The sequence below is a fragment of the Leptodactylus fuscus genome, chromosome 10, assembly GCF_031893055.1.
Source record: "Leptodactylus fuscus isolate aLepFus1 chromosome 10, aLepFus1.hap2, whole genome shotgun sequence".
NCBI lineage: Eukaryota > Metazoa > Chordata > Amphibia > Anura > Leptodactylidae > Leptodactylus > Leptodactylus fuscus.
The window spans coordinates 11,930,238-12,421,996 of record NC_134274.1 but is presented as its reverse complement, the minus strand read 5'-3'; the positions used below and the strand labels follow the sequence as shown (position 1 = coordinate 12,421,996).

The following is a 491,759-nucleotide window of genomic DNA, read 5'->3' as shown; positions in this document are numbered from 1 at the left end:
AGTACTGCAGCTCAGCTTCCTTAGATGTCAATGGAAACTGAGCTGCTGTTGTCTAGCATACCAGATTTTCTGGTGTACTAGCCTTGAAAAAGTCACAATTTTTGGGACAGTCTGGTTCTACACAAAAAAAATAAGAAGGTACCCTGACCATTTCTTGCAGACATTTCCGTGCCCCCTACATCTATGGCCCTGCAAATGGTTTAGGAATGGTATAGGAAATAGAAGAGCGGCCAAGCATTTGTCTATATGATATAGTGTCCACCGTCCTGTTTTTCCCGCAGTTTCCTATGAATCACTATTGCCGTGTTATTATTTATATTTGACTATCCAGACGAAATTGAAATAACTGAGATCTCGTATTCTCAGAGGTAATAATGTTAGCTTTTTATTGCTTACTTTGCATTTTTAGGAGATGGCCATGAATATCAGCTTTGCAATTTGGTGGAGTGAGTAGAGAATGTGAATGAGAGAAAGATAAAATAAAAGCATTGATGGATCTTCTTGTGGATGTTAACAATCCGGAATATCAATGAAAAAAATATCAGCGCGTTTTCCGTTCATTGCTACATCTGTAAATGTTACCACAGGAAAAAAAATCTACCATCAGATGAGATGAGAGCCCAGTCAGCACCCTTTACTATCTATCTATCTATCTATCTATCTATCTATCTATCTATCTATCGATCTGATACATATCTAGGTAATCTATTTTCCATTTATGTATCGTTTATTTCCATTCTATGTTATACAGATTTATCTATTAATCTGTCTAAATCCTATTGATCTATCTAATTTCTATGTATCAACTTTTTTCTATTTTCAATAGATTTATCATGTATTCCTCTATATAATCTCACATCTATCTATCTATCTATCTATCTATCTATCTATCTATCTATCTATCTACCTACCTACCTACCTGACTGTATAAATCACATCCATCTTTCTATCAATCTATCTGTATATTTTCTACTTATTTGTCAAATATCTATATTCTGTTTCAGATGGATTATTAATTCATCCACTATCTATACATCTATCTAAATCATATCTATCTTTTCTCTCAATCTATCCATTTATTTCTATTTATCATATCTATCTCTCTCCTATCTATCTATCTATCTATCTATCTATCTATCTATCTATCTATCTATCTCCTATCTATCTATCTCTCTCCTATCTATCTATCTATCTATCTATCTATCTATCTATCTATCTTCTTTCTTGAATAGATGTATCATTTATCTATCAATTATATCCAAATCCTATATTAGTCTATCCGTTTACTTCTAGTTATTTATATCTATCTTTGCAATATCTATCTATCTGTCTCTCTATGTCTTACACTCTGCACAGGTTCTAAATATGAACATTTGCTATGACAGGAGACTAATGTGCCAGCCTATAAATATTATATAAAGTACACATTTTGCATTGGTAGATGACTGCATCCTTTTAGGAAAGTGTCAGAAGTAAACTGTGTGCTATGTGAATTTACATGCTGAGAGAAGGAGCTTTTCAGCAAGTCGTGTGACATAAATGGTGGCACACTTTTCAGTCTTTGCTTATCCGCTTCAACAACTCAAATGATAAAAAAGGCAAAACAAAGAGACCTTTGTATATGTTAATACACAAGCTGAGGCCGCAGAGCGCTGCAGGGACAAGAGAGGGGTGCTGAATGCTGCCTCCTCTATAGCACCAGGACATGCTCATTACATCCTTCTTTTCTGCATCACACATACACACTGCTGCTCTCTTATTGATTCTAGTAACCAGAAGCTCTTTGTGAACTGTGTCCTGATATATATAATAGTACATGTATATAAAATATTACAAAACCCTGATATAGTAAAGGAATCTCTTGTGCCAGTGGAGGGCTATATAATAAACACACATATATATACTTTATTAAAGGGGTTATGCGCTGAAATTTATTTATCCCTTCTCCATAGGATAAGGAATAAATGGTTAATCTATAGGGGTCCAATCCTGAGGATGTGGCTGTTTTACCCTTCATTGTGAGTGTAGTGGTATACTCAGAAAGTGTGGATAGGGAATACAATTTTTGGATCATTCCTTTATGTTGTATTGTTTCTCCTGGAAATGTACAAATACATTGACAATTGGGTGTTACCTTTCTCCGGAAAGGGGCATGCCCCTACACAGTCAGTGCTGATTGGCTATTGACAGACCATAGGTCATCACTCATCAGAGTGAATTCTGCTATGAAATCGCCCTCCCCTCGCCATAGCCTGCATGTTTGGTCCTAAAGCTTTGTTCACATTTGCATCTTATTATGCATTTATAAATAATTTTTGAATGAAACCAAATGGACCAGATCCATGTAAGAAAAGTCTAAGGGCTCGTTCAAACGGCGGGCGGTGAGGTGGATTTTGGCTCCCCGCGTCACTCTCGGGTCAAAACCCGCCTGCCACGGCCGTTGCGGTCATGGTTTCCTCCTCCGGAGTCGGCTCAAATGAATGGGCCGACTCCGGAGGTTGCTCGCTTTTTTTTTTCTGTGAGCGGCAACATGCCGCTAGCGGGAAAAAAAAAGGCCTGGCAGTCTCCATAGACCACCATTGTATGGAGGCGGATTTTGAGGCGAAATCCGCTGTCAAAATCAGTCTCCTTGCTCCTGTGTGAACTAGCCCTAAAGGAAATATGGCATGTATGTAATGTTTACTTTATTCATTATTATTTCACTGAGGCTAGCTTCACATCTGTGTCAAAACTACATAGGAGACTCTCCATCAGAAACCACTAAAAATCAGTCTAGAGAAAAGTCCGTCATGGACGACTCTTCTCTCTGCTGCATTCAGTATGGACACGGCAGACCCCATTATAATCCATGAAGGCCGTTGGTCATTGCTGTTTTAGATGTTTGACTTTCCATCATTGGGGTCTCCTGGTGGACCTGAACGACTGAGAGCCCAGCATAGATGTGAACCTAGCTTTACTTGTATGGCACCAACATATTCCACAGCACTTTAAGACATTGTCAGGCATTGTCCCATATAGATCTCAAAATCTAAATTTCATATCAGAATGTTTTTGGAGTGTGAGAGGAAACACATGCAAACTTTGTAGAGACACTTGTATCTTTAATGTATGTGCAGATGGGTGTGTCCCCCGCAATATTACAACTTCAATGAATATCAGATAATTGATAGAAAGGGAAGGCTTTTGCACAGCTGGTGGCATTAGTAACAAGGTACCCGAACACACATCTCTTATGTAGGGCTAGAGAGTTTTGTTTTCATACTCTGGATTGTTTTGGATACTAGGGAGATAGGTGTTGAATTTAGGGTCTATTCCTTTTAGTCTCTCTCTCCAAACATACCAGTATGACCCTTTTATTGTTTTGAGCACCTTGTATTTTGACAGTCCATTGAGACTGTTTTAATATCTTTATAATAAAAGTGAAGTTTTATGAATTCATTTTTGGGTTACCCATTGGAAATTTTGTTTTCTTGTCAGTGATTTGGATAGAAGAAACGGTTTGGGAAGAGATTGACAACAGCCGAGAGACAAGGGAATAAGCAGTAGAGATGAGCGAACACTGTTCGGCTCAGCCGATCCGAACAGCACGCTCCCATAGAAATGAATGGAAGCACCTGTGACGCTGACTTTGCCAGCGGCCGGCTGGCGTCACAGGTGCTTCCATTCATTTCTATGGGAGCGTGCTGTTCGGATCAGCTGATCCGAACAGTGTTCGGATCGGCTGATCCGAACAGTGTTCGCTCATCTCTAATAAGGAGTAAATCGAGTGCCAGTTATACTTTTTATTCAGTATTGAGTAGTGGGTATTTGGTGATCATTTTTGTAATGAACTTTGTTAACCTATTTTACTTCTTTTTAGTAGAAAACAGGCTCTAAATTTCTCCCTAGCAATGTTCTAGCCAAGCATTGCCTGGGAGAATCCGTATCATACTCCTGTACTTATTGTGTATTTCCAGTATGTACAGATATAGCAGTTACCAAAGGTGGGTCAGATCAAATAGCTGTATACCCAGGAAGAACTTTTGAGACTGTTTCTACTAAAAGAAATTAAAATAGGTTAACAAAGTATATTAAGAAAATGCTCTCCAACACCCCCCAAATGAAACGACACTTTTTTTGATAATTAAAGGGGGTTTTTTTGGGTATAGATTGTTGCCAACTTTCCCTATGTTATTTGCTATTACATGGCAATTCTGATCAGAGACATTTTAGATAAATCCACAAATGTCTAAGGCTGGGTTCACACTAGCGTCGGTGTCCGATGATAATCTCCGTTCAACATTTTAACATCAGACACTAGCTGTTGGACACTGACGCTAGTGTGAACCCAGCCTAATAGATGACAGACCGGCACCTACCTACAGCTGTAGCAACCACAGTGAGTGGAGAGGTGAATGTACATCTCTCGCATGATCTGTGGATATGCCATATATGTCTATGATGAGCGTACCCCCTTTAATCCTCCACCCTCTAATGATGACTTGACTCTGCTGACTCTGACCCTGTCTACACCTCAAAGCTTACAAGTAATCTGTAAATATCACCCTTTATGCATGATGCAATAGCCAGTGTGAAAACGAGAATATTTTATAATTTTTCTTTAATATAAATAGATATATAGATAGAAAAAATAAACTTAAATAACATGTCATTGGTGATGATACATTCCCTTGTAAATTATTCCAATGTTTCTTTACCAGAGTCTCCCTATACACAAATTTTGATGTCCAGTATTCGTATGGACATTACATTTTACTGATGTATTTTATATACTCTGACATCTGGATCCAGGCAAAACCCATAGCAAAAATATAATTAGCTAAAATAAATTTTCAGCATAATTATTTTGGATGAAAATGTTTCCGAATCTTTCAGTGAAGAGGTCAGTGGGGAGCCACGATGAGGGCTGCAATGCAAGGCGAAGAAGGTTTGCAAAATACGTTATTATACTTAACTGCTTAGGAGTGATTTCTCTTATCTGCTAGCGGCTTATATCACTTTCCTAGTTTGTACCATCACTATAGAGGGTAAAAAGACTGGACCAGCTGCAGATTAGAACTGGGGCTACTTTTCCTAGAACTGGGTCTATTTTTCCTAGAGCTGTGCATGATGCTGTTCCCCTATTATTCCTCTTAGAAATAAATAGTCAACTGGGCATTACCAACCCCCTTGTCAGTGTGGTGTGTCAAATGGCCCATACACCGGGCACAGAAGGGGCGGATTATGGCGCGGAATTCGCATCATAATCCGTCCCCTCACAATGGTGGTCTATGGAGACCGCTAAAGTTCTTTTTCCCGCGTCAGAATATGGCCAAAATCTGCCTGTACGCCCCCCGTGTGAACTAAGACTGCATTCACACTGAGCTTTTTGGTCAGGAATCTGCCTCAAAATCCTCACCAAAAAACGCGTCCTCATACAGTCCTAGCGGAAAAAAAGAATGAACATGTCCATTCTTCAGGCGAATTCCACCTCAGGAAATCAATTCAAGTCAATGGGAGGTGGAAACACCATTAGCGGTTTTTGTCAAAAACCGCCTCAAAAAACGCCAGGCAGATTTTCCACCTCGCATTGACTTGCATTGATTTTTTTTCAGGCAGAAACGCCTGAAAAACGCTTCATAAAAACGCTTCACAAAAACGTCTCAAAAAACGCCTCATGAATTTTCTTGAAGCGGATTTTTCCTGACCAAAAAACTCTGTGTGACCGCAGCCTAACACTGTCTAATCAGAGTCAATGTATGTAGGGACCAATTCTGTTGACAAGAGGAGTGATAACACATTGAAAGCAATAGGTAAAAAAGCCTCCCAATGAGTTCAATGGGTAGCATGCGTAAGCTGGCACTTGTTGAAGTCAATGGGATCTGTTTTGAAACGCCTCACTCTGTCACATGTTTATGTGTCAGAATGAGCGGCGCGTTACTCCGTGGGAACGGAGCCTTAAAAGAATATAAGTAATGAAACAGATATGTTAGGAGAACTGCACTCTTTAAAATAGCCCTTGTTTGCTAATAGCTGTCAGTATACTACAGGAAATGTAATTGTTAATTGATATTGTTCAGCATTCTGCTTCAAAAATGCGGAGACAAAATAGTCTATAGGGACCGTTGGTTTTACCTCGTGTGAAAAAGTGAATGGTGTGGTCTGGGAGAACAGGTATGTTCCAGCCAGACAGCTAAAGGGTTATGGTAAAGACTCACACCAGGGAGGTCAGCTGACTAATCAAGGCCTGATATTAGGTTGTCTGTAAGTGCTAGGAGCTGTGGCACCACACTGACAAAGTTGAGCGTTCCTGTGTGAACTGAACCTTCAAACCAGGTACTGTGCCACCCATGGTTGTTACCAGAGCGAGAGTCTGGCAGCCTGGCTCCTGTTAAGTCAGGGTACAGTTTCTTGTGTCATAGTTAGTTCTCAGCCGAGAAGGCTATTGTTTTGTTTGTGCCTTTGTAAAGGTAGTTTATGCACCTCAAGTGAAATAAAGCCTGAACTTGAGTGTAACTCAGTTGTGTCCCTGTTTCCTGCACTGCTACCGAGCATCTACATGAGCAATTCCCCACACTCAGATAACTGCTTTTTATGCCGATTGGGTTTCCTTTTTTCGGGGACGCTAGTGTGAACCTAGGGTAATCCAGGAATTCTATTCATGAGATCAGTTTTTATCTGTCTCAGGGTCCTAGTACTCTACTGCCGTTTGTTTTAGGGTCAGTATTGAAGATTAGGATTTCCATCACATAACAATGTAGTTGATAAGATTGGAAATGCAAGTTCATGAGGTCCAATCTATAACCCTACCAAATTGATCAAGAAGAAGGGGGGAAAAAAACATGAGGTAGATGCAAATTGTCTCATCAGAGGAAATAATCCTTCCTAATCCTAAAAATGGCAATTGTGCTAAGATCAGTTGCAGATGACCGTGCAGTAAAAGCGCAGGCTGCGCACTGGGGACACGGAGATGTTCCCCGTCTGCCGCCCGTGCATGGGCTTTGCTTCCGCGGATCCTTTGATTAAAAGAATAGGAGGCACAGAAGCACAGGCTGCAAAATAGGACAGGAATAGGACCTGTTCTATATTCTGTGGCCCGGACTGTCTGCCCGCATGTGGGACCGTGAGATTCATGGTCATGCGTAAGGGCTCAAAGAAAAGAATGGGTCAGTGTGCTATCCGTGAAATACACGTAAAGTTGTAAAAAGTATCATTCATTATCACATCCTGAGGCAGTGAGTTCAGTAGTGTCACCGCTCTTACTGTAAAGAATCCCCATTATGATTGTAGTAAAAAAAATTTCTAGAGGTAAAGGACATGACTGGGTCAGCATTTAGGATTTTGTCTAGGGAAAGTTTCAGCGAAAACTAGAGTCAGGGTCAAGGACATTGCCATTGCTCCAAAGGGGTCAGTGACCTTACCCTCATTGCTCCAAAGAGCTCAATTGCATATTGTGAAAAACGGCAATGGAGGTATCAATTCACAAATACCATCAATAATGGAACGTCACACAGTAAATTGTGCTTCAAAGTCATTCAGTGTTTTATTAAGTGCTTCGAGTAGAGCTTTTAGGTCTATAAGACGTTTTAGAGGAGGAAAATATGGAAAAAAAATGTTGAAGCAAAAAAAATGGTAAAATATTTAATATATGGGAGTTATAGTTTTGCAACAGCTGCAAGGCCACATTGACGGGTGACCCTGCAGCTGTACGGAGATCCATAGAGCGTTTTTTTGCGGGGCCAGATGTACTTTTTAGTTATACCATTTTGGGGAATGTCTGTTGCTTAGATCACCTTTTATTTAAATCCGAGGCAAAATGGTAAAAAAAAAAACACGGCAGTTTGAAAAATATCAGTAGACCGGGCATTTTCGGACACACGGATACCTAATGTGTATGTGTTTCACAGTAATTTTCTACTTTTATATGTATTCTAGGGAAAGGAGGTGATTTAGAAGTTATATTTATTTTTTTTTAAAAGCTTTTTTTTTTTCACTTTTTTATTACCCCTTCCCCCTAGGTGGCTTGAACCTGCAATCATTTGATTGCAAGTCCCATAGACAGCAGTAGAAGTGTATTGCCGACTATGGGAGATTCTCTACATTACTATTACAGCTGGTCATAGACCAACCACAATAGTAATATAGCTATGACAGGCCTGGGAGCCTTCAGTTGGCTCCCGGCTGTCACCAGAGCAGGTCGGCTCCTGCAACCTCGCCGCGCAGGAGCCGGCCTGCAACTTTAAAGGTATGGTGGTGTATTCTACACTTTGGGGGGAAGGGGGGGTTAAGTTTTAATGCCTGCAATTAGAATGCATTCTAATTGTGGGCATTAGCTTTGAGCCTCCGTGTATAGCGGAGACCCGGTTGCTATGGCGACCACTCTGCAGCAGAGTGACCGCCATTATTTTTACATACCTGGCATCCCGGCAATAGAACAGCAGATGTCGGGAAGGGGGTTTTCGACGTCAGCACAGGTGCCGAGGTCTGCAGCATTGCCACGCTCCTGTCGCTGCAGGAAGCCAGCAGCGGCAGGAACATGGCGATAGTCCAAATCTCCACATTAGGACTATAAGACGCATGCACATTTTCCCCCCGGATTTTGGGGGAAAAAAGTGCATCTTATAGTCCGAAAAATACGGTAATAATATTCAAATTATGTACTGGCAACTCATATCCAATTTCCCCTGACATGTTTCACCAATATCTGACGTACTCAATAATCATCTTTTTATGGATATGTAAATCAGCCTGCAAGTGCACAGGGGGCGGGACCTGATTTAACAGTCTGCTGCAAATGCTTTGGCTCTCCTCTGTAATTAGTGCCCAATGTCTCCCTTTTAGCAGCAATTGACAATTTTAGCCCGTGTGTACAGCACCATTGCCTATAGCTAAGTCTAGTGAATCAGGCCCTGCCCCTGATGCACTTGTGGGTTAATTTGTATATCCCTAAAAAAGATGAGTATCTCTGCATTGCATTATCAATTTATGGCCACATAGTTATATTTCTGCTCCTATTAAAGGCCCCTACATGGCACTATTATTGGTTTGGGAGGCATTTTGGACCTAATAGACTCCCTTTAAATCACAAGCCTTATTGTTTGCAGTTGACAAAATTACTCAGACCCTTTAGTTTACCATAATATTATATGAAACTGTTAACAATGCCACTGCTTGGCTCCAACCAGTTTATATATATATGGACAAACGCTTACATAAACCATTGAGGCTTCTTACATCAGACCTAAACTTGCACAGATTCTTATCTTCCTTGTATGTGGGGGAGGGGAGTCTGCGGTCTAGGATTTATACCAATATAGTATACTGGGGTACAGGATTCTACTTTAATAATCTTTCCATACAACGTCGCTTTCTGAGACGACCTCCACTGAGACAGATCAGCCAAACCTTGTGTATTAATCATATACAGTAGTATTGTGATGCTGCATGAGTGCAATAAATATTGCGCTGCTGTGCCCTGCAGCCCATAAAACACGCTGCACTATTAATCCAGCTGACGGGGAACATGCCACACAGGCGAGTTAATAAAGCAAATTGGAAGCAAGGTTTCTAGAATGTTCTTAGAGCATGCTGTATATTGTTAAGATCTATATCACTGCTTTGTATTAGTGTCACTTATCATGAGAAATGAAGCACTCCACTTTAATTGAGAATCATGTAATAAATGTGTTGCTGTAATGTTTGCACGCTCCTTCTAAGTAATGAAAATGTGTCTTTTGGTCTTAAAGGGGTTTTCCAGGCAAAATGAAAAGCTCAGGGGGGTTGGGAATGTGGTAAAATAAAAAGAGGCAATACTCGCCTACCCTCAGTCCTCTGTTCCAGCATCAAGTCCCCCTGTTCCATCCTTTGCAAGCACTGACACTAGTACCCATGATGAGGCCCACTGCCCTTTTGGCCCAGTCACTGCCTGCATGGAATGGAACTGGGGACACATTGCTGGAACAGATGACTGAGGATGGGTAAGTATTGCTTCTTTTTTTACTCACCCCAAGCACTACAGTAATGCAGTAATACTCACCTTGACTTGTTCTCTACAACGTGCATAGAGTAATGAGGTGAATGGTGGAGCAGGGAGCTGACTGCTCCCAGCTTCACCATTGTATCTAACACTATTTGCATCCTTACTACACAGATACAGTTGAATGCGGGATAGTGAGATGGCACCGGGACTCTTCCATTGAGTCCAGGATGGACAAAGCTATCACATCTATGTCCAGTCGTAGACATGAGCATGTGCATTGAGACCTGCTAAGTATGTATAAGAGTAAACAGAGTCCATGCAACACTCCATGCATATATTAGATGTCTATAGCCAACCTCTATTAGGAGAATCTCCCAACCCCTATCCTGCTCCATCTTAGATGACATACGGCTCTTAGTATACAGTCATCTATCATGAGCTTCCATCCAGCTAGGACCCTCAGGATCAGCTCTGATCACTGGTGGCAGTAAACATTCACACCACAACAGTCCAAGCAATGGAGTGACATCAGTAATCTTCAAGAGCAAGAAACTCTTTTCAGTGGTCTTCTGTGTGAGCTAATGGTTGGCCCAGATCAAGCAGTGCCCCTATAGTACCTCCTTATGCACTAACCTAGCGAAAATAGCAGAAAAGTAGGAGACCATGATATCTAGATTTATACTACATGTCTGGCTGTAAGCAGCTGCAGCTTTGAGCAAACCTTGCAGTAATAATGCCATATGGTTCATTGATTCATTACCTCATATACATAGGCCCATTGGCTATAAACTTGTATATTATTCTTCTAAATGCTAATGTACTAAGCCATGCCGCCATAACAGTGCTTAACCCCCTGATGTATTATGAGAAGTACAGATGTAGCAGATCTGTTATCTTCTAGTTTCTCTAAGTAAACCTATTACATTTTTAATTTAGGTATGAGAAAATAAAAAGTTCAATGGCAAACTCCACCATGTCCAGCTTAAGCAGCAAGTACAGAACATAAAAAGCACAGATAATGCATACACTGATGTCACCATATATGGAGAATAAACAGTGATGTCGCAATATAGGGATCATAAATATGGTGATGTCACAGTACAGGGATAATAAATGCGGTTGTGTCACAGTACAAGTATAATAAACAGTGATGTGGCAGTACAGGGGTAATAACCACAGTGATGTCACAGTACAAGGATAATAAACAGTGATGTCACAGTACAAGGATAATAAACACAGTGATGTCACAGTACAGGAATAATAAACAGTGATGTCACAGTACAGGGATAATACACACAGTGATGTCACAGTGCAGAGATAATACACACAGTGATGTCACAGTGCAGAGATAATACACACAGTGATGTCACAGTGCAGAGATAATACACACAGTGATGTCACAGTACAGGGATAATACACACAGTGATGTCACAGTGCAGAGATACTATACACAGTGATGTCACAGTACAGAGATAATACAGTGATGTCACAGTTCTAGGGATAATACACACAGTGATGTCACAGTGCAGAGATAATACACACAGTGATGTCACAGTTCTAGGGATAATACACACATTGATGTCACAGTACAGGGATAATACACACAGTGATGTCACAGTACAGGGATAATACAGTGATGTCACAGTACAGGGATAATACACACAGTGATGTCACAGTACATGGATAATACACACAGTGATGTCACAGTACAGAGATAATACACACAGTGATGTCACCGTACAGGGATAATACACACAGTGATGTCACAGTACAGGGATAATACACACAGTGATGTCACAGTACAGTGATAATACACACAGTGATGTCACCGTACAGGGATAATACACACAGTGATGTCACAGTACAGATATAATACACACAGTGGTGTCACAGTACAGGGATAATACACACAGTGATGTCACAGTACAGGATAATACACACAGTGATGTCACAGTACAGGGATAATACACACAGTGATGTCACAGTATAGCAATAATAGACACAGTAATGTCACAGTTCCAGAGATGATATGCACTGTTATATCAGAACAGGGATAAACTGATCACTAAACTGATAGCACGGATAACCACAGGGCTCCATAATAAAATGTAAGATATGGCTGATCAATCTTCTATGCATGCCTTCCTTTGCCCATAGTACACACTGGAAGCTAGTCAGCTAGGGGATAATGAGAATTTACAACATTTGTGGCAAAGTTATTTTTTCCCTTCTAAAGGGTATTCTGTAGGGGAATGAGAAAATAGGTCAGAGTTTGGATATCCCCTTTAAGGAGGTTACACTAGTACAGTCAGTCTCTTCATGTAGGGTCCAGGCGTGCCGACATCCTGCCCTTCTGATTTACTGGCCACAGGAAGAATCATTATCTCACATGCTGAACGGATCAATAATGCCCAAGACATTGGACATGTTGTATGATCTTTGCCTGTAAGTCAATATGTAAAGGTTCCAGAAGAATACAGAGCTCAGCAGTAACACATAGCTCCAGATTAAGAAATCCTGCCAAGTTTTCACAGTGCCGGCCCTGTCTTCACATCTACATTAATACAAAAGCAGAAAATCGTTTGCGGAGCTTGCCATGGAAATGTTGACCTTTTTGTAGAATCCCAGCTCTGGACTGTCTTCTTTGTACAGGAATGTGTGTCCAGTCAGCACAGACTGTGAAATATCCTGAAAAACAGAGAAATCTATTATTACAGCAGCTATTTTTCCTGTATTTAGCATGGCGCCACTTTACTATGTTCTGTTTCATTGACATTGGTGACTCTTCTGAAACTGCTAAGTAGTTTTGGGGTTAATATTTAATAATCCTACTGAATCTTTCCGGTGTCTGTGATACTTTTAGGATTAGCAAAGCATGCTTGCAGAAACGGCGCCATACTTTTCCATGGCTTGTATCTGGTATTACAGCTATGCCTCTTGGTAGTGAATGGGGCTGAATTGCAATGCCACATGCAACCTGTGGGTAGATGAGGCACTGTTTTTTGTAAGAAAGCATTCATGTGACTTTGTCTAATCCCCTTAAAGGGAATGTGTCACTAGAAAATGACCTATATGTTAAACCATGATTTTATGTTAAACATATTTTGTAAGAATTTTGGGTTATAATTTTTTTAAAATTTATATGTATTTAAAAAAAAAAAAAACTGCAATTTTTAAACTGGCCACTAAGTCTAATAATAGACTGAAATTTGCCAATTCTGTAAGGGTTTTCTTTGAAGCAATCATTTTAATTTACATAACAGACAGCATTACAATACAAGAAATATTGTGGTGGGGAGGAATGGGGCATTATACTGTGTGAGGGACACTAAAGGGTCATTATATTGTGTGATGCCACTAAGGGGGCATTATACTGTGTAGGAGCCGTGTAGGGGGCATTATACTGTGTAGGAGCCATTGAGGGGGCATTATACTGTGTAAGAGCCATTTAGGGGGCATTATACTTTGTAGGAGCTATTTAGGGGGCATTAAACTGTGTAGGAGCCATTTAGGGGGCATTATACTTTGTAGGAGCTATTTAGGGGGGCATTAAACTGTGTAGGAGCCATTTAGGGGGCATTATACTGTGTAGGAGCCATTTAGGGGGCATTTTACTGTGTAGGAGCTATTTAGGGGGCATTATACTGTGTAAGAGCCATTTAGGGGGCATTATACTGGGTGGAGGCCTCTAAGAGGACATTTACTGTGCGATTGTCACTAAAGGTTCATTATATAATGTTTGGGACACTTAGGGGGCATTATATTGTGTAGGAGCCATTTAGGGGGAATTATACAACGTGGAGATCACTAATGGGGAGGGGTTATACTTGTTAGGAGCCATTTAGGGGGCATTATACCGCTGAAGACCACTAAGAGGCCAGTGTACTGTGTAGGAGCCCTTTAGGGGGCATTATACTGTTTAATTGCTAGTCATGGGGCATTATACTTTTAAGGGACACTTAAGGGCATCATATTGTGTGAAGTAACTAAGAGGCACTATCACTGTGTAGGAGCCCTTTAGGGGGCATTATACTTTTGAGAGACACTATCACTGTGTAGAAGGGCACTTTTATTGTGTGGGGGCACAAAGGGACTTGGTAAGAATGGGTGGTATTTGGGGCATGGCTTAACACAAAAAAAAAAAAATTACAAAAACAGCTAATTTCCCTAAATATCTTCCTTTAACAAGGGTCCCGTCCAAAGTAACAAGGGGTAAAATATGGGCACAACTTACTCTACTGTACACTATGACAGTGCACTAACAGCAGCCACAAATTCCTGCAGCCCCTCTATTGCAGACAGTTGATCCAGGGGTCCACCAGCAGTGTACTCCTTGCTGGGTAATCTGTGCGACTCTGTTTCTGTAAAAGTTTTCTCGAATCGTAAAACTTCTCTTTATTTGCGTATCCTGCAGCGCTGTCACTTGGGCACCACCGCACAATGAATGCGTGCGCTTTGTATTTTAAACTTCTGCGGTCCTTGAAATATTTTCCTTTGATAAACAACATTCACCTTAAAATTCATACCCGGAGATTTGTTCTGTCATTTGATGTGCTGCTTCATTTTGAATGATGTTGCTGAAAGTTTTGAAATCCTGAATATATATATTTTTTTTAACTTTTGCAGGAGAAAGTCTGACTTTTCTAGGACTGTGCGATTGCATATTCAGAGTAACCATTTCAGGCCGTACAAGAGGAATTGTGTGAGTATAATTACCGCAACCAGCATTCCTGCTGTCTAATGAGCCTATGGGTCTCAAAGGACACACTTAACATTTTTATTCCAATTAGCTACATCAACATCTGAACAAAGGTTTGTTTCCCAATAGAAATTCGACGAGTTTAAAAGTGCAATTGTTATGCCAACATTCCCTCATCGGGTACACTGGCGTCGGTTGTACACTGGCGTCGTATGCCTGGAATATTATTAAAGCTACTCATTTCTTGGCCTTATCATGATAAACTCCGCTTACAGAGAGGAACAATGACTATTTCCTAAATACACCCAGATTGGATTTTTATTAAAATGTGCACCTGCCTCATTCTTATTAAAATGTACGAATGCCTTGAGAAAGGTGACCCTCGGGAATGACAATGAGTATGGCAGACTCTTAACTACATTAACAATAAGCATTGTAATAAGGCCCGGCAGACGCACAAATACATCTGCCTGCAATCGCACAAACCTACGCAGGACCATTTTTCATGATTCTTCCTCCCTCAGCCAGGAGTCATGCTTGTGGACGTAGATGTAGTCACAGAACAGATGATGATGACTCTCAGATTTCCTAAACTGTTCAGTTCTTATTAAAACACATTGTAACATAGTCATAGCAACATTGTAGATAAGGCTGGATAAAGTCTATCAAATCCAACCTATAAACCTACCAACACATGAGGCAGACGTCCTTATTTCTGGATCAACATCCTATCCCAAAAATTTCTAACTGCTATAACATATTATATTGTGTCTGTCTGTCTGTATATATATTTTTTAAGGTGAAGATTAGAGATGGGTGAGCCTCCAAAAATAAATTTATCACAGGCCTCAACGGTGACCCCAGGTGAATTATGTCATTAGGAGAGCACCAGATGCCACGAGGAGGCCCAAAAAAATTAAACTAAGGGGAGTATAAATTTTGTTTTTTATCTCCTTACCTGGGCCTTCACTTATTATATTCTGGGGTCTGAAGAGAACCTATAGTATAATAATTTACCCCCAAAGGATCTCACGGCAGCCATTTTTGTATGTCTGAGACAAATCCCCAATTGTTTGGTTTCTGTAAAAAAAAAAAAAAAAAACAATTTGGGATATTCGGGTTGTACCCAGCTCATCTCTAGTGAGGATGGAGCCAGGAGAAGAGCTGCAGTAACCATCCCAAACGTGTATGTAAAGGGAATGATATTGGATGGAAGTGTAGAGCTTAAACAGGATTGTCAGGAAAGGGGATACGCTCAATGGGCTTTGTCCGCTGTTGGGTCATACAGAGTAGATTTGCACAGGCTACGATCTGTCATTGTCACCCACATCAGTCCAAATATAAAGGAAAATTACTAACCGAACAAAATGGTCCTGGAGGACAATGTATATAACAATATACTGTATAACTCTGAGGTCTCTGAGGACAGGAGGCACCATAGAAAGACTTGTACTAGGCTCATCTCCAATATGATCAACTTTGGGATATAATTTCATAACATAAAAAACTTATTCCCCCTTTTCTTTTGTACAAAGATACTAAGTACAGTAAGGGCTAGTTCACACGGTAGAAAAGTTTTCCGCCATGTGGTTTTTTGGCGCAGCCAGCTATGAGGGGGTTTGCGGCATCCCGCTCCTGATTAGGCCCAAATGAATGTCTTGAGCTGACTCATCCGTGGAATCCGTGGCAAGATAGGGCTTGTCGCTTAATTTTTTTCGCTAGCTAGCAGAAAAAAAAGCGAGTGGCTCCCATTGAAGTGAATTGAGAGCCTTTTTGTGCAGTCAGATTTGAAGGTGGATTCCGCGTAAAAATCTGCCTGCAAAAAACTCTATGTGAACGTACCCTAATGTCACAGTACAAACATAATGCACACAGAAATAATAAACACAGTGATAGACTGATCTCTGGGCTTCCATCTACTTGACCCCTGGAGACGAGCTGGTGTTGAGTCCACATGTCCTCCCCAGAGACCCTAGCCTTTTTTTTTTCCTATGGTGTTTTTTACCATCCCTTACAACGCTACTACTGTATCCGTGATGCTACTTCTAGTTCAAGAGTATGCATTAACCTGTGGATCGGCCTGCTGAAGGGTACATACCTCTAGGGATGTTAGGCCGGGGCTCATGTTGTGAATACACTGCGTATTACAATACCTTTAAAGTGGATGGGATTCTGGCTAATCCCATTTACACATTGCAAAAAAATATCGGCAGCGGAAATGTTGCAATTTCAAAAAATGCTCATGTTTTTGTAAATTGCAGCATGTCTATTTTATCTATGGAAACTAATAATAGAGGCAGAAAGTCCGCAGAGGAAAACTCTGTAGAAAGAAAAGTGATGCTCTAGGCTGCGGCTCGCTACACAGGGCCATAGCCTAAAGGGTGAAGACCTGGGGATCTTTACTCTCCACATCCCAGTCAATCCCTTGCCAAACTATTCATGACTTACAGAATTCAAGGTTCAAGACCATAACCGTGGGGACTATATAATAATAGTATTGGGGTCAATGATATAATAGATAGAATTCCATTGTAGGCACCCATTCCCAGATTGGGGCCCATATTGTTACACCCAGTGGCGTAACTACTGCCATAGCAGCAGAGGCAGCTGCCACAGGGCCCGGGACATTAGGGGCCCGGTGACAGCCGCTACCGCTGCTATCATTATACTCAGGGGTCTTTTCGGACCCCCCGAGTATAATGATTGGCGGACTGAGAGAGGTAAGAAACAAAAAAGCATGTTACTTACCTCTCCATGATCCTGCCAGGCCTCCTTCCTGACGTCTCTGCCGTCACATGAACCCGGCCTGCGTCCCGGGTCATATGACGTTCGATGTAATTGAACAAGGACAGCAGCGCAGAAGGCAGCAGAGAAGACCGCGTAGGAGCCGGGGGACAGGTAAGTAACAGTAGTTTTTTATGTTTTTATTCCCCCGGGTCTCCGATTATTATACTCTGGGATCTGAAAAGACCCCAGAGTATAATAATTGTTTATGGGTGTCCACAGTGGGACATAATACTGTGTGCAGGGGCCACTATGGGGCATAATACTGTGTGCAGGGGCCACTATGGGGGATAATACTGTGTGCAGGGGCCACTATGGGGCATAATACTGTGTGCAGGGGCCACTATGGGGGATAATACTGTGCTTAGGGGCCACTATGGGGCATAATAGAACGCGCAGAAATGCGTAGGAGGGGGTCGGTCGAGGTCTTCGGCGTCGGTGTCGGTCGGGGGGGGGGGGGGGGGCCATGTCAAAAGTTCGCCATGGGGCCCCGACATTCCTAGTTACACCACTGGTTACACCCCTACATTGCGGTAGAGTATCATTCTTCATACCTTTTACATGTCTCACTTTTACCCCTATGGTGTTATATGTGTATTTATATTATCATTATCTTTTATGTGTTAATAATGTTTTATATTTTTTTATATGAATTTTTCCAGTCACAGAAAAATACCCCAATAAATACAGAGCTCACACCAGGGTTTAGATGCTAATGTGGACTGCCCCAGTGTAATCTAATACTATCTATATCCTGTATAATGTTCTTACTAAATACTGCGGCTTCCTCTCATCAAGTCTGTTCTGTGACTGACCTTAAAAGATCTTGTTGTTGTAGAGGGGCAGAGTACACCGAATTACAGGGCTGCAGATGGTCAGCCGCTGCATCTGTTTCTGTATTTTTTGCAGGGTACTGTGTCTGACTGAACATGTTTCTATTATGTAATATTGTAGAGATGTCATATCCCATAAAAGAAAAAAAAAAGTTATTGTGCCAAAATAGGAACATTTTGCATTTAACAAACAGAAGATGTGAACTCCTGGCAGGGATGACCGAAAAGAAGAAAATGACTCATGTTGGAGATTACAGTGCAGGTCAGTGCGGGGTAATAATGTCTCATAACTATGACAGCTCTTCTTCACATTTGTCAAAATCCCATCAGGTTCCCTTTGCCGGAGAAGAAAACCTGGCTGTCAATTGGCAGAACAAAATACTTTCTTACTTTTCCTATGATCCATAGTCCTCTGTAAATATTTGGAGGAGCTGTCATTTTTGTATCTAATTTTTTTGGTGGAAATGTTATTTTTTAATACATAATTTTTTACATTTCTTTTTATTTTACTAATATCCGGATTATCCCTACTTTAGACGAGGACCTGCAGATGATCAGCTGATTGCCGGTGGTTCATTATCCGAAACCTTCTGTAGTCAGATGTTGGAGGTGCGAGAAGACATGGAAGCAGCGGCCACTGCTGGACAAATGTAGTATTACATGGCACCCATTTAAATACTTTCAATGAATAGTTCTATAGAATGGAATACTGTCTTTGCAGCAATTCTCAATAGCAAATGGTCCCAAGCAGAGAATCCCTTCTTTGTTGTCCATATGCCCTAATAGACGGATGTACTACCAATGGGTTATCCTACAACCAGCCACTCTGTTTGATGTCAGGTGGTGCAGATGCCCAGTTTGCAGTGACATCTTATGGTGTTGCTGCTGTGACTGAAGATAAGTTGGGACCCCCATTGATCCTTAAACCAGGGGTCCCCTGTTCCTCCTCATTGCATGACCACAATAGCCATTGCCTTTTATAGGAGTTAAAGGGGTTGATTCATTGACGTGACAGTCTACTTGGCACAGGATCTTGTCTATGCGTGTTTTATTACCTGGCTACTAAAAAGCTCCAAACCTCCTTCTTATATCAGCGCAAAAACTGCAATGAGAAGTTTGGTGGAGGAGGCATAATGCTATGATGGTAGTTTTTCAGGGGTTGGTTGATCCCTTAGTTCTACTGAATGGAAATCTCAAAGCTTCAGCATGCTAAGACATATTGAACAGTTACACGCTTCCAGATTTGTGGGAACAGTTTGGGGAGGACCCTTTTTCTGTTCCAGTATGACTGTGCCCCAATGCACAAAGCAAGATCCCTAAAGGCATGGTTAGGGGAGTTTTGTGTGGTAGAATAAGACTTGCTATACAGAGCCCTGACTGCACTGAAGGATGACTGGATGCTACATCCTGCTTTCTGGCGTTCTTCAATGTCCGTTAGCGCGCGCCCTGGCAAAAAATGGGGTCATATGCTGGGGAGGGTCTGAAAAAGGGAGTCATTTGTTGGCTAAATGAGTGATGAGTGAGGGCCAAAAAAAAATGGTAACTATGTATCATGTGGGGCCAAAAAATAGGGGTTGTGTACTGTGTGCAAATCATTTATTTTTATTAATAATAATAATAATAATAATAATAATAATATTATTATTGTTTTTAAGGCGGCCACTTTTCTATAGTTTGCCTAAGGCAGCAGAGAGCCCTGCAGGTAAGCATGACCTATCTAAGGGGGCATTCACACTGAGTAAACGCTAGCTTATTCTGAACGTAAAACACGTTCAGAATAAGCGGCGTCTAAAGCAGCTCCATTCATTTCTATGGGAGCGGGGATACGAGCGCTCCCCATAGAAATGAATGGGCTGCTTCTTTCACTCCGTGCAGTCCCATTGAAGTGAATGGGGAGTGCCGGCGTGTACGCTCCGGCATGAGCAGAGCTTGCCGTATACGCCGGCACTCCCCATTCACTTCAATGGGACTGCACGGAGTGAAAGAAGCAGCCCATTCATTTCTATGGGGAGCGCTCGTATCCCCGCTCCCATAGAAATGAATGGAGCTGCTTTAGACGCCGCTTATTCTGAACGTGTTTTACGTTCAGAATAAGCTAGCGTTTACTCAGTGTGAATTCACCCTAACTGTGTTACTGGTTTAGTATGCTTTACCCTGATGACACTCCCTTTAAGACATCTGATGCAGGAAAAATTGAACTTTAGAATACAGAACCCAGCACTATATTATTGGATCTCTGGTATGCTGTAAGGGGCATTTAATGTACCTGTTGACACAATTTCAATTGATTCTAGTAGCAAGCAGCCAGATAATGAATGTAACTCTGGAGTATAATAAAGGCAGGTTAACTCAGGATCAGTATAAAATAAGCAATGCAGTGTATTTACAAAGTTATTTAGCTCTAGATGTGGAATTTTTAATGTCTATAAACTGAACCTATGCTGTAGGTGTACATGAATTTAACTTGTCAGTAAGAGTATACGCTCCTCCACCACCCAAATAGTGACTGTTCATATAATGATTGGGCAGAGCGCTCCAGGATTGCTCTTCCTGATCAAAGAGAGAACAGGTGTGAACCATTCAGGGGCAACTTCTGAATTTTGTACTATAGAGTAACAGTTGACTCCATACCCTGTATAGTGGCAAGACAATCACTGCAGCTCAACCCCTATTGAAGTCAATGGGAGCTGAGCTGCAGTACCAGCTGTCACCACTATGCAGGGTATGGAGCCATCTGGTTCTGGATCTGTGCAGTCTATATGGGTGTTTAAACTGGCCCTGAATAGCTGATCCCTGTTGGGCCGACACTTACCCCCGACGATCAGATATAAAGATTAGAGATGAGCGAACAGTGTTCTATCGAACTCATGTTCGATCGGATATTAGGCTGTTCGGCATGTTCGAATCGAATCGAACACCGCGTGGTAAAGTGCGCCATTACTCGATTCCCCTCCCACCTTCCCTGGCGCCTTTTTTGCTCGAATAACAGCGCAGGGTAGGTGGGACAGGAACTACGACACCGGTGACGTTGAAAAAAGTAGGCAAAACCCATTGGCTGCCGAAAACATGTGACCTCTAATTTAAAAGAACAGCGCCGCCCAGCTTCGCGTCATTCTGAGCTTGCAATTCACCGGGGACGGAGGTTTCCGTCCAGTTAGCTAGGGGTTAGATTCTGGGTAGGCAGGGACAGGCTAGATAGGAAGGAGAAGACAACCAACAGCTCTTATAAGAGCTAAATTCCAGGGAGAAGCTTGTCAGTGTAACGTGGCACTAACGGGCTCAATCGCCGCAACCCAGCTTTCCCAGGATCCTGAATGGAATACACTGTCAGTGTATTCCCGTATACCCGATATATACCCCTGATACCCGTTCCAACGGTGTGCCCCCCCACCTTCACCCCAGAAATACCCTGCAAGTCCCCTAGCAATAGGATTGGGGCTATATACACCCACTATTTTTGCTACTGCCATATAGTGCCATTGTCTCACTGGGAATTCAAAGAATATATTGGGCTTACATATAACTTCAATTCCAGGGAGAAGCTTGTCAGTGTAACGTGGCACTGACGGGCTCAATCGCCGCAACCCAGCTTTCCCAGGATCCTGAATGGAACACACTGACAGTGTATTCCCGTATACCCCATATATACACCCCAAATCCCCGTTCCAACGGTGTGCCCCCCCACCTTCACCTCAGAAATACCCTGCAAGTCCCCTAGCAATAGAATTGGGGCTATATACACCCACAATTTTTGCTACTGGTATATAGTGCCATTGTCTGACTGGGAATTCAAAGAATATATTGGGGTGACGTGCAACCAAAATTTTTGCTACTGCTATACAGTGCCATTGTCTCACTGGGAATTCAAAGAATATATGGGGGTTATGTGCACCCACAATTTTTACTACTGGTATACAGTGCCATTGTCTGACTGGGAATTCAAAGAATATATGGGGGTTATGTGCACCCACAATTTTTAATACTGGTATACAGTGCCATTGTCTGACTGGGAATTCAAAGAATATATGGGGGTTATGTGCACCCACAATTTTTACTACTGGTATACAGTGCCATTGTCTGACTGGGAATTCAAAGAATATATGGGGGTTATGTGCACCCACAATTTTTACTACTGGTATACAGTGCCATTGTCTGACTGGGAATTCAAAGAATATATGGGGGTTATGTGCACCCACAATTTTTAATACTGGTATACAGTGCCATTGTCTGACTGGGAATTCAAAGAATATATGGGGGTTATGTGCACCCACAATTTTTACTACTGGTATACAGTGCCATTGTCTGACTGGGAATTCAAAGAATATATGGGGGTTATGTGCACCCACAATTTTTAATACTGGTATACAGTGCCATTGTCTGACTGGGAATTCAAAGAATATATGGGGGTTATGTGCACCCACAATTTTTAATACTGGTATACAGTGCCATTGTCTGACTGGGAATTCAAAGAATATATGGGGGTTACGTGCACCCACAATTTTTGCTACTGCTATACAGTTCCATTGTCTGACTGGGAATTCAAAGAATATATGGGGGTTATGTGCACCCACAATTTTTAATACTGGTATACAGTGCCATTGTCTGACTGGGAATTCAAAGAATATATGGGGGTTATGTGCACCCACAATTTTTAATACTGGTATACAGTGCCATTGTCTGACTGGGAATTCAAAGAATATATGGGGGTTATGTGCACCCACAATTTTTAATACTGGTATACAGTGCCATTGTCTGACTGGGAATTCAAAGAATATATGAGGGTTATGTGCACCCACAATTTTTAATACTGGTATACAGTGCCATTGTCTGACTGGGAATTCAAAGAATATATGGGGGTTATGTGCACCCACAATTTTTAATACTGGTATACAGTGCCATTGTCTGACTGGGAATTCAAAGAATATATGGGGGTTATGTGCACCCACAATTTTTAATACTGGTATACAGTGCCATTGTCTGACTGGGAATTCAAAGAATATATGGGGGTTATGTGCACCCACAATTTTTAATACTGGTATACAGTGCCATTGTCTGACTGGGAATTCAAAGAATATATGGGGGTTACGTGCACCCACAATTTTTGCTACTGCTATACAGTTCCATTGTCTGACTGGGAATTCAAAGAATATATGGGGGTTATGTGCACCCACAATTTTTAATACTGGTATACAGTGCCATTGTCTGACTGGGAATTCAAAGAATATATGGGGGTTATGTGCACCCACAATTTTTAATACTGGTATACAGTGCCATTGTCTGACTGGGAATTCAAAGAATATATGGGGGTTATGTGCACCCACAATTTTTAATACTGGTATACAGTGCCATTGTCTGACTGGGAATTCAAAGAATATATGGGGGTTACGTGCACCCACAATTTTTGCTACTGCTATACAGTTCCATTGTCTCACTGGGAATTCAAAGAATATATGGGGGTTATGTGCACCCACAATTTTTAATACTGGTATACAGTACCATTGTCTGACTGGGAATTCAAAGAATATATGGGGGTTATGTGCACCCACAATTTTTACTACTGGTATATAGTGCCATTGTCTGACTGGGAATTCAAAGAATATATGGGGGTTACGTGCACCCACAATTTTTGCTACTGCTATACAGTTCCATTGTCTGACTGGGAATTCAAAGAATATATGGGGGTTATGTGCACCCACAATTTTTAATACTGGTATACAGTGCCATTGTCTGACTGGGAATTCAAAGAATATATGGGGGTTACGTGCACCCACAATTTTTACTACTGGTATACAGTGCCATTGTCTGACTGGGAATTCAAAGAATATATGGGGGTTATGTGCACCCACAATTTTTAATACTGGTATACAGTGCCATTGTCTGACTGGGAATTCAAAGAATATATGGGGGTTACGTGCACCCACAATTTTTGCTACTGCTATACAGTTCCATTGTCTGACTGGGAATTCAAAGAATATATGGGGGTTATGTGCACCCACAATTTTTAATACTGGTATACAGTGCCATTGTCTGACTGGGAATTCAAAGAATATATGGGGGTTATGTGCACCCACAATTTTTAATACTGGTATACAGTGCCATTGTCTGACTGGGAATTCAAAGAATATATGGGGGTTACGTGCACCCACAATTTTTGCTACTGCTATACAGTTCCATTGTCTGACTGGGAATTCAAAGAATATATGGGGGTTATGTGCACCCACAATTTTTAATACTGGTATACAGTGCCATTGTCTGACTGGGAATTCAAAGAATATATGGGGGTTATGTGCACCCACAATTTTTACTACTGGTATACAGTGCCATTGTCTGACTGGGAATTCAAAGAATATATGGGGGTTATGTGCACCCACAATTTTTAATACTGGTATACAGTGCCATTGTCTGACTGGGAATTCAAAGAATATATGGGGGTTATGTGCACCCACAATTTTTAATACTGGTATACAGTGCCATTGTCTGACTGGGAATTCAAAGAATATATGGGGGTTACGTGCACCCACAATTTTTGCTACTGCTATACAGTTCCATTGTCTGACTGGGAATTCAAAGAATATATGGGGGTTATGTGCACCCACAATTTTTAATACTGGTATACAGTGCCATTGTCTGACTGGGAATTCAAAGAATATATGGGGGTTATGTGCACCCACAATTTTTAATACTGGTATACAGTGCCATTGTCTGACTGGGAATTCAAAGAATATATGGGGGTTATGTGCACCCACAATTTTTAATACTGGTATACAGTGCCATTGTCTGACTGGGAATTCAAAGAATATATGGGGGTTACGTGCACCCACAATTTTTGCTACTGCTATACAGTTCCATTGTCTGACTGGGAATTCAAAGAATATATGGGGGTTATGTGCACCCACAATTTTTAATACTGGTATACAGTGCCATTGTCTGACTGGGAATTCAAAGAATATATGGGGGTTATGTGCACCCACAATTTTTAATACTGGTATACAGTGCCATTGTCTGACTGGGAATTCAAAGAATATATGGGGGTTATGTGCACCCACAATTTTTAATACTGGTATACAGTGCCATTGTCTGACTGGGAATTCAAAGAATATATGGGGGTTATGTGCACCCACAATTTTTAATACTGGTATACAGTGCCATTGTCTGACTGGGAATTCAAAGAATATATGGGGGTTACGTGCACCCACAATTTTTGCTACTGCTATACAGTTCCATTGTCTGACTGGGAATTCAAAGAATATATGGGGGTTATGTGCACCCACAATTTTTAATACTGGTATACAGTGCCATTGTCTGACTGGGAATTCAAAGAATATATGGGGGTTATGTGCACCCACAATTTTTAATACTGGTATACAGTGCCATTGTCTGACTGGGAATTCAAAGAATATATGGGGGTTATGTGCACCCACAATTTTTAATACTGGTATACAGTGCCATTGTCTCACTGGGAATTCCACAAATAATTTGGGGATTCATTCACCCTACATCTCAGGCTCTTGCCATATTCACCCAGGTTGTCAGTGCTGCACCAGCTCGTTCCCAGACAGCTCGGCCCGAAAAACACGTTACCTATATAGAGGATTTGGACAATGAAGACAACATGTTCTAAATGTAATGTCTGCACCTTCTCCAGAATTAAAATAAAGGCAGCGTTTAACTTTCAAATAGCACTGCACAAAGGAAGAGCTTATCAGCTTGTCTCATGACATGCTACTGAAAAGTTTCATTTGTGTATCTTAATGTAAATATAGTTGTATAAGCTTTTTGGGTTTTAGGCACTGCCAAGTTATTTATTACCACCCGCTCCCTTATAATGATGATGACGCCAAAGTCACTGTGGGTGTTCAGAGCTCACAGCTTTGGGTGACATTTGTCTTGCTCTCTGTCGGTACCAGCTGTCTTTTTGGATACCGTAAAGTTATGTTGACTTTATTAACAGCTATAGAAGCTTTAGCCAGGTTGTGACGGTGTGTAACCCTAACAACACTAAGTGGGATACACATTAATAGTCAGTCTATGTACGCTAAACGTATCACTGAAGTAATTTTTTTTCCCTCTCCCCTAATATAAGAAAGGAACAGACATTAGACCTAGACCGGGGTTCGAGGCTTGAAAAAATCCAGTATTATTTGTTCTTCATGATGTGAAATATGTGTTGAAAAGCAACCCAAGATGAAGTCAGCCATGTGTGCCAGTGTGTTACTTGGCATGCCTTTGCTGGCCCCAACTGTAAGGGTCACTCTCCATTTCCTCCATTTTCCACTCCCCTTCACACCATTTGTGGTGAAGCAATGGGATGCACTGAAGTGCACCCTCTAGCCTCGTGTGGGATAGGGACATCAGATGCCACTCCAACCCCCTCGTCTTCCTCCGCCAGCCAACGGTGCGAAGATGAGAGGAGTGTGCTCTGAATGTTTTCTGCCTAGCAGAGGCTAGTTCTCACTTACGAAAATGGCCCCACTTTGACCTGTATATCAGGCACAATGGTGTAGGTTTCAAAGAAACATGGCACCAACAAGTTGGAAAACGTGGGCCATGCGTGGACCGTGTTTGAGTCTGGCAAGCTCCAGATCTGCTACCAGGTTCCAGCCATTATCACAGGCGCAAAAATGCCAGGCCCCAGGAGTAGCAGGGAAAAAAAAATGCCATCTCAGCCAGGATGGCATCCCTGACCTCGGAGGCACTGTGCTGTCTGTCCCCCAAGCTGATCAGTTTCAGCACGGCCTGCTGACATCTCCCCATGCCAGTGTTACAGTGTTTTCCGCTAGTAGCTGGGGTGGAGGTTGCAGCTTCGTAGGGTTTCAGTCTACTCCTGCCATGAATTTTGGCCTGGGAGAGGAGATAGGCCACCCCAGTTTGCACCCGGGGAACAGACTCCACCACATTCACCCTGCCTGTCATTAAAGATAAGCACTGCAGCATCCCTGACCACAGGCGCTTGTCCATGTGTCGGTGGTCAAGTGGACCTTGCAGCAAAGCGCAGAGCTCTGGGCCCGACTGATGTTATGGGACACATGCAGGCGCAAGGCAGAGACAGCACACCAAGAGAAGTAGTAACGGCTAGGCCCAGCATAGGGAGGTGCCCCAGCTGCCATCTGCTGACGGAAGGCCTGGGTCTGCAGAAGCATAAACAAACACCAACATCTCCAGGGCCAGCAGTTTATCGATGAGGCTGTTACAGGCTTGGGCATGGGGGTGGGTTGTATTGTACTTCTGCCTGCAATGAAAAGCTTGGGAAATGTGGAGTGGCTGGGAAGAGGCGCATGATGGTGCAGGCCAAAAGGGCGCATGAGGGTGAACTCCCCAATGTGTCAGAGATAGGTGTGTAGGTGTCCTTGCATCATATACTTGCACCATATTTGGCTTTGGAAGTTAATTTTGTGCCAAAAAGTGGTTAAGACAGCGATCCCTCAGCTACTCCCGTTACACTGTCTATTGAAGTTACCATCTGTGGAAGTGGACCACCATTTCTAAGATCCCAAAGGAAGCAGGCAAGAGATGTGCAGTTCAGAAAAAAAGATGAGAAAATAAGTTTAGGCTGTAGAGCACAGAGGGATCGGAGAGGACAGAGCTGGTGTCGGCCAGGTATTCCCACAACATGCGCCTATACTTGTCCCTCCTGGTGACACTAGGCCCCTGAGTGGCAGTAATTTGTCCAGGGGGGCCATTAACGTGTTCCAGACCTAGGAATAAGTCTTCCAACAGGGTAGAGTTTTGCATGCCTTTGCTTCTACCCACTGTTTTTGCTGCTTAGCTTCCCTCCACATCTACTCTGCTTTCACCCCTAAACATCACCCCAGTTTATGCCTTTGCTTCTACCCAGGTTTTTTGTTGATTTAGCTTCCCTCTACATCTACACTGCTTTAGCCCCTAGACATCACCCCTGTCCATGTGGGGTCGGTGGCCTCGTCATCCACCAACTCCTCTTCCAATTGCGCACTGCCCCCTTACTGCAAACCGCACATGACCACAGCTTGCCTTGATGGCCACTGTGTCTCATGATCCCCACTTAGGTCCAGACAAGTCGGTGGCGGGTCCAAAACCCCAAAATTGGAAGGAAATGGCAGATGCTGCAGTATTTCTAACACCTGTTCCTGGTGCTCGGGCCTGGTCTGTGTTGTACCCTGCACCCTGCTTAACGCATCTGCCATATCCGAAGTTGTGCTGAGCGCATGCTAATGTTTCGTGTCCAGTGCAATGGATGGGATGGGATTTCACATAAGTCTGCCACCCATGGCCACTCATGGTTGAGCAACTGAGGGAGTTGACTTTGACGAACCCGAGGGTTTTGGAGTTGGAACTACATCAAAGGTCTGTGCTGCTCACACACTCTGCTCAACACATGATATGTTTAGTGCCAGCAGTGTGGAGACGTCGCACAACAGCCGTTGTTCCAGCAGGTACAGGCGTTGTAGGAGTGCATAGAGGCTAGCAGCGGCAACTATACACTTTAAAAACTATCCGCACAAGCACCACACTTTCACCAGTAGCTCAGGAACATTGGGGTACCTTTTTCAAAAGATTAGCAGCAATGAGTTAAAAACGTGGCCCAGGCATGGAATATGTTGCAGGCTGCCAAGCTACAGAGCCAATCCCAGGTTACGGCCATTATCACACATGACAACATGCCTGGGCCCAGGTGCAGTGGCAAAAACCACATTGCCGTCTCATCGAGGATGGCATGACTCACTTTGTAGGCAGTGTGCTGTCTGGCCCCCAAGCTGATGAGCTTCAGCACGGCCCGCTGACGTCTCCCCACACCAGTGTTGCAGCGTTTCCAGCTCGTAGCTGGGGTCAATTTAACAGCGGAGGAGGGTGGTGTTTCAGCCCTCCTCCCAGGAATGTTGTGTGGGGAGACAAGTCAGGCCACCACATTTTGCGACCCGGTCCACGCCTCAACTACATTCAACCACTGTGCCCAAATTGAAAGTTAGCGTCCCTGTCCGCATGCACTTGTCCATTCGTAACTGGTCACATGGAACTTTAGGGCTAAGCGCTGAATTTAGGGACCGCCTCATGTTTGGGGGAAAGTGCTGGTGTGGACGGCACAGTGCGGTGGCGCAGTAGACACTCTGCCCAAAAAGGGCAGAGTGTCCCCCAGCCGGGATTCCAACATCTCCTGGGCCAGATTTCTTGAGATGAGGCCGTTGAAGCCTTGGGCATGTGGGTGGGTTGCGCTGTACTTTAGCATGAAATGAAAGGCTTGGGAGATGGGGAGTTGCTGGGAAGAGGCGCATGATGGCGCGGGCAAAAGGAGAAATGGCAGGAAAAGGTGAGGATAAGGGTGAACTCCCCAAAGTGTCAGAGGCAGATGTGGAGGTGTCCTGGCTCCTGGTCTGGACTGCAGCGCCAGCCCTGTCAACAGTGGAAGAGGCAGTGGCCGCCAGGCCAAACGACGATTATCCTGCGCTTGCTCTCACCCACTGAGCCCAGGGCTTGCCTTCCAAATGATGGCACCCGCAAGAGGTGGTGAGATTCCTCTCCGCAGATCTCCAAACCATCTTGGACTTGCAAATTGCACTAAATTTGTCATGTAACTGACATGTATATGATGAGTCTATCCATTGTCTGTTCATTTTGGTGAAAGTCAGCCTGTCAGCTGACAGACAGCTGTGCTTGTCAGTGATGATGTCACCGGCTGCTTGTACCCCCAGTTTTTGCTGCTTAGCTTGCCTCCACATCCACACTGCTTTTGCCCCTACACATCACCCCTATCCATGCCTGTGCCTCTAGCCATAAGTCTGCCACCCATGGAAACTCATGGTGCAGAAAGTGAGGGAGCTGACTCTGAGGAACCCTTGGGTTTTGTAGCTGGTACTCCATCAAAGGTCTCTGCTGCTCACACACCCTGCTGAACATACGGTATCTAGGGTTAGAGCGTGTGGTGTCCTCGCACAACAGTAGGTGCTTCAGGCAGATGTAGGCCTTGCTGGAGTGTATTGCGGCTAGCTCCAGGTACTGTAGACTTGGGAAAGTGGGTGTCCAAGTGCCGCACTTTCACCCTTAGCTCAGCTAATTTGGGGTATGTTTTTAAAAATCATTGCACCACTACATTGAACATGTGGGCCAGGCATGGAACGTGTTGGAGGCTGGCAAGCTCCAGAGCCCTCCAACAAGCTAAAAAACCTGGCCCCAGGGGCAGCGGGGATAAACAAATTGCCATCTCATCCAGGATGGCATCCCTGACCTCAGAGGCAATGTGCTGTCCGTCTCCCAAGCTGATGAGCTTCAGCCCAGCCTGCTGACGTCTCCCCACACCAGTGTTGCAGCGTTTTCAGCTCGTAGCTGGGGTCAATCTAACAGCGGAGGAGGAGGAGGGTGGTGTTTCAGCCCTCCTCCCAGGAATGTTTTGTGGGGAAACAAGTCAGGAAAATTCTTGAAACGGGAGAGTTTTGCATCTTTGCCCTTGCTGCCTATGGACATCCCTTTGCCTCTAGCCACCATTTTCCCTGCTTTGCTTGCCTCCACATCCACACTGCTTTTGCCCCTAGACATCACCCCAGTCCATGCCTTAGCTTGTACCCCCAGTTTTTCCTGCTTAGCTTGCCTCCACATCCACACTGCTTTTGCCCCTAGACATCACCCCAGTCCATGCCTTAGCTTGTACCCCCAGTTTTTCCTGCTTAGCTTGCCTCCACATCCACACTGCTTTTGCCCCTAGACATCACCCCAGTCCATGCCTTAGCTTGTACCCCCAGTTTTTCCTGCTTAGCTTGCCTCCACATCCACACTGCTTTTGCCCCTAGACATCATCCCTATCCATGCCTCTTCCCCTAGCCATAACTCTGCCACCCCTGGAAACTCATGGTGCAGAAACTTTGGTTGCTGACTTTGAGGAACCCTTGGGTTTTGTAGATGGAACTCCATCAAAGGTCTGTGCAGCTTACACACCCTGCTCAAGATATGGTATTGTAGGGTTTCAGCGTGTGTGAATGACGGACAACAGCCTGTGTTTGGACAGATGTAGGCCTTGCTAGAGTGTTTTTAGGCTAGCAGCGACTCCTGTGCACTTGCAAAAGTGGACGCACAAGCGCCGCATTTTCAACAGTAGCTTCGGTACATTTGGGTATGTTTTTAAAAAACTTTGCACCACTAGGTTAGACGTGGGCCAAACATGGAACGTGTTGGAGGCTGGCAAGCTCCAGAGCCGCTACCAGGTTCCAGCCATTATCACAGGCGTAAAAATGCCAGGCCCCAGGTGTAGCAGGGAAAAAAAAATGCCATCTCAGCCAGGATGGCATCCCTGACCTCGGAGGCACTGTGCTGTCTGTCCCCCAAGCTGATGAGCTTCAGCACCGCCTGCTGACGTCTCCCCACACCAGTGTTTTAGCGTTTGCCGCTAGTAGCTGTGGTGGAGGTTGCAGCGTCGTAGGGTTTCAGTCTACTCCTGCCATGAATTTTGGCCTGGGAGAGGAGATAGGCCACCCCAGTTTGCACCCGGGGAACAGACTCCACCACATTCACCCTGCCTTTCATTAAAGATAAGCACTGCAGCATCCCTGACCACAGGCGCTTGTCCAAGTGTCGGTGGTCAAGTGGACCTTGCAGCAAAGCGCGGAACTAAGGGCCCACCTGATGTTGAGTGACACGTGCTGGTGCAAGGCGGGGACGCCACACCGGGAGAAGTTGAGACGGCTAGGGACGGCATAGTGAGGTGCCACAGTTGCCATCAGGTCCGGGAAGGTGGGAGTTTCAACAAGCCGGAACGCCAACCTCTCCTGGGCCAGCAGTTTAGCGATGTTGGCGTTCTAGGCTTGCGTGGGTGGGTGGTTAGCGGTGTATTTCTGCCGGCGCTCCAATGTCTGAGAGATGGTGGGTTGTTGTAAAGAAGCGCCTGATGGTGCCTTTGATGGTGCAGGAGAAGGAGATAAGACAGAAACAGGGGAGGATGAGGGAGAAGTCAACAAAGTGGCGGAGGCAGATGAAGTGATGTCCTGGCTCGTCCTCTGGAGTGCATCGCCAGCACTGTGAGCAGAGGCAGTGGCATGAACGGCGGGCGACGTTTGTCCTGCCGTTGCTGCCTGCCACTGATTCCATTGCTTGGATTCCAAATGACGGTGCATTGAAGTGGTGGACAGGTTGCTCTTCTCAGGGCCCCTACTCGATTTCGAGAGGCAAATTGTGTAGACGACACTATATCTGTCCTCGGCGCATTCCTTGAAAAAACTCTACACCTTCAAGAAACGTGCCCTCGATGGGGGAGTTTTTCTGGGCTGGGTACAAAAGGGAACATCTTCGGACATTCCGGGTCTGGCCTGGCTTCGGCAAAGCAGCTGACCTCTGCCTCTGGACATGTCTCTGCCTCTAGCTACCCTTTTTGGTGCTGCACCTGCCTCAACATCCACACTACTTTCCCAGCTTGACATCTGCCTTGTCCAGGTGGGGTCGGTGTCCTCGTCGTCCACCACCTCCTCTTCCAACTCCTGTCTCGCCTCCTCCTCCTGCACAATGCGCATGTCAACTGGCTGCCCTGACAGCAACTGCGTCTCATCGTCGTTGATGAGGGTGGGTTGCTGGTCATCCGCCACCAAATCGACCGGAGATGGAATGGAGGAGACTCTAGTGTTTGAGCATCTGGACACAGATACTCGTCTGTTAGGTCCGTGGAATCGCGAAATGGAGGGGCAGGTTGCGGTACAGTCAAAGGAAGGGAGAACAGCTCTGGGGAGCAGGGACAGTTGGGGTTATTGTTCTGGGAAGATTGGGAATTTTGGGTGGAAGGAGGACAAGACTGTTGGGTAAGAGGAGGTAGAGGCTGACTGGCTGGTGGACAATGTGCTTTAAGCGTTATCCGACAGCCATTGCAAGACCTGTTCCTGGTTCTCGGGCCTACTAATCTTTGTACCATTCAGCCTAGTTAATGTGGAACTTTTGTGCAAAGCGCAGAACTTAGGGCCCGCCTGATGTTAAGGGACACACGCTGGTACAAGGCTCAACTCACCCTAAGTGCCAAAAACACTGCTGGTGCAAGGCTCTACTCATGCCAAGGGCCTCAATCTCTGCTGGTAGCTCAGCTTAAGGTCATGTAACTTTGTTTGGAAGGGCTCATGTTAAGGGCTAGAAAAGTGAATTTTGGAAGGTCTTACCACATCACACACACACACACACACACACACACACACACACACACACACACACACACACACACACACACTCAAAATGACAGTTAAGGGTGAGGGCTTTTGGAATTCCCATTGCCTATTCCATTTGTGGTTGTCATGGGGAACGTGATTTAAAGGGGTGGTTGTTACTGTTTGTTGAGCTTAAATTGGGGTTTGTGTCCATCCATTTGGGGAGTAAAGAAGGTTTCCAGGTATTTTCCCACTTTGATTGAGGTTTTTTTGAATGTGGAAAGTGTGTAGTTGTTAGGCAGTGATGTTGGGGTAATAGAGGGTCTTTGGTGTGTTAGATGCCCCCAGACATGCTTCCCCTGCTGTCCCAGTGTCATTCCAGAGGTGTTGGCATCATTTCCTGGGGTGTCATAGTGGACTTGGTGACCCTCCAGACACGGATTTGGGTTTCCCCCTTAACGAGTATCTGTTCCCCATAGACTATAATGGGGTTCGAAACCCGTTCGAACACACGAACATTGAGCGGCTGTTCGAATCGAATTTCGAACCTCGAACATTTTAGTGTTCGCTCATCTCTAATAAAGATAGACCATAAATATAATAAAATCCTAGACAATCCCTTTAATCGCTTTACTACCCTAGACCACCAGGGATACAGAGAGTTAGAGGGAACACTGACAGTGATGCAGCTGAATGGTAGATTACAGCCAGCAGTTGTGAAAAGAAATTGCTCAGGAAAGGGGGCCCCAAGGGGTACTTTTGCACCAGGACCCATGAATCTTTAATCATGTATATGCTGATTGGTATTGTACCCTTATACATTGCATATTACTTACTGTTTGTATATTGTTGAATCACAAAATGAAGATTGAATTTTTTTGCATTTACGAAGATATTGCATATAATACACATATTAGTATAGACTGCACATTTTATGTTGGCATGAATGTAGCACTGCATGTCACAATGTACTTTACACCGAGGACTGTTCACGCACTTCAGGCAATAGAACTGGCATGAAAAATGAAGATGTCCAGCAATGTGAAAATTCACAGATCTGCAGAGGCCTGTGTCCTTGTATCGAGCTGAAATATTTATTGTGAACTCTTAAGTGGAGCACAGGGGGGTTAAACGCAAGGCAGGGGAACGCCGGCTTCCATACAGTAAATGAATCTTGACCAGAGTGATACAATATTTCACCATCTTCCCAGAAAAACACTGTAGAGCGGCTGGTGTAGGTCACCGCGATGTGGAACGTGACATATCTGTAAGCAATCCTTTGTCGTTGTAATTTCTTATGTTTAGGAAGTCGTAGTTGTGGTGTTTGAAATGGAAAATACAAGAGAATCGCTTGAGGGTTAGAACACAAATATAAGAGACTGAATTTATCTAAATGAGCTTCACAGTAAGATGGATTGCCAAATGTTTCCACTACACAGGATCGTAGATTGGTTTGATAATGATGAGAAGAAAAAAAACGACACAAACCAAACAACAACGTTCACTAATTTACTTCCACAATGTATTTACTATATTGCAGCCATGATGGATGATTTTTCTGAATTAAATTTTGGTAGTTGTTACATTTCAGAAGACAGATGATTCTCTACATGGGTTTATAATCAGCCTGCACTTTGGGGAGTAGCTATAGGGGGCGCAGAGGAAGTCGTTGCACGTGCACAGACCCCGGTACTTGTGTAGTACTGTGCAAAAGGACAGTAAGGGATAAATGCTGCAAAATAAGAATGCTTTCAGAAATAAAAGGGTTTATTTATTTGTATCAATTAACAAAATGAAGTGAATGAAGTCAAGAGAAATATAAATCCCATCAATATTTGGTGTGACCTTCCATCGATTCTTCTCGGTACTTGCAGACAGTTTTTGGCAGAACTCTGCATGGAGGTTGTTCCCGCCGCCACCTTGTAGAACAAAGCACAGATCTTCTGTAGATGTAGGTTTGCTCCAATCCTTTTGCCTCTTCATGTCATCCCAGACAGACTGGATGATGTTGAGAATCAGGGCTATATCCTCACTTCCAGGACTCCACCTCCAAAGGGCAAAAGTCACACCAAATATTGGTGAAGAAGACCGCAATGTTATAAATGGCACAACACACCATAGATGTGGGGGGAGCACTGTTGCATATTTTGTATTGTAGATAAACTTCAGCATGGATTTTTTTCTCTTCTAGTTATCCTACAGAATGTGCTCCTAGCAAACAACTGAACTCCTGTCTGGGTGACCACTATTTAAAGGACATGTCCAGTTTAGAAAACCCATTTTTCTATACTCTGTAATGGAATTTTATGTAAAGGTGAGTCTGTTTAGAGTAAAAGACAGCTGTCTATCCCTCTGGAGGTCCTGTCTTATAGTACAGAAACAACACATTGGGTTGAATTGGCACTGTGTAATGCTTAATTTCTCCTGTGGAGGCACTGCAGGGAAACTGCATGTTTAAGGAATCCTTTTAACTAGTAGGGATTGTTCAAAGTGGAGAACCTTCTTATATGGGTTATAGGTACAGTGGGGTATAGTTACTGGGAAATCCACCAATCTTTGTACTAAAGGTGCTGTGCATTTAGCCCAGGGATCTGAGATACAGTATATGCATACTGCTACTTTCTGCTTCACTAGCAATAGAATTGAGATTTTCAACTCTCAATAAGGGCTCATTCACTAATAATGTGTATGAGGAATCCCTGAAATTGTGACACACATGGCAAACTAGAAGTCATGAGAATCTGCACAGCACTTTGGAATATGTTGGCACTATTGGCTTCATTGGCATCAGCATTGTTATCCCCCTATATAGTTTCCTTGTCAGAATCAAGACATGATCAGCTCTATGAAGATGTATTGAAAATAAGTAATGAAATTCTTTATTAGCATTCGCCATTGTGAACACTGCCACCTACTGTTCAGAACATGACCTAGCAATGAACTGCAGAACTAGAATGACTTATCATAACAAAATCAAGAGGCGGCCACATCATATCACCTTCATATATATGTGTTCTCTTGGCAAGGATTTTGTTTGGAAATTTAATCATTATGTAAGACCAAGTCCAGGAATAATCGGCATTAAATTCCTGCCTTGCAAGTGCAGTCAATGCAGTTGCCATTTTTGGAAGCCTGTATATTGTGAGTGGACTATTAAAGGGGTTGTCCAGCATCTGATGGTAATTTATACTGATAACCTATCCACGGGATCAGTATCAGATTGGTCGATACTGTATTATAGGACGTTATACTTCACAAATTCTTAAATTACGTATTGCATGGAAGGATGTGTCAGAGCACCTATGGAAAACAAGAGGAAGATGTTCATGTTCCTACCTGCCATATATAAGACTAGGATAGCCATTTTTTGTTCATTTAGCTGCACAGTCCTATAAAAAATGGGAATGCCGGGGAGGTATGATACACAGTACCTAAATATCAGTGAATATGGCTCACTTCCAATATAATCACAGTTCTTGTCATAGACAGAAACAGCTGGCCAAATGACAATTTCTATAAAAGGTCTTCAGCCCCTGCTCTGCATTGAATCTTCTGACAGGTTCCCTGTACGGGGGACGTCACTTTTTTAGTATTATTAGGCCTGACTTGGCTGAAGTGTTGGTTTCCTCCATTATACTTATCCGGCAGCTGCGGAAATGCTTTACACTGTAATAACTTTATTAAAGTGAATCGGATCTAATGAGCGGCTGACCTGAATAAATAGGAGATGTTACCGCTCATTCCAGGCTATTAAATTACCTGGGATACAAAAACAAGTGTGCTACGTGTACTAATGGACAAAAAGTGCTGACGTGCTTATCCTGGGTCCAGAGAGGCTGGTTAGAGAGATATATGGAGGATGGAGCTTACTTGTTGAAAACGGCTCAAGGTTTAATTGTGTTGGATGTGACAAGTCAATTATGTATAATATATATATATATACTCTGCGATGGCAATCTTAAGGACCACACTATGCCTTCATATGTTTCCGATTATTCAAAGAGTTACTAAGACAACCCCTTTCCATATACTCGATTAAGGCTGGAGACAACCTCTTGAGCCTTTATGAAAGGAGCTCCACTTAGAGAAAGTAGGTTCACACTGATGGACCTGGACTGTCAATGTATCAATGGGTTGCTCTTTCATTTCATTGACAGGCATGTGATGACACATTTGCCCTGTAGTGGCCACTGCAGAGCAAATGTACAGCTACGCATGCTGTGCCTATGGCGAAAACTTGATCACCTTAGTCCACCTTAGGGGATTGTGACTATAGGTGTAATTACTAGTGAGTGTGGACGTACTGTGTTACCAAACTGGGTACTCTTAAGGGAGTTGTCTAAGTGACTTCCCTATTTATCCTTTAACCTCATATGGGAATCTGCAGGGAAGCCATTGGGTTGCTGGAGCAGTCCTGAAGTTGGTGAGAACTGACCTCTTGGGTTGGAGTCCCTAGCCCAGGGCACAAAGGGTTCAAGTGGTAGGTATGTCCGGAAACAGGCCAAGGTCAGGCCTGGCAGCATAAGTGTGGAGTCAAGGGGCAGATGAATGGTCAGGGCTGGCAGCACAGCTCAAAGGCAGGCCAAGGGCAGTAACAGGTGATACAAGGTCAAAGCACAGACTAAATAGTCTCAGTTGGAGGACTGTAGCAAGATAGGAACTTTATTGTTCAAGAGCACTGTGATCTGTAAAGGCACCTAAAAAAATATGGGTTGGCAGGGATTGGTTAGGAAAGGATTTGGGTCCTGTGAGAGACCAAGGCAGCAGCAGAGGAGAAAGGAAGGACACGTGGTAGATTGTGGAGGAACAGGGACCACACAGCATAGAGCGGAGGTAACCTGCCTGCTGGGAGAGACCGTATCCCGGTGGGCACAAACCACTAAATTTACAGCTTTAAACTAAGTATACAACAAAGGTTTTTTTTATTTTTCTAATATTTTTTTTTTGCATCAACTGTCCGAAGGGTGGGTGCGAAATCACTCACATTGTCTATTCGCACAGCCCAGCCGATATATAATTCTTTCCAGGCAATGAAGGATCCGCTTGGAAGCGCTGACTGCACTGCAGCTCTGGTACAGAGAGTATTCTGCATACATAACAAAGCAGTTTTCTCTTGTAAAAAACAAACCCTAGAAAGTTGGATCCCGGCCACGTGTCAACAAAAAGCACAGTATCACAGATCAGCAGAAAAATCCAGGCATCAACGCAACTCATTACTACGTCAGTGCAGACCAGCAGAAATGATCGCAGCAAATACATGGAACATTTTACTAGAGCCTGACAGTGATAACAAGGACAAGCAATTATACATGTGCTGCCTGTTTAAGGGGAGGCGAGCTGCTGCTTAATTTATGGATCTGCCACCGATGCCAGAGCTGCAAATAGTGTTGCAGTATATTTCATATTCAGCAGAGACACAGAGCAAGTCAGGTCAGAAGAGGGAACACAGGGAGACAATTAGTCAGGAGTGAAGTAGAAATCACTTATCGTGTGGATCCAGCTTCACCAGATCAACTGATATTGGTTAATAAATTCCATTGTTGTCCAGGATCACCAAGTCAAGGTCACTCATACCTCAAAGGCAATCTGTCCCCAGAACCCAACCCTGCAGACAGACAGAATAGGGTCATCAGAACCTATCGACTCAACCCTGCAGATAGATAGGTTAAGGTCACCTGAATCAAACTGTGTTTTCCCCTTGTGCTGAGACATCACCTTTTTGTCAATATGCAAATAATCTGAGGGCATTGCATCACCTCTTTGGAGCAAAACAACACCCTCAATGCTCCAAATAGTTAATTTGCACATCGACAAAAACAGCGACTGTTTGGTGCAAGGCACCCTAACCTATGTATCTGCAGGGCAAAGTTGAAATGCTGGGCTCCGGTGGCAGACTTTGTGGATGTTGTGGGAAGATCTATTCTGCATCATGAATGGTTCCATCTAGTATCGGATCATCATGCCATTACAAGAGCCATCCAGAATAGGGAGCTTAGCACTTGTTTCCCTCCAACCTACCCATATCTTGGAGTAATGCAATATCTTTTGGCTTAGACCCATCTCATTTTTGCAAAGGTTGGACCCTAACAGCAAGGGCTCTATCCATAGGATAGGAAGGGAATAACTTCCAGATCAGTGGGGGTCTGACCACTGAAAGGGGCGGTGGTTTGACAGCTTACATACTCCATTCTTTTCAATGTGAGTGCCAGAGATTCCAGAGTGCTGTACAATTGCTTTCTCTGACACTCCCATTGAAATGAATGGAGCCTTATGTGCACTGCCTGACCACTGCTCTTTTCAGAACCATTGGACCTCCACTGATCTGCAGGTTATCCCCTAACTTATACTTTTGTGAGAAAACACCATTAAGGTGTCTCTTCCTATGCAAGAAGGTCAGTACTATAAGAGATACATTATAGCTGGTGGGCCCGGGGCATATTTTGCATTGGGGCCCAGGAGCTTTGTTACACAGAGTGCACAAATCCTAAGGACAGGCCTCCATGTGTATTCCTGAAATATCCCTTTAATACTTGAGGGTCTACTCCGGAGACAGGAGGTGATTGATGTTCCTAGTACATAAGACAATGACAATGGCTGCACTTTATGGTTATTATCCTACCGGAATACGGCATCTCCTAGGAATATATAACTGTTTTCGGGCTGGCTCCCACATTTGTGATGGATGAGCGTATGGGAGGTTACAGGTTTCATTTCTCAGTACGTTCAATCACTGTCTTTTAAAATCATTGTAAAATTGGTGCAGACAGCAGTCTAAAATAAGCATCACTTTACTTATTGGATATTATTTCTAGGTCACTTCTCATTGTGTTTTGAAAGCTTGGATAAATCAGGTGTGCAAAGCGTTCCCTCTCTGTGTACACAGAGCGCACATGTATATACTCAGGTGTGCATTAATAATTTTAGGTTATCTGCCTCGGGAAGCGGGGGGTGAAGGAGAGAGCTGAAGCATTAATGGGATTCATAAGAAGATGTTTAATTGTAAGACGCTTCTGTTACTGCATCAATGCATCTAAGACAACAAAATGAAGGAAATAATCTGAAAGGGGTTTTCCGGCATCAAATCGAATTGCCTATCCACGAATAACTTCTGGCACCCGGAGGCTTCTAGAATAGATGGTCTGTGCGGGGTCCGATATCAGACCCCACAGATCACATACTGAAGCCCTAATTCTATTTGGGGCTAGAAAACCCTTTTAAATAAAAATATCCAACCTTTTTTGGGCACACAGCTCCTATGAGGACCTAGGAGCATGCACAGATATCATAGGGTTCCAACGTCAAATGTATTAAGGGTTCTTCTGATGTTTTCATTAGGTTGAGGAAGTTTATCAATTACCAAAAATATTCACGGTGGGGTGGGGGGATGATGCAGGGTTTATGGCACAATACAATCAATACTGCAGTACAGCATAGGAAGGGGGTGGTACAGGGGTTTCAGTCCTGGAAGGGGGTGCCAGGTAAGATAGGTAGATCATAGGGCTTTGTACAAGTGCTTGGATTGTCTCAGAAAGCCATGGACTGGGTGGAAGGGAGATGATTTCCTTAATGTGTAGTCCATCTTCTGAAACCCACCCGTCGACTGACTAATTCATGGGGGGATCTGGATGGTTGTCAACATGGTGAGGGGGTAACTGGGCGTCCATGTGGTAGAGAGTCTGGTAGGTCCGAAGTTCTGCTGCTCATTGATTTGGTGGAGAGGCTGGAAGGCCTGAAATTCTGGTGAGTTGTCAGTGTAGTGGAGAGCCTGGTAGGCCCGAAGTTCTAGCGGGGTTGTTATCGCGGTGGAGAATCCTCATCAGGACTTCTACTACCTGTACGAAATAGGAGGGTACAGCTGACATTATCTAATGTGTAATGGCACCTTAACACTCGATGGCAGAATCTGACTACATAAGTTAGTTTGTAGTCTGTAGTCATGGAGACACAAAGGGGAATGCATAGACAAATGCTGTAGACAAAATGACTGGATATTTTTTCTTCAGGCTGTTTGCAATTTTGCTTATTTTTTATTTTATTTTACATGTATTGGAGCAATACAAAATGCTTGCAAAAACATACATAACCTTTAAAGAACTATTTAAGTCAGCATTATATGAATGTTAATGGCGCAGCCGGCAATCCTAAGGTAAATGGTAAAGAAATATTACAAAATATACTCTAATGGTTTTTAAAATTCTAAATGTCATTCTTCTAAATAGAAAAATATAGACTGGGGACATGTCATTACAAAGAAAGGTCTGCTTATTTTCAGAGGCTGAGCTGCAGTACCTCACCCAACCCCTGGACAAGAGTGGCGCTGTTTCTGAAAATAAAAACCCCAACCCACTCAGCCTTATTTACTTGAATGGGGCCATGTTGCAATACTATACATAGACTCTAATTTGCATCATAGAGATGGACAAACCTGTGAAGATCTGTTCGGGGTTGAGATGTTTTGATTGGAAACTTTGTTTCAAATCAAATAAGTTCATCATGAACTGGGAGTGAAATTATTATTGTCTGGGGTCTCATCAGACCCCAGAGTATTATAGGAGGGGCCCAGGGGAGGAGTAGTGAAATAATAGTTGTATTCACCTTCCTCACCTCTTCTGGGCATTCTCATGGAGTCCATTGTGCCCTCTGGGTCCTCTTCTGGCGTCCTGGGTGGCGTCACATGCTTCGGGGTCCCATGTAACCCCAGAAGCCAAGTTATAGTCCTCATGACATCACCCAGGAGACCGGACGTAGACCCAGGGGGAGTACTGGATGCCTAGAAGAGAAGTAGAGTGCCGGATGCCGCGAGGATGCCCGGAAGAGGTGAGAGAACCTCTATGTATAATAATTTCATTTACGGTTTGCAGGTGACAAACCCCCAAAGCTTGTTTCAATCTGGACCATTTTGTTCAGTTCTAATTAATAGTAACAGGGCTTATATGTTTGGAATAGCTGAATGGGTTCGGATAGACAAAACTCCAAAATGCTCAGGTTGATCGTGCCGATCAGATAATCAATATCACTGGACTTTTCAGAGCTGGTGGCAGGTCCTTTTTAAGTCTATGGAGTTGAAGTATCAGTATATTTAGATTTCTTAATACAGTATATTTTCTATACCATGAAATATTTTCTATATAACACAGCCGAGGACATGACGTGTAATTACTGATGAGCGCCGCCCATGGGGTGCAGAGTGGGGAACCCATACTGATTTTCTAGTACCATTTGTACTACACATTCTCAAGCTCTCCCATCAGTTTTCACATCCGATCTCCTGATTCACATTGTAGTTACGTAGCAACCATACAACTCCCGCTGGAAGCCAAATTGTTCAGACAGTGGAAAAACAGCACATTCTCTGCAGATTATCATCATACCAAAATTGTATTTATTAATATCAACTTTATGTTTTCAGCAACCTGGTCCAGATAAAGAAAAACATTTTATTTAGAAAACCCTATTCCAATGAATTCTGCAACTTTTGTGGTATTGCAGCCCGAATCAAGTGAATACTGCAATACCAGACACAGCCTAAGAATAAGAGTGGCGCTGTTTTAAGGGGAAATTTCCCATGTTTTTTTATTCTCAGAAACTCCCTTTAAACCATCGGTGTTATGAGACAGTGGTACTTTAAATGCATATGTAAGGAGAGTGAGCAGAGAAGTTTAGGATCGGGGCTCAATGCTTCGGCAGTTCTAGGTTTCGCTTGTCACTCAGTGACCCTTCTCCAATCAGTAATGATGATTGTTTTCACTTTGGTTTAGAAGTGAGGCCGAGGTACCATGTGATGTCATGTCTATTGGTCATTCACTTGAAAGGGGCTGAACTTCTATGCCAAGCACAACCACTATGCTAAGGTACTGCGTTGCAGAAATGCGGCAGAAAAAAATTGCTGCATTTTTACAGTACTAGTAAAGTGAATGAGATTCTAGTTAATCCCATCCTGGCATTTAATTGATGCATATTTTATCATACAGCAGATACCATGCACTAATGCCCACAGTCGGTGCCCACACCGAACATGGGCATTAACCTTTCTGGTGCCTCGGTCAAAGCTGATCGAGTCACCATTTTCCCAGTGGTGCATGGGCGCCGCCAATATGCTGGTGATCGCCGGCACCTGGAGCAAGCTCCAGGGCTGACGTCATGTTGGCATGACAGCCAGGAGCCTTGTAAAGGCTCCCCGACCTGTCTGCAGTGATTTTCTTTTGCAGCCTACTCTATGCAGTCTGCAAAAGAAATGACGATTTTTTGCAATGTATTGCAATGCATTAGCATTGTAATGCATTGCATTAGTGATCAGACCCCCTGGGGTTCAAGACGCCTAGGGGGTCTAATAAATGCAAACATATAAAAATTTTAAAAGTATTAAAAGTTCAAATCACCCCCCTTTCTCTAGAACACATATAAAAGTAGTTAAATACTGTGAAACACATATATGTTAGGTATCCCTGTGTCCGAAATCGCCCGCTCTACAAATCTATAAAAATATTTTTCCTGTGTGATATACACCGTACCGGGAAAAAAAAATAAATTCAAAAGTGCCAAACCTCCATTTTTTCACTGTTTTGCCTCTGATAAAAATTTGAATAAAAAGCAATAGTAATTCCCCAAAATAGTATAACTGAAAAGTACACCCGGCCCCGCAAAAAAAGACGCCCTATGCATCCCCGTACACGGAAGTATAAAATAGTTACGGGTGTCAGAAGATGGCGACTTTTAGAAAAAAAAAAATTTGGCACAGTTTTGGATTTTTGTTAAGGGGTTAAAATGTTAATAAAATCATTTAAATTTGGTATCCCCAGAATTGCACTGAAACACAGAATACAGGGGACATGTCATTTTGGCTGCACAGTGAACGCCGTAAAAACGAATCCCGTAAGAAGATTGCACAAATGCACTTTTACTTCAAATCCACCCCATTCTGAATTTTTTCCTAGCCTTCCAGTACATTGTACAGAATAACTAATGGTAGCATTATGAAGAAAAATTTGTCCCGCAAACATTAAGACCTCATATGGCTTTGAGAGCGGAGAAATAAAAAGTTATTGGGTTTGGAAGGAGGGAGGGAGTCAACAACGATAAAGGAAAATCAAAGAATGCCGTCAGTGGGAAGGGGTTAATAATTTACACCATGAAGACATCAATTTACTTACATAGTGCATTTAATATATTCCATAAGATTTTTTGACTTCTTTACTTACCTCCATGTGGTTCTTTATTCCATAATAAGGGTACATTAGGTGTAATACTAAGTTGCAGAAGCCTCAGACACAACAGGGCTTGCTGTAACTCTGTATCCTTCTCCTCTAATCTCTGGCTTCTAAATGCAAGTATTCCTGGCTCTGTGCCTGCTGCAACTCCCCCTGGCACCAATCCTACACTTGACCTAGTCCTGACACTACTTATATTCCTAGGGCTGAACGGCTTGGCAAAGAATGAGTATCCAATCCAAAAAGAAAGGAGCCTGACTGTACGTGTGCCTTGTCTTGCAAAATCGCCTGCACTTGGCATTACCAAATATACTGTATAAATATTGGAAAAATTGGAGTAAGATGTTTTCTGAAATAGAAGGGTTAATAGTTTATTTTTGTCAATTACCAAATGAAGTGAATGAAGAAAAGAGAAATGTAAATACTATCAATATTTGGTGTGACATTTGCCCTTTGTCTTCCAGCAGTTCTTCTTGGTACATGCAGACAGTTTTTGGCAGAACTTGGCAGTGAGGCTGTTCCTGCCACTATCTTGGAGAACTAAGCTCAGATCTTCTGTGGATGTAGGCTTACTCCAATCCGTCTATGTCTGCATATCATCCCAGACGGACTGGATGATGATGAGATCAGAGCTATATCTGTTGGGGTCATATCATCACGTCCAGGACTCCTCCTCCAAAGGGAAAAGATCACACCAAATATTGTTGGGATTTATATTTCTGTTTTCTTCCTTCACTTAATTTTCTTATATGTCTGAAAGCATTCTTACATTTAATCAATACTGTATATATATATATATATATATATATATATATATATATATATTTAATTATTTATATTTTTCTATTTTTTTTTTATATTTTACTGCCTCTACCCCCATGGTAGTAAGATTTGACCATCCCAATGATCACATGAATGTAATATTAAAAATAGAAACCAATAAATGTTGCAACCACACATGCAATGGCTGCTCTGTGCAGGTGGTCACTGCTTTACTGACCTGGAAAATGGAACAAACCCCATAAAGCAAGGACACTTTAGACTATGGTTTGTTAGATGGGTGAATAAAAATGACAAAAATTAGAGGAAAGTTGTTTGTACTTGGGATTTTTTTTTATTAGGTCGATACTAAGCGGCACCAAAATTTCCCTGCAATTCGCCAGGATGAAGCCGGATCATTTGAATTGTCGTGCAGCCGAGCACCTGTATATGGGCAGGGTTCAGTGAGCAAGCAGTTATGTGTGAAATTCAATTACAGGCTTTGAAAAACATCTCTTTATCATAATGGAAGGGGTGTACACAGAATATACTCGCAACTGAGCCAAATATTACCCAAGGAATTCTTCCATGATGAAACCTAAAAAAAAAGTAAATTAAATTAAAAAAAAATCCATATTTTTAATCCAACGATACTGAATTTTTTCGATATTCATCATAGGGCAGGTAGGAGGAATAAAGTCAAAGATCTGAGAATTACCTTTTGTTTGCCTCCACCCCAGCCTCGGTTTCTGGCGTATTTCTGCCGAGAAGGCTTTCAAGTGATACATAAATAATTATGTAAATGAGCGAATTTGTGAATCTCTCTTGTTTAATTATCAGGAATCTGCGCATGAATACCATTAGGAGAGGCCGGAAATAACGCAGCAGAAGTAACTCAGTTCAGAGAAAGTTTTAAGTAATGAGATCAAACACAGCAATAGGTAACGTAAGGGCAGGCCACGTTTTGTGCCCCTTGGGAAGTGGGGACCCAACCTAGTTGGTGCGTAATGTTTGGTACCCGGTGGGGAGAATCTCTACTAGACTCCTTCATTTAGAGCAGGGGTGCTCACACTTTTTCAGCGTGTGAGCTACTTTATTAGCTGACCAAGGCAAAAGATCTACTAGGGCGGGGCCGGCACGGGCCTGTGGGCGGGGGCGAGTATACGGGTGGGACCGAGCGGGCTTGTGGTTGGAGTGGGCATGTCTTTGGCCGGGGTCGGGCATGTGAGCGGGGCCGGACGGATCATGAGAGCAGGAGACAGCGGCGTTCTGTGGCTGCCCAGGGATCCCCGGTGTCTGTCTGTTCACAGCGCAGGCTGAGAGTTATCTCTGGACACTGGCAGGCTGGGGCTGTGGCCGCCTGCACTGTGAACAAACAGACACCGGGGATCCCTGCATCCCGCGATTGACCCATACGTCCTTTGCGATCTACCAGTAGATCACGATCGACGTATTGGGCACCCCTGATTTAGAGGAACTGCATTATGAGAAAGCAAAGGGGTGAGGAATGGGCCCATAGGTGAAACATCATCATATTTACAATAAAATTTTATTTACAGAATAGGTGAATTTCTGATGGCACAGTCCTTTTTAGGGGGCATTCACACTACTATTGATGTCCGCTCATTTGGGGTATTTACAGAAGTATAGCATGGCCTCCGAATGGAAGTAGATCACCCATCAGGGCCAGCAGATGTTTCTTCTCAATGCTTTGCCTATTTACAGCCCAGATGTGCAACCATAAAAAAATGCATTTTTTATATTGTAATGTATGCTAATGTATAGGAATGATAATTGCGTCCATGTAGAAACTAATTGTAGAAATGTTCCTTAAGTAGTGTCACATAAGACACCGGCAGGCAGATCGCTGCGGCTTAACATGACAAAGCTTAGTACTTAGAATCTCTTGTATTTGTTTTCATAATTTGATGTAAAATTGGGAAGGTGTAAGAACACAGCGTGAGGCCGGCTGCCTGATTTACATGGAGCCGACCACAGAGGACTCAGCAGAAAATGAGGCAATCAATCTATTCCTCCTCTATCTCTAACCGCGGTGCTAAAAGCAAACCAAACCGAATAGGAAAACACCAGGCAAACAATATACCGTGACATATTTACATTTTCTGTATAAAGTACAAACTCTTCAACGCAGCAAAGAAAGAAAAAAAATGAAAGATCTCCCCGAGCCGCTGATTATATTTTCTGGATGACAGTATTACTTACAGGAAGCCATATTTACAAGGGAGTCCAATCCATAAATATACAAGGTCTTTTACCGGTACATTCTGCAGTAAAGTCAGCCTCACGAACGTGGTAGAGATGATGGGGGTTGGTGCTGACTTTCCAAGTCTTCCCGGTAAAGTTCAGTGATTCTCACATTTCATACAGAATAAAAGGTTATTATAGATACAAAAGCGAATATGAATTGTGACAATAGTAAATGACGACATTTGCCGAAGGTCACGTTTCCTGCAGATGAAATAAGAGACAGATGTAAAATGTGTGAAAAATGGTGTTGTATAATATTCTGAAACTAGGTGCTACACATATATTTTCCATACAGCATATGCAGAGTGGCAAGATAGAAATTATATATATTTAACTTAGAAAAAATATATATATATATATATATATATATATATATATATATATATATATTATATTATTATTTATATGTATTTAAAAACTTTGTATATCTATTTATTGCTCCAATGCATGAAAAATGCAGCAACTTTGCAAATAGTCTTGCTTAAAAATTCCCTACCATTTTGTGTCTACAGCTCTTCTATAGATCTATGTGTCTCCATAGACGACAAACAATTGCTATGTAGTCTGTTCCTAAATCACTTCCATCGGTCTTCTACTTCTTACTAGCTTGGTAAATCTAATGATCGCATTCAATGTCAATGTATTGTAAGCCGATGGCTGGTCAGGTAATGGAGGGGGTGTACATCTCGCCCAGACTACTCAGGCGAGTGAGATGAGAAAACTCCAGGAATGTTTGTTCTCAGCCTACAACTTGCTCAGCATTGGGCTGGATTTTTAGGAATGGCAGGTAGGTTGGCAGTGGGACCTGTGATTCCACCCCCTCCAGTCCACATATTGTGGATGTTTCTGCAGCGTCAGCTGCTGTGGATTGTCCTCATCAGTGAGGCTTAAGAGGTCGGCTCCAGCAGCAAGACTTTGGATAGAGCTTGGCTGGAGAGCCAGCAGGAAGGTCACACTGTTGGAGCTGTCATGGTTGTTGCAATTTACTATTGAGTCTGCTATTATAGGTGAGGTAAAGAGTTCAGTTAGAGCCTAGCCAGGCAGGTGTTTATTTTTGTATTGTTTTCTTTTGTTGCTGCACTGGTTTTTTTGGAGTGAAAATAAAATTCTACCTTTTTTTTTTAAACTAAAAATCTGAACTTGTGTGTCTATGCCACCCCACCTAGCAACCCCAGACCCTGACAGTATCTTCAGGAAAAAAAAAAATTGCATCTAAGATCTAAAAACTATTCAATCAGATAAAACTTTATAAAGAACAGAGGATAGTGTACCCACTGTGTCACCAAACTGGTCTGACTTAGGGCCACTCTTAAGGGAGTTATCTAAGTAGCCCATGGGGATCTGGACTTCACTGTAAGGAGACCACCAGTTTGGTCAGTGCACCAAAGAATCAGGAACATGCCAGAACATAAATATTGCAGAAATCAGAACTTGCACAGAAGGCCAAGGCAGAACATAAGAGGAGGTAGCAGAGATCTGTACAAAATACACAGGAAGGCGAAAGCCATTGTAGAAATCATGGCAGCAAGGACAGAGGTAGCAGAAACATGTACTGTACACAAGCCCATAGCAGAAGGCCTAGAGCCCAGGACAAGTAGCAAAGGTTCATACTAAAGCAGAAGTCACAGCAGTAAGGACTGGTAGCCGAGGTTTGTACTGTACACAGGAGTCCATGAGACATGGCATACATGGTACACACTAAACACAGGACAGAAAGAGAGGCGTCCACTCAAGAGTACAGGCAGAAGGACATGCATCAAACATAAGGTCAAGACATGCAGGCATACAGTCCGATGCTAGAGCATTGCTTGGGCATGGCAAGAAATGAAGAATTATATAACACAGATAAGACGATATTGGCAGAAGAAAGCTTGTGTGCCAGCACATTAATCCTTAAAGAATCAGAAGCATTGTCAGATTATAACCAGGTGGCTAGGTCTGCAGGAAAAGAAGTTTGCTGGTAAGCACAGAGCATCAGTGCTATACAAGTAGGGCTTTGGAACCAAAACTATTATAAATTCCTGCTAAGAATGATGGTCATGGTAGGGAAATGGAGCAATATCTAGAAGGTGGGGAATATTGAAGGCATTGATAGCCTGTTGGGAGACCGTTTTGGGGTCTGTTCCTCCTTCCTATTTACTATAAATATGTACTGAGGGAGCTCGTAGACTTTTACCACCAGTTTTTGAGGTCCCTGGTGATACTGGATTTGCAGAGTGGATGGAGAACCTGCAGGGGCAAATAATATGAGATACAAATACATATATTGTAAACTTGTAACAAAGATTTGATTATTCATCCATTAAACATATGGAAACATTGACATTATTCTTCTTGAGCAAACTTTTGGGGTACGGTTTTAGCGCCAATGTTTTTTTACGGGCATATTTTTTCTCTTATCTATCCCTTTAAATGCCGAGCCTTACCTATAGGAAATTACAATAATTAACAGATTTAATGTTTTTTTTTTTCTGTTTTCATTATGCCTGAGAAATCGCCAGTAAAAATGAACCGCGTTCCGTCAGACATTGAAGGACGGTGACAGTTTTGCAGTGATGGAATGGACCGTATTGATTCCTATAAACATATTTTGTACCTCTTCATCAATATGCTAGGAAATATAGCTCCTCAGGGCGCCTGGTGAGCAATCAAAACTGGCATAATGTGAACTGTTGTAAAGTTCTTACTTACAAATAAAAACAAGCGTATCAACACTAAAACAGTAAACAGCACCTAGAGAATATTCACTTGCTAAGACGTGCTCAGCATAGCTGACCAGAGCAATAAAATACTAGTTTCGGAATTATTAATATTTAGTTAAAGGGATTTTCTGCTTGAGATAAGATATTTTTAGTAGAAACTTACCCCCAACAGAGGCCCTGCTGCTGGGACTCCCTTCTATCTAAACAACAGTTTAATTTCCCTACAGTGCCCCCACAGGAGAAAAAAGGTATTGCACAGTTCTCCCTGAAAACATGGATGTGTTGGGTCATCCAAAGCAAAAAGCTATCTTTGTGGCCACTCTATACTCTGGCTTCTGAAGGGGGAATTTTTAGATCAGTTTGTGGCCACAAAAGTTTGTTTCTGCTCCCTACTTGGCACCATTTTTGGTCTTGAGGCATTGTGGACTGATATACTCTCTTTACTGGGCTACTGAGTGATAAGCATTTGTTGGAGGCATTTATATGTTGAGAGTGGTTTCTTCCAATCATGTCCATTTTAGATGGACATAGTGTGAACTGTAACCAATTGGTGATTGCCCGACAGCATGGAGGGAACAGTGATTTAGGAATATGCTGGTGACCGGGAAATCTATGCAGAGATGTAGAGTGATGCTTGCTTCTGTTATGCAAAGGTTACCTCTAAACCCAAACTTGCTATCCCAAAATGGGGACCTAGTGCATGGTGCTAGAAGACCGACCACTTTTCAATGCAGTTTTGGTTGCTATAGTCAGAGTTTTTTGGGGGTTCAATGCAAATTTTTGAAAAAAAGCCCCCAACTTCCATTGATACTAGTGTCTTATAATGAGGCCGAGTAGCTTTAGAGCCCCTTCCTGACACCGGGGTCTTGTGCCCTGTCTACCTCTGCCGTCTCGTTTCTCTTCTATACTTCTGATCATGGCTTATATTATAGACCTCACGGATTGGAATAAGTACAAGACAGTGTGCAGCTTTCTATAAAATGCAATGTATTGTCTGATTTTCATTTTTAGTACCTGATTTTCTCTTTTAAGGGATAACATTTGTCAACATCAAGATGTTTTCTCCCGACCATCAATCACACCTAACAGCTCCAAACAATTTATGTATAGCGTAATGAGCTAGTGATTTAAGCCCTCGTTCTCCTGTTACCAAAGCTTACACGCCTATTCTGAAAAGTTGGCCAGAATTCACAGAACTATTACTTCACTTATATGTTACTCTCCAAGAATACGCGGTAATATATGCACATGTATTCCAGCAGTACTATCTGATTATGATAATATTCCATCTTTAGACCTATATATTTACTAATAACGGGGCTCATGTATGGCAGTGTAATGTATGTTACATGCTTGCTGTAATATATGCACAGCTGCAGATTGACATTGAGCTCTATGCAATGATTTATAGTCCTGGTGCTTTTCCTTTATCACAAGTAAAGTCCTGAATTTGTAAATATCAGCGCTTGGTTTAAATGAATTTATGCAAAAAGGTCATACATGGAATTTACATATGCACCATTAACTATTCCTGTGGGTGAGAGTTTTTTTTTAATTTTTTTGCATAAATAAGGTGTAACTATAACAGCCTTTACATTTCAGTAGTTTATGCAAAATATTCCCGGTATTTTGCATTTCAGCTTGTTAACTAATCGCATACAGTAGTGGTCTTCAGCCTGTGGCTCTCCATAGAACTACAACACCCAGCATGCTCTAAGCTATATCATTGTTTAAATTGCAAGAGAAAGTTAATGGTGACATCATCTTCTGACCGGTGACATCATCAAATGTAACAGATTGGTAAGGAGTCCTTGTTCAGTCCTACAAGCCCAATGGTATGGTGTGGCAAGTTGTTTTCCGTTCCTTGACAGATTCTCTCTGTCATAACCTTGATCCTATCATTCATCCCATATAAAGGCTTACTATGTGATGCATGGATAGGGTGCGCCTACTAAAGCGGGAGTCGTTTTTATATGATCGCTCTGACTCATAGAGGGGGCCATAAGTCGATGACCCCTCTATGATATCCATAAGTCTTAGCAGGGCATAATAAGGCAAGTCTAAAGGTTTTTGTTATTGTCTACTATTGATATAATCCCAAAGGTGGCCGGAATTAGTCTTTAAAATGTCATAGAAGAGAATAAGAAGAGGGCTGAGGGTTAATAAGTATTCAGCTCTGTGCGGGGTAACATTAATGATTAATATGTCTTCATATCTTTAGCCTGACATAATCATAAGTGCTAGCCTACACATTTCTTGATAAATGCAGCGGAGGATAACAATACTATATATTAGTCATGAATGATACCCAAATCCAGCTCTTGATAATTATTATAATCTGCTTCTTCATAGCAGACTAATATCGGATGTCTAACACATAATAACAGGCCATTTGTATATCTACACTACAAAGGACACATTACGTAGCTGTATCCAGCTGCAGATAAACAAGGCAGGTCTTAAGGGTTATTGAAGAACCCTGCATTTATGGCTTGATCAAGGTTTTCTAGACTTTCATCTTCCTCCAAGGCACCTGACCCTTTGTCAGTCTTATATTTTCTGTGGAACGAAAATGAACAATTTTTCCACAGTGCAACAAAATTGGGGTTTTATATTATACCGGGGGAGGAGGGGTCTTTTATTCTTACTTGTCTTTTCATCAGTGCTCATATGTTATTTCTTTGTTACAATGTTGCAGAGTATGGTTCTAGAGTCAGATATAGATACTGTACATCCACATAGGTGTTGGTAGGCATCCGCCTAGGAGTCTAGGACTTTCCTGTGTACTGCTTTATTACAGAATTTCATGTATGAATAGTGTCCAATAGGCTTTGTAGCTGTCCCTAGTGTCGGTACAGGATTTGAAGCCCCAAAAAACGGTGCTTCAAGGTCTGCACAACTGCATAAGCCCGTTACTTCATGACGACACTTATAGATGTGGCACTGAATGGGATCTGAAACCAACTCCATGTCAAAACTGCAAAGGGATAGAGCAACAGCCAGCACCTTGTGGTACTACACCGACACTTGTACATCATGGTGTATCTCTTTCATTGGATGGTTATTTTAACACAATAGCTGGCTTAGGATCTTTATTATTGATATAGTAATGAATACCTAATATTAATACATACATGATAGGTACATCAAAAAGGATAAATAATAGTACTAATAAAAAATACATAATAAGTAATGTATGTGCAGTACCTGATCTGGCCATTACACAGAGAACAGCGCTGTCTGCTTCCTGCTGCATCCTCTGTGTAGGGAGTTTCTATAGAGATTTTGGGTGTTGGACCCCCTTTAAACCACATTCCTATTCAGGTTGAAAAGGAAATGGGGCCAACCTAAATCAGAACATCTACTGTCTCTATAATAGGACTAGGCAAGTGTCAAAAGACAGCGTTCTCTTTTTTTCTTTCTTTTTTTCCTTCTCTCCACTGATTTATGTAAAATGAGGCAAATGGTAAAATAAATAAACTAGAACTGTAGAAAATTGTTTGCTTTTTGTTTTTTTTTGCATTTTTTTAAATTTTAAATTAGGATAGTCATTTCTACAAGATGGCACGCCGCCTGGAGCAACAATATAATTAGATTGCTTCCTACAGTCAGTAACTTAACTGGAACCTAATCAGTTCACAATACAATGAACGAATGTGAAATCTCAAAGTCTATTTTTGAAGAAGTAGGGCCAATGTTATTAGTACTTGGGAAAAGGTCCATGCTGAAGGAAAGCCAATATTAACAAAGGAAAAGTGATGAGCAACTGGCACTATTCTAGTAATGATTGTGCTACAGACGGATTAAGGGACTATTCCAGTCTGATTAAATTGCTCCTTTAAGTGCCGAGTATAAAAAAAAAAAAAAAGAGGCAATTTTATATAAAATAGCAAAAACGGCCATGTTTACAGAAGAGATATAAATGTCAGGTACGGCGCGGGGGCCCTTTAAATGTGCTCAGCTCTGTGATCTGGCTATAGACTTAGGATAAGTAGTTTATAGCTCTGGGTATAGTTGTGCGATAAAACCGCTGCTACAGCAAAAAAATATAATCATAACTGGAATGAGGGAGTTTGGAGGGGAGCTGCGAAGTTTTATGATGCATAAATTAAGATATAAAATGTAGAGGTAGCGAGGAGAAGAGGAGGATAGTACAAATAGAGGGAAGGGAGGACAAAAGAAGAAACATGGGGACGTGGTAATTGTGAGGAGGGATAGACACACTGAATGGGAAAACTCCCATGGATATTGGAAACCGTAAGGGTAGGTTCACACGACTACTACTGTGTCAGGATGAGAGCAATGGACATTAAATGACAATGCAGATGGAGCTCCCTCTGTCTGTTGTCCATCTGCATTCACCTCAATATAAAAAAACATGATGGAAGCGCAAGATATCAATCCAGATACATAGGTTAATGTCACATGAATCAAATGGTGTTTCCCCCTAATGAATCGCTGCCTCCATTGCCAAGATATTGCTGTTTTGTCAATGCAAATTATCTCTTTAACGACTTTATAAAAAGTCAATAGAGTCGCAAACTGATAAAGTAGCCACTTGGCCGGAGCCCAGGGCTCAGGAAGACGCCATGCAAAAACCAGGGATTGGACAAGAGCAAGGTCAAATGTAAGAAGGGTTCATGGACAGGTGGAATCATAAACAGGTTGAAGGTTAGGGCAGGCAGCACAAGTTCAGAAGTCAAAGACAAGCCTAGGTAGGTAATTGGAATCAGGCAGATCAGGATGAACAGACAAATATGGAGTCAGAAAACAGGCTGAAACTCTGTAGAGACTGATGCATGGTAAAAACGGTAGAATGCAGGGCCAAACTGTAGACACCCATGCAGGCACAAGCAAAGCTGTGAACCTATATCGCTCAGACAGGGAGTGGTCAGTAAATCTGGCTGGTATATACTCTGCATGACTAGAATAGAGTGGAAAAGGATTGCAGGAGTAACAGTGAGGGAGGACACGACTGCCCGATTATGGATCCAGCAACTATATTAGGATCCTGCACAGACTGTACATCACATAGTGGCGGTATGCTGGCAGGTGCCAAATGCTGAGGTTACACATCCAATGGATTGTCAATGGTCAGTAGTGTCTATCGGGTGCTGGTGGTGTCTGTCATTGGAATATTGTGAAGCTATAGTGTTACAAAATCTGTACCTGCCCCCAACTACCATGTGCCTTTTATGATACCAGTGTCGGAGGGGCTTATGGAGACCCTAAGACAGCAGGGCCCAGGTGTGACAGCAATCTGAGCACCTGCTATAGCTATAACCCTGTAGTTTTTGTTTATCCAGACAACGTATTATGATATACCCACCACTACATTAATTGTATATTTCTATATCCTTCAGTGTACAACCTCTCCACGTCTTGCGGATGGTGTTTGAATACCATTTAATCCTCCCATAGATATATCATTATAATAGTCTATTGTTTAGGGAGTTTATTCTGATCTCTCTCACAATGTTTATGTCTGGAATCAAAAACCATTCATCAAACGCGATGCGTCTCCATTGTGCGCCTCGTCCCCGCTACTTCGCGGCCTCTATAAATGGCGCCTTTTATTCTCATTCTCTTATCTCATTAGGTTTCCTTTATGTTACAGGGTAATTATTATCACTATAAAAATATGTCAACTCCATAATGAGGGTTTTCTAAAGGTTATTCTCATCTGCACGTGGGTAGCGTGGAGTGAAGCAGGGATGTGGTTTTAGTACGTTCCTCGACTACTCTTTGTAATGTATTCCTTGTATATGGAGAGCGTTATTAATTTGTTTTACGTCTACTAACATATGTACATTGATCTCATTGTTATGTTTACTGCACTGCATGAATGCTCTGCTGAGTCAAAGATGACTATAGGAAGCCAATATTCTCATGAAATCCTATAAAAGACCCATATCTTGTTACCAAGAAGAGCGACGCTCAATGCAATCCTATAGTAGTTACCCATCTGTCCTGCTGATAAAATACAACTGTACATACACATCAGATCGCAATCACCCGAACGTTATCCCTTCTGATGCCAAATACATTCACTCGACGGGTATTGATCTCAGTCAGGGATGAGCAAACCAATTCCGTTAGAACCGATTTCAATATAAATGTTCCAAAAAACAAAAAAAACTTTGGAGTTCATCATCTATGCAACACTAAGACCCCAGAGTATAAGTGGAGTCAAAATAACAAAAACTCACCCTGTCTTGCCTTTCCCTGGTGTCTTCTGTCTATGCTTGTGCCTCAGTGATCACGTGGGGCATGTGGTGTCCACCAGAGGCCAGAAGAGTACACGGAGAACCTCCAGACGCCCAGGTGAGGTACGGCAAGGTGAGTATGAGTCTTTATTTTTACTGACCTCCACTGGGCCTGACACAAAATCCTGCATGTCCGACTTTGTGTCTGGCTAAAAAAAAACTTTCACTGTGGACAGGCAGGAGACGCACACGGGCGGTCACTTTGCAAACCCATTCAAGTGAATGAGTTTGAAAACTGACTGCCAGGTTTCTATCCCCTGTCCAGTTTCTCAGGGCAGAAGCTGGAAATCCGCCGGATTGGCTAAAGCAGAGACCGGGCGTAGATGTGAACCCGCCCTTACAGAACATTGCCTAGACGGGACCTAATTGTAGATGAAAGCAAATAAGTCCCGGCTTGCTATCTGAATGTAACCGAGACATGTTGTAGGATTGATAGATGTCCCAACCAAGCGCCCCATTGCCCGCTGCTTGTACTCCTTCTTATCGACACCTACAAATCTAGACAATTTGCAGCCACCTCAGTACCATGAAAGTCAGGTCAAGGTCATCAAAAGGTTAATAGATTTTGCAAGATCCTTCTGTAATCTGGTACTTTCCGAGCTTGTCTTGTGTTGGGGTCTTTTTCAGATTTTATAGAACAATATGGGCCGCGGCTCCTTTATGTCTATGAATGGTTTGTATTGTGAGGCTATGGATGCCATCCGAACATCTCCAGATATTGTTGAATTTTTTATACCGGTTAGTAAGACATTATAAATCACATTAGTGAGACGCGAGGCAGCGCTGCAGAAGTCGGAGCAGTCCGCTGATTGAATCCTGTGGTTGTCTAATGATGCCAACTGAAATATTTAATGCCAGCTGGGCTCTCATTGTTTGCTTATAAGTCTGTTCTAGGTTGTTCTTATAGAAAATCAGAATGCAAATGCCAAACTAAGTCAATACCTTCTAACAAAAGTGCAATAAATGAGCAGGGGCAAATCTGCAGTGACTGCAATGCAAAAGCAAACTAATGTATACATGTTGCCAGCGCGGTGCTAAGATATATGCTTTACTGCTATATGTATTATTGGTGTACACAGTGCTTTCCTTGCAATTACTTTCTACATACATACTGTAAGGGGTTAATGTGGAATATGCATTCTATAATTGATAATGTCCCTTTAAATATTTGTACTTGTTTTGCGCAGTGGAATGGAAGGCTTTAGGATCAGAGAAAGTGGATTAAACCCAGACTGATTGGCCAGGAACACTTATGTAGAAACGTCAGATATAGGGGTCGTGTCACCTATAGAGGGGTTGTTAGCTGAAGAACTTTGTGGGGACACAGAGCTTATGGCTACATTACCCACAGAGGCTGGCATAGGAAGGGGATATATAGGAAGGGGGGGATTCCTATCAAATCTGGGTCGGTTTAGCTTGGATCATTTCATCCAGAAGCTTGAGCAGAGTTGCTAGGAGGGACTGACCAGTGACCAGTGCAGTTGGGCACATTTTTTCAACAGTTGCAGCACAGAGCCGTGGTCCAAGATACTGCAGAATAAGAAACATAACAGCCCAGGACCATAGGAAGTGCACTGGACTGAAGGTGATAGTATAGCATTGGATTGGAGGTGATAGTATAGCATTGGAGCTTCCAAAACATGCTCATATGGAGCTGCCCACAATGAATGCTAGGGTAAAGACCATACCAGAAACCAGCTCAGAACGTCAAGGCTCGACATTGTTAGGAGGTGGCTGTACAGAGTCAGGCTAGAGAGACATAGCCATTGTTAGAACTAGAGCAGGGTCTTAATTGGGTTTTCCAGGACCAAACTATTAATAACCTAGAATAGGTGATCCCTACTTGATTATTGGGGGTCTGTTGCCTGAATCACTCTGGTATCAAGAACATTGCGAAGGGGCTTGGAATTGCAGATGAGCTCCATTCAATTGAATGGGACTGAGCTGCTGCTGTACTATGTGACTGATTAACATCATTAACATGGTACTTTTCCATAGCCTTGTACTGTCAGGGGGGCAAAATTCACAGCCCAGCAGTGACACTGAGCTATAAGGCCTGACCTTTGGCAGCGGTGCTGAAATTAATGGCAACGATATCTCCAACATTGGGGCTCATACCGGAAAAGTAAAAATTCATCACCCTGTCGGCTTTCTATTGGTATATAACACCACACATCTATAAAGACTAGAGATGAGCGAGTAGTATTCGATCGAGTAGGTATTCAATGGAATACTACGGTATTCTAAATACTCGTACTCGATCGGGTACCACTCACTATTCGAATGGAAAAGTTCGATGCAGAACCAGCATTGATTGGCCGAATGCTATACAGTCGGCCAATCAACGCTGGTTCTTCTCCTACCTTTAGAAGTCTTCTCCGTGCAGCTTCCCCGCGGCGTCTTCCAGCTTTGAATTCACTCTGCCAGGCATCGGGCCTGGGCAGAGCCGACTGCGCATGTCTGCTTGTAGTGCAGGCATGCGCAGTTGGCTCTGCCGAGGCCCAATGCCTGGCAGAGTGAATTCAGAGCCGGAAGACGCCGCGGGGACACTGCAAGGAGAAGACTTCTCAGAGGATCCAGCCCGACCCTCACTCGTGGACTTGGTAAGTATAATTTGATCGAACGTTGCTTACCCCTGAAACAAGCATTTTCCCCCCATAGACTATAATAGGGTTCGATATTCGATTCGAGTAGTCGAATATTGAGGGGCTACTCCAAACGAATATCGAATATCGAACATTTTACTGTTTGCTCATCTCTAATAAAGACATGAAAGGTTTTCTTTAAGCCTTAAATTACCTTCTGTGAATCCACTATTCTAAATGGCACAAGGTATTGGGGTTTAAGGTCACGTTTGGGCGACAGAATCCCTTTAAGCCACCTATTCATCAATCCATTTGCTGATTTGCCCCATTACAGGGTATAGGAAATTAATACAAGTTTTATATTGCCCATGTATCTTCCCTCCAGTGAGTCACGTGTTGCCTGGAAGAGATCTCTCGCTGCACTGATTTCCTTCTAGTTGACAGAAGCTTCAAGACTTAAGACATCATGCAAATGCCTTCATACTACTGCAGAAGACAGAAGGAATTGCTAATTTGCAGGTAACCTAAAGCTTTCTGTGCATTAGAGCGCTCGGGCTCTGCATTTACAATGACATTACCAAACTTGTACATTGTACAGAAAGTATGTCTGCTAATGAAATGACATCCATATTTCATAATGGGTCTGATATTTTTATCACTCATATCATTATCCTTTTGATTTCAAATTAATTTTACGTCCTGTCAAATAACCGTGTCGTCACCATGGAAACCATCCAATTCTCCGCTGTGTACTCGCCGTGTCTGTGAACCTCTGAATATTCACAACATGAAAGAATTGGATTACTTTACATTTCATTTCAGATTCCTTCACTCTCGAGATTCCCACTAGAGGACGGAGATTCAGTTTTCAGAATTAAAAGTACATATGTTATAACACTTTCTGCCGGCTTGACCCGTAAGGAAATCACATCCATAGAAGTATTATAGGGATTGTGCTGTGTAATTAAACCTATGGAGGTGGAAGGAATGACCTGGCTTTGATACCAACCAAAATTTCACAAGTCGGGTATCTGGAGTTTTCAATTTCAAGTCTAAGAAAGTGTTTCAGTCTTCAGGTTCTTTGATAGTTGAGCGTTCTGTTCACACCTACCTTGGGGCTTCTACAGCGTTGTGATGGTTCCATCCCATGGCGGACACCTGATAACCCCATTTGCGCCATGTTCACTAGAGATGGCGAACCACTTAGCCAGGAGCATGTTGGATCCAAATATCCCAAATTGTTCCGTTTAGCCACACACCTTTTTCAATAAACCCCATCCACGTGTCCTATGCAGCGCACAAACTGTAAAAAAAAGTGCCTAAAACACACAGAAAATGAGGTCCCCAAGTGGATCCCCCAAATAGAAATGCGAATGATATGTGAATCAGGCCTTACAGTAACTACACAGAGCTGAGAGCAATATATAGTATAATAAATAAGTAATGTAACAAAGATGTCAATGTAAATAATAGACAAGTCACCATTGTTACATTAACCCCTTCCCGCCGATGGCACTTTTTGACTTCCTGACCAAGCTCGATTTTTCAAAACTGACATGTGTCACTTTATGTGGCAATAACTTTGGAACGCTTTAACTTACCAAGGTGATTTTAAGATTGTTTTTTCGTAACACATTGTACTTCATGTTAGTGGTAAATTTTGGTTGATATGTTTTGTGTTTAATTATAAAAAAATTGGAAATTTGGTGGAAATTTTGAAAAATATGCATTTTATAAAGTTTGAAATGATGTACATTACATACAGATAGTCAGACCGCCAAAATTATATCATAAATCTCATGTCCCAGATCTCCGCTTTATGTCGGCATCAAACTTTAGTCACCCTTTTAATTTTTACGGACATTATAAGATTTACAAGTGAAACAACAATATTCAAAATTGTCAAGAAATTTCCAAAACCCATTTTTTAAAGGGCCTAATCCAGTTATGAAAGCGTTTTGAAAGACCCTTGTATTAAAGCCCCCCATAAATCACCCCATTTTCAAAACTGCACCCCTTAAATAAGCCAAAATAACATATACCTAGTAATTTAACCCTATAAGTGCTTAACAGGAATTAATACAAAATGGAGGTGAAATTTTCAAATTTGAATTTATTTTACTAATATTTTCGTTTAGCCCTAGAATTTGCACATTCACAAGGGGTTAAAGGAGAAAACGCATCCCACAATTTGTTAGGCAAGTTCTCCCGACTACCATAGTACCCCACTTGTGGGTGTAAACTAATATATGGACGCACAGCGAGACGCAGGAGGGAAGGCGCGCCAAAGAGCTTTTAGAGGGCAGATCTGGCTGTGATCAGTTTCAGGAACCATGTCGCATTTACAAAGCCCTTGAGGAGTCAAAACAGTGGAAACCTCTAGAAAGTGACCCCATTTTGAAAACCGCACCCCTCAAAGAATTTATCAAGTGATGTAGTGAGCATTAGTAACCCCGAAGTGAATATGTAAGCTGTGCGGAGTAAATTGGGTACACCAAATCCCATTCTATTTTCCCACCAGCTCCTATGACGCGGATGGGGAAGAGGGGCATTCTGGGGGATCAGCGCTGCTGTATTATCTCTCATAAGCTCTAAATATGGGGTGTCCCCTGAAAACGCTCGCACAGCTTACACATTTCCTTCTAGTAGCAGCCACTTATGTCCTAATGATTTGGCGACTTTTGGGGTTTTTGTCTTCACATTGTACAAGGTAGATTTTTATTTTTATTATCTGGCAATGTGGCCATATGAGGGCTTGGTGTTTGCGGTATTAGATGTACTTTTCAATGCCACCATTTTGGGGCCTGTAACTTATTGACTACATTTTATTAACTCTTTCTGGGTGGGATGTAAAAGGAAACATCAATTCTGGCATTGCTTTTTAGCATTTATTTTTTTTCCCGTGCAGCGTACACTATAAGTACCATGTTACCTTTATTCTGCGGGTCAGTACGGTTACGGCGATACCTCATTTATATGATTTTTTAATGCGTTGCTATTTGTGCAGAATAGAATTCAATTCAGGGAAAAAAATCTATTGTTTTTGCATCGCCATCTTCTGAAAGGCATAACGTTTTTATTTTTCGCTAGACAGAGCTGGTTGAGGGCTTATTTTTTGCGGGAAGACCTCTTCTTTTTATTGGTACCATTTTGGTTTTCACCTGACCATTTGATTACTTTTTATTGAACATTTTGTAAGGGAAAGGTGGTGAATAATCATTATTTTGTGCGGTTTTCTACGTTTTTTTTTACGACATTCGCCGTTCGGGTTAAATAATGTTTTAATTTTATTGTTCAGGTTATTACGGACGCGGCGATACCAAATATGTAATGTTTTTTTCTATTTTTCTTTATTTTACATAATAAAACATTTTATATGGGGAAAAAGGGATTTTTGGGGCTTTATTTATTTATAATTTATTTTAAACTTATTTAAACTTTTTTATTTTGACTTTTTTTTCACTTTTTTTTTCTGTCCCCAGGGGGGATTGAAGCAGTGATCGGCTGATCACTGCTTCAATAGAGATACGCTGCAATACACGTGTTACACGTGTATTGCAGAGTATAGGAAGCTGTCAGCCTGTGTGGACGCACAGGCTGACAGCTTCATTTACGGCAGGATCGGCCAGGCGCGAGGACGGGGTAAGTGAAGGGGCAGACCCGGGGTCACTGATCAGACCCCGGGCTGCCCCCTACGAACACCGGCACCCCCCGAAACCGGCGCGGGGGGTGCCGATCGGCACCATATGACATTGTAACCCCGGAGGTGCCGGTGGTCATGTTGATCACCGGCATCTCAGGGGTTAACACCCGCGATCGGACCCGGTTCCGACCGCGGGTGTTACGGGGCATTGTCAGCCGTGTATTACGGCTGTCACCCGCTGTGCATGGTGCGCACACAGTTTCTGTGTGCGCACCATGCATCCGCAGTAATAGTACGGCGGTTTGCGGGAAGCCCTTCCCTGCAGCGCCGTACTATTACGGCGAATGTCGGGAAGGGGTTAAACCCCTTTTCTGCTACAATGTATCCCTTACAATCAGTAAATACATTGTTACATTGTACACTCCTGGTACTTGAAGGGGCTGTAATAAGTGAGTTGAATAGGAATGTGTCTGCACTGTATATGAGGAGATTGTAGCTATAAGGCTAGGTTCACATCTGTGTTGGAGTCTTCTGACTAAAATCGTTGGAGAGAAAAATCCTGCCCAGACCTCATTATAGCCTGCAGCTGTCCGAGGGTAACCACTTTTTTTAGGGGACAAGCTCTCTGTCCTTCAAAGGAAGGAGACCCGATCGCTACGGTGAACTTCGTTTTACTGATGAGAGCAAGGTTATTGGCACTTATAAGTTGCTTGGGCAGGCACTTATAGGGGCATGTGGCAAACGATTTTGTATGGGAAATATGCAACTACACTTAAGGGGGGGAATAATGCTGGAGGTACAGTACTTGTATTTATCACTTATAAGGGGCATTGGCAGGCACTAATAGGGAGGGAAGGGGTTGGCACTTATCAGGTATTATTTTGTCTTATTGTTTGTGCAAGTTATTGGGGTCATTGCTGGAATTTATTGGAGTGGGGTTTTTTTTGTAAAAGAATATGGCAGCACTGTATATGGGGTAGGTAGCGGTCACTGGTGAGCACTTTTAATTTGCACATGGCAGGCACTTTTAAGGAACCTGAAGCAGGTATGTTGTGTGGGAAGATGTGGCTGCACTGTATTTAAGGGGCTAGTAGCTGATCATTGACACGTCTAAGGACCACATATCAGAAATCTGTTATAAAGCGGCACGTAGAACCCACTTTTTTGTCTTGCTGCAAGTTGTAACCATAGTTTTTGGGTTCCTATGTTTGTCACTGTGTATAAGGACATGTGACTGCACTATATAGGAGTAGCTAGCACCTGTTCTTTGTATGTTATATAACATATAGTTGACACGTATGACTTGTTATGAATTGGGGGAATGTTGTTGCCAATGTATTTGCTAGTCCACTATGTATGACTGAACTGTATATGAGGGACTTGTAGTTAGCATTTATTTTTTCCTTGATGGTAAGAGTATAATAAAGGCATTTCATATTGTGTGCCACTTTTTGTGTTGTATGTTGTTTCCACTGTATATGGGAGTCCTGTGGCTCACTGTATGTGACTGCACTGTATATGAGAAGCCTGTAACTAACCCTTATTTGGGGCTGGTTACTGTGAGCATAGAGCAAGCACTTCATATTACGTGTCATTTTTTTGTGTGTTGGGGCATGTTGTTGCTGCTGGATTTGGAGTCCTGTGACTATCACTGTATATAGCGACAAGTGGTATATATTTACTCTGTATCTGCTGTTATTGATCGTACATTAGCACCTAGTAGGACACAGTAATTCTTCATGCTGTATGTGCAAGCAGTGCTGACCCAGCTGTATGTGCTTGCTGTGAGCATGAAAGTTGCATAAGACTTGTCTTGTGCTTCAGATCCCGGTAAACCCATTAGAGACAGACTTCTAGGCAGGAGACCCTGCTGCGTACTGAGCAACAAGACATGTTCATCATTTGTCTTTCACCTCCTAAATGGGCCGTCAACCAGGGAGATGAACGACCGCAGATAAATGACACGCGGTGCTCAGCACACGTAACTTGGGCATTCGCCACAATCCCTGTCCTTATTTCTATTTTCCCTTTAAATAAGGATTACTATTATGGACTAATGGCTGCACCCTGCTCCCGGCTTTATTACTATGCAATTAAAATGGAGCATTGGTCACTGATGCATTGCAAGAATATCTCCCAGAGAAGGAAGGAGCAGTGGGAAGTTGTCATCAAATGCAATGCAGCAACCTGTTATCTGTGCCCTGAGATGCTCAGAAATGGATAACCAACGTAGCAAAGAGTACAAAGGCAATCAAGTAAAACCATTACAGCCGGGGCGAGGGAGCTTTTATAGTCTTATAGTGCAGTAGGAGACCCATTTGGCCACTTCTATGAACTTTCAAAAGGGAAATTGCTGTAACTCCTGGTAACCCGCTAACTAGTGCAATTTCAATCAGAGATACACTCAATTTTCGCAAGCTGATAGGAGCCTGGGGTTATAATCCCACACCGAAGAACATTGCTCGGTATTTTGTCATTGGGAGAAAGGGGGGGGAGGGATTGTTAAAGATTTTACTTGGAAGCAAAGTGCATTTATTTTGTGTAAATAGATAGACAAGGTGTAGATAGACCCCTACTGTATTTATACACCCCTTAGGGCTAAGCTGCTAAATGTAAGATGGATACAAGGGCATATGCCTGTGTAGGTGAGGGGAGAGGAACTTAGAGCCAGGGACCTAAAAATGGATTTTTAGTGAAAAAAAAAAATATTGTTCTGTTTTCGATGTTAACCCCTTCCCACCAATGGCATTTTTTGATTTTTCGTTTTTCATTTTTGACTCCCCTTCTTCCAAACCCCATAACTTTTTTATTTCTCTGCTCTCAGAGCCATATGAGGTCTTAATGTTTGTGGGACAAATTGTTCTTCATGATGCCGCTATTAATTATTCTGTATAATGTACTGGGAAGCTGGGAAAAACTCAGAATGGGGTGAATTTGGAGAAAAAGTGCATTTGTGCGACTTTCTTATGGGCTTCGTTTTTACGGCGTTCAGTGTGCAGCCAAAATGACAAGTCGCCTATTTTCTATGTTTCCGTACGATTCTGGGGATACCAAATTTATATGGCCCGGGGGCCTCAATAGCTAAACACCCGGCGTACGTTGTTGTAGTATGACAGATGTTGGGAAGGGGTTAAAACATATGTTAAATAATTTTTTATATATTTTTTCTATGCTAATAAAGATAATGTTTTATTTATTTTAATTTTTTAATAGACAGTAGGTATGGAAAGTATTTGGACCCCTTTAAATTTTTCACTTTGTTTCATTGCAGCCATTTGTTAAAAGCAAAAAAGTTCATTTTAGTTCTCATGAATGCGCACTCAGCACCCCAGCTTGACAGATAAAAACCAGAACTGTAAATATTTTTGCAAATTTATTAACAAAGAAAAACTGAAATCTCACATGGTCATAAGTATTCAGACCCTTTGCTCAATATTGAGTATTTTCTCCTTTTGAGCTAGTACAGCCAGGAGTCTTTTTGGGAATGATGCAAAAAGTTTTTCACATCTGGATTTGGGGATCCTCTGCCATTCTTCCTTGTAGATCCTCTCCAGTTCCATCAGGTTGGATGGTGAACAGTGGACGCCTTTTCAGGTCTCTCCAGAGATGCTTAATTGGGTTGAGGTCAGGGCTCTGGCTGGGCCAGTCAAGAATGGTCACAGAGTTGTCCGAAGCTGCTCCTTTGTTATTTTAGTCATGTGCTTAGCGTCATTGTCTTGTTGGAAGGTGAGCCTTCGGCCCGGTCTGAGGTCCAGAGCACTCTGAGAGACCTAGTGCTTATATATTGAAGCCAATGATGATAACATGCAATAAGCTCCCTCTAGTGGAGTCTGCATGCATTTAGAATTTTATCTTTTCATCCATGTGCTCAAGGGATTTGGAACTCTGTTTATTAATAGTAAACCTCGGACTGCTATAATAAACCATAAGAAATGAATCAACACTGAATTCTAGCCTTAAAAAAGCATATGGTAATAAAAGGGGGAGACTGCCTTCAAAAAAGACCTCCTATAGGAAACAATACAACTCAGATGAAGCAGTAGGGTTATGTGTATGAGTAAGCAGAAACCAGTCCAAAATAGATATTCATAGAAATCTGCTCAGGATTATTGCTATAGATTTAATGTGGAACTACAGCTTTTCAGCGCAGTGTGAACTGGGCCTGAAAAGCCCCATTAAGCTATATTATGGATAGAGTTGCTAGGGATTCTGTCCGGATTTAGGTGCGTAATCTGTGTATGAGTCTGAAGAGATTCCTCATTCTTACTCTTAGACAATGAGCTTTGTCTGTTCTATAATGTTGGATGACTTTTATCATTTGCTATAGTTTCTATACTTTTTTTAGGATCATAGTACAAATGCGCCCTTGTACTTGTGCTGTAATAGACGGCTGAAATGCTCCAGCTGGCTGCACTGCTGGACACGTACTCACCAGAGGCTAACTACACACCATCAATACCAAGCACATTTCACTTGAGATCCAAGGCATCCATGTTTTCAAACGCAGAAAAGCTCAAGATACGAGCGGGACATAAATAAAAGATGTGTAATGTGGGAAACGGGATCACGGAGCACATCAAAAGCCCTCTCTTTAGGAAAAAAGCAGAATTTGTTTTTATTCTAACCAATCTTTTAAGGGATGAGCTTCAAAAAAAAAAAAAAAAAAAAAAAAAAGAGATTGAAGAGGAGGTCATCAGAAGAGACCTGGAAAATAACCAAGACAGGATTTACCTATGCATCAAACATGGGGGAATGGCAAACTATCAAAAACTGAAAATGTAAAAGTTATATGTTTTTGTCATATGAGGGATTTTGGATTTTCTGTTTTGGGTCGGTGGTGGTTAACTTGCCATATTGTGGAGGTTCTTTAAAGAGAACCTTTCATCAGATTGGGCACAGGCAGACCTTTCATCAGATTGCGCTGGCTTTCCCGATCTGTGCCCCGGGTAAAGCGATATCGGTCCCGGTACTGTAGCGCTTTACAGTCAGAAGGGCGTTCCTGACAGTTAGTCAGGTATGTCCTTCTCCACAGCAGCGCCTATCACGCTGTACAGTGTGAGCAAGGAGGAACGCCCACTCCCCTCCTGATAATACTCGTCTATGGACGAGTACTATGAGCAGAGGGAGGGGGCGTTCCTCCCCGCTCACACTGTACAGCGCGATAGGTGCTGCTGTGGAGAAGGACATACCTGACTGACTGTCAGGAACGCCCTTCTGACTGTAAAGCGCTACGGTACCGTGACTGATAGCTCTTTACTCGGGGCACAGATTGGGAAAGCCAGCGCAATCTGATGAAAGGTCTGCCTGTGCCCAATCTGATGAAAGGTCCTCTTTAAAGAACCTCCAGATGCTCATTGTGTGTTAGAAATCAGATGCGTTTCACGACTGTATAAAATCCTATGTAAGGCTTTACTAGCAATATAAAATAATATGCAACATAAAAATCTTCCTCCAATGTTACACGTCCACCCTCTGGACCATCTGTGTCTCCAGTCTAGTCTGGTTTTATTCACAGACCCCATAACGTTCCTGTGCTGTGATAGCAGAACTAATTACTGCGAACCGGAGAAGTCACGTCTGACCACAGCTAAGAATAAAACTCAATAGCATTAATAAATGATGTTGTTTAATGACTTATATCACATTCCATATGTAGAAAGAACAATCCAGCATTTCATCGCCTCTGCTCCGTCTTTGATATGTGATGTGAGGGTCACCATAAGATGTCTCCATAGCCTTCTGTTATATAAGCTTTCCTTTGGGCTTCTAAATCTTCACATTGTCTTTCCTTTTTTTATGAAATCCATGATTATTCTTCTAGATTAGACTTCCCCATTGACTATATACTGCTAACCTACTATTATTTTGTCCTAAAAATGCTATTTGTCTCCTTTCTGGCAGTGGAAGGCTGTGTATAATGAACCTCCTCACGCCAGTGCACCAGGCAGGCAGGGTAATACATTTATGATGCACAGCCATCAATGGAAATCAGGAAGGAGATCAAAGAAGAGTGCCCAGCCTTATTGGGTTGAGGGTGACCTGCGGGACGCCTAGACTTCTGGGCTTAGTCGCAGATGCCACCACTCTTACCAAAATTTTGCCAGTCTCTACATGTATAAGTAAAGGGAGACATCTCTCCTAGCTAGGGTAGAACTATATACCGTAGACAGATTATTGAATTTGGCTTTTTCTGCATTATAATATGGTTCATGAAGAGATTACTTGAGACATTTGTTTTTTTCATTGGTCATAACATTTATTATTACATTTATTTATAGAACTGTTAAGTATACTCATGAAAAGTCTAACTTTCCCACCAGTACCCTCTTCTTACATAATTTTAAATGGGGAGCCATGAAGGTGGTACTATCTGTTCTTACATCATTTACAGGCAGAGAAAGGGAGGCAGTTCTATCTGTGTCTGTATTATTTACAGGGAGAGACTGGGACGAGGTGCTATCTGTGCTTACATGATTTACAGGAAGGCATAGCTATCCGTGCTTGCATAATTTACATGAAGAGACAGGGAGGCGGTACTATCTGTGCTTACATCATTTACAGGGAGAGACAGGGAGGCGGTACTATCTGTGCTTAGATCATATACATGGAGAGACAGGGAGGCAGTGCTATCTGTGCTTTCATCATTTACAATGATAGACAGGGAGGCAGTGCTATCTGTGCTTACATCATTTACAGGGAGAAACAGGCAGACAGTACTATCTGTGCCTACATTAGATACACAGAGAGGCAAATGATTCAGTGCAACATGTCTTCAATCTTCATCATGTACGATGAAAGACAGTGGCTGTGCTTTATTTACCTGCAACTCATACAGGGAGACAGTCCTATCTGTGTGTATATCTCTTACATGCAGACACTGTAGTGGCCATCTCTGTCGGTGTCATTTAAAGGGAGAGACAAATAGATGGTTTTATGTGTGTCTACATTATTAACCAATAGAGGCAGGGGAGCCGTAGTATCTTTACCTATAGGATTTACAGACTGAGACAGGTAATTGTTACTATCTGTACCTAACTATTTACAAAGAGAAAGTTGGGTGCAGTAGTTGTGCTGTGTGTTCAGCGCCCTTCACAGAGTGACACATAGATGCAGTACTATAGCATCTGAAGAACACATGTGATACTCTCCTTTGCATAGTACTAAGGCCTAGCAATATGTTTGGACTACTTTCCCTATGGGTCATGTGGGTTATTAGGTTGTTAACCTTTTTTTTTTTTTTTAGCAATGAAAGCTTCTTTTGGGAGAAGCCTTCTGCAGGATAGCTAGAGATGACCTTTAAGACCACTCGGTGGCATCTTCTGCATACCACCGGCTTGTAGATAATCCATTGCTTATCACTATGATGCTTTTGAATTTTTTTGCAATTATCAACCACGAGGAAGGAAAAGGGCAAATCTACATTATCATTAAGGCAAAACAATTATTAATTTAGGAATTACTTCTTCATGGTGAAAATATCATCGCATTTGGCCATGCCTAGATTAGTAAATGACTTCACACTCATTATCCTCATTGTCTTCCTCAGAAATTAATTTAGTTTTAAATAGAAAATTGCTCGTAAAGTCTCCATATAATCACATCTTAAAGTTACCACATTTGCATATTTTGAGTAATGAGAGTTACTTAGAAAGCTAAATGGTTTTTGTAAACTGGAATCCATCTCTGTTGCGGGTACTTTGTCTCAAGGTCAGATCCTTATGCCTGGATCAAACTGACCATGAAAAGATGTCGCTTCCATGTGTAAGTAGCATTTATCAAACATGTTTTTCACATGGGAAGTTCCAGTTCTTGCTTGTTGCGTGCAAAAACATTTGCTTATTAAATATTAACAGGGGTATGCAGAAAGGCAAGAGCGCGGTTCGTACTTCTTCCGATAATAGGATTTCAGAGACAAAAATTTGTTATAAAGTTACTGTTATAGTTTATGTGATTGCAAGTAACCATCTTCTGAAGACTGTGGGTCGAATATAGAACCTCCTAGGTACAGTAGGTATGGAAGAATGGGCAAGGACAGTGTGTACTTTCTGTTGGCCAAGATGGAGATACAGTTTAAGGTGATGATATTGGGTCATTGCCTAAAATATTAGTCTACATGAAATGATCCTAACGCAACAGAACAAAGACTGGCCATATAACTTTGACAGCTGTCAACTAGTGTTTGGCATCTATTCCACTTGATATTGCCATACATATGCATGTTCAGCTTGGCCAAGTAAGTATGTTTTCTCAATACGGAGAAAGAATTATGCGCCACCAGAGGTGGCCAGACTTCCCGGAGAACACAATAATCAGAAATGTTAAAATTAGAGATGAGCGAACAGTGTTCTATCGAACTCATGTTCGATCGGATATTAGGCTGTTCGGCATGTTCGAATCGAATCGAACACCGCGTGGTAAAGTGCGCCATTACTCGATTCCCCTCCCACCTTCCCTGGCGCCTTTTTTGCTCCAATAACAGCGCAGGGTAGGTGGGACAGGAACTACGACACCGGTGACGTTGAAAAAAGTAGGCAAAACCCATTGGCTGCCGAAAACATGTGACCTCTAATTTAAAAGAACAGCGCCGCCCAGGTTCGCGTCATTCTGAGCTTGCAATTCACCGAGGACGGAGGTTTCCGTCCAGCTAGCTAGGGCTTAGATTCTGGGTAGGCAGGGACAGGCTAGGATAGGAAGGAGAAGACAACCAACAGCTCTTGTAAGAGCTAAATTCCAGGGAGAAGCTTGTCAGTGTAACGTGGCACTGACGGGCTCAATCGCCGCAACCCAGCTTTTCCAGGATCCTGAATGGAATACACTGTCAGTGTATTCCCGTATACCCGATATATACCCCGATACCCGTTCCAACGGTGTGCCCCCCCACCTTCACCCCAGAAATACCCTGCAAGTCCCCTAGCAATAGAATTGGGGCTATATACACCCACAATTTTTACTACTGGTATACAGTGCCATTGTCTGACTGGGAATTCAAAGAATATATTGGGAATACAAATACCCTCATTTCTTGCTACTGCCATATAGTGCCAGTGTCTGACTTGGAATTCAAAGAATATATTGGGGTTACGTGCACCCACAATTTTTACTACTGGTATACAGTGCCATTGTCTGACTGGGAATTCAAAGAATATATTGGGAATACAAATACCCTCATTTCTTGCTACTGCCATATAGTGCCAGTTTCTGACTGGTAATTCAAAGAATATATTGGGGTTACGTGCACCCACAATTTTTACTACTGGTATACAGTGCCATTGTCTGACTGGGAATTCAAAGAATATATTGGGAATACAAATACCCTCATTTCTTGCTACTGCCATATAGTGCCAGTGTCTGACTGGGAATTCAAAGAATATATTGGGGTTACGTGCACCCACAATTTTTACTACTGGTATACAGTGCCATTGTCTGACTGGGAATTCAAAGAATATATTGGGAATACAAATACCCTCATTTCTTGCTACTGCCATATAGTGCCAGTGTCTGACTGGGAATTCAAAGAATATATTGGGGTTACGTGCACCCACAATTTTTACTACTGGTATACAGTGCCATTGTCTGACTGGGAATTCAAAGAATATATTGGGAATACAAATACCCTCATTTCTTGCTACTGCCATATAGTGCCAGTGTCTGACTGGTAATTCAAAGAATATATTGGGGTTACGTGCACCCACAATTTTTACTACTGGTATACAGTGCCATTGTCTGACTGGGAATTCAAAGAATATATTGGGAATACAAATACCCTCATTTCTTGCTACTGCCATATAGTGCCAGTGTCTGACTGGGAATTCAAAGAATATATTGGGGTTACGTGCACCCACAATTTTTACTACTGGTATACAGTGCCATTGTCTGACTGGGAATTCAAAGAATATATTGGGAATACAAATACCCTCATTTCTTGCTACTGCCATATAGTGCCAGTGTCTGACTGGGAATTCAAAGACTATATTGGGGTTACGTGCACCCACAATTTTTACTACTGGTATACAGTGCCATTGTCTGACTGGGAATTCAAAGAATATATTGGGAATACAAATACCCTCATTTCTTGCTACTGCCATATAGTGCCAGTGTCTGACTGGTAATTCAAAGAATATATTGGGGTTACGTGCACCCACAATTTTTACTACTGGTATACAGTGCCATTGTCTGACTGGGAATTCAAAGAATATATTGGGAATACAAATACCCTCATTTCTTGCTACTGCCATATAGTGCCAGTGTCTGACTAGGAATTCAAAGAATATATTGGGGTTACGTGCACCCACAATTTTTACTACTGGTATACAGTGCCATTGTCTGACTGGGAATTCAAAGAATATATTGGGGTTATAAATACCCTCATTTCTTGCTACTGCCATATAGTGCCAGTTTCTGACTGGTAATTCAAAGAATATATTGGGGTTACGTGCACCCACAATTTTTACTACTGGTATACAGTGCCATTGTCTGACTGGGAATTCAAAGAGTATATTGGGAATACAAATACCCTCATTTCTTGCTACTGCCATATAGTGCCAGTTTCTGACTGGGAATTCAAAGAATATATTGGGGTTACGTGCACCCACAATTTTTACTACTGGTATACAGTGCCATTGTCTGACTGGGAATTCAAAGAATATATTGGGGTTATAAATACCCTCATTTCTTGCTACTGCCATATAGTGCCAGTTTCTGACTGGTAATTCAAAGAATATATTGGGGTTACGTGCACCCACAATTTTTACTACTGGTATACAGTGCCATTGTTTGACTGGGAATTCAAAGAGTATATTGGGAATACAAATACCCTCATTTCTTGCTACTGCCATATAGTGCCAGTTTCTGACTGGGAATTCAAAGAATATATTGGGGTTACGTGCACCCACAATTTTTACTACTGGTATACAGTGCCATTGTCTGACTGGGAATTCAAAGAATATATTGGGGTTATAAATACCCTCATTTCTTGCTACTGCCATATAGTGCCAGTTTCTGACTGGTAATTCAAAGAATATATTGGGGTTACGTGCACCCACAATTTTTACTACTGGTATACAGTGCCATTGTCTGACTGGGAATTCAAAGAGTATATTGGGAATACAAATACCCTCATTTCTTGCTACTGCCATATAGTGCCAGTTTCTGACTGGTAATTCAAAGAATATATTGGGGTTACGTGCACCCACAATTTTTACTGCTGGTATACAGTGCCATTGTCTGACTGGGAATTCAAAGAATATATTGGGGTTATAAATACCCTCATTTCTTGCTACTGCCATATAGTGCCAGTTTCTGACTGGTAATTCAAAGAATATATTGGGGTTACGTGCACCCACAATTTTTACTACTGGTATACAGTGCCATTGTCTGACTGGGAATTCAAAGAGTATATTGGGAATACAAATACCCTCATTTCTTGCTACTGCCATATAGTGCCAGTTTCTGACTGGGAATTCAAAGAATATATTGGGGTTACGTGCACCCACAATTTTTACTACTGGTATACAGTGCCATTGTCTGACTGGGAATTCAAAGAATATATTGGGGTTATAAATACCCTCATTTCTTGCTACTGCCATATAGTGCCAGTTTCTGACTGGTAATTCAAAGAATATATTGGGGTTACGTGCACCCACAATTTTTACTACTGGTATACAGTGCCATTGTCTGACTGGGAATTCAAAGAGTATATTGGGAATACAAATACCCTCATTTCTTGCTACTGCCATATAGTGCCAGTTTCTGACTGGTAATTCAAAGAATATATTGGGGTTACGTGCACCCACAATTTTTACTACTGGTATACAGTGCCATTGTCTGACTGGGAATTCAAAGAATATATTGGGGTTATAAATACCCTCATTTCTTGCTACTGCCATATAGTGCCAGTTTCTGACTGGTAATTCAAAGAATATATTGGGGTTACGTGCACCCACAATTTTTACTACTGGTATACAGTGCCATTGTCTGACTGGGAATTCAAAGAGTATATTGGGAATACAAATACCCTCATTTCTTGCTACTGCCATATAGTGCCAGTTTCTGACTGGTAATTCAAAGAATATATTGGGGTTACGTGCACCCACAATTTTTACTACTGGTATACAGTGCCATTGTCTGACTGGGAATTCAAAGAATATATTGGGGTTATAAATACCCTCATTTCTTGCTACTGCCATATAGTGCCAGTTTCTGACTGGTAATTCAAAGAATATATTGGGGTTACGTGCACCCACAATTTTTACTACTGGTATACAGTGCCATTGTCTGACTGGGAATTCAAAGAGTATATTGGGAATACAAATACCCTCATTTCTTGCTACTGCCATATAGTGCCAGTTTCTGACTGGTAATTCAAAGAATATATTGGGGTTACGTGCACCCACAATTTTTACTACTGGTATACAGTGCCATTGTCTGACTGGGAATTCAAAGAGTATATTGGGAATACAAATACCCTCATTTCTTGCTACTGCCATATAGTGCCAGTTTCTGACTGGTAATTCAAAGAATATATTGGGGTTACGTGCACCCACAATTTTTACTACTGGTATACAGTGCCATTGTCTGACTGGGAATTCAAAGAATATATTGGGGTTATAAATACCCTCATTTCTTGCTACTGCCATATAGTGCCAGTTTCTGACTGGTAATTCAAAGAATATATTGGGGTTACGTGCACCCACAATTTTTACTACTGGTATACAGTGCCATTGTCTGACTGGGAATTCAAAGAGTATATTGGGAATACAAATACCCTCATTTCTTGCTACTGCCATATAGTGCCAGTTTCTGACTGGTAATTCAAAGAATATATTGGGGTTACGTGCACCCACAATTTTTACTACTGGTATACAGTGCCATTGTCTGACTGGGAATTCAAAGAGTATATTGGGAATACAAATACCCTCATTTCTTGCTACTGCCATATAGTGCCAGTTTCTGACTGGTAATTCAAAGAATATATTGGGGTTACGTGCACCCACAATTTTTACTACTGGTATACAGTGCCATTGTCTGACTGGGAATTCAAAGAATATATTGGGGTTATAAATACCCTCATTTCTTGCTACTGCCATATAGTGCCAGTTTCTGACTGGTAATTCAAAGAATATATTGGGGTTACGTGCACCCACAATTTTTACTACTGGTATACAGTGCCATTGTCTGACTGGGAATTCAAAGAGTATATTGGGAATACAAATACCCTCATTTCTTGCTACTGCCATATAGTGCCAGTTTCTGACTGGTAATTCAAAGAATATATTGGGGTTACGTGCACCCACAATTTTTACTACTGGTATACAGTGCCATTGTCTGACTGGGAATTCAAAGAATATATTGGGGTTATAAATACCCTCATTTCTTGCTACTGCCATATAGTGCCAGTTTCTGACTGGTAATTCAAAGAATATATTGGGGTTACGTGCACCCACAATTTTTACTACTGGTATACAGTGCCATTGTCTGACTGGGAATTCAAAGAGTATATTGGGAATACAAATACCCTCATTTCTTGCTACTGCCATATAGTGCCAGTTTCTGACTGGGAATTCAAAGAATATATTGGGGTTACGTGCACCCACAATTTTTACTACTGGTATACAGTGCCATTGTCTGACTGGGAATTCAAAGAATATATTGGGGTTATAAATACCCTCATTTCTTGCTACTGCCATATAGTGCCAGTTTCTGACTGGTAATTCAAAGAATATATTGGGGTTACGTGCACCCACAATTTTTACTACTGGTATACAGTGCCATTGTCTGACTGGGAATTCAAAGAGTATATTGGGAATACAAATACCCTCATTTCTTGCTACTGCCATATAGTGCCAGTGTCTGACTGGGAATTCAAAGAATATATTGGGGTTACGTGCACCCACAATTTTTACTACTGGTATACAGTGCCATTGTCTGACTGGGAATTCAAAGAATATATTGGGGTTATAAATACCCTCATTTCTTGCTACTGCCATATAGTGCCAGTTTCTGACTGGTAATTCAAAGAATATATTGGGGTTACGTGCACCCACAATTTTTACTACTGGTATACAGTGCCATTGTCTGACTGGGAATTCAAAGAGTATATTGGGAATACAAATACCCTCATTTCTTGCTACTGCCATATAGTGCCAGTGTCTGACTGGGAATTCAAAGAATATATTGGGGTTACGTGCACCCACAATTTTTACTACTGGTATACAGTGCCAATTTCTAACTAGGAATTCAAAATGCGCAAGGCTCCCGGAAAGGGACGTGGACGAGGCCGTGGGCGAGGTCGGGGGAATGGTTCTGGGGAGCAAGGTAGCAGTGAAGCCACAGGGCGTCCCGTGCCTACTCCTGTGGGGCAGCAAGCATTGCGCCACTCCACAGTGCCAGGGTTGCTTGCCACATTAACTAAACTGCAGGGTACAAACCTTAGTAGGCCCGAGAACCAGGAACAGGTCTTGCAATGGCTGTCAGAGAACGCTTACAGCACATTGTCCAGCAGCCAGTCAGACTCTGCCTCCTCTCCTCCTATTACCCAACAGTCTTGTCTTCCTTCCTCCCAAAATTCCGAAGCTTTACAGAACAATAACCCAAACTGTCCCTGCTCCCCAGAGCTGTTCTCCGCTCCTTTCATTGTCCCTCAACCTGCCTCTCCACGTCACGATTCCACGAACCTAACAGAGGAGCATCTGTGTCCAGATGCTCAAACACTAGAGTCTCCTCCATCTCCGTTCGATTTGGTGGTGGATGACCAGCAACCCACCCTCATCGACGATGATGTGACGCAGTTGCCGTCAGGGCATCCAGTTGACCGGCGCATTGTGCGGGAGGAGGAGATGAGACAGGAGTTGGAAGAGGAAGTGGTGGATGATGAGGACACTGACCCGACCTGGACAGGGGGGATGTCAAGCGGGGAAAGTAGTGTGGATGTTGAGGCAGGTGCAGCACCAAAAAGGGTAGCTAGAGGCAGAGGCAGAGGTCAGCAGCTTAGGCGAAGCCAGGCCACACCCGGAATCTCCCAAGATGTTCCAGTTCGTACCCAGCCCCGAAAAACTCCCACCTCGAGGGCACGTTTCTCGAAGGTGTGGAGTTTTTTCAAGGAATGCGCCGAGGACAGATATAGTGTTGTCTGCACAATTTGCCTCTCGAAATTGATTAGGGGCTCTGAGAAGAGCAACCTGTCCACCACTTCAATGCGCCGTCATTTGGAATCCAAGCACTGGAATCAGTGGCAGGCAGCAACGGCAGGACAAAGGCCGCCTGCCGTTCACGCCACTGCCACTGCCTCTGCCACTGCCTCTGCCTCTGCCACTGCCACTGCTGACTGTGCTGGCGATGCACTCCAGAGGACGAGCCAGGACACCACTTCATCTGCCTCCGCCACTTTGTTGACTTCTACCTCATCCTCCCCTGGTCCTGTCTTATCTCCTTCTCCTGCACCATCAAAGGCACCATCAGGCGTTTCTTTACAACAACCCACCATCTCTCAGACATTGGAGCGGCGGCAGAAATACACTGCTAACCACCCACACGCGCAAGCCTTGAACGCCAACATCGCTAAACTGCTGGCCCAGGAGATGTTGGCGTTCCGGCTTGTTGAAACTCCCGCCTTCCTGGACCTGATGGCAACTGCGGCACCTCGCTATGCCGTCCCTAGCCGTCACTACTTCTCCCGGTGTGCCGTCCCCGCCTTGCACCAGCATGTGTCACTCAACATCAGGCGGGCCCTTAGTTCCGCGCTTTGCACAAAGGTCCACTTGACCACCGACGCGTGGACAAGTGCATGCGGACAGGGACGCTACATTTCACTGACGGCACACTGGGTGAATGTAGTTGAGGCTGGGACTGCTTCCCAAACTGGCCCGGTGTACCTCGTCTCCCCGCCTAACATTCCTGGCAGGGACACGAGAAGAACACCCCCCTCCTCCTCCTCCTCTACCGCCTCCTCCTCCGCCACCGCCTCCTCCTCCGCCACCGCCTCCTCCTCCGCTGTTAGATTGACCCCAGCTACGAGTTGGAAACGTTGCAGCACTGGCGTTGGTAGACGTCAGCAGGCTGTGCTGAAGCTGATCAGCTTGGGGGACAGACAGCACACTGCCTCCGAGGTGAGGGATGCCCTCCTCGATGAGACGGCAATATGGTTTGAGCCGCTGCACCTGGGCCCAGGCATGGTCGTTTGTGATAACGGCCGGAACCTGGTAGCAGCTCTGGAGCTTGCCGGACTCCAACATGTTCCATGCCTGGCCCACGTCTTCAACCTAGTGGTGCAACGTTTCCTAAAGAGCTACCCCAATGTTCCAGAGCTACTGGTGAAAGTGCGGCGCATGTGCGCCCACTTTCGCAAGTCGACAGTAGCCGCTGCTAGCTTAAAATCTCTCCAGCAACGCCTGCATGTGCCACAACACCGGCTTTTGTGCGACGTCCCCACACGCTGGAACTCAACGTTTCAGATGTTGAATAGAGTGGTTGAGCAGCAGAGACCTTTGATGGAATACCAGCTACAAAACCCTAGGGTGCCACAAAGTCAGCTGCCTCAGTTTCACATCCATGAGTGGCCATGGATGAGAGACCTTTGTGACATCCTACGGGTCTTTGAGGAGTCCACAAGGAGGGTGAGCTCTGAGGATGCGATGGTGAGCCTTACAATCCCGCTCTTGTGTGTTCTGAGAGAATCCCTGATTGACATCAGGGATAACTCAGATCACACAGAGGAGTTAGGGATAGCATCCGATCCGTCACAGCTGGAGAGTAGGTCCACACATCTGTCCGCTTCACTGCGTTTAATGGAGGAGGAGGAGGAGGAGGAGGAGGAAGAAGAGTTGTCCGATGATGTGATGGTGATACAGGAGGCTTCCGGGCAACTTCGAATCGTCCCATTGTTGCAGCGCGGATGGGTAGACATGGAGGATGAGGAGGAAATGGAGATTGAACTTTCCGGTGGGGCCAGAGGAGTCATGCCAACTAACACTGTGGCAGACATGGCTGAGTTCATGTTGGGGTGCTTTACAACCGACAAGCGTATTGTCAAAATCATGGAGGACAACCAGTACTGGATCTTTGCTATCCTTGACCCCCGGTATAAAAACAACATCTCGTCTTTTATTCCGGTAGAGGGGAGGGCCAATCGCATCAATGCTTGCCACAGGCAATTGGTGCAGAATATGATGGAGATGTTTCCAGCATGTGACGTTGGCGGCAGGGAGGGCAGTTCCTCCAGTAGGCAACCAAGTTCTCACCGGTCCACACAAACGAGGGGCACACTGTCTAAGGTCTGGGACACCTTGATGGCACCCCCTCGCCAAAGTGCCGCCACGGAGGGTCCTAGTGTCACCAGGCGTGAGAAGTATAGGCGCATGTTGCGGGAATACCTTTCCGACCACAGCCCTGTCCTCTCCGACCCCTCTGCGCCCTACACGTATTGGGTGTCGAAGTTGGACCTGTGGCTTGAACTTGCCCTATATGCCTTGGAGGTGCTGTCCTGTCCTGCCGCCAGCGTCCTATCTGAGAGGGTGTTCAGTGCAGCCGGTGGCATCATCACTGACAAGCGCACCCGTCTGTCAGCTGAGAGTGCCGACCGGCTCACTTTGATAAAAATGAACCACCACTGGATAGAGCCTTCATTTTTGTGCCCACCTGTGTAAAGCACCCCAACATGAAACTCCATGTCTGTACTCAACCTCTCCAATTCCTCCGCATCCTCATACTCATCCACCATAAGCGTTGCACAATTCTGCTAATACTAGGCTCCCTCCAACATGATTTCCCCCAACTCTGCTGGTTAGAGGCTCCCTCCACCCTGATTTCCACCAACTCTGCTGGTTAGAGGCTCCCTCCACCCTGCTTTCCCACAACTCTGCTGGTTAGAGGCTCCTTCCACCATGAATTTGCCCAAACTGGGCTGTTTAGAGGCTCCCTCCACCATGAATTGGTCCAAACTGGGCTGGTTAGAGGCTCCCTCCACCATTAATTGGTCCAAACTGGGCTGGTTAGAGGCTCCCTCCACCATGAATTTGCCCAAACTGGGCTGTTTAGAGGCTCCCTCCACCATGAATTTGCCCAAACTGGGCTGTTTAGAGGCTCCCTCCACCATGAATTGGTCCAAACTGGGTTTTTTAGAGGCTCCCTCCACCATGAATTGGTCCAAACTGGGGTGGTTAGAGGCTCCCTCCACCATTAATTGGTCCAAACTGGGCTGGTTAGAGGCTCCCTCCACCATGAATTGGTCCAAACTGGGGTGGTTAGAGGCTCCCTCCACCATTAATTGGTCCAAACTGGGCTGGTTAGAGGCTCCCTCCACCATTAATTGGTCCAAACTGGGCTGGTTAGAGGCTCCCTCCACCATGAATTTGCCCAAACTGGGCTGTTTAGAGGCTCCCTCCACCATGAATTTGCCCAAACTGGGCTGGTTAGAGGCTCCCTCCACCATGAATTGGTCCAAACGGGTTTTTAGAGGCTCCCTTCACCATGAATTGGTCCAAACTTGGCTGTTTAGAGGCTCCCTCCACCATGAATTGGTCCAAACTGGGGTGGTTAGAGGCTCCCTCCACCATGAATTTGCCCAAACTGGGCTGGTTAGAGGCTCCCTCCACCATGAATTGGTCCAAACGGGTTTTTAGAGGCTCCCTTCACCATGAATTGGTCCAAACTTGGCTGTTTAGAGGCTCCCTCCACCATGAATTGGTCCAAACTGGGGTGGTTAGAGGCTCCCTCCACCATTAATTGGTCCAAACTGGGCTGGTTAGAGGCTCCCTCCACCATTAATTGGTCCAAACTGGGCTGGTTAGAGGCTCCCTCCACCATGAATTGGTCCAAACTGGGGTTTTTAGAGGCTCCCTCCACCATGAATTGGTCCAAACTTGGCTGTTTAGAGGCTCCCTCCACCATTAATTGGTCCAAACTGGGCTGGTTAGAGGCTCCCTCCACCATGAATTGGTCCAAACTGGGTTTTTTAGAGGCTCCCTCCACCATGAATTTGCCCAAACTGGGCTGTTTAGAGGCTCCCTCCACCATGAATTGGTCCAAACTGGGTTTTTTAGAGGCTCCCTCCACCATGAATTGGTCCAAACTGGGGTGGTTAGAGGCTCCCTCCACCATTAATTGGTCCAAACTGGGCTGGTTAGAGGCTCCCTCCACCATTAATTGGTCCAAACTGGGCTGGTTAGAGGCTCCCTCCACCATGAATTGGTCCAAACTGGGGTTTTTAGAGGCTCCCTCCACCATGAATTGGTCCAAACTTGGCTGTTTAGAGGCTCCCTCCACCATTAATTGGTCCAAACTGGGCTGGTTAGAGGCTCCCTCCACCATGAATTGGTCCAAACTGGGTTTTTTAGAGGCTCCCTCCACCATGAATTTGCCCAAACTGGGCTGTTTAGAGGCTCCCTCCACCATGAATTGGTCCAAACTGGGCTTTTTAGAGGCTCCCTCCACCATGAATTGGTCCAAACTGGGCTGGTTAGAGGCTCCCTCCACCATGAATTGGTCCAAACTGGGGTGGTTAGAGGCTCCCTCCACCATTAATTGGTCCAAACTGGGCTGGTTAGAGGCTCCCTCCACCATTAATTGGTCCAAACTGGGCTGGTTAGAGGCTCCCTCCACCATTAATTGGTCCAAACTGGGCTGGTTAGAGGCTCCCTCCACCATGAATTTGCCCAAACTGGGCTGTTTAGAGGCTCCCTCCACCATGAATTTGCCCAAACTGGGCTGGTTAGAGGCTCCCTCCACCATGAATTGGTCCAAACTGGGGTTTTTAGAGGCTCCCTCCACCATGAATTGGTCCAAACTTGGCTGTTTAGAGGCTCCCTCCACCATTAATTGGTCCAAACTGGGCTGGTTAGAGGCTCCCTCCACCATGAATTGGTCCAAACTGGGTTTTTTAGAGGCTCCCTCCACCATGAATTTGCCCAAACTGGGCTGTTTAGAGGCTCCCTCCACCATGAATTGGTCCAAACTGGGGTGGTTAGAGGCTCCCTCCACCATTAATTGGTCCAAACTGGGCTGGTTAGAGGCTCCCTCCACCATTAATTGGTCCAAACTGGGCTGGTTAGAGGCTCCCTCCACCATGAATTTGCCCAAACTGGGCTGTTTAGAGGCTCCCTCCACCATGAATTTGCCCAAACTGGGCTGGTTAGAGGCTCCCTCCACCATGAATTGGTCCAAACGGGTTTTTAGAGGCTCCCTTCACCATGAATTGGTCCAAACTTGGCTGTTTAGAGGCTCCCTCCACCATGAATTGGTCCAAACTGGGGTGGTTAGAGGCTCCCTCCACCATTAATTGGTCCAAACTGGGCTGGTTAGAGGCTCCCTCCACCATTAATTGGTCCAAACTGGGCTGGTTAGAGGCTCCCTCCACCATGAATTGGTCCAAACTGGGGTTTTTAGAGGCTCCCTCCACCATGAATTGGTCCAAACTTGGCTGTTTAGAGGCTCCCTCCACCATTAATTGGTCCAAACTGGGCTGGTTAGAGGCTCCCTCCACCATGAATTGGTCCAAACTGGGTTTTTTAGAGGCTCCCTCCACCATGAATTTGCCCAAACTGGGCTGTTTAGAGGCTCCCTCCACCATGAATTGGTCCAAACTGGGTTTTTTAGAGGCTCCCTCCACCATGAATTGGTCCAAACTGGGGTGGTTAGAGGCTCCCTCCACCATTAATTGGTCCAAACTGGGCTGGTTAGAGGCTCCCTCCACCATTAATTGGTCCAAACTGGGCTGGTTAGAGGCTCCCTCCACCATGAATTGGTCCAAACTGGGGTTTTTAGAGGCTCCCTCCACCATGAATTGGTCCAAACTTGGCTGTTTAGAGGCTCCCTCCACCATTAATTGGTCCAAACTGGGCTGGTTAGAGGCTCCCTCCACCATGAATTGGTCCAAACTGGGTTTTTTAGAGGCTCCCTCCACCATGAATTTGCCCAAACTGGGCTGTTTAGAGGCTCCCTCCACCATGAATTGGTCCAAACTGGGTTTTTTAGAGGCTCCCTCCACCATGAATTGGTCCAAACTGGGCTGGTTAGAGGCTCCCTCCACCATGAATTGGTCCAAACTGGGGTGGTTAGAGGCTCCCTCCACCATTAATTGGTCCAAACTGGGCTGGTTAGAGGCTCCCTCCACCATTAATTGGTCCAAACTGGGCTGGTTAGAGGCTCCCTCCACCATGAATTGGTCCAAACTGGGCTGGTTAGAGGCTCCCTCCACCATGAATTTGCCCAAACTGGGCTGGTTAGAGGCTCCCTCCACCATGAATTTGCCCAAACTGGGCTGGTTAGAGGCTCCCTCCACCATGAATTGGTCCAAACTGGGGTTTTTAGAGGCTCCCTCCACCATGAATTGGTCCAAACTTGGCTGTTTAGAGGCTCCCTCCACCATTAATTGGTCCAAACTGGGCTGGTTAGAGGCTCCCTCCACCATGAATTGGTCCAAACTGGGTTTTTTAGAGGCTCCCTCCACCATGAATTTGCCCAAACTGGGCTGTTTAGAGGCTCCCTCCACCATGAATTGGTCCAAACTGGGGTGGTTAGAGGCTCCCTCCACCATTAATTGGTCCAAACTGGGCTGGTTAGAGGCTCCCTCCACCATTAATTGGTCCAAACTGGGCTGGTTAGAGGCTCCCTCCACCATGAATTTGCCCAAACTGGGCTGTTTAGAGGCTCCCTCCACCATGAATTTGCCCAAACTGGGCTGGTTAGAGGCTCCCTCCACCATGAATTGGTCCAAACGGGTTTTTAGAGGCTCCCTTCACCATGAATTGGTCCAAACTTGGCTGTTTAGAGGCTCCCTCCACCATGAATTGGTCCAAACTGGGGTGGTTAGAGGCTCCCTCCACCATTAATTGGTCCAAACTGGGCTGGTTAGAGGCTCCCTCCACCATTAATTGGTCCAAACTGGGCTGGTTAGAGGCTCCCTCCACCATGAATTGGTCCAAACTGGGGTTTTTAGAGGCTCCCTCCACCATGAATTGGTCCAAACTTGGCTGTTTAGAGGCTCCCTCCACCATGAATTGGTCCAAACTGGGCTGGTTAGAGGCTCCCTCCACCATGAATTGGTCCAAACTGGGTTTTTTAGAGGCTCCCTCCACCATGAATTTGCCCAAACTGGGCTGTTTAGAGGCTCCCTCCACCATGAATTGGTCCAAACTGGGTTTTTTAGAGGCTCCCTCCACCATGAATTGGTCCAAACTGGGCTGGTTAGAGGCTCCCTCCACCATGAATTGGTCCAAACTGGGGTGGTTAGAGGCTCCCTCCACCATTAATTGGTCCAAACTGGGCTGGTTAGAGGCTCCCTCCACCATTAATTGGTCCAAACTGGGCTGGTTAGAGGCTCCCTCCACCATTAATTGGTCCAAACTGGGCTGGTTAGAGGCTCCCTCCACCATGAATTTGCCCAAACTGGGCTGTTTAGAGGCTCCCTCCACCATGAATTTGCCCAAACTGGGCTGGTTAGAGGCTCCCTCCACCATGAATTGGTCCAAACTGGGGTTTTTAGAGGCTCCCTCCACCATGAATTGGTCCAAACTTGGCTGTTTAGAGGCTCCCTCCACCATTAATTGGTCCAAACTGGGCTGGTTAGAGGCTCCCTCCACCATGAATTGGTCCAAACTGGGTTTTTTAGAGGCTCCCTCCACCATGAATTTGCCCAAACTGGGCTGTTTAGAGGCTCCCTCCACCATGAATTGGTCCAAACTGGGGTGGTTAGAGGCTCCCTCCACCATTAATTGGTCCAAACTGGGCTGGTTAGAGGCTCCCTCCACCATTAATTGGTCCAAACTGGGCTGGTTAGAGGCTCCCTCCACCATGAATTTGCCCAAACTGGGCTGGTTAGAGGCTCCCTCCACCATGAATTGGTCCAAACTGGGTTTTTTAGAGGCTCCCTCCACCATGAATTTGCCCAAACTGGGCTGGTTAGAGGCTCCCTCCACCATGAATTGGTCCAAACTGGGGTTTTTAGAGGCTCCCTCCACCATGAATTTGCCCAAACTCTGCTGGTTAGAGGCTCAATCCACCCTGATTTTCAAAACAAATGTTGGTGCCAACCTCAACTTACTAGAAGGGCCAAATTCACTGCTGGTGACAAGCTCTCCTCACTGCAAGTGCCAAATACACATGTTTCAAGGTGTTTTCCTACTGTCAGAGAGGTGGTATTGAGTGTGTAAAGTGTGTAGTTGTTAGGCTGTGATGTTGGGGTAATAGAGGGTCTTTGGTGTGTTAGATGCCCCCAGACATGCTTCCCCTGCTGTCCCAGTGTCATTCCAGAGGTGTTGGCATCATTTCCTGGGGTGTCATAGTGGACTTGGTGACCCTCCAGACACGGATTTGGGTTTCCCCCTTAACGAGTATCTGTTCCCCATAGACTATAATGGGGTTCGAAACCCGTTCGAACACACGAACATTGAGCGGCTGTTCGAATCGAATTTCGAACCTCGAACATTTTAGTGTTCGCTCATCTCTAGTTAAAATCCAACTGCCTGGTCCTTCTCTACTCCAACATCTGCCATCGTGGAGAGTCACGAGGTTCCCCCTTACACTAAAATGGCTAACCAGTCCTAACAAAACGGGCAGCTTCAGCAAATAATAATCTGATTTTATAACCAGCTTAAGACATGAAATGCGCATGACTAACTTCATCAGTCATAGTGAGTGTCATTCATGACAAGCTAAGAACAATCCAAAATTTTCCTTTACTTCATGCGTTCAACATGGATGTAACCGTATAGTAATGCGATTATTATTTCCAAAGCTTGGATGCTGCAAGAGATGGGGTGGAAACTGGAGAACCACTGGCAGCTGAGACAAATGGTGGAAAATTTTTGAAAAAGCAATCGTTTCCATGGGCTTTTTTAGAATTGAAGGAAATGACATGGACATAACTATCAAGGGTTAGGTATAGTCAGAGGTATAGCTTGAAGATCCTGGGTACCAATGCAATATCAGTAATGGGGCTCTTTTTCACCCTGTACCATTTAGTACAGTAGTATATTTTATGGGGCCCCCTCAGGGTCTTTGGCATGGTAAGCTAACACTGCACCCTCTATCATTACGCCTATGGCGGTTGACTACATGACACTCAGACCTGATATTGGTAGATGTCTCTCAAAAGTAGGTAAATGCGGTTCTAAGTGACCTATAAATAACATTGTCATCCAGATTTTTTTTTTCCCAAGAATTTCAGATTGCACGGTCCAACAAAAAAATTCATTAAACATAAAAACGAGGACCTGCGGCAGCGCTAGAGCGGTTGGTTTATGAAGCTGTTGTATAGCTGCTGTGAGGATGAGGATGATGATCCCATAATGATGTGTTTGCAGAATGCCTCCGTATTGTTTACTCAGCTCTTGGAAGAACACTCCACTGGTTTTATGCCGGGCAATATCATAATAATTGCAAATAACAAGCAGCAACTTATAATGGAAGCTGTGTAAATTGCTGAACAAGTCAGTGATAACAAGTAACTTCTTAGATTTACCGCTTTTAGTTAAGTCAGCAGCCGACCGGATGTTCAAGGGAAGGGGTAAGCTCAGGCCTGACCTTGCGCTTCCACTTTGGTACGATGTCAATCTACCTGATTTAATTATATTGCCATTGTCTGCTCTGAATGTTAATGAGTGGAGTTTGCTTTTAGGGTGAGCAATTTACGTGACCTTCAGAAAGTAGCTAAAGATGAGTGTAAATCCTCCATGCTGGTCAATAGGATGCAGGCAGCCACAATCTTATCCCTCATGGTTGATATTGCTAGGATATTCACCATAACTGGTTTGTTAGCACCATCGCCCGACTCCGACTCCTTCATTAAAGCCATGGTCAGACCTAAGCAGTAAAGATCCTCTTAGGATAGGTTCACATCTGAGTTTGAGTTTCAAGTGGACTCCCCGAAACGGAAACCTAATCTGCTTAAAAAAGTGGTTACCTGTGGAAACCTGCAAAGCCCATAGACTATAATGGGGTCCGCTGAGCATCTGCCCAAAAACTCAACATTATTCAAGTGGAAAAGGGAAAGGAATCAAGGACTTCAAGCACTAATTCCCCAAAAAAACAGTAATTGATTCCTATGAAAGTTAAGATGTAACAAACTATGTACCTGCTAATTATACAATGTCAATTATTGTATAATATAAGTACAAATAATTAACTGAAGCCAGAGACAATAACCACTTTCTGACTACGACTCTAACCAAAATTGGCCCTGACTACGACTACACAACCCTGGATGTAAACAAGGGGCCCAAATACATTTCTTGAACAGCGGTCTTCAGTGCTTCTGGGCCCCAGTACAAAATCTGTAATGGGGCCCCTACTAGAGATGAACGAACCTCCCAAGATTTGTTTCATTTTGGGTTTTGGTGACTCAGGTCCCTGATTTGCTTTAGGTTGAATAAGTTTGTTACGAATCGGAAGTGAAGTTATTATTCCCTGGGGTCTCTTCAGACCCTAAAGGTATAATAGAGGGAGACCCAGGGGAGGTGTAAAAAACCCCCCAAAAAGAAACATTTATACACCCCTTCCCTCATCTTTTTTGGGCTTTTTTTGTTCCATCTGGAGCTCTCTTTTGCTCTCCTTGATGAAATCATGTTGCTTGGCGTGCCCATGTGAACGAGGTGGCCCAATCGCAGGCATTTAGCGGTGATCCCCAAGTACACAACATCACCACAAGAGTCCTAGATGCCTCCACGAGGCCCAAAAAGGTTGAGGGAAGGTGAGTATATATATTTCTTATTTTCACCCCTCCCCTGGGCCTCTACCTATTATAATCTGGGGTCTGAAGAGACCCTAGAATATGATGATTTACCACAATGCATGTCATGGCAGCCATTTTAGTTTATTCAAGACAAATTCCCAATTATTCAGTTTCTTTATAAGACAAACAATTTGGGATATTTGGGTGAACCCAGCCCAAGCCAAAGACATGCCATCTCTGGCCCCTACCTACCTTATGCTATTTAGAGAAGCTGTATATTTTATGTGGCAGAAGGACCTTTGGGGCCCACTTAGGGTCCTGGTCCCAGTACCTGCAACTCCTATAGCTACCCCCTGTCTTTCATCCAAAGGCTATAGATAAATTTGGGAAAATCAAGCTGGAATAGGCTTGTCTCGTTTACATACATCATATATAAATAAGTATCTATCTATCTATCTATCTATCTATCTATCTATCTATCTAATGTATACACCCACATTCCTATGTAACTATAAAGTTGATTGTGCCGATTGTCATTATGTAATAAAAGCAAATTTTATGTTTAATTCATCTTTCTCGTAAACATCAATTAAACCTGTTCCGTTTTGGTTACGCTGTACTTGCCAAGACGTCTCCTGGTGACAACTCGATCACATAACACAATAAGAAACCAACGGGAAGTCCTCAGCGTGCCAGCAAATTGGAACAACATCCGTGAGTAAAATATATTTCTGTTTAATTATAAGACCCTGGATTTCTATACTAGAGGAAATCTAGCAAGTAAAGCAATAATTAAAAAAGCATATCTTAGCATAATGTGATCATTGACCACAATGTAAAGATTTTATATCATGTGATCTAGAAATATTAAGTTACATAGATCATAAAAAAAGCAAACAAAACAGTAGGACAAAACTGACAAAAAAAACATAACGTTGTACTTGTAATATAAAACTAAATGTTATATGATAATGATAGTTAATGTTACAATACATAGACAATATACAAAAATGACCTTAACGCTCAATGAGGTTCCCCCACCCCATTGATCCAGGGGTAAAATCTCATAAAACATGATCCAATCTGCCTTACAAAGGAGAAATTTCCCTCCTGATCCCATTAGTTGTCCAGCTAATTACAGAGGTACAATATACTTTACTTAAAGCGGGTGTTTCACCACCTCCACCAATTCCAGTTGGAATTTTTCTCTATCCTTCACCATTCCCAAGCAATCAATTTACCACCAGTATACTAAATAGGCCCTCTACCATCATGCGGGCGGTTCTGGAATAAATAACATCAGTTGCTCAGGAAAGGTGGGGGCTAGGGAAAAATTCTAACAGCGCCAGAATCAGTGGAGAGACACCAGTTGAAGGATGCAAAGGGTTTTGACTGGTGGAGATGGATAGAGGTGTCACATGCTTATATCACATGGGCAGGGGTGAACCTGGGCTTTTTGCCACCTGAAGCAGCGTCAGAAAGCGAGAGGCGTTCGCAGGCAGAGAGCAGGCAGGGAGAGGACCTGCTCTCTGCTTGAGTGTGAGGGGCGGCCGCTGGAGCAGCGCTGCGTCCAGCAGGGCCGCCCCAATACACCACTCGCTTCTCGTGTCGGGCTGCAGACACGGTGACGCTAAGCCAGTCCAGGACAGCTTGTCCTGGACTGGCTTAGGTGAGCAAAAATGCCGCCCTCCCGAGGCCCTGGCATAGCACCGCCTGAAGCGGTCGCTTCAGGTCGCCTCATGGGAGGTGCGGCGCTGCACATGGGTAATCGTTCATCTAAATGGTTGCCCTGTAATACTACGTTCCCCCTGCATTATTTACTTATTTTTATAATATTTTTAAAGTCTTCTGTGAGTTTTTTCAAACTCTTGTTGGTCACACAAGAGGAATTGAACATGGGATCAAGTGATTGTCTGTACAGTATACTGCAATACTTGTAGTACAGCTTATTGTCAATTTTATTACATGCCTATTAGGCCCTGTTTAGGGCAGGACCTAATAAGCTGCCATACATGACAGTTTAGAGAACACTGTTTAGTCATAGTTGAGAGAAACGGACTCTTTTTTCCCCCAAACACTTACATGGCATGATCACTATTGATCATGGTATCTATAGAGTAACTTCAATATCTGAGTTTTGAGATCATAGAGTTGCTGTGACATCACAACTGTGTTCTGTTAGGTAAGCTAATGTGTCATCGACATCACAACTGGTCAGATAAACTTGGGGAAGCCACACTGTTGCACTGGTGCTGGCTCCTAAGAAGGTAGATAATGGATATCTATATTCCGTATTAGTACATTGGGTTAGACAAAATTTGACTCAAAATAACCACAAGATGTTCTGTAGACACACTAGTCCACCAGGGGGTAGAAGAAACACACTGGGGCAAATTTATTGGACTCCAGGCTGCGGTGTCTTCATAAATCTGTCGGATGTTCTGTTGCCAGAATGGAACACTACACTGGGTAGGAACTGAGGCATCTGGTGCAGATCCGCGCATGGGGCGCATGTTTGGCCTAAGAATGGGTCATGCGCCAAACATGCACCTCAATATTGTCCCTCCATACCCCTGGGCATTTGCTTACACTGGTAAAGCCTGGAGCTGGGGTTGGATTTATGTGCAGCGGCAGAATGTGATGTCAGACTTGTTGGGAAAGTGATTAAGGAAACAATTGCCTTAAGAGCGACTTGAGTCATAAATAAGTGGTAGAGCGACATTAGCTGGAAAGCTTTAAGTGTTTCTTAGAGGTGGATAATTTTATAGAGACTGGAATATATAAGACTTCTTAATGTTCTCGCAGCGACACACTGGATCCAATTACTTAGCTCTCTTTTATATGACACAGAACATTTTTTTTTTGCTTGATGTCTCTCGGATAAATTCATGAAAACAAGTGACTTCTTTCCCGGCTCCATTCTGCGTTCCAATATTAAAATTGGCAAGAAAAATCAGGTCTCAGCTCGTCTTTTCATCTATATTCATGTCTTATTTAGTAGAAGAAAGTTCCCAGACATAATTCTTCATCCTTTACAATTGTTTGTCACCGCAAACTGCGAAAAGAACTCTCCGGTGTGTGCATCCTAATATTATATAGTTATTACATAATAAATAACTGCGCCCCCCTCCCCTCCCGCCTCTTTCAGTGATCAAATCATATCATTTGCATTGAAATGATTCTAACAATTTGATTCTTTCAAGGAATATTCGACTGTTTTCATTGCATGGAATATCTTTTATTTGTCAGTTGGAATGTCGGTGAGGATAAAACACCCAATCAGGGCCGTTTTAACACATTGGTGGGCCCAGTGCAAAGGTTTCATAAGTGGCCCCTGCCATCACCACCACTAGGAATACCTGACTTACACAAGTTATAATGACCCCTCAATGGTCCCCGCATAATGTAATGACCCTTAGTGGCCCTCGCAAAGTATAATGCCTCCCTAGTGGCCCCATACAATATAATGCCCAGTGACCTTCCAACCTTCAAAGGACAGAAAGAAGGATATCATGGGTCATGCGCTGTGCACATCACTGCAAATTTAGACCCACTTCCACTTTGACTCCACCTTTTCATTTATTGTTGTGTCCCTAAACACTATAGTCACCCTAACATGGTATGTCCCCAAATTATGTCCTCTCCAGTTGCCCTCACAGTATAATGTCCCATCCATTTGCCCGAACAGCATCATGTCACCCTCTAAGTGCACCCACTGTTTAATCTCCTCCCAGCTACCCCCACAGTTTAATGTCTCCTGAGGATGCCGATGAATTTGGGGCAGCATGGACCCATTGCCCAGGACTGCTGGACAGCAAATACAGGACTGACCCAGTGCTATCATAAGGCCCCCTTGGAACAGCAAGGCAAGTGCACCATTGGCCCTATGGTTACAGTGACCCTACACCCAAAACCAATCAGATAATAGGAGACATGTCAGCAGAAGTGGAGCAGTGTTTTCATTATATTTAAGGCAGTGACCTCATTAATAACTTCAGCAGCAGTGGATGACTATGCAGATTATATTGGAGGCAGTGACCTCACTAATAACTTCAGCAAAGGATGACTGTGTTGATTATATTGAGCAGTGACCTTGCTAATAACCTCAGTTGCAGGAGATGACTATGTTGATTATATTGGAGACAGTGACCTTACTAATAACTTTAGCAGCAGTGGATGACTGTGCAGATTATATTGGAGGCAGTGACCTCAATAATAACTTTCAGCAAGGGATTACTGGGTTGAATATATTGACCAATGACCTCACTAATAACCTCAGCAGCAGGAGATGACTATGTTGATTATATTGGAAGCAGTGACTTTGCCAAAAAACTCAGCAGCAGGCTACATTTGTGTAGTGGCTGTACTTGGTATTGCAGCTTACCCCATGCAGTTTAATGGGATTGAGCTGCGAACAGGCCATGTGGCTGATGTTTTATGTTCACAACTCCTATACAGAATTATGTGTTCCCATGGTACAATATACAAACGCTGTGTCATCTAATCCCAAAGTCAGGAGTTACATCACTTCCTCTACTGCCTCTTTTTGTTAATTTACAGACAGTACGGACACATGAAAGACATAAAAAAAGAATATAGAATCAGACTACACGTCCTTTGTTTTGTAGTCTGTAACCATGGAAATGCATAGGACTATTTAGGAGCTGTAGCTATACAACGGTAGGAGATTTTTTAATTAAGTCTGCATGCAAAGTTGCCTAATTTTCCTCATTGCAGTCAGACTCCTCTTTCCCTTTAGATGCACCGCTCTATGTTTTTCACATTTGTACAAAATCGGGAGCTAATTACATCAATAATTCCGGGTTACTTATTTAAAGCGATGTACATTTCACCAAGCGGCGGCAATTAGATAAGAAGAACAGTCATAGCCATGGAGGGATCATCTAGTATCATTAACAGAATCAGATTGTAAATGTTTAGATTTTTGCATTTTTCGGAGTCTCGCTGGCAGTCGCGACGGCTCGAGCGCATTATCAGAAATTGTTTACGCTGCTGAATGTTGATCTAGCAATATATATGTCTCTCGCAGGACCCGGGAAGTCATTTGGTTTCCAAAGTGGCTGCCATATTTCACTGCATGGAGCTCGTGCTAATTGAGAGCAACAAAAATAGATAAATGAAGAGCAATATTTAAGAGAATGGGTTTTACAATTATATATGTACTTAATATGGCGCGGGAGGGGCAGCCATTACCACATTATAGACGACGTTGCTTCGTTCTGGAAACTCCATTCTCTTGTATCTAGCTAAATAAGCAGGAAAGCAATTCATACAGTAAAAGCCATAAACATGAGGATTATCACCAATGATCCAAGCAATTTTGATGATCCATATGTCTGTATTACCAAATGTGAATAACCCTGACAGATGATCATTGAGAGCAGGGTGCGATTTTATTACAATATTTATTGCTTTAATTTCATTAAGTTGCTACTTGAGACCTTTTTTATTTTTGTCAGATGGGTTTCAGATTTTTTAGGCATTCTTTTGGGGTATATATATGTTAGCACATAAAAATAAATAAAAATAAATAAAATTAAAACAATAAATAAAAAATAAAATATATTATGCTTAACCATACATGTGCTGGGGCAATATAGCATAGACTAAGGAGCTGTGTCCACTCCATATGCAATGGGTGCTGGCTATATTATAGATTTTTTTCCATTGAACCCCACAAATAATATTGTTGATATTATTATTATTATTATATATTTTTCTGTTCCAAAAAACATCCCATGGAAAAACAATAGCATGCCTTTAGGCTGCATTCACACATTTTGTGCAAAAATAAGCACAAAAAACTCCAGCGTTACTCAGTGTGAATGCAGCCTTAGAAAGTTCAACTTAGCTTGCAAAAAACAAGCCCTTAAAGGATATTATCAACAGCAAAATTTATACATAATGTCTTTTGGAAATTGGTGATATGTATACAGTATATCTCACCACTTTCCAAAAGCCATTATGTATAAATTTTTCTGTTCATATTCTCCTATAAGAGCTTATTTTTTGCAAGCTAAGCTGTATTTTCTAAGGGCATGCTATTGTTTTTCCATGGGATGTTTTTGGAAAAGTAAAAAAAGATATTTGTAGGGTGCAATGGGAAAAAAAAGTTCCCATGTATTTATCCAGCAACCACTGCGTATGGAGCGGTCACAGCTTCTTAGTCCATGGTATATTGCCCTAGTCCGTGTATGGTTAACAGTAAAACTGGGTGTAAAATGAGTATTTTGACTCATTATTTCTTTTCATAGCCATGATGTTAAATAATAAAATTCTAGCTGCGATTCCACCACTAGGGGGAGCTTACTATATACAGTTTTATTATTTAATTCAATGTACAAACAGTATGCAGTGAGCTCCCCTAGTGGTGACTGCAGGAATTTTATCATATAACACTTTGCAGATGTCAGGGATTTATAGCTCTGACTGCAATAAAGATATATTAAGAAATAAATCATCACCCAAAATGACCTGAGCGGAAAAGTACACATTCCCTTTAAGTTGCCTTTAAATTTTGTAACTGACACTTTTTATACACGTGCCTTTCATTTCAAGCTTGCTATCGAATAATTTTCTCAGGTCTCAGGTAATTCCCAGTAAGAGGTTTTTGATCTATGTATGGCTATTTCTTAGAAAACAGATATATTTCACAGGGGCACATAGATCTTTCCCCGCTGATCCTTCACAACTTAATGACAATAATCAATTGTTTCGTGACTGATCACATTTTGCTATTGACACATTAGTCATTTTAGTCTTTTGTCTGATGCTTCATTTATTAAAGGGGCAGCACTCACAGAGAGAAGTCAATAGAAAACCTCAGCAAATTCTAAAACCCCAGCATGGCTCATCTAAGGGCTCGTTCACATCTGCGTCGCCCTCTCCGTACTGCAGGTTTCCGTTTCCTGCCTAAAACAGAGGCATTCATTTGAATGGGTGAGAAAGATGTCCGGCCGTGAGCGGCGGTGAGTGTTTTAGGCTCTCCGCCGCGAAACCGGGTTTTATAATCCGGACACAGAGTCAGACATGCAGTACTCTGTGTCCGGATAAAAAAATCCGGTTTCGCGGCGGAGAGCCTAAAACGCTCACCGCCGCTCATGGCCGGACCCTGTCTATGGTTTCCGTCTTCTGGCATGCAGAAGACGGAAACCATAGAACGGAAAGAAGAACGCAGGTGTGAACCCAGCGTAAAAGAGAAATATTGTACATACAGATAAAAATCCAACAATAATACAGTTTTCATTTAACTTAACTGTTGACGGGTCTGTAAAGCCCAATGACCTACACCTGACCAGCGCGGTCACTCGGTCACTAGGCATTCTGTTTTTTTAATCCGTTTCTCTATTCCACAGATATAAGCCTTTTTAGTATTGATTCAAATTAGGTTCCTCTAGCCAAGTGGGCGGTAACACAGCATGACATGGAGACTCCTTCCCTGGGGAAACCACAGTGATACCGCCCACTTGGCTAGTATACCCAAAGTTGCATCAACAGCGCTTATGTTTTTGAAATGGCTGCATAGATTTTGCAGCCTTCAATAGATACCACTCCACTAATTTGGGCGCAGTTGGAATTTTTTCTCTAGCCCCCACCATTCCTGAGCAATCATACTGTTAGTTTCAGTTCCATATATGCTAATTAGGCTCTCTACTGTCAGTTGGATGATCCCAGGCTATCTACTCCAGCCCTGGACTGCCCATCTGACAGGTAGATAATCTAATTAGCATATTAAACTAACAACACTAATTGCTCAGGAGTAGTGGGGGCTAGAGAAAGAAATCATTAGAATCAGTGAAGGATGCTTACTAAAGGATGGAAAGGGTTGGAACTGATGGAGGTGGTGAGAGGCCCTCTTTAAACTCAATTGACAGCTATTTTTCGACCCCTAAACATGAATGCTCAGATAAGGAGAATAAATTCCATCAGGAAACAATTGATGGGGCATGGTTAAATCCAACATGTCCAACCCTTCTTTTCCTCAACAGTTTGCACAGGAAAGTTAGGAGACCCCCATACACATTAGATAGTTGAACAATTCTGCCAACCTTTACATGATGTGCTTGGACAGAGTTGCTGATAAAACAAATATAATATGCTAATTTGGAGGAGGGACTGGATGGGCGGAGAATAACTCAGGGATTCAAAAATTACCAAAGAGAGAATTTTCACAAAACCATGATTTGAGCACAAAAATTACAACTCTTTATATCCTGCATGCCAGAGAACTGGGATACACAGCGCAATAAATCTGCCCCAATGTATGCTCTGCCGATAGGATCTGCACTAGGCAAATCACAATGTATTTGTACTGCCTGTGTTCTGTTAAATAAAGGTGGGACCCTTCCTAGTGGTGCCCCCTTCAGTAGGGATATATAATGCACCGTGACTGCACAAGGCAGACCCCTAAAACTGGATGCACCCTTGGTGATTGCACAGGTTACACACCCCTAAAACTAGCCGTACCCTTTGTAACTGCAAAGGCAACACAGATGAGAACAGCTCAGGTTATTATATATACAGGGCTTGCTGTTCTTTATTAACCTTTGCTTGTGTATTTTATTTATGCACTCCTTGGAGCGGGTACAGCGGATGGCAAGTTTACTTTAATATGTCATTAGAAGGATATTTATTAAGGTCTATGCATCAACCCCTGAACATCTGAAATTCATGGGAATCGATTTCCCGAGACCAAGCACTAGAGGAATTGACAGGTTAATGAGATTATATTGTTAGGAGTTATGTAGATATTTAGCTCACAAGCAGGAATTCCTGTTGCAATTTGCTTTTAATAATCCAAATGATTTCTTTCTGTTTCTGCTAAAAAACCTTTTATAATATTTTTAATGGAATCTGATCTTTTTACTGTGAGTTATCAGTCATTGAAAATAGCAGATTTACATGTCAGGTGACAATAACTGTTTAAAGGGAGTCTTTCACTAAAATCCAACATAATACCCCAGCTCCACCAATAGATAGAGTAGAGTCATCTGAATCAAACATTGTTTTCTCCTTGTGAATTACTACCCCAATTGCTGAGATATTGCAAGCTTAAGCTTGCCATGTCTGCAAGTCAAACTCTGAGTTTTGGAGAGACTCGGCCAATAAAAGTGCTGTCTCATTGTCCAAGCCAGAGTTGAGGAGGGGTAATTAAACGCATCACTTGCCTGTGTTTACCTTTGTATACAGGCTCTGTGTTCTATGAACACATCTTGTGTAAGGTTAGCGTCACCTGATAGGTTAGAATCACCTGAATCAACTTGTCATCTGCCTGTGATTACCTTTGTATACAGGCTCTGTGTTCTTTGAACACATCTTGTTTAAGGTTAGGGTCACCTGATCACTTAGGATCACCTGAATCAACTTGTTACCTGCCTGTGATTACCTTTACATACAAGCTCTGTGTTCGCCGAACATATCTTGTTTTCTGATGAGTCCCTGGTTACTGGATTTGTCTTACTCTTCTTAGCCGATCTCTTACTGATTTGGCTTCATCTATGAACTTCTGGTCTAGATTCAGACTTGGACTTTAGTATTCCTCTGCTGTTGTTTTGGATATTCCCTTGCGCTCCTGGTTTTTGACCCTGGCTGATGTATTACTATCTGCTGTAATAGGTTTCCGTTTTGATCCTTAGTTTGCAAGGTCACCATTTTTCTGGCACCTTGCCCTAGAGTTGCAACCTGGGTTCCAAATCATCCCAGTCCATCCTTCCTTGAGGTTCTTGTGAATACCTTGGAGAAACTAGGGTGGTGCTGGATTATAGGTAGCTTGTTTTACTTGCAGTTTTTTCTGTCCAGCCAGTTAGCAATTGCATCAGGGTCCCTGTGCTCTAGAGGGCAATATAAGCATACACTAGTATTATAATTGGCACATATGTAATAAGGGTTCTGTTACAGATACTGAATTGGGGTATTTATGGTTACTGATGGGATACTTGTCTGACAGTCTGAATATCCAAGTACTGAACCCAGTCAAGGGGTTGTGCACAAATGCATGCAGCTCTCTCTCAAGCATGGTGCTAGGTCAATCCTCTACACCACCAATGCATAATGTAACATGTAGAAAACATTCAGCATACAAATGATCTCTCCACCTTAAATACTGCTGGGACTGTACTGGTGCTGCAAGGCTGTATGTGGGGCTTAGAGGGGATTTCTTGTGTGACATATGGGATGGAGCCTGGGACAGAAAACAGAATTTTGATCCTGCAAGCAGGAGGAGCTATCTTTTCACTTTCTGAGCCTGGACTAATTAAGAGATCAATGCCACAATTTATAGTCAGATAGAGGAATTTGTCACTGTCCAGGGAGCAAATTCGCTCCAGTGTAGCAGATCTGAGTCAAGGCTGCAGCCCACATACTACATGGTGAGATGTACAACTCAAGGGTAAAATCATATAATGTTCAAGAGTTTATCTGTCTATCCATCTATCAAAAAACAGAAAAATATAGCAGCACTCTGACACAACACAAAGGCTATAAGGAACAAAGAAAAACTATAAAAATACTATAAACTAAATATATAAATAAATCTGAGGTTCTTCGTTGTACATATTTGATCAAACAGTAGGAAGCCCCTGTACCTGCCCTAACAAGGCGACATCATTAAGGTAGGACCCTACACTAATACCTCTCCTGGACCCAAATATGGGTCTGCAGTGTGAACACAGGGCAATAAAATACCTCTCCTGGAGCAGAATAAGTCTACAATGTGAACACAAGGGAAGTAAGGTCCACAGAACACTCACCTTAAATGGCCTTGGGAAAATGGGTTCTCTGTTCCAAATAAATAGGCCTGTGCAATTGAATGGGAGTGCAAGTCCAACTAAAGGGAACCACACCCCTTGGGTCCAGGAGAGGTATTAGTGTAGGGTCCTACCTTAATGATTGGTCACTTGAGGAAGTGTACCTCATCTTCAAGGGCTCCTTGGTTATACTGCTGACATAGGGTATGTTCACATGGAGGAAAAGATCGCGGAAACCTTTTCCGCCGTGTGAACGTTCAGCGCGACTAGCCGTAACGGGATGCCGATGCAGCATGAATGAATGGGCCAAAACAGGAGCGTGCCTCGAGCCGCTTGTAGTCTGATACCATGGAGACTATTTTCGAAAAAAGCTTCTTTTTTTTATTTTAGATGCCTTGAACAAAACTTGATTGTAAAGGCTGACCTTGACTTCTTGACTTACTTTGTCAAGTTAAGGACTGCTACATCTGTATTTCTTCTTACCACACGCCAATCTCTATAGTCAAAGATCAACACCAGATAAGGTGTGTAGTTGAAATGGGATGTGTAGCCCCTCCCCCACTTAGACATAGATCAGAGAGTGAGTATTCCAAACGTAATCTAATTATATGGCAATATTATAAAATAAGGACTCCCATCATCGTGTAATAATGCTATCTATATTAAGCTCTTCTACCCTCGTACTGCCTATTAATTATTCTCCCTGGAAACTGATTTTCCCGATAAGCACTTTGGTTGAGTTTTCATAATGTCTGTGACTCATGAATGACCTGAATTTCTGTCTCGCACTTGTTTATTCAATGTGGAAAAATGTGAAATACAAAGTATTGGATCTAGCGAATCCACCGCCCAGGTCACTGAACAGCCAGGAATGTAAGGTTGAAGAAGTAAAGTATTGACCAAAAAATGCAGGTAGGAAATACAACTATGGTTGTCAGAACCGTGAATGTAATATTACTGATGAGGGTCACCGCCAGGTGAGGAATACCTGAACTAAATCTTCAAGATTAAATTGTAGTGATATTAATGCAGTATTCTTTTTTGGTTTCCAAGTGCTATAAATCCATTGCATATTATATCTAATCTGGCAGTGATTGTGAGTTACAACCTGAAATATAATCCAGAGCTGTATTCACAATTCTGCTGCTGTCACTTGACACCGTTTTATCTGCAACTCTTCTTGCCTGCCACCTTAGTACCACGTTCATTGCTAATTGACATCTGACCTGGGGAATCCCTCGGTGAAACTTCAGACTCTATTATGGGGGTTATAGGGACATTTCTAAATCAGCCTTTTATGGCTGAGACTGGAATACCTGTCTCTTTGTGTCTGTCTTACATAGACTCCTATAGAAGTGGATGGGACATAGGGAAACAGTGTAGCACAGCGATCTACTCTGTTTCTATATCTCCTTTTTACTGAGAGAATCCTGTCCTGTTTTCATACTTCCATCAGGCTAAGAGGGAAATACAGTACCCCTTTAAACTATAATTTCTTTGATCGTACTGACTGGAGTAGGACAGATCCAATGGTTATCCATTAAAACAAAAAATACAAAAAGAAGCCAAACCTACCTAGGCTAAACAAGTGAATATAGTGGGGGGGTTTTCTTGTCAAAAGGCAACTTTTTGGATATCTCAAAAAATCCCACTAAGTGTACTTGAACTTCTTGCTGCCTGTCCATTTGCATTTTATATCTGGATGGCTTGCAATTCACTCTGCAAGGACCTACCTATACATCCTTGCAGAGTTAGTAGCTGTCAGTGGCAGCTCAGCTCCCCAAAGAGAAGTCAGGAATGGTTTATTACTGTCCCTGCCTTCCTGATCACTGTATTTACAGGGCTCAGTGAATTTTGTGTATACCGCTATGGAAGCCATCATGATTCAGCTTCCTTCTGGCCTCAGGGTTAGGTGATCAGCCGGGGTTAAAACATTAAAAAAAAACTATATAAATTTGGTATCTCTGGAATCATACTGACCCAAACACTACAGGTGACGTGTCATTTTGGCTGCGCCGTGAACGCCATTAGCACAGAGCCTGTAAGAACATTGTACAAAGTTTTTCTCCAATTCTACCCCATTCTGAATTTTTTTCCCAGCTTCCCAGTGCATTGTACTGGATATTAACTGGTACCATTATGAAGTACGCGTTTTTCCTGCAAACAATAAGCCCCCATATGGCTCTGTAAATGGGAAAAAAAAAAAATAAGTTATGGTCTTTGGAAGATTGAAAAATGTTGACTTTGGAGGATGTTGACTTTGGAGGCAGTCCAGATGACGTCACGTCCTTTTTATTTTTTTTGTATAGAGTTTTCTGCAATATATTGCATCAACAATGGGTGCCACTTAAACCTTATGAGAAGGATAATACTAAGATAACCATGTCAGAGAAGGAGCCCGGTTTCAGATTTTGCATTGGGGCCCAGGATCTTCCATCGATGGCCCTGAATCTTTTTGCATTATATATTGAGTGTACGGTTCCCACGCTACGACTAAGTATCTCTGCAGTGGCAACTATTACCGTATTAGATTTGTGTCCCTTATATATCAGCAGACATACAGAATATTGCTGTCTGGATATAATTTTACTCTCCCAGTGTGCTTTCTGTGCCTTGTAAAACAGGATTAGGCTTTTAAAGCCTGCAAGGACACATTTCTGCGTTCATAAGGAAGAAGGCGATAAGGACCACATGGAGGGCTTTCTTTAGGTGTTGGAATAAGTTTAAGTGAAGCCTGGAGCACGTTGCATCATTACAGCCTGTTTATTGATCTCTCCCATTCCCCCGGTTTTGCTCACAGACATTATATGGCACATTAACGGATCAGCACAATAGTTCAGGGATCAATCATTTATTCCCCTCCATCGGCCCATTTAAATGGTTGTATCAAAGATCTAAAAATCCTTTTTAGGTGTAAGATGCCGCTGAAGACGGGATTAAAGTAGATTGTTGATGTGGAGAGCCCTTCAGATGTGAACCATACAGAACAAAATGCAAGAAATCCAATGAATTGAGCTGTAAATGAAAGTCCCCGGCTGAGTTTTTCACACTGTCAGTCACGATTTTTTATTGCTGATTCTTTATTAAATGCTTAAAGTGAATGTAATTTTCTATATAAACACCACGGGGGATAGTGTTTCACTGTCCTCCGCTCCTTATAGGGGTCCTCCGGTGTTTTGCAATTAAACGTTAATCAGGATATAAAGGAAAAGTTCTACATCATTCTATTAGACTTAGTTACAATGTTTCTTGAAATTTTTTTTATAAAAGTTTTGCAAAGGAAAGATAACAAGAGGGGGTGGAGGGGTAAAGTCCGCCTGTACTTTGCAATGCAGCAACACTCAGAATATAACCGTGCACATTGCAACTCATTACGCCCAAAAATGAGGAAATGAAGGCTACATTGACATTGGGCCAAAGTTTCCATTGGAGATTCCGTTGCAACGAATGGACCCCATTATAGTCAACTGAGACAGTTGGTGCACTGGGGGCGGACTGTCAGTCATAGGAGCACTGCTCTTGGCAATCCAACCCCTACTACATGCCCTCATGTTGATCCTTCCACTGTTATGACATCGCCCATCTGACTTGGGTGGCAAGAACAAAGGTCCTAGAGCCAAAGCTCCGCCTCCAGTGCACCAAATGCCTCATTTGCATAAGACTTCAAAGTTGTTTTTTTTATTCCAAATCTACCATTATAATGTATAATGTTGGTGGAGGAGCGGAATAGCAGCATCGCTCCTGCCGCTGCTGGCTTCACCTGTGCCGGCCTCTACACTCCCCGGCATCCGCCTCTCTATTACAGCGGATGCCGGGTCTGTATTACATTGTGAAGGCTGTATGTCCGATGCATCGGCAGCACACACGCAGGGCCAGCGGCATAGAAGCGACGACTTCTTGCCGCTGGCTTTGCATATGTAACCCCGCCCACTAATGACACAACAAAGCCAGAAGACAGAAGAATTTACTGAAGCGAAGAGTGGTGAGTATGCGACGTGGGAATACCCTTTTAAGGGTAGGTTTGCATAACCATTTGACTATACTGTTTTTAGACTTCAGTGGGGCAGCACTGTAGTACCTACATTCCCCGTTACAACTTTAACATTCACTTTGCTTCCGGGGACCAAAATGGATCCTCCTTTAAGGTGACGTGATGTCACATCCTAAGAAGAAGAAGAAATCAGCCATGTTTTCTAATCCTGCACAACCCCTTTAAGGCTGCCATTAAAATACATGCATATTGACTGTTCTTAGCAATATGTAAATCTAAGGCTCTATTCACACTAACAATACCATCGATCCATGAAAAAGTAGGGCATGCTCAACTCTTTGTCAGATTGGAAACATGGCTCCATTTTCACAGACCGGAATCTCCCATTGAAAGCCGATGGGTCAGTGGAAAATAAAGAATGCCAAACTGGCGCTGACTTGAATCGGTATGATGGTGTGAATATAGCCTGATACATTTTGTACACACTGCAACTTTTTGTATTTGGTTTGCATTTCCATTTCAGCTATTTTTGAAGAGCTCTCTCGGCAGCTGTCGGTTTTACATTTGGATTTACTACACAAATACTTGAATCTACTATTAGATCATGTAATGAAGTTTACACAAAACACAGAAATTTTGATTTATGGGAGCGGAGGTCTAAGCAGACACTTTATCTGTGAGCACGCTCCTATCTAATAGTAGTTATGGAATTCATTTAGAAGAAAAAGATCAAATCTTCATCTTCGGGATGAGAGTTAATTATTAGATGCAATCCCCGGATGGCTCCACAAAGCAGCTCTAGAACAAGGTAAGGTCCATGGACTTGGTTTGTTCCTTACAAAGGAAAAAAGCTGAACATTTTGGCACTTTTTACGGATGCTGCAAAAAAATTGTCAAAGTAGATAATAAAAGAGCTATTGAGTGTATTGTACGTAGAAGAGACCTACAGCCATGAATCAAAATGGTCCCTATTACGTGTCAGGATTCTCGATCCGGCTGCTGCACCTTTAACATTACCATGTCAACCTGGGAAGCTTTTGCAGTTTCAGTGACTTCCTGGCGCCGTCCAGTTAGCAGTTGAGGAGAACTATATAAGACCCCTCCCTCCTGACCTATGCACCAACTAATTTAGTTTACTACTCGTTGTTGTGTCCATATGCTTTTGACACACCCCTTGGCTTGTTCTTCTGCCTACTGATTCTGCAAAGATGTATCTGTTTGAGCTTTGGCTTGTTTTCTGGATTTTGCATTTGTCTCCTGATTTGGGCTCCGGTGTCCTCTCATGATACTGACCCGTGCTTGTATGACTTCTCTTGTCTCGGCTCCACTGTGTAAGTCTTAGTGGATTTTGTTTTGGTTTTTGCTGCAGTGTGTTTATTATTGGTGCATCTAAGTCCAACCTGCCTCATGATGGGCTCTGGTGAAGGCACCTGGGGGGTCTCTCTTGGCTCGTAGGAGTGTGCTAGTTTTAGATAACTACGAGCTTTACAGACAGTTTAGAGTTTGCATCTAAACATAACATTATGGTGCCAGGTTTTGAAAATATGGATAGATAGATGAAAAGGTAGAAAAAGGGATAGGGATAGATAGATAGATAGATAGATAGATAGATAGAACTGTAGATAGATAGATAGATAGATAGATAGATAGATAGATAGATAGATAGATAGATAGATAGGAGATAGATAGATACTGTAGATAGATAGATAGATAGATAGATAGATAGATAGATAGATAGATAGATAGATAGATAGATAGGAGATAGATAGATAGATAGATAGATAGATAGATAGATAGATACTGCAGATAGATACTGCGGATAGATAGATAGATAGATAGATAGATAGATACTGCAGATAGATACTGCAGATAGATAGATAGATAGATAGATAGATAGATAGATAGATAGATAGATAGGAGATAGATAGATAGGAGATAGATAGATAGGAGATAGATAGATACTGCAGATAGATACTGCGGATAGATAGATAGATAGATAGATAGATAGATAGATAGATAGATACTGCAGATAGATACTGCAGATAGATAGATAGATAGATAGATAGATAGATACTGTAGATTGGATAGATAGATACTGTAGATAGATATAGATACTGTAGATAGATATAGATGATAGATAGATAGATAGATAGATAGATAGATAGAGATACTATAGATAGATAGATACTATAGATAGATACGATAGATAGATAGATAGATAGATAGATAGATAGATACTGTAGATAGATATAGATGATAGATAGATAGATAGATAGATAGATAGATAGATAGATAGAGATACTATAGATAGATAGATACTATAGATAGATACTATAGATAGATAGATAGATAGATAGATAGATAGATAGATAGATAGATAGATAGATAGATAGATACTGTAGATAGATATAGATAGATAGATTGATAGATAGATAGATAGATAGATAGATACTGTAGATAGATAGCTGTGAGACTTATAGAATTATAGAGATGGGAATGAGATAGACAGATAAACAGATAGATTTATAGATAGATAGATATGAGATACATTTTATAAACTCTTCCTCATTCCTCACTTATAAGCAATCTCATCAGTATTTCTCCCGGTTTGCACTTGGCAGCTCTTGCTAAATAATTTTTGCATGGTTTTATTAGATGGTTACTTAAAATTCAGTTCAAGCAACTGTGCTAAAATATCTGTATTTGTTGAATAAGCCGAGAAGGAAGAATCTACAAAACAGAGATGCTGATTTCTATTCATCTCATGCTCTTGTCCTTGAAGAAATGGATTTTGTGAATCATCTGTGCACTTTGGTAACTGTTTAGAAAAGATGTTTTTTAATTAGTAATTTGGTGGTCCAGATAACTGGGAAATGATGATTTCCTATGATGCGTCTGAAGTATGACAGTTCTATCATATTACTTTGAGGTTTATCTGGTGGAAATATAAGACGAGCACTAATGGGAGGCTTTGGGTGTCATTCAGTTCATCACATTTAAACACTTGCAACACCACGGATAACCTCTAGGTGCAAATCTTTCAACTGAAACTATATTATTGTACTATATTATACTGTACATGTATACCTATATATCTGTGTGTGTGTAATTGTTTGCAGATTAGTTAGCTACATGTAATGTACTGCATATCTACAATTATGTAAAGAGAAATAATATGCTGAAACTTGAGTTTTAAAGCACGATAATATCCTGATATTTTAGTTTCTAGAACAATTATACACTCATACTTGAGCTTCTGGAACAATAATACCCTGATACTTGAGCTTCTGGAACAATAATACCCTGATACTTGAGCTTTTAGAACAACAAAATCCTGATACTTGAGTTTCTAGACACATAATACTTTGATATTTGCACTTCTAGAACACTAACACCGTGATACTTGAGCTTCTAGAACAATAATACATTGATACTTGACCTTCTCGAACAATAATCCTCTGATACTTGAGCTTCTAGAACACTAATACCCTTATACTTGAGCTTCTCGAACAATAATCCTCTGATACTTGAGCTTCTAGAACACTAATACCCTTATACTTGAGCTTCTAGAACACTAATACCCTTATACTTGAGCTTCTAGAACACTAATACCCTGATACTTGAACTTCTAAAATAATAATGCCCTTATACTTGTGCTTTTAGAACACGAATACCCCAATACGTGAGCTTCTAGAAAAATAATACCCTGATACTTGAGCTTCTACAACACTAATACTCTGATACTTGAGCTTCTAGAACAATAATACTCTAATACTTGAGTTTCTAGAAGACTATTGGAGCTTTATTATTTTTAATAATATGCTCACACTTAAGGTTTTAGTAAAACAATAGACTGATTCTTGCGTTCTACAACAATAATGTCCTGACACTTGAGTTTCTAGAACAATAATACTTGGAAACTCAAGATTCTATAAGAATAAAGCACTGGTAATTGGGGCTTCAAAACAATAATAAAATTATATTAAAAATTCTTGAACATTTTTTTCATATCCCCTGCAATGGCAGAGGTTACAGTGTCAAGTGCCTCCTCCTAAATCAGGCGCACCCTCCATCAGGGTTTGTAGCTGACATAGATTTTGGGAATCTCTTATGGCAGTAAAATGGTGTAAATGATCATATGTCATAAATCGTGCCATGTCCATCATCACGTTTTCTTCCAAGAAAGTGTCAAGGGCAACGTGTGTGTATATATAAGTGAAAAAATTGGGGACTTTGATGCCTTATAAACCCGAAAAGTGGTGTACAAGACATAACAAATTTCTCCCATTTATAAAATGATGCAATTCTGACTGCCCTCAGTCACCACTAGAGGGAGTGTATGATCTTACTACATACTCCATAATAAAACCATATACACTAGCTCCCCCTAGTGGTGAGTGCAAGAAGCTAAAAGTTTGTTGTTTAACTTCATTGTGCAGTAGATTTAGAGCACTGTATCCAGAAAACAGAACTCGGACAACTATAAAGATATATGAGAAGTTACTCAACACAGAATTTTAGACTTAATTGTTAAAAGATGGAGATTTATATTAAGACACCAACTCTATAGTGTCAGATCACAGATCCTAAATTTTGCTCAACCTTGGGTTATGATCATAACATAATGGAGGCACGACAACAAAACCATGCTTTAGATCAGAGCGGGTTTTTCTGTATATGGGTAGTGGCCCCCCCTATAGGTCCCGGTGCAGTGATATCCCTAGTGAGGTAATTTCCCGGCACTTGCTCTTTCATGTAGTGACAGGACATTTTGAAGTTAATTATTAATAATCGAGTTGCCAATTAATATTAACAACTTAAAGGAGATTAAACCAAATCCGTGATTAGCAGTTCCTTTAATCCAGCAATAATTATGTAGCGGGCGATCGTCGAAACACTTACCTCCTGAAAAGCTTTAGTTAAAAGCAGAAGGTAATTGTCTGACACTGAATATCAAGGTAATGGATGTGGACCTAGTTCAAGAGATGAGTCTTCTTTCCCTCTCACTTTTTATCCTAATTACAGACATCCTTTAATTGACATTGTACCATGTATGCTTTTTTTTTTCTTCTTTTTCCGAAACAACAGATCAATGCGTTTTAAATGCCATCTGGTTGTTTTGTAACCCCCTAGTCAGTGTGTCATAAAACCTGCTGTATAACATTCATTGGATACCATATATATCGTGCATCCATGAAATTGTATAATCGCATAGTAGAAAGAAAATTGGAAAAAATATTAATTAAAAAAATAATTTCTTCTTGCCAACCTATAGACAATGGTGGGAACAGATGGGAGAGACTGACACAGGACAGCAGGACTACACAGGGTTTGTTTGCAATTTGTAACTGCAGGGACTTATAGCTCTGCATGGGAGCTGTATACACAAAACAAAAGATTATTCTAACAAGACTATAAGTATAGGTTCATGTAGCAAAGCAAGTCAGGATAACTATATTGAGCCCTGACATCCACACAGGTAGTCAGTATAGTAGTCATGAACATGCTTAAAGTGGTATTCCCATCTCAAGTATCCTATCTATAGGATAGCTTAAATAAATTTGAAGCGTTTTCCTAAATATATTGGTGCTTTGTTTGCATGCTATGTGAAATTATTTCCCCCTATGTTTACACATTGTTTCCCTGGAGCCAGACCTGTTTGATCAGATGATGTCAGTCACTGCTCTCTGGCGAGGCCGAGTGTTCTCACTGTTATCTACAGATAATTGCATCAGTGTTTTGCAGGGTGTCACCTTATTAAAACATGGGTTATAAATTCTGCTGAAACTTGAATTTTACCCCGTTCTTCACTATAGGGACACTTTGAAGACATTAATTAATTTAGGACAACCAATGTGATCCAATAAATGTTTGAAAATTTTATGGGTGTTTATTATAGGTGTGGTTTACAATGGGTGTTGTTTAATGGGCGTGGTTTATAATAGACGTGATTTACAATGGGTGGAGTTTATAATGGGCGTGGTTTATAATGGAAATGCTTTTTGTTTTGTTGCAAATATTTGTCTTATGGTGAAGTTGGACTCTTCTAGTTGATGCTATTTGAGTCAGAATTTTGGCGCTTCTAGAAACCCTCCATATTTATGAAGGTCCATATGACTTATTCATAAATATGTCTTAGACAAGGACTGCGATTCCTAGTTTTAGATGGTGCATAGTCATAGTATTGATAAATGTGCCCCACTGTGTTACTTGGAATAACCAGACAATAGCGATTTCCTCCATGTTGTTTGTCCCGGTAATTTGGCTATGTGATGATACTAAAGTTACATCGTACACTAATTAATTTTTCCCCGTTTTGACAGACTGCATAAATCTGCTGAGAAATGCCACAGCTGACTGAGCCCATCTTAGAGTTTATGATTGCTTTTCTCCTCGGGCCCAATTCACATGCCAAGAGAAACTGAGACTGAACGCTAGTGGCCACTTAATTAAAAGTCAGAGGAAATGTATCTCTATGAACGGAGCAGACAACAACCGGAATGTGAATGTAAAATTTTTAGGTATTCTAAATGGCCAAAATAGAGAAAGGCCTTCTCGTGGTGCATCATGGAGCAGGATTGCTTAGTTTGCTGTTCTAGCCTTGTATTTAAGTTTCTTGCCCTGGACTGTCTATCATTTAGGTGCCCCAAATGGTACACGCTCCAACAGCACCCATTAGTTATTCCAAAGCCATCCTATAATTCCTAGATAGGACACAAGGCCAATAGATGAGTTCTTCATTTTTGTTGTGTTCTTTGTGGAGAGGATGAGCCTTGTCTAGCTTGTTAACCCCCATGAGAAATGGGGCCAAAATTAGTTGGGTCCATCAGTGGTGGATTTAGAACGGTGCTCAAGTTGCTCAGTGTATGAAAACTCAACAAATACACAATAGTTTCCATAATACAACCCTTAGGCCACATCCTTAAACTGTTACAATCCCCCAGACTAGATCCAAAAATAAACTCAGATCCCAGACCAGAAATCAAAACAAATTTAGAGCCCAGTTGAGATCCCTAAAATAAATGCGAACCTCTAAGCTAATACAGACCCTAAACCAGACTGCTTAAATAAACCAGACCTCAAACTGGACCTCCTAAAGTAAACAGATGCCTAAAATGAATTCAGACCTCAAGTCAGACCCTTAAACTCATACAGACCCCCAAACCAGACCTCCTAAATAAATCAGACCCTAGACTAGACATCCTAAATAAATCAGACCGTAGACTAGACATCCTAAATATATCAGACTCTAAATTAGATACCCTAAATCAGGGGTGCTCACACTTCTTCAGCATGTGAGCTACTTCTTAAACTGATTAAGGCAAAAGATCTACTACCCACTTCTTGTGGGCGTGGCCGGGGTGGGCCTGTGGGTGGGGTCGGGTGGGTCTGTGGACGGGGCGGGGTGTGTCTGTGGGCGGGGCCTGCTTGTGGGTGGGGTCAGGCGGAGCGTGAATGCAGGAGACAGCGGCGTTCTGTGGCCGCCCAGGGATCCCCGGTGTCTGCTTTTTCACAGTGAAGGCTGAGAGTTATCTCTGCACACTGGCAGGCTCGGGCTGCAGTAGCCCCGCCTGCCAGTGTCTGGAGATGACTCTCAGCCTGTGCTGTGAAGAAGCAGCACCCCGGCTCCCTCCATCCCTAAGAGCGGGGAGCGCGTCATCCCCCGGAGCTGCTTCTGCTGCCCGGCCTGCAAGTGTCCGGAGTGCTTGTTCACAGCGCAGGCTGAGAGTTGACTCTCAGCCTGCACTGTGAACAAGCAGACATCGGGGATCCCTGGCTGCATCTCGCGATCGACCCATACGTCCTTCGCGATCGACTGGTAGATCGCGATCGACGTATTGGGCACCCCTGCCCTAAATAAATCAGACCCTAAATTAGACATCCTAAATAAATCAAACCCTAGACTAGACATTCTAAATAAATCAGATCCCTAAAATGAATTCTGATCCCAAGCCAGATCCTCTATGGCGGCAGAGAAAACGACAATTAAAGGAATTAAGGGAATCCAGAGAACGACAGCGCTCTAACCAATATTTCCAGGAATAGTCAAGAACTGGAACATCCCTAAAAATCAGTCTCATTATATGTGTGCGTGTGAACATTGACCTGCGATCACCTATATGGATTACTAATTTATTGTTAATGACACCATGACACACGTAGGTTATTAATGAGCAGCCCGACTCATGCAGAATGGTTCCAAGTAGTATACCGGCCTTATTTCTTACAATGAGCAAGCATATAAATCCCATAAAATGTGCGCATGGACAAGGAAATCTACATTACATGTTAATGAGGCAGACAAATCCAACGGCCTCATAATTAATAAGTGAAACAGCCGGAGCCCAAACAGATGTTCAATCACAAGGCTCGGAGAATGGAATTGGGCTGACACCAAAATGGGACTTGAATGCGGTTTACTAGCAAAGTGACCTTGTTTTCTAGACTCGGCTCGTGAATCTATCATCAACAGAAATTTCTATTAGTGAAAAAAATACAGTAATTATTTGCAATAATACTTGTAATAAAATGAATATGTAGGAAAATGCCATTATCATTATAAGATCTAGATATAAATGGATTAATCAGGGCTATGATGGATATACAGGTGTAATCTAATTCCTTTCCCCTTTACTACTTGGAGTCTATACCAGGACATCTTATACAGTTGTACTGTACATGCTCCTGCCCAGGTTGCACTTTCTCTCTGAAAAGCTGAAGGAAAGCCTATGTCCAGCCTAAGGGTGCATTCACACAGAGTTTTGTGTTGCTGTTTTTGCCACAAAACTCGTGTGAAGTATCAGCGCTGTAAAACCAGAATCCCATTGAGTTCAATGGGTTCCGTCTTACGTGCGCTACACATTGAACTCAATGGAAGGCTTTTTTACCCATTGATTTCAATGTCTTATGAGCGACACATTGAAATCAATGGGCAAAAAAGCCTCCCATTGAGTTCAATGTGTAGCGCGTGCAAGACAGAATTCATTGAACTCAATGGGATTCTGTTTTACAGCGCTACTTCTTTACACGAGTTTTGTGGCACAAACAGCGCCACAAAACTCCATGTGAATGCACCCTAATAAATGTTATCTCTGCTTCTTTCAATGAGGATGCAGCAGAAGCTGTACTGTATTCTACATGGCAGAGTCTCACTAGAATGACATGTACAGAGCTTTATATTTTGAGCACCAGGAAGCACTATTGCAAGGAGAGTTTTGCAATATTTCTGTGGAAGGGGATCTAAGTTGTATCTTGGTTGACCATCACTTAGGGTAAACATTCAGTAGCCCTGACATAGTAGAATGGCCTGCACCCAGCACTCAGGACACTTGCACCATCAGTATCTCCAGCTAGGTCCATGCCTTACAAGCTTCCTTCTATGCTGCTTCATTTAATGAATGAATATTAATGTGTGCACTGAGCTAATACATTGTCTCTCACTTCTTTGATTTTACTGTCAAATTTATATTCAGAGTATAAGTTTGGAATGGTTAAAGGGTTAACTGATGTACTGTATATATTGAACATCAATGTGCTTTTTGTGTAATAGTTCTGTAAAACGGAGTGAGAATGGTTGTGCGCTTTCGGATATGAGGCAAAGTTACATACTCTACAGAATGACTATAAGGGCTGAGCCAGATGAATGATTCAAAGGGTACAGTATATACATACTGTATAGACAGCTCCAGCTACTGTATAGACCTCCTTAGACAGCTGTAGATAAGTGCAGAGCTGCCAAAAGTCAAAATTGTTGTGTGCAACTCACAGATTTTTTTCTGTATACTGATCTATGCTAAAGCATGAAATAACAAAAAAACCCTATACTCGCCTGGTAAATCCCCAGCGCCTCCACTGTAGTGGTCCCTACTGAATAGAGATGGGCGAATCAGTTCGTACTGAGCCAGGATCAACCTGAATATTCCTTTAGATTTTCTTACAAAACCGATCAAATAGAGATACCCCAGGTTATAATAAGTGAAGGCACAGGGTATGTGAAAAAAAGCCCCAAAACGTCCATACTCCCCTTTCATTGCCTCTTTTGAGCTTACTCGCAGGGCCCACAGCTTTCTTGGTAACGCCAAGCGTTCTTATGTTATGTCATTGGCCCGGGCTCAATTATGACATCATGACGCTCTGTCTTGGTAGCCCAATCATAGACCTCAACGAAAACCGCCCCAAGTGCATGTCGTCGCAGAAGAGAGCCGTATGTTCCCAGGAGAGCACAAGGAGATCCAAAGGAGGCCAGGTGAGTATGAATTTTTTAAACATTTTTAACCACCTTTGGGCCAAATCTCTATGTGTAGACCTTGAAGAAGGATATAAGATCCGAAACGCGTCGTCTGACGTTAGCCTTTTTGTCTTTTCCTGTGACTGCGTGTTTATATTTTATCCTGTGGACATGAAATAAAGCAAAGTTTTTTATTGGAGGAACTTTCGTTTCGTTGCTGGATGATTTCTCGTACTATCTCTATGTGTAGGGTTTTGTATAATGACAATTTGGAATGTTTGGGAATATAAACAGATTCATCCATCTCTATTCGTTAGGGACCACTAAAGCAGAGGAAAAAGAAAGTGAAGCACAAGTTACTAAAGGGGATGAGGGAGATGATACTTTCCCATGAATTACAGGGATAGATGTATCCTGACAGGTGCCCTTTAAGAGCCTAGAATAACTAGTGATACAGAAACCTGAGCTTGGACTTTTGCCCGGTGCACACAGTCCGGTCTGTACAATGCACAGTACTAGGCAGGATATGCTCTGGCTTAGATTCATGTTGGATTATTCCTACTATTATACAGCCCTTCTACATGCAGGTCACATTTCAATAAAGATTGGTAAATCGGAGGGCTCTTTTGCATGAGAGCATCTTATTTTAGCTATAATTTTTCATGTTCAGAGATGTATCCAGTCAATCATTGGTAAACATGTATTTACAGATCTCCGGGTCTGCAGCGACCGTGCATGACACTTCATGGAGATGATTCGACAAAATGACACATCTCAGTCATTGGCGTCCAGGCACTTGCTGATTAAGTGAATAAATAATAATGCACGCTCCTCTCCGCAGATTGTGGAGTAGTCAGCATGCATAATGCCTTCATTCAGCAGGAATCTGCATATACAGTGTCTGCTGCGACAGGATAGTCCCCAGAGGATACATAGATAAATGTGAAAATAAATAATGCAATTCTATATGGGGATGTGAAGTAGTCAAGTCAATGTAGAAGAAAAAGTGTCACTTGTCAGGTTCAGGTCTGAAGTGTCAGTAACAGTCACAACTTCACAGGCCAGTGATGTCACCTTTATTGGTCACAAGACCTCCTATTGAAGATACATGGGAATTCGACACCTGGTACCCCCAACTGTTTGTAGTGGGAACCATGCCGGTTCTGCATCTTAGGTAATTATGTGAGATCGGTGGAGGCGGAGCAACCCCAGAGGCTGAAGGCCTTTTCGGATCACATGACTCAGAGGCTGTGCCGTGTCCGGGGCCATTGGCAGTAACAGTAAATTAACAGTTAATGGACAACCTCTTTAAGGGTAAGTTCCGACTGAGTTTTTTGGTCAGGATTTTGAGGCCATATCCGCCTCAAAATCCTGACCAAAAAGACAGCTCCCATTGAAACCTTGGGCCTAATCCGGAGCGGAGTGCACGGCTGGATGCCGTTGCAGTGCACCGGCTTTCAGTCACGGCTGCCCGTTTTTTGGTCTGGAACCTGAACCTGAACTTATAGTGAACGTGGCTGTGCTGTAATACCAAGCACTGCTATGTACAATGTATGGTGCTGTGCTTGGTATTCAGTGACCTCACCTGAATATGGTTTCTTTAAACAGCTGATCTGTGGAGGTGCCGTTTGTCGGACCCCATGCAATATCCTAGGGGTAGGTCATCAATATGTAATCCTGTAAGACCCCTTTAATGTGACTGTGATACAGAAGAATTTATAGGGACATTTCACTCCAGAGACTTTCAGACTGGAACTCACGGTGTGACAATTTATCTACTGATTATCTATATCGTTGTCAGTATTGAGTGTGTTGTTATCGGTTCCAGTAATGTCATAGTATTCGAGATCTCCACGACTTCTGGGAGAATAAATCCTGACGTTCCTTAAGGAATGAGAATGGCGTTCGAGGATGAAGTTTACAGATGCACTTGCTAAGGGTTGCGAGCACCTTTGGCTCTGCATGAGGAAGTTAATTGAAGGCAGATTGCAGGCACACAATGGTTAGAGCGTAGTCATTAATCTCTAGCGAGCACCATGTCTGCCCTGGTAATAATAATGCGGTTTTACCTGTTGTGCTTCTAATGCGGCTTAGCGGGCTTTTCTTTGTAGGTTATGTGCAATGTCTGACCCGGTGTACAATTGTATTCTGTACGGAGAAGATGTAGCCCCCTCCTTCTAACCCACAATTATTAGTCCTAAGATGAGCAAATTGGTTCCAAATTTAGCAAAATTTTTGGATTTTATGAAGGCCACTTCTGGACCGATTTCTCCAAAAAGTAGTCGGGTGTACCTGGGTCCTGTGGTTTGTGCCAGTTCTGAGCAGATGGTACTATGATGGAAGGGATATAGACTTGATGCGTCCAGTGGCGTAACTACTGCCATAGCAGCAGAGGCAGTTGCCACAGGGCGCGGGACATTAGGGTCCGGTGACAGCCGCTACCGCTGCTATCATTATACTCGGGGGTCTTTTCGAAGCGGGAGAGGTAAGAAACATAAAAAACACTGTTACTTACCTTTCCACGATCCTGGCCAGGCCTCCTTCCTAGTTGTCTGACGTCTGACATCACATGAACCCGGCCTGCGTTCTGGGTCATGTGACGTCCGACGTCATTGAACAAGGACGGCAGCAGAGGCCAACAGCGTAGGAGCCAGGGGACAGGTAACAGTAGTTTTTATGTTTTTATTCCCCTGGGTCTCTGAAAAGACCCCAGAGTATAATAATTGTTTATAGATGTCCACAGTGGGACATAATAGTGTGTGCAGGGGCGACTATGGGACATAATACTGTGTTCAGGGTACACTATGGGGGATAATACTGTGTGCAGGGGCCACTATGGTGGATAATACTGTGTGCAGGGGCCACTAAGGGACATAATACTGTGTGCAGGGGACACTATTGGGGATAATACTGTGTGCAGGGGACAATATGGGGCATAATAGAACATGCAGGGATACGTAGGAGGGGGTCGGTCGAGGTCTTTGGCGTCGGTGTCGGTCGGGGCCCCATGTCAAAAGTCCGCCACGGGGCCCCGCCATTCCTAGTTATGCCACTGGATGCGTCTTTCATCTACTACAATGTTTCCTTGGCCGACCACTGGATCTATAGTCTTCAATGTTGCCATGTTCTTGTTGTTTCTTCAAATTTGACCATAACAGAACATGGAGTCAAAGTGGGATGACCTGACCCTTACACCTCCTTTGTTACAGGCTGATATTTTTTGGTAGTGAAGGTGCGATCCTATCTACACATGACCGTGGGATGTAGAGGAGGTAGGAGCAGCCAGAGGAAAAAAATTTTTTAATTATTAGTGTTTAGTTTTTCTCTTTGTTAGATTTCTGTTACAAATATAAAAAAACAAAAAAACTATTTGTTTCCGGAAAAAACCATTTATTGTGACAAAAAAATAAAAAAAACCTGGCAGAGTCTTACTGCAGTGTGTCAGTTCGTAGCCTGATGATCGTAATCTGGGGACAATGCAACATCTGCATCGGAGCCTGTCACTCCACACAGACAATGAGTCGTAGAAATTGATGCACATTATAGAAGGGCTTTCATTACGTCTCCTATAATGGGATTGTTATTTTTGCTGGTGAAAAATAAAATAATGAATTGATTTTATTGTCATTTTGAGCAGCGGGTTACAGCGTGACCCAGAGATAGGAAACTGTTATTTACCGGTGGTGAAAATAACGGAATATATTGACACGAAACAATTTTAGGACAAAGTATCTTTTATCTTTCACTAAAAGACATTGTTACCTGCTGTTGACATATTTTCTTCCTTTAACTGTTCTGCCTTTGAAAGTGTCTGCCAGTCTTTACTTCTGTTCTGACATTCTATTCATGAACCTGCACTTTACAGCCTGGTTATTAGTATGTGAATTGTATGCCCAATGATGTGTATTAGTATGTGAATTGTATGCCCAGTAATGCCAATTAGTATGTGAATTGTATGCCCAGTAATACCTATTAGTATGTGAATTGTATGCCCAGTAATGCCTATTAGTATGTGAATTGTATGCCCAGTAATGTGTATTAGTATATGAATTGTATGCCCAGTAATGCCTATTAGTATGTGAATTGTATGCCCAGTAATGCCAATTAGTATGTGAATTGTATGCCCAGTAATGCCAATTAGTATGTGAATTGTATGCCCAGTAATACCTATTAGTATGTGAATTGTATGCCCAGTAATACCTATTAGTATGTGAATTGTATGCCCAGTAATGCCTATTAGTATGTGAATTGTATGCCCAGTAATGCCTATTAGTATGTGAATTGTATGCCCAGTAATGCCTATTAGTATGTGAATTGTATGCCCAGTAATGCCTATTAGTATGTGAATTGTATGCCCAGTAATACCTATTAGTATGTGAATTGTATGCCCAGTAATGCCTATTAGTATGTGAATTGTATGCCCAGTAATGCCTATTAGTATGTGAATTGTATGCCCAGTAATGCCTATTAGTATGTGAATTGTATGCCCAGTAATGTGTATTAGTATGTGAATTGTATGCCCAGTAATGCCTATTAGTATGTGAATTGTATGCCCAGTAATGCCTATTAGTATGTGAATTGTATGCACAATAAAGCTCCCTCTAGTGGTGGCTCGAAGCAGCCAGAAATTTGTCAATTATTTAAGTCTATAAAAGACATTTTTGGATTACTGTACCAGTAGAAAACAGAGTGCCGGCTACAATAGAGAGATATTAAGAACTGAACCGGGGTAGAATGAAGAACTGAAAAATGACACAGTGTTAAAATGCAAACAATTGCTTAAGTCTTTATTGATGTCAAACTGGACAAACAAAAATCATGTGACAGTCTGAAATCATTCCACTGGAATGGAAATTTTGGAAAAACAAAAGTGCACACATCCCTGAGCGATGCAAAAGCTGCAGAAAAGCCTAGTGTCAGGTTTTCGTCGCGCAGGGACTCTTCGCAGTTTTGCTGTTTGCTTCTGTTTTTATGTGAAGTTGTTAGATCAGGTGTTACTAGGGATACTCCGCTTGTTAAACTGTGTGGTGTGAAACATGCTGAGAATGTGTTTAAGCTGAATGGACCCCATTTATCAATATGCCTTTACAAAGCGAGGACCCCCCCCTTAGCTGCTAATTTATCTATAGCCGAGACGGGAAGATTTGTCTGAACTGTGCTCACACCTTGTTTATTACTGTCTGTCTTGTTTACTTAATCTTACATTTCTTCCCTTTCCTGGTATTTCAATTTACAGATGTAGCAGAGTTGGATTTATTTTCTCTACACAAATAACTTAATGTGTTGGAGGGGTTGTACCATAAGGGTAACTGCTGCCATATGCCTTGGACGTTAAGGGGGGTAGCAGAGAGTTGCTACCAAGAGTATCGCTTCCCCGACTATGTCATACAAAGAAATTAGTGACTTAGAAGTCAGGAACATTGCTAGGGGTCTGCAAAGGAATAGAAATTATTTTGCAACAACCAGAGGTTGACAGGGAATCTTCCAGGCCCTTTTAATAAATAAGCTGTCCATAGGATAGGTCATCAATTGAAGATCTCTGGGGGTCTGACACCTGGGACCCCCATGATTAAGTTGTGTGACACAGCAGCGATGATCCCTAAGGCCATTTGACATCACATTCATCAGTCACATGGCCTGATCACAGCTCAGTTCCATTTGAGTGCGCTGTAATACCAAGCACAGCCACTGTACGGCGCTGTGCTTGGTAACTACTGACCAGGCTGTAGCACTCATCTGAATCCTGCAGCCTCTTTAGATAGTTGTTTGGTCCTGTGATCTTTTATTATATAGGGCATCAATTAGTAAGTCTTGGAAAACCCCTTTAAGCCCTCCCCAAAAGTGGGCTGACCTACATGGTTTAGGGGCGGGACCAGGCAATACTGTGGGTGGTAGTTTTTTTTCTAGGGACTTAAACATCCCTATTTTAACTATGTCAAAGTACATAAAGTGAAAAAACAAGAGTTGTACAATTCAGAGTGTGCCCCCACAGGCAGGGGGGTGGTACTGCACCATAGACAGCTTCCTCCAACACTTTTAATTCTGCTTCTGAACGTAGCTTTTCCTGTATTGAGGGATTTTTCATACCCGATCATTCTTTCTGAAGTCTTATTTAACATCATATTGGTTCTTTGTTCTTGCAGATAATTCTATTCATTTGTATTGTATTAAAGCAATAAAAGACAGCGTTGACTATAGGCATGTGATAAAATATCATGTATTCAGAGTAACCAACAAGCACAAATACGCGGCACACTCACATGTCCCAGACATAAATTTTCAATGCCTCAGTATAAAGGAAATGGTGAACCAGAAGGAAAATTGCCCCTGGCATCTACAAGAAAAGCCATTTAAAGCACAATGCTGCTACAAGTGCTGGTGGCTATGTGTAGCGATGGTACAAAAGCTGCCCACTGATGCATACTAAACTGAACATGGCAACATATACATTGTGGAAAGAAACTGGACACGTCTTTTACAGACTCCATAACATGAAAGGTTTTAGGGTCTTAACACTTTTATCTTCCTTTTCGACATCTTTCCACCGTGAATTACAAGAGAGCTTAAATTTGTGGGGTTTTGTTGTCCTGTGCTCTATGCTTCTACCTAAAGAGTGTAAAAATTTCCTGCTCAACAAAGTTACATGCATTTGGCTTCGATTATATAACCTACGGAGAGGGGAGGGGGAGGAGAAGGAGGCTGTTCATTGATTTATTTCATCATTTTATGCAGTGGGTAAGTTTTACCTTGAAGATACAGCACTGCCAGAAGAGTTCCTTACTCACATTGTAGCAAATTGTAGCAGATGCAGTTCTTTGTGTGTCTTGTCCAGCAGCCTCCCCCTCCCCTCTCCATAGAACTTTATGTAAAAAGTATCTCAGACCAATAAATGGAGAAAGAAACATATTTCTTTAATAAGATATATTACAAAGTTTCTTATATTCATCTGTACTATTCATTTATGACAAGTAGTTTTATAATTGGAGGTCCACTTTATTAGAGGACAATATCCAGTAGTTTTCTTTTCACAGGGGTTATGTACAAGCTACAGTTTTGAAGATGTATAACCATGTAATATTTATTCTCATCAGCCTATGTATTATTATTCTGTTTGCCATAGCCGAAATAAGTTGCTGTTTTTTTCACTTTCCACCTCTTCTACCAAGACCTTGGGGATGCGGCTTCTAATTCTATATGTAGAGATATTAAGCCTCGAGATTCCACTGTTAACTTTGCTGAAGGAAACAATCTGAACTAAGAGCCCAGACTTAAATATTAAAGTCGGGGAAATGAATCGTTTATACCCAAATCCTCGTTTAAACTTCCGTGCCGGGTGAATGTGAGATAAATTCAATCCAGGCTGAAAAATTAGTCCCCGTGAATACAATGACAATGGTAAGGGTTGACATTCGGACATTGAGAGTATCAGCGTCTGGTTAAATAACCTTCGTGCTTCTGAAGGTTTAGTAAGACTGGTAATAAAGTCCTTGAATAGAATGAATAGAATTCCAGTGATGAGATGTGAACGGCATTCATTATTCATGGTTGCAGCGCAGGCTCAGATAAAGGGCAGATCCTGGTATCCACTGTTACTAATGCAACAAGTTACTGGCCTGGCCCTTGTATACAGACACAGATGCTTCCCCGGGGAAGGATCCCCTGAATAGTTATATCCACTCTATCGCTACCCAAAAGACTGCCATGGGCAAGACTTTCCTATCACAAGTTCATCTCACCCTGTATTACTCCATCAAGAAGAAAGAATGCTACTTCGGTAAGTTGCAGCTGAATACAAGACGTTGCTGTTTGTCCCAGAACTATAGAATTTTCTTTTATTGCAACCTGTACGTTTAGCCATCGCCAGTTTATGTCGATGAGATGATATGTTTATCTTCTTGTGAGTTGTTGTTTAGTGCTAACTCGAGCACACAATGTTCAGCTAGCTGGTCCTTGACAGGAGGTTTAGTAGACAATGGGCGCAGTGACGCCTGCGCTTGATTACACAGGGACATAGGCATCTAAACAGTTTTTGCTACTTATGTAGCACTTGTAGTTATGGTTCTTTAGATATCTTATCCTAGACATATGGACTAGTTATATAGTTGGCATAGGTGAACATGAAAATGATGACTTTTAAAAGACTGTAGGATGTTAGCGTGTTAGCGCCCCTGTCCTTGTGTCCTACTGGGGCATATTGACTTAATAGAGAGGAATCCTTCCCTTCCTCCATATGGTGGAACCTCAATTATGAGCCCGAATGCAAGTAAGGTCTGGTGGACTGGACTTGTCCTTGTGTAAGATGATGCTGACCCACACATTGAGCTGTGGAGCAGGGAAGGGTTAAATCTCTGATCCGACTGCACGTGTTAGCAAGATGGCTTAGCAGGCTAGTGTATCATAACTTTTAATGGTTATGTCATATCATGCACCATGTTTTGATAATATGCTTTATGCATGCTCATATTGGTGCAGGTCATCACAGTCTTCTGGTTCCTTCCAGAAATGGAAAGCGTGATAATTCCAATTAAGTTGTGCCCATAATTTGCACCTCAGGAGAAGTTGTAGGTTGCTTTCCCATTCAGTGGCCTGTTTGATGCCAGTTTGGGAGATGGCTTCCTATTTAAGGGTCACTTCTTTAAGGGAAGAGATTGGTCAAGGCAAGATGGAGAGAAAGCTTGTAGGAGCAGGATGTCTTCTCATTGTTGGTGGGCCATTTGGATGAGGCAACTACTAGGAAGTAATAATGCTATATGATCTGTTTGCAACGAGAAAAGGGTCACAATGGGACTATATTTACTTATATTACTGCAGATGTCCCAGGGCTATAACCCAATCGGGCATCTGACCAGGATACTACTCTGTGTCTCTGGCCCGTAGGCTCTTGGCACCATCTATCACCACCTTGGCTCTTGTGAGTTTCTTACCATTTCAGATAACAATGACATTTTCACAAATGGCTACAAATGTCAAATCCCGTGAAAGTCATAATTCGGTCGGTAGCCTCATTTATAAGGTTGTAAATTGTAACGTATGCTTTTAAAATCATAAAAATTCCATTTGTCGAATTATAATTTATTGGCCCCTCAGGTTAAATCCAAGGCTTTCCACTTGTTGAGGATAATGGAAGTTGTTTATCTCACACTATGTGAACTAATGGAAGGGGTTTTCTGGGATTTGAAGAAAATTGGCTAGAAGCAGGAAATGGTATAAATTACAAAAAATATCCTTTATGGACACGATTCACATCTGTGCCTTGTATCTGCCCATTGTGAATCCATCTAAAAAAATCAATGGTTACACCGCGCATACTGTAATCTATCTGGTAAACTAGGGAATCCCATTTTTTAGGGGATGTCAACAAAATGGACCTTAAAGGGGATCTTTCCCCACCTTCTCCAACCCTAACTCTTTGTATCCTTCAAGAAATTATGCTCCACTGATTCCATCACAGTTGGAACTTTTTCTCTAGCCCTTATCTATCTTCATCAATCGATGCTGTTAGTTTCAGTACCCAACATTGCATTAGGTGGTTGGTTTTAGGCTGGAGCTGAAGAGTCTGGATCTGCCCACCTGATAGTATGACCCTAATCATCACATGGGGTGCAAAAATTATGGTAGGTGCTAGAGCAAAATTTCTAACTGTGCTGAAACCAAACTGTAGAAGGTACAAAGAGTTGAAGTTGATAGAGGAGGTGCAAAGTCCTTCTTAAAAGGGAGTGCTTATGCAAATGTGTCCCAAACTGAGTGTTTTGTGGTCATTCTAGGATGGAACTAAGTATGTTTTAATAATGTCCTGCGAATGAGGATTCGGCTGTTGGGAGGTATAGCATAGGCTCATAGAATGGCCATCAGGAGATCCCCATTTCCTCGAGGGAGTGCAGTCCTAAAGGTGAGAGCAGAAAAGATTAAACAGGCCTGGATGAAATAAAGTAAGAAATTCTCAAGGTAGTGGAGGACCTTGGGCAAGTACTCCCAATAATCTGACCCTGAGGAGGAGCTTTTGCAGTGCCAAAGGGACTCCCAGTGCCAGCATACACGCCCCATGCCCAAACTCTGCTTTTAGCCATGTATGAGAAGTATAGAATACGCTTCTTTTTCTAGAACTGCTGGTTATTTTCTAGTTTATACTGATAAGATCGGCAATAAAATATTTATATTCCGGAACCTTGTTGTGACTAGAGGAGGCCACAAGCTGTATGCATGAGAATAAACCTAACACAAGGGCAAGGTATTAAGCTTTATGAAGCCGGGAAGTTTGACAAAGCTTCATCTCAAGGTGAAAGAGATCCCCTGAGCACCGTGGCTTTGTCACTTTGAACATCTAATGGAAAATCAAAAGGAGAAAAGATTGCGGGTGATAGGGTCACATTGCCAACGGGATTCATTTCAGGTGTAGATGAAGGTGAGGATACATTATAACTAGGTCTGAGATTCATGTAGGATGAGGTTTGTGTAGAATTGTATAAGGTTATCTCACGTCTTTATCTCTCACGCTTTATTATAGATAACACTCTGTTTTCTCTACTTATGATTTCTGCAGTCTAAATAAAACAAAGAACAAGAAGAATTAGACCCAATTCACATGCAATAAAAGCTGTAACCCTGTAACAATACTGAATCTCAATAAATTTAAGGTGACCTGCACTTTGAACAGCTATTCCTCTCGACAGCTCTTCAAGCTAAGTATGCATGTGTTTTGAATGAGGTGAGGGGACAAAGCTGTTAGCGATTTGATTTGCCTCCTGGTTTGTCTTGGGTCTTCTGGCCTCTTACGGCCTCCGGGGGTGATGTCACAGGTCTGTAAGACAGTTGAGGCCAGACACTGCGAGAATGGCAGGATTTGTTTGCTAGTCCTGCTGAAGTTTAGACAACTTTGTTTTCATGTCCATGTCCAGTGAATCCAGATTTTGCAATTAAAATAGAGAAATCCATTTTAAAATTTTGTATAGTATGCCCTAAAATCTGTGCAGTTTTTCACTATGTGTGAAAACTCTACTTTCTAGCACCAGACTGTGAAGGGCTGCAGATATTTGATGCAGAATCGGTGGCAAAAATCCTTCACGAAAATTTGCCACAACTGGATGGATAACTAGTATTTCTGATCTGTAGTTAAACACTGTGTGTTACCGTGTTACATTGTTAATATTGGTTCTTGCTCATCTAAAAATGGAGAACAGTCGGGGGGGGGGGGGGGGTTGGGGGTAGATACATCTGCATGTTTTTGGATCATCCCTATTTGCAAAGTTGCTTTGCAACGGACTACCAAACGTGAGTTTTCTGCGTGGTCTCTGCACAGAACATGCGGACAGAAAAGTACTTCACAATCTAATTTCCTGTCCGCATGACTCGTGAGGAGACCGAGCGGAAAACAAACGGACCCCATTATAGTCGATGGGGGTCTGTGTTCTTTCACTGCACACAGCTTGCCAATGCATTCTGTAGTCCGTTTGGGGGGTTCCCATGCATGCTCCCCGAACAGATTACCGAATGCAGATGTGAACCGGGTCTGGGTGATATTCCATCCAGACAGGATGGGTGCTGATTAGAGATGAGCGAGTACTATTCGAAACTCCCGTTTCGAATAGCACACACCCGTAGGAATGAATGAACGCAGGGGGTTAAGCGGCCGGCCGCCGGCAAAGTCTGTGTGCTGGCCGCTTTCATTCATTCCTATCATTCATTCCTATGGGTGCGTGCTATTTGAAACAGCCGTTTCGAATAGTATTTGCTCATCTCTAGTGCTGATACCTTGTAACCAAAAATTCACAAATCCCCATACTTCTTCCCTATGTGTCACTTAGACTGAAATTACACATAGGGGAAGACTCATGAAGAGGTCATTGGGTGTGGAATTTATGCTGTGGGATTTGAAGAAAGAAGTGGAAATAAAACAAATGTCCATAGAAATTTCAGCATTTTTTTTTTCACTTTTTATGGAAAATTGGAACAAAAAACTATCCTGGACGATCACGTCAGTAAAATACCTATGTAGAAATTTTCAGACTACAGTTGTTTTTTTTAAAGTTTATTTTTTATTAGTAAATTAATAAGAAAAACAAAAAGGTAAACAATGACTAAATAAACAACAACAAAAAACTCAACCAAAGAAAAATCCTACAGGTGCCCTGCTCCGCTGCTGTCAGTTCCGCTTTTCTCCCACAGCGCCATTTCATTGCATGCATGATAGATGAGGAGACACAATGGCACTAAACTTGTATATCCACAGGCCCTTCTGACGTTACAAGATAAGCGACTCTTTGTTTTTCACTTGCAGCCATGGAAACAAATCTAGTGGGATCTGACTCCGAGGCATGAACCAAGAAAAAATAAGTCTGTGACCTATGGAGATCCCAGTACTTGAGAGACTGACGACTAATATTTATTAAATAATAAGTTAGGAAAGTTCCTTATTTGTTATTGTTGTATCTTAAGTTTTATATTCTTAATTGTAATTAAATTTATAAGTTTTTAAAAATTAATTTAGAAATTTATTTTTTTTTTATGGTAACGGATACGGACATTTTTATCGTTTTCAAAAATTATATGGTCAACAATAGTCATCAATTAATTTTTTTTTTTTCTGTTTTCATTTTAAATGACATGGACTTTTTGTAACTATTTTTAATTAAGGGGAAGGGGAAGCACAGGTGGCCATGAGCAGGACCAGGGATCGGTAAGTAAATAGGGACATTTACTTGTTGTTGTTACTCCAGCAGGTAACTGCCTATTTAAAAAAAATAAAATAAAAAAATCAAGTGCCTGGTGGGCTCCCTAATGTCCCGGGCCCTGTGGCAGTCGCTAGTGCTGCTACCCCAAGCCACCTTAACTCAACCTATGTTGGTCTCCTTCAAAGCACCTGATGTTCTTTCCGAGGCATCTTCTGACTTCCAGTGTGACGTCAGTGACCCCAGGCCACCGATGAGGACTGCGATTGGGGCATGTTGATGTCATGGTGCAAGCATTATGTAGTCTAAGTGCCACATGTGAGGCTGTCATTGTGCCTTTGAGAATGACTTTGGTCTTCTGACTTCATCTAAGAAGTATTGTTAAAGAGGACCATTCATGGGTTTGGGCACAGGCAGTTCTATATACTGCTGGAAAGCTGACAGTGTGCTGAATTCAGCGCACTGTCGGCTTTCCCGATCTGTGCCCTGGGTAAAGAGCTATCAGTCCCAGTACCATAGCTCTTCACAGTTAGAAGGGTGTTCCTAACAGCCTGTCAGGAACATCCTTCTTCACAGCAGCGCCTATAGCGCTGTACTGTGAGAGCGGGAGGAACGCCCCCTCCCCTCCTGATAGTGCTCGTCTATGGACAAGTACTGTGAGAAGAGGGAGGGGACATTCTTCCCCGCTCACACAGTACAGCGCTATAGGCGCTGCTGTGAAGAAGGGCATTCCTGACAGACTGTCAGAAATGCCCTTCTGACTGTGAAGAGCTACGGTACCAGCACCGCTAGCTCTTCACCTGGGGCACAGATCGTGAAAGCAGACAGTGCGCTGAATTCAGCGCACTGTTGCTTTGCAGCGGTATATAACACCGCCTGTGCCCAAATCCATGAAAGGTCCTCTTTAAGAAGAAGTCCAGGAGAGATATGGGAAGGCAAGTATGACTGTTTATTATTCTTCTTCCCTGGGCTTCTGATAATTATATTGTAAGGTTTGAAGAGATCCCAGTGTATAATAACAAATAATGGGTGGAGAACCACCAAAATCTCAGGGTCATTTGTAATTTGCAACAATCTTGGCTCGGTTTACTCATCTCAATATCGAACCCCTTTTAGGCTGGGGCCCCATGCAGTGTACCTGCAAAGTGGATTGAATTCTGGCCATTCCTATCCACACATTGCAGAAAAACCGTACTGTTTTTGTAAATCACAGCATGTCAATTATACTCACAGAAACACTGGCATTTTTCGTATGGGTATAATAGGGGCAGAAATTCCGCAGAGAATGAAATCAGTTTTTTTCTAGCGGCAGTTTTCTGCTGCATTCGCTACATGGTACCTTAGCCTAAGGCTGTCCTGGAATATGGGATTCAAATATTGCCTGTGTGTAAAAACACAGTGAAAACTCCCACGTAACACCCCAAAAAGCAAAAAAACTAAAAAAGTTGTGCCTCTCAGAGTTCAAAATTAGCTATGGCCTTAGAGTTTGTCCAGGATGTACACTGCTGCTGTCCGGTCCTGTGGTACTTCGATGCTTCTTCCAGCCTAAGTCATAATCTCATGTTAAAAAAAAAAACAAAAAAAAAACCTCAACTGTACGCTGTGGTCTGGGGTCTCCCACCGCTGTCCAGTCCTGCCCTCCTTGGGTCTTGTTCTCAGGGTCGGACTGGCCCACCGGGGAGCCGGGGGATCCCCCGGTGGGCCCCAGCCTTGACTATTACCGTAGTGCTCATTTCCCCAATGCAGAAGCATTGGTCAGGGGCCCGATCGGGCTTTTCAGTGGCCGGGTCGGGCTCCTGAACCAATGCATTTGCACTGGCAAACTGAGCACTTGATAGTGGCAGGGGCCGGATCTGTAAGCTCGGGGCCCCGGCTGCCAGCAGCACTGTAATGGTTAAAGATGGCCGGCTGCCAGCAGTTTCACAGGGCCCCGACACTTACACCGAGGGGCCTCCTGCCAGGGAGAACTGAAGACACCGGGACTGCAGCTGCAGTAGCTATTGCTACCTTCCTATGTAGAACTCTCTGCCCGGAATTCCCCCTCCCCCTCCCAGCAGTGAGTCATCGCTCACATCGTACTGTGAGGGGACAGAGAGAAGTCTGCTGCTGCGATCCGATCATCATCTTTCTACTTCACAAATGTGAGTATATATATATATATATTTTTTTTCATTTTTTGGTAAAATGTAATGTGTAATATGTATATGTGTCCATTTTTTTAACCTTTAAGTCCTATCATGGTGTCTGTCATACACCACTACCATACACATATCATTATGATAGACACCATGATAGTACTTAAGGGTTAAAGTCTGTGTCTTGTATACTGTGTGAGGACTGTATGTTTGTATACAGGTATGTGTGTGTATATACAGGTATGTGTGTGTATATACAGTATGCTATAATAATGTGTGAGTGTATGTATATAGGGGAGTATATATAGTATTCATATATGTATATATATGGCTTATATATGAATGTATATAAATGTATATATGCTATAATAATGTATATGAGTGAGTGTATGGCTATATATAGTATTCATATAAGTATATATTTGACTTATATATGGTATACTAGCATGTGCCCGCGACTTAGTCTGTGGGTTGGTTGCGGCGCTGAGCCACTTATATGTAGCGAACTCATGGTAGCTATGATCCGCCGCCCTCCTTACGCCATCGGGCCTCCTCCCTACTTACGGCTTGCCCCCCGCCCCCCCATTCCCCGCGCACCAGGGCTCCACCCCCCCCCCCCGCTCCAGGTTCCTTCCCCCATACATGCGCTACTGCGCCCATGCGCCTCCCCCCCCCCCGTATGTCTGCCTGCGCCCATGCCCCGCTTTCCCTTGCGGTGCGACCGCAGCCGCCCCTCCCGCTCACAGGTCCCCCCCCCCCCTCGTGCTCCGGTTGTGTGTGTATATATGAATGTATATGTATGGGTGCATTCACACGATGTAAAATGGAGAGTGATCTGGCACGTATACGGCGTGTCAGATTTTGCGCGCTCAAAAAGATCCCATTGATTTCAGTGGGAGTTACGAGCGTATACACCACGTTATTTTGCGCCCGTTATTTTGCAGGCGCAAAGTAACGCGGCGTATAAGCGCGTAACTCCCATTGACATCAATGGGATCTTTTTGAGCGTGCAAACTGCTGACACGCGTAGATGTGCCAGATCACACTCCACTTTACATCGTGTGAACGCACCCTATGAGTGTCTAAGTAACTGTTTTTGGAAATCGCAGCATGTCACTTATACCTACAGAAAGACCGGTGGTGTCCCTATAGGTATAATGGAAGCAGAAAGTCCTCAGAGGAAACCTCTGTGGAGTTTCTGTAAAAAGTGCTGCAAGAAGACTGATATGTTGCCGCCAGGGTTTTTTTTCCACAGCGCTTTTTGGCTGCGGGACGCTGTGCTAGGCCTTGTCCTTATAGAGTGGTGTACAGTATTTTGAGATGTTAAAGAGGAGCTCTCACCACCTGGGGCACATGCGGTTTTATACACTGCTAGAAAGTCAGAATTCAGCACACTGTCGGCTTTCCAGATCTGTGCCCCCATTGAAGAGCTATCAGTGCCAGTGCCGTAACTCTTCACTGTCAGAAGGGCATTTCTGACAGTCTGTCAGGAACGCCCCTCCTCACAGTAGGGTCTATTGCGCTGTACTGTGAGTGGTGAGGAAGGCCCCCTCCTGATAATGCTCGTCCATAGACAAGTACTGGGGGGGGGGGGGAGCATTCCTCACTGCTCAGCTTCATGGCTGGGTGGTAAGGAGCGCCCCCTCTCAGAGTACAGCGCAATAGACGCTACAGTGAGGAAGGGGCGTTCCTGACTGTCAGAAACGCCCTTCTGACACTGAATAGCTACGGTAATGGCACCGATATCTCTTCACCGGTGGCACAGAATGGGAAAGCTGAATTCAGCGCTCTGTCAGCTTTCAAGCAGTGTATTAATCCGCCTGTACCCCAAATGGTGAAAGGTCCTCTTTGAGGATTAGGCACAACAGTGAGACGCAGTGTTTTTCATTGAGCTTTTGTCCCCAGCACCCTGTTGTCTCCTGCCTGTGTCTGTTCAGTCTCATGGTCTTATTTCTGGAAATCCTGCACCTAATTAGTCTTAGTGATCACATGAGGTGCAGGACTCCCAGCAAGGAGGCGCCGGCACGAGACTAAATGGACACTGGCAGCGGACAACAGAGTAAAGGGGACAGGTGAAGGCGCTTTCTATTGATTTATTTTTTATTTTACACCTCTCTTCCAGCACATGGGTCGCTCCAATTCCTGGACAAATCTTTAAAGGATTTACCCATCTTTTTGTAATATTGATGGTCTGTCCTTAGGATAGGCCATCAATATTACATCTGTGATGATACAACAGCCAAGACCTCTGCAGATCAGCTCTTCCAGGACAGCGTGGCTACAGGTAATGGTGACATTTCTAGGAGCCATGCTGATCACTTTCCATGCCCTGTCTCGGTATTGCTGGTCTGCAGGGGTCCTGATGGTGGGCCCCTAGAAACAATTCCACTGGTGGGCCCTAGACGCCCCAGTCCGACCCTGCTTGTTCTTGTGAAAGTCCAATCATTAGAGACCAATCAAAGGAAAGGTCATAGAAGTTCACATGTTACCGCAGTGGACCGGAGAACTGAGAATAACTGAGTATGTTTTTGTGTTTTTTTTAAATTATTTTCTCCTTCCCCTTCCCTTCTTATGGAAAAACTTTATATCCTGGCCCTTTTAAAAGGTTAAATGTGGGGGTCCCTGTATAATGCCCCCCTACGAATAATATCTTGTAAGATGCTGCTGAAAAAGTCAGCTGAAGTGGACGTTGACTTCGAATAATTCTAAGGATCTTTATTCTCAGCCACAGCTAAGATCTTAAGATGTTTAGTTTCCTGCCTGTGATGTACTTAAAGTTTAATGCATGCTATCAGCAAGATGAAGCCTTAGTGTACTGTAACAATAACACTCTCAGAACATTCGGCATCTCCGTCCTAAACGGAAAGCAATATCCTAGCACTTTGTTGTAGTTTCAATCATATAAAATCCTTTAAATGTGATTTGTTTTATATTGATCACCCCGGCCGAGCATGTGAAGATTCCTCGGCCCGCATGAAAACAATGCCTCTTTTGTTGACTTCTTATTCTTCCTTTCAATTCCGCCTTCTATGGAAAATTGATATTTTCAAAGGAGGCTTAAGTATAATATGCTGAAATCAGATTACCATGGCTGCATATCGTACTCAGCGTCACATCTCACTGCCCCCCCATCACAATGGTCTTACTTTTTTTTTTTTTAATCTCCTTGATGTAATTTCTATTTGATATGATCATTGAACACAGTGCACATTCAGCCTCTCATTTACAATTTCAGGTTAGCTATGTATTAGCTGGAGAGGACTCGGAGCAAAAAAATTTGGAAAAAAACCCCTCTGATCCTGGTGACTTAATCTCTGCAATCAATAGTGATCGTGGCATAAACAACAGGCGTTATCTCAACACAGCCCGGGGGGGGGGCCTTCACATGGGGCAAAATGCTGCAGATTTTGATGCGGAATCTACCTCAAAATCCAGCTCCATACAATAGAGTCCTATGTAGACCGCCAGCATTCTTTTTTCTGCTAGCGTTTTTTTTTTTCCGCTAGCGGAAAAAAGAAGCAACATGACCTTTTTTCAGGCGGATTCCGCCTGCAAAAAACAACGGGAGTCAATGGGAGATGGGAATAAAAATCCCGTCGGATTTTGCAGACGGAAAAACCATGAAGCGTCAAAACCTGCCGGACGATGTCTTGTACACGTGTGAACTAGCCTTGAAGCTGCCATTATAGAATCATCATCTCCAACTTGGTTGGTTGTATAGTGAAATATAAAACTCTGTCCTCCTCCTCCTTGACCTCTCCTCTGCCTTTGACACAGTCGACCACTCCCTCTTGTTAGAAATTCTCTCATCCCTTGGTATCTCAGACTTGGCCCTTTCCTGGATCTCCTCATACCTCACCGACCGCACATTCACCGTCTCCCACTCACACACCACCTCCTCACCACGCCCTCTCTATGTAGGTGTCCCCCAAGGCACCGTTCTAGGACCCCTTCTGTTCTCCATCTACACCCTTGGTCTGGGCCAACTCATAGAATCTCATGGTTTTCAATACTATTGCTATGCTGATGACACCCAAATATACATCTCTGGACCAGACATTACCTCCCTGCTGGCCAGAGTTCCAGATTGTTTAGCGGCCATAGCCTCCTTCCTCTCCTCCCGCTTTCTCAAACTCAACATGGAGAAAACGGAGTTCATCCTTTTCTCCCCAGCCCGTATGGCCCCTCCACCTGACCCATCAAAGTTAACAGAACCCCACTTAACCCTGTCCCACGGGCCTGATGCCTTGGGATAACACTGGACCCTGATATATCCTTCAAGTCACACGTTCAACCCCTCATCACTTCCTGCCACCTCCAACTCAAGAACATCCATCGAATCCGCTCCTTCCTCACCCCTGAAACTACTAAGATGCTCATCCAGGCCCTCATAATCTCCCGCTTAGACTACTGCAACACCCTTCTCCATGGACTCCCAGCAAACACTCTCACCCTCCAGTCCACCTTAAACTGTGCTGCTTGCTTAATTCACCTCACCCCCCGATCTTCATCGGCTGCTCCTCTCTGCCAGTCCCTCCACTGGATACCCATAGCCCAGCGAATTGAGTTCAAGCTATTAACATTAACATACAAAGCGATCCACAACCTGTCCCCTCCATATATCTCCAAACTAATCTCTTGCTACCTGCCCACACGTAACCTCAGATCCTCCAATGACCTCCTACTCCGCTCTGCTCTCATCCGTATATGGGAGGTACTAATAAAAAACCTCAATAATGAAGATACTTAACTATTACCTCCAAGTCTCTCACATATCAGTAACTCTTACACAGGGGTTAATGTGAGGGACATTATGAGGTTAATAGCTATTAATAAGAGGCGCATGGAGTTACTGAACTGTCATGCACAGGGCCAGACTTTATGTGGCTTGCTCAAGAGTATCCTGTGCCCAAAACTTACATGTACTGGCAGAAAATAAAATATCATACAATGTCGTATATCGAAATATATTAACCTGAAATACTTCTGTCCCAAAGACACTATGTACAGTTTCTCACAACACCGTATAGCAGCTGAAATACAAATTACATTCAACACAAAAGTCTCATGTGCTCTCAGAATTACAGCAAAAACAAGATACACAGTTACATTTCATATCCCATACCTTATACATAGTACGAAAACCTTACCCGCGCCTGTATTTACCCACTTCTACAATCACAGCAGACGAAGTCGCGGGTACCAGCTAGTGAGTTAATATTGAGACATGCATCCATCCAACCAGGACAAGACTCGGAATCCGGGACTGTCCCACTGAATTGGGGACGGTTGGGAGGTATCCTATTAATATTATAAATGTGAAAGTTTGTGAGTTTGTTGGTTTGTGTGTTTGGATGTTTGCATGTTCGGATGTTTGTTCCTCAATCACGGAAAAACCGCTCGACCGATTCGGCTGAAATTTTCCACAAACATAGTTAATACACCCGATTAAACAATAGGCTACTTTTCATCACAATAGCGCACATACGTTTGTGCCAGGACCCCCACAAAACCCAAACTCACACCACCATCTCTGCAATCTCACACACTTTGGACCATAGCAAGCCACAAAATTCATATTGCCCTCTACAGCCTCATCCCTAACCCCACACAATCTCATATACATATACTTTACCACTTTGCCCCTCACCTTAACGATACTCCAGGAGGCTCTCTTTAACGCTCCGGAGCAGCCATGTTTGCCGACCCCCACTGCTCTGACAATCCGCGACACCCCCCACCCATGTCAATACCCCTAGGCGGTCTAATACATGCAAAAAATTTTTTTTTTTTTTTTAAAAAAGTAAAAAAAAATATATAAAAAAAAAAAAAGGATTAAAAATTCAAATCACCCCCTTTTCCCTAGAACACATATAAAAGTATTTAAAAACCGTGAAACACATACATATTAGGTATCCCCACGTCCAAAATCGCCCGCTCTACAAAGCTATACAAATATTTTTCCTGTTCGGTAAACGCTGTAGCGGGAAAAATGGTCAAAAGTGCCAAACCGCTGTTTTTTCACTGTTTTGATTCTGATAAAAATTTGAATAAAAAGTGATCAAAGCAATAACATTTCCCGAAAATGGTAGAACTACAAAGTACACCCGGTCACGCAAAAAAAGACGCCTTATACATCCCCGTACACACACGTATAAAAAAGTTACGGCTGTCGGAATATGACGACTTTTCAAACAGAAATTTTTAAACACAGTTTTGGATTTTTTTTAAGGGGTCAAAATATAAATAAAACCGTATAAATTTGGTGTCCCTGGAACCGTACCGAAACACAGAATACAGGGGACATGTTATTTTGGTTGCACAGTGAACGCCGTAAAACCAAAGCCCGTAAGAAAGTCGCAGAAATGCATTTTTTTCTTCAAATCCACCCCATTCTGAATTTTTTCCCTGCTTCCCAGTACATTATATAGAATAAATAATGGTGGCATCATGAAGAAAAATTTGTCCCAGGAAAAATTAAAACCTCATATGGCTCTGGGAGTGGAGAAATAAAAAAGTTATGGGGTTTAGAAGGAGGGGAGTCAAAAACACAAATCAAAAAATGCCATCGGCGGGAACTTCAAATACCTCTGTCCCAAAGTCACTATGTAAAGTTTCTCACAACACCGTATATATAGCAGCTCAAATACAAATTACCTTCAACACAAAAGTCTCACGTATTCTCTGAATTACAGCAAAAACAAGATACAAACTTACATTTCATATCCCATACCTTATACACAGTACGAAAACCTTACCCGCGCCTGTGTATACCCACTTCTACAATCACCGCAGACGAAGTCGCGGGTACCAGCTAGTGTATATTATATCTCACTGATGGTTATTATTAGCTTCATCTATTGGTGTCATTGTTGATGTTTCTGGTTTACTACACAATGGGGTAAAGAAGCCTCATTGGATTGAAAACTTCCCTTGTTACAATGAGAATCAGAAACTGTGCAAAAACCCAATGATATGGAGAGACTCTACAAATACAAGGGGAGCTATCTGGGAAGCCAGGCCATACACGTAAGCCTGCAGCAGTGTACAGGGGTGGCAATCACAGCTGGGCCCAATACCTGAGGGTAGTTCTCAGATAAAACCATCCCCTTACTGACCCCTGGCCGTTCACTGCTCTCCTGAAGGATGATCATATTGAGTATGAAGAGCTTAAACGTTCTCCCTATTCAAAGAGGCCCAAATTAAATACATACACCCCCTACCATGTCTGTACCGTACCATCACAGATGGTCCTCCAGTCATATATCATGGACATATACTAAATAAATTTGTCCTGTTCTTAATCCTCTATGGGGGTCTTGATCCTAATGATCAGCTCCCACCTTTTTCTTGTAGACACCAAGTTGGACAGGCTCAGGTTACATTATAGAGGTTCTTTTGGGGGTCAGAGGTTACACAGGGCTTAAAGCATCCTATATGAGGACACTTATGTGTATGTTGTATTGAGGAGTTAGCTTATTGGATAAGTGCTCTGGTTATAGCTTTAGAGCACCTCAGGTTGCAGGTTCAATCCCTGGGCTGTATAGAACATTTTTAAGCCTCTCTTTATCTTTAAAGATGCTGCAACCCTCCCCCTCTGGGTCTTCTGGTGGTCTTAGACTTACTTCTTCATTTGTTCCTCCAGTTCTATATATAGTAGATCCCTTGTTAATGGGGTCCTGGATCCTGGTGATCGTCTCCTCTGCTGCCACCATTTTTTCTTGGGGCAGATGTTGTACCAGTTTCTAACATCATATATGATTAATGAGCTGTGTTTGCTGTGTTTGCCGTGTTTGCTGTGTTTGCCGTGTTTGCCGTGTTTGCCGTGTTTGCCGTGTTTGCCGTGTTTGCTGTGTTGAGTTGATGGCTCAATGGGTATGTGTTCTGGCTGTATCTGAAGAGCTCCTCAGGTTGCAGGTTCAATCCCAAGGGAGTCATGCATGATGTTAAGGATGCTGCACTCTAGAGGGTGGTGTACAGAGTGCACTGTTTTCCTAATTATGTCCTGGAGAATAGATTTGCATGTTTTTTTACCCAGTATCCCTAGCGGAGCAGGAATGACTTGTAAGTCTCTGTACTGCCTATGTAGGCACACACTCTCCCTGATGTGTACGATTATCCCCTGACCCTGGTCTATAGTCTCTCACTCTACCAAATCAGTATCCCTACGCTATGCTGAGGAAGCCCAATAGGCCGAAACAGCGCTGTCCATAGCTGGGAATCTGTTCCTTTTGGAATAGAAATACTAATTTGGCAATTAAATCCACATCCTGATTAATTAAACTTTTTAACTGAGTCATGCATGATGTTAAGGATGCTTCTCTCTAGAGGGCAGTGTACAGAGTGCACTGTTCTCCTAATTACATCCTGGAAAATAGATTTGCATATTTTTTTACCCAGAATCCCTAGTGGAGCAGGAATAATTTGTAAGTCTCCATACTGCCTATGTAGGCACACACTCTCCCTGATGTGTACGGTTATCCCCTGACCCTGGTCTATAGTCTCTCACTCTGCCAAATCAGTATCCCTACACTATGCTGAGGAAGCCAATAGGCCGAAACAGCACTGTCCATAGCTGGGAATCTGTTCCTTTTGGAATAGAAATGCTAATTTGGCAATTAAATCCGCATAATGGTTAATTAGACTTTTTAATTGAGTCATGCATGATATTAAGGATGCTGCCCTCTAGAGGGCAGTGTACAGAGTGCACTGTTCTCCTAATTACATCCTGGAGAATGGATTTGCATATTTTTTTTTACCCAGAATCCCTAGTGGAGCAGGAATGACTTGTAGGTCTCTGTACTGCCTATGTAGGCACACACTCTCCCTGATGTGTACGATTATCCCCTGACCCTGGTCTATAGTCTCTCACTCTGCTAAATCAGTATCCCTATGCTATGCTGAGGAAGCCTAATAGACCGAAACAGCATTGTCCATAGCTGGGAATCTGTTCCTTTTAGAATAGAAATACTAATTTGAAAATTAAATCCGCATAATGATTAATTAGACTTTTTAACTGAGTCATGCATGATGTTAAGGATGCTGCCCTCTAGAGGGCAGTGTACAGAGTGCACTGTTCTCCTAATTACATCCTGGAGAATAGATTTGCATATTTTTTACCCAGAAACCCTAGCGGAGCAGGAATGACTTGTAAGTCTCTGTACTGCCTATGTAGGCACACACTCTCCCTGATGTGTACGATTATCCCCTGACCCTGGTCTATAGTCTCTCACTCTGCTAAATCAGTATCCCTATGCTATGCTGAGGAAGCCCAATAGGCCGAAACAGCATTGTCCATAGCTGGGAATCTGTTCCTTTTGGAATAGAAATACTAGTTTGGCAATTAAATCCGCATAATGGTTAATTAGACTTTTTAATTGAGTCATGCATGATATTAAGGATGCTGCCCTCTAGAGGGCGGTGTACAGAGTGCACTGTTCTCCTAATTACATCCTGGAGAATAGATTTGCATATTTTTTACCCAGAATCCCTAGCGGAGCAGGAATGACTTGTAAGTCTCTGTACTGCCTATGTAGGCACACACTCTCCCTGATGTGTACGATTATCGCCTGACCCTGGTCTATAGGCTCTCACTCTGCTAAATCAGTATCCCTATGCTATGCTGAGGAAGCCCAATAGGCCGAAACAGCATTGTCCATAGCTGGGAATCTGTTCCTTTTGGAATAGAAATACTAATTTGGCAATTAAATCCGCATAATGGTTAATTAGACTTTTTAATTGAGTCATGCATGATATTAAGGATGCTGCCCTCTAGAGGGCGGTGTACAGAGTGCACTGTTCTCCTAATTACATCCTGGAGAATAGATTTGCATATTTTTTACCCAGAATCCCTAGCGGAGCAGGAATGACTTGTAAGTCTCTGTACTGCCTATGTAGGCACACACTCTCCCTGATGTGTACGATTATCGCCTGACCCTGGTCTATAGGCTCTCACTCTGCCAAATCAGTATCATTATGCTATGCTGAGGAAGCCAATAGGCCAAAACAGCACTGTCCATAGCTGGGAATCTGTTCCTTTTGGAATAGAAATGCTAATTTGGCAATTAAATCCGCATAATGGTTAATTAGACTTTTTAATTGAGTCATGCATGATATTAAGGATGCTGCTCTCTAGAGGGCAGTGTACAGAGTGCACTGTTCTCCTATTTACATCCTGGAGAATAGATTTGCATATTTTTTACCCAGAATTCCTAGCGGAGCAGGAATGACTTGTAGGTCTCTGTACTGCCTATGTAGGCACACACTCTCCCTGATGTGTACGATTATCCCCTGACCCTGGTCTATAGTCTCTCACTCTGCTAAATCAGTATCCCTATGCTATGCTGAGGAAGCCCAATAGGCCGAAACAGCATTGTCCATAGCTGGGAATCTGTTCCTTTTGGAATAGAAATACTAATTTGGCAATTAAATCCACATACTGATTAATTAGACTTTTTAACTGAGTTGCGCATGATGTTAAGGATGCTGCCCTCTAGAGGGAAGTGTACAGAGTGCACTGTTCTCCTAATTACATCCTGGAGAATAGATTTGTATATTTTTTACCCAGAATCCCTAGCAGAGCAGGAATGACTTGTAAGTCTCTGTACTGCCTATGTAGGCACACACTCTCCCTGATGTGTACGATTATCCCCTGACCCTGGTCTATAGGCTCTCACTCTGCCAAATCAGTATCCTTACGCTATGCTGAGGAAGCCTGATAGGCCGCAATAGCACTGTCCATAGCTGGGAATCTGTTCCTTTTGGAATAGAAATACTAATTTGGCATGGGGGGGGGGGGTGTCTTGATCTCAGTGTTGTTCTCCTCCTTCCTCTGCTCTCTCCTTCATGTATCCACCATTGTGAAGGTTATTCTTAGGTCAGAGATCCCACAGGGTTTATGCTGTGGGTTTATGACATCATGTTCCCAGGACACTTGTGCTTTTGGCTTATTGAGGAGATGGCTCACTGGATAAGTGCTCTGGTTGTAGGTTTGATCCCTGGGCTGTACAGAACATTCTAGAACTTTTTTTCTCTAAAGGCGCTGCACCCCTCCCCACTGGGTCCTCAGGATCCACAGTAGATCCCTCGTTATTCCTCTATGGGATCCTGGTGATCGTCTTCTCTGCTGCCACCACTTTTTCTTGGGGCAGACAATGTACCAGTTTCTAACATCATATAGAAGGACTGACCTATATATGTTGTTCAGAGGTGATGGCTCAATGGGTATATCCTCTGGCTCTATTTGAAGAGCTCCTCAGGTTGCAGGTTCAATCCCAAGGCTGTTGGCTTCAGGTTCAATGGCAAATGAAGACACCCAGTTGGTCTTTGACTGGTCCCTGCATGTTCAAACCGTGTGCATAGGATGCTGGACAGGTCTGTAGTGGTATTGAAGAATGTTGGAAATTGCAATTAAATCAGGGGAGGGCTTTATGCATTTATGGAAAGTGCCAAAATTTGGCATCTCTAAATTCAGCAACAACCTCCTGCTGGTCCACTGGGCTGTTCCTCCTCCTATGCTGTCTCTTCTGGCGTCCCCCTTCTTGCAGCAACACTCACCTTCTTCTCCATCCGTCTGCTGCTCTGGGACTTGAACCGGGATCTGTCTGTAGCTGTTCTGTCATCCCCATCATTACTCACTGGCACCTTTAACTTTGGCTCCACATTGGCACATGAAAGTTATAGATTCTTATGTGTATTATAATATGCAAAATGACAGTCTGAGAAGGCAGACATTGTACCAGTTTCTAACATTATATATGATGAACGAGCTGTGTATGTTGTGTTGAGGTGATGGCTCAATGGATATATGCTCTGGCTGTATCTGAAGAGTTCCTCAGGTTGCAGGTTCAATCCCAAGGGTGTTGGCTCCAGGTTTAATGGTAAATGAAGGCTCCAGGTTGGCCTTGGACAGGTCTCTGCATGGTCAAGCTGTGTGCAGAGGATGCTGGACAGGTCTGAGAAGGTATTGAAGAAAGATGGAAAGTGCAGTTTAAAACAGGGGGTGAAGCCCCTGAAAAATTTGCTAATTGTCTAAATCTGATGTCTCTCTATTTGGCAAGACCCCCTGCTGTTCTACTGGGCTGATCCACCTCCTTAGGGGTCTCTTCTGGGATCCTCCTTCTTGTGGTGATGCTCATCTTCTTCTCCATCTGCTGCACTGGGACTTGAACCGGGATCCAATTGTAGCTGCTCTGTCATCACTGACACCATCATCACCGGCACCTTTAGCTTCAGCTCCACCTCGGCACAGGAAAGCTGTAGGATCTCATGTGTATTATAACATGCAAAATGACCGTCTGACTTAGTCTGAGAAGGCTGATAAAAGAAAGCTGATACCAGATAGTATTAGATGATATTCCGTCTCCTGCAGTCAGCCTGGCCTGTAGGAGTGTTAAAGAGAGCAATAGATTGTATTCACCCGGAGATATTCAGGTTTCCTACATAGATCACAGTTCAGAGTTTCCTTCCACTATATGGGTCACCCAACAACTTTTCACCCTCCGTTAACAGTAATAGATCAGCCATCAGCTCCTCAGTGGACAACAAATAACAGCAGGTCAGTAATATTATAAGTAGTGATGACTTTTACTCTTTAGTTCCCAACCTGCTGCCCCGGGGATCAAACCAATCTGTCTGTAGCTGCTCCATCACAGGTACCAGCACCTTTACCTTCTGCTCCACCTCAGCACATGAAAGCTTCCCCTGCTATCTTTATTATAACATACAGAAGAGAGTTCGGAGGATTGATAATATAAGAGAGACAACTTTAATCTTCAAGTCCCTGACCTGCTGCCCCAGGAATAGAACCAGCATCTGTCTGTAGCTGCTCCATCACAGGTACCAGCACCTTTACCTTCTGCTCCACCTCAGCATGGCGCTGGCTATCTTTATTATAACATACAGAAGGGGGTTCAGAGCGTTGATATTATAATAAAGACAACTTTAATCTTCAGTCCCCAACCTGCTGACCCAGGGATAGAACCAGGATCTGTCTGTAGCTGCCCCATCACCTGCCGCAGAGCCTTTACCTGCTACTCCACCTCCATATGTGAAACGCTATCCCGATATCAGTAATATAACATACAATAGGATTACAGAAGGTTCTTTGCACCCCCAACTAACCAGAGCAGGTCAGCGTTACAGTGTACCAGGAAGGCCTGAGGTCTCATCTACAAGATTACTACAGTCCGAAAATGTCTGACAGAAGGAATTAATAGAAATTCCTCTCCTGACATAACAGATAGTAATAGATTGTATTCACCAGGAGATATTCTGTATTTGTCACAGTTTAGACCTTCCTTCCGGATTATTAGTTCCACACTATATGGGTCACCCAAAACTCTTCACCCTTCGTTACCAGTAATAGATCAGACATCAGCGGACAACAATTACAAGCAGGTCATTAATCTTATAATAGTGATGACTTTCACTCTCTAGTTCCCAACCTGCTGCCCCAGGGATTGAACCAGGATCCGTCTGTAACTGTCTTTTCCGGGATCCTCCGTTTTGTGGCAACGCTCATCTTCTCCATCCGTCTGCTGCTCTGGGACTTGAACCAAGAATCTGTCTTGTAGCTGCTCCGCCATCACTGACACCACCAGCACCTTTACCTTCCGCTCCACCTTGGCACATGAAAGTTGCAGGATCTCATGTGTATTATAACATACAAAGTGACCGTCTGACTTAGTCTGAGAAGGCTGATAAAAGAAAACAATAGATTATTCCCCTTCCTACATAGTTGGGGCTCGGGGTTATTCTGTCTGCCTCCCTCGGCCTGACATGGCCGATAACAGAGAGCAATAGATTGTATTCACCCGGAGATATTCAGGTTTCCTACATAGATCACAGTTCCAACTTTCCTTCCGGATTATTAGTTATGGGTCACCTAAAACTCTTCCCCCTCCGTTACCAGTAATAGATCAGCTACTCAGCGGACAACAAATACCAGCAGCTCAGTAATATTATAATAGTTATAACTTTTACTCTCTAGTTCCTAACCTGATGCCCCAGGGATCAAACAGGCATCCACCTGTAGCTGCTCCACCACCTGCCCTAGAGCCTTTACCTTCTGCTCCACCTCAGCACATGAAAGATTACCGTTATCTGTATTATAACATACAAAAGGAGTTCAGCCTTAGCAGGTAAGCGTTACAGTGTACCAGGAGGGTCTCAGGTCGGGAGATGTGTAGTAAGTGACATTACACGTCATCTACAAGATTCCTCCTCTTCTCAGCCTGAACTGATTTATATAAGGAAGTAATAGATTATATTCCCCCTCCTACAGTCAGCCTCCCCTTGTAATGGCTGATAACAGAGAGCAATAGATTGTATTCACTCAGAGATATTATGTATTTCAGATTTCTGACATTTATCACAGTTTGGACTTTCCTTCCGGATTATTAGATACACACTATAGGAGGTCTGTGGTGGTATTGAAGAAAGTTGTAAAGTTGGTCTCTGGCATTTCAGTTAAAGGGATTCTACCACTAAAACACATTTTTTTCTAGTTACCACGTCGGAATAGCCTTTAAAAAGGCTATTCGTCTCTTACCTGTGGAAGTGCTCTCCGCCGCGCCGTTCGTTCAAAATACCGGTTTGTACCGGTATGCTAATGAGTTCGCTCGCAGCGATGGGGGCGTCCCCATCGCAGGAGCAGCGTCTTGGTCCCAGCCATAGTGCGGGCACCGCAATTTCGCGCATGCGCAGTACGTTCGGCAATCTTCACCGAACAGAGCGTACTGCGCAGGCGTCCGACAGACGCTGAAGAAGTAAGGGGAGGACACCGAAGACCAGAGAGGCGGCGCTGCGGTCAGTTTTCGAGCTGCAATGGGGACGCCCCCATCGCTGCTCCTGCAATGGGGACGCCCCCATCGCTGCGAGAGAACTCATTAGCATACCGGTACAAACCGGTATTTTGAACGAACGGCGCGGCGGAGAGCACTTCCACAGGTAGGAGACGAATAGCCTTTTTAAAGGCTATTCCGACGTGGTAACTAGAAAAAAATGTGTTTTAGTGGTAGAATCCCTTTAAGTGTCAAAATCTGGTGTCTCTATATTCAGCAAGAATACAGGGGTCTGTTCTGGGATCCTCCTTCTTGCAGTGACACTCATCTTCTTCTTCAACCATCTGCTGTTCTGGGACTTGAACTGGGATCCGTCTGTAGCTGCTCCGTCATCACCACCACCTTTACCTTCGGCTCCACCTCAGCACATGAAAGCTGTAGGATCTCATGTGTATTATAGCATGCAAAATGACCGTCTGAGAGGGCTGATAAAAGAAAACAATAGATTATTCCCCTTCCTACATGGTTGGGGCTCAGGTTATTCTGTCTGCCTCCCTCAGCCTGACGTGGCTGATAACAGGGAGGAATAGATTGTATTCACCCGGAGATATTAGGTGTTTCAGGTTTTCACATAGATCACAGTTCCGACTTTCCTTCCACTATATGGGTCACCCAAAACTCTTCATCCTCCGTTACCAGTAATAGATCAGCCATCAGCGGACAACAAATACCAGCAGGTAATTAATCTAATTGTTAAATATCTTGTATTTGCCGGTGAGACTTGTGTCCACTGTTAAATATCCGTACCTGGCCTTGAAATTGTTAGATAGACTTGTGTCACGTGTTGTAGGCCTTATCCACGATAGGAAGAAGTCAGCTTGTTATAAATCAGTGTAGAGGTTTATTAATATCTTGAAGGAAAACACAGGAACAGGGAAAATGTCCAAATAACACAAATATCAGTCAATTGTCAATAGCTTACATCTTCAGAGAAGTTAAATCATCTGGATATCTTGTAGTTACAGCTTGGTTCATGCTTGTCATCTGGTTGGTGGACTTGGGCTGGTTACGACATCCATGGATGTCCATCTGCCTGGACCACCCACCCTGGTGTTCCCAAAGACAGACCTCCTGGTCTTCCCCTGGTCTTCCCAAAGACAGACCCAGACATGTGTATTTCTTACTCATTTATATTCATGAGAGTGGGTGTTACCTTCCATCTTGTAGCTATGTAAGGAGATTTCTAAAATGGTCTACTCTAACCGCACCCATGTCCCCAGAATATAAGACTATGATGTCAGTAGAGTGTTAACCCCATGTCTGCTAGAGAATATTGTAAATATATAATATTTAACACTAATAATAGTGATGACTTTCACTCTCTAGTTCCCAACCTGCTGCCCTGGGGATGGAACCAGGATCCATCTGTATCTGCTCCACCTCAGCACATGAACACGTACCCTGTTATCTGTGTTATAACATACAAAACCAGGTGGGTGTTAGAGTGCACCAGGAAGGCCTAAGGCCTCATCTACGCGACTCTTAAAAGGAAATAGATGATATTCTGCTTCTGATATGGCTGATAAATAGTAATAGATTGTAGCCACCTGTCCTACAGTCGGGCTCTCCCTAACCTGAAATGGCTGATAACAGATAGTAATAGATTGTATTCACCCGGAGATATTTGTCACAGTTCAGACTTTCCTTCCACTATATGGGTCACCCAAAAACTGTTCACCCTCCGTTACCAGTAATAGATCAGGCATCACCTCCTCAGCGGACAACAAATACCAGCAGGTCATTAATATTATAACAGGGAGGACTTTTATCTTCAGTCCCTAACCTACTGCTCTGGGGATTGATCCAGGATCCATCTGTAGCTGCTCCATCACCTGTCCCAGACACTCTACACTGTACCAAAACGGCTGATAACAGATTGACAGTAATGGATTGTATTCACCTGTCCTACAGTCGGCCTCTCCTGACACGGTAGATAACAGATAGTAATGAATTGTATTCACCTGTCCTACACTCAAAAATGGGAGAAAATGTGCAGCGCGCTGTAACAAATTTGGCTCCACCCACTTCTATATTGACTCCGCACTTTCTCATCCATTTTTCTTTGTACCCCCCACACACAGTATAATGCTACAGTCACCCTAACATTATATAACCCACATTATAATGTTGCCCTCCAATTTCCCCAAAGTATGGAGTCCCTCGCCTCAAGCTCCAGTTTATCTTAGGGGTAAATTGGGGGGGGGGGGGCATTAAACTGGGGCAGCTGGAGGGGGACATGTTGTCCCCAGTTTATTTTCCAATTGCCCCCTGCTTAGTGTCTCTGTCCAGTGACCCCCATTTTTTAATGTCCCCCTCCTGCTGTCCCCAGTTTAATGTCCCTCTTAATCTCCCCCTATTTAATGTCTCCACTCTATCCATTTGCCACCAATTTAATACCCCCTTCATCTTCCACCAGCTTAATACACCCTCCATCTGCCCCCAGTTTATTTTTCCCCTATGTCTACTCTCAGTTTCATACCTCCTACATCTGTTCCCAGTTTCATACCTTCATCCGCCTCCAGTTTAATGTACCCCCTTCACTTGCCCTTAGTTTCATTATCAACCTGAATTTGCACCCAAAGTTTAACATAAAATGACTGATACTCACCTCTCCTCGCTCCCTTGCTGCTCTGTCTGCAGTCTCTTCCCAGCGTGTTCAGGGAGCTGTAGGTGAGATGTGAGTGACGTCATTACATCGCACCTACAGCTCCCGGGGCAGAGTGCAGCAGTGAAGCAGAAACTGTCCGCGGATAGCTCCTGCTTCATTCATTATTAAAGTCAACACATCTGCGTCCTACTGACGCAAAAAAGTTGCATCCAGGACATACCTCCCGCCAATCGGAACTGCGGGACATGACACACAATCCACTATACTATCCTCTACTTTTATACAAGATGATTCTGGAAAACGTGGCACTATTCTATACTATATCTTACTACTTTACACTATACTATTCTGTAGTATGTTGTACTATATTATTATATACTATTATTACTATTATTTCATACTGTATCCTACTATTTTATGCTATTCAGCAATATTTTGTACTGTAATATTTTATTCTATACTATATTCTATTATACTATTCTATACCCTACTATATTATACTACAGTATTTTATACTATATTCTATCTTATACAATACTATTCTATACTATGTGCATCTATTCATAAAATACTATTCTGTACTGTATTGTACAATGTTATACTATATTATCCTGGAGTTTTTTCTTCCTTATTATATTATTCTTTGCTATATCCTATTATTTTATACTATATGTTATATTACTTCTGTGCTTACCTATGTCTCAGCACACAATGATTACATAGGATTACACGTATGTATGGGACATAATACATGCTTTTCACCTCCATTACTTGAAACTACACGTTAGGTCCATTATATAGGGTCTGTAGATGACACCATAGTAAAGCTGTACATTAGGTGTACACATATGGTATATACTCCCATTGACTTTCCCCCCTGCAGTTCTCCCAGGCTAGAGGTTCACTCGGGCATGTTATATATAAAAGCGATGCCTTTTTCAGCCGCCTTATCTACTGTAATGTTTTGCTTTCTAGCACAAAGAATTTCAGACAAAAAACAAATCCCAAGAAACAAACAATACACTCTCTCATAGGTAACACTCATGTGAAACCAGGGATTTTGTGAATAGCGGCTCAAATTCAGCAAAATGCTACATTTATTGGTGATTCAGTAATGGACAAGGTGTAAAATCAACTTCTCAAGGCTGAGGTTAGACATAGAAGAAATAAGTCTTATTTAGAGTCTTTCTTTTTCCCATGGTGTCTTATTTCTTTACTCAATAAGGGGGTTTATCTTTGAAATTCATGTACAGTATACAATAAAACTATGGGAGGGGGATGTGTAAAAAATATCAGTGTGTATTGTACATGTAGTCCCTCCCCTGCTTACTACATAACACTTGAATGGTGAGTGCTGCAGTACCACTCATGACCATTACGCGATGTAATGAGCTGTGCTTTGTCCGAAAGTCAACAACCCTTTAATTCAGTTATATACTGTAACACTTCAAGGCGTATGAACTGTAGTACCATTTACAACCACTTCACAATGTATGGAGCTGTGACTATAGGGCCGCAGTCTCCTTCAATCAGCTATATACTGTAACAGTTGAATGAGTGAGAGCTGCAGTACTAATCATGGCCACTACACTTTGTACGTTTCTGTGTCTATGACCCCCTCAGTCAGCTATGTATATACCCTTGAATGGGAAATATCTGCAATACCAGTTATGTCCACTGCACAGTGTTCAGATCTAAGCTCCACCGCTAGATCACTGAAATATTGATGACCTATTCTAAATATTAAAGTCCCAGAAAAATCCTTTAAAATATCCACAACCTTTTCTGAGTATACATAATTGCAGATAAAGCCGACAATGACTTACAGATGTAAGTGCGTTACCCCCCTGTACTATGTCATATGGAACTAATTTACTTGTATGGTCCATTGCTACGTATGTTTGTGTATCTTGTGGGGACATGTACAGATATGCATTAATAAGCCCTATTGCACTGATTATTCACAGTCTGAGCAATCCCACCTGCCCTAGCACCCCTTGTTTCCTTACATGTAATAGGGGTCTCCCATCCTCCTTTTAAGGGGTTTTAAGTTTTGATTAAGTTATCTTGGTCAAAAAGGGGGAACATTTCTCTAACATGTCAAATTCTTTTCAGGCCCCAGGATATAATAAGTTAAGACCCAGGGAAGGCACGGAAACGTAATAAACACTTGTGCTCACCTTCCCTCACCTCTCTTGGTCTTCCTTGCGGTATCTCAAACTCCCTTGGGGTCTTCTTCAGTCGTCTTATGGTCTCCTGGGTGATGCCATGACATTGACGTGACCACTGAGACACAATCACAGAGACGAATCTCACGAGGTTCACCCATCTCTAGCCTCACATGGCTGTATTTTGAAAATCTGTTTTAGGCAACACTTGGATCATCCACATTTCTATAGTGAATTCTAGAACTTATATGGAGCCTAAAACCTAGTGATATCATGGTGGTGTGTGGCAAGGGTGGATATAATCTAGGCACTAGGACAAAATACCTCAGCCTTATGATACAAGAACTTGGATGTAGAGCAGAGAAAACATGTCAATATACTTTCCCTGTAAATGCAATTTCGATAGTAATCTTTACAGGAAACTTTTAAGTTTTTCAATTATTCCCATCTCATGATTTTCCATTCGGACCTGGCAGCACAGTTCTAAGGACAGATGTGTTGGGTTTTGCGCCCCCATCGCAGCGCGCGGCTATCAGAGGGATATTTTTAGCTATAACAGTTTGCTAAATATTTAGCTTCATTTAAAAGCAAAACCTAATGGCGTCCACATTGCCCGGCGTAGGCCTTGGAGGTATTTGAAATGATCACGTTACAGGCCGAGTAAATGGTTCCAATCTGCGTGCTAATAAGACGTTCCTTGCTTTTTGGCACACCTGCATCCATTCCAGGAATACAGTAATCATCCAACCCAACGGCTGCAGCTGACGGAACAGCAGGATGCACCGCGCTCCCCGCTCCACCACTTACTGATAATGCGAAGCATTACTCCGTGACCTCTATCCAAAATCACTATAGATTTTATGAATGGATGAGCATTGTTCAGTGATCAGATAAAGCTGCGTCACGCAGAACACATGCATCATGTCCGCAGAAAAATACTCTGTTCATAGGAACAGCTGCGATGGAAAATATATTCCTATTAAGGAGTTCCTTCCCTCCCCCCCCCCAAAAAAAAAAATAAAAAAATCTTTCAACTGAATGTAAAGAAAAATATTCAGGAACCATTAATACTAAAAAATGAAAACCTCACAGTAGGAATTTGCGCTAAAATATGTCTCCGTCTCTAGAGCCTGTTAGGTGCCATGAAACTGTAAGGCGAGGCCACCACCTACCAAACTTATCTGGGAAACTTTCTTAGGTCCTTCCCCAAGATTGGCATGTGTAATTATTATTATTTTTTTATGTAGATTGTGAGCCCCATATAGGGATCACAATGTACATTATTTTTCCTATCAGTATGTCTTTGTAGAATGGGAGGAAATCCACACAAACACAGGGAGAACATACAAACTCCTTGCAGATGTTGTTCCTGGTGGGATTCAAACCCAGGACTCCAGCACTGCAAGACTGCAGTGCTAACCACTGAGCCACCGTGTTGCCCCTTGTAATTTTTGTGTATATTTATGTGTGCCTTGCATCTTATTCTGTATTGTATGATCTGTATTGTACTGTATATTATGATTTATTTCTCTGTACAATGTGATTAGAGATTGGTGAAGCTCATGAGGTTCATTTTGAGAATATTCACAAGGTTTGCTTGCAAGTTTTGTTTCAGGTGGCTCCAAACTGGAAGTATAGAAGTACTGTTATTAGTCTCTGGAGACCCCAGAGTAGAAAAATCAGTAGCCCTGTGAAGGTGCAAAAAAAATAATCGTTCATGCTCACCTGCCCTAGTGCTCTTTCCTGGGAACCAGATTCGACTTGAGTTTTACAAAAGTTTTTGGTTTGACCCAAACCTAAACTATTGGGGTTTGTCACCTATGAAACAATATTGTACTCTGAGGTCTCTTCCGTCCCCAAGGTATAAGTGGAGATTCAGGGGAGATGAGTAAAAATCAACACTTATACCCAACTTACCTCATCTCTCATGGGCATTCTCACAACATTTGGTGGTCCCAAGGAATCTTCTTCAGGCCTCTTCTAGCCACTGGCTGATGTCATACAACCTGGGGTCACTGCGAGGATAGGGTCTGAGGAGAACCTAGAGTATAATGTAATATAATAATTGCACTTCCAGTTCGTATCAAACAAGTTCAACCCAAAATGAATATCTGTTGAAACTAATCTCATAAGGTTTGCCCACCTCTAGTCATGACGCTGTGATGCAAACGTCATGACGGCAACGCTCCCCACATGGCTGCTGAGGCCTAACCAGAGGCCTCAGTGATAACCTAGAGCTGCTGGCGTTACCCAGGAGGCTGGAAGAGACTGGAAGATGCCTGAACACCGGATCTTGTGAGGGATTCTAGGGTAGGCAAGGGAACAGTCCACTCATCCCTGAATTGTATATCTGCTGTGTTATCGCATTTACCTCAGTCTGGGATTATCTGGAGAGAAGGAAGCACAAAGACTTTTCAAATGGCTAAAACCTGGGTTCACCCACTGGCTGTGCATTGGGCAGTGACTATGACTTTATGCGTTGTGGTTACATCAGACAGGAAGACTCAACATACAAGAGAGGTTTTCCTGTGCTTTTAGGTCTTCCATGCAGACTTGCGTTACTACCACCATGGCATTCTATCGGTGAGGTGCAATTCTGGAGCTTGTTGTTTCCGAAAGCTAGCATGGCAAATCCATTTGTGTCTGAGAACCTTTTACTGTGAGTGTTAAGCGAAAACCCATATATAAGAACTGGGCAGCTGCCAAGTGTGTCATGGACTGTTCTCGCATCTAGAGTGTTCTGTTCCTATTGTGTTGGACTTCTGATTGATCGTGTTGATCTTAGCTGTTTCTTACTGCCGAGTAACTAACATTAACCTGTATTGTGCTGAACATCGTCTAACTCAACACTAGTGTCAACGTGCCTGTGTCAATAGAGGGTATATATTGGCTTTCACATTGGTATACTCAAGAAATAGGGATCTGGCTACCTTGCTTGGGTAGGAGTAAAGGGTGGCAAGCCTCATAACATGAGTTGGTGGAGAAGGTCCCTCTTACAGAACTGTCGTGTTAACTGCAATATAAGAAACAAGTTTTAGACATTTACACTCCCGGTAAAAAAACACAGGAATGATAGACGCCACGGTCGACTTGCTGGCTCAGAGAGGAAGCAAAGGAAACAACCAAACATATTATAGGACTGGCTGCATCTCGAAACTCCCAGATTGTTCCTGGATATCAGGGTCATTTTCCAGTTCTGATAAATTCCCAGATCTTTTCTGTATGGTACAATCTGCAATTGTAATTATACGTGTAATTTGGGATACAAGTTCTATAAATGGCTTCCTGCATTATTATTTCTCACAAAAACTAATCCCTAAGAATTGTAACAAGAGACCAAGGAAAATAAAAAAAAAAATAGTTTGACCTAAAGGGGCAAAAATATTTCCGTGGGTGTATCCTGTGATGATATGGAACTCCCTTAAGTGAGTGTTATAGTCAGGTCAGTAAGAGTATATGCCAACATTAGCAACATTACCATCAAGAGTTTATAGCAATCTGCTCAAAAAGTACATGGGGATAATAATATAGAATCATCTTAATAATACAATAACAATACAATACCATAATAATTGATATAATAATAATAATAATAATAATAATAATAATAATAATAATAATTATTATTATTATTATTATTAATAATAATACAATAATAAAATACATAAATACTACTACTATAATAGTAATTAATAATAACACTATTACATATAATGTAGCTCTCTTCACAAATGTCAGTCCACTTCAATACTTAGCCCCTTCTACTTTAAAGACCAGTGAAGTCATATTCATTTGCCGTACATTTATATGGCCTGTGTGCAGCTCAGTTCCATGAAAGTAGATGGAACTAAATTGCAATACCACACACAATCACTAAACAATGTATGATGCCAGGGTCATAACTTAAGGCTCGTATGGCCATCATCCATGTACCAACCATAAATGTTAGCACAATTTACGTTTTCCTTTTCTATCGGAGCCCAGACCACCATGAAGACTTGTTCACAACATGTCTGTGCACAAAATCTTCCCATCATTCCCCTCCATAGTAATCGTGCCCCTTTTTGTGCCACAGTATTTCCTACAGAATCTCTTCTTGAGTATAGGCTACTGACCAAATTATACTTTTGGCATTAAAGGGTTAATTTTCTCCTTTCTGACAGTGGAAGGCTGTGTATAAAAATTTTCTCTCTCCAGTGCACCAGAGGGCAGTGGTAATAAATTTATGATGTACAGATTGTCAGTCTTCAAGGCGATGAAAGATGTTTAACTAACCCTTGTGTGTTGAGGGTGACTTGTGGGTCCCCTTGGTTCGGTCGCAACTGCTGTGATCACTATGACCTCTATAGTTACACCCGTGTATAACGCTGTGCTTGGTATTGGGTGAAGTGGCTGCAGTGCTCACAAGAACAATGTGATAACACAAAAAAATACAAAAAGCACCGAGCACAGATATGCTGCCGCTTTCTTATTGTGGTGAAAAGTGGTTGGCAGCCTGAAGAACTGTAACACTGGAGACTACAGCAGCAGTGGGACCATCCAACACCCCCTCGGGGAGAAGCAAATCAGGAAAGGACGATACAGTGGATACAAAGGATACTGCGCTACTCCTCAGAATGTTGAATTAATATGCACTTTATTTGAGGTTCTTTACACACGACGCTACGGGACAGCGTTTCGGGGATTACCCCTTTTTCAAGTATACAACCAATATACACGTATCCTTACAGGTGTTCAGATGGTAGGCTCCCTGTATGGACTTGCAATGTATGTTTGGAGCGCAAAAATATATGTATTAAAGGGGTTGTCCAGGGAATTTAACTTGCTTACTTTGGGTATTTATTCAACCTGGACCTGCTCGGCTAGTTTTGACCAAGGGTCACGTGATCAGAACCAGCACCCGGACCCCAGGTTGCTCTGCCTTATATTATCACTAGTTACCTGTTCTATAGGGGCTGGCTTTACTATAATTTGCTACCTGTGAAAACTGGAGAGGAGGAAGGAGGCAAAGCAACCCGGGTACTCGTTCTGATCATGTGACCCTTGGTTAGAACCAATTTTTTTTTTTTTTTAAATAAAAAACAAAAATAAATAAAATATACTAACCTGTCCCCAGTTCTCAGGTGTCTCCCAGTCCAATCCATTCCTGCTGGAACACACCTGACCACTGGGGACAGGAGAGTATGTGTTTTTTTTGTTATTTTTCTTTCCAAGTCTATCTTGGACAACCCCTTTAAATTAAACTCCCCGGACAACCCATTTAACAGTGGCCTTTTAACTGAACGAATATTCCCGAATCCTAAATCTACAGCCAAATTCACCCCAGGTCATAAAAGCAAACAAAAAGCTCTACATCAATAGATGAAAATTCCCCTCTGACTTGTAATTTTTTTGTTTTCTAGGAGATGTTGGATAAAGACTATCCAGACAATTCTAATATTCCTCCTTTTCAAAGCCCAGAACAAAAATATTAACATGTATTAAAGGGGATTCGGAACAAGTCTTCTTATAGAGAGAGTTTAATTCTGTTTTGAAGTCGGCATTAGCGCGTCTCGGAGGTTTAAGGTTTGCATAGGGGATAAACTACAATCATGAATTTGGTGTGTTGCTTAGCAACCCATTTTTTTTTCCCACTCCTTCTTGGAAATGTTACAAAGTATTCAACTGGAGAAAATAATATTGCTTCAATGGATGGATTTTATAGGATCATGAACAGCTGGGACGTGCTCGTATTATTTAAACTTAAGTAACAGCATCAAATCCAATGCCAGGGTGTTTTATCACAAAATATAGAAGTGTAATATACAAGAGTAATAAAATTCTGCAGAAAAGCATTACGGCTATCAAATGAAAAGCACTTTTTGTTTTGATTTTTTTTATAATTCGATTCGGTATATTTTACAGTGTGAGTATTACATTTAATGCGACTATATCATTAAAAAGTTTATTGTCTTATTTTTACTTTAAACATGTGCACTATGAGCGCAATTTCCTTTTCTTGGGTTTTATGATTTGGCATCTTTTAGAAAGTTTCAATAAGTATAAAAGAAAAAAAAACTATCTATAAAGGAAAGGTTGGAAGGAAAAGTCTATCTTTGCAAAAAAAAAAAAAAATTAATAATACAGGCGAAAGAAACTTTTTGCTTCTTTTTGCTCTTATCGGGCGGTGTTCCTGCTCCCCTTCTCTATACTAAAGTTACTATCTCTGAATAGTCTGTCTCAAGACAGGCTACAGGTCACATGACCATATAGAAGTCTATGGAGAAGGGAGGAGAAGAGCATACAGGAAGGTCAGGAGATAAGTGGAGAAAGATAAGCTTAGGCTCCATATGTGCTAGGTGTGTTTTTAAAGGGATTCTACCATTAAAAATCTTTTTTCTGTGGCTAACACGTCAGAATAGCCTTTAGAAAGGCTATTCGTCTCTTACCTTTAGATGGGATCTCCGCCGCGCTGTTCCTTAGTAATACCGGTTTTTACCGGTATGTAAATTAGTTCTCTGGCAGCGATGGGGGCGGAACAGGATCCTGCGCTGCCTCTATCTTCTGCTGGATCCTCCCCTTCTTTCTTCGTCTTTCTTCTGACGCCTGCGCAGTTGGCTCTGCCACTGAGACACTAGTAGAGCCGACTGCGCATGCGCGCAATTGCGGCCTCTGAACTATGGCCGCGCATGCGCATTCGGCTCTACTAGTATCAGAGCCGACAGAGGTGAAGCCGCCGAAGAAAGACAAAGAAAGAAGGGGAGGATCCATCAGAAGATAGAGGGGGCGCAGGATCCTGTTCTCGGGCAGCGGTGGGGACACCCTCATTGTATTTTCAGCGCTGGGGCCCGCCCCCATCGCTGCCAGAGAACTAATTTACATACCGGTAAAAACCGGTATTACTAAGGAACGGCGCGGTGGAGATCCCATCTAAAGGTAAGAGACTTTCTAAAGGCTATTCCGACTTGTTAGCCACAGAAAAAAAGATTTTTAATGGTAGAATCCCTTTAATGGTTAGCACACTGAACCATTATTTTCTTTGGCCCCATACACCATGCATATCCGAGGCAAAGCTCAGGAAAGGTCCTATACCTGTCCATTTTGCCACCCTGACTCATTGAAGGAAATCAATGGGATGGTGGAAGCATGGGCGGCATACAGATATCTAATTTTCCACAGACCCAGATGCATTTAAACTAAGCCTGATCCTGAAGCTTTCTGTCAGAACCCAAGTGCATTCACATCAGGTCACTCTTTATACTCTTTAGTACTTCTTTATATATGAGCTGCATGTTACTAGGGCTGGTTGTAAGTGAGTGTGAGGAAATTATAGAACAGATTCCCCTGTAGTTCTCCCTTTACTCACCAGTTCAGGGAAAACTACGAATTCCAACTACAGCATGCAAAAAGGGAAACGGCTAAAAACTGTAGATTGTAAGTCATATAATAACTTCTGTTAAATAATGTTACTCCTTATGTACACACATAACAGCTTATCCTGAAATACTGCAATGAAGGAACAGTGGCTTTCATACAAATACTATGTCCTCCTCATTGTTTGGAGGTCAATCCCATTTGAGTCACCTTTGTTTTATGCTGATCAGTGGGGGTGCTAGGGGTGCCAGGAGTTGGATTTCCTACTGATCTGATATTGACGTGCTAGCCTGAGGACAGGGAATCAATATCAATTATCTAGAAAGTGTATATAGGAAGTGTATGCTGTAGAGTTCTCATGACAGCAGAATTTTGCGTTCGATACTAACACTATATATAATGAATCTCGATACCAAAAGAATACTTTGAAAAAAAAAATGATATATGTACACTTTAAAAAATTGTCATTTAATAATGTAGAGATATATCTTTATAAACCAGCATATAGTGATATATCTGTATACACCAGTGCATTACGCAAAATTCTATTGACGTTTTTATCAAGTTTTTAGAAAATCCTTCCATTTGCAACTTTTTTGCTAGCAGAGCTTCTGCCTGGGTTCTAGGTAGAAAAAAAAAAAAAAAAACAGAATAAAAGTTAATTAGATGGGGAGTGAGACCTCATCTGCAAGAGTCCCTGCTCAGCTGCAAGAAGTCCTGTAAGGGGCGGAGCTGGTTTCTACTGTGTAAGAGTCCCTGCTATACTATAAAGGAGTCCCAGCAACAGTATCAATCTGTATTGAAAATTTGATGCAATGTGCAACGCTAGTTTGCTACTGATGTTCCTATATTGAATTTGCTGAATGCAGTGGATTTTGTTGAATTCCTCCATAGAAAAAAAATGACTGAAATTGGGGAGATATTTGCAGTAGAATTCAAAGGGTAACTGGGGATATGCAGTTGCTTTTCCCCTTTGCATTGCACATTAACTGTGTGCTCAGTAGTAATATATTTCCAAAGAGTTGCTAGACATTGAAGGGTATTGATCAGGGCTGTCGGTGCACTTCTGCAGAGGAAGGAGTCATATACTGTAGCATAGTCTACAGCATTTGTGACCGATCTGTGCTCTGTATATCTACCCTTGTAATGAGCGTCCTGCCCAGCGTATTACACCACTGCCTCTCATAGAGCATTAGGATTCCTTGATAAAAATGCAATTACTACTTATCCTCTTCTGTAGACACCGCAGATAAGATCAAAACCTACTGATATTTTTCTTCTATGACGATAATGTTGATGTGATACCAGACATCAAAAAATGATTCACATAATCCTGAAAAGCAGGAAAGAAACAAAGATCGATCTCTGACCGGTTATATTGTTCTGGAACAATCCATATAAAGTGCAAGATGAAATCAATGTTACGTATAAGTAAATGCACAGTAGCCTGTATATATTTAAGGGCTCATGCACAATGCATTGCATTTGTATGGAGCTTTAATAGGGTTTCCATAGAGATGCTATAGCACGTATGAATTGTGACATGCTCTATCACACCTTGTAAGTAGACAGTCATTTTCTATTATAAAGAATTTCTTTTACTTATGAGCATATCATAAACATACTGTACTGTACTTTATGTCACTACTAATATAAAATATATAGTAATATTTCAGTATTTCACATATTTTCTGTAGCTTACTTAAAAACTTTTGCTGTGTAGACTGGCACAGAACTAGCAGAGTCACTTTATCATCAGAAGGCTATACGATTTAATGACAGATGTATTGTTTGTATCTCTTCTACAGACTTACTTCCAATGAAGGAAACTTAAAGGGGGTCTGTCACCAGTGCTCAGGATAGGTTAGGGACACCTGAATCAAACAGTGTTTTCGCTTGTGAATTGCTGCCTCCGTTCCCAAGATATCACAGTCAAAATGAAAATTTGCTGTTTGGAGCAGAGAGGGTGTTGCTGCTGTTCTAAATAAGTAATCATCCACACCTTCATAGCTCCAAACAGCTCATTTGCATATTGACAAAAACAGCAATGGAGGCACCGACTCACTTCATTTCAGGTGATCCTATCCTAGCTATCTGCAGGGCTGTGCTGACATACAGGGTTCTGGTGACAGATTTCCTTAAAACTAAATACTCAAATATATACTTGGTTAAAGGGGTCCCTTGAATTTTAGCAGTTCACAAAGTGTAAGCCTACTTAAAAGTTTTGCTGTGTAGACTGAGACGAAACCAGCAGAGTCACCACCTTATTGCAAGGCTGGAACCTCTTTTGCAATTGGTTAAATGGCTTTTCTGTATAATACAGGACAGGACAGGTCCTTCAGGATGAGAGGTGCCATTTGTAGTTGGTCTTCACTCTGCTTGACGCAGTGCAGAGTGGTTCTGTACACTGTACCAATTTATAGGGGGTCATCATAAAGGCTTGTCATAGCTATGTAACATCTTGTAGAGTATTATAGACACTGCAATAAAAAATAAAAATTGTTACAAACAAGGTATTGAATGAGTGAACCAAATCTAGCAACATAGTATACCTGGAAATCTGTACATAGCAAATCAAGTTATCTGTAGATTCCAGATGTTTCGGTCAAAGACCATCCTCAGTGAGATGTAGATATCTGGCCAAGGATGATAAAGCTGTAAAGTATAGAAGATCTGTGTGTTCTTTCACTCTGCTTGAAAGATGACAATCCTGTCTGGAGAACCGTCTCTAGAGTATATGAAGATGGGTTTACTAAACTTTACCACCCCTCTAAAATTATTCCTTTTATCACATTTGTAGGACAATTCTGTAGTATCTTAGTTTAATGTAACATAAATCAATAGTGACAATTTTCTTTATTGTTTTATTAAACTAGGCTTACCGGACTGCAAGGAGATCTCTGCCAACATAGAACATGAAGATGGTCCTAAAGAGGAGAACCTGAAGGTAAGAAGTAAGAAACATGATTAGTTCTCACCAGTTACAGTATAGAGAAGCATTACAGCAGCTGCATCTACCCAAAACCTTGCCATCTATGGTATCCAATGGTCACATGATTTTAATAAAAACTTGTGGCCATTGGCCACTTAGGGGTGAGCAGGTTCCATCCACATTCAGTTGCATGGATGTCCATACTCTGACACTCAACCATATGGCAATAAGAGGCTGTCATTTTAGCGAGCCAGCTAGATATATATTCCAAGTGATCATAGCCAACCCAAAAACTTATCCCAACCAGATACATCTGCTGTGCGACCTTAAAGGGTTATAAAAAAAATATGGCTGCATTCTGCAAAGACAGAGCCGCTCTTGTTCAGGTCATTCATTTGAATGGGGCTGAGCAGACTGGTGGGGTTTCTGGAGAAGGCAGCCATGTCTTTAACCCTTTGTAAGCACTAACAGCTGTTTGGGACATCATTTTGGGTTGAGTAAGGGGATGCGCATTACACATTTTCTTGAGAAGGTATCAGTGATCTTAAGTACAGTGTTTACAGAGCTTCTAAAGTCTCATCAGAAGCAGTAACGCAGGTTTCTGGATATTAAATGTAATTGAATTTCGGTAAATGTAAATTTTATTATCTGTTTGCATCACATGTAAAATATAGATGATGCAATCATTAATCACACTGGAGCGGCAATATTTACCCAAACCGTGCCAAAAGATAATCATTAGAGATGAGCGAACACTAAAATGTTCGAGGTTCGAAATTCGATTCGAACAGCCGCTCACTGTTCGAGTGTTCGAATGGGTTTCGAACCCCATTATAGTCTATGGGGAACATAAACTCGTTAAGGGGGAAACCCAAATTCGTGTCTGGAGGGTCACCAAGTCCACTATGACACCCCAGGAAATGATACCAACACCCTGGAATGACACTGGGACAGCAGGGGAAGCATGTCTGGGGGCATAAAAGTCACTTTATTTCATGGAAATCCCTGTCAGTTTGCGATTTTCGCAAGCTAACTTTTCCCCATAGAAATGCATTGGCCAGTGCTGATTGGCCAGAGTACGGAACTCGACCAATCAGCGCTGGCTCTGCTGGAGGAGGCGGAGTCTAAGATAGCTCCACACCAGTCTCCATTCAGGTCCGACCTTAGACTCCGCCTCCTCCGGCAGAGCCAGCGCTGATTGGCCGAAGGCTGGCCAATGCATTCCTATGCGAATGCAGACTTAGCAGTGCTGAGTCAGTTTTGCTCAACTACACATCTGATGCACACTCGGCACTGCTACATCAGATGTAGCAATCTGATGTAGCAGAGCCGAGGGTGCACTAGAACCCCTGTGCAAACTCAGTTCACGCTAATAGAATGCATTGGCCAGCGCTGATTGGCCAATGCATTCTATTAGCCCGATGAAGTAGAGCTGAATGTGTGTGCTAAGCACACACATTCAGCACTGCTTCATCAAGCCAATACAATGCATTAGCCAGTGCTGATTGGCCAGAGTACGGAATTCGGCCAATCAGCGCTGGCCAATGCATTCTATTAGCCCGATGAAGTAGAGCTGAATGTGTGTGCTAAGCACACACATTCAGCACTGCTTCATCAAGCCAATACAATGCATTAGCCAGTGCTGATTGGCCAGAGTACGGAATTCGGCCAATCAGCGCTGGCTCTGCTGGAGGAGGCGGAGTCTAAGGTCGCTCCACACCAGTCTCCATTCAGGTCCGACCTTAGACTCCGCCTCCTCCGGCAGAGCCAGCGCTGATTGGCCGAAGGCTGGCCAATGCATTCCTATGCGAATGCAGACTTAGCAGTGCTGAGTCAGTTTTGCTCAACTACACATCTGATGCACACTCGGCACTGCTACATCAGATGTAGCAATCTGATGTAGCAGAGCCGAGGGTGCACTAGAACCCCTGTGCAAACTCAGTTCACGCTAATAGAATGCATTGGCCAGCGCTGATTGGCCAATGCATTCTATTAGCCCGATGAAGTAGAGCTGAATGTGTGTGCTAAGCACACACATTCAGCACTGCTTCATCAAGCCAATACAATGCATTAGCCAGTGCTGATTGGCCAGAGTACGGAATTCGGCCAATCAGCGCTGGCTCTGCTGGAGGAGGCGGAGTCTAAGGTCGCTCCACACCAGTCTCCATTCAGGTCCGACCTTAGACTCCGCCTCCTCCAGCAGAGCCAGCGCTGATTGGCCGAATTCCGTACTCTGGCCAATCAGCACTGGCTAATGCATTGTATTGGCTTGATGAAGCAGTGCTGAATGTGTGTGCTTAGCACACACATTCAGCTCTACTTCATCGGGCTAATAGAATGCATTGGCCAATCAGCGCTGGCCAATGCATTCTATTAGCGTGAACTGAGTTTGCACAGGGGTTCTAGTGCACCCTCGGCTCTGCTACATCAGATTGCTACATCTGATGTAGCAGTGCCGAGTGTGCATCAGATGTGTAGTTGAGCAAAACTGACTCAGCACTGCTAAGTCTCTGCATTCGCATAGGAATGCATTGGCCAGCCTTCGGCCAATCAGCGCTGGCTCTGCCGGAGGAGGCGGAGTCTAAGGTCGGACCTGAATGGAGACTGGTGTGGAGCGATCTTAGACTCCGCCTCCTCCAGCAGAGCCAGCGCTGATTGGTCGAGTTCCGTACTCTGGCCAATCAGCGCTGGCCAATGCATTCTATTAGCCCGATGAAGTAGAGCTGAATGTGTGTGCTTAGCACACACATTCAGCTCTACTTCATCAGGCTAATAGAATACATTGGCCAATCAGCGCTGGCCAATGCATTCTATTAGCTTGATGAAGCAGAGTGTGCACAAGGGTTCAAGCGCACCCTCGGCTCTGATGTAGCAGAGCTGAGGGTGCACAAGGGTTCAAGTGCACCCTCGGCTCTCCTACATCAGAGCCGAGGGTGCGCTTGAACCCTTGTGCAGCCTCGGCTCTGCTACATCAGAGCCGAGGGTGCGCTTGAACCCTTGTGCACACTCTGCTTCATCAAGCTAATAGAATGCATTGGCCAGCACTGATTGGCCAGAGTACGGAATTCGGCCAATCAGCGCTGGCCAATGCATCCCTATGGGAAAAAGTTTATCTCACAAAAATCACAATTACACACCCGATAGAGCCCCAAAAAGTTATTTTTAATAACATTCCCCCCTAAATAAAGGTTATCCCTAGCTATCCCTGCCTGTACAGCTATCCCTGTCTCATAGTCACAAAGTTCACATTCTCATATGACCCGGATTTGAAATCCACTATTCGTCTAAAATGGAGGTCACCTGATTTCGGCAGCCAATGACTTTTTCCAATTTTTTTCAATGCCCCCAGTGTCGTAGTTCCTGTCCCACCTCCCCTGCGCTGTTATTGGTGCAAAAAAGGCGCCAGGGAAGGTGGGAGGGGAATCGAATTTTGGCGCACTTTACCACGTGGTGTTCGATTCGATTCGAACATGGCGAACACCCTGATATCCGATCGAACATGTGTTCGATAGAACACTGTTCGCTCATCTCTAATAATCATCACTTTATGTTTTATTAACTAATGCTGTAAAGCAGACATTAGCGCGAGCCCTCGAGTCACTTAAAACATGACGGATAATGAAACTTACATAAAATTAACACACAAAATTAATTTTCCGAGCACAAATCTAATCATTCTCTACATTCTAAGAAATTCTTTACTGTAACCTCAAAGATAATATCATTCGGTAATCCCTACTGGGCATCGTACGCTCTACCCACTGTACGGACCAGTACCATTAAAGTGAATTGGACAGCAATGTAGTAGTATAGGGCTGGGCAGGTGATCAGTTGATCTCCAATGGACCATTGCAAGGACAGACCATCAGTATAGTAAATCCTTAAAACCCCCCTTAATTTTTTGAGTAATTAATCTTTTCCAGTTTTGCAGTTCTTGGAAATTTGATCAAAAAAAATCTCTTTCCTGTTCAGAATTCAAAGTTCTGTCTTGTAGATGGTAACATTTGAGAACTTGACTTTTTTCTAAAGAAATTTTTGGATTCGAACAAATTTAAACTTAATTTTATCCGTCCTCATTTTGCAGATGATTGATGAGTCTGAATCCGAGGACGATGGGAAGCTCCTTCCTTCACAATCCGTGATCACGGAGCCTATTACTACCCGCATGAGGCCGTCTATGGTTAATCAGAATTCCATCAGCATTAAAAGAACATTGTCATCACTTCCCGGCAAATTAGAGATTGTAACATCCTCCGACAGAACTGTGTGTAGAACAAACCTCCATCCTGCCAGGGAAAAACACAGCCTGGATGGGAAGAAAGGCTTCTCGTCGATTACAATTACAGCTAGAAGATATATTACATCTTTATGCCATGCTCCAAAGGAAATTACCAGTGACCCGTCTTCTTCTCTGTGCAGAAGTAATGACTTATTAATGAAGGCTCCAGTTTCGTCAGATGAACACAATCAGCATTGTAGATTCTCAGATAATGGGGCTGTTTGTAGCCAAAATTTCAAGCCCTTTGGATTCATTCATTCTCAGGAATTTCCATGTCAATTCACTCGGGTTTCGAATATGGAGGTCAACCATCAAAATATAAAGGACAGCTCCAAGAAAACCAATCATACATTTATTTCAGGTATCCATGTAAAAAGGGACCAGAGCTTTCCAGGAACGGTTTATTATAGACAGAGGTTGTTTTCCATACCTCTTGGTCAATGTTGCGCAACCAACCAAAGAACTTACAAGTCAGAATTATCACATAGAATAACACGTCCTCTAAATAGTAGACTTGACCATACTATTATCAGGAAATCCGTGGAGCCCCCTAAACATATTGGAGATCAGATTATAGCAGAACATAAGAAGAGCAGCCCAGTTGACCATGAACGATCAAATTCATGGAATGGAATTCAACACAGACTATCAAAAGAACATCAAAGGAATCAAAAACGACACGTAAATGGATACCAACATGAGCCTTGCCAAGATGTCTCCAATTATCTCAATACAGATGGTGAGCATCAGTCATAGGGTTCTTCTATTCCAGAGAGGATATCATGTGGTTGTTGAGCTTTGTTACGTTGTCCATCCAGAAAATTCTGAACCCTTAAGGACCTTTTATACAAGTCAGTTATCATCCAAATAACATATTTGGCTCAATAAGGTTTGCATTCAACCATGAAAAAGCCCATTTAAATGAACAATGGAAATGGTCATTGCAGCAGAAGATGAGTGCACTGATTTTGTAGAAGGCCAATGACCTGTGTACACATTTCATTATGTTAGTGACAGAACTAGTTAACATACAACATGAACAATGACATGAAGTGGGTGAAAATAGAACATTTTGCAAATATAGTGATCATAGGAATTGTTTCAGCAGCAGAAGTAGAGTGTGATATTTTTGTAGGAGAAATTAACCAAAGCACTCATGTCATTAGGTTAGCAATAGGACATGGGTGTATGTGATATGAACAATTTCAAAAAATTGGATGGTAGTACAAATTATGCAGTAATGCAGGCTATGGCAATAATGACAACAGAAGGAGATGAGTGTGATGTACTTGTGGGAGGATAGTGACCTGTTCATCCATGTCCTTATGTTACATTCAGGGATAAATGAGATAAAAAATGCAGAAGTAAATAGACCACTCTGTAGTAAAAACAGACACTGTCAATGGTTACAGCAGCAGAAGAGGAAAGTGCTGATTTTGTAGGAGAATGTCACCTATTAACTTATGTCAAAGAAGACATCTATTAATACCATATAAATAGTGTAAACCAGTAGATTAGAATAAATCATCCCATACCCAAATAGATGATGGGATTAGTCACAGCAGCAGGTGAGTTGTGTGCAGAATCCTGTGGGTAATAGCCTGCCCACATATATCATTACTTTAATGACAAGACAGAGACGCATAAAATACAAATAATATCCTGAAGAGAATGGGTATAGGTGTGGGTACAAGCGTCCAGAACATGGGAATAACAACAGCAGCAAGAGATTAGTGTGCTGTACTTGTGGGTGGCAGTGATCTGTTCATTCACAGTATTATGTTAGTGATGGGACAGAAATGGGTATGACACAAAGCAAAGATGTAGAAGGAAATAGAACATTCTGTAACAAAACAAATCATATCAATGGTTACAACAGCAGAAGAAGATTGTGCTGATCTTGTAAGAAGAAGTGACTAGATGTAGTCGCTAATTTTATTACAATATTTCAAAGCTGACAAGTAAGCATGTGATGAATAATGTAAACCAGAATTCTCACAGAAGAGGAGTATGATGATCTTGTGGGAGAAAGTGACTTGCCCACTTATGTCATTTTGTTTCGGATAGGACAGGAATGTATCCAACATAACCAAAGTCAAGAAGTGGTTAGGAATAGAATATGTTTTAGTTAAACTCACTATGGTAAAGGTTACAAGAGCCAGAAGAGGACTGTGTTGATCTTGCTACAGGCAGTGACCTGTCCATTAATATCATTATGTGGGTGAAGTGTAATAACATGATATCATGAAGGGAATGAAGATCTTTTTCAGATCATTTCAATTTGTAAAATATATAAACTGATCTACGGAGTTTTGGTAGCAAAAAAGATGTAATTATATAAAACGGGGATGAATTATGAATACAGATAACTAACAATTCCCTGTTTATATCTTCTTTGCCTGTGGCTCAAACATTCTCCAGATTTATCCACATCATCTGATTTCATAAAGAAGAAATAAGTCCACCCAACATATCAGGGGAAATTACTAAACACAGTTTTTCTCCCGTGTATGGTCTCCAATGCCTCACTTTTTTTTAAACACTATTCTCTTTTATAGCCTCACTAAGATTAACTATAAACTTTTATATCCACAGCCTTCTATTTCCCGCAAATACTGAAGAAGGATCCTCTGCCTGTTAGCGAGATTTATGCAGAGAGAGATTCTTCTCTCCAGAGCTTCGGTCATCTCAGAGGAGAAAAGTCAAGTGTAACAACCTTCAACTTCATATTTGGAAAACAAATTTCTAACCAGGGAAAAAATAAGCTGAATTTGCAGAAGGAAAACCTCCCTCTGAAAGGTAATTCTCGTCATAATATTCTGCTATTAGCAGATCGTCAGGGTACACCGAGTTCCTGTGTACCTTGTCTTAAGACCATAGAGACCATATGGGACATTAGAGGGGGCACTAAATTAAGAGAAACCGGTTAGATAATACATAATGTCATTATATATAACGATAGGAAAGTTTCAAGGAACTATCAAAGCAGAAGAGAAAGATTTCTGCATGCACAAGTGATGTCTTGAGGTGGCCATACACACTGGAGTTTTATCAATCAAAATTTTTCTATTTTGGTCAACGAACGCCATAGAAATCCATGTAGATTTTTTGTTTTTGGCTGCTTAACAACTAACCTGGTCGGACAGTTAAGTTGCTTAGATAAGCGCCATCCGAAATCTAAAGTATAAGGCCATCCTAAGGCTCTGTTCACCCTTGTTGTCATGGGTCTAGTGTTTTTTATGGCAAGTCTTAAGATTTACCCTACATTTGGATGATTGTTACAGATGCCCCCAATGATGCACAATATTGAGCCCAAGTACTAAAAAACATATAGTGACCAAATTTGAATACCATTGCCATATGGTGTACAAATATCACTGCTACATGGTTGTCAAGATATCACCACCCAATCAGCATATCCTGGGATGTAGCTTACTAATGTATAGTCGCCTTCATTGGTTTGTACACCAAATATGAGATCACAATAGAGGCTTTAAGGGCTCAGTCACAATGTGATGTAGCCTGCATGGCCACACAAGTTGTATACCCCTATGTTTGCCACTTGCAAGTCTAGTGTAGTCTCTAAAACACAGGAAACCATATGGAAACCTGACAAACCCTATTATACGTCAACTGGGTCCATGGGCTAGGCCTGTCCCATTAACTGGAATGATGCAATACTAAACATAACCCAAAGACAAGATTTGAGCTTTAATGGGGAAGGGGACATGGCAATATTATTGTTATTGTGTTATATGACAGTACATAGTAGTATTAGTTGGAGTTTGTATTTGGACACCTTTTGGTGATATTATATGGGCAGTATAGTGTGGACATTGTATGGCTTTACAGTGCAATGGGTCTGTAGGGTTCATCAGAGTGATATGCAACGTACTTATATTCTATACATCCACAATGTGTATAAATGTTCAGGTTTATAAATGATTTTTGGGAGGGTTTATTAGTTCCAGCAGAGGGATAGAATTTATGAGTCCATTGCTAGAGATAAGTACTAGAAATAGTGCGACTTACTGGCCTGGAAATCCTGCCGCTTAGGTCTGTGTCTAATTGTCGGCACATTCTTCATCATGGCGTAACCCTCGCTTATAAAACAAGACAAATGATCTGCTTTCCAGATTATTAAACAAGTACATGAACATCTAAAACCTATCATTCTGCAACTGTGTTTTCTATGTTATTCTTGAGTTACCTGAAGGAGAGTTGTAAATTTTGATAGTATCCTCCGTTCTTCTAGGCTTAATATAATGCTTTAATGGTTATTTCGCTTTTCTATTAGTGTATTATTCGTTGGAGTATTTATTGTGATTTGCTTAAAATTACGAGAAAGCGGATATATTTGCCAAAAATTGCTACAAAATGTAATGCGGACTCTTAAGCTCCTGTCTATGTTAATGGAAGGTTGTAATAACCAGTATTACATCCCTCAGACTACAGCAATGTCTGTTTCCTCCCTTTTCTAACTTATTGTGCATTGGAACGTAGTATAGAAGAATATACGGCATATAAAATAAATTACACAATACTGTATAGTGGGGACCAGCAACCTGCGGCATTCCAGCTGCTGTGAAACTACCAAAAACAGCTAAAAAAAAAAAAAGAAAAGATGTTAAAGTTATTGCTTTAATTTTTTTTTTTGTAAAAAAAACAAAGTTTAAATCACCTCCTTTCCCTAGATCACATATAAATGTAAACAAATAAAAGTAAACATAAACACATGAGGCCTCCCTAAGTCCGAAAATGCCCAAACTACTAAAATATAAAAACATTTGTCCCATAGGGTAAACATCGTAGCAGGAAAAAAAATCTAAATGGCTGATTTGGATTTTTTTTCATGCCTCCCTAAAAAAATGTAATAAAAAAGTTATCGAAACATCATACATTCTCCAACATGGTGTCTATAAAAACTACATATTGTCCTGCAAAAAAGCACACCTTACACAGCTCTGTACACTGAAAAATAAAAAAGTTATGGTGATTCAAAGAATTTTTTTTCCTTCAAAATTTAGAATTTTTGTAAAATTATTAAAACATGAAAAAAACTATATAAATTTGGTATCTCCACAATTGTACTGACCTGGAGACCAGAGCTAACATAGCATTTTTACTGCAGAATTTTTTCAATTCCACCTCATTCTGAATTTTTTCCCGCTGCCCAGTACATTGTACAGAATAATATATGGGACCATTTTTAAGTACAACTTGTCATGCAAAAATCAAGTCCTCATTTCACTACGTAAATGGAAACATTAGTATGTTATGGCTTTTGGAATGCAGAGGGTAAAAAACAAAAACAAAAGAATTAACAATGTCTGCGTCACGTAAGGGTTAAATGTATAGGAAGCCTGAGGCACTGAAGACTAATGCAGTGTCTCTTCCCAGCACCCACCACTCGGTACACATACCCTACCAGCCACACTCAGTCTACAGGATTTGCCGATGGCTCCCATATACAAACATTTATAACAAGGAGTGAAACATTGTAGCCAGTCGACAAACTAGAAGAATATCGACAAGTATTTTGTTTAAAGATTCGTTAAAATAAATTCTAGAGCGTTAATAACATTTACAATGTGTTCGGATTCAACCCCTTTGAGGACAGGGGAGTTCTTCCCGTATAAATCATTGTTTTGTTGGACATTTGTGTTCAGGGAATAAATACTCTTTACAATGGAGAACATTGTGCAATTTGTTTATTGATCACTCTGTGGACATACGATAGATCAGTGACAGCATTTACATCTCTGGACGGACTAATTGTACAAATGTAGCGCTGGAACTATTGCCCTCATAGTGTCACCGATTTGTATAAACACATTGGTCTTAAGAGTTTTGTACTATATTCTTTGTACTATACTTTAGGACCATTTGATACAAAATTACACGGTCTCAGTTGAACTTTTTGGTTCCTGCACATTTTGTCCATTTTTTTTTTACCTGCTATTATTCTCAAAGTGATAATTTCATATTTCCAGCACTTGCTAAAGGGATCGACAATAGTCCTGTGCAACATGGTCATACTCAGGTTATCTGTATCTGCGTTGTCATTGTTATGTCACAACAGGGTACTATGACTTTACAATTGAAATGTTTAGTTGAAACATTACAGAGGGGCATTGTGACATCACAATTGGGGCTTTGGAACATACAGTTGTTAATTGTGACACCACAATGGGGCATTGTGACATCACTATAAGGTAGTGGTCCCCCAACTAATAGCTCGGGAACTCCCTTGTGTGTGGCTCATCATGGAAATCTTCAGCTATGGCAATAAGCACTGTTTACAATATGACATAAATACTGACCTTTAGTAATACTTAACCTTTTAGTATTGCCAATTTAGATGGTATAATATAACTAGTAAAATATCAGAAAACGTTTTTCTGTAAATTTACTGAAAAAGTTTGGGACTTATGGTGTAATGCTTAACTACTCCTGTGGGAGTGCTCTAGGGATAGTGATTACTTATTGCTGGATTTCTTTATAGAGTACAGCTGGTTACTGGGAGGTGTCAGCAGGAGGACACTTAACTGATTTCCATGTAACTTCTTGAAAATCACGGTTGGTCAATCTCCAGACTGAAAGGTCTAAAATCACAGAAGACCAGACTACAACTGTGTCATAAGTGAATTAAGTGACTTACCAATATTCTTCATATTCACAACAGTAGTCGACTATTGATAGACTTGACTGGTGGATTTAATTTTACCACTTGTCACATTTTATAAAAGCTTCATGATGATTAGGTTTTGCTTTTAGAGTTCCCTAATGTGCTCATTTCTACCCAAGTAGTGACCCTTAGAGCATTATTGGTTGTTAAAATGATGCCTACATGCTCCATCGATCTAAAAAGCCTATTTTTGAAGTATTTTTTCATACTGAAAATACGTTCAGAAGCCTCTATGGAATATTTAGGTGAGCCATGAATATTACTAGATGTGCACTTCACCATGAACATGATGTGTACTGAACGAATGACCTAAAATAGAATAGATGTTTAGTTAAGACTAAAAATCACAAATCATAAAAACACTTTTAGGCTGGGGTTCCACATTGTGGAGAAGCTGATTTTTTTGTTGTATAAGAATTCCCATTCCTTTTCAAGTCACTCTTGTGTATCGCTAGGTTCACACCTAGGTTTCCGTTCTTTGACACCAGGGGGAAGAACAATAGATACCACAAAGGAGCTCAAGAGAGGTGAGGTCAAAGAGACCACAAGGTATAATAATAAGACTACTGGAACAGGTTTTGTGTGAAGGAAAGCTAGCCTTTCTGTGGGTAAAGGAGATCCTATAGGAGACTTGTGTGATACAGTTTAACACTTTGCATATTCTAGAACCAGAAACTAATATGAAGAACAATTGAAACAAATGTTACAAAAAGAAAAGTTATTTTTGGCTCTATTACTCATCAGCCTTCACTCCCGCTTTGTATTACTTTATGGCTGCAATGTTTTCTATTAGACATCTGTAGCAGATTTGTCGGTGATGGGACGAGCAGATATTCCCATTACACACCGTACATTGACTGTGATTGTATTGGACTGTATAACATTTACTTTGGACGGAAAAAAGTTGTCTAAAGGTAAACATAAATATATAATTTTTCTTGATCAACTTTTTCCATCATTGTGAAGTTTACTTTATAATAGCAAAACTTGGATACACAAGCACAGATAAACAATGGGAGTTGATCTAGAAATTTTATACTCGCCTATTGCCAGTGCTTTATTTTCCAGTCCCAAAAGTTTTGAGGCCAATTGAAAGCCTTAGTAGTTGTAGGTAAGGAACTGGTGAGGTATGTGAGTCATATCACCAGTCCATGGTCTCAGTGGTCATGTGAACCTCATGGTTTCTGGCGCGGCGAAATGAGTAAAAGAGATCCAGAGCCATTAACGTGACTTGGGCTGAGGTCAATGTACAGAGAAGAACAGGAGGTGAACAGTGAACATCACCTATTGTGAAGAGTGGATCCTGTTTTATCTATATTTTATCTATATTTACTCTCCATTGTAATTGGCTATTGGTGACAATGAGTTGGTTCCTAAGTAGTGATCTCTACAGAACAGGAAGTGTCAGCCAGTTATGAGACTCAATAGCCAGTGTTAAAGCTACAGTATTTCAAGATTCATTTAAAACGTAACATGGAAGATAATGGATAAAAAACCCCAAGAGCTTGATATATATAAAGTGCAATTTTAATGATATACTCCTTCTAAAGGGAGTCTGTCACCAGAACCCAGCATATGAACCCAGCCCCCCCAGATAGATAGGTTAGGGTCACCTGAACCATACAGTGTTTTCCCCTTCTGAGTCACAGCCTATGTTGCTGAGAGATCACTGCTCTGGTAAATTTGCTAACGAGCAACTTACCTTTTTGGATCAACAGCAACACCCTCATTGCTCCAAAGAGCTCATTTGCATCTTAACAAAAAATGCAATATCTTACCAACTGAGGCATTGATTCACACAGGGATAACACCTCTTGATTCAGGGGATCCTAAACTATCTATGTACAGATGGGTTCTGGTGCCAGTCTTCCTTTAAGGATACCACTGCTAAACTGTATAAACTTATGATTTTTGTATAACCCCTGAGCTTCAACCTCGTTTAATATGTTGAACATTTTTAAAGGGATTGTGTCATCAGAAAATTATATATATAAATTCAAAAACTTTCAATTCTAAGAATATTCTTCTATTTTTCTATTCTATATTTGGTGCTTTATTAAATTTAAGCAGTAGTCTGAAGCTTCCTTTTTCATGCTGCACTCTTTCCAGCTTTGCTGTGTAGGTCAGAGTCATTTCATTATCATTTAGGGCAGGAGATTGCCAGATGACAGATTATTGTACCATTGACGGCCTAGATAAGGCAAATTGTAGCACTACATACAGACATAGGTCTCTGGACTCTGTCCAGGTCCTGTACTCCTAATCCCTTCCTGTATAATAATCTATTGGCAGTTTCCAACCAATTTCCACCAATCCTACCATATATCCGCCACCACCACCCATCCCGCCCATGGAGTATAAGAGGAGGTGAAAATGGAAAAAAAAAATAACAACAATATGGCCACCCACCGGGACTATTCTAAAAAAAACAAAACAAATAAAATATATATCTTTAATATTTGAAAAACATAATAACCTTTTCTGCTTCTCGTCTACAGACTTACAACTAATTAGTGGAGCTAAAATTACATACACGAGATATTCGCTTTAAGAACCCTTCATGTCTGGTACGTCGACTATAATAGTAGTGTTATTAGGGCAATCGGATGCATTATGCAGAGCTCTTTGTTAATACACATGATCAAAATTCTAAAGAAACAGAAAACAGTAATTAGGACAAGAAGAAGAATATACAAATTATCACGGCCAATTTAGCGCTTGGGAATGTAAAGCATCACTTTCAGAACCGGAGGAAAATATAGCATAGATGTTAAAATAAAACAACAACATTGTAAATACAAAAAAACCAGATATATTTAATTTTTCTTGAAAATATATCTCAAATGTTACCTTAATTCTTGTCATTAATATGTGTCTCCAATTATTTCTTCTAAACCAGAGATGAAGCCCAGGTTGAATAAAAAGTACTATATATACACTATATAGGTTATTATTTATCATGTTTTTATAGTTGCTTTGCTCAGACTGTATCTGCATCAAAAATAATGGAAACTACAATGAGTGAGGTTCATGGAGGTATTTGTTTGGTTGCCTACTCACCCATCCCGTGTTCTGACATGGGATGGGTGAGTAGGCAACCAAACAAATCCCTCCAGAGACTCAATGGTCCCTAGTAGTTGCAACTTCCTGTTCCAGATCATAGTAAAAAGGAACTTAAAAGTGAATGAATGTCAATCCAACGTCTATCATACTGAACTAAGGACCAAGGTTGTGGGGCTCATGCTAAAACCAAGACCTTGGGCTCTACGAGAGCTTGTCTTGGACCTGAATGGATGACTGTGCTATAAACGTTTAGCCATAAGAAGCTAAACAATGATAAAATCAAGTACTGGGATAAGAAGAGAGAGAAGACGCTGGTTAAAATTTTGGAACAGAAAACCTCCAATTGAACCTCCATTGAAATTCTCCAGGGGTTGGGGGCATATTGTACATGTTTTATTTTGGGTGATGGCAATAATTTCTCCTTTATTTACCGCCTGAATTGGTGAGACGTGCGGGGAGAATTTTATGACTTATTAATGTATTAGTGTCCGCAGAAGCAGCTGCAGTAAGGAACAGGCTGTACTCTTTAGAGGTAATTTTACTCTAATTAGCGCCCCGCCGCCCCCATCCATAGGGATATAATAATACCATTGTATTTAAATATTTACATTTTCCATTTGCAGGTTACAAGTTGAGGAAGTCGTGTGGAAATATTGGAAAGAGCGATAAAGAGAACACGCCACTGCCAGAACTAACAGAAAACAAGCCAAGCAGCAAACCGCTATACAAAAATATGAGTTTACAGGTAGATAAAGCTTAGATATTTTTCAACTGTGTCCAACTGAGTCATGACTTCCATTTCGTGACTGACCAATTTTGGGTCAAAACAGAAGCATAGTGGGTCATAACCTTACGATGATCCATCTTGATCTTTTTACTAGGTAGGACAGAATAGTGAACAAAGCCATGACCTGGTGTCATGCATTCCATTTCTGAAGGATACATGATCAACTTGGATCCACCATGACCTGTTGGGTTATGATTCCCAGTAGATCGTATGAGCCTATAATGGATCATTCAGATTTCCAGTTTTGTTTTACTAAGCAGAATAGCATTGCAACCTTCGTGACGGAACTAAAATATCAATGGGGACAATAAATCAAACATTTCTCAAAGTTAAACTGTAGTGTGTACAGAGTCTTAGAACCAGATTCAAAATCAATTTTCCCAAAGTTTTAGACTCAAATGGAACCCAAAACTTTGAGGGTTTATCACTTTCAAATCACTATTATATTCTGAGGTCTTATCGGCACTTCCTTGGAGTCCTCTTCTGTCCTGTGATGTCACATACCCTTAGCGGCAGCTCAGGCCCAATCACAGATCTCAGCGGTCCCCAGGGACTAGTAACATTCCAAAGAGCAAAGAATTCCAGCACTATCCAAAGTCTTAAAATGTCCAAATCTTTATTCTCAATCCATTAAAAATATACTGGAAACCACATTAGGGTATGAACATAAACGGCTACACGTTTCGGGACATGTCTTGTCCCTTCCTCATGGCATACTCTAATGCTAACAAACATTCCTTTTAAAACTAGTAACATTCCCTTGTAGTAAGCCAACGTCATGACATTTACATTAAAGCGTCATGACATCAACACACCCTATGTCTTAACAAGACCATGCCATGTCTATACAGAGTTGGGGCAGTGAATCAAATTTTTTGCCTTGGGTGAAGGAAAGTAGACCATCCTATTCTAAAGGTTTTACTTTTAATGCTTAGTACCCATACTATTAAAGTAGATACCCCATGGACCATATGTCAATTTTTTCCCTATATGTAATAAAAAAGAGTTTGTACCTTACTAAGAGCCAAATACAATACTGAGCACAATACAAAGCACAAAACCAAACTGATCTTATTTCTCATCCTCTTAAAGGAAGCCCTAGAACTTCACAGGCCGGACTTCATCTATAAATCGCAAGAACGTGTCCACAGACTAGAGCTTATGACGCAACGCCGAAAAATTCAGAAACAGGATCCCATGTCAAATCTTCCAAAACATACACCAAAATCGATAAACCAAAAGAAAAAAATCTTCACAGTTCCTCATCCCCTGAGTGGTAAGTTTGATAGACATTGGTACTGTTTGGGGAGTATACTGCTTGGTGGTCAGGACTGAGGGTCCATCCACTTTGATCTGACCGTGTGTTTTTGAGGAGAACTTATAATATAATATTTTAATCTTATCGAGTCTGTCTTGTAAAAGACTTAACAGGGTTGTCTGTGATAAATGGAACTTTCTAATCTAAGCTAGACAACCCCACCCGCCTACCTTCTACATTACTTAGATTAGCAAAAAATCTATATTTAATATATATAATCTATACCTAGATTGCTGGGTGGGCACATTTTCCAATTTTCCAGTGACTTTCTATTTTTAGGAAGGGGGAAAACAGATCAGCTATACCAACTCCCCATCCCCCATCATAATTACCTGTTTTTCAGTCCGGATCTTCTGGGCATGGGACGTCACTTCTGGCCGCATACTGACACTCTGGCTCTACTACACAGGTATGGGTGGGGTGAAGTATAATGGGGTGGAGGTGGAGGGTTGAGTTAGTTAGGCAGGGCTAGTAGAGGGTAGGCTAGCTAGGGATACAGGGAGGGGGTGGAAGTGATAGAAGGAGGGAGTGAGTGAGAGAGAGAGAGAGAGAGAGGGAGGGGGGGGAGTGAGAGAGAGGTGGTGTAAGTCAGTTCTGAGTGATGCTCAAGGCATCATGGTAGTTGTAGGAAAACTCAGAACAGGAAGATACCCAGGTAAAGAAATGCAAACGATCCCAGGAGCTAACAGAGAAACCCAGAAATCACTCAAAACACTGCTAAAGATATTTGGTTGCACTTATTAACCTATTAATAGCACTAATAGACCGACAAATATTTTATGAAAAATAATTTTTTGCCTGGAAAACCCCTTTAAACAAAAGTCTGATCCCTCAGTTATACTTTCCTCTACGTGTTCCATTTGTTTTGTTAACCTTTTAAATATAGGTTAGCATTTAGTAATAGAGATGAGCGAACAGTAAAATGTTCGAGGTTCGATATTCGTTTCGAGTAGCCCCTCAATATTCGACTACTCGAATTGAATATCAAACCCTATTATAGTCTATGGGGGGAAAATACTCGTTTCAGGGGTAGGCAACGTTCGATCAAATTATACTTGCCAAGTCCACGAGTGAGGGTCGGGCTGGATCCTCCGACTTCTTTGCAAAGTTGGTTTATTTTTTTTATTTTAGATACATTGAGGCGAGACAATCAAAATAGTTGTGAATCTGAGAATATACTGTAAGGTCTGGTATGCCATTTTCCATAAGATTACTATTATGCTGTAGTTAGATATAGTTATATACTGTAGAATAGTTGTATACTATAGAAAAAATGGAAATGTTTACAGCCTCATTAAACAAGTATATAATAAACATTTCCTCCTGGTTATTGTGCTGACTATAGAGCAGAGATACAGATGTGTTCTCGTGCGCTGAGTCAGCATGGCCCGCTTTCTCAGTAGGTTTTGTTTCAGGAATCTCAAACAAAGGATAAAAGCATTAGGCAAAACTCTTAATGTGCTGGAAGAGCCAAGGATACTTTGAAGATGTAAGGTACTGAGCAGAAAATTAGTCCCTTACGTTTAGTTCACACCGTACTCTGTACTGGGATTCTATTCCACTCAAGGAGCGCTTTTCTCTCCACATTTTTAGCCCTTTTATGTGGAAATCGACTGGAAATCACGTTAACCAAGTAATAGTCTATGAGGTTTGCCGGTAATCACTTTTTTAAGCGGAGTAGGTTTCCATTCGGAGGAGTCCCCAAGTGGACCCCCCAACCGGTGATGTGAACCTAGCCTTAGCCATATTATAGCTGCAAATTCCAGCCTCACCATGGGTAGAGTTGGGCAAACCTCTGAAAATTTGTTCTGTCTTGGGTTCAGACTAAGCCATCCTCAGATAGAACAAGAGGTGAACTATTATATTCTGGGGTCTCTACTGTGGTTGGACTTCAGGGTTAACTTGGGCATGCCAAGCACCATAATGTCCTGACACATAGCATGCCCATGTGACCCTATGACCCCTGTGTGTGACTTCAACAGGAGAGTGCCGGGCACCGTCAGCAGATCCAAACATGGTCTTATTTTTTAACACCTCCCCTGGGCCTCTATCTATTTTACTCTAGCATCTGAAGAGACCAATATTTTACTCTGAGGTCGGCAGAGACCAAAATCCAAAATGGTACAGTTTCAATAAAAACTGAACAACTGACTCCGGCTCATGACAAAACTGTTTGCCCAAATTCCATTAGGTCTACTGACCCAAATTCACAGCATGAAAGCCTAGAGCGAAAGGATAGAGATTTATTGAAAGTTGGTTATCAATCTGGCAGTGGCCTCTTTTTGGTGACATCGGGGGTCTCAGTAGTGACACCCCATCCATAACATTACAAGGATGAAGCTTTCCTGTGCCAGCAGAGACCATAAATAATCCCTGGGTTCATCTCTTTGATAAGCTGTCCCGGTCCGGAGCTCTTTTCTCTGTGTGCAGTGACTTACGATATCCTTAATGCTTTCCAAAAGCTCTGCCAACATTTCCATTGTCACAGTGAAGATAAAGGGCCGTCATATAACCTTCCACTAAAACATCTGCTCGGTGTTTACATATCAGCAAGGCCAAGAAACAATTTCCAGGCATCTATCAGATGTGCACAGTGTGCGGGCGACAAGCACGCCATGTCATCAGCTTTACCAGGAAGGAAAATCACAATAGTTCTTACCATAAGGGAGATACCTGCAGATTTACATCCAGAGATGCAAATCATAGGAAATTAAATATTGCTGGTCGTATTAATCTGCCAAGGCTGGATCACGACACTGGAAACTTATAAATATCAGTGTTGTAATATAGGGCTTGCAAATGAGTCATGGCAGTGGTTAGCTCTATTGTCTTGTAACATGAGGGTCCTGAGCTCAGATCCAGCGAAGGACAAAATCTGCATAGCTGGTGGTATAAATCTGCTGAGGCTGTATCATAGAGCTGGAAACTTATATTATATATCAATGTTATAATAGAACAATGGGTCCTGGGTTCAGATACAAATAAGGACAAAATTGGCGTGGAGTTTGTATATCTTCCCCGTGTTTTCAGGGGTTTCCGCCGAGGTCTCTGGTAGGGAATTTATATTGTGAGCCATATATGGGACAGTGTGAACTGACAATCAGGGATGTAGCTATAGGGGGGTAAAGGTTTTTCTGCAATATAAGAAGACATCAGTATTTTATATAGCATATGGTAAGTGGGGGCCCCATTACAAATATTGCATGGGGACGCAGGAGTTTCAAGTTAGTCCTCTGTTGCACTGTTTGTGCTGCAGTGTATGTTGGTGCTACAGAATAGTCTTTTGGTAAAAGCAAGTAACTAGCAATATACAGTAGATCTGCGACCATTGTAACTAGACCTGAGACACATGGAGCCAGCTACGTCCCAGAGCCCATACTTGGACAGGACATCTGGCATTCTGCAGTGATTTGTAGGCAAGAAGAGAAATTGGAGAAACCCAGACTAGAGTTATTTTCTGCTGGTCTTAGGAATAAGGACCAGACTATTAAGACGGAGAGATAAATAAAGTGATAGATGCGATAGAAAGGAGGTATATAAGTAGATAGATATGAAATATACAGTATAGTAGAAGGATAGATAACTAGATAAAAGGATAGATAGATAGATAGATAGATAGATAGATAGATAGATAGATAGATAGATAGACAGACTGCACTGGTTGTCTATCCACCATAGAATACAATTTAACCTTCCGTCATCCACAAAGCTCTTGCTCAGTTCTCAACCATCCTATATTTCCTCCCTCATCTCCGTCTACCACCCATCATGCTTTCCATTCTGCCCATGATATAAAACTTACATCCTCCATATTACCGGTCTCCAACTCCTATCTTGAAGACTTTTCACAAGCTGCACCAGTTTTCTAGATTGCGCTACCATAGATCCTCAGATCTTACTTTAAACCGTGGACATTGAAAATAACCTAACAACACATCTTTGTTAGTAGAACTATCACGTTCTCCAATCTAACTCTTCTCAGTTTAGTCCCCATCTAAATTATTCTTCAGAATGGGATCCCATTTCCTAACCTAAAATAGATACAAAAGAAAAAATGGATGATAAGAAAAAATAGATAGATTTCTACATACACGTCAGACAAATAGTGAGACGCATGATAGATAAATGGTAGATCTATCTATCTATCTATCTATCTATCTATCTATCTATCTATCTATCTATCTATCTCCTATAGAATATCCCAAATATCAGATAGAATATCCCAAATGAGTGCTGTATTATCAGAATCTTCCAGTAACTTTCCCCATGTTCTGTGTATTGGACACTATCAGGTATACACATCTCTATCTCTGGCTCTCCTGTGATACAGTTGTCTTTATTGGGCTGGGATTATTCCTCCTGTATTCGGAACTTGGCAGCAGCTTTTGCATTTCTTGACATTTTCCTGCCTGTGCTTCCTAAGCAGATTTGTGTCCAGCATTATTATTGTTTTAGCAGACTGGCTTTACCATGAAGCTTGAGCAATTTATAAAGTAATTATAATATACCTGGGAGGCTGCAAACACTTTACCCTAATGTTCTACTCACAGAGCACGGAGGTTTCTCGCAGACGCCGCAATGTTGATATTCCATCTCTTACCTATTACACATTTGTTATTTACACATTTGTACATTTGTAGCTTATACAACATTCAGGTTCACATTTTTTTCACTTTTGTAGATGTAGTGGAGCTAAATCTGTTATTTCAGGGTATTTGCACAAGTTGCAGAAATGTTTTAGTGAAGATTTGACGGCATTACATGAGCTTTGTTTGTTTTGTACACTGTTCTAGCACAGTATGTGGGAATTATCCCTCATGCAAACAGTCATATAAAACATCTGTACCAATAAACACTGTGTACGGATGCGCCAACTGCACTTGAATATCCGTATGGTACCATATTTTATACCATATGTTTCTAAATTGTGTTCCTTACGGGTACTGTATGACTTTCGTACTGTTCTTAGTAGGGTTCCCCACCAGCTTTGTGTACAGTACTTACCTTAAGCACAGCATGAGTTCAATATGGTGTTTTCTACTAGTACCCTATGAGTTCTATGTACTTTCATAGGCATTCTATACACTTTTGTAATATTTGATATTCTATATAGGTCACGTCTGGCTTTTGTGGTCTTCTACTTGACTTCTATACAGTATGGACATTGTGGGTTTTTAGGAACTTCTGTAAAGTTCAACATTGCTGTCTTTACGGGTTCTGTATAAGTATTTCTAAATTCTATATGGTTCCATATAGGTTACGTGCTGCTTGGAATTTGTGTATTTCCATGAATTCTACAATACAAGTTGGTCAATATGGATACCATACACCACAACTTTCTGTACAGGTTCCATACAAGTTACATGTACATGTGTAGGATTTTTTTTCTTTTTTTTTTTTTTATTAGGATTTTCTTATGGGTACTGTATATTGTCCCCAAAGTGCCCCCACAAAATATAATGCCCCCTCGGTGACCTTTGCACAGTATAATGCCCCCACATGGTATAATGTCCCCTTTAGAGCCTCCATGCACAGTATAATGCCCCCCTGTGGCTCACACACACACTATAATGTTTCGGCTCAGTCCCCACACAGTATATTGCCCCAGCCCCATACTATAATGTTCCCAGTTTTCACACAATATAATGCCCCCAAACCCTACACAGTATAATGGCCCCAGTATCATACAATATATTGCTCCAAGCCCTCATACAATATACTGCCCTGAGCAAATATATATCATAGTACTCCAGCGGAGACTAATGATCATTGAGATGCTGACCAGGGCCAGCAAGGGGCCAGTTTTAACATTGAAACTGCCCCCTTGTGTACACTTGTTCATATAGATTATATATGGATTTTGTGAACCTTCATAAACTCTTCCTTTCTAACCATAGATGGAATATGGTTAATGATTCCAATTCATTACAATATTGCAACATGTCAGCAAAACCCTTAATAGGCTGCAATTCACAACACTGCCACTGGGTGGCCTCTTATAGCCACACATAGAATAAGCATGTTGTTTTGAAATGCTGATCATCTCACATCTGAACAAGCCGCAAAGAAAGGTAAGTAAGGACATGTGTAGTCATCTGGACGGATACCGCATGAATTCCTGACCGCAATAGATATTAGATAAGAGAAACTACTACTATGACTTATCCTATAATGTATTGACTCCAGTGACAGCAGACGTTGATCATCTTTATGATAAGAAACTCCTCTCAAAACTGGAAGCGAAAAGTTTTCATTATATTTTTAGTCTGTGAAGGATCAATGGAGGAAGAAGTCTGAGAATCGTGAGCCCGGTAATGAAGCTGTTGTCACGCGCTATTTCCACCTAAATACATCAGTGATCTTCTTCCTCACCTTCCGCCATACAAGACTCTGCCATCGTAATGATGATTCACAAACAAAAAGCCGAGTATTAGATGAGATCAATATCAGCGTTTACTCAGAAAATAATTCATCCCATAGAGGAGCCGCTCTCAGATTAATAATCTTACCCTAGTCCCTTCACTACTTGATTTAGGAGCTAATTTAAAGGGGTTTCCCACCTTCTAAGGACCTTTAGTCATCGACTAGAACATAATCTTTTCTTAATGTGTTTCCCTCTGGCCTGCCTTAGTATTTCTAGACAATCGCGTGCGGGGAAATTACTTTAGCTTCTAAAAGAGGAACTTCGGCTCCCTTAACAAGTCTTAGGTATTCTGGAATTTCCTATCAAATAACAATCCTGGAGTATCTCTACATTAGGCCATTGCTCTGTTATTCCTCCTGGAAATGTATGACTAAATTAACCGCTAGGAACTAGAGAAGAAATTCCATCTTCTCCAGAATCAGTGAAGGGGCATCTACTAAAAGGTTGCAAAAAGTTGGAATTAGTGGGGTTGGGGAAGATACCCCTTTAAAATTACCCTGTGTGAACAAGGCTTGATTAGTACATGAAAAACTGCAACCAAGCAAATGACATTCACATTGGATTCTTACTATCAATTATAAGAAGCCGAAGATGATATATAAATTAATAAAATGAGTACAATTTCTTATCATTTCTCTATTATTTGTGGAAAAATTCTAAATGATGATCTTTAGGAATGTTATCTCTGACATTTTGCAATATGGCTTACAAGGCTATGCCCATGCTTGTGCTAATTGTGCCATAGGGGTTGCTGCATCTCCTATGCCAGGAAACACTGGCATCCATCATGAAGAGCAGATGTCTGGCACAAAGAGGCGCAGGCTGCTTATTTTAGTTACAAATAGAGGGGAACCCTTAAAATAACCATGTTTTCTGTGTATGCTAAACATCTGCTCCCTATAGAGGTTAGTGATCTGGCTTGTAACATTTACTGGCTAATAGTTGTCTGCTTCTGCCTTAGATGGGATTAGATAGAGGCAACAATCCCAGTATCAATGGGTGTGCCATCTTTTGTTCATAAACCCTACTAGGGTAAACGAAAATCAAAAAGGACCCCCAATATAAGCTGAATTGTGATAAATTATTATACTTTGGGGACTGAAGAGAGTATATTAGGTTCAGACCCAAGGGATGTGTAAAAAAATGTGAAAAAAACATTTATACTCACCTTCCCTCACCTCTTTTGGGCCTCCTGGTTTATACCCGGACTCTCCTGGTGACGTTGTGTGCCTGCCCAATTATAGGCCTCAGCAGTGACCTGGGGCACATGACGTCACTTATGAACCCAAGAGAGAGACAAAAAAGAGGTAAGGGAAGGTGAGTATAAATGTTTTTAATTTTTTACACCTCCCCAATTTCTATCCATGAGCTACAATGACTGGACTTGCAGCGATCATCGGATCACTAGGTAGGTTTAATCCAAGATGGGGTTGTCCCCCTGACTTGTTCCAGGCTCCTGGGTGATGTCAAATGCTCCAGGTCACTCTGATGTCATGGCACTTTAACCCAAGAATCATGACATCGGCATGTCTCATGTGATCACGGAGGCCCAATCACAGGACTCAGCTTTCGCTCAAGGCTCACATCATCCAGGAAGCTGGAAGACACCAAAGTCAACCATGAGAGAACCCAGGAGAGGTGAGGGAAGGAGAATATGACCATTTATTATTATTCTGCACCTCCCTGGGTGTCCAATTTTTATATGCTGGGGTCTGTAGATAACTGAAATTATAATAGTGATTCATCAGTGGCAAACCCCAAAAGTTTTGCAAAATTCAGGTCGAATCTGGTTCTTCTGAACCAATTTGTTCATCTCCACCAGCAACCCTAATCTGATCCAAGCAATACACACTCAGCTCTGCTATACCTGCAACATCTGTAAAATATCAGCAATATTAGATACCTCTTTTTTGTGTAGCATTGTATATACTGCAGACTATATCATCATATATTAGCTTTAAGAAGGATGGTATAGTCTCATGCATTGCAGGCTTCAGTAATTCTCTATAAAGTGATTTGCTACAATCTGTTCAATGGTTTCATTACAATAACACAGCAACCGAGAGGTTTTATTGACAGAACTACTTGCGGCCCAAGTCGGTGCCTCTAACAAATGGCATCGCTCCCCGTACTGCGTGTACGTGGCATTTATTATCAGCTGACTCCAGATATAAAGCATACAGAGAATTTCTTCCCAGTGGTTTATTTCCATGGATTCCGCAGTGATTAGATCTATATTTTCTTAATATATGGTCATCTAAGGGGAAGGCACTGGAAAACACTGCATACTCGAGATCCATCAATTCTCTACGTAAAGATCCCAGCTCTTCTTTAATGCAGGACACTTGCGGGAAATCAATTCTGCAGGACTGCATTGGAAGCGGGATGCAATATACATTATTCATGTGTCCTGCATTAAAGGCGAAGTGTGGTCATTAGACATAAATTATCCGGAATAGACAGGGAGACCCAGTAACAAATGAGGTCTACTGCGAGAGCAAGGGATGAGATGGCACATGAAGGGGACTAATGAATTTTTATGTAAGGAGTAGAATTAAGAATTATGAGACAAGACAATACATTTTACATGAAGTAAGGAGATCATGCAGCAAGGGATAAGTCTAAAATAGATAGATGGATAGATAGATAGATAGATAGATAGATAGATAGATAGATAGATAGATAGATAGATAGATAGCTCTAAGAGTGCTGTCTACTTTTGGTTGATACTGAGGATAGCACCAAGCAGGAGATACATTGTGCTGCATATTTTCGATAGATAGATAGATAGATAGATAGATAGATAGATAGATAGATAGATAGATAAATAGATAAGGAAGGGGTGTTTCCATAAGGTAAGTGACTCTGAAGCATTGATATTGAAATTAGGTTGCTGCCAAGTAAGGTGCTGTGACATCACAATCGGCTTTCAATCAGGTAAAGCAGCTATGACATCACAGCTGTGTTGTTGTCAGGTTACTAGGTGTGACATCATTACTAGGGTTTAGTTCGGCAATCTGCTATGTTAGGACTAATGAGTTTAGTCATGAAAACTCAGCAGTAGATTTAGGTAAATCACCTTATACGGTGGGCTCAAGGAATCGCAAGTATGTCTAGAATTCAGATATTGTAGATATTGCACTATATAACATAATACTAGATACAGACTTCAATGCATGTATTATGTCATCTACTTCAAATTCTCAAGAAACCAATTGACGCAAGGTTCACACTAGCATTTGGGTTGTTCGTTCTTCAGGTTCGCTTGAGGAACTGAAACCGGAAACCCTATCTGCTTAAAAGCAGTTACCCATGGACCTCATAGACTATAATGGGGTCTGCCTGGTTTTTGCTTGGTTTCTGCATGAAATCAGCAGACAAGGAGCCTATTCTAAGTGGAATGGGAGACAGAGTTCCCGAAAGTTAGACTAAACAGACCCTTAGTGCAAGCACGATAACTAGAGATGGCCGAACCTCATGAGATTCATTTTGCAAATATTCGCAAGGTTCACATGCCAGTTTTCTTGCAGACTAATACTACTATTTTTCTCTGGGGTCTCTTCAAACCTTGTAGTTGCATGGGGTGTGCTCATATCATGACACTTGCATGTCTTTACATCAAAGCACCCCACTTGGCCATAGAGTCCAACTACAGACATCAGTGGTCCCTAGTGGAGGCTGGAAGAGGACCAAAGACACCCATGAAGGAACACTGGATGCTGCACAGGAGCCCAGGAGAGATAAGGAATGGTATTTATTATATTTCCCGACCTCCCTTGGGATTCTGCTCAGACCCAAAAGTATAATAAAGATTTGTGGATGGCGAACCCCAAAAACCTGATTCAAAATTTGTAACATACCTGTCTCATAACAAATGAGTTTGCTCATCTCTATTCCTACATTCTAGCAAAATCCTTAACAGGATGCAATGCATAATAAAACCAAAAGGTGGCCACACATTGACATATACAGGATAGACATCTTGTGACAGAGTATCGCAAAATCTAGTTGTTTTGAAAGCTTGTCATCTCCGGACAAGAGGAAAGGTTCAGAAGGGCATCGGTATGCTTTAATTGATTTCCCATACGCTTTAAGAAAAGCCTTTAAGTGTTGACTATGGCTGCAGACATTAATCTACACTCTCGTCTTGCAATTTATTGGAGTCTGGCTATAGGCAAAGTTATAACACACGTTGTAAATAATTGGGAAGTAGAGCAGTCATGCGTTATATCATCCACCTCCAGCAAATGGGTCTGCTGGATGGTTTTGTCCTTGTTAATTCACCCAAAAAGGTTTTGATGTGATGCATTATCAAATTATAACCGCTGCTGGCTGTAAATGAAACAGATATCCAAAAATAGTTACACATTGTTACAATGAAATCCAGCTGGATTTTCCACTGGGGGCAGGTTTTTACATAATATGAACAAGCAACACAACGTGAGCAAACACTGTTGTTTGGCATTTTACAGGGAGCACAAGTCAACATGATCCAGTCCACCCGGGAGACAGTTGTCTGTTTCCATCAACCCTACTTACCTAAGCTCAAAGCCATCAAAGCTGAGAATTTTTCCTGCATTTGTTAAATTTGCTAAGCTTATGTAAATGTTGAAGGGAAATTGTTAAAGTGCATATGAAATGACAGTGTATCTTCTGGGTGGGGGGTTATGCTGACATTGATGCATTTTTGGATGTAACATATGGAAACTATAAGAGTGTGTTGTTTGATGGGGATGAATAGTGACCCAGATCACAGGCAGACCAAACTGTGCCTAAATCAATGGTATGAGCAATTATGAGAAACCTTATAAAATGCTATATCTTATCAGAGAGAAATGCCTCTTTCTCCACTACTTGTCTGTCTCTTTTCTTTTGCTGCTCCTTTCATCCTAGCGTGACATTTACGGTAAAATCTTTGCTTAAACTATATTTCTAGAGAAAGATAGACAGGAGTCACAGAGATATTGCATTTAGTAGAAGTCTATGTATGGAGTAGAGGGGAGAAGTAAACTGAAGTTGAGAGTAGGGGGAGAAGAACAGACACAGCCTTCTAGGGCTGTATAGAGAGCTTCTATCTCAACCCAAGTGCGTTACTTCAACATTGGTCCTTACTTTTCTATAATTGTCCTAAAAGATTCTTTTGATGCTTCTGAAAAAGAGAAAGTGAGATGAGCAGATTCTCCTCTACTTACTGTACACTGATTCTCCCCTACTTACTCCTTTGAAGTGTGTGGTAGCCAATTTCCACCCACCAGCTCAAGGAGAACTGAAAAATATAGATAAGGGCATCCAAAGAAGAAAACTGCTAACATTTGCAGAATACAAGTCATACAATGACCAGAAATAGTTGGTGTTCTAGGACAGTGGTTCTTAACATGTGGTATGTACCCCAGCAGGTAAGCTAGGCAGTCTCGGGTATGTGCCATGTCTGAGAACCAATGGAAGTGACAAATGATGACTGCTCAGGTTTCAGGCTCCTGGCAGGGGAATGAGGGGGATGGGGGAAGTAGTGCCTCCCATACTATCCACCAACTTGAAATACTGAGACACATTCGCTGTCAAGCAGAAGATGTCAGGGCAGGTCTTCTCTACAACAGAGAGTAGTCTGTGCAGAGTAAACAAATAGCTTCTGATCTATGATCAGTCTCAGATTGACACAGTTTTTGGGGGTGTATTATTACCTATGATTTGATAAATGAAAATCTGAAAAGACCCTCAGGACTTTTAGGGCTCGTTCACACGGTGTAACGTGCCGCGTGATGTGGCACGTGTATGCCGCGTGACCCTTTGCGTGCCGTACACGCTCCCATTCATTTCAATGGGAGCGGGGATCGCATGCGCCGCGCTAGTTTGCGGCCGTGAATAAATGCACGGCCGCAAACTAGCACGGCGCATACGATCTCTGCTCCCATTGAAATGAATGGGAGCGTGTACGGCACGCAAAGGGTCACGCGGCGTACACGTGCCACATCAGGCGGCACGTCACACCGTGTGAACGAGCCCTTAGTGTGTGCCTGTCACAGGTTCCCCCACAAGCTTAACAATCGGAGTAAGATCTATCACATGATGGACAACACATTGTTTCTTAGGGGTCTAGAACAATAAGGGCAATATCCTAGTATCTTTGATGTTCTAGGACAGTAAAGTGGTTAATGCAAGGATCACTAGTGGTCTATGGCAACCAAATGTCAAAAATGGTCAAATTTTGATATCCATGATGAAGGGCATTAGAAAACCAGTGGTCTCAATCCTTCAGACTCCAATGTTCTCCTGCCTATAACACCAGAATACCAATATCAGCCTCCTGTTAATTCTCTGCACTGATCAAAGAAATGATTGCATGGAAGGGATAGAGAGAACTGTGCAGCTGTAAGTGAAGAGCTACATAGTTCTCTCAGGAGCGCTCTGCCTGATCATTGAGGGAGCAGACTTTTCCTGAGATCTAGATTCTGATTCTGATTATATTTTTATCACCTGATAAATGTATCTTCTGGGAAAATCTTAGATTTTTTTTTACCCTGTAAATATCAGCCATGTACATGCCATATGCAGGTAAGACTCTGACTTGGTGTAGGATCTCCTGTTACTGTATATCTCCTGTAAGTCCTGCAGCTACAAACTAAAACTTTTCCAAAATATGAGAGCATGAGCACAGTACACATCAAAAACAACCTAATATATTCTGCATTTAAATAATTTATACACAGAATTGCAATTCAGAACACAAGATGTCATCTTATCAAGTAATAATTCTTAAGTAATCAGCCTTTAAATCTTTAAGTAATTCATCTGCCTGTAAATAGAATCACTTATCATAATTACTCTCTTCTATTACATTGTAATCCCCAAAAATGAAAAACAGGCCCCACCTGTAGAGAAGGAGAGACATAACTCAAGTGATTAAGTGGTGTGCATGTCAATATAATAAGGTTTTATGAAGTCTGTGATGTTCACGTATAATACTGCTCTCTATTAAAGTACATTACAGTTATACTGTAGCTGCAAAGTATATTACACTGGGCTCATGGATATTTATCATATGCCCACCTGGCAGATGCCATGACTCACCCGTGCATCAAGGACAAGAGGCAAGATGTAGACCAGAGACAATATCCAGCAAAATGGTGATTCCATAAAACTTAGCTTTTATTCCATAGGCTATGAATAAGGAGACATACAGAGCATCTCTGAAACGCGTTAGCGTTTTTGAACAACATATGGGGAATTTTTAAACATCACATGTGCTTCTTTGAATTTTATGATGTCAGTTTGACGAAATAAAAGCTAAGTTTTATGGAATCACCATTTTGCTGGGTATTGTCTCTGGTCTATATTTTGCTTCAAGCCGAGGGAACTGTATTTCCGTGCACAGGTTGATTCCTTCATAAGCAACGTTTTGGATTCTGAAGATTACAAGTGCCGTGAGTGGGCTGTTGTTTCCCCCTTTCCCTTGTTTATCTAATCAAGGACAAGAGGGTCTGATATCACATGGGTACTGCTTTGTACTATATGGACCACATTGTGGCTTAAATGCATATGGCCAAAACTTCTTCCACCCACAGTGGCCAATTTTAGAGGTACCATTGGAAACTGAGATTTTGTAATTTTAACTATAAAGCTCAAGCTGCTTCCTAAAGTGCTACACACTAGAGATAGATGAATCTAAGCTCAGGAGAGGTGAGGGACAGTTAGTATAAGCGTTTATGACGTTTCCACACCTCCTCTGAGCCTCCACTTATCATACTCTGAGTATAATAGTGATTCATGAATGGTGAACCCCAAAAGTTGGATCGAACCTGAATCTTTTGGAAAATTAAGAATGAATATGGTTTGTTTGTTGATCTTTACTGCACACATATGGTACAAAAATTTGAGTGTAGCTGTTGACTTACAAAGTTACTCTGCCAAGTGTAATTTGAATCAGGAATAGCTATTTTATGCACTCTAAATCAGAAATCCCCAACGGATGGGTCTTCAGCTATTGCAAGACTACAAATCCCAGCATGTTTTGACATCCACATATTATATACAGTATTTCATGAATAACTTTATTGTTGTATTTCAGATAACTTATTCAAACCAAAGGAAAGAGCAATTTCAGAAAAGGAGATGCAACAAAGATCCAAAAGGTATGAGGCACCCTGAGGTATCATCCGACAATCATATAAGTACAGTAGTACGGTATGCTCAATGGAGATGAATTGATGCAGAGCTTGGAAACATTATTGATTTCTATAATTTGATTCAGTTTTTCACATTAAAAGCTGTTTAACTCCTGCCAAAGCAAGTCTGTGAGCCCTGCTTCCTCCACCCACTCATATAGAAAGCTTGTGAGTCCTGCTTCCTCCACCCACTCATATAGAAAGCCTGTGAGTCCTGCTTCCTCCACCCACTCATATAGAAAGCCTGTGAGTCCTGCTTCCTCCACCCACTCATATAGAAAGCCTGTGAGTGCTGCTTTTCCCCCCCACTCATAGAGAAAGCCTGAGTCCTGCTTCCTCCATCACTCATATAGAAAGCCTGTGAGTCCTGCTTCCTCCACCACTCATATAGAAAGCCTGTGAGTCCTGCTTTCTCCACCACTCATAGAGAAAGCCTGTGAGTCCTGCTTCTCCCACCACTCATATAGAAAGCCTGTGAGTCCTGCTTCCTCCACCACTCATAGAGAAAGCCTGTGAGTCCTGCTTCCTCCACCACTTATAGAGAAAGCTTGTGAGTCCTGCGTCCTCCACCACTCATAGAGAAAGCCTGTGAGTCCTGCTTCTCCCACCACTCATATAGAAAGCCTGTGAGTCCTGCTTCCTCCACCACTCATAGAGAAAGCCTGTGAGTCCTGCTTCCTCCACCACTTATAGAGAAAGCTTGTGAGTCCTGCGTCCTCCACCACTCATAGAGAAAGCCTGTGAGTCCTGCTTCCTCCACCACTCATAGAGAAAGTGTGTGAGTCCTGCTTCCTCCACCACTTATAGAGAAAGCCTGTGAGTCCTGCTTCCTCCACTACTCATAGAGAAAGCCTGTGAGTCCTGCTTCCCCCCCACACATAGAGAAAGCCTGTGAGTCCTGATTTTCCCGCCAACTCATAGAGAAAGCCTGTGAGTCCTGCTTCCTCCATCACTCATATAGAAAGCCTGTGAGTCCTGCTTCCTCCACCACTCATAGAGAAAGCCTGTGAGTCCTGCTTCCTCCACCACTCATAGAGAAAGCCTGTGAGTCCTGCTTGCTCCATCACTCATAGGGAAAGCCTGTGAGTCCTGCTTCCCCAACCACTCGTAGGGAAAGCCTGTGAGTCCTACTGACCCCGCCCCACTCATAGAGGAAGCCTGTGAGACTTGCTACCCGACACACATAATTCTATTATATGACTGCACAGGGTGAGCTGTCAATCATTCTGTGTGGGCAGGGAGGAGAGGACTCACAGGTTTTCTATATGAGTTCTGGTAGCAGTTAAGCAGCTTTTTATATAAAATCATTGAAAACTATACCTCCCCGAGCTCAGCATTCCCCCTCTGACATTACAATCCCTAACAGTAACGGATTTACTTGGATTTACTTCAGCAGGCACTGCTTCCTCCAGGACTGCCCATAGGCTCAGGCCTACAGTGCCTATAGGTAAATCCAGCCCTGATCTGAAACCATTCCTTCCAATGTAACTATATACCTATGAATCTGCAATGTTGAATGTGGAACTGTGACAAGCAATTGGTTCTTACATCTATGAGAACTAAAACTTTACAAATTCAACCCAATAGAGATAAATTATGTCTCTTTATTTCACAGCTTCAGTGAAAGATTGAGAGGGGTTATGTTGACCCGGGAGAAGAATTGGTTGATTTTCGTTTTATATATTGCGGGAACAGCAGCAGTTTTTCAATTGCACAGACACATTTTACCTGAAGTGACTTCTCGGTTATGTTATAGCCATGTCAAGCTAATAAGTCTGGGATAGGCTTGGGGGATCTTTCTGCTGATCATTTGTCTTCTCTCTGATATTTTTATGACCAGCCAAACAGCGTTGTTTAAATCTTGTGCTAACCAGGGCGTACAAAGTTGTTAAAAAGCTTCCTGTCTGCCATTGCAGCTCGCTATATCACATCCTATCATAGATATCGACAAGAAGGATTTATGACCATGGCTTGGAAGGCATTGATTTGGCTCTTGCGTATAGCTTGGGGTGTTGTGGTTCAGCGTTGAAGCAAGGGTCATAGCTATGGGCGATACAAAACTAGCAGCTGTACAGGGCCCTGGTACCAAAAGGGGCCCAAAGACCTAAGCTGTGGTAGAAGTCACCAGTACTAAACAGTCATTGTTAAAGATTTGCTTTTTTGGGGTCAAGAAGCTTCAAGTTAAGCTTTCAACATAGGAATGGTAATACAACAATCGTTATGATGTGTGGGGGGCCCGGATGTCAGGCCTCCACCAGTTCAGTTATTGATGACCTATCCTAAGGGTATGTAAAAAAAAATAAAAAAAAAATTATCTACCACTGACTAGTTAATAATGCAATGATTTCACTGTATGACAAATAATGGAAGATTGTTAAAGGGAACGGGTCGCTAGAAAATTACCTATATTCATTTAATTTTTTAAATTAGGATATCATTTTTTAAAATTTTCCATGTCACTTTTATCTTAAAAATTATTTATACCCTACCACTTTCACCCTGACCCTAATACTATATTAATATGTTTGACATCACTAGAAGTATTACAATAGAAGATAACACCGCTATAAATAAACCCATCGACCCATCTTTGCATCCACTATTGAAGATGATGATGTAATAGATTATCTATAAGAAATAGATAAGCTATGACATCATCTTCAGTAGGGAATGCAAAGATGGGTCAATGTTTTTTTTTTATACAGGTGTTATCTTCTATTGTAATCCTGTTTGCGATGTCAAACATGTTAATATATTCTGCACCATGCACAGAGCAGGTCCAGAAAACTATCCCATAGGCCTCAGAGTTGGCTCCAGACTATTGCTGCCTATAGCCATGACTATGCCGTAAAGCAAAGCACTAAATGCTGTTAACAAAGCAGTGGAAAAGCTCAGTCAAGATGGCCACCCCCTTAATCATGTACAGGAAATAGAATAAAAAACTACAATAAGAAAATAAAAACAGATTAGAAAAAAAACTGATGGATTTCAATAGCTGATTTTTTAAAAAAGATATTCCTTTTACAGGAGCTGAGTTGTAATACAGCCCATGGACAAGAGTGGCGCTGTTTTACTGATTTCACATAACCTTTTTGAATACATAAAGCTACATAAGTGATATAGATAATATATGATAAACATATTGATAAACTGTTTTGTATTGTAGACATAAGCTACGTGTGCGCCCCTCTGTGTATACAAATTATGTTAACTCCCTGCATACGGTACATGTGGGTTTTATTACATGTGGCATGTTAATAATCTGTCTAACTGACCTACACTTTGTAGTGAATAATTCATGACTTTACTCCCAGCATACGGCAGATTACATATCATTACATTGCGTCACTGTCATTTGTTTCAGAATATATAACAGCTTGCCCGAAGTAAAAAGGAAGAAGGAAGAGGAAGAGAAGAGGATGATAACACAGAGCAACAGAGTCCGAGCCCAGATATTCAAAAAGGTAAAACCACGGCCCACTAAGGACAATGGGATGACAATGTGAATCTAGGGTTCAGTACTTGACAATTTGTTTTGTTTCCTTCTAGAAAATCCTGGATCAAATCCTCCAGCGAAGCTCGGATTGAATTGTCTCCACAAAATTATATCATTATCCTATCTTTGATTGCTTTATTTTCTAGAAACATCGCCACCCTTGTCCATAAGCTGTATCTGGTATTGCAGATCTTTCTTATCCAAAGGATATTAAGAAATACCCCTTACATTAACCCCTCACAAGTTAGCTCCACCTTGTGGTGGCAGCAAGGAGCCAGGATCTTATCATTTAACTAATTTTTTAACAAACTTTGCTTAAATTAATAGTATAGACAGTTATAAGAAACTTTGTAATATATCATTACAGAGAGAAATGCTTCTTTTTGCTTTTATCAAGCTGCTTGCCTGCTCCTTTTTCCATTTGCTAAACTGACTTTCACTCTTAAGTTCTGCTATATCAACATTGAGCCAGACTGCAAGTTATATGAATCGGTTTACACAAGTCTATAGAAGTCTATGGAAAGGGTAGGAGGAAGAGTAGTCAGAGGAAGAGCGATCACAGCAAAATCACAGGATTAGCGCGATGCGGAAGCTATATGGGAGGTTTCTATCACAACCAAAGTATGTTATTCACATCAGTACATATGTCCTGTATGATCCTGGGAAGTTTCCCAATGAGATAGTGATAATTATAAAGCAGATTCTCCTCTTTTTGCTGCGTGCAGTTTATTGGTAGCTGATTTCCAACCACTAGTTCATAAAAAATGCAAAGTATAGACAGAGACTACAGAGGGCAGAATTCTACAAACTGCAGAAGACAAGTCATATAGTGGCCAGAAATAGTCTTCACATTGTACTATTGATCTATGCAAAGTTTGTTCTATAGGTTAGATATGCTTTAACTCTATAATAGAGCTGTTGGAACCCTGGAAATACATATTTACAATAATGAGGGAAGGCTACGTTCAGCCTACCAGCTGTTGTAAAAGTACAACTCTCAGCATGCGCACTTGCTCTGCTGTTCTTGGAACTCCCATGGAAGTGAATGGATCATATTGGGAGTTGTAGTTTCACAGCAGCTGGAGTGCCGAAGATTGCAGATCCCTGTTCTATATCATTAGAAAAGCTAAATCATATAGTGTAGATCTAGTGATCTATTGCCTTAAAGGGGTTTTCTTAGGAACATAACCATATTTAAATGACTGGCTGCCAATGATACAACCATGAATACAGGAACTTTCTGACAAGTTCCAGACCATAGAAAGTTCCTATATTCATGGTCATATCCATTGGCAACATGGCAAGATAAAAAGACTGTCACCAATAAAATGGTTAGAGAAAATCATTGGCATCTTCGCAAATTTTTTAATTTTTCTTGTAAAAGAATAACTTTTCATTGTCTACAACCTAAAATATGGTTATATTCATGGGATAAAAACTTTCATTTGCAAAGCATATGTCTACTGTTACAAACAAATCACAATGCCCTCTCAGGCAGCTAAGCTATAGATGTATTAGATGAGCACCTGCCAAATATTACGTGTAACCTGCACTTTTTGGGGTTTTTCCCTTCCATTTACTGTATTCTGTAAATAAATATCTTCCTTCTCCATGTTTGTTGAGCCAGTTGTTGGGATATTAAAGCTATGCACTCTAAGCCAATGTGATGTACCTCACAGCAGCTCCCTCTCCCCTCTCACAGCATACAGTCACAGATCGAGGGAGATGTACTGCAGGTCCTTCTTCTCATCTGTTATGTAATAAAACATACAAAGTATACATATATCTTAACTTTTGTGTTATTCTTATGGGTTATAACTTTTTAATTAGCGGATGTTATATTACTGTATTATACATTATGTTCTAACAATTAAAGGTTTATATATAATTTCCATAGAACGTGTCTCATCAATGTGAAGAACACTTGTTCTTGGCCTGCCAACATCTCTACAAGACCAGGCAGGTGACAATTAAGCAAGGTTAAGGAGCCATTTAAGGAGACATATTAATGACATCCTTCATTGACTAATTAGAGAGCGAGTTCAGCTGCAGGTTTCAAGATCACTTATGTCTCTCCATTACTAGTGCTATATTTAAGACAGTGAGATGGAAAATCTGAAGCCCAGAAAAATATATTCTCACGTATAAAACTGTAAAATAAAGCACTCATGTGCTCTCATTCTGATGCGGCCATTGAAACCATTCACACTACAGATATTTTTGCGCAAATTTGTTCTTCCTCAACGTTTCCTCTTAGGGTATGCTCACACAGAGTTTTTTGGCAGTGGATTTTGAAGCAGAATCCAACTCAAAATCCACTGCCAAAAATGGCTCCCATTGACTTCAATGGGAGCCGCTCACTTCTTTTTTCTGCTAGCTAGTAGCGGAAAAAAGAAGTGACATGCCCTATCTTGCCGCGGCTCAGTGTCCGCGGCTTGAGACACACTACAGTGTAAGCCCATTCATTCGGGCCTACACGGGAGTGGGATGCCTCTGTCACAGCGTGCAACGCGGAATGTTTACACGGCGGAAAAGGCTTCCGCGACCTTTTCCTCCATGTGAACATACCGTTAGATTGACATATCCCAAGATGTGGAGCATGTGATGAACAGCTTTGAAAAAAAAATCTTGATTTTGTGATGCTCAGGCATGTTTATCTTATATTTAATGTATACACTATGGCATATTTAATAGATACGTTATCCTATACTTAGTGTATATATTAAAAAAAGGAAATTATATATTAAATATAGGATAATGTATATATTATAAATAAGATTGTATATTATTCTATATTTGATATAATGTATTATCCTATTTTTAATATATACACTATCCTACATTTCGATTCTTTCCAGGTATGAAGTCTGTCAATATGACAACCGTATAAAATATGACCATAATACATGATTTAAAATCCATGTCACTTAGCGTTCCTTATAAAGTGACTTCACGAGACATACACATGACAAAGTGAGTGCAAATTTACTTCACTTGTATCTAGATGTCTGTCTGACAGCAAAGGACATGAAAGAAAATGACATGCAGAAGTATTAGTCAGTATGGTATGGTAATGACACATCCTATCCATAATGTAATAAGGGGACAGCGGGGTGCGTAATATTTCACATCATCGGAGCAGCTGTTATGGGAAGGGGGGATCAATATGTGATCTGTGTCTCGTAAATTAGAAACCTGCAAAGCACACATGATAATCACAATTACACAAAATTAAAGACTGGGTCCACATACAAGAAAGGGCACTGGATCTCAGGCAAAATGAGAATCTCAGAAGCAAAATGTGCAAAAAGGCAGTATAAAATGAAATGGAGGCGTCATTAAATATTCCGTTTATGGTGCAAAATCTTGAAGAACACCATACTTTGCCACATCTCCTGGAACATTCCAGAATCGCAGAAGAGAAAGCAACCAGGCCAAGCAGAATTCTCTACCATCCACCGGGTTATCTTATTCTAAGTCTGGACACATTATATGCTCACCATGTCACAAAAACGGGGCATTGTCAGCACAATAGCACGTCCATGTCACAAAAAGGGGCACGGCGCACTAAGAAAAGGGGCCTGGTACATTCCAAAGTGGGTGTGGCCTGGTTGGTAGAGGCGTGGCTTTATCCAAAACTTCTTCCAGATGCCAGGCTCACAATGTTGGCAAATATGTGTTTTAAACACGATTAGCAAGTTGGGCCAAATTTATCAAGCCATCGACACTGTAGCACCAGACTACTAAAGATGTAGACCCTCCCTAGGTCACTAAAAAAACTGATTAGGGCTAAAGATTGGAGTGCAAAGATTGGGTATTGTTCACCCTGAAAGGGGAAGTGTGCAGTTTCCCACGTTTAATCCCAAATTCGCCAACCCTTGAGTAGTCTCTGATAGTAATGGATGTTACATAAAAGAACTTGAGTTCTTAGATTGCGATATGAACAGTGATGCGTGCACTCAACCTGCAAGCAGAACAGCCCAGTGACCATGAAATGACACTCCGATGACATGCGAGTTTCATCCACATATCATATGAGCGCCATCTGTCCCCCACTATCTTCCATTCTGCTCTGTTCCAACGCCATAGAAAAGGATAGGACCTTCTCTATTATCATGGGAACGGAACGGTGCCTTGACCTGTACACTGGGTCGTGTGCATGAGTTCTAAGTCCTGACTAAGTTGGCGGAGGGGGGCACTGATAGTACCCAGGAAAGGGGATTGCTCTAGGTGACGTCCACTTCTTCCGTTGATGCCATTACATTCGGAGACTGAGACCGTAACAATGTAACTGATGCTACTTCTACCTATCCTTATGGTTAGAACACGTAGTATTCTCCAAATACCCTCTCTCTTATATAGAAGCCCATATCATCCCATGTATTATCAGACATTTTTGCGTTGCTTAAGGTTTCGGGAGGCTACAAGCATCTTCTGTAATTATAAGGAACATTACACACACATCATTAACTTCTTTTCTTTGGCGACCTATCACAAGTCAATTCCTCTGACACACGTGACCTTTTGTTGTAACACACGGCGAGTCCCGACTACAGGGATTACAGTGTGTTAATGCTGCATAATTATAATAAGAGGTTTTATATCAGATGTCAGAGTCGGGGCAGACACTTGTTATTCAGCTATTAGAGTAGATTTGTTTGTTTTGCTACATTGTGAATAAATTATTTTAGTACAAAATAAAAATTCAGCTATAACATGATAATTATACCCCGACCATAAACTGTATGTACAGAAAATATGCCATATACAGGGGCTTGTTAGAAACTGGTGCCTGTAACTGGTCCAGGAGAATTATGTCAGGGATTTCTATTAAGCTGAGAAATTTTGGGATGTCAGTTTAGGGGTCAATAGGGATCAAACTCACAAACAGACCCCACTGTTGTCATCTCACAGTGTATGATCTATAATGAAGCATTTATTATTATTTTTATTTTATTATTTTCTAGGCTTGGAAGTCCTCACTGATTGACAGCGAATTCTGTGTATTTTAAAGATTATTCATTAAAATCATTCTGTCCAATACCAAACAAGTATTTTTGGGTATTTTGTAAAGTTTTTTTTTAATGTTTTGCACAAAAATATTACATCTATTAAAGAAACATTAAAACATGGCTATTTTTATTACCACATTCCAAGAACATGGGAAGAATATGCAAATCTGACTTCCATGATGTAATTAGGAAGCCAGTGCCTAAAGAATGCACACCAATAGAGAATGTGCAAGTCTATCTTCCATGATGTAATTAGGAAGACAGAGTCTCAGTCAAGCAAACCAATAGAGGGCGCTCCTTTTAACATCATGCCGACCTTCTCAGATGCCTTTGTTTGCAATGATGTGGGATTTTACCAGGTAAAGTCTCTCAGCCAAGGACAGCTGTTTCAATGTTCTTGCATCTCATCAGCTTGGTGCAGAAAGGACTGACCTGGCAGAGGTGAGAGGCTTAGACAGGGTTGAGGGGATATCGTCACATTCCAAGAGTCATAACTTTTTATTTTTCTATTGATTTAGTCACATGAGGGTTTTTTTGTTTTTTTTTGAGGGGTAGACGTAAATGATGGATTATGTTTTATTATTATTTTTTCAAGGATGGAGTAGAAGAAAGATTCTTTTGTTTACAATTATATTCTATAATTATATCCTTTTGAAATAGCTGATCAGCAGGGGTACTAGGTGTCAGCCAACAATACTGAGATCCTGGAAAACCCCTTTAATGGAAGCCAATGAATGATGTACATAAGTTACGTCATGGAGATATAAGATGCATTCACATCTTCATTATTTGATCCATTCTTCTGGTCCATCTAAGGAACAAAAGAATAAATTAAACAATCAAGATGGATCCATCTAATGATAGACACCAATGGCTCCCAAGGAACCCCATTGACTACAACGCGGGACTTTTTTTGGCCATCATTTTATCGCAACAGGTTACTGTCAAAGTGATATTAGATGAGAAAAATTTAGTAAAAAGTCTCTTATATAGAGGAGAGGATAATATAATACATAAATAGCTGAAGGATTTAGCATCTCCCCAGAAAACAATTGATCCAATTTTCTTGAAATATTTTGCAGGATGTATTTATAGTCCTCCGCCTTTATTAATAAACTCGTATCAGATGACACTATTTACTGCCATCCGTTCAGCGCGATACAATAGCAGCAATAATCTGCTTTCTATATAGAACCAATGCAGATTTCTCTCCCTCTGCTACATAATTGCTATGTGTGCCTGGCATAAGAAGAGAAGGGATACAAAGGAATGGTTTTACCCATTGATTAGACATGTAACTTATCCAGAAATCTTTAGATTTAGCTGGAAATGCACAATTCAGACCTCAAAGAGGATAATGGCAGACCCAGTGAACTATATAATTGTAAGAATGCTACAAATCAGTGCCAAGTGTGGCGAAGTGCGTGGGGAACATCTGAGTGATGGATTATCTTGTCAGTTTTTCTTGTCTCGGCACTTAACCTGAACTCACTTGATTGCTGTAAAGTCTCATTATATGTATATTTATGTCCCATTTTTTATATAGGATGAAGAGATGAGTTGGTAAGGGGAACCGATCAGATATCACGAAAATGGTGTCTTGAATTGGATGTTAAGAGCAGATGCTCCGTGTTAGTCCAAATGTGTCACATAGAGTAAAATGTCAAAGGGGACATGTACTTAGCCATTTCTGGAACACCCAAAGATCCTGATTAACTCTGCAAAGACATCTATTTACATCCTTGGAAACATATATGCAGCTTTAGGAACTGGATGCCATCTATTACGTTTACTATTACCATCCCTGGATTACTGATTGCTGTGTGCACAGGGCACAATGAGCACTGTGTGCAAATCTATGGGACCCGCCATGATGCAACTCCCCTCTGACCTGGTGGTCACATCACCGCTATGGGGCTGGGAACTCTGACCTTAAGAGGGGACACAATGGGTTTAAAAAAAATACAAAAATAAAAAAAACCCTCCTTCACTACCACCTCCCTCCCCAACATTACACATTCATAACCACCCTCAGCGACAAGAAAATTAAAATTGCTTGGACAAAATAACCCAAAAATGTGTCCATTTCTGAACCAGGGGAAGGTTATATATTATATATAGGGTGTCTTGGTATACCACACCATTGCTATGAGGTTGAGTTCTGAAACATTAGATTCAAAGATAACACCACTCGGAGTTGACTTGTGAGACATTTCTTTGCTTCTTGGCTCTATTTATAAAGGTGTAATTCAAAAATATCATATAATTAATGTAAATCAACATACTCCTCAGATTTACAGATATTATCAATCACTGTCCCATATAGGGCTCACGATCTGCATTCCCTATCAATATGTCTTGTGAGTTTGGTTAGATTTACTAAGACTGGCGTATTGTACACCAGTCTTAATAAAGGCCTTGATTGGCGCAGGAAACAAGTGATAGACTCTTCTTAAATCCTTTGCACTTCCCTGTACCAGATCAGAAATCTGCGCCAATTAGGATCTAATATAAATTTTCAGAGAACGGACATATCACCCTAGCTTGGACATAGGCTAGGGTCACCAGAACCAGCATATCACCCCAGCCCTGCAGATAGATAGGTTAGTGTCACCAGAACCAGCATATCACCCCAGCCCTGCAGATAGATAGGTTACTGTCACCAGAACCAGCATATCACCCCAGCCCTGCAGATAGATAGGTTAGTGTCACCAGACCCAGCATATCACCCCAGTCCTGCAGATAGATAGGTTAGTGTCACCAGAACCAGCATATCACCCAACCCAGTATATCACCCAGCCCTGCAGATAGATAGGTTAGTGTCACCGGAACCAGCATATCACCCCAGCTCTGCATATAGATAGGTTAGTGTCACCAGACTCCAGTATATCACCCCAGCCCTGCAGATAGATAGGTTAGTGTCACCAGACCCAGCATATCACCCCAGCCCTGCAGATAGATAGGTTAGTATCACCAGACCCAGTATATCACCACAGCCCTGCAGATAGGTTAGTGTCACCAGAACCAGCATATCGCCCCATCCCTGCAGATAGATAGGTTACTGTCACCAGAACCAGCATATCGCCCCATCCCTGCAGATAGATAGGTTAGTGTCACCAGACCCAACATATCACCCAGCCCTGCAGATAGATAGGTTAGTGTCACCAGACTCCAGCATATCCCCCCCAGCCTTGCAGAAAGGTAGGTTAGTGTCACCAGTCTCCAGCATATCACCCCAGCCCTACAGATAGATAGGTTAAGATCCCCTAAATCAAAGAGAGACGTCTTGTGAATTGCTGCCTCCATTGCCGAGATATCACAATTTTCGTCAACATGAAAGTGGACTCTTTGAACAATAAGGGCATTGCCGTTGCTTCAAAGAGGTAAGTAGCAATGCCCTCATTGCTCCAGAGTACTAATTTGCAAATTGACAAAAACAGCAATATCTTGTCAATGTAGGCAGCGATTAACAAGGAGAAAACACCGTATGATGCATATGACCCTAACCTATCTGGATTGATCTGCAGGGTTTGTTGACAGACTCCCTTTAAATATGAATAGAGCAGAAAAAAATATGTCTTAACCCACAATAAGAAGATTGATTAATCTTTTAATAAAGTTGTTCTTGTAGGTTACATTTTGCTGCCGTCTTCCTCCTTTACACAGAACTTTTGCTATTACAGAACATCAGCCGTTGTAACAACCATAGAAAGAGGACATTTGGTTTTCAAATCTGAAAATATCACTGGATAAACTGGTATAAAAAGATTTTCACTCCCTAAGCTCCGAACCATTCATTTCACTTGAAGATCTGTGAGTACCTGGAAAATCAGAGGTATTTTGGAATATATCGCCTGCCTCCTGCCGACTGAATACTAAGCAGCTGGAGAAGATCTAGGAAACTTGATGATGAGGCATACCGCGTGCGTAAACCCTGTAGGGCAGCATATGGGTCTGTGTCAGCATGTTGGATATTTAGGCACTCTGTGTGCTGCCAAATGTACCTCTGAGAGACACCATATTCCTCAACATAATGTCTATAGCGAAGAGTAAACCCACTTACAACTTACAATGAAGATATCACAATTTTTGTTCACGCAGCTTTTCATGCTTATGCTTCCTGACATGTTGGGGTACGACCATAATAATACTCATGGGACGGTAACAGTACAGTCAATAGAAATTATATAGTCAATGAGAGGGGCAACTCCAAATTTTTGGAAGAGTATAGAGGAACATTGATATCTATGAGCTTAAGCTGGCCATACACCTCCAATAACTGTTGGTTGGCCTCTTGTTACTCAACCCAAGCATACTCCCCATGCACACTTGACTTAAAACCACTTTCACCTGTTTCAGGATCCTGGCTTCTTACTCCATTCTGCATTTTATACTGCCTTCTAAGCCCATTTCCCTTCCTTTGTCTTGTTATCTGCCTTCCACTACTTATAGGGGATGTCTCATGAAAACAAACCAGGTCCATATCACCAGCTAGGGAAGATAGACATTATAATGATTGCCTTACCAGTCTCCCCTATAGTTGTATCAAGGAAATCTCATCCAGTCAACGCGTTCCCTGGTGTGTACAGGACAAGAGGCCCTGGATAGTAAGATCAGCATCTCTTTTGTTTGGTTTGATTGATATGAGCAAAGTTGTATCCCTTTTTTCCATGGAGCTGTAAGACATAACTTGCAGTGCATAGCTCCCTTGTCTTCAGCAGCATATCTATGGGGAGGGAGTCTCCCTCACCTCCTACTTCTAACACTTGGACTCTCAGGGTACAATTACAACACACTTGTAATTGTAAAAACTGTTTTTAGAGCAAAATAAATTTTCTGTCAATGGCTTTTGTAACTGCCTTACAGTCTTTTCATGAACGCACCTCTCCTCAAGTCACCAGGGCTCAGTATCCTAAATGAATAGCTGGCTATTGTGGCCTATCTCACTTCCAGTGCTGGGGCAAGAAAGAAACTTCCATGTGTTCCTCTGCCACATCCATTCTAACCAACAGATAGCCAGAGCACCTCCCTCCTATTCTGCTCCTGGACTGCATCTTCCTCCTCACACTGTATCTACTGGGCATCTGGCTACCAAGGGACCTAATTCCCTGGTGGCTCCAGAAGCTTCTATAGAGCATAGATTCCTAGTTGGTTTCTCTACACCATCTGTATTTTGTCAGTGAGAACCAGTAGTTCTTCCACCACAAACCACATAATACATGTCTACGCATATAATGTCTGACCATGAAAAACACCTACTGTGCTGCAACTGGAACGAGGTTGACCTCTAGTCCTTTACTCATTCTGAATCCTCTCTATCCATCCTGCCCTTCTTCCATGTCTTTCAGTCTGACAATACTTTGCAGTAAAGTATGCGTCCTAGGATGGGAAGGGGAGGATTTGTTTTCTCTTAACCAGTAAACCAATGGAGCAGAACGTGAAATGTTCCTTAATCATTCTATATATACACACCGCAGATGTCAACGACTTAAGAGCTTCTTGTCTTTCCGTCTACTTTTCAGACATTAGTACATGTCATTCACTTACTCGTCGTTTAAAGCAAAAAGGGCAACTTGATAAAATACTTTGCACATCACTGGAGACTTTCGTAAGATAAAGTGACAAGTGTTGTAGTTACATCTCTGTAGGATGGTTTTTCAAACCTACATCATCCAGATAATCAATGTGTACTTTACTTATAAAATATGTATGTCACAGAGGACCAGTGATGGGCAAATATCTGAAGATTTGTTTTATTTCAGAAACTGGATGGTTCAGTCCAAAGATTTGGCGATTGCGGAACTCTCTCTAGCTCCTCTTCTAGCCTCTTCCAGCCTACTGGGTCGTCAACCAGGGTTCACATCGATGTCATGATGCCTTGGGCCTCAACAGTGACCCTGGGGTATGACGACAACCCAGGTGGTCAGAATAGGTCAGAAGAGAATAAAGGACACTGTAAGGAGGCCACTAAAGGTGAAAGAAGGTAGAATTGTTTGATATTTTTTAGCACCTCCCCTGGGCCACAACCTATTATACAATGAGGTCTAAAGAGTATAATAATTTCACTTCTGGAACCATCAAAGTATCAGGTCAAATCTGAAACCTCAAGTTAAATCTGGTTTGATTGGAACCGATTCACTCATCTCCAAAGAGGGCCTTTCACCACCTCCACTAACTCAATCTCAATCACAAACAGACTTTTCTCTACCGATTCCAGAACAGTTGGAATTGTTTCTCTAGCCCCTACCATTCCTGAGCAATCAATGCAGTTAGTTATGTTGCCGGAAATGCTAACTAGACTCTCTAATGTTAGGTGGATGGTGTCGTGTGGGAGCAAGCAGGGAAGAGTGACTCAGAGGACCAATCAGAGGCAGGGATCACAAACACATCCCCTTGCTGGTTCCTATCTGACCCCGCCCATGAGCCATTAGAGAGTTTAATTAGCATATCAAGCACCCCAACTAACTACAATGATTGCTCAGGAACGGTGGAGTCTAGAGAAAAAATTCCAACTGCATCATAATCCGTATAGTGCCTATTAAAGGATGAAAATATCTTGAGTTGGTAGAGGCGGTAAAAGGTCCTCTTTAAACAGGGACATAGCTGGGGGCAGAAAGAGCAAATGTCCAGGATATAACATGTCTCTAAGCTTTAGCCAGGGTATTCAGAAGCACGGCTAGGGCAACAAACAGAATCTTTGGCTAAGGTGCAGCAATTTCTGGAATTACTGTATTTTTTGTGTATGTTTTATGGGTAGTATTTCTTTAAAAGAAAACCATGATCTAATAACTCTGCTAAGTAGCAGACAATAAGACAACCAGCAGAGAAAAATAATATATCACAATTAATTAATTATGAACGGCACGCTTCACTTAAGGTCTCGCACAAAACAATGTTAGAGTTCTGAGTATATCTAGCGTTAATGTATCAGGGTTTTCATGTTAGTTATGCTTGTCTTGTTTTATTATAGACTCTATTGTCAGGTTACAAGATACAAAGTCATCGTTAAAAAGGCAGCATTAACTAAAGCATGTCACACTTCCCTCTCTTTACCGGTAATATTAATGTCTTCCTTGTTTTCTAACATCTTAGGTAGGGTTGTCTACACATAATCTCATAGTTTGCAAATTTTACCTTATCAGTCAATGAAGTAAGGTTTGACGCTTTACAAGTAAGTAACATAAATAGAGACGTAATAAATACATGGACAACTGGTTGTAAAGTGTCTGTATATTTAAAGGGGCTGTCCATTTTGGATATATCATTTATATTCCCCATGAGATACTGAACCATGAGACTTTTAATTGTGCCGTCCCTCTGTTATTATTCCTGTAAACAAAGGGATGTTAAGGGTACCTGTACTCTATGGAAGTGCCCAATTTTGCAGAGGACCTCCAGAGAATAATTTAAAGCATACCTTTTGTTTCATTCCAATTTCCGGAAATATATTACTAATATTTTCATTAGTTTTCCTCTCTGCATGCTATATCGATTGTTTGCATTCCTTTCTGAACTGGAGAGACTAGCTGCCATACACTGCTCTCAGTAAGTAAAGAAGAATCTGCTCTATAGTTGTCTTGCTCTCACTCAGAAACAGCCAACACTAGGGTCATGCAGGACATATATAGAGAAGTACTGACAGGTACGGATATGAATAAAGTACTTTGGTTGTAATAGAAAGCTTCTACTCAGATCCTGCATCAGACCAATCCTGGGCTTTTTCTCATACCGCCTACATTTCCTGCTCACTTCTCTCCCTCCCCTCTCTATAGACATAGTCATCTGAGTCTTTACTCCAATGAAGTACAAAGGCCATCTGCATGTTCAACCCAGAATTAATGGGAGTTCATACATGTGTCAGTGGTCCCTTAGCATGGCAGACTATGATTTCTAATCCTAACAGGGCTAATTCTAGAATCCTAACAGAGCATACGGAAAAGAAGTGCCCAAAGAGGACAATCCCTTTAATTCTACAATTTTGCACTTTTATTTTCCGATTTAAATACTTTTTTTTCTCCCAAAAACACAGAATGACTTTTCGGCGTTATGTTATAACTTTAATTCATGACTCTTAGAAGAATTTTTTTAACATGTACAGGATGATATGATTAAAACTGTCGGGGGTTTTTATTGTTAAGGAATGGACTGTAGCAAAAACTCATTTGCATATATTACATTTTTGATGTAACACAAGTTGCTCTTTTAGAAAGATACGTTAGAGGTGGGAAAGACACATCATAAAACCCATCAACACTCTTGTCATTTCCTCTGTTTAATATACACCGGTGGAATAGATGATGAAAAATTGTCCTTTTTTTCCCCTTATAAGCATATTCAGGATGTTATATTACTTCTAGGATTGAAAATGGAAAACGTCTCGTGGGAAACCAATGCTGTTATATTACCCTGTGAGCCACATAGAGAGAAGAATACATACAGAGGAGACAGGACAGCTTTAATCAGAATTAAAGGGAATGTATCACTTGACCCAGATACTAAAACATATTTGGTTTTTTTTTCAAATTTGCTCTAATTTTTTTCTTGTATAATTTATTAATTGCGCTAATTTCAGAATTTTTTTTTTTCCCCCAGCTTTACACCATGGCGCTCCGCTGTATTGTATTACTATGACACCTCTGGAAGGTCTGTCAGACAACAAGTCCTATTTATCAAAACGGTCTAATAAAAAAAACAGATTTTGTTGCCCGTAGCAACCAATTTCATCGGGAAGTGCTTCTGGCATATACACCAACATGTCCATGAATTATGAAATACCTGTGCATTCTGTTTTATTATCTATACACTTATCTTTCACTATATAATGCATAAATAATATCTTTATATGGTGTCTAAAATTACCCGTGTACAGTACATATGGAAAAACAGAATGCAGAGCATAAATAACACCATTATAGAGTAGATGTATAACGGTATTATTTATGTACTCTACGTATTACATAATGCTATTATTTATGTACTCTAAGATAGTATTATTTATTTATCATATAATGGTATTATTTATATACTCCAATATAGTATTATTTATGCACTATATGGTGGTATTATTTATGTACTTCATAATAGTATTATTTATGCACTCTATGCTGACATTACATACAGTATAATACATAAATACATTGAGTACATCAATAATACCATCATACATAAATAATACTCAAAGTGCATAACTAATACTGCCATATAGTGCATAAATAGTACTATCACAGAGTGCACAAATAATATAAACATATAGTACATAAACAATTCCACCATATAGTGCATAAATAATACAATCATAACTAGGTTCACACCTGTGTTGGGGGACTCCCTTCCCTATTCTGCTTGAAAATGCGGAGCAGGACTTTTCTCTCTGCATTTTACGGGCGGAAATCGGGATGAAAACCCAGCAAACCCCATTATAGTCTAACTGGTTAACCACCTTTTAAGTGGATTGTGTTTCTGTTTTTCAGGTTCCCAAGGACCCGAAAAAATGGAAAAAATGGAAACCCAGGTGTGAACCTAGAGTTACATGAATTATACCACCATACTATCATAGTGTACAAACAATACTAGCATACAAAGCGTAAATAATAATATCATCGAGTGTATAAATAATATCAAAATCTAATGCATAAATAATAACAAAAAGTGCATAAATAATACGATCATAGAGTACCTAAATAATACCATAATTAAATACATATGTAATACCACTAAACAGTTTATAAATATTGTACATATAAAAAAGTTATTCTGCTATAAGGTTCTTAAAAATACCATTGTTAAGTACTTAAAAATACTAATCACAGGGTATGTAACGTATACTACCATATAATGTACATAATAATAGAGCTATTCATTATTAATAGTACCAGCATATAGTTCATAAATAACATTCTCATAATCTAACAAAATACTGCCAAGCAGTGCATAAATAATACCTTCATATGGCGCATTAACTCAGTGTGCCGTACCCAAAATTATTGCCATACCATATGATAATAATACTGTACAGAGTATAATTATTTATGTCCCATTGCTTTTATAAAGACAAACAATACATTTTTGGAATGTGAGTGCCAACCAGAGTACCCCAAAGTGGATCCAAACCTGCAGATATCACCCTTAGGGCGCATGCACAAAGCCACATTTTGTCACTATTTTATTCAGAGGCTTTATAAGACTTCCATAGAGGTGTGTTAATCCTATATAGTATTGCCGAATGTCTCCTCTATCCAAATGCCACCTGCTTTGCACAATAAATAATTCTGCCATACTGTGCATACTTACACCGCCATTTTGTGCATAATAGACCAGAAAGGTAGAAACTTCAGCAGCTCAGAATAGTTCTTTCTACTCTATATGAACAACGTATTGAACAAAACACTCTGCCTTGAAATCTATGAAATTCTAATTCAAGTTCTTCTTGAAAATTAGAATTTCGGAATTATTTATATGGTATTCTACAGAATGAGCACTGCGGCAGCAGGTAACCTTACTCTTGATATGCTAAATGTTAATGGGCTATTTAAGTTGCTTGTAATAGCAGATCTGTGCCATCCGGAATACAGATGTATCTCCGACGCTTTGTTTATTTATTCCTAATTATTTCCTTCAAAGTATAAAGCAAATTTACCTTAACAGCCTCTAAATAACGCACACGCAACACATTTTAATGTGCAGACAATATTCTGAAGTCTTTCTTCGCATAGAAATTCTCAAGCTGAGCCAAATCGTTCAGTCATTTAGATTGCCTATCTTCTGCTAATCTCAAGTTACTTCACGTCTTCTCCATTCAAACCTTGAGCTGCATTCAATATTGCGCTGCCTTCCTGTTAGCTCTCAGGTTCCACAACCTTACATTGCCATACTTCCCACTGCTGGTTGGCTGACTGCAAAGCTCAGACTCCTGTTATGGAATTTGGAACTGATCTAGCAGGGGATTATGGGGTTGTGGGAAGTTTGGAGGTAGGTAAAGTAGTTAGAGGTCGGCAAAGCTTTTAACAAAGAACATGGTTTTTCGAAAGTATGTCATGGAGTTTAATGTACTCTTATCTTAGAATCCCTTTCACATGGAGAGTATCTGGGTTACCAGTGCCGAAGTGGAACACCGGAGTGCCGGATGACCCTTCAGTAGGTCTGGGCTTGGATATAAGATTGGTTAAGCAGAAAACACCCAACTGTGAAGGGTACTATGGATGTAGGAACATTGGCTCTCGGTATAATTTTATCTGGTTGGTCAAGGAACCATGGGTTACACTCACCAAGAGTAGTCTCAGATATAAGGTGGCAATGTAGTCATGGCAGAAGGGGTGCCCAGAATCAAAGGATGGTACAACAGGGCATAGAAAGGTAGCAAAGTCAAAAATAATCCAGGTTCAGATTTGCAGCACCACAAGCACCAAGCAGAAGTCCAAGGAGCAATCCAAGGAGTAAAAAAGTACTAGTAGAATCTGCTAAACAGTATCTATTATATATTCCATCGGAACCAATAGGAGGAGCTAAGTTGAAATATGTCACTTGATGACATCATCGGGACAGAACTCGTGGATGTGAGAGGAGATAAATGTTGCAGGTTGCCTAGCATTGTGAAAAAAGGGACTACTGCAGTACAACACTGGAGTGAGGATCTGTGAGTAACTCCTGTCTAAGGCTGGTGACCGCACCTGTCATAGGGTCTCTGGCATTGGCTCCAGAAATTAGCTGTGCATGTACCAGAACAGGGAAACACTAAAGCGGTTACTCAAGATCAAATGACACAGTATTGCAAAAGTTTACTGGCCAGTCCCCAGGACTCCTCTCAGATTTAGCAATGCCCAGCCTTGCCGAAACAGAATAAAACTTTATTTTTTTTACATTATGCTACTGCTATAAAGGACAGCAAAGTTATGTCTAATCTTACTTCCATGGCATCTATCTAGTTTGGCAGGGTAAAAGATGTTGACAGACTCCCTTTAAAGTCTATCTCCATCTTCTCACTCAAGCTTTTGATATTTCCCCCAATACAGCTACTGTTCAATGAAAAATTAAGCAATTTTGTCAATAGTATAAACAAATACTTTCCAGAAAAATCCAAACCCCAGATAAAGCCGGGGGGAACAAAACACACATCTAGGCTTGGTTAGGCGTCACAGCAGGTTTTGGTGTTATACATTGTTGGGTTGGTAATGTCATTGTGCATATAGACTTTGTATTTACTGCTATTGATGTTTGGATTTTGACTGTATTTTATGTTTTCTGCACCATTAATGTTTCAAAAATTTTGATAACTGTATGATCTATTTATTTTTGTATTAATAAAATTTTGTTATGAATTATTCATTTTTGGCGTATCTTATTGGATTAAATTTGCAGGGTAACTTTGCCAATAAACAAAAACTATTTGATCGGTTTGTGTATACAGCTCTTTTGTGGACCTATGGGTCTCTGTGGTAACAGACTACAAACACACTCAACATCTTCCAAGCCATACTGACGCATTTGTTTTTAGTTCTAGCAGCAAATGTCTACCTATTCTCCTTGTCAAGAACAATGCAATATGTCTTATAGAGTAAAGAGTATATAGCTTTATACCCTGTAACATTAAGTAGCGTTCTGTATTCTCTAGTAACGCGATTGACTGTGAAAGTACAGCGGGTTTGATACATTGTGTAGCCTTTACAATACCCAAAATGCAGTTTTCTATTGGATCCCCTCTCTAGGTACTAGCCATGCAGGGCTTTTTGCAGGCCGTGTTGTTTATTCTGCACAATGTACTATTCCCGGTAATATATTAATATAAGACAAATATACTTAAAGTGCGATACTTACAGGCTGCGAGCGAGAAAACAGCAACCGACTCCCGCACTCTCTAGTGTAATACACATCGCTATCCGCAGAAAGGAGGACATAAGTTAATAGCTTTCAGAGGCGAAAAAAAAAAAATCTGGCATCACAGAAAAATACGGAAAGGTTAAAGAAGGACATTTTTGCTTGCAGAGACAGTTTAGGGACTTGGGGAAAAAGAGAGATTTATAGAGATAGGTTTCAGAAATTTATGGATGGGTTTTACAACATGATAGTCAGAAGTGGAAAACTAAAAGAGATCAAAACACCCAGGAGGAAAACAGGGGGAAGTTTGTATAAATATCTGACAAAACCGCCGCTCTCCTGATGCCATGTGATTGTTGAAGCAGAAATGTGCATTTCATGTAGCTGCTGCAGCTTTATGATAATACATAGATGTACATTGATGATGCATTGTCTGCAGGTGACCGGGGCTGGTGGCTAGAGCAAAGTGTGCACGCTATGGCTCCTGCGAAAAGCAAACTGGGAAATTGCAAATTCAGCTCGGCTACATCTAAATAGATAAACCCACAACTATTCATATTTTGCCATCACTAAAAAAGCATACCGCCCAACTCGTATTACAGAAAGACGGAGGAAATCTGTGGCACATGTAGCAAATTTGTATAGGATAAGCCATATTTCTAACCCCGCCCATGATCCCTTTGACCCTGTCCAAACTGCCCATTTCCTTTGTCTCCCCACACAGTACAATGCCTTGTTGGTGGCCTGCACACTGTATAATGCCCCCATACACTATCATGCCCTCTTAAGGTCCCCACAAGCTGTAATGCTCTTTTTTGGCCCCAACATAGTATAATGTCCCTCTTGCTGTATTACACAGTATAATGTCCCTCTTGCTGTATTACACAGTATAATGTCCCTCTGGTGACCCCTACACAGTATAATGATTCTTTAGTGGCCCTCACAAGCTATAATGCCACGTAATGCCCCATACATTATCATGCCCTCTTGTGGCTCCCACAATCTATAATGCTCCTTTTTGGCTCCCAACACCGTATACTATCATCCTTAGTGCTTCCCGATTGTATAGTGCCCATCTCTCTGTCACAACACAGTACAACGAGCCCCTTGTAGCCCCTACACTGTATAATGACTCTTTAGTGGCCCTCACATGGTATAATGCCCACTGAAAGTTGTGGCCTGCACAGCTCCTTTGTGGCTCCCAACACCATATACCATTCTTCTTAGTGCCTCCACATTGTATAGTATCCATCTCACTGTCACCACACAGTATAATGAGCCCATTGTGGTTTCACATAGTATAATGCCCCCCTTGTGGTCTCACATAGTTTAAAGCCCCTCTTGTGGTCTCACATAGTATAATGCTCCTCTTGTGATTAGTATAATGCCCCTCTTGTGGTCTCACATAGTTTAAAGCCCCTCTTGTGGTCTCACCTAGTATAATGTTCCCATATGGTATAATGTCTCCTTGAGCCTTCTAGATAGACTTATACTTCTAATTCCTGCTGGATCCACTTCTGGCTTTGGCCAACTAAACTGTAGGAAAATTGCAGTTGTATTTTTCCCCAAAAAATGTGTGTTACGGTACGTATTACCTGCTGCAGTGTATGCAATCACTCATCAGCACACAACGGGTTAAATGTTATTGCAAAAACATATTATACACGCATAATAATTGAAACAGAACTAAGATCAGGTGAAGGTTGCACCAAAAAGTTGAATTGGGAAATTGTAGTAACTTCAGTGGTGGATGATTACAAGTGCCAGGATGTTTGCATGGCAGGCGAGTAAATGGCTGATTAAGGCTGAGTGACAGCAGATGATTACGGACAGTCAGGATGCCAGTGATTGTAAACAGTCCAGACAGGACTGGGTCTAATGAGCAGCTTGATACATGACTGACTAATTCACACAAAGACTAATGGTGCACTGTAGATGTCCTCTCTGAGGTCTGACGCTCCCTCACTCCTCAAAGGTGAATTGTCAAGTGTTGGAGCTGCAAAGCTGATAAATACAACGCAATTCCCCTTCCTTTGTTTGCAAATGTGTCTCACATGAATGATGACCAAGAGATGAATTAACTGATGGATGGGAAAAGTGAAATCTTCTCCCCCAAGGATGCAGCAGGCTTCTTGGCGTAGACTTCCTCAAAAACAAAAATCTTCATGCACTGTGCAGTGTATTATCCAACAGACTGCGCAAAAAGAGGGATTCTTCCCCAAGGCAATAAACAATGTGTGGTTGACTTCCATAACAAGTAACATTTGTGGGAAAAGTACGCTCAATAGCATCTGGCAGAATATGTAGACATGATAGCATCTGAGAGCAGATACATATAACATGGCCGCCAAATGAACTTGTTTACAAAAGGACAATCCCCGGATTGACAGGCTGGTCCAAAGAGATGGATAGATAAAAATACAGACAGAGAAAGAGAGAGATGCAATAGATTAAAAGACAGTCAAAAAGAAAACGGGATAGATATGTAAAAGAGAGAAAGATGGATAGACAGATAGATAGATAGATAGATAGATAGATAGATAATTAGATAAATGCATGTAAATAATAGTTAATACATAGATGAATACAAACTTGAAAGGGACAATAAAGATAATAAAGTTGTAGAGATGTAACAAAGTCTAACTCGACGATTATAGCTGAAGCGTGGTATCTTATCATAGAACAAAACAAAAGCTGATGAATTCATTGCAATAATTTAGTTCAAGAAACAGAATAAGTGTCAATTTAAGCTCTGAACAAAGGTAACTATAGATAAATAAATAGTTACTGAATAGATTAAAATATAGATAGCTAGAAAATAAGATAAACAGAAAATAAAGAGATGAGACATGGATAATAAAGGGATATGAAATAAATGCATAGACACATAAGTTAGAGACTGATACATAGTTAATAAAGTTGGTATAAGTTGATATAAGATAAATGGAAAGATACATATGTGAAAGATTGAGAAATAATATAAATAGATAAATATGACATAGATAATTGGATGGATGGATGGATGGATGGATGGATGGATGGATGAATGGATGGATGGATGGATGGATGGATGGATGGATGGATGGATGGATGGATGGATGGATAGATAGATAGATAGATAGATAGATAGATAGATAGATAGATAGGATCAGAAAAATGGAGCTCAGATCTATAGCAAAAAATAAATTTAATTAAGTGTACATTATCATACCCTAAGCAACTTTTGTTAACTCTTTCACCACCCAATACCACCACAAATATTAGATGTTCCATCCTAGGCAAGGATAGTAAGTATCCAGAGATATTAGATGTTAACCCAAGACCACACTGAGACAATACGAGTAATGGATATCAGTATTAACCTTCATCATCCTAAACCACTAGAGATTCTACATATTAGCCACTAAACCACCATCTATAAGCAAGAATGTCCTTAATAACCCCTAAACCAAACCCACGTACAGTATGTGTGTGTACCGTATAATATATCTGATCTAATGTATGTAGATAGTTGGCGCCTCCACCGTGGATATCAATGAATTCGGAAAATCCCCTTAAAAGCTCTAACTTCTTAATTACAAAAATATACATAATTTCTTCTGTTTGTCACACTTCCCATTCTTTGTCACGTTCTTTCAATCCAAGGGGTAATTTGCATAAGACGACAGACCAATTCTTCTTTCCAGCACGGGGTAAAATTATCAGCTATTAGGCGATGTTTTGTTCCCCTCATTACAAGCAATAGACAGATTTCAGGGTAATGATGAAGCTGCTCTATTTACAAAAAAGAAACCGTTCCGAGTTTGCAAAAAAAATCAAACTTTTTTTTTCTATTAAATTCTATAGAGATGACATTTCCACTCTTATAATTATAAATATGCAAGATCACATACTCAGTGCAAAGGCTTCAAATGGAACTCCGGGGGACAGTTGCCAGAATCATTAATTGCTACTATTAAAACTCTTCTCCCTGTGGTATTGTGTATCAGTAAAGCAGTTACAGGGTCTCATATTCTTATAACGGTGCCATTAAACAGCCAGCAAAATGGTGCTTGTAATTGTAAATTTCCCCTTTTCTACGCCCTCTGCCACAAGGTCTTTAGAATCCGCGGCGGCAGAGGCGGGGGCAACGTTCTATTAAATGTGTCCAACGTGTAGATTAAATATTGTTTCCTCTTTTCAACTTAATCAGGAAACTGCAAGTTTTTGAATTAGTCATAAGTAATGCCTGATTTTCTATTCCAAAAATTACAACGTTACTTAGTAAGGTTGGAAATATGACTCAAGGTCGTCAGGCAAGACGAACATGAGTCTCACCATATGAAAGCGCGCCTTGATGTGCGTTTCATCATATGGCAAAATGGGTGTCGGGGCGTGCTTTCATATGGTGAGACTCATGTTATATTTCTAAGGACAGAATGGTGGTGTTTTATTATGATATTGCAACTTTGTATGACTTTATGTACCCACTTGATTGTATTATTATGATTTCACTCCCTGTTTTGTACACATTATGTCACTGGTTTCTTTTAGCTATACTTGTTAGACTATAGATACATTTATATCACCACCTGTGTCCTTGTATCATATTAATGTTTCTATTTCTCCATATGTGATGCATTAAGGCAACATTGGTCTCCCCCTTTCTTTGTTTGTTCCCTTTACTATTTTTGTCATGTCATTTTATTGATATCATTAATAAATTTATACCATTTTATAATTGGTGGTTCTGTCTTTTGACAAAGTGCTTTCTTGTTAATATTGAATACACCATACATATACGTTTGTAGCCTGTTAGAATTTGTGTATTTTTTCCTGTATGATAGTTCATGAAGCTTAGTCCCTGGGAATTGGATGATGAGGAGGCACTGGTTTGGTGGCCATTGCCTTCTTCCTTACATAGAAGATTGAATGTGACATCCAGAAGTAACATGCCTTGGTCTTGAGTCATGAATTCATGCCTAAAAATGTGTCCTAAACATACCAGAGATGTATGACCAGCTTTTTTTCAAAACAAAAGAAAAAAAAGAGAGATTTTTCGATACTTTGTCACAAGCTAGATGCCTAGGTGCGTCCACCCAGTGGTGGTGATGTGAATTGCAGCCTGTCCAGAATTTTGCTAGCCAGTTGTCAAATTGTATCGAATTGTTTCCATAAGAAATTAGAGTCCTTATCCAACTTTAAGCCAAATTAAGAGTGGGCACATCTATATCTTATTCTATCTCATGTAAAGGCAACCCATTACATCCCAGCCGGTTCCAGAAGTGACGACAGTGTGCATTATCAGGCATAAATCTCCAATTGAAAATGAAAGACAATGGGAACCACCGTGCTGGAACTAGGAGGATAAAGTGACTTTTCTTTTAATCTCAGCCCTCTCCCTGCTAAAGCTATGGGGCTTGTTTCCCTAATAAGACTTTAGTTCCCCTCTAAGCTATTCCACAAGCTGTACAAACAAGATTGAGTTGGCAATGACAGCACAGTGAGAATCAATGAATGGAGAGTTCACAATGAATGTAACGCAGATGTGTCATCATAAACTCAATATGGGCAGCAGATTACACAGGTAATGTAATTATACAGTGTACAGTTACTTCTCCCCTCTTCTATCCCATTAGTAACATCTCATTATTAACATTCAGCTCTTGAACCTGTTGCTCGACATCCAACAAAGCGTTAATTAAATTTCATGTTTATAAAAAGAACACAAAGACGTCGCTAGCGCTCCAAAAAATCCATTTCTCTAGCAAATTACTGCCTCGTCTGATAATAGGCAGACAGTTGGTGCGTATTTCTTTCCAGATAGGGGTTCCAACTGGCGAGGCATTGAATGGATAACATGTTGTTCATTTATGTGGTCAAATGAAAAGATGGAATTAATAGAGGAAACGCTGGTCCTACTGGTCCAAAGAGGAGTCATAAGAGATCTCACAGGAAAAAAAGCAAAAATTATCTAACATGTATATGGAGATATTCAAAAATATCAATATGAAGGACCTTAAGATAGATTTATCATAGTCGCTATGTCTTCTAAAAGACCGGGTTTGGGTAAGAAGGGTTTAGTTATACGTGATACAGAAGTGGAGAAGGTGGTGTTAGAGTTCAGGGGTGGGAGTGGGAGTCCACTTTCTACCTTTTAAGATGACCTCAGTATTATAAATGGCACTATATGGGGGACTTTGCATTAGGATCCAGGGGCGTAAAATTACACCTTTGACTTTACCCCATTCCAAGGTCATGAATGGAAAAGAGTGTAGTGAGGAGAATACTCTCCAAGTAGTGATGGTTTTACAGATCCAGCTGACCTAATAAGAACAGGAATTCAGGAGTGGTGGATTCATGGGAGGACGTAACTGTCCCAAACATTGATCTGTTGGCGCACAATAGGTCTGACAGCAGCCTGGAGACTAGGAAGACAAAACTGAGCTGAGATTGAACACCAGAGTCCGGAGATGTCTAGAAATGGGGCCTGAGTGTGTCAAAAGTCATATAGCAGCACTGTTAAGGGGAGATGGTCACAGAAGCAGCGCCACAATCACCGCAAGAGGGAAAATGCAACCTACTTAAAATCTTAAAGGGGTTCTCCATCTTGGACAATTCCAACTTGACCTTACTTGTCCCTTGATCATAAACCAATCACTAAGCATCCTCTTGCTGGGACCCCCAGTTATTCCATTTAATCTGTAAGGAAACTTAGCTATATGTGTTTCGTTTCCCTGCAGCGCCACAATAGCTGAAGTGAAGTATTTAACAGTGTCCATTGAAATCAATGGGTGGTCTGTATCATGCAGGACAGGAGAGGCGCTCTTTGTAACTTCTCTTCTTTCTGGACAAGAGATTAGGGTCCTGAACAGTGGATTATTAAGACATAACTAGACTTTCCCTTTAATTCACTGACCTAGATTTCAGTTAAACTAGTTGACATATTAAATTCATTGTGAAGCAAAAAAAATTGAAAACAAATTGGCTAATTCATGGGAGGTTTTTTTTGGCAAAAAATTCTAAAGTCATACAAGTACAATACTATAAAATGACATTTCAAGGATACAGTCACTTAAAAAGCGCAGCCGATGAATTTGTTATTCATTTTGATATTTCGATAGAAGTGTTTATGAAAAGGTTCTGAAGGAGCTTTGTTCAAAAAATGACATTGTAAAAAAAAAAAAAAAAAAGAAATGTCTCCTCGTCTATTTTTGTTTTTTTAATGACCTTTCTCTGGTTCATCTCCCGTCAAAGTAACAATTCCTGTCTCTTGTTAACAAATATAATTAGATGTAATTCTTGCGCATATCCTACCATTGACGTACAAGTCATGAGCGAAAAATTCCCAAAATGTAGGTCAAATTTATGAAAGAAGAGCACAAACATTTATAGTCTGTTGTACCTCTTGCCCCAAATAATAACACAAACTTCCATTATACAACTGGTTTTGTCTATTGCTTTTTTACTTTAGCATTCCTTAACTAAGTAAGCCGTATTGTGGCTTAAAGGGGTTGGCCGCTTTTTATAATTTTGGATAGGAAGTTTCTTGTGTGATACTATGATCATGGGATTTCCTGTTGCCACGATCAGTTGTGATCTCTGGTAGAATCTGGCAACAACTGTTTTCCTGCAGCACCACCACAGGTGAAATAAAGCATTACACAATTTCTGTTAAACTCTATAGACTGTCTATATAATGTACAAACAGGCCAGGTCCTCTTTAGATGTTCTTCATAGTTCATCTCAGATTTTGCTATAATGAGGAGCTATTAAGGCTCTCTCTAAGGCTAGGGGTCATACTAGTGTCCAGGTTTACGTTCAAGTGGGCCCGAAAAACAGAAACCCTATCTGCTTAAAAAGTGGTTACCTGCTGAAACCTGTGGACCCCATAGACTATAATGGGGTCTGCCAGGTCCCCAAATGCTAGTGTTAACCTAGCATAACAGGATATAAGTGACCTGACCTCCAGACCCCTAGAAATTACTCTTTATGTTTTTCACCATCAACAGTCCTCTGTGACTTCTTACATAAATAATCAGGCAGACACAAATGTAAGAAAATGAATAAAAGAACATACATCAAAGGATAAGACAAACATATCCTCCGATTTCTATAAGAAAAAAATGACAGGATGGCAAGAATCTCTGCAAAACTGTCCCAGGATAAGAGGAGGCATACATGTAGAAGTGAGCTGATAAGGGGGTCACCATACAAAGAGGTTAATCATATAATAATATGCTTCTATCACTGAAATGTGTGACTTATTTTATGAAAAAAATTCTGCTCATAATGCAAGACAAAGGGAAGACATATTCTTCTCCTTCTTATAGTTTGTATGTTTAAACCTATAATATCAATAATTACCCTTTGGCATATTATTATATTGGTACAACAGCACCAAGAAAGAAACTGCAGGCAGTAGCTTAGCCAGTCTGGAACCAACAAGAGAACTGCAGAGTACAGGAGTAGCAGAGTTTAAAGAGGACCTTTCATGTCCTCTGGCACTGGTAGTATTAGGGGCATTCACATGGAGTAAAGTGGTGCTGATTCTGCCACGATAACTCACAGCAGAATCAGCGCTGAAAAAAGACTTCCATTGACTTCATTGGGTTCCGTTTAATGCACGGAACACATTGAAATCAATGGGTTAAAAAACCTCCCATTGATTTCAATGTGTTCCGCGCGTTAAACGGAACCCATTGAAGTCAATGGGAGTCTTTTTATCAGCGCTGATTCTGCCGCGAGTTCTCGTGGCAGAATCAGCACCACTTTACTCCGTGTGAATGCCCCCTTAGGCCCAGCTCACATCTGCATTCAGTAATTCTGTTCCCCTCTCCGCATGAAAAACGAGGAGAGAAAAGTGCTGCAAGCAGCACTTTTCTCTCCTCATTTTTCGTGCGGAAGCCTAGCGGAAACCACACAGACCCCATTATAGATTATGGTGTCCGCGGGTTTCCTAAGGTAACTGCTTTTTTTATGCGGATCAGGTTTCCATTCAGGCAGTACCCAAGCGGAAACTCTTGCTCAGATGTGAATGGTGTCTTATATGCCACTAGAAAGTCCCCTCTGACAGTACAAGGCTATTGAAGAATACGGTCACATGACAGATAGTCAAGTTTAACTTTGCTACATCTACCAAAATACTGTAGAAGGGGATGACACATGACTGCACTGTAGCATCAGACTGCACAGGTTTGTTTGTAGTCTGTGACCATAGAGATAAAGATTTTCATGGGGCTACATAGCAAAAGGTGTGGCACATTTTTAATGAAGACTATTTGCAAAGTTATGTTTTAGATTACTACATGATGGTTGCAAAGGTGTACAATACATACTCTTAGGATAATTCCATATCATATATTGTGGTCTATGACAGATCCTGTATATTAGGGTATTGCTCCTGTTGTATACCCCTTTATGTTACTAGGTTTATGTCTGTACTCAATAAGTCTAGTACATAGAGATGATTCTACTACATGACTGAAATACATAATGCACCGATCCTGGGAGATTCTTGCGGCTTTCACGTTGCCCGCACAGCTGTAAGCTGCTATTTTTATACAATATTTAACATAAGCCACTGATTACTGATATTTACGTGGTAAACATATTGTGTGCTCAGATAATGTGAAAATAACCATGTACAGTCTATGTATTCTGTATAGAGACAGGCGCTAATCTGAAAATAGACTGTTTACATGCTTGTATATCAAAAAATGCCTCATAGTACAGGTTGGTGCAATTTCTATTATTCCATCACAGTAGGAGACTACAAGTATTATCGTGCTGAGACCACCAGCATTACGTTGGAAAATTTAACATGAACGTATTGAAATTTGTAGACAAACTTTTATATTTTTGCAACTATAAATCATTGAAAATGTTGGGGGTTCTTATTTCCATTTGATAAGGTTGCAAAAGCCATGATAACAATGATGCTAGACGTAAATGTGTGCAGAACCTGCTCAGATATGATCACATGACCCAATGGTTCTGCAGCTAAAGAGTGGAGCAACAATGCTCTCCAGAAGAGGAGAGAGTAATCGAGTTGGTTCTGGGGTCTGCATTTGTTTAGGGGATCTAGTATGGGACCTATATTTATTTACAGAGGTTGGTCCCATTAAGCCCTTCACTGCTAATGGCCCAATGCAAAGCTATAGTTAGGCTTTTCTTCACCTAGGGAAAGGTTCAGTTCACTACCGATTCTCTGTAGGCTTGTTGGTGACCCCTGACAACCAGTGCCCAGGTCACATGCTCCAGTTCCCTCCACCAAGCTACGCCTGGCCCCAATCATTACCATTTTGTGGCCGCAGGATGGAGGTGCAATTTGCCTTATCCTCCGGCGGCATCAAAGTGCATTGTCCGACAATAGTCTTTAGTTATGCATATATTACAATATAAGAACAGAGGTACTTTTTTGCATATCTAATATTTTCTTCCCAGAAAGCATTGCTTCCTGCTGACTGAGTCTCCATAAAGAGAGTCAATACCTTCAAACAAGCAATATGTGAAAAGGAAAGCATGATGCATGACCAATCTCAGAAAACATATAGTCTAGTCATTACTAATGCGAAGATAGAGAGAAAAAGGACAATTTGTACTTAACACATCCGAGAATGTAAGTCATGACAAATGACCAAGGGCAAAAAGTAGTCATTATGTGTTTAAAACCACCACTAGATGGCGACAGCACATTTACATCATTGCACTTTTTGCTTTTTCTTTAAATACGTCAGTCCGTAATATTCTACATCTAGGCAAGCAGATCATACAGAAATATTCCAGCACTACAAGGAATGTGTTCTGAAATATATGTATCATCCAATGACAGGTCTCAGATTCTTTTTGTAAATCTGCATACATGTATACAAGTGCTGTAACGCCCCACTGCCTTTAATTCATACAAGTGGCCATACAGTACAATAAGCATATAAATAGAGACATCTAGTAAGTACCAGATTACATTTCAACCAACACTAATAATTTGGCACTATAAACTCCACCCATAATACAGACCACACCTTAAAGGGGTAGGATTAGAAAAAAATACCACTTTTTTTCCAAAACACCAACCTGTCCACAGGTTAGCTCCATTCACTTCAATAATGCTGATATTCAATACAAAACACAACCCATTAAAAGTGTGGTAATGTTTAAATAAAAGCAGACATCATTTCCTAATCCTGGACAACCCCTTTAAGTCATAATGTCTCAAGTTCTAGCGCCCTCTGCTGCTTAATCTGCCCTCCTCTTATTCCTATTGCACTGTGAGATTGGAAAATAAACATATAAAGAGATATAATTTACACTCACTGTTCTGTGAATACATATAGGTAAGTGTCACCTATAGACATGGACCTTCTGAATCCTTGTATTCCATAGGGGTGGAAAATCATGTGACTATACCTGCTGTTAAGTGTGATGAGATCTAGGCAGGCCTAAAGGGGAACCATTTTTGACTCTACGAAATGGTTGTGAGAGGTTTTGACGTTGTAGTCTGGGACAGTGTATTTGGGTGGGGGTCTGAGCAAGATAGAGCTGATGACAGTGCTCAACCTCCATGTGCTGCCATACAGGCACCATCGAGCACCATGTGTGCATGGATATTGTTCCCATGGGGCAATGCTTCTAGGGAAAACACCTAGATACGTACAAAGTCCAATGGAACATACATCAAAGCCTCAATATATCTCTGCAAGAATTTAAGGGGTATATTGAGGCCCCCTACTCCTCTCTGGTATCAAACAGAGCCATAATACCGCTATATACCAGAGCCCAAACTATATTATTTTAATTCAGGAGAAAACGTTGTATTTTGCAATCTTTTGCCTTGGATTCTGGCATATTATTTTTGGTCTAGCTAACAACTAGCTCCTAACACTCGTACGTCCCAAAAAGTAGTTAAAGGATAGGTGTGTCTGAAAAAAGTTTGGAAACGCTGAAAATGAACATTTCAGCAGGGCTTAAAGTTACGAGCTCTGCATTTGCATTTTAACGTAATTTCGAGAATTTCATTATTCTTTCGAATCGCCCGTCTGAGAGCGTTTGAATCTCCAAATCCATAAAACATCTGCAAATACTTATTACCTATTCAAGTAGTTAAAGGAGATAAATATAGCATTTATTACAATAGCACTGCACAGAGACACACGTCCACAGCTCAGCCACGCATGTTATGCTTTCAGCTACCTCTAAGCATTGTGTAGGGGGGGGGGGCACATATTTAATGAAGCAGCACCATGACATTAATAGCCATAGAGAAGTCACACAACAGTTAAAATTAATATTCATGAGACAATCCAGTAAAATACAGAATTTCACATCTTTAAGGAGTGATAAAGTGCCATGTTAGGTAAGCAGCGATGGTTCATATAGTTGCCTGGCCAGGCACCATGACCAGAAGGTGCCAAGTATATAGGCTTCTCACTATGTGCCACCACTATTGCCACCCCTCACCAAAACCCAAACAATATATCTTCCTATGGTGGACTTGACATGTCCAAGAGGGATAGGTGAACCTCCCTAAATTTGTTTCGGGAGGGGCCACATGGTGGCTCAGTGGTTAGCACTGCAGCCTTGCAGCGCTGGAGTCCTTGGTTCGAATCCCACCAAGGGCAAAAAAACATCTGCAAGGAGTTTGTATGTTCTCCCCGTGTTTGCGTGGATTTCCATCCCATACTCCAAAGACATACTGATAGGGAAAAAAATGTACATTGTGAGCCCTACGTGGGCTCACAATCTACATTTAAAAAAAAAAAAAATAAATAAATTTGTTTCGGGTTTGCACTGCTTGGGGCCCTGATTTGTTAATGATTGAACAGGTTCGGATAGAACCAGAAGTGACTCCCGAGTATAATAGGTGGAGGTGCAAAAAATAAAATAATATTTATACGCTTCTCTTTTGGGACTCCAGTGCTCTTGGACTTCTTGAAAACGTCATGCTCCCGGGGTCACAGCTGAGGCCTGTGATTGGGTCTCATTACTTATTTAATTACTTATATTAGCAAAAATATTTATCTTTTTGTTGTCATGTTCATGAGAAAACCCAAATTAGAATTCCCTTTTTTAACTAAGTACACGTAGGAATAGCCTTAAGAAAGGCTATTCTTCTCTTACCTTTATTATTCTGATCCGCGCCACTGTTCCTGAGAAATATCTTCTTTTTTCCTTATGTAAATGAGTTTTCAGACAGCATTGTGGGCGTCCCCTGTGCTGTCCAAAAACATTCCAGCAACGCCTCTGTTTTTTTCTACGGACTGCCTCTCCTGTTCAGCCACAGGAAAATGGCCGACAGACATGCACAGTTGGCGCTTTTGGATGAAGACACTGGAGAGTTTTCGGACAATACAGGGGACGCCCCCTCGGAAAGGGGAGTACCATGGAGAGGTGAGTAATGTTATTTTTTATATTATTGACCCTATCAACAGCACAAATAAAATTTAAGTAATAGAGTTGGACAACCTTGTTAAAAAATCTATAGCTGTTTGAAGGGAAATATTGTCAGGAAAATCGAGTTCATCGCTCACCCTCATAAAGTATTTTTGTCCTATTTAGATTAAATAAATTTGACTACAACCTTTAACCCTTAAACAACCCTGGACCTCTAGACATTAACCCATAAACCACTCTAGACCATCTCCTTTCATCACCCTACACTACCCAATGTAAAAATAATATTTTTTTTTCTGCTGCCACTAGGGGAGCCCTTCATATGCAAATATACAGTATAGTATAATTTTGATTCCTATGAACCACTTATACATTTAGGAACATCACTACCATCACACCTCAGGATGGAGCATAGATTTTCTATATATCCTATACTATCCAGAGCTTCCAAAACAAAATGCAAAACAGTTTAGAAGGTGCAAAAAGCTGAAATGAACAAGTAAAAGAAAAATAAATTCTAAAATTTTTGATTCCAGAATTTGTGAAACGTCCCTATTTTAAGTCAAGCCACAATATTTTAGACTTCATCTCTCAGCCAAGGTTTCTACTCTATGTCCGTTTTTAAGGAACGGAAATGTAATTGACCAGATGGGAATGATAGCGCGGTGTAATAGTAGCCATCGTTCTTCCTTACTGGCACTGGGCCCTAATTCACAAGCTCTTTTCCCATGGAAATGCCTCCACTGAGGGCAGCTGTGGAGGAGAAAGGCCAGTACAGAAGCAACGCTTGACGTATTAATGACACATTGAACTACACTGGTCGTGAGCCAGCAGCGTTGTATAAAGCATATGGTCTCTCACAGGAACATTACCCTGACATGTTACTGATAGTAAAACAAAATGAACCCCTGTTGGTGGAGAGTGTAAACTCAAAGACTAGTTGACCAATGTCAAAGACATAAAACATGATAAAACAGTGCCATACGTGTCATCAGGTTGTGTCCGGAATTGCAGATCAGCACTCTTCGCTTCCCTGGAGCTGAGGCACAATAGCAGACATGACGGATGGACAGGTGTGACAACAGTAGACAGTCCCTGTGAAGTAGCAAAATACTCGTAAATTTAAAAGGGTTTTGTGACTCCCTAAAATGTACCGTAAAAAGCCTTGTATATGGGCCTTTGCAGATCACTATGGTGCATAGTATACTGTGTGGGGTCTCTGTGGAGCATTATACTGGGAGGGGGCTCTGGGGAGACTTTGTAGGGCTATTGTGGCAATTATACTTGGGGGGGGGCTCTAGGGAACATATTATACAGTGTGGGGCCACTATAGAGCATTATAATTGGGAGAACACTGGGGACCCTATAATACTCTGTGGGGCCACTATGGAGCATTATAATTGGGAGAACATTGGGGACCCTATAATACTGTGTGGGGCCACTATGGAGCATTATGATTGGGGGTACACTGGGGACCCTATAATACTGTGTGGGGCCACTATGGAGCATTATAATTGGGAGAACACTGGGGACCCTATAATACTCTGTGGGGCCACTATGGAGCATTATAATTGGGAGAACATTGGGGACCCTATAATACTGTGTGGGGCCACTATGGAGCATTATAATTGGGGGTACACTGGGGACTCCATAATACTGTGTGGGGCCACTATGAGGCATTATAATTGGGGGTACACTGGAGACCCTATAATACTGTGTGGGGCCACTATGGAGCATTATAATTGGGAGTACACTGGGGACCCTATAATACTGTGTGGGGCCACTATGGAGCTTTATAATTCGGGGTACACTGGGGACCCCATAATGCTGTGTGGGGCCACTATGGAGCATTATATTTGTGGGTACACTGGGGACCCTATAATACTGTGTGGGGCCACTATGGAGCATTATAATTGGGGGAACACTGGGGACCCTATTGTATTGTGTGGGGCCACTGTGGAACTTTATAATGGGGGGAGCAATGTGAGGAATATATTGTGTGTGGCCCTGTGTACTATACCTGTATCACAGCTCCCTCACTATGTCCTTGCACATGTATGAGGTGCTCGATGGCTGTGACCTTCCCCATACAATACTGTGTATGAACTGACCATGGAGCTCCTGTAGCCTGTACAGTACTATAGGAGATGACTATACAGGGAACACACTGAGTAATTCCAGTCAGAACGTGTGTAAGATATCACTGACAAAGTTGTGAGGTAAACTTACTAACCAATCACATGTCATCTCTTATTTTACATTAGCTCATTACCAAATGAAAGCTGCCACAGGATTGGCTACTACAGGCTGATGCTGCCACAGGATTGGTTGCTGCCGGCTGCTCTTCTCTCTCAGTGTGTAGCCGCCTTTTATCCTTTGGGCACTGCTTGGAGACTCCCTCCATTGCTGCTTATGATAAAGTATTACTGAAGTGAATGGCGCTCAAACACAATGTTGGACACATTGGTGGCACTCAGGGCCGTCCATTACTATCAGCACTTCTACAACATAGAAAGTGAGCGCACATTTCTCCTCAGGAACATCCATCCTTGTTCCTAGACAACCCTCGAAGCCCAGTCAGGTACTGTATAGTAAACCCTATGGGTCTTCTTTAGCATAGGCTACAAGATAAAGTGTCTTTGTCACCCATAGCAGCCAGAACCGCTGAGGTAAAGTGAAAGCAGTGCTGTGAAGGCTTGCCATGGGCAAAACAGACAATTTTTTCTGTCAGAGTTTCCTAAATCTGCCTCAGCCTTGTCTGAAGGAATCCATAATGAATATTTTCGATCCCATGTGCCGTAAGTGTGACCGTTTATTAGTCACATGTCCTGTTTACAGCTCAGGCCCATTCAAGTGAATGGACTGAGCTGCACTATCAAGCACAGACACTGAATAAAGTATAGCGCTGTGCTGGATATGCCGTGAAGTGGTCCCAGTGCTCATGAATATGCTGGGGTCTCTTCATACAGCTAACGGGTGGATCAGTGGCGTAACTAGAAATGGCGGGGCCCCGTGGCGAACTTTTGACATGGGGCCCCCAACCGACAACTACGGCAAAGACCTCGACCGACCCCCTCATCCGCACTCTATTATGTCCCTTAGCAAGCCCTGCACACAGTATTATGTCCATTAGTGGCCCCTGCACACAGTATTATCCCCCATAGTGGCCCCTGCACACAGTATTATACCCCATAGTGGCCCCTGCATACAGTATTATGTCCCTTAGTGGCCCTACACACAGTATTATACCCCATAGTGGCCCCTGCACACAGTATTATACCCCATAGTGGCCCCTGCACACAGTATTATGTCCAGGATCAGCAAGAAAATAGGGCCCGTAACGGCCAATTAAAAAAAAACAAAACACAGCAGTAGCAGCTGTCACCGGGCCCCCTAATGGCCCGGGCCCTGTGGCAGCCGTCTCCGCTGCCTCCATGGTAGTTACGCCCCTTGGGTGGATATTCTGGGTGTCAGACCCCCACCATTCTGATATCACAAAACTAGATTCCCACTAGTGCTTGAGTCTCGGTACAAGTCTCCGTCCCCCATTCCGCTTAAAATCGCCAGAGAGAAAAGTCCTGCAAGGGGGATTTTACTCCTTGCAGGAGCCAGGGGAAAACCCGGTGGACCCCATTATAGTCTATAGGGTCCACAGATTTCCATGTATAAACACTTTTTAAGCAGATAGGATTTTTGTCTTTCAGGTTCTCAAGAAGACACGTAGGACGGAAACCCAAATGCTAGTGTGAACCAGAGTCACGCAGAGGATTTCTTAGCCTGTATACATTGGATCAAACCATCAGCAGAAAAAACAAGCAAGGATTTTATGGTAAGATGCAGAATTAATACAGAATTGTGCCTAAGATTCTACCGCTAATAAGTTTTGGGATATAAGCAAAAATATTTCCTTTCACTGACAGTAAACACAGTTATTGAATGGCAAGGAATTGAAACACAAAGTATATTAGAAAGTTGCAGAACTTTTCATTATCTAATGATTACACATTGTTCATTTCATTGACCATCATGAGTATAGGTCATCAATAAAAGATCAGTGTTGGTCAGCTTTTTTGAAGGGTAAGTTTTTTGCGTATGAGTGCTTTGCCTCTTCACTGCTAACCAAACACAGAACTATACGAGGGAATAGCTATATGCGGTGCCGAGGTAGCAATCACTACCAGGCCCTAAGTCTGAGGGGGCCCGAAGGCTGCTGTACATTGAAAGAAGACACCAGTATTATAGATAGCACTTGGCAAGTGGAGGACCCTTTACAGATTTAGCATTAGGATCAAGGAGCTTCAGGTTACATACATAGTATAGTGGCTATGCTTGGTGTTGTAGCTCAGCCCCATTCACTTGATTGAGACTGAGCAACAAACAGGCCATGTGATGAATGAATGTGACGTCACTTGGCCTGTGAAGCGGAAGCAGCACTCACTGGAGTACAATCATTGTGGGGTCCTGGATATCAGACCCCCACCAATCAGATATTGATGACCTATCCTAAGGAGAAGCCAGCAATATTTTATTCCTAGAAAACCCCACATATAAGTGGAGTTTCTAGTTATATACTAAACACAGATGCGGCAGAGTTAACCAGAATATCTGCAGCGAGATAAATTGTGAGATGTCTGATCACAGAAGGCAGCAGAAACCAATGAAAAAAGTTTTTTCAATGACATTTTTGGCTTTTATTATACACACAGTATACATGCTTTGGCTTTTCTTGTCTTCATGCTGCAGAAGTTCGGGTTGACTCTGCTACAGTTCTATATTATCATTCTAGGGTATATATATCCTATACAGTCTTGGTGGTTCGCGCCCACCCCCTCCCCAAATATAGTTTTGGCACCGAAGTATCCATCTGCCCCTCTGCCATCACTTTCCACCTCGCATGTGTCCAGTTCGTAAACACAGGCAGGTTCTTTTATCCCGGCTGGTTTATAGGATCCTGCAGAGCGCGGCTGAGAAAGTCTGGAGGACAATAATTTGTTCCATTGTACTGAGAATTGTAAGTGTTGGCATGAGCAGCTCCCGCGGGCCGGCCTTCCTCCTCTAACCATCCTAATGCCTCCAGCTAGCCAACACAGACAGTTTAACGCTCATTTATTGCAACGGTCAACATATCTCCCCTGCCAAAAAAAAAAAAGTTTGTAGAGAGAAAGACTTAGATGATCATCCCCGGCAGGAGGGGTTAACTGAGCTGCATTCAGGAAATCTCTCACATCCTGAGTCCCAGTCCCCTGTAAGTGTATATTATGGTGCTGTTCTGTGCAGCCAGCTGATGAAAGCCGAGCCTCAGTCAGGATAAAATGTCAGAGGGGCTCAAGGCAGAACACGGCTCCTCGCTCCCACTGCAGACATTTATACTGCTGATGTGTCTTAGCTGGCTTTTAATTTCTTCCAGAGCACAAGGTAAGGCTTCCATACTTTCCTTGCAGACAGACACGGTAGCGTTCCATTTTTTTTTTTACTTGCTGCCTTGGGCAACTTCTCTGTGTTGTCTTGTAAGTTGTCTTACCGATTGTGCTCAATCCCCATTGTTCTCCACTCGCTGTAAACCTGCTGCTAGACTTGCTACCGCAAGTCAATTCATTCCCCCTGCTATGCTTGCTGGGTACAGCGGCAGCAGCCTGGAGTTCTTTACTGTAGAGGAACCACAAGTGACAGCATGTCCTGTCAGAACAAGCTGTGTGATACAATAAGAACACAGCTGGAAAAGCTAATGTTGAACAAACTCTTTCTTAATTCATTCAAGTGCATGTGCTTGAAAAGTATATAAAGCCACTGGGGGGCACATAACCATGTGCTAGCAGGCAGATGCAGCAGAGCTGAGATTGTCATTTGGTTTAATGTGCTGTGATATAACTTGCACTGTACATAGGAACGCATTACATCAATTCACTTAAAGGCAATTAAATTAAGGATCTAGCAGTGTCTTTCTGTACGTTACAGAGCTGAATTTGTCACTACACTTTCTTTTATATACAGATATAGCCAATTTTTAAAATGACTTTTAATACATTAAGTGAACAGTTGTTAATGACTTTAAATCAATTTATTTCCCATTGCTTTCAATGGCTTATGTTGTGAGGGTGCAATGGCTTATGTTATCAGGGCGCAATGAGATCAAGCTAAAGACAGCGACTTCTATATAATGATAACTTGGAGGATAATGAAATAAGTTTACCCGCCGTCCTACAGAAAACCACAGATAACATGGTTGGGATACCACAATAACAAACTCATCTCTGTATAAACAATAACAGTACTGTTGTATCTGTGTACAGTAAATACATCTATGGATTGTATATTCTACAATATGAAAGTCACATCTATTATACCCAATTTACACATCCCAAATTAGGCTGCGTTCACATTTGCGTCAGAGTCTCTGTCTGCAGATTCCCTCAAGGTGGCTATTAAAAATTGTCGGACTTTATTCATTTGGGGGTTTCAGTTTATAAGATCGGTCAACCAATGGATCCCTTTACAGTCAATGGGGTTCATCTGGCACAATTAGTGTCTGCTATGTTAAAGGTCTGTGTGTCCGTTGTTCTGGTCTCCCGATGATCCTCTATTCTTTTCTTGCTGTCAGTGAATGGAAACTCACTTTTATAATTCTGAGGCCGTAACCTGTACAGACCTACAATGTAATTCTTTCCACAGTTGAGGGTTTGTTCAGTCTAGGCAATATTCTGTGACACTGGGTTCACACTAGCCTCATCTAAGCATTGTTCTGGCCCATTGGAGGACCAGAACAATGGATAGGAGGACTGCAGAAAAAGCGACCTGTTGTTCTAAAACTGAAACCAGCGGAGGAAAAGGTCCTCTGTGCAGACATTTTCTTCCGACAATTTTTAGGTAGACCCTGCAACGAAGTCTCCAATGCAGATGTAAACATAGCCTGAGACTAGGTTCTCTGTCATTCGGGTCCTTTGAGGGACGTTATCGATGGAGAGCTGGACCACTAAAACAGCAGTTACACGCAGTCACTGACAGACTCCATTTACTATAATGGGGTCTGCTGGTTTGACTGTAGGACAATTTTTGCCAGTTTCTGTGGTGGAGTCTCAAAGATCATTGGATTTTCAACCTATTTAAAGAGGTTCTCTAGGGAGTTGTTGTTTTTTTAAAAAAAATATAGGTTACAGGGCTTTTTAGAATATTTAGTAACTGGGGGTTCTGGGTTGGTTTCAACCCATGGTCAGATATCTGAAATCAGAAGCTGACCCCTGGGTCACTCTGCCCCCTCCCTACCTGGACTGGCAGATTATAGTAAAGCCTGGCCCCCCGAAGCTCAGGTGTAAACAGAGGAGGACGGACGACCCAGAGGCTGTTCAATCCGATGAAACAGGCTTGGAAACAGCCTGGAACCCCTAGGTCTACAAATTCCTAAGCCGGTAAATTAAAAAATACTGCCTGAACAACCACTTTAAAGTGGAAATCCAGGCAAAGTGGAAATCCCAACCAGGAAAAGTGGAAATCCCAGGAGTGGGGGCAATACTCACCTACTGACGTCCTCTGTTCCGGTGTCAGGTCCCACGTTAAAGCCGGTGCAGGCATTCACTAGGCTGGAAATGAAGCAGCTCAGGTGACTACTACTCCGATCACTGGTCACCTCAGTGGTCACATGTTGTATACCAGTGACATGTTACCAGTAATCACCGGTACCCAGCATGTTACTGCTAAGACCAGCAATTGGCTCAGCAGTCACTTGAGCTACTTAATTTCTGGCTTGAACAATGTCAGCATAGGATGGAATAGGGGACCCAATGCCAGGATGGGTAGACTTGAGTCTACTCTGGATGTTTATAGAGTAATACACATATTATCCAGGGGCAGACAAAGGCAGTCGATGGCCCCTGTTCCAGAACATCTATGGACCCCTTGTTTTAAAATATATCTCTGCATAGAGACTTTTCATCTCTTTATCAATTGTCACCAATGAAGCTCATTAGCTTAGTCATTTACCTGCAATATAATAAGCAATAACTTCTGTAAGGTGATCGGGCCGTCTGATCTACTGGGCCAAATACAGCTGCACAGTCTTCACCCAAGGTATGTCCACCCCCAATATTATCTGTACATGACAACCTCTTTATAATATACAGCCAGCCCAGTGATCTCCATCCAGCAACACTTTTCTCCTACAGCAGCCACTACTGGGATATTGTGGTATTACATGCTGAGTCCTCTGGATTGAGAGCTGCTCTTACTTAGCAGATCCCACAGAGGAAGATTCAGACTAGGCCTCTCTCTATAGCAGTGATGGAGAACCTTTTAGACACAGAGTGCTCAAACTCCAACCGAAAACCCACTAAATTATCACAAAGTGCCAACACAGCAATTTAACCTTAATACTGTGCGGATCCACAATTGCAGACAATTACAGACCCGCAAAATACTTGCAATGATACAAACAACAATTAATGTTCACTATTTACATCATACAGAACCTGTTTTATAGTGACTGTGTTATTACAGCCTATATTAATATCACGTGTCTGCTATAAAACAGAAACTGTGTAACATAAATAGTGAGGGACTCCTACTCAGTCTAATCTGCTTCACAGTGGCCCCCCACACAGTAGAATTTGCTCCACAGTGGCCCCCCACACAGTAGAATTTGCTCCACAGTGGCCCCCACACAGTATAATCTGTTCCACAGAGAGGGTTCTGAGTGCCACCTCTGCCACGCGTGTCATAGGTTGGCCACCACGGGTCTATAGTATTCATTTATCCTACAATATGGGCAGGAGTTCTCTTCATGCAACTTTCTAATATACTCTATGTACTAGAAATTGTGAGTGGTTTAAAATATCTTTTTGCTGTCAGTAAATGGTCTGAAAACCTGAACAGATCAAGACTTGCTCACAGCTGGAAATTTGCTATAATGTCATCCAGTCTAGACACATCCGCAGCACAAATCTCTCTCCTGTCCTGATAATTTGTTACAATGTAACAGTGCAGGTAAAATGTATTAGTCTGGAATTCAGTCTATTCCCTTGATATGTCCAAGCTTAAACTGAAGACACCTGTGAAATGTCATCTCTGAACATTCATTTTCTGGATGTAAGCAGCAGTGTTTGCATTCACCAGCAGCAAGCAGAGATCTTAAAAATGTTGAGCAATTGTTACATAGAGTATATGGCTATAGGGCTATTGCACATGACTAAACCTTGGCTACCAGCAGCAGCCAATGGCTGTGTGATTTTGTAGATAAGACTTTGAGAATTGAGCTGCCGTGGGCAAGGTTTTGACCGCATGCAGTTACAGCACTGTCTACCTTATTGGAAAGTTGTAGAAGTTTTCACCGTACAAAGATTCCGCTTCATTTACATACAATCTCTTTAATTAATCTTCCTCCTTCAGTTTTAATAATGGCACTCAGGTATATACACGTGTTACATTATAATATATTTATAGTTATTCCTCATTTAGCACCCTGCGGTTAATTTAGAACTAGTGCGCTCCATTAAACTAACAAGTCAGCTGAGATAGCCGATAAGCCAAGCAATAAATGTGGTGTGTACAGGGCTGAACGCTGTGCTGTAGGCTTGGAGGAGTTCAGCAGGGAGTAGCAGAACCTAATAAATAGGTATACCGCACCACGGTATAAATACTTTATGTACAAATGTAGCAGAGTTTATCTTGACACTTATTGCATAAACGATACTGTGGCAAAGAACATTAACCTGACTCAATGGCTGTGGTAGCATCCTGGTATCCTGTGATAACTGCATACTACAGCAAGTTATCAGTGTAAAGGTAAACTTTGCTCCAACTGTACACCTAGCACAAGAACCTTGGAAGGCAGCTCATAATAATGCTGATAGGTTGCAGTGAGTTATTATTGTCTTCTGGGGGTCGGATTCCTTAGTTATCTGCAGATGAATGGCCTAAATTCTGATAATGTATGTGTTATTTATAAGGAGCTAATTTCTAAATCTCATTCATGTAATTTATTAATAATGCAGCAAGATATCCTGTGGGGAGGAAAGATACTGGATTTGGGCTTTATTATTGTATTATAAAAAGTTCTTCAATTCTTTAATAAGCTTTGTATATCTATTCATGCAAGATCTCTGCTGGCTGTCAGTGAATGGGGCATATGAGGTTGGAAATGTGAACAGAAGTAGTTTATTGCATCCAGGTTAGACAATCCTCAGTAAAGCTCAGTTCACATCTGCATTCGGGTTTCCTTTCGGGAAGTCCACATGGGCACCCCCCCTGAAAACCTAATCCTAAGGAAACCCGTGGACCCCATAGACTATAATGGGGTCGATGTCGTTTCCGCTTGGTTTTCGCACGAAAAATGCAGAGAGAAACGTGCTGCTTGTGGTTTTGGAAATTGCAGCATGTCAATTATACCTATGGAAATGCTGCCGGTTTCCCTATAGGTATAATTCAAGCTGAAAGTCCTCAGAGAAAACCTCTGCAGACTTTCTGTGAAAAGTTCGGTTGGAAAAACCATGATACGTTGCAGACACGTTTTTCCCACAGTGCTTTTTTGCTGCGGCCCAGTTTGTAGTGCCTTAGCCTAAGAGACGCCCTTCTCTTAATATTTGTAGTTCATCTGATGTCATTGCACCACAAATAAAAAAAAAACATAAAAAATGGTCTTAATAAATGCCCTCCAAAGGGTTTTGGGATGGGAACTGGTAGGAGATTTACTAAGCTGAATGCAACAGAATTCTAGAGACCGATATATAGAATCAAGGCTAGGCTATATAGTGACACATTGTTGGCATAAATTTGTGGCATCATGGTCGTGCTGCAACTTTAATGTTTCTCTGTGTACACTCGCGACCTTGAAAAAAATTTGGTACCTATAGACACAACTGCTGTTTCAGATGTCACCACTAGGCGTCTCCACATGGATTCTGCTACTGATACCTGGAGATATCTCCTGTAGGTTTAGTTGCAAAGTTAGTGGCATATAGCAATACTGGTTAGGTCTGTTGGTACAAAAACACCAGGAAATTAAATCATATCTTGCAAAAAAAAAACCAAACAAACAATAACAGATTTGTCAAATTACTCTTTGGGCCAGTAGTACATAATGGCTATCTAAGAGCAATGCAGTAAAGAGTTCAGCTCTACTATATCTGTCTACTAAACAACACAAGTGCACTACATGATATTGATTTTCTCATTCTTAGCCTGGTCACTATATTTATACTCTATTTCACCTTATATATCACTAGACCTGCCATGAGCCTGGGGCAAAACTCATGACAGGTCCTAGTCCTATCCATTTTGCAGTCCGGGCTCACTGCAGGAATCTATGGGTCCATGGAGAGCACAGATATCATCTATGCGACGTTCCTGCAGAAATTTGTTTTAATACGGCTACATTTGTACATAATATATACTGTATAGAGAGAGAGAGCGTATGTATTGTGAGCATTCCAGGAGGTTACTATTATATGCGTATAATTATACTTACATTCTACTGGCTGTACATGACAGGACTTTTCTGATACATTTGTAATGTAATAAATGGATATTAGCCCAGCTGGGCATAGTCTGAGGTCAGACAGGCTTCACTATAGCTGAGATGAGGGTTACTTATACTCATTGTGGTCTGTTGGGCACACATTATTCTCATCACAGTTGGGTATATACAGTGAGAACAAGAAGGCATTATTGTACGGTATATATTGTAATGCTTCTACAGACTGTGAAAATGTCGCCCTTTAAATAGATGTAGCGTGGTGTAGCGCACATTTCACAATAGATCTGGTCACATTACTACTTTTCTTTATTACCTTTGAGTTGAATTGTTTTTAATGCTTTAGCATTTTCTATACATAGGTCACACTGTGACTAAAGAATAGCACAAATACAATAGTTCTATTCATCTTTAATGGCGTGATGGGCATCATAACTCCCAAATTTCACATGACAAAAAGAGGGACAAAATCTGGGTAGTGAGCCACAGTAAGTTTACATATGATGAGCCCCACCTCCATCCCTACCCATGTCCTCTTTGACCCCATTCAACCCCACTTAGACCCTTTGTGCCCGAACATTGTATAATTCTGACATTTGGTAGTATCAAGGCACTAAGTAGCCCCCACACCTCTATGATTCCCCGTATGATGCCCCCACATAATATACATTTCTTTTATGACCTCCACATATTATAAAGTCCTCTTGTGGCCCCACACATTATAATGCCCCCACTTTGTCACTTTTATACAGTATAATGTCTTCTTGTGTCCCCCACACATTACAATGCTCCCTCGCTGTGGCCTCCACAAACTATAATATTCCCTTGTGACTCCCACACATTATAATGCCCCCTCTTTGTTACCTCTACACAGTATAATGTCCCCATGTGGCTCCCAAAATACCAGCAAAAGTTTTTCAAAGTTTAGGTAGTATTAAAGAAGAATTAGACATGGAGTGTTTATACAGATAATTGAGAACGTGAGGGAACCTAGCAGCAAGTGCTCAATATCCCAACAGCACCACTACAGGGAAAATAAGGTATTACACACTTCTTATGTAATGTATGGACATAATCGGTCCTCCAATGCCCTTTGTAGCCACGTTGACTAATAATGTGTCCCCTATTATTACTTTTTTTTGTAGAAACACAAGGGATATGACCTCTTCTAATGTATATTATTAACCCAAATGAGTGATTGGTAGGAAGCCAATGAAATCATATTCTCTGGAGGCATTGTTCCCTCTAGGCCAGCCATTCGGAGTTAAAATGTGCACCCTCTTCAGACATGTAAACCTGTTATTGGTCTCCCTGACCTTATTAAAAGGTTATTTTAACTCTTGCCTTTCCAGAGCACACAAACTATAGGGAACTCTACTTAGAGGCCAAGGCGACTCCCCACAGTCCACTCCTACATAGGATCCTATGATACTTCCTAGCATGGAGAAATAAGCTTTGATGTCTTGACGCAAAGACTATGCACCCTTAGGAGTGGCTGTGTCTGGCATGTGTCCCATCTAAGTAATACCCTCCAAACTGTTTGCTTACACAGCATAGGGCTGTGTAGATAGAAGCCTTCTGCTCAGCAGATGTATATACATTACGGTACCCACCCCCATATGGAACTTATGTATATATATATATATATATATATATATATATATATATATATATATATATAATTAAACATAAATGGCACCATACCAGACTGCCCGATTTATCATGCCAGTTTGGTCGACACAGGTTTAATCACAGTTTGTTAATACATGTCATTTATTAATGATGTCTTGCGTTCGCCGTGTTAAAACCAACACCATGTCTAATGCATTTACCTGGTACTGGATCCAAAAGATACAAGTCATTTTCTCTGTTTAATTTCTCATTAGTTATGCAACTTACATCAGCTCCATTTAGTCTGTTTGTTATGTTTGCAAGCGCTCATTTCCTTTCTTGTGGCTGTCTGCTTGCTGCAAAATTCCCAAAAGTCACACCTCAGCTTATAGGAACATATGGTGTCCTAGTCTGTGCTGGCTGCCGCTGGAGAAAGAGGTTTACCCTGTGTACAGAATAATGTGTCAAGGAGAAGCAATGTCTTAAGATTCTTATTAATCTATGTTAGGCAAGATAGCTGTGATATTGTGGAAGGTTAGGAGTTGGACTCTAGGTCAGAGTATTGTCATGATTCAATTGAAGATCCTATTTATATTTTTTGTTGTCCTTTTTTCCAAATCTCAATTTAAAATGGCAAAAATTTTAAAAAGTATTTATTTATTTAAAATTTACTTAGCGTAATAGGGTCAATATATATTTTCTTGTTAAAGGGGTTTGATAAAATAATGACCAAAATTTCCTATTTGTGTCTGAATGCCAACTGAACTACCAAAGCTCAGATATAATTACTGTACATTTTATTATAATGTACAACTCTGTGCAGCACCATTGTTTTGATGCTGCCAGAGCTTGCTGTGGATGAGATTACCAATGTAAATGGCTACAGTTGTCATGTGTCCCTTTTTATTATTATTTCTAAGTAAGTGTTGTAATTTCTTCTAGTCTGCTTTGCTGTTTTACTTCTCACTGACTCTGCATTCTCTGCTGCTCAGCATGTGCAACACAATTCCTCCTGAGATAGTAATATGATTGTGAAAGCCAGGGAGCAGTGGAGATTAAAGCATACAATATATAATATCCTATGGGAGGGAGAGGGGGAACAATTTTACAAGGAGGTGACAGGTTTACAAAGCCATTTCAGTCACAGTCATATGTTAACCTATATGCACATGAATTTTAAAGACTAATTAACCCTTTTAAGGATTCCTATCAGCCAGATACAAAGAGTGTCTCCCTCTCTCTGGTAGACTCATCATTACATTAGATTGATCGCTTAATGATTTCAATGAGGAATGTGTAATGCTTCTTTGAACATTGAACATATGCTTACAGATTCCATCAGCAGAGATTATATATCTTGGGCATCCCCTTTAAGTCATGGTTTTGACTTTTGGATGGTAAATTGGCCAAGTTTAAAGTAAACCTTGACCTTGAAAATGCAGCCGAACCAATGATCAGTATGTTATAGAGCATGAAATGCTCAGCAGATTAGATATAGCGCAGGAATACTCAACTGGGGAATCCAGCTGTCTGGACCCCTGCACCCACAGTATAATGCTCCTTATTGTCCTATCCACAGTATTAGGCTCCTTATTGCCCCCATTCACAGTATAATGCTCTTTCGTTCCCCCACTCACAGTATAATTTTCCTTAGTGGCGTCACAAACAGTATAATGCTCCTTAATGCCGTCACTCACAGTATAATTCTTCTTAGTGCTCACACCCACAGTACAATGCTCCCAAGTACCCCCACCTACAGTACAATGCTCTTTAGTGCCGCCATCCAGAGTATAATGTCATATTAGCCACCAGCTGCACAGTATAATGCACCGTTAGCCCCCCCGCACACAGTATAAAGCCACATTAGGAAATATTTTTTCCTAATTTTTCATGTCTAAATCTGGGGTGCATCTTATAGCCAGGTGTGTCTTTTTGTCCAAAAAACATCATAAATACTGGACGGACCTTTACATGATGGGCGGAACCCAGTCAACAGACCTTTACCAAAAGTATTTAAGTACCCCTGATATAGAGTTTAATGGGTAAAACTTCAGTTTAACTTAGAACCCATACTCATTTAGTATGAAAGCTTTTCCTGTATGAATATATAGATAAAGACAGAGCTGCTACTCCTTCCTTAGGACCACCCACTGGACTCCTAATAAGGGTTTGAAATGTGCAAACCTGTAGTTATATGCTACTTATTGTTTTTCAATAGATAAGGTAGATTTTATACAGCTGGTATAGGCACTACAGCCCTGCATACATGGAATTAGAATATCTATGGTGGCCCTGAAGTCCGTAAGGGACTGTTTTATGGATATATATGCACTTTGTGCATCATTGTTATAAGGTGATCCATCTTTTGGCCTTAGTATTACCGTACAGATATGCACATTCATCATTCCATAGGAGATCGGGGAATCAATATCTGTGTGAGCTAATGATCACATTATTGCTTTTTACGTAGTTTTCCCAGAATAATATATATAAATATAAAAAAATTGTGCAGCAGGAAAGGTGGCGATTTTTTTGCAGGAAATGTCAAAAGATGGCGAATATATAAATTACCAAACCCTCTTGTCCCTGCAAACATTTGTTCTGTGTACTTAAAGGGAATGAACTTTTTGTCCATTACCTAAATAGGTCCAAAATCCTAAAGACTGAGATAAATCATAACATTTTGTATACCGACATTCACCCCTAGGGGAGCTTTAGAGCTTAGTGCATACTGTTTATACATTGAGACTAATGATAAATCAGTAAACTCTTAAAGCTCCCCCTTGTGGTGGCTGAAGATAGTCAGAATGTTTTTACAGGGAATTTGTAGCTCTGTATCAGTAAAAATAAAGCTTTGATCCCTATAAGGAAATGACATAGTGTTAAAAAGTCATTCCTTTAAAACCAGGTTGCCTATTGCTGATATATAACAGTCTACATTTGTTCTCATTCATCCCCCATATTCTACTGTTCTCTTTATGGAGCCTGAGCTCTAATAGAGGAACAAGTGAATATTTCATGGCCTGTTAAACATTTTGGATTGAAGTATAAAACACTGGATACCGACCTGGCACGCACTATGGTGAGACAGTAAATTCCACGGATTTCGTGCTGGAAAGAAAGAAACGTTTATACCTAAAAAGAGTTTTCTTTTGGATTTTCATTCCACACGGCCTGGATGGAATAGTGAATTGCTGGAATAGTCGAGACTTGAATCATTAATTGTACACTTCAGCGTTAAATATCACCGTTTTTTTGTGCATTCCTAATATTTTCCAGTAATTGAACCCAGCCCATACAATCCCATTATATCTCACTTGTAATGTGCCAAGAGCAGGTGCAATCTTCATGAAAACTCCCCCATACACAAACGTGGGTGCTGGGGAATTAGCAGCTGCTAGGGAAGTGATAACTTCTTTTTTTTCAGTGATATAAATATTATGGCTAGAGATGAGCGAACACTAAAATGTTCGAGGTTCGAAATTCGATTCGAACAGCCGCTCACTGTTCGAGTGTTCGAATGGGTTTCGAACCCCATTATAGTCTATGGGGAACATAAACTCGTTAAGGGGGAAACCCAAATTCGTGTCTGGAGGGTCACCAAGTCCACTATGACACCCCAGGAAATGATACCAACACCCTGGAATGACACTGGGACAGCAGCGGAAGCATGTCTGGGGGCATAAAAGTCACTTTATTTCATGGAAATCCCTGTCAGTTTGCGATTTTCGCAAGCTAACTTTTCCCCATAGAAATGCATTGGCCAGTGCTGATTGGCCAGAGTACGGAACTCGACCAATCAGCGCTGGCTCTGCTGGAGGAGGCGGAGTCTAAGATAGCTCCACACCAGTCTCCATTCAGGTCCGACCTTAGACTCCGCCTCCTCCGGCAGAGCCAGCGCTGATTGGCCGAAGGCTGGCCAATGCATTCCTATGCGAATGCAGACTTAGCAGTGCTGAGTCAGTTTTGCTCAACTACACATCTGATGCACACTCGGCACTGCTACATCAGATGTAGCAATCTGATGTAGCAGAGCCGAGGGTGCACTAGAACCCCTGTGCAAACTCAGTTCACGCTAATAGAATGCATTGGCCAGCGCTGATTGGCCAATGCATTCTATTAGCCCGATGAAGTAGAGCTGAATGTGTGTGCTAAGCACACACATTCAGCACTGCTTCATCAAGCCAATACAATGCATTAGCCAGTGCTGATTGGCCAGAGTACGGAATTCGGCCAATCAGCGCTGGCCAATGCATTCTATTAGCCCGATGAAGTAGAGCTGAATGTGTGTGCTAAGCACACACATTCAGCACTGCTTCATCAAGCCAATACAATGCATTAGCCAGTGCTGATTGGCCAGAGTACGGAATTCGGCCAATCAGCGCTGGCTCTGCCGGAGGAGGCGGAGTCTAAGGTCGGACCTGAATGGAGACTGGTGTGGAGCGATCTTAGACTCCGCCTCCTCCAGCAGAGCCAGCGCTGATTGGTCGAGTTCCGTACTCTGGCCAATCAGCGCTGGCCAATGCATTCTATTAGCCCGATGAAGTAGAGCTGAATGTGTGTGCTTAGCACACACATTCAGCTCTACTTCATCAGGCTAATAGAATACATTGGCCAATCAGCGCTGGCCAATGCATTCTATTAGCTTGATGAAGCAGAGTGTGCACAAGGGTTCAAGCGCACCCTCGGCTCTGATGTAGCAGAGCTGAGGGTGCACAAGGGTTCAAGTGCACCCTCGGCTCTCCTACATCAGAGCCGAGGGTGCGCTTGAACCCTTGTGCAGCCTCGGCTCTGCTACATCAGAGCCGAGGGTGCGCTTGAACCCTTGTGCACACTCTGCTTCATCAAGCTAATAAAATGCATTGGCCAGCACTGATTGGCCAGAGTACGGAATTCGGCCAATCAGCGCTGGCCAATGCATCCCTATGGGAAAAAGTTTATCTCACAAAAATCACAATTACACACCCGATAGAGCCCCAAAAAGTTATTTTTAATAACATTCCCCCCTAAATAAAGGTTATCCCTAGCTATCCCTGCCTGTACAGCTATCCCTGTCTCATAGTCACAAAGTTCACATTCTCATATGACCCGGATTTGAAATCCACTATTCGTCTAAAATGGAGGTCACCTGATTTCGGCAGCCAATGACTTTTTCCAATTTTTTTCAATGCCCCCAGTGTCGTAGTTCCTGTCCCACCTCCCCTGCGCTGTTATTGGTGCAAAAAAGGCGCCAGGGAAGGTGGGAGGGGAATCGAATTTTGGCGCACTTTACCACGTGGTGTTCGATTCGATTCGAACATGGCGAACACCCTGATATCCGATCGAACATGTGTTCGATAGAACACTGTTCGCTCATCTCTAATTATGGCTGGTTAAAGAAGAAGAGCAGAAAATAAAATGAGCCTAAGGTAACATTCACACTGCTGTTATTAATGTGCATTGCTGTCATCCGTCGTAGGATGACAGCAACGGACATTAATGGTAGTAGAGCAACGGACACAGATGGGGGCCCCTCTGTCTGTATCCATTCCCATTGACTTTAATGTAAACAACATGATGGACGCCATCTTCCATCATGTTTGTTTATTTTAGTATCGAAAGAAAAGGTCCTGCATGCAGGACTTTTTCTTCCGTCAGTAAAGTAAGAAAACAAGAAAGAAGAAGCTTGCAACATGTTTTTTACATTAGGATGAATGCAGAAGACCACCAGTGGCTCCATCTGCATCTGTCAATGTCTGTTGATCTCATCCTGTGACTGAGAAGAGTAACGGACATTGAATAACAGTAGCGTGAACTCATACTAAGAACTCAAGAACAATACTATATTACAGATTCAGATTAAAGATACATGGCACTCCTATATGTTATGATGCTACTCCGTCTGTAAGTACTCTGTAGGTGTAAATTCATTGTAGATATGCAATGAAAAACATGCAATCCAAATATGTAGTTATAACGTCTTAGTCTCTCTCATAGACTTTCCTCAGACTCATATTGCATAAGTGGTATCCATTTGCTAAGGATTGGCAATAACCATCACACTGAAGGCATCGGAGTGCCAAATATTTACTGAACCAATACTATGTTACAGCTATTATAGCCTCCAAAGGTAGGGAGATAGTGGGGGAATAGATCAATGAATATACACAATTTTTAGCATAGAAAAGCTCCTTTTGCATGTAAAATTGTAACTATTTTTTACCATGCCACATTCACCACTTTTCTTAAATTAAAGGTTGAAAATATTGATGATCTATGCTAGGGTTACGTCATCAATATCAGATCAGTGGTGGTCTGACACCTCTACTGATCAACTCTTCTCAGAAGCTGATACACAGAGAATGGAGCAGGAAGCAGACAGCGCTGTTCCTCTGTATAGTGGTCAGATCAGGTTACTGCAGATCAGCTCCCATTCACTTCAAGCAGTTGAATACAATACTGGAGCACGGAGCTATCAGCCTTCGGCTGATGGTGTCTGTGGCAGGGAAGTACAATGGGTGCAGAGCTGCAGACATCATTACAGCCAGAGCCTGCAGACCTGTGGGAACAGAGTTGAACAGGACCCCCTAATCTACACCCTATCACATCACCATGTAGCCCTAGCCTTATGAGACCTGACAAATATATTATTTGGATTTGCTGGCCTACTGTAGTGATATCACTATGGTCAGCATGACCCTGTAGCTGCCATCATGCAGAATGCTACCGGGGACCCAAAATGCAGCAAAGAGCAGTGGTGTAGATATAGGAGGTGTAAAGGGAGCAATTGTTACTGGGCCCAGGAGCCTAAAAGGATCCAAAGGACAATCTACAATATAAGAAAACACCAATATTATAGATAGCACATTGGGGGCCCTGTTACAGATTTTGGACCGGGGCCTAGAAAGTTCAAGTTACACCTCTGGCAAGGAGTGAGGAATGACCAATTCTAAAACTAAAATATATTAGGATGTTTATTATTTTACAATTTTGGACTGAATATTCTATTTTCATTTTTATCCCCAGGAAACCCCTGTATGACAATGGAGGGGTTATACATAAACCATAAATTCATTGCTTTTGTTATTTTCCATCCATTATTCAGCTCGTGTAGAACACAACCTCTGATACATCTCACATACAGGCTTGCAACTATTGTTATTGAACTCAATGCTGTATATAAATATTTACCACGTTTCGAAGGTGGTCGGATCACGTATGTTTACTTACATCAGGGAAATAATGAGAAGAGGAAATTGAATTAACCTTTTCTTCTCTATACTGCAAAATCCTAACGTTCTCATACTGCAAAACAACCCTGTAAATTGCTATATACATAATATACATATATATACTGTATACAGTATCATTTATTATACATATATACATATACATTATCTCCCAGTCATCCACATATGAGATGTATAATCCCAAACACATGGTGATGGATAATAACTGACAGAAAGAGACCCAGCCCAGTGCAGGAGGTAAGGGCAGGCTGGGTTCACGCTGACGTGGGGATCACATTTTTGAGTAATCTGCGGCTGACACTCTGGGGGATATCTATTGTTTGCATTTTGCAGTTTATATGTGAATACCAATCTTGGTGACATTGGTGGCAGAAAATATGGTTGGTTGTACTCCGTTGAACATCATTGGTTGGAACAATATAGAGCATCTGTGACTTGCCACAATATGGTAGCACCATGGGAGCCTCTGCAGCTGGCATTCAGTTGAGGCTAGAAATTTTGAGGGTTTAACCCTGGAGGACATCTGAAGATATAGTACTATGGGCCATCTGTGGTTGGTAATCTTGGGGGACATCTATGGCTAGAACATTAGGGGGTATTTGTGGTTGGCACACTGTGGTAGCACTTTGGGAGCCTCTGCAGTTGTCATTCAGTTGAGGCTACAAATCTGGATGGTTTAACTCTGGAAGACATCTGAAGATACTGTATTTGGGGCCATCTGTGGCTGGTAATCTTGTGGGGATAACTATGGCTGGAACATTAGAGGGCATCTGTGGTTGACACTGTGGAAAATCTAGGTCTAGCACTCTGGGGGTATCTTTAACTGGCACTCCAGGGAGGCTGTAAATCTAAAGGAAGGTGGAACTCTGGAGGGCAGCCATTGTTTTCATACTAGAAGGTAGCTGTTGTTTGCTCTTAGGCACATCTGTGTATGGAACACTACAGGACATCTTCTTGGGAACATCTATGGTTAGTATTCTAGGGGCATCTGTAGGTTGTAGAGTGTGGTGGCTGGGAATATGGTGACATTTAACCTCGAGGGCATCTATGACTGGAACACTATGGGGCATCTGTGGCTGGTATTCTGTGGAAACTGGAACCCTTTGAGAGGCATTTGTTGCTGGAACACTATAAGAGTCTGTTGTTTGCTCTTGGGTGCATCTGTGTCTGGAACACTATGGCAATCTGGGGACATCTGTGGTTTGCACTAAGTGGTAACTGGAAACATGGCTCTACCCTTGGGGGCATCTATGACTGGAACACTATGGGGTACATGTGGTTGGGACTTGATGGAGGCTAGTACTACGTTGAAGCACCAGGAGAAATTGCCTAGCAATCTAGAAGGTGATTAAGGCTAGTCCTTGTCTGGCATTCTGTGCGATATCTATTACTGGGTCTCTGTTTTAGGTTGGACATCAGTGGCCGTCACTCTGAGGACATGCAAGACTGTCAGGTCATAGTGTATATGTACATAGTCATACAGTGTATGTTTTTTAGACATTTTCAAAAAGATTTACAGCCATTTACAGCCTCTTCAATGACTAAGATTTATTGACTCATCTACTGTATTTCTAGCATGAATCAAGAATATAAAAATGCAGACACACACTCCTAGTCTAAACACGGCCTTCACTGAGTTATAGCTACACGTCGTCCTGCTATCCAGCGTTTCTTTAGCCACGGGGTTAATGTCATTTTGTTCCTAACCTGTGCTTACATAATGCACACAGTCATATGGTGCTCTCCAGCACAAGCCTTGCCTGTGTCCAGCCTCACAGTATTGGAGCTGCAATATTCCAAGAATCCTGGGGATTAAGCTGATCGCTCTGCTCAGGGGTAACTCCTAAAAATCCCTTTTTGTCCATCTCCCGCTGCGCTTTTATTCAGAACATGTCACCAGTTTATTCAGCTGGTGAGTCACTGACCTTAGCTGCCTTCATCTTCATTTTCAAGACTTCACTTGGTGGAACATACAAGTCGACAATTTTTTTTTTCTTCTTTTTTATGCCAACTGCAATATAAAAAAAAAGAAAGCAAGAGAGCGAGAAAGAATGTGAGAAACACATGTAAATGTCACCAGCAAGAGAAGCTTTCCCTCTCATGGTTGACAGAAAGATGGGTATAATAAATATATAGCAGTAAATGATGAATAGACTGTACTATATACTAAGTGTATGGATAGTATAACATTGCAGTAAAAGGGGTAATAACAATGAACAAGGTCAGTTTCATATAAGTGTACGGATTGAAATGCAAAAGTATAAATAAAGTATATAAAGATGCAGAATAACAGACACAGAGCTATAGACATTTATTAGTTAGCCATTGAATGTATCACAATGAGACAAGAATATCAAGAATATGAAATGTGGAGTCTATGACAGAAATGTTGCCAAAATTGAGAGGTTGCTCCAACTGTAAGAGTGCAAAGTAACAAACCAGTGGCGTCATTATATTTATTATATTACTATGCATTTGTGGTCTCTACAGATCCAGCAAAGTTTAACTTGACTGGCAAGTTATCAGACCCAAGTTAAACTTTGCTACATCTGTAGATTGTACTTTTTATCTGTTTCACACATCTGGAAATTTTGGTGGACAATCAGCATTTTTAGTCATTTCCTGTATGGAGTAACGTTCATCCTTATCCCAATTTCCGAGTAATGTGTGAATCGCAAATTACTCATGGAAATTTTGTTCTTTATGTATATTAATAATATTGAGAAAGGATTTGACTTGGGTTAAAAGTATTTTGGATCTATATTAGACAGATATCCTAATGACATTTACAGTAATAAAAGATGGTGACTGAGTAATTCTGGCATATATATGAGGCCCCGGAGAGGGGGTTACGAGATTAATTAGCCCTTGGTGCACTGGTGTAACTACAGGGGTTACAGTGGTTATGACTGTGTCAGGTCCACAAGAAAAGGGCCCCCACCACCACCACATTAGAGCTGGATAAACTTCTTTGATTTCCTTTGATGGCTGACGCTATGTACATTGTAAATTTATTATCTCTACCTTCTGGGGCACTAGGATGAGAAGATTTATGATACATGGCCTTCCACTGTCAGAAAGGAGAGAAGTAACCCTTTCTTGGTAAAATAGCAGTTGGTCCGCAGTCTATAGTCAAGGAGGGATTCTGTCAGTGAAGCTGTGGCAGAAAAGGTGGCATGATGACTGTGCGACAGGCATCGATGATAGATGATGGTAATCTTGTGTTGTCAACAAGTCTTCATGGTGGTCTGGGCCCACATAGATGAACAAAGATAAACGTAGTTACTGCTAAAATGTATGCATGTGACACGGCTAACGGTTGTAAGGATAACTTGAGCTTTGGGACTCAAGCTGATCTTTGCACCAGAGCCTGTGAGCCTTTAGCTACACCCCTGCCTTGGTCAGTGTGGACAACTCCAAATTAGCTATGTTACTATACTGTACGAGTTACTGTAGTATGGACATTGTCCTAAGGGTCCCCCTGCCCTTCCACAAAGGATTGTGGGAGTGGGGCTGCATAGACTATGTGTATCTTCCCCTTTATCCAAAAATCCATTTTGTCAGATATATTCCTATGGATATTACAATGTATATCACAATTACTATAGTGTCTTTCTACCTGGCAACTTTTCTGTCTTTTATGCAACTTTTACCGACCAGATAATGGAAAGCACATGCAGGAACCCCAAGAGTAGTGACCCACTTTATAGATGACTTGGCGCCTGAGCTTACTCTACCTTACACTGTACTGTCATGAGATTTGCCATCAGTCTACAGAAAAGTTGTTTCACCTTTTAACAACTCAAATAAAGTTGCATAAATTCTTATCACTTGTAACAAACATCCTGGATAGATCCCACATAGTCCCATGTGTAAGTTATGCCCTCAGTCCTTTTACCGTTAGAGAAAACGTGGGTTGCATTGCTAGATTTTAGCCTATTTGATTCCATTGTTTGGCTCAGAGATAAGTGGCACCAGAGGTACTTGGCATTTACTTGCTCTGTTGGGAGAATTGGGTCTGTTAGCAGGGACAATACTACCTATATTAGAAGAGGCTGCTATACTGATAACATATAGGATACGTTATAATTTTTCGACCCTTCGACAATCGCGCATTTATTCCTACAGGATAACCCAGCTGTTATAGCAATGGTCTGTGAATGTATTCTTAAACATGCACCATGGACCTTTTGCCATATTTTTTTATTATAAAATTGGTCCCAGCAGGAAGCCGCACTTAGACCTTGGAGGACTCCCTCTCGCACAATTGCCCTAGTTTGGGAAAGCGATTACAGAACAGGAAGTGACTAATGTAATATAAGGAAGAATACAACACGTAACAGGTCGGGATCACGGCTCGGAGCTGGCACACACAGGTGTTTTCCTCACTTCCTAAGGAAACAAAAGCTTCACTTACTGCCAAAACTACCATTGAAATGTACAGAAAAGTCACATTTTATTACAAGAATATTGTAAATTATTTCCCCAAAGAGCCGTATTATGTAGAAGGGATTTTACTTATTGGAAATCCATATTCGGTACAATATACGGCGCATACCACTTCGTACAAAGTTATGAATAGCTATAGACCCCATTATATTTTATTGCAAAAAGAGGATTTTAAATAATCCAAAAACTCTATGATTTATGTCCCTGAACAGAGCCGACTCTGACATGATCAGCTTCCCTACAGCTCTGACTACTGTATATCCTAACGATCATTGTAGGGCTTTACCTAGAATGGCCCCACCATAGCGTCTACGGTTAGAATTCACTGGGCAGTAAAAGTTACCGTCTTGTTTCCCCCGTTTAATAAACTAATAAAGTTTATTAAAATGAGCACACTATGCATGAGAAGACAAAATCGGCAAGAGCCCAGAAGGGAACTCCATCATCTAGAGGCCTTTACCAAACCATTAACACCAGGCACAGACCAATAAAACATTATCTAAGTAAAACACCCCAAAGTGACAAAAAGGAACAGTATATAATGGCTGTGGATCCCCTCTAGTATTTTTTAGGTGGTTTCACAATCAGCTTTTTGTGGACGCATTGTGCTAGCAATCCAAGTTGACTTTGGGATACCACTAAGGGTGTTGTCTAAGTAGCCTCCCCGGTATTCACCCTTTAACCTCTATATAGGGATCTGGACTATGTTGCCAGATTGCTACCCCCTGAGGTGCTGCCATTATTGGTAGCAACTGGCCTTGTGGGCTAAGAGACAGCGGTGCAAATCAGGGATCAGGCAAGAAATTGGTCAGGTACAAGCAAACAGTCAGGACAGGCAGCAAGGGTGCAGGGGTCTGGAACAGGCCTATGTCAGACACCGGTAGTGGGCAGAAAAGGAACAGCAACAGAGTAGGGAGAGAAGGAAAACAGACAGAAGCAGGGAAAAGCGTGCCAATGATGCCAGTGGCATTACCTTGCCAACATTACGGGTGGTTTATGGGTGTCACTGTTATCTGGGCACGGCAATGAAACATTAGTTGGCACAATAAGACAGACTTATTAGGTTTAAGGAGATTGGCAATATTGAAGGCTCCCCAATGATAAGCAGTAAATGCTCAGTCCACTTATAACGCCACCGCAGGTGAAATACAACATTACAAAGTTCCTATTTAAATCAATGGACTATCTGTGTAATACAAGGACTCCAATGCAAGAGACACACTTTGTAGTCACGCTCTACTCCTAAGGATAGTTATATAATACTATAGTCCTGGAAAACCCCTTTAAGCCCACCATTGAAGTTGTCCCAAGGTTTCCACCCAAAATATGACTATTCTAATCTGTATATACTGTAGTAGATTGTGGTTAAGGAATACTCTATGGAGACATTATAAGAAGTTATTTATAAAGTACTCGGAGGAGGTGACGCGCTTCACGGCCGTACGTATAAATAACACATTTCAGTTTGCTTATTAGCTGCTAATACTGTTATAATTCCAGGCGCATTGTGGAAACTAATCTGAACCATTTTCTCACTCTTTATTTGCAATGTGACATAGCAATTCACTGCTTGAATCCCCTGCAAATAAAACACCTCAGTATTGATCCATAAAAATGCTGCCGGACACCGCTCCAGAATGTTAAGTAGCGCTGAAGTTACAATACCGCTTCTTCTCAACTGTGCAGGAATATATTTCCTCCACTGTAAGGGAAATATAAATATGATTTTTTTACTACCTCGAAAATATTTAAAGGGGCACCTGGCCATTTACTTTATGGTCTCTAATCCATCTTTCATACTTACCTAGTAAGCAACATACACAGAATACAGTACTTTTGCAGCACAAAGACTGGGTTGCCATAAAATAGGTTGTAATTAAGTGCATGACTGTAGTATAGGTATTTCCAAATTCTCTGCTCAAACAAAGGGGTATCCTAGCCAAAAATACTTAGCAAATGCCCATTGCATGGGTCATAATTGTTAGATAAGCGGTGGTCAATCACCAGTTTTGGTTGTGTCAGACACTTAGTGAGTCTGAATGGATTGGCAGCATCCTTCAAGCCGCTCCTTGCTGTGGTCATGTGGCTGAGGACTCCTCTATTCTACCAGTGGGTTCCTAGATGTCAGATGTTAAATGTTTTTAGAGGAAACATGGCTTTAACTGGTACAATAGTTAGTATAGAGATATCATGGGAGTGTGAGGCCTCATGTACACTACCGTAGTATGATATGTGATATACAAATTAATAATATGTCCTATAAACTACTATGTGTTATATTCATACATTTGGGAGATTTTTTGGGCAAAGTCACAACCTTATAGACTTCTCCACTCCCCTTCATGACTTCACCAGAAGAGTTGGCATGTGTGGCGATATTGTACTTTTGCAACATGGAAGCATAAAATATTATGGGTAATCTGTGTGTGCCTCAGGTTCTGTCACTGTCTTGTTGGACTGCTCATATTGATCCTCGCTAATCCATACTACAACCGAAATTAACCTGTGTGGTGCCGAGCATCATCTATGTTGGTAAATGCTTGGTGACAACATGCCAGTGTGAGTAGAGAATATTTTTTGGCGGTGACGCTTGTATACTCCAGAAGTCAGGATACAGTCTTTGCAAAGGTCAAAGTAGTGGAAGGTTATCCTAGTCAAGCATAACCCTTAGTTGGCGTAATTGATGTGGCTCCCTAATACTCCGGCCCTTTGTCATTGTCCAGTTACCTGTATGACCAGTTCGTCTTAGGTAAAGATAAATAATGGATTCCAACAATGGAAGAAGATGCAGTGCCTGTATATAATAAAGACACATCAGGTCCTCCAGAAGGTTCTGGTCGATGGTGTGGGATCTCAAGACAGACACCTCCTTCCATTACATCTATATACCCTGATAGAGCCGCCATGCCAATTGAAATCTTGTGTTCTTTCAACGATGGTATCAAATTTGCACAGACTTAATCTATCAGATAATTTCATGCCGTCGCCTGGGAATGTATCCTCACAATTCCAGTGCCCACATAAGCCACTTTGTGCAGCGTACAAAGATATTTCGGCTTTATTGTTGGTACGCAGCACATTGTAATGAGGTGTTTTGACAGCTGATTCTAAGTACACATTCAACACTTATCTGATCCAGCTGAAGTGTTCATTATCTGAGAGCCCAGCGCGAGACACCTGTTGTGATGAAATTAGAGAGTATTTCAGAGAAACCAAACAGATTGTTCTCCATTGATTTCTGTCCATTGCTGACATTTAATCTTCTGGGTGACCTTTGAAGAAAACTTCCAGTGATGTCTTGTAGAAAACATAGAACATATTTTTGCTCTCTCTGCTTCTTGTACAGTAATTGCCTTAAAAAACTAACATTTATGTTCCCTGTTTCTAGTAAATACTTTGCACTCATTTCTGTACCGCTTTCACATGGGCTTGTTCTGGGTTGAGGCAAAATTAGAAAATTTTTGTCCAGTGTCGTTTCTTTTTTATGGAGTGATAGAATTTTTGTTGGGAGAAGAGATCCACAGACCTGTAGGTGCCCTGTGGCAATATATAATTGGTAAAGTTGATGTTTCAAGTGAAGACAACATTTGCATAGACCGGTTTGGATGACCATTAGAGATTTGATTCATGCTTGGGGTTGCCAATGTGGACTAAAAGTTTGTGTTTGATCCTAACCGGAAGTGCAAATTGCCTTAAATTTGCAACTGACTGTGGTTCTATGGAATTGAACTTACAGCATTATAGATCTCCATGATACTGTGGTCCATTTGAGGAATGAGGCCTCCACTTGAACTATATTTCTTGGACTGAACACAACCATATGAGGGTCAATGTACATAACCAGATGTATATACACCATTAAACCAGACCATGCACATGCTATTGAGCCCCAGGAAAGAGGGGGTGCAGTCTTGTTGAGTCCTATCCCCTTTGCTACTGGGTGCTGAGAACTGGTCCATGGTATGGGTTTAAAGGGTGACACAACCCAAGCCTTTCTACTCTTGGTGGCTATTATGGGGGTACATTTTCTTCTTTTTTTTTTATGCCCCCTGTTTTCTGTATTAAACAGTGACAAAGCTTTACAGAAGGACAAAAGACCTTGTGGTTCTATTTTAAGAACTAGAAGGGGACTCCATGCATTACTATATTATTCCTAGCAGCAAGACTCTAGGAAATAATAGAGCCATAGGCTGAGGACCCACATTGCGGAATTGCAGCTTTTTTGTTGCACATTTTGCCAGGAGTGGATTGAGAAGAAGAGAGAAGTATAAGAACTTCCTAGATATTTCCCATTCCTATAGGCTCAAAAAAACACAGCAAAATCTGCAACAAAAAAACGTGGGGCCTCAACTATAATATAGCATGCAATGGAGCCAGATATAAATCTGGAGGAACACAGTAGCTGGCAGTAGATGGCATAACAATTCTGTACAACATGGATCTGGCCTAAGGATATACTTACATGTATCAGTTGAGGAGCAGTTAAAACCACATTGGAAAAAAGCATGCGATTTCACTGTGGTTTTGGATACAGTTTTGGTTTTACAGGTGGGACACATTTATTTAATATGTTTCACCTGCAAAAGCTGCAACACAACCCCATAGAAGTCGGTGTATGACGCTAGGTTCACACTAGCGTTCGATCTCCGTTCTCAGCTTTCCGTCTTCTGCATGCAGAAGATGGAAAGCTGTCAGACCGGGTCTGGCCATGAGTGGCGGTGAGCGTTTTATGCTCTCCGCCGCGAAACCGGCTTTTTAAAATCAAACACAGAGTACTACATGTCCAACTCTGTGTCCAATTTTCGTGGCGGAGAGCATATAACGCTCACCGCCGCTCACGGTCGGACATCTTTCAAACCCATTCAAATGAATGGGTTTGAAAAAGTCCTGCAGGTTTCCGTCTCCTGCCTCTGTTTTGTGCAGGAAACGGAAACCTGCAGAACGGAGATCGGGCGCAGATGTGAACGAGCCCTTATAGGTATTTACCAAGAAGAGATTGAACAGAGAAGATGCTTGCTTCCTGCTAGGATCACATCCATAAGGCTCCGTTCTCCGGCACTTCAAAACAGATCGCATAGACTTCAATGTGTGGCGGCTTACGCGTGTAACACATTGAAATCAATGGGAGGCTTTGTAACCCATTGATTTCAATGTGCATCGCGCGTAAGATGGCACACATTGAAGTCTATGGGATCTGTTTTGAAGCGCTGCGCTCTGACATGTGTAGACGTGTCTAAATGAGCGGCACGTTACTCCGGGAGAACGGAGCCTTACTTCGCTTTTTTTGTCTTTTAATTGTAATAATATAAAAAAAATTGTTTTTAAGCAATTTTTATATGATATTAAGAAAGCAAAAAAGCAAAGCAAAAGAAAAGCCAAAACAGATTCATGACTTCAGGGAGCAGAAGACCGTGAGCAGTCCTATAATAACTGTAAGAAGTCAGAAGACCCTCAGATCTTGTGTGGGCCAGACTCGGATTGATGTCTCTCCGCAGGTGATGGGACGTGTGACCGAACCTTTATCTGCTGCTAGACAAGAACTTGAAGCAACATTTAATCCGGGGAACCGTGATGGTCTAGAATAGCAGATGTTGTACAATTTATCACATGCTATCCCTACAGCCATGATAGAAGCGGAGGGGTAAGGGGGTAAGTCATTGAGACAAATAGTCATGGCTGGTTTCAGGATCACAGTGATCTCAAATTTAACATGTAGTGAACTGTAGCAAAAAAATGCTGCAGCAAAGACTGTGGCAGAAATGTATCACATTTTTTCTTGCAGTGTTTTTCACATAGTTTTCCTCTGCGGGCTTTCTCTCCCTATTATACCTATACGGAAAACGCCAGAGTTTCTGCAGGTATAATTGACATGCTGCGATTTTCAGAAACGAGGGTGTTTTTTGAAAATGCAGATTTTTTTTCTGCAATTTGTGGATGGGATTAGCCAGAATCCAATGGGGCTGAGGTTCTATGTTGCAGAGATGCAGCTTTTTTTGTTGCAGATTTTTTGAAAGATGTAGCATGTGAATTATACCTACGGAAATTCTTGTGTTTTCCGTATAGGTATAATAGGGGCAGAAAGTCTGCAGAGCAAAATTCTGCGAACTTTCTGTGAAAATTGCTGCAGAAAAAAATCTAATGCACTTCCATCATTGTCATGGCATTTCTTGGTTGCAGCTCGCTATGTGGGGCCTTAGCCTTAAGATCATTATTTCAATAGAACACCAGTATTATAGATAGCACACGGCAACAGTAGCAGGACAGGACTTCGGGTGATTTCTCACAGTCACAAGGTGTCCTGGCTTCAATTCTATCTGTGTCCTCCCTGCCTCAATATTCACGCCCATCACTGCTGCCTCCATGTTGGATGCAGATATGTGCCCTGTAGTAAGGTCAGAACGCCTGCTGCTCCAAGACTGAAGTTGACTCTGAGGGAACTGTCCAAGACAAGTAGTATTATTATTTCTGCATTATATTGTCTGGCATCCACAAGCAGGGAGCAATATACTGTACTTTGTGGGGCCATCAGCGGCCAATATTTTGTCTAGGGGACACAAGAAGGGAACGTGATTTTTGTAGGGGGCATAGAGGTACCTTATATTATGTGGCGGCCACAAGGGAGGCATTATACTGTGCGGGGGCCACAGGGGGATTTTGTCCCTCTTTCTGTACTCTTAAAATTGGGAGATATGCGTGTTTTTTTTAAAAAAATACCATCACCTATAATAATTAAAGTGAAGGAAATTTTTTCTAATCAGTTTTTGTTTTACGATTTCCTATTCTATTTTCTGTTCATCTTTCCAGGGAACGTAGAATGGATCCACTAATGCAGGGGTGCCCAATACATTGATCGCCGGTCGATCGTGAAGGAAGTATGGGTCGATCGCGTGACGTAGCCAGAAGCGTTCATTCCAGCCAGAACCAAGCCGAGAACGCAGACATATTCCGGGTGCAGTCTGCTGTGTGGGCGGGGCCTGGGCCGCAGCCCCGCCTAGTTTCCGTGTCAGACTGGAGAGCGGGGGAGCGTCATCCCCCGGAGCTGCTGCTGCTTCTGTCCCATGTGTCTCGGCGGCGGAGCGGAGGGAGCAGCAGCAGCTCCAGGGGATGACGCGCTCCCCAGTCTCCAGGCGGTCACGGGCAGGAGGCTTCCAGGCTGGGGGTCTGTGCTTTGGGCACCAGCATTACTGGCAGTTCTGTTGGCTCTGTGCTGGGTGCCTGGGCAGTGCCATGTAAGCTCTGAGCCAATCAGAATGTCTGCATCAGAGCAAGCCCCGCCCCTTAGACTTGTTAAGCACCGCCCAGTCTTGTTAGACTTGTGAGCCCCGCCCACACAGTAGATCATTTTGACTTGGTCAATTTATAAGTAGCTCAACCCCTGTACAAGTGTGAGCACCCCTGCACTAATGGTTTATCAATCATAATAATAATAATCAATTTTATTTATGTAACGCCAACATATTCTGCATCATGTTACATCATAGGGTCAAAGTATAGACAGAACTGCATGTCTGAATGCACACAACGTCATTGCAGGTAGTCAGCTTAGAAATAAATAGTGTTATATTGTCTGATTGTGACCTATGTTATTAAGTGAATATTTCCCATCATTTAGAAACCTCTCATCCTGACGTTACTGTAGATATATGCAAGCATCTTGCTTAGATTTGGAGTGGATGTCCTCTCGTCCGTGTGTTAGAGGAGAGGATGATCGGTCATGCCAGATGAAGCTACAATGCCACTACTCACAGATGTTTGGGGGCTTCGTGTTAATGCTGTATAATCAATATTAAGAGGAAAAAGTTTTATAGCGGCCAGATGTTGTATCTCCTCATAGCAGAACATCCATTAATTACTCCGGGAACTAATGAAATAAAGTGTCACCGCCAAACTTCACAAGTTGTCCTAAGAGCGGCGAGAAAGTGCAGACAAGTTCACGTCTACTGTACTAAAATACTGACATGGAAATTACAACTCATCACTAAAAAAAGTGCCGGACTTAGGCTTCCGGCATACAAGGTAATTGCAGATAAAAGTACAGTCCATTTTATTTGTATGGGCCGAGACACATGACTGCAATTTTGGGCAGCCATGTGTTCATGCTATATTCAAGGACTACAAATGAAGAAGCATGTTCTATATTTGGCCACATTTGCAGCACAGACCAGTGTAGGGAATCATGCAGGATTCCTGATTGCAGATGACATACTGACACAATGCAGACATTGGATCAGTATGGTGGATCACTATTTCCGGACTGTAAATTGACTACGGACATGCGCAGGATGCCTTGCTAACATATGGTTAAAGTACCACAGGAGGTAGCTCAGCCCAACTGTATCTGATGGAGGCTGAACAGGTACGAATCACTGATCCACTAACACACCTCCAGCTATGAAGAGGTGGATGCTAAGGGCATGTTCACATGAAGCAATTTGGCACTGAATTTGAGGTGGATTCCACCTGAAGCCAGCCTCCATTGATTTCAATAGGAGTCATCTGCAGATTTTTCCTCAGCTGAAATTTTCATTCGTGTTTGATCTTCAGGCAGATTCCGCATGTCAACTCCCATTCAAGTGAATGGGAAGCATAAAATACCCCATGACAAGTGGAATATTCAGCTTCAGATTCCTAAAACTGAACTTTTCAGCTAGGAAAAAATTCTATTGAAGCCAAAGCCAGGAGTGGATATAGCATAACAAAAAGTATAAGAACTTGCTATATATTTCCTTTTGTAGCCATTCTTGGCTTTGGTTAAAAAAAAAAACAGCAAAATCTGCAACAAAAAAAAGTGTGTTACCACAAAGTGAATTTTGTTCCATTCAGTATTACCTGCAGGCTGATCTGTTTGCACCTGACATGCTAATCACTCCCTTGCAGCTGGAGCAATGACTGGAGGCTCATCAGTATTGTGCACCTGGGCAGACTCCAACATACACCATTGGGCCTGGCTGTATCCTGCACTGAGCTGAGGCCTCAGTAAGATCTTCTCTTTCTCTGATGTTAGCAATATAACAGTGGGAAGTTGGGTTAGGAAGGATATTCACATATACAGCTTACACTTGTTGTGGGGAAAGAAGGCATTACAGCGGAGATAAATCTGTGTGCAGATATCTTATTTCCTAATATTTCTAATGGAGATTGTGTGACTCCAAAGCCCCATCCACACCAGTATCCATCCATATTCTCCAGTAATCATTAAGACGTAAGCTACAGTAGAAACAAAGGAAAGCAGACCCTTCTGTATATCTGTCTTATTTGTTTGTTTTTTTTGCAACTTTTCCCTGTATTGATGTCCAAACTCTGCCACACCGTTGTATGGCACCAAACTGTGTGTAAATAAAAATACATTATTTCCATGTATAAAGTTACAGCAAACCATCTGAAACGGGGAATTTGTAACCTAGATCCATTGAACAGTCTATTTTTGTCTATTGTGACTCATTTAGATATAAGTGTATACAAGTGTAGAGCTATAGGAATGGATCATAGTTTTGTGGATATGCTATTTAGCACTCCCTTGCAATGCTGTATGCTTTCTGTTTCATTCTATGGAGAGGGCTGCTGTTATGGGTGCATTGGTCACGTTGCAGCATCCGCATGCAGGCGAAACCCTTCTCAGTCATGGCTACCAATGATTGCACGATTATGCAGGTAGGGATTGTACAACTGCTGTAATGTTAGAATTCACCCTAGGAGTTATAGTATACTGAGAGGTGAGAGCTGAGACCATGCTACACCACCATCTTAAAGGGGATCTCCAGGGAATTTATTTTACTCACTTGTTCTGGGGAGTTTTTCATGCTGAATCTGGCAGTTCTAACCCTGGGTCGCTCCACCTACTCTCCTGTCCTGTGTTCACTGGAAGTTACCTGTGCTATGGGGGCTGGCTTCACTACCAGCTTTACTGCCAGCCACTACAATACAGGTAACAAGTGGTGAAAATGGGAGAGGAGGGAGGATTGAAGCACTATGGCCCCCTACGTTCAGCTGTTCACCAGAGATGCAGACTTGGCCATCAATATTGTAGTTCAATAAACCCTTTTAGGCTAAGGTTCATGTAGCAGGCTGTAACAACAATAACAAAAAAAACGATTTGAGAAAAAACCCAGCAGCAATGCAATGTGTTTTTTTTCGGCAGCACTTTTCACAGAAACCTCTGCAGACTTTGTGCTTCCATTATACCTATACGGAAACCGCCAGCGTTTCCATACGTAGAATTGACATGCTGATATTTCCAAATTGTGACTGTTTTTGAAATTGGTGCATTTCCACTGCGCATGTTTTTCTGCAATGTGTGTATGAGATTCACTAGAATCCCATCCTCTTTGCAGGGACTGTAAAACACTGCCTCAGGCTGAGGCCTGCGCTGCGGAAACGCAGCTCTTTTTGTTGCAGGTTTTGCTGAGTCAAAGCTAAGAATGGCTACAAAAGTCCTAGGAAATATATATAATATATAAAATTCTTAAAATATGTTGACACAGAAGTTTTTGTAGACAAATTTTGATGTTTTTTTTTTTTTTTAACATGATCAGCTTTTGTTGTGCTTTTTTGACATAATTTTTTTACTCCAGCACATTGCATAGACCTGGACACTTCGCTTTAAAAAAAGCTAGCAGTTTTTGAAAAATAGTATTAAAAAAAAGTCAAAAAACAAATTGTGTTTTTTCTGCCTCCCATTGATTTCAATATTTTTTTCATGGCGTGAGATAGTTTTTTTTTTTCTTCTAGCAACATGACCTATGACTGACTCCCATTAAAATGAATTGGAGGTGTTTTTTAAGGTGGATTCCATGTGAACATACCCTAAACTTCTAAATTCTGCCTAATCCACTCCTGGCTTTGGGTCATAAAAAGCAGCAACAAAAAAAGCTGTGTTTCCGCTACGTGGGATGTCAGCCATAGGCTGGGGCGTCACATTGCAAAAATGCAGTTGAACAAAAAAGAATGAAGCCAAGTGAATGAGATTTTATTTTAATTTCATTCCAATATTGCAGAAAAAAAATTGCAGAGTGAGGCAAATTTATTGAGATTGGTATTTTGCATGCCAATCTTAATAAAGGGCATGACCGGTGCAAGGCCCCCCTGACTTATCATGAGGCTCCTGTGCGCCAAAATGGAATTGGAAACAAACCAGGAATTGGCATAGATTTCTAAGTTATAATAAATATGGCTGGCCAAGGCGATCTAGGCGCAGAATGGGGAATGTGTCGCACATTTGGTGCAAGAAAGGGACTTTTGTCAAATGTGTGCCACAATATGGCATCTAAGTCAGAAAATTGGTATAAAAAGGATAACAAATTTCCCCCAGTGTTTCCAAAAACTAATTCTTATATGGGGGAGATAAAAAAAAACAAAAAAAAACACGAAAACGCAGTGAAATCCCCAAGTGTTTTTGATACGTTTTTTTTCCCCCGCTGTGTTTCATTCCGTGTGGCCATAGCTTTAATGATCATTCTCCATCTTCTACAATACATATTGGATTTATGAGACTTACCAGGAATGTTAGCAATAATCCCTTAACAATTCCCTTCTCAGATATGTATATAATAATATACGGCGGTTTTTGTGTAACGCAGAACACACTGTTGGCATACAAGAGCGGAAATGTAACATCGGCATAAATTCTCTCCATCACTAAAGCTGTCTGAGATAAAATACAATATATATCTCTACTTAGGAATCCAAGGCACAAGATGAAGAGGAATACAGAGGAATATTTCATACAGGAGCTGGCTGAAAACATTCATCAAGCCAGCAATGAAATGTCATGGGGATCGGAGAGTCTTCTCTCTACCTACATTTAAAATTATTAATATTTTGCTGGAAAAATTTTATGTACAACTCAGCGGCCGCTTTGACCTTTTACAAAGGAAACTCCATCAAGCGCCGTAGAGAAGTCCTCAAATTATAGCAGATACCACACTGTGCGCTAATGCAACCTGACAGGAAGAGTGAGCAAGGGGGAAACCTCAAAGATCACAGACTGATAATAGGAGTTCTAGCTGTAGTAGTCTCGGTGATAGGTCACACCATGCAAAATCACATACATTTATACATCCAAGGGTACAGCGGAGCCAAGGCATTGCCTCCACTTTAAACGCTGTGCCCCATGGCAGTGGGGGCCCCCTTTTAGCCACCCCAGTCTCAACAAGACAGTCTAAATTTCTGGTGCTGTCATGTTGTTTTTTCAGCTGTGGGTCCCAATTTTAACTCTTTCTGTATCCCCAAGAGGACGCTGATATTTTTATGCTCCACCATTGGATTAAACTCTATCAAGCTCCACCATTCAGATGTAGAGCCAAAGTCTGCAGACAGTTCAGATGGAGCGGGGCTATAATGCGCAAGGCCACTGGGGGCATTATATGGTATGGGGCCACTGTACGGGCATATGATTGTGTGGCTTCATACTATATTATAGCCACTAATGGGTGCATAATATTGAGTGGGGCCACCTAGGGGACAGTATACTGTGTGTTGGGCACTGTATTTATACATTGCAGGGCACTATTAATACTTTGTTAGAATACAAAAGGGCAGGGGGGGACACCACACTTACGTGTCTTTACATGCTCTGAAAGTTAGGAGGTATAGCTAAGTGGTGGTGATGATGGGTGGGCATGTTTTAAACCAGTGCACTCTGCCCAAAATAAACCTGACTGCCATGACACTTTTTGGGTAGTGGTGAGTTCAACTGTGTGAGTAGTTGTGGGCAAAAAACATGCAGCCTTGTTTTAAGTGTTGGAGTGGCCCAATAGAATCCCAGAGGATCAACTGGTGGGCCCAGGCTCTAACACAATGACACTCCAGCAGAAGACTCCCAAATGCGAAGGGTACTATGGTCTATTTCTTGGGGGTTGTTGGAACCCTAGAATTGTCTGGTGGGCCCAAGAAACCTCTTTTTTAATACTTCTTGTGGACTCAGCAAACAGTTTGGCCTTGGCATTAAACTAGGCACAGTAAAGGATTCAGCTGAGTGTGGATTGAAGTTGACACTGCTAGAACTGGGCACAGGATCATATGCAGGGACATGGTGAGAAGGATGAGGAAGAAAAGATCAATATTGTACTATACATGACTAGGGAGAAAAGGGGTTGGTGGGACATATGGTCCAGATACAAAAAACCCCACTTTGCCCCATCCAGGATACACAGATAAAGGGCTAGTGCAACATTCTGAATCTTGGCTTGGTAAAGAAAAACGTAGCCATGAACCAAATTCTTAAAGGTTGTCCCCGGGAATGCTCATTCTTGTTATGTTGTCAACCTTTAAGGGGTACTGAGGTTCACAAGAAAGAGGAGTTGCTGCATAATATTCTACAGCTTTAACCTTCGCTTTTACTTCCAATAAATCCCCCAGCATGAGGTACTGGTAAATTTTTGTTACAAATTTATACCACATGTACTGGGGCAGGCTTGATAAATGCCGCTTCCACCAGTGAACCGGCAAAGTGCACAGAATTCACCATATAAATCAGTTATCAAGGCTAAAGGAGTTATAAATGATGAGACATGGCGTCCTGTACACAGGGATTCCTGTAATATTGGGAGATGAACTTCCAGATGCTGTGCATTATTCTACTGCAGATGTACTATTATTATAGGTGCTGGTAGCTGCCAAATAGCCCAGGCATGGCATCCTCACAATAGCCTGCCGTCCCTTGCCAGACATCTCCAGCTGTATCTCATACACAGTCATAAAAGGTTTTCTAAGATCAGAATAAAGGATCTTCTTTTGTGGCCGGTTTCACATAAATGTATTCAGTCTGTGAAATACCTACCATATATTCAATACAATGCCCGGATTGAACACAGTGCAGGAACCCATACCCCATGCAATATAGTCCCATACCATAATTATGTTTTCAGTACAAGATAGTCGCAGAGAATCCTAGCAGTATAGATGACTGTGATACTTGGAATCTAGGTTCTTGCTCAGTCCAGGTATATATTTCATGGACTGAATACGCTGCAACCTGTTTGGTAATAATAGTCGCAATAATCATGGTGGTAAGGATCTCTACCAGATCCCCCTGCACTCCTTATAGCTGGTGAGGTGTAGAATAGACCTGCAAAATGTATGATTGTGGTTGTAGTGTTCCCCTGCGGCACATGCTAGTGCTAAACCTTTCTGAGCCTGTTGGTGGATGGAGTGCCCTTGATGATGAGTGCAGGATTAAGACTTGGAAAACGTGTTGCAAACTGCAATCTCACGGTTTACTGGTAAAACAGCTGATGAACAGGCAACTTCATCCATATGAGGTACAGTGCTTAGGGACGTCCGCTGAGTTCTAAAGATGGTACTTCCCGGTCAGTCTAGGTATCCCTTGCTGAGGCTGTCTTTCTCCTAAATATATGCTTTACATCTCTTAATCCACCAAGGCATCTGTAATGGCTGCAAGGTGCAGATCCATAAAAGAGTTAACCTTAGGTGAACAGGCAGGGTCTTGGCTGTGAGGTTCTATAACTTCATCCTTGCAGTCTTTTCTTGCATGCAATATGAGCATACAATACTGCCATTTCCTGACTGCATAGTAACACGTTCTTACATCCAGCTGTTTTAAGGCCAGTCAAATCAGGGACTCTAGCTCTGACTCCTCACTTTCCTACCTCTTCCTAAGGGCCGGTTCACACATGATGATGTGTTCCATCCGGAAGGAGTCCGCATGAGGACCCCTACAGACAGAACACAAGCGAAACTGCAAGCGCTGGGCAGTTCAAGTGCACGGGCCCCATAGACTATACCACTGCCCGCACAAATAAGTCATGCAGGCAGTGTGCGGCAAGCCCACGAACCCCATTATAGTCTATGGGGCCCGTGCGCTTGAGCTGCACAGCGCTTGCAGTTGCGCTTGTGTTCTATCCATAGGGGTCCTCATGTGGACTCTTAAGGACAGAACACATCAGCATGTGTGAACTGCACGTAAGATCGCTTATAGACGACTGTGCTGCAACTGGCCTGCCGTGTTGGACACGGGGATGCACGGGCCGTGCCTCTGCGGCTCCTTTCATTAAATGAATGGGAGCCACGGAAGCAAGGGCTACAAAATATAGGAATAGGATCTGTCCTATCTGATGCAGCCTGGACTGTCGGCTCGCACACTGGACTATGAAAATTACGGATTACGGTCATGTGTATGAGCCCAAAGAATGGGTCAGTGTGCTATCCAGAGCCCATTATCATCAATTGGGTTCCTTGGACTCTCTAGGTGTCTGTCATAGAATGGATCCAATGGTGCCCAATATTTTGCTTATGGTTCTCCCATGGATCAGTAGCACAGAAAGTCATATAAATTACAAGTGCGAGCCTAGCATAAGGCACGGATCCCAATGCAAAATCTGTAATGGGCGTCCACCTTCACTATAGCAGAGGAACCTAATAAGGGCCTCTTCAGGCACCAGAGCTCAGGTATAACTGCTACTTGTGCACCCATAGCCATATCTCTATATTTTACTAAAGTACTCGAAGTGACCATTTGCAATAGAAGAACATCCCATCTGCGCTCTTTATACTCTGAGATATTGATTTTTTTTTTCTTTTTTTATGTTCTGCAAGTCCCTTTTTATTAGTTTTTTTTTGGTCATAGAACAATGATTTTTTTTTTCCTGCTTCACAAAGCAAAAATTTTCTGGAAAGCTTTAATTGATTTGATTTATTAAGAGATTTCCTAGAACATATTAATCTTGCTGTGACTCTGCACACTCATCTGAACGGTAATGGCTGTGTTTGCAGGTTGCTCCGTACTAAAACGACTGTTTTTTTTTTCTTGTTGCTTTGTGTAGGAGAGAATGTGGACGGTAATTTGGGATCGTCTAGGAAACAGACAGAAAAGGATCACGATGGACATTATGAAATAATAGTCCCTCGTCTTTTGAGTGGCGAACAGTGGAAGCCGATAGGTACCAACTTTCCAAAGGTTAGATTTCTTTTTTATGCCCCTATGAGATGCTTTTAGCCACACAATGGTAAATGAAAAGAGAACATTGGAAACTGCAGAAAACATTATATTTTTGCTAAGAGTGTAAGGTACAGAAACAATTCTGAGTATTTTCTATGCCCAGCGCCCAACATATAATTCAGCGTGAGACGTTTCTTAAGTTGTTCCAGATGATGTCTGCAGTTAGCTATTGTTACCTTGTATCCAGGTTCATTCCATTTACACTCATTACCTCACAATGCGGCACAGATGGAGAGAGATAGTGGTGCTAGGAAACGCTGCATCTTATAGAAGTTATTTTATCTTCCAAGATAAGACTGGTTACCAACCATTCTGAAACACTTGCTGGTCATTTGTAACCTTCTGTTGGGGCATTATTAGTAATGGATTGAGACATGATATACAGTCCTATGAAAAAGTTTGGGCACCCCTATTAATCTTAATCATTTTTAGTTCTAAATATTTTGGTGTTTATAACAGCCATTTCAGTTTGATATATCTAATAACTGATGGACACAGTAATATTTCAGGATTGAAATGAGGTTTATTGTACTAACAGAAAATGTGCAATATGCATTAAACCAAAATTTGACCGGTGCAAAAGTATGGGCACCTCAACAGAAAAGTGACATTAATATTTAGTAGATCCTCCTTTTGCAAAGATAACAGCCTCTAGTCGCTTCCTGTAGCTTTTAATCAGTTCCTGGATCCTGGATAAAGGTATTTTGAACAAACAATTCAAGTTCAGTTAAGTTAGATGGTCGCCGAGCATGGACAGCCCGCTTCAAATCATCCCACAGATGTTCAATGATATTCAGGTCTGGGGACTGGGATGGCCATTCCAGAACATTGTAATTGTTCCTCTGCATGAATGCCTGAGGATTTGGAGCGGTGTTTTGGATCATTGTCTTGCTGAAATATCCATCCCCGACGTAACTTCAACTTCGTCACTGATTCTTGAACATTATTCTCAAGAATCTGCTGATACTGAGTGGAATCCATGCGACTCTCAACTTTAACAAGATTCCCGATGCCGGCATTGGCCACACAGCCCCAAAGCATGATGGAACCTCCACCAAATTTTACAGTGGGTAGCATGTGTTTTTCTTGGAATGCTGTTTCTTTTTGGACGCCATGCATAACGCCTTTTTTTATAACCAAACAACTCAATTTTTGTTTCCAAAATGAAGCTGCCTTGTCCAAATGTGCTTTTTCATACCTCAGGCAACTCTATTTGTGGCGTACGTGCAGAAACGGCTTCTTTCTCATCACTCTCCCATACAGCTTCTATTTGTGCAAAGTGCGCTGTATAGTTGACCGATGCACAGTGACACCATCTGCAGCAAGATGATGCTGCAGCTCTTTGGAGGTGGTCTGAGGATTGTCCTTGACTGTTCTCACCATTCTTCTTCTCTGCCTTTCTGATATTTTTCTTGGCCTGCCACTTCTGGGCTTAACAAGAACTGTCCCTGTGGTCTTCCATTTCCTTACTATGTTCCTCACAGTGGAAACTGACAGGTTAAATCTCTGAGACAACTTTTTGTATCCTTCCCCTGAACAACTATGTTGAACAATCTTTGTTTTCAGATCATTTGAGAGTTGTTTTGAGTAGCCCATGATGCCACTCTTCAGAGGAGATTCAAATAGTAGAACAACTTGCAATTGGCCACCTTAAATACCTTTTCTTATGATTGGATACATCTGGCTATGAAGTTCAAAGCTCACTGAGGTTACAAAACCAATTTTGTGCTTCAGTAAGTCAGTAAAAAGTAGTTAGGGGAATTAAAATCAATAAAATGATAAGGGTGCCCATACTTTTGCACCGGTCAAATTTTGGTTTAATGCATATTGCACATTTTCTGTTAGTACAATAAACCTCATTTCAATCCTGAAATATTACTGTGTCCATCAGTTATTAGATATATCAAACTGAAATGGCTGTTGCAAACACCAAAATATTTAGAACAAAAAATGATTAAGATTAATAGGGGTGCCCAAACTTTTTCATAGGACTGTATGGTCGACATCCACAGGGTACACTGATGTCCTTTTCGACTCCAATGCAAAAATTCTAACGGTTCCTACACCTATCATGTGCCGTTTATAAATCTGGTATCATCCTATTATGTGGCAGAAGGATCTTTGAGCCACATGGGCATCTGCTACCACTACACCCCTATAGGTGCAATGATGGAGGACACTGCTAGAGGTTGGCACACAGGCAGAGTTCGTTATACAAAAACATCGGTCCAGACTTACTATGCCTTGTATGCCAGGCAGAAAAAAGAGACGTGGTGAAGGTGTGCAAGGAGTGGGGCCACCAGCTTTACCAGCTTTACCATCATTTACTCCTGAAATCTGGTGCAAATGAACAACAGCAATGAGCCCTAACAAAAATATATGGCGGGGTTACGAAGACTGGCATATTCCTAAATCTGCCCCATTATCTTTACTCAAAGTCTTTGGTTTTCTAACATAGAGTTACAAATACAATACATTGTCAATTGGCAGTATGATGGGTATCACCACTATGATAGCCCACACACTCTTGTGCCCAGTCTTGTAAATATCCTATTCCTGCCCCTATGGTATCTTCCTTCATGTCCCTGCAGCAATGTTGTACAACAAAAAAATTGCCCCCCCCCCCAAAAAAAAAAAAACAAAAAACAAAACCCCAAAACATGGAAATGCAAATAACCACACAGTAATGTCCGCTAGAAAAATAAAGAATTAAGAAGAAGCTGGGAATTTCCAAAGGCAGTGAGGCAGAAACTTAAAGGTATGGTGAACCCTGAAGGAAAAGCATAGGCACAGCATCTATAGGGGATCATTCAGGGCACTTTGGAAACTTGTAGGAGACATCGCAATGCAATAATGAGTTAATGGATGATTAGTAGACGATATGTACTGATAGTACAGATGATACAAATCACACCTACACATGATGTGTTATCTACAGCTTTCCAGAGGACGTGAGAAAAAAAAATGTACAGTGTAAGTAACACTATGCATATGGCTAGAAATCTTTAAAATCACTTGATGCAAATCCAGAGATCCTGGTCGGATTGTGAGGAGAAATTGTGTAGGGGGACCCAAGCAGAGCTTTTGCACCAGGGCCTGTGAGTCTTTAGTTACACCACTGTCTGAAATTGTTCAGATATCGATTAACTTTTTAAACAAATTAAATTTAAAAAAACAATCAAAACAAAAAGTTTATATAATAAAACATCTTTTATTGTCACACAAGATTCTTATACTACTGCCCTGCTGGCACTAATGTTCCTGGACATCCTAGGACAATGGCGTCCCTCTAACCTATAACACTATAGGATCTTGTACAGTTATGGCAGTACTTCTGGATGGGGACTGGAAGAGTAAAAAAAAATTGGAATTCATGTAAAAAGTTTATGAAAATAAGCAAAATACTGCATAAACTTGAGTAAGAAATTGAGATGCAGAGGAGGTCATGTATGGACAGCACAGCGCTTTACTGTATGTTGCAATACCACCAACAATGGCAGCATCTGTAATGTGTTTTTGTAATCACTCCACATGGCGCCCATAACTGGAGCGGTGACATGACACATCTGTTTTAGTTTTCAGACTGCTTAGTCACAAATTTTTTTCTTAGAGGAAATATTTTTTAGTGTAAATTATCCCTGCAGTTGGCTGAGGTTGTTAACCCAAAGTATCATACATGGGGAGTATCCAGAATAATGCAGTGCAAATACGATATAAACCACTTCATGACCAGAGGGGGCCCCCTTTCATGGTGACTATATCTAGGGGCTTAGCTATAGGGCACTAAGGCAGACTTGCCATCTCTACCGATAGCTCGGGAGACTGCAGAAAAAATAGGGGTGACCTCCTGGATTCCCAGATGAGTATGCATAACTTTAGGGAGTGCAGGGGTAGCAAATGCTACAGGGCCCTGGAGCCTAAGGGGGCTCTAAAGACCTCTATACAACATAAAAAGGCAAAAGGTTTGTTGATGGCACATGGCAAAGGTGGGCCCCACTACATAGTTTACATTGGGGCCCAGGAACTTCAACTTGCTTACCACCAAAGCAACCCCCTTCACATGATGGAACTGGTTTTCATTCACAGAAATTTCAGCAGCAAATCTGCGCCATGTGAATGTATCGTACGACACGCGAGTTAATATGTCTTCAGATTTTAGCTGAAAGGACATTTCTATGAGTCAAAAGAGCAAGATCACTTGGTAGCTGCAGAATTGGATGATGAAGTATCTTTAACACCTGACAATTTTAACTGTGCAGCGAGGGCGGGAGGAAGGAAGAGATAAAACAAGACGAGATGTGACAGGGAGTTCATTAGGCGGAATCCAGCAGCCATTATTCTATTATATAGAGCAGGCTGTTCTGTAATTAAAACTTCCAAGTGTTTCTGAGAAAAATGAAAAACACAATTATCTTTTTATATAACACATTTCATTACAAAGCAAAACCCACAAGACGTGCTTTCTGCTTAATAGCAAAGCCGTAACCGTGTCAAAAATCAAAGTATCTATATTAGAGAATGCCCCATTAGAAACAGATGGGAAGTTTTAAGGTGGTTGATCTGAATTCAAAAAGAGGGTTTATTTCTTGTAGAAACAGCACCTCTTTTGTCCATTGCCTGTGTCAGGTATTGCACTTTAGCCCTATTCGCTTCAGAGATGAGCTGCAATATTAGACACAGCCTTATTTGTAACAGTGGTGCTGTTTAAGTAAAAAATAGACCTTTTCATTATAGGGTTAGCATGCTGCCCCCTGATATGTAATTACAGGATCTAATTGTAAATGCCATATAAGGGACAAAACATATGGTCATAATGCTCATCTCTGATGCAGTACTTTTCTGCTCTTTAGCAACTCCTCTTGGCCAATGAGTGGTGGAACCACATGACAGAATTACTGCAATCCTTCATTAGGGGTACTAATATTCAGTCTCGACTCACTAGACTACGTCAAGATGCCAGTGGGGCCCACAGGTTACACTCAACACACTAGAGTTAGAAAAACTTTGATCTTCTTTCTGATTTATTCCTCCTGCTCTCTGGTGCGCTGGAATGAAATTTATGATTAACAGCCTTCCACTGTCCGGAAGGAGAAAATTAAACAAATCCTCTTGACCAATGAGTGGAACTACATTACAGAATTACAGCCAGTTTGGGGTCATATATCCCCTATTGTCTGAGACTGAGCTCCTCTATAAATTCCTAATAATACATGAGGTGTGCTATTTTCCTGACCACTAGGCCCCATAGCACTGCAGACTGATCATGCTGTGACTTCCTGCTGTGAGAGAGGTAGAGAGAACTATATTGTTGGCCCATTCACATGGCTGCCATATAGACTACATATTGTTATAATAAAGCCTTCTAATAATATATTGGGCTTTTGTGGGGTTCCCACAAATATGACACGCACAGAGCTCTATATATAGATTATTTTTTCCAAACCTCTGACTATAACTGATGATGGCGGATCTAGTCCTGAAGGCTTGATTTTTATATGACGTCTCCATAAATTCTAGTCCTGCCTCTCCAGATTTATTATGTTTTTTTTTATATAGTATCCTCCTTCAAAGAAAATGTCTCGTCCACTTTGCTCGATCCATATTTTATTCTAAGTCCTACAAACCACAGATGGTTATTTATTTATATCACCTTTTAGCTGAGGGCAAAAGTGCTACCGGTACAATCAGTCACATGCAATGGCTCTAGATTATTAGGTAAAATACTCATTAAGCCTGTCAAACTCCATTATGCCTTCAAGACATGGACAAGCTAAGATATGGCTGCCTCACCGCGGAGCCACCGAAGTGATTGACATGGATATAATTCCCCTATGCTCTCTGTTTACAAAGAAACTGCTGAAAAGTATTATATCGTGTGATATCAATGTAGCGGGGATTGACCCATAGGACTTATTTTCACAGGCTGGATGCTTAAAGCCTTCAAACAGACACATAAAATAGTCAAGCGGAGCTGTGGCTCTCTTGTCAGATATAATGACCCGAGGATGCTTGTCTAATAAGTATTCCCCAATAGGGGACAGAAGGACAGAGCTGTTTGCCTGACATAATCGTGTCCTGTAAAGTATAAAAGAATGAGCTCTCGCCCATGATTTATTAAAGTCTAAGAACCATTAAGCTTTACAAGAATTACAAAAAACGATCTTTGAAGCAGAAATAGCTGGCACGCTACTCAAACCGGCTGATAACCTAAAATAAATTGGCTACGGCTTTGTGTACAGCACAAGTTCAGCTACGGAGAAACTCAAGACTCTTGGCTGAATAATGAAGGTTAAAGGGTTACAAGACTATGTCTTAAGGTATTGTCCAGATAACAATAGGAAAGTTAGCAGTAAGTGTACAGCCGTTATGAACGCTTTGTACACACAGATGAGGAAGACCACAGGGAGCTGGACTTGGATGAAATATATTAACTAGTTTTTAGGGATATAGAATAACTTGACAAAGTCGGATCAAGGGGAAATCATAACCCAACTTGGATACAGTAGGAGCGTTTACTTTGTAGACTGATTAACGTTGTCGATTTCCATGAAGCCAGCCAACTATCTGATGTGTAAGGGGATGTCCAACTTTATCCTGACAGATGGTGTTGGGATGGAAAGTCGAGGAATGTAAAATTTATGAAAATTAGGTTTACAGCAGTTCCTTATTTCCTTTTCTCCATGCAAAACACATACACACTTGGCGAACCTAACAGTACGACTACTGGGGAGTCAACAGCGATTGAAAGCCTATGGGTAACATGGCAATGTCAGATGGAGAAGACGTATCCAGAATTCTCTTTCCCATGCACAATGTGCGGCCGAGGGTCTACCCTTTTCCAAAAAGATTGCACCACCAGCAAACATAAGGGTAAAGTTATAAGGTTACAGTATGGTGCTTTCCTTCTTGCAAGGATTGGAATCTTTTAAGAGTCCTTCCTGATGATCACATTGGATGGGGATGTTGTGATGCTCTGTAGATTGGAGAGAAATTTGGATTCCAACCTAACCCTTGCCCCCCCCTTCCAAAAAAAAAAAAAAATTGGTTTATCCCTTGTCCTAGACATAATGGTGATAAATTCTAAAAGGGCCTCATAGTCTTAAAACTGGTGAATGTATCAGATATTAAGTTTTGGAGTCCAGCAAGAGGTAGGGTTGAGACGATCTTGAGTTTTCAGGATCATTTTTAAAATCCGATTTCTGATCAATTTCCAGCCAATTCCAATCACAATCGTGAAATTTGCTCGATCGCAGATCGGGATCCGATCGCTCAACCCTAGTTACTTTATGTTTAGGGAGTAGAGCTGAGCCAATCTTGAGATTTCAGGATCGTTTTTAAAATCTGATTTTCAATCATTTTCTAGCCGATCCCGATCGTAAAATTTGCTCGATCGCCGATCGTGATCCGATCTTTCCCGATCCCGATTGCTCAATCCTAACACGAGGTCTAAGTCAGTGACTGACAGCTATGCCGACTCCCACTGGCACAGAATGATCAAAGTATTCCGTAACCTATACCAGAACTTGTGTAATAAAACTGTATATTGATCTTCAGTAACAAGTTCCCTGCATCTTCAATGAGACAAGATTCCTTTAAATAGCCACAAAAAAATACCAAGTTTTTTTTTTTTACATTAGTGTCTGCTTTGTGTTCTTTGTGCCACATGTTGAATGAGCGCAATAAATGGAGTTAAATAATGAGCTGTTGATATTGGATCCTTGCTCCTTTGCCTCATATGCGTACTTGCCTTCACATCTAGCTTCATCAATTGTGTAAGGTGTAGACAAGATTGTGTTTATTCCGGTGTGAGACAAAAGATACAAAGGTTATTGCAACAGCGAATAGTTTGTAAGAATAATAGGAATCCTATTTGTTAAATCAAATCCATGTGTGTTTACTGTAAATACACTAGAATAGACCTAATAGTCATAAAATAATCCTAGTAATAAAATAATAAGCTTGGTCATAAAATAGTAGTAAAACTAATTGTTGGAAAATAAAATGGTACTAATTAATGATAACGTAATGTAAAAAAATAATAATGGTAATAAAAATTGGCGACGATAACAAAAATCATAAAATACTATTATTAAAATAATAGATAATAGTAAGGGAAAATGGCTCATAAAAATGGCGGCTCAGTGGTTAGCACTGTTGTCTGAAAGGAGTTTGTGGGTTCTCGCTGGGTTTCCTCCGCCAACCAAAGATCTACAGATTGTAAATTAAAATTGTGAGCCCTTCTTTGAGGCAGTGAGTGTCCGCGAAGCACTGTGGAATATGCTGGCGCTATATAAACAACATCCATAAGATAATGGTCTGACGGGTCAGCTTTGTACTAGCCCATTGGTAAGCAAATGAGTCCACTGGTGGGCCACTGAGCCAGAATGGACCCCTGAAATAGGGTGGCCTCCTATGACCCACCCCTCTGCACAAGTGGTGCATGACTCTGCACTGGGCAGTGTTCAGTATCTTAACCAGCCTATCCATCCATTATTTAACAAACTACCCAGTTTATTATTCAATAGGTGGTTGGGATGAAATCTAGGCCAAGATGCAGACCAACCAGTATTCTTCTTCCTGGGCCCCACCTTTTTAATGTCACTGCAGGGGCCCCCATCATCACTGTGAGCTCAGTAACCCGTTTATGTTTAGTGTTCCATTATTGGAACGAAAACCAATATAACCTTTGGCATAAATGGGTTAAGCTAAGTGGACCCTAGTTAAAGGCAATGTGCACTTTTGGAATCCATAAGGGAGGCCTGGAAATATTTGCGTTTACCTGTACATTGGGCCCCAGAATTAATTTTAGTGATGAGACCTGATCTCCCCAATCTGACACAATGACATGTATGTTGCATAGTAGGCATGAAAGGTGTAGTGTCCTGGGGAGAAGTGTATGGTGTTCTAAAACCTATAGTATGGTATATAGTATATACCTTCAGATCAAATATTAGGATAGGTAGAAATTGTTGAAAGGTTTGTTGAGCCACAAGAGTGAAACACAAATTGCCCCTGAAACTAATGGTGTGGCTCCCATTGTCCAGTCTATTCAAAACTGGGATGCAAAACACCCGGGGTTGTATGGCTGGTGGGGGATCCAGTGCTGGGACCCCTACAATAAGCAAGTTAACTTGTTTTTTACTTCTACATCTCTGTAAGCCCCTGGTATATACACATCGATGTTTTCGAGCTGGTTTGTTCTGCCCTTATACATTGAACAATCTTTGTAATTCCCTTAAAAATGTTTTATTGATGCTAAAGATAAATAGATGTCTGTTTCCTTGTGCGCTCCTTCCCTGTCTTAGAGATAGATTATTCTTTCCATTAGTTAATGCTGAATTGTTAAAAGCTCCCCTTCCGATGGCTTTGTCCTCGGTTTGCGCAAGGTAGTAATTTTTATAAAATGGATCAGAAATGGATTTTATGAAAAGTAAAAAGTAAATAAGACATTTGTTTTAGTTCTCCAATTTCTTTGTAAGTAGTGGGAATAATTCAGAAAGATGACTGTGCAGAGAAGGCAGCTGTCTAAGGCACCATAGTTGCCTATGATGTACTTCACCATACCTTTGTATTGCCTACGGTCTGTGTTTGAGTTCATGGCAATGTTATGGCTTAAGTTGGATGTGCCCTTCCTTTAAAGTAGTTTTATGGGATTTTCATATTGGTGACCTATTCCTAGGACAGATCGTGAATATGTGATCAGTGTGTGTGTGTGTGTGTGTGGGGTATCACACTTGAGACTCCATCGTCGAACCAGATCAGCTGAGACCATGGTGCTCATGAGAACTTCAGACTCTTCATCTTCCAATAATATCATGTTCATCAGCGACATGGTACAGCAACAGCTCAGTTCTATTCAATTGAATGGGGCTGAGCTGCAATGCCAAGCACAGTGACCCTAAGTCATATCTGGCACTGTGCTTTGTGTTTAATGAAGAAGCAGCAGGCTTCAACCTAATGCTGCCGTCTCTGCTGCGGAGTTGAGTTACGGTTATTAGAACCCCATAGATCACATTTTGATCATTTTTTCTATTCATTTACAACAATCTGATTTCTTGATGCTTTTGTGTATCTGCATGCAAAACAATGGCAGCTTTTCCGTGCAGAATTTGCAGCAATAATGAACATGTTCTGGGTTGTAAAACCGCATTCATTATTTGTTCGAATTGGGTATATGATATTCCTATATAGTGTTTTTTTTCCATATTTTTCCATAGTGCAAATGGCGTTTGCTTTTGCTTCCTAGTCGCATGAAGTAATAACTAATAGGCCGTGTACTTGGGTCCAGGAGCTTGTACTCATTTATCACAGGCTGCGGACAGTAAACCCGGGTTATGACAATCCAGCCAGATTTATCGTAACGCCAACCCCCATGACGCCAATTACTTTTTGTGATGGATATATCTAGCACAGTTTTTTTTCTTCTTTGCCATCACTTTTTGATAATGGAAGACTTAGATAAATTACCGGGAACATTCTTAAAGTTTTTGCTATTTACTAACTTCATGATGGTCGCCGACAGATATTGGAGCTGTACAGAGGTAAGTGAAGTCTTGAATGTTCGTTTTGCAAGTGTTATTCCTGACTTTCCTGCGTAAAAGACAATGGAGGCTGAAAAAACTTAATATAGATCAACCTTCATTGTGTTATATGGAAATATGGCATCTGGAAAATGCAAACCGGCCCAAAGGGGCCAGCTGGAAGTAACTGGAAACCCGCAGCCAGGAGCATCACGACTGCAGCCCGGGAAAGACTGATAATCTGTCCGCTGTCTGCCTTGTAATGACAATACAGAGATGGGCACTCATCTATGCTCCTGTTAACCACTGCTGTGCCGAAAAACTACCTCACTAATGTAATGGTGACAACGAGACCTGCAAGTGTGTGGTGCTTGCCAAGGTTGGCCCGATAAACCACACACATGCAATACAGACAGTAGGGACAATTGCTGACCCCTACCGCTGCCACAATTGTCATACAACAACAAAAAATGGACTCTGCTTAAGTCTTTTGCCTGACCCCTGACATTATGAAGAGTCAAGGAGTCCGGGGTCCGGGTGGCTTTCGGTCAAAGTCTTAGTTCAGACCATGGTCCACCAGCTGACTACCCCCGCTCTATACGTTGCATTTTAGAGACTCACATAGCAGTAATAGAAAACCCGTTGTAGGGAGAGTAAGTTTATGAGTTTACGGACCCACAGACAGTTACAATGTTCAATAATTGGGTCCAGCTGCGGTAAAGTTGACAGCGCTGGTTACATAAACCGACCGCATGTTGTTGAAGTATTAATGGTGGTTTGAAAATGTTGATAATTTGTCTGATGTGATTCTTTCCTGAGGTTCAGAGGTTAATACTATATACTTTTTATATAGTCATTTATCATCTTTGGAACATCCTCAAATAAACAGTGAGCTATTTAAAGGTGGGGGGATAGGAGGAGACGACTCGATTGGCCACTGTCCCGTTGTCTCCTATAGAGAAGGAGCAGACATTGAAAATACCATCTGGGATTAAACTGAAAACCATTATTAGTCAAAGCAATAACAAATTAGATGAGCAAATTTCATCCGTGCAGTCTTACAAGGAGATGTTTACCGAGCATGAAGTTGATTTGGATGAGATTTGGCATATATTTGAAGATATGTAAAATAAAAGAGCGAGAGGTGAATACAAGAAAGGCTGAAGATAAAAGCACTTGTAGATGTGCATTGTGGGCAAACCTGTTCCTCAGCCCACTGTATTGGCATATGGGGACAATTTTCCATCCAAATATCCTTTGACTATTGACAAAGCTAATGAATACAATGTCAGGAAGGATACAGTTAAACGTTTTCATCGTAAGGTTTTACATATATATATAATAAACAGGTTAAGGGAGTGTGTTACCAGAACATAGCATATCATCCAAGCAGATAGATAGGTTAGTGTTCATAGAATCCAGCATATCAACCTCGCGGATGGATAGGTTAGGGTCACCAGAGCCCAGTATATCACCCTAGTTCTGCAGATAGATAGGTTAGTCTCAGCAGAACCAGCATATCACCCCAGCCCTGCAGATAGATAGATTACTTTCACCAGAACCAGCATATCACCCCAGCCCTGCAGATAGATAGGTTAGTGTCACCAGAACCAGTATATCACCTCAGCCCTGCAGATAGATAGGTTAGTGTCACCAGAACCAGCATATCACCCCAGCCCTGCAGATAGATAGGTTACTGTCACCAGAACCAGCATATCACCCCAGTCCTGCAGATAGATAGGTTACTGTCACCAGAACCAGCATATCACCCCAGCCCTGCACATAGATAAGTTAGTGTCACCAGACCCCAGCATATTCCCCCAGTCCTGCAGATAGATAGGTTACTGTCACCAGAACCAGCATATCACCCGAGCCCTGCAAATAGATAGGTTACTGTCACCAGAACCAGCACATCACCCCAGCCCTGCACATAGATAGGTTAGTGTCACCAGAACCAGTATATCACCCCAGCCTTGCAGATAGATAGGTTAGTGTTACCAGACCCCAGCATATTCCCCCAGTCCTGCAGATAGATAGGTTACTGTCACCAGAACCAGCATATTCCCCCAGTCCTGCAGATAGATAGATTAGTGTCACCAGAACCAGCATATCAATCCTTCCCCGTAGATAGATTGGAGTCACCAGACCCAGCATCTTAATCCTGCAGATAGGTTAAGGCACTTGGATCTAATCATATTTTCCTTTTGTAAATCGCTGCCTCCATATCACTGTTTTTGACTATATGCAATTGAACTCTTTGGGGAAATAAGGACAATTTCATTGCTCTAAAGAAGTAAGTGGTAACACACTGCTCTGAAGACTCCATACAGGACAGTTTTTCCCCTGTCGAAAAATGCAGCGGAAACTGCGAGTCTCAAATGGAAATTCCGGAGCAGATGTGAACATAGCCTTAGTTAGGGGATCCTATGGTGGACACACCAGAAGAATCAGTGTGGATGTCCTGAAGAGTGAGAGCTGATCTGGTTATAATGGGTTGTGCAATTTAAATAAAACATCCCCTATCTACAAGATACTGTCTGTTGGATGGGGTTTCAACTGTTGGGACCCCAACTCATCAGAAGAACAGGGGTGCTCCAACTGCATTCATCTATATAGGACTGAGAAAGAGAAGTGGGATACAGTGCTCAGCTATCTCAAGCACTCCCATAGAACTAAATGAAGCACAACTGCTGCTCCAACTGGGAACTACCATTGTGAATAGTGGGGGACCCAATCTGTAACCACATGTATTAGCCAGAGTGAAGAACAGATACAAGAAATAGAAGCTGTGTAATACTACTTTTGCCCTGTGGAGGTGCTGTGGGCAAATAGCACTCTTTCTACCAGATTTCTACCCATATTACAGCTTTCCTATGGGGTTTTGGGACCAATGGGAAATCCAATTATTATTAAATATCCTACAAATGCCCAAAGGGACTATTCAAAGAGGACAATGTCTTCTAACATGAAGAAAGGTGGACAGGTTGGTGGCTTTTATAGTGTAGATACCTTGTTGATCCTTTATTTATGATCCGTCACAAGCACACTCTGAAATAAGAGCACAAGACGTATCCCAACAAGTTGTCACTATTTACTCACAAGCAAGGTCACCTCTCTATAATCCTCGCTTTTAATTGAACTGTACACCAGTTGACTTTGCCTTTATTAAATATTGTACGATTATTCTAATTAGTGTCACGTTCATCCAATTATGTCATGTTCTTTTTATTAAATGTTCTTTACTTATCTTTCTGAAATTGGAAACGCTTGCTTCGGGATTCCCGGAGAACAGAATTTTTATATAATTTTTTTTTTCTTCCTTGAAATGGATTTAAAAATGAAGCCGTTCTGGCTGCGCTGCCTGTCAGCTCGGTAAGCAGCAGAAGAGGAAAGAGAATGAATATTTCCAGACATTGAACTTACACGGGGGTAGAACAAGCTCCTTGATTAGAAACTGTGCCTACTGGCAGTGCAGACTCACACGTTCACAGGAACTTCACTGAAGATCTACCGAAATGCCCGACTCGCCCTCAGCCAAGAGAATCTGTCATCCAAGAAACTCATTTTCATTGTTTTGTCTCTTTCTTAGTTATATTATGTTAAACTATATATCTGGACAAACACATGTAAAGTACTTGTCGCTCTCATAATAACAGGTTTAGTTTAGTGTTACAAAGTAACTGCACCCTCCGGTTATATTCACATTGTAGGATCTGTACTAAGGGCTGCCGATCGGATAGTCTTCATTTTAACACGGAATGTCTTAAAGGATTTCCCACCATTAAAAGTGAAGGCGTTTTGCTAGGGTATGCCATAATGTCGAGATCAACCTGATTTTTAGAACAAGTTATTCTAACTTTCATACCACAATTCTGCAGTGTAAAAGAAAGTCAAGAGACACTCAAATCCCTTCACCTCCTAGCAAAATGCTATAACATTTTAGATTTCTCTCTTCGTCCTGAGTTCTGTTGTACTTGAAGCTGTGCATACACTTGGCACATGCGCAGTACATGTAACTGCACCACATCAGTATGGCGCATGTACCAAAAACAGCACAGGCAAAAGGCATTTTAACTTTAAGACTGATGCTCTGCAGTATAGAAGGAAGTCAATCCCTTGACTTCTTAGCAAAATGCTATAAAATATAGATGCTTCACTTGGCCCTAAGTTCTGCCACACTCACAGCTGTCCATATTCTTGGCGCAAGCACAGTGGCAGTATTATTGAGCATCCACAAAGAATATGAGCAGCATTGAATACTCAAGGCCAGGCAAGATTAGAAATTCATTGCCTGGCCCTGTCCATCGGAGAAAGGAAATGGGGGTGAAGGGTGGCAGAGAGTAGTGGGATGCTTACTTCTTTAGAGAAACTTGAATGCCCTCATTGCTCTAAAGAGTTAATTTGATAATTAACAAAACCCACAATATCTGAACAAGGGAGATATCTATTCACAAGGGGTAAAAACGTAGGCTAGGGTCACCTGAATCAATCTATCTGCAGGGCTGGGGTGATATGCTGGTTCTGGTAACACTAACCTATCTATCTCTAGGGCTGGGGTGATATACTGGTTTCTGGTGAGCCTAACCTATCTATCTGCAGGGCTGGGGTGATATGCTGGTTCAGGTGACACTAACCTATCTATCTGCGGGGCTGGGGGGATATGCTGGTTCAGGTGACACTAACCTATCTATCTGCAGGGCTGGTGTGATATTCTGGGTTCTGGTGACACTAACCTATCTATCTGCAGGGCTGGTGTGATATGCTGGTTCTGGTGACACTAACCTATCTATCTGCAGGGCTGGAGTGATATGCTGGTTCTGGTGACACTAACCTATCTATCTGCAGGGCTGGGGTGATATGCTGGCTCTGGTATCCCTTACCTATCTATCCGCAGGGCTGGGGTGATATGCTGGCTCTGGTATCCCTAACCTATCTATCTGCAGGGCTGGGGTGATATGCTGGTTCTGGTGACACTAACCTTTCTATCTGTAGGGCTGGGATGATATGCTGGTTCTGGTGGTGACACTAACCTATCTATCTGCAGGGCTGGGTTATAAACTGGGGTCTGGTGACACAATCATGCTTTTACATTTTTTTTCATTACGACTGAAACAATTCCTGACTTTGGCTCAAAAAAATACATCAAGAATTGCCACCAAAACAGCCCACGTTATTCCATATAATTTTTATTCTAAGACTGGACTCAAATGTGCAGTTTTTTTCTGCATTGTAATCTGCAGCTGATTTAATTTGGAGGGGTCCGGTGCTGTCTGTAAAAGGGATCATGATGATGATGATGAGGATGATGATAGTGATAATAATGGCCAGCTTGTCATCATTGCTGACAGTTACTATGTGGGAGCCGTACACACAGGACAAGCTTCATCTTACAGGATTCCAGGAACAGTAAGTGCAAGAAGAGGCAGAGATGTCACATTAAGAATATCTTTACTCCAGACATGCCTTGTGGCTGCCAACCAGACCACATCCACTGTGCTTGTACGGCTGCTGCAGATATACACATCCTTGTACTTTACACAGCGGCACCAGTATCCGGTATATAGCTTGGATCCTCTGCACCCCTCTTTTCCCATCTTCATAACCAATGGTGGAGGTTTCAATAATCATTTCAGAATTTTACTACCATTACAAAAATCACAGGATGAAACACAACTGAATAAAAAATACTGCAAATAAGTCCTTATTCATATCAGTGTTTATTAGTAGACCTGGGCAAACCCCACAAGATTTGTTATGATGAAGATTTGTGGGTTCATCCGTCCATTTTGCTTTGGGTTGACTTCTGCAAGTGGCCATATTGCGTTTCTGTTTTGCACAATATCCTTCAAGTGCTAGAACATTTTCTATATTGTCCTAAAAGTCATAGATAAGATATAGAGGGCCTTTCTTTTCATAGGTTGCCATATGATGTGAAATTTTATCACACTGCTAAGTGTTGGTTTATTAAATACCAGATTATAGGATCTTCAATATACATTAAGACTTTGGCTGCAACGGCCGTGACGTGTCCAAAGATCATTGTGTTGTCCAGCAACTAATATAAGTGAATGGAGACCAGTACTAATCCATTTTTGTTTTGTGGCTGTGGCAACCTCAGGGTTATGATGCAAGTCCATTCATTTATATTAGTTTGTGGCAATAGTGGTATCTTTAGGATGTGGAGCGGTCTATACTGCACGGTGATGTGTCCATGTAGTATAAATTCTGTCTTAGAGAACGTTCAACATCTCCAGTTCTTTGCATCTTTTAATAGTTGGACAATAGGAATTATTTCTCTAGTCCCCACCATTCCTGAGTAATCAGTGCAGTTACTTTAGATTATCAGGTGGATGTTGTCAGGAATGAGCACACAAGGAGGTGATATTGAGCTCTGACATGATATGTTTCTGATTTTATAGCATCAACTCTGAATCACGGCCTCTTGTCTGCTCTAAGATGAGACCACCGTAATTAGGATATTGGCACCAAAACTAACTGCACTGCTTGGACAGGAAAAGGATGGGGTCTAGAGCAAAAAACCAACTGTTCCAGAAATGGTAGAGCATCACCTTTTAAGAGATGCAAGTGGGGAAGTTGGTGGAGGCAATGAATTTACACCAAAAAGTTACACATGGTGTAAACTACACTCAATTGTTTTTTGGCTTAGAAAGAAAGGGATGTGCATTTCCAAAATGGAGATAATCATGTGACATAAGATGCTCTAAAGTTGTACCAAAACACTGAAGCAAAATTCAGGTGGTCTAAACATAGATTAGATCATCTAAAGATGCGTCATATTTATCAGCCTTTATCAGCAACTATCATACATTTGGTGTATTTAGGCTGTGTAATCTAAGATTGTACTCTCTAAATCTTAAGTTGGCCATACACATTATATTTTCACTGGCAGAACCGGACAGGTATTATGCTGCAAATGGTGATTCTCAGCTGGCCGACAGCAGACTCAAGTTTGCCAAGCACAGATTTGCCATGGTGGATATTTTCAGCCGGGTGTCTATTGAAAATACCAGAATTTGATGTGATCCGCTGTTTTGGGCCGATTATAAGCCAACCTGCACAGACTCACAGCAACTAGCTGTGTCCTTAGGAACTATCCCATCGTGAGTTGCACCTTGATGTCATCTCAGCTGCCCAGTATGTCTACGGTATATGAAAATATATTGGGTAGTCTATGGCACATACCCTTGTTTAGAAACTGTACAGTGGGTGTACGTGTCCTGCCAGGGAGAATTGGGTATCTAACTAGCTCATGGTCCCATCAGGGGTTTCACCTGTGGGTCAGTCCAAGCTTGAATTTCGTTATACGGCACGCTAACCATATCCTTCACTGGTAGTAGCCACAACACAACCACTTGGTGGTCACTTAGACACACACATGAGCTGGTTATCTTGTATGGCTCATTTTGGGATATGTTGTCCCAAGGAGAAAGGTAAGGAATCTGAGGGACACATTTGTATACAAAATCGAAACCGTAGAATTTTTCCTTTTGTTTTGGTGCCTTTGTTAATACATTTTCTTGTATTTTCTGTGGAATTTTCACACAATAGTTTTCAATGACTTTCTAATAACTTTCAGGCCTTTGTCTGGTTAGGATTCATATTTGCGCTGATGTAGGATGAGGTGGAATTCTTAGGATTTTTTTTTCCTGTTGGATTTTTTCCAACAAGTGGCAATAAAGTAATAGGAAGCAGACCGTCAGCGTATCCAGCCAATAATGATAATAGGAATTTCCTATTGGTTTATTAAGTCTTGCCAGGAAATAACACTTCCACCTTCAAGTCTACAGTGTGCATGAAAAAGAACAGGCTGAATGACTGCTAACAGATGAGGAGATTGTAAGATGTTTCCATGGCATGGTATCTGGAAGGCGGCACAAACGATAATGAAAACCAAGAGGAATAAGGCCTTATTCACACAGTCAGGTCAAATGGCGGTTATTGCTATGCGGATGTCTGAATAAGTACATTGAAAAGATGCTGCTGAAATGTGTACATGAAATGCTGATGTGTGAATAAAGTATTCAATTTGCAATGTAATATGTCATGCGTTGGGTAGGGAGCTGTAAGAAGTGAAGCCATCATCAGACCTCCGGAGGGAGATCTCTGACTGCAGCTCCTCATGGCCAGTGATGTAATTGTACATTCTATGTGCTTCGCTCATTACCTGGATCTTAATTACCACTTTGCCTTCTTCAAGGGTCATCCATCAGCTCTGAAGATCCTGGTAGTATCTAAAGGGGAAGAACTGCTGCTGAATGTGGAAAGAAATGAGTAAGTACAGTTAATGACTTTCATTAGTATCTCTTCTGAATTGGTGGTGATGGTGGTGGAGATGTTCCGGCACAGAATGTTCTGTCATTGTCCTGGTCTGGAGGATGCGCTGGATGTACAGGACATCATAATACTCATCATTAATAAGTAACCTGAAGATTCCTTCTTGCTTCTTTACTTTCCTGAACGCTTGAAAGTATATTGTGTATAGTATGTCATATTGTAAAATCTCCATCATCCAGAAGACTCCCATGTATTCCAGACTCGTAGGCGTGGTATCACTGACTGATGACCTCACCAATAAATTATCACCTTCCTCTGGACTTTCACAAGACCATGCAGGGCATACACGTTATACTGTTCATGTGGAAGTCCAAAATTGGAAGAATACAACCTTATCTACATGGCCTTTAGAGTGGGAGTTGTAGGGCGATATAATACAAAGCCCTTGGAAGTTCATGAGGCTTTACTGTATCTCTCATTTCATATGGAGACATGTAGATTTGTTTTTGTTGGATGAGGCCTAATTCACAAGCACATTAGGGGGTACAAAGAGGAAGATGTGCCCAGGGACATAATTTTAAGCACTTAAATCAGATGCAAGACCTGGAACAGGGCCTCCATTTAGCATGTGCCATTAATAACATCATCTTAATATTGGATATAGGGACCTTTGAGCCCTCTCAGGCACCAAGGCCAGGATGAAGCAACTACCTATGTAACTCTACTTATGTAACTGCCTCTAGTTTCTGTTTATGTATGGTAGAGTATTTGATGTCCAGCGGACCCTTTAAAGGATAAATGAGAAATGCATGTTCACTAGCAGTCCAACCATTGTGACCCTACTGATGACAAGACCCAGGGAGTCCCTAAATCCCTTGTGTAAATGAATAGTTGTGTGACCACCAGTCCTATCATTTCTATGGGATTGACTGTACTTGGCTTTACTAGACCTTAGAAGTGAATGGAGTGCTGGTCATGTATGTTCACTACCAATCCATTCATGGGGAACATGGGGACCCACATTTTCACGTTGGGACTCGCAGAGATAACCTGCTAAAACTTTTTGATAATTAAATATGATGGCTGCAAATTTCGGCTTAAATTTTGCAACTTAACAATCCAGACTCATTCGTGAATTGTGAATAAGTCTGTGAAACTTGGAGGAGGAATATGGGGCCCTACAGAGTATTTCAATATGATCACCCTTTGCAACGGGCCCAACTTCTATTATTCATGACCTGTATGAACAGTCACATACTTCCATACAGGAGGGCATGCAGTATATGGCAGCCATTCTCTTAAAAGAATGATCATCCATGTAATAATTTATGGAGGTACACCAGCGCACATAAAAAGGGACCTCAAGCTGGCAACCCCCTGCGCCTTTAACACAGTATCCCATACAGATAATAAATTCTAGTTAAGAGCTAGCAGTAGCATCCAATATAGAAGACCCAAAGTAATATATTACAATCCACTACCGTAAACCATCCATTTTAATTCAGTCCCTTTAATTATTGTTATTAAAGTGTCAAGTAATGGAAAATGTATTATGTATAATTACAAGGAGTGCGCCTCTTCCCTGTATTATACCGCTGTACTGTACACTAATGGCAAATGCATCAATACATAAAATCTATGGCTTTTTTATTAATGTAAAATATTTTTTATTATTTTTGTGGAAATGGATGGATATTTATGTTGCCTAAGACAAAACACTTAATGGAATATTTTGTGTTCTCTGAACTATCTCATAACGTAAAGTAGACAGATAATCAAAACCAAATGCTGTGCTATAGAACTGTGGTGAAATTTTTTCTCAATGTTGTTAAAGAGGCCTATTAAAAAGTTTACTCTGCCTAAAGGGGTTGTCGCATTGTGACAGTCATTTTGGCTCATGTAAGAAGCCCAATAGATCGTATGCCTTGTGTAGATTGGTCTCAATCCGTTTTCACATGGGTGGTAGAAATCCTGACAGTGCTGCACACTGGTTATCTTCACAGACTTGGGCATAAAGAGATCAAACAGTGTTCATACTATACCATGGAACTGCACGGGCTCTTGATGTTAGAGAAGAGGTCCACACAATTGCAGTTTATTGGGTTGGCCCATTATCACCATTATATTCACAGGATTGGAGGTAAATCTATGAGCCCATTGGGACCCCCACTGACCACAACAATGGAGATCTTGTGTCCCCTGTTAGAAAAGTCAAGCATGTGCGCTTCTACCCCTTTCGATCTCTCTGGGACTGACAAAGATGACGCAATACAGTTTTTAGCATACGGATTGAGTAGAGCAGTGGTTGTATGCTCAGTTGCCACTCCATGTAAATGGGAGACCTGGGACTTTTGTTCTTATGGATGAGAACCCCTCAGCGGTCAGACCCCCAGTGATCAGTCACTTTTCATCTATCCTGTGAATAGGTGATTGATGCGTAGATTGCCTAGATTGATGCATTTTATTTGCACTGATACATTGGTACCTAGGGGGTTGGATTGGCCCACCAAAGTACCAAAAAGGTCCAACAGAACAAAACCCTGTTTTGAGCTGACTGTGGAACCAAAGACTTAATTCTGGGCGGGTTATTGTACCTTGGATCCAACTGAATGAAAGCTTAACAGCATGGCCACTTCCCAGCTGTCTACTTATGGCTCTGTACACTGTGTAGTTCTGGCAGCAGATGATATCTGCTCACCGGTGAGGGTACTGGGCGTCTGATCCCCACTGATCAGATACTGATGACCTATCATCAGGATAGGTCATCAGTATGTTAAGGTTGGATGACCTCTTTAACAGTCCAGCCTACCTGCGCTCATATATTGCAGCAAGCTCTACAGCCAGGAGATAGACATTTGTCGCTGATATATTGTCTAGTCTGGATACATCTCTTACAAGCTCATCTGTGTTAGTTATAACATCTATAGACTTTTTTCTGCTGTTCCTCAATATCCTTATTCACTGACCTCTAACCCTGAAATGTTGAAACGGTTACAAAATTGAAACACAAAGCACGTTCTTACATTCCCATTTCACAATGATGAAGCAACACTGAAACTTAGATGATGGTTTTCATCATGGATACAATAATTGTCCTTGAAAATACAAAGTTACATTAAAAAGGAAATATCACAAGAAAACCTAAAATACAAAGCGATAATTAAGTAACATAATCGGTTAATATTTTTTTTTTATGACAAAAAAACTCTTTCTAGAAAGAAAAACTTCCGCGCAGTTGTAAATAATACATTTACAATATGTTAATGGAGCGACGCTCCTAAATGTTTTATCAGCTCGCTGCCGATAGATGAACAATTCTAATTAATCCATTTTATATTTGCTCGGCCCAGAATTAGGTGTCACAATTTTATGATTAGTCATTACTCTCCTGTCATCGCTAAAACATTGAAGAAATGGGAAGATAAATGGTTTATGGGCTTTTTTTTTATAAAGTCCCTAATGAATTACAACATGCAAGGAGAGATCTGCACGTTTGCCCACCATCGAATTACCATCCGTAATAATACTGTATATTGCCCAGCGGGTTCATGAATAAAATAATTATCTGTCAATATGTCTGCCCTTTAGGGCCCTAATGTGTCCGGACAACTCGATAAAGCAGAAGAGAAGGAATTAAGCGTTCTTGACTAAATTAGTATCTCTATGGTTCACGAATATCATAATTTACTAATTTGAGGTTATGTTAAAGGGATACTTTCTTCTTTCACTACCTGCTGACCACCCCTAGACTAAATACCCCCAGGTGGCGGCAGTTGATCTCTACAAGGACATACCTTTACATCCTTGCCGAAATAGCATCTACATCTGAAGGAGTAGAGATCCACTCTCTGCCTTATGGATTACTATATACAGAGCGCATAGACAATTTTATATACCGCTAAAAAGCTGGCGGTGCACTGAATTCAGTGCACTGTTGGCTTTCCCATTATATGCCTCAGGGCTGGAGATATCGGTGCTGTTAATTTTGGGAACGATATCTCCCCACTGTCAGAAGGGCATTCCTCACAGCCTAGCCTCATCACTGAGCTGTGTCCTCTGATAGTACAGGGCTACGGACGAATACTGTCAGGGTGGGGTGGGGCGTTCCTCACAGCGCAATGATGACGCTAGGCTATGAGGAACATCCTTCTGACAGTGGGGGAATATCGGTGTCGAAATTACTGGCACTGATATCTCCAGCCCCAAGGCATATAATGGTAAAGATAACATTGTGCTGAATTCAACACACTGTCGTCTTTCTAGCGATATATAAAAATGCATATGCATGAGGACATGAAAGGTCCTCTTTAATGAGGGCACCAATGGGATTCGCCATGATGAGGCCTCCTCCTGGCCTGATTCGGTTCTTCGTGGGCCAGGAAGTCCAGGAGCTGCTGGGTCCTAGAAGAACAGGGGCACATCTTCCATGAGGCGCTGCCTGAGGCCATCGTCTGGGAGGGGTTGCCTTTTTTAAATCAGCTGCTACTTATTGTGTTATTTTACTCACCTGCCCACATCTGCAGCTATGTCACAAAGCTGGAGAACGTTCAGTCGCTACATGCAGCCTCCTGGCGTTCTTCAGCATCGGCTACAGCGTACCCTGGAGTCATACACTGCGTCTGGGGTTTAAAAAACTTTTATTTTAAATCTTATTGCAGCATTTTCTCCTCTCCACTTGCCTAAAACATTTGCACAGTATGCTATGTATACCTTCCTTAGACTTGTAATTCTAAATCAGATTTTAATGCAGGAGCTTGTTGACAGTTTTCAGGTAGCAACAAGATATCTTTTTTTGTCCTCTAATAAAAAGTAAGTAAAAGAAAATAAACATGTATAAGAAAGCAAAATAAACATGTATAAGAAAGCAAATAAACATGTATAAGAAAGCAAAATAAACATGTATAAGAAAGCAAAATAAACATGTATAAGAAAGTTGATCTGTATTTTAGCTTTGCTCGCCACAGCACCAATGTTAATCTAAGGTGGAGATTTACCGTGTGGCGTTTCTACAGGGTGTTTCAGATACGTAGCTCCGCTGTGGATGATGTTTGCCAATGTTGTTCTACATGAAAACCAAAAGAATTACAAGGAATCTGGTCAAAAACCAGGGATCGTCCTGCAGGGAAATGACAGCTGTTAAGCATTAAGCCTTACATCAGCCTCTTCTGTATTTACTTTCTGTGTCGCCTTAGGCCACCGTGAATAAATCTGCTTTAAATTAATAACCGTTTCTTCAATGCTAAGTAGATGCTGAACACCCCCCTATCCCCACAGTATCTATGGATAAAAGATTACCTGTATTTATTACAATGTTTTTGAAAATAGCACCACAAAAAAATGACACTGCGGGGTTTGGTGGTTCCCATAGTGATGGTGGTCCTGTCAAGGCTGCATTTTATTATAAAAGTGGTTTTACCATGAACATAACAGAGTTTACATTTGAAGACAATTAAAAAAAAAATGTAACATTTTTGCAAATTTAAATGATTCAATACTTTGCAGAGTTTTAAAGATTTTCTCTAACCGTCTTGGTGGTGACACTCTTTTGTCTTTTGTGACCAGGAACTTTCTATGGTCTGGTAGTTGTCAGAAACATAGCCATGCTGTCCTTATTGTAGTCAGGTTCTCTTCTCATACATGTAGTGTCCTCCTGATAACCAGCTGTGATGTCCTTATTGTGGTCGGGTTATCTTCTCATACATGTAGTGTCCTCCTGATAACCAGCCATGATGTCCTTATTGTGGTCAGGTTATCTTCTCATACATGTAGTGTCCCCTCCTGATAACCAGTCATGATGTCCTTATTGTGGTCAGGATATCTTCTCATACATGTAGTGTCCTCCTGATAACCAGTCATGATGTCCTTATTGTGGTCAGGATATCTTCTCATACATGTAGTGTCCTCCTGATAACCAGCCATGATGTCCTTATTGTGGTCAGGTTATCTTCTCATACATGTAGTGTCCTCCTGATAACCAGCCATGTTGCCCTTATTGTGGTCAGGATATCTTCTCATACATGTAGTGTCCTCCTGATCACCAGCCATGATGTCCTTATTGTGGTCAGGTTATCTTCTCATACATGTAGTGTCCTCCTGATCACCAGCCATGATGTCCTTATTGTGGTCGGGTTATCTTCTCATACATGTAGTGTCCTCCTGATCACCAGCCATGATGTCCTTATTGTGGTCGGGTTATCTTCTCATACATGTAGTGTCCTCCTGATCACCAGCCATGATGTCCTTATTGTGGTCAGGTTATCTTCTCATACATGTAGTGTCCTCCTGATCACCAGCCATGATGTCCTTATTGTGGTCGGGTTATCTTCTCATACATGTAGTGTCCTCCTGATCACCAGCCATGATGTCCTTATTGTGGTCAGGTTATCTTCTCATACATGTAGTGACTGGGTTTCTGACAAGTCCAGGACCATAGAAAGATCCTGCATTTATGGTCATATCTATTGGTAAGTGATCAAGGCAAAAGATTGTCAACCCTAAGATGAGTAGAGAAAATCTTTAAACCACTGCAAATTGTTAACATTTTCTACAAATTTCTTACATTTGCAAAAATATTTAATTTTTAATTGTCTAAGAACTTAAACATGGTGATGCTCTTGGAAAATCCCTTTAATATACGTGAATGTTAAAATTTGCTCACTTTTGGACTAAAATTGTAAAGGTAGGCACTGAAATCCAACTGATAGTAATATCTGTATATAGGTCCTGAAAGAGGCAATGACACTTTCTGTCACTGGGGTTCCGTAAAGCCGCATGCTATACTCTGCTTTCTCAGCCCCTGCGCTGGGCGTAACATGGTATATCAGATATCAGGTATTTACATTTGGGTCAGAGTCTTCATTTGGAGCCTCAGGTGCAGAGTTCGTTGCGGACACCCAACTGAACACATTATTGTCAATGGAGTCCCTCAGGTTCTGTTGCTGTCCATCATTGCATGAACCATTTTTCTATTCTTCTGGTCCTGTGACGGGGAGAACAGAGATTCTAACTCAGATGTGAACAAAGCCTAAGCCATGGAAGAGAATCCTTTAAATTTCCATCATGACAGATTGTCTTTAAGTTACATGTTCAGCCTAAACATCTGCAGTCTTGACCTTAGATCCCACATGTAGAGCAACTTCCCGTACAGTCGTGGAATGATCTGTATGCTCTCAGCACTTAAAGGGTTGTTCCATGACGTTTGGAACATGTGGAGATTCTTCTCTGCAATTATCTGAGTTCACAGGATCACAGCAAGACTGTATTTTACTACTTACATATATATCTGCTGTTTGAAACCGAAGACAAGGAATTACGTGGTTACGTGGCCTTATATGTAACATAATAGATATTACAATGATACTTGGAGGGCTTAGGGGCACAAACCTGCTTTGGTTAAAGAATCTACATACAGGTTTAGGGCACTTAACCAAACCTTTGTCCCATTTGGACTGTTGGACATGGCTGTGGCACTCAGATGGACAATGCACCCTCTTCTTCTGGTTTGTGGTTCACCTTTCATACAGAAAATTGAGACTTAAGTAGTTATGTCCACTTTTGCAACAATTTAGTTTTTATTTTTCCAGTGCATCTGGAATGAAATATAAAAATTCTGCAACTATTAAAAAAAATCCTATCATTCTGTTCCTACAGCTCCTAGATCCTTTCCATCAGTTCCCTAATTCTTACTGACCTATGTGTTGTTGGGGGCAAATGTACATATATATTCTCAATGTTACTCTTAAAATCGGCTATCTGATTGGTTGGAAGGTTCAATGCCATATTTTCTTTTGCACTATTTTTTTTCTGGTTTTGTAACCAGAACTCTTTCTTAAATTTCACCTTTGTGCTCGTCCTTGTTCATCATGGAGAGTTTCAGTCTCTGAAGTAATAATACCCTGCGACCCAGACAGCGACCTTGGAAATTATGAAATGATTTTTCGTTATTTGTCCTAATGCTGAGAAATTACGTGTCGTTTGTATTGCATAAGTCCTCTACCCAGACCTGAACCATGAGGCAGTACGGGGGGTGAGAGGAGAAGGACTTGGCATGTTCTCACTACATCATTTACCGATCTCTAAGCAACAGCACACACATCAGAGAAACAACACAAAACTGCTTACATAAAGCATTATAGAGTATATGTGAGACATTCAAACAGGAAAATAACATAAAACATGTGCTACTTTGTGTATTTTCAATGTATCGGGCTCCCCTAGAATATCTGCAGGCAATATATGGACATTACATAGATGGGGGAACCTTCAGAAGACAATCCCTTTAAAACATGGCAGAAATTTAGGTATACTTTTATACATTTTAATTCTAGTTTAATGTTAGAAATTTGGACATAAGCTGTCATGGTATACAGACTGCTTAATGTTATTCGAGAGATCCCTTAAAGTGGTTGTTCAGGACTATGATATTAATCAAATCAAATCAAATCAAACAAGCTTTATTGGCACGTCCGAATACATATTTGGCATTGCCAAAGCTAGTAAAGTGGGAGGGGGGGGAGTTGGATTCGGGTGGGTGAGTGGTGGGTATTGGAGGGGTGGTGGTTTGGGGTATAACAGTCCGTGGAGTCTCGTCTTCCTCTTGGTGACCGCTATATCGGGAGGTGGGGTGGGGTGGGGTGGGGCGGATGGTTTGGGGTATAACAGTCCGTGGAGTCTCATCTTCCTCTTAATTGGTGACCACTATATGGGGAGGTGAGGTGGGGTGGGTGTATTGGGGTATAACAGTCCGTGGAGTCTCATCTTCCTCTTGTTTGGTGTCAACTGGACACGTATTGGGCAGCGATCTCCACAGTGGCCTCCTTTTCTCCCAGTAGGATGTAGAGCTTCCTCTTTTCGTCTGCAGATATGAAGTCTGGGATGTGGGCAGAGAGTCTTTGGTAGTAGACGGCCCTCACAGCTGAGAATTTGGTGCAGTGTAGCAGGAAGTGGGTCTCGTCTTCTAGGGCCCCCTGGTCACAGTGCTGGCACAGTCTAAGCTCCACTTCCCCTCCCTAGACCTGTGACATCACATTCATTGGTCACATGACCATGCTGCAGATCACTCCCATTCAAATGAATGTGGCTGAACTGCAATACCAAACACAGCCACTATACACTTTCTAGCGCTATAATTGGCAAGTAATAAAGAGATAGCCCCAATCAGTATCATAGTTCAGGACAATCCCTTTAAATGGTCACTAACATTTAACCACTCCTGGACCATCCTTAGATTATATACAAAGGTATCATTATACCATTATATAAAGGTATTAGGTACAAAATAAGCAAAATAAAATACATCCTTAACTTCAGGCAAAACATCAAACAGACCCAAGTGCCTCCTCTCACTCCCAGGATCTGCAGTTTTTTATGGTCCAGTATTGACCCCAGGACCCGCACCTGGACTGAGGCCTACTCAAGACCTGCCCTGGACCACACATATGTCAGAAAACTGGGGGAGATATACCGTGACTCCAGCTCTCTGCCTGTCACCTTCTCACACCCCCGCGCTATGGATTTATACAAAGTGAGTTGCAAGCTTAGGTACTGTATACTTTAAAGCACGTAGTGCTAAATATAATAGTTAAAGGACAGCGGCGGAAATTTGGGACCTTGTTTACCACGACCTATAAATGCAACAGAGAAGTCATGTGGAATATAATTTTGTTATGGCTCCTATCTAAGTATCTAATGGCAGTATCTAAAATGACTTGCTATTTACTGTATGCTCCTTAATGGTGACCTTTTGTTGCGATGATCAGTCAAGGTCAGAACTTATTGTGCTGATCTCTCCATCCAAGGAAAATTGATGATGTTTTTGGATGCTGTGACTGCTCTCTGTAATGCCCCTTGTTAAAGGACATTTCTAGGCTCGGTTTGTCAGACCTTGCCTTGTGAATGGACACCAACGCTCAGAACTGTCAATGTGATTCACCAGTATCAAGCTAATGATGCCAACTTAATTGGTCCCAAAGGACTGCAAAAATATGTCTCTCATTAAGTACTAGTTTAATTTATCATCTACGTCTGACAGTTTTACTGCTTGACTTCTCCAACTTTAGTGACTTCCTCACAAGAAAATGATAAGATGCAGAATTATGAGGCACCTAAGACCTGATATCTTAGTTTTGCTTAAAGGGTCTTCCCTTATCTGAAATAATTGTATAATATCAATAGGAGACTTATTAATTGGTGACGGGCTGACAATGGGCCTTAAACCCATTTTTTTCTTTTTAGAGCCGAGCACCTTTGTAATCTTTGAAAGGTGGCCATAAATACTTGTTCACTTTTTTCATCTGTCTACAAAAGATTTGGCCACAAAACAATATAACTTGGCCTTTATTCGCTGTACATTCTATTCCTAGGAGTCTAGTGGTCAGTCCTACAGCTATACCTAAGCACAGAGGTGGCTGTCAATCCCTGCATAGGACCGCCAACTAGACTCCTAAGCCCAGAATGAGCAGAGATTTTAATGTATATATAACAGTGCTGTAGCACTACTATGCCAATGTGTGTTTGGATAGGAATTGAAGAGGTCACAGCGATGGTACAGTTAAAGGGGTTGTCCAGTATTTGGAGCAAGCCCAGGGTTGGCCGGGATGGGTGTTAAATAAGAAAGCCATACATACCTGTGCTCTACTTTGTCCGCTCCTGGTCCCTTTTTTATCTTGTGCTACGGTCACCATGCTGGAAGCTGTGAGGATTATATGACTTCTGAGACCAATCAGTGACTTTAGTGTATACCTTAGTGTATCAGTGACACAACCACTGAGGCTTCTGATTGGTCCCAGCATTTATGTGCAGGGACCCCCTGTCCTCCCTCATATATGTCAGCCCAAGTCTAACCTACTGGCCTTGGGTTAGATTTTCATTGATGATGTGTTTTTAAACATGTCTAACACAAGCCATATTCATACAAGCATTAACCTAACCCATAGTGCTACAGGTTGCTTATTTAATGCACCCTTGCTTGTAGCATGCTCCTTCCATCTAAACCCAAGTTTAGATGGAAGAGGCTTATCTTGAGCTATATCTAGAGGCTTATCTTGAAGAGCAAAATCCAAACACCTACCATGTTTTATCTATAATATGGATGTTTTTGTATGTGGCAGAGGGGACATTGCGGCCCCTCAGGCTTAAGAACCCCAGTGTTACTGTTCCTCCTGTACCTCCTATAGCTCCTTTTTCTCCCCTATATTCACTCTCTACATCTTATATTGTGTGACAACTTCTCTATTTTCATGTGCATTTATTTTATTTTTTTGCTCTGAAAATAGATTCCTATTACACTTTCCTAACCAGTTAAATATTTTTTTTCTGATATCTTTATCACTCCTGTCAATGTGGTATTGTAGTGTTCACATGAATGTAACTCAGCTGCAATACCAAACACAACCTATGTACAAGTGTGGCACTGTTTCTAGAAAAACAAACTATACTTTTTATTAATACTGGCAACCCCTTAATTGATATTGGTATAAAACCCTGCATAATAAATAGAGAAGGGTTTTGTTTTTGTTTTTTTTTTATAATTTTGACATGATCTAGAATTGGTAACATAAAATAGCAGAATTTGTAATAATTTTTCAAAAAGTTGGGCAACTTGAAGGGATTCTAAAGAATTAGAAAAACATGGCTGCTTTCTTCCAAAAACTGTATCCTGGGTTGTATCTGGTATCGCATCTCAGCTGTGAATGAGGCAGAACCGCAATACTACACACAACCTGCGGACAGGTGTGGCGCTGTTTTTATAATGCGTTGTAACTTTTATGGCCGATCTAGCCCATATTATTAGCGAAAATGGATGAAACACATGTCACAATATTAAGACCAAGTGCCAAATTCTCTGTCCAAGCCTCGAGCAGCGAAGATCTCAAGTCCCATTGCTAAATGACTTCACGAACTGCGTGAATATTTCTGCAGCATGCCTAATACACAACTCTTAAAATTCCAGCAGTAATGTAAAAAACGTGTCCAAGTAATCAGCTGGGATTATTATTCTTCTCCTCCTCCCTGAAAATATTCTTAAAGGGAAAGGTTAAGTACCAAGAACGGTTCAAGAGTTATTGGGTTGAAATCCACAATGACGTGGCAGGGCTTGCGCTGAATCGTTGCGGCATCTGCTCTCTAGAATCCTAATGGTTTTCTACCGCTTTAATCACATCAGTTATTTATTGAGCAAGCCTGAATAACTGAGCTGTATGTGAGAAAGAGGAGAAGAAGGTAATGGACAATCATATTGTGGACTCTACGTGCATAGAAGACGTCTCATTCCCCGGGAGAATAAGAGACTGATGAGCCAGAGAAAGCAGCAAATTGAATGAAGGTGCATTATGTCTTGTTAGAAAAGATGACTTGGCAAAGGGCTCAGAAAATCTTTGATGAAAACCAGTTGTAAAAGCAGAACCTAATGTTTAATAAATGAATTACAATGACTCATAAATTCAGCTTGTGCATCTCCCCTCCCGATTCTACCAAGCTGCAAATGCCATTTTATGTTACAGTCTCTAAGCATGCTCCAGGCTGGGATTGTGCATGCAAGTGAAATGTGACATAAGACACCATATGAAAATGCATTCTTCCTGTACAAAGCGCTAAAAAAACACAAAAGATAATGTATTTTACAAACTGATAGACCGAGGCAAGAGTGTCTCCCTCTTTGGAGGACTCAGTACGTCTAGGCGTTAAATGGACATGCTATTAAAGTGGATATCAACACTTGATACAATTGAGATGTGCAGACTGGTTCAGAACGAATTGGATTTGACCCAAATTATCCAAAAATTTCAGGTTCGATATGAACCCAAGACTTTTGGGGGGTGTCTCCTGCAAACCAGAGATGAAACTAATATACTCTGGAGACTCTTCAGACGCCAGAATATAAAAAGTGAAGGACCAGGGAAGGTGTTGAAATATAACAAACAGTTACATTCACTCTCACTTCTTCTGGGCATCCTTGTGGAGTTAGTTGCTCCCTTTAATGCAAATGCCATGACATTAGTGCACCCCATGTGACTCAATAACAGGGCTCAGCAGTGACCCCCAAAGGTGTAGTAGTAATACAAGGACTACGGTAGCTGATCTAGCTGTTTTTGTAATGGACAGGCCAGGACCACGGAGTAGGAAGGTGATCTTATAGAGAATCTCTCATTTTGGGCTCAGAGTTCTCCTTTCTCAGCAGCCTGTAGCACAGCAGTAGTTAACTTTCAATGAAAGTAAATCCACTATAGATTACATACAGTATAAATCTTATTTAACTCTCAGATTTATTAATTTGCACATGAAAATTTAATTCTCACACTTTTCGCCCAGTGCCATCGAGTACAATGAATTCTGTTAGCTTTCATAGGAACATTTGTGACGTCAGTCTTCTCACATAAAGCCGTCCACTGCGGCAATGGCTGGCATGCTAATTATCTCACAGCATAGTAATGACTTGGCAGGCGTCCATTTACATGTGTCGACGCTGCTATAATGAGCATCTGCAGAGAAACATTTTTCCAACATGTCTGATGACTTTTCCCAGGAATACACCAGATTTTATAGCTAGAAAATAAATGGCTGTTTTCTTAAAGAAGCTCTCCGATTTCATTTATGTGGTCAGAACTTCCCATATCTGGTTTCAATAATCCAAGGCACTCTAGTTGCTAAGAGGATTTTCTTTTTGTCAAATCTATATAAAAGACTGTGCGTGCATAGCAACCAGACTGTGGGATCGGGGGGTGCAGAATGCCAAAAACATTTCCTTTACAACATTTTTGCCCTTGCCCTTCTCTGAACCTTCAACCCCTTAATGACCAAGCCATTTTTAATTTTTGCTTTATCGTTTTTTTTACTCTCCTCCTTCTAATGGCACCATTTAATATACGGTACAATGTACTGGGAAAAATTTACAATACCATATAGTTGGAAAAACAATGCGCCATATTCTTATGAGTGCTGTTTTTAGGTTAAGAGTCCATGTTCGCTTTGTTCTCTGGGTCAGTATGATCGCAGGGACACTTGAAGTATTATATCCCCTAAGGGATTTGCACATGTAATCATTTAGAATACTTATATCATAGAATGCTATCCAACGTTACAGCCGTCTATAGTACAAAGCCTAGCTTACTATTGAGCCCTGCTATTGGAAGAGGTTAGTAGTAGATTGGCAGTAGAAAGCATGAAAGCCTTCAGAAGGCTCCCACCTGCCATAGGAACAGAATGGCACCCACAAGCTCCCTACAGGAGAATTGCTCCATGCTAAAAGTGAGAGTGAAAGAATGGCAATCGCGGCTGAAGATTTAAGGATCCATGATCGGAGAAGTCTCTGATCATGGACCCTACTGCCAAGTCTGTACTGTGTGAAGCAGCATAAACCCAACAGCTATGGCTCCAGCTCATCTTCTAAGTGGGTACCTTATTTATACTTCTCACCATTGGGAATGTCTGTAAGGGGTCATATGGGTTATCTTGCATTACAATATCTAGACCATCGATATCCGATTGTTGGGGGTCCAACACTTTACATCCCCACATTCGACTGTTTGAATGCTGTGACCTCTTTACTGCTTACCAAACACAGTGCCATACATTATATAGTGGCTGTACTTGATATTGCAGTTCAGCCCATTCACTTGTACGAGAATGATCTGCAAACAGACCGTGTGACCGATGAACTGCTGCTGCTTTGAAGAGATGATCTGTTGGGATGCCAGGTGTCATACCCCCGCCAACCTGATATTAATGACCACGAACATCAATATTCAAGCCATCAACTCTTGGTAATCCTGTACATAGTCCAGCTCTCAGCTCAGAGGTGGATTAAATTGTATCCACTCTAAACAATGCTCTGTGTGCTAATAAGCTTGAACCCCAGACTGATACATTGTAGCAATTTGCTATTTAGCTCACTGTGCAATGTCTAGACTGGGTACAACTGTAACCACTACTCAGCAAAGAGCAGGACTTGCAACAAATAACCTGTAACAAAAGTATATTAGAAAGTTGTGGAATGGTCATCTATACAATGATGACCCTTTATTAGTCTAAAACTAGAAAACCCCTTTAAATCCGGTCACTGTTCTACACATACTGTATGCATAAAAAGCTCTGACATTACTTAGGTAACGCATTCTGTAATCTCTCCTACTCGATATACAATAATGGCAAGTAACAGCAAACTAACAAAATTCTGACTTGTGCACAACTTGTACAGAAGGAAATCAATAAGTCCGTCTTACTTATGCATTCTGTTGCTAAAGGCAGAAATAAGCCTCGGAGTCTGCTGTGCAGGACAATCAGGAGAAGCTAAATGAGTCTGCATGAGGGGAGAATAAATGCTAGGCGAGTGTGCGGGTAGTGTTACAGGGAGTGACTGTGCGGAGAACGCACCTAGGAGGCTCATTTATCATTGTCTCAGTTATAACATAATCATAAATATGTATTCATATCAGCAGAAAACTTGTGATACTCTCCCGGGGAATTGCACTGGAGCTGGCAAGTTATTTTTGTAAAGCAGACCAAAAAATCTCATAAATTACATAATGTCCCATATGCTCATAAAGAGCACTTAACTTGTCTCCAAGCATAAACTTGTCAAAGAGAAAGTCAAGTGACTTGTTACTCTGCTAAATGTTTTCTATTAGGCTTAGGTGGTTGTTCCTCCAGGTATAAAGAGACCTGTCAGCTCTCCTGACAGGCCCATTCTACTAAATGCTTATTGTCTTCATGAAATGGACCATCTGTTCCTCTTTTATTCCTCCTGGAAATATATGAATAAACAGACACTCAAAGCGTAATTAAACTTTCAGAAAACTTTTGATTTTCTGATAGTATTAATTTTGTAATATATTTTTTTTAAACAAATTTTGGCTCCTTTCTATGAAGTCCTGCATTATTTTACTCTTCCCCTTAATCTTAACTAGTGATATCTCTGGAAATAAGTTAGTGTCATAGGCAAACTTATGAAAGAAGAGAATCAGGTCAGATCAGAGATGGGAAAACCTCTCAAGATTGGTTTTGTGTTCGGGTATGGCAGCTCGGATCTCTATAAAACATTTTGTAGGACAATGTCAGGGCTCCTAGGGATCTATCTATGAAACATAGTGTAGAACACTGTCAGGGCTCCTAGGAACCTATCTATAAAACATAGTGTATGACACTGTCAGGGCTACTAGGAAACTATCTATAAAACATAGTGTATGACACTGTCAGGGCTCCTAGGAACCTATCTATAAAACATAGTGTATAACACTGTCAGGGCTCCTAGGAACCTATCTATAAAACATGGTGTAGAACACTGTCAGGGCTCCTTTAAACTGATCAATAAAACAGAGGTTCCTAGGAGCCCTGACAGTGTTATACACTATGTTTTATAGATAGGTTCCTGGGAGCCCTAAGAGTGTTCTACACTATAGTTTATAGATAGGGCTCCTAGGAACCTATATATACAATTTCTAGCTCTCTAAGACAAACACAGCCAAAGTTATGTCAAAGTGAAAAGTAACATTATTATACCTCTGGGGTCTCTTCTGACCCCGGAGTATAATAAGTGGAAGCCCAAGGGAGGTGTAGCTACAGTCGGAGTTGTTACTTGCCGAGGAATTTATCATTATTCCATGGTGCTATACATTTTTGAAGGGATGTACATACATAAGTACAAGTACAACAATCCCAAAACTATCTAGATGGGCGGTAGGAAAGAGCACCCTGTCCCTAAGGGTTTACAATCTACAAGATCTGAGACTTTCAGACGCTTTGACCATTGTAAAAAGTCTGACCTAGTAGTTGTACTAGTAGTAGTACTTGTAGTGATCATGGTACTGGTATGACTTTACAGCGACCCAGGGTCACCATGTAAGCCTAACCAAATGCCCTCTATTCACCAAGATCTGTGATCTCTCAGACAGCCACATTCATTGCAGGACTCTAATGGCCTCTTACCATAGGGTAACGCTCCAGCAACCACCGTTCCCAGGCAAACAGCCTGAACATCTGCCTTGTAATTAGATTTATTATAACTTGAATTAATTTTCCAATTCACCCCTGGAAGTGATTATTAATGCGCGGCACATTATATACCGCAGCCCTGATCAGTCTTCCAGGGTACATGATGATGTCCTTCACTTTGCAGTCTCTGTCACTCTTCGAGTTCCTACAGATCTGTTCATCCCGCCAGCCCCGCAAGCTCTTGAACAAGAGGATTTTAATTCTTCTATTCATTCTTGATGACTGCAAAGAAAAGGCAATCTCTGCAAGATTAAATAAGATGATTTCATGAAGAACAAAAGTTCCAAAGGTCATTATGGAAATGGAATCCGGACTATGTTTTATTTACGAAGTAATAGGACTTGTTGCTGTTGAGGTGACTTTTCATATGTCTCTCTGCAGATATTACTTCATATTGGGGAAAAAATCCAAAAACAAGCAGCAACAGGGCTTAGTTTATAGCTAAAGCCAAAACAATAAGTTTTGTAGCTCTCATGAGGCATCTGGTATCAACACAGTTAGATTCCAAGATTTCTAGGAAGGTCTTTGGAAGATTTGTATCTCTGCTTTTGACATCAGGGGACCTTTCTTCATACGTCTCCATGATGTCTTATGATTTGAAGAAGTGATCTCTCTCGGGCCCTAAACTTGAAAAGTCAGAATTTTCGTGCAAAAATTTAGATTTGCGCAAAAACATTGACAATTTTTACATACAGCTCCATACTCTGTGTAGTGGTCATTCACATCAATGTTATTGGACCCCAGCCAATCTGATATTGATGACTTCTCCTAAGGACCGATTGTCAGTATTAATTCTTGGTGCACCTCTTTAGCCGTGTGTCTGCAGAGGAGCTGAAGCTTTAGGTCAGAGCTTCGATTGGTATAGAGATATATTAACATTTTTTTATGGCACAGAATATTGCACCTAAAATCTAAATGATGTGGTTATTGACTTTAAAGGAACATTAAAACAAGAAATAAATGCTGAAAATAAACCGGACATAATCTCACCCCCACTGTTTACCAGTCGGCAGCATCTTTTGCATGATCCTAAAATAAAGAGTCTTGTAGAAATCCTGCCAAGGATGTAGAGGTTAATCTTCCATAGACCTGCTCTATCTGGCTGAAGACTGGCAAAAAAAAGAGAGTAAAATAAAGAGGACTGATTAATTTATGTTACTACAGACAGAGTAGAGGGGAGAGGCTCCTGCTGCAGCCAGTTATTTTCTATTGGGACAATATTTCCACCCATTTTCCCACTATTAGATGTTAGTGAGTTTGATGTTTAGACAATTATTTTGGCTTTGTTCCTAGCTTATCTCAGGAGCATGGAACAGTTTGGGACAGTCAGGATGACCCCTTATACACCATCGAAATTGGTTGGATACAGTTTCATGTACAACCTAAAGAGATGAGTGATGGGTCATGCTGTCATCTTATGTGGGGGAAGGACCCTTGGGTTCCTGAGTGCAATTGCTATTTCTGCCCCACCTGTAACCATAGCCATGACACTGGCCATACAAGACATTTGTTCTACTCTTCTTAAAAGGGGTTCCTAAATATAAAAGGAAAATAAAACTTTATCAAAATACGAAATAAAAACCATTTGATTTTTGATTTGCTTCTTTTAGAGTCGATTTGTGGCTCGGATTCAATGTATTTTTCTCTTTCAGCTTTAATGTTTTATTGAGGATTCAATTAATCTTGTTGACACTGATAACGATTTTCTTTTCATGGACATTTGACCTCATTTACAGTTTGCAGGTTTTGCATGCACTTGTTTTATACTGTAGACAAAACCTGGAGTCAAAGCCAGATTAAGGAGAAGTACAAGTAATTTCTTTATGGCTTATTTTTTTTTATAAACTAAACTAAAATTACATTGTGTAAATGTTGTACAGACCATTCTCCAACCTGTGGTTGGTTATATAGGCCAGTGGAACTCCATGAGCTGCTTGTCTACAGGGTCATGTGGGTAGGTGTCAACATGACCCTGACCCTTGCTTTGAAGCTACCCCAATCAGTTGGTAACAGGATGTTCTGATGGTGGAACCCTCTCAGCAAGTCAACTGTTATCTTTGACGCAAGGTGTTCAAATTTCCTAAAGTGCCACCACCGGGTGAAATTAAGTATTGTACAATTCCTCGTAAAACCAAATGCTCCTAATGAACTTCCATCTGAGTAGAGTGTTAGGCACACAGGCATACTGCAGCCAAGCTAAAGCATTCATGGATCTCTGGCAGGCACCTAGAAAAGAAAGAAGTGGCAATGTACCTGTGGAGCTTTCAGAACAAGGGAACATAGCACCCCCATTCTTATGACCTGATCTTGCCACCAACTCTTTAAAGGGAGCCTGTTAGCTGAACTCAGTATATCACCCCAGCCCTGCAGATACATAGGTTAGTGTTTGCAGATCCAGCATATCCCCAGCCCTCCAGATAGATAGGTTACTGTCACCAGATCCAGCATATCACCCCAGCCCTGCAGATAGATAGGTTAGGGTCACCAGAAGCAGCATATCACCCCAGCCCTGCAGATAGATAGGTTAGTGTCACGAGAACCAGCATATCAGCCCAGCCCTCCAGATAGATAGGTTAGTGTCACGAGAACCAGCATATCAGCCCAGCCCTCCAGATAGATAGGTTAGGTCACCAGACCTCAGCATATCACCCCAGCCCTCCAGATAGATAGATTAGGCCACCAGACTCAGCATATCACCCAGCCCTGCAGATTGATAGGTTAGTGTCACCAGAAGCAGCATATCATCCCAACACCGCAGATACATAGGTTAGTGCCACCAGACCCCATCATATCACCCCAGCCCTGCAGATAGATAGGTTAGTGTCACCAGTACCAGCATATCACCCCAGCCCTGCAGATAGATAGGTTAGTATCACCAGACCCCATCATATCACCCCAGCCCTGCAGATAGATAGGTTAGTGTCACCAGAACCAGCATATCACCCCAGCCCTGCAGATAGATAGGTTAGTGTCACCAGAACCAGCATATCACCCCAACCCTCCAGATAGATAGGATAGTATCACCAGAACCAGCATATCACCCCAGCCCTGCAGATAGATAGGTTAGTGTCACCAGAACCAGCATATCACCCCAGCCCTGCAGATAGATAGGTTAGTATCACCAGAATCCAGCATATCACCCCAGCCCTGCAGATAGATAGGTTAGTGTCACCAGAACCAGCATATCACCCCAACCCTCCAGATAGATAGGATAGTATCACCAGAATCCAGCATATCAATCCAGTCCCGCAGATAGATAGGTTAGGGTCACCTGACGCTAGGTTCACACCTGCGTTCATGTCTCCGTTCTATGGTTTCCGTCTTCTGCATGCCAGAAGACGGAAACCATAGACCGGGTCCGGCCGTGAGCGGCGGTGAGCGTTTTAGGCTCTCCGCCGCGAAACCGGATTTTTTTATCCGGACACAGAGTAGTGCATGTCCGACTCTGTGTCCGGATTATAAAACCCGGTTTCGCGGCGGAGAGCGCAAAACGCTCACCGCCGCTCACGGCCGGACAGCTTTCTCACCCATTCAAATGAATGGGTGAGAGAGTCTCCTGCAGGCTTCCGTCTCCTGCAGGCTTCCGTCTCCTGCATCTGTTTTATGCAGGAAACGGAAACCTGCAATAAGGACACATGAACGCAGATGTGAACGAGCCCTGAATCATACAGTGTTTTTTCCCCTTGCACTATACCTATTGCTTAAATATCTCAGTTTTTGTCAATATACAAATGCTCCGACTGCAACATGGGCTGATTCACAAGTAGAAAACACTGTGTGATTCACGTGACCATAACATATCTATCTGTCAGGCTGGGTTCTAGTGACGCACACAGTCCCTTTAAGATGCTCCCTTCCTCCACCCCGATACTTCAGGCTTCCTTCTGCTTTCCCCGTTTTCCGGCCCGGGCTTTGGATTCAGTCTCCTCATTGCTGCTTTTCTGTTTAAATAAATCTAAATAAATCCAGAGACAATTATGTAATCTCCATATTAATCACCTCTTCTGTTACAGGACATACAGCTCATGAAAATGGATAACCTGTCTGCTAATGTACTTACTACATATTCATATAGCCATGAATGTGTCATATAGGCAATAAAACACTGAAGACTGATGGCTTGTTCCATGCAGTGATTGAGTGTCCTCCTCAGTACAAGTACATTATGAACTATTGCTATGTCTTATTGTCGGGTTACATTTTTATTGTCTGGCTTTATCGCCATGTTTTAATGATGTTGTTATTATTATATTTTCTTGTATATGTTAAAGGAGTAGAAGAAGATGACTGCTGTTTTCTAAAAGCAGTGCCACTCTCAACCACAGGTGGTGTGTGGTATTGCAGCTGGAGCTGCAGAGACAACCCTCTTGGGCACATCCATGATTTTTCTTAATGGTCTTAGGTTTGGCCATAAATATCAGATCAGTGGGAAGTTGACAGCTATCCCCCATATGGATCAGCTGTTTAGAATATGTTCCGTCCTTGTACTATACAGTGTGTGGAACTGGAAGCAGATATCTCTGAGCCCTGCATAGTGGTCGGACGCTAGTACTGCACCTCTGTTCCCATTAAAAAAAAAAAAAAAAGACAACCCATTAAAAGAATCTCTATTAAAGGGGCCCAAGGCTAAAAGTTACTCAACATCCATAGGATGGGGGCTAACTATCTGATCGGTAGCAGTGCAATTGCTAGGACCCCATACATCAACAGAATGGGATCCTAACCTACAGACTTACTACCCTTCCATTCATTCCTTAGAAGACTGACAGATATTTGAGTACATTGCTCAATTCACTGGCAGACCCATTGACAGTGAATGAAACAGCGCTATACCTGAATGCCCTGCTGCTCAATGGAGACTGTGGATTGGAACCCCTGTTTTATGGGGGTCCCAACAGTCAAGACTTGAAGTGAAGTCAATGGAAGCTGAGCCACAGTACCAGTGCCCAACCACTATGCAGGAAACAGCTATCTGCTTTTGGCTCTGTGCACTGTATAGTACGCAGACTGGTTAAGCACCAAATAGCCAATCCATATGGGAATCTGCTGTCAGCAGTCACCTTGACCCTTAAAGGCCTCACCTCTAAATCTGGACTGACTGTTTTGATCCAAACACTTTATATACAGGGAGAGGACTCCGCAACCATCATTCAGTCCATATAAAGGTCATGCTACAAACCGCATCATTTTATAATCCCACTTACGTATATAGTGTAGAACTGTTCCGAAACGGTGTTCCCGTAATTCATCCTCATCAGTCCCATTCATAAGTGGGCCTCCAAATCTAATTTTCCTATATGAGGCACTAAGTTGATTATGCCAATTACATACCAAGCTAAATAGCCTGGAGAAATCCCACTGCAGCACAAGGGGAATTTACAAAATGTAAGAAGAGGTTGCCCTGGTTGGATTAGAAGTGAATGTTACACTGCATAGCATACTTTCAAGGGTAAATGGGCTATCTGGTTCAGAAAAGTTTTTTTCCAGTGTTTTATAGCATTCTATGTTAAAAGTTGGTGAACCTTTATCTAATAGCATCGAGTGACTACAATAAAGGTCTCTATTGTTTTGGAAGACCAATAAGATCCATGCAATATCTGCAACGACGATTGATTTTAATGTGCTGTGTATAATACTAAATTTATCCTGTAGTGTGCTGAAGGAAAACTGAGCACTTTTCCCACTGGATGCAGCCAAAAACTGGGGGTCACAGCAGAAGTTCTTCTGGTAGTCAAGTTATCAATTTGGGGCTCCAGCTTACAAAAAGTGATTGTCCAAAGTGGACAAACTTAGGGGTCTAACTATGTGCCTAATGGTACCCCAGATCCTATTGCCACATAAGGAGACAGAAGTCTTAAAAAAACAGACGATGGGGTCTTGTTACAGATTATGCCAGGTGCCACATAAGGAGACACAAATGATTCTGATCACGACACTGAGTTGGAACCAGCCTGTTACACCACCAGGATTCTTGGAACCTTTAATTGTTTACCTGTCCAGTGACTACATGTTTAACTGATGGGATGAGCAGATGCAGCTGCAGGATCTTTCCATCCAACCTGTGCGCTGTGAGAGGGGAGAGGGAGCTACAGGTAAAATGTATCTGGTGAAAGTACACAGCACAGCTCTTATATCATACCAAAACCTTTGCCCTTTCCCGTGAACATCCTGAGTTTGTCCCTCCATAATATCTTGTCAGTTTTATATACAGTTTGCTGCTTTTCTGATTCCTGTTGCTATGTTTCTATCTTTTCCTCTGCAACACTTTGCAATTAAATTATCTTGACGCCTCCTCACAATTTATCCAGCTTCTGCTTTTTCAATTATTTTACACACACTGGTCCATAGTACTTTTCTCTATGGATTAGAAATGTGATATGTTTTAACTAATGTGCAATGCGTGGCATCGAGATGTTGTACTCCAGCTCTGCACAATGTTGAAACCTAGGAGCGTGGTGACATCATCAGGGACTAGAATTAGATCCTAAATTAGACGTTTACATCACACTGTGCGTATCTTAGAAGCTGTAAACTAATTATATTAGTCTTGTAACAATCTGGCTTATTGGTTCCAAAGTTTATAAAAATGAGTTTACAGATCATATGGAAAGAATGAGTTACATAGGCTTTGTTTACACTTCATTTTTTACTAATATTTTGCTTATATGTTCAACTTGTCTATTAGACTCATATACCCGGTGTCTGCCTAAAGAGTCTGTTTTTACTGTATAGGAAAGCTTAGTCTGCTGTACTTCTTGGGCCCTATTCACATCTGTGTCCAGGTTTCCGTCGGGAAGTCCGCTTGGGGACCCCCCATAATGGAAAGCTATACGCATAAAAAAGCAGTTACCTAAGGAAACCCACGGACCCCATAGACTGTAATGGGGTCCGTGTGGAGAAAAAAGCAGCGATCGCTCATCGACGGGGAATCAGTACCAGATTCCCTGTTAATGAGCAATCCATGCAATGGTGTGCGTGCCAGCAGAGAGGGCTCTGCATGCTCTCTCTAGCACACGTGCTATAGGTTCGCCATCATGGACCTATAAAATGTCTTCTGATGGACATATATATCGGAGGGATACTTCTCAACTATACCTCTGACTTTGTGACAAAAGCCTCAGTTTGATTCTCATTCTACTTTTCTATGAGGGTAGGGGCTAGAGATCAATGAATCATAATCAACCCAAAATTTTTATAAAGTTTCAGTTTAGACCCAATCCTGAAACTCTGGGGCTTTGTCACCCACAAACCGGAAGTCAAACTATTATCGATTTTATTTATATTATCGAGTTTAATCAGACCTCAGAGTATAATGCGGAAGCCATATATTCCATTTCCCTCACCTCTGCTGGGAAAGTTTGGCAGCTGCATCAAAATCAGATTAGTGGGGTTTCTGAGACCTGGGCACAGAAAATGGAGCAGGAAGTGGACAGCACTGTTCTGTGTGAAGTGGCCAGATCAGGTACTCCAGATAATCTCCCATTCCCTTTCAGTCTCTGCACAGAGGACAGCACTGTCTGCTTTCTGTTCTATTCTCTGTGTATCCACTCCTGAGAACAGTAATCGATAGGGGTGCCTGGTGTCAGGCCCTCACGCATCTGATACTAGTGACCTATCTATAGGAATGTTATTTATATCTTCACTGTTTTAAAAGTGGACAGCCTTTTTTTAGGGAACAGCCCCATCGACATGTCCAGTTCCACTGTCCTCTGTTTTAAAGCTGAATGTTATAATTTTGGAAATAGGATATATATACCCATGCATGCACAAGGATTTTAATGACAGCTTTTGATAATTAAAGCCTTTCATGACCAGACTTTTTTTGTTTCATACTTTGGCAAGCATCCTCTGGTCTGGCAACCTTGTCTCTTCCTTTGTTCGTGTAGCACTTGGGCTTTGTACTATGTAACAAGTTTTGTTGTTGCAGACGTTTTCTTTACATGTGGTTTAAAGACTATACTTAAAATAATTTCAGTGCTACGGGGCGCACATGCCTGAAACACACCGGACAGGAAGTGGAAGGGTGAAATGGAGCGGGTTATTTCCACAAAAGGAGAAAATGAAATGCTTGGTACATAATTTCAATCCAAAGATCTGGTTCAACATCTTTTCTTTTGGCATACAGATGCTCAGAAACCTTATATTAGAGATTTCCTGTTGCTTATATAGCACCAACATATTTCACAGTGCTGAACTAAGACGATCCCCATTTAGATTAGTCTCAGTTCCTGCCAGTTAACCTGCCAGTATGTTTTTGGACTGTGGAAGTAGAACATACAGCTCCATGCAGGCGGTATCCTGGGCCATCTAAAATTGATATGCTGTGTAGGCATGATGGCTTCTAACAGTTTAGGGAGGGTTAACAAAGAGAAGAGAATGGGTTGACCAATTTGCTTTAGTTGAAGTGGGATCAATGTACTTGGACAGTCTGCAGGAACACCTTGAATGACCAGTCATTTTCTTTGGCTTTTTTTTATTGCTTGTGTATAGATGCTAGCACAGCACCCTCCACTCTTAGAGGTGCCAGATGCCATGTGAATGTAGTGTAAATGCAAAATTTTGCAGATTTCTAAATCTGTTTTATTAAACGTTTCCTACAATTTTGAAGCTGTTGAGTCTGTGTAACTCCTGTACATAGCAGGTTGTGCTGCTGCTTCTTACATATATTAGACAGCATACTGCTCCTGGCTGTGTCATCTCTCTTACACTCTCCATAGCCTAAAAAAGAGGAGAGAGCTCTGTGTTTGTATGTGTAAAGAAGAGATATCACTCATGGGCATTACACATTGCAGCAGTGCTTAACATCAAAATCCTCCTTGTGTTTTCGGGTTGATTCCAACCCTGGGTGACTTGATCAAAACCAGCACCTGAATTGTTCTGTGTTCTCTCTCTTGTGTTTAGAGGGAATTTCCTGGGCTATGGGGGCTGGCAAAATAGATCATAGTAATAGTAAAGCCAATCTCTTTAGCACAGGTTAGTACCTGTGAACACGGGAGAGTAGAGTGGAGGTGGATTACATTAACCAGTGTTAGAACCAGCCTAGAAACCCAAGGTTTGGCTTAAATGCAACCAGGGGAAGTAAGTTTTTAAGCAGCCTCTATATAACCCCATTTAACATGTGGACATCTAGTAGATAAAACTATCAATACATTGTCTTATTTCTTTCCTAACACAGGATACAAAGATCACAAACATTGTGACAACCCTACTGTGCTCTTCCTGAGAGATCATAACCTTCAGTGCAATGTTTTCTGTTAGGTATTACCCATCTGAGATTGGTCTATTCTCTTTCTGGAGCACCCACTGATTTTAATCAGAACTGTGTAATGTTTTCTTTGGCCTGTGGAGGTGCTGCAAGGAAAGTGAGACCTTACTCAGCTTCTATAGATCACAGTTGATCAAGAGTGGACAATCGTAAAGAACTCCCATGTCCACATCCTTGTGAAATGATCTACTCATCTCTTGTCCTCTTATCTTTGCCAGGCAAGGGGAAGTGGCAGAACTCTGATGTGTGGGATAATATTAAGTGGCTGTGAACAAAACCCTTGTTCCCATTAATTTATAGGACGGACGGTTTAATTTGCTTTGTTTGGAGGAGCTGTTTATTATTTTTTCATTGCCTCAGCTGGAATACTTCATTAAATCTGTGTATCTGTTATCCCTCCCTTAATTGATATGACATCGCTTTGTGGATGGTTAAGTAATGCTAGTCTAAAGACTTTTGTCTAAATCATAAGCTTTATGGTTTCTTGGTTATTTGCATTTTATAGCCTGTGGGATTAAGTATACTTCACAGACTCTAACATGATCTCTACTTGGCCTGACCTTTCATTTTTCTTTACATAAGGAAAAAAAATCACCCAGCTTATTAACCGTCTGATTAAGTGGAAGTCCTTGTCATTAGTGTTGTAGCTGTACGCCTGCCGCTGCTTCTTCTTCGTCTGTATTTTCTTAGCTACTGTATCAGGGACATTTAAAGCACCAGTTTTGAAACATTGATGCAATTTCTTGTAGATCTTGGGGTCTGTCTTATATAAAAATAAATCCTTGGGGGTGTTGACCTGTACCCGCCCCTGAGCATTCCCAACAACCATTTTTTGTGCCATTTATAGTAGTCTGTGAGTACAGGGGCTTGTGTAAAACCCAATGGCACAAATACCATAGAGACAGACTGTGTGGCTCTTGGAAAGAGGGACTTAAAATACTCTTGGTCAAACTCCCTTTGCTGTTGGGTAGGGACAACCTGTTCACTACACTAGGGCCTCATGCACACAGTCAGTGTGCTAGCTGTATTTACACACAACCATGTATTTTCCAGGTCCATGGCCGGTGCAGGGGTGGCAGACAGATGATATCCGTGTACTGCCCATGCTGTTTGATACTCCCTGGCGATTCACATGGCCTTGTGCATGGTGACTTATTTCCAGAGAGACTGCAGAGGCTGGACAGCTAAAGGTGCTTCACTACAGTCTAATTCTCCTGACAAAAGCTAACCCCAGAATAACTAGAACAGGCCCAAACTTACTGGCGTAACATAGAAACTTCTCACACCTTCTAGAGACCTCAGAACAGGAGCCACTCAATTTACATAGCAGCATAAAGCTGGGAAAGTGCAAAGCCAATATTATTCAGCATAGAACAATACAAAGCAGTGATAAACATTTTACACATTAACAAAACAGCACCCCTTTTGGGAGATGCTGCACTAGCATATCAGTTTATGACACAACATCATGTTGTCTTGAAAATCTGGTTATATGTTGAGCACCTCCCTCTTGCTAAGACTATTAGAGCTGTTATCATTCACAATAATAATAATAATACTGACAAGTGGGAGAATACCGAAAATCCAGCAGGTCAGGATAAATGGCACATGCATCACGTAGTGATATATTTTGCTATCAAGGTGACTGAGACTTTGATGGAACCTTGATGGACTCCATTATAAATTAGTCAACATCATAATATTAATGGATCCTGCATAGTGTCATGGCTTTCTTTATAAAGGGAAGCAAAGGCACAAGGTGTAAACATGGCCAAATCATATCACAATTGGAAATCTATGCTCCATTTGCGTCAAGGATATATGGTGATGGGACTTTTTATACATATGGCCACCTATATAAGAGACAATACACTCAGTAGTAATACTACTAGCTTCCCAAGCATGCAGCTAAGCAGTATGGGGTTATCTTGGGCTAAATTCTCATGACTATACCATTGTCTGGAGACATGACTATATTGGTTAGTAAAATGCAGACCTTGCTTTCCGTCTCTATAAACCCAATCTCTGATAAGCCATTATGCCTTCCTTTGTGCTATGATGTGAATAGCCCACTCTGCGGTTCACTGTGGGTGGTTTTCCCCGTACGCTTACTCCTAATCAATGGCTCGCTTCAGTGAGCATGAAGAAAATATGCTTGAGTATGCTAAACCGAAATCTAATATATATGTATACAACCTGTCTGATCTTTCTGAATGAATACGAGAGAGTCACAAGAAACCAATTAAACCTCGGGGATATTTAGCTTACAGTTTGTTTTATTTCGACTTAGTGCAATATGCCAGTTTTTTAATACTAAACAAGCCGTGCACTCTCCAGCTTCATTTCAAGTCTTTCAAGTAAGCAATGATATATTACTTTTACTCCGGGCACTTTACATCAAATACATATCCAGATTTTCCCTTATTTTCTGTGCACCTACATGAAAAGTAGGCAACATGAGCGCCAATTACTTTGTGCATCTGCTCTCTTCCTTTTGTCTTTAAGATTAAAGTCTCTGTTGTAGTTCTGACTTATGAACCCATGTGAAGTCATATGCTTAAGATGTTGGTGATGTGCCGCGGTGAGCTACGGGAAGACGATGTCCTATTGCTACATACTACAAAATAGCTGGATCACAGGGACGCTCAAGTGGCTTAAAAATGCTTGATAGTATTGTATGTACCAGCGCTGGAGATTTCATTTGGGTGGGATAGACACAGAGTATGGGTAATGTCTTACACAATGTCAGTGGCCCCTCGTAACCTGAGGACAAAGAGTAGGATATTTAGCAGCAATTGGTACCATAATGAGACCACCATGTTAATAATAAGCAAAAAATGTAAGAATTTACCGTGTCATTTACTAATACAGATAACAGTAACAATAATACAGGGAGGGCAAATCATAGTTTGCCACCATATAACACAATCACCATCAATGTCTTGTAGATTTCTTTCCTAATTTTCCCGCATACTTGTCTGACTGTGGTGTTACGTCTTTTACACTTCATATTTCTTAATAGACTTCTTGACAAATCCTTGACACATATCTCTTATCCTGTGGCAGAATTAAAATGCTTTCGACTTGTTGATCAATCTCTAAAATAGCTTCAACTGGAAAACAAGACTTATGACATGAGAAAGATTGATCAACGTCTCTGAGACCATAACTTGAAGCACCGTGGGAGGCTGAATTGAAGCCGCTTACTAAGCCATTGTGGATCAAACTGAAAATAATCAGCTTAAATGTGGGAATTGTATGTGAAATAATACAGCTAGAGCAGATGACTATGTATCCTACACAAACCAGCAGTTTATAACATTTAAAGGGATCCATAGAAGTTTTTAAAAAAGGTACTTTTTTTTTCTAGAATTGGCACCACTTATGTCGACAGATTGTGTGTGATATTGTAGCTTATTCTCTTACTATAGCCTGTTATTGTATTGCTATGGAAACAATTTCCTAATAAACTACAGGTATCTGGGGGCAATACCGTGGATCAGTGTTTAGCACTGCAGCCACGCAGCGTTGGAGTCCTGGGTTCGAAACCCGCCAAGAACAACATCTGCAAGGAATTTGTGTGTTCTCCCCGTGTTTGTGTGGATTTCCGCGCAAAAAGACATACTGATAGATAAAGAAAAATGTACATTGTGATCCCTATATGGGGCTCACAATCTATGTTACAAAAAAAAAAAATCTACAGGTATCTGACAAGCCCTACTAGTAAATAAGTTATGTATTATACTACATTAGTTCGCATAATCTCAGGCTAACCCGAAATATTCACCAGAGCCCACCACGAGGCAGGATGAACATGGTGGCTTGAGACCCAGGTTGCAACCCTAGAATAAGGTATTAGAAAACACTTGCAAGCAAGGACAAAATGAAAAACCAGTGGCAAGCAAAGAGAGAAATACACAATGTGGGGTCAAAAATCCAGGAGAGCACAAGAATAACCAAAACAGTAGGAATTTCAGTGGTCAAGGCTAAGGTCAAGCCTGGGAGGTCACAGATAAAGCCAAAATCGGCAAGAGAAGTTGTAACCAGGAGAACAAGGCAAAATCAGTAAAGTCTATATGGAAGTCATGGAAATGGCATAGAGCCATACCACACAGCTACACAGTCCTGCATTGGTGGTCGCAATTTATTGCCAGCTATTTTGATCTCACCCATGATTATCAGAATTAGTAATGATCCTTTAAGCATAAAACTGGAAAAGACCTTTTTTTAAAGGATCAAGTGATTCATAAATTACAGAGTGAGAATCTACTGCAGAGATTCTGCAGACATAACACAATATTCCACTACACCTCGATTGTTCCAGATTTTTCCCAAACCATTATGTTAATTGGGACTAGATCTACATCAATCATTTTTATTTTCTGAACCCTTTTGGACCCCAGTTCCCTCCTTGGTAATCTCCACAACCCCACTTGTGTTAAAGTGTCAAGACCTCGGCATGTCCTACGTCGCCCTTGAGACCCAATCACAGACCTAGGGTGCATGCACACTACGTAACGCCGGGCGTGTATGAGAGCCGTACACGCCGGCGTTACAGCAGGGCTGCCGAACACTTCCCATTCACTTCAATGGGAGCGCTCGTAAACGCCGCTGTTACGAGCACTCCCATTGAAGTGAATGGGAAGTGTTCGGCAGTCTGCCGTAATGCCGGCGTGTACGGCTCTCATACACACCCGGCGTTACGTAGTGTGCATGCACCCCTAAGGTGTTTTTCCAAGAGCTAACTTAAACCTAGTAGTCAGAAGAGGACTGAAAACACCAATGATGGAGTACTGGGTGCCACAATGGACCCCACAGGTGAGGGAAGGTGAGTATTCATGTTTACTAATTTTTGGCACCTACCTGGCCCTCCACGTCTTATGCACTGAGTCTGAAGAAGGATCAGTGAGTGGCAAAAATCTCGGTAAAAATTTGCGTTGTACCTAACTTCTTACAAACTGGTTTTCCCATCTTCACCCACCATCCACCATGTCCCATTGGTCCTATGTAGCTGAAATACTTTCACTAGGTACAGAGCATGATCTCACTGCTTCCTCCACCTGTACTTAAAATAAAAAATAGCATAAGATAAGGGTATTCTCGAATGGTTCAATGTGCATTCTGATTTTATTAAGGAGCCTCACGGGGCGCAAAAATCATTCTCCATTTCCTAGATCATAACTGACTTTTCGGCCATTGTATTCCGGCAGGAAATTTAATCTGATTTAACAAGAGACCCTAAGAAATCCTCCAGCAAACACAGAGGATTACAGTATTCACAGTATATCTGTCCATCAGTGTAATGCTTAGACGCACATCTTTGTTTTATGTTATTATTGGCTTAATACTTAGCGTGCTTTAAAAAAAAAATTTCTGCTTTTGGAATTTCACTTTCCTTGTTCTTATGATTGCTTATGAATAGTTCATGTCCTCGAAATATCCAGTGTAAAATGGAAAGCTAGGAGAAAATCTTCCAGACTACTCAAGTGCCTATTTTCCTTCTTGTCTCTTCTGTTTGTTTTTTTTTTTAAATGTAGATTGCGAGCCCCACATAGAGCTCACAATGTACATTTTCCCTATCAGTATGTCTTTGGAGTATGGGATGGAAATCCATGCAAACACGGGGAGAACATACAAACTCCTTGCAGATAGTTTTTGTGCCCTTGGCGGGATTTGAACCGAGGACTCCAGCGCTGCAAGGCTGCAGTGCTAACCACTGAGCCACCGTGTGGCCCCCTGTCTCTTCTGTTTTTGTCTGGTAAATAATAGAGGTGTGTGGCTTAATCAAGAAGGCTGGGTCTAGTATGTCAGCTATAGCTGAAAGATCCGCAGGGGAGGGCTGCTGCTACTGCCAGTTACCATACAGCTATAGACGGGTATAATTGAGGTTTTAGGAGTAAATGGCTGGATGTCCTGGAATTTGTAAGTTTGGTTTTTCTACACTGAGATGAATGTATACCTCCAGTTATAAAACCACTCTTTAGAAATGAATAGTACCGTTGTTTACAAGTTCACTACCCCTCCCTGTGAGCAGTTCTGCCAGCAAATGGAACATCAGAGTACTGCATGATCTCGGATGTGGGAGTAATTTGTTACCTGTGATTTTATTGCAGGGGAGAGTGGAAAAGTGAAGGACAAAGAGTGAGAACAGGCAGATGAATCATGGGATATGTAGTTTGTCCACAGATTCACTGCATGTGAATAACAGTGATACAAGGAGCAGCAAGTAAAATAAGGACAAATGAAGGGTGCACAAGGGAACAGTGAGGATTTAGCACTGCTATGGGTGTATTTGTGAGCTGGATAACCCCTTTAACACTTTAACAACACTGTGGCACTCTTTAATTGGGTGTTCGTTTGTTTATGTTGTCTTCTGAGATAGGATATTATACATATCGATATGTGACTGAAGAGATTATCATATTCAATGTTGTAGACTGTGTACAATGATCTCTCAACGCAAGATTCTGCCATTCTGGTAGTCCTCAATTAATCTCCTGCCCCAGACACATGCAGCTGTTCACATTGTATAGAAAATAATTAAAAACAGATACAATAAGCAATTATAGCAATTATATTTTGGACTTTTAGGCTTATACTAGCATCAAAATTCCATATGGCGTGTCTAGCATATGTGATACATCAGTTATGTTCTCCATCTTTCTTAACCGTTGTCATGTGCATGCAGATCCATATAAGTACTATATACATGTTCAGTATTGTGCTAAAGATATAGGCATCTACAAGATAAGAATGATTTCAGAAATATAACGGTTAATAGCTTAATTTTGTCAATTTCCAAATTAAATGAATGAAGAAAATGATGTAAATCCCATCAATATTTGTTGTGACCTTTACCCATTGCCTTCCATCAGTTCTTCTCGGTACTTGCAGACAGTTTTTGGCAGAATTCACCAGGGAGGTTGTTCCCGCTGCCATCTTGGAGAACTTAGCACAGATCTTCTGTGGATGTAGGCTTGCTCCAATCCATCTGTCTCTTCATGTTATCCCAGACAGACTGGATGATGTTGAGATCAGGAAATCCTCCTCCGAAGAAACGTGTTGCCAGAAAATGACCTGTTTTTTATGTTAAAAATAACATATATAAATTATTTTAGAATTATTAAAAAAAAATATCTATATTTTAAAAAGTATGATATCTTGTAAATTTCACTCTGTCCACAAAGCCTAATTATAGACTGACAAATGCCAATTCTGTAGGGGTGTTCTTTGCAGCATTCGTCATCACTTACATTTCAGACAGGATTACAATAGGAGGTAACACCTCTATAGATAACACTACTGACCAATCATTACATCCACTACCAACAATAGATGATGTCACAGCTTATCTCCTCCCCCTCCCTGCACAGAGCATGTCTAGAAAACCTATGTCTCCCATAGGACGCAATGATTATGCTGTAACACATTTCGATAAAATGCTTTTAATAATGCAGAAGAAATGCGTGAGCAACATGGCTTCCCCAGAATCATGTACAGAAAATAGAATTTAAAAAAAATCAGAAAAGAAAAAGTGATTTTTCGATCTGCTTTTAATAATTTTTTTTAAAAAACATTGACAACACATTCCTGTAAATTTGTATCCTTTTCCATTCTCTTCCTGAGATCTAGAGGCCGAACAACCACCGCCGCTCCAGTGCTGCCTTGTGCTAACAACATTTTCTATCCCGCCTAGAAGTCTTCATCCCCGTCTTTAGAATATTTATCTTTTTCTTGCTGTAACTGGCCACTTGCCACATATATGACACTGCTATTTCCAAGAGCAACATCTGTTTTTTATTTTTATGCCTCACATTTGAAGCACAAGTCTGCTGCGGAGGAATGGCCATCAGCCAGGCCGCGAGAGTGTCGGCAGCTATCATTACATAGGCCTTTTAATGCGCCTGTGATTCAGGGGGAAGCCTGCAGCCGGCAGGTTATTAGTAGACATTTGGATGCCTCTTTATGTTGTATGATATGTTGGTAAATGTGGTGCAATAATGAGCTTTCCAAAGGACGAGGATCTGGCTCCTTGTTTAATCCATCTGGTGACATTGTGTTTTATCGGCAGGTACTCGCAGGACGGACTCGCCTAAACGTACAATTTATGAATTCTCTGTGATTTCTTACCCCTGAATTTGCAGGATAATTGCCGGGTTATTTGAGATGGTTGAGAAACCAAAATGTTTATTCCTATGAAGGTATCCCCATAGATTTAGTTTTATAACTTGCGCTATAATTGCATTTTATATTTGCCAAACAAGAACAAGTTTTATTATGTCTTTCTGAGAATAAATCTTAGGCTCGCGGCTTTTTTTTTTTTTTTTTTGCTAAGTGAAAGCGGACAAATGTTTTTTTTTTTGTCTAATTTCACTTATATAGTCATTTACAGCTGAACGGCAAGAAGTCATGTGATCATCGGCAGGTGGGTGTCCTATAAAGGTTCCATATAGAGAGAGACAAATTGCTTTGACCCAAATGTTCTAAATTATTCTGTTTTTAGCAAAACTGAATAATTTCACTTCCGGTTGTTTGACCTGAAACAAATTAGGGATCTGATGAAAAGAATCTTGGGAGGTTTACTCATCTCTAGTTCTATAGGATCCCTGGGCTGTGGCTCAAAAAAAGATGTATTACTCACATCCCCAAGTCCTCTGTCCCTGGTCCATCCCGTACAAACCCTAATATATCACCAGTACCCAATGTGGGACTGGTGAGACCAGCGAGTGGTCACCTGAACACCTTCATTTCCAGTCCAACCAGTGGTAGGAAGAGGGACAAGACAGTGGAATGAAGATGTAGGTGAGTATTTTACTTTACCCCCCACCCCCCAAGTTCCAACTTTGCATCTTTAATGCAGATCTCAAATCCCCTTGTTCGCTTTACAGGTCTTGATATACATGATAAAATTCTGCCTGCATGCACCCACCAGTAGGGGGAGCTTAATACATATTTTGTAAGTTGTGTCACGGTTTAACACACCCTTTGATAAAAGCTTAGACAACAAAGGACCGGCACCGGATCAAAATAGATGAACCAGTGGTGAAGAAATCGCGCTCAACAGATGAGAAGATCAACGACTTTATTAAACAGTTAAAGCACAACGCGTTTCGGGCATACACTTCGCCCTTCCTCAGGTGCAAACAACTCTTAGCCGCCAGGCCAATCAAGTGATCAGGCTAAGAGTTGTTTGCACCTGAGGAAGGGCGAAGTGTATGCCCGAAACGCGTTGTGCTTTAACCGTTTAATAAAGTCGTTGATCTTCTCATCTGTTGAGTGCGGTTTCTTCACCACTGGTTCATCTACTTTGATCTGGTGCCGGTCCTTTGTTGTCTACTTTTGCACCCGTAAGGTGCCAGGAACCTTGCTGCTCTACCACAGAGAGGGAGCCTCTGTTAATCGTTCCCAAAGTTTATGTGAAGTTGTGTCATTCACAACTCCCAGACGTGAGCCTACTTTTACCGTATACCATTATTGTTTCGTACAATACTACTTTACGGGCCACTCAGTGTGTCTCCTGCTTTTGTTTTTAATAAAAGCTTGGGTGGCAAGAGGACTTAGATCCCCATATAAACAACCAAGACAGTGCTTAGTATTCCGTGGGCGCAGACCTGGCAGCTGTGCAGGAACGATCCATTGTTACCCAGTCACATTTCCAGCATAAATATGAGGTTTTCTGCTTTATATTTTCTAAGTAACTCCGAGCACCAGCAAAATGGCAACAGGTGTGTAAATCTGTGCAAAATGAGGAAATGAGATGGTTTGTAACTAATCATAATTTGCCAGCGTTTCATCACAGCGACTTCCAGCTGTATATGGAAATCTGTCTCAGATCTTATAAGACGTACTAATAGCTGTTGTATATTATACTGTGGAAGGGAATTGTCTGCAAATCTATAAAATCATAAAGTATATTAACGGGGAGGTGCAGATAGCGAGAGACGTGTAGATCCTACTATTCATGGTGCACAGTGAGCTCATGTGTTAGCACAGATGAGTTGAACCTGGAACATACCTCGCGCCGACCAAGACCGTGGGACAAAACCCACAATCTGGGACTGTCCCGCCCAATCCGGGATGGTTGGGAGGTGTTGTAATGGAAGGGTGTCAGGTCTTTAGAGGGCTGTTCTAGTAATAGAATATTACCCTCTAGTCAATCACTAGGACCCGACAGGGGTTGTGATTCCCCCCATTTAAATGGGACGTTGGTCACACTCCATTCATTTCCATTGGATTACCAGAGAACACAGAGCACTGTGCTCGGCTTCTCTTCAGCAGCTCCATATAAAGCAGCTTACATATGCGACTACCCCTCCTTTGGGGTCTAAAGACCCCCTGTCTCATAGGTGAGGGTCCCAGTGGTTGGGCCCCAAGGTAACCCTCCAACCATGGCACTGCTGTGCATTCTGAAACAACAGCGTGTGACTGCCTGTACCCCCTGGGCTATATATTTACTACAGTATATGTAAAAAAAAAATGTTGCACATTACTAAAAAAATCACTTATTATGTGAACAGAGTCTAATACAATGCAATAAGATGCAGTATAAATAATGTGAGAAGACGAGTCTACGGTGTCTTGATCTATGTATGCTTTTACTCCTACAGGGTATGACACAGAACATATGTTTTTAGCCTTTTAAGTCAGAATTTTCAGTTCTTTTTTAGTGTTTTGAATAATTACATTGAACCGAAGTTCATAGAGGATGTGTTATCTAAAACCTAAAGCTATCAAGTAAATTCCTGTGAATGTCATGAACCTCTTCCACACTGTACAGAGCTCTGTGTATGTGGAAAATATATATACATATCCTGGGACATAAATCCATGCAAGGTCTTCTATATGATGAAAACACTTCGCAGTCACACGTAAACGGCCCTTGTGTCCCCGTTGACTTGAGCTACTCACGCTGAGAGCCTTCTCTATATATTTTCCAGATGCTGGATGTAGTCGATGGACGTAGTCACTCGTGTAGTTGAGCTATTGATCAGGTCGAATTAATCTCTTCACTGCTGCAGTAAAACGGCTTGAGATCCAATGGTAAATTTGTACCATCCAAACCAACCAGTGCTGGGTCGCATAGTGGACAAATACCAGATGCTATTTTATATAGATTATGACTGAATTGCTTTTTGGTGCTAAAAATGTGCTCCTTTTTTTATCCTTTGATAGATGAGTCATGGGCGAGCTTTGTGTGGACAAATTCAGTCCGTGAAATATGGACTGTATGTCAGCCATATTTCCTAGGCTGTAGAGTAAGCAGGAAGCAGGACTCTAGGCATCATAGTCATCTCGCCAACTCACAAGGCTGCTGTCCCACATTTTAGTCATTTTTTCAGTGCAGGTTAGAAATCTAATGGGAGGCAAGGATTCCTAGATGACAATGTTTTATGATAGAATTTCTAGAGCAAATATCAGAAATTGTAGGAACTGGCTGACAACAGAGAGCAGTAGAACTAGCTGTTAAAATCTCGTACAGAGCTGAGAAATAGATCCAAACATGTTCAACAGTGCCAGCTGAAAAGCCAGATGGACTTTTGCTGAATTGGGGGCCCTAGTTGTTACCACAGAATTTGGTATAAGAAATAAACGCTCCACAATCTGAAGTCTAACCAGATCCCATGATAAACTCATAAGGTAGATCAAAACCAAGGGGGGTGAATTAGAAAAGTGAACGTGTCCAAGCCAAAAGCCGGTCCGAGAGGTAACATCAGAGCCAAAATCAGAAGAAAAGTTGATTTCCACTAACAGCAAGTAAGGTCAATATAGAGCAATCCAGTACAGACAGGGCATGGACGCCTCACTACGTACAAACAAATAGCAGACACCTGGATGAGCAGGAACAGGGTTTAATATCGCTCCTCAGCTGCTCATTGGATCAGCATAGGAGAGCCTTGAAAACTGCAGAAGCGTCACAGGTTGGCAAGGTAATCTGAGATTCCTGACACTATGATACTAAGAGTCCAGGTCCCAAGACCATGTTTGGTCCAGGAAAATGGGCTTATATAGAGTTCTCATGTCAAGCTAGCCTCAAAGTAAATGACTGTTGGATCATGTCCACTTTTTTCACCATAGGTCAAGACATATGTCACACATTTTTGGATGCACTTTTGCAAAATTTCCACCCAAATCAGGCATAACATGTACACCTTTTGGTAAATCTGGCACTATTTTAGTTGGTTCTTAAATATATCCAACATACAAAACCATAAATGCATTGACCTTGTTGTCTTATATAATTGAATATAGCGTATGTTGTACCATTTTATCCACAATGATGAAATGTCTCTGCTGCCTCATGAACTGATGTTTGTCCGATCCTGGCACCGTGTTTTGGACTTGTTTGCACTTTTGCGGCTTTGTGTGCCTTCCCCATTGTTATGTTTGTAAATGAGATTTAGAAAATCCTTTTCTATGTGTATTTTGGTAAATGAGATTTTAGAAAATCCTATTCTTTCTTTCCAACCATATTATATTTAGGGCTCGCGGCATGTCCTGTCCGTGGTATTTCTGCAATGCAAGTTTCAGTAGAACCAATGCTAGGGATTTTTTCTTTATAATCCCACTGTTAAGCAGGGGGACCCCGTACCACAAGTAATCCGATACCACTTAGCTGGACCACCCATGAGGGCCTGTTGCTTATTTTCTCATCCGCACCCATTACATGATCTTTCAGCTTGTTTTTGACCCACTGCTAACTATATAGTTCCCTTTAATGGGGTAATCCTGCAGAGGTTATCCCACCCTATAACAAAGGGGACAGAACTACCTAGAGTTAGGCCTCTCCGCCATTAGGGTTCCATAGCAGCTTCATGATCTGCCACTTTAGTACAAACACGCTTGTCAACCATCACTTAATTTTAATGTATTTCTTAAAGGGAATGTGTAACCAGAATATGACTTACCTTTTAATGACATTTTCATGTTATATATTTGTAATATTTTCATGACATTTTAAAGAATTCGATATACGTTTTTTTAAAGTTCTAAATCCTGTAATTTAAATTCTGTCCACCAAGCCTAATAATAGGCTGACACTTGCCAATTATGTAAGGTTTTTCTTTGCATCAGTCACCTCATTTATATTGATGGCAGTATTGCCTCTGCTACTGACGTCACATCTTTTCTCCTCCATCTCTTTGCACAGAGCATGTCTAGAAAACTCTCCCATATGTCTCAGTGATTCAGCTACTGACTACTGCTGCCTACAGCCATGACTGTGCTGCAAAGCAGATCACTAAATGCTGTTACAAAGTAGAGGAGAAGCTCAGGCAAGATGGCCGCCCCCATAATCATGTATAGGAAATAGAAAAATCTGGTTTGTTCCGAATGCTTTTGCCCATCCCTAACAGTTACCTGTACTACAATCAAAACCATGGGCACAGTGGGACAAGGAGGGAGGAGGATACGGCGTACAGTCCTAATAGGGGCACAGAAGTGAATAGTACACCATTATGGAAGCAGAAGTACGCAGGAGGAGCAGCAGATGTGTCAGCTTATTGATGGTTTCCATGCAAAGGAAACGAAGAACAGAAAAAGGTCAAATGTGGGGTCCGAGTGCAATTTTTGTAGTCTTTTTGGTTTCTTCTATATGTTCAGACATTAGATCTGACCCAGACATAAGTGTAAAGTTTAGACAGAGTTTCTGACTCGCTGTCTCTCCAGAATCCTTCTCGTCTCTGGAAATCTACCAAAGTTAGTAATGAAGCAAAAATGAGAAGTTTAAGCCCCCGCCGGATCAGGTACCACCTCCTCATATGTAGTTTATTTAACAGTGGAGGCTTTTTGTTCTGCGTTCACTGAGGTATATGATCTGGATTTGGCTTGTAATGCCGAACGTTTGCTCTAGATTGCTGAGACGGTAAATCTAGAGAAAATATTTATTCTTTTTTTTTAAAACAAAAATGTTTTATTCTGCGCTCAGATCTCAAATTCTGACATTTTGCAGACTGAAATAATAATCTTAGAAATATAACCTGTTTTCATGTACCTAGATTCTGAGGAATTAAGCTCCTCATGCCTCGGCTATGTCACCTGAGAACTGTTATAGTCTTGTTCAGCTTCCATTCAGACTGTACCTCAGCACATTTACATGGAAATAGCCATTAGAAAGGCCATGTGATCCCTCTCAGCCAATCAGCTGCATACTGCCGACAGGCCCTAAACTAAAGTTTAGATGGTGGTTTAAAAAAATTGCAACTGCGTAAACCCGTAGAACAGGGGTAGACAACCTCGGACATTGTAAAACTTCCAGCATGCATACATGCTCTGCTCTTGGAACTCCCACAAAAGTGAATGGAGCGTGTTGGGAGTTGTAGTTGCACATCGGCTGGAGTGCCGAAGGTTGCTTACCCCTGCCCTAGAGCATGGTCACCTTCTTCCAAGAATAGGTTGTGTTAGCTTCAATGGAACTGAGCTGCAATACCAACACCAACCCATGAGCTAAATTGGTGCTCTTTCTAGAAGATAGCAGCCATATTTTTCTAATCCTGTACAACCCACTTAAAGGGTTTTTCTAGGCGCTAGACTCTAGGGGAACCAAGATTCCAGGCTGATTTAGACCCCAGGTCATGTGTTCAGAGGCAACCCTACCATTCCCTTGGTCACTAATCCTCCTCCTTCTCCAGTGCTATGGTGGCCGGCAGACCATAGTAAAGCCAGACCCTATAACACAGGTAACTAGTGCTAAAAACAGAGGAAGAGGAAAGAGACTTATTGACCCTGGGGATGGGACTGATTACGGTAATGTGAACCAGTCCAGAGCTCCTGCGTCCATCATGAAGAAACCACCAGAGGAAAACTTAAACTTGCCGGAAAACACCTTAAGAACCACATGGGCTGATAACATGACGAGCAGGACAGAAAGTTATTTTTATCGATTGCCATGCATTGAATGGAGACCTGGCTGTAGAGAACATGACTGAGCACGTGTGTCCACCAGCACTCCGCTCATTAGGTGGATGTGCACACTGCTATGCACTTTGAACACCAGATGGCGCCATGCTATGTGAGCAAATATAACTCTTAACAGTAAGTGTCCCACCATCTTCCGTAAAACTCTCAACATGGCCATGCTGGGAGTTGTAGTTTTACATCAGCCAGAGTGGCACAGGTTGGAGAAAAGAAATGCAATAATGGCAGCGGCTGCCGCCAGTCAGCCCACCTGGATCTCAGTAACTGATCATATATTTAACACTGATGTGAATCTTCATGTGCATTAGCATTTCTACAATTATTTCCTCCATTGTCGTCGCTCTCGGTTGCAGCTTAATTAAAATGCGGTATTGATTGAGCGCCAATCAGAATTAATGAAGCCGGCGGCGTACACGAGAATGCTGATATCCAGGTGACTCCACGCAGGCTTCTAAACAAGTGCCAGCCTCTGTATAGGCAAATATGAATGCATTTGCTGAATTTTAAGAAGGGTCGAGGCACAATGATATAGGGCTGGCATGAGATAAGACGCTGGGTGCCATCTTCTCTTGTCGCAGTGCATATTTGCTCTAACAAAGACACTGGAGCAATTTGTAACCTCCGACGGGGAGTAATAAAGCTTGTTAGTGCCAATAAGTTATGTCTCCAGCTTTCAGTGTCCATGCTAATACATCCTGAAGCGGAGAGCGGCCGCATCAGCATATTACATGCATTGATTTTGTCTCCTAGCAAACAATCCTATTTGACACTATAGATGAATATCTGACAGGTGGGGGAGGGGTTGCTAAGTGGTCGTGCATCATTGGTCATTGCAAGGTGTAGGTTTAGGAAAGGAGGAGACCATAGCTTCAGCCTCCTGCCGAGGATTGAATCGCTGGGCATCGGGACAGGATGGGAGCTGGGCAGGCATCCACTGTTTTTCTGGTTCCACATATAATCACAAATAATACCGGCAATCTGCTCGCTCTCGTATCTAAAAAGCAGGTGTTGATCAGTTCTGGATCCGTCTCCGATGTTTAGTTTCTGCTGCCAGAGGTGTCATTTGAAGATTCTGGGCACCAATGCAAAATCCGTACCAGGGTCCCTCAACTATAGTACCATGTGGCATTTATTATTTTGGTGTCTTTTTATAAGATGGAGGTGCTTATGGGCTCCCACAGGCAAGAGGGCGGAGTTATGACTGCTCTCTACAAGCCTTAAAGGGGGGGTTTCAGTAATATTAACTTTATTTCTGGACAAAAGATATAAACATTTATAAATAGTTTAAAAATTTGAAGAGTTTTAAGGATTTTCTCTCTTTTTTTTTAAATACTACTGTGTACTGTGCAAAAGTTTTAGCCAATTGTTCAAAAAATCCAACCCAGTAAGAATAATTTCAGAAGTTGAAGGGTTAATGGTTTATTTTTGTCAATGAATGAAGAAAGAGAAATGCAAATCCCATCAATATTTGGGAGACCCTTGCCATTTATCTTCCATCAGTTCTTCACGATACTTGCAGACAGTTTTTGATAGAACTCGGTGGGGGGGTTGTTCCTGCTGCCATCTTGGAGAACTAAACACAGATCTTCTGTGGATGTAGGCTGCTGCCAATCCGTCTGTCTCTTCATGTCATCCCAGACAGACTGGAGGATGTTGAGATCAGGGCTATATCTGTGGGGGCCAAATCATCACTTCCAACTGTGAGCCGGGGGCATCCTCTACTAGAGCAAGAAAAGGATTACCATAATTATAGGGGAGTGAGAGAGATGAGACTATGGAACGCCCTGCCATAAGATGTGGTGACGTCTGTAATTTGTACAAGAGGGGCCCATATGACTTTCCTGAATGTAATAATATTCTAGGTCATGGGAACCAGAATTTTTTGGGATAGGATGTTGATCCAGGAACATAGTCGAATTGCTGTGTTTGGAGTTGAGAAGGAATTCTTTCCTTTATTGGGGGCAATTGGTGTCAGCCTCAGGGTTTTTTACCAATTTATAGAGGTGGGTTTATAGATTGGTCCTGAGGGACTTGTGTCTTTATACAACCTTGTCTGCTGTGTTAGTATAATTGACAAATGTAAATTACTTACTTTCTTATTTTTGATATTTTTATCCTTTCACACACCTGCCTGAAACTTTTACACAACAGTTATCAGGGCTGCCAGGGGGTCAAAACTGTATTGCAGTAGTTGGGGGGGGGGAGATTTGGCATTGCTTGCCCCTAAAAACTACCTCATTGCAGGGTCACCTGCTGCCTCACCTTCCAATAGATCAGCAATAATCTGTACAACTACCTGGCGCAAAGTATTCAGTTTCCCTGCAGCACCTCCACAGGAGGAGTAAAGCATTACATCATGTCAATTCAAATCAATGAACTGTGTGTGTTATGCTTGGACATGCTGGGTCCTCCAGATGCAGAACTTCTTCTTGTAACCTCCCCACTCCTAAGGCCAGGTTCACACGGAGTATTTTGGCTCGTGATTTGGTACGTAGACGCCGTGGGAGCTTTTGCGGGCTATATACGCTCCCATTGTTTTCAATGGGAGCCAGTCTCGTATACGCGGTGCTATTTTGCGTCCGCCGCAAAATAGCGCCGCGTGTACGGTACCGGCTCCCATTGAAAACAATGGGAGCGTATATGGCCTTCAAAAGATCCCGCGGCATCTACGTTCCACATTACAAACCAAAATACTCTGTGTGAACCCGGCCTAATAGAGTATTAGAAACTGGATTTTCTTTGCCTTTCAACAAGTAGAGTCAATGTAATACATTAAAATATTGTAATTATCAATTGAATGTTCTGTAGGAAAAACGTTTTCTTGCCTGAAACCGCAGTTTATTAATTTGTAGTGACAAATATTTTTGGCTTATGGGGTTGAGCTGGTTAGTTTCAGTTAGATATGTAACCTCCATTGACTCTTGTCCGCAGCCTAATGAAGTGTTCAGTGTTCTCTTGTCAAAAGTGCATGCTGCAGTAAATGTGGCCAGATCCCTCGAGGCTGGAGAATTCCATCAAAGGCTTACCCAACATCACCCTAGAGGAAGTCATTTAGCAAATAAGAAAACATTAGCGGCTGAATACTGTAGATATGATGGCTTCAGTCTGGACGGCCCCGCGCGCTCTGCTCATAAGACTTGTCCTCAACTTCATGCTGGTGCAATGTGATCTGCAAAAGCCTGCACGAGATGGAATTCCAGCAGGAGGAACTGTACAATGTGAAAAGCAGACAAATAGTGTATGCATGTACAATAACCCACCCTGTAGTGCTGCGGAATAGTTTAAGACAATTGGAACTTATTTAGTCATGGTCATGTCTTGGTATTAGTAAAAGAAAAAACTTATAGGAGCTCTCTATATACCTCCAAGACAGGGGAAGGGGGGGATTATGTTTCTATGTTGATTTACTTACAGCTATAAATATAGTAAATAGTAAGGGGCCCAAAGGGAAATATAGTTATAGAGAAGATGCAGTAACAATGAAAACTTTCCAAAAGACCACCTCTTTGAGAAGACCACCCCTTAACCAGACTACATATTCTGTGACATATTTTTGGTTTTCCATATTAACCATTTTCTTTATTTATTTATTGTAGTCGTCATATTCCGCAAAGCTTTACAGACATCCTCAGTCACTGTCCTATATAGGGCTATGGGAAGAATATGCAAATCCGCCTTCCATGATGTAATTAGGAAGACAGTTGCTGCCTCATTGTTGCAAACCAATAGAGGGCGCTCACTGGAATGTGCAAGCCTGTCTTAAGACAGGATTCCAGTGAAATAACCCAATAATGGCTGCTCCCTTTAGCCTCATGCCGACCTTCCAAGAGGCCTTTGTTTAGCAATGACGCTGGGATTATTACCAGGTTATAGTCTCTCAATCGAGGACAGCTGTTTCGATCCGGTTGGATCTCATCAGCCCGATGTAGAGAGGACTATAACCTGGTAGAGGTGAGAGGCTTAGACAGGGTTCGGGGGATATTGTCACTCCTTAGGGAGAGACCACCATATAGGTGTGTGGAGACTTGTTAAGCCTTTAGCACTCCACTTTGCAAGGAACTATGGGAAGAATATGCAAATCCGCCTTCCATGATGTAATTAGGAAGACAGTTGCTGCCTCATTGTTGCAAACCAATAGAGGGCGCTCACTGGAATGTGCAAGCCTGTCTTAAGACAGGATTCCAGTGAAATAACCCAATAATGGCTGCTCCCTTTAGCCTCATGCCCAACCTTCCAAGAGCCCTTTGTTTAGCAATGACGCTGGGATTATTACCAGGTTATAGTCTCTCAATCGAGGACAGCTGTTTCGATCTGGTTGGATCTCATCAGCCCGATGTAGAGAGGACTATAACCTGGTAGAGGTGAGAGGCTTAGACAGGGTTCGGGGGATATTGTCACTCCTTAGGGAGAGACCACCATATAGGTGTGTGGAGACTTGTTAAGCCTTTAGCACTCCACTTTGCAAGGAACTATGGGAAGAATATGCAAATCCGCCTTCCATGATGTAATTAGGAAGACAGTTGCTGCCTCATTGTTGCAAACCAATAGAGGGCGCTCACTGGAATGTGCAAGCCTGTCTTAAGACAGGATTCCAGTGAAATAACCCAATAATGGCTGCTCCCTTTAGCCTCATGCCCGACCTTCCAAGAGGCCTTTGTTTCCTAATTACATCATGGAAGGTGGATTTGCATATTCTTCCCATAGTTCCTTGCAAAGTGGAGTGCTAAAGGCTTAACAAGTCTCCACACACCTATATGGTGGTCTCTCCCTAAGGAGTGACAATATCCCCCGAACCCTGTCAAAGCCTCTCACCTCTTCCAGGTTATAGTCCTCTCTACATCGGGCTGATGAGATCCAACCAGATTGAAACAGCTGTCCTCGATTGAGAGACTATACCTGGTAATAATCCCAGCGTCATTGCTAAACAAAGGCCTCTTGGAAGGTCGGGCATGAGGCTAAAGGGAGCAGCCATTATTGGGTTATTTCACTGGAATCCTGTCTTAAGACAGGCTTGCACATTCCAGTGAGCGCCCTCTATTGGTTTGCAACAATGAGGCAGCAACTGTCTTCCTAATTACATCATGGAAGGCGGATTTGCATATTCTTCCCATAGTTCCTTGCAAAGTGGAGTGCTAAAGGCTTAACAAGTCTCCACACACCTATATGGTGGTCTCTCCCTAAGGAGTGACAATATCCCCCGAACCCTATATAGGGCTGACAATCTACATTCCTTATCAGTATGTCTTTGGAGAAAACCATCACCCTATAGAGGTCTTAAAGAGGTTTCACTGCAAATCTAAATGCTAATACTTGAGGGGATCCAGAGCCCGTTGTTCATGATTTATGAGACGACACATGACTCCTTGTAATTGAGGTGCATTCTCCACCAGGGCCGTGTGCCTGCACTGAAATCTATGCCAGCATATAGCATGAGTTACACTAGTTTTCTAATGTAAATGATAATAGAACCTGACGGGCCCGTGGACCTGCCAACACCACACCCTTCACTACTTACCCTTTCTTAAAAGTGGTAAGGACAACATAAAAGAGAAAAACATCACAATTTTTGGAGCAATAACCCAACTTGCACAAAAATTTTCAAATTTTCATGCTTCGTATGACAGAAATCCGGTATGTTCATCACTGGGACCTGGTACCCGAGGAGATCCACCAGTATACAACAGATAATACTGCTCCCTGTTATTCTCTTACGCCCGGTTCACATCTGCGTTCAGGTTTCCGCAGGTTTCAGGGACCCCCTGAATATAAACCTATACACATAAAAAAGCGGTTCCCTTAGTAAACTGGCAGACCCCATATGCTATAACGGATCCCTGTGGTTTCCGCATCAAAAATGCTCCACATATTTCATGCGGATAGGGACGGGAATGGCCCGAACGCAGACGTGAACCGAGCCTTACAAGTATGGCCATGTCTGTCATCCCTCTGCAAATTAAAATTTGATAAATGATAAAGACAAAGTTTTTCTTTCTCCTGAATTGGGCTTAGATGCTAAATGTTGATTCTCTACTCATTAGACAGTTGTTATTTGACAGTAACAAACTGCACAATGCAGAAGGTCTGAGGCTTTGGTTAATACATATTAAATGGAAGCATGCTTCATAGATTCTATCATCACAAAGATTAGAACTGGCAGTGGTCCAGCTTGCATCTATTAACTAACAGAGCTCGCACAACTTGGTGCGTATTAAGACGGCTAAATGTATAGGCTTCTCATGAATTATAAATGTTATTCATAGCACTATACATTATAAAATGGCAGCCTGTCATTTATTTCCACCTGAATAATGCAAATGGCAATTGCATTAATGGCCCGTGTATAAACGTTCTAGTGTGACATTCCTGAAATACTGATGAAGGTGGGACCACATGCATGGAGCCAGCACTATAGGCACTCTATGGGGTACTGTAATATGCAGAAGCAATGGGTGTTCTGTCCCCACATGAAAGCGATTGAAGGTGTAACTAATAGCGGCCGTGTGACTCTCCTATCTTCGGATCCAAGCAGTGGAGCAGACCGGACCGGCAGGAGCTCAGGATAGATGGATTCAAACGTAGGCACGATGATATGATGAACCAACGTGGGTTTATTTGACACAAGAACAGCGACAAGCGATAATACATTACTGTAATAGCCTTGGTAGTAGTGGTATTAAATGCCGTCCTGTTGGTGTCTTTCCTGAGGCTAACTGCTGGTCTAAAACTGATGCCTTCACAAGCCTAAGTATAAGCAAGTCCTGTCACACAGCTATGAAAAACTAAAATGGCTGCAGGGAGTGACATGGACCAGGGCTTTGCCTAAAACCACGCCCAGCGAGAAAAACTTTATTAACAAGAACAAGGGCATGCAGCATGCAAATTCTGGCCAGCAGATGACAGCAACAACAATGCATTGAAATAACATGAAAAGGAATTAGTAATACAGGACATTTAACTAATAAATATGAGGAGAACAGCACAATGAGGTATATTATTATGGCATCTAATGTTATGCTTGTTACAGTATACTTCATATAAGCTTAAAATAAACAACACACCAACCATATTCCTCCATATGAAATCAAGATTTTGGTGGTCTAGGGCAGTGAAGTGGTTAATTGCAGAGTCCCCGGCAGTCTCATGCAGTGAAGGTTTACATGTTCCAATCTCTGTTTTTTTCTCGGCAGTCCCGTTTTTTATACCCACCCAGATATTGGGGTTAATAAGCATAACTGTAAAGAATAATAATAGTGGTAAGTAGGTAATGGGGTTTGTTTTTTTGTGGATCATAAAGACTTGGCATTACATTCTCTGTTTCATGCTGAGACATGTAAGGTTAGAAAACTGTATCAAGAGTAATATTGTGTATTCTAACCAATGTGAGGCCCGCTTGGGAAGCCCCCAAATGGAAACCTAATCCGCATAAGAAAGCAGTTACCTTAGGAAATCGGTGGACCCATAGACTATAATGCAGTCCGTGTGGTTTCCGCTTGGTTTCCGTACAAAAACTGCGGAGAGAATAATGCTGCTTGCAGGACTTTCTCTTCGCATTTGTCAAGCGGAGAGGGGAATGGAATGGCCCCAACGCTAATGTGAACTGAGACTTAGTTAGGATGTAAGTGACAGAAAGTCACAAGCTGTTACATTAAACTTCAACTTTTACTCTCTGGGTCTGATAACAGGTATTCGGCTTTGTCTCTTGAGTCTGACTCTGTAAAGCCGCCTCCAAATAACTTCTTACCTTAAACTTGCCTGTGATTCTGGACCGGCCTTTACCCTGGCGTTCCTTCTGGAAATATCCATCTGACAATATCTCTTTCTTTATCTGTATGGGTGGTGTGACCATAGTCCCTGTGTTCACACAAAACCATGGGCTTTTGCTAATTCAGCCTCCATAGTGAATGTGACCCCTGCGTCTGGTGAGTGACTCTGGCCAGTTAGTTTGAGGCCGACCTCTTCCCTTTGGTTCTAAAGTCCTTCTTTAACCTTGCAGCCAAATTCTGTATGACAGTGTATGTAATACAAGTGCAGAAAATGTTCAAGGCATCTTATAAGGTGTATGCTCAATATTACCCTATTACAGCCATTTTATAAGGTGCATAAGATATGATAAGATAAAATAATCCTTTAATAGTCCCACAGTGGGGAAATTCAGTATGTTACAGCAGCATAGTATTACAGGTACAGGATAATACACAGTAATATATTAGTAGAAGTAGACACACACATGCTGAAAAAAAGAAGATATACTAGGAGTCCATAGCAGCTAAGTAAGAGAAGAAAGAAGGAAGACTTCAGGGTCATTTAGTTCTCTGTGCGGAGTGATCTTCGCTTGACCTGATGTAGATTATGTAGCCTGGTCGTGGTTGGGAGGAAGGACCTACGATAGCTCCTTCTCACACTTGGGGTGAACTAGACGGTCACTTACAGTGCTGCCAAGTGTTGTCAGGGTCTCATACATGGGGTGGGATTTATTCTCCCGCATGGAGCTCACCACGGACAGTGTCCTTCTGTCACCCACCACCTGTACTGGAGCCCAGGACAGACCTGGCCCTTCTGATCAGCTTGTCAAATCTATTTCTGTCTCTGGTTGAGATACTGCTCCCCCAGCAGGCTACACCCAAAAAAAATGGCTGAAGCAACCACAGAGTTGAAAAAGGCCTTAAGAAGTGGCCCCTGGTATGTTCCATATTACGCCATTACAGCCATCTTGTTGGTGCACTATGTAGTTCAGGATCTGTACACTACTCTGCTTTCTGGCTAGCATTATGAATTCCTAGCACGGTCTTGAGTCTGGAGTTACAATGCCAACCATCAAGAGCTTAGTGCTGACCCCTGTTTCCTCCGCTGACTGTCATCGTTCCTCTTCTCATCAAAAGCAGGAACGTTTCCCCAGTGCAGCAGACCCAAGTCATTGCTACAGCTCCGATTAAGTGTGCCGCCGAGTACTGTAAAAGGAAATGGCACGACTTCAAAAGAAGTTTCCTAAAAAGACTGAATGATTTGGAGAAGCCGGCCACCCTGACTGGCAAGGGCTCCCCTCTGGGACGCATCTTGTCAACTAGAAAGATCGCTTTTTTGTAAGCATTATTTTTCTATCCAAACTGTGAAATCTAGAGACGTACCCAATCACATCTGACAATGACTGACGACTGCTTAGATCTCCAGAAAGTACACCAGCCAAGTAAACTGTATTTGTCATTGTCTGGGAGCCGCTTGCCTGTTATTATTGCACGTTCTGTATCAGAGCTGCTGCTTTCCCATACCGGGCATTGTCAATGCCCTTCATTTTATTCGTTCAATGTTCCTGCTCAGTTGGTGACATCAAGTCTGGCCCAAATAGTTGACAAGTCAGGCAGACCAAACGTAGAGACCAAAGAGATATTGTAAGTCGCCTAAAAACATAACACCAAATGATTGACTTGACTGTAGGTTAAAAGGAATGGATCGCCAAGTATTTTATTTATCACTTTTTCTGATTATAAATTATTTTTTATTCTGTTTTCTGTACATGGTAATGGGGGCAGCCATCTTGCCTGAGTTTCTCCTCTGCTCTATTTATGGTGTTTTAATGATATATTTTACAGCATAGTCATGGCCATTAACAACAATAGTCCGGAGTTACCTCTGTGAGGTCTATGGGAGAGTTTTCTAGATATGTTTTGTACAAGGAGGAGGAGGAGATAATCTGTGACATCATCTATTGTCAGTAGTGCATGTAATGATGGTGTTATCTTCTACTGTAATATTGTCTGTTCTGCAATGATGAGTCCTACAGAATTGGCATTTGTCAGTCTGCTATTAAGCTTAGTGGCCAGAGTGAAAATTACAAGACTTATTTTAATCATAGATAGTGACATACATTTTTCTAACAATATTTTAACATAAATGCTTGGATTAAAAATTACTATTAAATATAAGTGAATATGATTTGGAGCGTAGCAGCGGCGGTGACCTCATACCAGCCTTGACTTGCTATTATTTTCACTTACGTGGTATCACCGGGGTCTGGAGCTATAGGCCAATTGTGGTGATGATAAATTACAATCTAATAATAACCTGTACACTGACTTCTAATGCTATTTGTGACTAACCTTTGTGTGTTACAGGGGCACTCCGGTATTATAAAGAGAAATACATAAAATTAATCCTTGTATAATAAAAATCAGCAATTAACTATTCTATATCCAGATACATTAACATCATTTTAAAGATCTCTTCTTGCTGTCAGGGAATGGAAACATTGAAGGAACGCAGATATGAATGGGGTCTAAGAGGTAGGGAACAGAAAGACATATGGAACCATGACCATGGACATATGGAACAGTAGAAACAAAAGTATTCCCAAAATTGATGAATTATTAATTTTATAAAAAAATTTGTAACAAATCTACATTCTCTGATCTGCTGCAAATAAAGGTCTCTCTGAAGCTACATTTTATTTTTACCTACCTTGAGATTCTCACCGTTGTAATTCCCATGTAGCCGGTAAATGGAGGTAGTTATCGGGCAGCCTGCACCTTTAATTCCGCTCACATAATGTAATAATCATTGATATAAGTTAATGAGAGGTAATGAGGCATGAAGGACAAGGACACAATATGACTTCACTCTATCAACATCTTTTTGGTATCGTGAAAAGCCATCTAGTTGGGGCCAGGCATAAAACTGTAGCCGAGCGTGTTTCTAATTATTGGTAAATGCAAGGAAAACAATGTAAAACCTTTGGGGCACTCGAGTTTAGATGATCCTTACTACAATAAACCTAATGTAATGCATACCTGCTGATAGAGCCTCAGAGATACAGTAGATTTATGTTTAGCTGGAGCCTTTGCAGGCCCATTCTTCTCCAGCATGAGAGTTAGGTTAGAGCTACGTGATGACAGGAGGTAAATCACAGTGAATTGAGACATGGGTTCAGTTGTTATATACATATATCACACATGCATACTTATACACTCTATATCTTCTATTAAAGGGGCATTACAGTTTTAGCAAATACATTCGCAACAACCTTGGGCTAGCAGCATGGAGATTGCACAATGGCGCCCTTTCTTGTCCCAGTGACTGTGATGCCAAATCCTCTTACAACCCCTGTGGTGGCACAGTGATGGTGTGTCACACCTAAGTGGTTAATGGTGGGCCCCTACTATGCACCTTAATGTTGGGTGCAAATGAGACCCAGGAGACTCGATGGTAGTTGAACAGGTGATATCAATTACTTCCAGTCGCAAGCAACATGGAGGTTTAGTCAGACAAAACTTTTCATACACAGATGGAAGTGGTGTCTGTTCTTCACTCTCTCCTTCATCTCTCAAGTAGGAGTGGCTGATTATTTCTTAAAGACCCAACATAAAGCTGGAAAAGGTGTCTGGCAGTGGCTTACTCCACCTTGGACTGCTCATCCAAGCCAAGTGTGCATGCATATGGGGTATTCGTTAGAAATAGTTGTTGGCCAACAACTATTGAAAGTGTACGGGCACGTTCAGGGTTGGACGGGCTCACCAGATTACTGGAGGATCCAATGATAGGCTCATGCTTGGTCATAAAAATGGTCCCCAAAGATCCAACATTTGGACCTGCTTCTGAAGCCATTAGGATCTATTTTTTATGGGGTCATTACGAATACCCTATTTGACCATATGGATCCATATGGATGATCTGTCCTGTAATTGCAAACATAATCTTTATATATAGAGTTCCTCTTATGAGCCCAAGGAAACTTAGTCTTGTGCTTGGCAGCTTTATATTTTCAGGTCTTCTTAACCCCTTTGAAGGGAATAAACCTTACAATTAGACATAATAACTTGAAACTTCAGGGCCCTAAATCTGTAGCATTTCCCTAACCTTGACAAGCCTACTGTCTTATGGGGCCAAAAGGCTATTGAGGTTCTTTGACCATCAGGGGCTCAGCTATAACTGTGACCTCTGCACCATACTTGTCAACTCTCCCAAACATCTGGAAGACGCCCAAAAAACAGGTGAGCTCCGAGATGGGACAAAATGCTCCCACATCCTTTCACATGGGAACACCAGAAAAAGGTTGTGACCAGCATGTTGCATGGCCTTGTCCCAAAAACGTTGCAAGACTCAATCCACATGGGGGTCATGGTTGCACAAAAAGTGTCAGAGACACCGCCAGTAAATCTCCAAACTTGGCCACTTACCCTGACAATGGACGGGCAATGTTGGCAAGTCTGAGTTATATACATGGGTCAAACATTATGGAGAGCAACTCTCTTGTAGTATGGAGTCTGATGGACACGCACAATGATAATAGTAATGGGGTCTTAGGACCCCCTCTGATATGGGAACCCTTGTCATTTTATCCAAGCGAAATCTCTTGATGCAGAGTTCACCCTACTATTTCCTGGACTCTCCATCAGGGACGCTCTTGCATACTAATTGCTCTCCTTAATGTGACATGTAACATCTGATCCGAGCACTCACTGATGTTGCGACTGAGAAAACAGATCTGTTTTTCCCTTTTTTGCACAGCCTGAAGGAAAACATATTGCAGCGTAATTGGGATTGATACCGTCGTGATGGGAAAGATGGTTGACACATCTGTTGCCAGAGCTTATGGTTTGTGATATTTGAGATCCACAACAGAGACAGTCAGTTGTTGTTATATGGACTGAAAGATGAATCTCTTGCCTGTTTAGCAGCTGTTGTCAAGCATTACAGCATAATTATGGACTTTGATAGTTGTCAGAGTCACTTGTGTTTTACAGGTGTTAAGTGGATTCTCCAGCAGATGTGGTCAACTTCATGCGTCATGGGTTCGAAAAACATGGTTGCTTTCATCCAGAAACAGCGCCACACCTGTCCACAGGTTGTGTGTGGTATTACAACTCGGGCATATTTATTTTTTATTAATATGGGCAGATATTCTTGGACAACGGACACCAACGGTAGTGTGAACCCTACCTTAGGTAACCGCTTTTTTATGCGGATAGGTTTCCGTTTGGGGCGTCCGAACGCAGATGTGAATCTGGCCTTACAGTGAAACCTACCTTATTGGGATATTCTTCCAAAGAATCAATACTGATATGATATTGTATCCAACGAAACGTGGCACGTGTTGGATTCTATGGGAAATCTTCGAGTGAATATAAACCCTGTAAACTGGTATGGGTGCTGTATTACACATTACATCCTGTACAGCACTATACCATCCCTGTGCATGAGGTCTACATCTAGAGAACCCCATAATTGTCTTTACAGATAGATACTGAATCACATTCCTGCAGCCATTATGTGATTTTTCCTCCCTAGGAAGTACTTGCTTTTCAAACACTGCCATAGACTTAACATCAAAATCCAGGCCCGGCGGCCCGAGTAATGTCATGATCATTATAAAAGATGAGATGTTGATATCCGACATGTAAACACAATCATTCCCACATCGAGTCCTGTAGGTTCTCAGGATTTGAGAATATGTTAAGAGTCGGAACTGTCAGAGGTCCTTAAAGTGAGAACCCTCCAGGTAGGAGCCAAGTGTTATTTTAATTCCAAAATCACACTTTTCCTATTTGTAGTACAGGTGCATCATACTTAAGATCCCAGCAAGCATGCAAATAATGGTTTTCTTGCATCATCGAGTACCATCAAGATCTGATGATTGAATCAAAGTATTATCGCTAGTCTTTCATAGATTTAGCTGACGGCAAAAATGGCTTAGCAAATAATCTGATTTCTCTGTTCCACTGCTGCATCATCTTAAAGCCGCTATACCTTGGTTTATACCCTTGGTATTTCTATAATAGAATAGAGATGAATATTAATGTTGTCTTTTATTAATAAGACTCAGAATTTCTCATCATATCAAATAGTTGTCCGTCTTTCATACTTGTTGAAGTGACATAGGCTTTTGAGTTCCCTTATGGGGGTACTGGTATTCCTTGAGGAGATCTAACTGGTATAGTAAGCCTTACAGGCAATGCTCTCTGGGAAAAGTATACATATTGACTTTCCTTCAGAAGGAAGCAAACTGGTTCCCTGGTGCCATCTATAGGTGGTTAACCCCTTCCTGACATCTGCTGCTATAGCACGGTGAATGTCTTCATTGATGGTCTGGACATCTCCACCAATGGCCTCCATGACAATGCAATAAACTTGCTATAACTCCTCAGGTAATTCTCCCTTTTAAATATGGCGCCTGCTCAGAAGTTTAGTGGGCGCCATAACCACTTGCTCTCCACTGTAGAGATCCAACAGTAATTCAAGCAATGGGCATTAACTCTTCCTGTGGCTTCTTCTTAGTGAAATCCATTCTTTCCACTATGCTTACAATTCGGTGCTGGAACGGTTCCCGCCCAGCTAGATCACAGGAGCCTTCTATACGACAAATGCTTGTAGTTAAACCTTATCTATATTGTATCTCCATGACGAAGTGTTATTGTCCCTCTGATGGTTCTCCATCTCTGCCCAAATTCGAGAAGACATTGGAGAAGGTGGCCAGGACAAAACCTTGCCCATAAACATCATCCTCTTTCCAAAATCCTTCAACTATTGAAGGACTTTTATAGCATTCTCTTACCTTTCTTGATCAAATTGCTATGGGTCTAGGTTTCCAGAGCTTTGGCCAGTTTTTCAACGTCATTATTGGTCGTTATGAAAGTGCCAATACATAGCTCAGACCCTTGTAATCCTTGACCTCTCGAGTCTACAACATTGAGGAGCTTACGACTAAAGACTAAGTTTTCAATTTTTGGATTGAGTTCTTTTTAACTTGCAACGAAAGCAAAACTCTGTTCCAAAACAGCTTTCGTAAAGTCCAATAAATTGTTGATTTGTTAGAAACTTTTGTTTTTGGTAGATAAACAAGAATAGATATTGTAGAATGACCTGCTTGACTTTCTTAAATGAGTGTTCTTGCAGATGTAAGCGACGGGGTTCATGTGATGATGAGTAATGCAGATTTCCTTTGTAAAGATGAGGAAAATAGCAAATCTTTGTTGTTGCAAAGTTTTTTCTCGGTCTCTAATTGCATTTGGATTTAAGTGCCCTTAACATGATCTAAAATGCATTATCTGAAGCTGAAATGCCATCTGATAATCACCTCTACATGACTAAAGAGTACGGCATCAAGGACATGTTAATTCTACACTGTCATTTTAATCACGAGTGAGGAGGACGCTGAATCTTTTGGGACTTTGGAATGAAATTAGCATATGAATTGTATTACTACTGTGTGACTGTCACCATTTATTGTATTTTTATTTAGTTTTCAAAGTCAGGCTCTGAAGGTGGCCAGAGATGAAGAGTTTACATAGTCGGCGACAGCCACCATCATGTATTTATGAAACAGAATAGATTATAACATCTGCACTCTTAGAAGAAGAGACTTTAACTCATTGGTCTCCAACCTCGCGATCTGCTATTGAGCCAGAGGTTAGTATTGTACACCAGTCTTGATAAATATATAGTTCGGGTGACTTTAACAAACTTTGTAATATAGTTTATTAAAGAAAAGTGCCCATATTTTCACTTATTTAACTCCTTTTGCCACTGGTCTATACAATGGAAATCTATAAAGAATGGAAAGGGGAGGGAAAGGAGGAAGACACACATACAACGGTTCTGCTAGCTCATCTATGTTTAGTAAGTAATATCACACCCCCACTGTAAATCTCACTGAATATTCTCTGAATATTCTTGGGTTCACCCACTTGTTCTGTTTTGGCCAAATTTGTTCAGTCCAAACCAGAACTGCTCTGAGAATAATATGCAGAGGCCCAAGGGTGGTGAGTGAATCTAACAGACAATCTTACTTGCCTCCTGGGCTCTGTCACATTGTCTGTGGGGTCCCTCTGTGCTCTCTTCAGGTCTCTTCCAGCCTCCAAGGACTACTGGGTCCCATAATTGGGTCTCAGTGGTCACATAGAGTGAACCAACATCATGACACTTAGACGCAAGAGTATATAATAGTGGTTTGTAGGTGACAAACCCCCCAAAAAATGTTGGTTCTGGACGAACTTTTGGACAATTCGTAATGAACTCTTGTTATGAACCAGATCCCTCATCCTTAATAACTTATTTTTTCTCTCCTTTTTCCTTCCAGCAGCTTCCTCCACCCCTTCCCCTCTCCTTAAACTTCTGTGTTTGATTCTGATAGTCTGTCTTCTGGCTGCAGGTTATATTATTGATAACTGACTGAATGAAGAGAGGGGGGAGGATGTTTAACGTTAAAATTTTCTTCAAAGAATAGGTCATTTTCTGACTATATGTATGAAATGGATTTGGGGCTATGTCGGGTTAGTTTCTATTCACGGTCTGTTTTTCCCTGTTGTTACAGTTTTATTCCAGATTTCTTGAAGATTGAGCTCCTTCCTTTTGTTCTCTGGCATTTTACGTTCTATTCTTTTTGCCTCCTTGAGTGATGCTTGTCTTATTTGCAATGAACTGTGCTGAAATTCCATTTTCTATTCTGATATTGGTGAGTCATGACTATTTTAAAGTTTTAAGAGTCCTGACTTACTATTAATAACCTTTTCATTACATCAAACTCTAAATAGAGAAATAAGTCACTGCTGGGGGTGCAAGACAATGGACTGTTTCTGAATACATTGCTAATAATATCCAGCCAAGACGCCATTTGGTCATTCTTCGCTATAGGGTTCTCATCATAGCTTTTTTTATTTTTGCATGTACCCCATATAATATTTATTTGAGTACATAATGACATAGCAGCTTCCGTACATCTGCGGCTTGCCGACATGCAGCCACTGGTCCCTGTCACAAGGTCAAGGTCGTAACTTGAGGGGGTGCAGAAGTTGCAATTGCATTGGGGCCCAGGAGCCTTAGGGGGCCCATAAGAACTGGTATCAGTATTGAGATTGCAGCTTGCATCTGGCCTATAAACCAAGAAGACCCACAGATTACCCTGACCACACTAAGGCACCCATAACCACCACTATCAAGAATTCATTGTAGCGATGACGTAGGAGATTGTACCGGGGACCACAAGACTTTTTTCGTCTCGCCTTAAGCCATCTCCTTCCCCCACAAGACGAGGAAGACACTCTTTAATCTGAAGCCATCTCCCAATCTGAGTAGCCAAAGTAACACCTAATGTCAAACTATGACATGGAAGAGCAACACACAACCTCTAGCTGTGCAACTCATGGGTGCAACTTTGTTTCACCCATAAGGAATTATCAAAAGTTCCAGAGTACTAAACTGAATACTAAGTTTTTTGTATCTAATTTGGTCCTTACGAAGAGCGGCCAGTTTATGATGCCAAAAATTTATATAACTACCTAATTAAAGGTCTCCCCAATAAGAATATGTTAAGTCCTCCATATACCCTAAGCTGTACTTCGACTCCCACCAATCGACAACTGCAATTGGCACGTTCTTGGCTCAGAAAACTAGTTGTCAAGTTTCAAATACATTGAGCAATTGACTTGACCGAGTAAAAGGAGTTTCTTCATGATCCATGGTCCACCAAAGGATGACTTTCTAAGAAATCTTCGGATTACTTGTTGTTTTTGTTTGTTTCTTTTCCATTCTGTTCGGAACTCAAACAGGAAACCTTGTTTTACGTCTAAATCCGCTCCGAAAATGATTTAAGACAAGATTAGTTTACAAATGATTCCTTCCAGCTTACGCCCAAAGTCATTTGTGCCGCAGCCTTTGTTGGTGATACAGCCTAGCATTGGAAAATCTCGTTATAAATTAATTGTTTTTCTCCTAGGCTAAATTTATATTCATCTTCCCTTTTACACACACTACAAATCGTCTTAGCCTGATGCAGAAAAATGAGATTCGTTTTAACTCTTGAAATTGATTTTACCACAGTGAACTGTTTTTGTATAAATCATTGAAGCCACCGTGCGGGAAGGAGGACGGATACACCACGTGAGGCGAGGGCTTTGTTTTGATTTCCCTCGCTGTCTGCTTGACAAATCAGCATGAACCCATGGCACTATGCAGACTAGCTTCAGCTTGTATTATTGAAGTGACACCGCATCCCGTCATGTCGACCTCCTTAGAGGAGCGTTCCTTCTGTCTCGCTGGCAGAGGGCTTTGTAGGTCTTGTAAAATAAAGCTTAAGAGTCGTCGTATTGTAAAAAAAAATTTTTTCTCCTTCTTCCCGAAAATATTCCATAGCGACTGATTAGAACAAATTGTGAAGTCACCTCGATGCATTGAATATAAATTATTACTATTTATCCTGGCTATGGTCTCCTAGCAACTGAATGCAGGAGGACTCGCAATTCCCTTTCGCTGCCTGTGGACCAAATGACATCTTACGTGCAGGTTATAAAGTGTCTCACCTTGTGTCTCGTGAACAACGGTGAAAGTGCACGATGTACTGCAGCTAAGTGCCCATTATCCCTGTTGTCCGGTCGTAATAGGATTTGCTTCATTGTATTTCTGATGTTCAGTCAATGGAATTCCTTGATCTGACGTTACATTATATTCAAAACCTATTGACTCTCTAGGATATTTACCTCTTGGTCAACTAGTATCCGGATGCAACCCTGGTTACTCATATCTCCTGAGTTCTCACCCCTAGTCATATCCTTCACTAGTCAACCATGTTGTGTTTAGCTTGCCCTTTTCCTCCACTTCCCAGATGCCATCTTCCACTTTCCAGTGGTCTTCCTCCAATTCCTGATCATGTGGTTAGTTACTGGCTAATGTTTCTCAAGATTTCTTCCTGTATGTGGCTATGCATTGGAACATGAACATAGCCTAAATTTATTTTATTGAATTTGAATGTCAAGCATTTAGTAAGGTTTTCTGTAATATAAATATGGGTCAATATGTGATTGGGTCTGATAGTAGAGACCCCCACTGGTGTTTTAAGAGGCTGAGGTGCTCAAGAGTGCGGAAGTCTCTTCTTTGTACTTATGGTATCGTATTCATCAATCACATGGTATAGCAATAGCTCAGTCCCTTTCAAGTGAATAGGGTGACTTGCAATAGGCAATGTGTTGGCACTGTGTTTGGTATTCAGTGAAGAAACTGCGCCCCTCACCCAAACACTGTGGCCTCTTCAACCAGCAGAATGGCAGGGTCTTGGGTGTTGGACCCAGCAATCACATATTAATGACCTATGTTTGTCCTAGATAATTTCTTTTAAGCAAAGCCAAAAAGTATGAGACTCTATGGCTTGTTTTCCTGGGAGAGAGACCCAAAAAATGTAAAAAGATTTCTTCAGCTGTGCAAAATTGATGGCCTGTCCTTCGGATAAGCCATCTATAAGAGTACAAGGAATATATATACTGTATAAGGCTAGGGTCACACCTGTGCTTGATGACCGATTGGGGATTCCGTCTCCCATTCTGCTTGAAAAATGGACATTTTTTTGGTGGAAACCCTTTGGTCCCCATTATAGTCTATGGGTAACCACTTTTTATGTGGATTGGGTTCCATTTTCCAGTAAAAAGAAAGAAAGAGAATGTAGTTTCACCTAAAGGGGCACAGAGGACCACCTGCCAGGGATATTTTAGGACAGTCAGAGTGATTTGTCATTATACCCCCAAATAATAGACTCTTGGTGCTTTGCGGCCATTGCTTTGATGTTTGTCCTTCACACTGGAAAACAAGAAAATATGGATATAAGCTGTAGACTTTTCGAGATAGGCAATTTGCATATATCATGTGATCTTCTCTTGTTAGTGTACGGGTGGCAAATGTCAAACATCTAAAACTGCAATAAGACGTTGGTTTTCCAGTAAGACATTGCGAAGTCTGAATGAGATCTGTCTCTAAAAGCCATTTGAAAGGCACCAAGCTTTCATCTGCATTACGCGCACAGATTATCTGACCATAAAGAGAACATTGGCCATTTAATCTGATTTCCGCCACATTGCAATGAATATGCCCATCACCACTTACGCTACAATAGTGAGTGCCATGTCACAGGTTTATTCACCAAAAGCCATTAATCATCGCTGAACAATTTTGTTTTCATCAGCAAAAGCAGGACGAGCAAATGTCAGGAGCTCAATTTGTTAACACTTTGAAGAAGTTGGCAGAACAGAGCGATTTTGGCCATGCAATCCAGAGGAGATTCTTATCAGAAGCTGGTTTGACCTTCAAATAGACATTAGAGGTAGACAGAACCATAGCAACGGCAGGCGGGAGGCAATCCGGAGAGCTCACAGCAACATGTGCCATGCATTCAATTGCACTCCATTGTAATTATAATCATATTCAGACTCTGTGCTGATATTGGTCTGCAAGTAATGTAAATGCAGCATTACTGAGCCACAAAGACTCAAATACCCTATAGAAAGTGAGAAATAAAGTCATGCGATAATATTCTCAAGGTCGCAAATCCTTGGAAGTTTCTTCACGTTCCGATGAAAACATCTTTTAAAGTTGTTTTCTCCCTTAAAGAGAAACCAAATGCCAAGACTGCGAAAATCTTCCACAAATAAGACATTGATATTACTCATCATATTTATGTAAATGTCTCACAATTGGAGATGTGTGAGATAAAGTAGTGATCGTGGGAGCAGAAAATGTTTCTGGAAATTGAAAAGAAAAAAAATCCTGGTGGGATTGGCCGACTATCTATGGAGACTTCCCAACTTCTACCTTCCGACAAATGATGTTGGGATATAAAAGATTGTGCATGCTAAATTCTATCCTAATTAAAGGATCAGAAAAGATCGGATTCCGATCAGCGATCAAGTAAATTTCACGATCGTGATCGGAATTCCGTTCCCGATCTTTTCTGGCGGGATCGAGGTCAGAGGTTATCTCAAGATCAGCTCAACCCTATTTATTTATATATCATTAATAGGGTTGAGCGATCGGGATCGGGAAAGATCGGATCCTGATCGGCAATCGAGCAAATTTGACAATCGGGATCGGCTGGAAAATGATCGGAAATCAGATTTTAAAATCGATCCTGAAATCTCAAGATCGGCTCAACCCTATATCCTATGTTTCGCCAAAATGGTTAGTGGCTCAGGCTTACTTCTCTCTCTGCATGGGGGCTCGGTGGGTTGGGAGGAACAGCTGATACAAGAAGACCACAACAAATTCATGTCCACCTGAGACATACCTTGAAGCTTCTGGAGCTCATTGTGACATTGCGACCTCTGATTTGGTTAAGGACTACAATTTCTCAACACATCCATTTAATAGAACCTCTTGATATGCTAGCAAAACCCTTGACGGGATGCAATGCACAACAAAACCACTAGGAGTGCCAGAATCTAGGAAACGGAACGTATTAAGGTATTGATGAAGTTTGTGGAGGTGGCAAAGCGTCTTCTCTTAAGATGCTTTGACTACATGGCAACTTTTTACAGGAAGCATTACATGCCATTTGTCGACTTACCCTAACAGACACAATGCAATGCCATGTTATAGCCCAAGGCCATGAAGTTCGCTCATGCTTTTGTATACTTTTGGCTCACAGAGATGCTCTTTGGGTCTTTTCCCCTTTGGCTTAAAGAATTAAGTTCTACATTGTATTTTTCTTGTCTTATGGTATTGTTTAATATTAATGGTCGATGCCTCTGATATATTCGTAATAATGGAAATTTATTTTCATTTCCCTACCCTCTAGCCACAGACAGTCACAGGGTTATTACTATGTTTTATTGTGCTTTGTTCTGTTGTTATTCTGTAACTATTTGGTTTCTGTATATTATAAAAATTCAATAAACTTTAATTTAGGGGAAAAAAAACCTGGAAGCTTCCAGAAGCAGGTCTGGCTTTATACAGATCTGGAGATCATTGCAATTGTGGATATTATGAACATACCTTAGCTCTGCTGAACTTTTTGAAATACAGTATTAGAAGAGAAGACCGGTAAATTATTGTAACCTGATCTAGATGGTTGCCATTTTTAGGTATCATAAAAGTCATTTAAAGGATCTTTCACATAGACAACCCCTTTTCGTGTTAGGGCAGGTGGACCCGGACTCGGACTGGCCCCCAGGGGAGCAGGGGAATGGTGGGGGCTAGAGAAAATAGTCAGAATAAGTGCAGTGACACCTATTGAATGATGCAGAGAATTGGAGTCCATGGAGGACTACGTCATCTTTCAAGACGCTTGGACTACGTGGCAACTTTTTACATGAAACATTACAGGCCATCCATTCACCTGATAGGCATAATGCAATAAGTTTACCTTGTGATAGCCCATTATTCTCATAAAGCTGCACACAGGAGATTCCAAACCGATGGGGTATGTATTTAGCCATAAAGGGGTTGTCTGGCCCAAATCGAATTTTCATATTGATGACCTTTCCACAGAATAGGTCACCTGTATGGGATCTATTGGGGTCTGACACCCAAACTCCAAACAGACCATATATCTAGAAATGGTGCCAGGTGCCAGACAGTGCTAATGGACGCATGGAGCGTGCATCGCCACTCATATACAAGTAATAGGAGCAGCGCTGCAGTGGCAGTTGTTACGATGAACTACATGCGCCGTCCATGAGCAGCTTCCGACACATGGAGGCTGCTAGAACAGCTGATCTTTGAGGAGTTCGGGTATCGCACCCCGACACATCACAAATTAATATCTTATTCTGTGGATAGGTCATCAGTATGAAAATTCAATTTGTGGCAGGATTGTATCATCAAGACAAGGAACCTTGGCACTAGCGAAAGGGATCCCCTCTCTTCTTGCGATCCACAAGCCCTGAGCCTATTGAGACAACCTTTTTGATATATTAAACCCCTCTTTGTAGAAAGCAGCAGAAGAAACCCAGAATTACTGAAGATTAATCTATGCAGTAATTATGAAGTGCTGTACAAAGTGAAGGCTAAGACCGGTATACGGTTACACAACAGTTTTGTGGCATTTAATGATTGCATTGTTACCTCCGAAGCTTCGGCACGACGGGCTAATTAAGCTTTCGGAGATTCAGACGCGCTCTAGTTTTTCATGTTGGAAGTTGTTTCATGACAACATGTTATTGTAATATTGATATAAGACGGATCTGAAGCTTCTTGAGATGTTTTTAATTACATGGCAGGGAGAAAACACTGTCTTTGAAGGGGGCGTCCATATAAATATCACAGCGCTGATAAATGCAGCCGCTTGAAGAGCTCATTATCCGTACTTTGTTTTGTTGGTGAACAAACTTGTGTGCGCCTTTTATTCTGCCTAATATTAATAATGAGCCGAGCAATTCTCTCTCCCATCTAATTACATAGTGACACGTAGATGTCCTTCATCACCTTTACTCTTGGCTGGAGTAAAACAGCTGTATAAAACAATGTGATTTTAGGATATTCTGTCATGAGATGTCTGAACCCCTGTGTCTATTTGAGGACAACCAGTAGTAGTGCTTTCAAAGTCACTCAAGACAAATGCCCTTTGCCCAACTCCTCCTATGTTTGGGTCAATGGAGTTCGGAAGTTGAAATGGATAGCGACATCACCAATCATCCATAGAAAAATCCAACTCTTGACTCAACTCAAGATTTGGATCCACTTTGTCACTAAATGGTTCGATACAATAGTTTGGACCTAAACTGGAGGTGACAGAGTACATGTACGGTATGCAAGTCCAAGCAGATTTAATATAATACATGTAGACCGCCATAGGCTGAGTGTCTGCCGCCGGCCACACAGTTCATCAGCTGAGGTCCCATTATAAGACTCCTTATTATGTGTTGTACGTGAAAAATCTTAACAAACGTGTCATTCAGTCATTGATCCTCTGCCTACTAGAGATAAAATATCAATTTCACAATAGGCTGTAAAACGAGACGCTGTTTTAATGCCAATCTAGTGCCCTCTAGTGGCCATGAGCTGAATGTCCACAGAATTATTAATGCTTAGATTTATAATGTTCTCATTTTTATAACAAAATCTTTCTAGTTTTTGATGGAGCTCGGCTGGAGCTTGTCGATAAGTGAAATAAAAGGAAACATTCGTAATACTGTTGATGCTATTTTTCTACATTGTAGGTTTGGAAAGTCAATGGGTGGCTTGGGTTAGGATATTTGTAAAACAAAATCCAAGCCTGATGAATAGTTATGTTATAGGGAGGAAAGTCACTATAATTTTGTGGTGCGCCAAGAATCAATCATCTGTATTTTGGGCTTTCTTGGACATTGGTTTTCTAACGTTAACACTATATTTAGATTTCTTTAATAACATGTCACAGAGAACGTATAATCACGTTGACCGGTCAAGTGCCGGGTAAGTCAGTCAATGTAATACTCATAAAAATATCTCCTTCAGCTTACAGTGGTCAGCGTATAAGAGTGTAGCCTTTAATATGAGGGGCTAATATCACATGTGGATGGGTTGTAAAGAGGTTTTCACCTATAGGAAGTGATGGCATGTGGCTAAGGTGCCATTAGATCCTCAGAATGAAGGCACCTTATCTACTTTAGGGTTGAGGTTTCTTCATAGAGTAGGTGGCTGGACAGAAGAATTGTCGAAGAATCTGTCAATTCTATTGGTTTGAACACCATTAGGAATACTATGGGCATTCCTACCCATCTGTGAACTAGCTAAGTCAAGCAATACAGTAATTCAAGCCAACTGAAAATGGTTTGAAGGGGTAAAAAATAAGTCATACTCTTATCTTCAATCCTCCACCAGTCCCTTATTACAATTTATGGAGTTCTTGAGGTCAAAACTGCTTCTAGTTATTGGCTGAGCAGACAGTAGACTGGACCAGGCAGTAGAGACCAGCAGGGACTCTGTAAGCATCAGAATGGGATGGTAGGGGATCGGTCAGGCAAGTCCTGCTTCTTTTTTTTAACTCATTCTGGGACTTTCTACGAGCAACAATGGCTTCCATACCATCAGGTAAACCCTCAGCGTGAACCTGGGCTTCAACAATTACCATATGATGTGTTTTGTTCTATAAAACTAGACTGAATATATTCATTCCTATCTGCGGCCGACCTGCAAGACTTACTCTTTCCTACATATAGAGACCTAATGTTTGATGCCTCTACAAAGTAGAATATGAAAGGTGCTGAGAGACCATGGCGAGGAGTGATGTGGCTTCAAGGCAAGAGGGGCAATACATAAACATTTCCATAGCAGGAAAGACTGGTGGTGGCGATCAGTGGCACAAGGTATAAGTACCAGTAGAGGAAATCAAGGATTGATTAGTCTTTTCTGGAAAGGAAGCAGTTAATTAGCATGTGTTAATTGTAGGGAATGTTTATAAAATGTATCAAATGTAACAAACATTCATAGTGGAAGGGGAGAAAGACGGATCGATGGCGTAATGCATGCAGCTCTAGTACTCATTAGATACACAGTGTGTAATGCATGTGTATATATATATATATATATATATATATATATATATATATATATATATATACATAATATGTTGTATTGAGCAATTGTAAATAATTAGAAGAGCATGGCCACTCTCTTCCAACAGTGCTACTCCTGTCCTCAGGTTATTTGTGGTATTGCACCTTATCCATATCCATTAGAATGGAGTTTGAACTCATAACCCAGCACATTGACATTTTATACATGGCACTGCTACCAGGAAAAGAAAGCCAAGTCTACTTAAAGGCGTTTTCCTGGTACTAAAATATTGATAACCTATTTTCAGGGTACAACACATAGCACACTCACTGACCATCTATTTAAAGAGTCTTTAGGGGTCTCCTTTAGGCTTACCAAGCACAGTGCCATGTATAATATAAGATAAGATAATCCTTTAATAGTCCCTCAGTGGCAGGGGTGAACCTGGGCTTTCTGCCGCCTGAAGCGACGTCAGAAAGCCACCCCCCCCCCAGGAGGGGCGGGGGTCGCAAGAAAGGGGCGTGACCGAGTGGAAGGGGGCGTGGCTGAGTAGAAAGGGGGTGTGGCCGAGCAGAGCGAGCGGTGTTCGCAGGCAGAGAGCAGGCAGGGAGAGGACCTGCTCTCTGCCTGGGTGTGAGGGGCGGCCGCTGGAGCAGTGCTGCGTCCAGCAGGGCCGCCCCAATACACCGCTCGCTTCCCGTGTCGGGCTGCAGACACGGTGACGCTAAGCCAGTCCAGGACAGCTTGTCCTGGACTGGCTTAGGTCAGCAAAAATGCCGCCCTCCCGAGGCCCTGGCATAGTGTCGCCTGAAGCGGTCACTTCAGGTCGCCTCATGGGAGCTGCGGCGCTGCTCAGTGGGGAAATTTCAGCATGTCACATCAGCATAGTAATACAGATACAGGATAATACACAGTAATATATTACAGATGTATAGAGACCATACTTGATGTTGCAACTCAGCCCAATTTCACTTGAATGGAACCGAGCTTAAAACAGACCCTATGACTAATGGATGTGATATTACAATATGTGTGCGTCTCACCGCAGCACCAACACTGCTATCTCTGGAGATCCTGGGTGTCAGAATCCTACCAGTCAGGTCCTAAGGATAGATCATCAATATTGTAGTCTTAGGAAACCCCTTTAATCTTTTCTAAACTTTTAACTTCCGCATTCAGATTTGTTTTTACCCCTTAGGGGACGTTCACACTATCAATGTTAGTGTCCATGATGTAACATAACTATTAGTCTATCTCTCTACCATCTATCCATTGATATATATCAAATGTATCTGTGTATTTATTCTAATGTAAGCCTACTTCATACTTACCTATCTCTATCTATCTATCTATCTATCTATCTATCTATCTATCTATCTATCTATCTATCTATCCATCCATCTATCTATCCATCCATCTGTATATCTGATAGGCATCTGATTTGATACCTTCTTCAATGACACCTGTTACCCACTATACTTGCACATTCATTCTCTAACCTCAGGCCTATTCTTCCAATAATTAGCTTTATAATAATGTATTCAGCATTATCTTATGACTAAATGAATACGGCTTCATGGAATTAGTGCGTCGCTCAATCATCCATCAGTGTCAGTCACTAATTAGTCCCTCATTTATCTCCTCTGTAATTTATTCCATGGTGTTGGCGCCTTCCTCCGTTTATCAGCAGTAGTTATTGTTGTCAGGCTGCTTGGCTGAGGTGATGTATTTATGAAGACCGATCCTGGACATTAATTTCTACGTATTTATCAATCATATTTCTGGAAATTCTCATTACTGAGTTTGTTCTTCCATAATATAACTTTTGTTTTACGGAAGACTCCCACCCCCAAATTAAAATTGGACATATATTAATAAATAAGACGTTAGAACGACAGTAAAAGTTTTTATGTTTTTTTTTTTTAGCTTGTTGAGATTTTGGTATTTTTATAGCTGTGGCAGCCATTTTTATAAAAGTGGCAACAAGAAGTGCAGCCATATTGTATTCTCCTCTTAGCAATGTATGGTAAAAATATTACTTTATTATTCATTGAACACAATGGTAACATAAAGTAGATTGGAAGTAACAACCAATATCACAGCACTTCCTGTTATCACCGTTGCAAAAATGGCCGCCATGACAAATATAGAAAATGTCAATATCCCATTAAGCAAAAAAGTTTTAATTGTCAAACTTTGGCTGCTGTTGTTGCTTCCGGTTTACGAAGACGTGGAATGTTTTAGGATTTGGGTTGAGACGCTCTTTAAACAGATGGGTATTATGGCCATAAAGATAGATGTGTGATTAACTTTTTAAGATGATCCTTCCTCCCTGAAAAACCCTGACAATTTTCAATTCCGATGAGGTTATGTGACTTTATGGTGACCCCCTGTGTTTTACTGTAGTTTGTGTATCAGCCGGGGGTCACCATTATCCTGCGTGACCCACTTCCTAAACCCTACAATCTCGTATCCTCTACAGCACACTGCATGATGGCTGCCCGCACCAATGACTAATGTACTGGAACTTAACTAAACAACCGATTTCACAGGTAGATGGAAGTTTATTTAGAAGTGAGATAACTTAAGAGAAATAATGAAATAAATAAAATAAAGACATGGTAATGGAGGCTTTCCTGAAAGAGGTAGAGAAACCTGGCTCCAGTCCCCAAAATGGGACAATTATCTGGCAACCAGCCAATAGAATATCCTCTACCAATCTGAAAAAGCATTATGTGACCTAAACAACAGGTCTGCCTCTCCTCAATGGTAGCTAATATTTAAAGGGATTCTACCACTAAACTAACATTTTTTCTAATGACCACGTTGGAATAGCCTTAAGAAAGGCTATTCGTCTCCTACCTTTAGATGTGGTCTCTGCCGTTCCGTAGAAATACCGGTTTTAACTGGTATGCGCGTCCCCATTGCTGCCCAAGAGCTGTTTCCAAGCACCACCTCTTTCTTGAGCAGCAACTCCGCCTCTTCTGTCTTCTGATGCGATCCAACTTCCGACGCCTGCGCAGTAGGCTCCTGTATTGAACTACAAGAGTGGCATTTTTGGGTGGCCACCCTTGCAGTTCAATACAGGAGCGGCCGGCGGATATTTTTGAGTGGCCGCTGTATGCTCCTGTATTGAACTACAAGAGCAAGAGCTCTTGTAGTTCAATACAGGAACCTACTGCGCAGGCGTCAGAAGTTGGACCGCATCAGAAGAAAGAAGAGGCGGAGTTGTTGCTCAAGAAGGAGGTGGCGCTGGAAACAGCTCTCGGGCAGCAATGGGGACGCGTTCACCGGCGTTTCAGCGCTGGGGCCCGCCCTCATAGCTGCGGAGAGCTCATTTGCATACTGGTTAAAACTGGTATTTCTACGGAACGGTGCGGCGGAGACCACATCGAAAGGTAGGAGACGAATATCCAACATGGTCATTATAAAAAATGTTAGTTTAGTGGTAGAATCCCTTTAAGCTAATAGTTCCAAAACAATCCTCAGCTAGGGTTTCTGGACTTGGTAGATTCTTAGGTCTCAGATCATAGGTGAACATTCTTGAAAAGAATATGGTAACAAAGCCACATGTAAAAATATCAGGAATAAAGTATAAACTATAATCCAATATATTAAGAATTGATTATTTTTATTAAAGACTATAATGCTAAGGAGCAAGGGTAAAATGAAGGGATGGAGGGTAATCCTTATAACTTTTTACCCTCCTTGGCTCATGCCTTATTGGGTTTATTACCCTTCTCTGGATCAATCTGCTCTAAAAGGTTACAGAGAACAATTCTCATCACTACTAAAGGAAGGTGTTGCCGCTGGCTCTAGCCTGGGCACATGAAGCTTACATCTTTCAACTCATTATAGGATTACTCATACAGCCATGTCCTACTGTATATTGTCTATGAAATGTACTTAGTAGACATTTTATAAATATTGATTTATGGTGGATTGATAGGATGATTGGATTGGATTCTTGTCTATTGGTCTCATTAGTCTAAGTTATTGGTCATCTGAATTGGTGTCCCTTCCTTTGTGTATCTGGATGGACGCCAGTAAGAAATCAATGACGTGCTTTCTTCTGTTTCTGAAACTGGTGAAATCAATGAGGAGATTACTTCCAACTAAAGATTATTTCCACGCTGGTTTTGCAATGAGGTTGATGCCTCATGATGGTGTGATGTGCTGCATAAATGTAGACATGCAGGGTGGTATATAAAATAAGTACATATAAGTGATAGAATAGAAATAGGTAAGGGCTCCTTACATAGGCTGATGCTCAGATGGAAGAACATTCATTTCCAATCATAGTTCTATGTATAAGTGCAGACACACAATGTGGTGGTGGCTTCTAGCATGTAGCAATACTGAATTGAATTGATTTCATGAGAAACTGGAGTCCTTTACCAAATCTGAGATAAGGTAAGGATGAGCATATCTGTATCTGTGATATCGCAGGATGTTATTGGGCAAACTTGTTTGCAGGTCAACAGTAGAACAAGCTAGAATATAAAAGAAAATGCAAACACTGGTGACCCAGTATATGGTCAGTGCTAAGAAATGTTTGATGAGCAGATAGATCAATAGATGGGTGGACAGATGGATTGACAGATGGATGGGGTGGACAGATAGATCAGTGGATGGGGTTGGACAGATGGATCGATGGACGGGGATGGACAGATGGATCGATGGACGGGGTTGGACAGATGGATGGATGGATGGATGGATGGATGGATGGATGGACAGATAGATAGATAGATAGATAGATAGATAGATAGATAGATAGATAGATAGATGGGGTGGACACGTGGATCAATAGAGGGGGTGAACTGATGGATTGATAAATGGGATGGACACATGGATCAATAGATGGAGTGGACTTGTGAATCGATATATGGGGTGGACACTTGTATCAATAGGTGGAGTGGACTCGTGGATGGATAGGTGTGTTGGACTCATGGATCAATATATGGGTGGATAGGTGGATAAATAGATGGATAGACAGATGGGTAGATAGAGAGAGCGAACTCAATTGATAGATATGACATATGCAGATGTACCCACCATTATCTTAGCTCAAGTTTGGTTAAGGCTTCCAACTTTTTATGAAACCAATTCAACACAATATCATTACATGCTAACCAAATCTTTGTTAGGCTTCAGATTACAACCAGTGGGTTACTAGATAGATAGGAGATAGATAGATAGATAGATAGATAGATAGATAGATAGATAGATATCTTAGACATTTTATGCCACGGTGTTGCAAATTCATGTTTAGAAAGCCAGTTATTTCAAGACGCACATAACTTGGTCATGTCCAGGCAAGAGCAAAGCCAGGAAAGAACATGGATATGAGAGGTGATATTTGATAGAAAAAGCAGAAACTGGATGCAAACCTCCAAACTCCTTCACATAGAGAGGCAAAAAATAGCCTAGATAGATAAATGTATCCAGCCAGATAGATGGATCTCATCCCTGTTCTGCTATGAATTACAATTAGTTTATTAGCTGAGAATTGAGCTGTTTCCTGGGTTGGTGAGGAGTAGACTTCCATAGTGCGGAGATTTCATTATTATCTCGGTTGAGTGCTATTTTGTCAGTCTCCTAGTGACCTAGCACCAAGAGTAATATAATCAAGGAGACGAGGGCCTGCAAGGTCAATGACCTAGCTTGTGCCATTACCAATAAATTAGATAGCGCATCAGAATAGGTCTGGAGAATGAATTAGATTACAGATAAGAATGAGGCTGACACTACTTTACATCTGCACCTGCTGCCTGATGCCGCTCCAGCCGAACACCACTGATCGGAATGTAAATGTTGTGTTAGGCACAGATGGCCTGGTAACATGTTGTTTATGACCGGATTTATTCCATTATATCTGCAAAATAACAATTATTGCCACATTCACAATGCCAGTTCCAGGGTCATAGATTATACAGAGGGCTATTACAATATATGGCCATTACTGTTATTGTGCTACATTATGAGGGCCACAACCCTTTCATATTGCTGACTGGTGGGGGTCCCGGGAGTTGGATCCTTTTCCATGTTCACATGCTTTATTCTTGCCACTAGAAATCCATCAGAACTGAATGGGTGAAATGGGTGATTTCCATAGCAAAATCTTCATAAAAAATGCTATGTCCTACGTTCCAGGACTTTCATGCCAATGCTGCGGCTGCTACTTCCATTTTCGATGCTACTTTGCTGTAGACATAACCCATATCGATGTGCGGAGAGTAAAAATGAAGCGTAAATAATGACTGGACATAGAAAGACTTCCCGGTCAATCGAGCCAAGTGAGGATTTTCACTCCCATTTAATTACTCCATTTCTCGTATAATAATTAATCTGTATTTCTACTATTTATGGCTCAAAGTGGAGATTTCTTTGCAAACACAGATGGTGATCAGCCATTCTTCTATCTTAATATTTTCAATGAGTACTTTCATGCCTTGTAATGGAAATAAGATGGTGAAATGTGTGGCTATTTTTTCCTGCCGGAGATAATAATACAAATGCTTAATTATTTTCTAGGGGATTGTTCGCTAAGAACTTCACTACAACCCACTACATGGAAGACGGGACTGCTGTGATCACTGCGCACAACCACACGGTACAGTACTTATCTATATGGCTGCTTGTTGTGCGCTCTATGAGAAACATGGGGCACATACAATGGGTCCTAGTTGAAGTAACATGTCCCTACTCCTCTGCAAGTTTGATGACATTTGTGGCATTAGGGATTAGCAACAAGCTGGATCTATTTCCAAAAATGTCATGGTTTGACGACACCTGAAATTTTAGGAGAAGGAGGAGACACTCTCTTCAGGAGAAGAAGTCAATGGTGGAACAAATTGGTCAGACTGACCCCAGTTTGTCAGTACAAGTCAGACATTGTCAATATTGCAGTCCAGTGATGGACCATAGGCTCTGGTAGACTTACCGCAGGGAGTGCCCCAACTACTCTCACCATCCACACTGTAAGAATATGCAAATCTGACTTCCATGGTGTAATTAGGATGTCAGTGCCTCAAGTATGCACACCAATAGAGGGCGCTGACTGCGAATGTGCAAGTCTATCTTCCATGATGTAATTAGGAAAACAGAGTCTCAGTCAAACATACCTATAGAGGGCGCTCCCTTTAACATCATGCCGACCTTCTCAGAGGCCTTTGTTTGCAATGATGTTAGGATTATACCAGATACAGTCTTCTCAGCCAAGGACAGCCGTTTTGATGTATTTGCATCTCATCAGCTTGGCGCAGAGAGGACTGATCTCATCCACACTGTATAACTTGTTGCACTAGCTCCTTTGGAGTAGTAGAAACAACTACACCACCATAAACCCAACTGTGACGGACTACTACTCCCATCCTCCCAACCTTCCTCCACTGGGTTGTTGTATAAGCTGCAGTAACACAAACAACCTCTGGAAAGATGGGGCGCTGTTTCTGGAACAACGCAGCCATGTTTTTCTATCCCTGGATTGCATACACAGCCCCATGCCCATTCAAGCGTAATTCAGATCCTTTGTGTTTACGGTCTGCTAGTTAACCTGTATAATGAATAACCTACTGGAAGTAAAACCTTTATTTCTTATAGAAAAAGCCAAAAAGTAACAATTTTTAGCTGTTTTAAAATGAGTCAATTTTTTCTTCTCATTTTAATAATGAAATTGAAGCCTCAGAGCTAAATATACAATGTTTGCGAGAGTTCTGCTTCATGTTGATGCGTTCAGGGCGCAAATTAATTCAGCCGAAACTACTTGTCTCCCGGAATCCTGCATTGTAAAGAGTGAATTACATCACTGGCTGTCCCCTACGGACCATATTTATATTTCATGTTACTGATGTCCTGGGACCGAACAGTCTAGCCGGAGCCTCTAGGCAAAGAACAGCTGGAAAAGACCAAGGTCTAGAATGACTGCCGAAAATAATATATGCGCTTATAAAAATTAGAAGCACTTTTAAGGTCAAAGCAATGTTAACAGCATATGTTATGACTCTCAATATTTGCCTGTAATAGGGAATCTGCTTTCCTTGCAAGTTTATGCATTCTTATCTAGTGTCCAGCAGGCAAACGACATGGCTCCTCGCTGATGGAGTCCCACAATCCTTTGTCATCTGTTTTTAGGCTCTCGCTGTCTAAACAATGGCAGATATTTAATATCTGGTGTAATTTCTGCTTGCGATGATCCTGGGGTTTATGGGAAATAGACTTTGTGTTGTCTTTATGATTGCTTCAGCTATAGGTGGTATGTGCTCATGCTTGACATCGTGTTTGTTTTGCTGGAAATGTGTTTTTCAGAATTCGGAAAGTATCATCATCGGATATTAAATATGAACTCAAAAATTAGCCAATGTGCACCGAATTTTAACCCCTTAAAAGAATTGCCCCAAGATTTCAATTAGTCACCTATCTAATGGATGGACCAAGTGTCTGACTGTCGAGAGACCCACAGGAATGGCATCTTGTTCCCACCTGTATGAACCGAGCCACGGTCGAGCATCTGCAGTGATGTTCCAAACGTCTATGTAGGACTGCTGAATAGTAGAGGAATATATTTGGCGATCTCTGTCAATATCATAGAATTACAGGGGGGCTACCAGTGCTCACCACCTCTCAATTGAAACAGGGGAACCCTGGACCTCCATTCTCTTGATACGTTTCCAGGGTCAGACCCACAACTGATCAGATATTTATCAGTGAAAGCAGCAATTTTCTCTCCACACTGACCCCATTATAGTCTATGGGGGTAAATGGTTTTTTTTTATGCCGATAGGTTTCCATTCGGAGGGTCCTCAAGCGAACTCCTCGAACGGAAACCCGAACACAGATGTGAACCGGGCCTAAGACCCAAAATTATTGACCTATCCTGATGGAGGCTTGACTGCTAAACATGTTATATCCTGTGTATGAATGTTGTACGGACCTAATGTGAACAATGCAGAGAACACGATATTCACATAAGTGCCATGACCCCTTTAACTCCTGATCAACCACTTACCATGATTCTAATTTTTCTTGTTACATTTGTTACTTGTTAACATTACATTGCATTAAAATATATATTCACTTTGCAATGAGATTTTTTATTGCAAATAACAAAATTTAAACCATTTTCTGTGTTTACAGCTCCTGTGTAGAGCTATGTGTCTCCATGGTTACAGACTACAAATAAACTCTGTGTAGTCTGATCCTGCAGTCAAGTTGTATTTCATTTCACCTTCCCCCTATTAAATGTCTGTAGGTTATAATGAAGAGGGGGCAAATAGAAAAGGATGACACTTGTACAAGATCAGACTACCCACCGGAGCACACATGGATGGGCATAGGAGCTGTAGGCGCAAAACGGCAAGAATTTTTTTTTTTTTTAATCAAGACTATTCTGGAAGTTGCTTTCTTTTTACTTTTAGGCTTATTGGAGTAATAAAAAATGGTTGAAAAAGTATGCAAATCCTTTTAGGCTGTAATATTAGCATACGCGGGGGAAGTGAAAGCAACCTTTATTGTACATTAGTTAATGATAGGGAATTGTTTCCCCTTTTTAATAAAAACCTGTCCAATACATCAATAATTTATGGGCGCTCCGTATCATTGTTATTCACTGGGAGCCTTGTAATATTTTATAACATTGTAGTTTTTTTCATTACTAGGATTGTCAAAGCAAACCTGTTAGTTCTGCTAGCCTGCCAAATGGAAGATCGCTTTTACAAATGAAATATGGGCATCAATAATTTTTCACTTAAATATATGAAAACACAGATGAGCGCTAACTTCTGTCAGAGCGAGACATGGACTAATTGATGGCAGACCTTGGAAATATATCTCACAAAATAATTACAACAATTACTGGGAATACCATCAATTCTGCCAGGGACTAGATTACACAAAGATTCTCATTTCTCAGGCGACTAGAATGGAGCATTGTATCATTGAGCTCTTATGTGTTTTATGTATTAACCGAGTTGGTGGCACGTATTGATGACTTTTTGTTAAAAGTCTGTAACGGAGAACATTCTGAAGAATGGTGCTGAAATTAATATTCTGAGGAAATGATGCCACCCAGACAATGGCACAGAGAGGCGCCCCAAAGTAGCGGTGGTGGAAAATGCAGATATAGAGGCAACTTAAAGGGATTCTATTATTAGAATCCCGTTTTTAACTAATATCACATTGGAGTAGCCATAAGAAAGGCTATTCTTGCCCTACCTGCAGAACTGTTCCCCACACCGCCGTTCGGTAGATATCACGCTTTTCATCATTATGCTAATGAGTCTCCAGACAGCACAGAGGGCGTTCCCCTATGCTTAAACAGCACTGGGAGGGTCCCCTGTGCTGCATGAGAACTCTCCAGCGACACCCTTCATCTTCTTCTCCCCCTCCGCCTAATTTCCCGCGTCACTGCACGTCTTCATCCAAAAGTGCCCACTGCACATGTCCCTCGGCCATTTTCCTGTGGCCTTTTCCAGGAAAATGGCAGTCGGCGCTTTTGGATGAAGACGTGCAGTGACGCAGGAGAAGAGGCAGAAGCATAGCTAGAGAGTCTTCAAGTAGCAGTTTTGTTTAAGCATGGGGGAACGCCCTCTGTGCTGTCTGGAGACCATTAGCATAACGACAAAAACCGGGATATCTACCGAACGGCGGCGCAGAGAAGAATAGCCTTTCTTAAGGATATTCCAACATGGGCTTAGTTAAAAACGTGATTCTAATGATACAATTCCTTTAAGGCCTAGTTCACATCTGCGCATGGGTTTCTGTTCGGGGGGGTCCACTTGGGGACCCCCGGAACAGAAATCTAATCTGCATTAAAAAAAGCAGTTACCAATGGAAACCGGGGGGACCCCATAGACTATATGGTTTCCACACAAAAAAAGCACATGTACATTATAAAACTGAAAGATCTAATTGTATGTATAGCTACCATTGTATAGAGGGACCAAATACCGTATTTATACCTCTCGCCAATGTAAGTTAGTACATTGGAAAAAAAAGTGAAAATTCTTATCATGTCTTCTCATTTCTGACCATCATTTGTATATTATCCATTCTAGACCAATTTTCATTATATATAAAATGATATATAACGTATTAAATGGGATCTAACCCACTACTGGGAGTTACATGGCCAGTAAACTGGAAAATAAGCTGTCTCCTTCATGTACACACTTCATGGCTTCCTATAAGCACATAGATATCTATATACAGTCACTCAGGAATAGCTTTCAAAGCTTTACTTGCCAGGAATTCAATTATAGGAGTCTTGAGGAATAAACTCTTTAGTATCAATGTACTGTTTTATCTCCAAAGAACCATTATGGCCCATTCGAAGGCTGGACCAGTCATGGAAAAAAAGAGAAAAAAAATCATTGAAGTGCTAATTAGTGAAGGATTCTCCAATCTGAGTCCATGAAGGAGAACCAGGACTTGATCGCAAACAATACATCATCATTAAGTGGAACTAACAGATCAAATAACTTGTGGACCTTGGGGAGATTTGGCTTCTGCCGCATGTTCTGCAGCCTGGAGAGAGAGAAACATTCGACTAAATGAGTTCCATTAAATTGTCGCCTGGAAGAAACGGGTGAGGAGCAAGTCCAAATGTCAATATACTCCAAAGTCTACGTGTCTTAGCATGGACAGAATTATAAAAGAAGACAAGCCGGCCTTACGTGTCACTACTGTTGTCCTAACCAAATAAACCAAAATAATTCGGCTAACGATTTTACCATCAATGATAGTTGCCAAGGTTTATCGTGCCCATATAAGATTTAAAAAATTGACAAGATGACATCGTGGCCACCTCCTAAATTTTCTACCTTCAAGTCCACAAAATGGGTGCTCAGGATTAGATGTGAATTGTAAATTTTTGGATTGACTCTCTTGAGAATGTAAAGGGCTTAATTTTATACCGTGTAACTGGAATAAAAATATATTTTGGGGCAAAACTTTACATCAGATTTTTGTTTGAAATGGAGTTCCCCTATTCTCATTGCACAGTTCTTATCCGAGAGGAAACCCTATCCAAGAAATCCATAGCTGCTCTCTTCTGTACCTTGACCTGGTACCTAACCCAACATGACATACGGGCAGGTGTCACATGCTACCAAACTCTTTACCCTAATGGTCTATACTATATGGTCTATAATATATGGTATTAGGAAAACTTTTGGTCACACTTGTCCTAATTTAAAGTACTTGGCTCTGAAAATTTGCTCCATTTTGGGTACATTTTCATGCACGGTGGTACATTTGTAGCCATGTCCTTTTCTTGCTAAGTCTTACTCCATATGGTGCACTACAGGGACACCAGATATCTCCAGTTGATCTATTATTTCGATTAGTAGAGAACCCCATTATAGTCTATGGGGTCCACAAGTTTCCACTTGTAAACCCGAATTCTATTGTGAACCTAACGTAAGAGTGAGTGAGTGTGACCCAGCTCCTTCTTGAAGATCCTTCACCAATTCCTCACCATGAGAACCATAATAGCTGTCCCTTCAATATACTTTGTTAGACAGTAGGAAGAACCATTATCCTTCCTTATCTAGGAGGTTATTGGCCACTCATCTACAGGGACTCCCTTCATTAATATTCTACATAAGGTCTGTTGGCTTCTAGATAGATATCAATGTGAACAACTTGGAAAGTCCAATAGATTTCCGGCTCACAGGGACCAATAGAATCATAACCATGTGCAAGTCCAATCCAAGATCATTCCTCTTTGCCTCTATCCCCGATGTGCACTGAAAGAAAAAATCATCTTAAGGGCTTGAGATGTTGTCAGTCATTTAGAAGTAATTTAGTCGTCTTTACTCAAGGGTGGCCGGTGTCTATTTAGTCATTTTCCAGAAATGAAAATCTAAATAAGGAGCCACATGCCTGACAGCTGCGTTTTACTAGACGTAGCTCAATCATGCATATTTTATTTCATTTGCAGAGCAGATTAAACATGTGGAACTGTTTGCTGTTTTTTTTCTGCTTTGTTTTTTTTTTATTATTATTTGGATGTGACAAATACTCTCTGTTGTTGTGGTCGGAGCATCCAAATACAGATGGAAAATGGATGGTAATCCATCCTTGTATAAAGATATCTACTTATGTCCTTATTAGAGAGAAATTGCTGTAAATGATGATATAGTAATGATTGTAGTTATACAGATGATATGCCGAACACAGCTGGGATAATAGAATAAAGCTTGTGATGTCATAGTTAAAGCATAAATAAAAAATACAGTGATGTCACAGTACAGGGCTAATACACACAGTGATGTCACAGTACAGGATAATACACACAGTGATGTCACAGTACAGGAATAATACACACAGTGATGTCACAGTACAGAGATAATACACACAGTGATGTCACAGTACAGAGATAATACACACAGTGATGTCACAGTACAGGAATAATACACACAGTGATGTCACAGTACAGAAATAATGCACACATTGATGTCACAGTACAGGATAATACACACAGTGATGTCACAGTACAGGAATAATACACACAGTGATGTCACAGTACAGAGATAATACACACAGTGATGTCACAGTACAGAGATAATACACACAGTGATGTCACAGTACAGGGATAATACACACAGTGATGTCACAGTACAGAGATAATACACACAGTGATGTCACAGTACAGAGATAATACACACAGTGATGTCACAGTACAGGAATAATACACACAGTGATGTCACAGTACAGAAATAATGCACACATTGATGTCACAGTACAGGGATAATACACACAGTGATGTCACAGTACAGAGATAATACACACAGTGATGTCACAGTACAGAGATAATACACACAGTGATGTCTCGTGTATGCCATGACTAAGGGGTCTCTTCCCCGAAACGCGTTGGCGTTTTTTATTACTATGAGCACTTAATCTTCTACTCTTTGTCACTGTCTAGTGGATTTTTTGTTTTTGGACTGTATGTTTTTTAAATGGACTATTAAAAGTAAAATTTTAAGAAAAATCGAGACACAAGGAGTGCGGACCAACTTTATTCTACAAGTGTTTTTCGGTTCAGAGGAAGGGTGTATATGAAACTGGGAGAGATAGAGGGGGGACATATAATTTACGGGTGACTGTAGGAGGATTATACTTTGTGCGGGCACATGAAAAATTAATGAGAATGGGCGGAGTCAACACAAAAGTGGGCGGGGTTAAATTTGCCACAGTGCACTACGCACGCCGCTCATTTTGTTCCTCTTTCGGTTCTTCAAAAGTTGGGAGATATGCACACAGTGATGTCATAGTACAGAGATAATACACACAGTGATGTCACAGTACAGGGATAATATACACAGTGATGTCACTGTACAGGGATAATACACACAGTGATGTCACAGTACAGGGATAATACACACAGTGATGCCACAGTACAGGGATAATACACACAGTGATGTCACAGTACAGGGATAATACACACAGTGATGTCACAGTACAGGATAATACACACAGTGATGTCACAGTACAGGATAATACACACAGTGATGTCACAGTACAGAGATAATACACACAGTGATGTCACAGTACAAGAATAATACACACAGTGATGTCACAGTACAGGGATAATACACACAGTGATGTCACAGTACAGGATAATACACACAGTGATGTCACAGTACAGGGATAATACACACAGTGATGTCACAGTACAAGAATAATACACACAGTGATGTCACAGTACAGGGATAATACACACAGTGATGTCACAGTACAGGATAATACACACAGTGATGTCACTGTACAGGGATAATACACACAGTGATGTCACAGTACAGGGATAATACACACAGTGATGTCACAGTACAGGGATAATACACACAGTGATGTCACAGTACAGGATAATACACACAGTGATGTCACAGTACAGGATAATACACACAGTGATGTCACAGTACAGGATAATACACACAGTGATGTCACAGTACAGGGATAATACACACAGTGATGTCACAGTACAGAGATAATACACACAGTGATGTCACAGTACAAGAATAATACACACAGTGATGTCACAGTACAAGGATAATACACACAGTGATGTCACAGTACAGGATAATACATACAGTGATGCCACAGTACAGAGATAATACACACAGTGATGTCACAGTACAGAGATACTACACACAGTGATGTCACAGTACAGGGATAATACACACAGTGATGTCACAGTACAGGGATAATACACACAGTGATGTCACAGTACAGGGATAATACACACAGTGATGTCACAGTACAGGATAATACACACAGTGATGTCACAGTATAGGGATAATACACACAGTGATGTCACAGTACAGGATAATACACACAGTGATGTCACAGTACAGAGATAATACACACAGTGATGTCACAGTACAAGAATAATACACACAGTGATGTCACAGTACAGGGATAATACACACAGTGATGTCACAGTACAGGATAATACACACAGTGATGTCACAGTACAGGGATAATACACACAGTGATGTCACAGTACAAGAATAATACACACAGTGATGTCACAGTACAGGGATAATACACACAGTGATGTCACAGTACAGGATAATACACACAGTGATGTCACTGTACAGGGATAATACACACAGTGATGTCACAGTACAGGATAATACACACAGTGATGTCACATTACAGGGATAATACACACAGTGATGTCACAGTACAGGATAATACACACAGTGATGTCACAGTACAGGATAATACACACAGTGATGTCACAGTACAGAGATAATACACAGTGACGTCACAGTACAGGATAATACACACAGTGATGTCACAGTACAGAGATAATACACACAGTGATGTCACAGTACAGGATAATACACACAGTGATGTCACAGTACAGAGATAATACACACAGTGATGTACTTTTTCTTTATTTACATAAAAATGGAACCCCCTATGCATCTGGTAGGTATGGCATATCATATTTTACTGACTTAGCCAAGTTATTCTGACCCAAACTGTTGGCCGAATAAACATTAAACAGCAGATTTATTTTTGTATTTATAGCCTGCAGTCTTCAGAGACATAAATTACTTGGCATCAGAGTTAGAATCTTGTGGTTAAAAGATGTAAAACACAGAGATCTGCATTTAATCAGGGGTAATGTGTCCTCTGAAAACTGAATCTGCATAATTTTATGTTTTTTTAGATGCTTTTGTATTGTTTGTGTAGTTCATGCTGATCTGATGGTTAAGCATTCCTCTATTGACTTTTGTGTTGGTTTATTGTTACCCTTTATTGCTGGCTTTTAAAAGGTTGTGTGGTTTGGAAAAACCTTTCTGAAAACCATTTGTAAAGCTATAGAAGAGACAGGGTCCCTGATTCGGGATCGGTGTTGGGGGGAGCAGGTGGTTGGATAACAAAGAGACTGAGGTTAATAATTGCATGTAGTGTAATATTCTAAAAAATAACAGCAATGTTCTGAATAAATATATGTCTAATAGTAAAAGTTACACATTGGCAACAAGCTATAACAATATTAAACTACTTCTAGTGCGGCATTGCTGCATCACATTGGGAAACAAATGGTTAATTGCACTCCTTTGCTACACTCACCTTAAAGGGATTTTCCAGAACATCCAATATACTATATATATATATATATATATATATATATATATATATACAGTCCTATGAAAAAGTTTGGGCACCCCTATTAATCTTAATCATTTTTTGTTCTAAATATTTTGGTGTTTATAACAGTCATTTGCACATTTTCTGTTAGTACAATAAACCTCATTTCAATCCTGAAATATTACTGTGTCCATCAGTTATTAGATATATCAAACTGAAATGGCTGTTATAAACACCAAAATATTTAGAACTAAAAATGATTAAGATTAATAGGGGTGCCCAAACTTTTTCATAGGACTGTATGAGGCCATGGCAGGTGAGAAAAAAAACACATATTCGCCTGTCTCTGGTACTCCAGTGACTCCCACCGTGGTCCAATACTGCTGCTCCAGTATCTTATTTTGGCAGAAGTCCCCACTGCGCGTGACCACTGTGGCCAATGAGTGGCCTAAGAAAAGGACTCTAGATGTCACAGGTGATGTTTGCAAATTACATCACAGTTCCTTTACTTAGGCAACTAAAATCATTGTAGTCACCTAGCAAGCTTGCGATTGTAAATGGGTACCACTGACTTGTATATTTCAATAATCCAACAGAATCAGAACAGATTTACCTATAGGTACACTAAGATTCCACCTTCAGGTGTCCTGTATTACGCGAACAACCTGTTCATTTGAATGGACATTTTGTAATACTTCCCTTCCCCTGCGGGGGCACTGTAGGGAAGCTGAACTCTTTCCCTACAGGTTACAGCTGATCACTAGTTGTCCTCCCAGTTTAGGTATAGTTTGTGATCTGAATTTCAAGTTCTAACAAGTCCAGAGAGAAAAATTCCAGAGTCCAGAGAGAAAAATCGGTTTAAGGTATGGCCTACTAAATTTGTGGAGCATTAGGCACCATGGAGTCTGTACCTTCGGACTTCTGAGAAGTACTGAAAACCTAGTACTGAGGCGAATGGATAATCTACAAGCTAATCTGCCCGTGCACCTTTCCCATAGACTAACCAAACCACAACAAAATAAATTCCAGACCCGTGAATAATGTGGTTTTCCGATTTCATTTGTTGTGTGCTGTATATTTGTTAAAAGAAAAATTACAAAAAGAGAAGAGTAAGCCAGAAATAAAAATTGATTGTAATAGCTAACAATAACATCTCTTGTAACGTTCCTGGCATGGTTCTATCTACCATAAATGGGATTGAAGCAGGTTGGGTGAACAAATCCTTGACTAAAGGCTTCTTACATCATTTCCAATCATTCCTGCTATTTTTTTCCAGGAGAAAATAACCCAGACGAGTTTAAACAATAAAATAAAAATCATGTGTTTTACTTTAGAAGAAAAGGTTCCTTATGGAAAGCTCATCTATAGAGAAGGCTGAGGCCAGGACTAGAACCAGGATTACTAGTGGTCAGTTTGCCTCTTGGTTGTTAATGGAGTATTCCAGCTATATGCCAGTCACCTATATCTACAGGATCAGAATTAGTCTGATTGTTTGGTGTGTGATGGCTGGGGCACCCCCCATTTTCTTGTGGCCATGGGCATGCACAGTTGGCTCTGCCCGAGGCCCGATGGCAGAGCCGACTGCGCATGCCTAGAAGATTGAAACCCAAGACGGAAGAAGACACAGGAAGAGGGCATTCCAGAAAAAGATGGAGGCGTCGCTGGAGAGTTCTCTCGCAGCATTGGTGACGCCCCCAGTGCTGTTTAAGCGCTAGGGACCGCCCCCAGTGCTGCGAGAGAACTCATTTGCGTCACAAAGAAAACTCGAATTTCTACCGAATGGCGGCGCGGAGAAGACATCTAAAGGTAGGAGAAGAATAGCCTTTCTTAAGGCTATTCTTACGCTAGGTTCACACCTGCGTTCACCTTTCCGTTCTGAGCTTTCCGTCTTCTTCATGCCAGAAGTCGGAAAGCTCAGACCGGGTCCGGCCGTGAGCGGTGGTGAGCGTTTTAGGCTCTCCGCCGCGAAACCGGATTTTTTTATCCGGACACAGAGTACTGCATGTCCGACTCTGTGTCCGGATTATAAAACCCGGTTTCGTGGCGGAGAGCCTAAAACGCTCACCGCCGCTCACGGCCGGACATCTCTCTCACCCATTCAAATGAATGGGTGAGAGAGACTCCTGCAGTTTTCCGTCTCCTGCCTCTGTTTTAGGCAGGAAACGGAAACCTGCAGAACGGAGTTCACAACGCAGATGTGAACGAGCCCTTACGTGTTAGTCAGAAAAAAGGGTATCCAATGATAGGATCCCTTTAAAGCACTTGCAGGGCTGTGGAGTCCATAAACCAAGCTTACAGACTCTAAGGCCCTATTCACATCAAGCAGACTCCCCTAACGGAAACCTATACGTAGTTACCTAAGGAAACCCTATAGACTATAATGGACTCTCTGAATAGAATCCGAAAGCAGATGTGAATAAAGCCTAACTCGGATTTTTACACAGTCTGATTCCAACTCCAGCACTGACTCTGACTCTACAGGTCTGGTTCCCTATAATGTGAATAAGACAGTAATTGCCTCCAGTGGGGAAACCCCCCTTAACACAGGGGCAAAAGGAGTTGTATAAGATTTGAAAGAAGTGTGGCGCATTTTTTGGAAATAATGCCACCCTTGTCTATGAGTCTGGTATCGTAGTGATTGAGGATAAGGCTAGATTTACATCTTCATCGGATTCTTTGTTGCACAGTCAGTCTAAAATTGACTTTTTTCACCAACACTTTCTGTTTCAAAATGATGGACACCTATTGGACCCCATTATGGTCAATGGGCTCCTTGTGTAACTGCTGTTTTAGAGTTCCACTGACAGATCCAAACAATGGAGAGCGCAATCATAATATTTCTATATACTTTGTTGTTGTAAATATACTGTATATGTGTGCATTTGTGTATACTGTATGTAAGTATTCTATAAATCCATACCTGAGTTATGTCTTGTCTTCAGAGCTTCGAACGCAGGTATTAAATACTTTATAGTTATTATGTATTTCGTTCCCCACTTTCAGCCTGTTTTTGTGAAATACTGGACTTCTCTTGTACATCACAGGGTTCGCTTTCTTGCATTTCCACTGTGTAGATGAAGTTACCAAACGTATGACAGTTCAGCTTAGGGCCTGCGACAGGTTTGCATTAGTCAGCCGTGGAGTGGATTGCTCTGGAAATTTGATCTGTCACACTTTATTTTAAATTAAACCTAATTTTGGTGATTGCGAGAAATCTGTCCTGCTCCTCGTACTTACTGGAAATGTTTGATCTTTTCCAAAGAGCTGAATAAACTTGGATGTGGCCAGGTAGAAAAATTTCAGTTTAAAGCTTTGGTGGGGGCATAATATTGCTTTAAAGTCCAGTCTTCAAGTGCCTCCAGCAGGAGAATAGGTGTATGTGGATGGCCTAGATGTGCTACAAAATTTCGGCTGCAGAATGAGAGGCTGAAAATCCGTAGTGCAAAATCTGTCCCACAATGCACATTTTAGTGCCACAGCATGTACATTTATGCAGCGGATTTCACCTTTTGCAATGTTCCTAAAGAGAAGTACTGGTAGCAATAAACCTCAATAAGAAATTAGGTCAGGGTTGGCAGAGTCTATGCAATGTGATTGGCAGATATAGGTCACCCATGGAGTCAGAATCTAAAATGGCAAACAAGAAATGTACAGGATCCAAAGAACCTTGTTGCTCAAGCAAGGTGTCGCTTTCTGAGTAAATTTACAGTATAAAATCAAAGATGTTCAGTCATGGACCAAGCAAACACCACAGGTCTATCCCTTTAAGTTGGAACAACCCTTTAACACCAGCCACTATAAAGAGGCTGAAGGCAATTACAGGGACACCGATCTGTTTGATATTGGCTTGTATTCTTCATGTTTTTTGTCTGCTTCGTGTCTACCACTTAAAACCAAACTCTGCCAGCCTCAACCCATGCACCGTCTGACTCCAATTCCGGTCTGCTGCCTTGCTACCATGACTTGTTGACTTCGGATTATCTTTAAACAAACCATTGCTAAAGGTGACGACTTCATGGATAACAACATAGGAATTCGCTAAGGAAATGTCCATGCACCATTGTAGAGGTTAAAGGGGTTGTTCAGGACTTTGGAAACATGGAAACTTCTTCTCAGGAAGTGACATCATGTCCATTGGTCACACGGCCATGCTGCAGCCTCATCCATTTTAATATGGCAGTGGTATGCGATCAACAGACATGAGGTCACTTCCTGCAAAGAAGAAAGCAGCTATTTTTTTTTAAGTCTTGGCCAACCCCTTTGAGTGTGAATAACACACAATCTTGTACGTTCTGCTCCCGGGATTTGTGCACATCTTCAGTAGGTCCACACCTACTGTTTGATAGATAAGTCTAGAAATCCTCTTGCAATTTTTACCACTATGCCAAAAAAAATCCTTTGGGCAACGCTCTAGTTGATGTTGTAAGAGTTCCTGCAACTAAAATGATCTTTTGCATATTCTAGTACTTCCTAGAAGTAAAATAACAGCTACCAATATCTGACTACAGTATTCCCGGCTTCTTGCCAGCTGCCATATCCCAGACATACCTTTATTTTGATGAATGACCACTATAGAACTTGTACTGTTTCGCCTCCGCTGGCTTCTCTCATAGAACGCTATGTGCACAAATGTATAGTATTACAGCTTTTGTTTTAACAGCTTTAAGTCGAGTACTTGCAGATGAAACGTCTTTGGGATGATGTGTAATAGATTCCTCTAAGTCTAACAGCATTATGTTCTTCACCAGGAAATGAGGCAGGGGGTTTGGCAGCATATTATATGTTCCAGACTCCAGAGAAGTCTTCATATAATAAGTTGAGGTCATGTACTGGAATGAGAGATATCTCTTATCTCATTTTTTGGGGGGGAGGGAAGCGGTCTTTCCTTTGAAGCAAGTTCAGAAGAAGTATTTGGATAGAAGTTGATGCATAGTCCCAATTGGGGAAGTAATGAACAGAGGAGGAACATCCGTGTGGGGGTGCAGGACCATTACCTTAGTGGAGAAACGGCCTTCACCAAGTTTAATGTAAACATTGAATGGAGGCGTCCATAGACCTGAAGGTCAAGACTGTTGCTACAAGTCGAAAATCTTGGCTACCTCTACTACTTGGTTAATAATTGTATACGAGATGTTCTTGCAAACACTGGAGTGGTCTTTAACCATCAAAATCCTTAACATTGCAGTGAAGACCTCCAACAATTGAACAATTAGTAGATCAAAGCATCTAAGCTGTAAGTGCCTTTAAAGTGATGACATTTCTCTGTTTTCTCTCTTTAAGGATCGCTGCTACTATCACGGAGAGGTAGAGGGGTATCCTGACTCATCTGTCAGTTTAAGCATCTGTTCTGGCCTCAGGTAAAGCAATATGCTCTTAGTTGTCATGTAGGTTTTAATTTGTGGAAAAATAAAATACTGTAGAAAAAGCCTCTAGAAAGCTCCTTGTATAAGAGTGGTGACTAATGCACTGTTCACTAGTCCAGTGATCACAAGAAGGAGATAGTAATCACAATAATGTCATATGTATGGTACATGAATTACTAGAATGTCCTGCATGTGGTACATGAATTGCTAGAATATCTCTTATATGGTACGTGAATCACTACAATGCTCTGTGTATGGTACATGAATCACTAGAATGTCTCCTATATGGTACATGAATCACTACAATGCTCTGTGTATGGTACATGAATCACTAGAATGTCTCCTATATGGTACATGAATCACTAGAATGCTCTATGTAAGGTATATGAATTAACATAATGTCCTGTGTATGGCACATGAATCACTAGAATTTCTCCTATATGGCACATGAATCACTAGAATTTCTCCTATATGGCACATGAATCACTAGAATGTCCTGTAAGTGGTAGATGAATCACTACAATGATACAATAATTAGTAGAATGCTCAGTGTGTTGTACAGTAATTAGTAGAATGCTCTGTGTGTTGTATAGTGATTAGAATGCTCTGTGTATGGTGCAGTAATTAGTAGCTTTATGACAGCTTTATTGTGAAGTTATATGCTCTCCTATGAAGCACTAATCTCCTCCAATTCCTGTGTTGCACACAGTGGACAGACTTTATTAAGACTGATGTTTCCTATGCTAGTTTTAGTCAATTCTCCCACTAGTGTATGAACTGAATTGAGAAGCTTCAGTATCTTAATGATTATTGGGACTTACTATGTGCCAGAATTGAAATCTATAGGAGTCAGAGGCTGGGTTAGAGTTCAGCTATAACTCACACCAGTTTTCTGGCTAACCGGGGCCATGTGCCACTTGTATGCCAGTTTTCTGGCATAGATAGTATAGTGTAATAAATTTCCCCAGTGATTTTGGTGTGATCAGGTCTACCTGAGTCTCCAATAGAGCATTGGGAGTGCGTCCTTCTGCTTTTATGGACAACATAGAAAGTCAGTGCCTCATAAGGGAGCACATAACTTTGCTGCTTGTAAGTTATTTAGTAATGTTACACTACAAAATGGCTCATTTTCAAATTGAAGGGGATACTGGATAGGTTATCAGTATGAAGATTCACTTTGGGGCTGGAAAACCCCTTTAAGCTCTGAGTAATCACTAAAATTCTCCCTTTTATGATAATTACAGTGCACTTCATTGGATATACTAGCCCCCTGTGTGCATGCTGCTATTAGATACTGTATACTACTGCCAATTTCCCTTACATCGCACCCGTTGTCTAAATGTTTTTGCTTGAGATGTAGACAGCCTCTCTTATCTTAAGACTTGGCATTCTTAACAATTTTAGCCCATTTTCCTTAATCGAATATGACAGTATAATTTCCCATAGAATCCACTTTTATAAAAATAGACCCTTTGCCCTGAAAAGCGTAAACTAAACAGACCTTAAAATTGTCTTGCCAACAGGCTAGCTCCATTAAGGTGAGGACTCGAGCTGAGCAATGCAATTAACCAATTTATGCTTCAAGCTCGCTAAATGTGTTGATTCTCGTCCTAAACTTCATTATACAATTATTTAACAAACAATGACCTCAATATGCAATAATTAACACAGCGCTTGCCCACGGTGATGGTTTAATCACTGTAATTATCAAAAATTGGCATTAAAGCGTTACCTTTGAAAATGGCTCCAAGTAGAATTTTTTTTATTTTGTTTTTTATTTCCACTTTTTTTAATCCCACTTTACAGTTTGCATCTTTAGAGAAAAAAAAAAACATCCTCAATGTTAATATATTTACTTTCTATCATTTACGCTGATTAATAAAGGGATATCCCCCTAATATAGAAGGATGAACTTATTGGTTTTTAGACTGTGCGCAGCTTAGGCCCCGTTCACACGGGGCACCGGATGGCGTATTTCGGTCCTGATTTTGACAAGGGAAGCCACGTCAGAATAGGACCAAAATGCGCCTGCCGTGACTGTCGTGGCTTCTGACAGTCGCGGCTTCCCGCTCCTTAGTAGGCCCAAATGAATGGTCCTAGTCTGGAGGGTGCTGCCGCGAGGCGGACGTGGAACCCGCCTAAAGAAAGGGCAGCTCGCTTCTTTTTTCCGTGAGCGGCAACGTACCACTCATGGAAAAAAGGAAGCTGGCGGTCTACATAGACCTCATTGTGAGGGGGCGGATTCTGACGTGGATTCAGCGCCAAAATCCGCCCCCTCTTGCCCCGTGTGAACGAGCCCTAAGAGACTTGACCCCGTCATTTAATAAGTTTAATAATGGATTATTAGCTTAAAATTTACAAAATTACATATAAATTGAGGGGCACCAAATTGGCCCAAATTAAGTCAATTAAAAAGTTTACCTTTTGCCAAATGAGGGCTTGTTTTCTGTAGTAGAAGTTGCATTTTTTAATGGCACCAGGGTCTGATTTTTTTGTGAAGGAGTCAGAAATAAATTAGCGATTTCAATTTCAGAATAAAATGTTTATTTTTAATTATATTACACAGTTATTAATATTGTATAATTAGATGCAGAGCTTGGTACATATTTACATTCATAGTAATTCAATCACTAGATTTGTAATGAATTAGAGGAGCTTTACTGGTATCATATGTCCAACTTGTACAACAAGGGTCCAGCAGGTAAGGGGGTCCGCTACAACCTGCAAAGTGGCAAGCAACATCCTACTGTCTTGTAGGATGTAGCTTGCATGTAAAGGATTGTGCTCACAGTACTCTGATGCTCTATGATACGAGAGATGCCGTATTATTGGAGAGTAAGGGGTGCACATTCTCTTCTGACATGGGGGTCCTCTGCTGTTTATGTGCTGCCCCTGACATATTAATGGCTATGCACAAGCTAATATAAAACCACCTGCATCTGCTTTAGAACTGCAGAGAAGTCATGGGAAATTTAATTTCCTTTAGGCAACCTTGCAATATTATGACAGTCTCTCCTGCTCGTAAAAAGGTTGGACATTGGGGAATACCTTTTAATGCAAATTACTCATATGTAAGCATCTACTGTACATCTAATGTAAGCATCTGCATAAGGGGTAGTAAAATACTGAGCCTGCCAAGGGTTTGGTAGAAAAGCTGTAAGAAATTCAAGTTTCCCTTAATTTCTGTTATTTGAACCTGCAGGGTTTCTGTAATGTGTGCAAGAGAGAACTGGTATTTAGGGATCTTTCATATACTGGGATATTTTAGGTATTTGGTCCCTTTGCACACCCAAACATGAATTTATCTTTTTTACCCAAGTTTACCCAAGAACTGACCATAGAGATTAGATAGCTGTTGTCTGACTTCTTTGCCACGGTGGCACTTAAAGGGAGTCTGTAACCAGAACCCAGCATATTAACCCAAGCCCACACATTACATAGGTTACTGTCACCTGAATCAAACCCCATGTAAATGGCTGCTCCATTGCTGAGGCATTGTGGTTTTTGTCCATATCTAAATGAGCAATGAGTGTGACCATAGCTCTAAAGACCTCATATAGATAGATAGATAGATAGATAGATAGATAGATAGATAGATAGATAGATAGATGAAAATATCAATATCTCGGCAATGGAGGCAGCGAGGAGATACAAAGGGATACACTGATTCATTCAAAACACCCTAACCTATCTATCTGAGGGCTTGGCTTGGGTTGTCTCTAACCTATCTATCTACAGGGCTTGGCTTGGGTTAATATGCTGGAGTCTGGTGACAGACTTCCTTTAAATTTAGGGTAACAAAGGACATTGGTGTCACTATAACCTTAGGAGATACTATGGAGTCCATCAAATGAGGAAGACCACCTTGGTGTAGAAACGTTAAGAGGTAAGTATAAGGGTTTATGTTTCCGCACCTTCCCAAGATCTCTGCTTATGTTCTGGGGATGGATACACGCTGGGGTCTGGGAATCTATCGAGGTTTGCCCAGTTATTTCTCATGGCTCTGATTCATCCATTGAGGTGAATGGGTCTGTGAAAAAAACGGATCCATTAAATGCAGAATGGAGATGGACTCGGTTGTGTCTATAGAGCATTACTTGATAAAGTTGAGGGTAATGTTGGTGGATCTTACGTCTCTCTGCTCCTTGGCCAGGTTCCATGTTAGTAGCATACACTATAGCTCCATATCACATCTCTAGCCATGTATCCATGCAGATATGAGCTCGGCACATGAATATTTCAGCATGTTCTCCAGTAAGCACATTGTTTGTTTATTTCCAGGGGATTAATTACACTTGAAAACCAAGCATATGTCCTGGAGCCACAGGCTAATTCTACAAGCAAGCACCTCTTCTACCAAGCCCAACATCTCAAGCTGGCTCCTGGATCCTGCAGCCAACATTTTAACCTCTCAGGCGTTTCTCTAAATGACACTTTACAATACTCTGAAGATTATTTACATCGGGTAAGCATTGTTCTGTGGGTATGTCACAGATAAATGTCTTATGTTTCATGCAATTATGAAGTGTGCATACGGCTGGAGACAAGTCCTGTCCTCCTGGATCTGTGCGGGTTCTTATAGTCAGGACATCTAGGGAGAAGGGGACAAGACAAGAAGATTTGGCAGTGGGAAATCCCGACAATGGAACAGAACACAGCAAATGTTTTAAGTTATCTTCCAGCTGCACATGTGGCTGACTGCAGCCAGGTTGGCTCGCCAGATTGTGCCTCATTTGTGGCTCATTATCAGCCTGGATTAAGACTATTACTCCATATTTAGATCGTAAGTGGTCAGCGTCGTACATAGAGATCATGGAGCCCCATAGCAAAACTCAGAATTGGCTCCTTTCAGTAACTGTTGAAATAATGTATTTTCTCGTCTCTATTTTTAAGTAAATATAGAATAAAACCTCACCAACAATTCTAACCAATTTCGACAATGGCATGCCTACCTCTGCCTACAGAGCCCACTAGTCCAGCTGATGGGCATTAACCCTTACAGTTACATTTTTCTCTGCAGCCTCCCATATTTGACTATGTAATGACCTACTGCCATTTTTTAATTGGTTACTAGAGATGAGCGAACACTAAAATGTTCGAGGTTCGAAATTCGATTCGAACAGCCGCTCAATGTTCGTGTGTTCGAACGGGTTTCGAACCCCATTATAGTCTATGGGGAACAGATACTCGTTAAGGGGGAAACCCAAATCCGTGTCTGGAGGGTCACCAAGTCCACTATGACACCCCAGGAAATGATGCCAACACCTCTGGAATGACACTGGGACAGCAGGGGAAGCATGCCTGGGGGCATCTAACACACCAAAGACCCTCTATTACCCCAACATCACTGCCTAACAACTACACACTTTCCACATTCAAAAAAACCTCTATCAAAGTGGGAAAATACCTGGAAACCTTCTTTACTCCCCAAATGGATGGACACAAACCCCAATTTAAGCTCAACAAACAGTAACAACCACCCCTTTAAATCACGTTCCCCATGACAACCACAAATGGAATAGGCAATGGGAATTCCAAAAGCCCTCACCCTTAACTGTCATTTTGAGTGTGTGTGTGTGTGTGTGTGTGTGTGTGTGTGTGTGTGTGTGTGTGTGTGTGATGTGGTAAGACCTTCCAAAATTCACTTTTCTAGCCCTTAACATGAGCCCTTCCAAACAAAGTTACATGACCTTAAGCTGAGCTACCAGCAGAGATTGAGGCCCTTGGCATGAGTAGAGCCTTGCACCAGCAGTGTTTTTGGCACTTAGGGTGAGTTGAGCCTTGTACCAGCGTGTGTCCCTTAACATCAGGCGGGCCCTAAGTTCTGCGCTTTGCACAAAAGTTCCACATTAACTAGGCTGAATGGTACAAAGATTAGTAGGCCCGAGAACCAGGAACAGGTCTTGCAATGGCTGTCGGATAACGCTTAAAGCACATTGTCCACCAGCCAGTCAGCCTCTACCTCCTCTTACCCAACAGTCTTGTCCTCCTTCCACCCAAAATTCCCAATCTTCTCAGAACAATAACCCCAACTGTCCCTGCTCCCCAGAGCTGTTCTCCCTTCCTTTGACTGTACCGCAACCTGCCCCTCCATTTCGCGATTCCACGGACCTAACAGACGAGTATCTGTGTCCAGATGCTCAAACACTAGAGTCTCCTCCATTCCATCTCCGGTCGATTTGGTGGCGGATGACCAGCAACCCACCCTCATCGACGACGATGAGACGCAGTTGCTGTCAGGGCAGCCAGTTGACATGCGCATTGTGCAGGAGGAGGAGGCGAGACAGGAGTTGGAAGAGGAGGTGGTGGACGACGAGGACACCGACCCCACCTGGACAAGGCAGATGTCAAGCTGGGAAAGTAGTGTGGATGTTGAGGCAGGTGCAGCACCAAAAAGGGTAGCTAGAGGCAGAGACATGTCCAGAGGCAGAGGTCAGCTGCTTTGCCGAAGCCAGGCCAGACCCGGAATGTCCGAAGATGTTCCCTTTTGTACCCAGCCCAGAAAAACTCCCCCATCGAGGGCACGTTTCTTGAAGGTGTAGAGTTTTTGCAAGGAATGCGCCGAGGACAGATATAGTGTCGTCTACACAATTTGCCTCTCGAAATCGAGTAGGGGCCCTGAGAAGAGCAACCTGTCCACCACTTCAATGCACCGTCATTTGGAATCCAAGCAATGGAATCAGTGGCAGGCAGCAACGGCAGGACAAACGTCGCCCGCCGTTCATGCCACTGCCTCTGCTCACAGTGCTGGCGATGCACTCCAGAGGACGAGCCAGGACATCACTTCATCTGCCTCCGCCACTTTGTTGACTTCTCCCTCATCCTCCCCTGTTTCTGTCTTATCTCCTTCTCCTGCACCATCAAAGGCACCATCAGGCGCTTCTTTACAACAACCCACCATCTCTCATACATTGGAGCGCCGGCAGAAATACACCGCTAACCACCCACCCACGCAAGCCTAGAACGCCAACATCGCTAAACTGCTGGCCCAGGAGAGGTTGGCGTTCCGGCTTGTTGAAACTCCCGCCTTCCCGGACCTGATGGCAACTGTGGCACCTCACTATGCCGTCCCTAGCCGTCTCAACTTCTCCCGGTGTGGCGTCCCCGCCTTGCACCAGCACGTGTCACTCAACATCAGGTGGGCCCTTAGTTCCGCGCTTTGCTGCAAGGTCCACTTGACCACCGACACTTGGACAAGCGCCTGTGGTCAGGGATGCTGCAGTGCTTATCTTTAATGACAGGCAGGGTGAATGTGGTGGAGTCTGTTCCCCGGGTGCAAACTGGGGTGGCCTATCTCCTCTCCCAGGCCAAAATTCATGGCAGGAGTAGACTGAAACCCTACGACGCTGCAACCTCCACCACAGCTACTAGCGGCAAACGCTAAAACACTGGTGTGGGGAGACGTCAGCAGGCGGTGCTGAAGCTCATCAGCTTGGGGGACAGACAGCACAGTGCCTCCGAGGTCAGGGATGCCATCCTGGCTGAGATGGCATTTTTTTTTCCCTGCTACACCTGGGGCCTGGCATTTTTACGCCTGTGATAATGGCTGGAACCTGGTAGCGGCTCTGGAGCTTGCCAGCCTCCAACACGTTCCATGTTTGGCCCACGTCTAACCTAGTGGTGCAAAGTTTTTTAAAAACATACCCAAATGTACCGAAGCTACTGTTGAAAATGCGGCGCTTGTGCGCCCACTTTTGCAAGTGCACAGGAGTCGCTGCTAGCCTAAAAACACTCTAGCAAGGCCTACATCTGTCCAAACACAGGCTGTTGTCCGTCATTCACACACGCTGAAACCCTACAATACCATATCTTGAGCAGGGTGTGTGAGCTGCACAGACCTTTGATGGAGTTCCATCTACAAAACCCAAGGGTTCCTCAAAGTCAGCAACCAAAGTTTCTGCACCATGAGTTTCCAGGGGTGGCAGAGTTATGGCTAGGGGAAGAGGCATGGATAGGGATGATGTCTAGGGGCAAAAGCAGTGTGGATGTGGAGGCAAGCTAAGCAGGAAAAACTGGGGGTACAAGCTAAGGCATGGACTGGGGTGATGTCTAGGGGCAAAAGCAGTGTGGATGTGGAGGCAAGCTAAGCAGGAAAAACTGGGGATACAAGCTAAGGCATGGACTGGGGTGATGTCTAGGGGCAAAAGCAGTGTGGATGTGGAGGCAAGCTAAGCAGGAAAAACTGGGGGTACAAGCTAAGGCATGGACTGGGGTGATGTCTAGGGGCAAAAGCAGTGTGGATTTGGAGGCAAGCAAAGCAGGGAAAATGGTGGCTAGAGGCAAAGGGATGTCCATAGGCAGCAAGGGCAAAGATGCAAAACTCTCCCGTTTCAAGAATTTTCCTGACTTGTTTCCCCACAAAACATTCCTGGGAGGAGGGCTGAAACACCACCCTCCTCCTCCTCCGCTGTTAGATTTACCCCAGCTACGAGCTGAAAACGCTGCAACACTGGTGTGGGGAGACGTCAGCAGGCTGGGCTGAAGCTCATCAGCTTGGGAGACGGACAGCACACTGCCTCTGAGGTCAGGGATGCCATCCTGGATGAGATGGCAATTTGTTTATCCCCGCTGCCCCTGGGGCCAGGTTTTTTAGCTTGTTGGAGGGCTCTGGAGCTTGCCAGCCTCCAACACGTTCCATGCCTGGCCCACATGTTCAATGTAGTGGTGCAATGATCTTTAAAAACATACCCCAAATTAGCTGAGCTAAGGGTGAAAGTGCGGCACTTGGACACCCACTTTCCCAAGTCTACAGTACCTGGAGCTAGCCGCAATACACTCCAGCAAGGCCTACATCTGCCTGAAGCACCTACTGTTGTGCGAGGTCACCACACGCTCTAACCCTAGATACCGTATGTTCAGCAGGGTGTGTGAGCAGCAGAGACCTTTGATGGAGTACCAGCTACAAAACCCAAGGGTTCCTCAGAGTCAGCTCCCTCACTTTCTGCACCATGAGTTTCCATGGGTGGCAGACTTATGGCTAGAGGCACAGGCATGGATAGGGGTGATGTGTAGGGGCAAAAGCAGTGTGGATGTGGAGGCAAGCTAAGCAGCAAAAACTGGGGGTACAAGCAGCCGGTGACATCATCACTGACAAGCACAGCTGTCTGTCAGCTGACAGGCTGACTTTCACCAAAATGAACAGACAATGGATAGACTCATCATATACATGTCAGTTACATGACAAATTTAGTGCAATTTGCAAGTCCAAGATGGTTTGGAGATCTGCGGAGAGGAATCTCACCACCTCTTGCGGGTGCCATCATTTGGAAGGCAAGCCCTGGGCTCAGTGGGTGAGAGCAAGCGCAGGATAATCGTCGTTTGGCCTGGCGGCCACTGCCTCTTCCACTGTTGACAGGGCTGGCGCTGCAGTCCAGACCAGGAGCCAGGACACCTCCACATCTGCCTCTGACACTTTGGGGAGTTCACCCTTATCCTCACCTTTTCCTGCCATTTCTCCTTTTGCCCGCGCCATCATGCGCCTCTTCCCATCAACTCCCCATCTCCCAAGCCTTTCATTTCATGCTAAAGTACAGCGCAACCCACCCACATGCCCAAGGCTTCAACGGCCTCATCTCAAGAAATCTGGCCCAGGAGATGTTGGAATCCCGGCTGGGGGACACTCTGCCCTTTTTGGGCAGAGTGTCTACTGCGCCACCGCACTGTGCCGTCCACACCAGCACTTTCCCCCAAACATGAGGCGGTCCCTAAATTCAGCGCTTAGCCCTAAAGTTCCATGTGACCAGTTACGAATGGACAAGTGCATGCGGACAGGGACGCTACCTTTCAATTTGGGCACAGTGGTTGAATGTAGTTGAGGCGTGGACCGGGTCGCAAAATGTGGTGGCCTGACTTGTCTCCCCACACAACATTCCTGGGAGGAGGGCTGAAACACCACCCTCCTCCGCTGTTAAATTGACCCCAGCTACGAGCTGGAAACGCTGCAACACTGGTGTGGGGAGACGTCAGCGGGCCGTGCTGAAGCTCATCAGCTTGGGGGCCAGACAGCACACTGCCTACAAAGTGAGTCATGCCATCCTCGATGAGACGGCAATGTGGTTTTTGCCACTGCACCTGGGCCCAGGCATGTTGTCATGTGTGATAATGGCCGTAACCTGGGATTGGCTCTGTAGCTTGGCAGCCTGCAACATATTCCATGCCTGGGCCACGTTTTTAACTCATTGCTGCTAATCTTTTGAAAAAGGTACCCCAATGTTCCTGAGCTACTGGTGAAAGTGTGGCGCTTGTGCGGATAGTTTTTAAAGTGTATAGTTGCCGCTGCTAGCCTCTATGCACTCCTACAACGCCTGTACCTGCTGGAACAACGGCTGTTGTGCGACGTCTCCACACTGCTGGCACTAAACATATCATGTGTTGAGCAGAGTGTGTGAGCAGCACAGACCTTTGATGTAGTTCCAACTCCAAAACCCTCGGGTTCGTCAAAGTCAACTCCCTCAGTTGCTCAACCATGAGTGGCCATGGGTGGCAGACTTATGTGAAATCCCATCCCATCCATTGCACTGGACACGAAACATTAGCATGCGCTCAGCACAACTTCGGATATGGCAGATGCGTTAAGCAGGGTGCAGGGTACAACACAGACCAGGCCCGAGCACCAGGAACAGGTGTTAGAAATACTGCAGCATCTGCCATTTCCTTCCAATTTTGGGGTTTTGGACCCGCCACCGACTTGTCTGGACCTAAGTGGGGATCATGAGACACAGTTGCCATCAAGGCAAGCTGTGGTCATGTGCGGTTTGCAGTAAGGGGGCAGTGCGCAATTGGAAGAGGAGTTGGTGGATGACGAGGCCACCGACCCCACATGGACAGGGGTGATGTCTAGGGGCTAAAGCAGTGTAGATGTAGAGGGAAGCTAAATCAACAAAAAACCTGGGTAGAAGCAAAGGCATAAACTGGGGTGATGTTTAGGGGTGAAAGCAGAGTAGATGTGGAGGGAAGCTAAGCAGCAAAAACAGTGGGTAGAAGCAAAGGCATGCAAAACTCTACCCTGTTGGAAGACTTATTCCTAGGTCTGGAACACGTTAATGGCCCCCCTGGACAAATTACTGCCACTCAGGGGCCTAGTGTCACCAGGAGGGACAAGTATAGGCGCATGTTGTGGGAATACCTGGCCGACACCAGCTCTGTCCTCTCCGATCCCTCTGTGCTCTACAGCCTAAACTTATTTTCTCATCTTTTTTTCTGAACTGCACATCTCTTGCCTGCTTCCTTTGGGATCTTAGAAATGGTGGTCCACTTCCACAGATGGTAACTTCAATAGACAGTGTAACGGGAGTAGCTGAGGGATCGCTGTCTTAACCACTTTTTGGCACAAAATTAACTTCCAAAGCCAAATATGGTGCAAGTATATGATGCAAGGACACCTACACACCTATCTCTGACACATTGGGGAGTTCACCCTCATGCGCCCTTTTGGCCTGCACCATCATGCGCCTCTTCCCAGCCACTCCACATTTCCCAAGCTTTTCATTGCAGGCAGAAGTACAATACAACCCACCCCCATGCCCAAGCCTGTAACAGCCTCATCGATAAACTGCTGGCCCTGGAGATGTTGGTGTTTGTTTATACTTCTGGAGACCCAGGCCTTCCGTCAGCAGATGGCAGCTGGGGCACCTCCCTATGCTGGGCCTAGCCGTTACTACTTCTCTTGGTGTGCTGTCTCTGCCTTGCGCCTGCATGTGTCCCATAACATCAGTCGGGCCCAGAGCTCTGCGCTTTGCTGCAAGGTCCACTTGACCACCGACACATGGACAAGCGCCTGTGGTCAGGGATGCTGCAGTGCTTATCTTTAATGACAGGCAGGGTGAATGTGGTGGAGTCTGTTCCCCGGGTGCAAACTGGGGTGGCCTATCTCCTCTCCCAGGCCAAAATTCATGGCAGGAGTAGACTGAAACCCTACGAAGCTGCAACCTCCACCCCAGCTACTAGCGGAAAACACTGTAACACTGGCATGGGGAGATGTCAGTAGGCCGTGCTGAAACTGATCAGCTTGGGGGACAGACAGCACAGTGCCTCCGAGGTCAGGGATGCCATCCTGGCTGAGATGGCATTTTTTTTTCCCTGCTACACCTGGGGCCTGGCATTTTTGCGCCTGTGATAATGGCTGGAACCTGGTAGCAGATCTGGAGCTTGCCAGACTCAAACACGGTCCACGCATGGCCCACGTTTTCCAACTTGTTGGTGCCATGTTTCTTTGAAACCTACACCATTGTGCCTGATATACAGGTCAAAGTGGGGCCATTTTCGTAAGTGAGAACTAGCCTCTGCTAGGCAGAAAACATTCAGAGCACACTCCTCTCATCTTCGCACCGTTGGCTGGCGGAGGAAGACGAGGGGGTTGGAGTGGCATCTGATGTCCCTATCCCACACGAGGCTAGAGGGTGCACTTCAGTGCATCCCATTGCTTCACCACAAATGGTGTGAAGGGGAGTGGAAAATGGAGGAAATGGAGAGTGACCCTTACAGTTGGGGCCAGCAAAGGCATGCCAAGTAACACACTGGCACACATGGCTGACTTCATCTTGGGTTGCTTTTCAACACATATTTCACATCATGAAGAACAAATAATACTGGATTTTTTCAAGCCTCGAACCCCGGTCTAGGTCTAATGTCTGTTCCTTTCTTATATTAGGGGAGAGGGAAAAAAAATTACTTCAGTGATACGTTTAGCGTACATAGACTGACTATTAATGTGTATCCCACTTAGTGTTGTTAGGGTTACACACCGTCACAACCTGGCTAAAGCTTCTATAGCTGTTAATAAAGTCAACATAACTTTACGGTATCCAAAAAGACAGCTGGTACCGACAGAGAGCAAGACAAATGTCACCCAAAGCTGTGAGCTCTGAACACCCACAGTGACTTTGGCGTCATCATCATTATAAGGGAGTGGGTGGTAATAAATAACTTGGCAGTGCCTAAAACCCAAAAAGCTTATACAACTATATTTACATTAAGATACACAAATGAAACTTTTCAGTAGCATGTCATGAGACAAGCTGATAAGCTCTTCCTTTGTGCAGTGCTATTTGAAAGTTAAACGCTGCCTTTATTTTAATTCTGGAGAAGGTGCAGACATTAGATTTAGAACATGTTGTCTTCATTGTCCAAATCCTCTATATAGGTAACGCGTTTTTCGGGCCGAGCTGTCTGGGAACGAGCTGGTGCAGCACTGACAACCTGGGTGAATATGGCAAGAGCCTGAGATGTAGGGTGAATGAATCCCCAAATTATTTGTGGAATTCCCAGTGAGACAATGGCACTGTATACCAGTATTAAAAATTGTGGGTGCACATAACCCCCATATATTCTTTGAATTCCCAGTCAGACAATGGCACTGTATACCAGTATTAAAAATTGTGGGTGCACATAACCCCCATATATTCTTTGAATTCCCAGTCAGACAATGGCACTGTATACCAGTAGTAAAAATTGTGGGTGCACATAACCCCCATATATTCTTTGAATTCCCAGTCAGACAATGGAACTGTATAGCAGTAGCAAAAATTGTGGGTGCACGTCACCCCAATATATTCTTTGAATTCCCAGTTAGACAATGGCACTGTATACCAGTAGTAAAAATTGTGGGTGCACGTCACCCCAATATATTCTTTGAATTCCCAGTTAGACAATGGCACTGTATACCAGTAGTAAAAATTGTGGGTGCACATAACCCCCATATATTCTTTGAATTCCCAGTCAGACAATGGCACTGTATACCAGTATTAAAAATTGTGGGTGCACATAACCCCCATATATTCTTTGAATTCCCAGTCAGACAATGGCACTGTATACCAGTATTAAAAATTGTGGGTGCACGTAACCCCCATATATTCTTTGAATTCCCAGTCAGACAATGGCACTGTATACCAGTATTAAAAATTGTGGGTGCACATAACCCCCATATATTCTTTGAATTCCCAGTCAGACAATGGCACTGTATACCAGTATTAAAAATTGTGGGTGCACATAACCCCCATATATTCTTTGAATTCCCAGTCAGACAATGGAACTGTATAGCAGTAGCAAAAATTGTGGGTGCACGTCACCCCAATATATTCTTTGAATTCCCAGTTAGACAATGGCACTGTATACCAGTAGTAAAAATTGTGGGTGCACGTCACCCCAATATATTCTTTGAATTCCCAGTTAGACAATGGCACTGTATACCAGTAGTAAAAATTGTGGGTGCACATAACCCCCATATATTCTTTGAATTCCCAGTCAGACAATGGCACTGTATACCAGTATTAAAAATTGTGGGTGCACATAACCCCCATATATTCTTTGAATTCCCAGTCAGACAATGGCACTGTATACCAGTATTAAAAATTGTGGGTGCACGTAACCCCCATATATTCTTTGAATTCCCAGTCAGACAATGGCACTGTATACCAGTATTAAAAATTGTGGGTGCACATAACCCCCATATATTCTTTGAATTCCCAGTCAGACAATGGCACTGTATACCAGTATTAAAAATTGTGGGTGCACATAACCCCCATATATTCTTTGAATTCCCAGTTAGACAATGGCACTGTATACCAGTAGTAAAAATTGTGGGTGCACATAACCCCCATATATTCTTTGAATTCCCAGTCAGACAATGGCACTGTATACCAGTATTAAAAATTGTGGGTGCACATAACCCCCATATATTCTTTGAATTCCCAGTCAGACAATGGCACTGTATACCAGTATTAAAAATTGTGGGTGCACGTAACCCCCATATATTCTTTGAATTCCCAGTCAGACAATGGCACTGTATACCAGTATTAAAAATTGTGGGTGCACATAACCCCCATATATTCTTTGAATTCCCAGTCAGACAATGGCACTGTATACCAGTATTAAAAATTGTGGGTGCACATAACCCCCATATATTCTTTGAATTCCCAGTCAGACAATGGAACTGTATAGCAGTAGCAAAAATTGTGGGTGCACGTCACCCCAATATATTCTTTGAATTCCCAGTTAGACAATGGCACTGTATACCAGTAGTAAAAATTGTGGGTGCACGTCACCCCAATATATTCTTTGAATTCCCAGTTAGACAATGGCACTGTATACCAGTAGTAAAAATTGTGGGTGCACATAACCCCCATATATTCTTTGAATTCCCAGTCAGACAATGGCACTGTATACCAGTATTAAAAATTGTGGGTGCACATAACCCCCATATATTCTTTGAATTCCCAGTCAGACAATGGCACTGTATACCAGTATTAAAAATTGTGGGTGCACGTAACCCCCATATATTCTTTGAATTCCCAGTCAGACAATGGCACTGTATACCAGTATTAAAAATTGTGGGTGCACATAACCCCCATATATTCTTTGAATTCCCAGTCAGACAATGGCACTGTATACCAGTATTAAAAATTGTGGGTGCACATAACCCCCATATATTCTTTGAATTCCCAGTGAGACAATGGCACTGTATACCAGTAGTAAAAATTGTGGGTGCACATAACCCCCATATATTCTTTGAATTCCCAGTCAGACAATGGCACTGTATACCAGTATTAAAAATTGTGGGTGCACATAACCCCCATATATTCTTTGAATTCCCAGTCAGACAATGGCACTGTATACCAGTATTAAAAATTGTGGGTGCACGTAACCCCCATATATTCTTTGAATTCCCAGTCAGACAATGGCACTGTATACCAGTATTAAAAATTGTGGGTGCACATAACCCCCATATATTCTTTGAATTCCCAGTCAGACAATGGCACTGTATACCAGTATTAAAAATTGTGGGTGCACATAACCCCCATATATTCTTTGAATTCCCAGTGAGACAATGGAACTGTATAGCAGTAGCAAAAATTGTGGGTGCACGTCACCCCAATATATTCTTTGAATTCCCAGTTAGACAATGGCACTGTATACCAGTAGTAAAAATTGTGGGTGCACGTCACCCCAATATATTCTTTGAATTCCCAGTTAGACAATGGCACTGTATACCAGTAGTAAAAATTGTGGGTGCACATAACCCCCATATATTCTTTGAATTCCCAGTCAGACAATGGCACTGTATACCAGTATTAAAAATTGTGGGTGCACATAACCCCCATATATTCTTTGAATTCCCAGTCAGACAATGGCACTGTATACCAGTATTAAAAATTGTGGGTGCACGTAACCCCCATATATTCTTTGAATTCCCAGTCAGACAATGGCACTGTATACCAGTATTAAAAATTGTGGGTGCACATAACCCCCATATATTCTTTGAATTCCCAGTGAGACAATGGAACTGTATAGCAGTAGCAAAAATTGTGGGTGCACGTCACCCCAATATATTCTTTGAATTCCCAGTTAGACAATGGCACTGTATACCAGTAGTAAAAATTGTGGGTGCACGTCACCCCAATATATTCTTTGAATTCCCAGTTAGACAATGGCACTGTATACCAGTAGTAAAAATTGTGGGTGCACATAACCCCCATATATTCTTTGAATTCCCAGTCAGACAATGGCACTGTATACCAGTATTAAAAATTGTGGGTGCACATAACCCCCATATATTCTTTGAATTCCCAGTCAGACAATGGCACTGTATACCAGTATTAAAAATTGTGGGTGCACGTAACCCCCATATATTCTTTGAATTCCCAGTCAGACAATGGCACTGTATACCAGTATTAAAAATTGTGGGTGCACATAACCCCCATATATTCTTTGAATTCCCAGTCAGACAATGGCACTGTATACCAGTATTAAAAATTGTGGGTGCACGTAACCCCCATATATTCTTTGAATTCCCAGTCAGATAATGGCACTATATACCAGTATTAAAAATTGTGGGTGCACATAACCCCCATATATTCTTTGAATTCCCAGTCAGACAATGGCACTGTATACCAGTATTAAAAATTGTGGGTGCACATAACCCCCATATATTCTTTGAATTCCCAGTGAGACAATGGAACTGTATAGCAGTAGCAAAAATTGTGGGTGCACGTCACCCCAATATATTCTTTGAATTCCCAGTTAGACAATGGCACTGTATACCAGTATTAAAAATTGTGGGTGCACATAACCCCCATATATTCTTTGAATTCCCAGTCAGACAATGGCACTGTATACCAGTATTAAAAATTGTGGGTGCACATAACCCCCATATATTCTTTGAATTCCCAGTGAGACAATGGAACTGTATAGCAGTAGCAAAAATTGTGGGTGCACGTCACCCCAATATATTCTTTGAATTCCCAGTCAGACAATGGCACTGTATACCAGTATTAAAAATTGTGGGTGCACATAACCCCCATATATTCTTTGAATTCCCAGTCAGACAATGGCACTGTATACCAGTATTAAAAATTGTGGGTGCACGTAACCCCCATATATTCTTTGAATTCCCAGTCAGACAATGGCACTATATACCAGTATTAAAAATTGTGGGTGCACATAACCCCCATATATTCTTTGAATTCCCAGTCAGACAATGGCACTGTATACCAGTATTAAAAATTGTGGGTGCACATAACCCCCATATATTCTTTGAATTCCCAGTGAGACAATGGAACTGTATAGCAGTAGCAAAAATTGTGGGTGCACGTCACCCCAATATATTCTTTGAATTCCCAGTTAGACAATGGCACTGTATACCAGTAGTAAAAATTGTGGGTGCACATAACCCCCATATATTCTTTGAATTCCCAGTCAGACAATGGCACTGTATACCAGTATTAAAAATTGTGGGTGCACATAACCCCCATATATTCTTTGAATTCCCAGTCAGACAATGGCACTGTATACCAGTATTAAAAATTGTGGGTGCACATAACCCCCATATATTCTTTGAATTCCCAGTGAGACAATGGAACTGTATAGCAGTAGCAAAAATTGTGGGTGCACGTCACCCCAATATATTCTTTGAATTCCCAGTTAGACAATGGCACTGTATACCAGTAGTAAAAATTGTGGGTGCACATAACCCCCATATATTCTTTGAATTCCCAGTCAGACAATGGCACTGTATACCAGTATTAAAAATTGTGGGTGCACATAACCCCCATATATTCTTTGAATTCCCAGTCAGACAATGGCACTGTATACCAGTATTAAAAATTGTGGGTGCACATAACCCCCATATATTCTTTGAATTCCCAGTCAGACAATGGCACTGTATACCAGTATTAAAAATTGTGGGTGCACATAACCCCCATATATTCTTTGAATTCCCAGTCAGACAATGGCACTGTATACCAGTATTAAAAATTGTGGGTGCACGTAACCCCCATATATTCTTTGAATTCCCAGTCAGACAATGGCACTGTATAGCAGTATTAAAAATTGTGGGTGCACGTAACCCCCATATATTCTTTGAATTCCCAGTCAGACAATGGCACTGTATACCAGTATTAAAAATTGTGGGTGCACATAACCCCCATATATTCTTTGAATTCCCAGTCAGACAATGGCACTGTATACCAGTATTAAAAATTGTGGGTGCACATAACCCCCATATATTCTTTGAATTCCCAGTCAGACAATGGAACTGTATAGCAGTAGCAAAAATTGTGGGTGCACGTCACCCCAATATATTCTTTGAATTCCCAGTCAGACAATGGCACTGTATACCAGTAGTAAAAATTGTGGGTGCACATAACCCCCATATATTCTTTGAATTCCCAGTCAGACAATGGCACTGTATAGCAGTATTAAAAATTGTGGGTGCACGTAACCCCCATATATTCTTTGAATTCCCAGTCAGACAATGGCACTATATACCAGTATTAAAAATTGTGGGTGCACATAACCCCCATATATTCTTTGAATTCCCAGTCAGACAATGGCACTGTATAGCAGTATTAAAAATTGTGGGTGCACATAACCCCCATATATTCTTTGAATTCCCAGTGAGACAATGGCACTGTATACCAGTAGCAAAAATTGTGGGTGTATATAGCCCCAATTCTATTGCTAGGGGACTTGCAGGGTATTTCTGAGGTGAAGGTGGGGGGGCACACCGTTGGAACGGGGATTTGGGGTGTATATATGGGGTATACGGGAATACACTGTCAGTGTGTTCCATTCAGGATCCTGGGAAAGCTGGGTTGCGGCGATTGAGCCCGTCAGTGCCACGTTACACTGACAAGCTTCTCCCTGGAATTGAAGTTATATGTAAGCCCAATATATTCTTTGAATTCCCAGTGAGACAATGGCACTATATGGCAGTAGCAAAAATAGTGGGTGTATATAGCCCCAATTCTATTGCTAGGGGACTTGCAGGGTATTTCTGGGGTGAAGGTGGGGGGGCACACCGTTGGAACGGGTATCGGGGGTATATATCGGGTATACGGGAATACACTGACAGTGTATTCCATTCAGGATCCTGGGAAAGCTGGGTTGCGGCGATTGAGCCCGTCAGTGCCACGTTACACTGACAAGCTTCTCCCTGGAATTTAGCTCTTATAAGAGCTGTTGGTTGTCTTCTCCTTCCTATCCTAGCCTGTCCCTGCCTACCCAGAATCTAACCCCTAGCTAACTGGACGGAAACCTCCGTCCTCGGTGAATTGCAAGCTCAGAATGACGCGAAGCTGGGCGGCGCTGTTCTTTTAAATTAGAGGTCACATGTTTTCGGCAGCCAATGGGTTTTGCCTACTTTTTTCAACGTCACCGGTGTCGTAGTTCCTGTCCCACCTACCCTGCGCTGTTATTGGAGCAAAAAAGGCGCCAGGGAAGGTGGGAGGGGAATCGAGTAATGGCGCACTTTACCACGCGGTGTTCGATTCGATTCGAACATGCCGAACAGCCTAATATCCGATCGAACATGAGTTCGATAGAACACTGTTCGCTCATCTCTATTGGTTACTGATCTCCTGACAGGGTAGGGGGCACGCCTGATAGACTGTATCATAAACCTCAATAATCACAGTAGGGGGTAGGATTTAGAATTGGAGGTGAGCAAACTGTAACAAGGTGCGGAAATGTAATAAGCAGTTACAGTAAACTCCCCGTGCCTCACCTCTCCTAGTGTGCTTCCTTGCCCAAGTGCAGTGACTGACTGCAGCCTGCCTGGCTCGCCAGATTGTGCCTAATTTGATGTGATCAGGCTGATTTAGGACTATAATTCCGTATTTAGTTCTTGCATACATGAATATTCTAAAGATAATGTTTAATATCCTTGTGCGGTCCTGTTTTTTTTTTTGCAAGCATGGCATAAAATATCTGGAGCACACGGGGGTGTCCAGGACGGTGATATTTAAGACCTGCTCCTAGGACAGTCCATCAATATTAGCACCTCTTCCTCTTCTCAGGCCAGTGACATCACTTTCATTGATCACATGACCATGTTGCATCTCATTCCCATTGAATAGGGCTGAGCTGCAATGTCAATGAACAATGCTATACTTGGTACACAGTGAAGGGGTCAAAGCACTTGTGCAAATTTTGGGTCCCACATCTCAGACCAATCTGTTAATGATAACTTAACCTAAAGACAGGTAATCAATATCATAGTCCTGGAATACTTTCACCCCCTCCAACAACTCCAACTCCTTGCATCTTTCAATAGGCGCTGCTCCACTAATTCCAATACAATTTTTTCTCTAGCCCCCACCATTCCTGAGCAATTCCTCAGTGCTATTAGTTTCAGCACCCAATATGCTACTTAGGTTCTCTACTGCCAGGTGGGCAACTCTTGACTGGAGCAGATAGTCAGGGACCACCCACCTGACTGTAGAAAGTCTAATTAGCATATTGGTTGCTGAAACTAATAGCATTGATTGCTCAGGAATGGTGGGGGCTAGAGAAAAAAAAATCTACCTGTGCGGGAATAAGTGGAACAGCAGCTATTGAAGGATGCAAAGAGGTGGAGGCGATGAAGGGTACTTTTAACAAGAATATTATGAATGCATAAGCAACAAAAGTAGTGAACGAATGAACACAAGGAATATAAGTTTAGCGCAAAAATCCTGGAAAAAAATAAAAAAACTATTCTAAGTGTTTTCTTTCAAGTCTCATCAAGTAGCGAGTTCTGCAGCATGCAGATGTTTATCTGTAAAGGAACTACAACTCCCAGCACGCCCTGCCAGCCATTGCACGCATTTAGCAGCATCTGGCTCCTTCCATCCCTGCGGTACTCGGGCCTTTCATGGATCCTTTAAGCGGTTTGTTTTGCTTCGCACCCAGACACCGAGCGGGGTTTTGATCTTGGCAGTTTTACTGATCAGATGTGACATTTTATTGTGTGGGAGAACAATACTTAAATGCATCTAACAAATAAAATGAACGGCATCATAAATCCTGCGCACTCAGTGGTATTGTCTGCGGCTCCACCGCTACACAAGAGTCCTCTACAATCGGAAAAGTGCGATATTACAGCCGGGGCTGCAGCCTCTCAATCCCAATGATCCCTTATTCAGCTTTATTCTGCAGTAGCGTCTGTAAGAGGACACCACTCAAGACTTTCCTACTATTCTATCTCCCAGATGATAATAGGTTGAGGTGCAAAGTCTTACAGGCTGAAAACTGAGTCCTATCCCAAACCAAACATAGGGAAGACATTATTTTACAGACGTGAGGGTTATGGGTTGGAGAGGCCTTTCCAAGAAAGTTGCCGCAGTTATACAAAATGCCATTGTATGCTGTTACCAGGGTTCAGGATGAGGGGTTGGCAGTATAGGTGGCTGTAAAGGCACCACTGGAAAGATAGTGACTAACTATATCTATATAGAGAGAGAGAGACCAGCAACCAGTGTGTTATATACCAGTTTTTATTCTTAATTCCTGATGAGGCTGTGTCATGAATTTGGTACGTCCTCCTGAAGTTCTTACACCTAGGGGAAAATCTACTCCGGCCCTTTCTGGAGTAGATTTTGCAGACTTTAACCCCAACAATCATTAGAATTTGGATTTACAAGTGCCCATGTGAATATTGTAGTGGTGCACATGCTTGCCCAATGACAGTCCCATAGGAAGAAAGGAGCTGTCGCCAAATATGTGCAGCAATTATTAAGTTGAAGTTTGCTGTATGTGTACTATCCTGTGGATGGGGGTAGATTTCATTAGAGGTGGACCTCCTTGGACTATTGATTTAAAGCTTGCTGCAACAATGTATCTAATGCATTAAGTATCAAGTTAAACTTTGCTACATTTGTAGTAACATTCATATACTCATATACAAGTGTAAAGTCATGTGATGATAGGTTCAAACTAGCCCCGGGCTCTGGGTTTGGGTCTGTCGGGGGACTAGAAAGACATACACACATGGTCACCAGTAGACCCCATTGACTTTAGTGGGGTCCACTATTTCCAAACTGAAAGTGATGAAGAAAAAAAGCCCCTCATGCAGATAGATGGGCTCCAACAGAGACTCCGGCGCAGATGTGAACCCAGATATGGCAGACAGATACAACAGACGTAGGTATGATAAACATAGACAGTAGTTGCAATAGATTGGATAGATATAGGGACAATAGATATAGATGATACGAAAGATAGAAATTAGATGAGTAGTTATGATAGATGGATGGATGGATGGATAGATAGATAGATAGATAGATAGATAGATAGATAGATAGATAGATAGATAGATAGATAGATAGATAGATAGATAGATAGATAGATAGATAGATAGATAGATAGATAGATAGATAGATAGATAGATAGATAGATGTATAATCTATTCCGCTAGAGGATCTGTGTTAAATAAAGATGTCCGATGCTTATATGGCACGTGCTGGGTGTAGAGAGCGGCTACGCTACATGTAGCGAGGTAATGATTATGTCCTGTTCTCTTTAGTTTCTGGGTAGGTGACAGTGGCGAAGTGCTTGGTAAGCGAGATTTTCCTTTTGTGATGACACAAGGATATGTAATAAGGTTGAAGATTTGGGATGTACTTACAGTATTTCAATTAGAGCTTTAGAAATTGAGATAATGGTAAAATCTGCAATTTAATGGGAAAAATTCACATAGTGCACAGTACTACAGTAGGAAGATAAGATTTTCCCTTTGTGAAGAAATCTCCAGAAATGTAGATAAAACAGAACCCTTTTTTTTCTGAAATGAACATCTCTTAGATTTTTGGGTCCTTAGGAGTAAAGCAGATTTGAAGGACCCCAACCAGGGGATCAGCTTTTTTGCAGAGGAATATTCATCATATGGCACCTATTAATAATAGTGACCCTGCTCTGATTTCCATGGATGTTCGCAGCCCTCTAGAAGATGGCAACATTGGATTTCCACTGAATTCAGTGTGTACAGGGCCCTATAGACAGTAAAAGGGGAAGTAGAATGCTTGTGAGACCACTACTACATTCAACAAGACCCTCATTCTAGTGATCGATGGAAGTCCCAGCAGTTAGATGTTGTGCTTTTCTATATACAAAAGGGGAACATTTATCATGCCTTGTATGCTTGTTTTTCCAAATCCATTCAGCTATTCCAAAGATATAAGCCCTTTTGATGTTGATGTAGATTATAATATATTAGCCAAGTGGGCGGTAATGCTGCATGACTTACAGCACGCAGAGAAATCTCACTGTTACTGCCCACTTGGCTAATAGACCCTGATTGACATCAACACAAGCATGGCTTATATCTGTGGAAAGGCAGAATGGATTTGGAAAACTAGAACACCAAAATGCTCAAGGTGACCGTGTCGATCATATGATGGATGCCATTGTCTCAGACCTGGTGACAAGACCTCTTTAAGTCATGACATATTGAGAAATGTACCCACTTGTGCATCCAGAAAACTTTTCTCCGACAAGGTGGGCCCTGAAGATCTGTAAAAATATTGATGGCGGTCTGGAACAGGAAAGTGAGTGATTTGTAGAAGGAGACATTGAAAATAAATAGCGCGCACTTAAAGTATCAATCACGTAGATGGCTGCAAATTCTGAAAACCTTTAAGAAAAACAAGATCATCGCCATGGATATTTGCAGAAGGCGAAAAATAACATTGGGAAGATTTATTATCATCTGTTCCAGCTTTTGAAGACAGCAAACGCAGAATTTCATTATCAGTCCTTCCATGTTTCATTACACAAGTCTGTCTGGCTTGATCTTAATTGAAGGCATATTTATAGGCAAGGGGAATAGAAGTGTTTTGGGGGCTGCGCCATCGCTCATCGCAGACCTTATACTCAAGGAAAAAGTAAGTGCACCCCCTGTAAACTTTCTGATATTGGAACGTGCACGTGTCAATATCTCAGCTTCATTTGGACTGTATTGAAACCTCTTTTGGGATATAACTGCAAGGTTAAACTACACACAGGCAAATTCACTAAGAAACAGAGCTACTGGTGGTTTGCAAACACTACTTGCAAGTAAAATTTTGTGCCACTTTTCTCAAAGTGAACAGGGTGCAAGTCCATCAACCACATCATTATCATTTGCACCATAACAAGAAGAGACAAAGACGGGTTCTCTGCCGTTGCAGGGATTATAAAGACCAGCATACCATACGCCGGTCGTTATTAATACACGCCAAGATTTTTAGCCTGTATCCAGAGAGACACATAGGTCTGCATAGGAGCTGTGTACATAAAACGCTAAGGTTTTTGGTGCACAGTGTTGTAATTTGTTAATTGATCAAACTGTCTTAAAGGGATATTTATTGAAAATCCTCAGGATGGAGCAGCAGTATCAGGACTTCCGACTACCATACCCTGCCATCTAGTAACCAGGCACAGTCAATCAATGTTCCCCTTTAAGTCCAACACCAAATAGATATCCTGATCCCTTTAAGGCCAGTGTATATAAAGCTTTTATTATGGTTGTCCTGCCATGTTCTAAAGAATATGTCCACATAGAAATGACACACGAGATTGTCTATTTGTACACGGTACGCATATTATATCCGCCGCCTATACTGCAGTATTTACTAGATTAATCGGATTCTGCTGCATTGGGAGATAGCGAGGCTTTTCAGGCACTTGTCATACGCTGTAGATATGTCTTGGTCCTACTCCAAAGGGAGATTATTAGCAGGATTATTGCTGGGGCATGAAGCCTCCTGAGATTATGGGTGGAACCGTCTGTAGCAGCCAAATCCATCCTGGAACTCTGGCAGATTTCTGTGCATATCATCAAACCTAATATCTGGAACAATAATAATTGCTTATGCTATAGTACGGCCTGGACTCATAGTGGGGAGCAGCTGTAAGGTAGCACCGAGCTGACATGGATATAAAATAGGGGTCTTATAGCAAAAAATCTAAATAGTATATGTTGGTGCTGGTTTGGAGGTGCCTTCCAAATTCTGTCCATTGTATTCAGTTCTACAGTCCCTTTCAACATCTGATCAGCAGCTCAGGAGTCAAATTACGGATCCTAAGTAACGTATATCTTATAAACCCATTTGTTTCTATGGCCCCATATGCATTCATGATTTTTACTAATCCAAACCATAAAATATTCTGATTCCTGTCAATTTTATCAACTCCGGCCATCTATTCTAACCATGGGTCCTTGAAAATCATGGATGCCATCTGTGCCTTCCATTCTGTTCACAGACCCGTGTGCAGGAAACCTAACTCTAAGGGTGCATTCACACTGAGTAAACGCTAGCTTATTTTGTAGAGTAAAATTACACTTGTAAATTTTGCTATCCCATTGACTTCAATGATATTTTTTTACAAGTGTAAAAATACGCCTGTAAAAAATACGCCTGTAAAAAATACGTCTGTAAAAATACGCCTGTAAAATGTCATTGAAGTCAATGGGATAGCAAAATTTACAAGTGTAATTTTACTCTACAAAATAAGCTAGCGTTTACTCAGTGTGAATGCACCCTAAGGCTGTATTCACACAGAGTAACGCCAGGCGTTTTTTGTGTGTTTTTTGCACATAGCGCCGCGTTTACGCCACGTAGCGCCGCGTTAACGCCGCGTATACGCCGTGTTAACGTCGCGCTATTTAGCGGTGGCGTTGCCCGGCGTTAACGCGGCGTATACGCGGCGTTAACGCGGCGCTACGCGGCGTAAACGCGGCGCTATGTGCAAAAAACACACAAAAAACGCCTGGCGTTACTCTGTGTGAATACAGCCTAACAACGTGATGGGAATATTTCACCTCCGGTTCAAGCTTGGTTCCACCATTGTGACAAAGACTAATGACCTGTAGTGTTCCTCCAAACACTAAGGAAAATAAGAAGACATCACAATTCTCAATTCTTCTTCTTCTCTTATTACCTAGATATATACCTGTGTTAAACTGAAGATGCAATACATTTAGGAGGCTAGATTGTGAGGCGGTGGCTTACAAAGCCCAGGTTATTTTGGGTACTGATCTCCCATGGTTTCTCCCATTCATACTAAATGTTTTTGTAATCTGTTTTGGCAGCACAAGAGAGACACCTCGAAGATCACCAAGTACGTGGAGCTTGTTATCGTGGCGGATAATCGCGAGGTAAGAGTTCAGAACTTCCTTCCTCTATGTTATGTTTGCATATGTTGTAGGAAATGGATCATCCAGGGATCTGGTATTGGAAATCCCAGATGATGGAAATGGTATAGTGTCATACAGGCCAAACTAAGTAGTTATGGGGAGTGTAAAGGTAGCAGTCACACCCAGACTATGGCTCATCATCTTCTAAAGAAGAAGAAACCAATATTATAAATGGCATCTGATAAATGTGGTGGCCTGTTACCAGTTTATACCCCTAACCTAGGACTATGGATGTCAATGTGACTACCAAAGTAACACAATTTGGGTAAAATGCTCAGTTGATGAATCATTATCAAAAAGCAAGAAAAAACCTCTAGATGGTTCCACCAATCCATGGCGAACTTCACACATGGCGCAAAGGTTTTAATTCAATGCTATTTGCCTCGGCTATATGTTTACATGTGTATCTGTCAAGAAAGTGCTAATAAAGTCCAAAACACAGCCAGCAGGAATTTTGAATGCAGCTTTTGCAGTGAATGGAGTATAATTCGCGATAAAACGTAATATCAATGCTGTAAACAAATAGAAGTGCGGGGACAGCTCTTTTACAACAGACATTTGATTTCGTAGCTATTTCCTAAATAGCAAGACTGCTTGTTTAGCATGGTTTTTGACTACAGGAAGCTGTGATATATGGGCCTGTATGTATAATATGATAAATTTAGATACCTCATTAGACTTACAATGAATGGCAACTTAGGCATTTTTTAGACAGTGAACATAATCAACCTGTCATATTTGTCTTCTCCACACAGGAGAGAAAAATCAATAATGTATAAAAGTATAACAACAATGTAATTGCATTTTCTGTGTGATGTACATCTTATGAATATAAAGTCGAATACGATTGTTGAAAGGTTCGCTGCCAAGTCCTGCGTCCTGACAAGGCGTGCCGAATGCAAATCCCTTTCGTGTAAAGTACGGAAGACTATGCGGCTCAGATCGTATTAAAGGGTTCCCCAGCAGGCTAAAAAAACTAGATAGATCTGCCAGCAATGGGTTAATTCTGCACCATATTTACCGCGAGGTGTCTTAGGACTAATGCTTAGGTTTCCATATTCTCCTTCTAAATTTCCCTGGAGACATCAATTTTGTCCCCCCCCCCCCCCCTCCTTTTGCCTTGCTTAGCAAAGGTAAACTGCAAAAGATAATAAGCAAAACTAAACCCCGCTCCTTTAATGAAGTCCTCTCCTTTACATGGAGACGGCTAGAAGTTAGCTTCAGGAGCTTACAGGAGCCTCTGCGGGCATAGAAATAAGTAAGCCTTGCTTGTTTGCATTTTTCCATTGATGTCTAGGTTTAGAGTTGCTTTAGTATGAGCATCGTCCCAAAATATAAGTGTCAGGACCGTTGAATCTGGGGTAGGGCGACATGGAGCAAGCAGGAGAGGAAGCGGAGTTTGTAAGATATTTGTAAGTATGTTCATGCAAATAAAAGGTGTGATCTATCCAAATAGGGTAGACAGTGGTAAGTTGTAGATACCTCATTACAGTGACCATATAGTGATGTCAGTTCAGACCATAGAAGAGAATACAGTCCAGTCAAATCCAATGACCTTCTCTTTTCTTTTTTACTCCGTCCAGCCCAGACCGCTATGACAAACTTTCTTGACAATTTCTGAGTTTACTATTGTGAGACCTTTGGTTCTTCTCTCTGTATCCATTTTCAGCTTCTACAGGAATACGTGGATATATACCCCAGACCAGATGCCCTGTGCCCCTCTACAGCACTCATAGACTAATGCCAGCCTGTGCCCCCTTTATACCCCTCAGATTACTGCCATCCTACAACAAGGCATTGAGTGCGGCAATCTTGGGCCTTATTCACTGATCACAATGTATCTTGTGGCAACAGATCAGTGAAAAAGCGACAGGACTTGGATGACATCCACGTTGATCTATAGACTTCAGTGGACAACTTGGATACATGAAACTGGATGTAAAGAGAACATGCTGTATAAAAAAACAAAACCTGATGTGTATATGAGCCTATGGAAGAGCGCTGAGCCTTACACTATCCGACTTCTGTCTGTTTAAAAAAAAAACAATTCCATTGCCATACGGAATTGTAAGATATTTAGAAGCAATTTTTAGAATTTTTAGAAGCTTTTCATTTGCTAAATTGCTATTTACTAAGGTATCAACAATGCGGGGTGGAGACCTGGCAACATTAACCAATGGGGTTTTGACAGATTCATGAGCTGTAAGCGAAATATTTTCTGATAATGACTATTTACATGTATTTCAGTATGAGTCAGCCATGTTCTGTGATACGGAGGAGGTTTCTATTGTATAAAGTAATGGTGGTGACTGTGGGTTTTCTGTCCTACAGCTTCCAATAGTAAAGTCTTTGTCATTGCACGAACACGGTTCTATAAAGCGCAACAGTAATTCAGAATGTACGCAGCTCATAAGGTCTAATTCTGATGAATGGCATCGCGCTGCCCCCGCCATTACCTGTACACCATTGTATACAGTAAATTCTTTCACTACAATACAATACAATACAGCGTTATATCATTTATACTTATGACTTCTTTCTAGTACCAGAGACAAGGGAAAGATGTGGACCGAGTGAAGCACAGGCTGCTGGAGATGGCCAATTACGTGGATAAGGTCAGTGTATAATACGGCATTGTATTACTTAGAGTCAGTTCCTAATATGACAAATTCTTACTGTCTGATTTAGTGAGAACTCTGGCCAAAGCAGAGACATTATAACACCTGGTGCAGGGACTAAGGCTGCCCCATATTCTTCCCCTTCCCGCTCTGCGCCACACTATTACGTCACGCTGAGCATATTGTTAACGCTTGGTGCAGTAATACCGCCAGCACAAGAGCTGTGCCGGGACTAGATACCGGATTTGGAAAATATCTTAACCACACACACACACACACACACACACACATGCCATGATCAATAGCGATCACGACATCCAGATGGTTTAGGGTCAAGATGGCCCCCTTCCCCTGCCACTCCTCAGATCCTCCACAATGAGATTGCAGGGTCCAAGGACTTGCCATGGCAGCCAAGAAGCCGAGCAACGGCCTCCGCACTGCTTTTCCCTATTGCACATAGGGAGCCTATGCAGTACATTGCACTGGGGATCAGTAGATCGCAGGTTCAAGTCCCCTTGTGGGACAGGAAAAAAGCAAGAATAAAATGGAAAAAAAGCTAAAAATAAAGAATAAAAAATAAACATATAATAAAAAGTTTTTAAAAAACCCTGAAAAATAAAAAAAATGTAGGAATTTTGGATGGCGGGGGAAGAAAATATGAAAAAAAGTTGCCAAGTGTTAAATGGAGTCTTTCACCAGAACCCAGAATATTGTCAGGATTAGAAAAATATAGTTGCTCTCTTCCAAAAACAGCACCACACCTGACTACAGGTTGTGTATGGTATTGCAGTTCTGCCCCATTCATTACAACAGAGCTGAGCTGCAGTACCACACACCACCTGTAGACAGGTGTGGTGCTATATTTTGGAACAAAGAAGTCCTTTTCTTTTTTAATCCAAGACTGGTTGCAAAGTTGCTCCATCTTTTAGATACACAAAAATCAGTTGCAAAAGTATGCATACCCTGTAAGACATCATAATAAGATTAATTCCACATTTCCTTGGGCCTATTAAACCTCATAATTTCTCTATCGTGGTAGTCAAGCAACGTTTTATCTTCATTATATTAATTTTTTTTCCGATACATTTTAAAGTGTTCGATCGACATGACGTCTTCTAATTGGCCCTGCCGAGACGTACTTATGTTTCTCTCTGTGGGGAAACTACACGTTTGATTTTTCGTGAAATGTTTCTTAAGATTTTCAGGGGTCATTTGATGTAGCACTCGTACCAGTCCCTAACTCCTTAATCAAATGAGAGAGTCCTATCAGAAAGCTCAATATCCTGTGGGGGCGAGACGTTCATTAATTCAGTCCTTTAAGGCCCGGAAAATAATGTTACCTTTTCTTTCACAACATTATCACAAAGCTACATTACGCTTTTTTTTTATTTTCAGTAGCAAAGTCAGTGCAATAACTGTAAGAGCTGATAACATTTAAGACTGCCTATAATTATCATACCAAAAAGAATTTCATCCCCGCCTGATGAGTGGCGCGCCATATTCTCCGCTAAATTATTCATCTGTAACATTCTGCATGTGTTAATGCTGTCATCTCCGGAATTATGAAAAGATTGGAAGATGTTTTGATTAAAGACGGTAAAAAAAAAAAATTGCAATAAATTTAGGGAAGATGAATACGTCTTGGACTAGTTGAAAGGATTTTTTTTTTTTGTGATTATGGTGATTGGAAATGAACCCGGCTTAAGTGATGGGGTAGAACAGGATACGACACACAATGGGCTTCATTTGTCAAGAGTGACTTGTTGCCTATAGAATCAGTCATAATACACATTCCAGTTTAGAAAAAGCACTTTAGGGCTGAGGCGGAAACGCAGCTTTTTATGGAGCAGATTTTGTTGCGGTTTTTTGAGCCAAAACCAAGAATAGCTACAAAAGGAAAGTTCTTATACTTCTTCCTTCTGCTCAATCCACTCCTGGTTTTGGCTCAAAAACTGTAGCAAAATCTGCAACAAAATAAGCTGCACTTCCGCAACGTGGGGCCTCAGGCTTTAGACTACGACCCCACGTTGCGGAAACGCAGTTTTTCATGCAACAGATTTTACTACAATTTTTTGAGCCAAAGTCAAGAAAAATGGAGCAGAGGGGAGACATATAAGTGTTTCCTATATATTTCCCATTCTTTTTGTAGGTGGTTTTGGCTATGGCTCAAAAAACCTCAGCAAAATCTGCAACAAAAAAGCTGTGTTATCGCAATGTGAGGCCTCAGCCTAAGGCCAGGGGCCCCCCAGAATGGAAATGCCACCCACAGTTTGCCCGCGATGGAAACGCCGTGGGAAAAATGGCGGCGTTTTACAGTAACGGCAAATCCCATGCCCACTTTGCAGTAAAAACCGAGATGCGGACACGCCGCGATGTCCAAAACCGGTGCGGTTTTGGAAATCACAGTATGTCAATTATACATATGGAAACACCGGCGGTTTCCCCAAAGGTATAATTGAAACAGAAAGTCTGCAGAGGAAACCTCTGCAAGCTTTCTATGTAAAGCGCTGTGGGAAGAAACACGATGCATTGCCTCTGCAGTTTTTTCCGTAGTGCTTTATTGCTGCGTGACATCCTGTGGGACCTTAGCCTTAGGCTGTATTCACACAGAGTAACGCCAGACGTTTTTTGTGTGTTTTTTGCACATAGCGCCGCGTTAACGCCGCGTATACGCCGCATTAACGCCGGTCAACGCCACCGCAAAATAGCGCGGCGTTAACGCCGCGTATACGCGGCGCTATGTGCAAAAAGCACACAAAAAACGCCTGGCGTTACTCTGTGTGAATACAGCCTTAAAGGGGTTTTCCAGTTCCAGATTGCTTTTATACTGATGACGGTTATCAGCATTTGATCAGTGGGTGTCTGGAACTTGGAATCTGCAGATTCAATTGTGTCCCAACACTAGAAATGGGCAAACCTCTCAGGATTCGTTTAGTTTTTGGTTCAGGTGGCTCAGGTCCCAGATTTGTTTTAGGTCGAACACATTCGGTACGAACAACACCTTAAATTGGTTTAACCGTTTTTATTTACAATCCAAAATGTTTTTTTCTTTTTTAATTTTAAGCAAAATAGGGCTAAAGGACACATAGTTTGTAAAAGTGCATCAAAACTAACTTACATGTGCACAACACCAAGATGGTGCACCGACATCATAAATGGACATCACAGTAATAATAGTTGCACTTGTGAAAATAAAATGGCCAAAAAAGGCTCAGATGATAAATAACCTCCAATGTGTGTTAGATGTCTTGGTGTAATAACAATGTATTTCTTCTTATTAGTTTTTCAGACCACTGAATATCCGGGTAGCTCTGGTTGGCGTTGAAATCTGGAGCGATTCCGATAAATGTGCAATAAACCAGGATCCGTTCACCAGCCTCCATGAGTTCCTGGACTGGAGAAAACTGACATTACTACCTCAGAAGCCCCATGACAATGCACAGCTAGTAAGGTCCGCTCCTACATCCACCTTTATCACCTAATTCTGGGCTAATACTAGAGACTACAGGGTTGAGCAACCAACTGGATACTATATAAGAATTTCCTCCATAACCCTACCCTACATGGGTTTGTGTAACCTCCATTCTGAGAATGGGAAAGTTGCATACATTTCTGTAACAAATCTGCCCTGTGTTAATTTGGTTTTAGTTTGATTGCAAAAGCAGAGTCCTTTTGTATGGTGGATCCAGGCATTGTATAAATCATTGTACAAAAGGACAATAGCAGAATGAGTGGATCCATATTCCCCATATACTTTATATTTATGAATGTATTTTTTTTACTATTTACATTGATTGTATAGTTACATTTATATGATTAGTGCCACATAATCAAAGAATCCAAAACCTGCGTGCTAGAATTAATAGAGTATCCAATTACCGGGGCCAAGTGCATGGTATCTAACACCGGATGGATCTCACTGACCTAGGTAGTGTCATTAGAGTCTTAGGGAGCAATATTGTCAATGCTAACAGGATAAATGCAAAGCAGAATTACACTAGAATTACCCAAATACCAAGAAATAACACAAAATTGTATAGTCTGAAAATGGAACGGTTATAATATGGGCATACTTAACATTTGGTCCATATGGATATTGGTTAACACAAGCAGGTCATACTGCAAAGGATCTGGATGATGTTTATGCAGCACATCTTTAGGGTTTTATGGAAGTATGGAGGTAAACCAATAACCACCTATAAATCTGAGATGTATATATGGCGGGGTACAGCAGTATCAGGCTATGTTCACATCTGCGCTGCAGTCTTAGTTGGAGACTCAATTGCAGTGTCCGTCTACATGGACAACTTTTCCTCCGCCAGTTTTAATGTAACAGACACACTATGGACCCCATTATAATATAACATAGAAGGCAAAATAGATATTGGAAATAGATACTGGGCCCTGGAATGAGAACAGGGCATAGATGGGTCACATATGTGAGTAATGGCCATAAAGAGGTCTGAGGAGCAAGCTGGGGGATATATTGGACCCGCTAAGGGAGTGTAGACAGGGCACAGGAGTCAGGGGGGCATGGACAGGGCATGAGCAAGTAGAAGCTATTGGGGGACCCAGGAGGGAATGAAGATCATAGACAGGACCCATAAGGCAAAGGGGGGTATAGACAGTACATGGGGGAAGGTATAATATAAAGGAGGTACAGAAAGGCGCATGGAGGGCACCGCATACACAGAAGAAAGGCAGATATAGGAGAGGGAGAAAGGCAATATATACTGCAGCACAGAGGATTGTGAAGACACTCAAATCCCAAGACCTTCCCAAACATTAAACCAACCAATCACAGATAAGAAGTTTCCAAAATATACAATAGTTACTTTATTCAAACAAAAAAGCTAAAATACCTAAAAGATAAATATTTTATATCAAAGATATTTTAAGAATGTACAAAAAATGTGGAGAACATCAGTAAAATATTAATTTTGTAACTTACGCATACAAGATCAGATGCTAATGCCAATATGAAAGCACACAAGGAATAGAATTCAAGTAGTAAACACTGACACACACTGTAAAATAAGTAATACCAAAGGTAAGAAACTATACCGATTACTTGTCACAAACAGTAAGTATTCTCTTCGATTCCTAATACTTTCGATACATCCAGATCAAGACACAAGAAGAGGCTTAATACAAATAGGAAGAAGGACATATTGCAGATACAGATGACATAAGACTATGTTATTATATTACACAGCTAACACAGGGGTCAGGATAAGCGGCTGCCTTCATGAACTGCGGCTGATCTCCAGATGGTGGTTAGAATCTCCTGGACTTTGTTTATTCGCAGCGTCCCCGGGTGAGGCGTCCAGACAGAAGCCGTTAACATTGAGTTGGAAGGGTTGTGTGACAGCTCCCGGCGCTGCGCTGCGACCAGGCCTCTGCTTCGCTGCCTTCGTAACGGCTCTGACAAATATTTAAATGAATGCGGTGACAGCGCCATGCTAATGGGAGTCTAGAAATGAGATGTCTTTCCATTCCAGGAGGTTCAGTGTGAATAATGAAACGTTTTCTCTGCAGCATAACCAGCAGAACTAAATAGCGTGCTTCATATGTGATAATGGAAACCTGAGTGATGACAGTTACATTCAATGAAGTCGCATCTCCCTTTATCTCTATCCTGTTTTTTTTTTCTTTCCTCTTTTCCAGCGGGGTGCATTTCCAGGGTACAACCATTGGCATGGCACCAATCATGAGTATGTGCACGGCAGACAAATCAGGCGGAGTAGTCATGGTAAGCACGAAGGATCAGGCTGTGTTTTATGTCTTACATTTAAAGGGGCACTCCATCTAAATATATTCGCGCTCTGCATATGGACAGTTTAGAAGAAGGGTGTTGCAATGTTCTGCTGCGCTCTATGTACACGGCAAAGAGACATACACAGACCATGAAATCTTTAGTGTTATATTTTTTCGACCTGAGCGTGGAAGTAGCCGTTGCATCCAGGCCCTGGTGTCTCAGGGGACAAATGAAAACCCCCTCTTAACGCAGACTCCTCCAATGTATGACCATATTTTAGTGCCCATCTGTTGGTCTGGGACATGACACCTCTCAGCTATAGTTAGTAGATAAAGGACCCAACACCTTGCAAACCCCCTTGGCACAAATGTAGGTATTTTCCTAATTCCACCCCATTCTGATTTTTTTTCAGCTTTCTACTTCATTGCATGGAATATTAAATAGTAACAATTAGGAAATACAATTTGTCCTGTCAAAAAAATCCCTCTGTATAGAAAAAAATTTAAAAAAGTTATGGCCTTCCAAAAATCAAAATGCAAAAAACAAAAATGGCTGCAGCGGGAAGTGGGAACCCCTTAATGTCACTTATCATTAGCATTATAGCATATATATATATATAGCATAAAGATATTGGGCAAGAACATAGCCGTACTGCTGGCCCCGGACCCAAGCAGTACGCAGTCCATAGACTGATGCCCATGGCTGCTGAACAGCGCCATTACCTAGACCCAACGTCCTGGAATTTATTCTTAATTTTAGAATTTTTGCAGAAAGTCAGTAAACAATTCTGTGTAATGGAGCGGCAGAGCTGTAAACCATCAAGACGTGTTTAACACACTAAAAATATCTAATCTGTATTAATGGGAAGTGTCCAAATATCCTGCGTGTGACTTCACGGGGGCGACAATGTGATTCAGGGACGCTAATGAAGAAAGCAAGCCGCCATACATCTACCCCGTCAGTGATATTGTGCATCAATGACATGGTGCTAATAACGGCATCACACATTGTTTAACCCATTCAGTGACCGCGTCGGCGAAAGTCACCGCCAAAAAAGAAAGGTTGTTGAGCAATTGTATCAAACGCCGGTAATCACCTTGAGATTATTGGGGCAGAAAGGTGCAAATATGTCATCAGCCCTGTCTGTGTTTGTGCTAAATGAAGCGGCTCTTCTCGGAGAAAGTCATCAGAATCTAGTCATTCACTTAAAAGGGTGAGGGAGTGATTGCTATGTGTTGATTATAACAATTGCTGCAGACAGCTCGGCTGAATAATCAGGAAGCTGTGTGAACTTGGCCAAGGGAATGACATCGTAGCGTCCTTCTATTTATCTGTTGGGTACCTTAAAGTGACCTTCCCATTCACAATAAATGCATAGAATTCTTAAAATATACGGGGTGGGTTTATTAAACTTACTGTGCCAGAATGCAAATGTGTCCGGTTTTATGCTAAAATTTGATGATACTTCTAAGAACAGAAGACAGCTCATAAATGCTATGGATCTCTAGTATGGATGCAATACCATTCCTCCCAATTCTCAAATTTTTTTGGGTCACAATTGGTGGGGCTTTTGTAAATATCTATAAAATGGACACTCATAGGATGCTTTGTGGCACGTTCCTGCATAGACAAGAAGAAAGCTTACAAGTGTCCCAGGAATTGGCATACCAATGTTGGTAGGTATGCAACCCTGATAACATACAATTTTACGCCCAACGTCCGTAGATTTACAGTAGCAAAGGGTGTGTATAGCATATAGACCTAGTTGGTCTCATCTCTTTTGCAAGTATCTCAGTAGAACTATCCTTTCCAGAGGAACTAGATTGTTGGCACACAGTAGTGTGGGAAAAGAAAGGATATGACTGGGAACCAACACCAGGCCTATTTATCTTGCGTGACAACACCTGGCACCATATTAGAGCCCACTTTCACTTTTCCTACTAGGCCTCCTCTATTCTAGAGACACTAGATGAATAGATGAATCTTTTCTTTTCCAAACACCGTCCTCTATTTTATTGGCTAGCTTTGAATTTGGGTATGGTTGGTTGACGACCCTACTCTAGAATGGGTAGACTTGGCCTTTTCTGTCTTGGTGGTAAATAACTTTCCGAGCATGATCAAAATGTCTTTCCTTCCACAGGACCATTCAGATAACCCACTCGGAGGGGCTGTAACACTCGCTCATGAGATAGGACACAATTTTGGGATGAACCACGACACACTGGAAAGAGGATGTAACTGTAAAGGATATGACAAGGGAGGCTGCATCATGACCCCATCCACTGCGTGAGTCATTTCTCGATGTAACGTCCATTCAGATCTTCTATTTTTTGGGCACCTACTGCCTTGCAGTGGATTTTGATCCAGTTGTTCGCATATCACATGAAAAGAAGACCTGCGGGGTCTAAACTACACTGCATATATTTTTACTAGGGTATCATAGCATTGGATGCCATATGACAGAGCTCTGCTATATCTGTACGGATTTTACATAAATGATTCAGGAAATTTATAGAAATTAAAGGTTTTTTTCAGGTGCAGTATGGCTATAGCATATCATAAAACAATATTCTGTAATTTCTTGTCATACAGTTTATAGGGACATATGCAGGATTTTGTAAAGGGGTTGGTTCATGTTAAGCCACATCCCTAACTCTACTCATTTGCTCTATCACCCTCACCAATTCCCTTTGTGCCCCTGCACAGCAAAAGTGGATTTTCTTTTGTACTTCCCAATGTGATGATCCTTAGTGGTCTTAATAATTTGGTGTTCAGGTACGCACTGACTGGTGTATTGTAAGCAGCTTTGTACTCGTTTTGTGTTTCCTGTTGCTTGAGGTGACACGTGATTCTTTATGGTGTGGTATCCATTTACAATGTCGTCTTGTGGCATTTAGTTATTTAAGGTCTGTATCAATGTGATGTACATAGTGGTATTGTCTTGTTAGTTTCATGTGGCACGACCAACTGATAACAAAGACCTTGGACCAGCCAAGCATTATTGTACTCCAGAGCTGCACTCACTATTCTGCTGGTACAGTCACTGTGTACATACATTACATTACTTATCCTGTATTATACTCCAGAGCTGCGCTCACTATTCTGCTGGTACAGTCACTGTGTACATACATTACTTATCCGTTATTGTACTCCAGAGCTGCGCTCACTATTCTGCTGGTGCAGTCACTGTGTACATACATTACATTACTTATCCTGTATTATACTCCAGAGCTGCACTCACTATTCTGCTGGTGCAGTCCCTGTGTACATACATTACATTTCATGTCTTGCACCAATCCTAGCACCCTAATTCTGTCTGCTTCAAAGCTAAAATCTTCTATTATCCCTTACATCCTCCATGACTTGCTTTGGTTATTTACAATTAGAGACATATACCTTACAATACATACACTAAGGCTGTCCATGAGAACATGACAACCTTGTTGACTGTCTCCAGCAGGATTGTGATTGCAGCTCTGGAGTAAACTTTACCTCTGTACAGCTGATATAGAATGGAGGGTGATACAGAAAAACGGTTTGCATATCTGAAATCAACATGTTCAAATTGACTAAGATCAATTATTGTATACCAAGATATCCGCGGAAAGTTTTATGTTTTGTTGTTTAGTGTAACTTATATAATATACATAAAGGTAACAGTTTTATGTATAAAATATATCATTTATAACAAATTTTTTTAATGATATGCCACATTCTGTTCTAAAATTTGCCTTTGCTCCGCGTTCCCGTCCTGCATTTATTGACAAGTTAATTTGCCATTTTACATATCTACTTGAGAATGCTAAAGATCTCACTTCACTTGTGTACGTTGTGTTTTTGCAGTAATTTTCCCATAAGATTCCTGACACGGAGGGTTTAGTGATGCTGAAACACACTTGTTTTCATTACTGCCACTGCCATGAGCAGCAGCAGGAGAGGAGAGCAGATATGTAATCATGTAGAGGATTGTGATTAAGACAGAGCGGGGGGATGTTAGGGGTTTATTTAAAGAAATCCGCTGCTCCAAAGTGCGCCACCAAATATTTCTTCCTGTCAAACTGCTGTAATAACTTTTACAGGGAATCACGGGATCGGTGGTAAACTGGTTGCTATGATACCATCTGAATCTAATATCGGTGACAGAATGTGCTTGACCCCTACCTGCACAACATACATAGGTGCCTTAATGGACTCCGGCCACATACAGGCAATGCATCTATAGGGGAATTCTCACATCACTGATCTATAAGGTTTTCTGGTGACACATATGATTGTATAAAGCTAAGTTCACACTAGTATTCGCTCTTCGTTCAGGGATTCCATCCCCCATTCTGCTTAAAAAACTATGAAGGATCATAATAGTCTAACCACTTTTTAAGCGGATTGAGTTTCTGTTTTTCGGGTCCCCAAATGCTTGGGGACCCAAGGAACGGAAACCCGAACACTAGTGTGAACCTAGCGTAAGCCATCATTTATGGTATCCTATCCTATGGTTTTGATACTGCTATTGTCCCCATTATGGCTGCAGCACATTTTACACTCGTCTCTGAAGCTGTGGCGGTATACAATAAGGAGCAATCTGGCCCCTCCCCTATCCATTATAACTACTACTGGTTAATTTACATGTAATTCTACCAGGAGTAACTGTAAAACAGTAAGTAAATAGCTAAGAACGTGACCATAAAATAGGAGATCCAGGGACACTGGACTGCAAATACAGGGCATGATGAAGCTAAAAAGATCCCTGGTACAGGAAAAGAGCAATTGTTGAAGACAGTCAGGGAAGCTGAGCAATAGCAATAGCACATGTTATCAGAAGTACATACAGATACACACTTAAAGGGCTTGTTCTGTTATGGGCACTTAAGTGTCCAATCGCTGGGGATCTATCGCCGAAAGTCTCCTAAGGACTCCTTGTGAATGGAGCGGCGGTGCTCATGTGCGTCCAGCACTCCATACACTTCAATGGGGCTGCAAAGACTGTAGTTTCTGGCAGCGCCTACAACCTCATAGAAGTGAATGGATTGCCAGTCACGAAAGCACACTGGCACTCCATTCACAAGGAAGCCATAAGGTCCTTTTGAAGACTTGGTGACCCGACAATCAAGATCTCAGCATTTGGACACTTATCCTATGTCCAGTGCAAAGGAATAAGTGTCCATAACAGTACAACCTCTTTAAGTAGACAATTAAACTTTATTAACATTGTAAGATTTGGACTTGCAGAATGCTATCAGTCTAGTGTACAGAGAAAGCTGTTTGCAGATGTGTGGAGGAGTTGAGGAAAACCAGCACCTCCCCTCTCCATTCACTGTGTGAAGAAAAACTGACCCATCCCCACATTCATCTTGCTTTTATAGCTAACTAAGGAAGTTCCCTAGTAACAGGGAGAAAACAGCAAATTAGCTACAATGGAGATACCCAGTGGCAGCAACTTTACAGGGGGTTTTCATGCAGAATCACATACTCTTTTAAATGAGACTAACACTTGTCTGAAAAATTTGTGGCAATTCAAAGAGAAAAATTAGATAAAGGAACTGTTTAGCATTAGAAAAACATGGCTGATTTCTTTCTGAAGAAGCGCCACACCTTTCCACTGGTTGAATCTGGTAGTGCACCTAGGTCAGTTGAAGTGAATAGAACTACCTGTAAGCTGTAATACTATACACCAGGGGTGTATATAAGGGGCAGTTTAATGATTAAAACCACCCACTTGCTAACCCTGGCCTGCATCGATTTAGGAGAGCATAACCTGATAACCATTGAGCTTCCACCATTTGGTGCTTTAGCCCTGTTCACAGGGAAACTAAAATAACCATAAACCCTTTCATGTACTACATGAGTTGCCCAATAGGGTATATTCTGTGGATAGTATAGTATTGCCTCGATAGTATATTTTATAGCACATCTGGTAATTTTATGACATATTTCTTTCAGCTCAGGGTTCTGTAAATCGAGCTGAGCATGATGGGAGTTGTACTAAATTCACGTATAAAAAGCAAACACAGACATATCTTCAATTCTGCCTGTAGATAGTGAAGGTGAATGAAGGAAGCTCAGTCGGCGCAGAGAGTAAAATAATCTAAGAAAATCTCCGGAATCATTTAAGATAACATTTTCTCTCGGCTGCTTCTTCAATGAAAAGATGGAGAGGGGGCGACTATATTCCAGTAAAAATCAATAATATTACGGCTAAAAGCACAGCAATACCACACCTGTCAAGCAGGCTGTAATTCTGAAGCATACCCATCTATTTGCTGTTTGATGGAAACCCGATAATACATTTCCCTATAAATCATATCTGGCATCCCAAATAGGTTATGACATAGGGAGCCGAGCATTGCGTGCGAGGGGAATAATCATGGCCAACCATAATGCAGATGAAACTCCATGATTTACTCATCATGTCGGGATTGGACATGGAGAAAGAAACCTTATAAATGCTGCATGATCCATCGTAGAGCGCAGGATCCACTTACCAGACACAGATTTGTCTCAGATATACACAATCTGACTACTATACAAAATGTACTAAGAAGCCTTCAAGATGGATTTTATATTTGCCCTGTGCAGAGACTCTTAGATTGTCGTCATTGTCGTCAACGCTTCAAGACATTTTTGCAAATTTTGCTGACCATCAACCATAACTTTATTGCTCTGCTAGAGGTCATCCATAACCATTAACCATAACTTTATTTCTATGACTGTGTAAGATGGAGTGCTTACCCCCGGTTCTCTAGAGGACGGTAGTCTAACCAGCCTCAGGGGTCTACCAGGCATTGGGAACCCAAGGAGGTCCAGTGAGAAGGTTTAACATGTTTATTGGAGCAGTGGGAAGTTATTTTGTGCGCAGTCCACAGAGAGGACCAAGGTTGGCCTGTTTGAAGCTGACAGAGACAGGGTGAATAGGTAAAGTATAAGTGCATCGCTGAAAGTGGAGAGAGAACCGACAGCAGTGAGGGGTCATTGGTGGGAGTGCACAAGAAAGAGGCCATCTTGGCATTGGGAGAGATCAGTCAACAAGGAATACCACCAATGAACACTGTTGCAGGAAGTTTACCTCCTTTAGCTGAAGGTGCAGATTGCCTTACTACTCTGTCTTGCAGGTTGATTTATGTGTGATCTGTTTTTCTGTCGACACGTTTCCTGAGCCCTATTCCCGTACCACCATCATGGGCATTCCAACCCCCAATAGGCTCAGGAGGGCTGAAGAGCATTAGTAAAGACTACCACCACCATCAAGTACACAAGGCCCCCTCTGCTCTGCATCAGCCCAGGAGGAAAGCTGGAGGAATTTTGTTGAGATATTGGTTTCCAATACTAGTACTCCCAATCTCTGGGTTCCCTCCAACAGTTTGCTGCATCAGCAGAGGGGGATCAATTTGTTGGCTCCATTGGTACCCTCCGTGTATGGTACAGGAAAACTCTCCTTGCACAGGCTAGCCAGCTGCAGACCAGGCTCCTGTTGAGCACTCCACATGCAGCTGATGCTATAGACAGTAGTAATAGTAAGGGACAGGGAGCGCTTACACCAATACCGATGCCATATTTCTCATACTATCATGCTCCCAGGTTTTGCATGCGCAACTACAAGATTTGCAAGTGCAACAAGACTAGGGCTCTATGACAGGGGAATAAGATATCTATAAATACAATAAAAAGCATGTATGCAACAAGACTATACATTTTTATCGGATTTGAGTGAACTGACAGGTACACTTTAAAATAAAGCCTTGCTTGTGTGATATTTTTACATTTCTGCAATGTATTTTTGCCCGGGTCTGCACTGAATGCCGCTTCTTCTGTTTCCAGTTTCTGCCTTCTTGTAGAATGTGTGTGAACACAGCAGGGCGGCTTCCTAAGTGAGACTCCCGCTGCTTGCAAAGAGACCACCATAATTTACAGGGGAAATTGAGACTCACATCTCTGTTTCCAGTATATGAGTCCCCTGGAAGTCACTGATATGAAAGATAACTGCAGCGCTCTATCACTATCATACATGAAAGGCTTTTCTCTCTTTTCTTCTACCTGGTCAGTTTTTTTTAGCAGATTTCTTCAGTGTAAGTGACATTGTTTTTTTAAAGACACACATTAGGTTTTCAACAAGAACTTATAAGGGCTTGGTTATGGGAATACTATGTCCCTCATTGACTCATAGATGCTACACCTTCCATGGATACAGGCCCATCTCCACCGATTTGATCCTGCTGATTTTCCTCTTCCATGTTTCTATGTGCGTAGATACATTGACGCAGGAGTCTAGAGTTGCGAGAAGTCTAGGACTGGTTGTGTCCCCATGAGGATGACGTACTCTCTATGGTCATATATACTGTATTCTATATGTTACGGTGCAATTTATTTGATTGTAATGTGTTTATATAGTGTGTATATGGCACATCTGATGGTTAGTCGTAGGGATGACATGAGGGACACTGTCCCAGTTTGTACCGAGGTACATCAGCCCATAGGATCAGTAGGCTCATAAGGCATAGTGCACATAAGCACATAATGCTCCATGGCATCCACTGGGAGATATTGGATGACTTTTTTTGACTGGGTGATAGGTTAAGACACGCAACACCAACATGACAGGTCTGGGACCACCAGGGAAAATGATTCTGGAGCTCACCCATCAATAACCTCTAGGAAAAAAAATCCACAGTATCCTTGAAATTTGGGAGAATCTTGCTGGACCTTTATTATGTTAGATCCTGGACTCACTGGAGAACCAGTCCAATACTGTGGGAAGGTAGATAGTGACAAAACCTGTAGAGTGGGAATCCCCAGTTATCTGCTATGTGAACGACAAAGATTGAGCTACAATAGATGAAGTCCAAGCTGGGCATTGGTCAGATAGAAACTTGGGAAATCCTGCCACTTGGGTCTGGTTCTTATATAATGACTCACAAATAACCTATTGGATCTTAGAGATGTTATCTATTGCGTGTATAATGATGATTGCAAAGACTAAAATGCCATGATAAGTGGACATGGACGTGTTCAGCATACATCCTCGGAGTCATTTCCTCTGGTGGGCCCACGACTATCAATCCAATAAAGTATCAGCAGGTTCATCACATTTTCTTTCTGTTGCATCTAATTCACAGGTGTTTGAGAAGTAATAAGAATATTTTTCAATTTTTTAAAAAAAAATATTACTTTTATTTTGTGCGTGTAAGTCCCCAAGTATGACCCCTATCACACCAATTCCTCATTTTTCCCCTTAGACTATATTCTTTATGTTCTACAGAACATATTGGCCTCTCACTCTTCATCTCCTGGAATAATGGTATTTTTATGGATAAGCTCCCGGGAGTTCACCTGCTCCCTTTATCAGTTCACACAGAGCCAATGTATCAAAACCCTTCTTCTGCTAAGCTCTATATTTCCTTTTTCCTGTACAAACACAGCTATTACTGTATTGTACATCAGGGTAAACACAGCCATGATGGAAGTGAAAGGTTCAGCTAGTTCTTAATCTGTACGGAGCATTCATGCCAATCCTCGGCAGATGAGTGGATCGGCAAAGCAAGGGTTTTATATACGGACAACCTATTGTATGGTTCTCAAAGTAAAAATATGCCCAAGATCGAAATATAGTTCCTATGCCATAACCATATTTAAATGTGTAGGTCATTGAAAAAAAAAACATTTTGGGAAATATAAATAACTTAAAATTTTGCAGTGTTTTATGGATTTTCTCCCCTTTTTTAACAAGTGGTGACATCTCTTGTTTTGATCAGTTTCCAATGGATATGACCATGAATGAAGGAACTTTCTATTTTCTGAGACTTGTCAGAAACCTAACCATGATGTCCTTATTGTGGTCGAGTTATCAGGAGGACACTACACGTATGAGAAGATAACCCGACCACAATAAGGACATCATGGCTGGTTATCAGGAGGACACTACATGTATGAGAAGATAACCCGACCACAATAAGGACATCATGGCTGGTTATCAGGAGGACATTACATGCATGAGAAGATAACCTGACCACAATACGGACATCATGGCTGGTTATCAGGAGGACACTACATGTATGAGAAGATAACCTGACCACAATAAGGACATCATGGCTGGTTATCAGGAGGAGACTACATGTATGAGAAGATAACCTGACCACAATAAGGACATCATGGCTGGTTATCAGGAGGGGACACTACATGTATGAGAAGATAACCGGACCAAAATAAGGACATCATGGCTGGTTATCAGGAGGACACTACATGTATGAGAAGATAACCCGACCACAATAAGGACATCATGGCTGGTTATCAGGATCACACTATATGTATGAGAAGATAACCCGACCACAATAAGGACATCATGGCTGGTTATCAGGAGGACACTACATGTATGAGAAGATAACCTGACCACAATAAGGACATCATGGCTGGTTATGAGGAGGACACTACATGTATGAGAAGATAACCCGACCACAATAAGGACATCATGGCTGGTTATCAGGAGGACACTACATGTAAGAGAAGATAACCCGACCACAATAAGGACATCATGGCTGGTTATCAGGATCACACTACATGTATGAGAAGATAACCCGACCACAATAAGGACATCATGGCTGGTTATCAGGATCACACTCCATGTATGAGAAGATAACCCGACCACAATAAGGACATCATGGCTGGTTATCAGGAGGACACTACATGTATGAGAAGATAACCCGACCACAATAAGGACATCATGGCTGGTTATCAGGAGGACACTACATGTATGAGAAGATAACCCGACCACAATAAGGACATCATGGCTGGTTATCAGGAGGACACTACATGTATGAGAAGATAACCTGACCACAATAAGGACATCATGGCTGGTTATCAGGAGGACACTACATGTATGAGAAGATAACCTGACCACAATAAGGATATCATGGTTTGGTTATCAAGAGGACCCTACATGTATTTTGCAATTCTGCAAACTTTTTCATTATTTATATTTGCAAATTTTTTGTTTAATTGTCTACAAATGTAAATATGTTCATGGGAGATCTCTTTAGGGATATAATCACATGCTTTATATAACCGTACGTTGTGGATACAACCCCATATAGATGTATAGAACAGTCTGCATAGCAGCTGTATACCTAAAAACTGTAGGGGACTCCTCATTAACTATATGCATAGAGATAAATATCCTGTTGCTTTTTAACTTTCTTTGAACTTTTGTTAAAGTATACAGACCCTTTCACTCCAGGCTAAGTAGAAGTCTCTAGCCAATTTGGATTAGATAGTAGTAGACACCCATCCCACATATAGACTGTGCACATTGCCTGTCATGTAGCTGTGGGAGAGCCCTGCTGTAGAGCGGTAACTGCCGGCTCCCGCTATACTTCTGTCACTATTTACATCTATTGACAAGGCTTTTAAAGTGTCAGTTCACTGCCAGGACTCACTATCCACTGCTGAGAAGTCCCAGCGCGGGAGCCTGAAATTGATAATACTAAAGCGTTCTTGACAACAGCTTATGATTGAGGCATGGCAATAAGTGCCGAGTCTATAGGGACAAGACAGAGGAGGCTGCTAGAAGAACATCTTGATATCCACCTGTTCTGAGCAACAAATCCTGTTAGGAGAATTTACAGGAGATTTCAATTAAAATAGTAATTATAACTTATTTATTGTAATGGCGAGTGCAGGCAGAGGTGAAACTTGTAGATCCTGGGCCCCAATGCAAAATCTGCATGCGGTGCCCTGCTTAAAGGGGTATTCCCATAACTCTTGTTCTGCAGCCTGAAGGCTCTGTACTCTCTTCACTTCCTGGATTTCTCGCACATTGGTGGGCGGGGTTTCACTTGCTTTGCTATCTGCTATGATCCACAGTATGACACTGATGTGGAAACTGATGTAGCAGAGCTGGATTTGAGTGAGCTTGCATTACATACAGAGGTAATGGACTCCTTATCTCAGCCCTTATCAGCCAAATTCAATTAAACTGGCTGATAAGTGGATAAGCTAAAGATAGACAGCAGAGTAATCCTGGAGCTCTCACCTTTCCCCCTCCCCTATATGAGGAGCTCCATTGTTTGTCAGCCCCTCCCTCCTCCCTGAGAGCAGGCAGCTATGTCACTGGACAAATGAGCAGATAATCCCAAGGGCAAGTGTCAACAATGAAGTGAATAAATTAAGATAGCGGCCAAACAAAGCAGTTTTGATAAAGCAATGTATTTAAGATAAGTCTTATATCCACATAAACTATAGATAGTATAGATAGGATCCTTGTTATGGGACAACCCCTATAATATGCTCCATTAATAATAGTGTCTTATGTGGCAGAAGGGCCCTTGGGGATCCTCTAACATGTCTATACTCCCATTTAGCTATGTCACCAAGTGTAAGTTTGCCTTTGCTGGAGGTGTGAAATTAAGCAAATCCTTAACAAATTTCAAGATCTAGTAGAAGAAAGTTTTTTTTTTTTTTTATAAAGAGGTTTACATGACTATGATATTCATGGCTGGGTTCCCTTCACTAGTTACCAAGCACAGCACCATATATTGTATAGTGGCTGCATCTGGTATTGCAGCTCAGCCCCACTCATTTGAATATGACAGAGCTGCAGTAGGGCCATGTGACCAATGCACATGCCTGAGAAAAGTGGAGCTCAATATTATCATCATCCCAGGTAACTCCTGGGTGTAAAATCCTACTACTGGTTCCAAAATTTCACATTTCATTTTAGAATATTTTTCGGACTAGCTCTTCAAGGGCTGCAAAAATCTATGATTTAGTAAAAAGAGGTTTGACTTGAAATGCAACATTTTGCACCAAAAGGGCATAAATTTATGCATCACCATAGTAATAAGCAAGCCTCGTGTACAGTAGTCTTTCTGTAATCATACTTCCCTCTTGTATATAGTAGTACATAGTTATTGTATTTATGTATTTCTATTCACTGTATTTATTTTGTTTATTTATGTAATTTTCTGCATTTATATTTATACAATTATATTTACTGTTTATTATTTAATATATAATACTTTGTAATGTATATGTTTTAAGGTGGCTCCTTCCAAAAAACCTTAAGTTTTGTTCTTTGTAGCAACATGTAGAGGAGAGGGGGAGGAGGGGGATGCTGCTGCAGTGACTATTCCTCAGTGTGAGGAGTCTATTTTGCTGCAAGGGGGGAGAAGGAGCAGCAGGGGAGCACATAACAGTGCAAAGAATCTGCTTACTCAGCAAGGAAAGGAAAAGACCTCAAATCTGCAGGTTACTTGTCATTGGGTTCTGACTGCTCCACATCTAATCCACATCTACCGCTGCCTGAATACATGATGGCCCTCCATTCCATCTAATAATGATATAAATGTTTAATATACTAGAAAAGAGCCAGCGCTGTAAAACCACATGAACCTCATAAATCTCACTATCCAAATTTCACACGTGGCCTCGCTGTAAGCGATTACCATTAAGTCCTGAAGTAATCTAAATATTTGTCCATTTTACGATTGAGTTTCTTTTTTATTACATTATTTTTACAATTTTACTGGTACTAAAATATTAACTCCTATTATAGAGTGATTATTGAAGCTCAGCCTTAAAGGGATATTTGCAGTATAGTCATTTAGGACATGGCACTATATAAATAGTTAATAAGGGACCCTCATCATTGCAAAACTCCTACATGCCAATTCATGGCTGTCACGGTCTCCATAAATTTTATATAAAATGTTGCCCATGAATTTCTGCATTAAATTCCCACAGATTAGAGTGGATTATTAGAGGTGCCATCATCATCTATTAAATATGGACAACCCCTTTAAATTGGCATGTCGATAGTCAATCCACATCTAAAGTAGAGGATCAGGATATAAGATATTTTATCTACTCTTTAAGAGATTTCCACGATCTTAAAAAAAAGTCTATTATTGTTGCTCAACCCCTTTGAGCTGCAATACCACACACAACCTGAGCATAGGTGTGGCGCTACAGTCATATTTTTATAATCTTTGCCACTCAATGAAGCTGATGCTACATATTTGTATAACAAGCGGATTGTTCATAGTATTGAGGCCTTGCTATAATACGCTGCCATTGCGTCGGCTAGTTTACCATTTCCCAAGATGCGCACACTTGCAGACAGTTCTTCTGCTCTGATAACTGGGTTATATTGTGTGAGTATTAAATTACATTTACAATCGCGCCACTCAATATTCTGTAAAGTGTCGCATACTTGACCAGACCTCGGCCTGTCGGTGTCAATCAGATGCTAAATCAAATCACCAGAAGCCACCACCACCGGAGTCGTAGCCTTAAAATATACAGCACTTCTTTTTTAATACTGGCCCAGCTGTCACAATTCTTTATGTCACAGCGACAGGGAATTCAATAAAGTGGATGTGGGAGAGAGCAGCTTCTCTGTGCAAGTGCCAGCCAGGACTTTATATCATTGTGCAGATGTTTAACCCCTCAACCTCTCGCTGCTACGGGTTGCCAGTGTACGGCTGAGGAATGGATGTGTTGTAGTACCAGTCGGCATTCCTCTGTCATGACATGATGGGGCGCTGACATCATTTACAGCTTAATAGAGGTTCATTGTTTCAAAGAAATCTCCGCCAAAATGAACAAAATCTAGTAAATGTGGTCACAGATATTGGGACACCTCTGCATGACACATACTGGAGATTTTATTGCATCCCATTCTAAATACATAGATATTAAGCAGTTGGGTCCCCCCTTTACAGCTGAAACACCTTCCACTCTTCTCTATAAGGCTTTCGATTTTGGAGGGTGGCTGCCATATTGGTTGTCCATCTACTTTACAAAATAGAGTAGATGAATAGAGTTTAGGGCTCACAACACCTGACACCGGTGCACGACTTCTTACATTGGGTCTGTCCTATAACTTATTAAAAAAAAAGTACTTAGGAGAAAAGAAGAATTTGCTCTAGCGCCACCTTTTGGTAGGTGGTTCGTTTCCTGTAACCTAGGGGCATAATCTGAGAATAAAGCCAAATCAGAATGGGTTTGCATGGGTTTCAGGAAAACTGGACATTGATCCATAGGGAACTACCTTACAAAAGGTGGTGCTAGAGCAAGTTCCCCTATTCTCCCAAGGAGGACTTGCATATTTCTTTCCCAGAAATCTTAGCTTCCCAAGGAAGCAAAAAGCCTATAGATACCTGAAATTAAACCAGAAGTGTAAGTACCTGCCTTACAAACTCTTAAGAAGACTGTGGGCAGGGAGACCTTCAGGGAGCCAAATTGAGAAACTATAAAGTGAGCAATCTACCTATAGTGTAACCATGGGAAGAATATGTAAATCTGACTTCCATGATGTAATTAGGAAGCCAGTGCCTCAAGTATGCACACCAGTAGAGGGCGCTGACTGAGAATGTGCAAGTCTATCTTCCATGATGTAATTAGGAAGACATATAGTGTAACCATTCAGAGATAGGTAAATGCAATACAGACGTAAAATAGTCGAAGGGCCTGAGTTCCAAAGTATCCTGCCCCTTCTAAGCCACGCCTATGACCTCCCACCCAGCCAAACAGTACCCTGCTTTCCATTAAGGAGAGGCAATAACCTCAAAACGGTTGTCTGTGGTTGGGTTTCTCTTCTTTTTGGAGAAGTTATTCTGCCTTGTCTTTATTACCAGATCATGTGGCTAGGTGAATGGTTCACAAGTTGCACAACCACTTTAAAGTGAACCTTTTACCTCCAACTACAACTCTTGGCATCTTTCAATTTAATATGGGAACATTAGGGGAACCAGATGAGGCCTGATGATCGCTTTAAGGGAACCAGATGAAGAGTGGCCTGTGGTCTTGTGTGTATATACATACTTGTATGTATATATATGTTTATAATCCCCCGTATTGAGATGGAATATACACACGGACAGTTATAGAGGACTGCATCTTCCTCCAGCATAGTCTTCTCTATAAATATTCTAGCATAATGACGGCAATGAAGCAGCTTGGCTGTGAGATACTGCCGCGCATATCGAGCAGGACGGTAGATCAAGTTGAAAGATGACGCCTGAAACTCCTGTTGGTATATTTGTTATCTCCCATTATCAACCTGCAATGAAGCATTCTAGATGATCAACCCTACAGTAGCAAATGGTTATCAGGCTGTGTTCACACCTGTTGTTTGTCGCCAGATCAGTAATTTTTTTTTAGGATCAGATGTATGAAATTATGATTATCATTGGCATTAGTTTTTTCAGTGAATGTACAAAAAATGTTAGTTTTTCCATACTGACTGGAAAGATGGCCTTAGAGAAGCTGTCCCACACTGTGGATAGGTAATAAAGGTCCGATCCTTGGTGAGTCCCAAATCTGGGACCCCCATAATCACTAGATCACTATGATCCTCTGTTGTTTCTAGCACCCCCATAGACCATGAATGGAGCATTAGGTAGTTTACAAGACCACCAATCCATTCAGGCTCCTGTTTACCGAAGTTATACAGTGAGGAGGAAGAATTGTCTCAGAATCCTCCATCCAAGTGGTCAATGGGGAAAAATGTTTTAATTTTAATAGGGTGTAGGTATAAGCTATTTTAGACAATTCTGATATCAACAAGGAGTTGGCATGTTGGATTTTAATCTTCCTTTCCCCTGACTTCAGAGGAGGATATTGGAACGTTGGGCGATCTTGTCAAAAGTATCAGATTCGGCCAAGTTTTGCCTATGTACACTACCCCTTGTGGCGCACCATGTAGAGTACAATCATAAAGAGTAAAAATATATATATCATATAGTGCTTGAGGCCAATTGTATCAAAATGGTGTCCTGTGGACCATTCAGCTTATCAGTGCCAATTTCTGATGGTATGGGGTTGTAGTCGTGCCTATGGCATGGGTATCTTACACATAGAGGTTTTAGAACAACATATGCTCCCATCCACACTATGTATCTTTTGGAGAAAGGCCTTGCATATTTCAGCAAGACTATGCTAAACCAAATACTGGATCTACCACAATAGTATAACTTCAAAGAAGAATCCAGGTGCTGAAGTGGCCCCTGCAGTCCAGACCTGTCACCAATAGAAAATATTTGGTGCATTATGAAATGAATAATCCAGCAAAGATGGCCCAGGAGTGTAGAGCTGCTAGAATACAACATATGACAAAAATGGGGCAACATTACTCTCCCAAAAATACAGCAACTGGCCTCCTTACTTTCCTGATGATTTTAGGCTGCTGTATAAAGAAGAGGAGATGCTACACAAAGATAGACATAGTCCTGGCCCAAGTCTTTTAAGATGTGTTGCTGTTATCAATTTCTAAATAAGTTAATTTTCAGCTCTCACCTTCTGATATGTGATCTATGTTCTGTTGTGTAACTTTCACCTTTTGATATGTGGTCTATGTTCTATTATGTAACTTTCACCTTCTGATATGTGATCTATTATGTAACTTTCACCTTTGGATATGTGGTCTATGTTCTATTATGTAACTTTCACCTTCTGATATGTGATCTATTATGTAACTTTCACCTTTTGATATGTGATCTATGTTCTTTTGTGTAACTTTCACCTTCTGATCTGTGTTATATTATGTAACTTTCACCTTCTGATATGTGATCTATTATGTAACTTTCACCTTCTGATATGTGATCTATGTTCTTTTGTGTAACTTTCACCTTCTGATCTGTGTTATATTATGTAACTTTCACCTTCTGATATGTGATCTATTATGTAACTTTCACCTTCTGATATGTGATCTATGTTTATCGTGTAACTTTCACCTTCTGATATGTGATCTGTGTTATATTATGTAACTTTCACCTTCTGATCTGTCCTGGTTAATAATTTCCAAATCATGACATCCTTGTTTCCTTTACATGTTACACAGTATCCCAACATTTTGGAAATCCAGGTTGTATATGTCATCTATCCTCCTGCTATACTCTGATCTCCCAAATTTTGCCTGTTTTGTTGAGCGTATGTGTTTGTATAGAAAGTCTATTAGGCTGAAGTCATACTTTGTAGACCTTGGCACATTATAGCTGGAGAATTTCACTGAAACACTTGCTACAGCCTACACAGTGGGGCGCATTGTCAAGCTATCTCCAGTTAATTAGTTATCTTTCTTAGCATGACATTATTAGATAATGAGGTAAACAAAGACAAGGAGACGAAGTGTGAACATTGACCTGTTTATTTAACACGCAGTCACAACAGAAATACATTGATTGACCAAGCAGCGGGTCTTCTGTAATTTCTATCAAGATCGATATTATCATTTATGTTGTCTCATCTCCGCAAGTCTCTTAGTTAATCATTAATTTTTCAAGTGATAAATGATGTAATAATAAGCGGCCATTACCGGAGTTGTTTTACATAACCGGCTTATTAGAACACCGTAAACGTCCCGGCAAAACGTAATTTAGTGTTTTTCAATGGAAATGAATGTACAATGCATAAACCATATTGATCTAGGAAAGTCAAAATTAAAAGCTTTTCCCTGAAAACACCAGTCCCTGTATTGGAAATTTCTGTCAGGTTCTTCTATTCAGCTGTATATTATACTTAAAGGGAGTTGTTTAAGTCCAGAATTCTGTTCTAAGCAACAATGGTGTAATGTAGTAGCAAAACCATATATCTTTGTGGGTATAAATGGTGTCTATAGCTTAAGCCATTGACTGCTACTGTGCTCACCTCTAATTTTGTTCCTGGCCTTGGCTTGTTCCTGATCACTTTTCTGATCTGGTATTTGTGGTTCTTGACCTCAGCCTTGTTTCTGACCTTTTTTTTTTTTTTTTTTTTTACACTGAATTCAATAAAACACTGTATTCTTTGAGCTCCTTAGCTCCCCCTAGTGGTGAATGCAGACAACCAATATGTTAAAAGTCTATATAGGGGATTTGGAACTCTGTATCAGCAAAACAATACTCTGACCACTATACACGTATTGTAGTTGACTAATCAACATAGAATCATGGAACATAAAACAATGTGATCCTGAAAGGCGGACATTGTAAGGTTGGGGCCCCTAAGCAATTACCACTTCTTTGCCTGCCCTATAATCCAAGCCTGTCAGTACTAAAATACCACATGGCCTATAACATTGAAGCAGATGATCATCTCCACACATGGTATAAATAAATTCCGTATTAAGTTCATCGCAGAGAATCCCATAATAAACATGAGCTAATATATTTGTTAAGGAAATTATATTCGGAAAAGCCAAGAAAACAAAACAGGAAACAGCTTGGACTCCCATTATCCACTAGGACATTGGCTTACTCCGTCTTTGTGCTCACGTCTGGCGCTGACCTTTTGGAATAATTTTTATTTATTTTATTTTATTTATTTATTTTATTTTTATTTATTTATTTATTTATTTCCACCAGTGCTTTTTGCATTGGATACAGTGGTTTTATCTATCTCCACATATCTTTATAGGCTGAGTGCTTTGTGATTGATGTAAGCTTTGCCTTTAGTTTTTCATGTCAATTCTAGTGATTGACAGCTACTGTAGGTGCCTGCTGTACAGAGTAAACATCACAGGAGTGGAGCCTGCAGTAGACATAGATCTTGTTCTCCACTCTAAGAATCAATAGCTTGGTTTGAAGAAATTATTCTGTCTTTTTCTTCTCTGAAGTAGCAGATGCGAGCTGGATATCGCCCCAGCGATACTCTGAAAATATAAATTCATTAAATGTTGCGGGAGATAACGTATCATGGTGGTTACTGGATATGTGCTATTAGCTGTGTATAGGGGTGGCTGGCAGTAAAGCGTACTTCCACCATTAACTCTATTTCCTTTTAGGTGTACAATTCTGATTAACATCTAGACAAGCCCCAACAATATGGTTCTCTTTTTTTCTTCTCAGTATATTCATGGTGAGGGTGTTTCACACAGCCATTAACATATTGCGCATGCGCAATATAAGAATGAGCGACGCATGCGCAACATTTTAATAGGAAATGCTTTGGCATGTCAACTACACTCAAGGAGATAGCTACATTGTTCTTTCTGCAACAGTCTTGCCACTTTTTCCAAAAGTGGGTGCAGCAAAGCACAGATTTACTGTTTTATATCTGAAGTCCACGCCAGATCATGGCTTGCATAGATCTCATGACAGTGTACCTGAATTATTAAGAGCAGGGGTCCTCAAACTTTTTAAACAGTGGGCCGGAGGCAGAGCAGGTCGCACAGACATCGGGAGCGGTGCCCTCCAATAGGTAAAGTGAAGTGCGCTCCATGGCCTGGCCCGAGCTCCCCAGGAGCTTCATTATAAATGCACGCCTGCCGGCGTTGTCGGTGGGGCCAGACAGAAGTGCTTGGCGGGTCGCAGTTTAAGGACCCCTGATTAAGAGACTCTTAATACCTCGGATACATACACACCAATCGGGACTTACAAAACGCTAGTCTTAATAAACTCCCCCATTGTCTTGCTAAACAGTACACAGTGAGCTCTTTGGCTCCCCCTAGTGGGAGCAACAGGCAGAAAGAATTCACTCATTCACATGAAAGTCTCTTCAGAAGATTTATCAAAAAAAGCAAAGAAATATAAAAATTTCATCTGCCCTGACTACCGGTATTAAATCCATTTACAATGAAAAAAAAAATATTTTATTAATGTTTTAATCTCTTATTTTAATATCTAAATGTCCTGTCTGCAGTAACTTACGTCTCATGCAAGCCATTGGTCTGGAGAGCACTTGAGGTCACCTTCTTAATATTCCGTATACATCACTCCCTGCCATGTATATCATAACATCGAGGTACTATTGCCAGCAGGTTATTGCAGGCAATTTTCCTGCCTGAGGATACAACAGATACGATTCCCTGTCACGCCGTTTCACACTGACACAAAGTATTTGTTTCTTCCTTGTTATCAAATTAATAGACCTAAATGTTGTAATTTTTTTTTCTGCATATGAACGCTTCAACTATATCTGCTAGTTGTGCTCAGCCACCTATAGAGATAGTAGTGACAAACCGCTGTGACCGGCTAGCAATACTGTCGCCATTATTTCACACTCCTAAATTGGGACTAGGGAGACAGAGCTCCTTCCATCAGCCGTTGCAGAATGCAGGGTCCTTTGAAGACTTGGCTCCTTCCAGTATGTAAAGCCAAAGGGTATGTTAGTCGCTCCCTGAAGGAGTCAAGATGTAGCTATGGAGCGCTCTCTTCCACCTTGAACATGTTATACGAAGCAAAATTGATTTCTGTTCTGTATGCTGCACATGGTTTCCGGGTTATAAGGTAGCACATAATACTTGAAGTACTGTGGATATAAGCCTCAGATGTTTTCTGGAAGAACAGCAGATGTGGGTTTATGGAGAACGCTCTGAGTATTAAGGTGAAAGTTGCGCATTGAGAGCACTCAAAAGACAATTTTGCTGGATACTGGCTTTTTTTTCATCAATTCTTCAGTATTATTATCCAGTAAAGTTCTGTGCTAAATATTTAGTGATTTTTTTTTATTTCTTTAACATATTGCTATAGAAACAGAAAAGTGGTATTAAAGGGGTTGTTTGAGTTAAAAAAAATTTAAAATTCATGTACATTATTCAGAAACTTCATCTACTTGTCAGAGTAGAGACCGAATATAAAGAGGGAATGGATGAGACATAGTCTGAGCTAGTATTGTAACATAAGACCGATGCACATAATGTGGAAGAGACTGCAGTACTCATGAGCTTGTGAAAACAGCTGATCAGTAGGGGTTCCAGGATATACCATCAATACGTGAGTCTTGGAAAAACCCTTACATTCCCCAACTCTTCACATCCTTTAACAGGCTCCACTTCATTGATTCCGGAACAGATGGATTTTTTTCCTAACAAATTATTTGTTAATTTCAGCACCCAATATGCCAATTAAGATGGGGGTCCTCAATGATCTGTTCCAGCCAGTGACCGCCCACCTGACAGTAGAGAGCTTAGTATGCATAGTGGGTGATGAAACTTACAGCACCAATTGCCTGGGAACAGTGGGGGGCTAGAGAAAAAATTCCAACAGGACTGGAATCAGTTGAGTCAGTTATGTAGGTATAAGGCCTGATGGGGCGCCAAATGTTCCTTTGCCCCATAAAATATACCAATATCCTAAATAGTACAACGCAGGAAGGGGCCCCATTACAGATTTTGCATTGAGGCCCAGGAGCCTCAAGTTGCACCTTTGAGTGGTGCGACACCTATTGAATGATGCAAAGAGTCAGAGTTGGCGGAGGTGATGAAAAGTCCTCTTTAAAATCTCATCCACTCTGTTGCAACTGTACTCTTCCTCCTCTAAATCAGATTGTCGAATTTGCAGCATTGCTATGTGTGAGGGTATTGTGTGTGTGAAATTTGACATCTCCTGGCGGACATCTCTGTCTATGTCAAGGGTGAAATTTGAAATTGTAATCCAAAAATTTTAATTCAAAAAGTGCAGGCTAAAAAAATAAATCTGTAACACAAAGAATAAAGTATCAAAAAGAACAAGAACACTTGAAGGAAAAAAAAAAAGCCACAAGATTTTGTTTTCCAGCGCGTAAGAGGTACATCTTGTATAAAGTTATTCTTTCTTGAAGTTCTTAATTTCTCTTTACAGGCTTGAGATAAGCATTTCACATCCAGCATGATTCATTGCCTCTGGCAGGAGCAGGATTTCTGGTAGTGTGGGTGTTTTAGCAAATAAATTGCTAGGAACAATACACATCTTTCATTTCTACAGTTATCATGCAGAATGCACATAATAGAGGTGTGGGAAGGATAACTTTTTTTTTTACTCAGCTGGGATATAACTTGCAACAAACAAAAGTTTACGGTTAGAGAAACGTATGAAGTTGGGGTAAATGGATTTTACAAATAAGAGTGCGCTTCTTGTAAGGAACGTGACTGCTCTTCTGTTATATAAAGGCAAAGCTTTATAGTGTGGGCAAATAGCTTCAGGTTTGGATAAAAAATGGCCGGCGTTATGATGGAGCAGTCGGAGCATTAGTCACGGTGCACTATAGAAAATCTAGCGCAGGGCTCTGCGGCTTCTGAAAGTAATGTCCTTTTATGTGGACATTAAAAATGGAAGGAGTGGGATAGAGAGTGCTCGCAGTGAAATGGATCTACATTATTACAATGGAGGCCGGGTGTACTTTTACGGATCAGTTTCTTTGCAAGTTCAGGTCTACTGGTGGTACAGGAAGTTTTCCTAAGCTAAATGGAAGAATGTTGCGTATCAACAGGGTTTGCCAACTATGTATGATGGCGGTTCAACCACTGGTACGTCCACCAGTCTTGAGAAGGGAGTGTCCAAGTGATTGTTTGAAGCCTCTGGGCCCAATGATACTCCAACAGAATTAAGTTTAGTATGGACTATTTCCTAGGGGTTGCTGGATGGGGGACCCCCCAAATCATTGTATATGTAGTGACCTCAGTCTGTCACTCAGTATGTGTGAGGTACAGCTTAAGCCACTAGTGTGCTCCCAAGACTAAATTGCTCACTGTAGTCTTTGGAGAATAGTAGTGGCCGAGAAACAAGGACTGATTCTTCCAGCTTGGCCACTGCCGCTAGATAGCAGGGGTGGCTGAAACCTTGGCAAAGAGCTTTGGATGTATATTCAGCAGTAGGTGACAAACAGAACGGGACAGATAAAGCAATGGATTGTGTAAAACACTCAAGTGAGATTAAGCTACAAATTGAATAATGACCCTGGAGATGGTATTACCCCTTTAAATGCAGGTGAGGGAGACTATTCTATATCCTTCAAACATATCAGCACCCAAATGGCATTTGAGCAGCGCTGGAACTTTCTTTCCGCAGCTGACAGATATGTCCATCGCAGCTGTTCTGACCTGGCTGCCTTTAGACAACCAAACCCATGCTAAATGTGAATTAGTTCATGAGTGTCCGCTATCTCACAAAATAAACAGGGCGTACGCCTGACCTTGGTGCTGATTCCTACGAGAGATGTTCTCCAATTTAGACTTGTAAAGATGAGCACTGAACAGTACAAGCCAAGCATTTCCACCATATGTCTTCTTTCTGAGCGCGTCCTAACATACGGGGTCACCTCTGTATTTGGTTTTACTTTGCTGCTATTAACTTATATGTTAGCACATTTATCTTATTTGTGTTGTACGAGCATATTTCCTTGGAGTGGATTACTGCTAAGATGTAAACAGGACAGAAAATTACAGGATATCATTGCCTTGATCTAAAGACTTTCTCTTTGTTTTTGAAGACACTATTGTGGCCTAGTTTTAATCCTAGATCTTGCCATTAGATTTCAGGAAAACTGGACATTGATAAATAGGGTGCTACCTGCCAAAAGGTAGTGCTAGAGCAAGCTTAATTTTTCCATTTGCATATTCTTTTCCAATAAAAGGTTTATGGGAGAATTTTCTAGACTTGCTCTGAGCAGAGAGGGGAGGGCTGTGACATCATCTATTGTTGTTAGTGGATGCAATGATGTATATTATGTCTCGTTACTTATAGAGGTGTGAATAGAATATGCTGAACATACAATTTTGATGTGAAGAGTTAGTGCTTTTTTTGGTGACGCATTCCCTTTAAGTAATGCCCTTGTTATTGTAGGGGACTATAGTATGGGCTTGTTCACAGTTCTGGGTTATCGCGGTGCTATGAGGGCGTGTTGAAGATGTGGTCCACTGTCTTTGGGGAAAAAATAGGGCTTGCATTTTTTTGTGCCAAGTGGTCTGCGTCCAGATATAACATAATCATGCTAGAGGCACGCTTTGGCATGTAATATTAAAAAAAAACTGTATTTGCGTAAGGAGTAAAATATTGGCCACATATGTCTCCACAAGGAGGGGAAAGTCTTCACATTTTTCACACAAAGTCCCTCTCTGTGACTTTCTCTACTGATATACAACCAAACAAATGGCTGGACCCTTCCCAGTCTGACCGGTATCATGCTGACTTTTTTGGGTGTTGGCAGCCCGAGCCAAGCCAGCACATTATAAATAGAGAATTATTAGCAAATATTTCTTTACAAAAACACAGATCTGACTGATTTAGCATTGCTTTTCCCTCTGTTCTTCTGCAGATACCCATTCCCAACAGTGTTCAGCAGCTGCAGCAAGAAGGACTTGGACAGCAGCCTGGAAAAGGGAGTGGGCATGTGTCTATATAACATGCCTGAAGTAACAGAATCATTTGGAGAACAGAAGTGTGGAAATGGATATGTGGAAGAAGGAGAACAGTGTGATTGCGGAGAACCAGAAGTAAGACCTAGTGTATTTGTTGCTCAGATATCGCACATGTAACTTGCTATATATTGCACTGAATTAACATTGGGCAAAAAATACAGTATGGTGGTGGCTCCATCCCACCTGAAGGCTAATCCAGTCTCTAGTAGCTGAAACACATCAGAAAAGTGGCATGGCCCTTTCCACTGGAGTAGTGTTATAACAGAAGACTCCTGTGGTCAATGCATGTTACAAGGCTCACACCACCCATCTGCCATTTATAATACCGGTGTCAAAAAACACCCTTTGGCCCATGTTCTTGGGTATGACTGCTAACTTGTCATGCTTCCCAAAATTTATGCTGGATAAACAGTGACTTTTAAGTTTGGCTACCTGTTGAGAACACCTGGAATTTTTGTAAACCATGTCCCTTTTTGAGCCAGGGCATACCTAAATTTGGAAATTTAGGAAATTTGGGACAGTCCTGGAAAATTTGCAACAATTGGCAGCTGTGCCTCAGCATCCCTACACTTACTCCAGTATATTAAAGTGTTTATGGAGACTGCTGAGCCAGTAACTAACCTTTGCCACAGGTTTACCATTAAACTAGGGTTTCGCGGCAGTCACGGGCAAGGTGCATTAAATTGGTTCCTGTTAAACAACCTTGAACTTGCAGCCTACCATAATAGACTCCTTGTGATGGCCACAAATGTCACCCACTACCTTTGTTTCTTGTAGGAAAACATTTAGGTCAGGTTGCTGTATCTACTATTGAGGCAGCCCATGTGACTCCTGGAAAGAGGAGTCCAAAGCTTGGTTGATCACTCTTGTGATGGTGAGAACCTGCACAGGGATGTGGTCTCCACAAGTAACCCCAATGAGAGTCATAAAAACAGGACAATATTTTATGCACGATCTGGCTCTATATCCGAAACCCCATACATACACCTCCTGATCTCTGCATTGATGTTTTCTATGATGTAATTTTTTTAATGCATTCAAAAAGTAATTTATTTTTGCAAAATCCAACATGTTTTAGTAAACCAACGCCATCCCTTAATCTTGAGGCTGCTGCCTTGGGAGTCTTCTGAGGCTCGTCTTGCTCCATTGAACAGTATTATTTACAGGCTCTATTGGAATACCACTTAAAATATCAATTTCAATTTTCATTCAGTAGGGTTAGTAACATGAGAATATGGCTGTGAAGTAGAAAATGATGAACACGCTTAATTACCGACAAGGGTCTCCGCGTCAAGTTGTTATTATACGGCCAGTGAGTTTGGACCGTTGCATTCTACGGGTTACCAAGGCCAAATTGGGAGCAATTTGACAAGTGCAGGTAATTCTGTAGTCAACTGGAACTAGTACACAACCTGCTTAGAGTAGATCGCCTAAGGCCCTTATAGAAGGGTCAATATTCAGCACTCATTGCCGATAATAGCCCTGACTAATGGTGCTGCCGATCAGCTGAATAGCGCAATAGGCAGGATAAAAGATGCAGATTATGGGCAGTACATTACTCTGAGAACTGAGACAGTGGTGGTGATCATCCATGCAGCCAAATAGGGGAGAAATATGGCAGTAGAGCTCATGACTCCCCCACTCAGTTAGCAATGGCCTGTAATACAGCTGATGCAAATGAATGCCGATCAATGTTTGTCCTTGATCGGCACTTCGGGGGCAACCTCTGGCTGCGCAATGCAGCCTTTAGTCTACCATTACTATATTTTTTTTTACCTTTTGATCCTATATTCTGTTGGCTTGGAGGTTTTCCACCACCCATTATGTTTTGTTGAATATAGTAGCGCTGAATGGAAGGTATACAAATGGCAAGAAGGAGTAGCCGTGCTACCATTTCTATGTTGTGGTCCCCAGGATTGTTTGCAGTATCACTGGTACAGTTGTAGTAGTGTCAGGAATCGAGCCAAGGGTCATCACATAGAGAACAATTGGTAAGTGAAAAGTTAAAAGAAGAAACAAGAGCATAGTCAGGAACAGAACAAAGGTAAAGGCCAGGAGTAAAGGGTGATAATCCAAGTAGCAAGACAAAGGCTAGATCCAGAAACAAAGACTAGGTCTAAATTAGCGAAAACCAAGAACAATAACATAGGAAGAAGGAGCTAGAACGGGGTATAAACCTCAATCAACAGGCGACACATATTGGGAATATTCTTACCCGGCCAAATCTGAAGACATCTTCAGTTGCTGGTTGTCTTAGGTACTTGATGCCACTTTGCAGCCAGAGCAAACGAGGTGCAACCCCAAACAGCGGGACTCCAGAGCAGCAGTGTAGGTGATGCAGCACTGATGTTTAGAGGGGGTATTCGAGATGTTTATGTAACTTACTTTCTCTTAGGATTTAGCACAGTAGACCTTGGGGTTCCAGACTGGTTCCACCTAGTGGTCTTGTGATCAGAACCAGCACCATGTCCGTGCATTGCTTCGCCTCCTCTCCCATTTTCACTAGTCATTACCTGTGCAATGTGAGACGCTATACTATAGTCTGCCAGCCCTATAGAATAGGTAACTACCTGAAAAACAGAGAAGAGATGGAGCAAACCAGGAGTCATGTGCTTGTTCCATACCTGTGACCAGAACTTCCAGGTCCACCATGAATAAATGACCTGGAAGGAGTAAGTTAAATGAACCTCCCCGGACATTCCTTGTAAGTCAGTACCTGTATGGGATACCTACCTGCTATTTATTTTACCTTCTTTTTACTATAGCTCACAGCATTGCTGCAATGTACATAGGGTGGCTGAGATGTCCCCTGTCTCATCATTGGCTCTGGCTGTTGCTCTTCTCCTTATCTGCAGCTGTGCCCCTTCAGATTGGCAAGTCCACCATAAGCTTTCCAGGAAGTCATTGGATAATATTACAAGGGCAGAATCATTATAAAGTACAGATTAATGTATTATTCACCAGGTAGCCCCCGCACAATGGCTGAAGGGAATGAATCATTGTAAGGGAGAGCCTTGAGAGATGCTTTAAGGATAAATTCCTTATTATTTTGATATAATGCCAGTTTTGTGCAGACTGCCGGCATGGGAGCAGCGCCTCACTCCGAGGTGTAGTCTCCTCTTAGATAAGCTTATTTACTGCAAACTATTGTAAAAATGATGAGTCTAATAAAGAATAATAAGTGTCTAATCGCCAGCAGATGTTACTAGTCTAATGGCTGAAATCCTGGCGCTGAGAAGAACACAAAATTGAGAATTTGTTCTTATGCTCAATTATTTTACAATAATTATCTATAAAATACAGAATGCTAAACTTTCTCCTTTTCTGCACTGTAAGAACTACTCCCCAGTGCCTTTATCCTTAAAGGTCTTATCCAAGACTAGGATACTGAACTTCATTTCCTCTTAGGAAGTGACATCACATTTGTTACAGGGCAGCCCCTTTCATTTCAATGGAATTTAGCTGTAGAAGAGTCATGAGACCAATGGCTTGGCAGTGCAAACATTTCTATACCCCATAGTGCATCAGAGATATGGATCTTTTAAGCCATAATCCATTTGGTATATTGGATAGACTGGGGTGTGAACACATCAGAATTTAACCTTCAGGACTTTGGAGCTGAATTTTTTTCACCTCTCATTCACTTCAATGGGATTTATCAGGCAGAATCCACCTGAACATCAAGCATGGTGCTTATTTTTTTCCACTAGCTGAAAATTTTTTTGGACATGCCCTAGACCCGTGATGGCGAACCAATGGCATGCGTGCTAGAGGTGTCACTCAGGGCCCTCTCTGTAGGCACCCATCTGTGGAACAGATTATACTGTGTGGGACCTGTTTGCAACAGATTACACTGTGCTGGGCCCTCTGTGGAGCAAATTATACCGTGTATCGGCCACTGTGGAGCAGATTGTATTGTGTGGGGTCCCTTCACTATTTTTATCACACAGTATCTGTTTTATAGCAGACAAGTGATATTATTACAGACTCTCTGTAATTGTCCACAATTGTGGATCCGCACAGTATTAAAGTTGAATTGCTGTGTTGGCACTTTGTGATAAGTTATTGGATTTGGAGTTGCAGTTTGGGCGCTCGGTCTCTAAAAGGTTCGCCATCACTGCCCTAAGACATGCCCTAGTCTTCAACCTTAACCTTTGTGAGGAAGTATGGACTTTGCTTTAGGAGAATCCCCAGCTTCCCTAGAATAGGAATGAATTGGGGCAGTATCACTGGTGCGGTAATGGTGTATTCAGGAACGCGGACAGATGAGAAAAGAACATAGCCAGGCATGGAGTAAAGCAGAGTAAAGAAGGACAATGGTAATAGAAATAAGGTATTCTCTCTTGATATTATTAAGTCAATTTGTTTGAAGAAAGAAAGAAGAAAAAACCTTGACAACAGTTACAACAATGGCAAGCTTACCAGTAATCCAGCTACATTTTCCCTACAGCCTCCCTTATTTGACTATATATTGACCTACTGCTAGTATTAATTAAAGGGATAATGATCAATTTACTGGGAAGAGAACATATGTGATAGACTGTATGATAAATCTCAATGGGGGGAGATTTATGATATGTGGAATACCAGAGATCAAAGCATCATAAGAATGACCTGAGAGGCTTCCATGTGCCCCATACCCATAGCAATTGCCTACCCCAGCTTCATGGTCGGTTTGCAATTGATACTAACATGGGCATACCAAAAAGTGGTAGGTTTGTCAAGTATATCAACTATATCGCACTGGGGCCTTCCAATGGTGATGAGTCTTAGGGCTCACCCTCCATCTATACAGGATCTGTAGGATGTCCATATAGGACATATCATCAACAACCTCTAATAATGAATACAGTTACTCTATGTAATCCATATCATTATGTAATCAATCCATTAGAAACGGCCCCTACATAAGTTAGTCGTCTTCCCAATCTTTGTGGCCCATTATTACGTTTCAGAGATTGGGCCCAACTGGAGGACTCTCCAATCCCACTGTATATTACGTCTTCACATAGTACAAAACAAAAAATATCATAAATTGAGAAATCAAAAAAAACCTGTGTCATTCAAAATCCAAAATTGTCCTGGCCCTACAGGGGTTAAGCAGTCTGTATTGAAGATTCACTGGCACATTCCCCCAGGTCTTCGTACTATAACTAGAATATATATTAAGGATAAATATTTTCTTCTTGGAGCGATTCTGTTCTCGCTCGCCGAGCGTCAATTCACTTGACAGTTAATCTGTAGTTAAGTGACCTGCATGTCTGGAATGTAAATGCTTCTGTGCATTGCCTCCAATCTATAGCCCATGTCCATTACATTCTATGGCTCCTGCCGATGTCTACCACACCTGCCGTGCTCATGACTTACGAGCAATCATTTTTCTCTGCGTGCGAACGCTCTAAATGTATTTCATTTTAGCCGCACACGCACTAACTGCTCATCATTTACATGCAGCGGATCATCGCTCTCCTCTAAAATGCATCAGTGTTTCCTGAAATTACTCATATCGCCAATTGGATGAATTATTTTTGATTGCAAAAAAAAAAAAAAATCTTCCGGTTTTCCGTAGAGCGTTAAATGCAAACGGGGAAAAAAAATAACAATAAAGGCTTTTTATTCTTTTTTTTTTTTGTACCAACATTGTGTCTGAAGTGGGGTGATTTAACATGACAAAGCAGGATATCTTTATGTTACATCGTCGCCGAACAGTGTGAGGCCCGGCGTTGCGAACCACGCTACAGAGAAATACATCTCCTCCGCCTGTGCCAGCTCTGTCTGCTCTGCCACTTTTACTGATTACATCTCGCAGATTGTTGTTGGTTTTTTTCTTTCCTTCTCTGTATTCTTAGGTTTTACAAAGTAAACAATGTGCTGCCAAACTGTGCACAAAATGAATCAAAAACAGCGGCAGATAATGTAGAAAGGGAACAATGTACAGGAAAGTTTGGCAGATGCAGACAATGGTCATATATTTTTTTTAGTCGGCGTCACTGTCAGAATCTTTTCTTTTTTTTGGTATTTTTTAAATAGAAGTGGAAGAAATGTACTTTATTCTCCGAGAAGTTGTCAAGGTCTCGGTAGGGAGGCTGCGGTAATCTATCAAAGGTGTCATTTACCTGATTGATTAGATAATACGACTGTGCCAAGGTGTCCTACATACAAGTGACTGTGGTTAATATTATTTTACAGAATAAATTTAATCGCGGTTGTGTTCTCTATTCTCATCTATGGGTCTATTGATCGGGGAAACAATAACAATTCTGCATATTTTGGAGGGCTTGTTTCAGATCCTTTCTCCTCTTAGCATCTAGTTTGCTGACATCAAATTGTGATGCCCCCCGAGATATAGTGTAGTCGTGTAAGAAAGAACCACCATTACCAAATTTTACAGTGCACCTCACAAACGCTTCCGTCACCCAGAGCTTCATCAAGGTTGACACATGTTCCCAAAGACGACCATCGCACCCGTAGCCTCGGACTAGGTCTGCTTTCCGGGATAATACACAGCAGATTCTCGGATACCAGTCAACGTCACACAACTCCCAAAATGGTGCAAGGCTCTCCTATATATAGCAATCCTTTGTCCCACCATAAAACAACTGTCATCACTTGACGTGCCTTAAACAACTCTATCCACAATACAACCAGTGGAGTAACTACCGCCATAGCAGCGGAGGCAGCTTCCACAGGGCCCGGGACATTAGGAGCCCCGGTGACAGCTGCTACCTCTGCTATCATTATACTCGGGGGGTCTTTTCAGACCCCCGAGTATAATGATTGGCGGACCGGGAGAGGTAAGAAACATAAAAACACTGTTACTTACCTCTCCACGATCCTGCCAGGCATCCTTCCTGATGTTTCTGAAGTCACATGAACCCGGCCTGCGTCCTGGGTCATGTGACATCCGACGTCATTGAACATGGACAGCAGCGGAGAAGACAGCGTAGGAGCCGGGGGACAGGTAAGTAACAGTAGTTTTTTATGTTTTTATTCCCCCGGGTCTCCGATTATTATACTCTGCACCTCCTATTATTTGGTGTAGTCTGCCAATGGGGCGGTGCCTTTCAGTTTTACAATGCCTGCTGTGGTCATTGGAAATCTGTAGAGTGAGATCAAAAAATACAAAAAGTGGAGAACATCAATAGTTGTGATGCCCACATTAGCCAATCGTCTCCAATGGGCAATTTCCTAAATTTAATGGTGGCATGTAGCCAAGCCCAATCTTGGGTTATGGTATTTGGGGGTCTGTATGGTGTTTCCAAACAGGACATCCAATAGGCCCCTGAAATCCCGCTTCTAGCCACCCGTCCAGAGTGTCGGAGTAATGTATATTACATGGTACATGCCTTTTGCTGTCTTCTATTCCTTTAAGCAGTTTCGGTCAGCGACTCTCCGCTGAAAATACTGTTATCTGAGGACACTTTATTAGTTCTGTCAGAAGCGGTGACTTTTATAGCCAGTGTTATGCTATTATTATGCCGGTGGCAGACTTCCTGGACTACAAGAAATGGTTTCCTAATCTCAGCTATTAAATATTAATACAGCCTCAAATATTTTCTTTTTCTTTCGCAAAATTAAAATTTTTTTTTTCCAAATTCTCACAAGTTACATTATGTGTGTAATCCAGGCGTAGTGTAGAAAACCACCTAAACGGCTTATTACTTATTAATACAGGTTTATAGTTTTTACCCTCTTGTTCCAGGAGGATTTTTAATTTTTATGATTTTTTAAATTAAAAAAAGATGAATATTCTAAATATTTTTGAAAGTTTTTGGTCATCTTCTAATGGTTTTATTTATTTTTTTATCTTCTAGAACAGGAGTAGCTAGGCTGTCAGATAGTTCTTGTTGTTTATACGCCTATTGATGAACCACTAAGAAACTTGGTCTACCCCACTGCCCCCTGGAAATTTCCATATTGTTAGCCACAATGTTCTACAGAGTAGATCACTGAGCGACTCCCTGTGCCACTCGTAGGAGTGATTGATGCTTGCCACAGATACCCCCACACATCCTGCAATCAAAGCTTGCACCATACACAGATGCCGCATAACAGAGGGTGTCAACAGAGATCACTATATCACCCCAGCCCTGCAGATAGATAGGTTATAGGGTCACCAGAACCAGCATATCACCCCAGCCCTGCAGATAGATAGATTACTGTCACCAGAACCAGCATATCACCCCAGCCTTGCAGATAGATAGGTTAGTGTCCCCAGTACCAGCATATCACCCCAGCCCTGCAGATAGATAGGTTACTGTCACCAGAACCAGTATATCACCCCAGTCCTGCAGATAGATAGGTTAGTGTCACCAGAACCAGCATATCACCCCAGTCCTGCAGATAGATAGGTTAGTGTCACCAGAACCAGCATATCACCCCAGCTCTGCAGATAGATAGGTTAGTGTCACCAGAACCAGCATATCACCCCAGCCCTGCAGATAGATAGGTTACTGTCACCAGATCCCAGCATATCACCCCAGCCTTGCAGATAGATAGGTTAGTGTCCCCAGTACCAGCATATCACCCCAGCCCTGCAGATAGATAGGTTACTGTCACCAGAACCAGTATATCACCCCAGTCCTGCAGATAGATAGGTTAGTGTCACCAGAACCAGCATATCACCCCAGTCCTGCAGATAGATAGGTTAGTGTCACCAGAACCAGCATATCACCCCAGCTCTGCAGATAGATAGGTTAGTGTCACCAGAACCAGCATATCACCCCAGCCCTGCAGATAGATAGGTTACTGTCACCAGAACCAGTATATCACCCCAGTCCTGCAGATAGATAGGTTAGTGTCACCAGAACCAGCATATCACCCCAGTCCTGCAGATAGATAGGTTAGTGTCACCAGAACCAGCATATCACCCCAGCTCTGCAGATAGATAGGTTAGTGTCACCAGAACCAGCATATCACCCCAGTCCTGCAGATAGATAGGTTAGTGTCACCAGAACCAGCATATCACCCCAGCCCTGCAGATAGATAGGTTAGTGTCACCAGAACCAGCATATCACCTCAGCCCTGCAGATAGATAGGTTACTGTCACCAGAACCAGCATATCACCCCAGCCCTGCAGATAGATAGGTTAGTGTCACCAGAACCAGCATATCACCCCAGTCCTGCAGATAGATAGGTTAGTGTCACCAGAACCAGCATATCACCTCAGCCCTGCAGATAGATAGGTTACTGTCACCAGAAACAGCATATCACCCCAGCCCTGCAGATAGATAGGTTACTGTCACCAGAACCAGCATATCACCCCAGCCCTGCAGATAGATAGGTTATAGGGTCACCAGAACCAGCATATATATCTGTGGTGCTGGGTTGATACACTGGTTCTGGTGACATTCCCATTCTTAAAGATCCCTTTAATGACTCCCACCCATCAGCTAGGCATATGTTGGCACCACAGTCCTGATTTTCACCAGTCAGTACAGCACTAATGTATCACTGCTTAGTTATAAGGGGATACAACTCCTCATATTAGGGTTAGAGATGTAATCCCGGGTTATATCAATATTTACGACACATTGTTAATTTCACAACTAACTTTGGTGCTTGCCAAAGTCTTTTCCAATGTGATTCATGATGTGTCCGGACTGATAAAACTTGGATCGGAGCCTTTCATATTACATAGTGAACGGCGTCTTTTTTGGCAGGGTGATCTGTATAAGTTATCGAGCATGAGGTCAGACATTTTGTACAAGCTGTACCGCCCCTTTATGGACAATCGGGTAAAACATTTTCTGCTTGTCCTGGATGACCTTCCATGTAATGTAACACTGACCATGTAAAACTCAGCCTCATAGTGCCTGAGAGTATATAGAGCTATATTATAGATGTGGACAGTGGTCAGTCATTTTGGGGGTTGTAGTGCTCTATGTATAAAGTAAAAAAAAAATATATATATATATATATATATATATATATATATACAGTATATATGTATATATTATAATGTATATATTGTGCAGTATTTATATAACCCTACTACAGTCCTATGAAAAAGTTTGGGCACCCCTATTAATCTTAATCATTTTTAGTTCTAAATATTTTGGTGTTTATAACAGCCATTTCAGTTTGATATATCTAATAACTGATGGACACAGTAATATTTCAGGATTGAAATGAGGTTTATTGTACTAACAGAAAATGTGCAATATGCATTAAACCAAAATTTGACCGGTGCTAAAGTATGGGCACCTCAACAGAAAAGTGACATTAATATTTAGTAGATCCTCCTTTTGCAAAGATAACAGCCTCTAGTCGCTTCCTGTAGCTTTTAATCAGTTCCTGGATCCTGGATAAAGGTATTTTGGACAAACAATTCAAGTTCAGTTAAGTTAGATGGTCGCCGAGCATGGACAGCCCGCTTCAAATCATCCCACAGATGTTCAATGATATTCAGGTCTGGGGACTGGGATGGCCATTCCAGAACATTGTAATTGTTCCTCTGCATGAATGCCTGAGGATTTGGAGCGGTGTTTTGGATCATTGTCTTGCTGAAATATCCATCCCCGGCGTAACTTCAACTTTGTCACTGATTCTTGAACATTATTCTCAAGAATCTGCTGATACTGAGTGGAATCCATGCGACTCTCAACTTTAACAAGATTCCCGATGCCGGCATTGGCCACACAGCCCCAAAGCATGATGGAACCTCCACCAAATTTTACAGTGGATAGCAAGTGTTTTTCTTGGAATGCTGTTTCTTTTTGGACGCCATGCATAACGCCTTTTTTTATAACCAAACAACTCAATTTTTGTTTCCAAAATGAAGCTACCTTGTCCAAATGTGCTTTTTCATACCTGAGGCAACTCTATTTGTGGCGTACGTGCAGAAACGGCTTCTTTCTCATCACTCTCCCATACAGCTTCTATTTGTGCAAAGTGCGCTGTATAGTTGACCGATGCACAGTGACACCATCTGCAGCAAGATGATGCTGCAGCTCTTTGGAGGTGGTCTGTGGATTGTCCTTGACTGTTCTCACCATTCTTCTTCTCTGCCTTTCTGATATTTTTCTTGGCCTGCCACTTCTGGGCTTAACAAGAACTGTCCCTGTGGTCTTCCATTTCCTTACTATGTTCCTCACAGTGGAAACTGACAGGTTAAATCTCTGAGACAACTTTTTGTATCCTTCCCCTGAACAACTATGTTGAACAATCTTTGTTTTCAGATCATTTGAGAGTTGTTTTGAGTAGCCCATGATGCCACTCTTCAGAGGAGATTCAAATAGGAGATCAACTTGCAATTGGCCACCTTAAATACCTTTTCTTATGATTGGATACATCTGGCTATGAAGTTCAAAGCTCACTGAGGTTACAAAACCAATTTTGTGCTTCAGTAAGTCAGTAAAAAGTAGTTAGGGGAATTCAAATCAATAAAATGATAAGGGTGCCCATACTTTTGCACCGGTCAAATTTTGGTTTAATGCATATTGCGCATTTTCTGTTAGTACAATAAACCTCATTTCAATCCTGAAATATTACTGTGTTCTTCAGTTATTAGATATATCAAACTGAAATGGCTGTTGCAAACACCAAAATATTTAGAACAAAAAATGATTAAGATTAATAGGGGTGCCCAAACTTTTTCATAGGACTGTATATTATAATATTTATGTATATACTGACTTTGATTCACAAGTCTTTCAGCGCCAAATGCCATCGTCTTGCAGTCTGCAGAATCCTTACTGACTGTCTCCAACTTGGCCCTGAATTTCATCATTTTACTTTGAAGTGTCTTGAGAAACCTTAATGTGAATGTAGAAATGCCCGCTCTGTGCCCAAACGGGATTTAAAGGATACATGACTCATTGTCAGACTCTAAGGACACATTGAGTGCCATTCTATTCTAAGACTTTTCTCTGAATTTTCTTGCAGGAATGTATAAATCCTTGCTGCAATGCCAGCACGTGCCTGCTCCATCCAGAAGCCGTGTGCGCTCATGGACTCTGCTGTGAAGACTGCCAGGTGATTTGGGTTTTTATCATTTCAAAGGAAACCTGTAATATTTGTGTCCAATGAAAATGTGTGGAAAGGACGATCCTTAGTATAGGTAATTTAAAATCTATGGGGACCACCACCGATCAGCTGTTCACTGCACAGTGTACAGAGCCAGTACTATGCATCTCTGTACACTCAGCAGTGATGGGGCCATAGTATTACAGCTCAACTTCTATTCCTAGAATTGGAATCTGAGTTGCAAATGGAGCAGAGGGGTCACTATGCGGTGTAGCGACCGGTCTACTTTTGTCTCCATACACTGTAATATGAGCAGCTGATTGGTGAGGTCATACACTGATCTCAAATAAAATTAAGGGTCTTGGATAACCCTCTTAATGCATGTGATTGACGTTGAGGGCGATACCCTGCCCGGGACTGGTGCTAATAAAGAGTAAGTCCATCCATGGCATGACTATTTTTGCATATGCTATTGCTTTGACCCTTGGGTTCCATGACCTGTTCCTGAACTGCTCTCCCAGTCAGGACCCTGGACTCCATTCTAGACTATGTCCCTGCGCTATGACCACATTCCTGTACTGCAGCCCTCTTTCACTCTTGGCTCTGCGCTCCAGTCTTTTCTGTGTCCATGTTCCAATCCTATATCCACACTCCCCATTCCTGTCTTGTGTCCATGATTCTGTTCCATGCTCCACATCTGTTCTTGATCTTGTCTTGTCATCGCTGCTGCATCTCACTGACAACTGGCGACAATTCTGGGGACAACAAACTGGGGATTTCCATGTAGTAATGCCTATACCTTCTTGTAGAGGTTCAGTGTATAAACCAGAAAAGACTCCGCACCCCAGTCTTGGCAGCCACAAGGATCCACCATCTTGTGAAGAGCGATATAACATGTACATGTGAATACACTTTTTTTTTTCCATTGAATTCAACACTTTCCTATACAGATGCATCAAGTCATAAACTGCACAATATATACTTTTTTTTAAAGATGGAAGAGTATAGGCTACAGTATGTAGGCTACTGAATGCCTGTATGGTAGCAGACATCAGAGGTATATACCAGTATATAGATCTGCTTTACATAAGGTACTGTACAAAAGTTTTAAGCAGATGTAGAAAAAAATCTGCAATGTAAAAATATTTTCAGGAATAGAAGGGTTAATAGTTTGTCATTTAATAACACATTATTTGGTGTGGCATTTGCCCTTTGGAGAAAGAGTCCTGGAAGTGATGATATGCCCCTCCCCCCCCCCATCTCTGTATCATCCAATCTGTCTGGGATGGCATGAAGAGACAGATGGATTGGACAAGCCTACAGCCACAGAAGATCTCCAAAATGGCAGCAGGAACAATCTCCCTGCCCTGTTCTGCCAAAACTGTCTGCAAGTACAGAGAAGAACTGATGGAAGGCAAAGTGCAAAGGTCACCCCAAATATTAATGGGATTTACATTTACAGTTCATTTTGTTAGCGGACAGAAATAAACTATTAACCCTTCTATTTCTGAAAGCATTCTGTGTAGCATTTTTTATACATCTGCCTAACACTTTTGCCCAGTGCTGGATTTTCCAATGGACAGCTTGAGCAAGCGATGCCTGCTGTGTAATGGCTGACAGATGAGGACGGGGTTAGTAACAGCTACAGAGATCCAACACATTGAGTCATTTCTTTTTCCTGATTACTTTTTGGCCATCTACTGTGTAACGTTTTTTCCCACGTCGATCTCTGGTCCACAGACTGTATTCCCTCTGTCACTGTAATGTACTGGTGAGAACGTGGGAAGAGTTACTGTAGGTTCCTGACCAACAAATCTCTTCCAAATGCAGTTGAGCTCCCATTACATTTGTTTCCCCATCCAGCTATTCCTCGTCTTCCTAGCCGGTGACTTGCTACTACTTTGTAGTCTTATGTAACATGTTCATTTTGCCCACAGAACGCTACGTCAGAACCTCGGTTGTATATGTTACGGAGTGACGATAAAATGCAACTTTCTGTTGCAGACGGTTCCATAGTCTCACTGCTCTTAGGCTGTATTCACACAGAGTAACGCCAGGCGTTTTTTGTGTGTTTTTTGCACATAGCGCCGCGTTTACGCCGCGTTAACGCCGCGTATACGCCGCGTTAACGCCGGGCAACGCCACCGCTAAATAGCGCGGCGTTAACACGGCGTATACGCGGCGTTAACGCGGCGCTACGCGGCGTAAACGCGGCGCTATGTGCAAAAAACACACAAAAAACGCCTGGCGTTACTCTGTGTGAATACAGCCTTACAGTAAAGAACCCTTGTCTATGTTCAAATCATGTGTATCCATACCTTATATGATGGATGATCTTAGGATAGGTCGTCTGTATCTGACCAATATCCAAAATCATCCCAGATCAGGAGCTCTATTGCGGGCTGCTTCTGTCACATTTGTCAGTCACATGGCCTGTTCGGATCTCCGTCCACTTCTAGAGACTAGGTCTGAGCTGTAAAACCAAGCACTGCCACTATACAATGTATGGCACTGTGCTTGATGTCAGTTAAAAACAAACATTGTAGCGATTTCTCTAGAAACTGTGTCATACTTCATTTCCCCAGTGGTGGCGCTGCAGTGAAATTAAACTCTTATTCCAAGTTTTCCCACAGATCACAGCTGATCACAGGGGGTTCCAGCAGCAGGTCACCTTGTGATCGGCGTATTTCTAGAGTCTTGTGGACACCCCCTTAAGATGTCCATATTGTAATAATATCAGCATTATTTTTGTTGGACGCCCGATCCAATGATTGATATAATTTTTGTGCTCCCTTTACATGAATTCTATCATTTATTGCATTGCTAGAGATTTATTGTTTAGATTATTGGCGGTTCGTGCTTTTTATGGATAAAACTACAAAATTTCCTTTTTTCTGCCAAAAGTAAACCAGCGTTAGCGGACTGAAATGGATGATAAGAGGAATGACTGGAGACTTGTTATATTCAGTGGGGACCGCTCTCCCGTAGGCTTCTTCTTTATTGGTGCAAGTGCCTTAAATGAGAACAGACTCTCCCTTGTCCACAGTCATTTTCTAATAATCTCTGATTTTCTAGTGGTGCTCAAGACTTTTATCCAGTTACGGCTTGTTTGTTTTGGAAGAAAAATTAATCGTAAAGTTTTCATTTTATGGCCTGCGAGAGCCAAGCACATGCCTGTCCTAAAATTTTTCTTTTTGTCTCTTATAACCCTGACACTAGGGAAAGTTCTACAATTCACTGCCAAAGAAGATGAGATGTTACAGAACATGTTCATCCTCCCAGTGTTTAATCTCAGTTGTACGTTATATATGTGTAACTGTGGGGCCCCATAGCAAAACTTCACATAGGGTCCTACTCCGCCATGACTAGCTCCAGCAGCAAGTTCAGAATATTGCAAGGTTAATGACGGGTTTATCTGTACACCCAAAAAAACAGAGATAACGCAGTGATGTCACAGTATAGGTATAATACACACAGTGATGTCACAGTACAGGATAATACACACAGTGATGTCACAGTACAGGATAATACACACAGTGATGTCACAGTACAGGATAATACACACAGTGATGTCACAGTATAGGGATAATACACACAGTGATGTCACAGTACAGGATAATACACACAGTGATGTCACAGTATAGGGATAATACACACAGTGATGTCACAGTACAGGGATAATACACACAGTGATGTCACAGTACAGAGATAATACACACAGTGATGTCACAGTACAGAGATAATACACACAGTGATGTCACAGTACAGGGATAATACACACAGTGATGTCACAGTATAGGGATAATACACACAGTGATGTCACAGTATAGGGATAATACACACAGTGATGTCACAGTACAGGATAATACACACAGTGATGTCACAGTACAGGGATAATACACACAGTGATGTCACAGTACAGAGATAATACACACAGTGATGTCACAGTACAGGATAATACACAGTGATGTCACAGTACAGAGATAATACACACAGTGATGTCACAGTACAGGGATAATACACACAGTGATGTCACAGTACAGGGATAATATACACAGTGATGTCACAGTACAGGATAATACACACAGTAATGTCACAGTACAGAGATAATACACACAGTGATGTCACAGTACAGGATAATACACACAGTAATGTCACAGTACAAGGATAATACACACAGTGATGTCACAGTACAGGATAATACACACAGTAATGTCACAGTACAAGGATAATACACACAGTGATGTCACAGTACATGATAATACACACAGTGATATTGGATAATAAACCCGTTGTTGCTACATTGCACAGAGATAAGACCTATATCATATACTGTACCATACTTCTGACTCTTCTTCGTATATGATGTCACTTGTATAATGGACAGATGATGTCACAGTACAAATAGAATTGGGTTTGTCTTTGTAGTTACATAGCAATTTCTGTTGTTGCGATGGCAAGAATACCCCTGACACATGGAGTGTTAAAGAGACTGGGTACTATGGATTTGATACAAAAACATCTTTGGGTAGCTTACACTTGCATGTGACAATAGATTCACTCCGGGGAGGGGACTCTGGACTGTACCTTCCTATGGGACTGAAACTAATCCCAAGTGCATTATATTTCCAACAATTACCGTATTTTTCGGACTATAAGACGCACCTAGGTTTTAGAGGAGGAAAATAGGGAAAAAAAATTTTGAAGCAAAAACTGGTAAAATATTTAATATATGGGAGTTGTAGTTTTGCAACAGCTGCAAGGCCACATTGACAGGTGACCCTGCAGCTGTACGGGGATGCATACAGTGTTTTTTTTTCTGCGGGGCCAGAAGTACTTTTTAGTTATACCATTTTGGGGAATATCTATTGCTTAGATCACCTTTTATTGAAAAAAAAAAACGGTGGTTTATGATATATGATTTTCTACTTTTATATATATATATTCTAGGGACAGGAGGTGATTTAGAACTTTTATTTATTTCATATTTTTATTATATATTTTTAAAGCTTTTTTTTTTTTTTTTTTTACTATTTTATTTAAAAACTATTAGAGGCACGTATGACAGCACTATAGGGATTCTGTTCACCACTGTGCTCGCTTTATCGTGTATATAAGGTCTTATGTGGAATATATCTCCAGTACTAATCACCTGTATCAAATGAGTCACCTATTAAAGGGATTTCCCATGAACAAATCATTTCTATTTTCAAAAATGTATAATTTTTAGTTGTCTTCAATATGGTTATGATCATTGGAACATTTTCATTGATATGTTTAATAAACACTCTTTGTGGTAATGTACACATTGCCTAACATTTCTCTACTCACTTCCCAGCTAAAACCAGGTGGAACTCCCTGCCGAGACGCCAGTAACTTCTGTGATCTACCGGAGTTCTGCACAGGAACCAATGCCCACTGCCCGCCTAACGTCTATCTACACGATGGCCATCCTTGTTACACACTAGATGGGTACTGCTATAGTGGCATGTGTCAGACCCATGAGCAGCAATGTGTCACACTGTGGGGTCAAGGTAGGTGTACCATTAATGGCAACCATTATTAATGCCTTGTATCGAGCTATTGTGTACATGCTCTAGATGTCCTGGTGGTCTAGAGTGATGAAGTGGTCTATTGTAAATGTAGGGTGCTCCAGGGAGTCACTAGAACAGAAGTAAATCAAAATCCTTCAGATTTTTTTTTTTTTTTAAATGAAATATTTGACCCCGAGCTGTATTACAATTGCAAACCTGTTTCCACAAATGCAGATAAACCCCTTGAGAGGAAAAGCGCATCTTTTTAGAACACTTAAAGGGGTTGTCTTATAAGAAATCGTGGTTCGTATGCCTTATGTAAGTATATGGATGTTATAGAAGGGAGTCCCCTGTTCGGGACCACCCTCCACTATGGGCCAGAATGGATTGGTGGACTCAAGCCATCTATGCATTAAATGGTGGCCAAGGCCAAATATGCAGGGACATACCAGATGTCATTGTATTTACACATTTACAGCAGGAATAACAGAGGAACGCTAGGAAAAGATGTTCCAGGATTATTAGATGGGATTTATGAGAACTGTATTTACTAAAACATACGGGTCAGGAGATTAATCAGGTTCTCTTAGCGGTTTACACATAGGCAGCGCTTACGATACATTGCTACTATTTCTCACCTGCAATGCTATTGTTTAGCTCCATTAAAAAGTGGTTAAAAAGTCTCCGGCATTGTATTCTCGGAGCATCACAGACGCAGGAAATGCCCTGTAAGGTACAGAATTATACAAGAGACACAGCCGGAGGATTCTGGAAGAAGAAGTGCAGCGAGGACTCATCCCATTAATTATCCCGGTAGGATTGACACTCCGCAGCGTCAGGTCAGGAATCGAGATGCTGGAAAACATGTTTAACTCCGAGCTTCCTGAGTCGAAAACTTCCTCAGGAAATCGTGTTGACTGAACATTTTATCAGCGGCTTCTCCTCGGCTCATTTACAGCCCCTGATAAACATGTCCTTATTTACAAGTGATGATGTCACCAGCGATGACTTCCTACAGTAAGATTACGGCCTGACAGCTGCTTCCCGTTACCCCTCAGGTCAAGTCCCTGAGGTCAGTTCTGGCCGGTTATAATTAGGATTAATAACACAATAAGACAAGCGTTCCAGTATTATTATGTTCATATATCAACCTCCCACATAGAAAGATATAGCTATGATCGGAGCCAAAGGTGAACGTATTGTTCTCGGGCCAAATATGACAACGGACACCCACCCACTGGTTATTAAACTAGTGTCTTTTGGCCCCTCAGGTGCTAGAACCCAGGTGTGTATGCTACATTTGTACCCACTTTGGATACCCAATAGGTCAGAAGTCAACCAATTGGACATTGATGTGACATTAGTGTGTGCAGTGGGTGAACACCTTCAAGGAGGACCTTTCACCACCTGGAATTTTTGTTTACAGTGGGAACCTATTTCCTTTACTAGGTGGCGCTCCATTGGCACAGTTGGAATTTCCTGTCTAGCCCCTACTGTTCCTGAGCAATCATTTCTGTTACTTTCAGCAGTCAATATATTATTTAGGCTGTCTGCCAGGTGGGCAGTCCTAGACTAGACCAGACTGTTTAGGACCTCCCACTTGACAGTAGAGAGTCTAATTAGCATATCAGCGGCTGAAACTAACTATTGCTCAGGTATGGTAAGGACTAGAAAGAAACGCCAACTGAATTTGAATCAGCACTTATTTAAGTATACAAAGAGGATTAGTGGGTAGAGGTGGTGTAAGGTCCACCACCTTAAGTGAGGTAAGATGTTGGGATAGATAGTCAAGAGCAAATGGATAAACTCCAAGGGCAAATGTACGTTGATGGCCCTTGACAGTCTAAGTAAACATGCTGGAGCTGGCCCTGTCTGTGACCCAAGATGGAGGAGATCCAGAGAGGTGTACTTGTAATTTTTATGAAGATACAGATAGCTGTGCATGCCACCAAAAAGATGAAAATGCTGGCTCTTGGTTTAGTAGACCAATGTCTTCCTTACTCAAGCATGTAATAAAGCTTCCCTTTCATGTGTTCATGTCGAAGTGACTCATTTTTGGGCCACATCCAAGTCCCTAAATTTCACTCTCTTAGAGAAACTACGATCCACTGTATTATTGCCCAAATCAGATCTACAGCTCAGTCCGAAGACCGTTTATGGTCTAATCAAGTTCCTTTCAATCCCCATAAAGTCAATGACTAAGCAGAAGGTTTTCTCAGCGCTGCTTTGTTAAGCCAGTCCTGCTTGCCAACAATCGTAGAGTGAGACATTCCTGCTCATCCCAGACAACATTCTAACATTTACAGGTCACCAGCCTCTAATCTGTGCAGACAAAACTGCTCCATATATTACCAGAATAACGTAAACTCTGCTTCGGCCACCACAAAACAATAATAGAGGTCTCGGGAGACATTGGCCTCAATTTTGATACAAAAAGTTTGGTATTTTTTAAGGAGGAAATTCCATCCTATTTTAAGTCTTATGTATCATAGTCTGCACAGTTGAGGACTCTATGTATGGAGAAGGTGGGGTGACCACCAAGGTTCCCATGTCTCTGACTCCACATGATGGGAAAGAGCTCTTGGAAGACTATTTTTTTATGGCATTCAATTGGCAGTGTATCCCACTTTAATATAGAGGGATGGTAAATGCCATCACCAGTAGAAAGCAGTCTGGAAGACCCAGACTGTCCAAGCTTTACAAGGACAACCCACTGTTTTCATTGGTCACCATGCAATACTTCATTTTTCCTCCAGAGGCACTGCAGAAAAATTAAACAGCTGGCACAAAATGTCCTTACAAATTAGAGCTACTCAGTGAAATAGGGAACCCTCTCATTAGGTTATTTTTGGAGAACCCAGGGAACAAACAGAATTGTAAGGAATGGACAAGTCCTTTAAACCTTAAGGGAGCATTCACACGGCGTAACGTCCCGCGACATTTGGCACGTGTACGCCACGTGACCCTTTGCGTGCCGTACACGCTCCCATTCATTTCAATGGGAGCGGGGAGCGTATGCGCCGCGCTAGTTTGCGGCCGTGAATAAATGCACGGCCGCAAACTAGCGCGGCGCATACGCTCCCCGCTCCCATTGAAATGAATGGGAGCGTGTACGGCACGCAAAGGGTCACGCGGCGTACACGTGCCAAATCTCGCGGGACGTTACGCCGTGTGAATGCTCCCTAATGGTTTACCACATTTCTTCTCAATTTCTCATTCCTGTTAAAATATCTTTTGAATGTCAAAAACACTGGGAAAAGACAACAACAGTAAAAACAGAGATGGAGGAGAATGGTGGCGAGGGAGTCGAGCCCCCAGGTCAACTGCAAGATCAAAGAAGAGTATTCTACAACTTTCTTTATTAGATAACATGTTTAGTTAGAGGGTGAATAAGCCGTATAATGGATCATAAAGAACCATCAAAGGATGTGAGATAATGTGAGATAGCCACATGGAGGCTTTCAGACAACGAATATATTTAGCACCTTCTAATTTAATATGATCTAGGTTAATGACCTGTCAATGGCAAAGTCAGACCCGCGCAATGGACTGCCACCATGTGATGTTATATTTATAGGATAGCATCTAGAATGTCTACCCCTACCAAAAACCCTTCTATTCTGTTACTGTTACACGTGTTTGTGTAACAGTAACTGAACCCCATCAGTGTCCACATACAATTTCATAGTGTCTTCTTTGCATGATACACAGTAAGTGTACCCACACAATGATGATGCTTCCTTAGTAGATCCTTGAAAGTGTTGATGTCTCTTAATGCCCCACACACAGTAAGATGATTCCAGATAACCCCCCTTAGTGCCGTACATATTACGATTCCAGTCCAGTAGGGTACAGCCAATAACTCTATATACAAAATAGAAAGACTAATCGATAATCACCACACTGATATATGGATTGTTTGCCTAGTTTTGCCTGGATCTTTTGACAGTTGTGTCTTTTTGGACAATCTGGACAACTTTTAGGGCTCCTCATGACCAATCCAACCACTAAATGGAAGCCATTGGTGTGCACATATTACTATATATTGTCACCTTGGAGTGATTCCAGCATCTATACATCTCTTCTTCTGCTCAGTGTCATCATGCAATATTAAATGCGGCAGATCTGCAACAAGAACCCATCATTCTAAAAGCCCTAATCCGCATAGGTAACAAATCTGCCATTCTGCCGAGACCGTTTAGCAGCCCCGCTCTGGGTGATTTATATGTGTAAAACATCAAACCTACAGAGGTCTCGCTAAACCTGCCCCTGATAATTTCATCTGGAAGGCCTCTGCTTTTAAGTAAGGACACCTAAATGAGTTTGAAGGAGTGAGAAGCATATGAATATCATCCGTGAAAACGCTAATTAGCTTTCCGACTAATTAGCGAGAGAGTGGCTGTAGAATTTATTATGTTTCTGAGGAGCCATGGGGCTCGCAGGTGCTAAAGAAAAGCACTTTGTGAAGGAATCAAACACAAACTTTTCACATTTCACATTGTTTTATGAAGAACAAACGTAGATTAGATCTTAACCATACTTGCCAACTCTCCCAAAATGGCCAGGAAGCTCCTACAAAAAGGGGTAACCTACCGGCATCCCAAAACAGTGGGCAAATCCCACAGACCCAGAAGATTATTCCTACACCCGTTGGGCTGTTGGCCATATTATACGTGATGTGAACACTATATGTGCTAGTCACATTAGAAAAGGGTAGGACTAGCACGTTTTAATACTCACCACAAAAGGGATATCCCACACAACAAAAAGGAGGAAGTCACACACCCAAAAGGGACAGCATATAAATAGATACCTAGGAGCGCTAAGACTATTCTACACTATGTATTATAGATAGGTTCCTAGGAGCCCTGATAGTGTCATACACTATGTTTTATAGATAGGTTCCTAGAAGTCCTGACAGTATTCTACACTATGTATTATAGATAGGTTCCTAGGAGCCCTGACAGTGTTCTACACTATGTTTTATAGATAGGTTCCTAGGAGCCCGGACAGTGTCATACACTATGTTTTATAGATAGATTCCTAGGAGCTCTAACAGTGTTATACACTATGTATTATAGATAGGTTCCTAGGAGCCCTGACAGTGTCATACACTATGTTTTATAGATAGGTTCCTAGGAGCCCTGACAGTGTCATACACTATGTTTTATAGATAGGTTCCTAGGAGCCCTGACAGTGTTATACACTATGTTTTATAGATAGGTTCCTAAGAGCCCTGACAGTGTCATACACTATGTATTATAGATAGGTTCCTAGGAGCCCTGACAGTGTTATACACTATGTTTTATAGATAGGTTCCTAGGAGCCCTGACAGTGTTATACATTATGTTTGAAGCTAATATAAAATGTGGTCCGTATCACATTTGTTTGTCCTGAAACGAACGAGACTCAAGCTGCCAATCCCAAACATTAAATGAATCTTGGAAAGTTTGCCCATCTCCCACTACCCACTTTGGATAGACTTTGTCAGGTTTTCTGGAAATAACTCTGAACAATCCCGGAAAGTATGACAACCTGTTGAGAACTGTTGTATGAATTGTCTTTGTATCAGATCGCTTGACCTTTTTCTGTGTATTTTTTTAAATTCTTTTTTTCCTTCTTAAATCAGATTTTCCGGTGATAGATTCCCTTTTATAATACCTGCGGAGCAACAGAGGAAAATCCATCTCTGTGCATGTCGTAGATGAAAGACCACTTTATTACATAATGAATAATATGAAAAGCTTCTGCCCTGGAGGCCAAAGGTTATCCCATTATCAGCAACCTTCAATCAATACAGATCTCTATAGTCTAATCTAATTCTCTAGAAAAAGGCAATATGGTTGTATGCGACATTTTTTCTATTATCTCCATTGTTTGAGTGCCCTCTGTGCTGCTGACAACAATACCGACCTTGACACACACCTTCACACTTATACTGTGATTATGGTCTTCTCCAAGGCTGAGATTTACTATCACTGATGGGATTACTTATATTACACAGAATATCCAACCATTGTGATCTCTATTTAACTCCAAAAATTCTAAAATAATTATAAATATACTACTGGCACCCGGTCAAGGCAAAAGAGAATATTTTTAACACTCTAAATATTTGCAAAAATGTTTTTAGATTTTTTTTTATTAATATGACTATGTTTTTGTGAAAAACCCTTTAAATTCTCCTAAAATTGAGATCTGGTGTCTGATTGGACGTGTTGACCATAAAGACCAATCTAATAAATCTCCTCCCTTGTGTTGGTCTTGATGTTTGATGCCATACAAACCTTATCTAGACACATCTCAGTAGGTTATATGACTTGCTGGCCATAACTAGACTGAAATGAATACGTCTCGCTTCCCTAGCATTGATTTTATTCTTAGTTTACAAGACATGTTACCCTCTAAAAACAAGAACAGGATGAGGAATAACCTCTGCGTGCCAAATTAATTTAGCATTGTAGCTTTCCTCGGGATAGTCGCTTTGTTGCGATGCTCGAGTAGTTTTCTAATAGCTGCCTGTGGTTTATTATATAATACTGCATTTAATAGCATTTTTCGTCTTGTCTAAAGCCACATCTTCAATGGTTCATCTTTACCTGAATGTTTTTGCCTCGTTATATAATAGTGATTATTGTGGGCACTCCTTATGGATTGTCTTTTGCCTCCTACAATAGCAAGACAGATCCGCAATCCTGGAGAATCCATCAACATCACATCTCCATTTTCTTTTCATGCCCTGGTTTGGGGATTTTTATCTAAAACTCAATAAGTGTGTTTAATAAGGTTCGTCTCACAAGTGAAAACCTGTATGCAGCAGCTTGATAAGAACTGAATCCAACTGTGTAGGGGGACACTGAGGGTAACATTATACTATGTATGGAGGCACTAAGGGGGTCATTATACTGCATGAGGGCACTGAGAGTGCCATTATGCTGTGTTTGGGGACATTATACTGCAAGTGAAGGCACCTAGAGGCAGTGGTGTAACTAAAGTCTTGTGGGCACCAATGCAATCTTTTGTCCGGTGCCCCCTACCTCATCCCTACAGCAAATTCTTGATAGTGATGGTTATGGGTTCTAAGGAGTTTAATCAACCTTAGTGTGGTTAGGGGAATCTGTGGGTCTCCTTGGCCTATGGGCGAGAAAAAAAGCTGCAATCCCAATACTGATGGCAAAGTTTATGGGCCCCCAAAGGCTCCTGGGCCTCGGTGCAACTGCACCCCCTCAAGTTACGCCCCTGCATAGAGGGTCATTATATTGTGAGTGGGAGGGAACTGGGCTATTATACTGTGTATGAGAGGAATGATGGGGCCATTCTACTGTGTGTGGGCGCACAGAGGGGGCCATCATACTGGGTTTGGGGCCACTAAAGAGGGTGATTATACTGTGTGTGGGGAATAAGGGGACATTATACTGTATTTAGGGAACTAAGGGGAGTCCCACAAAAATGATTATGGTTTGCAGATTTTGCCTACCTGAAGGGACCTTGCTCCTTAGCAGCTGCAGAGGCCTGGAGAAAACATTGCTATTATAGACCATATACATGTATACATGCTAACTCTAAGCATATTTCACATTGCGCTTAAAACTGGTCATTTTAAAACTGAAAAGAAGTACGTGTAAGGATTAAGTAACTTCTCCATGTCTCTGAGATAATGGATAATTCTGAGCCTATAACCCTGTTATTACCTTTGTGAGCCTGCTAGGCGAGCCAAGAGAAATGTAGCACAAGAAGAAACCGCTTCTCAGTTTTAATGGAACCAAATCATACGTTCCTTGGTTTCCTCCCTGACCTGTACAAACTCTAGAATAACCTTACTTTTTTTTTTTTTTTTTTTTTTTTACAAAATCTTCTTTTTGCCTTTAATCCAAATGTGAATGACCCTGAAAAGTTGGCGATGAAGACCCAATAATTACCTTACCTGCAAAATTACACGTCTCTTACAAGGAAAATACATATTTTCAGAACTCTGACAATTTAGTTTAAGAATACAAAACTAATCTTCTATAGTGAGATATCTCCAGGGCTAGACTGACCTACCAGACTACCAGAGAAACCTTTGGTGAGCCCGGGCATCCACATTTTAGGAAAAAAGACATTGATTTTTGTTTTTCAGCAAAATTTACAAAGATAACTATGGGTTTCTTAGTATACTTGATGTGGTGAATCAACCTCCTGCTAGCCACTTCATGGTGACGTCTCTGTAGTCGATCCCTACTCTATTGGTGCCACACTGCGAATACTACAGAGGTGGGCCCAGGTTGGGGGGTAGTTATAGGCCTAGTAGACAACAACCCCATTGAAAGCTGATTTGCAACCCACCTATTGACACTAAAGGTAAGTTTTTGCTTCTTGAACCTCTATTGTGGTGCTGGCAAACTCATTTTCAAAATTTGGTGTCAAAAAAGATGGCCCTGGGTAATTTTTGCAATGGTGGTGATCCAAGGAGATATTTTAAGGGAGAAGGAAAGTTAAAGGTTAAAGATGGAGAACTGTGTCTCGTGTTCAGATAGTTGCCCTGCTCCATGTACTATTACGTGTCGACTGTAACTAGACTATTTTGTCCAAAATTTAGTTTTTTTTAGGAGAAGTCTCGATTTGGTAAAGGATGAACTTGACCAAATTTGTCTATAGAGCTCTTCAGGCGTCCTCCGAACCGCAAAACACCCCGTCATCCCATAACCCTAATTTTAGGTTTTCTCGGTGATAGCCCATGGACGAGGAGTTCCTCCAGTTCCTACCCAGTCTTTAAAGATTCTCTTACCCTCTCCGATATAATCGTAGCCTTACTGTATTGTGTCTATGTGCATGAATTACCGAATCATTATGCTAATAGGAACCTACTGAATAGAATCCATTATTTTAGCTTGACATGATCTTTACTAATTAAATCTCTGTTACTTTGACTCATGCAAATCTCATAAAATTTGCAACAATTTTCATGCCTTCCGCCTGACAACAGATGTCACCATCTGCAGAACATCAGACGGGGTTTATACAGCGATAACTAGCACATGGCTAATATGCTGATATTTCAGGTGCCAAGCCCGCCCCTGGTATTTGCTTTGAGAGAGTGAACTCTGCAGGAGATCCCTATGGAAACTGCGGGAAAGACACTGCTGGATCTTTTATGAAGTGTGAAAGCCGGTAGGTTTAGTTTTATGTTTCTACCTAGATTACGGGATAATATTATGTGTCGGTGATTTTAGGCTTCACGGTGTGGAACAAAATCTTGTTGTGTTTGTTTTTTAAGAGATGCCAAGTGTGGAAAAATCCAGTGTCAAGGTGGCGCGAGTCGACCCGTAATTGGCACCAATGCTGTCTCCATAGAAACCAACATCCCCTTGCAAGAGGGTGGCAAAATTCTGTGTCGTGGTACCCATGTGTATCTGGGGGATGACATGCCAGACCCAGGGCTAGTACTGGCTGGGACAAAGTGCGGACATGGAAAAGTAAGTTCTTATAGTGAACTTGTATCAAGCATATTGTTTTTGGGTTTTTTTTGTGAATTTAGAATTTTGATTTGACCTGTGATTTTTAACATTGTGTATCAGTCTTCATGGTCTTGATATTGCTGTTACAGACTTGTTATGGCGCCCTCTGGTGTACTTTTGACTCAGAATGTCCATCCTATGGGTCCACTGCACCACCCGCTAGGAACCAGACAGTGGGATTGAGCTACTGAGCATGTGTGACCACCGACACTGGACAGATTAGGTAGAAATTCTGAGAGGGAATAAAAGAACATCAGGGGGCATCATAACAAGGGATATCTTGTGTCTAGGAATATTTGTAGTGCCATTTATTTGTATTGCCAGTATTTTTGATATCCCTAACAAACTTTAAGGCTTCCTCCAATCAGCGCCGCACCTCCCATGAGGCGATCTGAAGCGACCGCTTCAGGCGTCACTATGCCAGGGCCCCGGGAAGGGCGGCATTTTTGCTTACCTAAGCCAGTCCAGGACAAGCTGTCCTCGACTGCCTTAGCGTCATCGTCACTGAGCGGTGGATTGGGGAGGCCCTGTGGACACAGCGCTGCTCCAGCGGCCTCCCCTCATGCTCAGGCAGAGAGCAGGTCCTCTCCCTCCCTGCTCTCTGCCTGCTAACGCCGCTCCGCCACGTCCCCTTTGCTCCGCCCCCCTCCACCCCCTCCTCTCCTCCCAGGGGGAGGCGGCTTTCTGTCGACCGGCTCGGGCGGCGAAAAAGGAAGGTTCACCCCTGCCTCCAATGTATTGCATGTAAGGTACGTTTTCATCTAGGGGTGCTTTTGGTAAAATAGCACCCCTTTGCTCCCCAAAGTACAGGTACGGACTGTATATCTGGGTACTGCACCCCCCTGGAATACTGCCCTTGGGTAATCGTGGTGATTTGTTAAATGGAGGACTTTTGCATCATTTTCAAGTTGCTTTTATTTTCTTTTGGCCACTTTTACTTCCTTCTGCCGGGATGCATTTTTCATGGGCATTATCTGTCTTTGGGAATGGATGTTTTCAAGCATTCTTTTCCCCGCTGAGCATAAAATGTGATCATTTTAGACAAAACTGAGACATTGTTCACGCTCTAATGTGGAGACTTGCTCAGACCGGCCTGCAGGATAATCCAGGCACAGAGTGTGCCCGCTGTATTTAAATGCAGAGTTAGCATGGAGCACATTAACCCCTCACATACCAGTCGTCTCGGGGTAAAGCTCAACAGCTTATATAATGGATGATCTTTAGATTTTGTGAGAGATTTATTTGCATTTAAAGAGAGTTTCCCCAGACCCCAACATATCACCCCAGTCCCGCAGATAGGTTAAGGTCACCTAAATTGGGTGGTGTTTCCCCCCAAGATATCACCAGTGAACCTATTTGCCTGTTACCAATGGTCCTCTAATCCATTTTATTTACTGAATTTTTTCAGTGCTCAGAGTCCTGACTGTCCTATGTCTGCAAGACAACCGTCTATAACAGGAATCTCCCTTCCCGCTGCCCTAGCTGCAGCAGAAGCCTCCCTCCCCCATTACTCTCTCTGCAGTAGGAGCCTCCCCCCATTGCCCTGTCTGCAGCAGGAGCCTCCCTCCCCCATTACCCTCTCTGCAGTAGGAGCCTCCCCCCATTGCCCTGTCTGCAGCAGGAGCCTCCCTCCTCCATTACCCTCTCTGCAGCAGGAGCCTCCCTCCCCCATTACCCTCTCTGCGGTAGGAGCCTCCCCTCATTACCCTGTCTGCAGCAGGAGCCTCCCCCCATTACCCTGTCTGCAGCAGGAACCTCCCCCCTCATTGCCCTGTCCACAGTAAGAAAAAAGATTGTTACACCCTACCCTCTCTAGCCAGCCACCAGCCAGAGATGAAAGAGATTAGCAGGGATTCTAAAGTGTACCTTCTCCAAAATTGCTTCTAATATACTGTCCTAGGGGCAGATCATGGCATAGTGAACAATATCATTATTGTGTCATGGTGAAATCTTGCTGCCATCCCAGAACTTCTCCTTAATAAAGAAGTCATGGTGTCCTGATGTGCAGTGACCACAGGTGATGGCGGGGGCAGCTGCACTTTGGGTGCATCAAACAGCCAGTTTGCATGTGGATTAAAATCTGGTATTGATGCCTACTGCAGAGGCGGCAATGTTTCCCTCCTCCATTAGGTATCACTTTTACCCGGAGTGTTCCTTTAACATTCTCCCAGTCTCTGCCAGACTTTTTGCTCTGTAAAGGAACATTATAAACTTGTTGCTTGTTACACGGCAGTAGGTGTGTGAGGTCTGCGGAGAGGATTTTCCACGGCATCTTGGCACTTATAATTGATTTCCACTGCCAGTAAATGATGGGTAAGTGTTAGCGCGGCTGATGGTATCATTTTTACAGTAGCGGGAGCACAGTCTTGAAGATTAGACTTGTACAGTAATAACTTTTTCCTTCTCATAACCTCGACATTTAAGTATCACAGCTCAGATTTTCAGCTCCACATCAGACACTGCTGAACAGAAGTGATATAGAAGAGAAATGCCCCACAGCAACAAATAGGCTCCATTATAATGAGAGGTTTTGCCACCTAGGACACAAGGGCCTGGTGTATGTGTTCATCCTCACGACTCTGACCATGACCCTTCCTCAACTCACTGTTTGCTATCAATGAAGATTTTGATAATCTTCTGGCCTCTTATATGACATCATGGGCCCCCAAGGACCACTGATGCCTGTGATTGGGCCTCAGTGGTGAAATGGGAACAAGAAATGAGGTGCACATTGCCATGGCTGCAATGTAAATGTGAACACAAAAGGTTGCACCGACAATGGCTCCCAATCATATGTTGGAGTTGCGGAGATTTCTGGAAATTCCACGATGACCCAGCTCCTTAGGAATGGGTTCACTCATCTCTGCTTCTATTCCAAAATTTTGGACACCACCTTATTTTTCCGTCCACAACAATCTTTCCCCTAATGCTGAAGAGATTTCTTGGACTAGGCAGCAAGATTCTACTTTATTATTCCAGAAACAGCGCCACTCTTTTCCATAGGCTGTGTCCGTTATTGCCGCCCAGTCCTGAAAACATGTAGCACAATCATTTGCTTTTCCTTGTTGCTTCTATTTGTTTAGGTCGTCGTCCTTCTTCACATTAATATGACATAATCCTTTGCTTTACCTCTCTCTAATCATCTCAGATTTAATAAGCCCATTGAGGGCCACCTTTACGCCCTCTGATTAAACCCGCGCGTCTGGCCCCATCATAATGTGACTTCCCGCTAATTGTGTCTCGCAGTCCTCGTCCTTCTCGGCGGCCCTGACTCTTGTATGATAAGATGCTCTGTCATTGTGTTTCATTTCCATTCCATTTAAATATATCAGTTCACGTATAATTTCCAGTCCGCGCGGACTCTCCGTTTCCAGGCGCTTGTTAATTGCCAAGTTCAGAGAACATCATTAGTTTTTTTTCCCAGCCTGTATTTATGTGGTCTATCAAAAATTAATTTAACTAAGCGTGAAAAACCTGACATTGAGTTAATGCAGCCGGTGACAAAATAGATCTACATGTTATGTTTGTTTTAAGGTGAATCTGGCGACCGTCTGAAAACTTTACAGCATGGGTAGTATACAGCATCGTCTTGTATAGGTGCAGTCTACCTACGGTGTGGGACCGGCCCACCAGAGGGTCCTCTATAATGGGTTTACACAAGACACCCATATTGGTCTATTTACTAGGGTTTGTTGGAGGGCCCAAGGAACCTCAGTCCAACATTTCCTGCACAGAACACACAGCGGCCAGTCAGACTATAGAAATGGTGACCACAGCAGAAGATGGATGTGCTGACGCGGGGCAAGGCAGTGACCTAAGCTAGCCTTTTATAAGTGTGGACAGACCTACATTTTATATGTCAACTCACCTGGGTTTCCTGGTCAAGATACACTGTTATACAGCCCGGCTACCAATTCAATAGTATTCACTGCAATGGCTGGAGCTGTGACTCAGTCAATATGTTTCTGCCCTCCATGCACAAGACTGTGGGGTCAAGAGCGGAAGAAAGTTAATGGGGAATTACATAGAATAAGACTTTAAAGGCCTCCATTCAATATAAGAAAGCACCAGTATTTTAGATAGCATATCGCAAGAGGGGGCCCTGCTTCATATCTTGCACTGGGGACCAAAAGCTTGAAGTGACTCTTCTGATATGAGGGATATTTGGTAAGACCACGGATTTCTTACATGTTATGTCACATTCCCATTTGCCTTCCTTTTAGATCTGCCTCAATCGTCAGTGTCAGAACATCAGCGTGTTTGGCATCTACGACTGTACAATGAAATGCCACGGGCACGGAGTAAGTATTCCTAATCTGGTTTCTTATATATTTGGCAGGATGGACAGGTTCTTTCTGAATGATGGGAGGATTTCTTTGTACATTTAAGCCCAGGCCACGTTCAGTGAGCACATTTGGCGAGTTATTAAATGCAATGATAAACCCAGTAATGGAATAAGGTGACAATGGAAGAAGCCGCGCTCTACAAGACTGATATATATATATATATATATATATATATATATATATATATATATATATATATATATATATATATATATTTATATACAGAGCTAATGTGGACACTGATGAGAAATTACACCTTCACTATGGACTTGGTTGCATTTCATTTTTCTATGGCTTATCTTCTAAGTTTCAATAGAAGATAACACCTCTGACCCATCCTTACAGCCACTACTGACAATAGATGATATCCCAGCTTATCTGCTCCCCCTCTCTGCCATAGACCTCAGTGAGTCATCTCCAGTCTATGGTGATACGTTCCTTTTAAGCAAAAGCAGCCACTGCAATAAACAGAACTAAAGAGGATGCGAGTAGTAAAAAATAAGGTTGTGCGTGAAATTAAACTCACACATCAAATGCAGGATTAAGCAGGATAAATGATAGTCGAAAACTAGAACGCCGGGTCCTTATAAGTAATAAATAAACATGGAGAAAATAACTTAAAAGTCGTTTCAGGGACCACATGCTGAGCAGGTGAGCGACAAACAGGGAGATGTCTTGGTTGACTTTGAAGCAAATTTCTCATCATGAAATGTACAGTATGTGGTGGAAATACAGATTGTACTCTCATTTTAGAAGATATTTTTTAGCATAAATGCCATACGATAATAAAGTGAACCTATTGTGATAGGAAAGACAAAGAAGCTAAATGAGATGTTATGTATTACATTAATAGGACTGGATCTGTAAAGAACAAATGATGGGGAGCATCAGCCGAGTCCTCCTCTAGTGCGAAGTCTTTAAAGGACAATATTTTATTTATTTGCAAAGACCAGACAGTGAATCTATCACTTTTTTTAATTGTAGATTATTTTATTCTGTTTTCTGTATATGATCATGAGGACGGCCATCTTGCCTGAGTTTCTCCTCTGCTCTGTTAACAGCATTTAGTGATCTGCTTTACAGCACAGTCATGGCCAACGGCAGCAATAGGCTGGAGCCTTGTCATTGAGGTCTATGCTAGATACGCTCTGTACAGAGCCTCCCCAACATGAGACCTCTCCGGTGGCTTTGGCTGACGTTCATCTGCTGTGTATGGCCCCCTTAATAATCCGGTGTGCCCGTGTACATATGAAATGTGAGGAGCCTCTTGAGATACTTGGGGACGTGCTCAGGCTTGTGGAAGATAAGGCATTTGCATCACAAAGATAGAAGTTATCAAATATGAGCTGTAAATGAAACCGCCGTGAAATCCGAAGTGAGGTTCATTTTCCTGAGCAAATTTTCATTAACATTTCAATGATATTCTATTACAAAGGTAAAAAAAAGTCTCCGCACTGATGAATTATTCCAGGGTTAGATAATGATAACCGAGGAGTCTGCGGATAGAACTTCATGTCACTGTGTCTAGTCCCAGAAGTGGACCAGGATGGCTCTTGATGGTTCTTGAGACAACCCTAGACCTGGTTATGCTCACATTGCAATATGTGAGACGTTTTATATAATCTTCTATCTCTTGGTGAGGCTTTTGTTCAACAAACTCGCTGCGTCTCCTAGTAAGGTCCTTGGTGCTGTCACCATAAACATGATCTCCATATCTCAAGAATCCCTTTATCTCAACTATAAGAACACTGAGCTGCAATACCAAACACAGTCACTATACCATGTATGGCGCCATGATCTGGCAGCTACTGATCTGCATACATTTAGTGGAAGGAGCTACAAAGAAGCTCCTTCCAAATATCTGATGGTAATGACAAAATCAGCATAGTCAAGAATAAATACTAGTATAAATGTCTAGGAATTAGTCATTGGTTCCCCAAAATTTGTGCAGGCAGAGGTGCTTGGTCCTAGATTGCTTTTTTCCCCCTCCAGTGCCATCTACTGATGCCATCCGTGCTGCAGGTCCCTCAGTACTTGTCCTACAAAAGACATGGTACTTGGCCACCCTAAAATGGGAGGAGCGTTATAAAAAGGTGTGAAGTGGCCATAAACAGGAGGCTAAAGTCAGGCAACTGACTATCTAATATGTATAATATGTATCACATGTTGGCAGGAAAATAGATTGGGCATGTTGAGTTTCACTATGCCCAATCCTTTGATCTCTAGGGAGATAAGCCGCTGTTGGAAGGGTCTGTCGGCACCTTACGCCCTTTTCCCCTTTAGGTAGTCAGTCATTGCTTAGACAAACAGATTGTGTATGGAGTAGCCCGGGTGAATACTTGTCCAAGGAAGGGGTAGCTATAGAAGATACATGCCCGCCATAAAACAGCATCAATGCCGTATACTATGTACACCATTAATACTGTATGTACACTACTGTATAGTCTTATTTTTCCCCTGAATTTCCTTGTTATTTTTAAGGTTTGCAACAATAAGAAGAACTGTCACTGTGAAGCTGAATGGGCACCTCCATATTGTGATAAACCAGGCTATGGCGGCAGTGTGGATAGCGGACCTATGAGAGCTTCAGGTAGGTGACCATTGTGTATCGCCATTACAGTAAGGCTGAGATGGTTGTCCGTGGTATTGGGGCATCAAGTCTGGTGGAGTAGCATTCATTTAACCTTTAAGCTGGGCCTGGTGAAATTGCCGCACATTGTATAGTGAATTCTGCACCACAAGTCCACAAACATTTACATGGGTCCGCATTTCTAGATGCCATTGCATTTGGCAGAGGAGTCTTTGGGGTTGACTGGCCTTAGCGAGCCATAAGAGTCTGAGTCAATCTGCTGGTTTAGACAGGGGGCCATTGTGAATGTGAACTGGCTGAGACACCAAACCCTGGTCCATTTATCTGCTCAGATCACATGCAGCCATCTTCATCCTTACACTCATACACCTATTATATGACCCTGCACCATTTTCTTCACAGATAACAGAGCTTTAGTGGCTGGAGTGTTGGCGGCAGTCTTTATCATGGCCGCTGCCTTCATCATATACCTCAAAAGAAGGACTGTATGTAGGTGGATTTTTGCAAATAAGAAGACCACCATTGAAAAATTAAGGTAAGTAACTATTATGGGTATGAATATTTTCAGCCTGTATTACATCTGACTACTAAAAGTATTAGACCTCAAGCACATGGGAATGTTATAGGCCTGTAATATGGCACCTATAGAAATATAAGGGCCTTTACTGTAGCTCTAATTTCATACAGACACACACAGGTTTCTATCAGATTTATACCTAACTCATAAGAGAAAAAATAAGCCTGACTGCAGGCCATATTACAGAGCATTGGGGTTAGTATGCAGTGTTATCTAGAAGTATGGGGCAGCACACACAGGAAGGCATGGGGAAATATTTTAGGGTCATGTTTTAAACATTAGATGCCATCGGCAGTGGCGTAACTACCGTGGTAGCAGCAGTAGCAGCTGCCACAGGGCCCGGGCCATTAGGGGGCCCGGTGACAGCCGCTACCGCTGCGGTTTTTTTTCAATAGGCAGTTACGGGCCCTATTCACTTGCCGATCCTGGCTGGGCCGGGATCGGCAAGTGACACCGCGGGCCCCACAAGGGCTATCATTATACTCGGGGGTCTTTGCAGACCCCCGAGTATAATGATCGGCGGACCGGAGAGGTAAGGGAACATAAAAAACTGTTACTTACCTCTCCGCGATCCTGCCAGGCCTCCGTCCTACTGCTGTCTGACGTCTCTGACGTCACATGAACCCGGCATGCTTCCCGGGTCATGTGACGTCCGACGTCATTAACGAAGGACGCGAGAGGAGGACAGCACAGCACAGGAGCCGGGGAACAGGTAAGAAGCAACAGTGTTTTTTTTTATTTTTTTTTATGTTTTTATTTCCTGGGTCTCCGATTATTATACTCTGGGGTCTGAAAAGACCCCAGAGTATAATAATTGTTTATGGGTGTCCACAGAGGAACGTAATACTGTGTACAGGGGACACTATTGGGGTTAATACTGTGTGTGCAGGGGCCACTATTGGGGTTAATACTGTGTGCAAGGGACACTATTGGGGTTAATACTGTGTGTGCAGGGGACACTATTGGGGTTAATACTGTGTGTGCAGGGGACACTATTGGGGTTAATACTGTGTGTGCAGGGGACACTATTGGGGTTAATACTGTGTGCAGGGGCAAGTAAGGGACATAATAGAGTGCGGAGGAGGGGGTCGGTCGAGGTCTTCGGCGTCAGTTGGGATGGGGGGGGGGGCCCATGTCAAAAGTTCGCCACGGGGCCCCGCCATTCCTAGTTACGCCACTGGCCATCGGCCATCTAAAGGTCTGAATCCACATTACAACCGAGGACACTTGCACATAGAGTTCGCCCCTCTAGTAGTAACTTTGGTGTCTTCTACGCTGTTCCTCTTAGTAGTCACAGTGTAACAGGCACTGGTGACAATACTTCTAAACCCAAAATTTAAAGTAGCCACCCCTTACCCTATTAGTCATAGCAGTCCCTCTTTTCTCCATAAACATTCACTGGAGCCACCTCCCTGATAATCCCGCCAGTCCTGGTCTAAGGATCCATAACACCAAACCAGCAGGTCGGCATAGGACGTCATATAGACTCCGAGCACAAGATATTGGCAGCACATCTGACTAGTAGTAAGTAAATGACACCAGTAATTGAGGGATTGGGCACAGAAGGTAGACTTCTAGGCATATTTTATTCAGCGAGAAGTAACATATGTTAGAACAGGTTTTCTGGTAAGACGTGATACTTCCCCTTCAAATGTGGGTGACGCTGCTGTCTGTTTTATTTATTTGCATTGTATGCTGACAAATAGAAGAGAAAATTCAGCTCTGCGCCTTCCAGTATGTATACAAACAGATAGCAGCCATCCTTATGGGCTGCTTAAAGTTCCTGGACTCCCCTGTATGCCATTTATATCGCATGTGTTGTCTTATTTAGTATAGGGGACATTGGCCCGACCCAAACACCTGGACCTGGGTGCTACTGCTACATTTGCTTCCTCCTTATCCCTCCTTACATATGGGCTTGTTCTTCAGCCATCATTAATACCCAGTGCTAGCCACAATACCAGCAGTAGCCCCCAGTACTAGCCATATAGTGTCGGTACTAGCCACTAGGCCCCGCACAGCATAACACATGCACAGAACAATGTTTTCCTGAAAGTGATACCTGCTTGGACAGGAGGACACCATGTCTCTGGGCAGTAGGACTCTGCATCTAGTGCCATCTACTGTATTCTGAACACCTGATTGTGGGGGTGTCAGGGGTTACACCGCCCACCAATCTGATACTGATGATCTACCCTATGGATAGGCCTTCAATATCCAGGTTTGGGGAACCCCATTAAAAGTGGAGACAGCAGCAGGCAGGCCTAAAACATAATCCAGAGAGGATAAACTAGAAGCACCACATCATCTCCCGTACAAAATGTGAAAGATTTGACAAATGGCGCGCGACATCCGATAATTCTGTGGCAACACCAGTTGTGATTTTTTATTTGTATGGCTCTACAGCTATCAGCCTAACCCTTGATGGAAACCTATTCAACTGTACTGTAGCCTCCATACTAGAGACCATGACTGGCCGGGCCCGGGGTTCATTAGAACGGTCTCCGGGGTGTTATATCCACAGATTGCAGAAGCTAATTTACCAGGCTAGTGGCTTCCAAAAAAAATCAATATTTATCTTCAGTCCTGCAAGAGTATTTGATCATTTTTACTCCCGTTGTTTGCTATGGTGAATAAAAATGAAGAGACCCTTCACCGTGTCATTCCAGACTGAAGCCTCTCTGTGTTGTATTCAATTATTTATATTGCAGGTCAGCGAGTCCATCAAGAGCCGGCCGTGGAAATGAAGCTAATGAAGAATATAGCACAAAGCTGTGCAAACAACTGCTGAGCAAGTCCGTGCAGGGCCAGGAGGTGAGTGTGACCTCCATACTTATTGCTGCCGCGTGTCATGTAATAGCCAAGTGGCAGTCCATAAAATTCTACTAAACACATGGCTGGAAGCAATACATAGGTAGATATAATTGTGTCCGGTCAGTAGTCGCCTGCCAGTCGCAGAAGAACAAAATATAATTCTGTCTGTATGAATTCAAGTTTTGTTCAGGAAGCCAAAATTTGAAATGGATAAAAAAAAAAGTAGTAGTATCTGTCCTCCATAGCTTCTCTCAATTTGTGACCCACACCCCAGTTTGGCTTCAAAAAGTTGATGAAAAGCTAAAACGGCTTGTTCACACCTTTACACATACCCAAAGTTTCATGGAACTTTTTTTTGGCAGCGTTTGTGACATTTATAAATGTTGTAATATACTTTATTAGACTGAAGTGGTTTTCAGCGCAGGATTTCACGGAAAGGAGCCAAAATCCATTAGTAAAGTATATTACAATATTTACCAGTGTCACAAATGTGGCCTGAAAAATCAAAAGCTGTTCAAAAGTTTAGGTGTACTTTAGGCAGTCTATCACAAAAACCAGCAGATAGATAGGTTAGAGTCACCAAAACCAATATATCACCCCAGCCCTGCAGATAGATAGGTTAGTGTCACCAGAACCAGCATATCACCCCAGCCCTGCAGATAGATAGGTTACTGTCACCAGAACCAGCATATCACCCCAGTCCTGCAGATAGATAGGTTACTGTCACCAGAACCAGCATATCACCCCAGCCCTGCAGATAGATAGGTTACTGTACCCAGAACCAGCATATCACCCCAGCCCTGCAGATAGATAGGTTAGTGTCACCAGAACCAGCATATCACCCCAGCCCTGCAGATAGATAGGTTACTGTCACCAGAACCAGCATATCACCCCAGTCCTGCAGATAGATAGGTTACTGTCACCAGAACCAGCATATCACCCCAGCCCTGCAGATAGATAGGTTACTGTCACCTGGTTGGCAATGAAGGGCAATGTGGCCTTATTAGTCAACTGATTGGTGGGGTCCCAAGGATCAGACCCTCTCCCCAATAGCATAATTAAAAAACCTGTGCCCCTTTTTAGTCTGACTAGTGGCGGTCTGGCTCCCAGGATCCGACCTAATTGATATTGCTGGTCGATCCTAAGTAAAGGCCTTCAATATCAATGCCCCTGGATACCCCTTTAATTGTGATTCTGCTCATGCATGATCATCATATGTTTGGCTATTAACCACAACACTATGTCATCTGCAGGATGGGAAACCACACAGATCGCAATATCATCCATGTGACATTAGTTATCCAATAGGAATACTTGAATCTCCCCAGACGCATGTTCACCACCAGCCGCAACATCCACCTCAACCCGCTCAGAAGAACTTGCCTGCCCGACCACTTCCACCAAAGCCATCTTTCCGAGGCATACAGGTAAGTACTTACTTCTATACTGTGGGGAGAGGGGCTTCAGTGTCACTTGTTTTGTGCAATACATTGAGAGGACATTATCGAGAATTGTGTAATGCTTAAAGAGGGTATATACAGTATATATCAGGATAGGGGGCAAGTGTCTGACTGGTGCAGGTCTGACTGCCAGGACCATGATCAAGAATAGAGATCTATTGATGAATGGAGTGACAAATGTATAGCACTTGCCTTTTCTGTTCCATTCATCTCTATGTGCAGTGGTCAGAACCGTGTCATGGAACGAGCCATGCACCTGTGTGTCCATCATATGACCAGGACCGAGTTTTCTTCCCCTGGTGTATACAATGAAGATTACAATTATATGACAGCAAGCAGAGAACTTAAAAACCTGAGGAAATGATACAATATAGTTTTTCTAATACTTTTTGTATGTGTTGAGACCACACTGCCCCTTTAAGGGGGGACTCTGAGGATTGCTATACTATAAGCAGTTCGGACATGTGTAGATAGAGCAGATAGATGCATCATTTACCTCTATATTTCCAAAGTTCTCTGTTACTGCAAGCCACACAGATTTGGTCCAACTTGTCTTCATTGTACATTCATGAATGGGACAGCGGCGCAAAAACCTCTGCATTAAAGAACAAAAAGCCGCTTCAATCTCCATTTATCTCGGTGATCAGGTCTACAGACTAGAGGAAAGATTATATTACTTATGTATGAGGTGTCAACATATTCCCAGCGCTGCATAAAAAGTGATGTGTGTTCAGGAGCAGAACCTGCTGAGCGCCCACTTATACACAGAAGTTTACTTTACTACCAGGACTAATACAATGCCTGTATGTATGGAACTATAGAACAAGACTACAGGGTCTTCATGCATTTATATACAGGGTCCCATATAGTAAAGAGGTCATTTCTCTCATGTTCCATCTTGAGTGTCCAAATGCCCCTCTGCTATCATGGTGGAGGATCCATGAGTTGCACCTCTTAGTGTCACACTTATAGTGGACCTCCAGCTATAAAACAATTTTGCATAAATGAATAGTACAGGCAAATATAAGAAACTTTGTAATATATCTTATTAAAGAAATCGGTTTCCTTCTCCTTTCTTAGGTCGGTCTCCATATTCATCTGACACACAGAAGTCTATGGAGAGGGGAGGGGGGGGGCTGTTAATTGATTTATTGTCTCCTTCAGTGCAGAAGTAGAGTCTTACCGCAATACACTTCTACACTGTATGTGAGAGAGCTGTGCGGGTGTCGTTTCCAGCTGCCTCCTCCTCTCCATAGACTTTTATGTAAAAATGATCTCAACCTGATAAAAGGAGAAGGAAACTGATTGCTTTAATAAGATATATTACAAAGTTTCTTATATTGACCTGTACTATTCATTTATGCAGAGTTGTTTCATAACTGGAGGTCCACTTTAAGTCGGCTCCGTCTTCCAGTTCACAATAATTGGAAATAGTATTTCTGTAATAGTTTGCTTTTACTGCCATCCAACAATCAAAAAGAACATGAGATTGTAAATGTTTTAAGATCACTTACCCTGGGGGTACAATGAAGCACATGTGGTTCTTGTATATATACTTTATATCGAGGCGGTCAGCTTTACAATTGTCATTTCCAGGAACACTCAGTAGTGTTGTGTGATCTGAGCAAGGCTCACCGCGATCATAAAATATAACTGGTGATGAGCCCGGTAAGAACGTTCTGTATCTGGCAAGGCTGAGATGTAATGTCATGTAGTTATATCATAGTAAGAGTTCCTAGAACCGCAGCAGAGCATCAGACATATCTCTGTAATGTGTCTCATCAGATATAGGGATGGTGCAAAACACCACATTTACTGATGAGATTTTCCTGGAAAATTGCAAATACTAGATTTCTTTGCAGTGGTGTCATATACAGTACATGGTCACCAGGAAGACTCTACCATTTTATGGTACCTATAAAGGAAGGGTAATGGGTGTATTCCTTCTGAGAACAGTAAAATGCCTCCATCACATATTTTTACATAGGATGGTTAAGAGGTTAGTGATAGTGTTTTGCCTAGAGGGTAACACTTGGGAGGGCACTGGGGGCATAATGGCCTGACTGTGATAGAGGGGGTAACTATGAACAGTATGTGAGAGAGGGGGCTATGAGATGCAGATTGTGTGAGAGGTATAGGAGGCAATTTGACAGAAGAGAAAGAACAGGGGGCAGAACTCATGTTAGTTCTCAATAGTATCTGCAGGAACCCAAGAGAGACCTGTTGTTTGCACAGCAACCCATGATAGAAAAGGCAGGTCACTCTGTGATCATGTGACTTATTGAAGAAGGTAAATGCAGAATAAGGAAATACACTGTAAGTAGACAATTTTACTATTGAGGAGAAGGTTTTTCGAAAAATATAATGAGTTATTCTCAGTGATTCTCCACCTGTGGTACATGTATCCGAGGGAGTACACACCATAGATGAAAACCAATACTTTGGAAATGGCAAATTTAGTGAGTATCTCGGGTTCTGAGGCTCGTGGGAGAGCAAGTGCCACCCAAATTCCCCACCATCTTCAGAGAATTTGCTTGGCGAGCTAGGATCTGTCACTTGACAATGTGCGAGGAAGGTACTCTGTGGCAACTTTTTTTTCTCAAGGGGAGGTACTTAGCTTGAACATGTTGAGAAACACCGGTCTATCCTATAATCTTATTTCATCTAAATAACTTTGGTCACACATTCTCTATAGGGGTCAGAGCTCTGTTTTTGTGATAGAGACCCGAATTCCCTTTCTCTTCCCCATCCATTGAGTTCAAGGATGCATTTAAGTGTTCCTGTAGCCACCACTAGGAGGAGCTCACAGCTTGAAAACTTATTCACTTTACCAGGATCTGCATACACCTAGTGGCAGCAATGGGAATTGCACACTTTAACTTAATTTTTTGCACAGATTAGAGTGTTTTTCTAGATACGAGTAAGCCACCCCTAAGTGTCCCTTTGCCGATGTGAGTGGAGTTTTCCTTTAAGAATCCTTAGTGCTCTCTCCTAGACGCAATCATCGGTATAGTCTAGTTGGCATTTACATTTCTAATGAGTGAGACGCCACATACGGTACAGTAATTCCTTGCACAATATAATTTAGCAGCCAGGGCTGGCTCCTGGTAGAGCTCAGTAGGAGTCCATTTGCTGCTAAGTACCCACAATCAGACTACCTCTCCCTGGGCAGAGTATGGCTTGGTTGCCAAGTGGCACGGTTCCCATCGGCGAAGCTGCACTTTTCCAAACAGACTGACGTTTTATTTTCTGTCTTGTCATGTTCGGAGACTTCCCGAGTCTGTAATACATCCTCTTTATGTATCTAATATTCTGTCTCCAAACAATTCCAGATAAGCAGAATATGTTTGTACAGTCTTATCATGCAGGAAGCCGATCATTACACTGTTTATGACAATAGCTCAGGCCCACAAAGTATAGAGAAAGACGGCGCTGCAAAAGGAGAAAAATGGAAATCGCACAATCCTTCATTTCAATTACCGCTCTTCTCAAAAACGCTTTAACTGATGAGAAGACGATAGTAACGGTAATAGTCCGAGCTGTGAATTAGGAGCTTCTTCTGGCTGCTAGATATGGAGCGCGCTACTGGACGTGAAGCCCAAATCTGTGAACAGGCGCGTATATCAGCAACTGTACATCAATCTGGGACGTTTCTGACCCCTAGACCCTCCATAATGATTACATTTGTCACAGATGTTAGAGGGAATCTCCACTTTGGTGCAAGTGTCATGACATTGGCGTGCCCCATGTGACCACTAACTGGTATCACCGGTCTCCCAGTGCCTATTACATCACCCAGGAGGCCAGAAGATGACAGCAATTGGGCACTGGATTCTGCAGGGGAGCCCTGGAGAGGTGAGGGAAGGTTAGTATCAGTGTGCGTTGTATGTCTGGGCCTCGCCTTATTATACTCAGGGGGCTGAAGAGACCCCAGGTTATAATAATAGCACTTATGATACAGACCAAACAAAATACAACCGGCAGATGAACCTTACCAAAACAATTCTTGCAAGGTTTCTCTATCTCTAGTTTTTTCTGCAACATGCGGCTTTCGTGTTAAGGGGGATGTCTAGTTTAGAATATCCATAGTCATAATATCTGATTATGGAATCCTGAAGTTTTCCGTTTTTGGAGTCCCCAAGTGGACCCGAAGGATGGAAACACAAATGCTAGTGTGAACCTATAGTAACAAGTAGGGGAGACCCCCTTTAAGTTGATATATCTAATTATTTAATTGCCCCCCCTTAACATTTCATCATCCACACAATAATACGAAATCTAATTGACTTCCCATTCAGAACGGCCATCAATGTACGATGGGTAGGGCCAATCCTGGGGGCCCCCCACCAGTCAATAGAACAAAGGGGTGGCAGAACTGGAGGGAGTCCATTATATCCTGTATACAATACAGAGAGGAACATCCTACTGCACAGCATTGTTGCGTCCTCTACCTCCGTAGCATAATTCCCCGTCTTTTCCATAAATTATGCGCCCAGCCTGACGGCAGCGCACAATGTTGCCGGCAGCAGTATCCGCGCCCTCCTCGCCGCTGCTTGTAGTTGTGGTTTTGGTACCTGTTTTCCTGATTGCTCGCCTGGAGAGCTGAACACATTAAACAACTGTTCAGTGCGGCTCACGCAGTCCATTAAATGGAAGCGCTACATTACTGCTCGACCCACTGAGCTCGCCGCCTTTAAACACTCTCAGATCTGTAAAAGAGAACAAGAGACTATTTACAATGATACCTCCTGTACCACCGAAACACCGGATTGTTCTGGTAATTGTGGAGCAGGAGGACGGAGGTTCAGACTAGAAAGGTTTTGTCACAAACTCGTCTTATGTGAAAACGATGGCTCCTCTCTTACACCAATAGTGCTACCCCTGTTCACAGGTTGCGCGAGGTATTACATCTCAACTCCTATGCATGGTAAAGGAGCTCAGTTGCAAAACCAGACATAACTTATACACACGTGTGGCGCTGCTGTTGTTGTAAGAAAGCAGCCATGTTATTTTTTCATACAGTCTGTATAATGAAGAGTTCTGCATACTTTAATATACTTTATGTATCAATTTCTCATTATTATGTAGATCACCGCTTGTTAGTGAAATGCTGCTATTGTAAAAGTGAGCTTTGGGTGACCCATTGCAGTACAGTACAGTGGGTGACCCCAAATCCGCTGGTCTGGCTGCCCCTAGGTACTGGAAGCCCTATAGATGGCGCTACAGCTCTGGTGCTATTACCTGAAATGGAGCAGAGCTGCTTCCGTTGATCAATGTGGGGACCAGGTCCAAGTTTCGGACTCCCACCAGTCACATGCTAAAAGATAGGTCATTAGTGAAAAGTAAAACCCCTTTTAATGTGAAGTCAGGATGAGTAGGCAGCGCAATACCAGCTCCAGCAGCTAAGGCTATTCAGAACATGATGGATTCACCGTCACTCAATATTTCATGAGCCACAAGTTCCATATCACAGCTCTTAACTGGACGACTACAAAATGTTCTACAGTGATAGAAAGACAATGATGTCTTGTAAGGAGCCCTGTAGGATCTTCAGAGAACCATTTCAGAGCCAGCTTGTTAGTCAAGAGGAAAGAGGAAAATCAAGCAGTCCACTATTAATATTGGCACTTAGAAATCCAATCACTTATCTGTCTATATTGTATATAAATAGAACATACTAGAAAGTACAGTGTGCACAAATACACTTAGAGGGGTTGCCCAGAAATGTACGTATATTCGTCTAACAGCAGAAAATATGTAGAAATAAAAAAAGAATAACCAATGCTGAACCCTTAGTGGCCCCTGCCAGGCTTTCTTTACTTTGCTGCAGCAATGACGTACTATATCCACATCAGCACTGCAGCCACTCACTGTTGTACCATACACACATCAGTGGAAAGTACTGAACAGGTGTTATAGGATTTAGAAGAAAATAATTTCTGCCGAAAACAGTGCCACACCTATTTATAGGTTGTATGTGGTACTGCACCTCAGATTTTGCATATCACCTTATGTAACACCTATAAGTAATACTAACTATATGAAGAAAGATGTCACACCTTTATTTAAAGGGATGTGCCAATCACAGAATGTTATAGCATATGTCACTAGGGTATATATAAAGTTATAACTGGTGGGCTATGACCTTCACCTGTTCAGAAATAGATACCAACGGTCTGCGTTCCTGTTGGTATCTCCTGCACAGTAACCACCCACTGGCTGGGAAACTGCAAAACAGCAGGTAGCGGGCAGCACTGCCAGGAATATGTTCCTATGTTCCTATAACAATGCTGCCACTTCATTGTAAAGGATGGCCATACACTTTAGGTTTCGAAGGGCTATCCTGCTGCTGGCCAATCGACGATGGGATTGTTTGTTGAGGTTGATGGTGGGGATGTTGGTACAACTAAAGTGCCCGATCAGGTAAATGTACGGCATGGCCAAAAGGCTTTCGTAAGAATAAAGATTACCATTGGCCTTTGGGGACTGATCGCCAATAAATACAAGAGATTACTGAAATCCAACATGGCCAGCCATTCTTTTCTGTGACCAATCTCAGAGTTGATGTTCGTCTAAAGATCATGGGGGTCCTGGAAGGTAAAATTGTCCTTTGGTGGAAGTCCGTGAGTAATGGAGAATTCCCTTATATATCCTGACCCTGGCAGGGAGGGATTTTGGTGCCGCTGTAGAAGCGGTGCACAACCAGCCTCATAACAATCTATTGGCCCTATAGGGACAATGCATTTACGGTACTTTGCTTCCTCGGGATGAGAGCCCATTGGTTTTGGTTGTTTACTGCTCCCCATGCATCCAGAGGACAAGGCTTCCATATAAAGTTCTCTAGATTCTGCCGAGTTCACATTTTGCTTCTTTTCTTGGTGTTTACCTGATAAATGTTTCAGTGACCTGTATTTTGCTTGCAGGGATCGTCCATCCCCAGCCCTCCGCAGAAACCACTGCCGGCAGACCCTTTGAATAAGACTACCCGGATGGACGGCGCCTCCAGCTCCATCCATGAACATCAAGGAGCCGTGCCTCAGATTACTCCTGTGAGGTAAGCGGGCCACCCCAGCACTGCGCGGGTTAAGTCTGGCAGAACTAGAAATGAGGTTTTTATTCCATGCACCTCACATTTTTGTAAAGTTGAGCGCTTGAGGCGGCAGAGGAACTGGACTGTAAATGAGTTGGATCAGAAACCGTTTTGACTTGTAGTTGCCTTTAGCTGTTACAACAAAGTCTGAAATATCATCAGTGACGGCCCCCGATCCCCAAACACCCTGGAAAGGTGCATGTTTACAGGTGAAAGGGCAGCTTCCAAATGTCAACGTTCAGGCTTCCCTTTCCAGTCGTGTTTTGTAACAGGGGAAAGAAAATAATAAGAGATTTGTAGTGAATTGATGTCACGCCACAGGGAGACCGAGGGAACAAAATACAGCAATCCGAGAAAATAGAAACACATAGCAGCTCTGTGCAGATGTGAAGGGCTTACAGAGCTCACCATAGACACAGCCGCTCCTAGGGCGTTGCTTTAGGACCCAGTGCACTTATAGGCTAATCTGCATATCCATAAAATGAGGATTATCTGTGCACTGTCAGAGGGGCCGGCCTCACAACCGAGTGTCATCGCCTCCTGACAGTACAACGCTAAGGAAGAATACGGTCTAGGGTGGGGGGAGGCGCGTTCTTCACAGCCCAGCGACAACACTGAGCTGTAAGATCGGCCCCTCTGACAGTGGAGACATATCGGTGACTAAGCTAATGGCATTGATGTTTCTGCAACCGGGACAGATACCAGCAAAGCTGACAGTGAACTGAATTCAGAACACTGTCAGCTCTCCAGTGTACTACAATACTCCCCATCTCCGAGGACATGAAAGGTCCTTCTTAAAGAGAACCTTTGATGTCCTCGGGCACATGCGGTTTTATATACCGCTAGAAAGCTGACAGTCTAGCTGGGCTGTGAGGAACACCCCTCCTGACAGTACTGTCTGTATCTGTGAGGAACACCTCCTCTTAACACCCCCCCCCCCCAGATAGCTTATTCTCAGGATCAACCATCAGTATTAGATCTGTGAGCTTCCGACAATGGGACCACTGCAGTTCAGCTGCTCCTGGTAATGTATACATGTAGGAAGCTTCACTGCTCATTCGCTGTACGGAGTGCAGTGGTGGATTTCGCTAGTACCGAGTTGCCATAATGAAGTCTATGGGTAAGTGCTGCAGTACCTAAATCTGCCACTACACATTGTATGGTGAGTGAGCAGCGTGTAAACATTTACCAGGAGCCGCGCTGTCTCGGAGCAGCTGATCCGCAGGGGTCCTGGGTTTTGTACTCTTGCAGATCTATTATATATATGACCTATCCTAAAGATAGGTCATTAGTATAAGAAAGTGGATAACCCCTATACAGACCCCACAGCAGCTCCATGTTCTGCCTCTACTGTATATACAGCCCTCAGTCAGGACATATATACCGATAATGAGCTTTACATGGAGTAGTCAGCATGATTGAATTGATCTGCCATATATATATATATATATATACTGTGTGTATATATATATATATATATATATATTCAAGATGCGCAGAGATTATTACATACTTTACTGGAGGAGATGACAGATCGCACACGCGTTCTAGTCATGGACTATGTGGCTAGTAAAGCCCGCCGCCCCATAGCCATTCATTAGTGTCCTTCTCATTGCACAAGCCATGCTTTATATTCTCCATACTACACAGTATGCGTTGGTTCACATTGCTGTGCGAGGATCCCCGGGCTGTTAGATTTATTGCAGTGTGTGGTCTTTGCACTGTGAGGCTGTTTATTCAGTAATACAAACAGCGTTCCCACTGCTCGCGTACAACACCTACAATGAATTCAAGACAGATTTTCTGTACAAGTGAAAAATTCATTATCTTTCCAATAAAGCACATACCGAAAAGGCGTCCTACAAAGCGCTAAACGTGGGGTGTGTTGTGCAGCAAACCAGACACTGATCAGATGCTTCTAATTTTCTAGATACAATTGCCCAGTTACCTTTAGGCCATGTTCACACCCGCTTCTGCATTGCAAATCTGCAGCAATTTATAGTTCAATACAAGCGAATGGAACCGCCCAAAAAAGAGAATATGCAGATTTAGAGAGAAATATACAGCACAGTTCACCAAAGATTCTGAACTAACCCTGTAGACAATGTCTCTCTAGTATAGAGCAACAATTAAAGATCAGTGAAGCGAGACCCCCACAGATCAGCTGTTTGAAGCAGGAATGACGTCATGTTCATTACTCTCCCTGATGTGTACGGTTATCCCCTGACCCTGGTCTATAGTCTCTCACTCTGCCAAATCAGTTTTCCTATGCTGTGCTGAGGAAGCCCAATAGGCTGAAACGGAATCTGTTCCTTTTGGAATAGAAATACCAATCTGGCAATTAAGTCTGCATCATGATTAATAAGGGGGCATTCACACTACTGTCAGTGTCCGACAGGTAGTGTCTGCTCCTAGTGTCTGTTCAAAATCTGGCATGGACATTAGGATTGGACACTAGCTGTGTCCGTGACACTTGTCATTCACTTAAATGGCGATCGGGTGCGTTCTTTTGCACTCCGTGCCCTTCCTTCACTGTCCACATGTAAAGATGTCTGACTTTTCAAGCAGACAGAAAAAACCTACATGTTGGGTTTTTCTGTCCGCTTGAAAAGTTGGACATCTTTACATGCGGACAGTGAAGGAAGGTCACAGAGTGCAAAAGAACGCACCCGATCGCCATTTAAGTGAATGACAAGTGTCACGGACACAGCTAGTGTCCGTGCGAGATTTTGAGCGGACACTACCTGTCGGACACAGATAGTAGTGTGAACGCCCCCTTAGACCTTTTAACTGAGTCATACATGATGTTAAGGATGCTGCCCTCTAGAGGGCGGCGTACAGAGTGCACTGTTCTCCTAATTACATCCTGGAGAATGGATTTGCATATATTTTTTACCCAGAATCCCTAGCGGAGCAGGAATGACTTGTAAGTCTCTGTACTGCCTATGTAGGCACACACTCTCCCTGATGTGTACGATTATCCCCTGACCCTGGTCTATAGGCTCTCACTCTGCCAAATCAATAACCCAACGCTATGCTGAGGAAGCCCAATAGGCAGAAACAGCACTGTCCATAGCTGGGAATCTGTTCCTTTTGGAATAGAAATACTGATTTGGCAATTAAATCCGCATAATGATTAATTAGACTTTATAACTGAGTCATGCATAATATTAAGGATGCTGCCCTCTAGAGGGTGGTGTACAGAGTGCACTGTTCTCCTAATTACATCCTGGAGAATAGATTTGCATATTTTTTACCCAGAATCCCTAGCAGAGCAGGAATGACTTGTAAGTGTCCGTACTGACTATGTAGGCACACACTCTCCCTGATGTGTATGATTATCCCCAAACCCTGGTCATGTTCATTAGTCACATAGTCTGTTCACAGCTTAGGCTCATTCATGTGCTGAACTGCAATACCAAATACAGCCACTATACAATATACGGCCCTTGGTAAATAAATAATGGAGGTGAAATTTAGACATTTCATTTTCCTAAATAGCACACAGGGGCAGGAATACCCCATTCATTGTTCTGCTGTTTGGACTAAGGGAAAACAGATTATCTACATAATCTTCCGTAAATCTGCCCTGGTGTTCTCAATCATAGATAGTGTTAACAGGGGTGGTGTGTCAGAGGTTACAGAGTTTATAACATCATATCTCAGGACACTTAGGTTGTATTTAGGAGATAGCTCACTGGATAAGTGCTCTGGTGGTATCTGAAGGATCCCTCAGCTTGTAGGTTCAATCCCAGGCCTGTGTAGCTGCTGCTGTATAGAAGATGCTTGCCTATAGTATCCCCCAGTCTGGCATCTTCTTGCTGAGTCGTCCACGATCTCCTCATTTGGTCTTTTATAAAAAAAAATGTAATAAAGAAAGTAAGTTTGAAACTAAATAATAAAATAATTATTAACCCTCCATATGGGGGTGTCTTGATCTCAGTGTTGCTCTCCTCCTTCCTCTGCTCTCTCCTTCTTGTATCCACCAGGTCAGACATTGTGAAGGTTCTTCTTAGGTCAGAGATCCCACAGGGTTTATGACATTATATCCCAGGACACTTGTGCTTTTGGCTTATTGAGGAGATGGCTCACTGGATAAGTGTTCTAGTTGTAACTAGAGAACTCCTCAGGTTGTAGGTTTGATCCCTGGGCTGTACAGAACATTCTTAGACTCTTTTTTTCTCTAAAGGCGCTGCACCCCTCCCCCTCTGGGTCCTCAGGATCCACAGTAGATCCCTCGTTATTCCTCTATGGGATCCTGGTGATCGTCTTCTCCGCTGCCACCATTTTTTCTTGGGGGCAGACGATGTACCAGTTTCTAACATCATATAGAAGGACCGACCTATATATATTGTTCAGAGGTGATGGATCAATGGGTATATCCTCTGGCTGTATTTGAAGAGCTCCTCAGGTTGCAGGTTCAATCCCAAGGGTGTTGGCTCCAGATTCAATGGCAAATGAAGGCTCCAGGTTGGCTGTGAATGAAGGCTCCAGGTTCCTTTAAAGATGCTGCATCCCTTTCTAACATCATATACGATGAACGAGCTGTGTATGTTGTGTTGAGGTGCTGGCTCAATGGGTATATGCTCTGGCTGTACGTGAAGAGTTCTTCAGGTTGCAGGTTCAATGGCAAATGAAGGCTCCAGGTTGGCTGTGAATGAAGGCTCCAGGTTCCTTTAAAGATGCTGCATCCCTTTCTAACATCATATACGATGAACGAGCTGTGTATGTTGTGTTGAGGTGCTGGCTCAATGGGCATATGATCTGGCTGTATGTGAAGTGTTCCTCAGGTTGCAGGTTCAATCCCAAGGGTGTTGGCTCCAGGTTCAATGGCAAATGAAGGCTCCAGGTTGGCCTTGGACAGGTCCCTGCATGTTCAAACCATGTGCAGATGATGCTGGGCAGGTCTGTGGCGGTATTGAAGAATGTTGGAAATTGCAATAAAATCAGATGAGGGCCTCTGGCATGTGCCAAAATTTGGCATCTCTATATTCAGCATAACCCCTTGCTGGTCCACTGGGCTGATCCTCCTCCTATGGTGTATCTTCTGGGATCCCCCTTCTTGCAGCGACGCTCATCTTCTCCATCCGTCTGCTGCACTGGGACTTGAACCGGGATCTGTCTGTAGCAGCGCCATCACCACCAGCACCTTTATCTTCGGCTCCACCTTGGCACATGAAAGCTGTAGTATCTTATGTGTATTATAACATGCAAAATGACTGTCTGAGAAGGCGGACATTGTACCATTTTCTAACATCATATATGATGAACGAGCTGTGTATGTTGTGTTGAGGTGATGGCTCAATGGATATATGCTCTGGCAGTATCTGATGGGTTCCTCAGGTTGCAGGTTCAATCCTAAGGGTGTTGGCTCCAGGTTCAATGGTAAATGAAGGCTCCAGGTTGGCCTTGGACAGGTCCCTGCATGGGCAAGCTGTGTGCAGAGGATGGTGGACAGGTCTGAGAAGGTATTGAAGAAAGATGGAAAGTGCAGTTTAAAACAGGGGGTGAAGCCCCTGAAAAATTGGCTAAGTGTCTAAATCTGATGTCTCTCTATTTGGCAAGACCCCCTGCTGTTCTACTGGGCTGATCCTCCTCCTTGGGGGTCTCCTCTGGGATCCTCCTTCTTGCGGTGATGCTCATCTGCTTCTCCATCCATCTGCTGCACTGGGACTTGAACCGGGATCTGTCTGTAGCTGCTCTGTCATCACTGACACCATCAGCACTGGTACTGTTACCTGCAGCTCCACCTTGGCACATGAAAGCGGTAGGATCTTCTGTGTAATATAACATGCAAAATGACCGTCTGACTTAGTCTGAGAAGGCTGATAAAAGAAAGCAATAGATGACGTGGCTGATACCAGATAGTAATAGATGATATTCTGTCTCCTGCAGTCGGCCTGGCCTGTAGGAGTGTTAGAGGGAGCAATAGATTGTATTCACCCGGAGATATTAGGTGTGTTCACAGCTCAGACTTTCCCTCCACTATATGGGTCACCCAACAACTCTTCCCCCTCCGTTACCAGTAATAGATCAGCCATCAGATCTAGAGATGAGCGAGTACTGTTTGGATCAGCCGATCCGAACAGCACACACACATTGAAATGAATGGAAGCACCTGGTACTTCCGCTTTGACGCCGGCTACGTCCATTCATTTCAATGCGTGCGTGCTGTTCTGATCGGCTGATCCGAACAGTACTCGCTCATCTCTAATCAGATCCCCAGCGGACAACAAATACCAGCAGCTCAGTAATATTATAATAGAGATCTGGCGTCTCTATATTCGGCAAGACCCCCTAGTGGCCCGATCCTCCTCCTTAGGGGCCTCTTCTGGGATCCTCCTTCTTACAGTAACGCTAATCTTCTCCATCCATCTGCTGCACTGGGACTTGAACCGGGCTCTGTCTGTAGCTGCTCCGTCATCACTGACACCCTCCTCTCCGGCACCTTTACCTTCAGCTCCACCTTGCCACATGAAACCTATGGGATCTTATGTGAATTATAACATGCAAAATGACCGTCTGACTTAGTCTGAGAAGGCTGATAACAGAAAGCAATAGATGACGTGGCTGATACCAGATAGTAATAGATGATACTCCATCTCCTGCAGTCGGCCTGGCCTGTAGGAGTGATAGAGGGAGCAATAGATTGTATTCACCCAGAGATATTAGGTGTGTGTCACAGCTCAGACTTTCCCTCCACTATATGGGTCACCCAACAACTCTTCCCCAGCGGACAACAAATACCAGCAGCTCAGTAATATTATAATAGTGATCTGGCGTCTCTCTATTCAGCAAAACAACCAACCAGTCCACTGGGCTGATCCTCCTCCTTAGGAGTCTCTTCCAGGATTCTTCTTCTTGCGGCTATGCTCATCTTCTCCATCCATCTGCTGCTCTGGGACTTGAACCAGGATCTGTCTGTAGCTGCTCTGTCATCACCAACACCACCAGCACCTTTACCTTCTGCTCCACCTCGGCACATGAAAGCTATAGGATCTCATGTGTATTATAACATACAAAGTGACCGTCTGACTTAGTCTGAGAAGGCTGATAAAAGAAAGCAATAGATTATTCCCCTTCCTACATAGTTGGGGCTCGGGGTTATTCCGTCTGCCTCCCTTGGCCTGACATGGCCGATAACAGCAAGCAATAGATTGTATTCACCCGAAGATATTCAGGTTTCCTACATAGATCACAGTTCCAACTTTCCTTCCGGATTATTAGCTATGGGTCACCTAAAACTCTTCCCCCTCCGTTACCAGTAATAGATCAGCCATCAGTTACTCAGCCGACAACAAATACCAGAACACCATTAATATTATAACAGTAATGACTTTTACTCTCTAGTTCCCAACCTGCTGCCCCGAGAATCGAACCAGCATCCACCTGTAGCTGCTCCATCACCTGCCCTAGAGCCTTCACCTTCTGCTCCACTTCAGCACATGAAAGCTTACCCTGTTATCTGCATTATCATACAAAAGGAGTTCAGCCTTAGCAGGTAAGCGTTACAGTGTACCAGGAGGGTCTCAGGTCGGGAGATGTGTAGTAAGTGACATTACACGTCATCTACAAGATTCCTCCTCTTCTCAGCCTGAACTGACTTATATAAGGAAGTAATAGATTATATTCCCCCTCCTACAGTCAGCCTCCCCTTGTAATGGCTGATAACAGAGAGCAATAGATTGTATTCACTCAGAGATATTATGTATTTCAGATTTCTGACATTTATCACAGTTTGGACTTTCCTTCCAGATTATTAGATACACACTATAAGGGTCACCCAAAAACTCTTCACCCTCCGTTAACAGTAACAGGTCAGGAATCCCCTCCACAGCAGGTCATTAATCTTATGATAGTGATGCCTTTCATCCTCAGTCCACAACCTGCTGACACTGATCTGCTCACCCTCCTGTGGGGTCTCTCTTATTCTTAAGGTTTACTAGCATGTACCCGCGACTTCGTCTGCAGGTTGGCGGTGGCGCTGAACCGCTTATATGTACGCAATCGCTGGCGCTTCTGATTGGCGGTGCGCACACATGCGAACCCCTGCCTCCCATTGGCTCTCGCTGGGCACCGCGGTCTCTGTACCTACCTATACATCCCAACTTTCGAAGAGCTGAAAGAGGGAGAAAATATGCGCCGCGGGAAACTTAACGCCGCCCACTTTTATGTTGATTCTGCCCATTCTCATGTTTTTTTTTTTTATGTACCCCCACACGCCTCTGCAGCAGAGTGATGCTGTCCCCCCCCCCTTCATCTGCAGCACTGTCATGCCGTTCTCTTCCCCTTCATCTGGCCCAGTGTCATGCCGTTCTCCCGCCCCTTCATGTGCCCCAGTGTCATGCTGTTCTCCCTCCTGCTCTTTATCTGCCCCCAGTTTCATAGGCCCCTTACGTTATGTCCCCCTGGATGTGCAACACAAAGAAATAGCTGGACTCACCTTCCCACACCGCTCTCTCCGCTCACTCACTCCACATAGTTGTTGGGCGGATGGCTGGGAGGTATGCGTAGCTGTTCTGCCTCGTATGCCACACGTAGCTGGAGCTGCGAGTAGGTGCCATGCTGGCTGGGCTTGGGAGCAGAGAGCGGCCCACCCACACACTGCCTTGGACGTATTGGGCCACTTCTCCACAGGCCCGCCCAGAGCCTGGCGTGCACCAATGGGAACCCTGTGGACAGAGCAGCGAGGACGCCATGAGAGGCCGTACAGCAGAGCCGAAGTATCGTTTCGCCGGTCCCGGTGGGGCTGTCGGGGGAGTACGTTATCATTCCTTCCGGCAAAATATCTAGGTATGTGCGAAATCTCAATCAAATCCGTACAGGCGTTTGGCTGTGATTGAGGAACAAACATCCAAACACACATACGGTACTTTCACATTTATAATATTAGTAGGATTCTCAACCATCTGGGGCTTGAACCAGCATCTTACCGGGGGTGTCTCTGTAGCCTCTGCCCCCTGCAAGACATAATGTGTGGCCCCCATTACCAGTATTATAAGGCTAATAAGCGGGGTCTGGGGTCTACTCAGTACTGAAGTGTGGTCATCTCCAGGACCAAGCCGTATGAGCGCGGCGTTCGGCTGCATCAGTCCTGTCATTAGGTCACTTCTTGTGACTCAGCCGGCTCAGTACAGGAGCAGAGGGAAGGATGCCGGAAGATTTATCTTATAGCCCCTCCCTCCTGACTACATGTCATATGTGATTATGGACAACTCCTTTAATGCTCATTCACACAAAATTACAACTAAGAAACCTAAATCTAATAATTCCCTGGTGTTAGAAGGGTCTGAAAATACTACAAGAAAGCAAACAGAGGAGGCGCCAGAGAGACAATAAATCATCTACTCCTGAGAAACTCCACAGGTGCTACACAAGTGTGTATATATATATATATATATATATTCAAAGCATTGAGCCCATTATAGTCTATAGGGTCCGTGTGCTTTCACTGCACATCGCTTGCCAGTATGCTCGATAGGCCATTCGGGTAGTCCCCATGCGGACTCCCCCAACGAATTACCAAACACAGATATGAACTAAGGGTCAGCTATTGTCCTCTGTTATCAGGCACATCAGGAGGGGAGAGGCTGAATCTAGGGCAGGTGAATACAATCTTATCAGCACATGGGGGTCTGGTGTGTTAATGGTGATTTTTGCCAGGTTTTCCTCCTTTGTTCTGCTTTCAGGTGATGCAGTTTGTAGTTGTATAGACTGGACAGGTTCGGAAACAGATTTGCTGCCTTTTTCCTGCTGGGCGCCCATTACCTGTAGCTGCTGCAGGCAGTGGATACGTCTGAGCTGTTATGGAGGGGCGTATCTAACGATATGGCCTCCAGTTACATCCCTGACAGCAATTACTTTTCCCTTTATAGTGTACTTGCACTTTTACAAGACTTTACAAAGTTCTGATCTCTGGAGCAGAAAACATCAGTGCAATGGTATTTTTCCCTCACTAACACTTCTGCCCCTTGTTTCAGAATTTAGTAGAGCTCTCAGCACCAGAACCAAAACTTTCTTAAATGTCTCTATGACTTTCTGCCCCACCTTGCTCATAGAGGTTATTATAGGGAGACCTAAGCAGCTGAACAGCCACACAGTAGTTCTCTCTATGACCGCTTTAGGAGCCCTAAATGGAGAGTTCTGGGAAATGGAATGAGTAAGAGTCAGTTCACACAGTTTTTTAGCAAGGATTTTGACTCTGACTGTGCCTCAAAATCAGTCTCCAAAAAAAGCCTCCCAATAGAGTTCAGCATCAAAATCCTCGCCAAAAAAACTCAAGCGTGAGCTGATTTACACAACCGCACAGCTTACACTGAGGACTATCTACTTGCAGACTTATCTCATGTACCATTTAAATGTTCCTGCAATTTTATTTTATTTTTTTGTAGCTGATGAGCCCCATATAGGGATCACAATGTACATTTTTTTTTCCTACCAGTATGTCTTTGTAGTATGGGAGGAAATCCACGCAAATATGGGGAGAACATACAAAATCCTTGCAGATGTTGTTCCTGGCGGGATTCAAACCCAGGACTCCACTGAGCCACCGTGTTGCCCCAATGTTCCTACAATTTTATTGATGAATTTATGGGCCTGTAAAAAAGAATATTTTTAGTGGCAAATATTCTGATGTGATCACATGACCCCCAAAACGCCTTTGACCATATTGTACCTGGGCTTCTCAAATAAAATCCTACTCTGTGTCCTGGGCGTGAGACACGTTGTGAGAGGGGACATGAGAACGGTAATTGTCATCAACATTATTTTCCACCATTTGTATAGACAGCGGTTCAGTTATGTCCTAATACCGGCCGCTACAGCATGTAAATCCTTATTATGGCCTCATAATCTCATCACTAACCGCATAAGTGCCAATATGTCCAGATGGTAAATCGCCCCCTGGACCCCACCGAGCACAGCCCAGACCAGCTGCAGCACACTCGGAGCCGCTGTGACGGTACACTGACTGTGCAGCATTTACCGTATGTCTGCCATAAAGCAACGCTACGACTGCTCCATGTAACTTACCGCCCAACTGGGCTCCCAAGTTTGTGTATCCTGCCCCGAGAGCTAGAAGATGCAATCATATAAAATGTTAGCTGTATACCCCTATATACTGTCCCACACTACACACAGGGGGCTTTATACTAAATCCATGATGTCACAAACAGGAGCATAGCTAAGGGTCTGCAGAGGTAGCAATCACTTCCTGGGGAGTCCGACAGGTCACCCCCAATATACTAGGACCGGATAAACTTCTTTGATCTCCTTTCTGATTTCCTTTGATGGCTGACAGTCTGTGCACCGTAAATGTATTCCTCCTGCGCTCTTGTGCACTGGAGTGAGAAGATTTATGACACACAGCCTTCCTGCTGTCTGAAAAGAGAAATGTAAATGCAGCAAAGAATGTGCAGATGGTTGTGAGAAGTTGCACAAGGGGCCCCAAGCTGAGTTTCTGTACCGGGACCCATGAATCTTAATCTACAATAAGTTAGTACTCACCTATGGGCCACTCCCTGCACCGTATAACAGACTCTTCTGTTTGGTTTCAGACCCGCTCCAAAGGTCCCACCGCACCGACCCATCTTTAAGCCGGCCTACCTGAAGTAAGAAGCTGAGGCCTTGGGTGAAGTTTGCACTACGCTCCGACCCAATATGGAGTCTGTTTACTGAGTCAACTGAACTTTTTTTTTTTACATTTCCTAAAAATTTTTTTTGACATATCCTACGAAGGACTGAGCTGCGGCCTTTGGTGCTATCTACGCTGTTTGTACTTGCTCAGGTACTTGTAAATTATTAATTTATGTGGAATATTTAGTACAGTGCCGTGCATTGCACTAGGTATATTTAACCAAAGATGACTTTCCAAAGAAGGGAAATATTTTTTATAACGTCTAGTACACTTGAAATATTTTACGATTTTCTGGTATACCGTATGGAAGGAAGCTTCCGCGTGTATGCAGCAATAAGCACAGCCATAACTGGAGGTTTTATTGTAAAATCTGCACTTCTTGCACCATTTTTAGCATCTATTTACAGTCAGCGTTTAGCCAATAAAGCATTTGGTAGACATGTATATCGCTCTATCTTACCGTATATCTGCATTTAATAGACTAGAGGTCAGTTGTGGAGCTACAGTACAGGCTCCATATACTGCTATGGTGCTATGGCAGAGGCTCTATGTACTATGGGCAGTACATCCAGCCTTAAAGGGGTTGTCTAATCAAGGAACGTCGTGGGTGAGGTAAAATAATACAAGGGATACTTACCTGCCCCTGCTCCTCCATTGCAGGTTTGCGTCTTCCGTAAAAATGGAGCCTCACTTTAAAAGGTGGTTCAATTTTTGTAGCTAATAATATATCAAAAGCAACTACAATGGAATAAAAATCTAATTTTGATTAAAAATATCCTATCATATTCTGTATACAGCTCCTGTATATTCATGGGCCTCCATGGATACAGACGACATTGTGTGCAGTCACATGACTGTAGGATAAGACAACAAACAGGGATTGTTTGTAGTCTGTAGTCATGGAGACACACAGTTCTGTATAGAAGCTGCATACTAGAGATGGGCGGACCTCCCAAGATTCGTTTCGGGTTGGGTACGAACCAGAAGTGACATTATTATACTTTGAGATCTCTTCAGACCCCAAGGAGGTGTAAAAAAATTTAAAAAAACATTCATACTCACCTTCCCTCACCTCTTCCTCGCGCAGCCCAGAGATCTCTCAGTCTCCTTGGCCAGGGTCACCGCTGTGTCCAGTGAGTGAACCTCAGCAGTGACATGGGCACGCCGAGCGCTATGACATCATGACGCGTGGCAATCCCATGTAACCCAATCACGTCTCAGCGGTGATTCCAGGCACATGACGTCACCAGGAGAACACTGATCTATTCAGACCCCAGAGTATAATAAACTTACTGCATCTTTCGGCAGCCATATTAGCTCATCCGAGACAAAGCTCCAATTGTTTGATTTTGTTAAAAACCAAACGGTTTGGGATATTCAGGTTATACCCAGCTGGTACCGAAGCGGTTTGCCCATCTCTATTGTATACACGTAACGGTAGGATATTTGCAATGTAGCCATCGACATAAGAAATACCGCTCTTCATGTGAGGGTTTACAGAGGGGAAACTTAGGTTCACACTGGTGCGGATTAACTAAAACCTCTGGACACCCATTGACCCCATGTAGACTATAACGGGGTCCGCTGGGTTTCCGCCGTTTTTATACTGAAACTTATACTCCGACGCAGATGTGAACCAAGCCGTATACACAACAAAGGTGCAATATTGGTGCTATGTGTTGGCTTACTGTACAATGGATATTTGTACCAGAACTTTGGTGCAATTGACCCCCACCCATCTGACATTGATGGGCTCTCCTAAGGAAGGGCTGTCAACATGAAAACCCTTTTAGCATGGACACGCAATGCCTCAACACTATGGTGCTAATATGTCATATATGGTGCTAACACACATATCCGGTTCTATTACAAGCATGGAAAAGAACCTTGACATGGGCTGAGGACACACTGTGCAGTTTTTGAACCAAAATCAGGAGAGGACTGAAAAAAATAGAAGAGCAGCTTCATGTCCTTCATTATGCACAGATGTGACTACAAAACCTGCATCAAAAACCTCAAAGTGTGACCTTACCCTGAGATAGGAATAAGTGCATGGAGTGAGGATTCTGGAATGTTCATGTAATGGGTTAATCCCATGTCAGCAGATCATTTCTGAGACGGGAATAACTGGACGCATGTGCCAAGCACCAACCAGTGAGGAGCGCTGCACTGTTACTGTAACTGCCATACAAGTGAATGGGAGCCACGGAAACATCGTAGAGCAGCGCCGCTCCTGTGTGTCGGGACTTGCGGCCTGGTATTCCCATCTCACCTATGATTTGTTGTCACATTACACTGCCTACCACATCTTCCAAGACAGATTGGATGTAATCCTTAGGATATGGTCACATGGCAGAATTAGGCACTGAATTTGTGGTGGATTCTGCCTCAAAATCAGCTCCAAATTCTGCATACTTTTACATATGCTAGTCAGAGTTTATACGGTCTAATTATTAGACAGGCTTAGGAAATTGGGGCAGGTAAAGTCATGAAAATGCACCAGAATTCTGGAATAATTTGCACCAAAGATGAACTTCTACTGTTGACACCTCACTTTCTAACAGATTCTGCAGCTTGTCACAGTGTGACCCCCATATTATTGTGTTTGGTGAACATTTTTGTAATATAACCTATCTAACTGACATTTAATAGAAAACAGGCTGTAAAATTCTTAGGTTGCAAAAAATAATAAGGGAGTTCTACTTTTAAAGGGGTTCTTTAATGCAGGACATGGGGGCTCTGGGCTAGTTCCAACGCCAGGTTACGTAATGAGAGCCATAGGGCCCTGGGTCATTCCACCTACTCCCCCATTTTCACAAGTATAGCACAGGTGAACACAGGAGAGGAGGGCGGAGGCGGTGTGACCTAGGGTCAGAACCCCCTAAGGAGAGTTAAAGAGAACCCCTTTGTAAGTAGCTCTTTTACAGTTTCACACCAAGCATGTCCTGCTC

The 491,759-nt window shown here is 41.9% G+C and overlaps 2 protein-coding genes across 2 annotated transcripts; both read left to right on the top strand.

Annotated features, from left to right (window-relative positions):
• The first annotated feature begins 121,073 nt into the window (after positions 1–121,073).
• C10H10orf90 (chromosome 10 C10orf90 homolog) lies at positions 121,074–192,445 on the top strand. Its single transcript, XM_075288071.1, has 11 exons — positions 121,074–121,206; positions 142,223–142,373; positions 155,200–155,264; positions 158,081–158,151; positions 162,221–163,154; positions 165,011–165,214; positions 172,790–172,911; positions 174,046–174,229; positions 188,761–188,824; positions 192,222–192,321; positions 192,407–192,445. Exons 1-11 carry the CDS (start codon positions 121,134–121,136, stop codon positions 192,443–192,445), a joined length of 2,007 nt encoding a protein of 668 aa, XP_075144172.1. The 5' UTR covers positions 121,074–121,133.
• A 36,413-nt stretch (positions 192,446–228,858) lies between these two features.
• Positions 228,859–489,210, top strand: ADAM12 (ADAM metallopeptidase domain 12). Its single transcript, XM_075288277.1, has 23 exons — positions 228,859–228,961; positions 264,073–264,206; positions 282,987–283,060; positions 355,983–356,061; positions 371,337–371,413; positions 375,701–375,884; positions 397,743–397,808; positions 400,391–400,462; positions 403,747–403,916; positions 406,133–406,217; positions 408,364–408,509; positions 431,196–431,373; positions 443,185–443,274; positions 448,604–448,799; positions 457,841–457,949; positions 458,056–458,254; positions 462,520–462,597; positions 465,124–465,232; positions 465,635–465,767; positions 468,521–468,623; positions 469,877–470,050; positions 477,007–477,137; positions 488,729–489,210. The coding sequence occupies exons 1-23, from the start codon at positions 228,859–228,861 to the stop codon at positions 488,784–488,786; spliced, it is 2,748 nt and encodes a 915-aa protein (XP_075144378.1). The 3' UTR covers positions 488,787–489,210.
• Positions 489,211–491,759: the final 2,549 nt, after the last annotated feature.

Bases quoted from the DNA above. Each gene is read 5' to 3' on its own strand.
- C10H10orf90 (XM_075288071.1), top strand. From the start codon at position 121,134: ATGGGCAAGACTTTCCTATCACAAGTTCATCTCACCCTGTATTACTCC. The intron at 163,155-165,010 runs GTGAGCATCAGT...TTATATCCACAG, and splicing joins CAATTATCTCAATACAGATG to CCTTCTATTTCCCGCAAATA. The intron at 188,825-192,221 runs GTATGAGGCACC...CATTTGTTTCAG, and splicing joins ATGCAACAAAGATCCAAAAG to AATATATAACAGCTTGCCCG.
- ADAM12 (XM_075288277.1), top strand. From the start codon at position 228,859: ATGTCAGAGGGGCTCAAGGCAGAACACGGCTCCTCGCTCCCACTGCAG. The intron at 228,962-264,072 runs GTAAGGCTTCCA...TGCTTTGTGTAG, and splicing joins AATTTCTTCCAGAGCACAAG to GAGAGAATGTGGACGGTAAT. The intron at 462,598-465,123 runs GTAAGTATTCCT...GTTATTTTTAAG, and splicing joins TGAAATGCCACGGGCACGGA to GTTTGCAACAATAAGAAGAA.